General features: G+C 32.6%; 25 protein-coding genes, 3 non-coding genes and 3 pseudogenes across 29 annotated transcripts in view; 12 read left to right on the top strand and 19 right to left on the bottom strand.

Annotated features, from left to right (window-relative positions):
* The window catches only part of LOC125817462 (protein ETHYLENE INSENSITIVE 3-like), a 124,142-nt gene extending 110,589 nt beyond the window's left edge, over positions 1-13,553 (bottom strand). The window contains exon 1 of the mRNA XM_049497000.1: positions 13,543-13,553. The gene's annotated coding sequence lies outside the window, so the exon portion shown is untranslated. The remainder of the gene's footprint in view (positions 1-13,542) is intronic.
* On the top strand, positions 2,289-6,688 carry LOC125817860 (uncharacterized; annotated as a pseudogene).
* TRNAK-UUU (transfer RNA lysine (anticodon UUU)) lies at positions 9,351-9,424 on the top strand. Its single transcript has one exon. It is a non-coding gene; the product is annotated as a tRNA-Lys (tRNA).
* LOC125817667 (protein CHLORORESPIRATORY REDUCTION 42, chloroplastic) lies at positions 9,932-11,003 on the bottom strand. The gene is made up of 2 exons (XM_049497227.1): positions 10,734-11,003; positions 9,932-10,132 (listed from the first exon to the last, which is right to left on the bottom strand). Exons 1-2 carry the CDS (start codon positions 10,976-10,978, stop codon positions 10,030-10,032), a joined length of 348 nt encoding a protein of 115 aa, XP_049353184.1. The 5' UTR covers positions 10,979-11,003; the 3' UTR covers positions 9,932-10,029.
* LOC125817849 (uncharacterized) lies at positions 13,244-13,726 on the bottom strand. Its single transcript, XM_049497361.1, has one exon. It carries the CDS (start codon positions 13,724-13,726, stop codon positions 13,244-13,246), a length of 483 nt encoding a protein of 160 aa, XP_049353318.1.
* Positions 13,727-23,333: 9,607 nt separating this feature from the next.
* On the bottom strand, positions 23,334-23,413 carry TRNAL-UAG (transfer RNA leucine (anticodon UAG)). The gene has a single exon. It is a non-coding gene; the product is annotated as a tRNA-Leu (tRNA).
* A 13,140-nt stretch (positions 23,414-36,553) lies between these two features.
* Positions 36,554-38,052, top strand: LOC125817499 (protein FAF-like, chloroplastic). Its single transcript, XM_049497046.1, has one exon. The coding sequence runs from the start codon at positions 36,554-36,556 to the stop codon at positions 38,015-38,017; it is 1,464 nt and encodes a 487-aa protein (XP_049353003.1). The 3' UTR covers positions 38,018-38,052.
* A 1,601-nt stretch (positions 38,053-39,653) lies between these two features.
* Positions 39,654-41,139, bottom strand: LOC125817510 (protein FAF-like, chloroplastic). The gene has a single exon (XM_049497056.1). The coding sequence runs from the start codon at positions 41,097-41,099 to the stop codon at positions 39,654-39,656; it is 1,446 nt and encodes a 481-aa protein (XP_049353013.1). The 5' UTR covers positions 41,100-41,139.
* An 8,981-nt stretch (positions 41,140-50,120) lies between these two features.
* On the bottom strand, positions 50,121-73,074 carry LOC125817676 (serine/threonine-protein phosphatase BSL3-like). The gene is made up of 21 exons (XM_049497235.1): positions 72,563-73,074; positions 71,413-71,473; positions 71,234-71,312; positions 71,066-71,148; positions 70,853-70,947; positions 70,677-70,776; positions 64,619-64,688; positions 63,503-63,604; positions 63,348-63,429; positions 63,008-63,187; positions 59,738-60,011; positions 59,410-59,641; positions 59,155-59,325; positions 58,445-58,677; positions 52,424-52,514; positions 52,240-52,338; positions 51,971-52,170; positions 51,817-51,892; positions 51,158-51,293; positions 50,906-51,042; positions 50,121-50,819 (listed from the first exon to the last, which is right to left on the bottom strand). Exons 1-21 carry the CDS (start codon positions 72,927-72,929, stop codon positions 50,736-50,738), a joined length of 2,952 nt encoding a protein of 983 aa, XP_049353192.1. The 5' UTR covers positions 72,930-73,074; the 3' UTR covers positions 50,121-50,735.
* An 8,798-nt stretch (positions 73,075-81,872) lies between these two features.
* LOC125817519 (protein CLP1 homolog) lies at positions 81,873-94,773 on the bottom strand. Its single transcript, XM_049497066.1, has 11 exons — positions 94,649-94,773; positions 91,717-91,984; positions 87,913-87,981; positions 87,692-87,784; positions 84,702-84,943; positions 84,419-84,557; positions 84,269-84,325; positions 83,359-83,493; positions 82,962-83,197; positions 82,284-82,328; positions 81,873-82,192 (listed from the first exon to the last, which is right to left on the bottom strand). Exons 2-11 carry the CDS (start codon positions 91,930-91,932, stop codon positions 82,105-82,107), a joined length of 1,320 nt encoding a protein of 439 aa, XP_049353023.1. The 5' UTR covers positions 91,933-91,984; positions 94,649-94,773; the 3' UTR covers positions 81,873-82,104.
* A 3,705-nt stretch (positions 94,774-98,478) lies between these two features.
* On the bottom strand, positions 98,479-299,346 carry LOC125817435 (serine/threonine-protein kinase Nek5-like). Of its 2 annotated transcripts, none has more exons than XM_049496979.1 (15): positions 299,341-299,346; positions 105,490-105,523; positions 105,331-105,397; positions 104,394-104,459; positions 104,259-104,305; positions 104,055-104,100; positions 103,790-103,870; positions 103,663-103,705; positions 103,538-103,587; positions 102,909-102,990; positions 102,678-102,727; positions 102,157-102,230; positions 101,129-101,180; positions 100,426-101,052; positions 98,479-100,340 (listed from the first exon to the last, which is right to left on the bottom strand). In XM_049496979.1, exons 4-15 carry the CDS (start codon positions 104,457-104,459, stop codon positions 98,745-98,747), a joined length of 2,814 nt encoding a protein of 937 aa, XP_049352936.1. In that variant the 5' UTR covers positions 105,331-105,397; positions 105,490-105,523; positions 299,341-299,346; the 3' UTR covers positions 98,479-98,744. The 2 variants fall into 2 exon arrangements, with proteins under 2 accessions (XP_049352936.1, XP_049352930.1); XM_049496973.1 differs by lacking the exon at positions 299,341-299,346 and adding an exon at positions 106,113-106,199 and having other exon boundaries at positions 105,490-105,590.
* On the top strand, positions 150,512-150,585 carry TRNAN-GUU (transfer RNA asparagine (anticodon GUU)). The gene has a single exon. It is a non-coding gene; the product is annotated as a tRNA-Asn (tRNA).
* Positions 152,385-161,674, top strand: LOC125817530 (7-dehydrocholesterol reductase-like). Its single transcript, XM_049497077.1, has 13 exons — positions 152,385-152,704; positions 153,722-153,944; positions 154,130-154,185; positions 155,006-155,108; positions 155,209-155,274; positions 155,455-155,568; positions 156,247-156,373; positions 156,515-156,615; positions 159,157-159,282; positions 159,370-159,434; positions 160,541-160,622; positions 160,782-160,864; positions 161,467-161,674. The coding sequence occupies exons 1-13, from the start codon at positions 152,613-152,615 to the stop codon at positions 161,531-161,533; spliced, it is 1,305 nt and encodes a 434-aa protein (XP_049353034.1). The 5' UTR covers positions 152,385-152,612; the 3' UTR covers positions 161,534-161,674.
* Positions 179,121-180,693, bottom strand: LOC125817549 (E3 ubiquitin-protein ligase PUB23-like). The gene is made up of 2 exons (XM_049497099.1): positions 180,362-180,693; positions 179,121-180,050 (listed from the first exon to the last, which is right to left on the bottom strand). The coding sequence occupies exons 1-2, from the start codon at positions 180,686-180,688 to the stop codon at positions 179,121-179,123; spliced, it is 1,257 nt and encodes a 418-aa protein (XP_049353056.1). The 5' UTR covers positions 180,689-180,693.
* On the bottom strand, positions 190,442-191,869 carry LOC125817697 (E3 ubiquitin-protein ligase PUB23-like). Its single transcript, XM_049497250.1, has 2 exons — positions 191,347-191,869; positions 190,442-191,289 (listed from the first exon to the last, which is right to left on the bottom strand). The coding sequence occupies exons 1-2, from the start codon at positions 191,825-191,827 to the stop codon at positions 190,463-190,465; spliced, it is 1,308 nt and encodes a 435-aa protein (XP_049353207.1). The 5' UTR covers positions 191,828-191,869; the 3' UTR covers positions 190,442-190,462.
* On the top strand, positions 232,478-236,507 carry LOC125817687 (protein IQ-DOMAIN 18-like). The gene is made up of 7 exons (XM_049497242.1): positions 232,478-232,749; positions 233,156-233,354; positions 234,352-234,446; positions 235,113-235,241; positions 235,362-235,469; positions 235,567-235,707; positions 235,847-236,507. The coding sequence occupies exons 1-7, from the start codon at positions 232,492-232,494 to the stop codon at positions 236,417-236,419; spliced, it is 1,503 nt and encodes a 500-aa protein (XP_049353199.1). The 5' UTR covers positions 232,478-232,491; the 3' UTR covers positions 236,420-236,507.
* On the bottom strand, positions 236,627-237,448 carry LOC125817583 (probable CCR4-associated factor 1 homolog 11). The gene has a single exon (XM_049497130.1). It carries the CDS (start codon positions 237,446-237,448, stop codon positions 236,627-236,629), a length of 822 nt encoding a protein of 273 aa, XP_049353087.1.
* On the bottom strand, positions 238,965-239,319 carry LOC125817828 (probable CCR4-associated factor 1 homolog 11). Its single transcript, XM_049497343.1, has 2 exons — positions 239,203-239,319; positions 238,965-239,147 (listed from the first exon to the last, which is right to left on the bottom strand). The coding sequence occupies exons 1-2, from the start codon at positions 239,317-239,319 to the stop codon at positions 238,965-238,967; spliced, it is 300 nt and encodes a 99-aa protein (XP_049353300.1).
* Positions 242,035-242,813, bottom strand: LOC125817819 (probable CCR4-associated factor 1 homolog 9; annotated as a pseudogene).
* Positions 243,837-244,453, bottom strand: LOC125817808 (probable CCR4-associated factor 1 homolog 11; annotated as a pseudogene).
* On the bottom strand, positions 246,941-247,765 carry LOC125817572 (probable CCR4-associated factor 1 homolog 9). The gene has a single exon (XM_049497120.1). The coding sequence runs from the start codon at positions 247,763-247,765 to the stop codon at positions 246,941-246,943; it is 825 nt and encodes a 274-aa protein (XP_049353077.1).
* On the bottom strand, positions 299,114-305,283 carry LOC125817483 (cytochrome P450 98A2-like). The gene is made up of 3 exons (XM_049497023.1): positions 304,794-305,283; positions 300,517-300,905; positions 299,114-299,758 (listed from the first exon to the last, which is right to left on the bottom strand). Exons 1-3 carry the CDS (start codon positions 305,281-305,283, stop codon positions 299,114-299,116), a joined length of 1,524 nt encoding a protein of 507 aa, XP_049352980.1.
* A 17,472-nt stretch (positions 305,284-322,755) lies between these two features.
* On the top strand, positions 322,756-354,797 carry LOC125817474 (uncharacterized). Its single transcript, XM_049497010.1, has 14 exons — positions 322,756-323,056; positions 326,107-326,270; positions 327,177-327,280; positions 328,767-328,833; positions 330,243-330,335; positions 330,425-330,589; positions 330,678-330,818; positions 330,919-330,996; positions 350,058-350,170; positions 350,293-350,353; positions 352,948-353,115; positions 353,528-353,629; positions 354,212-354,301; positions 354,419-354,797. The coding sequence occupies exons 1-14, from the start codon at positions 322,771-322,773 to the stop codon at positions 354,479-354,481; spliced, it is 1,695 nt and encodes a 564-aa protein (XP_049352967.1). The 5' UTR covers positions 322,756-322,770; the 3' UTR covers positions 354,482-354,797.
* A 2,942-nt stretch (positions 354,798-357,739) lies between these two features.
* On the bottom strand, positions 357,740-364,199 carry LOC125817560 (mRNA-decapping enzyme-like protein). The gene is made up of 8 exons (XM_049497110.1): positions 363,906-364,199; positions 363,643-363,683; positions 362,909-362,958; positions 362,189-362,333; positions 361,211-361,267; positions 360,289-360,412; positions 359,353-359,823; positions 357,740-357,970 (listed from the first exon to the last, which is right to left on the bottom strand). Exons 1-8 carry the CDS (start codon positions 364,062-364,064, stop codon positions 357,914-357,916), a joined length of 1,104 nt encoding a protein of 367 aa, XP_049353067.1. The 5' UTR covers positions 364,065-364,199; the 3' UTR covers positions 357,740-357,913.
* A 3,797-nt stretch (positions 364,200-367,996) lies between these two features.
* LOC125817794 (peroxidase 60-like) lies at positions 367,997-371,089 on the top strand. The gene is made up of 4 exons (XM_049497316.1): positions 367,997-368,215; positions 369,160-369,339; positions 369,786-369,945; positions 370,641-371,089. Exons 1-4 carry the CDS (start codon positions 367,997-367,999, stop codon positions 371,087-371,089), a joined length of 1,008 nt encoding a protein of 335 aa, XP_049353273.1.
* A 5,934-nt stretch (positions 371,090-377,023) lies between these two features.
* On the top strand, positions 377,024-385,779 carry LOC125817778 (peroxidase 60-like). Its single transcript, XM_049497315.1, has 4 exons — positions 377,024-377,242; positions 378,483-378,662; positions 384,212-384,371; positions 385,343-385,779. Exons 1-4 carry the CDS (start codon positions 377,024-377,026, stop codon positions 385,777-385,779), a joined length of 996 nt encoding a protein of 331 aa, XP_049353272.1.
* A 1,872-nt stretch (positions 385,780-387,651) lies between these two features.
* Positions 387,652-389,418, bottom strand: LOC125817764 (receptor-like protein EIX2). The gene has a single exon (XM_049497314.1). The coding sequence runs from the start codon at positions 389,416-389,418 to the stop codon at positions 387,652-387,654; it is 1,767 nt and encodes a 588-aa protein (XP_049353271.1).
* Positions 389,419-446,135: 56,717 nt separating this feature from the next.
* On the top strand, positions 446,136-451,906 carry LOC125817753 (peroxidase 60-like). The gene is made up of 2 exons (XM_049497303.1): positions 446,136-446,205; positions 451,572-451,906. The coding sequence occupies exons 1-2, from the start codon at positions 446,136-446,138 to the stop codon at positions 451,904-451,906; spliced, it is 405 nt and encodes a 134-aa protein (XP_049353260.1).
* Positions 451,907-457,132: 5,226 nt separating this feature from the next.
* LOC125817743 (receptor-like protein EIX1) lies at positions 457,133-458,735 on the bottom strand. The gene is made up of 2 exons (XM_049497294.1): positions 457,757-458,735; positions 457,133-457,644 (listed from the first exon to the last, which is right to left on the bottom strand). The coding sequence occupies exons 1-2, from the start codon at positions 458,733-458,735 to the stop codon at positions 457,133-457,135; spliced, it is 1,491 nt and encodes a 496-aa protein (XP_049353251.1).
* Positions 458,736-462,841: 4,106 nt separating this feature from the next.
* LOC125817733 (uncharacterized) lies at positions 462,842-463,900 on the top strand. Its single transcript, XM_049497282.1, has one exon. It carries the CDS (start codon positions 462,842-462,844, stop codon positions 463,898-463,900), a length of 1,059 nt encoding a protein of 352 aa, XP_049353239.1.
* A 17,487-nt stretch (positions 463,901-481,387) lies between these two features.
* On the top strand, positions 481,388-482,313 carry LOC125817708 (uncharacterized). The gene is made up of 3 exons (XM_049497260.1): positions 481,388-481,528; positions 481,948-482,029; positions 482,120-482,313. Exons 1-3 carry the CDS (start codon positions 481,388-481,390, stop codon positions 482,311-482,313), a joined length of 417 nt encoding a protein of 138 aa, XP_049353217.1.
* The last annotated feature ends 28,126 nt before the right edge of the window (positions 482,314-510,439 follow it).

Genomic DNA, 510,439 nt, shown 5'->3' with positions numbered 1-510,439 from the left:
ATTTGAATCTGGACAGACCCTTGCTTGGGTAAAAGGATTGGATCCTTCCATATAGTCATTTAATTATCTAAGAATTTGTATGTATTTCGATTCGAAATTATTCGGTTTCGGATGTTAACAAGCTAGATTGAAGATGACCGCGCGAACCCATTTAAAGATTGCCTAATAATAATTAATATAAAATAATAAATATAATATAATATAATATAATATATATAATAATAATTAATAATAATAATAATAATATATAATAATAATATATAATAATATAATAATAATAATAATAATGAATAATAATAATAATAATAATAATAATATATATAAGTAATAATCAATATAATAAATAATAATAATAATTAATAATAATAATAATAAATAATAATAATAATAATATAAAATAATAATAATAATATAATAATAATCTAATAATAATAATAATAATAATAATAATAATAATAATAATAATAATAATATAATAATATAATAATAATAATAATAATAATAAAATAATATAATAAAATAATAATAATAATAATAATAATTAATAATATAATAATAATAATAATAATAATATAAATAATAATAAATAATAATAATAAATAATAAGATAATAATAATAATATATAATAATAAATAATAATAATAATAATAATAATAATATATAATAATAATAATAATAATAAATAATAATAATAATAATAATAATAATAATAATAATAATAATAATATATAATATAATAATAATAATTAATAATAATAATATAATAATAATTAATAATATATAATAATAATATAATAATAATAATAATAATATAATAATAATATAATAATAATAATAAATAATAATAATAATATAATAATAATAATTAATTAATAATAATATAATATAATATATAATAATATAATATAATAATAATAATAATAAGAATAATAATAATAGAATAATAATAATAATAATAAGAATAATAAATAATAATAATAATAATAATAAGAATAATAATAATAATAATAAGAATAATATAATAATGAATATGAATAATAATAATAATAATAATAATAATTAATAATAATATGAATAATAAATAATAATAATATGAATAATAATAATAATAATAATAATAATAATAATAATAATGAATAATAATATGAATAATAATAATAATAATAATAATAATATGAATATGAATAATAATAATAATAATAGAATAATAATATGAATAATATAATAATATGAATAATAATAATATAAATAATAATAATAATAATAACTAATATGAATAATATAATAATAATAATAATATAATAATAATAATTATAATAATAAAATAATAATAATATGAGACAGAGAAAGTATCTTTATTAACATCATTAACATTTATTTTTATATTTCAAAAAAGATGCTAAAATATGTCACTAAATTACTTATTTGTTTAGCATGTGGGATAAAAGTTAATGACATATGAAATTACTCCAAGTCCTTATAAACACTTATTTCAAATATGCTTAGATTTATGTAATTAATCTGAATATTTATTTTCAAAAATAACATCTTTATAACTATAAATAATAATAAAAAAATAACTTACAAACTAATTAGAGTTAAATGTTTTGTCTGTTTGGTTTGGTTCTATTTGATTTTTTTTCTTTTAATACCAAATCAAATAAAAAATGATAGTTTTTATTTTCAATGCCAACCAACCAAATCAAACCACAAATCATTTTTTTTTTCGGTTTCGGTTTGACTTTAATTTCTCCCACAATTTGTTTACCCTTTTGGCATTTGGCAACTTTATTGTATCGTATTTTTTTTAAAAAATAAAAATTAAAGTGGACGAATTAGAATTACTAATTTACCCCCAAGTAATATCCATAACACAATTTATCTTTTATAGTTTCAATTTTATTAAAAAGTTAACTAACACAAACTTTTTTTTTTTTTTGAATATTTCCAATTTTATAGGAAAATATTAACTAACACATAAAAATGTGTCACACATTCATGATCCAAAACAAAGTTTGTTACAAATTATTCATACATAATCACTCCCTAGCAAAAATCCTCTTAACCATACCTTAAAATTCTCTTTTGTGTGTATATATAATGTATAAGTAATATAACTCATACCATATATATGAACCATCACCAAGAGCTCTATATATATATTTTTTAATTTTTTCCCCTATCAAATTTATAAATTAAAAATTAATAAAATTTAAAAAGGAAAAAATCATCTGTTTTATGTTTTCTTTCCTACTTGTTAATCTAACTTTTGTTATTTGTTTGTTCATAACATATTGTCCTAGAAGATTATTATTGAGGTTGTAACAAAATGGGGAAATTGGCAAAAATACCAATTATGGGATTTATGTTATTTTGTGTCTTGGCTATGGTTATAGAGGCAGAAAATATGAAATATAAAGATCCAAAACAAAAATTGGGTGTTAGAATTAAAGATTTGTTGAAAAGAATGACACTTGAAGAGAAAATTGGTCAAATGACTCAAATTGAGAGGAAAGTTGCTTCTGCTGAGGTTATGAGTAAAATATTTTATTGGTATGTTTTTGAATTTGTAATTTTATTTTATTTTTACTTTTTTGAGTTATGAATTGGTTATTATTGAAATTTTTGTCTATTTTGGTGTTTGAATATTTATGTTGGCTGCACTCTTCGAAAATGTTGACAGGTACAGTGGGTTTTTAGTGGATTGATGAATTGGTCATTCTTGAAATTTTTGTCTATTTTTGTGTTTGAAAATCTAAAAATCTATGCTGGTCGGACTCTTCAAAAAATGTCGATAGGTGTATAGTGGATTTGATGAATTGGCCATTCTTGAAATTTTTGTCTATTTTTGTGTTTGAAAATCTAAAAATCTATGCTGGTCCGACTCTTCAAAAATGTCGATAGGTGTATAGTGGATTGATGAATTGGCCATTCTTGACATTTTTGTGTTTGAAAATCTAAAAATCTATGCTGGTTCGACTCTTCAAAAATGTATGTCGATAGGTGTATAGTGGATTGATGAATTTGCCATTCTTGAAATTTTTGTACATTTGGTGTTTGAAAATCTGTATTGGTCGGACTCTTCAAAAATATGGATTTGGATCCTTTAAAATAATGCATTTTTAGAGGATTGATGAATTGGCTATTCTTGAAAAAAATATCCATTTGGTGTTTGAAAACTATGTTGTTCAGACTCTTCAAAAATGTGGATTCGGATCCTCTAAAATAGTGTATTTTTAGAGGATTAATGAATTGGTCATTCTTGAAATTTTTCTTCATTTGGTGTTTAAAACTATCTCGTTCAGTTCAGACTCTTCAAAAATGTGGACGGATGCATATTGGATCCCCTAAAATAGTGCATTTCTAAAGGATTGATTAATTGACCATTCCTGAAATTTTTTGCTCATTTGTGTTTGAAAACTACGTCGCTCGGATCGCTCTTTAAAAATGTTGACGGGTGTATGTTACGATCCTTCAAAAATAGTGCATTTTTGGAGGATCTAATACGGAATTGCGACAACATCTTTGGAGAGTGCATGGTTTGAAAAAGGCACATTTGTTATATAAAAGGCTTCAATTTTCAGCATTTTCTTGTATTTGGAAGTTCATATTTGACAACATTGTATAGTTATGTATATTCAGCTCGAACAAGTAAACAGTGAATCCGATCCACTACTTGTGTAGTAAAAACCCCTTTTATCTTCAAACTGTATTGATTTTTTCCTGCAGGGAGTCTGTTGAGTGGTGGAGGGAGTGTACCAAACCTAATGCCACAGCTGAGGATTGGGTGAATATGGTAAATGATTTTCAAAAGGGGTCTCTCTCGACTCGACTCGGTATTCCCATGATTTATGGCATTGATGCAGTTCATGGCCATAACAATGTCTACAAAGCTACAATCTTTCCTCACAATGTTGGACTTTGGTGTCACCAGGCAAGTTTCGATAAATCGCTCTTTGAAATGCAGAACGTCTTCCTTTGATGCATAGTATTAATGTGTGTTCCCGAGATACCTTTGTTCGAATTAGACTATATATAATGAAGTACATGCCATACTGTTTTTCTCGTAGTCTATGCTATCGATGCCTGAATGCTCTGGTGTATCTCTTGTAATCGCGAAGAGGGATTACATTTGATTGTTTCTTTATGATAATTGGCTTCTAAGAACTATGATGTTTTGGTTCAATCCTGAAATCCTCGCGTTTTCGTTGATAGGGGATCCTGAACTTATGAAGCGAATCGGGGCTGCAACAGCACTTGAAGTCAGAGCTACTGGAATACCATATGCTTTCTCACCATGCATTGCAGTAAGTTGATATGATTGACATTTCTAGCATATAAAGATGTTTGATATACTAATAATTTGTCTTATGGTAGGTATGTAGAAACCCGAGGTGGGGTCGTTGTTATGAAAGTTTCAGCGAAGATATTAACATTGTACGAAGCATGACAGAGATCATTCCTGGTTTACAAGGCGATTTGCCAGCTAACATGAGCAAGGGAACACCTAATGTAAACGGAAAGTATGTATCGTTGTTCTTTCATTTTCATCGAATGATCTATTATATGTCCTGTTCTTTCGATATATCTGTATTATTACTAAGAAATTCTGTCAAAGCAACCAACGCTGACAACGTTTGTATTCTGAACTATTCTATTTGTAAAGGACAAAGGTAGCAGGCTGTGCTAAGCACTTTGTGGCAGATGGTGGTACTGTGAATGGACTCGATGAAAACAACACAATAGTCGATTCAAAAGGATTATTTAGCATCCACATGCCTGCATATTACGATTCAGTCATAAAGGGTGTTGCAACAGTTATGGCATCTTACTCGAGCTTGAACGGTGAAAGGATGCATGCTAACACACATCTACTCACTGGTTTCCTAAAGAAGAGGTTGAACTTCAGGGTAAGAACGATTAGCTAAAGTTATATGCACGGACAGTCTAAAGTTATCTTTTGGTTAACGTCCATGATGGATGTATCGAAGCACATAACCACGTCTTTTGGCATGTACATTTCAGGGCTTTGTCATTTCAGATTGGGAAGGTATTAACCGGATTACTAACCCAGCCAACGCAAATTACACGTATTCAGTTGAAGCAAGTATTAATGCAGGAATTGACATGGTTAGTATATGTTGAATTTCTCAGTAGTGAATATATGAAAATGAGTTTTCGTCGTTCATGTATGTCTGTTTTGTCTACACACAGGTTATGGTACCGAATAACTACACAGATTTTATTGGCAATCTAACAATGCTAGTGAATAAAAACGTCGTTCCCATGAGCAGAATCGATGATGCTGTGAAGCGTATACTAAGGGTTAAGTTTGTCATGGGACTCTTTGAGGATCCATTGGGTGATCTTAGCTTAGCAAAACATTTGGGCAGCCCGGTACAATATATGCTTATGTTTCGATTCGTTAGGATATTTCTGTTTTCGTGTTAGAATTATTATGATTGAACATATTTGTACAGGAACATAGAGAAATTGCAAGGGAAGCAGTAAGGAAATCACTTGTGCTTTTGAAGAATGGCAAGACAGCTGAGCAACCATTAGTTCCCCTTCCGAAAAAGGCGGCAAAGATACTTGTAGCTGGAACTCATGCAGACAATTTGGGTTACCAGTGTGGAGGCTGGACAATAACATGGCAGGGTGTTCCTCACAGTAACCTTACAGTCGGTATGTTCTGTTCTTATTCTGTCGTTTCCACTAGAGTACTACCGAATCCTTCATTTTTCTTGACGTGCTAGCGTCAATCCCTTATGATACACTAGATTCTGCTCGGTTATTGATTGAACGAGTATAACGTGTCTCATACTAGATTTCTTGAAAATTCTCTTCTGATTCAAAATCGTTGTATAACGTGTCTCATACTAGATACATAAGCCTATCTATTTTACATTGGATAAGATGCACCATATCTACTGTCTGCTCTCCGCTCCTATTAGTCCATAAGTAAGTACTGTGATGAAGCTGTTGTTGCTCACCTGACACGATCATACGAGGTCTTGGGTGAACAAGAATTGGGGATATGAAACGGGGAATGGCTGAGATGTTCAGTCGACTCCCTCTTCCTTTGTGAGGGTCCCGACCCCTACGAGTGAGACCAGTTTTAGCAATACATCTGCATCAATAGTGAACTCAAACTGATGCATCTCGAAATCTTACAGGAACAACTGTCTTAGATGCTATCAAGAAAACAGTTGATCCTGCAACACAAGTAGTATTCAACGAGGAGCCAGACACTAACTTTGTGCAATCGAGCAAATTCGACTATGCTGTCGTAGTTGTTGGTGAAAATACATATGCTGAAGTGTATGGCGATAGCTCAAACCTCACAATACCTGATCCAGGTCTAGCATTATACAAAACGTTTGCGGGGCAGTGAAATGTGTTGTAGTCATCATCTCTGGACGTCCTGTTGTGATCGAGCCATACGTTGAGAAAATGGATGCAATTGTGGCTGCTTGGCTTCCAGGAACTGAAGGACAAGGTGTTGCTGATGTTCTGTTTGGTGACTATGGGTTCACTGGTAAACTCGCGCGTACTTGGTTCAAGAGAGTCGATCAACTCCCAATGAACGTTGGCGATCCACACTATGATCCTTTGTTCCCCTTCGGATTCGGAATCACAACTCAAGCAGTGAAAGGAAACTAGAAAAACATGATTCAAGTGAAGTAATTTTTGTGTAAGAAAAGCTTCATAATATATAGTTTTGATTGCTCCTGGTAGACTATCAAGCAAAAGATGAAAAAATAAAGTAAATTTATCTTGTTATTTTCTTATCCATTTTGTTGTAAATATATTGCTTGAGGTTCATATATAAATAATATGGCTACCCAATATGTTTGTTTTTGTATACATGTTGATCCAATTTGTATGCTTTTGGTAATCTTGTTGTTAAAGTAATGTATATGTCAACTTTGCGAGTTAGAGTCTATATACACACTTTCCATCTAATCAATCTCGAGCACGTATGCCCTTTATATGACATTCTTATTTTGGAGTGTTTCAAAATGTTTGATACGAATACATTTCTATCAACATACAACTTTTATAGTAATTGCATTAGACAAAGCTTCATTCCAATTTGTTTGACATTCTTATTTCGGGGTGTTTCAAAATGTTTGATACGAATAAAATTATGTCTATATATACCTTTTATATAACATTCGAGATTTTTGAAATCATCAAACTAGTAATGGATAATTTCAAATATATCTCTTAGGTTTCACTTCTTAACACTAACCTGCCTTGACTCGGCCTCTCCTGGCTCTTCCACTATATGTATGCTCCCCGGGGCAGGCTTACCATGCTTCGCACCAAAGTCATAATTGGCCGAAAATATCATTGTTTATATTTCACTCTATATTTTAACCTTAGTTAGTTTTCTTTAATCATATAACTACAGACTCAATTAAAAGAGAACCAATTCGACTCGACTCAATTTTTAAAATATGTATTATTTGTTACAATGCATTATCTAATTTGTACCAATCCCTCGAATTACCCCTGCAAAGACAAAGAGTTTAGTCAAACTTTTATCAACCAAAACCAATTTTAAGTACTATTAACTTTTGGGGTCGTCTGATACGCGAGATAGGATAAGTAAGGATATTTCATGAGATTATTTTATCACACCTTCTATATTATACTAGACATCGGAGCCCGTGCTAGCACGGCCCAATATGTATCATTTTTTGTTTCAATTTATGTGACAAAGACAAAATTAAAGAGTTAATCAAACTTTAATAAATAGTTTAAATTTTTAATTATTGTTAACTATGGTAAAAAAAAAATTATTTCTTTTAATATTTTAAATTGCTAATTATTGTTGTATGATTTGTAATATCTTTTACGCAATTTTGAAATAATAAACGTTATTTCTTCTTTCTCAATTTATGTGGTACTAAAAAAATTTCAAGATTCAATCAATTTTTTTTGTCTTTAACATATTCTACTGTTAATTACTGTAAATTTTGTACTTTCTAAGTAATTTTCAAATAATATATATTATTTCATTTGTCCAATATGTGTCACCGATAAAATTTGAAGAGTTAATCAAATCTTTTACATATTTTTATATCTTTTGAATATTTAAGTAAATAATTATTGTGATTTATAATATTTTATACAATTATTTTTAAAAAAATGAAACAACAAACAAAACGAATTCATCATAGGAAAATTACCAAAGCATCCTTGAATACATCAATAATGGGTCCCACTTTTTGTTTAAAAAAATATGCATATTGGGAGGATATTTTTGTCCAAAGTGGAAATAGAATAAGTATAAAGGATTAAAGTCTTTTAAAATTTTAAATTGTTAATTCTTATTGTATGATTTATAATACTTTTACGCTATTTTCAAATAATAGAGGTCATTTCTTCTTTCTCAATGTATGTAGTACTAAAAAAAATTTGAGATTCAATCAATTTTTTTTTCTTTGAAATATTTATAGCTGTTAATTACTGTAATTTATAGTACTTTCTAAGAAATTTTCAAATAATATATATTATTTCATTTGTCCCAATTTATGTATCACCAGTAAAATTTGAAGAGTCAATCAGATCTTTTATATATTTTTATATCTTTTAAATATTTAAGTAATTAATTATCGTGATTCATAATATTTTATACAATTATTTAGTATAGTAAAATAAATTTAAAAGAAACAAACGAAACAAACAAAACAAATTCATCATAGGAAATTACCAAAGCATCCTTCAATACATCAATAATGGGTCCGACTTTTTGTTTTTAAGAAATTGCACATTCGAAGGATATTTTTGTCCAAAGTGAAAATATTGTGTAAAAAATGTGTATTTATTGTGATTTTGAATGTTTTGTGGGGTAATAGAACGCACGCAAAGTTAAGGTGTCTTTTTGAAAATCTGGGACAACTTCAATTATCACTTAATGTTTTTTCTCAAAACCTAATTTACTTTCGTAAACTATGTGTCAGATCAAAATAAGATTAACAAATTCAAAAGGAATGAGTAATAAATAGCTCATACAATGACATATTTATTATTTAAAAGAAGTACTCCTTTTGATTGAAAGCTAACAAGATAGTTACAATGTAACTAAATACTATAAAAATCTTTGCATTGTGGCTTATTATATATAGATAGATATAGTAATCTCATCATTTTAATACAAATGAAAGGATAAAACAATCTCGGAATTAGTTAAATATGAAATAAAGTAATCTCAACTTTATCTCGAAATTATTTTCTTTATCCCACGTACTAAACAAACCCTCAGAGTTCTAATTTACCAGTGTTGTTCTTCAAATTTTTGATTGCTTATATTACATTACAGCAAACAATTGTCACAATTGCCGTCTTAGCTCAGTGGTAGAGCGCGTGGCTTTTAACCACGTGGTCGTGGGTTCTCGATCCCCACAGACAGCGATTTAATTAATTTTTTATTTTTTTTGTAAGTAATTTTTTATTTTTTGCAAAACCAACTCAACATTTTACACAAAAACAAAACAAAGTGAGGTCAACATATAGTATTTATTTATAAAATTAAAATATTAACTTAAGCAAACATTGTTATTTTCGATGAATTAATCCCCTTTAGCATTAAGTATTGAATTTACATATAAGTCGTTATGAATTTGAGGTACCATTTCAAGAATAATGTTTTTAGCTAACTATGCACTTATGCTAATGTCAAATTATACAACTTTCAATATATCACTCAAATAGTATAAGACAAATCTAGGATTTAAATATTATAAGTTTTAAGTTTCGAAATTATATCACAATTTATTCGATTTAATTTAATTGAAATCTATTTATTTCATAAAATTTTAACACATATAGCTAGTGTACTAAATAAGGGTTCAGATGAATATCGTAACTTTTGCTAGACTTTGTATTTATATCAAAAAATTCATTAAACGTATAAGAACATTTAATTATGAACCGAGTAACTAAGATGAATTATGAGTTAAATAACAAATTCCAAATCCACAAATTATTTTAAATTCTGACTCAGTCTCTCGACTCGATCACTCCTCTAGCTCTAAGGGCTTAAAGTATTTTCTGTCAATAAGATAAGTGCCAATGCTGAGACGAACTGCCCACACGTCCATAGGCTTCCTTGACACTATCCTGCATTACATTAATTCAATTTTATTTAGTATAAACTTACATGTATAAAGTTTAGTTTTTTTTTTTTTTCACTCATATAATTTGAGCTAAATACCATAGCTTATATCGAACATAATGTGTTTAGTCTAAACGAAAAAATAATTTTCAATTAGCATCAAGAGTAAGTTTTTGGGTTGAGTTAGTCAGCCTCTAGGTTCATTTCTTTATCATGGTATCAGAGTCAGGTTCACCTAATTCAATATTTTCGATGGTTGATCTACTGTATAATATTATTCATGCTTCAAATGTCCAATCTTAGACGTGCAAAGAACCAAGGAGTGTTGTTGTCCCATGTCAATGGGTCCAAAGGTCCTTAATTTCCTTTTATGATATTGAACAAGGTTCATTACTTTATCATAGTATATAATATGAAACGACTTTTTAATTCACCAAAAACTTAACATATTTCGCACAATCATCGTGGCAATTAAAGATGATCTAATAGTATAACACACAAAGCAGGATAATAATATTTTATACACATTGTAAAAACTCGTATATTATCAATGTATATAAGAAAAATCCGCAAAAAAATAGAAAGAGAATAAAATTGAGCGCACACCTGCCAACATCACCAGGTTTGACCAAGCCGACATTGGGTCTAAGACAAGGCACAGAGGCTGCAGTTTTGAGCAACTTAGGAGACTCAATTACTATAATTGGTGACCCAATTTCAAGTTTTTGTGAGCCTCCATTTGTGTTTAACTCACATTTGGTGATTAAATTGAGGGGTAATTGTGTTGAACCATAGCTAAATCTTGATGAACTTTGGCATTTGGGAATGGAGGTGAAAGAAACTAGTGCCATTGTGGAAGTAAAATGAAAAAAAAAAGGTGTATGGTTCTAAGTTCTAAACTTCAAGATTATGTTTTTGTGGTTCTAGGTAGAGTACAAGTGTTTTATGCATGGGGTACTACTTAGAGTACGTGGGGCCCGTGCGTGTGAAAAGAAAAAATGGTTAGAAAAAAGACCTAGGAAAATTTGGGAGATTTGATTTTGTAATCCTTTACAAATTTGATTTTTAATTTTATGTTCTTTTTACAAGAGATTTTCATTTTTACACAAGTGATCTGAAAATGTTGATTTCTTGTGTTTGATTAGCAAGTGATTATAAGAGATTATTTCCACCGAAAATTTCCATGATTGGATAAAAGTGACCTTTGAATTCACTAGTTCGAATAATTGAAATTCGTGTCATATAAAATTTTACTTTAAGAAAAAAACGTTCCTACTAAAATTTTGTGTATCAATTTTTATGTTCAACAAGTGTTTACTAACTAAAAACTTCCATGTGTTAATACGTTGCTTTTTTTTTCAGCCTTTGTCATCTGTTGCGTTACGCTTCAATTTTAAGTAGGTTGAGATGAAATACATAATTTTACATTGTTCATAAATAAGATTACTAAAAAATTTCTATATTTTCTAAAGATATATAAATGTTTGACAAGAATAAAGAATGTCATAACGAGGGTTATAACTGAAGCAGGTGATCTCCCACATAAGAATTTCAAATTCGAAACTTGCTGCATTCATTCTAGTTGGCCTTAATCGATTAGCAATTGTTAATGATTCAATTATCAATTTAACCAATAAAACTTGAAAGCTGATACTCTCTCTGTCCACAATTGTTTGTCAGGGTAAGGTCATGCACATCCCTCAAGGAAAATTTAATACAATGTGTAATTTGACTAATATAACCCTACTATATCAAGAATATCAAAAGTCCACATAACTTTTCAATTGAACTACACAATCATTAAGGGCAGAATTGGAAAACAGTGACTAATTATTTCTTGATTGTTTAAATTGACAATTAATCTTGGACATCTATTTATTAGTATACCTGCCAAACAATTGTGGACGGAGGGAGTAAAAAAGATTGAAAAAAATCATTAACCAAACTAATAAGACAAAACAACATAAACACAAAACAGATTTCCAAATTCCAACCAATTGATTGATAACTCAATCTCGATAAATTAATAATACTTTTTCGATTCAAGTTAATAAGTTAAGTCGAAAAAATCCTAACAACATTATTATTCAAAGAACTATTCTAGGGGTTTCACGGGTTGGTTATTGGTCAAAACCAAAACTAAACAAACTTAATCGGTTTTAAAATTATTAAAACCAAACCAAACCAAATATAATATACATTTATTGGTTTGGTTGTTTTCGGTTTTGGTTTGGTTTGGTTCGGTTATTAACCATACATAAAAATTAAAAAAACAATTCATTCAAAACGTGAAAAAAGTGACAACAATCCATTCAAACGAAAAAATAGTTAAAATGACTGGCATTACAGAACTTTGGATCATTGAATTTACTGAATAAAACTTCAAAATTCACTATTTTGGCATAGAAGGAAGAGACTATGACATTTTCAGTCCCACAATGAATTTCTATAGACACTCATATACATGAAACTAATAAGAAAAATGTTCTCACCTTGGACATATTTTCTTTCACAAATAAATTATAAATAAATTTTGATGAAACATATATAAAATCTTTAAAATTGTTTATGAATATAATATATTATGTATGTATAATAATAAAATTTATGTATATAACTTGTTGGTTCGGTTCGGTTATTTTTTCGATTTTTTTTTAACAAAATCATAACCAAACCAATGACTATCGATTCTTAACAATCTAAAACCAAACCAAACCAAAACCCAAATTAAATCGGTTTATTTAATCGGTTTGATTTGATTTTTCGGTTTGGATCGATTTTTATCCAAACCATGAACACCCCTAAACTACTCCATTAAAAATTTCCAATCCACATTTTTGCATTTATCATTTTCACAAAGATATTACAACAATATATAGCAAAAAATAGAAAAATAAAACTTTTTGCTACTTCTTTTTGCAATTATATTTACAAATCATATCATTGAAATACCCCTTTCTCTAACCCAAAAAGGGCAAAAAAATGATTTCAAAAAAATAATCAATGCCCTCTTTCTTTTTCATTTATTTAGTCCAAAAAATTCATATAATTAATTTGTAAATTCCATTAAAAAAAAATTATCTTTTTTGAAAAATAATATTTTTTTCTTACCCCTTTTATTCTTCTTTTATCTGTGATGAGTTTCTCCAAAATCCACCTTCATAAAACCGACCCCACATCTCCGTTTCCGATTCCGCCGACGCTGGCTTTCCGCCGCCGTTGCCGCCGACGGCATTGACATTTTCCGACTCTTTCCCGTCGCCGGCAGCGGTAACTTGGCAGCATTTGGATTCATTCTTCTTATTATTGCTATTATTCAAAAGCCTTTTCTGTTTATTTTTCCTCAACATTTTCCGGCACAATCCCGTCGGAACTTTATACACCGCCAGTATGAGAAAATGCATCATCGCACACGGAAGACAACAGCACACCGTCGCGCATTCCGCCGCCGTTCTTCCGGCGACTTCGCCTTTCCGTTTACGAAAAGTTTCGCAGTGATTCATCGTCGTCGTCGGCGTCGTAGTTTTTGTTCGTAACAACGGTTGTCGACGGTGCACCGTCGATGACCCTGTTGGCCCTGTCATCGCCGGCGATTTCATTTTGACCGGAAAAAAACAGGGTCAAAATTAATTTGTACAGGCTAATTCATTTTTGAAAAAGAACAAGAAATTGTGAAAAGGGGGAATTTAAAGAAGAAGAATTCAAGAAAGGAACAAATAAATTAAGAAAAAAAGGGATTATGAATTATGAATTTCTAGAGAAATAAACAAAATTAAAGAGGAAACATGAAAATCTCTCTAAGAGAGAGAGAGGTGGTAGTTGAAGAGGAAATTGGAAAAATGGAGTAAAAAATTTTTGAAAAAAAAAAGAAATTAAAGTTTGTTTGGCCTTGAAAATTGTGAATTTGAAAAATATATTTTTTATTTTTAAAGTGAAAAAAATATTTAAAAATTAGAGTTATATTTGATAATGAATTTAAATTTGAGTTGTTTTGAATTTTTGTAAGTGATTTTAGATGTCTATTTGTTATATATTTATTTGTGGGGGGCAATTTTTGTAAAATTAGATAAGAAATTTATTATATACTTTTTTTTTCATTATTATTATACTACATGAATTATATGTTTTATACTACATACTGGTATTATTTAGAAAGTCAAAAAAGTTCCAAAATAATTTTTATAAATATATTCTTAACTTATAGAAAGTTTTAATTTTGAGTATATGTAATCCTTAATGTTTAAATATATAAAAAGTCTTTCCAAGAAGTTGTCTTGCCTCAATGTTTATTTAAAGGAAAAATTGTGTATAGCAAACTATTAATTCAAAATATATGTTATAGCTATAGTTCCATTTAAATCTAATTCGTAGCAAACACATTGTCATTCGCCTTTCTCCCCTGAATCTCGCTCGCCACTCTCTGAAATCTCGCTCACCTCTCTCACTTTATACAAACACGATGTATAAATTGTGCTTGTGTTTGTGTTTGTATAAAGTGAGAAAGAATTGTATATACAAATACATATGTTTTCGTTCTATACACTTATAATTATACAAATATAAATCTTCCCCAGCCCAATTCTATTTTGCCTTTCTCTCTTTCTCGCTTTATACAAACACATATTATAAAAATTACAATGAATAATCTGTGTTTGTATAAAGCGCCCGCGCGAGAGAGAGAGATTTGATATAGCAATGTTTTAATTCGATTCAATTGTATACAATTCAAATATTATGCAGCTATACAAACACAATCATTGATGCATAGACATAGTATACAATTATCTAACCATATACATATACAATCGCTGCGATTTTATACATACGAGATGCCTGCGAATAAGATACATCTGATTTATACAAATCAGATAAGCGCAAACAGCAAAACTGTAGCTATAGAACACTAATATGATTTTTATGTTTGTTATTTCTAAAATTTGCTCTTATTTAAATAAGGGAAAAGATCTGTTATATCCCTCAACTTTGTTATTTAGAGATGATATAACTATCGGTACAAAAATGGCTCATATATACCCATATTGTTACACAAATGACTCATATATACCATTTTCCTCTGACGGAAGTGAAAAAAAAGTAGTTTTAAAATTAATTTTTAACATTTTTTTAAAAAAAAGGACAAATATACCTCCAAACTATCATATTTTACCGTTATACTTTAAGGTTATATATACCTTACCGTCAATATTTTGGATTGTGTATATCCTTGAAGCTAACAGATGGACACGTGGCTTCATCTAAATGATTTACCCGATTTTATTTATTTTTTTACCCAAAAATTAAAAATTCACCCAACCCACAACCAAAATGGGTGGTGCCAAAATCCACTCTTCATTGTCATAAAAAACCATCCCTCTATTCTTCTTAACTCACCATGACCAAGGAATCAAGAACTCATCTTTCAAGAAAGAAGTTGACATGTTCGCTAAAACTACTCTCTTGTTCACTTTCACTTCAAACTTTGTATCTTCGTCATTTCATCCAACTTCAACATGTAACATCCCTGCAAGTTGTGTCAATCTCGTGTCTTTCGAATTCTTTAAATTTGTAGACTTCATGCTTGCTGACAAAAAAAAAACTTCAACTTCATTTAGCAAGTAGGAATTGATAACGTTCAAATATACTTCTTGAAAAGAAATATAAACGATCGTATGCAATATATTTACCCAACTATGAGTCGGGGTCGATCCCACAGAGAATATGAAAGAATATTGTCAATAGAAAATATTTAACTCGATAGTCGTTATATAAAAATGGGGGGATTTAAATTGAAATAAAATAAAAACAATAAAAAGATAACTTTGAACTAAGTATTTATTTATATTCAGATTATTAAAAGTAACTAGGAATGTATTCCCCATAAGCTCATAACGCAGTAATCCTAATAATAGTAATCATTTTCTAGTGTATTACATGCAAAGTGATAAGTTAGGTATCTCTAAATCCTTGGTCCGGCATCTAGAGAATTTCACCCCGCACCTTGGTCTGGCTACGTGTGTATAATTTACTAACCCTTACCTTTACCTCATATTAGACATCATAATCGATGTTTGGCTTAGTTATTACTTCGCACCAATCGACACTAGCCTATTAGATAGTATCACACTAAATCTATGTTGATAATTCTTTTCTTATTGATTACCTCCTTGGTCCGGCAAGTAGCAACAAGGCGAGTTCTAACGTTGGCTAGCGTTAAAAAGACTTCTAGACGAAAGAATTATCAATGCATGCTTCAACACTATTCAAGAATTACTTAGTTATTATTCATACTTTGTTAATCGCTTATGGTTCCCACAACCCTAGTTATGAAAGTTAGCTACTCATTATCTCAAGAATACAATCAAAATTTATTAAAATAAATATGCTTGTGTTAATCATAAAAAGTTAAGAATAATAGCTAAACTATCTTTTATTAATCACGAATATAAATAAATAAAAAAAGAGAAGAAAGAATAAACCACAATTATCTGGCCTTCACGGCGGCTTTTCCAAAGTTTCTAAGCTAGAAGAAAATTTATATGGTGTTTTGTATCTTGGTTCTTGGCCTCCTCCCCAAATAATTATTTATGTGCACTATTTATAGATGTAGGAAACCCTAAATAAAGTAATTGAGTCCAAATTAAATTGGGAATCCAAAACCAAAAGGAATTGGATTCCTTTTATTTTTCCGCCGTGTGAATCATGGTGCTGCCGCCTCAACATATTTCTTCACTATTCACTTGCTGCCACGTGGCAGCAGCAAACATCAAAATTGAAATTCCTTAATTGCAGCCGTCATTCTCATGTATATATAAATATATTATTTTATTCAATTTAATTCATTAAGTTGTTTGCTTAATTTCCTTCTTCAACCTTTCATCTTTAATTTGTTTTAGCTCCAAACTTCTTCATTTTTCCACCAATTTAATCCTACAAATAAAATGCGCAATTTAGCACAATTTATAAAATTCATGCTCAAAAAGGACAAATATAAATAATAAATGTGAGAAAATAATGATTAAAAATATGTATTTTTAGCCTCACATCAGGAATCTAGATTATTGAGTGTTTTGTACATCATTTATTTCAAGAATATTTTCAACCCCTTTCAATAATAACAAATTGATTTGAACTTGAAATTTTCTATTTGATTGTAGACCCACTTTAAAGCTTGAAGCTTTGTCCATCAATGGTGGTAGTATTTTATCAACCCCTTTCAATAACAATAAATCAATTTGAGTTTGAAATTTTGATTCGATTGTAGACTCATTTTTAAGCTTGAAGCTTTGTCCATCAATGGTGATATTGTTTCCAACCCCTTTCAACATAATAAATTAATTTGAACAAAAAAAATGAAATTGATTTCTTGATTTTCATTGAAATAATGTGCTTCTGGGTTTTTGTTTGTGAGATTTGGAGAATGGTGCCAATGAAAATGAATTGAACATTTTTCATTTTGTGTGATTTTTTTTTTGGTAACTGTAATTGTATTACCAGATTTTCAAATATGTACAAATTTGAAGTTTAGGACATGGACATAATCCCAAGTCTCAAAGTCCATCACATTTGCCTTGCCCATGCTCTATGCTAGAATTTCTACTAAGGATAAAAAATTAGTTTATGTATAGCACTAGCCAGTCTAGGATTCATGCTACTTCTACAATGAATTTCCTGAATGATTTGTTTTATAATTTCCTCTATGCTCCTCTCCTTTTGCTGAAAAATTTTGTGATTCCTCTCTTGCCATATGTAATAAAGAGCTGAAGCTAATGTCATTCTATACATTTCATCTTGTATTGATTTCCTATTAGCATGCAATGTTGCCCATTCTATCTCTTCAGTCCACCCTGCACTACTTCTGGTGATGGACAACCATTGAAGTAGTATTTGCCATATCACATTTGCCACACTGCATGCAAAAAATAGGTATTGGAGTGTTTCAGGTTCTGCTTTGCACATTGCGCAAATTGAATCAGTGTTTATCCTCCATTTGTCTAGCCTGTCTTTTGTGTACAATCTCCTTTGTATAGCCAAGTATAGGATGAATGTCCATTTGGGACTGCCTTGATTGTTGCATATCATTTTTCTCCATGGCACATTGCTCACCTCACCTCTAAGTGTTTTATACATGTCCTTAATTGTGAATGTTTCAGCCTCCATAACCTCTGTCACTTGTAATCCTGCTTCTGATATCCAATGCCCTGCTTGTAGGATTTCTCTCACAACCCAAGAAGCTTGTTTAGCTTGCACTTCTCATGGTCTCTTATCTTTGACGTAGTAAGTATGGACCCATACTATCCATAACTTATCCTTTTTCTTAGACAGGTCCCATAAATATTTGAGTATTACTGCTTTATTCCACCCATACACATCTGTAATATTCAGTCCACCAGCAACCTTTTGCCAACATAATTTATCCCATGTTACAAGAGCTTTCCCTTTAGTTTGTGCATCATCATTCCATAAGAATCTCTAACATTTAGTTTATATCTGCTGCAACACTTTCTTTGGAAGGAGAAATATTTGTGTCCAGAATGCTTGAATGGATGTTAACACACTTTGTACCAACTGGAGCCTCCCTGCGTACGATTAAAATTTCACTGTCCATGTGTTTATTTCCCAGCATCCTGTCTAGTAATGGTTGACATTGGCTTATTGACAGTTTTTTGGAACTTAAAGGGACTCCAAGATACCTAAAAGGTAACTTGCCTTTTGTGAAACCTATATGTTGTAGTACCAGTTGTTGATCTTGCTCTGACACTCCACCAAAATACACACAACTTTTGGCCTGATTTGCTATTAAACCTGATACTTGTGAAAACTGTTGAAAGCATTCATAGATTAGGACAGTTGATTGTAATCTCCTCTGCTGAACAAAAGGAGATCATCAGCAAAACTCAGTTGTATAATCTATTGCTTATGACATCTCAGATGAAACTTGAATTTGTTGTTAGCCCTTAGTGACTTCAATAATGTAGTGAGATACTCCATGGCTAGAACAAACAGATATGGGTATAAAGGATCCCCTTGTCTCACCCCTCTTTTTGCTTGGAATGGTCTGTTGGGACATCCATTTATCACTATAGAATAAGAGACTATCTTAACACATCTCATAATCCATGTTATAAACTGTGTAGATATCTGCACACCAATTAGGACCTCTTCAAGGAAATGCCATTCCAAAGAGTTATAAGCCTTCTGCATATCAATTTTAAACATGCATCTAGGTGAAATCCCTTTCCTTCCATACTTTTTAACTAGTTCATGATTTAGTATCACATTATCATTCAGCATTTTTCCAGGTACAAAAGCAGCCTGACTAGGATCCACAAGATAATTCATCACTCTTTGTAATCTATATGTAAGCATCTTAGATATTATCTTGTATATTGTGGTGCAACATGAAATAGGCATATATTCTTTGATGGAACTAGGATGTTGTACTTTTGGAATCAGTGTTACAGAAGCTCTATTAACAAGACCAAACATCTCATTAGTTTCAAAAAATTACAGTACTCTCTCTGTTACCTCATCTCCTATAGTTGACCATGTTTGTTTGAAAAAGTGTGCATTGAAACCATCTCCTCATGGTGCTTTATTATCATCAATTCCTCTAAGTGTTGTTAGAACATCCTCAGCAGTAAAAAGATGTATAAGTGAGAGTTGTTGTGTTCTGGTGAGCATAGGGCCATCTCTCATTACTGCTGGTTTAATGGCTGGCATAGGTGAAGTTAATTGTCCTAATAATCCTTTGTAATATCCCATAGCTTCTTTTGTGATGTCATCTAGATCCCTGATTATTGTACCATCTTATTTGGTAAGCATTGTAATTTGATTATGAGCTTTTCTTCCCTTCATACTAGCAAAAACAAAAAAACAGTATTTGAGTTACCCAGTTTGAGCCATTATATTCGAGACTTCTGCTTATAAATTGATTCTTCAATCAAGCTCTATTTGATCAATTGTGCCCTCATCTCTTTTTCTTCTTCCACCATATATTGAGAGATAAGAGTACTTCTCATTTGATTCTGTTTAGACAAAAGCTCTCTTCTAAACTACTGAACTTTTTCTGTGACCTCTATATATTCCTTCTTGTTTAAATATTGCATTTCTCTTCTTACAGCCTTCAAGCTTTGCCACACCCCTTGCATTCCTCCAGTTTGTCTTTTCCAGCTTGCCTGTATTATGGTTTTAAAATCAAGATGTTTGGTTAGACAATTGTAAAATCTGAATGGCTTCTTCCTTATGTCCTTTTGTGATTCCAATTCTATACTCAGGGGTGAATGATCTGAGAATAGAGGCTCCATCACCATCACTTGTACTGGAGGCATTCTAAGTACCCATTCATCATTAACCAATGCTCTATCTATCTTGCTGAACACATGCCCGTTAGTCCATGTATATTACCTCCCTACTATATAAAGCTCTGAAAGGTTACTGTTAATCATATAATCTTTGAAGTCTTTGATTTCTGCCAATTGTACTTGAATCCCAATGGGTCTATCCTCTGGTGCCAATATTGAGTTAAAATCACTCATTATCAGCCATGGTTCCCTGATGTGTGTACTCAGCTGTTATCCTTTTTCCCATAGTAAACTCCTGGTAGCTATAGTGTGCAAGCCATACAGTGCTGTGAATTGAAACTTAACACCACTTTGTTGTATACCAACCATGCCATGTATACATTGAACTGATATTTCCATCCTTGTAAACTTTACTATACTAGGATTCCATACAACCCAAATTTTGCCTCTAAATTCAGTTGTAGCATTAGTGCACCACTCCCATCCTGGCATTATTTTATTGATAATACTTCCAGTTTTCTCTTCTCTAACTCTATGCTCAAAAATTGCTATAATATTTACTTTATTCCTCCTAAAAAAACAACCTCAGCTCCTTGTGTTTCACTTCTTGGTTGAATCCTCTAACATTCCAAGTAACTAGCATAATATATTAGGGGGTTCAGGTGGTACCTCATGCCTTGCATCCTCTATGTTTCCACTATGTTGCCCACTATGTTGCCCTGCTTCATATGTATTGTCTTCATTGTGTGTGTTGTCCTCATGTCTAGTGTGCTCAAGCTGCATTATCCTTTTCTTTGTTGCTTTACGCATCACAATTTGCCATTCTTCCTGATCGTGTGATTCAGTGATTCATTTGTAGTGGTAATCTGTTGATCATTTCCCTTATCCAGTTTTTTTCCCTCATTTGTTGTTGGCTTCCATTCATTTTTTTGTCCTTGACCCTGCCCTTTCTTTGGTGGTGGTGCTCCTGTTTTAGCTACACAAGAATGTCCCACCTGTAAACATTTTTGGGAGAAGACTAATTTCCACTCATACCTTATTTGTTGTTCGAGAATTCTTCCCTTTGGATCCTGAATCTTGATCACAGTTTGGAGTATCCTTGTTATATTTATTTCAACAAGTATTCTAGCAAATGAGATTCTACTTGTTTGCGTAGTACACTCATCTGCATATAAAGGTTTACCCAAGCTACTTCCTATTTTGTTGAGCACAACAGAATTCCAACAGTTAAGAGGCAAGTTCGGAAGTTTTACCCACAAAGGAATTGTAGTGAGTATTTCCTCTTAAAAGTTGAAATCCGAATCCCATGGCTTCATAATGACTGGTCTTCTCAGCAAGTAATGTGGTCCTGAACATAGCACTCTATCCCTTTCTTCCTCATTTGCAAACCTTACTACAAAATACCCATCAGCATGATACAATACCACTGGTTTACTAGAAAAATCCCCCCGACTCAGGATGAATCTCTCCATAGCTCCAATTGATGGTGTTGTACCCACCACATACACGACCACTGAAGGTTTCCATTTCACATCATCCTCAGCTAAGTCCTCAGCCTGTATCTCCACTACCTTCTCACCATCTACGATTATTGGAGCTATGTAAGTTAGATTCATACCTCTAGCAGCCATACGATTCGTAGCAAATAGGTTAGCCCATGGTTTCTCTGGTGTTTTTTCAGGCATACTCAACTTTATTGTAGATCTGTCCACCGCTACTGTTCCATTCATTTCATGCAATTGGTTGTTGCTGCCTCCAGTTCCTTTGTGTTGCGGTAGTTCCGACTAGTGTTCCCCTTTGTTCTTTCCTGATTTCTCCTCTGATATAGTGGTTACTCCTTCTGGTGTGGATGGAGCTGGTTCATACATCTGTTGTGTTGTCTGCGCTGATTTACTAGTGTTGCTAGTGTTAATACAATTTGTATTTTGGTATCTAATATCATTTGTGCTTTACTATGTTTAGGTGATCACACCTTCTTTTGTTGTTGTTACAGTCCTTGCATATATGTTTTGCACTGCTTTGCTAGTAGCTCTTATGTTTTCTTTTAATTATTACTTTGATTTACTTGAGCCGAAAATCTTCCAGAATCAACCTCTCTACTTCAAAAAGGTAGTAATAAGGCTTACGTACACTCTATCATCCCCACACCCTACTTTGTGAAATTTCACTGAATTTATTGTTGTTGTAAATGCCAATAGGTCGATATACATGATGGTCATCAGTACATTACATCCTCGTATTTTAATTTATTTGTCTAATTTTTATTTTTAATCTGTATAAAAGTGAATATTTTTTTTCCTAATTTCATATGATATGTTTAAAATTACAAGATTTTAAAGGTGCTTTATTACATTACACACACTTTTAGTTTAACAACATAAAATTCAAAAATCTTCTTTATTTTCTCAAATTTTGGGCCAAGACAATCTAAGACAAAAAAACATAAAATAGATGAAGGATTTTGCTTACATGACAAAATTAAGAAAGAAGATGTAGGGTAAGGTTGAAGTAGCCTCCATAGTGGATAAAAATGAAAAAGAAAATGAGATTGAAATAATTAGAACATGTGAAAAGAAATGAAAAAGGAAGGAGTATTTCAAAATATAAACTTTTTTGCAAGTACTCTCAAATATCTGTTATATAGAAAAGTTAATCACATATAAATATGACACCTTCTTCAATCATATATATCAGTCTTAATTGAAACATGTTTGGAGCTTTATGGCTTGTTAAGACTAATGTGTATATAAGAATCGATATATTTTAAATGATTAACTTATCTATCTAATGTAACCTTAAAGTAAGCGAAATATATTAAAATTTTAATGTGTATAGTATAAATAGTTGATCATATGTTTAGGTACTTAATTGGACCAAAAATGTCCAAAAAAAACAAAATAAAATATGACAGCTGTGGGATTTGAACCCACGCCCTTTCGGACCAGAGCCTAAATCTGGCGCCTTAGACCACTCGGCCAAACTGTCAAGTGGTTAGATTTTAACGTATTTCATTATATCTTTAAAAATATAGTTGACTTTCCTTATGTTATAATTGATATAGTAATCCTACCATTTTTGTTGATTGGATAAAATAATTCAAGAAATAGATAATACCTCAAATTATTCTGAAATTTTATCTCAAAATTACTATCTTTATTTCACATTCTAAAAAACCCTTTTAAAAATTTCAATTATAATTTAATATGATATTTTTCTCTAAGAATTGTAGCATGCAAGAAGAAAGAAATAGAAAATTGTTTTTGGGCACTGTCACACATTTGTGACGAGATAAGACTTGAGAGGGAGTTCTTCAAGATGGCTTAGTTAGTTTTGAGGGTGGACATCCACACATATTACTTGTGATCGATCCCCTCTCAATATCTTCTGAGTCGAGCCTGTCACATATAGTTTGTCTAGTGTAGTTTATATCTCATGTGTGATTTATAGGTTATTACACAATGGGGAGTTTACTCAGTGCACATAGAGTGTTCACCCGAAGGTTAAAGGTGTATGTAGGAGTGTACAAAATCGAACCAAAAATCGAACCAAACCGCAAACTGAGTCAAACCGGAAAAAAACTCGATTAGTGGTTTGGTTTGACTTGGTTTGGTATTGGAAAAAAAAACCCGACTATATTTGGGTTGGTTTTGTTTTAACTAAAAAAAAACTACCCGAGACCAAACCAACCCGACATGATATATGTAATTTTAAAATTTTATTTTATACATAAAAATATTTATTTTGATATAATTTTAAAATATTTCTTATACTATTTCATAGTTTTTATCTTTTACTATATTATTTCAAGTTTAAAACATAGAATTCAAAATGGTTCAATAAAGATTATAGTTCATAGATGTTGATAATTATAATAAAACTTAAATCAAAATCAAATTAATACTAATGCAAAAAGAAAATCAATTCAACACTAAGAATGACAATAATATTGAATATTTGTTCTTTAGTTTTACATTGGTTTAGACAATTAAAATACATAATCTAATTTTAATTTTCCTTAAATATTTAGTAATGTAACTAATACTTATTAAATTTATTTTAGCATGATTTAGTACTTTTAAATTATGATCATTTTCATTATGACTTTGCAATATTTATTTTATACGATGATTTCATTATTATTTTTTATTGAATATTTTAGTGTCATTAGTACTCATCTCATATTTTGCGACATTTTCTTAAGAAACACCTTAGATAATTGTATTTGGTTGGACTAAAGAAATATTTGGAGCACAAGTTAATTATATGTTTGTATGCAAACTTTACCGAAAAAATCTAAAAATTTGAAAAAATTCGAGGTTTATTAGTTTGGTTTGATTTAAAAATTTGACACAATGGTTCGGTTTGGTATTTGAAAAACCCGAACCAACCCGAGGTTGAAAAACCCAAAAAAATCCGAATTTTATTAGTTTGGTTTGGTTTATAAATTTAAAAATTTTACACAAATGGTTTGGTTTGATATTTGAAAAACCGGAACCAACCCGGTCATGTACACCCCTAGATGTATGTATAAATATGAAAAATACAATCATCTGACATCTCAAAAAAATCATTTTCTCTAACCTCTCAAATTATTGCTTGAATGATAAATACTCAAACTATATCTATAGATTTTTAATAAGATCTAAATTACAGTAATTTCAAAAAATTTATCTATATTAAATGATGATATAAAATCAGACCACCCGATAAAATTCTAACGATATGTCTTATTAGACCACAATAAACAAATTAAAAGACAAAGGCCCTATAAATATTTTAAGCTAAGGTTGCCCATATTTTTCATAAATAACGTGTCCTATTAGAAGTTTGCAACGTAGCCTTAGAACCTAATTCGTTATAAACTATTTGTAGTCACAAAACGCATGAAAGAGGAATATATTGTATATTTCTTACAAATATATTCTCCCATTTTCTCTTCACTTTCTTTGTAATATAATTGCCTAAAAGAAGTTGTTCTCCTTATCTATGCATAAAGGGATAATAAAGGTGGATATTTTGATAAATACAAAGTGAATTCCAAATAATTACTCCTTCCGACTGTCGTGTTTCGTTTCTTGAGAGTTAAACTATATTTCAATTCATAAATTTTGATATATGTATTTTTTTCACTTAACAGATATCAATGAATTATAATTATAGTACTTTTTTTTTATAGTTTCCAAATATTTAAATATAAATTTGAAAATGTTTAATTAATTAATTTAATCTAATTTAATTACGTATAAAAATAAAATAAAATGTGACAAGTATTACAAAGGAAGTGTAGATTCGTTGGTTCATTGTGTTTTATATATTGTACAAATTATTTCACATGTGTAAAATGATAATGGTAATGATAATAATCCGTACCAATTTGAAAACTTTACGGAATTATATGGTAGGATGTATTAAAAAAATAATACATGTATATATTAGTGATTATGATATTAGTCTGATATATGTCATTTATAAAATTTTCACTTTTTTTAATCCTTTAATTTGTTTGATAAAACTTTCAGCTTATATACAATTTATCAGATATGTATTAGTTATACTATACACTTTTAAGTAGTGAAAATTTTATAAATGACATATATCAGACTAATATTTTCAAGTGATGACAGTATAATAAAACTTTCAAGTTGTAACAATAAAAAATTTCAGGTTATAACATTTTACTAAAAAAAAAAAGATTTTTAAAATAATAGTAAAAAATGTTTTTTTGAAAACCATAAAAAGAAAAAAACGGATGTCATTAATTTGAATACATTAAGGATAATTAATAATGCCATAAATTTAGGGGATTCAAAACAAAATAGGAATATTTTTTTTCCTTTTTTTTACTCAATCAGTTAAAATTAATTCAAAAAAAAAAGAATATTTGTTTTCCTTGTTTAGCTGAAAGCAGTTAAAATTCGTTCAAACATATTTCTTTTCTTTTGTTGGAAGGTTTCTCTCTCTTCTCAATATTTTCTCTGTAAATTGTCTCTCTCAACTAATTCATATTCGTTTTTATTCAATAATCTTTGTTTTCTTGTAATGGACGGCTTCTTATTAGTATTAATAAAGCATGGTGGTAGATGAGATCCTTCAGGTTAGTGTTCTTTGCGATTTTTTATTTGTATTGTAATACAAATCAAACGTTAAAAAAATTATGAACAGTAATTCTGGAAAAAAATATATTCAGATTTTGTTTGTGTATAATAGTTTTAATTATGGCGTTTTTTATATGAATATTCACTTTTGAAATTACATAAAATTTGTTTGAAATTGGTAAAGATTTTGGTTTGAACATTCATTTTTTTTGTATGTTTCTGGTTAAAAAATTATATAAAATTTATTTGAATTTGGTATATTGGTTATACCATGATGGTACGATTTTAGAATTATATTTGAATGAATTTCGTATACTATTTGGCTAATAAATGACAATTAATAGTTAGAAGTGGTATTATTTTGGTTTTACAGTGGTATGACTCTGCTGTGAAAAAGTGACGACTTATGGCATGAAATATGTATAGTTTTGGCATGAAATAGGTATGAAAAGTGTGAATAATAATTGTATGAAATTTGAATAGTGATTTCAGTTTTTTTGTTGTGTATACTAATTTGAATTATGGCAATTTTTTTAAATGTATAATGTTATATTTTGGTATGATCATTGAATTTGTTCATTATTTGATCCATTTTTTATTTTTTGATATATTTCTGGTTAAAAAATAGATAATTTTTTATTTGGAATTTGTATACTAATTAATACTACCAGACATGTATGACAATCGATAATGTTTTTTGGTACGATTTCTGATTTGATTTGATTATTTTTTTTTGGCATTATATTGTAATGAATTTTGAGAATAATAATGTAATGAATTTGGTATAATGTTTGTCAAATAAATGACAATGAATATTTCTAAGTTGGAATTATTTTGGTATTCTAGTGGCATGATCCTGGTATGAATAATTGATAACTTTTGGCATGAAATAGGTAAGAAATGTAAATAAGAATTGTATGAAATTTGTATATTGATATAACATATGTGTTTTTACTTTTTGTATTCTGTAATTACATATGAATTGTTTAAAAATAACATATGTATTTTTACTTTTGTATGAGTTTTGTATGCATAAAAATGGTATGAAATTTGTGTACTGATATAACATATGTATACAAGTTATTTGTACTTTTGTATGATGTAATACTGACACAATAATCTATGATGAAACATGAAAATATGCAATTCGAAAAGTGTCGGAGCATAAATTATTGTCGCCTGGTTCAAAAAGAACTGTAGGGAGACCACAACTTGAACGTTGTAAATGGTTTGCTGATGTGAAATTCAAGAGGTCTAAGATTATGTGCAATACATGTCGTCGGAAGGAACACAACAGGAAGACATGTTCAAATTACCTTTCCGAAAAAATACATAATTTATTTTTATTTTGATTTGGTTGTTTTATTGTGGTAAACTCATGTTTTGATTTCTTTTGTCTTTTAAGTTAATGAATTATAATTTCAGAATGCTTATTATGTGTGCTAGTTAATCATTTGTGTAGTCAGTGTTTTTCAAAATGTATACTAAAAAAATAGGTAATGTTGGTATGCGATTGATATCGACTGGAAATATTAAGTCAAATCGTAGTATGAAATTGGTATACATTTGGTATCCAACTGACGTCCCAATGGTAGAATTGAAAAAAACAACATATAATTGAGATTTATCTGAAATAGCCAACGTAAAATTGGTTAATATTGTATTCAATTTGTATAAATTTAGTGTCGAATTGATATCCCATTGGAAAATTGAAAATCAACATGTAGTTGAGATTTCAACCAAATTAGACAACCTAAACAAGTTAATGTTGTATTCAATTGGTATCCAACATATATCTCACTTGAAAATGAAAAAAAAAACAAAATGTAACTGATATTTCAACGAAATTAGACAATCTAAAACAAGTTAATGCATATTATATATTGTTGTCAGAAATTGTAGCAAAAGAAATATACATCGCCTAAAAATCAAAGCATGTAATTAAAAGTCTAAACTGCAATAATTAATACAAGTTCTATATTTTCCTCTCTCTTCAATTTATAATCCGTATTTAAGTGTGATTTTTTTTTATCATATTTAGGCAAAAACTTAGGAACTCCTTATTAAAGATTTTATGATCTCATATTATCTATATATATCAACAAATTTCAGAATTAAATATACTTATTTCACCCACAAAATAGTATTTTAGATATAGAAAAACACACCAAAAACGAGTTCAAAATTTCAGTAACATGATTTTTTTTTCTCAAAAAATCAAGTTTCAGCTTAATTAAAATAAAAACCGAAATCAAATTTTCAAAATATAGAATTCTTAATTCTAAAAAAATCAGATTAAAAAAAAATAAAAAACAATATTCAAAATTTAAAATAAAAAAAAATTAAGAAAAGCAAAAAAGATAGATTAAAGAGAGAGAAAATTACATGTTACAATATTCGGTGATAAATTTATTTTTTTAAAAAAATTAAAGTCCCCAATATTTATCTTGGGAATAATAAAATAATCAAAATAAGAATCAACTAATTAGGAGAATATCAAGGGACATATTTATCTTGTCAATTATAAATTACTATATTTGTGGAAAAGATATTTTGAAAGTAATGTGAGGGTGGGATGTGGGTTAACATGTGATAAATTTAAAAATCTATTAAAAGGTGTAATAGATAATTACAAATTGATTCTCTCTCATTAATATTATTTCTCTCACCTATTAATTATATAATATATATTAGTTAATAATTAATTAATTTATAAATTAAAACTAATATGTTAATAATTGTAATTAAAATGTTATAAGTAGTAATATAAAAAAAGTAGATCTAAAAGTTGTAATATTAACCCTTAAATAGTTGTGTGGTGTGATTTTTCCTTTTAAGTATTATCAGGTGTATAAATAATACATAATAAATCATGATTTTTGCAATACCGCGATTAAGTAAGCATGGTTAAAAATAATATTGTCCTTAATTAACAAATCAAATTCAATAGATAAGAAATAATTCCAATATAATTAATTTCAAACATGAATACATCATTTATCTTGTTTGTAGTTAATTATATATAAGATCCATCCATCAAGCTCTTTTTAAAAGCTTATAAAAGCAAGTATTGTTGGAGAGGAATATCTTCACTTTTATACATCATTTGATTCAACAACTCACCATATATATACATTCATGAAAATCAATGAATATGACTTTTTCATCCAAATAACAAAAAGATACTTAATTAAAAATCAATATACATTATTTAAAGGGACACTTGTAACATGCATGGCCTCAAAACTAAGGACATGAACACTCAAAAAAGGTATTTCACCATTTGTAGATAGTTGGACTATTCTAAAAGGGGATTGAATTGCAATTTACATATTCATTTATTCTTTTTATATTAATTTAAATTTAATCCATTAAGCTTTCTTTCATTCACTTTACAAAAACCGCACAATATATAGCTGGAAGTCAAAAAGTGTAGATTAAAAAGCGCCTTCTAAACCACCTCATTCATTTAATAAAGAGAGGGGAAGGAGCTAATTTATTTGCATGATAAATTTATTAAGAAAAATAATAATTTAATTAGAATTAAATCGCGATGTTTATTTCAATTCATTTTTTTCCCGAATCTTATTCCATTTATGATCAAATTGCATTAAATACAAATTCTTTGCCCTTAAAGTTTAAATCATAAGCTTCTAATTACGAACAAAAGATTCTGATCATCCCACCACACCCTCGTTCGCGATGGATTGAATTAAAAGATGCATTATTAGATGTGTTGAGATATTTTGGGAGCCAAGGACAGGTGGTTTTTATTATTGGATACATGAATTCCAACTAGAAACCATGTAAGTAGTGTACTGTCTACATGTTTCATTTTTAATACAATGTAGAGTCATATATGTTACATTATTTCATTTATTTGTATTAGCTTATCTACTATATTTTGAATTGATTCAATTTGTTTGGAAGTACAATACAAATGAGTGCTAACTTATAATATTTCTCATATAATTTTTTAATATATCTAAATTTAAAATTTAAAATATTAAACTAATCTATTTAAATTTAACTTTAAATACTAATTAAATTAACTCTCATAAAAATAAACATGAGTAATTTTCACGCAACAAACGATATATATCTATAAGTTCAAAGGGTAAAATGATAAGAAGAAAAATTCTCAAAAAAAAAAAAGGAGATGGTTCCCTATGGATGACAAGCGAGCACTATGAATAATTTAGTTCCAGGAACTTGAAAACATCAGATATTTTCTTGAAATGACCAATTAAATTATAGATAAACTTAAAAAAAATAAATGGAAGAACCTTGTTCTAAATACCAAGAATATTATTACCTAAAAATCCAAAGCATATGACCAATTCACTTAGGCCAATTACCTCCCTTTTTATCCATAAATTTAGTTATCCTAGCTAGCTACAATTAGTTGAATAACAATAACCATATACTATTATGATTTATTTAGCTTATTATGGGTATATAATTGTTCCTTTTGATGAATGAATTATTCCATATATATTGGTAAATCAATTAAAGTTTGGGTTCTTATTAATTCTTTTATTTTTATGTTTTTATCGATACCTAAGTGATACCGAATTTGGATAGCTTTTTTATGGTCGATTTCATCAATTTTAGTTGAAGCAATTTTTACGTGTTTATTACCAACTAATCTAACTTCTAAAACATATAATATTCTTGATCCTTCCTTCTACTAGGTCTGGACATTCTACCTTCTTTGAGCTAGTTTTTAGGTGTGAATTAGGCTTTATGTTTATCAGGATAATAATTGTTTCTTGGAAAAGAGCCGATATATCCCTTGTTTTAAAAGTGACTCATATATTTATTGCACAAATGACTCACATGTATCCCTACTCTTAAGCAACTGACTCACTTATACCCCTACTCTTACACAAATGACTCACATATACGACTACTCTTACAAAAATGGCTCACAATACCTTTTTCCTATAATAAGAAATTCAAATAATGATACAAAGAAGTCAAATAATAATTTAGACAAGTGAGAGTTACTCGGATTGTAAACACTCCTCACTTCCAACCTTAAGGATGTGAATTCTAGTCACCAAGGGAGCCAAAGCTGGGAGCTCTTGAGGGGAGGAATAAATAATAATAATAATAATAATAATAATAATAATAATAATAATAATAATAATAATAATAATAATTCATGTGTGAAAACGACCAAATATATCCCTATATGATTTTTTTAAAAGCAAGAAAATAATTTACAATTAATTTTTTCACTTCCATCAGATGAAAAGGGTATATGTGAGTCACTTTTGTAATGGTGAACCACTTTTATAATGGTAAGGATATATATGTGAGCCATATTTTTAACGAGAGGTATATCAGCTCTAAATGACAAACTTGAGGGGTTTATCATACCCTTTTCACATGTTTGTTTTGATAATAAAATTGTCCCACATTGATGAACGGATAGAATTTTGGACTTTTTATAAGGTTTGAACAATCCTCTTTCATTTAAGTTAATTTTTGAAGTGTAGGGTGGAAATATCTCAATCCATGAATATGCAAGCATCATATTCGACTTGGTCAATTCTTTTCCATTATTAGAACTAGATTTTGGGGTGTCAATTAGACCTTCACAATTAGAGAGGGGATTAATCAAATTTCAAAGATAATTAAAAATGAAAAAAGAAATAATTTGAGTTTAACCTAACTAGGTTCTCTATATATATATATATCAAACCAAAGTAGTGCTTCTTAATTATTCCAACTAAAAGAATAAGTCGGTACATTAAAGCTTTAGTTATGTGTAAGGTTCGAAGAAGGCCGAATCACAAGGACTTATATGCAACTTTATCTTATGTTTTATAAAAAGATATTTTCACAACTTGAACTTCGTGACTTTAAAAAAAAAAACTGAACAAAGAAAGAGTGAGACCAAAGATTAGATTCTATAAAATGCATGGAAGATATTTAATATATCACAGTACCAAAACACTAGTCCACTTGAACATGTAAAGGGCATATATATCATTGGTGAACTTTGTGGCTGCAGTTGCTTTATAAAGTAAAAATCTGAAAGAAATGGCCATTTAGGTGTGTTTAATTAATAGGAAGGAAAATATTTTTCACCAAAAAAATGACTTTTTTTGAATATTAATTTTTTAAGCAAGAAAATAGAAGATATTATCTCTAAAATATTTTATATAATCCTGATAAACACATATAACGGGGGTGGGGTGGAGGGTAAGAGCTAGTGTGGGGTATATCATACTAAAATCAGGAATTTACGACGAATAAATTTTGTAGATGATAAATTGCAAAATTAAAATTCGCCATTAATTTTATTTAGCGACGAATTATTTTAAAGTTTTATTAGCTATGAGCATTTATCGATAAAGTTTGCTGTTAATTTTTATTTTTTTATTTTTGTTGTGGGTAGAGTGGATGGGGGCTATGAGGGTGAGGGAAGAAACAATAAATTTTGAATGTCACTTATGAAATTTGTTTTTTCTACTTTCATTAAGAAAGTCATTTTTCTCCGTTTTCCTCTGTACCAAACACACCCTTATCAATAGAATATATATATATATATATATATATATATATATATATATTTTTGCAATTAATCTTGTTAAGTATATCAAATTGTTCTTTCTTTAATAACTTAAGTTTATATAGACCAGACAATCACATATTTACATATAATATTATTTAGATCAGAGAGAAGTCTTGCATTTAAATTTCAATACTATCCATTATTAGTAAAAAGATATATGTGCTTGATCCATTAAAAAAAATTAGACATGCACACAAAGAGCATAATGAATATATAATTAAGTATATAAAAATATATTCTTTTTGACACTTACTCAATGTTCAATATCCATGTTAGAATTTTAATTAATTTAGATTTACGCTGCATAAAGACCTATTTAAAGAAAAGCATTATCTAATATGATTATTTTTTACATTCACCACTCAAACACGAAATATTTATTTAAGGGCGAAAAAATTATATCTATCTTACCACAACCTTAGTTAGCGTTGGAGTCGATACAAATGACACTTGACAGAATCTTATGCTCACTTTCCATAACCTCTGGTCTCTTTTTTCCACTACATTTTTAATAATACGAGTAACAGGTATCAAATGGACAGGTTGAGATGATTTTGAGCAGATCAAAATCGATTAATTTAATCAATAAAAAGATATTGACCCACTCAAATATTTCTTGATGAATTGAAATGGTTGCGCTAAAATGGGTCGAAATGTAGATCATAAACTAAAATTTCGCTCAATTTTTACTAAATTTTAATTATTTTATTTGAATTTTTTTGTATCTTGTAAAAAAAAATTCATTATGACTATATATTAGTTAAGAATATAACAAGGGGTTTGTCAAGGCACTAAAAAGATACTTTGATCTAAACGAATACTTTTAAGGAACATAAAGAGACATGGTGGTGTCACTAATAGTATTACTATAATTAAGAAGAAGAATATTGATTAATTAAACAATTCTGGACTCTTCTTACTTTTATTATTTTATATATTTAATTGAGTCAACTTAGAATCAATTCATCCTAGATCAGAGAAATTGCTCGAATGATAAGCATTTGTCACTTTCAAATCTAAGATTATAAATTCGAGTCACCAAGAAAATAAAAGGATGAAAATTCCTAAAGAATGATTGTAAAAAAAAAACAGTTTGCCATCCTATTATTTATATACCAATCTTTTTTTTTGGTTTATTAAATACCAAACAAATGCTTTGTGACCTAAAATATTCTAAATATTAATCCAATTATACATTGAATATGAAATTAAGTAGTATTTATAACAAATTTTAAATTGCATTCGTGAGCCAAAATAAAGCATGAGTTGACTTAAGTAGACAATTAGTACAATCTTTTTAATAGAGGAAACTTTAGACATAATATTTACTAAACTTTTGATTTGTGTGTGGAAATAATTTTTTTTAAAAGTCCACCGTCCATAACTTTAGTTCAATATACTAATTAATGCATGATTATACGAGGTATATATATAATATTACCAAAAGATTCTATTCTTTTCTTCATAGTAAGAAAATATTATTAAGATAAGTTGATCACCAGAGCATCACTAACAAAAGTTGATATTAAGTCCCCTACATTTTTAAAATGTATAAAATTGGAAGTAATCGTAAGCGAGGAAGGAAAAGAAAAAGCAAAAAGTTTTATGTGTCTATGTTTTACATTCGTGAAGCACTTTACTCGCTAAAGAAGACATTCAATTACTAACTTTTCGATGTTGAATGAAAGAGGCTTTAAACGTTTATCAACGTCAATACACTGATAGTGGGAACATAATGGAAAGCGAGGCTCCAAACCCTTCTTCGTGGACTTTAGAAATCGAAACCGGACCAAACTCGCACACAAGCATGCTACCAAGCAGGAGCAAAAAAAGGAATATGTTGAATTGGGACATAAAACCATCATAAGTCAGTCAACAAACAAATGAGCTTGATCGAAATATTTTTAATATAATTTTATAAATTTGTAACTTATTTATAAAGAGTGAAGCACTTCACTCGCTTAAGAAGACATACACATTTAATTACTAGCTTTTTGATGTTGAAGGAAAGAGTTTTTAACCTTCATCAACGCCAACACAATGACATGGGGAGCAACATGGAAAACGAGACTCCATACCCTTCTCCATGGACCTTAGATATTGAAACTGCACCAAACTCACACACAAGCTTGCTATCAAGTAGGAGCAAAAAAAGAATATATTGAATTGGGACAGGAAATCATCATAAGCCAGTCAACAAGCAAAAAAAGTTTAACCCGAATACTTTAATATAATTTTATAAATTTGTAACTTATCCATAAAGACTCATGAGGGAGCAAATTTCTCATGATTTAGAATATGCTCCATTCCACCTTTAGATAAAGTTATTGTTTTGCTTGATCCTTAAGCCATTTTCATCGTCTAGCCATCACTTCCTTCTCACTTTACCTAATTTGTACTAATGTTTTATTTACTTATATAGTTTGCATTCCTTTAAATGTTCTTTTGGGTGGAAAAATTAAAGAATATTCAAAAATGGGGAAAATAATAAGTAAATAGTTATATAATATCTCACACTTATTTTTTTGAAATCGAATTTATATCGAGTGGTGCGTAAGTTCTTCAAGGGTGTTTGACATAATTTATTGGGCGTTGGTGCTATCCAATTTTTTTCTGACATAATCGGTTAATATGATTATTGTTAACAAAATTGATTGATCACTCTGTTGAGTTTATGGAAATTTCGAGAGGATAAAAATTATGAATAGTTTATAAGTATTTTTACTTTGAATCTTGATCTTCCGATAGATCAATCTAATTTCATTGACTGCTAGGCGACATTCTTGATATGCAATTACAAGTATTCATAACATGGTTGGTAAATTGAAGAAAAGATGGTAAGTAATTAACCTATTGGGACAATCAAATTTAATTTATAAAATAAATTTACACATTCTATATATAAAACTTGAATATATAATTATCAAGGAAAAAAACACTAGAGAGTAAACGATAAATAACATAGTTGAACTATCACTATTTCGTGAGTTTCACAACCTAACTAATAGATGTTTCCTTTTCTATTTGAATTATCATCACCTATGTATTAAAACACACTTTAAAACTGATTAGATCAATTGTCAGTTGTTCCATTTTCCTACCTACATAAATAATGACAATTCAGGTAAAAAAAAAAAAAGGAACATCTAATAGTTAAAATCTGAAGCTTGCATAAATAATAATTCAGATGAATTTTCGATTAATATCAAAAACTAAATAAAAGGGGTTTATTTTTTTTCATGAGGGTCCCTTGCACAAGATTCCATTAGGCATTTTGGAGTCCTATAAATACCCTGACAATCCCCTGCCATTTTTATTCGCATTCACAACATCAACCAAAAACATCCCACACTCCAATATTCCAATAATTCTATCCTCAACACATCTATATTCTTCTCATATCGCTTAATTACTAGACTGTGTAATCATTAGACTACAACGAAGATGTCAATAGTTAGAATGAAAGAAATGGCAACACCACAATTGAGTAAATCACCAACACCACCATTGCCTAAGACAAAGGGCATAGTGTCAATTCTTGGATCAGATACTCAAAGATGCAAATCAAATGCAACCTCTATTAGAAGAACATTTTCAGCTGATATGTCATCCAAACAATGGCTTACACAAAATGGTTTCTTCTCTCCAATCAAAAAGATTGCTTCATCTAAAGATCTTGCTCTTTCAACCTCCTATGAGGAGGAAGAAGAAGAAGAGGAGCTCGAAAGGCGAAAAATATCGTTTAATGTTTGGAGTTCAATTTTGTCACAAAAGAAAAATGATGATCTTCAAATTCCATATATTCACCCTCTTGTTAAAAGATCAACAAGTTCTTTGAGTGAAAAAAGTCTTGAAATTTGTACTGAAAATATTGGATCAGAGAATGGTTCTGATGGTTTTTCCTCCTACACTCCTTCTGAGAATGGAGATGTAGACGAGGAAAAACACGATCATCACCACTATCACCATCACCACCAATATTGCTCGCGATTCATTGAGGAATTGCGAGTAGTAAAGTATAATAATAGCAAGAGATCATCATCATATTTTCCTCCTCCAATTACTTCCTTGGCTAGAGGTGACAACAAGCCTTCTATTCAAATGCAATCTCGACGCCAAGATGGTAGATTGATTCTTGAAGCTGTTTTTATTCCTCCTCGAAATCATTTCCATGCCCATCGCCTTGATGGTCGTCTTCTTCTAACCTTAGTTGATAATAGTATTTCCACTTCATCATTAGAACAAGAGATGGAGGATTATGGTGAAGAATTTGATGAATTTTTCGAAGATACTGATGATCATACACCTCAAAACGATTATATAAGTGATGATTGTCTTGAAGAAGAAGAAGAAAATGAGATCATTGTGATGGAACAGAATCCAAGATTGTCAAGTGGGGTAATAAATATGATGAGGTTGTTAGATTCTCCTATCGAAATAAGGGAAAAGTCAATTCAATTCCCCATGGAAACAAAATTTCCCAAATTCTCCCTCGAACTGAAAGATCATTTGGGGCTAGGAAACAAGACTTGTGTAACATGGTCTAACAAGTTCAATAAAATTGTCAACTTGACAGGTTCTGTGGATTCAACTGAACTAACTGATCAGGAGGTAAGTCAGATAATCTCAGTTCCTCAGTCGACCACGGCCTCTTTCAATGCCTATGAGTACTTTTGGAGGAAGAAGCCTACAATAGCAAGCATTGTCAACACTCCCACAATTGCACAAGAATGCAACAACTATACCACTAAGCAAGTTGTTGTTGCATCAAATAGTACTACTCCCAATGCCAAGGGTACAACAAAATTAGCAGCATATATAAATTATTTGGTACCTTTGCAAAGTGGATGCAAAGAGCCAAAAAGGTCTTTACTAATTTGGGAGCCTTACTGTATTGCTACCTCTTGATGATCACCAAATTTTTTATCAAGTCCTAATTCAACTAATTAACAATAAAATAATAAATATATAAAACTATATAATATGTATTATTATTAAGATTTTTATTTTCCTTTCTGAGTCATGACTAGTTTTTTACTCTTTTGTCAAAAAAGAGTTTTGTGTAGCCACATAACAAAGAGAGAGATCCTTGTTTTATATACAATCATCCAATTTTGTATACACTCTTACTTCCTTTATTTAAAATATAGCTATCTGCTATTTAAAATCAACTGACTTGACTAATCGTGTTGCATAAGACTCAGTAAAGGAATAACGCTACCTAGTTAACCTATCTTTGTGAGATAATGATGATGTTAGTACTTAGTTATTAGACAAAAGATATGGTGACCTATCAATTTGGTGGTGGATCTAGCCTATAATGTACGGGTTCACGAGAATTTAGTAGTTTTTGTCTAGCCTAAACCGTTTATGGACCAATAATTTTTAAGTAGGTTATTAATTTGTGTATTTATTAACAAGTTTTTACACGGATCGTCTCTACTTCAAATGGTTTTAATTTTTGTCCCTTAATACTCACCTTTTTTTTTTGGATCAAATTATCCATATCTATGACCTAATTCACTTGATATAAGTTTAGAGAGCTTTTGTCTTGTCCTATATAAGTTTGGATAGAATTAAGTTGTGGCATAAGTTGTGTAGTATTTCTATATATGACTAATTTTCTCAATATAAATTTAGAAAACTTTTGCCTCACTCGACATAAGTTATATAGCAATATGATATAACTTGTGAAATATTATGCCGTGAAAGTATAAATTTATGCTCCAGGAAAAATAATATATGGAATTGGATATTGAGTAGGCACAATTTGATAGTAGAGAATCAATCCTATCATGCTATTGTAGAATATGGCAGAAATGGACATCGTACGGAAGGGGTGACGTGTTAGCGGCGGAACTAGCAACGATCGAGGAGTTTATTCGAATATCTTCGATAAAAAATTATATTTTACATATAATAGATGTTGAGCTCTGATCACTTCTTATATTTATTTTTTTATATTTCAAACTCCTTTAATAAAATTCTTGACTTAGTACCGCCAGATGTCGAATTAAAGTTTCAATATCATGATTTCGATATTATTATATTTCTTTTAAAATAAAGTCTAGAAAAGTAGTATATAATTTAAGGAGCCCACAAAATGGTTAAATAAATGATATTTACTAGTTTTGATTTTCAAAGAACATATTTTTTTTCTTCCTATACTTGCCAAAAAGAAGAAGAAGAAAATATTCCCTATATTTCAATTTATGTGGCACTTTTTATTTTTTGAGAGTCAAACAACATAAGTTTGACCAGAAATTTGAGCATGGAATTTTCAATTTTCTTAAAAAGAAATTTATATATTTATAAACTACGTAAAAAGTACTATAAATCATAATATTTGACAATTCAAATTATTAAAAAGATATATGAAAAATTTACGATAAAAAATAGACTTGTTTGAATCTCGAAATCCGAAAAATGTCATATAAATTGAGAACAACCCTTTTTCTTTCTTTTTTTTTGGTATTACAGAGTTTAGTATGTTTAGCCACTTCAAGAAAAATGTCAATTTGATCTTTTTGATCATGATGAATCATCATGAGGTGACAGTGCAATAAGGCTCCCAAATTAGTAAAGACATCTTTGGCTCTTTGCATCCTCTTTGCAAAGGTACCAAATAATTCATATATGCTGCTACTTTTGTTGTACTCTTGGCATTGGGAGTAATACTATTGGATGTAACAACAACTTGCATAGTGGTATAGTTGTTGCATTCTTTTGCAATTGTAGGATTCTTCCTCCAAAAATACTCATAGGCATTGAAAGAGGCCGCGGTCGCCAGTGTTAGTTGAGTTGGGAGTGATTGAGGTGCTGAGGTTATTTGACTTAGTTCCTTAGTCAGGTCAGTTGAATCAACAGTATCGGTCAAGTTGACAACTTTATTGAACTTGTGAGACCATGTTACAAGATTCTTGTTTCCTAGCCCCAAATGATTTTTCAGTTCAGAGGAGAATTTGGTTAATTTTGTGTCCATTGGAAATTGAATTGACTTTTCCCTTATTTCGACCTGAGAATCTAACAAATTCATCATCAGGGTTGATGTCTTCATATTTATCACCCCACTTGACAATTTTGGCTTTTGCTCCATAATCAATTGAGGTGTATGATCATCAATATCGTCGAAAATATGATCAAATTCTTCACCATAATCCTCCATCTCTTGTTCTAATGATGAAGTGGAAGTTCTATTATCAACTAAGGTGAGAAGAAGACGACCATCAAGGCGATGGGCATGGAAATGATTTCGAGGAGGAATAGAAACAGCTTCAAGAATCAATCTACCATCTTGACGTCGAGATTGCATTTGAATAGAAGGCTTGTTGTCACCTCTAGCCAAGGAAGTAATTGGTGGAGGATAAGATGATGATGATCTCTTGCTATTATTATACTTTACCACTCGCAATTCCTCAATGAATTGCGAGCAGTATTGGTGGTGGTGGTGGTGGTGGTGATGGTGGTAATGATAGTGTTTTTCCTCATCTACATCTCCATTCTCAGAAGGAGTGTAGGAGGAAAAACCATCAGAACCATTCTCTGATCCAAGATTTTCAGTACAAATTTCAAGACTTTTTTCACTCAAAGAACTCGTTGATCTTTTAACATGAGGGTGAATATATGGAGTTTGAAGATCATCATTTTTCTTTTGTGACAAAATTGAACTCCAAACATCAAATGATGTTTTTCGTCTTTTGAACTCCTCCTCCTCCTCTTCTTCTTCTTCTTCTTCCTCAGAGGAGGTTGAAAGAGCAAGATCTTTAGATGAAGCAATCTTTTTGATTGAAGAGAAGAAACCATTTTGTGTAAGCCATTGTTTGGATGACATATCAGCTGAAAATGTTCTTCTAATAGAGGTTGCATTTGATTTGCCTCTTTGAGTATCTGACCCAAGAATTGACACTATGCCCTTTGTCTTAGGCATTAGTGGTGTTGGTGATTTACTCAATTGTGGTGTTGCCATTTCTTCCATTCTAGCTATTGACATCTTCGTCGTAGTCTGGTAATTACACAATCTAGTAATTACGCGATATGAGAAGAATATAGATTTGTTTGAGGATAGAATTATTGGTATATTGGAGTATGGGATGTTTTTGGTTGATGTTGTGAATGCAAATAAAGAAGGCAGGGGATTGACAGTGTATTTGTAGGACTCCAAAATGCCTAATAGAATCTTATGCAAGGGCCCACCATGAAAAAAAATAACTTTTATTTAGTTTTGTGATAATGGTCAAAAATTTATATGAAGTTTCATTTGTTCGTGAGTTTCATATTTTAACGATTAGTTATTCCTTTTTCTAACGTGAACTATCATTATATTTGTATTAAAAACAACTAGCTGAGTAAATGATAATAATTTAGGTAGAACAAAGAAATAACTAATAGTTGATCTAATCAATTTCGTGGTGTATTTTAATATATTCATCTTCCTACCAACAAAATAATGAAATTACCAAACAAAATTGTAATATAAGGATTATTAATATTCTAGTTTGAGATATTCTAAAGTCTTTACCCTTAATTACTATTTCCATCCATGAATATTTGATTCTTAATTCCACCCAAAAAAAACATTTCATCGAATGCAAAATATATATTCCTTATGTTTTAATTTATTCGTCATACTTTATCTTTTAGTCATTTTTAGAAGTAATATTCTTAAGCAACTTTTTTAATTCCAACTTTTCATCTATAGCATGTTTAAGATCACAACATTAATAGACATTTTGGTATATTTCACACATCTTTAGTTTAAGACTATAGATTTGAAAGTCCCCTTTATTTTTCTAAACTTCACACCAAATCAAAAACCAGACATATAAATTAAAACGAAACAAGATATTAGTATAAATTTGGAAAAATGATCTGAAAAATACTTCAACTATGACCGAAATTGTTGTTACGATACCAAACTTTATGGAGAACCTTTTACCCCTGCAATATTTAATAATGTATTTTAAAGGTATATATGTGCCCATGTGGGACATTACTCCCTCCATTCCATATTAATTTAATTTTTGAGGCATTTTTCATTTTTCAAATTAACTTAATTGTTCAGTTTTCAAGACTACATTTAGAGTGTTCTTCCAATTTTACCCTTCATTAGTTAGTATTGGAATTAGTGATTAATTAATATTTAGTTATTTTAATCATAAATTTGACAATAATTAATAAGGATAAAAATGGAAAACTATGTTCAATTTATGTCTTAATCTACTTTTCTTAAAGGGTGTGAAACACCTCAAAAATTAAATTAATATGGAATGGAGGGAGTACTATTTATAATGATGCAATATTTATGATGTCCACGTGGGCATATATATATACCTTTAAAATACACTATTAAATAATGCAGAGGGGTAAAAGGTTATTTTTTCAAAGTTTGATATTGTTATAGCAATTTCAATCAAAGTTCGAATTTCAGACTTTTTTCCTTATAAATTTAGGTAATGTGAGAAGGAAGTGATGTGTGGACGACCAAGATGGCTTAAGGAACAAGCAAAGCTTACCTTCAAAAGAATCATCACTATTTATTTATACTATCCATCAGTGTTTTAAAAGGTGTAGTGCGAAAAAAATAATACTTTATCCAACATGGAATGAAGCATATTCCAAATAATGAGAAATTGGTTCCCTCATGAGTCTTTATTAATAAGTTACAATTACAAATTTATAAAATAGTATTAAATACATCAAAAACATGTATAAAAACTTGGGAAAAGGGTCAAAAATGCCCTTTAACTATGTGAAAGGAACAAAAATGCCCCCTGTTTATAGTTTGGCTCAAAAATGCCCTTACCGTCAATACTTTGGTCCAGAAATGCCCATATAGTTACAAAATGGGTCAAAAATGCCCTTTTCCGAATAAATATTATTTTTTTCTTTTTAAACACACCTTCTTCCTAATTAAAATATTATTAAAGAACACTATTCTTGTTTTCTTTTTTGTAAAATCACTTTAACAAATAAAAATGTAGGAAATATTTTTTTTCTTCTTAATCTCATTATATCAATTAAAATAGATTAACTTCATGTACCATTTGGACATATAAGTTAGCTGTTTGTTGTGATTATCTTTTTTATTTTTTGATAGGACATAGTTAGCCTAAGCAGAGATGACTATACTCGCAAACCAGAGGATTTACTAAGTAAGGGTATGTATGGACCACCTTCAAGATAATAGGTCAAACAAAAAAATGGCAAGACAAAAATAGCATGCACTACCAGATGAGCATCCACGGGTGGTGGGTAATTTCCATCAATTGTGTCTATCCAGCTAAATATTAGGTTGTGGTAACCATAAGATTTTCCTGCCATGCTTCGTGCATATTCCCAAGCAGCAGTCTCGTTAAACTTGGCTCGGAGATCAGGGTGCAAAGGCAGCACTGCAATATGTGGATTGGTGTCAGCACTGCACCATTCTTTTGACCCTTTTCCCTATATTATATGTCCAAATGGTACATGAAGTTATTCTATTTTAATTGATATAATGAGATTAAGAAGAAAAAAAATATTTCCTACATTTTTATTTGTTAAAGTGATTTTACAAAAAAGCAAACAAGAATAGTGTTCTTTAATAATATTTTAATTAGGAAGAAGGTGTGTTTAAAAAGAAAAAAAAATATTTATTCGGAAAAGGGCATTTTTGACCCATTTTGTAACTATACGGGCATTTCTTGACCAAAGTATTGACGGTAAGGGCATTTTTGAGCCAAACTATAAACGGGGGGCATTTTTGTTCCTTTCACATAGTTAAAGGGCATTTTTGACCCTTTTCCCTAAAAACTTTAAAGACTTTTAAGAAGTTGTTTAGAAAATACACCTAAAATAAGTTATAATTTTAAAAAAAAAAGTTATTTCAAGACTTTTAAGAAGTTGTTTGCAAGTTGTCTACTTAAATTACTTGCAAATAATTGCTTAATTTGCAAGCCTCTTTTGGAAACGTTATGCAAGCTGGTATTAAATAGATATCCATAATTTTATGTGTACGTAACAATATTTTTTATGATGAAGAAAAGAATAGAATTTTTTTAGTATTATATATATACCTAGTATAATCATGTATTAATTAATATATTTGAACTAAAGTTATGGACGGTGGACTTTTAAAAAAAAAACAATTATTTCCATAAGCAAATCAAAAGTTTAATTAGCAAATATTATATGTCTAAAGTTTCCTATGTTAACTTAGGTCAACTCATGCTTTAATTTGGCTCACGAATGCAATTTAAATATTGTTATAAATACTACTTAATTGCATAATCCAATGTATATAAATATTTAGAATATTTTAGGTCACAAAGCATATGTTTATATTTAATTAACCAAAATTAAAAGGATTGGTGGTATCCATGACAGAAGGATGAATTGATTCTGAGTTGACTCAATTAAATATATAAAAGTTCAGAATTGTTTAATTAATCAATATTATAATTCTTTTTATAAGACCATTAGTGACACCATCATGTCTCTTTAATTATCATTATTCATTAAAGTATTTGTTTGTTTGGATTAAAGTATCTTTTTAGTGCCTTGACAATCCTATTGTCCTAATTTTATTCTTAACTAATATACATAAATTAAAGGTATCACCAAAGTCAATAAATTGTTGACCGTCCAGTGTAAAGAATGCAACCTAAAATGATATTCCCTTTGTCCCAATTTACGTGTCACTTTTCAAATTTCGAGATTACAACAACTCTATCTTTGACCTTAAATTTTTCATACATCTTTTAAGTATTTTGAATTGTCAATTATTGTGACTTATAGTACTTTTTACGTAGTTTATAAATATATAAATTTAATTTTTTGAATATTTTGTGCGTAAATTGTTGATTATACTTAAACTATTTGACTCTCGAAAAATAAAAAAGTGTCACATAAATGGAACAGAGAGAGTAATAATTATGTCTTAATTTTGAATAATCTGATATCGATTATAAAAATTCTTAGTAATAATTATTCTTGAAAAGTACAAACATTTATATAGAGTAAATATTATTTAATAAAAAGAAACTATATCTTAGAATACAAGTAAATAAAATTTTAAAAAATAATATTTTTTTAATAGAGATATAAAAAAGAAACCTAACAAAATAATTTAAGACGAAAAGAATATTTAAATAAAAAAAAATGTACTGAAAAATCGAGACCATAGGCTATGGAAAAGGAGCATAAGGTTCTGTGAATATCTTGGACTGTGATTCCCCACAGGCACTCAACACTAGAAAATGGATAAATAGTTCTGTTTATGTATTCGATAAAATTCAGTAATTTTAATGTATATTTTATATTTATGATAAAAAATATATATATTTATATATATAGTTTAATAAAAAATTACATATTTTTAAATTTAAAAAATCTTATAAACTCAATATTTCCATTTCGTTTTGCTAGTTTATATATATATATATATATATATATATATATCATCAATATTTTTATAAATTACCAATTCAATTTAATCGATTGTAACAAGTTATATTACAACATTTATATATTACAACATTTTTTTTTAAAAAAAAAAAAATATATATATATATATATATATATATATTACTAAAAGAACTTTATATTAGTGGTGCATAAAATGAAACCCTCCCTTTTTATTTTTTTTTATCAAACTCTTTATAAATTTATGTTATTTGAATTTCATTGAGTGGCAGATTAATTTAGAATACCTAAATCAGAATTGAAGTATACGATTTTTTTTCATCTATAAATTTATGTACTTAATTATGTATTCATGATCATGTACGTAGGTTCGATTATGTGTTCTATGTAATTCTTTTTTCATGGATCAAACACTTGTATTTTTATTTTTATAATGGATAATAGGAAGATATAAACGCAAGAGGTTTATCTGTTCCAAAACAATATTAAAGTGTAATATCCTCTCATTTAACAATATTTAATTTAAAAATTCCATTATTAATGTGTTTAAATTTGTATGTGATATTATAAAAACAAAATATATATTCTATGAAAAAAGAATGTTCCCTTTCATCATTATTTATAAAGCAATTACACCCACAAATTAAAGTTCACCAATGATTTGCCCTTTACATGTTTAAATGGACTAGTCTTTTGGTACTATTGACATATTTGGACTATCCTAGGCTTGTAATCGTCTCAAATTATCAATCAAATGACAGTCTAATATACGAAATTTTGTTATCATTACGTTCAAGATCGTTCAAGTCTTTAGCTATATTTATATAAAGTTTTGATTATTAATACTCATATTAATTAATATCGTTATATATATATATATATATATATATATATATATATATATATATATCGACTATTATATTATTGCCGCTAAATATTATCACAAAATTCATTATTTATATTAGTGTTATGTAGTTGTTGTTCAAATTAAATGTTGCTAAGACAGCTAAATTATGGATAAAAGGGAATATTGGCCCAAGTGAGTTGGTCATATGCTTTGGATTTTTTTTGGTGATATTCTTGGTATTTGGAACAAGGTTCTTCCATTTTCTGTCTGTTTTTATTTTTTTTAATTAAGTTTCTCTATAATTTGATTTGTCATTCCAAAAAGAAAAATGTCTGTTGTTTTCAAGTTTCTAGAACTGAATTTATCATAATGCTAGCTTGTCAATTCCAAAGAGAATCCATAATTGGTTTGTTTATTGCAAAAGAAAATTAATTGTTTTTAATTGGTGTCTGGTACTCGTATTGAAGTCCGACTAATTTGGATTTGTATCAAATAGGGCATTATTCAGGATGAAGATCTCCTTAGCAGGAATTTTTTACATACTCAAGACTCGAATCTGAGACATCTGATTAAAAGAGGAATAGTCTTATCCATTGTACCACATGCTTTGGTGGTAGTTATTGCAATATGACAACAAATGAAATCAAATATTCTTTCCATCTCATTTTAACGATCGTTTTTTTTTTATTATTTTCACATTTTTAAAAATAACATATAAGGTATAATTTATTATATTATTTTTATTTTAATAGAAGTAGATTAGTTTTTTATTTTTTAAATACTCCTTCATTTCATTTTTACTTGTTTATTATATTAAAAATAGTGTGCTCAAAATTTGTTACATTACCACTTGACCATGCTTCATTTAAATTTATATTAAATACTAATATACAAATAAAATATATTGTTTAGTAAATTCTGTTCTTTTTTTACGTTTGGAACATTACATGTTTGTTTTGAAAATATTGTTATGTTTATTTTTCCAAAATAATTTTTTAAAATGTCAGATATGTATTTAATGTTCTCTTCTTATAACTTGAAGCACACATGAGCTTTCTCTATTATTAATTATTAACAAATAAAAGTCTACAAGTACATCACTTTGTCAAAGAAGGTGAACTATTGATGTTTCACGAGTTCATCTAATTAGATAGTTCAAATTCTAAGTTTTAATTATAAAAAAAAAAGTCTATATTTTCCTCTTAAACAAATCTTACACGGTGTAAATCTAAATTAATTGAGATTTCAATACGAATATCGAATACTAATTAAAAAAAAACACCATATTCCTTGTGCTAAAGTAAAAGAGAAAATGATCTTCCACATAAATTGAATCAATTCAATGCATATAATTAATGTAATATAGATGGCATGTATATAGTATATATACTACTACATATGGTTGCCAGTTGGAATAGTATCCAATCATAACATGACTTGTCTTTGACAACCAAAACATCTCAAAGATCTAGTGTATCTTTTAATTCAATTCACCAAGAATCAACGTGTACGTGTGGTGGGATGATCGAGATTTTTTCATCTTTGACCGTAAAAAATTTTGGATTTGAACTTTGAAAATAATGAACTTTTTCAATCAAGAGTAAATCAGAAAAAAAAAATGATTGGAATAAAAGAAATCAGTAAAAAAAGTAGTACTCCTTTTAATTATAAATTTATTTAGGATGAATCTAAATTAGTCAGTTAATTTGAAATATCATATAGTTAAAATGAAATAAAATTATATCTATCTAATAAACCCCTAGCTAGGAAAGGTCTTACAAAAGGGGGGAAAACACAGAATGAATAAATATATAAATTGTAATTCAATCCCCTTTAAGAATAGTCCACTAATCAGAGATTTTGAGTTAGAGTTTTGAATACAGAAAAATCTTTAGTAAAGGATATTTTCTCCGAATAAGTCCTACGTTATGAGAATTTGAATTAATTAGACTTTAATGCAGAGTTATTGAATTTTAAATACTTTAATTTTAAGTACTTAATTATCATTTTTTATTTACATGAAATAATCTTCATGAATGTATGGTGAATTGTTGAATCATAGGTACGTCACCAAAGGAACATTTTTCTTCTTTTGGATATGTGTAATGTAAAATCAAAATTTGTATTTTAAATTTTGTGAATCATAGAAAAAGTGAATTGAAAATATTCCTCTCCAACTATACTTGCTTTTATTAAGCTTTTAAAAGAGCTTGATTGATACATCTTATAACTACAAACAAAATAAATAACGTATACATTGCTTGCTATTTTTTATTTCATTTATAAGATTACACTGAATATATTATTATTATACGTTATATTTTTTGATAAAAAAATTAAAAATAATAATGTGTACATGTTCTGAGTTAATATCATTATGATATTATATATGAGTAGTTTGATACTTGAAAATTATATGGAAAGTTTTATATATTATTGTAATTCGTTTTATATCAATATGGTGAAAACTTACATGTCAAAATTAATATAATTTAACTCTCGAAAAGTAAAACATAGATATTTTGAATATTTCTGAATTCACTTAACTTCTTTAGGCAACTATTGCAATGATGGGATGATTAATTTGGTGGCATAGAAAAAAAGGAAAGTGGAGTAAAATGAAAGAATATTTGAAGAAATATTCCTCCTTTGTTAGAGCCATGCAGATAGGGAATTAGGTTCTAAGGCTACGCGGCAAACTGATAATAGGACACATCTACATTTAATCGTCAAGCAGTAGCGGAAGCAGAATTTTTTAGAATAAGGAATAACGAATACCGCCATACCGGTTCAGTCTACTCCTACTATTAAAAAATTAATGAGAATTTGGATTCTATACATATGTATTTTAATTAAAAAAAGATTTTTTTGGACCAAAATGGTTTTCTCAATGGAAAAGAAGAGAAAAGGTTTAGACTTCTATAAATTGAGAATCAGTCTATCTTACAAAAAACATATTAACATTCACAATGTAGTCATTAGATTTACAATTATTAATTTCCACATGACAATCTGATTATTTCGATTCCAACACAATGTGGCTAAATAGTATGGATTCTCTCAACAAGAGGAAGAAAAGGAATAAGAATTTTAAAAAGAATGTTTTTGAGTGTAATAGCATCAATCACAACACCTAGGATTATATGAGACAAAATAGAAGCCAAGAGAATACCAACCATATCAAATTGATAAGTGGTATTAATTGAAGGTGTATTACATGCACGGACCCATCCCACAAAGTCCTACAAATGAAAATTAAGGCCTGTCAGGCACAAACCCATCACACAAATTCCTACAAATGAAGATTTGGACCTGTCATGCACGAGCTCATCGCACAAAGTCACAAGTGAAGATTTGAGCATGTCAAGCCTACTTTCCACAACAACTATATCAAATTGATAAGTGGCACTAATTGAAGGTGTACTACATGCACGGACCCATCCCACAAAGTCCTACAAATGAAGATACATGCCTGTCATGCACGAACCCATCACACAAATTCCTACAAATGAAGATTCCCACAAAGTCCTACAAATGAAGATTCAGGACTATCATGCACAAACCCATCACACAAAGTCCTTAAATGAAGATTCAGGCATGTCATGCATGAGCCCATCGCACAAAGTCCTACAAATAAAGATTCGGACATGTCAAACCTGATTTCCACAATCCAAGCCTGTTGGAGAAAAAAAAAAACTTAAAAGAAGAGACCGATATGGCCGGTCTAAGTTTCTTTATCAAGGTAAATATGCAACATGGAAAAATAAAGGAAATAATCAGCCTTTGCTCATTTTCTTGTCAGAGAAAGCTTCTTTTCTTCTTCAAATTGTTACATTGTACAAGGTATCATCACAAATTACACACACAAATTAGCACCCTCTATCTATGATACAAGAACTCCCAACAGAGATTTCAGGACTATATATATTTCATCAATAATATATATATATATATGGGACCTCAAGTCCTCTTTTACCATAGACAAAAATAATACACCTAAAACGAAGAAAAATATATATATCAACAACGATGAAAAAGTACAATAAACAAAACAAAATCCAGCACTACAAGCCCTTGATAACGAAGAAGACTCTAATTCCTTCTACCTGCCTGTGGCTTAATTTACAAAGGCCAACTCGAAACCCCCAACTGCTTCAATCAAGTTGAACAGGTGCACCTGCAACCTGGGAAAGTTTCAATCTTGCTCTGTCTGAAGCCTGTCCATTCTGTCGAAGATCCCTAGGGCCTCAAAGCCTCATATCTCTACAAGATATATCTATAACTCCGCCATTTTTCCAAATGGCATCATGCTGTACATACAACTGGAATTCCTCGATGTTAGCAGGAGCCTGAAGTGCAGGAAACAATCTTCACTATTATCTAAATCCAAGCAAGAGAACCTCGATCATTGGCAGTTTGAGGACGACCTCTAGTTGGCGTAGGTGGTCTGTTAGCATTTAGCTCCTACTCAAACAAAGCAATGTAAGCAAGATTAATATATATCAAAGTAAAAGTAAATAGTCGAAGCAAAAGATCTGGAAATATTGAACCTGCATCCAAGTGTCTTCCATACGCTCAGGTGAATTTTCTGGTGATGAAAGTGCTGGTGGCAATGGGTGAATAAGTTTTGGAACAACTACAAGATCTCTACCCAATACCAAGATTGCGCCAGCATTATTAGCAGTACCTGCAGCCAAGAAAATTATATAAGAAAAATCCAGAGAAATATTTGAATAGAAGATAAAATCACTATCTTGAGTAGAACTCTTCCCAATTTTCAAACATCTAAAATTAGAACATACCACAATAATTGGTGGCTGAAAATAATGTAATTAAATGTCCCTGAGCAAATCGTTCAAAGCCATCCATCACGCATTCGTGCGCTCGCACTATCAGTTGAAGATCATTGTTGTTGCAAAATTCCATCACACGATCAGGCTGCACATTGGCAAAGGCTTACATGAGGACATAGGAAATGCTAGAGAAACTGCACTCAACCAAAAACCTATAGAAACAAGATTAGAAGAATAACCTACGGTTTCCACAGACCAAAACCAGAATTGAGCCAACAGCAAAATGATGTCCCTGATACTTTAAGAAACCTTCAAGGACACCCAGCTGACTGAACCAAATTACCAATTAAAGGACTCTTGAATGCAATTATCTTGAAAGAGAGTAATTGCACAAAAAAAAAAGAATTTGCTCAGACCCTTGTAGTTAAAACGTAGAATTATTGCAAATGACAGGACTGCAGTTGATCCCAAGAAAGTTGTACAGAAGATTTTGGAAAAAACACAGCCTGAGTAATAGAGGGCATGTGGAGGCTGACTTTTTTGGTTCAAATGCCAGTTGATACAACTGAAAAAGAATGTGGCAGCTCCCAAAAAGTTGGTCTAAAACCGGTCAAATGAAAATCAATTTCATTACTACCCTGAAAGAAGAGACTGAAAGAACTACTCACCCCAAAAGTAACCAACCCTGGACCTCTTGCATTTGGTCTTAACCCTTCAACGCTATCATTTTCCGTTGGATCAGACCTAGATGCACACAAGTAAAGTAAGGAAGTGGGAGATAATTAAAAGTAATGACAAAAGAAAAAGAAAAGACAGACTAACCACAACAAATCCATCAGAATAATCGACCCTGCTTCCATGGTGATAGGACGCTGGATATTCTCTATCTGTTCTACATGATTAATCGACCTTCCAATGCCACCGTGCATACAGATTATTTTTTTCTCAATTAGTGCTGCGAGAGGAAGCCAATTGAACAACCTATTAATCCGATGCCAAGCCCAGATTCCATCTCTCTCACCCTGTTCCAGATACGAACATCAGTAGCTAACTCAGAAACTGGAGTTCTTTTCCAGTAAGTGATACCATACCATGCGTTCAATGCACTCAATTCGAAAGCCGAAAAGTGCATTAATATCTGCCGCTTCATGATTCCCTCGAATTAAATGAACGTTGTGGGGATGCTCAACCTAAATCAACCATTTTATCAGCGTAAAAAATAACTGATTAATTCAAAAAGCAAAAGCAGAGCTAACATCCAGAGAAATCAGGTACCTTTAAAGCAAGGAGAAGAGTCATGGTCTCCAAGCTGTGCTGGCCCCTATCAACATAATCTCCTAAGAAGAGATAATCGATATACCTGATGGTAATTCACAAAGAAAATTTCTTGTAAGAATCATTGAGACAATCTCTGATTGGCAGTTAAGGGATCACCTAAAGCAGGCTTAAGCCCTATAGCGTAGGGAAGCCTGAGTTGTGCGCTTTGTCTAGCTTAATTGGGGCTCTAGTGAGGCATCAATGAGCAAAGGCAAGCACAATTTCATTAATTGGTTCTGTCTATAAGAGCATCACACTTGACAACACATATAGTTGGCGACTACGAATAAGAAATTACAAGTTTAGTATAAGAAAATTGGCCACTTAAAAACATAAAACTACATTATCTCATCTAATTCAGGAATTCAATGATTTTTAACTTGATGACATGATTTTAACTACATACATATATATAGAAAGAAAGAGCTTAACTAATTTTTTTCCATTCTTCTGTCCGAATAATTTTATTTTTTTAATGATGGAAAAATTCCAAGGGCTGGTGCACGGTTCAAAACTCGATGGACAATGGACTGCCCCCCTACTTTTCTCCTCTTAAATACCAAGTTTTTGTTTAAGGCAGGCTTCAAACCAATGATGAGCGTGTAACACACATATCACGCGCTACACTCTTACCACAAGACAAAAGACCCTGGGAGGGCGTCCAAATAATTATTTTTAGCTTTTATAGTTACATTTTCTAGCATTACATTTCTATTTTTCTATTTTTCTTTATTGGTTCTTTTCTTGCTAAAACCCATGCTTTAATTGCACTTTGCGCTTAAAGCCTCAGCAAACTTGGGCACTTCTCGCCTTTTGACTACTTGGTTGGGCAGGAGTACCTGAGACCTAATACTTGTGGGATGTAAGTGTAACAGCTTTCAAGGCTAGTTAGTAAAGAAGCGCGCAGATTGGTCTAAACACCATCATCATTTTTAAAAAATTAAGTTGTAATTGATCTTTGTCCAAATCTAGTTTTTGTTCCGACTTTTTGTTTGCAATTTGTGCATATCTCACTCGTTTCATTCTTTTGTTCCTATTTTTTCCAATTACTTGTAATTTTGGCTCTACTTGATCAATGAAATTCTCAATTAGTTAGCTTCCATATTGTTGATTATTTGAAGAATAACCACAGTACTCCCTCCTATTTCCTCGATTTTCTTCAACTTCATTGAATATATTCCATACCAATAATGCCTTTCATAAGCTCAACTTTGTATGGATGTACCTTTCTCATATGAAGACTTTGGCTCTGCTTTTATCCTAAAATGTTGTTCAGTAAATCACATCAAATAGCAGGCTCTGCTCATCCGAAGATTCTTTCTACTATGTTAATCTCATCTACGAATGCCACAGCTTCTCATAGTAGATACTTAGTTCGAGGACTATTTTGTAATCTATTTCTGACATACAGAATACACCATCTTAGTGCTAATCATTAACAAAATATACTTAACTTATGTACCCAAACAGCCAAAAAAACACTTCCCTAACTTAAATAGGTGCCACCATAAATAGTTATAGCTTGTTCATAGCTCATTCTTTTCGAACTATTATTCCTATTTCACCCAATTATAGTATTTTAGGCTACCACTCTTAACAAGATGTTCGATTATTCCCATCTATGTTGTTGATTATTTGCATAACATGGTACTCCTATTTCCTCAACTTTCTTCAATATTTATGTATTTCCGCATTAATCATGCCTTTTGACAGGCCTATATTCATATGGCTGTACATTTCTCTTCCAAAGGCATTAGCTCTGCCTTGTACCCAAAGATATTGTGCTCATCAAATAACAGCACATAGTAGGCTCTTTTCATCTACCAATGATCATCTAGAAGCTCTTGCTCATAAATTCACTCTTCTTTATGCCATTTCATAATTCATACCAATTCACTGCTGATCCTCCATTTGAATCAGCTTAAGAGTCTTCCTCTCTTACTCATAAACTTCACTCTTCTTTATGCCATTTCATAATTCATACCAATTCACTGCTGATCCTCCATTTGAATCAGCTCAAGAGTCTTCCTTTTCACCCAAAGAAGACATCCTCATTTCTGCTCTGACCAAATTCGTTTCAGCTGTATCATTTTGATAACACATCACGTCATTGTACTCGTATCCAAGGCTTAGGTTACTATATGATTGAAAAATCAATAAATTTGATACCTCCAAAAGATCAGGATAAAGCAAATTTCAACACCACACCCAGCATGGCATATGTAAGGTACCTTCCCCAGTGAAAGCAAGAATTTGAAACTGTAATTAAGGTGGAATATAATAAGGGATAAGTTCACAAACCTCTCCTAACATACTTCCCCCTGTGGTTTCTAATATTACACATACCTCCCTTCTCTCATGTTTAGTGTAAAAAACTATTTTCTAACTTGAAAAGGACAAGTTTGCCCCTTATTTCGCAATTTTATGTTCTTTTCTATTCTATGAAAGAAATTTTAAACTTTTAACCTTTTTTTGGGACTGGTCCATTATAGTATCCGAAATTTAACTTATGTTATTTGAAATTTTATAGTCGGATGCATACATTGATGGCAATGTAATTTTCATCTGTTTTGAGTCGAAGGTCTATCAGAAACAACATCTCTTCCATTATAAAGTAGGGGTATGGTTTGCATGTTGAAGTGTATGACCATCCCATCTAAAAGCTTAGTTGTATTCTCAACACGCCCCCTCGCGTGTAGACCTGATTCTTTGCCATGGACCAAGCACGTGAATTATTTTTTTTGATATTGGTGGCAGTGAAATTCTATGTCAGGACATCTGGCTTCTCTGATACCTTGTTGAAGTGTGTAACCATCTCATCTAAAAGCTTAAGCTATTAGATGAGATGGTCACACACTACAACATTGCATAACCCTACCTTATACTTCAAGTGGGATTATACTGGATATTATGTTGTTGTTGCATATATTAATGGCACACAAGTATAAACATATCAATATACGAACCTCATTTCAATTTTTGGGTAAATAATTTAATCATTTAATTTTCAAACGGGAAACACATTACTTATACTTCAATTTTCTTCCTCTTATATAACAAAACTATATTCTTATATTTCATTGGATATGTTAACATAAAAGAGAGACTAGCTTAAAAGTGAGTAGAAATTTGTTATTATTTTTATTTCTTAAACAAAACCACCTAACCAAGTTTTGGAGAGAGGTAAAGTTTTTAAAAATTATTGAAACATTACAAATTAAAGGGTCTAAGTCTCATATCCATACATATTGACACTCATTTGTGCTACTACATAAGAAAAAAGTTACTAAGTCCAATCATCCTTAATAATCAACATGAGGAATTCTCACCAAACCATTTCAGCAAACATACATCATATGATAATTGCTACTTCCTCTGTCCCTAATTACTTGTCCAATTTTCCTTTTTTACTTGTCCATTTTGACAAATCAAGAAAGGACAAAAAAAAATTACTTATGATACCCTCAATTAATTAATTTTGAAAAAGGTAGATCTTGAAAATCTTAAATGTTTAATTCATCCACTTCATAATTAATAGGAGTAAAATTGTAAACTCACTATGTCAATCATTGTTTACTTAGTAGGTGTGTCAATTCAAAAGTGAACAAGTAATTAGGGACATAAGGAGTAATAGTTTGGGGTTAGAAACTTTTGTATCATTATATGAAGCTTTTTGTTCAACATTAGCCATTTTCATCAAAACTTACGACAAATATGTTTGCTTTCTGGTAGTAATGGAAGAAATCCAAATATATTTGCGACCTATGTCCAATTAATTATTTCATCATTCTTTACGCACGGATATAAATTAAGTGTCATGAATGTATTATATCATGCATCAAAACTTAGAAAATTAAGTGTCGTGAATGTATTATACCATTGCATCAAGTGATAAGAAAAAATGGTTAGTTTTGTCACACAAAATCAAAAAAAAGTAAACTTACCACCTTAGGGGAAAACTTGTCATGTTTTAGGTCACAAATAGTTTTGATACAATTAAGTAAGAAGCGGGGGGTGTGTTAACAGTCAAAACCACAGGGAAGGTTTGTGAACTTATCCCGAAAGACAAATATTAGTTTTAAGATCTCCAAAGATTTGGGCGGGACAAGCTTCACTTAAAGCTAGTTTCCCTGACCTATTCAGCTTGAGTCTACAGAAAGTGGCCACTGTCAAAGAAATGAGAATGCTCAAGGTTGGAATTTAAAGTTCAGAAGACCTTTAAATGATTGGGAGGTGAATAGAATGTTTGAATTTCTAAATTTCCTGGAACGATACAAGGAACTCAGTAACAGAAAAGATAAACTATTACGGGCTCCAGATACACAGGGGAGATTCTCAGTTGGAACAGCTTACAGAAACTCACAGAGGACACACACTCAATCAAGCTACTGGCCATGGAAAATGATCTGGAAAGTTAAGGTGCCCTTCAAGGTGGCATGTTTTACTTGGCTCTTAGCAAAACAGGTTGTTCTCACGCAGGATAACCGTATGAAGAAGGGCCTCGATTTGTGCTCCGGATGTTTTTTTTGTGAATGTGAGACAGACAATAAATCATCTCTTTTTACACTGTAAGGAGACAGTGAAACTTCGGCAAATTTTCATCAATAAAAAGGGCATCAGTTGGTCTATGCCAATGCCAGGAAACATAAAGGAAGCTTTGGCATGTTGGAATCGGGATGGAAATCAGTCGGGGCACAGGGAGAGATGGAAGATTGTCCCGGCCTGCATTTGGTGGACTATTTGGCTGGAAAGGAATCAAAGATGTTTTGAGAACAAGAGCTGCTCTATGGAGAAGATGAAGCTGAAATGTTTAGCTCTTTTCTATTTTTGGTGTAAACATGAATATCCTCATGAAGATGAGGATATCACTAGTATGTTAGAGTCCTTAAGGAGTTCATAGGAAAACTGCAACACTTTTGTATTTCTGATTGTAAGTATTACTGGAATACGTCCTGAGTATTCCTGTGTTTATAATACAAGTTACCTTTTAAAAAAAAAAAGATCTCCAAAGAAATAACCCAAGTTGAAGGAGGACAATATAACTACAAGAATTAGCACCTCCGCTAGTTTCTTTTTTTTTAAAAAAATAGCAATACCAAATTATGGCACATGGAAAGCTAGAGAACGTGCAAAAAGTGGTAAGCACGTTTGCTGACCATATCCTTTTAGCTGTTTCTTTGACGTTGAAATGTTTTTGTTTGATCTAGTGCATTTTTGTCCAGAATTCTTTGCAAGATTGGCATCCTTATTTTAGACTAATTTAAAAAGGACTTCAAATTTCCTTACTTCAAAAAAAGCACTCACGGGTGTGGCCTAATGGGCATTAAAGTGAGTTCAAAATCATGAGGTCTTAGGTTCAAATCTTAGCGGAGGCAAAAACACTAGGTGATTTCTTCCCATTTGTCCAGGTCTTAGTGAACAAAGTTAACCAGTATATGTGTTGATGGGAGCTAGCAAGTGCACCATGGAATTAGTCGAGGTGTGCACAACGCACACGCTGGCCCGGACACCACAATTATGAAAAAAACATACATCATTGGGTTTCTCCCTCGTTACACTGTTCCCCTTCTATTTGTATGCTCGGGGGAAGTTTCTATTAATCTTTGGGTAGCTACTAACAGACTTTCTTTAATAAGGTATACAATTTATTAATGTACAAAAAAAATCCCACATAGAGATGTATACAAAGTAGAGGATCTCAGATTCTCATACAAAAACATGACTCTCTACAAAGAGCAACAAATGTATGTGTTCCCTAATTACTAGCAAGAGCTAATTTTACATGACGGAAAAAAAGGTTATTATCATCATTATAAATATTGACAAGGTATGATGAGACTTTTTCGCCAACTTTATGAATATAAAATGCACAAAAAATTCACAGATACAGAACACAGGCAACCTAAGCTGCTTAAATGGCGGCACTGTTGGTTAGAACAAGAAACATGAAGCAAGATTGAGTCAAGACACTCACGCTATGTCCCAGCAGTTGATGGGGAACCATACTCATCAAAAAGACGCATCAAATCCCCAAATTGCCCATGCAAGTCACCAAATATCTTAATAGGAGCCCTTAGCTGTAAAACACTAGGTTCACTGGAAAATATTCTCTCTGCACTATCACAAAGATCAGCTATTTCATTGCAATCCAAGAAAAATTGTCGTCTGACAGGCGGCTTCCAACCTCGAGGTTTCAGAAGATGGGCAATCACCTGAAATGGTAAAGGGAAAAAAAGATATAAAACCAAAAGCATGTGGTTTATGATACAACATATATCAGCCAAAGCTAACAACAGATATTCATTCTAACAAGTGGAGTGTTTTCTTTTCTTAGGAAGGTGTATAAGAAAGTGGAATATTTTCTTCTTCAATGTGTATTGAGAATATTGAACTCCGCATGTGCGAGCTTGTTCACATTGCCGTTCCAAAGCCCAGATAAATAAGGCCGCACAAAACCAGTGTTGTAAAAGACGAAAAACTTTAAAAAGCACTCCACAATTATTGGGGCTTTAAGCACCACACGCAGTTAAAGCGTGAGTTTTAGGTGCAAAACTAGCCAAATCACATTGGGGCAATCGGAACTGGAGAGTACAAATTTGTCGGTCCGGCCCAGTAGACGTGTCAAGCTAAAGCCATAATTCTCATTGCTAATCAATATTAGTTGAACCTCATAACCGAAGTCATCATACCTTTTTGGGAACACTGTTAACGGACATTTGTCTATCCAAAAGTTTTCTTGCTGCTGTCACGTTTTCTGGGGTTCCATAACTTACTCGCCTGCCTTCATTTTCAAATTGATCAATTGAAAGTTGTCGCACCATACCACCTAGGGCACCCCCAGTCTCTGCAGCTACAACCACCTACAGGTGCATTAAATACATTAAATCAGTTAACATACAAATTTAATCGGATACGAAACATATTATTTTAGGCATAGGACTAACAGCACGGTGATGCAGCCTAACTCCAGTTGGGGTAGAATTATTTGAATCAGGTTTGATCAAGGTAGGTTCCTCTTCACCACTAGGTGTTGCCTCAGCTCCCCGATCCCTATCCGGAAGTTCAACTTCACCATTACCTTGTTGTCGAGCTTTGGCAGCTGCTAGTGCAGCAGTAATGGCCTCTGCTTCTGCTGCAGAGGCCTCCACTAGGTATTCAACACCTTTGCCAAGTTTCCTACAAATGAAGCCATGGGAGATGAAATTCAAAAAACAAAATTGCAATATACGAATAACAGCAGATATTGTCATTCTTATGCAACTGCAAACTCACCGACATCCTTGAAGCACGGCATTTTCAGTGCTTATATCAGTAAACATATCACCATTTACAGGGGGGGCAACAGGACTTCCCAATATAACAGAACCATCATTAACTTCCTCTGGAACGGTTTGCCTTGTTCTTTCATCACCAAATCCATACCTTCCGGTAATCCTTCCATCTTGAACATTAGATGCTGCAGCTGCAGCGGCTGCATGTGAAGCTGCACTAGTTGTTTCAGCAGCAGCCAAGTCTTCCGCGACAAGCAAGTCATCTAGCAGTACCCCTGCGGCAAAAACACCAACTCAGATACTGTCTTGGTATTACAAAAATATCACCTACACATAGAGATTCCAAAAAATCAGCCATTTCTCAACACCAGAAGCAAGATTGCAGTATAAACCAGGAAACTACCTGAATACCTGCTCCTGGGGGCATAATTAACTAGAGAACTTTGTTAAGCAAGTATATTTCATAACAATAGTTTTATATAAGTAGGATCAATCCTATTTGCAAAATTAAGTTGCTCGAACTTTTCAAAATCCTTGCCACACCCATGTCGACACAACATGGGGGTGGGATGGAATCCACGCTGAAATCCGGTCAACTTACCTTGGGTGTTTTGCCTTCATCTACGAATGGAAAGTATAGATTGATTGGGTTTTTGGTTTTTTAATCAATCGAGATATACCCTTTTTTTTAAAAAAAAAAAAGGAAATTGAGATATATACTTCAACTGTCATAATATATATTTATTGGTTGTTTCCCAGTACCCATATCCACACTCGGATCCATACCCCCTGTAAAGATATGGTACTGGGCCTAACTCAATCTCAAAAGCTAGCTTATGAGGGGAGGTTTGTCCATGTCCATATAAGGAGACCAATTTCTCATCCCTCTACCGATGTGGGACTTCTTAACACTCCCCAGCACACCCAAAACTGGAGCGTGAACACTTATAAATGGGGCCCAACATCGGTGAACAACAAATTGGGATGGGTTTGGCACTGATACCATGTAAAGATATGGTACCTGGGTCTAACTCAATCTCAAAAGCTAGCTTATAAGTGGAGGTTTGTCCAAGTCCATATAAGGAGACCAGTTTCCCATCCCTCTACCGATGTGGGACTTCTTACCACCCCCGAATCCTAAAATATTTAATGAAGAGTTCGGCCTTTAGATCCGCATCGTATTGGATACCCGCACCCAGTCCGAGCAACTTAGTCGAAAATTATAAGTAGATGCCATTATGGTACTCAGAAAGATGTAACAGCTAGGAGATTTGCTAAGATTCACGCATCTAGCAGTATTTTGGTATCTATAGTTTGGAAAGTCAATAATTACATAATTTGGACTGAGAAAACTAATGATCCCAATCTGAGATCATCTAATTTATTGCTTCAGCTTCAACAGTTACATATCCAAGATTCCAACACTTCATTTGGAATAAGTTCAATGAATGTTTTGAAGGCATGAGTCCATAATAACCTCTCCTAGGCACATATTTAATTACAGTAATTTAAGCAAGTATACTCCATAATAATACTTTCACATAAGTAGATGGCATTACAGTACTTGGAATGAGGTAAGAGCTAGGAAATTAACTAAGATTTAGGAATCTGCCAATATTTTGGTGCCTATAGTTTGGAAAGTAAACAGTCTCATGAGTTGGAGAATTGCAACAACTCAACAAACGACTTTCATCTGAGATCAGCTAGTTATTGTTCTAATAATTAATCACAGCTTCTAGTTTACATCTCCAACACCTTTATTTGGAGTAAGTTCAATCAACTATTCAAAGGCACATGTTCCACTGAAGAATAAGAGAAGAGTTTGATCTCATTCTCATCATTCAAGTGCGCATTATTGGTAAGAGTTTTGGTTTTTTTTATGACGGGAGTGTCCAGGCAAGCTTGCGCACACCTCGACTATTCCACCAGGCACCTCCTACCTCCTACTAGCATAACTACCGGTTAACTCTACGTCTCTACCAAGGCAGATAGGGTGGTGGATAGGGAATAGATTTTGCTATTTTGAACCAGGGAAGCCTTCAATAACTTACATATCGAGCAATCAGTTATCAATGCAACCTGATTCTGATTAGATGGTGTTATGATGTGAACAAAAGGAGGTGCTCTTAATTGCAGTTCAATCTACTGCACAGGCCCGCTTTTTAAACCTTTTCCAGCAGCATAGCTATGAACATACCTTTGGTGTCATTTTATTCACATGGAAAAGATATTCAGCAAAGCAGAAAACAAAGAAAGTGATCTCAGCATTTTAGAGGTATGTCTTTCACTAGAACAGATAAGGAGTCCATCCCATTTCTCTTAAGCAACAAGAGACTCTTTTTGGCCTACAGCACCAATTTAAAATCCCTCAATGGGGAGAGCTAACTACTAGGTGCAACACAAAGAGCATCCGTTCTAGTTGCAACTTCACCAGGCAAAAGTTGGCCAACCAAGACCAGACCTTTTACATTGAAAAGAGGCATTCCTTCTTAATAGTTAGAACTTAAAAGACAGGCAAGTTAAAACATTAGTTTCTGTTGCAGATAAATATATGAGATGGTCACACCATTCTATAAGGTATGAGGTTCTGAGTTTAAACGTCATTGCTACCCGTAATCAAAGAGAATTTCAGAGTGCTTTGCCGAAGAAAAAGACTCAAGCTACAGCCCGTACATAAGGGGAGTATTGCAAGCCAATGTAAAAGTACATACAAAGTGCTCCTCTTAACAGTTCAATATTTAGACACGGCGGCACACGTTTCATCAGTTTCAGTTTTCAACAGCAGCATTTAGTTTTAGTTTTAGTTTTATCAGCATGGCTTGGCTTGCAGTCTAGGCACAGCAACAAATTACACAATTTACCTACGAAAGACAAAGAACCCACCTATTAGAAAGTGAAACATAAGAAAAGGACGCAGTTACCTTACCAATGGTATCCATAATCAGTGGAAATAGGGATAAAAAAATTTTAAAAAAAATCTATGAGAAGTACACAATAGATGTTGCTCATGCATTCCAAGAACTTCCATTTTTCTATCTATATTTTACTTTACAAGTAGCTAAGATCGGGATTTAGCTGGGCTACTTATAAACACATACACCAAACAGCACATCCTCAGCAGGAACGAAGTAAGAATATAGAATTAAATGTCTTCAGTTATCTTTTTTTTAAACTAAGCAATGACTTCAGATCATACTCAAAAAAGTGAAAATAGTTGTCATCTGAATATATCAAATTAGAAGTGATTAAGATGTCCATATTCTAGCATTACCTCCACGCAAACCACCATACATAAATACCAAGTCACCAACAGCGGCAGCAGCATGCCTACAACGCCTGGTCAATTCAACTGCAGCATCTCCCCCAGCTGCATCTGCACTGTATCTACCTGTCCTAGGACTGGTGACAACAGATTTTATGTCACACCACACTCCTGCAGCAGTATCAAGAACTGCCACCAGACAAAAGTTAAAGGAAAGAAAGAAAGAAATATGCAGGGTTTTCAGGGATTAACATTTAAATAATAATAATAATAATAATAATAATAATAATAACAATAATTAAAAATTCAAGAAAAATCAGTTGTCCGTAAGAAAATCATCAAAAAGTACCGGCTATACTGGAAGAGTCTTCTACCATGCGTCCACCACCAAGAGCCCCTCCAGAAACATGGAGCCGAGCATTAACAAAAACCTAAATAACCAGAATACAACTGATAAACACCTTACAATTTGTGAGGATTAATTGAGTCATTAAAACCACTTACTGCGGCATGCTGATATCTAGGAGATGGTGACACACCAGGAGCAATGGCCCATTCCCACCGCCCATCTCTATGTTTGGCCAGTCCATATGCACTTGCTAGTGGCTGTGAATCACCGAGGCAAAAGAATATGGTAAAGTACAACAATCACACAAGCCCATATACTTAAATCCAAGTCGCAACATTCACGGTACAAATTAACTGCAAATCAGATCCAAACCCCTCAAAGAAGCTTCGTAACGTTTACATTCGTTTAGAAAAACTCAAAGTTAGACATCAAATCATCTATGACCTCGTGCTGCAAATTCGTAAGCCAGACTTGGTGGTTATCAGGAGAGGGACACTGAGGAGAACGAGATGGCAAGACAACGGAACACAGGGGATCAACGGAGATCAGACAGGAAACTAAAACATGAGGAAGTGCGACCATTCATAATTGTTGCTAACATACAACAAATAAATAAAATGCCCCGCCTCCCTCTAACAGCTTAAACTTTGGAGATCAGACAGGAAACTAAAACATGAGGAACTGCGGCCATTCATAATTGTTGCTAACATACAACAAATAAATAAAATGTCCCCCTTCTAACAGCTTAAACTTTGATCTATTTACACAATTGAACATGTTATTAGAGCATGCAAGAGGTACTGGTTTCAGGTCTAACTTCCAACCATTAACAGAAATATTGTTCACGTGCTTGACCCAAGAAAAAAAATCAGACCTGCAAGTGAATGGAAAACCTAACATATGCAATATATTGTCCATATATATGAAAAGGGAGAATAATTGAAAACTGGGGAGTGTGAACAACTATATTTCACCACTATTTATCCATGAAGGTGACTGGCAACAGCTTACGAACTTAGTAACATAGCTGGGAATCATGTATCATCAAGGATATGGGCTTCATGTGTGCGTGAAGGTAAAAAGAAAAATTCTGTGAGAAATCACGGATATAGAAGAGGTAGCGGAGGTGGTGGAATTGAAGCAAAGAGGAATAAAAAAAGGTAAACTTCATGGTAACATAGCCTTCCAAAGTGAATGGTATTTATAAGACAAGAACAATTATCAGCATAAGAAACATTTTTTTTGTTTGCAAGAGAACATGATTCACTCACCACACTATTGGCATCCCGCCCTCCACAAAGCAGAAGAAGACCATCAGAGCGTGCACTTGCAGTTGCGTACCTAGCCAAGTAACACAAACTGATAAGCATTTCCATTGGTTGGTGCAGATCAGGATTGCAATAATTCATTTCAGCATTGATCTTATGGAAGGAAACTCATGATAATCCACAAAGAAAATTCAAATGGAAATGCCAAACTTTTTCAACCAAACACATAAAGGGATTTTTTCACTGAATGGCCAACATATCTGGTAGTATGTCACTAGACCCTACTTGTTAAGCCCATCTTCAAAACAAGGAAAGAATGCATTTCCTATTTCTTTTGCAAACATTCTGTTGGCACGTAGGCAAGCATAATACAAAAAAGCAGAAGCAACTCTAATGTATTATTGTTATCTCTGTCTGCAATATACTATAAAAAAGTCAGTTTGAAATGTATCCCTAATGTTTTTTCATATCCACAGTACATGTATTTGTAGCTGATTTAGGTTTTCCTACTTATGTTTAATCTATACTGCAAGCTTCACACCCAGCCAAATCCCCACACACCCAGCCAAATCCCCACACACCCCTCCTGAAGTAAGGGGAAGAATAAAGAAGCTCTACACATCAGGTTTGGAGATACCACACAAATAACACATCAGTTTCATTTGTTGTTAACAAAGATTTGTCATCTCTCTAGTATGGGTGTTTTTTTAACAAAGAGGTACTTAACAGGTAAGGGAAGGGAGTATAGGACAGCATCAATCAATCAAGTACTGATAGGAAATGATTGTCAGAGTTCAAATGAACCTTGTGGAATGCGAAGTTTTAGTTTCCCAAATCATTGCACTGTTCTATAGCTAAATCTAGGGGTGTCAAACATGGCCCAAAAATTGATGGTCTACCCAGACACCCAACATCCTATGGGTTGGACACAAGATAATTTTGTATTGGGCGGATTTTTAGCCTGCCCAACATAACCTATTTTTAAATTGATTCCATTGTGGCCCAATTCTAACCCATTTGTAAGATTTACTTTAATTTGGTTTAACTGTTTTAGTTTTACTTTAATTTTTTTCTATGTATTCACTTTTTTTGTACCATGTATCTTCTAAGTTTGATGTTGTGCAGTTTTCACAGCATTAGACTACCACATTTGTCAAATAGTGCAAACAATAACCATAATTAATTACATAATAAGTTTTCAATACTTCCAAAAGCTTTAAAATAAAATTGAATGAAATATAACGGAGGCTAATTTTAGAACAAAAATAGAAGTACATGGATACATCTAGATCTCACTCTGAAATATATTGATTTGTGAAATTTATTATTTTAACATTTTGACCCAATTGACAGCTCCATATATTTCTTTTTTTTTTTTAAAACTGGTAATGTTGTATTCCTCAGCATTAAGATATGCTAGAGACCTCCAAAAAGGTAGTAACAAGCTAGAACAAAAGACTAATTACAGTAATCCTAAAAGATCTACTAATTGTTCAGCATTTTCTATACAATGTTCTTTACACCAAAAGTAGAAAGTTGTTATGCGGCTCTCTTTGATTTTCTGAATGTTGTTGAATCTATCGTCAAAGTTTCTTCCATTCCTCTCCCTCCAGATAGTCCACCAGATACAGTGTGGGATTATTCTCCACCACTTCTTCTGTGTCTTGCTTCCCCCTCTCCTAATCCAGCAACTTAACAAGTCTATTGTGTGCTCTGGCATTGACCATTTTGTCTCTGTTAAACTAAGGAACATAGTCCAAAGCTGAGATGTGACTTTACAATGGAGGTACAGATGGTTATTTGTCTCTCTAGCGTCACTACATAACATGCTTCTGGACACAATTGGCAATCCTTTTTCCGCAGGATCTCATGAGTGAGGCAAGCTTTCCTGATTACTAACCAAGCAAAGCACTTGACGTTAGTAGGAGTCATACTTTTCCATACATGCTTCCAAGGACCTATTTTGTTCTCAGGCATCCAGGATACCTCTTTCCTATAAATTCTACCTACAGAGAATTTGCCATCCTTATCATGTTTCCATCTAAAAGTGTCATCCTCTACAGTAGTGCCTTTGAAACCATCAATCATCTGCAATAGCTCCACAAACCTTCCTACTTCCCGGTCATTAAGATGCCTCCTGAAGAAGAAGTTCCATCCCTGTGGGGACCAGCTATCAGCCACTGTAACCTCAAGGTTAGCGCATATATTGGCCAGATCAGGGAAAGCTTGCATTAAAACTTCTTGTCCAATCCATAGGTCCTTCCAAAATAGTATTTTGTTCCCAGCACCCACCTCATAACATGAATTCTTTACTAGTCTAGGCCAAAGATTCCTTATAGATCTCCATACCGATGTTTCATAGGTGGTTGATACAACATTGGTACACCATTGCCCTGTCTGGCCATACTAATTCAGGATTACCTCCTTCCATAGAGCATGTTCATTTCCATTTAATCTCCATAACCATTTCATGAGCAAGCAATCATTCTGCAGTTTCAGATTCCTGACTGCTAAACCACCAACCTCCTTGTGTAATTGTGCAGTCTTCCATTCTACCAAATGATACCCCTTTCCCTCCTTGTTCCCAAACCAAAGCAAATTTCTTCTTAATCGGTCCAACTTCTTGACCACACTTATTGGAATAGGGAATAGGGGCATCACATATGTGGGAAGCAAGTCCAGAACTGCATTTATCAAAGTGAGTCTGCCTCCAAGAGACAAGTATTGTGTCTTCCAATTTGCCAACTTCTTTTCCGTCTTTTCCAAAATCCTATCCCAGATAATCAACTCTTTGTGTTTGTTGCCTAATGGCATGCCTAGATAGACTGTTGGTAATTTGTCTACCTTACACCCCAAGATACCAGCTAGTTCCTCCATCTGCACCACTTCTTTAATAGGAAAGAGGTTACTTTTCCTCCAGTTAACGCTTAAACCAGAAATGGCTTCAAAAACAATTAGTATCATCCTGATATAGCAAATTTGTTCAGCTATAGCTTCACAAAATATCACAGTATCATCTGCATACAACAGATAACATACTTCCATATCTACTCGTGTTCTGCTGCTAACCTTGAATCCTTGATCCACCTGTTGCTATTTGCAATCCTCATCATACTGTTGAAACCCTCCATGGCAATGATGAATAGGAAAGGGGAGAGAGGGTCACTTGTCTAAGACCCCTCTCTGACGGAAAAAAACCCATAGGTTCTCCATTTACAAGTATGGAGAACCTAACAGTTTTAATACAAAAGCCAATCCATTTCAACCACCTTTCACCGAATCCCATCTGTCTGAGAATGTTTAGCAAAAAATCCCAGTTCACATGATCATAAGCCTTCTCTATATCTAGCTTGCACATAATGCCTGGCACCTCCCCTCTCAATCTAGTATCCACACATTCATTGGCTATAAGAGCAGCATCCATAATCTGTCTTCCTTTACTAAAGTCCATCTGATGAGTGTTCACCAATTTATTTACTACCCTTTTCAACCTTTCTGTCAGCACTTTGGCAATGATTTTATAGACCCCACTGATGAGACTGATAGGTCTATAATCCCTTTATGCAGCAGCTCCAATTTCTTGGGAATGAGAGCCGCGTAAGTCACATTGGAACTTCTTTCAAAGACCTGGTGAGAATGAAAATGTTGCAAAGTGTTCATGATATCTTCCTTCAGGACCTCCCAGAAACACTGGTAGAAACACATAGGGTATCCATCCGGGCCAGGTGCCTTGTCACTGGCACAGAGCTTGATAATGTTAAGAACTTCCTCCTCTTCAAATTGCCTTTGCAACCATTCTTGTTCCTCATTGGTAATTCCTGGAGCCTCATGGAGGTTAAAGTCAGGTCTCCAATTTTCCGATGCCTTGTATAGGTTTTGATAGAAGTTCTGAATGTTCTCTTTTATCACTGCAGGATCAGTAATTGTTTCACCCTCCACTTCTAGAGAGTCAATAGCATTGAACCTCTGGTGTGATGTGGCAATCCTGTGGAAATATTTAGTGTTCCACTTTTTAACCATTGAACTCAGGACCTTTGCCTCCAAGCTATCTCCTCATTTCTAGCCACTTTCTCAAAGTCCAAAAATAATTGGACTTTTTGGACCAGTTCGTCCTCAGTGAGCATCCTCTGATCTTGAGTGTTCTCTAGCATTGAGATTTCATTCAAGATTTCCTATTTCTTTTTCCTCCAACTGACATTATTTTCCCTGTTCCACTCCTTCAGTTTGTCTTTTAAAAGCTTCAGTTTAGTGGCTAAAATGAAAGCAGGGGTGCCACTGACCTGAAAAGAAGCCCACCAAACTCGCACCTTATCTTTAAAACCCTCCACACCTAACCACCACTGCTCAAATTTGAAATAGGACTTCTTAATTTTCCAATCCCCACAAACAAGCATGATAGGTCTATGATCAGATCCAACATTGGGAAGAAGATTTTGTTTGATCTGAAGGAATAGCTCCTCCCATTGGGAACTAAACAGAAATCTATCAATTCTAGAAGCACTCATATGATTTTCTCCCCTCCTCCAGGTGTAAGATCCTCCAAATAAAAGAGGGTCAAACAATTCCATCTCATTAATCCATTTCGAAAATTGCACCTGTGATTCTATTTCCATTTGTCCTCTCAGTTGGGTATCTAGTAACATTAAAATCCTCACATACGACCCAAGGCCCATCACACTGACTTCTAATAGCAGATAATTCCAGCCAAAGATTCTCCTTTCGGTTCTTCCACACTCAGCGTAAACCGCACTCAGATACCAAGTGAGGTCTTGGTTAATGCCGACAAATTTACATGTAATCATTTGGTCACCACTGTCAACCAATTCCTTTTATCCCATAACACTACTATCCCCCCACAACTTCCTATAGCCTCCATATGTATCTCCCTAGCTCCATATATTTCATGTCACTTTGCATGAATTAAGGACTAATACGAAACGATATGGTAATAACAATAATAATGGTGACCCGAAAATAGAAATGGGTGTAATTATAAATTATTTCCAATAGAAGAGGGTAAATTTGGACATTTCTCGTGTGTAATAGTACTCATATTTTCCATAATGATTCAAAAGATATCGAACAAAATTAAGTAAGATGATAACTTAAAAGCCATCTACTAGAAGCAGAAAAACATTGTTTTTAATTAGAGCATTCTTTTTAATTAGCATTCAAAAAGCCTTAAAAATTGGGTCAAGTTGGGCTGGTCATGACCCAACCCATTTTTCGCTCATTTCATCCCAAGTAACTTCTGGGCCAATTTCAGCCCAACCATTTATTGACTCAACCCATTTTGACCCACCCAAATCCATTCCAACCTGCATATTTGATACCCCTAGCTAAAACAAGAAAATATATCATGTTTGCACATCTGCTCATTGTAACTGGAACTACATAATACCACATTAAATTTCTCTTGCAATTTTTGGAAGCCCAGCCTTCAGACTTGAAACTTCATTCTAGCATGATGCAACATGATTCTCCACACAATAGACGAAAAACAAAACAAAAAAAGGAGAAAGCTGGAAACAACCAGATCATTGAGAAAATAATTGGCCCATTGCAGGTGCTGTAGTTAAACTACATAACACCACACTAAATAATCCTGCAAATTTGGAAGACCAGCCTTCCGACTTGGACTCCTTATTGTTCTAACGCTATGCAACAATATTGACCAGAATGAGAAGTGCATTCAGTTCATTTAAGGTACACTAACTACCAATGGCACTGCACTCAAGTGTAGATAATTCATAAACTAAAAAAGTGGATACCCACAAAGGAAATAGAGTAATACATTCTTAAAATCAACAACCATATAGATAGACTTCGTAAGTTAATCAACCCATTAATGACGTTTGCCACCATTTGGTGCATATACTGTATTTTCATATCACTTTATTATTTGTAGGGATAAGTTACAGTTTCAAATAGACATAATATTGAGATTTTCCACCATCTAAAGCACAAAACAATAGAAATCATGAAATGCTTGCAATGAAGCAACAAGTGAAATAAAGTGAATCCTGAAAAGAAAGAGAGAGAGGGATCTCATGAAATTTACATGCAAGGAGGAGGGCCTTCACCCTCTGGTTCCAATTTTCGCCATTCATATGGTTTTGCAGCAGTGTCCAAAGCCCAAACATCTGCTAGAGGTCGTTTTCCTGAAAACAATGGACCATGTTATGATTTTCTGACTGATATCATTGCTTACAATGGTGAAGCCTCTTTATTACTAACCATCATTTCCACCAATTGCCATGAGATATCTTTGCCCTACCAAAGCCATGACATGTCCATAACGAGGCCCTGGACCAGGTCCTTGGACCACAACCCTAAAATGACAAAAATTATTTCAGTAGTTGTAATACAAGTATGTCAGTATTTAAATACATTTTCACTAGTCAACAGCATACAAGTTCAATGACAACTACAGTTATTTCAAGTCATAACCTGTGCCATCTTGGTCGATGTTGTTGTGTAAGGTCCAGAACGTGAAGATCCTCAGCTGACAAACCAGCTGGACCAATTCCACCCTGGGATGGATCAAAATAGGCATCTTAAACTTGATGAGGTAGATGATCAAGCACAAGGAAAACAACATGATGTCAGTATACAAACCTGAATGACAACCATAGTTCCAACAGCTGTAGCAACATGAGCAGCCCTCGGCGTCGGTGGCTCTCCAATTGGTGTGATCCTATGATTTCATCAAGAAACAGAACCACATTTCAACCTTTCTGTGAAAAGCACAAAACTGAATTTAGCAGATCACGGACGGACTCACAATAAAGACTTACCTAGACCATTTATTTGTCAGAACATCATAAGAGTGCACATCAGCAGTAGCCCCTGCTAAGCCTGAAATCAGATGGATAGCTAAATTGTTAGTTTAACTTAAAAATGTCCCTATTTCAGTTTTACTATCAATCAAGGCATGCTTCTCTACTTAAGAGGAATGACAAACCCCCTCTAGCAACTGATTATTCTAGATTAACCAGATTTCACTCTTTATATGGTAAACAGAACTAGTTCCAGAGAAGCCTCCTCTTCTTGTGTTCCATGAAGGTTCTTCGAGATAACAACCAATAAGGGTGCATGTGTTTGGTATGGCCGAAATTCTCTTCTAGAAATGCAGGGAAAATGTTCTTTGATTAAATCATTTTCAATTCTTAGGTTACTTTGAATCGTAAAAATTGATTTCTCCAATAAACTGTTGTTTATGAACAGAAGTCACTTCTTCTACAAATATCCCAACTCTTACCCATATGAAATGTTTCAGTCAACAACAAGACACCGTCATCAACCTTTAATAATCAAAGATATTATTAAAACACTATAGTTGCATTCTATCAACCTTTGTTGATAAGATAACGCCAAAACACTATCCTTAAACCTTGTATTGTTTCATGCACAATTATTTCGATCCAAAAACTGAAAAAACGATCCAAAAAGGATTTCCATTTCATATTTCCTAAACGTTGTCCGTGGAAAACTCACTTATGTATACTATATATATGTAAGAAACGTGCACATAATGCATCTACAGCCTCAAATGGGAAACACAGTAAGTTGTGACAACAGACTTAAATGAGCTTGCGCAAATTCTGAAACTTGACTCTCAAAGCAACAACACACATTAATATTTAACTTTTTAATAGAATACCATAAAACATCTATAATTTTGTGTAGGGATTCTCTGGTCAAGCTGAATATGCAAGGTCAATACAAAACAAAAGCATTAGTAAGCAATTCAATCAAAGAGAAAGAGTAGAGGTTCACTAAGCAAATGGAGACAATCTATGTTTACTTCCTACTTAACCTACTAAGATAAAGAGAATGTTAAATGGTGTGAGCATCTCATCTAAAAGTCTCAATCAACTCAAAAACACCAGCATCTCAAATTCAATAAGGAAACAAGAAAATCCAGTATTCAATGAGGGAACTTACGAATTCCAGCACCTCCAGGAGAAGAAGGAGCTGCTGCAGCAGCAGAATTCCCCTCAAGCGCAGTAGCACCACCAAAGAGAATCAACCTAGGACCAATATAGTTCGGACTTCCCTCCTCTCCAACAGCTGGAACCGCTGTTAATGTATGTCCACACCTCGGCCCGGGACCATCTTCCTTCTTCTCTATAACAGACTGCACCGCCGTATAAGTCGGAGCACACCTCGGCCCAGCCACCGGAGTAGCAGTAGGAGTCTCAACCGGAGCCGATTCTCCGGCGGTTGATGACTTGTTCACCAATGTTGGGCCGTTATTCTGAACCGTCGGATCCTGATCGGCTTCAGGCGCCATTGAAGAATCTAAGTCCATAACTGAAAATTCAATTCGATACGATTGCAATTAGAAACCCTAATTTCAGATCCTCCGATTCAAATGCAGGAATTTTCCGATAAATTCTCTCTCTCTACCAATACATACACTTTCTCTCTCTGTCAAAACTCTATATCTTTCTCTCTCTGCCAATACATATACTTTCTCTCTCTACAGCTCTCTCTCTCTCTCTCTCTCTCTCTCTATACCAATACATACACTTTCTCTCTCTAAAATACTCTCTCTCTACTGAGAATCCGATGATTATTTGATGAAATAACGGCGCTGTCTATTTAAGGGGTTGTTTGGTTTACAAACAAGTTACATAATTCAAATTTGGTTCATTGCATTGAATTAAATGCCATAATATAGTAGAAATAAATATTTACACAATCTTATTGGTTCTTATATTAAAAAATAAATAAAATATATTCTTTATAAAATAAAAATTAAGGAATATGTAACATGGAACAAGGGAGTATAAAATATGTTTATTTAAATTTATATATATATATATATATATATATATTAATTTTGGCTTTTAAAAAATTGAGGAAAAAACCTTTTAAAATAGGGTAAAAGTGTAATTTACTTATTTTATTTGTAAATTCTAATTCTACATAAATGTGATAAAAATAATACATGATTGTTAATCTTAGGGAAAAGGGACTGAAAAATACTTCAACTTTGGCCGAAATTGTTGTTACGATACCAAACTTTATGAAGGACCTTTTACCCCTTGCACTATTTAATAGTGTATTTTAAAGATATATATGTGATCACATGGACACATACTATTTAAAATGATGCAATATTTATGATGTCAACGTAGGCACATATATACCTTTAAAATACACTATTAAATAGTACATGGGTAAAAGGTCTTTTCCAAAATTTGGTATCGTAACAACAATTTCAACCAAAGTTGAAGTATTTTTCAGACCCTTTTCCCTTAATCTTATAATTAGAAATTTTAGCGAATGTAAATAAAATAATTGTATATCTTATTTCAGAATTATAATCTTTGATCGTAGTATCAAATGGTTTTTATGCATTATGTTGGTGTCCTTTTAGTAGTTTTTTTTAATTCTATTTTAATAAATTAGTGTTCAGGCATATTAAATTCGTTTTACCTTATTTATTAATTATTATCTTTCATCAATAGTCATTGTGTAACTCTACTAACTACAATAGTCAATAACTATTAAAGCATGTAATTGTACATTGGTGATTTTTTTCCTTCAAAATTTAATGCATAATTGACCACTTAATTTTAGGCAAATTTCTTTTACATATCATAATTTCACAAGAAACACTTTACACATCGGTCATTATAGTTCAACTATGTTTTAATATAATTTACTTTAGTTACGTAATACTGAAGTGTTTTACATACAAGAATTTTAAAAAATAAAAAATTACGTAAATAATAAAGTACTTTTTTTTTTGAAAAACTTCTCTTAATTAATGTTCTCTCTTATCTCCTCTATTTTTAAAATATTATTTAATAAAATTTGTCCCTTATAAAATAAAAATTAAAGAATGTGTCAAGTAAACATGAAACAAGGTATATATATATGTATATAGGTGTAATTTACTTATTTTATTATTTTAGAATTCTAATTCTATAGAAATGTGATAAAAATAATACATGATTGATAATCTTATAATTAGAAATTCTACAAAATATGAATAAAATAATTTCCTACCAAAAAAAATGAATAAAATAATTGCATATCTTATTTCAGAATTACAATCTTTTATTCTCGTAAATCAAATGACTTTTATGCATTATATTGGTGGTTTTTTTGTTTGTTTTTTTCTCTTTTTTATTTTATAATAGTGCTCAAGATTATTGAACTTGGTCTTACTTTATTTATTGCGTAATTATTATCTTTCATCGATAGTATTGTGCAACTCTACTTATTCAACTAACTATTAAAGCATGTAATTGTACAATGGTATTTTTTTTTCCTTCAAGATTTAATGCATAATTGACCACTTATTTTTTAGGCAATTTTTTTTTACATATCATAATTTCATAAGAAATCTTTTATACATTGATCATAATTGATCAAGTATGTTTAATGCTATAATTTACTTTAGTTACGTGATATTGACGTATTAAACGTAAATAGTAAGGAAAAAAGTCTGAAATATATCCGAACTTTGACCAAAATTATTGTTACAATACCGAACTTTGGAAAGGACCTTTTACCCCTTTGCACTATTTAATAGTGTATTTTAAAGATATATATGTGCCCACGTGGATATCATTATAAATAGTAATGTGTCCACGTGGGCACATATATACCTTTAAAGTACACTATTAAATAGAGCAGGGGGTAAAAGGTCCTCCATAAAGTTTGGTATCGTAACAGCAATTTCGGTCAAAGTTGAAGTATTTTTCAGACCTTTTTCCTTACTATTTACGTTAAATACGACTAGACTCTTCTAATTGATCATAGAAGCATCTTGCTTCTTCATTAGGAGCTTCATCAAAATATTGTTCTGGTTCCATCCCACCTTGAACCCCGAAAGCATCATTGATCATTTCATGAACCCTATCATGTTCAACCCTAATTTGGCCATGTGGTGCAATCATATTATATACATCCACAGGCATCGAATTATAAAACATACCATCCAATCCATCACTTTCTCCATGATCAATTCATACAAAATATCTAGGCTTAAATCCATTACGGTACAAATGAACCATAACTCTATCTGGTTTAAAAAATATTAAGCACTTACATGCACTACAAGGACACCTAACCAATCCATTATTCTTGAAAATGTCAAGTGTCATTGTATGTTCAGTAAAAATTCTAACACCATCAATAAACTCAAGTTTCAAACCAGCACCAGTTTCATAATGTATATTATGCATCCACAAACGATGATCCATCTACAAAAATATAGCTATTCAATTATATTATAAATAAAATTTAATAATAATTTTACTACATACTAATTCATAGTTAATATAATTTATAATAATTACTTAAAATCACAAATTCAAACTAGTAGTAGTCCTAAAACTAGTTTAGTATTGACTTAATTCCAACAACTAAATCCACCTACTAAATCACATTATTTATTTTAATTTATTTAAACAACTTTAACTAGTTTAGTTTTGACTTAATACAACAACTAAATCCACCAACTAAACCACATTATTTATTTTAACTTATTTAAACAACTTTTTAACTTTAACTAGTTTAGTTTTGACTTAATTCCAAGAACTAAATCCATTAGCAAAATCACATTATTTAATTTAACTTATTTAAACAACTTAACAACTTTATAACTTTAACTAGTTTAGTATTGACTTAATTCCAACAACTAAATCCACCTACTAAATCACATTATTTATTTTAACTTATTTAAACAATTTTAACTAGTTTAGTTTTGACTTAATACAACAACTAAATCCACCAACTAAACCACATTATTTATTTTAACTTATTTAAACAACTTAACAACTTAACAACTTTTTAAAGCTAAGTGTCAACACTAGATAGACACAAATCGATCTTGCAAGAAAATCAATTTTGTCATCAATAGGATCAACTAGTGTTGGTACTTACGCTTAACAAATATATTATTTCTAAATTTAAAGTTAAGTATCAACACTAGATGGACATAAATAGATCTTGCAAGAAAATCAATTTTGTCATCAATAGGATCAACTAGTGTTGGTACTTATGCTAAACAAACACATTATTCCTAAATTAAGCTTAATATCAACACTAGATGAACACAAATCGATCTTGCAAGAAAATCAATTTTGTCATCAATAGGATCAACTAGTGTTGGTACTTATGCTTAACAAACACTCGATGGACACAAAAAAATTATCACAAAATTAAAGCTAAGTATCAATACTAGATCATCGATGGACACAAACACATTATTGAAAACAATTGTACTTGAACTTTAGAAATTTAGAAGCACCAACCTTATCTCCTACTTTGATGAAAGAAGCAATATAGTCTTGTATCAATTTTTTTAGATGTTGAGCTTCCTCAGTTGCATAGCATAAAAAGTTCTAAAATTAGTTAAATATAAACTTCAAATTCAAGAATATTAGTTATATATATATTCAAGTTTTAATAACTTCAAGTTTTCAATTCAAGTTCATATATATCTAATTTCTAAACTTAATTAGTTATATATTCAAGCTAATTAGTTCCAAGTTCAAGTTCCAATTTCAAGTTCAAGTCTAAGTTCAATTTCAAATTCTAAGTTCAAGTTCAAGTTCTAATTTCAAGTTCAAATTCAAATTCAAATTTCAAGTTCAAGTTCAAATTCTAAGTTCAAGTTCTAATATCAAGTTCAAGTCTAAGTTCAACTTCAAAATATGCTTTGTTTGGTCTAATTAAGTTCAATTAGTTCAAGATCTACAAAGTTAAAGCTTAATTAATTAATTAATCAATACTAATTAATTAAGTTCAAGTTCTAGTTAATTAGTTGATCAAAATTAAGTTTATATTAATTCCTAATTAAGTCTTCAAGTTATTATAAATTAATTAAGTTTAATAAAGTTGGAATTAATTTATATTAAGTTCAAATTAATTAAGGTCAATAAGATTTTCAAGTACTACAAAATTCTAATTAAGTTCAAATAAAATCCAAGTTCTAATAAGAATAAAATTAAGTTCTAATAAATTAAAGTCAACAACATTTTAATTAAGTTCAATTTATAGTAAATTCAAGTTATAATTTTAAATTCAAACTAGTCTTAAAATCACAAATTCAATTAGTTATATATAACCTTCAAGTTCTAAGTTCAATCAGTTCAAGTTCTAAATTCAAGTTACAATATAGTCTTGTATCAACTTTTTTAGATGTTGAGCTTCCTCAGTTGCCTAACACGAAAAGTTCTAAAATTAGTTTAATATAAAATTCAAATCCAAGAATATTAGTTTTATATATATATATATATATATATATATATATATATATATATATATATATATATATATATTCAAGTTTTAAGAAGTTCAAGTTTTCAATATAAGTTCATATCTAATTTCTAAACTTAATTAGTTATATATTCAAGCTAATTAATTAGTTCCAAGTTCAAGTTCTAATTTCAAGTTCAAGTCTAAGTTCAACTTCAAATTCTAAGTTCAAGTTCAAGTTCTAATTTCAAGTTCAAGTTCAAATTCTAATATCAAGTTCAAATTCTAAGTTCAAGTTCAAATTCTAAGTTCAAGTTCAAGTTCAAGTTCAAGTTCAAATTCTAATTTCAAGTTCAAGTTCAAATTCTAATTTCAAGTTCTAATAAAAATAAAAATTAAGTGCTAGAATCCCAAATTCAAACTATTAGTAGTCCTAAAATCTCAATAATAATTCAAACTAGTCCTAAATTCAAAAATCAAACTACTCTTAAAATCACAAATTCAAACTAGTCCTAAAATCCCAAAATCTAACTAGTGCTAAAATCCTAAATTCAAACTAGCTACCTATTCCTAATCCCAAATTCAAACTATTAGTCCTAAAATCTCAATAATAATTCAAACTAATCTTACAATTTCAAAATCAAACTAATTAACTCAAGAAATACCGAAATTCAAACAAATCCTAAGATACCCTAATTCAAACTAACCCTAACATTAAAATTTTCAATTCACAATCAAGAAACACAAACTAACAATCAAATAATCCCTAATTCAAACTAACAATCAATTAAACTTAAAACAATATTCAATAAAAAACAAATTCAATACTAATTAACAAAATCAAAAACCCTAAATCATTCACTTACTAATTAACTAACAATGAATTAAACTAACAATCAATAAAAAACAAATTCAATGAACTAATTAACAAATTCAATACTCAAATTGAAAGAAATTAAAAATGGAACTATAAACCCCAACCTTTAATTAAAGGAGAAGGGTAGTGGGTCGGGGTGGGGATCGGTGGTGGGCACCGGCGACGTGGGCAGGGGCGACGGGCGGCGTGGGTAGGGGCGCCAGCGTCACTTCGTCGAAAGAGAGGAAGAGGGACGGAGAGAAGAGAGATAGAAGAGAGATGGAGAAATGGGAAAAATCTCGTCTGCACTAGCAGATATTTTAAAGAAAGTGACGGACAACGTCTTTATGTCCATCGCTTTTTAAAAAAATGTTTGACCAACATTTTGACAAAAAAGCAGCGAACTAAGAGACACCGTCCGTCGCTTTCTTAAAATATTTGACCAAAAAGCGACGGACATAAAGGTGCATTCCATCGCTTATTTAAAAAAATAATTATAGAATTTAATATAATAAAAAGCGACGGATGGTATGGCTTTTTAAAATTAATAAATAATTATTTTTAATAGAAAGCGACGGACTGCGTCGCTATCTATATAAAATAATTAATTATTCATTATATATATATTTGGCGCAAAAAACCGCGAAAATAAGTGACGGACTAAGCGATGTCGTCCATCGATTTTTTTAAAAAAAATAAAAAATATATATTTTTATTAAAAAGTTACGGACAGTGTGGCTAATGGCGTCGTTTTTTGGAGCGACGCCGTCCGTTGCTTTTACTTCCGTCGATTTTTAGCTGTTTTTTAGTAGTGTAAAATCTTACCGAGAATTTGACCCAGACTTCCTACCCTGAAATATTTTTCAAAAATAATTTTTTTGTAAAACAAATTGATTTGGGGGGACGGGGGAGGGTAAGGGTGGCGTAAAAAATGAAATTTTAAAATATTTTTTTAAAAAAATGGGGGTGGCTGGGGTCGGGATGGCGTGAACAATGAAATTTAAAAAATTGAAATATTTTAATAAATTAGGTTAAAATTTTTATATTTTTGTTTGGAGGGGGTGGGGCTGATTTGGGGGTAGGGGGCCTGGAGCTGGTTTTGGAATAGGGCTAAAAAAATATTTGGAGGGTCGGGTACGGGTGTAGAGTAAGAAAAAAATATTGTAATTTACGGATGAAGTAAAGTTTTAAAAAATGTTTTCTTTAATTTTTGAAGGGAGATCATTTTCCTTAAATTTGAGGAAAATAAGTTGATTTGGAAAATATTTTTCAAAACAATTAAGCCAACAAAACATGAGTCGTGGTGGGATAGTTAAAGTTCTTTTTTCCTTAACGAGGAATTTTGGGTTCAAGCTCTGGGTTTGAAAACAAAATTGTTGGGAGTCAGCCCTCAGAATGGGCCCTACAACGCGTGATTCAAATATGGTTGAGCTCCAATGTGAATACTAAACATTGGAAAAAATAAGTCTTTTTTTTCAGTGTTTTAACTTTAAAGCATGGAATGGTTTGGGATTTACCCACCCTTAATCAAAAGTTTCGAATTTAAGCTCTTAAATATGTAACTTACATTTTACTTCTTATGCCTTATTTCTAGGTTTTTACATATATATTTATACCCTATATAGAAAATTATCATTTCAGATGAACCCGTAGTCGAGAGGCTACGTACATCTCCGTTTAGTGAGGAAGTTTTGGCTAGGGTAGGGGTATTATTTTTTTTATCATAAGACGTTAAATACTTCAGTATTTCAATTAATAAATTTAAGTATTTACAAAACGGAAAAAGGTAATTCATAAATAGCATAAAGGTGCATAAACAAGTTTTTAAATCAATAAACAAGAATTTTGCAACTAAAATTCGATCTTAAAATACAAATAATGAAAAGCATAACTAAAATACGATACTAAGGGTGTGTTTGGTATGAAGGAAAACATTTTCCGAAAAATATTTTCCAATTTTCTCATGTTTGGTTGGGTAAAATGTTTGGGAAAATGCTTTCCAAATCAACTCATTTTCCTCAAATTTAAGGAAAATGACTTCCCTTCAAAAATTAAGGAAAACATTTTCCAAAACTTTCCTTCACTTCAAATTACAATTTTTTTGTTGAAAAAATAAATTTAAAGCTTTTTTTAAAAAAAAAAAATCAACTTTAATTTTTTTATTATTTTACCCCACCCTCACCCGACCCCCAAAAAAATTTAAAGTTTGTTGTCTAAAAATACTTTCAATTTCAAAATTTTATTTTTCACCTCCCCCCCACTCCCCAAAACAAAAAAAAAATTATTTTATTTTTTAAAAAATATTTCCAATTACAAATTTTTATTTTTCCACCCTACCCGCGACCGCCCCCCACCCTTCCCCATCATCCCCCCATCCCCTCCAAAAAGAATTTAAGTTTGTTTCAAGTTTATTTTTAAAAATATATTTTCAATTTCAATTCAAAAATTATTTTCTATTAAAATTAAAAGTTCATAAATCAAACACTAAAAAATCTTTTCCGAAAAATATTTCTACACACTAACCAAACATGAGAAAATAAGTAAAAAATCTACTTGTTTTCCAAGAAAACATTTTCCTTCATACCAAACACGCCCTAAAAATACAAACTAAAGTCTCACTTATCTCTTTGAACAAACTTAACATAAAGTTGTTTCCTCAAACTAAACACTTAATAAGAATTAAGCTGGTTGAATTATGACTCATTTCTTAGCCCATTTCAGAACCCCCAAATTCAACATAACCCGCTCATTGGACACCTCTAGCTATTGATATATCTTGTCATGTTTTCATGTACTGTTTGCTTTGTCATTTCATCTATCAAACAAAATAGAAGAATAATTTCAAAGAACCAACAAGAGTTATGATGGAGTTGGTAAGCACGAGTTCGAGTCCCGGGGGTATGAAGTCGCCTTTGTTATGCAACACTTTACCCCCTAATGTAGGACTTTCTAGCGCGAATCCGAATTCAGTCAAGCTCCAATGTGGGTACCAGACACCGGATGGAGACGGAAAAAAATAATAATACTAACTTCAAAGAAAGTCTCACAATGTTATCTGCTAAGTTTAAACTCAGGGATGTCAAAATGAGAATAACATTAATGCTTTTCCAGAAACTCAGGGATGTCAAAATGTCTAACTGCTAAGTTTTGAACTCCAATAATGCCAAAAGACAATTGAACTATCATTTGGCAGTATAAAAGATGAGGAGCTATTGCTATTTGTACAATCGATTTTTCTCCATAAAGCTTAACACCTATGGTACAGTAGTATAATACGGTCATCACAGAAAAGCCTACTAATTTCTACGACACCATAAGCTTAGCGGGCGTTTCCATGCTGTCCCACTCTCTCTATGGGAAGCACAAAGCTCAAAGACTGAAAAACCACCGGCTACTGCAGTTATACATTTCAGTTTTCGATCCATGTTAAGGTTCCCACAATTAGGTTTTTGCTCGGAAGTTCTCCAGCACATGGTGCAAGGTATGTTATCTTTTTCCTGAAAATAGAGATAATCAGAGATAAAGATCATACTAGCATTCAGAATCGTAAACTTGATTGTCTAATAAGAAGACATTTTGAGTACAAACCTGTGTAAGTCTATGTCGGTTACATAGATGAATCCAGCAACATTACTGACATGGGAATAAAAGAAGTAAATGATAAGATAACTTGAACAAAAAGAATAAAGAGAGAAAACATCAAATTTCTACACTACATCACTAAGGGATGAAACTGAGGCTCCTTTTTTTTTTTTTTTTTTGATGACAAGGGAAACCCACAGACTTTACCATTTGGGTGCGCACAGGGTAAAACCCCTGCTCCTATGCAATAGCTCGCAAACCACATAGGAGAGGTAACCCGCACTAGGCAAGCTCGACCCAGAAGGCAAACCCCTTGCTTTCGGAAAAAAGGGGTTTCGAACTTGAGACCTCCAACATGGAAGTCCCAAGCCCAAGCCCAAGCAAGGGATGAAACTGAGGCTCCTAATACAACTACACAAGCCTCCTCGCATTTTAATGGAAGTACTCTTGATTTTCATAACAATTTCACTCTGACATTGAAGTTCTATGAGATTTGTGTAATACAAGATATTTAAGATTTATGCAGGGAGTGGAGTGAATGGTATCATGAAGGATTTAACCCTCAGTTGTTGTGCTGTAAATAAAATAGTTACCTTTCAGAATAGCCTAACGAGTATATTATTTAGTTGTAAATTTTAATATTAGTCATGTATTATACAATTATGACAGTATGATCAGCCTCACCTGGAAATTATTTGATCTTGTTCTTTGGCATATGAGACAGCAAGAACCAAATGGAGCAAGTCTCGGCTGATACTAACAGGAACCAATCTTGTAGGATCTGCAGCAGGCTCTGCACCAATAGGTAAAGCTGAGCGTGGAGCTTGTGGTCCACCCCCTATTCGGTAGATGAACAAGTCACTGAAGTTCACCACATTAGAATGTGGTGAGAGATCATTCGAAGGGCCATAAAAATATTCCTGGGGAAGAAGCAAAGACAGAAAAAATGTTGGTTTTGCATTACAAGGATAAGCTGAAAAGTAAGAGTACCATACTCCCTAAGAGCAAGCATTGTCCCAGTGCATGAACTGGGACCAACTCCCAACTCTCTTTATTACTAAGCTATAAAGGAAATCTGTACCCGTATTCTGTAGCCCCTTGCTTTCTGCCGTACTTTTGCATTCCTTGATACAACACCACCAGATTTTTGAAGTTTCACCACATCCACATTAGGCCGATTCTTCAATACATCTTTTAGCATGCTGCAAAGTTTTTCCTACCCAGAGTACCAACCACATAATAGAAATAAGATCCAACTCTTGCTGTGTATAAAATAGCTCTACGAAAAAGCAATTTATGGATACTAATTCTTGAGGTCAATTATTTTTTCGTTTCTATTTTCCTTTTTTTTTTGTTTTGGAGGGGGGTTGCCATTACAATCTGAATATAGTGATGACCAGGGAGAAAACTGTACTGATAGCTAGAACAATCAAAAGCCAAACAACATAAATAGAAGTGTGAAATTATCAAAATAGAATGCTTTATTTACTGCAAAGCTTCTTCTTCAAGTTTAATACCCCTTATTTCAGATATAGTTTCTATATTAATTTTTTTTGGGAGAAAAAGGTACATCACTTACTCCTAGTAACAACATTGATGCATGGCTGACAATCAGAAGATAAAAGAAGTTCCAACTTCCAAGTATGTGTATCATTCTTCATTAAAAAAACAACACAATCACAACTTCCATATCCAGTTTCTTGGAAGTTGTAAGCAATATACATCATTATCTGCTAACCTTCTAAACCACTAAGAGATTCATTCTAGGAGAATGGAGATTAACTGAAGTAACAAGACTCCAAGGTGAAGTACTTCACAGACAACTGCCTACTGGGAGAGTATTCCAACCAATAAAGTGTCCGAGAGAATTTTAATACCCTGGTTCACAGGACTTGGGTTTCCCTTTAGATTAATTACATCATAATATCAAATGCCTTCACGCGCAAAATTTCTCATATAAAATGGACTTCACTGTCAGTAGTGGAACATACCTGACCCAAGACAAGAATAACTGTGGCATTGAACGTATCAATCGCATGGAGTAGCAACTGCAAAATAAGACTGAACAGTGACCACAAAACTCTAAATGCTACCAACACTGTCTTTTACACTTAAAAACACACAGAATTGAGCTTAAATACCTCATAACCAACTCCCTCTATCCATCCCATTGTATTTATTACCATGCCTGAAGCTCGAGATTCAGCATTGCCAGAAAATTGCGTCTCCAGAGTCTGAGCAAGCTCCTTGACGAGTACCTTGTAGTGATCTATGTTGGCACTGTTAAATAGGAAAGTGGTATCTGCTAGTTAGTAAATATGCCAAACGCAAACTGCAAGTGCTAAAGCAAGTTTTCTTCATACAAACTTTATCATGTATAAGAGGCACGATGTGAAGATAAATGTTAAGGTACAAAGTTTCTACCTAGGAGTCACATGGCCAAAGAAGTAGACCATAGGCATCTCAAGTGGAATTCCTTCAACTGGATCAATAGGCAACTCGATTGGTGTAGCAGCAACACATCCTGGAATAGTTATCGATCCTTGACCTATGTCCAAATCAACAAAAGTAGGTTTCCATCCCTGTTTCGCAGCCCAACTAAGAAGCATCCTTGACAGAGTACTCTTGCCGGAATCTGTAGGTCCCACAACAATAACCCTTGGGCCCTGAACAAATCAAGTATGTTAAAACTTGTCAATGAAACACATGCAGTTCTGACTGTTCTGTTATCTGTATGGTTAATAAACAGAAAGAAGGTAAGAATAAGATTAGAATAGAAAACCTTAACATATATCAAAACTTGGATAATTTAAAGTCTGCCAGAGCACCCTAAGAGAAGCCATTTCCGCTTCCAATCATCTGAAGTGAAGTATCATCTTCCGTTTACCAAAAAGGATGAAGTATCATTGTACACAAAAGCAGGCTTCTATCCTTCACATATTACCTCTTAGTCTTGTAGTCTCCTATAGTTAGATTATAGGATTATTGTTGTAGTATTGTTCTGCTACTATCAATTGTTTTGTTATTATCTATCGTCTCTTACCCTTCCATTACATCTTTCTCTAAACTGTTTTTGTCTTGAGTCGAGGGTGTATTGGATATAACCTCTCTACCTCACCTCTGAGGTAGAGGATCGTACACTCTACCCTCCCCAAACGCCACTCTGGGACTACATTGGGTATGTTGTTGTTGCTTTTTTAAAAAGTACTTCTGGTGAGAAACAACTTTTGTTCGGCCATAAAATTTTAAAAGCACATTTGGCCAACCTTTTTAAAAGTGCTTCTAAGTTTATTTTCTCAAAAGTGCTTTTCATAAAAGTGTTTTGGGGAAAAGCTACTTTTTTAGCTTCTGAAAAGCAAATTCTGCTCCACCCTAGAAGTACTTATTTTCTTCCAACAACCTGGTCTAACACCTTACTTTTCTAAAATAAGCATTTTTGATCTCCCAAAGCTTGGCCAAAAAGGCTATTAGTCCTGATCAACCTGAACCCTTTAGACTCCAGAGCATGTCTCCAAACCTCTACCATCATTAGTTGTGCCGCGTGTCCCGTCAATCAATACTATGCCATCTACAAATGACATATATCATGGCACCTCCTCTTAGATATGTTGCGTCAATTCACCCGTCACCAAGGCAAATAAAAACAAGTTAAGAGGTGACCCCTGGTGCAACCCCATCTTAACTGGGAAGTGCTCTGAGTCTCCTCTCATTGTCCTTGCCCGAATCTTGGTTCCACTATATATGTCCTTAATCGCCTTAATGTCCTTGTCGTATGCTTTTTCTAGGTCAATGAACACCATATTTAAGTCTCTTCCTCTACCTATATTGCTCCACCAATCTCCTTACGAGATGAATGGCTCCATTACCTTTTTTAACACCTTTAGACCAAGGACATGGTTGATTGGGGTACTTCTTAGGTATTAAGATTGCTCAATCCAAATTAGGAATTATCACTTCGCAAAGGAAATGCTACTTATATTCTCAATGAGTCTGGAATAAAAAACTATAGACCTATTAATACAATGATGGACCCAACTGTTAAACTTTAACTTCTAGAAGGTTAGGGGAGTTTGGCAGGCAAGTTAAGGTATCTCACTGTGACTCTACATGAAACTGCCTCCCTAGTAAGTGTAGTAGGTCATTTCTTGAATTCTATTTGTGATAGTCACTCAAAAACAGTTATTCTTAATACATAAAAATATGCTCTAGCGAGAGGACTACTTTACAAAAGATCAAGGACATGAGCAAACTGTTGGATATACTAATGCAGATTAGCAGGGTCACTCTGATAGACAAATTCTTGCCCCCAAGGCCTAGCTCGAGTGGCAAAAGGTGGAGGATTTGTGGCTTAGGTCGCAGGTTCAAGCCTCACGCCACACAAAGCGAAGCCCGATATTTAAGTGGAGAAGGGTAGAGGGGCAGACCCATTATCCACCGAATTTAGAAGGCTGTGATTGGTCCAAAGGGCGGGTCACAGACGAATTTCTCAGTTATCAAAAAAAAAAAAAATAATAAATAAATAAATAAATAATAAAATAAAATAAAATAATAAAATAAAATTAAAAAATATATATATATATATTATTTTATTTTTATGACAAGGGAATATCGCAGCCGCTATCCTTTGGGTGCGCAAGGGGTAAAACCCCCGCTCCTATGTCATAGCTCGCAAACCACACAAGAGAGGTAACCCACACTAAGAAAACCCCTTGTTTATGCTGGCAAGAGGTTTCGAACTTGAGACCTCAAACATGGAAGTCCCAAGCCCAAACCACTGGGCCACCCCGAAGGATGTTATATATATATATATATATATATATATATATATATATATATATATATTATCTTTCCTTTCAATTGTATTATTTTTCATTAAGCTAGTTCTTTAGCTATGGTTTGCACCTAAATCCCAATTGAATTCAACGCCTTTATGCCTTTGATAAAACTAGCCAGGTGAACCTAGCTTAGCTTGCAATTTTGGCTTTTATATAGCTTCCACATTCATTAACCGTATAATACCATCATTGAGGCATGTTAATTATTAGTGCCAAGCATTTCTAGTATGTCTTCCTCTCTCACACACACATTCCCTTACAATTGTAAACAGCTTCCATGATACAAAGAGTTTGTCAGTGATTTTGTAAGGAAGAAGTTGGTTTCTTAATACCCTATAAACAGAAGACTAGAAGAGCAAATAGTTATATATCTCTCTCTCAAACACATACACGCACATCCCTACAATTGTAAACATCCTCCATGGTACAAAGTTTGTCAGTGATTTTGTAAATCAGAGAAAGCAGATGGTTTTTGGATACCCCAAAACAGAAGACTAGAAGAATAAATGATAAAGTAAGGCAAAAAAAACCTTTTGAGTTTTGACTTTTACTCTGCGCTGAACAATAACCAAATAATACCTGAGAAGTGTCAGAATCACTAGGAGAAGCTTTGGCACGATTTCTTCGTCCATCAAGTACAGCATGGACATTTATATAGCTTATCATCGGCGTCTAGAATCAAAAAATATAAATGCCTTTAGTCATTCGGTTTAGTGTAGCTCAATTCAATCAAAGTTCACCATTTGATATAAAAAATGCAGAAACTTAGAAAAAAATACAGATAGGTAGAGAGGCCACACCTCATCTGCTGTATAATCAGTTTCAGTGGAACCGTCCATCTCGATTGTGGCTCCATACCAAGTAAAAACCTAGATTGAAAAACTTGAACATATCAAAATAAAGGAATACATATTCTCACAAGATGCAAAATCTTGAGCAAGACATCTATAAGGCCATTCTTATTCTTATTTTCCACTAGAAAAGAGTTTGATTCACTTTTAACAGACGTTGAAGTAAAGAACCACTCCATACGTAAATGCATTTTTGCATTTTCCAAGGTAAAATAAAATATTTGGCACATAATAATTACTGCAACACAAAGGTGATGTATAAAGATTACATCTCAAAAGCTCTCAAAACCCAAAAACTGTCTAAACATATACACCAAAAGAACAAAGACGCTTAACTAGCTATTATCTAAAATTTATGCACACCAACAACTTGACATTCAAAGCACTCTCCGTCTCTCTTTACAAAGAGATCATTTTATACAAAGGGTAGTAGTGTCCCAAATATTGCTGAGACATTGGAACCCTACTTCTCTTCCACTTCACAAATCCCTTCTTTTTCTTGTATTACCTAGTCCATGCCAAAGCTAGGAAAATATGCTACGACTCAGCTACTCCACAGTGAAGAAGTAAATGATTGGCTGGTTGCTCCTATCTGTCACATGTCACTAATCTGTTGCAACAGTCTCCCTCTTCTGTGAAGGTTATCTACTTTCAAGATTGCTCTAAGATGTTCTCTAACCCAAAAAGGATACTGTTAGGGTTCGTTTGGTGTGTGGGATAAGGATAATAATCTCGAGATAAATTTTGGAATTAACTTTATAACATGTTTGCTTTGAGGTGTTGGCTAATCCCAGGATTATTTTATCCCACCATTTGTACTAAAATGGTGAGATTACTATCCCATATAGAAGGTAGGGCAAAATAATCCCATGGGATATCCTTGCTTATCCCATCCCACATACCAAATGACCCCTTAGAAGTGCTTTTCCTTCCATATTTCTCATCACGAAACAGTGCAGCTCAACCATTCCTTGAGACAATCTGGAATAGAAAGTTTTCATTGAAGAACCTACCCTTCTAGTCTACCTCATAACGAATTGTATCAGCACCCCCCATTCAACTTCACCTACTCATATAACCTACTTAGTCGCTAATGTATCATCTGTAATTCTCAATCATCTTACTCCTCTTAGACTTCAAATTACAGATCTATCCATCACTTGAAAGAACATAGTCTTTTGCTACCATAATATTCTCATCAAAAATAATTCTCAAGAGTTTTGGGTAGTCATCTCTAGAGGTGTCTTTTTTTAGACAGTCATCTCTAGAGGTGTCTCCAGGCCATAAATTCGTCTGGAACTTATTTTCTCACCATTTCCACCTTGCATCTAATATGTACTTGGAGAAGGCTCCTCAATTCATCCTTGCGCTTTTCCAGGAGGTAATACCAGAGGAGCATGAATTGTCTTTGCACATCATTGGTCTATCTCAATTCATATCATAGCAATTCAAAACCTCCACAATCTATACCTTTCGTAGGAGTTACGAAATCTTCATAACCACCTGCTCAAGGACTCAATACTGCTCCAACAATGCCATATAACCAAAACAATGTTAGAAAATAATCAGAATGCTATTCAAAGAACTGTGTGTCAATTTAGCTAACCCCCAGTTGATAAGTATTCTTTCTATGAAGCAAGCTATATCTACTATTAATAAAAGGACCTTGGGTCTAGCTCAAACCCAAAATCTAACTCATAAAGTTATAAGGTGAGAATTGTTCAAAACCATATAAGAAGACAAATTGCCCATCCCACACCCGATGTGGGAGGGGGGGAGGGACATCGGGTAAACCAAGAATTCAGATGGATTCATCTAGCTCTAATAACATGCTAAAAATTGAAATTTGACCTAACTCAACCCAAACGTCATTATGAGGATTATTTTATTTTTTTTATAAAAGTAACAGTTAGTCTATATTTATCCACATGTATACTACCTCAAAAGTGTAGTTCCCCTCCAAAAGTGTTGTAGTTACATAGGCTCCTATACCTACCAAGTTACAGCCAATCTATAGTTGTGTTGATTACTTCTGAGCTATCTAAGACTACTTGTTTACACCAAAAATAATACAGAGCTAAACAGTTAAGCTTAAATCTTTGTATGTTGCTCTGCTTTCCTTCATGACATCTCTGGTTCTACAACCATATAAGGAGATCAATTACCCATCCACAACTAATACAGGACTTCTAACATCCACCAAACACAAGATATTGCATCAAACTAGCTTATAAAGATGGTCAAAATAAGTAGCAAAAAATGAGTCAATTGTACAACAAAGTATCCCAAACCAACTACTAGTATTTGTAACATCGCCTACCACAAACAAGCAAACCTTCAACTAAATTTACATGTCTGCCAAAGACCACCTCGAAAGTAATAAAACCTCCCACAAATATATCCAAATTATTCTTCTTTAGATTAATAACAAACTAAAATACTGTATCCACAAATACCATGTATCGGACTACACAGAGAGTTCCCCTACCACAGGCCAAGTGTTGAAGCATCTAGCTTCTTTTAAGGTTGCACTTAGCAGCAGATTTTAACATCAATCATAAACTGCTAACACTGTCTCTTAGCATCTCAGTTGTGGTACCAACCTATTGTTTGAGCATCCTACGTACCATTCTGGAGCTGATTCTTTGTTGGAACAGAAAAGTCTAAGAAGGGACTCAAAAATATTTGGTATACCATTCCTGCCGGTATTTGCTGAACCTTATGGAGAGAAAGAAACAAAAAGTGTGTGAAGGCAAGGCAAGGCAAACCCTATACAGAAGACATAAGCTAATTTGTTTACTGCAGCACTTTTTTTGGCATTTAAATTAGATCTTGTAAAGAATGCTTCTTCGATTGACTTTGTTAGTTCCTTAAGTAATTTTTTGCTAGTTTTCGAGTAACAGTTTCAGCACCAACTTAGTGCAGCCTAACATTAATACAACTTGCCTTACTCAATAGAAGAAGAAATTTCTTTGAAGGTTGCAGAAAACTCGGGAGTTCAACCCAAATGTGATTGCAGAATGATTCTCATGACAAGTTAAAATTTCCAGACGACAACAATAACTAGCAATAGAATGTTTCCTTATGCAAAACCCTTCTTCAGTTCTAAACATCAAAAGAAACTCCTCCACAAGCCCACTGCTTCTTCTAATCCAGCATCTCTATTTCAATCAACTGACTTGTATAGCAGAACATGTCCAATATTCTTAGTAAGGACGCCTTCGGTACCTTCTCCTGTCCTTTTATAGCAGTTTTCTTTATACCCAAGAAATCTCCAAGGAGCCAATGGTGCACAGTTTGAAACTCGGTGGAAATGGGCCCACCTCTCTACCTTTGGTACTCAGTTAGTAAACCTTTACCTTATCCAATAAAATATATACCATGCTCTTGTGTTAGGCAGGTTTGAACCTGTGACATACACGATGGTTGCGATCTTACCTAGACCAAAGCATTTGGGGAGGGGGGGTTATCCCTGCAATTATGAATAGCTCCCCCTAGTGGAAACTGGAAACTACTCCATCTAGCTAGGCTCTTTCTAATCCATGTAAATCTAGAAAGAATTTTTCATATCCTTGTATGTCAGTAAGCAGTTCTGTTTATCAAATATAACCTAAATTGATACTCATGTGCAAAAGATATATTAATGAACTTGAGGCATCTACTAGATGCATCCAGCAAAGATTTTCACAGTTAAGCAACCATTCCAGGGCACACATTCATTTCATTGCATAGATGATGGATATAGAATCATACTGCAAATTTAAGTCTTGGAGGGAAGTTGAGCCAGATTCCAGGTGGGATTTCAGTCCCAAAAATCTCAGCCGTGCCAGTTAGGAGCCGAAGACGGAGGGGAGAGTCAGCGCTGGCTTCAACTCGGAGCTCACATTCTTTTTCCAGCTTCACCTGCCTCACTGTTGTTGAACCACCTGTTGCTGCCAATGGATTGACATTTGTGCCTCCATAAGCCATATCAGAGATGCTTCTCTTGTTGGCTCCAATTGTCTGGAAATTTTCACCAAGCCTATGGGTACACTTCAGTTAAAACAGAAGAGTTAAAGAAAGATCATGCTTTCTACTAATAATGAGAATGGAAAACAATTTCACGCCTTTCTTTTCCTTCTGTATGGTTCTCCTTTACTAGTGTCCATGGACAATGTTGTGGTTAAACTAAGTGACCTCATTTCAGTACCCATGAAGAACAGACAGCAGCATGCTCAAATGAACTCTTATATACATATTTTTATCAGTTATTTTAAAATGGCGTATCAATTCTTGATTTTCAAATCAATTGGGCATGCATTGCTTAACCATTGAAATTATTGTTTTGGTCGCTCCAAATGAAAGATATGCAAATTTGGAACTATTGCTTCAAGTTGAAGGAAACTTTTTCTTTTCCTCATAATCACAGTTAGACGAACACAGATAACCTATTTTCTCAATCACATCTTTCTACCTGTTATTGTCACTAACCTATATATCAAAGCCCAAGTTTAGCTATAGAAACAAGCACATCTCTTCCTTCATAAGCATTAAATGCTGATCAGAGGCGTATCAATGGCATGAATACATCTTGTTTTGTAATTTTTAAGCATTATAACTTCTTTTGAGAAGGAGTATTATAACTTCTTATCACCAGCTTCTAATAAGCATGAAGAGCATGAAAGCATAACTTTTGCAAGACTGTTACATAAATTAAGAACAAGAGAAAAGCATACCATGCAAAAAAGGTTCGAGAAAGAAAAGAAATAAAACTAGTGATATAAGCTGAAGTGAGGATTACTAAATGTTCATGCATCATAAATTTTCACTTGGGAAACAGAGCACACGTGATGAATCCTAGGGAGATGAAACAATAGCACCATTATGTGTGCTAGGCTGTAACTATATTCCCATGCAGTACAAGTAAGGTTGCTCCAAAGGCAAGAGCCCTCCACTTCCAACCAAGAGGTTGGGTGGTTCAGTCAACGGGAAGCGAGGGTGGGAGGATATGTCCTGTATGTATACACATACATATTTATATGTTTTATGCATTACACATTGTGACCTAGCTAAGGGAGTGAAGGAAAAATCCACAAAATCAGTCAAAATAAACCTGCAGCAGTTGCAAAACATTAATAGATAAAAGGATGAGGATCAGATTGTAATATCTATACAGAAGATAATAAGAAAGGAAAAAAGAAGGATATACTCTTTTCATTTTTATATGTATCCTGCTATCCACATAGGTGAGATTAACTAGTTGGGATCAAGACTTAACATCAAGTCGAATGTTTGACTGTGGTCTTTATTGGTTAGACTTTATAAAGTTGTATATCAATGTAGGAACAAATGTGGTGGTTAATGTTTGATACTTCTTGGGGCTGTATTGGTGACTGTAAAGTCATTGGATAAATTTTTGAGTAAATAGATCAAATCTGAATGTGGTAGGTGCTCACTGGGGTTACCAACTAGACTCCCTCCTATCTACTTTGAGCTATACGACAATCTAAACCTTTTAAAGCTTAGGTAGTTGTAGCAGAGACTTGTTCTTTCATTGGGTGAGCCCCAACAAAAACTCATTTTTTTGGAAGTGTGTATTCTATTTATTCACATTACCAGGAAAAAAAATACTAGATTAACAAAAAAACACTTTTCAATCAAAATCTTTATTCTTGGCAAGAGGAAGAAGCAAATAGGGCTATTGCCTCTTTCCATCCGCCCTTGATATGCCTTGAGAGACAAATTTTCCAATAATGCATAGGAATGGGTCTGAATAGAGTGGAAAAACTACAGAGAATTAAAATAGACGACCCCAACTAAATTGGATTAGAGGGAATAAAAGTGCATAAAGGATAACTATAAGTAACTTTTCAAAATAACCACAAACAAAACAATGAAATTTGAAACACTTGTGCAAGAACTTGCTTATAAAAATATTGAAACAACTTACTGCATTATCAGTCTAATGACCAATTGAACACCAAGTTACACACTTCCCATTTATTTTTTTACAACCATAGTGTCCGCAGTCCGCACCGCCAGGGTACCCACTAGGTCCCACCAGCACATGTAAGTGTCCACCAAATTTTGAACATATAGAAAGAAATAATTCTTGTCTGTACAGGGACTTAAACCTAACACCTTATGATTTTCAACCTACTTCATTAACATTGTCCACAACCTTAGGTGCCCAAGTTACACACTTTATACACCACCAGCACATGTAAACGATAACTTTGTCCACCAAAATTTGAACAAATAGAAAGAAATAATTCCTGTCTATACAGGGATTTGAAATTCAACTTGGCAACTCATGATTTTCAACCTACTTCGTTAACACTGGCCACAACCTTGGGAGCCCAAGTTACACACTTTATACACTAGCAGCACTTTATCCACTAAAACTCGAACAAGATAGCAAGAAATAAACTACAATTTCTCGTCTCTACAAAGATTTGAACCTGAAACCTCACAATTCTCAACCTACCTTCAATTGACACTAGACCACACCCTTGGGTACCCAAGGTACAAACTTTATACACATTCAAACACAATCAAATAAAAAAATTACAAAAAAAAACATTGCAATACAATCCAAATATGCAATTTTTTAAAACCCAAAATCATCATTAGGGCAAGGAATAACAAAAAAAAATTAGGGTTTTTCGTTTAGAAGAGAAATTGGAGTGTAAGGATAGGGATATACCTACGAGGAGACTTCGCCGGAGAAAAGCAAGTTCGCCGGAGAAGACAAGAATGCTGTGTCGTTTCAGTTCCAGTTGAGTTGAGTTCAGTGGGTTGTTTGAAATTGGCGGGCCGAAATCCAAAAGGTCTCTTTTGTTGCGCTTAGGTATTCGCACTCAGCTTCTTCGGTTTAGCGCCTTCCGAGAATCGAACCGACCAATAAATCAAATCGAAAAATTATTGGAATGGTTTGGTGAGTTTATACGAGCTTGTAGTTATGTCTAGCTAAACATAAATTCTTTTATAAAGTTGAAATTTGTGAAATATTATGATATGAAAATTTAAATTTATATGGAAAAAAGAAAATGACTCCTATGGTGGTCTTTAGGCTTGTTCGTGGTTCGATTTTGATCGATTATTGATTAAAATCAAAATTAAATCAATCTAGTCGTTTTTTTAAATTTCTAGAACCAAACCAAACTAAAAAAATGACCGTCGGTTTGGTTCGATTTTTCTGATTTTTTCGGTTTGAAAAATAATATTTTTTTAGAGGACATATGTATCTCGATAGACACAAACACCTAATACATGAACAATCCACACGAAAAATACTATCGATTCAATTAAGCAATACTAGAATTATTATTACACGAACAAAGTGATTCAATTAAAAGAATGTGTGATTATCTTATGTGAGATATGATAGGTAAAAACTAAAGTAAAGAATTTTGATGGACCGGACCTAGGATTGTAATAGTTGAGCTAAAATTTAAGTGTTGGCTTGAGAAAATGATAAAGTTAAAGGCTTAAGTTAATTAAAATTTAACAAAATATTTATATTTTATTTATGAATAATATATAAATAATTATAAAATTTATATATCTAATTTATCGGTTCGATTTGGTTATTTTTGCAGTTGTTTTTTTAGTAAAACCAAAATCAAACTAAATAGTATCGGTTTTCAAAATTTAAAACCAAACCAAACCAAATATCAATTTTGTTAGGATTGCGATTCAGTTTGATTTTTTAACCATAACCATGAACAACCCTAGTAATCTTTTAGGAAGGGGTTATTTATGTATCAAAATTATCATAGTTTATTTATATTAAATTTTTTAGAAAAAATCATATATAGCGAGATTAATGTAAATTTTGTTAAGGAAAAAACAACAGTCACATTGTATTTCTTCAAAATATTGCTATATTTTTTAAATCAAAAATATAGTATACATATTGTGCAATATATAAATTGACTAGATACGGAACTTGTGCCAGCACAGAGCCCAATATATGTTACTCTTTTTGTTTCAGTTTATATGATATATATGAAATTTGAAGTCCATCAATGTTTTTATATATTTTAAGTTGTTAATTATTTTTATTTATAGTATGTTTTACGTAATTTTCATATGATATATATTTTACGTAAATATACTGTAAATTACAATAATTAACAAGTTAAATATCAAACATAACTTATAAAAAAATTGGTTGACTTTTGAAATTTTATTTGTATCACATAAATCAGGACGAGTTAATATCTCAAAAGGTCACTCAACTTTCAGAATTTATCTGGTAAAGTCATTGAATTTAATTTTGTATCAATAAAATCACTTATCTTAGGTTTTTGTATCACTAAAATCACTTAACTAAATTTATTGTTTTTATGCCATGTAATATGAACTCCACAAATAAATAAAATTAAAGAAAACTCGTAAAAAAAAAATTAAGAACAAACTTAATTAGTGAAAAATATATTATGATATTACAATATATTTAAATTAAAATTTAAAATGTATTATAATGGATGTTTTTCTAAAAAAAATAAAAAAGAACCGTAAAAAATTGTTGTTAATAAAAATTGTAGGATATATCATTATCATATAAAAAATGATATAAACAGTGGCATAATAACCGTAACATTAAATTGTTGCCGTCACTGGGTTATTAAAAAATTGATGTCTTACCAAAAAAAAACTGAAGCAGTCATTAAGCCAATGATAATATCATACTTAATATTTATTGTTAGAATAATGCTCATCGTCATACATTTTAACTCTTAAATACATAATAATACTATAGTATTTATTTCACTAATTAAGTTTATTCATAAGTTATTTTTAATGATTTTTCTTTAATTTTATTCATTGTGGAGTTCATATTTCTATGACATAAAAATAATTTATTTTGCTATGTCAATTTTTTTAATCATAAATTTAGTTGAATGATTTTATTGAAACAAAGGTTTAAGTTGAATGATTTTATTGAAACAAAGGTTTAAGTTGAATGATTTTATTAATAGAAAATAAAGTTTAGTGACTTTGTTACATGAAATCTCAAAGTTGAGTGATCTTTTGAGATATTAACTCAAATCAAGACAAAACAAGTAATATATATTAGGGAAAATTGTATACAATAACAAACTATTAATTCAAATTAAATGTTATAACCATAGTTTGATTTAATTGTACCCCATAGCAAACTGCTGCTATTTCATCTCTGTGAATCTCGCTCGCCACTCTCGTTCTCATTGGCAGTCTCCCTCGCCTCTCTCACTTTATACAAACACAAATGTATAAAATGTGTTTGTGTTTGTATAAAGCGGGAGAAAATTGTATATATACATATATTTTCGTTCACCTCTCCTAGATCTCGCTCGCCACTCTCACTTTATACAAAACACAAATGTATACATTGTGTTTGTGTTTGTATAAAGCGAGAGAAAATTGTATATACAAATGCATATATTTTCGTCCAATACACTTATGATTATACAAATACAATCTTCCCCTGCCAGTTTTCTTTTGTCTTTCTCTCTTTCTCGCTTTATACAAACACAAATTATACAATTGATCTTTTGTATATGTATACCGAAACAAAAACAGATTATACAACTGATTTCTTTTGTATATGTATAGCGAAATATACATATTTATGTTTGCTATGGAACGCAATTATGCAAACTATAGCAATAACATACAAATATGATTTTTATGTTTGCTATATGTGAAAGTTGCTCTATATATTATATGAAAATTACATAAAAAGTACTATAAATCACAATAATTAGCAACTTAAAATATCTATCTATATTTCTCCCAATTTATGTGGTATAGATGAAATTTTGAAAGTTAACAAAAACTTTTTATATGTTTTCGAATATTTTAAGTTATTAATTATTATGATTTATAACAATTTTTACATAAAAAATTTATTTATATAAAGTAATAAAACAAAAAAATTAAAAAATGAAAACATAAAATTACTAAATTATCCCTGACATACAAGTAGGCATGTTGATAGCATTAATACAGTATTCATGCACATATAAGGATACGTGTATCAACTATAAAATGTAAAATATAGCTATATTTTGTAATTATCTGAAAGCGTAATTATGGGGCATAATCAGTTACATTATGTAATTTTTTTCATAGCTTTTAATCGGTTAATTGGTTCGGTAGCCTTTTATAAGTTTGTTTTTAATTTAATATTCGTATCATCAAATGTTTTTATTTCTATATATAGTAGATCTAAAAACAATACAAGAGATTTTTGGAAAAAAAGTTATTTTCTTCTATTCAATACTACTTAAAAATTTGACACTTTTTAATGCAAAAATAAAATCTAGACAAGATAGTTCTAGCTAAACTACAAAATAAAATTTCACTAAAAATAATTTCACAAAATCAAGATTCCAAAGTTGTTCACGTTTTTTATCCTTTGGTGACTCGAAACTCAAAACCTTATGATTGAAAATGAGGAATGGTTACCATCCGAACAACTCCCTCTCGTCGTACCTAATAATTCATTATAGATAATGGAAGGAAGGAGTTATGACATGATGATCATAAATGTAATAGTGCACACCATCAAATATCAAAACATCCTTACATTTTGCACATCAAAGATTTATTCAAAGTTTCTATCTATCTATTTACAATTACAAAAGTGAATGAATTACATAAATACTAATGGTGAAAAAGGAAGTTAAAGCACCTCTTTAACTGCTTCTCTTCGCGAATTCAATAGGAAGTTGAATGACAAAAAGAAAAAATAATAGCAAGTGAGCAACACTGTAAAACAAGTACCTGCAAATACAAATCTGCATAATGGATCATGAATTTCGCGCAGAATCTTCAAGCATCATCCCTTTCATACTCTTGGCCAACCAGATAGCTGTCTCCCTCGGTGAGACCTTGTTCTTGCCGAATGGTTTTAGAACAACAGCAAGCTCTTCTAATCTGTCTTGTTCCAGCAAGTCAGCAGATAGTTCAAGTAGACCTTCAAGTGCATCTGCTCTCTGTCTAAAAGACTTGACATCTAACATTTCCTTTACTGGCCTTTCCTCCTCTGCTGCTGGTTCTGGAGAATCTAATCGTTGTGCTGAAGAAGTAGGACTGCTGTGGTTTCTTACATCAATCTCCTTATTATGGACACCATCAGGGATATTGGAGTTAAGAATCGCTGATCCAGCAGAAGTAGAAGCATTTGGAGCCCCAACAGCATCTCGAAAGTTATTATCAACTTCATCTCTAACCACATTTATCGGTTGCCCAACATCAACATTTCTCTCCACGGTGTCCATCACTGAATGCTCACTACCCACTCGGAAACTACTGTGCCGTATGACATGTATGACATCATCAGAAGCTGGTGTAAGCTGAGAAGCAGCTGTTTTTTCAAGAACCATAGTTTTCGGAGCAATTCCCTTCTCTGACAACAAATTATTTAGAGCAGGTGAAAAAGGAGGGAGTGAAGGAGTAGTACTTTCAGTGGGAGTGCACAAGAGTTCCATTGTAATAAACTTGTCATCATCATCGGATTTTGAAGTGACATCTGAGTGTGGTAGACTAGTTTGGCTGAATGAAACGGGGGGAGCAGTGGGAGAGGCAATTTCTGTTGTTGAGGATGACACCTTCACCATAAACTTATCGTCCCCAGAGGATGTTGAAGTGGGGTCCGATAGAGGCAAAAGATCAGTCATACCATCAAGTCTGCGAGCTGTAGAATGATCTTCAAAGACGGGCATTTCTTTGGAGCAAGGGAAGGCACTGTCAGTGGCCACAGTTGAATTTGATTTCTGATTGCAAGCACCAACATCCACAATGTGATGCTCGTCATACTTCTCGATGGAGCATGGTTCAGAATTCTTATTATCATGGGTTTCCCCTAAACTAAAAGCAACCTCCGAGTGAGATGAGTTAGTGGTAGACCAGGAGGGCCTTGATCTCGTGGTTTCAGTTTCAGTAGCTCTTTCATGACCTTGGAGCATCTGCTCCGTCAAATTCATAAAAGGAGTTGTTGCATCATCACAAAGTTCAAATCCTTGAATTGATACAGAAGAACAAGCAGAAACACTACTTTCTGCTTGTGTTTCTTTTGAAGCTCCAAATGAAACTCTTCGAGAATGTTGCACACAATTCTTTGTAGCATGTGTATGGAAGCCATCAGGCGTAGAATCAGGAGTCCTTTCAAGACATGGAGAATTGTCATTGGAACCAGACTTAACATTATTGTTAGGAGTATTCGAGACATCATGCCCCACTTGCTTCATCCTTCTGGGGAATGATGGTCGTCTAGTAAAGTTTGGAGGTGTTCGCAATCTTTGCTTTGCAGGAAATACATCTTCAGCAACATGCTTTGAAGGAGCAGGCGAGGAGATACCCTCATGTCTAGGTTTAGTCCTGGGACTGGAATCGATGACAGGCAACTGCAAGGAAAGGGACACTAAAAATTTCACATACAAACCAATATGCAAATACTAATGAAGATAAGAAGATTAGAAAACTAATTACCTGATGCTTGAAAGCAGGCAGTCCATGATTCCTTTTGGTGGAATCAGATCCAGCCTTTGTTGATCCGGGAGATGGCGTCCCTGCATTGGGTTTAGAAGGAGCAACTGAACTTGGTTTTGGGACCTTTGGTGGTGCTTCAGCGTTAACTTTCTGTGCACCAACCTTTGGTCGGTTGCCCCTCATTGGGGAACTATGCTCTCTCATTTTTCCTTCTTTCACAGCCACCATAATATTTTTTATTGCTCTAGGTTGCTTAGCTTCTGCATCACATCTCCTCTCATCATCAATAATGTTCTTAGATTCAAAGTCATCTGTATCTTCAAGAAAAGTATCATCTCCAGGATCTTCGTCAAAGGAATGAAGTTGCCTAAAGTCAATATCATCATCAACATCAGTGCCCCTATAATCATAATTGGAAGCCCTGCTTTGGATGTTTTTCTCCTTTGACTTCAAACTATCTTTATCACTACAGGAACTTGTACTACTTTGGCTTTCTGCCATATTCTTTCTTGAGTCACGGCAAGTAGTGAGAGGTTTTTCAGGATAGTTTCCTACATGAGTAATAAAGGATGGTCGGTATTGCTCAAGATACGGCCGCAAATACGGGTGCTTCAGGAGCTCGGAAGCCTGGAAAGGTTGATGTCAAATGATTGAATTATTAATCTGACACAAGTAAAGTAGGAGCAAGACATGGTAAGCTTACACTGGGACGATGCTCAGGATTCTTTCTTAGCATGCCCTTAATAAGTGTTTTCCTGTGTAAAACAATATATAACAGAAGAAAAGTGTATCAGTATCAAGATTGGAACTGAGATACATTGATAATTCAAAGAACTACTTAAGCAGAGCATCTGTGGATTGCCGTAGTGTCGCACATACTAAATCAATGAATTCCATTCAAGTTAAGCTTTTTATACTATAATTTACTTGTGTATGGGTTATTCTATGTTATTAAATTTGCTACAGAAATCCAATAATAAAAAAGAAGGAATAGGCGAATAGCACAATTAAACTCAAAAATCTGAAAAAGAGTTTTGACTTGACTTTCAACTGGAACATGATAACAGAGGCTGGCTCTCCACAATTTACCCTGTCATCCAAACTGGAAGGGGACAACAACAAAATATGCTTCAGCCTCTCCAAATTAAGAGACAAAAATCCAGGAAGTTATGGAATTTCACTGCCATGATAATTGATGTAGACACTACAACAACATACCAAGTGTAATCCCACAAGTGGGGTCTCCGGAGGCTAGCATGTACGCAGACCTTTCCCCTACCTTTGTGGGGGAGAGAGGCTGTACTAATTGGAAAAATACCTTTAGATTGAATACATTCACTACAGACACTTGAACTCATTACCCTACAGAATATACTTAAACTTACATTCTGTCCTAAGTGTAATAGGAGAAAGTCAAATCAAGAACACTCTGTGAAAAAATGAATTGCAGGTTGTAAAAAGACAATATACCAAAGCTTGAAGACGTAACATCCGCCGTAAGGATCGGAAAGTATACACGATCTGATATTCCTCTGTTTCATATTTATTTATTTATTGTAACAACTTTTTTCTTTATAATAGGACTATACAGATCATAGTGATTAACTTTTTTGTAGCACTTTTTTTCTTTAAATGATTCTCTTGACTTACAATAATAAGGATCAAGAATAACAAAAGCTTAGCAAAAATGTAAATTATGCTTGCAGAGACACGAACAAATGTCAGACTTACAAGGATGGAGAATAACATGATGGCAGAGGCCCAATGGATGATCTGTTAATCTTGCTTATCAATCCTGCCATGTCCTGAATCGTGATAAAAAAAACACTTTCAGTCCAATCTTAACTTCAAGGAAGACAGATACAAGGAAAAGTTCATGGATGTGGTTATTCACTTATTTGCTTCAATAAGAAAAATGCACCACATTGCGAGTGTGTTGCAGATTATGTGAAACCAAAATGTCTTTCAGACCTAAAACAGGTTACATCCAGAACTTTTCACAATACAGAAGTACCGAAATGCATTTATATAATGAACATAAATCCGGCATGTGAGTAGACCTTCAAGCAACAATGACAGCTGGATAACTTGGACTATTAAGGTCTCTAAAATATGCAGTTTCACTAGTATTTGTGGTCCGCGTATGAAATTAGCCAAATAACAAATCGGGTAACTCAATTTCTTTCTCATTAAAGACCCCAGGAGTTGCCATGAAAATAGAAGAAATAGAGAAGAGGAGAAAAAAATCTTACAAATGCTTTAAATGCAGGTCGATAAGCAGCCATTTCATACATACAGCAGCCTGGTGAAGAAATCATTTCTCATAAAGTCAGATGACATGTAGATGTTGGTATCTTCCCACAAAATCACAAATAAATGTGCATGTGGTACTTCATACAATGTGACACCATTGTCAAATAGCATTGCTTGATATAAATGCACTACTTAGATGGAGAGAGCATAAGATAAAGAAAGCTCCATACCTAGGGACCAAATATCTGATTTAAAACCATAAGGAATGTCAGCAAGAAGTTCAGGGCACATGTAATTGGGCGTTCCAACTACCTGGAATATTTAACAAAAACATCATCAGCATCCAAAAGAGTCTCTTTCATCCTAAGCTATTGCATAACTACTTGTAAATGACATCTCTTTCATTTTTCTTTTCATATTTTATCCTTTATTTGAACTTGAGGTGGGGGTCAACCACTCTGCATCCTTGGTTTGCTTTCTCTGTTAGTATCGTGTCTGTAGGTTAGCAGCAACATATATAAAATTATAGTAATTATTATATATAATATGTCAATGCTTGAGTTTGTGCCAGTTTTTTTTCCTTAGATCACTAACTAATTAATATTTATGTCAAAAATAGTTAACTAAAAGTAGCATATCACCTAAATATCGTTCAAACTTCAATGCCATATTCTAAACAATTGAGAATGTCAGCCAATTTGGTCTGTACTTTTCTACAGGTGCAAACTAAAGTTAGTGGCCCTATCAGAAGTTTCGATAAAGTCCATACCAAACAATACTAATTATGGGACCTATAGTGCAAATTTTTGCACTTCATTGGGCAGTAATTTAAAAGGCAATATATGTATCCGACACATACTGAAGAAGCCAAGTCATCTGCCTTCAATGTTTTTGCAAGCCCAAAATCCCCTGCAACAAAAAGTATTGTCAATTTTAGACTTGCATTCATCTCAACCTCAGTGAAAAACACCTGCATGAACTTACCAAGGCGAACATCTTGTTCCTTGGTGAGAAAGATGTTTGAGCACTGCCAGAACAGACGTAAAATTATCTTAGGAAATTGGGAGAGAACAGTAAACACCAACATATTAACAAATATCAAATTGCATACTTTAAGGTCACGGTGCAGCACATAATTTGAATGCAGATATTCTACCGCCAGTAGTAGTTGAGTGAACCACTTCAGAAGTTTCTGCAAACATAAACTTCAACGGTCAACAAACAAAAATATTGATTAATTGAAGTTTATTTTAGATAAATCATACAGCACCTATGAAGTGAACAATTCACCTTGTAAGTTCTAATTGCTATAAACACTTTTGGCCTATAAAAAATATTGTATAACAAATAATAAGCTTAATAATCTATCAACATACCTCTTCCGGAAAATATTGTCCATTTGCTTTCTTCATCAGTTCAGCCCTATAAAAAATGTTTCTTATTATTATTAAAGCAATAAATAATAGAAAACTATGTCAACATAACTTCAGTTGTTTAAGAAACTTACTTTCTTATTATTATTAAAGCAATAAATAATAGAAAACTATGTCAACATAACTTCAGTTGTTTAAGAAACTTACATGTCGCCACCTTCGCAGTAGCCAGTAACAATGCAAACATAGCAACCCTGCATTACGATTAACACAAAGAGTAAAATAGTTACAATCTGCACAGAGAAGGTAAGTCCACAGTGGCCAAAACTTCATGTCTTTCACCTTCTCTACCCATGCTTCCTTGAATTCAACAATAAATGGGTGCTGAATCCGTGCAATTAACGCCATCTGCACATCAAAATTTGGATTACGCCTATGTTAAAAATCTTAAAGTATAGATTCGTTTGCGCAACTAGCATCATGCTCAGAGAAAAGCCACACGTCCCCAAACACTGTGATGTGAATGATGCCACTATCAGATCAGAAAAATATACATATAATGTATCTTGAAAAGCTTAAGAAGCGGATTAGAGCAATGTATTCTTCATGAAGCTCCCCTTATATTTAAAAGAACAGGATGAATTTCAAATCTGGAATCTCTATAAAACTGATATCCAATACAATCAACAAGCTTTCATAGCAAGAGAAGATTAGAAAAAATCAAAAGCTGGGATATCTAGAGATTCTACGGTTTTCAAATAACCCCAGGTTGATCTCCGAGATGAGATAGTTATTATCTCAAAAAGTCACCTTTCTTCTCGATTCCAATTTTTTTTTAACAAAGAATGTGACTTTATACTAACTATTGACCATGTGACTACCCTGGTTGATTTCTCAAATGGTCACTCATCTAATATTTATTATCTAAGAGAGTCGCCCTATCTTATTGATTCCAAATTTCTTCAACATAGAAACCACAAAGAAAAAAACAGAAGTGGAAGTCAAAGTCTAACAATAGCTAATCATATGCAATTTAAGAATTTGGAAGGTAAGGACATTATACTCTATAGATATAGCTAAAGAATCTTTTCTTCTTTGAGTAAGTAATCCCTCTGACTCCTTATATAGTAAATTCAAATATAAACAAAAGGACAAAAGGTAAAATCCTTACAACAACAACAATATGCACACCTTACTCCTAGCTCGTAGAGATAGAGAGATGATTTCCTATAGACAAAAGGTAAAACCCTTAACCAATTAAAAGGAACAAAAAATGTACCTCTTGATGAGCAGATCTCCTGCATCTCTCTGTTTGTCTAGCCAAACGAATCTTCTTTAGCACATACCTATCAATTCCATAAACCCCAGAAATCAAATTTTACAAATTTTACAAAACCAAAAGACAAATTCAAAGCTCAAAAAAAACTATGCTCCTTACTTCTTTCTCTCCTGCTTGTGATGCACCAGAATTGCTGCACCAAATGCTCCACGACCAATCTGTTCCATAATCTCATACTGATCCATTCTTGACTCCATTTTCTAAAAAATCTCCAATTTGTTAAAAAAAGAAGATAAAACAGGTATTCAATCAATCTCTATACATTTTCTTCATCATCAGCCAAACCCCACTTCAATTTTCTCCTACCCATTTGGAAATAAATTACCATACCGACAAAAATTTACACACAGATACTATTTCTTTATCAAAAATAGGTAAGATTGGCTATTTGGGTACTCAAGAATTGACATTTAAACAGCAAAAAATTGATTCTTTATCCAATAATGATAAGAATGAAACTCAAATAGCCATTTGGGTATTCAAGAAAAGACATTTAAACCACAAAAAATTGCTTCATTTGAATCAAAATAGCCATTTGGGTATTCAAGAAATGACATTTAAACAACAAAAAATTGTTTCTTTATTCCAATAATGGTAAGATTTGAATCAAAATGAGACTTTTGGGTACTTGGAAAAGGGAATGTTGAAGGACCCTTTTAGGTGCTAAGTCAAAAAAAATGGAAGAAGAAAGAAGAAAGTGGGAAGCTTTGATTTCCTTTTACTGCTATAAATTAGGAGTAGAATTGCTTTGATTTCTGGTTTCGTCTTGAAAGAGGCTGATCTGAAAAAAAAACAGTTGTCACATTTTTCTAAAAACTCTTCAACCATGTGTGGGAGTCTGGGAGAACATCCATTAATTATAATATTATAATACTCTCTCCGTTTCAAAATAAATGTCATTTACCAATATTAGATTGGGACGTAGTGGTGGAATTGTTATATCTTTAACCAGAGTCTCGAATTTGAGATTTGGATATGGAGAAAATGTCTCATCTCTAAATGGGCTCTGCAATGAGCGATTAAAATTTAATCGAATTTCAATATAGAGTTAAAAAAATGTTATTTTAGCTCATTTTACGTTTATATATATATAAAAAAAAGTTAAAGATAAAAACACATCCAAAATATTCGGTCTATGGGTCGAACGTTTGAACATGCTTCAATTATCAGATGTTCAATTTTCCTATGTGAAATAGTGATGATCGTTAAGCTGTATTGTGATAAATATTTAATAATAGTTCAAGTAGAAAACTCCTACGTAAGATAGTTTATGAAACTTGAAAAATTATGATATTTTAAATGTGTTTTTGATCTTTTATTCTAAGAAAAATAAGAAATACAAGGTATGATTAGTTTAATTATTTTTATTTATTAGATATTTTTTTTAAATTAAACATTATCAAGAAAATTTGATTTTTTAATATAAGAATATAATTAAAATTAAAAAGCTTTTTTTTTTAATCTTTTAAAGTGAAAATTATCTTAGAATAATTTATTTTTTTATTAAATTGATTTTTTAATATAAGAATATAATTAAAATTAAAAAGCTTCTTTTTCTTTATCTTTTTAAGTGAAAATTATCTTAGAATAATTTATTTTTTATTAAATTGATTTTTTAATATAAGAATATAATTAAAATTAAAAAACTTCTTTTTCTTTATCTTTTTAAGTGAAAATTATCTTAGAATAATTTATTTTTTTATTAAAGTGATATTTATTTTGAAACGAAAAGAGTAATGATACAAGGTCCTTATTATTAATGTTGAAATATGTGTTTTTATTACTCTAATAATGGATATGGGGTAGTAGTCTAGTTTCTCAGTCAGTACAATTCTGGTTTTCTCTCACATGGACACATTAATTTATAGTAGATGTTTAGTTACACTCTGTTTAAATAGTTGTCACACATTATTTCTTAAAATATTTATTGTATTATAGTACTGCCTTTAATTTAATTTTGTTGAATTTTGTTATTTGAATGGTTGTTACATGTTATATTGTATCGTATTGTTAGTTTAAATATAATATTTATTTTGATTGTTATTTAAATTTTATTGTATTGCATCGTTTAAATTTGTTGTTAGGTAGCGATGAAAAGATCCATTCTATGTAACGACCGATTTGGTATGATTACATCGTTACTTTAATATTTTCTTCTCATTTTATCTTTATTTATTATTTAATAATCATATTTCATTTTTTCACAATACGTCTACCCTTTAAGCTACTTGTCTCGTAAGTTGATCACTCAATTATAGATGTGTGACCAGAGGCATATTCAGGATTTCGAGATGATGGGTGCATCATTACAAAAATATTGATTATATAAATTTGATCGGTTCGACATTTAGGTTCTTATTACTGAAATCCATTAAAATTTTAATATTATAGGTCCAAAATTAATTAAAATGCAAAAGTGTTACCGATAACCATTTAGAGAGGTGTTATCTAATTTTAGAAAGAAAAATGAAACAAGATAAATATAAAATTCAAATTTATAACCTCACGTAGAGAGGTGCACCCAGTCATCATCGCATTATATGATACTCCAAGTGTGGGTTAACACATCTATATTTTAATATTTTTTAAAAATATAAAACTACTATATATGATCTCGGGAGGGAAGCATGGGTTCACGTGAACCCGATGACCCCTCCTTGGATACGCCTCTGTGTGTGACAGTATGCAACGATGGAGAAAGATACAATTTATTCAAACATTATACTCATTGAAAAAATACAGTACGATAAATTATGAAACAATACGTAACAACTAGAGTTGCGTATCGGTCGGTTCGGTTTGGTTTTGAAGTTTATCGGTTTGGCTTATTGGTTATCGATTTGTATAGATGTTAAACTGTTATAGAAGCATTAAGATATTGACTTATCGGTTATTGATCGTTATCGGTTTAATCATTAAGATTTGACACAAAAAAAAAACATTGAAAATCACTTAAAAACAAGGTGACAAACAAAATGAACTATGCACATGAGTTCACAAATTACATCTTGTTCAAAAGCAAACACTTTTACATTGTAGAATAACCAAGAGTTTGAGACAACCAAAAATAAAAGTAGGAAACCAAACTTTAAGTCATGGACTTTATATACAAAATGGTATAAATATAATTATTTAATTTGCTATCGAGTTATCAGTTAACCCGTTAAAAAAAACCTCAAATCGTTAAGAATCGATAATCTGATAACAAAAAAAATCAAAACTGTTATCAAACTCGCTAAACCAATAACTCATTATTAATAAATTAATAACTTTTTTTCTGTTCGAATTATCGGTTTCAATTCGATTTTGAACCGTCCTAGTAACAACCATCCAAACAGTGTGTAAACGATAGGGATTATGAATTCCCTGTAAATATGTCAGTCTTAGTTTTTTGTTTTTTTTTTGTAAGTGGATCACAAATCAATTTATTAGTTTAATGAAATACACACTCTCTTGAAAATATAAACAATTCTCATTTTGTTTTTAAAAAAAACAATCCAAATGTTGACTCATTTGAAGAATGAAACAAGTATAATCTTTGTATATAATTTCAAATTACTTTTATAAGTTTGATTTTCGTTATAAAATCATGCATAATTTAATATAATCCTTGTGTAATTAATCGAAAATTATATTTGTGTGTATTGAGATTTTGATATAATATATGAAAGTTTTATACAAAATAAAAAATTTTAAAAAATATTTATATTAATAATGCACGAAAATAAGACTATCTAAAAAAAGTCTCAATATTAAGCAATTCTTATATAGTAATCCATATATTATTATTTACAGTATAATAATCTTCCTATTATGATTCACCGCTTAAATAATTACAATATTACATGAATTTGAACCTTAGAATTTTGATAATTCCTCTGATGTATTTTCGGCTAGAAAGAAATGTAATGAAAGTAAATGTGTTATGTATTTTTTAATCACCTTCTCAAGTTCTTCTTTTCTATACTGAATTACTGATGCATTTTTGCATCTCCTCTTCATATATACAAACCATCTTAGTATCGTTTCTCTCCTCTTCTGAGGTAATTTTGTGTACTATTTTAATATAAATTGGCTAATTTAAAAAATAGAAAAAATAAGGATGGTGCTTGAAAAAAATAATGAGAAGAATATCCTGATATTTCTTGGTAAGGTGTTGTCTAATAAAATATTACTGAAAAAAATACTATGGGACAAATTAGAGGAATATGCTTCAAATAGACGAGAGGCAAACACAAAAACAAAAAAGTTAGTTGTGTTGTCAATTGCTATAAAAAAATTCCTGATATAAATAACACTTTATTTATTATGATAAAATTTATCTTTGTTGGTTAATTTAATATTGTGCCTTTAAACCCTGGGTGTGTTTGGTGGAGAAGAACTTTTTGATTTGTTATTTTTAATTGATCAACAATTTTGAATAATATCTTTTTCTTGAAAATTAAACTTCTTAAAAAATGAGAAAAATAGTTTTATCATGGAAGGAAAATAAATTTCAAGACTGACATTCCGTTTTTCTCTTTTCTTTATGGTAAAGGTGATCCACACGAAATGTTTACACTTTACACCAGACAAATATAGATGTCTGATATATATTTGTACATAAACGTAGACAAGTTAATCAGTACTAATTCATGCATATATATATTTACTAAGTATATTAAACCACTTAATCATAGTAAAGTCAGTTAATTTGACGTAAACATCCGATCAGATAAATATTTATCATACATCCAATATACCCCATCCCACCCACTTCCACCAGTTTGGTGGAGCTAGTATTTATAGTGTATTTTTTCGAAGACGAGAATTTGGATGAGTCTTCTTTTAGTATTCAAGCTCCACTAATGCTGGCTAGTTAGTCCACCTCATCTTTTTCATTATATTTTCTAGATTATATACAAAAAAATTAAAATAAAATTGTTTTTGTTTACTTATCAAAATACATTAATAAGCATATCACTTTTTTTCGTTAAAAACATTTTATTTTGTACCAAACACACCTCTAATTTTTACATTTAATCAGTTACCGAGTTTTTCGAACACGATAGCTAAATATGTATATAAATTTCTATTTACTCCATTATTTAATTATAGTTAATTAAAATATTCACACTTTAATATTTAATTTATGATTAAATTATATGACTTAATAGGTAAATATTGAATACACATAAATTTTTATTTATGAATAATTGTGGTAAAAATTATTTGCTTCAACTAAGTATGGCATACCTCTTAGATATGTAGAAGGGGAGAATTAAAATCACTCATTTAATTGAACATAAAAACCCCCACCTCAATTTAAAAGCACTAGAAAATAATTAGGTGAAATAAAACAATTATTGGGATCATTAGTTTAATGATTACAAATTTTATCCTCTAAAATGTCTTCCTCTTTTCTCTTTTTCCTTTTTGATTTATTTATAAACTAACCCCACCTCAATTTAAATGCATTCAAAAAAGAATTAGGTGAAATAAAACAAATATTAGAACCATTAGTTTAATGACTTAAACATTTTTCATTTAGGGGAGTAGAGTACAAACCAATTTCATTCTTTTTAATAGGTCGAGTCAAATATTTTTCTATTTTCACTTTACTCATTTTTGATCAATTCATATTCGATTTGACTCAAGCACCCTTATCTATAAATCGTTAACATTATCATATTTTAAAAATTAAAATCAATCAAAAAAATTGATTCTTTTATAATTTGTTTATGAACAATAACAAGCATTTTTAGCTCAGCTCGATATCTGAATTTAATTTTTATAACGACAAAAGATTAGTTATCATCAATTAGGGATATATCTATCATATTTAAAGATAAGTAACAAAGACAAGTTTTTAAAACTCATGATAATCAAATAAAGCTTATGCCACAATATTAGAAAACCCCACATTTCATTATTAAAGGTCCAACTATGTCTAGCTTTCCAAAATAATTCACATTTAAGAGTGATTAGATGATAGATAAGTTCAAAAGGTTCATTGAATCTGAAATTTAATTAACACTGAGAAAAATATCACACCACCAACTAGCAAAATAATTAACTCTAACAGTACTGCAAAAAAAACTATTACCTACACATGATTTTTATATCACATAAATAAAGACTAGATATGTATTTTTCATATTATTATTTTTTTACTACTTAATGATACTTAAATGATATGTATTTTCCGCTTTAATTTTTTATTGTTATAATCGTTTTATCTCAATTTACATGAAGGTGTTTGTTTCGTACAAATTTAAGAGGAGAAAAAAAAAAGAAGAATAAGAAGAATTTGAAACTTGTGGTCTAGAATAGTCACATAAATTTATGTGGCTATAAATCATTTCATTAAAGATAAATGAAAAGTTTGAATTTTAATTGTTAGCAAACATAGAAAAATGTATCTGCTTATAATGACTAAAAAAGAATGTGTGTCACATAAATTAGGATCATAGAGGAAATAATTAATTAGCAAAATGATTACGAATGCAGCGTATACAAGAGGGGTACTAATTGTTTATTTAAAACACAGAACTCTGCTAAGTGGTAACACGATTTATAGAATCAGACACCTATCCGGTGTTGGAAGGTCAAAGGAGAAGTATTATAAGTTTTGCATGAAAATCATGAAAAACAACGACAATAACTCTAATTGTCCTAAGGTAAGTGAAATTTCTTATCATATAAGTAATGACTTGCACAAATGATGTAACGACTGTCCTAATATGATATTCGACATGGATCCGATGAAATTGAATCATGAAGATGCACATAGAATACCAACGACTGGACTGTACTACCTTTCAACTCGCGATAAATATTGAATATAGATAAATATCTTTTTAATGAATAATTATGGTAAAAAAAATCTTTGCTTCAACTAGAAATAACATATGATTTAACACAAAAGCCACACATCAATTTAAATGTACTTCAAAAGAATTAGGTGGACTAATAAACCAAATATTGGGACCATTATTTTAATTAATGATTACAAATTTTATCCTCTAAAATCTTTTCCTCTTTTATTTTATTTTTTTGATTTAGTTATAAACTGACCCCTCATAAAAATACTTTTTTTTAAAGCACGATCGATGAATTGCTTTAACATTTTTTATTTTTAGAGGAGAAAAGTACAAATTAATTAATATAATAAGACTAATGGTACACCACTAAACTAATAGTTAATTAGCTACTTAAAATAAAGTAATCAAAAGTTGATTTTCCACTTTATTCGTTTCAAAAAACAATTTTAATATACTTTATAGATCGGTGGTGTTGGCTTTGTACTTTTTTCTAAAAATTAATTTGAAATTAACTATGAATGTTATTGCTAACTCATTACTAAATTGCTAGTAAGTCATAACAAATAATAGGATTTTATAATAATTTATCATTAAATAAAATTAGCGATAAATTTTATACATTATTTAAAACATTGAACTATAATTAGATAATATATTTTCATATCACACGGAATTTGGTGACATAATATATTGTTTGTACATATGAAAAAACGTATTCTATTTTACAACGTTTTATGAGCTTCTTCATTAACTTTCACAAGTCTCAATCAGGAACAGACAAATTTTATAACTAAATAATAAAATTTCATTGCATAAAAAAATGAATATACAATGTATAATTTAAAATATGTGTCTGGTTTTAAATGGTACTATATAATAATATTTTGTTTACCATTATACCCTTGATATTCTTATAATAACATTTCTTTGGATCAAAACAGTGCCTAATTAATTTCCCGTGTAAAGCATTATATTGAAGTTATCTCATTTTCTTATTTTTTCACACCTATTAAGAAAATAAGAAATACTCTTTTCGTCCATTTTAGTTGTCATATTACGCTTTTTAAAAATCACTCATTTCAATATGATAATATATTTTCAGAAGACCCCTATATAAATGCATGGTCTCATTAATATTATAAATTAATAATTCTTTAAAAGTATAAATATATCTAAGAAAATTTAGTGAAATATGATTCTATTATGTTCTGTTTTTTGTTAAAATTTAAATCTAGTTGAAGCTCATCTCTAACTTTTCTTATTGCATCCAAAAGTTTCGGCGTTGTCTTTTCTAACTGCACCACAAAATTATGAAGAGTTCTAGATGCAAGTGTTTCCTTACGCGTAACCAGTTCCAAAGGTATTGTATCATCTTCAACTTTATCATAAACATTGTTTTTCCAATGATATCCACAATTTGTTCTAAGCTCTGAACCTCTGAACATGTATCATTTTCACTCATTTAATAGGTTATTAACGTCCATTTTACTGCGGTAATCGAGATAATTAATCATGACCTCAAGTTCATGAATGACGTTTCACAAGTGGGTTCTTTCAAATTCTTTGAGATTTCATCCCTGAACAATTTTTTGGTATAAACACTCTGTAAATTAATAAATATTAAGTTATCGATTAAATAATACATTTATAAAATAATAATATTTCATGGCTCCGCCTATATTAAGTTAAAAGAGGTTTTACTGTGTTAAAAGCTTTAGTACTTCAACCCTCTATTATTATTGAGATGACTTTACACCAACAATAATTATGACGCAAAAAATTGTAATATCCTTTGGTCCCTTGAAGGGTTACTAATTACATGATTATTTAAGCTTAATACATTTTCTCTAAGGGTTAAGTGAAAAGGTGTTCATGGAAAATCGAAAAAATCGAACCAAAAAATTGAATCAAATCAAACAAATTTTTGATGTTAACAATGTATAAATTTTGGTTTGGGTTTGAATTTATTACTTGAGAAGATTAAACCAAATTGATTATATAAATATATTTAAAAATTATAATTGCACATATATTCATTGTTACATATGTTTTAAAAAATATATATTGAAAACAGAAAAAACGTTGGAATATATAAGTTTCGAGGTTAACATAAAATTGCCCCTTATAATTGCTTATTATGGTTTGGATTACTTTCTCTTAGGATAGAGTAGGGGTGTACAAAATCGAACCGAAAACCAAATCAAATCGTAAATCGAGTCAACCCGAAAAAAAAACCCAACTATATTTGGGTTGGTTTGGTTTTAACTAAAAAAACCAACCCGAGACCAAACCAACCCGACATTATATATGTAATATTAAAATTTATTTTATACATAAAAATATTTACTTTGATATAATTTTAAAATATTTCTTATACTATTTCATAGTTTTTATCTTTTAATATATTATTTCAAGTTTAAAACTTAGAATTCGGAATGGTCCAATAAAGATTATAGTTCATAGATGTTGATAATTATAATAAAACTTAAATCAAAATCAAATTAATACTAATCCAAAAAGAAAATCAATTCAACACTAAGAATGACAATAATATTGAATATTTGTTCTTTAGTTTTACATTGGTTTAGACAATTAAAATAAATAATCTAATTTTAATTTTCCTTAAATATTTAGTAATGTAACTAATACTTATTAAACTTATTTTAGCATGATTTAGTACTTTTAAATTATGATCATTTTCATTATGACTTTGCAATATTTATTTTATATGATGATTTCATTATTAATTTTTATTGAATATTTTTGTGTCATCAGTACGAATCTCATATTTTGTGTTATTTTTTTAAGAAACACCATAGATAATTGTATTTTGGTTGGACTAAAGAAATATTTGGAGCACAAGTTAATTATATGTTTGTATGCAAACTTTACCAAAAAAATCCAAAAATCTGAAAAAATCCGAGGCTTATTAGTTTGGTTTGATTTATAAATTTAAAAATTCGACACAATGGTTTGGTTTGGTATTTGAAAAACCCGAACCAACCCAAGGTTGAAAAACCCGAAAAAATCCAAATTTTATTAGTTTGGTTTGGTTTATAAATTTAAAAATTTTACACAAATGATTTGGTTTGATATTTGAAAAACCCGAACCAACCTGATCATGTACACCCCTAGAATAGAGCATAAATATTATCGGAACACCATTCTACAATATTGATAATCGAAATTACAGAATTTCAACAAAGTTTGTGAATCACACAAACACTTACTTTTATGTTTAAATTGATGCAGAAAAGAATGGAAGAAGAAGGTAATTTTTCGTTGTTTCAAATAATGGAAAAAGAAAGTTAATTTGGTTCAAAGAATATATCAATCAATCATATCTTTCAATGGAATCTAAATTCAAATCCAAATCTAAAGCCGAACAACGAGGATAATGCTAGAACTAGACTCTCTTCTCAATTCTTTAAAAATTAAAAGGAATGTCCAAATTATGATTTTTTCTAATGTTTATGAGAAGACATACGGTATAAAAAGTTCAAATTGCATATTCAAACAAAACTTCAACTTTATCTCGTAATTTCATATTATAATTTCATATCATGATTTCAAATTGTAATTTCGTATCGCATGGCTATGGACCAATGAGAACATGCCAACTGTTTTGTTGTTAAGCAGCCGAACTGCCACTCTGCCACCTCTTGCCAATCATTCATATATCATACTTGGATTGTGGTGAAGTTGGTTGTAATATGTGCACATGTCAATTTAACTATATTTAAATTTTATCTGTTTCAAAATAAGTATTATTTTAGTAAAAAATATATTCATTAAAATAAGTAAATTCATACATGAATTCTAAAGCAGTCCTTTGAGATGACTCAATTAGTTTGGAGGATGGTTATTTATCCGAGATCGATCCCCCCTCAGTGCCTTTTGATTCGAACATGTTTGTCAGTGCGCACAAAGTGCACACTCGAAGGATAGAGATTGTGACAAAGATTGGTTATCTTGGAATTGCAAAAAAAGTAAAATGTAATTTTTATAATTGAATTCTCTCTTAATTTTATAAATTGACAATTATTTTTTATAATATGAACAGAATTGTGTTTATTTTCTAATATTAGGTCATTGACCAAATCATGTTGACTTAATAATGTGAAGTTGTCTGTAATTTGTGCACATGGTGATTTCACTAAATGACACACATTATCTATCTGTGTTTTTGAGTTGGCTACTTAATTGTTACTACTATTTGGACCCATTTTTCCAATTGTGCTAAAACATGGTATGTTAATTTTTGAAAATATTGTAAACTTGACTAATTTGCTTTTTCAAAGATACAAAAGTACTAGTATAGTAGGAGTACTATTTGCTATCTTTTCATTGTGGACAAAAATGATCCAATAAGTTTGGAAAAAGTTTATAATAGTTTTTAAATATATATTTTATAACAATTTTAATTTTATAAGTTTGTTATAAGTAGGAATTTTCGATCTTCGTTAAACATTTTACTTGAACTTTATCAATTTAATGAGAACTGCGAAAATATATTTACTCAGAATATTAGGTAAGTTTATCAAATTTAAAAAATCGAATTAGTCATAACTTATTTTTTTTCTTTTGTTTGCTCATCTTACGAAATTTCAACTCATTATTCCATTATTTTTTAATTGATTGAAGTTGTACCCAAAAAAAATTGCACCAAACTCTAGAAAATAGATACTCCATATATATTGTTATAATCGTCAATTTCTATTAAATCTAAGAGGTAGAAATTGTAAGATATTTGATAGAACGAAATTTTCACGATAAAATTAAAGGACCAACTTATCTAGGATTATATTTACGAAAATACTTTGATCGTTGTGATTTTTATTTTCAATGTATCATACATGATTATCAATTTTAAATTGATTTATTTGAAAATCTATGTGATTTTTTAGATCTTTGGATACCCTCATAGAAAATTGCAATATTTTTGAAGTTGCATATTATGTCAATAGCTATATTGATTTCAACATCTCGGATTAGGTATAACTTGGTTTACAAAATAACCCAAATATAGGTAACCACCTAGTTCGCTTAAAATTTTATGGGTTGAGCTCAATATAATTTGAATTGAGTTTAATCTCTACTTACAAACACAAAAATCATATTTGTATGTTGTATCTATAGTTTGCATAATTGTGCTCCATAGCAAACTATGTTTTCTATGACTATTAATATGTATATTTCGCTATACATATATACAAAAGAAGCAATTGTATAATATTTTTCGGTATACATATACAAAAGAATCAATTGTATAATCTGTGTTTGTATAAAGTGAGGAAAGAGAGAAAGACAAAAGAAAACTGGGCGGGGGAAGATCTCTATTTGTATAATCAAAAGTGTATACGACGAAAATATATGTATTTGTATATACAATTTTCTCTCGCTTTATACAAACACAAACACAATGTATACATTTGTGTTTGTATAAAGTGAGAGAGGCGAGTGAGAGTGGCGAGCGAGATCTGGGAGAGTGGCGAGCAAGATTCACCAGGGAGAGAGGCGAAATAGCAACAGTTTGCTACGGGGTACAATTAAATCAAATTGTGGTTATGACATTTAATTTGAATAAATAGTTTGCTATTGTATACAATTTTTCCTATTTTTTTTCTTCAGTTGAGCCCAATTTGATCTCCAATTTCAACCCGTTATAAGACTCCGTATTTGCATTAGTGTAATGTATGTTCTCTAAATTACTATCTATTTTATATTTCCTAAAATTTATCTATCTATTTGTTACTTATTTTTGTTATTTTCTTCAGTTGAAATTCAAATTGTAGTTATAAAGTTAACTAACAATCCAACCTAATTTCTATTTCAATTCATTCTAATATTTTTAATTTCAACTCAACCCACCATTTGACTCTCCTAGTCCTAGGTATAACTATTGAATCATTGTTTTTGCATAAGTTTTTCATATATTTTTTTTATTCTTCAATTGTTTTCAAAAAATGTAATTGTAGGCAAATTTCAAGTGGTGCATATTCAATTTTTTAATGTTATTTTAAGTAAATAGAAACTTATTGTAGATACACCTTTTGGGTCGAAAGTATTGAAAATTATTCAAATTCATAACATGCATTTTGTCCTACACAAAAATTGGTTGATTATTTTTTGTTAAAAATAATAATTATATCTTCTTTTGGAAAAAGTTAAAATAAAATAAAATCTCCAACTAAAGTCATTTATATGGACCTGAAATTGTGATGAATAAAGTTGCTTCGACGAATAGATATAAAATAACGAAATGAGGTATTTCTCATCTTAGTTAGACTAATATGAAGCTTACCTGAGAAATTAGATAAAGAAAAGAAAGAAAAGCGAAAAAGGGATACCCCATATTCCAAAAAGGCATAGATCGAGAAGAGTCAAGAAAAAAAAATACTCAGAATAGAATCAAAAGACCTTTAGTAGACTAGTTTTAAGTCGTTCAAGCGGTGAATTTAAAATCTTTCTCACGTCTAGAGTTTCTTGAATTTCTCGAGATAGACAACTTAAAATATATTTGTGGCAAAGAATAGGAAGATGCCTTTAGCAAGGCACGGCATTAGTAAATTTTAGTTTTCAATTTTTGTATCCAGATTCATGAACAAAATAGTATTCAGATTGTTTCATGAGAGAATAGCAAAGTGGCTCCCAATGATTATCTCCAAGAACCACCAGGATTTGTTAAAGGGAGAAGCATCACATCGAATGTCTTACTGACCCAAGAAATTATCTGAGATATCTAGAAAAGGAACAAGTATCATAATATTGTGGTAAAACTGGACATGACAAAGACATATGATAGAGTGTCTTGGATTTTTCTAACAAATGTGCTACGAAAGTTTGGTTTCTCAGAGTTTATTATTGACATGGTTTGGAGGCTTATTTCCAACAATTGGTACTCTATTCTAGTAAATGAAATATCACAAGGCTTTTTCATTTCAAGGAGGGGACTGAAACAAGGTGATCCTGTATCACCCACTTTGTTTATCATTGCAGCTGAAGTGCTTGCAAGAGAGCTAAACAGACTAAATGAAGAGAGAGTTATAGAGGATATGGAATGCCACTTGATGATACAATCTTGTTAAGTCCGGAGCTAAAAGGGCAAAAAAATTGAGGATAAATTCAAAAGGGCAACAAAAATAAAGTTGAAATAAAAAGGGCAACATTTAGATAGAAGGATGACTCTGAAATTTTATGGAGTAAGACACAGCCCGACATGCGCCTTACAAGGCGCAAGCCGACATGATATATATACTTGTAAGTCGTAGGCTGGCTTGCGCCTTTTAGGGCACATGTGAGTCTGCGCCTTACTCCTTACCAATTCCTGAGAGTCATACAAAGGGTTACCACAATTCCAAATCTTTATTTTTTCTTCTTCACCTAATTCTTCTATTTCTTTTGTTTTTTTCTTCATGGAAACACTTGGTTTTTGTTTGAGAGAGTTTTTTCGTTATCACCTGTCATGTTCACTAATAATTTATTAGATTGTGTGACAAAAAAATGAACTTTTGTCATATATTTATATAGGCAGTCCATTGTTTGGATTTGAATTAAGAGTTACTATTTGTCTTAACTTGGAGATTACATACTTAAATTGGTCAAACACAATGCTTCATATTGTGCTTATAAAGTAGGATATTAATCTCTTAATATTAAGTTATATTAGTGAAATATCTGCTAATTTTTACTCCCTTCCAAAATAGTTGTCTTGTTCTGTTTTAAGAGTCAATTTGACTAATTTTATTTCAAAGTTAAACTAGATTATATTAATTCAATAATTTGAAATAAAGTTAGTCAAATTGACTCTTAAAAACGGAACAAGACAACTATTTTGAAAGGAAGTAAAAGTTAGCAAATATTTCATTAATATAACTTAATATTAAGAGATTAATATCCTACTTTATATGCACAATATGAAGCATTGTAGTTTGACCAATCTAAGTATGTAATCTCCTAGTTAAGACAAATAATAACTCTTAATATCAAATACAAATAATGGACTACCTATATAAATATATGACAAAATTCATTTTTTTTATCACACAATCTAATAAATTATTAGTGAACATGGCAGGTGATAATGAAAAAAATCTCTCAAACAAAAAATCAAGTGTTTCCATGAAGAAGAAAGGAAAAGAAATAAAAGTATAAGGTGAAGAAGAAGAAGAAAAAAAAATGAAGATTTGAGATTGTGGTAGCCCTTTGTATGACTCTCATGAATTGGTAAGGAGTAAGGAGTAGACTCCCATGCACCTTACAAGGCGCAAGCCGACCTGCGACTTACAAGTATCATGTCACCTTGTGCCTTGTAAGGTGCATGTCAGGCTGCGTCTTACTCCATAAAATTTCACAGAGTCACCTTTTCATTTAAATGTTTTCCTTTTGGTTTCAACCTTTTTTTTGTTGCCCTTTTGACATTTATCCTCAATTTTTTCCCTTTTAGCTCTGGACTCCAATTTTGTTTGCATCTGGAGATAAATATTCAGTTATAAAAAGGATGTGGGTACTTAGGAGGTATGCAGAGGTGTCTGGACAAATGATAAACATGGAAAAAATTTATTTTATCTGCAAGAAGAAACACCTCTAGCAGTGGGAACCAGATTGAGAAAATTCACGGGTATAAAAATGGGAACTTTCCCTTTTACATACCTAGGATGTCCTGTTTATTATTGAAAGAAGAACAAGGTACATTATGAAGATATACTGAGGAAGATGGCAAAAATATCATGGGCTGGAAGAATAAGTTCTTATCCTATAGAGGAAGATATGTGTTGATCGCACACGTTCTACAATATATGCAAGTGTATCTCTTATGAGCCATGAACCCTAATAGAGGAATCATAAAACAAATGCACCAAGTTTTTGCTAAGTTTTTTTGGTGCAGAACATGGGAAGAAAGGGGAAAACATTGGGTTACGTGGGAGGATATGTCTTTTCCTAAGATAGAAGGGGGAGTGGGTTTCAGAGCACTCCATGAAGTAACTAAAGCCCTATTTAGCAGGCTATGGGGGAGATCTAGGGTCTCGATAAGACCGTTATGGAGTACATTTATAAGGAATAAATACTGTAAAAATCAACACCCAGTTATTGCGAGAGCCAGAGGGGCTTCACATGCATGGATAAATAATGAAGGTAAGGGATGAGACGGAACACGAGATAAAATTGAAAGTCAAACCAGGAAACTCCAAGTTTTGATTTGATAACTGGACCAAGTAAGGAGCATTATACGTCATTGAGAATGTCAGGGGGATGAAATATGTTGAAGTGAAAAGCTACATCAGAAATGGAGAATGGAATAAAGAAAAATGGTTGGACATGATATCAGGAAAAATGACAGATTTCATAGTATATAAGATCAAGATTAACATTAGCGTGGAACCTGGACAAAGTGATACACCATGTTGGATGCCTAATACCAGTGATAATTTCTCAGTAAAATCTGCATATGAACTAGTGAAAAAAAGAAGACTACAATAGGAATGGTTAGACAACATTTGGTTGAAAGATATACCTTTTAAAATAAGTTGTTTTCACTGGAGGGTATGGCAAGAGAGGATTGTCATTGAAGACAACCTTAGGGAGATGAGGATTTCATTGGCCTCAAGATGCTAGTGAAAGTTATGTACTAGAGACTATGTTCCACTTATTTCTAACAACTTCATTAGCTCAAAAGCTATGGAGATTTTTTTCTTCTTGTGCAGGAATCAACAAGGAAGAAGATCAATTGCTAAACTTGATAAAGAGCTGGTGGAAAGAACTAACCTGACAAAATTAAGGTATATATACTAAGCCATCATTTCTCTGTTGATGTGGGAGTTGTGACAAAAAAAATAGAAGACATGGTAAAGAAGTGGGATACAAATATCTACTCCAACAGACCATGATATACATACATTGCTTGGTCAAATTAAAATATCCATGAATTGGAGTACCAAAAGAGTGGGAGGGAATAATAGTCAAGCTAAAGAAATACAAACCAGAGATCCATTCGTTGGCAGTAAGAGGGGAATTACTAGAACAATGATGGATGAAGTGCAATACTGATGAAGCTGGTAGAGGGAATCTGAGGGAGAGTTCATATGCCTTCTGCATCAGAGATAAATATGGAGATCTTATTAGTGTAGAGGCTCGATGAGGGGGATTACTACAACATGGAGACAGAGGCTACTACAATCCTAATGGCATTAAGGAGATGCCAAGATCTTAAGTTACATGATATAATTCCTAAAATTGACTCACTCAGTTTAAGGAAGATTAGTATGGACAAATGGAAGATACCATGACAATTAGCAGTTTAGATTGAAGAAATAAGGTAGCTCATAAGACAATCACAAGTTACAATTAAGCATGCATTTAGAGAAATAAATCAACTTGCAGACAAACTAGCAAATGTGATGTTGGATCAATAGATTACCCTAGATGCTAACAATATTTTTTACAGCTTCCAATAGAATGTAGAAAGTTACTAATTATTGACACTGCACAAATCTCAAATCTAAGAATTAGAGCCAGGAGAATAAATAACAACATGCAATGATGTATAGAGATTACCATAGCCAGTTCATGTCTCACGTTTATGATATTTTCATCAACAATTTTATCCATTGGCAAGGCTTCATAAATCTGAGAAATTTAAGCTACCTACCATATGTTATGTCAGCTTACAAAAAGGAGTCACCATCAAAATTCGAGGGCCAGAGGGACAAATATGGACTGGGAGAACTGATCTTAATGAGGTGTTGTAAAGGAGGAAGCGTCTGAGCATCGTGAATATCTCCATCACTACCTCAGTAACAAAAGAACGATTTGGAGGATGAAGGACCAAGATGAGCAACACAATAGAAAGAAAAGGCGAAGATTAAGGCTTACAAACAGCTCACTCAACTAAGGGGAATTGGTGATCCACAAAAAAAGAAGACGGAATGCTGAATTGAAAAACTCTACCAGAGGAGACAGGGGGGTGGAAAATGAGGGGAGTGTCCAATTAGGAAACCCTACCTGAAGGGTCTTTTAATAGAGGTTTCTAGAATTGGGCCGGGCTGATTTTTACTTTTACGTGGATTTTTGTTGGACTCACTTGTGCCCATTTTTGTAGAGATTTATTCATGAATAAAACGTCCATGGCCGAAAATTGACCCAAAAAAGATGGAGCAATAGGAATTTGAGGTAGAACTTAAATGGGAATTAAACATATCTATAATGAATTTTTAAAACATAATTAAAATAGAAATAAATAGATACAATAATACTTTCAATATATGTATTACTCGAAACATGTTATCCATTATAAGATTATGAGTTACATATTCAATATATGTATTATTCAAAACATGTTCTCTACTATAAGTTGAATAAATTACAAATCTATGATGAACAACTTAAAAATTATTTTAGATAGAGATAAATAGATACACATGATACATGTCATATATGTACCGTTCGAAACTCATTTTTTTACCAGACACATGCGATAATAATTGTCACGCCCCGAAATATGGGCACTCGATAGCTTAATACATCGAGTTACTCACTTAAACATACTAGCTAAACCAAACTTGTGAGGCAAAAAGATTGGGTAGCACAACTTCTAAAAAGTGAAGCTTGGACCCAGAGGTCATGACCTGAAAGAGAATAATCATACAAACAATGGTAGACAAACTAGAAAAAAATAAAGATGTACTATCTATCTGACGAGGCCACAACCGAAAACATTCCTACTTACACACACACCTATATATACATGCCAAGACTATTGGCTGGAGGTTGAAACACACAAAAAGAAAACCCAGAATATTGTGTCCATAATAGCCTCTATGAGTGACATAAGCACTGTCGGGACAAGGCACCCAACTATACCCAAACTATACAACAAAAGTAAACATCCTCTGATAGCCCCAGGATAAGATGAAGCTTACCAACTCACAGCTGAACCTGAATCCTAGCGGGTGGGTCGATTACAGTCCTTGCATGTACCTGCTCGCACAAAACAAAAAACAACGTCCCCAAGCAAAGGGACATCAATACGAATAAAAATGTACTTGTATGTAAAGCGAAAAGTAAAATCGTAAACATTTACTGTAAAAGGGTAATAGAGATACCATCTGAAACTGAAACCTAAATAATCTCCATGGCTGACCTTTAGCCCCCTACTACTTAAATATGCATAGTATGCTCGTACAATCGTATGTCATGAATATATATATATATATATATATAGATGGAAATTCATGACATACCCAACCAAATGCTAGCAATGGTGGTGCTTTTCGGTAGCGAACCGGCATCATATTCGCCAATTTGTGGCCATCTGTGTCTCATACGTATAAATATAGGCAATAGGCCCCATACCTCCCGATTATAGCTCAGGAGTAGAATGCATAGCATGTCATGTCATGTCATGGATTTATAACACCTATGAGTTAATGTTGTCATGTTGCCAATCTTGGTCCGTTTGTAGTCTTGTTCTCATAACCCCATAATAACTTTCGTATAACATATAACAATCTCATGGAACTTGATATGTTCTTCAAAATAAGCTTGAAAAGTTAACTCGAATTTTAGAAGGATAACCTAACCTTGTTGATATTCATAACACGTTTAAGATGACTTACTTAGTTCCTAGATAATTTATAAAAGAAATATTTCAAAAACCAAGTGTTCTAATAGTTTACATTTAAATTACATTTGAGAGTTTTGAAGGTCGTGAGCTACTGTAAAGTTTTTCTTTAATAATAACCTTAGTGGAGAAAGAGGGCTGGTCACAAGTAGTAAGGGTCTCGTGTGACATTTTAATTCACATCACCCAATGAAGAATACGAATTCATACGTGCGGACATATAATCAAGGAAACTGATAAAATGACGTGTAGATGTCGAACACTCTATTTATCGAACGAGTGAAATATCAAAATAACAGAATCATGAAAATAATTCAGTTGAGATCCTAATGCCTTTCGCTGAAGGTCTTTCTAGCAAGAGAATATCAAAATACCACATTCGGCGTTTTAGGAATTTCCCAAGAGTGGTGCTAAAATGAGGGACGTAGCTTCGCCTTAACATACCTTTTCAATGAACACTCGAATGGTCGTAGCTTCTTCATGAAAGTTGTTCCTTACGTCCTAAACTTCGCAAACACTATATATACACAGCTAGTACATGATGCTTATCGTGACCAATGACATTATTCTACGGTATGAGTGTCTACGATCGTCGATAATATAGTAACCCAACCAAGGGTTGGGGTCGTGTCCCAAGGGAGCGGTTTTGAGAATTGATAGAAAAATAGAATTTACATTCTAACTAGTCGTAGCTAAAAATATTAAAGAACAAAAACATAGTAAATAAAAACGGGTGACACGAAAGTGTCAAATATCAAATGGGGGTTTTGTAACAAGTGATAAAACAACAAAATAAACACGAAAATCAAGTATGGGGAAAGGTTCTTGGGATGTGACCGCATTACAAGTTGAGATAAATTGTTGGGTACATGCTTTCAATAGGAAATTTGCAAGATAATAGTGACTAGGCTAAGCTTTAAATGGAAATAAGTTCTCTCTCGAGCAACTTACCCCATTTCAAATGCGTTCCTCTCGGACACCCATTTGCCGCATAAAGACCATCATACGCCTTACCCCACTCACTCTCTCTTGCTAAGTGCTAGGATATGGAACTAGGGCTCACCCTCTCCGGCTGAATCTCATGTCGACCCACTCCTTAGGCCATCAATTTAGTTGTTTTGGTTTTGCTACCTCCCTCTCGGGCAAGCCGAAAACACATGGGTGACTTTCTATTTGCAACTACAAACTCTTTAGATTAAACCACAACCACTAGGTGAAATCACCATTAAAATACATCTAACCTATCATCAAGCAAGACCCAACAAGAATATCAACCTATATTTGCTAAATCACACCCTAAGAATGGGGTTTTTTAGCCACCATCAAGAAATAAGAAATTATACCTAACATGATAATGAAATCAACTGGGTATAAGAAATTAAACCTTAAATTAAGCAAAGGAAAATGAATAGAGAAGACCACTTCCAACTTGGGGAAGAAGAACTTATTTCTTCAAGTCTCCACAAAACCTTCTCCAACTTGATAGAAAAATACAGAAAAATACTATAGACTAATAATAATTTTTACTCTAAAATGTTCCTCCCCAAATGTTCCTTCTAACTAGTATTTATAGTTTTCACAGATTGTGCTGCGGAGGATTGTTCGGCGACATTAGTCGAGATCGCAGATGAACTCGGCGATCCGCCTTTTGGTCAGCTCATCGCCTTCAGTGTCTTGCCTTTAGCATCTTCGCATTCTGGATCATTGGGCGGTACAGTACTGCTTTGCAGAACTGATCGGCGACTCGCCAACTGCTCCTTTCCTCGCCGACTGCTCATTTCCTCGCCTTTTGATCCACTTCCTTCAAGGCTTCGCATACTGGAACGAAGGGCGGTTCATGTTGTTTCGGTGATTCGCCAAGTTGAACTCGGCGATTCACAAGATTCTATTTCTTGTTCTTTTCAGCCCTATTTGTTCCGTTTTGCGCTTAAGTATCCATGTTTCCACTAAAACTTCAAATACCTGAAACTTCATCATTTTAATAAAGTAATGAGATAAAACAAGCATTCAAGTACACTATTTCCATTAAAATAAAGCCCTAAATGAGTCCAATTTGTGAACTCATCAACACCTCCAACTTAAACTTTTGTTTGTTCTCAAGCAAACTCAAGTTCAGTCGTTCAAAAAGGGTGCCTCAAACCGTGTTACACAAGACTAAATCATGAATTCACACAACAAGACTCAATTTACTTATGCAAGGATTAATTGTGTACTCAAAGATTCAAATTGTGACACACCTTCGCCAAAGATTCTTATGCTCGCAATATTTGCTACTTGTGTAAGTTCAAGCTCAATAAAAATATCTAAATGCCCTCGCACAAAGAATGATTCCATATTCACACACATATATGAGTCAATTTAAGATCAGGAATCAGATACAACGCTCACACTCAAAAAGAGGAACACAATGCGTGTTTTCACCCATAGGTTTATCCTTATTTTCCAATTGACTTTCGATCCAGCTCACTCAAGATAAAAAAGGTCTTTCTAAGGCTTGTAACGAGGCTGAGTGCAAATGTATGGTCATTTAGGCTTAGTGACTTTTTCTTCGTGAGATGCGGTATTCTCAAAGCATTCCATTCTTTTCCTTTATCACTCTTTTTTCTAGTGCTTTTAAGTCATCCATTTATTCACTCCCCATAAGTTGCTTGGAACCCGATTCCCTTCGTACTTATTCCACATTTCATATATATATATATTATTTTTGAATTGAATTGAAGGGGTTTCATTTTTATGCAATACCATGGGTTAAGGGGGACTTTTCTTGCCCTTCTTGACATTTCATTTTCTCTTTCACCACACCCCCAACTTAGGCTTTTGGCCTAAGTTAGCTATTCGCTAAACCACAACTCAAGAAGATTTGTGGGTAGTGGTTCAAGTAAAGTCTAGGGTTCATCAAGGTTCTTCCAAGAAAAAGGTAAGGCTCAAAGGGTGTTCAAAAGAGTTTCACACTCTCACAGGTAGGCCACAAAAAGAGGTATATGTCAAATTGGCTCACACTCTTTAAAATTGCCTAAGATCATCTCAAGAGTACACGTTTCTAAATCAATCAGACTAACAGGGAAAATTCTAGGTTTATTCATGCATGGTTCAAAGTAAGCTAATCACACAAGGCGTCGATACTTTAATCAAACAAGACTTGACACATTCGCTAGTGTGCAACGGTCCTCACAAGAAAATCAATTTGATAAACGGCTAGTCACAATGAGATGCAAAGATTGCACATATTGTCTATGTAACTTCATTTTGCCTCGTCGTAGTCGTGCATCTATGTTTGTTCAATTGGGAGCACTATTCAAGTCATCGGTATTGATCGAAACCGAGACTCAAATTTATTTGAAAAAAATAGCCACTTTCAACACAAGAGGTGGCAAAAAAATTTCGGAAGGATTAACATTTTTTTCAATTAGAACAACAAGAGCCATGAGCTTAAACATCCACAGAAAAGCAGTAGTTAAAACACAAATTAAAGCAAACAACTCAAATATATACAAAACAAAACATGAATGTCAAACAAAAGGTGTGGGCCTCACCCCACCACAAATAAAAAGTGTTTGTCCTCAAATGCTAGTAATAAGTATCCAAAAGGTCAGATAAAGAAGAATAGAGAGAGAGGTAAAGAGGGGATCCTGTTTAAGCAATCGCTTCATCTGTCTGGGCATCAGTGCCCAGTGTATCTTTCTAAAGTAAAACAATGGTCTCTGGAGCATTGTCATTTTGGTCTCCACTGTTTGCCATTGCCTTAGCCTCTACATCAAGATTTGGTGCAATCATCTGATCTATCTCCTAAAGCTGCTCTGAAGGCATGTATTGCATTAACTAAGCTCCGATCACATGGGCGGACATTAAGACCGAAAGGAATTTGTCTCTTTTCACTAGCTTCCTTGGTGTGCTTTCTTTGCTTGGCCATTTCAGCTCTCTTTTCGTCTTTTCTAAATTCTCGTGCTCTTACATGCCTGGGTGGGTCATCTCTCCCTGCAACTTTTGGTCTAGCCATTTCTGCAACCATTTCGAGGATAAGTTAAATAGTAATTCAAATAAGAGCAAAATTGGTGTTTCTATGTGCGTAAATTGATGTACCCATAAGACAAAAGGGGTGGGAGAAAGGCGACATGGGCTATTTCGGCGAGCCGCCGGGTGTGTTAGTCGAACCAAATTGACCGCTGAGAGCTATAGTTCAATCAATACATAAAAATAAAGAAAAAAACGAGATGGAACTATTAGGCGAACTGCTGAACAATTCGGCGACGTTTGCTCATTTCACCGATCTACTCATTTTGTCTGTTATCAACCCCGCTTCAATTTTCACCCAACAACCCTAATTAATGAAACTATGCATATATAACTCAATTTTAGCAAAAACATATAGAAACTTTTATTCCCACCATACAACAATTTAACTCAAAGCATAGCTAAGTGGAAATTCCTTGAATCATACAACATATACCACTTCATAATCGAAAATATATGTAACTTCAGTGACTCAGAGACTCAGCAGAGGTTTAACATTTTAGTCATTACGCAAATGAGTGCAATTTAAATATTTTTACACGCGATGTTAAGACTGCTAACCGTTGATGTTGAATAGTTGCTAATGAAATGCTAGGGAGCAATGTAATCCAAATTCGTGCACAAATCAATAAGACACAATATTCCAGTAATGCAATAAATATAAAAATCTAGTGCAGGTGTGAATTTGGTAGGTCGAAGAATTGAGAAAAAATGAGTGACATGAGACTTTTAAACCCGTGGCTTGCAAAAACATTCTAGTTCTTGCCTGTTCAGCGATATAAATCGAGTTCACCTAATTATTCGGTGACACGCCAAATGTCACAGGATCTGTAGCTCTTGTGAAGATTCCAACGACGATCTACAACGCAATCGCTGACATGGTCGGCAATGCGCCACAACTCTTTTCGAGATCGCCGAGTTGCACAGGGTTTTGGCTAACAATGTTTTGTGTTAGCCAACGGATAGAACCGTGTTTGCAAATTTTTTCAGTGATCCGCCAACTGGACTTGTTGCTTGCCTCCATATCATTTTTCAATCATCTCCCTCGTTTCAACCTATACAAACAACACACCATTATTTTCTTAAGGTAAAACAAAGCAAGAAAGGATTTTGGGTTGCCTCTCAAACAACGCCTTAGTTAACGTCGTGGCACGATGCAAGTCAACAATTATTTTTCATCCTCGGATTCACCCATGTTGTAATTAGGCGAATCCTTGGCGAATGGTGGGTAGTGTCCTGATATCAAATGGCCGATTTGAGTATCCTGCTGCTAGATGGTCGTGGAGTGAGAGGCTGATGATTCATTTAGCATTGCGATATTTTTCTTCATCTCATTCAACATCTCCTCTTGTGCCTTCGTTTTCTTTTGAATGAGTGAAAGAGCTTCATCTCGTTGCACACCTCTCTGCTTCTTCCCATGACTACACTCACAGTGGGAGTGGTACTTTTCTTTAGCCATGGTTTGTACTTTCAATTTTGTGACTCAGTTGGACAGATCATCCAACTGTGTAATTAGTGCCTCCCACTCCTGCTTCTTTTTGGCTTTTTTGCTGGTTTCTACCATCCTATTAAAGAGTTTTTTGACGACTTCATAGTGCTGGTATAGCATGCCCGCCTCGCAAATCTGATGGCTATGCTTCTATTCTCGGGTCCAAGACCCCTATAGAAGCACTCCAGTAGAGCCTTATCTGTCATCCCATGAGATGGGCATGGTTGTAGCACTGTTTGAAACTTCAACCACATGTCCTGAATTGTTTCATCCCTTACCTGTTTAAATGTTAAGAGGTTGTCCCTGAGGTTCAGTAGTTTCAACAGGGGATGATTCATGTGGTATCCATAATGATCATTCATCATTTGCTCCCTGATGTGATATTCAAACAAGCAAAGCAAAAGTACAACTAAGATTAATAAAGCTAAAACTACGAAAAATAGATATTCTTGCCAATAATCAGTGAGATTACATACAATAAAAAACTCAAACAAAAAAAAACTAAGAGTAAAGTTAATAATCTACGATTAATAAGACGGAAATTCTAGTGAACTAAAAATTCTCAAATAACACCACTCCCCAGCAGCGGCGCCATTTTGATGCTTATCGTGACCAACGACACTATCCTACGGTATGAGTGTCTACGATCATCGATAATATAGTAACCCAATCAAGGGTTGGGGTCGTGTCCCAAGGGAGCGGTTTTAAGAAGTGATAGAAAAATAGAATTTACATTCTAACTAGTCGTAGCTAAATATATTAACGAACAAAAACATAGTAAATAAAAGGGGGTGACATGAAAGTGTCAAATATTAAATGGGGTTTTTGTAACAAGTGATAAAACAACAAAATAAACACGAAAATCAAGTATGGGGAAAGGTTGTTGGGATGTGACCGCAATACAAGTTGAGATAAATTGTTGGGTACATGCTTTCAATAGTTAATTTGCAAGACAATAGTGACTAGGCTAAGCTTTAAATGTAAATAAGTTTCCTCTCGGGCAACTTACCCCGTTTCAAATGCATTCCTCTCAGACACCCATATGCCGCATGAAGACTAGCCTACGCCTTACCCCACTCACTCTCTCTCGCTGAGTGTTAGGATATGGGACTAGGGCTCACCCTCTCCGGCTGAACCTTATGTTGACCCACTCCTTAGGCCATCAGTCTAGTGGTTTTGGTTTTGCTACTTCCCTCTCGGGCAAGCCGAAAACACATGGGTGACTTTGTATTTGCAACTACAAACTCTTTATATTAAACCACAACCACTAGGTGAAATCACCATTAAAATACATCTAACCTATCAGCAAGCAAGACCGAACAAGAATATCAACCAATATTTGCTAAATCACACCTCAAGAATAAGGGTTTTTTGCCACACATCAAGAAATAAGAAATTATACCTAACATGATAATGAAATCAACTGGGTATGAGAAATTAAACCTTAAATTAAGCATAAGAAAATGAATAGAGAAGACCCACTTCCAACTTGAAGAAGCAGAACTCTTTTCTTCAAGTCTCCACAAATCCTCTCCAACTTGAGAGAAAAATACTATAGACTAATAATAATTTTTACTCTAAAATGTTCCTTCCCAAATGTTCCTTCTAACTAGTATTTATGGCTTTCACAGATTGTGTTGCGTAGGATTGTTCGGCGACATTAGTCGAGATCGTCGATGAACTCGGCGATCCGCCTTTTGGTCAGCTCATCGCCTTCAGTGTCTTTCCTTTAGCATCTTCGCATTCTGGATCATTGGGCGGTACAATACTGCTTCGCGAAACTGATCGGTGACTCGCCGACTGCTCATTTCCTCGCATTTTGATCCACTTCCTTCAAGGCTTCGCGTACTGGAACGAAGGGCGATTCATGTCATTTCAACGACTCGCCAAGTTGAACTCGACGATCCGCAAAATTCCACTTCTTGTTCTTTACAGCCCTATTTGCTCTATTTTGCGCCTAAGTGTCCATGTTTCCACCAAAACTTTAAATATCTGAAATTTTTGCATTTTAATCAGGTATTGAGATAAAACAAGCATTCAAGGACACTATTTCCATTAAAATAAAGCCCTAAATGAGTCAAATTTGTGGACTCATCAGTACACACCTATAAACAGTTCATAATTGTTCTTAAATCGGCAGATTTGCCTCAACTTGATGAAATGTCCGTAGAACTTCATAAAAACAAACATAAAAGGGTCCTGAGATGATTACCTTAGTTAACCAAGTGTAAACCTTGAAGAAACACCAATAACTACAAATTTATATCTTCAAAAAATTGCTCCAAACGCAGCTAATAAAAAGGGAAAATGATTACCACGTGTAAAGATCACGTTTCTAGGCACAGGGGCAATCTTTAATGGTAGAAATCGTCGAAAACTAGCCTTCATCATGCAAGTACTCCATAGGAACCTTCTCTTAAGCTTTCTTTCTGGTTTGGAAGTAAAATGAAATGTTTTCATGGCTTAAAACGTTGAGTAAGCCGACATATCACATTTTTTACCCGACCCGGGTTCTGCCCCAACAGTCCGTAGTAAAACCCTCATAACTTTTTACTATAATGTTGGTTGGATACGGGATTTTGTGTGTTGCAAACTAGACTCGTAGGCCTTCGATTTAATGGGTGATAGGCCTTCTAACTCTTTCTATGTTGGGAGAAAACATCCAAGATATTTGACCCAAAGTTAAGAAAATATTATTAGAGAAACTTCGATTACTTTTGCCGACTGTAGTTTCACTAATTTTCTTGACTTCCAAACTTAACATACGACCCTTGTGCTATTATAATACCTCATAACACACTATTCTTAGCATGTTTTACACTCATAGGCTTATCCACAAGGTATGGGACAAGTTAAACCTTTCAAACGGGCGAAGTTCTACCCGAGCCATTTCTTTTATCATGAACTTTGTTTGAGGGGTCCCTTTGACCTAAAACTTTAGTTTAGTTCTTTGATATTTCCACCTACTTGCAATCTTAATCTCTAATGTACGATACAAAGTCATATACACCTCATATAACCATGTCATACTACGACACATATATTATGCACGATTAGAGAAAAAGTACGGGATCTTACAATAATACTTTCTTAAAATACAATAGATAAATACATCATGTAATACATAGTTATATAGAAACAAGCGATTAAATATGATGCAACCTATGAAGTGCTCATAAACATGTATTTCAATAAAACGTGCAATTCACGTGTTTCAAGAGCATAATTTTTAATGAAAATATTTTTTCATAAAAAAATATTATTTAATTGAAACTAATATAATAAGTATTGTATTAGTAAAAAGGGGAAGAAAAAAGTAAAATAGTGTTATAAATAGATGGAATGATGGATACAAATTTATGTGTGATATATCATGTATAACGTGTAAAATACGTGCTTCAAAAATATTAATTTAAGTGAAAGATAAGCTTTTATTAAAGATTTTTATAAAAGACAATTTAGAATGTAATTTTACAATGTTCAATAAAAAAACTTTGATACTCATTGACACACACAACATGCATACTCATAACTAGTGAGTTTGGGTAAAATAACTATTCCATAGAATAAAAGGGGAAGAATGACTATTATTCATAATTCAGGAGGGAGTTTGATTTTTAAAACAAAGTTGAGAGTTATAAATGATTTTCACCCTTTTATATTTTACAGCTAATAATGTCACGACTTAGACCGTCGTGATTGAAACCCACACTAACCCTTCGGTGGGAGAACCACTACTACAACTCAAACCAAGCAACTAAACCAAAACTAAAGCATTTAAGTTACGGAAACAAGTTAAATACTAAGGAAATAAACAGGGAGTTCCCATAAACTCCAACAACAGTCTAACAAAACTAAACAATGTGGAAGTAATAACCTAGAACCTGAAGGTCAATGTACCAAAACATCTAATAATGAACCAAGTCTAAACAAAAAGGGATGCAACCTCCAACTAATGTACTATATAATAACTAATAGAACATAGTCTAAGTCCGAAAATGGTGGGCATAGACGAAAGAGAACCCATGACAGCCTGGAAGAATTGGCTCAGCCTTGAATTCGAACGATCACTGATCTCCTAAGCGAGGTTTGTCAGTAGACACTTGAAGATGCCCTGTACTCAACAAAAATAAGAGCAAATGCAGTATCAGTACATAACCACAGTGTACTGGTAGGATCACGCGGCTATCCCACTCAGTGCAACATAAGCATGTCAAGACAACATTATAATCACATGCATATATATCAACATATACAATATTATCAACATTTACGAACAACGAACAACTTCACATTTTATATCAAATTATTGGTCATCTCATGGAACACAAACCCAAATAGTTAGCATACCGAAACGTGGTATCCGATCTTATAATTATGCCGGAATGTGGCAATTGATCCCATAGTTATGCCGAAACATGGCAACCGATCCAAGTTAGTTATACCGGAACGTGGCAACCGATCCATTCAACACACCACAATCACAATCACAAGTATATCATCAAAATCATACATTTAAGTCATGATTTCATGGCAATCATCATTCATCTATCTCATTTACAACAAATATGATCAACATTGCAACATTCATACATATACAAGTATCATAATGAAGCAAAAACAAACTTACATCACACAGTCATAGAATCACAACCATCACCTACCTCGAAACAAGCTTGAAACCCTAATAAACTTGATCCTTCCCTTTCCAGATTCGTTCCGCTTGTTCTTGGTCTACAAACAATTAATATAATACGAGAATCAATAAACAATCACTAATTACCCGAATTACTAACAATTCTATGAACCCTAGATCAAACCCATGATCCAAATTAGGGTTGTTTCCACCATAGAATCTATAACAAAACCCTCCCTCATCAATATTCACCCATTCTATTACGTTCTACGAATCGAAAAATGAATTCAGGGAGTGAAAAGCTTACATTTAGCCTCAAGAATGGTGAAAAATGAGTAGGAGTCGCCTGAGGTTCGTTCCTTAGCTCTAAAAGTAAAAAAATGCATAATAAAGTCGTTTAGGGGTTTATTAACGACCTTAAGTTGCGTCGAGCCCGTCACAGCGGTCCTCATCCCGCTGTAGCGGTCCCGCAGAGCGGTAAAATCCAGCGCCAAAGCGGCTGGAACGAAACAAAGAGCTATTTTGAGAATTTCAAAATCCTCATTTCACAACACACCTCTAACCAACGACGCTAAGAAAATATCCTTTATGCTAAGATGGATTTCGAGAGTTCTACTCGCCCGAATTCAATTTCGTAAAGTCATATGGATTCCTTAACTAGTTATCTAACCACTCATGTAATCAAAACCATAAATAATTTCCCCAATTTCCCTATAGCTCGATGACTCCGATTTCGTCCAAATCTGGACAAGGTTGGGAAAAGCTAAATACTACGAAAAAGTTTTTCGACCCCAAATTTTCTCCTGTTGACCTTTCTATAATGACGGAAATAGGTCATTACAAAGAATGCTATGATAAATCAGAATAATAAGTTTGCAATCTTGAAGCTACCAATAAAGTTTTAAATTTCATCTTTTTGCATGATGCTATGTTTTCTATCCATTTTTTTTGTTTCTCGTATTTTAAAGTCTAATTTCAAAAGTAGACCCTTACATATTGTCGTTTGATATTGTGTGATTTTCACTTTATGAGTTAGGTTTTTGAAGTTGAATAACTTTATCAAATGTTCATTTTCTTCACATAATATAGACCCTAGATATGGATAAGTCTTTTAATTAGTTCTATCACTATCTATCTCAATTTTTTCATTTCCCTACAAATATAAAGGGAAAAGAACCTGTTTTGGAATTGGAGATTCTTTATAGTAGTGGCATAATCATACGTTTCACTAAAGAAATTTAATTTAAAAAAACACATATAAAAAAGCCAAAAGGTAGACACATATACATAATGTAATTTTGTAATGAAGGTGGTTCATATGCCCTAAATCCGTCTTTACTTTATAATAATCAATATTTGCCTAATTCTCTATTCCGTTACGATATCCTAGCTCCGTCCCTGCTTTATAACGGACAATATTTTCCTAATCCTCTATATAAAAGACATGTTCTATCATATGATATACCTTGATAAGGTCTCATGATGTGAGAAAACGTGATGGTCGTAATTTATGTTTCAAACTATTGAGAGCTTTTGAAAAACCACATGTATTTATAACTAATCACAAGTATACCAAGTGACAATCATTAATTTTAATTAGATTAATTAATTAGCTTCATTCTTGTTTCTTCTTCCCAATTTTTTTATATCAAGAATATGTATCTCAACTTAATTAAGCTTGTTTCTTAATTTATTTCATCTTAATTGAGGTGTATATATATATAGAGAGAGAGAGAGGATCTCAAATTAGATAGAGCGATATTGATAAAATTTGTGATTGTCCAAAATAGAAATAGACACAAACTTAACACTTATCAGATTATACTAGACCTCTTCAATTGAGCTGTGTGTCGGGATCTTAGATCGATGCATTGAAAATTGACATATTGGAAAATGTGTTTTTTTTTTTAATTTTCAACCTTGATTTCACTTAGTTACAAATCATAAATATTAATAAAGAAATGAGAATTAGCTTAGCTTAATTCATTCATGTTTCACTTAGTTACAAATCAGAAATAATAACAAAGAAATTATTTTGAAGTTGCATATTATGTCAATAGTTATATTGATTTCAACATTTCGGATAAGGTATAACTAGGTTTTCAAAATGAACCCAAATATGGTAACCACCTAATTCGCCTAAAATTTTATGGGTTGAGCTCAAAATAATTTGAATTGAGTTCAATCTCAACTTATTCAAGCCTAAATCCGTTTTTTTTTTTTTTTGCAGTTGAGCCCAATTTAATCTCCAATTTCAATCCGTTATAAGGCTCCTTATTTGCATTAGTGTAATATATTGTTCTCTAAATTACTATCTATTGTATATTTTCTAAGATTTATCTATCCATTTATAACTTATTTTTGTAATTTTCTTCGGTTGAAATTCAAATTGTGATTATAAAAGTTAAATAACAATATGTTAAAATTAGTGAGATTAAGTTTTTTTTTATTCTTCAATTGTTTTTTAAAAAAAAAAAGTAACTGTAGGAAAATTTCAAGAGGCGCATATTCAATTTTTCAATGTTATTTTTAAGTTAATAGAAACTTATTGTAGATACACCTTTTGGGTCGAAAGTATTGGAAATATTCAAATTCATAACATGCATTTTGTCCTACACAAAAATTGATTGATCAATTTTTGTCATTTATTTAAAAAATAAGTAATTTTTTTTATATTTTCTTTTGAAAAAAAGTAAAAATAAAATAAAATCTCCAACTAAAATCTCATTTATATGGACCTGAAATTGTGATGAATAAACTTGCTTCGGCGAATAGATATAAAATAACAAAATGAGGTATTCCCCTCATAATATGAAGCTTACTTGAGAAATTTGAAAAATAAAAGAAACAAAAGTGAAAAAGGGGTACCCCAGATTCCAAAAAGGCATAGATCTATAAGAGTCAAGAAAAAAAATACTCGAAATAGAATCAAAAGACCTTTAGTAGACTAGTTTTAGGTCATTCATTAGGTGAATTTAAAATCTTTCTCACGTTCAGAGTTTCCTGAATTTCTCAAGAGAAAGATAAACAACTTGAAATATATTTGTGGCAAAGAATAGGAAGATGCCTTAAGCAAGGCACGACATTAGTAAATTTCAGTTTTCAATTTTTGTATCCTGATTCATGAACAAAATAGTAATCAGATTGTTTCATGAGAGAATAGCAAGTGGCTTCCAATGATTATCTCCAACAATCAATCAGGATTTGTTAAAGGGAGAATCATCACAATGAATATCTTATTGACCCAAGAAATTATCTGAGATATTCAGAAAAGGAACAAGTATCATAATGTTGTGGTAAAACTGGACATGGCAGACATATGATAGAGTGTCTTGGATTTTTCTAACAAAGGTGCTATGAAAGCTTGGTTTCTCAGAGTTTATTATTGACATGGTTTGGAGGCTTATTTCAAACAACTGGTACTCGATTCTAGTAAATGAAATATCACAAGGTTTTTTCACTTCAATGAGGAGACTGAAACAAGGTGATCCTGTATCACCCACTTTGTTTATCATTGCAGCTGAAGTGCTTGCAAGAGGGCTAAACAGACTACATGAAGATTAGAGTTTTAAAGGATATGGAATGCCAATGTGGAATTTGAAGATTGTTGATGATACAATCTTGTTAAGTCTAGAGTGAAAAGGGCAAAAAAATAAGGTTGAAACCAAAAGGGCAACATTTAGACGGAAGGGTGACTCCGTGAAATTTCATGGAGTAAGGCGCAGCCTGACATGCGCCTTACAAGGGTCAAAGCAACATGATACTTGTAAGTCGCAGGTCGGCTTGCTCCTGGTAAGACGCATGAAAGTCCGCGCCTTACTCCTTACCAATTCAGGAGAGTCATACAAAAGGCTACCACAATCTCAAATCTTCATTTTTTCTTCTTCTTAACCGAATTCTTCTATTTCTTTTGTTTTCTTCTTCATGGCAACACTTGATTTTTTGTTTGAGAGAGTTTTTTCGTTATCACCTGCTATGTTTACTAATAATTTATTAGATTGTGTGACAAAAAAAATGAACTTTTGTCATATATTTATATAGGTAGCCCATTGTTTGGATTTGAATTAAAAGTTATTTTTTATCTTAACTTGGAGATTACATACTTAAATTGGTCAAACTACAATGCTTCATACTGTGTTTATAAAATAAGATATTAATCTCTTAATATTAAGTTATATTAATGAAATATCTGCTAATGTTTACTCTCTTCCAAAATAGTTGTCTTGTTCCGTTTTTAAGAGTCAATTTGACTAACTTTATTTCAAAGTTAAATTAGATTACATTAATTCAATATTTTAAAAATAAAAATTTTAATATAAAAAACTATATGAGAATACTATAATTGCATTTTTTTTCTTATCAATATTTCAATATGAGGAATTGAAATATTTGTTAATATGTTATTGCTATTGGTCATACTCCGATGTAATTAAAAAAAATGTGACAACAATAGTAAAAAGATAATCTTCTCACTTTAATCATACACGTGTATCTTATTATCGTAATTTAGTACTCATTTAGAGTCAAGCAATATGAACTTTGACTAACATTTTAAGATGTGTTTTTTTATCATATTGATAAGAAAAAAAATGCAATTTATAGTACTCTCATATAGTTTTTTTATATTAAAATTTTTATTTTTAAAATATTGAATCAATATAATCTAGTTTAACTTTGAAATTAAGTTAGTCAAATTGACTCTTAAAAACGGTACAAGACAACTATTTTCGAAGGTAGTAAAAATTAGCAGATATTTCATTAATATAACTTTATATTAAGATATTAATATATCCTACTTTATAAGCACAATATGAAGCATTGTAGTATGACCAATTTAAGTATGTAATCTCCAAGTTAAGACAAATAATAACTTAATTTAAATTCAAACAGTGGACTGCCTATATAAATATATGACAAAAGTTTATTTTTTTGTCACACAAATCTAACAAATTATTAGTGAACATGGCAGGTGATAATGAAAAAAATCTCTCAACAAAAGTTTTGCCATGAAGAAGAAAGCAAAAGAAATAGAAGTATTAGGTGAAGAAGAAGAAGAAAAATAAAGATTTGAGATTGTGGTGGCCCTTTGTATGACTCTCACGAATTGGTAAGGTGTAAGGCTCAACTCCCATGCGCCTTACAAGGCGCAAGCCGACCTGCAACTTATAAGTATCATGTCACCTTGCTCCTTGTAAGGCGCATGTCAAGTTGTACCTTACTCCATAACATTTCACAGAGTCACCCTTCCATCTAAATGTTTCCCTTTTGGTTTCAACCTTTTTTTGTTGCCCTTTTGGCTCTGGACTCCAATTTTGTTTGTGTCTGGAGATAAATATTCAGTTATAAAAATGATGTGGGTACTTAGGAGGTATGAAGAGGTGTCTGGCCAAATTATAAATAGGGAAAAAAATTTCTTTTATCTGAAGAAACACCTCTAGCAGTGAGAATCAGATTGAGAAAACTCAAAGGTATAAAAATGGGAACTTCCCTTTTACATACCTATGATGTTCTGTTTATCATGGAAAGAAGAACAAGGTACACTATAAAGATATACTGAGGAAGATGGCAAAAAGGATTATGGGCTGGCAGAATAAGTTCTTATCCTATGGAAGACGATATGTGGTGATCGCACACGTTCTACAATATATGTCAGTGTATCTCCTATCAGCCATGAACCCTACTAGAGGAATCATAAAACAATTGCACCAAGTTTTTGCTAAGTTTTTTTTGGTGCAGAACAAGGAGAGAAAGAGGAAAACATTGGGTTGCGTGGGAGGATATGTGTCTTTCTAAGATAGAAGGGGGAGTGGGCTTCAGATCACTCCATGAAGTAACTAAAGCCCTATTTAGCAGGCTATGGTGGAGATTTAGGGTCTCAATAATACCGTTATGGAGTACATTTATGTGGAACAAATACTATAAAAAGCAACACCCAGTTATTGCGAGAGCTTTAGGGGATTCACGTGCATGGAAAAAAATAATGAAGATAAGGGATGAGACGAAATACGAAATAAGATGGAAAATCAAATCAGAAAACTCCAAGTTTTGATTTGATAACTGGACCAAGTTAGGAGTATTATATTTCATTGAGAATGTCAGGGGATGAAAGATATTGAAGTGAAAAGCTACATTAGAAATGGAGAATGGAATAAAGAAAAACGGTTGGGCATGATATCAGAAAAAATGACAGATTTCATAGTACATAAGATCAAGATTAACATTAGCGTGGAACCTGGAGAAAGTGATACACCATGTTGGATGCCTAATACCAGTGATAATTTCTCAGTAAAATCTACATATGAACTAGTGAAAAAAAAGAAGACTACAACAGAAATGATTGGATAACATTTGGTTGAAAGACATACATTTTAAAATAAGTTGTTTTCAATGGAGGGTATGGCAAGGGAGGATTGCCACTGAAGACAACCTTAGGAAGATGAGGATTTCATTGGCCTCAAGATGCTACTGTTGTGAAAGCTATGTACAAGAGACTATGTTCTACCTATTTTTAACAACTCTATTAGCTCAAAAGCTATGGAGATTTTTTTCTTCTTGCGTAGGAATCAACATGGAAGGAGATCAAATTTGCCTAAGTTTATAAAGAGGTGGTGGAATGAACCATCCCCAACAAAATTAAGGTACATATATTAAGCCATCCTTTTTCTATTAATGTGGGAGTTGTGAAAAAAAAAATAGAAGATATGACAAAGAAGTGGGATACAAATATCTACTCCAGCAAACCATGATATACATACATTGCTTGGTCAAATAAAAATATCCATGGATTGCAGTACCAAAAGAGTGGGAGGGAATAATAGTCAAGCTAAAGAAATACAAACCAGAGATCCTTTGGTTGACAGTAAGAGGGGAATTACCAGAGCAATGATGGATGAAGTGCAATACTGATGAAGCTGGTAGAGGGAATTCGAGGGAGAGTTCATATGCCTTCTGCATCAGAAATAAATATGGAGATCTTATTAGTGTAGAGGCTCGATGCATTGGGATTACTACAAACATGGAGACAAAGGCTACTACAATCCTAATGGCATTAAAGAGATGCCAAGATCTTAATTTACATGATATAATTCCTAAAATTGACTCACTCAATTTAAGGAAGATTAGTATGGATGAATGAAAGATACCATGACAATTAGCAATTCAGATTGAAGAAATAAGGCAACTCATAAGACAATCACAAGTTACAATTAAGCATGCATTTAGAGAAGCAAATCAACTTGCAGACAAGTTAGCAAATGTGATGTTGGTTCAACAGATTACCCTAGATGCTAACAATTTTTTCTACAACTTCCAATAGAATGTAGAAAGTTACTAATTATTGACACTGCACAAATCTCCAATCTAAGAATTAGAGCCAGTAGAATAAACAACAACATGCAATGATGTAGAGAGATTACTATAGCCAGTTCATGCCTCACATTTATGATATTTACATCAACAATTTTATCCATCTACAAGGCTTCATAAATCTGAGAAATTTAAGCTACCTACCATATGTTATGCCAACTTACAAAAAGGAGTCACGAGCAAAAGTCGAGAGCCAGAGGGACGGATATGGACTGGGAGAACTGATCTTAAGGAGGTATTGTAAATGAGGAAGTGTCTGAGCATAGCGAATATCTCCATCACTACTAAAGCAGCAAAAGAACGATTTGGTGGATGAAGGACTAAGAGGAGCAACACAATAGAAAGAAAAGGCGAAGATGAAGGCTTACAAAGAGCTCACTCAACTAAGAGTCATGACTAGACACCTCTGTCGAACCCAAAAAAATCCCACGATATCCACCAGACAACAACACCACTATTGAAGAGAGAAAGAACTAAAAATAAGGGAGGAGGGGAAAGGCACATACGTTTGTGATATGATTCCCCGCTCATTAATTGAACCATTGCCCAAAGGGGAATTGATGATCCACAAAAGAAGAAGACGGACGACTGAGTTGACAAACTCTCTTAGAGGAGACATGGAGGCGGAAAATGAGGGGAGTGTCCAATTAGGAAACCCTACCTGAAGGGTCTTTTAATAGAGGTTTCTAGAATCGGGCTGGGCTGATTTTTACTTTTACGTGGATTTTTGTTGGGTCACTTGAGTTCATTTTTGTAGAGATTTATTCATGAATAAAATGTCCATGGCCGAAAATTGACCCAAAAAAAAAGGAGCAATAGGAATTTGAGGTCGAACTTAAATGGGAATTAAACATATCTATAATGAATTTTTAAAACACAATTAAAATAGAAATAAATAGATACAATAATACATTCAATATATGTATTACTCGAAACATGTTATCCATCATAAGATTATGAGTTACATATTCAATATATGTATTATTCAAAACATGTTCTCTACTATAAGTTGAATAAGTTACATATCTATGATAAACAACTTAAAAATTATTTTAGATAGAGATAAGTAGATACAAATGATACATCTCATATATGTACTGTTCGAAACATATTTTTTTTACCAGACTACATGAGATAATAATATTTACTACTTTAAATACGATAAAATAAATACGTCATGTAATACATAGTTATATAAAAACAATCGATTAAATATGATGCCTATGAAGTGCTCATAAACATGTATTCCAATAAAACGTGCAATTCACGTGTTTCAAGAGCATAATTTTTAATGAAAAATACTTTTTCATAAAAAAATATTATTTAATTGAAATTAATATAATAAGCAGTGTATTAGTAAAAAGGGGAAGAAAAAAATAAAATAGTGTTATATATAAATAGATGGAATGATGGATACAAATTTATGTGTGATATATCATGTATAACGTGTAAAATACGTGCTTCAAATATATTAATTTAAGTGAAAGACAAGCTTTTATTAAAGATTTTTATAAAAGACAATTTAGAATATAATTTTAAAACTCAATAAAAGAACTTTTATACTCATTGACACACACAACATGCATACTCATAACTAGTGAGTTTGGGTAAAATAACTATTGCATAGAAACTTCCATGAAGAATGACTATTATTCATAAATCATGAGGGAGTTTGATTTTTAAAGCAAAGTTGAGAGCTGTAAATGATTTTCACCCTTTTATATTTTAAAGCCAAGAATGCTATGATAAATCAGAATAATAAGTTTGCAATCTTGAAGCTTCCAATGAAGTTTTAAATTTCATCTTTTCGCTTGATGCTAGTTTTCTGATCTATTTTTTTTGTTTCTCGTATTTTAAATTCTAATTTCAAAAGTAGACCCTTACAAATTGTCGTTTGATATTGTGTGATTTTCACTTTATGAGTTAGGTTTTTAAGGTTGAATAACTTTATCAAATGTTCATTTTCTTCACACAATATAGACCTTACGTGGATAAATCTTTTAATTAGTTCTATCACTATCTTAATTTTTCATTTCCCTAGAAATATAAATGTAAACGAATCTATTTTAGAATTGGAGATTCTTTATAGCAACTGAATCATACTTTTCACTAAAGAAATTTAATAAATAAAAAAGATAAAATATAAAAAAAAGTCAAAAGGTAGACATATATACATAATGTAATTTTTTTAATAAAGGTGATTCATATGAACTCCTTTACGATATCCTAAATCCGTCTCTACTTTATAATGATCAATATTTGCCTAAACCTCAATCCCTTTACGATACCCTAGCTCCGCCTCGGCTTTATAATGATCAATATTTGCCTAATCCTCTATATAAACGACATGTTCTATCATATGAGACACCTTGATAAGGTCTTATGATGTGAGGAAACGTGGTGGTCCTAATTTATATTTCAAACTATTGAGATCTTTTGAAAAACCACATGCATTTATAACTAATCACAAGTATACCACGTGACAATCATTAATTTTAATTAGATTAATCAATTAGCTTCATTCTTGTTTCTTCTTCCCATTTTTTTTTATCAAGAATATGTACCTCAACTTAACTAAGCTTGTTACTTAATTTATTTCATCTTGATTGAAGTATAAGTAAATATATATAAATAGAGGGAAAAAAAATTGACGCGGAGTGAAATTAAAAACAAAGTATTATTCAAACAATCTCAAATTAGATAGAGCGATATTAATAAAATTTGTGATTGTCTCAAAATAGAAATAGGCACAAACTTAACACTTATCAAATTAGACTTGAGTCTAGACCTCTTCAATTGAGTTGAGTGTCGGGACCTTAGATCGATGCATTGGAAATTGACATATTGAATTTTTTTTTTTGAATTTTCAACCTTGATTTCACTTAGTAACAAATCCGAAATAATAATGAAGAAATGAAATTAGCTTAGTTTAATTCAATCATGTTTCTTCTTACAAGTTATTTATCAAGAATTTGCAATTGAAGTTAATTTATCTTTTTTCTTAAGTTATTTCATCTTAATTGAAGCATAAGCAATTATTTTTATTTTATATATAGAAAGAGAAAAAAAAAATGCTTATGCATGTTAATGTTGGTCCACTAAACTAATGGCACAATTATTGCTCTGATCATCCAAACAAAATTATTTAATTCTAGTCCCCACATGAGTTAGATCTTTAGCAAGCTGGATAGGAACAAACCAAACATATAAATTAAATGAAGCTATGATAGTGATATTAACTTTATGTGTTTTAATTTATTTTGTAAAAAGATTTTGATTAGATATGTAATTGAAAAGGAAATCGAGCCAAATTTTCTAGTGGAAATGTTACAATTTATTAGTACATTCATATATTTTTCTTAATTACTAGTTCTATATATTTATTTGCAGGTTCATTTTCTTGAATTGATATTTTGGATGGTCACTCAGTTGCTATGATATGTTGTTAAAGCATAATAGAGTAATTCAATTTTTGGGAATATTTTATCAAGTCTTTTTTTTTTTAATAATAAAATATCTCAATTATTGTCTTTTTGACACAGAAAATATAAGGCGCATCTTTAATATATCATATTCTATTTTAAATTTTTATTTTTAATAAACTTATTCAACTTATGATAATTATATTTTACTACCTCGTAAGACGCATGAACCTTGAAATCTTTTTTGTAGCATTCATTTACTCTTGATTGTAAAATGGTTTGAGTTTAATAGCATGCAATTTAATTTTAAAATAGGGATTGGATCATAGTTACAATTGTTTTCCATAAATAACCATTGTTGCTCATAATTGTGAATAATAACTATAATTTGTTTAATTATAAATCATAGCTATAGTTTTAGAGAGAAGAAATACGAGAATGTTATATCTCATAGCTCAATTAAAATTGAGATGCATATATCAGAAATACACATATACATAGTCCTCTCTCTCTTCCACACACACATTAACTTTGAAACTAAAACATATATACACATAGTATCACCCATATTATAAATACATAGATAGATTCAGTCTGTGTCAAATTTTTGTGATACACAGTTGAAAAAAATATTGATAAAATATTTGAATATTTTATCAAATACGCAGGTGTAATATTTTCTGATAATAGTTGTATCATTTTTTCCTTATACACAAATACACTCTGATACAGTGGCGAATCTAGAGCCAAAAAAAAGGGCATCCGCACCCGTGGTCTTTTCGTAAAACTAGATATTTTATATGTATATTTTTTAAGATTTTGTATAATATTATATTCTTGCACCCGTACTACAAGAAGTCTAAATGGTCCATATGGTTAAATGTTGAGCTTTTGACCTTGAGGATGAAGGATCAATTGTCACTTCAATACATTCTACTTGGTGCACCCATGTTCGAAAAATCCTAGATTCGCCTCTGCTCTGATAATAGATATATCAATTTTTCTAATACGTAACTACAACTACTAATTGTATCAATCTAAGAAAATTAGAAAATTCAAATATTAAACAATAGATCAAGAATTCATAATCAAAATTTTTGTATACGACATTACTCCAATATAAATTGAATCAACAATCAGCAAGCACCCAAAAAATATAAGAGGCCGAAATTCAAATATGTAGATTCAAACAAGGGAAAATTAGCAATTAAGTCATAATACCTAATATAATTAGTCAAAATAACAACATTTTAAAATATTTATTTAAAATGGCAGAATGACAATATTTTTATAAAATAATATGTATTCAGATTTTAATATTTAAAATTGATTTTATTTATGGCAAGAGTCCTATATTAGACCAAATTATATATCAATAACCGTTTAAAGAAAAAAAAATTAAACCAATACACATTAACCTTTTTTCAACTCCATTCACGTTTCTTCCCCACTTTTCACATTTCTTCCTAACCTTTCACGCAAATTTATCTTTCTTCAAGGTGCTAAATTGTTGTTCATCAAGAAATCTTCTTTATTGTTAAATGAAATATATTTATTAATTCAAGCAGATTTCTCGATTGGTAAGATAATTTCCATTATCCATTTTGATTTATTTCGATTTGATGTTTAAATCACTGATTCTATACATTACGAATTTTCAGTCGAATTTTTCAATTTTTATGTGATTTTGTTTAGTTATTCATCAAATAGTTATGATTTTCAATTTTTTTTGTGATTTTCTTTTAATTTTTCAGATTTTGGAGAATCTAGAAATTCATATGTATGTTTATTTTGTTTGATATATAATACATTCTAATTTTTGATAATTTCGAAATTCAAATTATCAAAAATTTTGTTTTCATATTTGAGATTTAGTAGATTGTAGTAACTACATTAGCACACATACATCATATATTGTTTGATTTTTTTATACATTCATATTTAATAATTTCAAATTTTGCTTATAGGGTTACTACTGCACAAGTGAATACGGATTCAGATTCGATTTTGATGAAAAAAAATCGGAAAAAAGAACATAGTAGATGAAGAAGAAGAAGAAGAAAGACAGTCAAATAAGAAGGTTACAAAATTGTATTCATACCACAATTGTATTCATATTAATTTTTGTTTGTCAATTGTTTTTCTTTTACTCATCATTTGTATTTTTATTTTAAAATATTTTATTTCTTTTTTAGTTTGTAGTGATTTAAATAGGTATATAATGTATTCGTCACAATTCTATAAATTATGATTCAATCATAATTTATAGAATTGTGACGAATACATTATAAGAAGGGAAATGGAAACTTATTGGTATTCATTTTTTCGTTTGAAATGCAAAATCATACTGAAATACAACATGATATTTGAAATACAAACTTATTAAGACATATTTTGTATTTTATTTGGCTAAAGCAATATAATTTTATGAATACATAATATATAAAATTGTGCGACGAATACATCACAAGAAGGGGAATACAAAATTATTGGTATTCATTCTGTGGTTGATATACAAAATGATATTGAAATACAACCTAATATTTGAAATAAAAACTAAGCTAGAAAATACTTTCTGCAAATTTAAAGTGAAATAATAATATAACAAAATTGGATATTGAAATCTAAATACAATTTATTTTGAATAAACTTATTCTATGTATTATATATGTATTCATCGCAACTGTATTTTTCAATATCATTTCGATCTACAACTAATTTGTATTTATATTTTGGTATATACTACACAACTGTCTTTATTTTTGTACTTGAACTAGAATGCCAAAGAGTTGTATTCATCATAAATCAATTCCAACATTTTTTGTATTTTAAATTAGTTATACATATCATTAGGTATTCGAATACATTTCGAATGGACACATAATCAAATAAGTTCAAACATTTAAATATCCAAAACAGAGGACATTAGAAATTTTCCAACACTTCCACTCATATAAGATATAAAAAACAAACTACTGTTTTCAAAAAAAAAAATTGAAATTCTTAAGAACAAAGAAAAAACGCTAGAAAGAAAAATGGCAACATATGTTTTTTCAAAAACGTGACTGATGTTAAATTTTTTTAAAAAAATTACCTTTTTTGAAATTTTTTGTTCCATGATTTTCTCTATTCAATTATTAATTATTTGTATTCTTTCAAACTAATCAAAATAAATAAATACATAACTCAATCCTTAACAAATTAAAATATTGACATTATAAATAAATAGTGAAACTATTGCTAAGGAATCTCATTAAAAGCTAAAATATTGTTGTTTTGGAAATTTTCCCTTACTTAAAACAATTCAAGTAAATATGAGAAATTGAAGCCCACTACCCTTGAGCTATCTGATTTATATAAAATTTAGCCCAACTCTTTTATCATTACTTGAACTAGCCCAAGTTATATATAAAAGAAAAAATTCTTTAGGGCAAATTATAAGAAATGACCATTCGGTTATTTTAATTACCAAAATTTTAGCCAAGTCTTTAAAATTACTAAAATTAGCCAAATTTTCTTCTTCTTCCTTCCCATTTCGCCATTAATAGCTTCTCCTCCTCCTTCTTCGTTATTTTTTCTTTTACTTTAAAATTTGTGTACTGCAAACGTGAATCATTTTGAGCGAATTATATATCAAAAGACTTGAAGTAGCCCAAGTTATATATAAAAGAAAAAAAAAATTCTTTAGGGCAAATTATAAGAAATGACCATTCAGTTATTTTAATTACCAATTTTTTTTGCCAAGTCTTTAAAATTACTAAAATTAGCCAAATTTTCTTCTTCTTCCTTCCCACTTCGCCATTAATAGCTTCTCCTCCTCTTCGTTATTTTTTCTTCTTCTTTAAAATTTGTGTACCACAAACGTGAATTGTTTTGAGCGAATTATATATCAAAAGATTTGAAACATTGAGAGGATTTTATATCTGAAATTTGGGACTATTTAGAGGTGATTTCGACTGATCGAGATTGAATAGTCAATGTATAATCATGTATAGTCAATATATACTTCATGTATAGTTAAATAATATTTAGTTTTTTGAGTGTATCATAAGGTATAATCAATGTATAGCTCATATATATGTACACTGTATTGTATAGTGAATGTATACTTTTGATAACTTTTGACGAGCCATAGTGTATTGCCAGTATATACTTCCAATGTCACTCCCATTTAGCTTATATTTATTTATTTTTTAAATATTTAATTGGTATTTAGTACACTAGATAACTTTAGATGAAAGAATATTTTCTTTTCTTATTTAAGATTACAACATATTTTCTATCCATTGATTCCCAAATTTCAATTTGTTTTGTTTCGCTTTACATGAAATAATAAGTTAATTATTGGTTATCAATACAGATTGTGGTGCAGTGGTGAGACTGCTCTATCCTTCATTAGATGTTTCGGATTTGAGCCCAGCAATGGAGAAAAAATTGTTGAGCCCATTCCCGAATGATTCTTTGCAGTGTGCGATTTTAATTTAATCGGGACTTTAATATGGAACTTGGACACCGAATTGAAAATAAAATAAAATAGTTACAAAATATGTTTATAAGATTTATTATTATTTTAAAAAATTGATGATTGAGATTTATTTAGCCGCCAAGGTCACAACTCACAACTTCATACATTTTTATCTGAAATTGGCATTAGCAACTCCTCCATAATTAAAAGAGAGGCACAACTTATACAAGTGAGGCAGAAATATATAAATATACATATATAAAAGCTTGTCTTGTTGTATTTAAATAACCAAACGCAAAATAGGAACATGTGCTGGAATAGCTCAGTTGGTTAGAGCGTGTGGCTGTTAACCACAAGGTCGGAGGTTCAAGCCCTCCTTCTAGCGTTAGTTTTTTATTTTTTATTTTTAAAAAAATATTTAGTCATCGAGTATCTATCGAGAACAACCCCTTCATGGAACGGGATCACATTAGGCAAGTTGTTGTTAGTTTTCTTATCGAGTGACTATCGAAAATAATCTGGATATGTTGTTACCTTGTTGGTTAGTATTTATAGTCAATCAGTCATAATGGATGAGATACCAAGTATTGTCATTCTTAAGGTTGTTGCATGTGTATAGTCCATTAAAACCAAACTCAGTGAGCTGATGAAAATCTAAAAACAGTATATCATAATTTTTTTTCCCTCTACCTTCACGAGGTAAAGGGTAAGATCTGCTTACACACAATCTTGATTTTATTTATGAAAATACATTGAGTATATTATTATATCGTAGAATAATATTATTTTACGAGAACCAAGTGATTAACTCATTAAAATTTTGGATCTTATATGCTTCAAAACTTTACCAATTAAATAGACAAACTGTACACACACCTCATGGAAGTTCTTCCACCTCCATCTGCAAGATCAAAGCGTCCCATGCATTAAAACATTAAGGTTTTTCATTTCTAGCATATAAGATAGATTCCTTAAAAAAAAAAAATTATCGACTTCACTTGCAATACATAATAAGGTGTATATTCGGTATGAAAAAAATATATTTTTTTAAAAATAAGTGATTTTTTACTTTTTTTTTTTTTTTTTTTGGTGTTCAGTAGGTAAGTAAAAGATATTATTCTAAGAATATTTGTATATAATTTAGACAAATACTATAGAAAGCGGAGATGCGAGGTAGGGGTGTTAATCAATGAAGCATAGATGTTATAATACTGTCTTATTTTGATGATTTGACAAACTTGTTAAGAGACCGGACATGCTACATAAAGAACTTGATTCATTTCTCAGAGTCAGTATGATAATCTGGTTCTCAAGAGGAACTTGTTTTATGTGTTTGTCATCATAAAAAAAGGGAAAATTGATGTTGCATAGTTATCTCAGAGTTTTGCCTATAATAGAGTTTTGGAGAATAGAAAAACATAGTTGAAGTATAGAGTTCCCAAATTCCTTTCCTTTCATTTTATCGTTGTAATTTTATGCTTTTAACTACACCTACAATATCCCGTCCCACCATGGTTATCTCAGACTCAACTCTTATTTATAAGTTTATGGATAGTAAATGAGCGTTGATCATTGAATCTATTTATTTTATATTGTATTGTTATTTACTTTACATCATATCTAATTATTTATCGTGTAATTAATCGTAAAAAAATTATTTACACATATATAACTGAGGTTCACTATAAATATTGTAGATTGAGTATAGATACAAGTTAATTGAGTTCTTAACTCAATCAAGAGAGGGGTATTATTTAATTAAGGGAAAAAAGACAAATATACTCTATAACTATCGTAAATGGTATGCAGATACCATTCGTCATATTTTTGGGATATTGGTGTCCCTATCGTTCAAAAACTAAAATATATGTACCCTTAATACTAACAGGCATACACAAGTCATAATCTTATCAACCGACACAACATTTATTAAATATTTGATCAACGATTAAGATTGCACCACGTGTTCCTATTTAATCTTCTATTAGAGGGAAAAACATATATGCTCTAGTTTTTGGATGGAAGGGGTACCAATATCCCAAAAATATGACGAAAGGTATCTACATACCATTTATGATAGTTTGAAAATATATTTGTCCTTTTTCTCTTTAATTTATCTAATAATTTTAATTTGAACCGATTTTTATCCAAACATAAATGATCTTAAAGATACTAACATTTTAGTCAGTACAACAGATCTTAATAATTGAGAGAATCTGAGAACAGGTCCCACACCACTGCAGTAGGGAGAGTAGAGTAGAGTAGACACAAAGCACTAAAAACCAGTCAATTAAAGTCTACAAAGTCAAGATTCAAGATTAGGCGGAGACTTCTGTAATTGCAATTTTTTTCAAAACCCCAAAATCACCAAAAGCTCAATTGATTGAGGAAGAAGAAGAAGAAGAAGAAACAATGGTGGAGAACAAGTTGGTACACTCCCCATTAATCACTTATGGATCAATGCTCAGTCTTCTATCTTTCACACCCCCTTTTGTAATCCTCATGTAAGTCCAACACCCACTTTTCCTATTGATCTTTTTTTTTTTGGTTCATTTTCTGTCTTTTCTTGTTTTGGGGTTTTTGTTTTCTTGTTTAAAAGATCTTTGAATGGTTTGTTGTACCATGAGTTAAAGATTGGATCTTTTTTGTTTTTTTGTTTAGTTTTGGTTTGATTTGCTTGCTATAGTTTAACTGACTTCTAGTTATTAAAATGTGTTATTGGTGTAATTGATATTCATTTGTTAAAGGCCCTAAAGAAGCAGGTGTTTGGTTAGAGATATGCTGGTATTAGTTTGCTAACCAAGCATGGTATTACTTATGCACGATGTAATACCTGTATAACTCAACTTTAAACTAACTACCTAACGACCCCTTTTGGATTTGGGAGGTCTAAAAAGAGAGACACCAGAGAGGATGAAATTTTCTTTTGAAGGGGATGAAAAGTAGAAATAGGAATAACAAGTTACTCCAATAAGTATATATTCTACTTGTAGTTAATATGACTTGGATTTGGTTAAATAAAGCATGTGCATCTGTTATGCTCCACCTTTCAGTTTTCAGAGGATTCACAATCAATAGACTACTTTTTGCTAGTAGTCTACCTACTGCAGCCCCATCTTTTATGGGGTTATGGGACCGGTTGTGGTACACATTTGCTGAGTCATAATTATAGTTAGTATGATCTTAAAATATGGTTCAGTGGTTTCTTTCCGGAGACATTCGTTAATTGGCCCATAGTGAGAGATCATAATGTAGCAAGAAAGTGGTTGAGTATTAAATAGGATATGTAGAACATGATTTGCATTTAGTCATGTGAAAGGTGTAAAAATGCTATGTAAATAAAAATTTACAAATTGATCCTGCTGTGAAGTGTTTGAATGTTTCACCAGTAATATATGATCTGTGCCGCCTTAGCTACAGATCTTTCCACTGTGTTATCTACAGTAGCTCAAAAGTCTCTTGACGAGGAGTTGAAATTATATAACTGCACTAATTTTTGGACCTTAATGGGTTACGTGCAGGTGGTATACAAATGTACACGCTGATGGGTCTATCTTGAAAACGTTCAATCATCTAAGGGAAAATGGCTTGCAAGGATTAATCGATATTTGGCCAAAACCTACTGCAATTGCGGGGAAGCTAATCATTTGTTATGCTCTATTTGAGGCGGCACTACAGCTTCTATTGCCTGGTAAAACAGTTGAAGGCCCAATATCTCCAACTGGACATAGGCCTGTCTATAAGGTATTTAACAGTTGTGCTATACACTTGTACATTGTGCATCACTGCATCTTGCATTTATAGTTTGTGTAGCTTGTCTTAGTTGAGTTTATTTCAAGTGATGCAATGATTGATGTGCTATGATCTGTCTTTGCTCTGTTCATTGTTCAACTGTATAACTTGCCTCTTACATCCTCTACTGCTCGCAGGCTAATGGCATGGCAGCATATGCAGTGACACTGATCACATATATCAGTCTCTGGTGGTAGGGATTTCATCAATTTTTCCTTTTTGACTTGCTTTCTGAATCTTGAGACCTCGATTCTTTATAGTATTGGTTCGTAATCCTCACTTGCGAGCTTCAGCTTGAGATTGCTTGGGAAGGATCAGTGTTGGGGACATGAATTTCATCAAGGGAATCCAAAAATAAAAAGAAGCTCTTTTGTGTTTAGGGCGTCAACAATTTGTATTAAACAGATAAAAAGTTTTTTCATATAAACAAACACAAATCAATTCTTCCAAATATTAATACAGACACTAACAAACACAACAAAAATAACGAACTTTGGTGCACTTTAAAGGTTTGCGTACGCTCTATCCTCTCCAGACCCCTATGTTGTTGTTGTTTTGTATTGTGTATTTGTTGATATTGTGTGACTGCCTCTTTTAAAAGTTCAAGTTTGTAGAGATGGCATACTTGTATTTACTTAATATGTCTTCAACTCGCTCCCTAGTAGGTCTAGTTTTTTCCACGGGCCAAACACATGAATATGTTTTATGATGGGTGGTTGTAAGACTTGAATCCAAAACCTTTGCTTGCTCTAATACCATATCAAAAGAAATTAAACCTTAGGCTAAACCGAAAGTTAGCATATTTAAGGAATATCCAAGATAATATAAGGAGATAAAATCACATTGTCTCAACATATATGAGACACTCTAACAACTGCTGACGTCCAGAACCTTTGCTTGTTTGATTGTTCTTTATCTATTAGCTATTGTTTGTGAGAATGGTGCTTATTATGGTCCATTAACCTCATCAGTTCATGCTCTCTAGCTATGCTTTTTTTTCCTGTGTCTTTCAGGTTTGGAATATTTAATCCTGCAATTGTTTATGACCATCTGGGCGAGATTTTGTCTACACTTATTTTTGGGAGTTTAGTCTTCTGTGTTTTATTGTACATTAAAGTAAGTATTTTAAGTACCCTCAGTATACCTCTTTATCTCTTATTCTTTATTTTGTATAATACCTGTCTGACACCTTGTGCTGACATTTATAATTTATAAGGGTCATATTGCACCATCTTCCACTGATTCCGGTTCATCAGGGAACATAATAGTTGACTTCTATTGGGTAAGCATCTTTTTAACATTTAACTGTGAACTTCAGTACTTCATTTTGTGTCTTTATAGGAAAAATAAGCATGATGATGTTATACCACAAATTTAGTCAAGAAAGTCAAATATCTAGTACTTGCATCAACTCTGAAGTTGAAAGTGATGTCATAATTTATAACCTTCTGAACTCTTTCAGGGTATGGAGCTTTATCCTCGTATCGGCAAACACTTCGATATTAAAGTCTTCACAAACTGCAGATTTGGTATGATGTCTTGGGCAGTTCTTGCTGTCACTTATTGCATAAAGCAGGTAAATGATGTAACGAAGTCCTTGATAGTGAGAATTAAAACTATCCCAATATTTCTCGGTTCTATTGTTTCCAGAGTTGGTGAATTTTACAATCCATTTATTGGTGATCCTTTGCCGGTTGTTTAGTTTTTAGGTCATGCAAGTAAGAAAATAATGTAATATTCGTTTGCTTCCGTCAATAAATGTTTAACAGGATTAGCAAGAAACACTTTTTCTTATACCATTTAATGGAAAAAACAGTGGAGCATTATTTGAAGTACTCTGACTATTTCAATTTATTTGACCAATTTTGACTTGGCATGGAGTTTAAGAAAGTAAACAAGTCTTGAATCTTCTGGTCTTAAATTAAAGATATGTCAAAATTTTGGGGTTTTAGACATGCCACATGGAAAGATGAAATTAAAGAGTTGCTAAAAGAGGAAAGAGTCGTTCTTTTTGAAATGGACTAAAAAGGAAAGCATGCCAAACAAATCGAAAAGGAGGGAGTAATAATGTTTACTTGAATGACCCTATCACAGCTTAGGTCTCTTTACTTTGTACTCATTCTTTCACCTTGAACCCTAATATTCTTTACCTGGATTTCAGTTGATTGTCAATAGAAAGACGTAGTCAATTTATATGAACTTCATTTTGATGTTTGATAGTTGATAGTTTGTATGACATATTCTTACTTTTCAGCATGAAGAATATGGGCGTGTATCTGATTCCATGCTTGTAAATACGATATTGATGTTGGTGTATGTCACAAAATTCTTTTGGTGGGAAGCTGGGTACTGGAACACAATGGATATTGCACACGACAGAGGTTTGTGCGCACTGTGTTTTCTTTATTGATATAGCCAGTACCTTTCCAGTGCTCTGATTGCAAATGCTGACATTTCTAGTTTCTCTATTTCCATGGATACCTAAATATAATCTTCTCTGGATCTCAAATTTGTTTTGGCAGCTGGCTTTTATATATGTTGGGGATGCTTGGTGTGGGTTCCAAGCATATATACGTCTCCTGGAATGTACCTTGTTAAACAGCCTGTGAATCTTGGGCTTCAGGTATTTTTGCATCCAAGAAGAATTTGCTATATGTATATTAGATATAAAGTTATTTCCAATAAGCATTACTTACTGTTTATTTATACTCAACTACTATTTTGGGATTTGTACTAAGTTTTTACTTAGTCTTCATCTTCTATTTTGAATTTTTGATAACCAAGAAACCCCCGGGGGCTGGTGGAGTACAGTTCGAAACTCAATGGATAATAAGTTCGTCCCTCTTCCCTTCTCCACTTAATTACCAGGCTATTGTCTGTGGCAGGCTTCGAATCCATGACAAACACATATCCTGCACATCATGTGCTTAGTTTTCATCTTTATCAACTTATTTTAAGAATGTTCTTAGTGAACCATATTCACATCTAGTTCATGCACTGAAATACTCAATCACGATTCACGGCCCACAATGTGGTTAAAAGTACTGCTAATCATCTAGCGTGTGAGATCAGATCGACTACTCTACTACCATCATTCCATTGCCTAGCACAAAAGGTTGCTTAAGACAAATGATGGGAAATGTTCTTTGCAGTAATACTAAGAAAGTAGTAGCTTGCTGTCAAAATTTCACTCAAATAATGTTGCTGAAGGTGGAAGGTTCAAGAAAGGCATCATATTTCTGCTGAACTGAAATATCTCTTCACAGTTTGGCTTTCTAACTTTTGTAGACAGATAAGTGTAGTTCAAAAACACTTTTAAATCGAATGAACTTTAGGAAATAATGAAGAGTGAAAATGAGGGTGATTGTTGAGCATATGGTATAGAGTACCAACCATGATAGACCATATAAGATAGATACTCTTCCAAACTCTCTGATAGAGTCAGAAGTTGTGGCGTATTAGTTTCAAGCTTGAGAAAATCCCTGGAGATGCGAAATAATGTACTTAGAATATCTTCTGATCGACATTCGTCTCTTTAAAGTATGACGGAAGTCCCATTGCTGGCACAACCATTTGTAGCACAACAGATAATATGAACAAATGAGACCATTCGGCCATTCATCAAAGGCTAACATGTTCATTTCTTGCCAAGCTAGCATTTCTTTTGTTGCATGGATGTGTAATTTTTCTCCTTTGTTTCATTTTCTTTGACATCAGTTTTCAGGGTGTCCACTACTCTCTTCAACATTAGCTTTATTGCTTCCTCTGTTCTAGTTGATACGACTCTCTTTTCATTTTGAAGTTGTTAGATAATTGCCACCAGTCTAACAGTATTTTTCAATGACTTTCACATTTTCAAGATCACATTTGCTTAACTTCTTAAAAATAACTTTGATGTGGTTTTTCTCGACCATACTATTTTTTTGATTGGTTCGACAATACTACTTACTCTTTTGATCATTCCTTTGATATTTTATTCGATCACCACTATAGATATGGAAAAATTAGAATACTACATTCAAATGCGTCATATAAAATTAGAGGAAAGGAGTATAAGTTTTTAGTCAAAGAGTTGGTAATTTGCATAGTTTAATTTTAAATGATAATGTTTGATTGTAGACATTGAGTCAACCTTCTTAAGAGAAACTAGAACACGCAATCTGGGTTCGTGAGAGTACTTCAGATGAGTTCTATCTTATATTTCCAATGATATGTTCCATTTCTGGTATTTTAAATGTTCGTGTGAAGAAAAAACAGAACACATTCTAGAATTGTTAAATGACAAAGAAAGGTTTCTGTATTGAGTGTTCACTTTTACCAATAGGGTCTACCCTTGGGATGATGATGTTTCACTTGACTCCCCGAGAATTGCAACCTTTTACCCCACCCAACACACCTTAGAACATTTTTAGATTAGAGTATGTCGAATTTACCTGTCCCTATTGGTAGCAACATACTTTTTACGGTTAGAAGTTTGACTATCCAATGTTATAGTTTCTTATTCGCCTCTCAGCATGTGATAATTTGAAACTTCCGTTACTTCAATCCACTACAAAAAACTACATGTATTAACATGGCTTGTAGAGCACACACATTCATTTGCTTATAGTGACATAAGTATCTGAAAAGGAGAGAATTATGAGTACAATTATTTTCCTAATGTTCATCAAACTTATTTGACCCGCTCTAGATTTTACAACTTGGGATGGTGGATGTACTTCGTAGTTCATATGGATTGTTTCATTAGTTTTCACATGTTTCATTTGATGTAGTATAAATGTTCTGCATAACAGAAAAACAAAACCCATTCTAGAACTGTCCAATGAAGCAGAGAAAGGTTGCGTATTTTCTTTTGTCAATTAGGGGTCTTCCCTTGGGGACAATGGTCTTTCACGTGATCTTTCTGTAAATTGCTATGATTTGCCCCGACGCACCAGTTTGATAGTTTCTTCTTCTTTGCCATTTTGTCATGAAAATATCCAATACATGGCAAGGCAAATTTTTGGCTACAAAACATTGAGTGAGAATGTGTTATCTGAAATTGATCATTGGTGCATTGCATCAACCTGCTTATGGAAACCACATGTAGTAAAATGACTTGGAGAACATATGCAATTTTATTGCTTTCGGTTTCTAACGAGGAAAGTTCTTTCTGTTATTTCAGCTTGCCCTTTATATACTAGTGGCTGGTCTTCTCTGCATATATATCAACTATGATTGTGACAGGCAGAGGCAAGAGTTTCGGAGAACAAATGGAAAATGCACTGTCTGGGGAAAGACTCCATCTAAGGTCAAATGATACCATTTGTGAATTTATTTTTCGAACTCTTTTACCCTTATTTGATGATTTTTGACTTGGTTCTTTCACTCAATGCAGATAGTCGCCGCATACACTACTACCTCTGGTGAGAAAAAGACCAGCCTTCTGCTGACATCAGGATGGTCAGTTCCTTTCTTTGTTCTCCTGCTGACGTTTTACTTCTGCAATTTAGACACTACAAGATTTTTTGGGGGGGAGGTAATAATTGTATCAAATTCAGCACTAAGAAAGTGCTGCAAAAGTATATACATCAGTAGTCAAATCCAGCAGTTAAGAATGTATTCTAATCCTATTCTTGTAGGGCTTCTATAAGATCTAAAATTGATTCATCATCATTCACTTATTCTTTGCACCAAAAGCAAAATAACAAACTACAGGTCATTTTGATCTTTTTGGATGGAGCTTGGTTTGCCTTCAAAACATCGTGAGTTCCTTCCTCTCCCAATTGTCCACCAAACGCAAGCAAGGATGGTTGTTTGGCTTTTAGTCATGCCTGATTTATTCCAGCTACTTAGTAGATCATTGTGATTGCTAGGCATCATCCATTGAAGTCCCACTTATGTTTAGGAATAAATGCCATAGCTGATTAGTCATTTGACAATGCAAAAATAGATGGTAATAGTTTCCGACCTTTCTCCACACAAAAAGCATCTTGTACATAGTACAATGCCCCTCTTCTGTTAAGTTCTCTTGAGCTTGACTTGCCTCCTTAGTCCTTAGTCACTAACCATGTGAAACATGCAACTTTGTGTGGAGCTTTTGTTCTCCATATCTTCTTCCAAGGCACAGCACCTGTTTCATTGAGCATTAATCATCAGTCTTGTAGCATGACTAGACAGTAAAGGAAGCAATGCTTATGGCATCCATATTACTCTCTCTTCATTACTGGACAGTTACGGAGCATGTTCTAATGCAGCAATCAATCAACTATTCTAGTTAGTTCTCAGTCAATTAGCTTACTCCTAAGTTGTGTACTGGATTGTAAAACTACGAAATTGTTTTGTTATTCTCCTATATTACCAGTTATTTAACAAGGAATTCTGAATAAATACCTTGTATATTTCTAAGAAAAGCATTTAGTATTTGTTCTACTTTTCATACGTCCTCTTTTCCAACGTCAAACAAATTCATATATTGATGTATAATACATGTCAAATATTTTGCTTATAGAGGATTAGCGGCTTGAGACATCATACATTTTATATAATATGTTTAAACCATTTTGCAGGTGGGGCTTAGCTCGCCATTTCCACTATGTTCCAGAAATATTAGCGGCATTTTTCTGGAGTGTACCAGCTCTTTTCAACCACGTAAGCGTTCATTTACATCATTACTCTGTATTTTTCTTCTGTCCTTAATAGAGAGAATTACATAATCAATTCTGTCTTTCTTGCATTTTGCATTTTGTTCTTGACATTGCTGAAATCTAACATCCTGTCCCCCTTCTTTACTTTTTCTTGTACTTGCAGTTCATTCCCTACTTCTACGTCATCTTTCTAATAATCCTCCTTCTCGATCGAGCTAAAAGGGACGACGACCGATGCAAGGCAAAGTAAGAAAGCACACACCCTCATTTTTACCTGGATTCTTCAAATGGTTCTCCACTCTTCTCACTAACAAACTCGATCAAATTGATTAGTAATGGTCATATGTCTTGCTGGTTGTGTTTTTAACAAGACTTGAGAACTTATCGATTCCTTTGCTCGTGGACAAAATCAACTTATTATATTCTCAAAATAATTATCCTGGCATCCCGCCACCCCCCTGGCATAATAGATCCCTGGAGGTAGCACCTGAGGGCGTGACCTAGACGTCAATAAAATGATTGACAATCATGAGACTAGGGGTTCAAATCCCAATAGAAGACAAAAACTTTGGTGATTTTACCCCATTTGTCTAGACCTTAACGGGCAGAGTAGTCGGTATATGTGTTGGTGGGAGTTAACACGTAGCAGGTAGAGTAGCTGAGATGGACAAAAGCTGGCCTAGACACCACTGTTTGAGAAAAAAAAAGTTAGTAGAGTAGCCGGAAGGTCGTCTTGATCTGTCCCTAAAGATCGTTACGAAACTATTATATATTCATGTTATCAGTTATTTGTGGTACATTGTACTCTTCCAAGGGTGAAAATTCAACCAAATTTTGTTGCTTTGCAGGTATGGCAAGTACTGGAAATTGTATTGCGAAAAGGTTCCTTACAGAGTTATCCCAGGAATTTACTAGTGATTTTTGGACTTCTAAGAATGCTTCACAATAAAGTTTGATGTGTTTTTGTAGGCTCTTCATGTTGGTGTTTGTATGTATACTTATTAGTTCTAACAGTTTTGGGAAACTTGTTTTTATATAAAAATATTTAAGACGTGAGTTGAGCACCATGAGTTCTCAGGTTCAATTCCAGCACAAAAGAACACTCGGCGACTTCTCTTTGTCCCATCTGCTTTTACCTTGGTGGATGGAGTTACCTGATACTTGTTGCTGGTGGGAGGTGACATGTATTCGTGGAATTAGTTGAGGTGTGTCAAAGTTGGCTCGGACACCATGGTTATAAATAAATAAATAAATTAAGAGTTTATACAATTCCCTTTTATATTGTTTTGAGGCTTTGGTTTAGTGGTAAGAGCATGACACATGATATGTTACTTAGGTGCTTGTCACGAGTTTGATTGTTGTTGTGGAGCGATAAAGTGTATTATTCACTTAGTTTCAAATCGTATATCAGTTAAAAGATTTTTCGATTATAAAAAAAAAGGGAGGTTGTACAAAATTAAAATGTGCCTCTTCATTCATTAAAACAAACAAATTTTCTAAATATTTTATAGTAATACTGAACTATTCATACATTTTCTAATTAACATAAAAAATGTTTTACTCTTGAAGCTCATGGTACCAGCACGGTATTATCTTTTTATTGCACAAATATAACATAACTTTAAGTTTCAAAACTTATTTTTCCATACAACTTTGGAAACCCTTTTCGAAGTTTTATAAAATGTATGACTAAACGCAAGCTTATGTACCTTCTCCGTTGATGGCAAGTGAAAATTAGCCATAATTAAATAAAAATATGATAAAGCTAATTTCTATAGTAAGTAATTTTCAAATTTAATTAAAAGTAAGTATTTTTTAGGACGGAAATTCAGTAGCAAATGTTCTAACCAATATTTTTTTTAAAAAAAAAAATTAAACTCCCACCACTTCAAGGCTTTAATAGTAATTAATAAAAGTAAATAATTTTAAAAAACCCAAAAAGGAATCAACTTAATTTTGTTTTCAAATATACTTTTGTCTAATAAATGATCTGAACAATTTTTTAATTTTTCGTTGAATATTTCTTTGAATTTTCCTATGAGTAAATTAGGTAATTTAGTTAAATAACCCTCTTAATTAATATACGATATTAAATGGTTTTCTTAATTCAAAATCTAAAATATCACATTATGTAGGGGAGGGCGTAGTGATAAATTAAGTAGATCTCAAGCTTTCTTCAAAACTAGACTTTTTGTTAATCTAAGGGAAATTTTTTAATGTAAGTGGAAGGAAAATGTTTTATTTTCGTAAAATTATTTTCCTGAAAAATAAGTGTGTTTCATACTTATGTTCTAGTGTTTGGTAAGTAAGTTAAAAAAATATTAACTTAAGAGTATTTATAAGTATGTTATCTATCTACCAATAGTAGACGCGGACTGAGATAGGAAGTGGAGGTTCAGGGTGGGTGGGATGGTCAAGAGATGGGGGTTGAGAGATTGGATGGGTGGAAAGAAGACGATAAACTTATAATAGCGCTTAATACATTTTGTTTTTCTTTGGCTACTTCTATTAGGGGAGTCAATTTTCCTCATTTTTTTAGAAACTTGTTTTCCCCATAGAAAAAATATTTCCCAAACATATTGACTAGTCAAACATAGGAAATTTCAATTTTTTCCATGTTTGTTGGTCAAAATATTTTGAAAAATATTCTTTCTAGGAAAATAAGCTCCTTAAATATGAGGAAAATAACGTCTCTAACGAAAGTAGGGAAAACAAGATTCATAAGCGATATTGTAAGATTATTATCTCCTCCTAACCTACCCAATATTCTCAATCCCCACCCGTTAACCATCCCACCCACTCCTTATCCCAGTTTGCCCACATAATGTGTTGCTAGATTATATATAAATACTCTTAAGATAATTTTTTTTTTTAACTTACTTAACAAACACTGAAAAATAAGTAAGAAACATATTTATTTTTCAATTCAACACTATATCTTCATCCAACTGACAATCCAACACATTCACTTGATTATATTATTATATTCTTCAATATCAACTTCTAGCAGTAAACTATATAAATAGGCATAATAAATAAAGAAATAAATAAAATTAAGAGAGACAAAAACAAATTAACCCACCATTTTTTATATATTAATATTCTTCTTAAATTATATATATATATGATCTTCTCTAATGTTTCTTTTCTTGAAAAATAAAGGGAGAAAAATGTTTCTTTTCTTGAAAAATGAAGGGGGATACGATGCTGGTATATTACTTATACATATTGTATCATTAAAAGAAGAAAAGAATAAAACATTATTATTAAAGCATTTAGGACTTTACTGATCCGAAGATCTATCAAAAACAATCTTTTATGAAGATAGGAATAAGGTCTTTAGACGTCTTACCTTCTCCAATCCTTATTTTGGGATTATATTGATATGTTGTTGGATATCTAGTCAAGAGATAAACTTATATACATGGAGAATTACTCCAAACATAAGAATTGGGGAAATTTTTTGGAGGACATTGTCACGCCCAGAGCCTACACCCTGGACGTGACTGACACTTGAGAACCATTACTGGCCCCAAGCGAACCCTTGGCTTGGCTTACCTACTTAGCGGAAGACTCTATGCATATTTATAATGGTAAATAGCATTGTACTCACTTGAATAATAAAATACTGAGAATGCTTAAAAAGTCAAACATTCAACTTGGCCAAAATGGCAACTCAAGTCTTAACATATGAAATGATAATGTTAAGACAACTAAACTACTAACTGTCTATGAAGCCTCTAGAACAAAGAGGGATGTTGGGACATGACCCCCGATCATCCTAACAACTGAAAACTAGAAAGCAAATGATAAAAAGGAGCCCTCCAGAAAGCAAGGAGGCTCACCAACTGACTCTGAATGCTGAACCTGATCAACGAGGCGCTGGATACTGCTCCTGGTTACCTGTGTCTGCATCATTAAACGATGCAGGCCAACTGACATCAGTACATTAAATGTACGAGTATGCGAGTTGGAATGCTAAACATAACATAGGCTTGAAAAGATTCTGAAAGAAACACTTACCTTGGCTGTTCTCAACTGATGAATAACTTAACTCATAACAAAGCAATGAAACACATGCAATATATGAAAAGCTTTATAAAACAATAAAAGCAACGTAGTTCGTTAAAGAAAATGCAATAACAACTCAACTTTACTCATAAAATAAAGTAAGATAGCTTCTGTGGGAGTTTCTCAAACCGACAACCACCACTATGAGCCTAAGTGGTGATACATCGTCTTGTCCACGCTGCCAGAACTGTCCTATACTTTGTCGTCATATAGGACGCCTAACTAAGTGGATCCACTAGTCTATGCTAAAAGCATCTTAATGAGTCATCTAAAAAGTATGATCCCTTACTATCCATGATGATTACATAGTTTATGGAGGCTTGAGTTAATATGAACTCGCATCCCTATATCGGTGCTCAATACTACTCCCAAAATATACTTAGCTCATATGTTTTAAATCAAAACTCCTTTCTTTTGTTTGAGATAATTACTCAAAGCTTTAGCTTAAAAGCTCTCTTGGAAATCGATGTTTCCCTTTCTTGTTCAAATGTGAAAACATTTTAAACTCTTGGGAATACTTAGTTCCCTTATAGCTTTTGGAGAAATGAACTTAAATCTTTACTCTTTACTACTCTTTACTTAACTTGAAACTCAAGTCTTAAAACAAAGTTAAAACGTTTGCGAAAGACTTTAGAAAAAATTATAAACTTCTCTTGACTTGCTTCTTAACTTCTAGACTTGACTCTTAACTTCTCTTGAATTGAATTATGGATTCAAGGTTCATGATCTCATGTTTATGGATGATTTCATGATGTTTAGATGTACCTAAGAGTGTTGGAATCAACTGGAAAACATCGGTACATTGCTAAGGAACTAGTACGAAAAGTTGGGAAGGAAATGGGAAGAACTGACATCCCTGACGCTCTGAGAGGCGCGGGGCGCCAACCCTTGAAGTTCTGAAACTGAATTGGGGCGCTCTGGCTGGAGCGGTGCCCCAGAGGTCAAAGTTCAGAGATCCCTATTGGGGCTCTGAGAGGCGCGACTCCCCAAGACCCTCCCTAGGTGTTCCCCAACTTTTCTTCTCCATTTTTCATCTTTAAACCCTCTAATTTCACTTGGTTCTTTCCCCAAACACTTAGAATCATTCATACCCTCAATATATATTAGATTCAACTCGAATTACACCCGAAAACATGAATCAAATCTCTAGAAAACTCCAACAACACAACCCACAAGAATTCAAATGAATTTCATCAAGAACTCAAAGGATTTACTTTCAAATCTAACATACTTCACTGAATTGAATCATGATTAGCGAGTGGGTGAACTAACCCAACGCTATGTGATCTCACATACCTCGTAGGGATCACCCCTTGGCGAAATCCACAAGCAAAAACCTTACGAACGATGATCTTTGGCTTTTTTCTCCTCTTCTCTCCTCTTGCGTTCTTTCTCCAAAAACACCCTAACTCTAATTTCAAAATCGTAAACTGAACAATTTCAGTTTAGACCCTTAGATAATTACCAAAAACGAAATTAAAATAATAGGGTAAGGAAAAGACCAAATACCCTTCCAAAATCCTGATTGGACTTTCCTTAACCAAACAGCCCAACTTCCAAAGGGCATATCTCACTCATACGAACTCAGAATCGAGCTAACTCGGTGGCGTTGGAAAGATTATTCCAAGATCTTTCCTACGATACCTGGAAAAACACCTAACACATCTTGAGCTAGAAGTTATGGTCATTTGAAGTTGACCAAAAACTCAACTTAACATACTTCACAATTTTCCAGATTTTATATACTTTCCAAAAACTATTATTTCCAATTTCTTAACTTTTTCCTAGTTATTTCAATTTACGAGATGTTACAGGAAACTTGTTTTTTATAAAAATATTTAAGACTTGAGTTGAGCACCACAAGGTCTCAGGTTCAATTTCCAGCATAGAAAAACTCGGTGACTTCTTCTCATTTGCTTTAGCCTTGGTGGACAAAGTTACCTTATACTTGTTGCTGGTGGGAGGTGACATGTATCTCGTGAAACTAGTCGAGGTGTGCCCAAGTTGGCTCGGCCACCACAATTATCAAAACATAAATAAATTTGAGAGTTTATACAATTTTCTTTTGTATCCTCTTCATTCATTCAAACAAACAAGTCTAAAAAAAACAAGTCTTCTAAATATTTTATAGTAATACTGAACTGTCACGACCCAGACCGTCGTGATTGGCACCCACACTAACCCTTCTATGGGAGAACCATTTATACTAATTAGCTAACCAACTTAATCAAAATACTAAGACATTTAAGGTTACAGAAGCAAGTTAATTGCTAAGGAAAGAAATAAGGAGATCCCATAAACTCCAACAAAAATTTAACAACTAAACAAATGCGGAAAGAACATCTAAAACCTGAAAGTCAATATACCAAAAATCTAACAAGTCTATAAGTCTAAACAAGAAGGGTACAACCCCAAACTATACATAAGACTAACTAAAGAACTAGTCTAAGTCCGGAATGTGGACATAAACAGAAAGAGAACTCAAGGCACCCCGGAAGAACTGACTCACCCTTGAATTCGAACAATCACTGATCTTCTAAGCGAGGTCTGTCAATAGCCTCCTGAAGATACCCTGTACTCAACAAAGAAAGAGTAAGTGCAGTATCAGTACACAACCATGGTGTACTGGTAGGATCACACGGCTATCCCAATAAGTGCAACATACATAAGCCATTACAACATAATAATAACATGCATACACCAAACATATACAATATCAATAACATTTACGAACAACGTATGATTTCACAATTCTTAAGATATACAGTTATGTCAAGTCAATGATCCTCTCATGGAACTCAAACCCAAACTGTTAACATACCGATACATGGTATCCGATCCAATGTTTATGCTGGAACGTGGCAACCAATCCAATATTTATGCCGAAACATGACAACCGATCCAAGTTAGTGTGTCAGAACGCAACACCCGATCCATTCAACAAGCCACAATCACAATCACAAAGTACATTATCAAAATCATACAATCAAGTCACGATTCATGGCATTCATCATTTATCTATCCTCATTTACAATTAGTATGATCAATTGTGCAACATTCACATACATATACGTATTATAATGAAGCAAGAACAAACATATCTCACATAATCATGAAATCACAACCGTCACCTACCTCAAACAAAGCTTGAATCCCCTAAAAAACTTGATTCTTCCCTTTCTGTATTCGTTTCGCTTGTTCTTGGTCTACAAATGATCAATGTAACACAAGAATCAAGACACAATAACTAATAACTCGAATTACTAACAATTTTGTCAACCCTAGATCATATCCATGATCCTCATACCCAGATTAAGGTTTTTTCCACCATAATTTCTAGATCAAAACCCTTCCCCATCAATAATTACCCATTAGATTACGTTCTACGGATCGAAAATCGGATTCGAAGAGTGAAAATCTTACCTTTAGCCTCAAGAATGGTGGAAAACTGTCAAGAAAAGCCCTGGGTTCGTTCCTTAGCTCTCAAGCTTGAAAATTGTAGAATAAAATGTTTTTGGGGTTTGTTTCCGACTTTAAGTCGAGACTGTCCTGCCACAACGGTACTCACCCCGCTACAGCGGCCCCGCCCTGGCGGCAGAAATCCCTCCTCAGCGGCTTGCATGGAAACAGTGAGAAAAATAATAATTCCGAGACCCCATTTCACAATACACCTTCAACTAACGACACTCAGAAACTACCTGTTCACGCTAAGATCAATTTCGGGAGTTCTACTCGCCCGAATTCAATTCCGTAAAGTCGTACGGATTTCTTAACGTCTTAGCTATTCATTCATGTAATCAAAATTATAATTAGATCACCCAATTACAACCAAATTTCCCTAGACTTTAATGACTCCAATTTTGTCCAAATCTGGATTAGGTTGGGAAATCTCAAGATACTACGAAAAAAAGGAATTAACTTAATTTTTGTTTACAAATATACTTTTGTTTAATAAATGATCTGAACAAATTTTTAATTTTTGTTGAATACTTCTTGGAATTTTCCTATGAGTAAATTAGGTAATTTAGTTAAATAACCCTCTTAATTAATGTACGTTATTAAATTGTTTTCTTAATTCAAAATCTAAAATATCACATTATGTATGGGAGGGCGTAGTGATAAATTAAGTAGATCTCAAACTCTCTTCTAAAATAGATTTTTTTTAATCGAAGGGAAATTTTTTTTAGTGTTTAGAGGAACCGTAGAAGGAGAATGTTTACCATGGAAAATGATTTCTTAGAAAATATTTTTTTGGAAAGTAAGTGTGTTTCATACTTGTGTTCTAGTGTCTGATAAGTAAGTAGAAACTTTTCTGGAAAATACTGTGACACGGGCTGTAATAGAAAGTGGAGGTTCATGGGTGGGCGTTGGAGATATTGGGTGGATGGAGAGGAGACAATAAACTTGGAATGCCATTTATCAAACCTGCTTTCCCTTAGCTACTTCCATTATGAAGTCATTTTTCTCATTTTAAGGAACTTGCTTTCCTAGAGAAAAAATGTTTCCCAAACATATTAATCAGCCAAACATAGGAATATTGAAAAACATTTTTTGAAAAATGTTTTTCAATCTTCTCATGCTTGATCGGCTAAATATTTTGAAAAATATTTATTCTAGGAAAACAAACTCCTTAAATATGAGGAAAATAAGTTCTCTAACGAAAGAAGGAAAAACAAGTTTTATAAACGGCATTTCAAGATCATTCTCCTCCCAACCCACCCTATATTCTCAGTCCCCACCCTTTACCATCCACCCAACCCCACCCCTAAAGCCCAACTCCCTATCCCATTTCGCCCACATAATGTATTGCTAGATTACGTATAAGTACTCTTAGGATAAAATAAGTACTCTATGAGCTCAAATATGGCTCCTGATTCGATGATCTTATGCTTGTTTCTTCCCCATGGACAAGCATCTATTAGCACTTGTAACGCGCCTTTTGTTGCGTGTTGAGAGATGTGAAGTTCACTTTCTTTTCATAAAATATTCACTATATCTTGAAAGAATTCGAAACTTCTGTCACATTTTTCAAGAAACCCATGACTTAATTATTTTTCAATCCAACACTTTATCTCATCCAACTGCTAATCCAACAAATTCACTTGATTATACTATTATATTCTTCAATATCAACTTCTAGCAGTAAACTATATAAATAGACATAATAAATAAATAAAATGAAGAGAGACAAATACAAATTAACCCACCATTTTATGTATTAATATTCTTCTTAAATACACACACACACATATAAATATATATATATAAAATCTTTTCTAATGTTTCTTTTCTTGAAAAATAAAGGGGATACAATGTTGGTATATTATTTATACATATTGTATCATTAAAAGAAGAAAAGAATAAAATATTATTATTAAAGCATTTAGGACATGGAGAATTACTCCAAACATAAGAATTGGGGAATTTTTTTTGGAGGACATAGAAAAACGTGAAATAGGATCTCCAAAAGGGGATGACATGTATAGAGAGAAAAAGAAAATAGAGATGCAATTGAGAGGTGAAAAATAAGGAACAAAAGAAGAATTTTTATAGTTGGTATGAGGTGTTTTTATAGGATAATATTGGGAATTTTTTTAAATAACATTCCATATATACAGATTTATATTAGATTTGATAAAGTCAAAATTAATCTGAACCTACCAATTTTCTTAGAACCTACCAAAACATAATCTTAGTAAGAAAATCTTTATCATAAATAGGTAAGTAGATTATTAATAATAATTTAAAAAAATCCAGTCAATGTTTAAATACCTTAAAATAGTGTTCTCATCTCCATATACATTAATATGTTAACGACTCAATTTCATACCTTGTGGTCTATAATATTAATTTTGATAGTTTAAATTATTTCGATTCAGATTTTAATTATGACCTGATCATTTTATTGATTTCTCTCGATTGAATTATACAATATCTTATGTTTTACAAAAAATATTGTATGAGATTGTGCCAATAGAAATGTAATATATATATATATATATATATATATATATATATAGTTATGATAGAGAGTTTAAATGTAATGATAGTACGATAAATTAAAATTACTCCAAATTTATTGTTACGATCCGGGACTACACCCTGGACGTGGCCGGTACTTGAGAACCATTTCTGGTCTCCAAGCGAACCCTCATCCTGGCTGACTACAAGCGGAAGACTAACTCAAGCATACAAAGCTTAAAACTGAATAAAATTCATTGGACTCAATTACAAAATCTTTAACTCAAAAGATTAACTCCGAATAAAATAATATATTCAACTCGCTAGAAATATGCAACTCTTGTCTTTAAAACAGTTAACAAAATAAATGAAACAGACTTCTCAAACTCTACTATCTATCTATGAAGCCTCTAAATGACAAAGATGGAAGTCGGGACATGACCCACGACATCCTAACTAAACTGAAAAGTAAATGAAACCCTCCGAAAGCAAGGAGACTCACCATAGCTAACTCGAACTGCAAGTGGTATCAACGAAGCGCCTGTTGATGATCCTGAATACTTGTATCTGCATCATGAAACGATGCAGGCCAAATGACTCAGTACATGGAGTGTACGAGCATGTAAGAGGAATTTTAAAGCACAAACATAAGCTTGAACTTGATAAAAAGGAAACATACTTACCTCTTCTCAACTCACTCGACTCAACTCAACTCAAGAACAAGATACTCAACTCATGATACTCAGGGATAAAGCAAAAATAAAAGATGCAATATATATGGAAAGCTGTAAAATTGTAGATAGAAACTCAATGTGTATTGAAAAAATACAATAATATTCAGTTTGTGTATAAAAATACAATATAAATCTGTGGGAGATTCTCTAACCGACAACCATCATTATGAGCTATGTGATAATACATCGTCTCGTTCACGCTGCCAGAACTGTCCTATACCTTGCCGGGGTATAGAACTTCTCAACTAAGTGGATCCACTAAGCTATACTTAAAAAGCATTTAGTATTCATTTGAATAGTATGACCCTTTCTACCCACGTTGGCTACATGGTTTATGGAGACTTAAGTTATCTGAACTCGTCCCCATATCGGTGCTCAATGCTACTCCCAAAATATACTAGCTCATATGTTTTTAAAAACATAACTCTTTCTGTAATTTGAGATTATTACTGAAAATCTTTCTCTTAAAAGAGATGGTACTCAAACTGCTCAAAACTCTTTTGGAAATCTCAGTTTCCTCATTTTTTAAATGTGAAAACATTTACTCTTGAGAATACTTAGTTCCCATATATCATTTTAGAGAAAATAAACTCAGCTCTAGTCTTCCTCAAACTCATATGCTCAAGTCTTTAAAACAAGTTTTAAAATAATTTGTAAAAAAACTTCTTAAAATAGGGTTCATGCCGAATTATGGACGTGAACGACTCAATTCAAGGTTTTCAATAACCATACATAGAACTCGATACTTGGAACTCAACAACTCTAAAACTCAAGGAGTCAATGATACTACTCATCTCAAGAATGCTCGACTAGGAGGGTTCATGTGGGATTATGGACATGAACTACTAAACTCAGGGACTCATTGATACTTTTCATCTCAAAACTGCTCGACTCATAGAGTTCATGCGATATTATGAGCATGAACTACTCAACTCAAGGACATCCTTCTCAAAATAGGGTTCATGCAGAATTATGGGTATGAACTACTCAACTCGAGGACTCAATGATAATTCTCATCTCAAGACTGCTTGACTCATAGGGTTCATGCGGAATTATGGGCATGAACAACTCAACTCAAGGACTTCATGATACAACTCATTTCAAGAATGCTCAACTCATAGGGTTCATAAGGAATTATGGGAATAAACAACTCAACTCAAGGACTTCATGAGTAATATGTAATAGTGCCATGATTAGGAATATAATCTCAAAAGGGTTAGGAACTCAATACTCAAGACTTAGAACTTGAAGATACTACTCCTCTCAAAGATGCTCAGTTTACGAAGTTCATGCAGAATTTATGGGCATGAGCGACTCGACTCGAGGACTACATAACAATATGAGACTCATGTATACGACTCTTCTCGTTCTCATACTTACTTCCTCAAAACTTAGCTCAAATCGATAGTTGATCTCAAAGGATTCACAATTGAATTCAAAGATTTTCTTGGACTCTACTCTTAACTCTCTCTCGAATTTGAATTGTGACTTCAAGAGTTATGGTTCATGATATGAAGGATCTCGTGATGATAACGTAGGCTCATGACTACATTCTCCTCATTCTCATACTCACTTGCTCGAGTCTTGAAACAAGTTGTTAGAAATTGTAGAAAACTCCTCAAAAAGACTCAAAGGAACCTTCTCAAAATGTTCGAAAGAACTCTCAAGAATTAACTCTTAGCTCTACCTTAAATTTGAATTATGAATTCAAGGTTATGATTCGTGTTATGAATGATTTCTAGGTGTTTAGAAGTACTATAGAGTCTTTATAATCAAAAGAGAGTAAATGTACCCTTCGAAAGAACTCAGACGGACGAAACGACGGAGAACGGGTGGGGGCAGGTGACCCTGGCGCACTGAGTGGCACGAGGTGCCAGCCCCTAAACTACAAAGCATTATTCTTGGCGTACTGGCTGGCTTAGCGCGCCAGCCACCCCTGGCGTATTGGTGGCGCGTCGGCCCAGGCACCGCCCAAAAAACCCGACGACTTTTCTTTCTCGTTTTCTGACCCTAACACGCCTATAATTGAATGATTTCTTCCTCAATCACTTAGATTCGAATACCCAACCAAAGTATACAAGAATCTACTAAAAAAAACTCTTAAAATCCATACGATTATCTCAAGAACTCATCAAAATCCCAACAAAGCAAGATTGAGAATGAAACTTCAAGAACACTTATCAAGAACTCATCAAGAACATAAATCCTTAAATTTCAAGAATGAAATTATGTTGAATAAATCATGATTGACGCGTGGGTGAACGAACCCAACACTATGGAAGCTTACATACCTCTTAGGGATCAAACCCTTGGCGAAATCCGCAATGAAACCTCAAGAACTTGACGAAACCTTGACTTTTCTCCCCTTTTCTCCTCTTTCCTCCTCTTTTCTCTTCTTGAACTCTTTTCTAAAAACCTAGCGTGAATTATGCTTGTGTAAACTAAACCAAATCAGTTTAGACTCCTATTTAATTACTAAAAATAAATTAAATCTTATAGGGTAAGGAAAAGACCAAAATACCCCTATTAAATTCGGATAACTTTCCTTAAATAGACAGCCTGATTTCAAACGGGCATATTTCCCTTATATGAGCTCAAAAATTAGCAAACTCGGTGGCGTTGGAAAGAGGACTCAGAGATATTTCATTTGATATCTTATGGGTCTTCTAACTCATTATGTATTGAAAGTTATAGTCATTTGAAGTTGACCCAAAACTTAAAAGAATTAAGGATCTTTTTGGAACTCAAGGTGTTATATCTAGTAACCTGAACTTATTACTTAAGAAATTTTAAATTCCTTGGTAAACACTTACTCACTACGAAGGATGATTCAAGTCTTGGCTCAAAAAATTTCCGGGGGGTTACATTAATCAATAATAATTTTTTTTTGAAACCAAAGAAATTGCTAGTAAGCAATAGATAAACTTATACAATTAAGAGGTTGTATATAATAAGATATGTAGAAATCAAAAATATGTCGGTCATACATAAATATTTCATTCTAAAATTTCTAGACATAATCTTTTATTACCCTTAACTTAAAAGTGTTTGCTTTCCGAATAGAAGCAGAGTAAACACAAAGTATTCCTTATCATATTGCAGAAACGTCAAACTTATTATACATTGATGAAACTAGTGCAAGTAAGCGTTTAATGAATCATACAAGCAAATCATTTATCATCAAGAGATTGGACTAGTGAACAACTCGAAAGAAGCGTAATACAACATAATATAGTATTAGTGTCAATTACACTAGGTTACTTAATTATTTTCAAATCGCTTATAACCAAGAATTATAAAAAGTTATATTAAATTTTCTTTTAAATGTTTGTTTGTAGTCCACGATTCATTTATAGAAAGACTATTCTATACAAAGATATGAAAAAAAAAATTAAATAAAAAATCATGTAGTAGTTCAATAATGAAACAATCACATTTATAAGCACTGGAAGAAGTGCTCGATAGATTGTATTATATTATGAAAAGCAACAAAATGAATTGTAGTCCACGACTCATATAGAGAAGGACTATTCTATACAAAGACTTACACAATTTCTGATGTATTTCTTTTGTTTGGTCTATCTTGCTAGAAACTCTTTTAATAATAGCAATAATAATAACATTTCTTATAGTTTCGCGTGAAAAATAATTGATGAATGTCATGTTGATTTTATTTTAAAGTCCATCGATTTTTTTAATTTTTTTTTTTATCAAAAGATCTACTTAGACCATCCCGGTGTTTTTACACTTTTTTTAATAGTGGATGTATTTAGAAAAAGAAAACTTATTTAATTTTCATTTAATTATAGATTTTGATTTTTATAAAAAAAATTTTAAAAATGAAATGTAATTTTGTACATGAAATTTGATTACTTTTTGAAAAATAATAATTCGAGTTTCAATAGTGGTTTGAATAACTTTTGGGGTGAAAATTTCTTCTACTCATAAAACATCAATTTTTTTCAAAATAAAATATATGTTTAAACATAATTTCAGTTTTCAAAAGCTATTTTGAACTTTAAAATACTCCTTTTTTTTTCAAGTACTTATAAAATTTATAGTCAAAATTAGCTTAATTACCATTTCATTCTTGTCTTTTAGGAGACTAAAATATGATGACAAAGCATTTCATGCTTATCTAATGGAATATTTTAGATAAATACCTCACACTAGCTATAAAATTTCATTTTTATGTCGCAGCAAAAAAGTTGTTTATTCCATTAACTAATCATTTATCAACATGCAAAATTTGAGCTTGTAGCATCAGATTGTTTTTTTTAACTTCAATTACACATGTCAATTTTTTTATTCGATATTTTTTGGCATAATACATAAATGTGCCTTTTAACTTAACCTTATTTCACATTTATGCTTTCCAACTTTGGGTCTGCACAAGTAGACACTTGAACTTGTATAAAGGTAAAGAAGTAAATACACGAATCCTACTGTAATGTCCCATTTCTAGTGAATTTGCTTTTAATTGTGAATTGACCATTTTGCCCTTCCCCTTAGAGTTTCTATGCTTAGTTTAATTTGTGTTTTGGAAATGGTTGGTGTGGTCCCCGATGCGATTGAGTGTATTTTTGGTGATTTGATCCCTCTTGAGTTGAGAATTCATGATAGTGTTGACTTTGGTCAACATTTTGTCCGAGCGTCGAATGGGGATTCTGTCAGTTCCATCACGTTCGGAACGTCGAGTTTGCACTAGTAAGGTGGTTGGTAAGGTTTCCGAGGCCTTAGGTTAATATTTGGATGTTTGGGGTAAGAAGTTGAGTTTTTAGCCTTAAGAGTGGTCCGGGATGGTAATTCCGCTAGTTGATTTTTTTTGGAAATCCAACGATTCCATTGAGTCCGGATTGTCAAACTTAGTGGGGCAGCATGTCCAGTTTATTCTTATCAAAATTTTCGAACGAAGCCCGAGGGTCCATTTGATGATTTGAAAGTTGGCTGTTTTTCTAGTATTTGTTGACCTCGCGATCGCGAAGGCTGGTTCACTTTCACGAGGGTTGCGTTTGCGAAGGCTGGTTCACTTTCGCGAAAGGTCAAGTGGGCAAACCTTCGCGAAAGTGAAGGCCTGTTGGCGTTCGGGAAACGTGATTTTTATAAAAATATTTAAGAGTTGAGTTGAGTCTCAGGTTCAATTTCCAGCACAGAGAAAAACTTGGTGACTTCTTCTCATCTACTTTAACCTTGGTGGACAAAGTTACCTTATACTTATTGCTGGTGGGAGGTGACATGTATCTCGTGAAACTAGTTGAGGTGTGCCCAAGTTGGCTCGACCACTACAATTATCAAAACATAAATAAATTTAAAAGTTTATACAATTTTCTTTATATTGTATTTTCGAGGCAAGAAAAATTCATCTTTTTTAACCAAGAAAAGTTAAACTAAATTGCTCTTGAGGCTTTGGTTTAGTGGTAAAAGCATAACACATGATATGTCACTTAATTAGGTGCTTGTCACGAGTTTAATTGTAGTTGTGGAGCGATTAAATGTAGACAAGTAAATGTATTATTCACCAAGTTTCAAACTGTATATCAGCTAAAAAAGATTTCTCAATTATAAAAAAAAAAAGGTCGTTCAAAATTAAAATATGCCTCTTCATTCATTCAAACAAACAAGTTTTCTAAATATTTTATAGTAATACTGAACTGACTCATACATCTTCTAATTAAAATAAAAATGTTTTACTCTTGAAGCTCATGGTACCACCTTTCATAGCACGGTATTATCTTTTTGTTACGTAGGTACACTTTTTTTTTCAAATAAACTTTTAGTTGAGAGCACAATTTCTCTTTTAATAATAACAACAATAATAACCTTTCTTATAGTTTTGCGCAAAAAATAATCGATGGATATTAAGTTGATTTTATTTAAAGTCCATTGTTTTTTTATTAGAATTTTTTTTATCAAAAGATCTACACAGTTCATCCCTGTGTTTTTACACATTTTTTAGTAGTGTATGTATTTAGAAAAATAAAACTTATTTAACTTCCGTTTAATTATAGATTTTGATTTCTTTTTAATTTAAAAAAGAATGAAAATGTCATTTGTACATGAAATTTGATAAGTTTTTGAAAAATAATAATTCAAGTTTCAAAATATGTTTGAATAACTTTTGGGGTGAGAATTTTCTTCTACTAATGAAACATCAATTTTTTTCAAAATAAAATACATGTTCCAACATATTTCAATTTCCAAAAACTATTTTCAATACAACTTTAAATACACTTTTTTTTCTAAATTCTTATAAATTTATAGTCAAACGTTAGCTTAGTTACCTTTTCATTCTTGTCTTTTTGGAGACTAAAATATGATGACAAAGCATTGCATGCTTATCTAAGGGAATATTTTAGATAAATAAAATCAGAAGTCAATTTTATATACTTCAATTGAATGGGATTCATATGTATATGATTCAACATAAAATAAATTGTTTGAATAAATAAATAAAGTATTATATAAACAAGTCATTCCTCTCAAATTTTGGTACATGAAATTTGTTAAATAATACTAGCTCACTTGCTTATAGTATTTTTAGTAGTGCACTTATATATGAATTAACTTAATTTTGTTTTCAAATATACTTTTGTCTAATAAATGATCTGAACAAATTATTAATTTTTTGTTGAATACTTTTTGAATTTTTCCTATGAGTAAATTAGGTAATTTAGTTAAATAACCCTCTTAATTTAATGTATGTTATTAAAAGATTTTCTTAATTCAAGATCTAAAATATCACATTATGTATGGGAGGGCGTAGTGATAAATTAAGTAGATCTCAATCTGTCTTCTAAAATTAGATTATTTTTTTTTAATCGAAGGGAATATTTTTAGTGTTTGGTGGAAGGAGAATGTTTTCCACGAAAAATGATTTCGTAGAAAATATTTTTCTGGAAAGTAAGTGTATTTCATACTTATTTTCTAGCTATTGTCTGGTAAGTAAGTTAGAAAATATTGTCCTAAGAGCATTCATATATGTTATCTATTGAAATACTATGGAGGCGGACTGGGATAGAAAGTAGAGGTTCAGGGGTGGTCAGTTATCGAACTCGTTTTCCCTTAGCTACTTCCATTAGGAAGTCATTTTCCTCATCTTAAGGAACTTGTTTTCCTAGAGAAAAAATGTTTCCCAAACATATCAACCAGCCAAATATAGGAAAATTGGAAAACATTTTTTTGGTAAATGTTTTTCAATTTTCTCAAGTTTGATTGGTTAAATATTTTGAAAAATATATTTTCTAGGAAAACAAACTCCTTAAATATGAGGAAAATAAGTTCTCTAACGAAAGAAGGAAAAACAAGTTTTATAAGTGATATTTCAAGATCATTGTCTCCTCCCAACCACCCAATATTCTCAATCCCTACCCTTTACCATCCACCCCATCCCACCCCCGAAGCCCAACTCCCTACCCCATTTCCCTCACATAATGTATTGCTAGATTACATACAAGTACTTTTAGGATAATATTTTTTTACTTGCTTAACAAACCCTAAAAAAAAGATTAAGATCTATTTTGGAAAACTAAAGGGGATACAATGTTGGTATATCATTTATACATACTGTATCATTAAAAGAAGAAAAGAATAAAACATTATCATTAAAGCATTTAGGCCACTATTGACCCGAAGATCTATCAGAAACAACCTCCTATAAAGGTAGGAAAAAAATTTGTATACATTTTATCTTCTCCAATCCCCCCATTTGTAGAATTATACTGATATGTTGTTGGACCCTATTGTCCGGGATATCTAGTCAAGAGATAAACTTGTATACATGGAGAATTACTCCAAACATTTGAATGTGTCTTCAAGATCTCCATAGCTTTTTTCTTCAAATACTCACCACAACTAGCTTGAATCACCATACAAAGTTTTGACACAACTCCAACTCTCAACATTTCCATCAACACTTCTTTTGTGGCTGAACACCTTGAAATTGATCCAAAAATTTGAATTGCACAATCATCTGTGGATGAAGAAACCCTAAGTGTCCTTTTAGCAACAACACTAAGTCCACCAGCATGTTTCAAAAATTCAGCCCTACCATCAGCCAAAGTACACAAATGCGCTAGAACACAAAGTACCAACTCTGAAACCCTCTTTTCAGTGTTGCCTAATTCGAGCTCTATGAGCTCGAATATAGCTCCTGATTCGATGATCTTATGCTTGTTTCTTCCCCATGGACAAGCATTTATTAGAACTTGTAACGCGCCTTTTGTTGCTTGTTGAGAGATGTGATGTTCACTTTCTTTTCGTAAAGTATTCACCAATTCTTGAAAGAACTCAGGGTTTAGCCCTGATAGAAGATTTGAACTCGAGACTTCTGTTACATTTTTCAAGACCATCATTGCTTGAGTCTTGATAACAACTTGATTTTTGGTCATGTCACTCCTCAAGATCCATGAAATAGCTTCAATTAGATCGCGATTTTCCTTGACAAGTTGAATATTTTGAATTGTTGAGCTCCAAACAAGGTGGAAAATTCTTAAAGCCTCTTCAAGACCATTGATTAGTTTTCTTTCTTTAAAACTTTTTACTATAAAAGTAACCATAGCCTTAATTGCACCAACTTCCTCCAAACACTTCTTGTTCTTCTCATTATTCTCAATCACCAAAACATCAATTTTCCTCAATGCTTCAACACAAAGCTTATCATTATTCACCTGCAGTATAAGTTATATACATTGTCAGTATAAAGAATGTCTACACAACCATTTTAATTATATTTCACATGTTATACTAGATTGTTTAATCTATATTTAGGCTATCACATCATATATACTTGTTATATATACATACAATGAATTTAACTTTATATACATCGATAAATGTAAAGAATTTAACCCATTATAGCATGTTACATGAACCGTTATTACTTACCTAGCTATAACTATCTTTTAGATGACTTGATTGGAAAAAAATCTTGTAATGATAAATAAACACATATCAGTGCATAAAATTTAAACTCATTTACCTGACGAACAAGTCGAAGAATGTGAGATTTGTTCAAAGGATATTTAGGGGTTGGTATTCTATCAATCCCCTTACTTGCATTAGCAATACACCAAGCTTGAATAATTCGTCTTAGCATATGATTTGGTGTCAACAACTCTATGTCTCTAGGCAAAATTTGCTTTGTCACCGGACATGTGGTTGTCATGGCCTCTTCCTCAGCCGTTAACAACCACATCTCGATGCTTTCTCGATCATATGTTATTCCGGTCACCGTTGTCACCGGATCTTTCATGATCATAAGTGATATAGGACATAAAAAATATTGAGGTATCTCTACTTCATCCATACTTTTTTTTTTTGCAGACCAAAAACAAGAACCTAAGTAAATATGAAGAAGAATATGAGTATTTATATTAATGAAAGTGGTAAAAAATAGCGGCTAATAAATGTGTGAAGTTTGAATGGAGAATACAAAAGAGGAAGAATAATAAAGACTCATTATAAAGTCAAAGCAAATCATATTATTATTTTATTATGATTAGAAATATTCCTTATTTGGTTGGATAATTGGTCAAAGTTTGAATGAGGTGGGTCCACTTATGAGTAAGCAAATGAGAAATATAAAATCTTTTTTTTTTTGGTATGTTGACTTTTTAATATTTGCCTTATGGAAGGTAGATCATATATATAATGATATGAAAGGTTAAATAATTATTATATTGATTTAGATTCTATGTATTATGTGTTTATACTGTCAATAAATAATGAATATTTTTGGTAAAATAATGATGATGAATTAAATGAATTAGTAAAATATTTGGTCAAATCAAAAGCGTTTATAAATGGAAAAATTATAATCTTAATCAAACACTCTGTATTTGTTGTAACTTTTTTTATTTTTTATTTTATTAATTCTAATATTTATTATAAACATTACTTATAATTGATTAACTTTTAAATATGATATATTATATTAACATGTTCTTTAATTTTGCTTCAATTGACGTTTATATCCTTTAAATTTTATTTTAGTTTCTTAAAGTCACATTCAAGATGGAGGTTAAACATGACCCCTACATCGTATATATATTAATAAACCAATAATAAAACACATGTACACGAGATATTAAATGCTTCCCTTTTCGAAAGTTTCAAGATTATACATGCCCAATATTTTATAAAAATACAATTAACTTCTAATTAAGTCATAATTTTCTCAAAATGTAAATGCATAAAGTATACTTAAGGATTATAAATGAAGTTGTCCCTCCTTTCAATTCCAGAAAGTAAAAACAGAGGAATAAATAATAACCAAATCACATTTATATTAGTAGACACTTAAATTTGTATAGATTTTTTTTTTTTAAAAAAAAACTAAAGATAGTCAATGAATAATCCATTAATTAATAGAAGGATAATTTTGGAGAAAAACTAATTAATACATCTTTGAATTTTGAAAAATTCATTCATTTTAAACAATAGAAAAGATTCAGAAATTCATTTATATTAAAATTGAGAGAGTACATAACATAGACGTTATAAAATTTGAAAAGTTCAAACAAGTGAGTTTTGGTTGATGTTAATGTTATGATTGTTCAAATATAAATAAGATTAACTTATATTTGTTCTTAAATATATTGCATATTTATTGATTAAAAAATAAGGAAGTGTATTTCTTTTCTATTACAATTAATTGTCTAATATATATACTTCTATCTTCTTACTATCTTATTATTCGTTATGTTATCATAAATAGCATTTTTACTTTCTTTGAATCGATGGTCTATTGACCGAAACAATCTCTTTTTCTGACAAGATAGAAATAAGGTTTATGTACATTCTATTCTATACTATCCTGTTTAAATTTCACTTATAAAATTATACTTGATATATTATTATTGTGACAAAAAAAGAAGAAGCATGATAATCAATAGGAACCTACAATAAATTTGTGTTTTTTTCTTCTCCCTTCTGGATGTTTGAAGTGTTTTATTCAAATGGTTAATTATAACTTGTGATACACGAAAAGATACCCACTGTGTTTATGTATGCAATGGGCCTTTTTTCCATTAAAACATAAAAGTTTTTGTCAAAATGGGAAAAAGAAAAAAGAGAGGTTTTACTTTATGATTTTAATTCATTTTGGCCACATTATATTAATTACTTTCTTTGTAAGTCTAGTTTGATGAATTATGAAACATTGGCTGGCTGTTCAATTACACACTTTATCGTGATAAACATTAAACCAAAAAAAGAGGGGTACCTCATTTTCATATGTATGATCAATTGATAATGTATTCGGTAAGAAAGAAAAATATTTTTAAGCCTTTTTTTTCCTTTTAAAAAGGATTGTAAGATAACTAATTTAGAATCGAAGAAATATTACTTTTTGTGTAGCTTTTAAATATGCACTATATGTTATTTATAGATATTTAAAGAATCTATACTTGAAATTTATAATAAAATAATTTTAGTTCTTGTACTCCGAATTTCTTCATATAAATTAAAATAGAGGGAGTAGTTTTTATACACAAACAAGATTTTCTAGTGGATGTTTTCTTGATTTGCCATCTTTTCATGATTCTCTTAAAATCCTCTATAAATCTATTTCCAATAAACAATATCCAACACAATTTTGTAAGTGGAGTTTGGTGAGAGTAGTGTGTATACAAATTTTACTCTTATATTTATGAGTTATAGAGATGGTTTTTAATAGATCCTCGACTCAAAAGACATATTTCATAAATAGATTTGCAAGAATAATATGATAATAAAATAAAAAGATAAAACACAAATGAGATAACAAGTAATAATGCACACCAAAGAATAAGATACTACACACACCTGCTAAGTATCACATACCTCTCGCACATAAAATGTAATAATACTCGACTAATTACTAGTCTTATATCCTAATTTTTTATCTTTTCAATTTTTCTATTTAGAGTCGTGTCTTCGATAAGACATGGATAAAATAGAAAATAAACTAATGGTGTGAGTAAAGTAAATTTTCTCATATTGGTATATATATATATCCTATAGAAAAAAAACTACATAAAAGACTAGCTAGATTAGCATTTTATCAAAATTCAATCCTAAAAAATTACACTATTGAAAAGTCTAGCATGTGTTTACACAATAGATTAATTTTTTATCAAAAAAAATTCTATCCTGAAAAACTTACACTATTGATAAGTCTTGACACGTTTTTGCACAAAACTTCAGTAAATTAAGTTAGACTTTAATTTTGAATATATACATTTGAAAATTATGACGTCAATAATTATAGTCTTTAAGTCAAGCAATAAATGTATAGCAACTATGTTTTTTTTTTGACTTAGACACATTCTAGATCATTTGAACGTCATGAGAGAGGCACATCCATAGACTAAGGACTAATTGATATTCCTTCCGTTCACTTTTACCTGTCATTATTTGACTAGATATATTCATTAAGAAAATAGTTATTAATATAAATATTTTATTAAACTATCCTTACTAAATAATGTTTAGTATTAGATCTTGAGAAATAATTTGAAAAATAAGTATTTAATGCTGAGGGTAAAACAAGGAAATAATAATTGTCTTTTTTTGATATATCAAAGGTGACAAATAAAAATAAAAACTATTTAAAGAAAAAGTGATAAATAAAAGTGAATAGTAAGAGTACTTTATAATAAAATTATTTTAAGTTACTGTCACTTTACCCAAAAGAAGTAGATCTAAAATCTTAGTTTGAATAATCTGGAAGGGATTTTTTCCACAGCTAACAAACATAGCTATGGCTCTATAAGTAGGATATGAGGATCATAAAATGTATGCAAATTTTATCTCATATATCTATTAATTTAAAATAATTTCAATCAAGAAGAGTTTTGAAAAAAAAAATACGAGTAAAATGAAAAAAACTACGATGAAAATTATATCAAGACAGAAAGATATTAACATAAAAATAATATCTACTAGAAAGTGAGAAATTACTCAACTATCTACTACGTGTCTATGATACTAATTCGATCTCCATGTTCGCATATTTAAATAGAGTAATGTCCTTGGTAAGCTAAAGATGTAACATATCTTGTCTAATCACCTTTTCCAAATTTTTCCTTGATCTATCTCTACTTTTCCTTATGCCTATCACTGTCAATCTCTCGTACGTCCTAGCTCACTAGAGAATCTATGCTCCTCCTTTTTTCATATCCGAATTATTTCAATCTCACTTTTTGCATCTTGTCCACCAAGGAAAAGACTAATCCCATCTTGTCCCATATATCTCTGTTCCTTATAATGTTATCTCTCCTAGTCTACCCACACATACATCAATCTAAGCATTCTCATTTTCACTACCTTCATTTTCTGAATATGTGAGAGTTCTTAATTAACCAACACTTAATTCCATATGTGGCATCCTCGGTCCAATAATCACCTTGTAGAACTTACTTTTAAGTCTTGGTGACATGTTCTTATCACATATCCAAGACACATGTTGAGAGCCTCTATTTCATTCACCTAATTTCAATACGATGTGTGCCATTCACGCCGATTTCCCCATATAATAAAAAATACTTGAAGTTTCTGTCTTGAGGATTACTTGTATATAAATCTTTACCTCCCGATTTACTTCTTATGACACCACTAAACTTGTACTCTATGTACTTTGTTTTGATGCTGCCCAACCTGAAAGCGTTTAGACTTTAAGGTCCTTCTCCGAACCTTCAGTTTATCCTTAACTCTGTCACATGTGTCTTGTCGATCAATATTATGGCACTCGTGAATAGCATACACCATGCTAGTTTTGAATATATCACATCAACTCATCCATCATTAGGGAAAATAGAAACTAGATAAGAATTGATTCAACTAGATGCTATCCCCATTACAATTAGAAAGAATTTTGAGTCTCCTTCCATTGTATTTACTATATGGTGTCTTGGAAACATATCCTTTATCGTTTTAATGTATGCCACAAGTACACCCCTAAACTCAATCGACCTCCATTGAACTTCTTTTGGGACCTTGTTGTACGTGTGTTTTTCTAGTTTAATGAAACATATGTAAGATTTCTTTTTCTATCTCTGTATTGCTCCAAGAATCTCCTTGTGAGATGATTGGCTTCTTTATTTAGTTAACCGCCCAATAGGGGTGTACATGATCGGGTTGGTTCGGGTTTTTTCAAATATCAAACCAAATTATTTGTGTCTGATTTTTAAATTTATAAACCAAACCAAACCAATAAAACTCAGGTTTTTCAACCTTGGGTTTTTTCGGGTTTTTTGGTTTTTTGGTTTTTTGGGTTGTTTCGGGTTTTTCCGGTAAAGTATTCATACAAACATATAATTTACTAGTACTTCAAATATTTCTTTAGTCCTACCAAAATATAACTATCTAAGATGTTTTTTAAAAATATATAACACAATATGATATGATTAATGACACTAAAATATCCAACAAAAACAATAATAATGAAATCGCGTAAAACAAATATTGCAAATTAACAAGTCATAATGAAAATGATCATAATTTAAAAGTACTAAATCATGCTAAAATTAAGTTTAATTAGTATTAGTTACATGACTAAATATTAAAGGAAATTAAAATTAGATTATGTATTTTAATTGTCTAACCAATGTAAAACTAAAGAACAAATATTCAATATTATTGTCATTCTTAATGTTGAATTGATTTTCTTTTTGCATTAGTATTAATTTGATTTTGATTTAAGCTTTATTATAATTACCAACATCTGTGGACTATAATCTTTATTGGCCCATTCATAATTCTAAGTTTCAAACTTGAAATAATATATTTAAAGATAAAAACTATGAAAAAGTATAAGAAATATTTAAAAATTATATCAAAGTAAAATTTTTATGTATAAAATAAAATTTTATATATATAATGTCGGGTTGATTTGGTCTCGGGTTGGTTTTTTTAGTTAAAACCAAACCAACCCAAATATAGTTGGGTTTTTTTTTTTTCAAAACCAAACCAAGTCAATCCAAACCACTAGTCGGGTTTTTTTTCCGGGTTGACTCAATTTGCGATTTGATTCGATTTTCGGTTCGATTTTATACACCCCTACCGCCCAACATGAATTTGAATTGATTCGCACGTGGAACTAGATACACTCCTCCTAATTATCCTCATTTTTACCCTCTTTTATCAAATTCTTATGATGGGCCTTAATAAATCGATGTCCCTATAGTTATTTTAATTTAAAATATCACCCAATTTATTTTTCTACAACGAAATCATAGTACTTCATCTTTGTTTTTTTGACATTTAAAAGAAATGAGCTAAATATTTGGATTTTTCTTATATTATTATTATTTAAACTTCATATTTATAATCTCTTTTTTATAATTTCAATATAAATTATTCACAAACTAAACCAACTTATATATATATATATATTTGCACATGCCAAAAAAATTAAACTATTTTTTAAATAACTATACGAGTTCCACGATCAAGAAATGTCTTAGTAGACCACATAGAACGGCATTGTGTTGTCATCTATTAAGAATTATTACAATTAATAGATAGGCTCCACCTTTTTTTGACATATTAGAAAGGAAGAATTAATGGTTGGCATGAGAAAGTTTTATTTATTTATTTATTTGGCGTTTGTATTTGTATTAGAGTTCGACTAAATTTGAATTTTCATCAAAAAATTCACTATTAGAGGTAAAACACTTCCTAACAAAAAGAAAATATTTATTCAAATACATTTAATTGGTTTTTTTTCTTCTTTTTTTACTCCATTCCTTTTCATTTTTTCCTTCTCTTTTTTATTTTGATCGAGACAAATGAGAAAGTGTCAACTTTGTGAAACATATGTGCAAACAACTAACATTTTAAGAAATAAAATATTATGAAAAAGGACTTAGACAAAGAAAAGAAAGCAGGCAATATCTTAGACTTACATTTCTTAGATCTTTACCAGAAGTTTTTACGTAATTGTACTATGTGATAATATTTTTTCAACAAAATAAGTATATGTATATGTAATATATATATCGATATTGTATAAACATATATGATGTATAATTATGTATCAAATATGTATATACATTTATATACATTGTTTATACAATATTTACATATACATTAATTTTTAAACGTTAGATATTTATAAAATTAACAAAAATTAAAATGTATGTAGTAAATTACAATTAGATTATATGCATCTTTTGTATAAACGGAAAAGCTATGATATGTAGTTCATTATGGAGTAGTTCAAAGCACATAGCATCCCATGTTAATATAATTCAAGGAAGAGCTACATTTCAACGGTTGTGATGTAGATAATTTATTTTAATATAAGTATTAGCGATTGCATCTACGATTCAAGTTTGTGAGCTATAGATCACACAAAAACATTTTTACCATATTCCAATGTCCCGTTTAAATTTAGAAATATATATGCAAACGGAATTGCAGGGTTTCATAGTTTGGGTTTTCCTCTTTTATTTTGTATTGGGCCAAGCCCACTTATATTTATGAAAAAATTATCCAATTACACAAATACGCTTTACAGTTTGAAATGATTACATTTTATCTCACTAATTAATAATTTCATACCAGATTTCAAGTCAAATATACGTATATAGATGTTTTTTTGCTACCAGATACACTGAAATAGGGAGAGAGTTGAGCGAGAAAAAAGGAGGGAGACGAGATTTGTCTATGTATTCCAGATATATACAAATCATACTATATATATATATATATGTATATATATACTAGATACACGAGCGAGATAGGAGAGTGGCGAACGAAGTTTGTCTATGTATCCAAGATACATGCGGATCCACTTGCAATCCAGTGTATCTAGAACAAATTGCATCTAATTTTGATCCCATGTATCTCGAGATACATGTATTTGGACCGCCAAAATCTAGTAAGATTCGTAATGTTGAAAACGAGTGTGTATCTAAGTAATTAACTCCTGAACTATTAAAATTTCTGTAAATTACTCATTATTTATTACTAGCTTGGTTTGTAGGTTGGGCTAATTTTAGTTTTGGATCCGGATTCGTATATATAAAAGGGTCCAGATATTTAATACAGAAAATGGTCATATTTATTTAAAAAATTATTATATTATTCCTATGTTATAATTTTGGGTCATATATACCCTCACTGTTATATGTTTGTCATATTCCATTTTAATTATAGTTTGTTCAAATATACCTTTTACCCTTACAGAGATTCAAATATACCTTTTACCCTTACAGAGATAAGAGTACAAAGTAATTTGATGTGTTTGGTATTTGGGGGGTGGGGGGTTAATTTTCTCTTGTTTGTCAAAATATTTTGGAAATTTTTTTTCTGAGAAAATAAGGCCCTTAAAAATGAAAAGAAAACTTCTAATGAAAATTGAAATAAACAAATTTCGTAACTTTCAAATTAATTATCTCCTTCCAGCCACCCAACATCTCCAACCCCCGTCTCTTGACCATTCACCCTATCATAATGCTTTACTAATTACGTATAAAAGCTTATCGAATATATATATTTATTTTTTTCCTTAAACTAAACACAAATAAATAAATTTATTTATTTTATAAAAATATTTTTCGTCATACCAAACAAACCTAATACTAACTTTCATGCATCCCAACAGCTGGAGAGAGGAACATGGCTTTAGTCTAATTATGATATAGGAAGGTGCATGGCAAGATCTATAATTAATTATCACTAATAATATCTTGTGGTTATTTATAAATTGAATAATTTTTTAAAATTTATTAGGTGTAAAATGAAGATCTTTTATAAAAAAGATTTAAAAAAAACTAAAAAATCAAATTTCTCATAATTATGTGAGAAAATTGTTATTTTAAACAAACAAATAATTTATAAAAAAATCTATTTTCGTGTTCTAGATACGTGTGTTTGCTTTCCTAATCATTTTATTATTACTATTATTTCTCAATTATTTTAAGTTTGTGTTTTTTATTCATTGGACAGATCAAACCGCCACTTCATGTCTAGACAAATAATTTTGAAAAAAATAAGAAGATGAATAAACAATAAACTAAAAAACAAGGATGGGACACTATCTAAATCGCAATTGTACGACTTTGACCTTTCGAACTTTGGACTAAACTCAAATCCATGTTACACCAATTATAGTGACTTCACATCGTATGGGGACGGTTCTCGTGATATGATTGAGATTTCTTTATTTTGAAATAAATTTTTTTGATTCGAGCTTTTGAAATAAAAATAATTCGAAGGAGAGTGTCGTTCTTGGAAATGAGTCATGTAATATGCGATTTAATTTTAATCAACAAACTTCAATATGAGTACCAGACATCGAATGAGAAACCAATTAATAAAAAAATGAAAAAAACTATATATAGTTGCCCTAGGAAAAAATTGAACTTTTAGAATCTCTAGGTGGATGGCTTTGTTAAAAGAGCTCAACTATATATAATGCATATATGTCCACTAAAAGTTATTTGAAAAACAGTAAATAGAATCCAAATTAGATCATATCTCAATAGTCATGGATTAATTATTTTTTTAATATAAATGTTTGTTGTTTTGATAATTAACCCTAAACCCCAATGCTCAAACTTCAAACACTACACTTTGGAGTAATATTTCTCAATTATCTACATAAAAAAGGAAGAGTTTAATTTATTTAAACCGAAAACATATACTAATTCTGTTTTCAACTTAATTAACAACTTAAATATTTAAGTGAAATACTCACATACTTTGATATTGTAACAAAACAAATAAAAGATTCTAGATTCAAATCTCACCGTCACCCACAAAACACACACATCTTCTTTTACGCCTTAATTAATTAAAAATAAATTAGGTCCACATGTAAGTATGCATATAGTAATTAACTAATTACAAGTGTTTTTTCATAACTTTAACTTTCAGATTAGATAGTCATACACTTCAACAATTATCATTATCTAATGTATTTCGGGCCATAATAAGTAAATTTAGTAACCTAAAAAAAACATAAATGAGACATGTAATGAATTATAACAAGTCAAACTACATTGAAAGGGCAAAACTTTCTTATACTGATCAGTATATATAAGTTAAATCCAAAAGTTGGAAAAGGACAAAAACAACAACATTATAATTTTCTTTATGAAGGATAAGAAGAGAGTAAATGAGGAGGAAGACAAGAAGAATCTCTCCAAACCCTAGAATGTAACCTTAGAATTTCTTTTGCTTTTTCCTTGGTCTTTGAACAACTATCCACTTGAATCACCAAACACAACTTTGACACCACTCCCACTTGCAACATCTCTTGAAGAACCTTACAAGTTGCTGAAAATTTTGAAATGGAACAAAGTATCCTCACTCCTCTATCACTTGCTACTTGTGAAACCCTAAGTATTTTCTTGGAAACAATGGCTATTCCTGCCCCATGGTTCAATAACTCAGCCCGGCCCTCAGCGCAACTACAAAGTTGGTGTAAAATTGTAAGGATTAATTCACAAGATCTTCTTTCTATTGTATCAAGAAGAAGCTCAATTAGGGTTGATATAGCTCCAACTTCAATTGCTTTGATTCTATTTCTACCCCATGGACAAAGTTCCACTAGTAATTTAAGTGAAGCCTTTGTAGCTTGTTGTGAGATTAGTTTGTTATTCAAAAATAACAATATTTCTTTAAAATATTCTTGTTTTGCACCAATTAATTGGCATGGATCAGCCACATTGAATGCTGATTTTAATAGCATTATTGCATAGTCTCGAGATTGGTAATTCTCACATTTCAAGAAATACAATAAAGAATCTAAGAAAAGTTCGTCTCCATTGTCTTTGGAGACGAACTTTTTTAGGGTTTCATCGGAGGGATTAAGATGGAAAAGAATATCCAATGCTTCATCACTTGCCTTAGTAGTGAAGTACTCGAGTACAAGTGGTGTCTGACTATTATCACAACTCAACTTGTATGATTCGGAATCTTTTGGTGAAACAATGTCAGATGGCACGACTTTTTGTAAAAGGGTATCTCTGCCACTGATCCTGAACTCTGAATCTTGAATAAAAGCCACTTCTTGCTTCATTATAATTGAAGCTAAGAAATCTACAACCTCACATGATTGTAAACATTTCTTGTTGCTCTCACTTGCATGAACAATAGATTTAAGTTTCCTCAAGCAAGAAAGTTGCATTTCTTGGGATTGCATGGCTTCTTTAAGGAGTTTTAGAACATATGATTTTGTTACTTGAGACTTTGGAGTAGGAATCCTTTCAACACCATGGGAAGAATTCATGATGCACCAAGATTGGATCACACGACGAAGAGTGTGATTTGGGGTAAGATCCATGGTCAACAACTCTTGTTTGGTTATGGGACAAGTTGTGTTCTTGCACTTGAATAGCCATTTCTCTATGTTCTCCCTATCATAGGTTATTCCGGTTGATGTTGTAACCGGATCCCTCATTAGTTGCATTGATATTGGACAAAGGAAATAATCCGGAACTTCAACATCTTCCATATTAGTTGGTCGTGATCCCTCCACCCCTGATCAAATATTTTAGATTCGAGCTTGAGAATAAAGAATTTTTTTGCTCCTTGGTGGATTTATTCAAGATGAATATGAATTGATCGGATGGTTAAACAAAAAAGTTCATATTTGAAGAAGCAAAGAGATATATAGATCTCTTGAAGGAGGAATGGACCAAGTTTGTGAAGGGAAGGGGAAAAGGATACTAGTGTTTTGTGATGGGAATTAGTGATGATTTGTGTGGAGAAAAGAGGAAAATAGATACTTTGAACAAACCACAACTTTTTGGGAATCTATCTTACACGAATCTTATTAGTGAGGTCAACAAACTTTTGATATCGAAATGTTTAACCTAAAGAATGATATACCCTAAGGGAAAGGGAAAATAAAGTAATGTTTTGATGAATATAAAGAGAAACTTTTCAAGAGATTGAAGATATTGAAATGTTGGAAATGGATTTGTATGGAAAAAAGAGGAAAATTAGTTCATATATATACTATTTGTGAAGAGAAGTAATTAATGCGTGCAAATTGATAAAAGGAAAGAAAGTCAACACATGAAAATTCAGAAGAGAGAGAAAGTGAATCATGACAAGAAGTAAGGGGCTCTTAATGTACTTTTTCCAAGATTTTGGAAAAATTAAATAAATATAATAATTTGTAGTATTATTTTAAAGAAAATTACGAATTACTAAAAGGGAACAAAAAAGTGTTCATATTCTAATGGACGTACATATAGACTTATATACAAATAATTAAATAAATAAACACCTTTGCGTACTTAATTTTAACCTACTAGATTTAAGTGATTCATAAGATAGATCAGGGGGGGAGAGAGAGTATTAGCTACCATTTCGGATTATCTAATTACTATAATATTTATTAAATACATAAAATTACATTTTGTTTAGAAAAAAACTATTTTTTTTTCAAAATTATTTTTAAATTCACAATATATTGACTCTAAATAACGAAACTCAAGTAAAACTTGCATTATAATTGCATGAAAATTCATCATCCCTAAAACTAGGAATGACAAACGGGTCGGTTGTGGAACAAATTCACATAAACCTATAAAGCTTTCAACCCGCCTTCCTTCGCCCACCTCTGATTTAAAAAAAAGTATTATTTGAATCCACTCCGTTCTGCCACATTGGACAATTGTGGAGCAAATCCACATAAATCTACAAAATTTTGAACCCGCCTTCCTCCACCTCGCATCCCGGAGCAGAGCCACCTTGTGGTCAGGGGGTTCATTTGAACCTCATTCGACGTTGGAAAAGTATATTATTTATACATGATTAAATTTTTTTTTATGTATATATAATAGTTGTCGAATCTCTTTTCTCTTATTTATGTGTTTACTTCTCTAGATTTTGAACACCCTTAATGAAAATTCTGATTCCATCATTGCCTGCATCAAATTTTGAAAAAAATATTATTATTTGAACTCGCCTCGTTCTTCCCCATTGCCAAATCTACCGCAAATTTCATTAAAATCCTCAAACAATAATATTCAAAATCTTGTTTCCTATTTTGTAATTTCTCTTGGATAAGATAGGATAGAAAAGAAAATTGTAGAAAAATACAAAGAGACGACTTATTGGATGGGATGAATTAAATGTGTATGTGTGAGACACATTGAGGAAAGACTTTGGTGTCGGTTTGTGTGTTCATGGTTGAAGTGTTTCCTTATTGACCTTCTGAATTGATCTATTGCTTCGGAAAAAAGGGGGGGGGGGGGGAGGTAGCATTTTTTATTTTTTAATAAATGTGAAGATATTTAATTGGTTATAAAAGCAAGCTCAGAATAATATAATTATAATGAGAAGAAGGCAAGAAATGTAGATAAAAGAAAACTTTTCTTCTTATTCAAGTATATCTTACATGGAGAATGATAACTCTATTTATAAGTAGAGAAATCACTTCAAAGGCCACTTTGATGAATGCCAAGTTAATAGATATATCATTATCTCAAAATGGTTCATATCACCTTGGGAATACACATTCATGATAAGGATAAGTTCATGAATAAACTTAATGGACAATCCACTTAATTCAATGAATTTATAACATTCCCCCTTGAATGTCCATAGATAATGTGCCTCGTTAAAACCTTACTAGGAAAAAAATCCTGTGGGAAAAAATTCTAGCGAAGGAAAAAGAGTACACATATCTTTTGATACACATTATTTAATTTGTTGCCTCATTAAAAACCTTGCCAGGAAAACCCAGTGGGATAAAACCTCAGTCAAGAAAAAAAGAGTGCAACGCTTATAATACTCACCCTAATTAAAACATCACTTAATTTCTTGTGATGATGTCATTCAATCTTATATACCAACTTCTCAAATATTGCCAGTGTCTTTGTGATCAAATCACATTCACGAAGATGTTGCGTGATTAAACTCATCTAGATATATCATTTTCTGGTTTCATGGATATGATGAGGCTTTGAGCTTAGCCGAATACATTCTTGAAAATCACTCTATTCGTGACCTCGTTATTGCAAGTAATTAAATTGCTCATTCAACTTGTTTATAACAATAATCATCTTGTGGACACTTTCATTTGCAATTGATTATCTTGTAGAATAACTTCAAATAAATGTCTTTGATGTCATTTAAACGTCTTCTCGTTGGGGAGGAGTAGAATCTTGCCAGTAAATTTACTACAAAACAGATATCTGATAGAGTATTGTTAGCAAGATGCATTAGTGTCCTGATTGCACTAAGATATGGAGTTTCATCTCCAAGAAGCTCTTCATCATTCTTTTGAGATCAAAGTGAATATTTATGTCAAGCGATCTCATAGTCATTGTGGTACTCAATGAATGTGATTTATTCATATAAAATCGCATCAAAACTTTTTTGTGTATGTTGATTGATGGACAAATATTTCATTCGTCAAATCCTCAATCTGTAGGTCAAGACAAAATTGTCTTACCAGGATCTTTTCATTTTAAATTCCCTTCTCAAACACTCAATAGCTTTTGAAAGTTCTTTAAGAGTGTTAATAATATTCAAGTCATCAACATACACAACTATTACAACAAATTCAGATCCTGACCTTTCCATAAAAATGCAAGGACAATTAGGGTCAATCTTTTTGTACCATTTTCTTCCTTGATTATTTCAATCCATATAAGAATTCTTGAAGCTTTTTTGAAAAAGTTTCTTTCAAACTTTTATATGTTTCAGACACCTTGATTGCTTCAAGAATTTTCATATAACCTTCAGTATTGTCTAGCTAGACATGATAATAATCATTATATGCATTCAAGTTTTCACATATTTTCAGATCAAAACAAATCTCATTGCATCCACCATAGGAAAAAACATCTCCAATAATGTCAGGATTTTTGCGATAAACCTTTATTGCCCAAGGCACAAGCCGTACTTGATATCTTACGGTTATACCATCGCATAATAATTTATTTGTATCCCACTGACATTATACCTTGATTTATGGACTATCAATCTAAAACATCACTTTTCTAAGTGAAACAAAATATACTTGAATTATGCATTATACTTGATCAATCATTTATCTGTCCACACCATATGACATATTTGAATTCAAAATCCTCGTCACAATTTATATCATTGAGCGCTACTTCATATCAAATATACCGTCGACAGTTATTTTATATCGATTCCAATATGACATAACTTATCGAGATCTCTTCATTTTTTAGGTACCTAACCCTTTTCCAAGATTTTATGAAGTGTTATGTCGTGGTGCTCTTTTATAGCACTTGTCTCATTATCATGACCATATTGATCATTTGCTCCTCTCCTTCTTCAAAGAATTTTATATTTGGAACCGGTTGATCTATTACGCTTCAGGGGTATCATAGACTCTGTCCTTCAAGGACTTCTCATTGGAGCATTTGCAGCTGAATTTAACATAGGGTCAGTAAATTCATCTTGCATTAGATTTGCAATACTACGCAAATGAATTATCACTTGAACTTCAAGTTCACATTTTCTTTTAACGAGGATCTAGATAATTCATAATTAATCTCACACATATTTTTCAGCTTTCAGTCATCTCTCCCCCTAATGTTAGAAAATCTAATATTCGTCCCAATCTTATTTGAGATTTCATCTTTGTGCGTGGTGGAGCAATTAAATCATAACCACACATTCAACGTTTAGATGAAATTATTTGGTTCCTGACCCTGAACCAATTTCGATAGGGGACTTTTGTTGGCTTGATGCATACAAGTGTTGCTACATGTTAAATAAATTCATCTCATACCGATTTTTTTTGGGAGATTTGTTTTTATAATTAATGGTTTAGCTATAATTGGAGGCATACAATTTCTTCTAAACCAACGAGCATTATCTATAATTTCATAATTTGGAACTATGCTCTTAATTTAACAATTCGAGCAAACAACCTTACAAACACCAGTTTGTAAGTTGACAACAAAGCACATGTGTGACCATCGCATAGATCCATCTATCATATAATTATAAATGGTCCACATGGTAGGTGAATGAACCCATATTCACCTTTTTATGTGTTCCAAAAATCTCAGGGAGTACAATCTCAACCTTAGCTGGTACAATGATACAATGATCAAATTATCAGAGAACAAACAACACAAGAGAATTCTTGAAGAATATTTGATTTCTTCAGTATATAACTATGTGAATTCTCAATTATTTTTGCATCATATTTTAATCGGAATGGCCAACTGATCTTTATTTTAGTACACTTACAACTTACTTTTGCATGTGATTTCATCAGCATGTCCATGTTTGTGTGCAACAAACAAGAGGAAAAATGGGTAATCTTTTACATAAATATTTATAACCCGCTTCGGTTGGTAGTAATCTGAAGATATTAAGTCTTTTCATGAGTTATAGTCCTAATATTTCTTTTCAATTTATCTGAAACTTAAAAAGTTTCTTTTGAGACTTACTAAAGCCCCAATATTATTCCTCTGGCAATAACACATCGTTAGAGCTTGTAATTAATTTTTGTGTACTATCACATATTTCATGACACCATCCATATGGTGAGCATCTCCTTCAAGGAGAAAATTATATTATTATTGTCATGGTCAAAATTATTACGAGCAAGACATGTTTCTTGCTTTACTTTTGTTGTACCATAGGTACACAACCAATGACAAATTAAATTTGTATTGCCACACAATAATATTATTTTGATCATGGCCACAACCTTTATAGGCAAGGATTATTTCTTTCTTTTACCCTTTCGGTAGTTCACAATAAACATACCATAATATTTATAACGTATAAACGTACACGATCATTGACTATTCCTGCCAAATAAAATTTATTTATTTCTCTCAATCCTCCCGTAGAGGTGGGTTGTGACATATTTTCAACCATACATGAATATGTTCTTATTCATATTTTTTCTTCATATCTTGCCACATTCACTTTTAAGAATATGGCCAAACATTCACATGCTTATTACAAGTCACAATCTCTTCATGAGTTGACCATAACCATTTATATATACATGTCATACCTTTATATTTGACATATTTACATGACTCACCTCAACATCACTTTGAAAGATAAAGTGCACCATCACTTTATATTTTTTCTTTTGATGGAGGATTTACGAACTTGAACTTATCAAATTAGGTCGCACGATAACCGTGTGTCCAATCACCTTTCATGCCATTTTGATGATAAAATTATTTTCACAGTTTGAAGGACTATTTGAAGAACTCATATTATTCTTCCTTTTATAATTACCACAATGATGACTATTATAATTATGTTCCTCCACACTCTTATTCATACATTCAATCCTTTGTAGTCTTTCAGACTTATTATTCACTGCTACCATATTCATACGATAGAATGGAGCAAATCAAGTGGTGCGTTTCAAAGTTATCATACATTGCTACCACATTGTTTTCAAGGAATGGAGCAAATTCAATAGGATGAATTTCATGGCCTTTCATCAAAGCCTTAGTCATCATTATATAATCACTATGTTGCATTGACTCAAACTCAATGTCTTACCCATATAAGGCGTGTTAGGCCATAATTCTATGGGACTTAAACCCAATCCTTATCATCATGGTGCATCAAAACTCAAATTGATGTCTTACCCTCTTGGTGCGATAGAATATGAATCTACCGTCTTATCCTCAAACAATTTTCATTATGGTGCATCTGACTTTAACCTGATGGCTTACCCTTTTGGTGCGATGAAACTTGAATCCACCGTCTTATCCTTAACCAACGATATAATAGACCGAAGTACAATTGACTCACCCTCTAAGTCTTTCAAAATAATCAAAATAATATTCAAACTCAAGCTACTAAAACTTTATACCTTCTTCTTGAGTGCCAACTGTACCCAAGTGGATTTGTTTTTTATCAACTTTTACTGCAGCTTGCCATGCCATATTTTTAAAGTAGACTTAGTTTTCAAAGTGCTTTCTCCTGTGTCACTTTCTGCTTTTAACTACTGGAAATTGTTGAGTGGTCTGCTCCATCAATTAGGAGCCAGAGGCATGACTACTCGATGATCCAGGAACCACCTTTCTAGCAATTTTCTCTTTTGACTCATCGATGTCAGTTAATGGCATTGGATGTACACTATAACTCAAACTCTCAATGGCTAGAGTCTCGTACTGATAACGTGTTATAAAAGCAAACTCAGAATAATATAATTATAAAGAGAAGAAGGCAAGAAATGTAGATAGAAGAGAACTTTTCTTCTTATTCAAGTGTATCTAATTACATGGAGAATGATATCTCTATTTATAAGTAGAGAAGTCACTTCAAAGGCCACTTTGATGAATGCCAAATTAATAGATATATCATTATCTTATCCCAAAAGGGTTCATATCACCTTGGGAATAGGCATTCATGATAAGGATATATAAGTTCATGAATAAACTTAATGGACAATCCACGTAGTTTAATGGATTTATAACAAATATAAAATTTAGGAAAAATAAAGAGAAGATTTTAAAAATTTATGATATAAAATATAATATTTATCCTTCTTTCTATTTTGGCATTTTTATTTTTATTTTTTTACTATTAACCCTAAAAGAATGGACAATTTTTTTTTGCTTATAGGTAGATATAGAATCAACGGACAATGCTTGATCATATTTTCGAATCCTATCAATTTTTATTGTAATTATAAATCACTTATTAAGGTAAAATGAAAAGTTAGAAGTTAAATTATTATTGAATATAAATAAACACTTTATTCATCTATGTTTGGCCTGATATATCCCTTAAGAAACAAAAGATGTATAAAACAATAATTTTCTTATATTACTTTTGATTATTATAAGTCATCTTGTTACTCATTAGGAAATGAATTGGAATCAATCAATACTTAATAATAAGAATAAAACATATATAAAATGATAAATTATTTCTTGATTTCTCAAAGTGATCAAGTAAATTAAATTATATTTGTTTTTAATATTGTGAATAAGTAAAAATATGAACGGATAAAATGTTATCTTTTTGTGATGGATTAAAAATGTATCAAATAAACTGAAACGAGAAGAAGAGAGTATTATTTTTTATTAGTTGTACGTACTTTCCAATACATTTATATATCAAGTTATCTACTAATTTCACAGGTCAATCCTCAATAAACCAACGTGAAACAACACAAGCTGCCATGCTGGGTGTGGTCCCTCGCATTTCATGGTATAGTATTCAAGATTTCGGGATGATGGTGTACTATTATAAAAATGTGAATTTAATCGGTTAGATATATTTTAAGTTTGTATCATTGAAAATAGTTAAAATTTTAAAATTATAGGTTCAAAATTGAATTGCTTAATTAATTAAAATGCTAAAAGTGCTACCAATAACCACTTAGAGAAGTGTTACCCAATTTTAGAAAGAAAAATAATACATGATAGATATAAAATTCAAAATTTTAATCTCACTGAGAGATGCACCCAATCATCATCGCATTATATGATACTTCGATTGCGGGTTCACATATCTATATTTAACAAAAATTAAAAAATATAACACTTTTATATATGATTTCAGGAGGGGAGCATTGGTTCACGTGAACCGATGACCCTCTCCTGCATACGCCTCTGAATTGGTAGCTGCCTTAATTTTTTAATGACATAATATATTATACATACATAAATTTAATTCTGTTTTAATCGATAATGTTACATTCTGAAATTTTGATGATTTAATAAATTATGGGATCTAATTCCATAAAAGATTGAGAGTGTCACAACTGCATTGGTTGGTGTGCGACTACAGAGGAACGTACCTCAATCAATGGCGTTACATTAGGTTGTTTGTCCATCTTATATTAGTCATGTTGACGAGAGATAAGAACCTAGTTTTTGCATGGAAGAAATTACACACAGTAAAAATCATTCTCTCTAAGTAAATATTCTAAGTAGAGTGATCAATTGGTAAGTAATTATTTCAATTTTGAATATGCATATATTTAGATATTTCAATTCGTTTCCATTGTGTCATCCAAACACTTCAGCTTATAAAATTATCATCTAAACATTTCAAAAATTATATGCAACATCAACGTCAAGTATTCATAAGACAGTGAAAACGAATTAGAGTGTTTAATTGTCAGTTAAGATCAAGTTAACTTGTCAAGATATATACTTTCAAAATTAAAATATTTATTTGTTAGTCAAACATAAATTTAAATGTTTAGATGAATTATGCCTTTTTAATTATTTTTTCTACTTCTTTTTTTGAGCATTTAAGTGATCCATTATAAAAACATATTTTAAAGATATAATTTGATCGAATTCAACTGATTGCTTGCCTGTTTTTTCTGACTTGCAATTGTCAAAAAAAGAAATCATAATACAGAACTTATACATGTGGTGGTTTATATATATATATTAATGACCTAATTATGTACTACATATATTTTTTTAACACCGTGAAGAAATTTCGTAGAAGGTATGCTATATTATAAAAAGGAAAAGACTTAAATATGTTATTTTATTTATGACATTCGTTAAAAGTTTGATTTGTCTAGCTATATCATTTTTGTTCGAGAAAAAAAGGCTCGTTCATGCCATTATTTGTTGACTGAAGTGAGATAGATGAATTTTCACTGAACAAAAATGAGTTTTCACTAAACAAGAACAACAACAACAATAATACAATAACACATCACATATCCCCAATCATGTTCCGCACAACACACACGTTCATCATCATCTATTTCTATCCCTACATAAATTTAAAAAAAAATTGCCCTGAGGAAGACAACTAATGAAATGAAATGATGCTAGGAAACACTGAATGGCCTGGAAACATACATCTAGAAGAGATGCATGAATATTCACAATAGCAACAAATTTAAGGAGTAAAGATGAACTTTTGATTTGTAGATAGGCGTTTCAATTTATCACCCAAACCTATCTCTGCTCACATGCATACGTAAATATACTCTTCTTTTTTATTAGACTAAGTGAAAAGATCATTATACATCTCCACGTGCTTTCTAGCCATGTCTAAATATAGAAAATAATGAATTAACACAGAGAAAATCGATAAGATCTTAAATAAGGACAAATCTAATTGCAAAAGAAAAATGCATAATATGTAGCATCAATCCACCACTGCCATCCATCTGTTGCCCCCGAGATGCATGAAGTTTTGAGGTGCGTGGGAAATGTTTGAATGACACGTAAGCCAAAAAGAATAGGTCCTTAGTTTAGTTAAAGTGTGTCTCTGGATTTCGATCATAGTCTAAGAGGTACTTATGCCTTATCCCAACTTTAAATCCTTCAAATGTAAAATGCCTTTTCAAAATTCCCTTTTTTCATGATAAATCTAGATCTAGTTAAGTTGATTGCAGTAACATCTCGCAATTTGAAATAAATAGGAAGAAGCCAATAATTGGAAATAATCAATTTTGGAAAGAATGAAAATCTGGAAATTTTGTTAAGTTAGGAAAAAGTGAGTTTTTGGTCAACTTCAAACAATCATAACTTCTAGTCCGGGATGAGTTAGGAGCACTTCCAGATATGGTAGGAAATATCTTGAAATGATATTTCCAACGCTGTCAAGTTTGTGTGATTCCGAGTTTATATGAGTGAGATACGCCCATCGAAAGTTGGGTTGTTCAACAAGGAAATGTCCAATCCGGATTTTTTGAAGGGTATTTCAGTCTTTTCCTTATCCAATTAATTAAATTTGTTCCTGTAAATTAAGGGTCTAAACTGAAATTGGTCAGTTTTACGCTTTTGGAAAAGAGTTAGGGTTTTAGAGAAGAGGAAAGAAGAGGAGAAAAGAGAAGGAGAAGCAAGGAAATCATCAAGTTCGTCGAGTTTAGCTAGTGGATTTCGTCGGGGGTGATCCCTACAAGGTATGTGAGATCACATAGCATTGGGTTAGTTCACCCACATGCCAAGCATGTTTAATTCAACGTATTTTTGTCCTAAAAAGATTGAGAATTTGATGTTCTTGATAATTGTTCTTAAATTGATTTCGTTCTTGAATATGAGTTGAGATTAAGGAGTTTCTTGATATTAAAGTGTTGATTCCTTGAGTTGTATGAGTTACATTTTATGTATATACCTTGGGTATCTAATTCTAAAGTGAATTTGAGAAAAAGAATCGATTAAAATCGATTTAAGCTCAGAAAACGAGACCAAAAGTTTGTCAGATTTTTTACTAAGGAACAGGTGGCGCGACACACCCACATAGCGCCAGGAAGGCTGGGGCGGCATGCCAACAGTGCGCCAGATTTGAGCCCCAGTGAGTTGGGGTTGGCGCGGCGCACCCGGGATGTGCCCAAATCATTGTTTTTCACTAGTTTTTGTCGTTTAGCCTATTTAAGTCTTTCTAAAGTGTACTAACACTTTCCATTGATTCTGACTACTCTAAATGACTTCTAAACATCTAGAAATCATCCAGAAACATGAATCATAACCTTGAATCCATAAATTCAAATTCAAGGAAAGTCAAGAGCCAAGTCTAGGAAGTTCTTAGAGTCTTTTCAAGAAGTCTTTTGCAAATGCTTTTAACTTTATTTTAAGACTTAAAGTTCAAGTTGAGTAAAGAGTAAAGATTGAAGTTCATTTCTTATAAAGTATATGGGGACTATGTATTCTCAAAGAGTTTAAAATGTTTTCACATTTAAATAAGAACGGAAACTGAGATTTCCAAAGAGCCTTTGAGCTAGTTTTCAGAAAAAGAGTAATCGCTTTCTAAATGAAGCAAGAGAGGAAACTTTGATTTCCAAGATAGTCTTTGAGCTAAGTTTTTGAGCAATTATCTCAAATTACAGAAATAGTATGTTTTTTAAACATAAGAGCTAGTATCATATTTTGGGAGTAGTATTGAGCACCGATATGGGGGAGAGTTCAGACAACTCACAGCCCCCATAAACCATGTAGCCATCATGGTTAGAAAAGGGTCATATTTTTTAGATGATTCCTTCAGTGCTTTTTAGCATAGACTAGTAGATCCACGTAGTAGTTCAGGTTCTATACCCCCGGCAAGGTATAGGACGGCCCTGACAGTGTGAGACAAAACACTATATCATCACGATAGCTCTTAAGTGATGGTTGTTGGTTAGAGAAACTCCCACAACAGTACTTTGTATTTTCATGTATGTACATCAGAAATATTTGTATTTTTATATACAAACATAATTCATATTGTATCTTTGCATACATACAGAGTTATTATTGTATTTCTAAATGCATAGAGTTGAAAACCATGTTTTAAAGCTTTTCTTTATACTGCATTTATATACACTGCTTTTTATTGAAATCAGTTGAGTTGAGTTGAGCCAGGTAAGTTCTTTAGTTCCTTTCAAACTTATGTTGGCACCCAATTTTGACCCTCCCTGATAATAATTAATTTCCGAGTTTCTTAATGTTCAAATGATTTAAAATAATTGACTTTATAAAATTCAAAATATTTTTCAAGTTAGTTTTAAATGGTTTGTCACTTTTTATAATTTTTAAATAATATGTGTATACTTTTGAACTTTATAAATATTCAAAAATCGTCTCAAAAATATTTTGTTTAAATAAATCTTTGGTTAGTTTGTGTAGTTATTTAATAGTTTACAATTTTGAGTTAATTATTTAGTTTGTAATTAAATTAATTATTATATAATTATGTGTCTAATTAGTATATTTTATGAATGTTCGAAAATTGTTTCAAAAGGATTTTAGCTTTATTTAAACATTTGGTTATTTAGTCGTTTACATTGTTAAATTAATTAGTTTATAATTAAGTTAATTATTTTATTTCGTTAAGATTAAAAAGCTCATAAATTATTTATATTAATACATGTTATTTTGTTGTTAGCCGAATTCGCCAATTTAATTCAATTCGGCTAAATTTTCAACTTGAATTTGGTTACAATTGTAATTCAATAGTATTAGATAATTGAAAATATAACCAATACCCATCTTAGCCTCCAATTCTTTTAAGACCCAAATTTGGGCCATTTTGTCAATCCAAATTTGTACCCAGTAGCCCACAATCCCATGTTCTTTTCCAATTTTCTAGCAACACAACATACATACAATACATACGCCTAACCAATTCTCTCAAACCTCAATTCGGCCGATCCATTTTCCATTCCCAGCCCACTCCCTCAGTCCCCTTTAATTTTTTCGGCCCAAACCCACTTCTAAACGACCCGATCCAATCCCCTTTTCCCTTCTAATCCTAGCGAAAGCAACAACTGTACGGGAGAAACCCAGAAACGTTTCTAGTCTTCCAACGTTAAACAACGACACCAACATCAGCGATTCCAAAAAGGAGAACCAGCGAGCAGTGACAAAATTCCAGCAGTCCAAGGCGTATAGCAGGACAGAGCACGCGCTTTTCCCCCTTTCCGCTTTCGGAATGGGGCGAAAACCTCTCGGTGAAAGAGTTTGAGTTTTTGAATTTTGAATTGGGCCTTTGTTTGCCTGATTTTAGGTCCGTTTCTCCCTATTTCTGAATCCCATTTCTCCCTTCTATATATTTCGTTTTGTTGTTCACTGGGAAGGGGGGATTTTTTTTGGTGAAAATTTTTGGAGTAAAAAATACGAAGACAACTTGAGAAGAAATATTTCAAAGACATACTAAGAACATATTTTGAAAGAGACGAGATAATAGTTTTGGCGTTTTGGGTTCAAGTTTCTCCCCAGATTTTCGTTTGGTTGTTTGTATTCGAGTTTTTGTGGTAGGAATAGCGGCTCCTTGCTCGGTTTTGTCTCAAATCGCTGCCCTCAAAAAGGTAAAAATCCCAATGAATCTTAGCGTACCGGAGATAATATTCTTTCCAGTGATGTCTTTAAGTTATCCTCTGCTCTTTTTGTTTACTGCTTGGGTCTTTTTTTTTTTGAGAATTTCAGTGTGTATTTTAGGCAAGCATGTCTCCAAAGTGTGTTGACAATATGAGTTTTTTATATATATATTAAGGGCCTTAGGGTTCACTGTTCAGTGTGTTTGATTAGGCTTATTCTACTCTTGGTCTAGTGGTGTTTGTTTTTCAATGATAATTTATGCATATCCCCTACCTCTATTGATTCGAATAAATGTTGAGATGTGTTCCAGGTCGATCTTGTGATTTTAGTATAACCCAAACTCATTTTAGAGAGCATACTTTAATTTCTGCTTGTGAGCCATACCTTTATTGAGGTTACTTCGAGTTTGAATGTTGTTGTTTGCTTATTCGGTTTGGTTTCATAGTTATATGACTTGAATATGGTTGGGTGAATCTTAAAGTATATTTTTGAGACGATTTTCATATTTATAACTCGATATCCTACTTGTTTCTTTAAATAGTTTATCTCATTTAGTCTCAAATTTCTCTGCCCGTATTGGTTTTTATCCTTATTTGTTGACATTTTGTGATAGCGCTTCATGTCAGACGTCACGTTCTCCATTCGTGTACCTCGAGTTGGGTGAATGGATCAAGACGTCAAGGTTTTAGATCTCATCTTATGTCTGTAGTGCTTTCATTTTAAACCTTTTACCTATGAGGATCGATTCTGTGTAGTTTTTCTTTCTGTCCGTTTCCTCTTTTAGGTTTACTGTGTCTTTTAAGCTCTCTGTAACAATTGGTTTTCATAGGTTTGTTATTTTTTTTTAAAAATAAATGCAGAATGATGTAGTGAGTCCTTTCCTTGTTGAGGTTGCTCATTAACGTGGTTTTCAAGTCCCCTATACTATGTGTGTGTCGGCTTACATTTTCCAAATTGAAAGTGAGTTGGGAAGGCACGTGAGAGGTGAAGTGTTGCAGCATATGATAGTTTAATTTTTTTTGAAGTAGCCGGTCTTTTCCTTTTCTTTTTTTTTGTGAAAATGGGTTTGTTTATTTTATGAAGAAGTGAATCAATAATGTTATTCTTATTTGAGGGTCGTTATCTTCATCGTCTTAGCCCGTTTTATTGATCATGTTTGTGAACAAATGACTAGTTATTCTCTTTGTTAGCACTGGTAGTGTAAATAGAATATGAATCATGGCCAAAAACAAAAATAATAATAAATATGTTCATCATGCTTAAACTAATCTTGTAGTATTGATCTTCATTAGCATACATGACATACTTGCCTGCTATCCAAGTATCTTATTCCCAATATATTATGACAATGCTTTCTTCGTTTATATTTTATATATATATTTGATGCCCATTAAATCATCATTTCCTCATTATTAATTGTATAAAATGTGGCACCCCCCCCCCCCCCTTCTTTCCCTTTTCTCTTTAATATACTAACCTATATTCTTTTTGTCGTTGCATGTGAAACTTGTCCGGGTCCTTATGGACCCTATCCTTGCATTTTTCTTTGGGCCATGGAGGCCCAATTCTATTTTATCCGAGTCAGCCTGCCATAAAAATCGACGAACAGGCTCCGAAGTTGAAAATATGCGGTAGATCGGAAGATTGAAAAGATTGGGTCAAAGGCCTAATCTTTATAAAAGATTGTATTTTGTTATTTTGGGCCTAAGCCCTTGTCCTTTTAATTGCTATTATTGTGTTAGTTTAAGACAGGTGGAAGAATTGGGTCTAGGTCCAAAAGATAGAAAATACTTCTATTATGCTAGAATAGGACAGGTACAAATGACTTAAATGTGCCAAAGGCCCAAAACGAAAATGGGCCCAAATACTGGCCCAGGCGGACAGGAAAACAAGATTTGGGCCCAAACCTCTTTCCCTCTTAATTTTTATCATGTTTATTTACTCGTTAATATTTGTCATTAATCTTAGGATCAACAATTCAAATCCCCGAAAGATGTCCATTTCGCTTAAAATTTTTTAACTAAACCAGTCATCTCTTAACAAGACTTAAACAAATAATTTTGTAAGATAACTCACTTAGATAATATTTAAATATTTCCCTTTTTCCCCTTTAAAATAGTTCTAATTATAAAATAGTTCAATTTTGCAAATTAAGCTAAGTCAAAATTATTTTAGCTAAATAATTAATTGCCGGATAACCGCGTATTAGCGGGCATTTCGGGTGCATTTAAACCCTTCCCGAAATGCTAATAAGAACCCCCGAACCCCTTTAAGATTTTCACTATATTCCTGTTTTAATCTGTTGAAAATAAATAGTTTTCTTAATTTTCCTTTAAAAATTAAGTAGCGACTCTTAAACCAGTCCAAAATCTATTTTTAAATAAAATAGCTTATGTCTTATTTTAGAATTTCCCTCGCATACTCGTATATTCAATGTACTGATTCCATTTAGCCTGCATCTTATTATGATGCAGACACATGTAACCAGGATCAACATCCAGTGTATCGTTGATCCAGTTGAGCACTCAAAGTCAGTTAGTGAGCCTCTTTGCTTTATGGAGGCTCCCTTGGTTATGTTTTGATTTATTGCTTGTTTATTTCAGTTGTTAGGATGATCGGGGGTCTTGTCCCGACATCCCTCAGAGTTTAAAGGCTTCATAGACAGAGTTAGTTGATGTTAGTTCATGAGTCTTTACTTTTCCTTTTCAGTAAGTTAAGACTTGAGTTGCCACTTTGGCAGTGAATGTTGTTATAATAGATACTAAGTTATTTATTGAGCAGTTCAGTTTATTAATTTAAAGTATATTTATCTTGTGTAACGTCTTCTGCTGAGTAAGAAAGCCAGGCCAACGGTTCGCTTGGGGACATCAATGGTTCTCGAGTGTCGGCCACGTCCAGGGTGTAGGCTCGGGGCGTGACAAACTTGGTATCAGAGCACAGAGTTCAAGAGTCCTAGGGAGTCTATGAAATCGTGTCTATAGAGTCCTAGTTATCAGTGTGAAGCGTGCCACATCTATAATTAAGAGGATGCAATATTTAGGAAATATCTCACTTCTTTCATACTCACTTTGTGCGATATAGTGTATCTCTATAAAGGTCTCTTTCTAACTCGTGCTTACGCGTAATCGATTGTGAGTTGGACTATTTTTAGAGTGCTTTCATGAGGTGTTTCTTTCCTCGTGAGCTAAGAGAAGCAAATAGATGGTTGTCGACATGAGGAGCAGGAGAAGTTTATTTGTTGTTGGGTTGACTCATCAGTCAAGTAAGGAAAGTAAGGCGGTCATGCTAATAGGTGACATGGGCATAGCAAGGCTGATGATCCGTGTGCAACAAGTTGAGGAGGACAAACAGAGGGATATATGAGTTTAAGAATAAGAGAGTAAAGACATTAGGAAATGAATCCGGGCAGCAAAAGAGTAATGCTAACTGGTCTTCTTTCCAACATAAGCAGAAAGGACCTGCTCTATCATCTGCTAGTGCACCTGCACCAAGGAACAAATGTTAGTACAATAGTCAGAATTTCAAAACTTCATAGCTAGACCTGCGCATTCGCAAGGTAGTAACGCACAAGGGGGTACTAAGAGTCCTACATGTGCTAAGTGTGGCATGAGTCACTCAAGGGTGTGTCGTGATGGCTCCACTAGTTGCTTCAAGTGTGGCCAGAACGGTCATTTTATGAGAGAGTGTCCTAGGAGCAGACAGAGTAATGGTAGTGGGGAAATAGAGCCGAGTCTTCTTCAGTTGCTCCACCAGGTAGAGTTGCATCGAGATGAGCTACTTCAAGGACGGGCAGAGAAGGAAATCATCTTATGCTATCGCTAGTCGCCGAGAGCAAGAGGATTCGCCAAATGTTGTCACTGGTGTTGACACCCAATTTTGATCCTCCCCGATAATAATTGATTTCTGAACTTCTTAATATTCAAGCGATTTAAAATAATTAGCTATGTCAAATTCAAATAGTTTCAAGGTTAGTGTAAATAATTTCAATAAATTTCTATAGTATTTAAATAATAAATATATTTCATATAATTATATAAGTAATTAGTATATTTTATAAATATTTGAAAATCATATCAAAAGATTTTTGCTTCGTTAAAATAAATATTTTATTAATTTAGTTTTAGTTTGAATTATAGCTTTAATTTTGAATTAATTAGTTTATTGAAAATCGATTAGTTTATAATTAAGTTAATTATTTTATCTCGTTAAGATTTAAAAGCTCATAAATTAATTATGTCAATTTGTCCTATTTGAATTCTAGCCGAATCTTCTAAAATTAATTCATTTGGCCACCTTTTTTAATCCGCTTGCTAAATTGTTAATTAGTTCCTATTATTATTTTAGCCAAAATCTAACCTTTTATTCAAACCCGTTTTAAGACCAAAATTTGGGCCACTTTGTAGCAGCCCAATACAATTTTATAGCAAACACAACCCAATTCTATACCAACAACCCATACCCACCAATACATACACAATATGTACAACAGTACATACGCTACCCCCTATAAGTTTTCCTTTTCTTCTTCTAGCGAAGAACTAATACGCAAACCCAAAAATTCAGTGAAAAATCCCAGCAAATTCGGAAATCTCATCACCCATCTGCAAACCCATACTCTAGCAAGCACCAACGTCAACCTTCACGTCCCCTCTTTCCTCCCTTTTCGCGGAATTCAACTTTTTCCCCATCCATTTACTGTTGCTTTGAAAATGGCGGAAGAAATTAAAATTTTTGTTTGAATTTTCCAACGGATTTCCCCCCTTCTAAATCGCTCAATATTTCCCTATAAATATTTTTCGATGTTCAAGAGCAAGGAAAAAAGAATAGAGGGTTTTTTTTTGGGAGTTCGAATTCTTGAGAGCAATAGTAACTTGTACACTTTGAAAAAATTTCAAACTTAGTTTGCTGATTCTAAGTTCCGAAAGATCGCCGCTCAGACTTTCTTGATTTGCTAGTCGTAGATGGATTTTGTGGTGAAAGTCGCTATTCTCCAACTCGTTTGCTCCCAGTCGCTGCTCCAAGAAAGGTAATTTCGCCCCCCTCTTACTTTTCCGCCTCAATAGGATGTATTATGTACTCAATGTTTGCTAAATGCTCTGCTATGAATAACAGTTGGTTTCTTCTCTTCGGTCCCCTGCATCTGCTTCATTTCTTCTGTGAAATTTTGAACCATAAGCATAGGGTAGCATAATGATAAAATTCCTTTGGGATTATGAGTTAGTAGTGAGGTTCATTGGTTGGATGGTATATTTAAAGCTAGCTGAATCTTCTTTTAATTTTTGCTCGAAATAATATACTATACATTTGGTTTCAACTTCGAGCATGTCGGATATCATTCTGTTTCCTCACTACTTGTTGGTATATTTTGGTTATCTTCTCTGCTGTTTTGATATGTTGCAGTAGCTTCTCGCCATGGCTAACTTCGTCCCGTAGGAATTATTTATGTTCTTAGGCAATTTGAATGTTGGTCGTGTTTCTCTTGTATCCCAGCTACTGATGTTATGCTTGTAGTTCACCATAATCGTGTTCTAACTTAGCTCATATTCCTATTATTCACTTACTTCCAAATAAACATCGAGCCCTATGTGCTAAGGCTGTTTGAATTAATAATGCGACCGGTTTTGAAATACTACTTTTATGAACATGCTATGGATTCTAATAAATTGTTGGCTATCACTAATTTGCATCGTAAATCACTGTAATAGAAAGGATTCAATCCGATTTTGTTACTCATCTTGCAAATTATTGACCCTTCATGTTAAAGTGCTCAACTTTTGGGACACCTTATTGTAATAATGTTTGTTTAAGTTCAGTTATGACATTAATTTCAATGTGTCTGTTTAGAGTAAAAAAAGGTTGTTTAAGTTCAAATTTTTAGGTTGTTCGAAGTTTGTTCATGCCTTTGGGTTTTCAATTCCATATTCATAGAACTCGTCGTTTGCTACTTTCCTTATTAGAATCCCATCTTCTCCCTTAGTATTTATGTGACTTATTAGTTAGCTAAAAGTCTAGTTGTCATTTTAGAATTGTTAGGAATATTGTAGTTGGGTTTTATGGTCTCAAGACACTTTCTTTTTCTTTCTTTAAAGAAATTAAATGTGTTTTGATGCCTAATTAATGTAGGTAAGTGATACAATAATATTGTTTGCCATTTTGCTTTGTTTTTATTTGTCCATTTTTTTGCTTATGTGAAGGGAATTTCAGTCATGCCATCTGTTTGTTTATTATCAGGACTAATTTAAATGTATTCATAAGTTATTCTCTTAATTGAATCTAGTAAGTCCTTGTTATTCTCCATGCTAGTTCATCATAATCCCATTATGTTTATTAAAGAACATCGCAATAATTTATTTTACCATAAGTTGTGTAGTTTCATTTAAATGCACTATTATTATTTTAAATATTAATCTACATTTCCTTGCTTTTTTTTTCATGTGAAAATTTACTCGGAGTTCAACATGAACTCCTATCTCCTACCCTCGTACCTCCTCGTTGGGCCAAGGGCCCAATTTTATTCCTTATCAAGTCAGCCAAGGCAGTAGAACGAAAACACAGGGGCTGGAAACGGTGAACAGGGGTTAAGGATCGATTTTAGGCTCCGAAAAGCCCCAAAATGGGTTGTATATTTACTGTATACAATATTTATACATTGATATACCGGTTCAGGGCAGCAAATATAGGTCAAAAACGCAAAAATACAGGGCTAAAGTGAAATATAGGTGTTCGGAAGCAAGAGATACATGAAAAGAGCCTATGCACACGCTGATATACACCGATATACAGCTGATGTATACCAAAAAGGGAATTAAGTAAAATCCCCAGAATTTGCAGCAAAATTTGGCCCAAAAGGGGCCCAATTTCCTAATATCTTTTACTCTTTTAATTGATTTGCTTATGCTTGACTAATTTTATTTAATTCTAACTATAATTTATTTTAATTAACTTAATTAGATCCCCCAAAAGATGAGTTATTTCTTAGTGTTGGTTTGTTTTAAATATTCTTTTTGTGTTGTGGTCATTTATTTTACTAATCAAATACCAATCAATTTTTATATCGTTAATTAAGTCATTGTTCTTAAAAAGATTTGTTATTTAACACTTTTCACTCAAATCACGTTCTAACTCATTTTAAAATGTTTTATGTTTAAGTGTTTTTATTTCTCAAATAAACTCGGAAAATGTAAGTCATTTTTTTCAATTTAAAAAATAAAATAAAATAATAATAATAATAATACTTACTTAGTCATTTTCTCAAAAGGTTTAGTCATTTAATAAGAAATGATTTTCATGCTTTAATGTATTAAATAGGTTTAAGTTATTTTAAAATGAATTAAATAAATTCTAATTAACCTAGTTTTATTAATATTCTAATCACTTATATTTCAAGTCAAATATTTCATTTTGGATCCCTTTTCTCTAAAAATAAAATAAAATGAATGTGTCACTTATTTAACTTTTTTTTAAGTTAACCAAATGTTGTAAGTTATTCTTCTTATGTTAAATCACCTTTTCTAAAAATTAGTCAAAAAAAAATATATTTAAGTCAAGTCGCAGGTCAACCGCATGTTAGTGGGCACTTCGAATGCTTAAACCCTTCTCGAAGTGTAAATTGAACCCCGAACCCTCTTTGGTATTTTCAAATGATTTTTTTCTGTTTAAATCTTTTAAAATTATAAGTTTTCTTAATTTCTTTAAAAAAATTAAGTAGCGACTCTTTTCTAAGTATTTTTCTTAAAATATTTTATACTTAGAACATTTCAAAAATGTGATTTTTCTATAGATAGGAAAATTACGGCACAACAACTGGTATGATCCAAGTCTTCAATTTTGATGTTCTTTCTGAGTAACTTCTTGAGACTTCAATGTTTCTACACATGATGGTGAGTCTATTCTAGCAGAAAAACTCTATCGTGATTGTTTCGTTTCCGTCAATCACAAGAGTACCATGGTTGATTTAGTTGAGTTAGACATGGTAGAGTTTGATGTCATTCTAGGTATCGATTGGCTTCATGCCTATTATGCATCAATAGATTGTAGAACTCGAGTAGTCAAGTTCCAGTTTCCAGTGAACCAATTATAGAGTTGAAGAGCAGTTCAATAGTGCCTAAGAGTTATTTTATTTCGTACCTTAAGGCGAGAAAGTTAGTTTCCAAGGGGTGTGTCTATCACTTAGTCTGAGTTATGACTCTAGTGTTGAGATACCTCATATTCAGTCAGTTTCAGTAGCAAAAGAGTTTCCAGAAGCCTTTCCAGATGATCTTCCCGGAGTCCCTCCTAAGAGAGAAATAGACTTTTGTATAGATACTATTCCTGATACTCGTCCTATCTCTATTCCTCCATATAGTATGGCACCAGCAGAATTGAAAGAACTTAAAGAGCAATTGAAAAATCTCCTAGATAAGGGCTTTATTCGACAAAGTATCTCACCTAGGGCACTCCGGTCCCATTTGTGAGAAAGAAAGATTGTTCCCTTAGGATGTGTATAGATTACTGTCAGTTGAACAAGGTTACCATCAAGAATAAATATCCTCTTCCGAGAATTGATGATCTTTTCGATCAACTTCAAAGTGTCATTTGTTTCTCTAAGATAGATCTGGCTACCATTAGTTAAGAGTAAGGGAATGTGACCTTCCAAAGACAGCTTTCAGAACCCGTTATGGTCATTATGAGTTTTTGGTCATGTCATTTGGTTTGACCAATGCGCCTGCGGCATTTATGGACCTTACGAATAGAGTTTTCAAACCTTATATAGATATCGTTGTTATCGTTTTCATTGATGACATACTAATCTATTCAAGGAATGAAACAGATCATGCTATATCTCAGAATAGTTCTCCAAACTTTAAAAGATAGGGAATTATATGTCAAGTTCTCTAAGTGTGAATTTTGGCTTGAGTCTGTGGCATTCTTAGGCCACATCGTGTCTAGAGAGGAAATTAAAGTTAATACCCAGAAGATAGAGGCAGTGCATAATGGCCTAGACCCACATCTCCAACTGATATTAGGAGTTTCTTGAGTTTGGCTGGCTATTATAGAAGGTTTGTAGAGGAGTTCTCATCCATTTCGTCTCCTTTAACCAAGTTGACTCAAAAAACAGTTAAGTTTCAATGGTCTGAAGCTTGTGAGAAAAGCTTTCAGGAATTGAAAATGAGGTTGACTACTGCCCTAATTTTGACCTTACCAGAAGGTACGCAAGGATTTGTGGTCTATTGTGATGCGTCTAGAGTTGGTTTGGGTTGCGTGTTAATGTAGAATGGCAAAGTCATAGTTTATGCCTCCAGACAGTTGAAAGTTCATGAGAAGAATTACCCAACCCATGACTTAGAGTTGGCTGCCGTAGTATTTTCTTTCCAAATATGTGGCGCCATTATCTTTATGGTGTTCATGTGGATGTGTTCACTGATCACAAGAGTCTTCAGTATGTGTTTAGTCAGAAATAGTTTAATCTCACACAGAGAAAGTGGTTAGAGTTACTCAAAGAATATGACATGAGTATTCTTTATCAGCCAGATAAGGCTAATGTTATCCTTGATGCCTTGAGTAGATTGTCTATAGGTAGTACCGCCCATATTGAGAAAGATAAGAAAGAGTTCGAATAATGGATTCCACAAAAAGAGGAATAGTTATGATGAATATGTTTGAATCATCATTAGTGTCAAAAGTAAGAGAGAAGAAAGACCAAGATCCTTTATTGCTTGAATTAAAGGTGAGTGTTCATAAGCAAAAAATGATGGCTTTTAAACAAGGGGGAGATAGTGTTTTGAGGTATCAAGGTGGATTGTGTGATTGGGTATACTTGAAGGTTTCACCATGAAGGGTGTTATGAGGTTTGGTAAGAAGGGGAAGCTTAGTCCCCGATATGTTGGTCCTAACAGAATTTCCAAGAGAATTGACAAAGTAGTTTATGAATCGGAGTTACCACAAGAGTTAGTAGCGGTTCATCCAGTATTCCATGTCTCCATGTTGGAGGAGTGAATGAGAGATACTTCACTTATCATACCAACCGAAGATATTGGTATCAAAGATAGCTTGTCTTATGAGGATTTTCATGTTCAGATTCTAGATTGCCAAGTTCGCAAGTTGAGAACAAAAGAGGTAGCATCAGTCAAAGTCCTTTGGAGGAACCAATTTGTTGAAGGAGTTACTTGGGAAGCTGGGGAGGATATGAAGAAGAGATATCCACATCTCTTCAAATCCGGAGAAGTTACAATCAAGGTACTAATCCTTTCTTAGTGGTTATTTATAAATTGGCATGTTGTTTTGCATTTGCTTGTGGGTGCTTGAGTTGAATGTTACATGTTACACCCTTAGCTTAGTAAGAGTAATCTCATTCGAGGAGGAATGTTCCCAAGGGGGAGATATTGTAACATCTCACAATTTGAAATAAATAGGAAGAAGCCAATAATTGAAAATAATCATTTTTGGAAAGAATGAAAATCTAGAAATTTTGTTAAGTTAGGAAAAAGTGAGTTTTTGGTAAACTTCAAATGGCCATAACTTCTAGCTCAAGATGAGTTAGGAGCACTTCCAGATATGGTAGGAAAGCTCTTGGATTGATCTTTCCACCGCCGCCAAGTTTATGCGATTTCGAGTTTGTATGAGTGATATACATCCATTGGAAGTTGGGCTATTCAAATAAGGAAATGACTAATCCGGATTTTTTGAAGGGTATTTCAGTCATTTCCTTATCCAATTAATTAAATTCATTTAAGTGAATTAATTAAGCGTCTAAACTTAACTTGGTCGGTTTTACGCTTTTGGAAAAGAGTTAGGGTTTTAGAGAAGAGGAAAGAAGAGGAGAAAAAAGAAGGAGAAACAAGGAAATCATCAAGTTCGTCGAGTTTAGCTAGTGGATTTCGTCGGAGGTGATCCCTACAAGGTATGTGAGATCACATAGCATTGGGTTAGTTCACCCACACACCAAGCATGTTTAATTCAGCGTATTTCCGTCCTAAAAAGATTGAGAATTTAATGTTCTTGATAGTTGTTCTTGAATTAATTTCGTTCTTGAATATGAGTTGAGATTAAGGAGTTTCTTGATATTAAAGTGTTGATTCCTTGAGTTGTATGAGTTAGATTTTGTGTATATACCTTAGGTATCTGATTCTAAAGTGAATTTGAGAAAAAGAATCGATTAAAATCGATTTAAGATCAGAAAACGAGACCAAAGGTTCGTCAGATTTTTGCCTAAGGAATAGGTGGCGCGACGCGCCCCCATAATGCCAGGAAGGCTTGGGCGGTGCGCTAGATTTGAGCCCTAGTAAGTTGGGGCTGGCTTGGCGCTCCCGGGATGCGCCCAAAACATCGTTTTTCACCAGTTTTTGTCATTTTACCTATTTAAGTCCTTCTAAAGTGTACTAACACTTTCTATTGATTCTAACTACTCTAAATGACTTCTAAACATCTATAAATCATCCATAAACATGAATCATAGCCTTGAATCCATAAATTCAAATTCAAGGAAAGTCAAGAGCCAAGTCTAGGAAGTTCTTAGAGTCTTTTCAAGAAGTCTTTTGCAAAATGCTTTTAACTTTATTTTAAGACTTAAAAGTTCAAGTTGAGTAAAGAGTAAAGAGTAAAAATTAAAAGTTCATTTATTCAAAAGTATATGGGGACTATGTATTCTCAAAGAGTTTAAAATGTTTTCACATTTAAATAAGAACGGAAACTGAGATTTCCAAAGAGCCTTTGAGCTAGTTTTCAGAAAAGAGTAATCGCTTTCTAAATGAAGCAAGAGAGGAAACTTTGATTTCTAAGATAGCCTTTGAGCTAAGTTTTTGAGCAATTATCTCAAATTACAGAAATAGTATGTTTTTTAAACATAAGAGCTAGTATCATATTTTGGGAGTAGTATTGAGCACCAATATGGTGGAGAGTTCAGACAACTCACAACCCTCATAAACCATGTAGCCATCATGGGTAGAAAATAGTCATACTTTTTAGATGATTCCTTTAGTGCTTTTTAGCATAGACTAGTGGATCTACTTAGTAGTTCAGGTTCTATACCCCCGGCAAGGTATAGGACAGCCCTGACAGCGTGAGGCAAAATGCTGTATCATCACGATAGCTCTTAAGTGATGGTTGTTGGTTAGAGAAACTCCCACAACATTACTTTGTATTTTTATATACATCAGAAATATTTGTATTTTTATATGCAAACAGAGTTCATATTGTATCTTTGCATACATATAGAGTTATTATTGTATTTCTAAATGCATAGAGTTGAAAACCATGTTTTAAAGCTTTTCTTTATACTGCATTTATATACACTACTTTTTATTGAAATCAGTTGAGTTATGCCAGGTAAGTTCTTTAGTTCCTTTCAAGGTTATGTCTTGTTTTAGAATTCCCTTCGCATACTCGTACATTCAATGTACTGATGCTATTTGGCCTGCCTTTTATTATGATGCAGACACAGGTAATCAGGATTAGCATCCAGCGAATCGTTGATCCAATTGAGCACTCAGAGTCAGTTGGTGTGCCTTATTGCTTTCCGGAGGATCCCTTGGTTATGTTTTGTTATATTGCTTGCTTATTTCAGTTGTTAGGATCGGGGGTCTTGTCCCGACATCCCTCAGAGTTTAAAGGCTTCATAGACAGAGTTAGTTGATGTTAGTTCATGAGTCTTTACTTTCCCTTTTCAGTAATTTGAGACTTGAGTTGCCACTTTGACAGTGAATGTTATTATAATACATTCTAAGTTATTTATTGAGAAGTTCAGTTTATTATTTTAAAGTATATTTATCTTGAGTAAAGTCTTCCGCTAAGTAAGAAACTCAAGCCAAGGGTTCGCTTGGGGCTAGCAATGGTTCTCGAGTGCCGGCCACGTCCAAGGTGTAGGCTCGGGGAGTGACAATTGCATTTGGAAAACGATTTAACACTTTATTATCATTAAATTTGAAATGATAAATGACCCAAAATTTCCTTGTGCAAAAGTAGACCATCAAGAAAGTAAACAAATCTTGAAAACTCAGTAGTTATTGCTTATGGCAAAATTCTGGTAAGGAAGTTTTTTTATTCACAACAAAACTTCTAAGCTTCTCATTGTCCATAACAAAAGCTTTATGGAGGTGAATTTTTAGGATTTGAATATTATGGATTTAATTTTTAATATTTTAGCGTTAACTTATAAATGCGAAATGGTTTGATGGACCCTTATACTTGTATGAGTTTGTATTCTGGTCCCTTTTACTTAACTATTTGTCAACTGAACCCCTAAACCCATTGAAACTTGGTATTTTGAACCCATTTTTTGACCTGTCATCCTATGTGGCATTTTTATCCAAAGTGCGTGTGATACACATATTTTACGTGCGTGAGGCCTTCGAAAAAGACAAGAAATGACAATATTTGGCCTAATCAAGAGTCATGTTCTTCTCCATTTATGCATTCACCATTGTTGAACAAAAAAAAGCCTTTTTTTTTTTGCTTTTCTACTCTTCAAATCTTTCTATCAATTTTTCCCCCCATTTCGTTTTGGTTGTTGCGTGCTGTCTTCCATCTTCTTCAAAGAGCTCATCATTTCTTATGCAAATTTATTCTTTATCACTTTACGAAAGGGTCTTCACAAATACAAATTCCTCCTATTGTTCCAAAAAAAAAGGAATGAACTTATCGATTTTACTCTTCAACAAGTAACAACGTATCCTCCAACCTACTCAACATCGCCAGAGCTGAACAATGTCAATCATTCCAATTTCTGTAAATCTTCACATGACAAGAACATATCCCTCATCTCAACCTAACAGTATGTACTTGTATTATCGTTAATATTTTGGAAGGGGTGCAGTGGGTGTTTTAGGGTTTTGGAGTAAGTGTCCTAGTGATTTTGGGCTGGCAAGAATAAGATGTGGTTATATACTGGTTTTTCCAAATCGAATGTGGCGTAGTCTTCATCTTTGAGTGGTAGCTCCACCACCACACTGCGGTGGCGACAAATGTCTTACATGTGCTGTATTTTACTGGTGAGAGCGTTGGAATGAGGGAAGAGAAAGGAGAGAAATTGGGGAAAAAAATGGAAGAAAGAGAAAATGATTTCTCAAATAAAATTTAAGGAGTTTAATTTAATTTTACCATTTTATTTCCTATGTGGAAATTAAAAATGACGTGGAATTTGAGGTGTAGTGATTGTATTACACACACCATTGACCTTATGAAAGAGGGGTTCAAAATACCAAGTTTCAATGGATTTAAGGGTTCAGTTGACAAAGAATTAAGTAAAAGGACCCAAAATACAAACTCATACAAGTATAAGGGTCTATTAGACCATTTCACCACTTATAAAGTAATAAGTTCATATCTACTATTTATCATAATTTGTCCATAACTTTTGCTAAGGAGAAACATGTAAATCTCCTACCTAGCTAGTATTTCATTTGAATACTACCATTATAAATTAATATAGTTTGGTGTAAATAATTTTTCTTCAAAAACAATCCTTAAAATCCTTTTCTTCCACCAAATTCCCATATATTTTTCCTCCCACCACCTACCCCTATTTTCCTCATTTCAAAAAATATATAAACCCCACACTAGTAAGAAATAGACAAGAAAAAAAAAAACTAAACTCCAATTGTACTCATTCTTCCTATCTACTTCTATAATGTCTTCAAAAATAAAAAAAAATGGAATTTTAGGAAATTATTCATATCCAATGGAGTAGGCTGTAGGGGTTGTAGCAAACCAAATTTAGTAGATATTATAGAACCAAAGCCCAAAATCCCTATTAACACAAATCCATCACCTAACATTTGTCACACTTCTTCAAGTTCGTACCAAAATGGTGACACCAATTTGTCACATGAGTCAGAGACGAATTTAGAATCTAAAATCATGAGTACATGCCCAAAAATATTGGTGACAACTTTGTTGTCGCCAAGAATTTGGATGATCCATGTCAAGATAACCACACTTCCATTCCCTTCTCCATTATTAACATAGATTCATTATCTCCACCTAGTATTGACAAAAATTATGTCACCAATTCGTCACAGTCAGAGACAAATTCAAGATCTCAAGTCAATACATGTGTCAAGAATTTAAATGATTAATTTCAAGATAATTACCACACTTCCACCACCTTTTCCATTAAGAAAAAAATGTTACCTCCGTGTAGTTTGGATCAAAATGAATGTACTACTTCAAAAGTGAATTCAGAATCGAGTCGATTCATGTCCAAAAATTAGTAGTTTTCTTGTGGCCTTCATTAATTCGGATGATCCATTTTATGATTTCAAGAAAAATCAATGCTCCATAATTTAGGGATGTACATGATCGGGTTGATTCGGGTTTTACAAATATCAAATCAAACAATTTGTGTAAAAAATTTAAATTTATAAACCAAGCCAAACTAATAAAATTTGGATTTTTTCGGGTTTTTCAACCTGGTTCGGATTTTTCAAATACCAAACAAAACCATTGTGTCATTTAAATTTATAAATCAAACCAAACTAATAAACCTCGGATTTTTTCGGTAAAGTTTGCATACAAACATATAATTAACTTGTGCTCTAAATATTTTTTAGTCCAACCAAAATACAATTATCTAAGGTGTTTCTTAAAAAAATAACACAAAATATAAGATTAGTACTGATGACACAAAAATATTCAATAAAAAATAATAATAAAATCATCTTATAAAATAAATATTGCAAAGTCATAATGAAAATGACCATAATTTAAAAGTACTAAATCATGCAAAAACAAGTATAATAAGTATTAGTTACATTACTAAATATTTAAGAAAAATTAAAATTAGATTATGTATTTTATAATTATCTAAACCAATGTAAAACTAAAGAACAAATATTCAATATTATTGTCATTCTTAGTGTTGAATTGATTTTCTTTTTGCATTAGTATTAATTTGATTTTGATCTAAGTTTTATTATAATTATCAACATCTATGAACTATAATCTTTATTGGACCATTCCGAATTCTGAGTTTTAAACTTGAAATAATATATTAAAAGATAAAAAACTATGAAATAGTATAAGAAATATTTTAAAATTATATCAAAGTAAATATTTTTATGTATAAAATAAAATTTTAAAATTACATATATAATGTCGGGTTGGTTTGGTCTCGGGTTGGTTTTTTTTAATTAAAACCAAACCAACCCAAATATAGTCGTGTTTTTTTTCCAATACCAAACCACTAGTCAGGTTTTTTTTCCGGGTTGACTCAATTTGCGGTTTGATTCGATTTTCGATTCAATTTTATACACCCCTACTCCATATGATCATTGAGAAAGAAATCTACTCATTTGAAGATTTAGAGGAGCTCTTGAATTGTTTTCTAAAGTTGAATTCTCCTTCTCACCATAATACTATCATTCAAGCCTTCATGGAGATCTTCAATAATAATAGAATGGTTGTCTCCGAGGGACCTAGAAAAAAGTAGTAGTCATTGAAGTTCAACTGAATTTTCTTCGTAAAAAATTATACTTGCAAATTTGATAAAATAATATATTAGTATATATATAAATTATTGAATTTCCTTATATATTCATTCATAAATGTAAGTGGAGCTTCTTGTATAGTGAGAAAGTTGACAAACAAATTTTAAGTCACATGTTTGATTCTCAAATGTGGCATTTATCTTCTTCTTCTTTTTTTCAAATTTTTTATTTATATATATATATATATATATATATATATATATATATATATATGTTTTGAGTCCGAAAAGGAGCAATTGTCTGACAAATAAGTTCTAGGGTTTTTTTAGCTCGAGAGGGTTAGTGTCCTCTTAAGAAGGAATACCCTGTTATGACCGAAATAAGCAGGTGTAAAGCGGAAGATAGCAAAGCAAACCTCGAAAGACCATGAGTAAGAAGACAAACGAGAAATATACAAAGACAGATTTAACGTGGTTCGGTCAATCGACCTACGTCCACAAAGGAGATGAGCAATCCACTATATAAACATGAGAGTACAAAATATAGAGAGAAATAACCTCAACCAATTCACTCGGAATACATGGGAGGTTCACACAAGTGATAACGTATCAAGCTTGTGACCCACAAATTCTCCCCCTAACCAAAACTCTCAAAGCCCTTAAGACTACATTGTGAATGCTGATTAAGTTAGAAGGAACAAGCCTATATTTATAGAGTCCTAAACCTTTCCTACAAGAAAAGGACTAGCAAAATATTAAAACCTTTTCCTAAAAGGAAAACCTATTTATGGTAAGAAATTCAGGGCAAATAAAACCCAACAAATCTCCCCCTTGGCTTGAATTTCTGACAAAATAAATTTGTCCACCTTCTTCACATAATCTTCAACAGCTTGTTTCTCCTCTCCATAATCTCCTCTATCAAATCTATGTATCAACACAGAGAACTTCTCTGAAAAAATCTTCATTACTGTCAAAAAGGTTGCGGCTAGAACTACGCCTGCCAAGATGAACACCCATCTTTCTAACCTGGTTCAATCATCGTTTATCGAACCACTGAACCTGACTCCATCATTGAATCTGGCTCTGATACCACTTGTTGTGACGAAAAGATGAAAAATGAAAATCTAAAATAAAGAACACCAAGTTTAACGTGGAAAAATCCTTCAAAACGAAGGTAACCACCACGGGATCGACAAGATCCGAATTGCTTCACTATAACAATAAGAGATTTACAATTATTCTTCTAATGGCTACACAACAAGTGCCAAAAGAGAACAAACAATAGCTACACCAACAAAAGATAAATAGAAAGAAACACCACCCAAACCCAGCTGCTGTTCGGGACTTAAAACAGGATCTTTCTGACTTCCGAATCCGATCTCCACCGTTCAAATCAACCACCAAGATGTCAGGAACACTCAGTACAAATTTCAGCCCGATCCAACGGTTAGTTAATCGGAAAACACGATCTGAAGGTTGCTGGTCGGAATATAGGACTGCAGCAAAAGAACCCTTTTTCTTCTCTCTTATCTCTTGTTGAAAGCTCTCTCAAAAACCTCTCTTATGTCCTAATGTCTTTCAAAGACAATATTAATGAGCAATCTTAATTATTCTCTCAAGACCATCCTCTATTTATAGAGTTGTGCTTTTCCTTACAAAGCCAAAACCAACTCCAAATAGGATTACTATTCCAATCATTTTCCTAATAGAATTGGAAACCAAATAAAGAGAATAATTCCAATTCTTTTTCAAGTAGGATTAGGCCATGGGCCTTTGGCTGGAACACGGGCAATAGCCCAACAAACTCCCCCTCCAGCCAAGGGGCCAAATGGACTTCAAGTGGAGGAACTCTTGACAGGCTTCATGCCTGCCGCACTTCTACAAAACGCATGCTTGTCTACGATCACCACTTTTGTAAGCATATCTGAAGGATTGTCATCAGTGTATATCTTCTCAACCTCAAATAATTTTTCCTCCAGGGCCATTCTAATCCAATGATATTTTCTGCTAATATGCTTGGACTTAGAATGAAAGGTAGAGTGCTTGGTGAGATAAATAGCACTTTGATTATCACAAAATAAGACAAACCTTGATTGTTCAAAATCAAGATCTTTGATAAACTCCTTCATCCAAAGAAATTCTTTGGCACCTTCAGTGATAGCAATATTTTTAGCTTATGTGGTAGATAGAGCTATGCACTTCTGAAGTCTTGATTGCCAAGAAATAGCTCCCCCTCCAAAAGTGATCAAATAACCAGAAGTGGATTTTGAATTATCAAGATTTCCTCCCAAATCAGAGTCTGTGTAGCATACAAGTTCAGACTTGCCACTACCAAAGCACAACTCCATATCTGAAGTACCCTTCAAATATCTTAGTATCCATTTCACTGCAGCCCAATGTTCTTTTCCAGGATTGGAAAGAAATCTGCTAACGGTACCAACAGCATGTGCAATATCTGGTCTAGTGCAAATCATAACATACATCAAACTACCAACCGCGAAAGAGTATGGAATACTTGACATCTCATTCTTCTCTTCATTAGTAGATGGACTTTGGGTCGTACTCAACTTAAAGTGTTTAGCAAGAGGTGTACTAACCACTTTTGTCTCTGTCATGTTGAACCTCTTGAGTACTTTCTCAATATACTCCTTTTGGGATAGTGATAACTCCTTCTTGTGTTTATCTCGATGAATTTGTATGCCTAAGATCTTCTTTGCTGGCCCCAAGTCCTTCATCGCAAACGATTTGCTTAACTCTTTCTTAAGGACTACAATTCTAGATTTATTTTTGCCAACAATCAACATATCATCCACATAAAGTAGTAAGATAATAAAATCATCATCAGAGAACTTCTGAAAGAATACACAATGATCTGAAGAAGTTTTCTTGTATCCCTGATTTTCAATGACAGATTCAAACTTCAAGTACCACTGCCTTGGAGCTTGTTTCAAGCCATACAAGCTCTTTCTCAATTTGCAAACATGGTTTTCTTTTCCTTTAACGATGAAGCCTTCAGGTTGCTCCATGTAGATCTCCTCTTCTAAATTACCATGAAGAAAGGCAGTCTTGACATCCATCTGCTCAACCTCTAAATCTAGACTTGCGGCTAAGGCTAGAACCATACGAATAGAGGACATTTTCACAACAGGAGAGAAAATTTCATCAAAGTCAATTCCCTTTCTTTGACCAAAACCTTTGACAACTAACCTAACCTTGTATCTAGGTGTAGATGTATGTTGCTCTTGCTTTAATCTGAAGATCCATTTATTTGTTAAAGCTTTCTTACCTTTCGGTAACTCTACTAGCTCATATGTGCCATTCTCGTGAAGTGACTTCATCTCGTCTTCCATGGCTTCTACCCACCTATCTCTATGAGTATCTAGCATGACGTCATCATCACCTTCAGGTTCTCCCATGTCAGTCAAAAGGATATACTCATTAGGAGAATAACGTGTTGAGCTTCGCTTCTCTCTAGTGGATCTTCTACAAGAGGTTTCTAGAGCATCCAAATTTGTCATCTCAGCATTAGTTGGTTGATGATCAACCACAACATCACCAATAGGAACATCTATAGGTTCTACACCCTGATCATTATCTAGATCATTATCTTGGGTTTCTTCATGTGCAAAAGATGTATCAATATAAGGAACTGGATCAACATCAACTAAGCTCTCATCAATCTGAGAATCTGATTTCTCAACCTTGTCAATATCTTCAATAGTTTGATCTTCAAAGAACACAGCATCACGACTTCTAATGAGCTTCTTATCAATTGGATAATAAAAGCGATATCCAAACTCATCTTGACCATAACCAATGAAGATGCACTGCTTAGTTTTAACATCCAATTTCGACCTCTCATCTTTTGGAACATGCACACAAGCTTTACAACCAAACACTTTCAAGTGATCATAAGAAACATCTTTATCAAACCAAACTCTATTTGGAACATCACCATCCAAAGCAACAGCGGGAGACAAATTGATAACATAAGCAACAGTGTTAAGTGCTTCAGCCCAAAATGAATTTGGAAGTTTAGCCTCTGAAAGTACACATCTAACTCTCTCAACTAAAGTTCTGTTCATCCTTTCTGCCAGGCCATTTAATTGAAGAGTCTTTGGAGGAGTCTTCTGATGACGAATTCCTTGCGATTTGCAGTAGTTATCAAAGGGACCAATATACTCACCACCATTATCAGTGCGAATACATTTTAATTTCTTTCCCGTTTGTCTCTCAGATAAGGCTTGAACCTCCTTAAACACATTAAGTACTTGATCTTTGGATTGTAAAGGATATACTCAAATCTTGCGAGAATGATCATCAATGAAAGTTGCAAAGTAAAGCGCACCACTTTTTGACTTCACTTTAAAAGGACCACACAAATCAGAGTGTACTAGCTCCAGTAGCTCAGACTTTCTTGAAGGAGGATGACTGTGAAAAGAAACTCTTTTTTGTTTCCCAGCTAAGCAATGAACACATCTTTTTACCTTTGCTTGTTTCACACCAGCAAGCAAATTCTTCTTAGCCAAACAGGTAATCCCCCTTTCGCTCATATGACTAAGCCTCTTGTGCCACAATTCTGATAAAGTCTCACTTTCCACCAAATTTATAGAGTCTCCAAGGATCGATCCTTGTGTCACGTATAAATTTGAATGCTTTCTTCCTCGAGCTACAATCAATGAGCCTTTGGTGAGCTTCCATTGGCCATTGAACAATTCATTATGATAGCCATCATCATCTAGTTGTCCTACAGAGATCAAATTCAGGGGAATGTCTGGAGCATGCTTGACATTCTGAAGGACTAACGTTGAACCAGTATTGGTTTTCAAACAAATAGTGCCAACTCCAAACACCTTAACCTCACCAGCATTACCCATCTTTAACACCTCAGAGTTAACAGAAGTATAAGATGAAAAGAAGTCTTTTCTCGGTGTGACATGTGATGTAGCTCCAGAATCTACTATCCAACTTGCATCTTGAGATACAAAATTGATGACGTCTTTATCACAAGCAAAAAGAAGGTCATCTCGAACAACAGCAACAACATTGTTTCCATTATTTTCTTCTTTCTTCCCTTCTTTAAGATCTTGCTTCAATTGTTTGCAAAATCTTCTAATATGTCCTTTCTTTCCACAATGATGGCATATAATATTTGGATTCCTGAATCTTGACTTGCTTCTACTTTTACCTCTACTCTTTGAATCTCTTGTCTTATCTCTCCCTCGATCTTCTGTGTACAACACATCTGAATGTGAGGATGTGCCTTGAGATTTTCTTCTAACTTCTTCATTCAACACACCACTTTTTGCATATTCCATAGTCACCTTACCACCAGGAGCAGAATTTGTTAAAGAGACACAAAGAGTTTCCCAAGAATCCGGTAGAGTATTAAGAAGCCAAAGTCATTGTATTTCATCATCAAAATTAACACCCATTCCTGATAGCTGATCAAGAACACCTTGAAAATCATTTATGTGATCAAGAATAGGACTGCCCTCCTTGTATTTAAAGGTCATCAATTGCTTTAGCAAGAACAACTTGTTATTGCCAGTTTTTGAAGCGTAAAGCGTCTCCAACTTTTCCCACAATGTTCTAGCATGTGTCTCATTCACAATATGGTTGCGAACATTATCTTCAACCCATTGTCTTATATATCCACATACCTGTTGGTGCTCGAAATCCCAATTTTCATCGGTCACAGTCTTAGGTTTATGAGCAGCAAAAACGGGAAGATACATCTTCTTCACGAACAGTAGATCTTTCATCTTGCTTTTCCATATGTTGTAGTTTCTTCCGTTTAGACAAACCATCTTGCTCATATTCCCCTCCATATGGAAAACCTCGCTCTGATACCACTTGTTATGACTGAAATAAGCAGGTGTAAAGCGGAAGATAGCAAAGCAAACCTCGAAAGACCATGAGTAAGAAGACAAACGAGAAATATACAAAGACAAATTTAACGTGGTTCGGTCAATCGACCTACGTCCACAAAGGAGATGAGCAATCCACTATATAAACATGAGAGTACAAAATATAGAGAGAAATAACCTCAACCAATTCACTCGGAATACATGGGAGGTTCACACAAGTGATAACGTATCAAGCTTGTGACCCACAAATTCTCCCCCTAACCAAAACTCTCAAAGCCCTTAAGACTACATTGTGAATGCTGATTAAGTTAGAAGGAACAAGCCTATATTTATAGAGTCCTAAACCTTTCCTACAAGAAAAGGACTAGTAAAATATTAAAACCTTTTTCTAAAAGGAAAACTTATTTATGGTAAGAAATTTAGGGCAAATAAAACCCAACATACCCAACTTCTGGGGTCAGCTTCGATCACGAGGAGAGAAGAGCGGACCATTGAAAGTCTCAATTCATATCCGCCCAAGGTAGAGAGTTCGATTTCAAATCCAACGATTTATTGACCTACGAATCTGCTATTACGCAACTCAACCCTTCTCCGCAAGCTCTTTCAGTTGTTGGATGCGCAACATTTGATGGCCAGTTCTATGAATCAAAATCTCGAGTTGGAGGCATCGCTGGGAAAAAAGTCAATTGATTCGGTTTTCTCGAAATCAACGAGTGGACTTGAAATCATAGATCCATCCTAAAATGCTCGGTACTTTAAGGTGGGGAAACCAATCCTCCCTGCTCGTTCCTAGGTCTTTTTTTTTTCCGCCTTATTTCATTCACTGATTTCTGTAATTCATTTCTCTTTTATGAATAGTTGGTTGTGTTGGATGATTGGTGGGTAGTTTGAAGGACGAATGTCGGAGGGCAGCTTTTTAGAGCGGGCGCTCTGTGCAGTATTTTTTATCTTTATGTCTGTATTTGTTCTGTAGTTGGATCAGCCCTTTTGCTTAGTATGTCGAGGGTGGATTAATGAATGACTGCTTTAGCTCTATCGACAGAGGCCCCGCCTAAAGTTCTGACCCTTGCTTCAAGCTCTGCTCTGGGAGAATGGCCCCACCCGATGTGATCGACGTCGCATCTCGACCTGTTCGTGCTGCGGAGCGAACACCTACTTTGATGAGAAAGAAATCCGCTCCAATGTCAATATCGAACACTATCCGATATAGTACTTGATATTTCATTTACAACAAAAATTATCCCTTCCTTGTCTACTTGTAGAGTCTTCAAATTGGGGGAGTTATCTATTCCAAATATAGTACTTTGTTTGTGATTAAGTGCTAGGTAATCGCCAATATTTTCGCAACATAAACACAACCAACATGCTATAGTAGTGTATATGTATTTCTTGTTTAAAATTGTATTTTTGATAAGAAAATCGACAACCACTGGGTATCCTTTGGGTGCACACTGAATACATCTCGCTCTGTCCAATAGCTTGCAAATCTTTCCAGAGAGCTAAATCATACTAATAATAACTTCCACAGTGTATAATTACTCCCTCCCATCCCAAGTATAAGTGTTACCTTGACAAAAAATACATCAATTCACTACAACAAAAATAACTTTTAGAGGTAATAAATAGACACATTAATAAAGAGTGTTAAAGTTTTTACTGGCATTAGTTAAGTGTCATTAGATCCAGTGTCACTAAAGGTTTTAGGGACATATACAAAGAGTGCTAATTGCCGCTAAAAATACATTTTTAACGGCAATTAAGCTATTGCCGTTAATAAATTGCCGCTAAAGATCATTTTTAATGCAGTGATTAAGAAATTAATAAATATAATATATATTTTTCTTTAATTAAAATGACACTTATTCTAAGATTTAGGAAATATTATGGACCATAATAGTCATTAACATGAAAGATGATGAAATACTTTATAATATTTTAATTAATAAGCTCAAATAACTCCAACAATTTTCAAAAGCTATCTTCTTCTTCTTCTTTATCTTTTCCTTTTTGGCCACTAATTAAAGAGTATATAACCTTTATATATCTTTCTTCTGCTTCCACGACTTTTCATGCATTTGAACTCTGTGGCTTTGCATGCTTTTTCTTTTATGAATATAATTGTAGGGGGCACTTTGCTTTCTGGCTTATCTATAGTTTATTATAATTAAAAAATAATAATAATAAGGATAGATTTTATAATTAAATATATTGCAATTTTTGGTTAATTCTAATTAGTGATGAATTATCAAATAGTTAATGTTAATTGAAAATAATTTAATAATGAATTAACTATTAAGTTTGTAACTAATTTCAATTTATTTTGTAGCGACTGACATCCTCCATGTGTAAGAATGGACATTTAAAGGAAAAAGAAAAAGAGAAAACAACTACATACATTTTTCACTTTGGCACTGTATAATTATTGTTTTCTTCGTTTTAATTTGTTATCTGATTTAAGTTTTTTTTTTTAAAATATGGTCTTAAATTAAATTAAATATATGTGAAAAGTATCAAGATATTTTTTTAATAATGTGGTTTTAAACATATCACGTGAAAATTGATATTAAAGAGTTGTCGGATCAATTTAAGTGTGTCTCATGCGAATTTTCTGTAAGATACGTGTAGCTCTTGCTCAACTTTATAAAAAATTAAATATCTATTTATGCACGTTCAAAATTGAGACACGTAGAAATGAGATTAAGCTAAGTTAAAAGGTTATGCCTGAAAAGAACTAACAATATTGACCATTAAGAAAAGATAAAAAAGTACTTAATTAGGATACTTTTCTTCATCAGATTGTTGTACATAATAATTAAAGGCATAATACATCTATGCCTTTTAACTTTGCCTCATTTTATAGTTATGCCTTTTAATTTTGAAAATGCACAAGTAGACACTCAAACTTGTGTAATAATGAATAAATAGACACACGTGTCTTACATGACATCCTACATGGCAATTTGCATCCTACGTGTTGTTCTGTGTGTATTATGCCACATAGGACTTATGTGTTTACTTGTTCATTTTATAAAAGTTTAAGTGTCTACTTGTGCACACTCAATGTTGAAGAGTATATATGTGAAATAAGGTCAAATTAAAGGACATATTTATGTATTATGTCATAATTAAAGTAGTATCATTACTATCATGTTTGGTATTAATTTAATTATTATGTATCACAAGTATATAGTCAATTGTAAATAGTATGGATAAAATTTATTTTTTCATTGAAATTTATCACTAAAAAAATTGAGTGTTTGTTCTCATAAATGTTTTGATTAAATAAATTAATAAGAAAAAACAAAATATTTAATGGCTATTTCAGCATTTTTATAAGAATCTATTTTTTATCATGTGTTGTATAACATAATTTTTTTATTAATTTGCAGTGAAAAAAATCTTATATTTCTAATACTGATATGTCATTTCATTATGTAAAAAAATAAAATTATCAAACATAATATTGATTATTCGTACATCTAGCGCCATTTTTAATGAAAAGTACATAGCTCTCCTATATAAAATACTTGGTTCACTACAACAAAACAAACATTTAATTAGTGTCAATAGATTTTCTTTTAGCGACAATATTTATTGCCACAAAAATATTTAGTGACATTGAGTTTATAATGTTGTTGTATTCAAATTCTTTAAAGCCTTTAGCGATAGTTATATAGAATGTTGATTTAAATATTAATATTTATTTATTTATTGTTATTAGATATAAAATAAGTAACAATTATATTATTGTCACTAAATAATTACCACACAATTACATTTTTGGTGATTCGGGATTTCGGCTTATTTTTTGTCGAAATTTTTCACGGACGTTTGTTAAGACCTTATTAATGGCGTGAGTTGGTCCCGAGAAAAAAGCGGTCGCATTTCAAGTTCAAACGAGCCCCAAAGCAAAAAAATCCAGATTTACTGATTTTTGTGTGTTATAGTCCATGAATTTTTGATAATTGGGAATTCCGGCTTATTTTTGACCGAAATTTTTCATGAACATCTGTTAAAACCTTATTAATGGCATGAGTTGATCCCGAAGGACAAACATATGCATTTTTAAGTTCAAACGAGCTCCTATAATGACATGCTAAGCCAAAGAGAATCTAGTCAGTTGTCTTTTCCAGAAGAATGCAAAAAAGGAAAATGAAAGTAGTAAAAGGCCAACACTAGCTAACAATTCCATATAATATATGCTTTTTGCAGCTTTTAATTATCTCGATAAATCATAACTCGTGACGTAGCTGTATCCAACTATCTGACATGTTCAACATTATGTCTTTGGCATGTCCACAATGCATGATTTCACCTTTCTTTTTCTTTGTAAGCAATCGTTGTTTTGTGTCAAATTAAAATTAGATAAATAAATTAAAATAAAAATAAATAACATAAATCTCATTAATTTAGGACGTACTCAAGTGTTTTCATTTTAGAATTACTATTAGTTAGATTTTGGTCATGTCCAGATATATATATCTCGGATGCATGAGGTTGAAATTATGTGTATTCTAGATACGTTATATTCAAGTGGATTCACATGTATCTGAGATACAATGACTCTCTCCAAAGGCGGATCCACCACTCTAGGTGGGGGTGCACATGCGCCCGTTAACATTGGAAAAAATCATGTATATCTATGTATATTTTTCGTGAGAAACTAATAGAAATTAAGATATAATTAACAATGCACCCATGAAAAACATAAGAGTGTCATTGTGTTGTTGGTACAAGCTAGAGGATCCACCTGCGAGACTTGGGTTCGAATTCAGCATCTTCAAATTCTGGGTTCGCCTCTGACTAACTCGCTCGTCTCTCTCCATATATATCTGTAGTTCAGAATGTATATATCTAGTATTCCATATACATGTATCTAGAGTGATTCACATGTGTCTGAGATACACTTATAACTCTCTTGCTCGTTTCCTCCTATCTCGCTCGCCTCTTTCCCCACTCTCTCTCTCCCTCTGTCGCTCGCTTCTCTCCCGTGTATATGTATTTAAGAGTGTATCTGGCCGTCTACATGTTATCCTCAGAACGAAGCAATCAATCTTTTGAGAAAGTTTTTTAACCTTTACTTATATATATATACATCAAAGTATTTTATGTTTTTAATAAGCTTTCATTTTGTAACAAAATTATGAAGAAGAAACATATCCCCTCATATAGCAAGCAAACACAAGGCCAAGGGACAACAACAACAACAAATGATCATCAACTAAGTTTAGTAACACAAGATGAAAGTTTGCTAACAAAATGTTTCATAGGGAAGAGTATAATTGGAGGGCCTTCTTGGTTAGGGTTAATGAAGAAGGCTTTTAGATCACCTATCAAAGAGAATGATATCAAAAGTATTAGAAGAAGAGAAGAAGCTCATGACCAAGAAGAAGAAGAAAAGGTAAACTACTTAATTATAAACATGTTAATTAATTTACACTAGCAATGATCGTTTTTGCAACTAATTCATCGCTAAATAGAATTAGCAGACAAGAGGGGTTGTTCAGATGTAAAGTATTATGTATATCCTCACCTCCAACTCTAAAATTCTAGGTTCAAGTCATCAGGAGAGCAAAAAATTAAATGTGATCACAATATTATTTTTCGTTTAGCTACAAAAGTTGTCCATTGCTAATTCTTGATAGTAACATTATGAGACATAGAGGGAAGATCTAGAGTTATTTTGTTGATTAGTTCACTACTAGAAATATAGAAATTAACGACGGATAAATTCTATCCTTGAATAACAATCTAGCCATAGACTAGTAACGAAGTTCATAGCTAATTTCAATTTTTTTTATTTGTAGAAGAGGGGGAAACGACGATGGATCTTCCGAAAACCTACTGTTCACGAAACAACATTAATTCATCACAATCACGATCAAGAAAATGCAGCTACAACAAGCAAAGGAAATTTGGCTACAAATTTTTTGCCAAAAAATGCTGATTTGAAGCAAAAAGGAGCAATTGGAGTAGCTATGACTAGGGGCGGATCTAGCTTATCAGGTTGTTCATATTCTGTATTTGTATTTTATTTGTCTCAATTTACGTGATTCTTTTCATTTTTCGAGATCCAAATTATTTATAAACTTTTACTAACACAATTTTTTATTCTATTGATATGAGAAAACAATGTACTTTCTTCGTACCATATTGACTAATTAGAGATGTATTTTACTAAACTAACTTCATTAATGATTTTCTTGAACTCTAAATTTAACTAGTATACTATTTTACGTAGTTATTTAATACTAAGGATAGTATGAGAAAAAAAAACTCTCTTGATTTGATAAAATGGACAAGTGAATTAAAATGAAATATTTATTTTTGATATAGGCCAAGTAAAATGAAACAAATCAGGAGTAACTAATAGTACTTTCATATTTATAGCTTTTGAATATATAAATTTTGATTTTGAAATATTGATTTAATCTAATTCAACTTAGCTTTCATGACTAGTCATACTAAGCTAACTTTTGACCATAGAGTTTTGGGAGTAAATTCTGAAAATTTATCTTCAACTATAAAATTTGATCAGATTCTGAAAATCTAGTTTTAAAATATTATCAAGTTCTCAAAAATCGGCTCAGACTAGTGAGTCAGTTTTGAGTCTTTTGAGACTTACAATCACAAAACTTCTAAATTTTTTTCTAAGTAAAATGCATGTCCAAACACAAAATCAACTTCCAAAAATCACAAATTCAAAAACTCTAATTTTCAATTTTCAACTTCAAAATCTATGACCAAACGAGAGCTAAATCTCTTGAAACAAAAGCGCCATATAAATTAAAAAAGAAGGAAAATTAAAAGATTTACAAAAAACTTATAAATATTTCAATCTAAACAATCGTAGATCTTATAAAATAATCACATTCTTTAATTCAATTATTATTTTTCTTTCTATATTTTTTCTATTTATCTACTCATAAATTTCATAATCTAAATTTCTCAGCCGCTACAACTTCTACAATAGCCACTGATGTAGCAATTGCTAAAACACAAGCAACTATAGACATCACTCAGCTCACACAACCTCCTATTTTAGTTAAACAACAATGTGCCATCCTTGTCATTCAGACAACATTCAGAGGGTACTTGGTATGTATAAATATACCTTTATAATTGTCTGTATATTTTTTATCGATGGTGAAAAAAAAATTATTTTTCGCAATATAATGATGTCGATTATAATATTTTGTTTTGATCGCATGTTAAATTATGTTAATAATGTAACATATATAATCGGTATACTACTTAATTCATGTATGATTTTTAATAAGTAAGTTATATTCCATGATTGTTAGTGTATAGTTTTAATATTATTGATGCATTTTAATCTATAGTAATAGATTAATTACTATTTTTAGATTACTAATTAATTAATCCGTGCTTCGATCAAATTCTTTATTTGTGTATCTAACTTACATTCAATAATAATAGGTGACATAACTAGAAAGAGAGTATATCATATTGGAAAAAGATTTACTCATTTCTTTTCTAGATAAAGATATCGTGAATTCGTGATAGTCGCTTATTAGAGATGTCATATCACCTCTTTTATTATATGAATCATATAGGTATAGATTACATAAATACTTTTAAGGCGTCATTTCATGATTTAAGAACAGTCGATTAAAAAAGAAAAGAAGAGGAAACACAATTTATTTATTTTTTCATTTCTTCTTTTTTTCCCTACATATATGTTGATACTTTTGTTTAATCCTACACTCATTTTCAATGATTTTTTGTGTGTGTATATTTTAGGCAAGAAAAGCACTTGGAGCGCTCAAGGGTGTCGTAAAGTTGCAAGCTCTAATAAGAGGCCATAATGTTCGAAAACGAGCGCAAATTACCCTCCAATGCATGCAATCTCTTGTTCGCGTGCAAACTCAGGTAATTTTGACTCAAATCTTATATTTGTATTTAAATTTTTTTTATATGTACAAATAGTTTATTTAGAACTCAATAAACGATAAAACTCTAGTTCAGAACTGTTAAACTAAAAATGTTCAGGTGTGTGATCAACGTAGAAGGTTATCTTGTGAAGGAATTAATTGTGGTTCAATGTTCAAAGAGCCAAAAAGCATTTTAGAGCTTCATATCAATGATAAGGAGTCCAATGTGAGTGTCTAATTTATATTAAAGCCTTTGGGAACATCCGATAAGATTGGAACGACACAGAAAATATACTTATATGTTATTTTTCATGTTTATGTAGTCTATAAATCAAGCTAGTATTCCGGATAACGATGGTTATGATCATTTACATGCCCTAGAAAAAATTGAAGCTTTGTTACACAAAGCAAAGGCAGCTGCTAAAAAGCGCGAAAATACTCTTGCTCATGCATTCTCTCGAAAGGTATATATATTCGACTCTTTTCTCTACTTAGTCAACTTCTCATATTTCCTCGAATACTTTTTTTAGAAGTCATTCACCTCTTTAGTTAGTAGAGAACCTCAAGTACGTCGTCTAATAGCTTCAAATTTTTGTATTACAGATGTGGACCTCGAATAAGGATGAAGATTCAAGTAGCAATACAGAACTTGACGAGGGTTTGAGAGTTTTTGACCTAATAGATGAAAAGAATCGCAAAAGTACTAGTAGAGCTTCATGCGATCAACCAAGAGATCGCATAAAGAACATTGAAATTGACACGGCTTGTTCTTACTCTGACTCGGACACTGAGTTTCGGAGATTACACCATCAATACTATCACGACCATCAACAAAAGCTCTATTCATCGTATGTAGTCCCTTCTCCTCTCTCCCATAGAGCGAATATCAACGCCTTGCCCATGACACCACCGTTAAAGATGAAAAATATCCAAGTTCACTCTGCTAGTCCTCGCTACAGAAGGGAAGAGAACAACCATCACCGAATGGCTCTTCTCTCCCATAGAGTGAATGTTAACTCTTCACCTACAGCAGTTGATCAGCCAAGTTACATGGCTGCTACGGCATCAGCTAGGGCTCGAGAACGGTCACAAAGCACTCCAAGACAGATACCGATGACTCCAGAAAGAGAAAGAACAAGTGCAACAAAGAAACGTCTATCTTTCCCTATTCAATGAGAGACATTGTTAACTTATTATATCGGTTAGCACTAGATAGAAAACGCGTACAACTGTACATGGATCATTAATCCGATAGACATTATTATTACTATGTAAAATGTATTTTCAATCTCGTGATCTTACACATATCAGATCACAAGATTAAAAACAGAGATACTTTACCAAATCAATACACTTTTAATCAAATTGATATTTAATTACACTTCAAGTTAATCCATGCAAAACTCCGGCGTATGGCACACCATCTACAAAACCATCTCTCATACTATAAAAGACGTGACACGTCAACAAACTATCTGAACCAGCCTGATGTTGCCTCCCAGCCACCCGGACCAAGCCAAATTGTTCCGCCACCACGTCTAAACCACCGTGAACATTAGGAAAATGCCACGTCAAATGCTTCACATCATATAATTTATCTCCGAAAAACATCTTCACAAATTTGAAAAACTCATCTAACCCAACTGGAAGATTACGCCCCCTGAGAATCTTCAATAAGAATGCAATATCAAACTCGCCTTGAAACGTTACCCAACTCACTGAATCACTGCATACAAGCCCCGACGACATCAACAACTCACCGAAATCAATTGATCTAATCCCAAAATCTAGATTCCTTTGTAAGTCAATCCCACTGTCTACAAGGAGCTGGATTGAGGCCTCTACGTAGGGATCATACATCCGATTGAAATCGGAAAAGTTGAACTGCCATACAACACGAAACCGTTCCCCTTTAATTACCAATTCCGGCAAGTTCCCATTAGCATCAGAAAGGGTAATCCCAACTTGAATAAGTTTCAATTCATCAACATTCAATTTCAACACATTATACTTCTCTGCCGGAGACTGCTGCGAAAAGGGTACCGGGGAATTGTAGATTCTGCCGGGATACTCTGTATCCATCGAAATACAGGGGAATTTATCAATTGAATCAGAAATTTCTTTGAATGCTATTTTGAGATTACCAGCCCATACTTCTCGAATCAGAATCGGGTATCGATTCGGATCTACACCATTAACATCCATGATTGAAAATTCACCAAGATTCAGAGATGGGTATACAGAAAAACGAAAAGTAATTCTGGGTTTCGAAGGAATAATCAAGATTTGAAATGGGTATAACGCAAAATCGAAAATGAATTCTGGATTTCGAAGGAAGAATGAAGATTTGTGGATTTGATGGGAGTGTAGAGAGAGCTGATTTTATTGGAAGAGAAGAGAAGTTAAAAGGGAAATGAATTGATGATATTTCCAAATGGAGGGAATAATTTGAACTATTTTTTAAAATTTTACTACTTATATAGTATTCCTTATTAATCCTATATATGGTTTTTAAAATACCTCCAAATATAGAAACGGTGTGTTTGTATGTAGTTTTGATAAACAACTATATAATCAGTGTAATTTCATGAGTAGAGTCGTAGAATAGTAAAATGAATGTAGACTTTATCTTTGTTTTATAGGGTAATGATATTTCTAGGGAATAATTTGAACTATTATTAAAATTTTACTAGTTATATAGTTTTCGTTATTAAATTTTCATTGATCCTTGAATGTATCGTTAGGGAACCTCTCAACTCGATTTTGTGCTAAAAGTTAATTATGACCTTAACTCACATCGAAAGCATTTTTTAGACTTAAGAATAGACCTTAACATATATGAACAAGTAGTATCCCACCGGACCCAAGTTGATACACTTTTGACAACCGATTTACATTCTAAGAATAGAGTTGCGAGGTGTTACATCAACTCGGTGAAATCAACTGAGTTAATCTCTGAGATAATCAAAACATTATCAAGTATTGAAAGAGTTTTGTATTTACTTGGGAGTGCTATGAGGTTGTGAGAGTTGTTTGATATTGCAATTAATTGGTTTAATTACAATCGAGTTTTGAGTGTAGGAATAGTCTAACAAGTTAGTGCAACTTGGAGAGTTTAGAAGACTTAAATGTGGAGTTTTTGTCTTTGGAGTAAGGGATAAGAGTTTATAATTCCTTAGATTACATCTTGGTGTAATCATTGTGTTGTTTGAAGTTGTGTTCAATATATAAAAGTGAAGTTCTGAATTGCTTGTTATTAAATTGGATAATTACTCACTTGAAACTATCTAAGGTTAAGGAACATATATTGCTATTACGTGTTCCTCAGCAGAATTAAGGAGGTCATAAGTCTAACACTAGTTCTTTTCGAAGTTAATCACATGGTTGATAAAAAAGCTAGATTGAGTCTCGCACGTGTTGATCACACTTCTAATTGTAATTTTTCTTTCCCCTTTTTTCTTCTTTAGTCTCCTATATATGTTGATATTTTTTTTGTTTAAACCTACACTCATTTTCAATTGCTTTTGTGTGTACATGTTGGGCAAGCAAATCACTTGGAGCTCTCAAGGTTCAAGCAAAAGTTGCAAGCTTTAATAAGAGGGCAAAATGTTTGAAAACGAGCAAATATTACCCTCCAATGCATGCAATTTCTTGTTTGCATGGTGGCTACCGATTTGACAGAATTTAGTAACTTTAATTCAAATTTTAGTACTGAGAATCTTCAACAAGTACCCGACATCAACAACTCATCAAAATCAATTGATCTAATCCCCAATTCCAGATTCCTTTCGAAGTCAATCCCACTGTTAACAAAGAGTTGGAATATTGAAGCCTCTGCGTATTGATCACGATTCCGATCGAAATCAAGAAAGGTTGAACTGCCATAGAACCCGAAACCATTCACCTTCAATTACCAATTCCGGCAAGTTCCCATTAGCATCAGAAAGGGTAATCCCAACCTGAATAAGCTTTAATTCATCGACATTCGATTTCAACAGATTATACTTCTCCACCGGAGACAACTGTGAAAAGGGTACGACGGGATTGTAGATGTTGTCGGGATACTCTGTATCCATGGATATAAAATTGACGGTGCCAGTCCTGATCTAACGGGTGACCCTTAAAACCTACGTTGGGATGCAGTTCTGAGACTTAAGGATTGATACTTATAAAGGTCTCAGTCCTAGCTAATGGGTGAGCCTTCATTCCTATGTCTACTCGGTGCTAAGTAAAAATCTCAACTGAATTATACTGGTAAATTGTGCAATACTGATAATACTGGATAGCTCAAAAATAGTGAAATAATAAATGTTTTATGTGGAAGCATCATATACACGTGGAATTGAAATATTGAAGGTACAATTGATCATAACAAATTCTATCATCTTGAATAATACTTGTAATTTAAGCAACACAATTTCAAAGACATGAATATTTCCTATTCCGAGGGCTTACGAAAATAACCGTATAAAACTATTAAATTTTAGGTAAAACATGTATTCATGGATTGTTTATGAAAAAAAATTGAAATAAGATTTAATTCATGCTTTTCATATGAATCCTAAGTTCTATAAAATTTGATTAACTGAAGAATAAGGTTTTCTTGGAGATTTAATGGAAGAAAATATATCCATCAATGAAATCCCATATACCTGAAATGGAAAGCCTTGCTAAATTTTAGGGATTTTTGGAGAAAAAGCTCTAGACTTGGATCTTTTATAGCTTGACCTTGAGAAACCCTTCTATGGAGTTCTTGGAGATGAAGTTTTTCATAACTTATAAATCTGAACGAATAGGGCTTGTGGGAGAGGTTAATAGACGTGGATTAAGGTTATGGGATTAGGAAAGGACAAAAACACCCCTCTTAGAACGTGAAAAGAAGAGAAAACTTAGGAATTTCGAAGAAACTTGCGTGGTGCGCAACTTAAAACTACTTCACACGGCACTTCGCGCAACCTTAATTAACAGTAGCACTAACCTTGCCGCGCGGCAGGCATATACTTCGTGTGGCGAATCACATAGAATATGTAGTGCCTAGTAAAATGGGCATTACTTTTAGCAGAAAGTTTGGATTGACAAACGGTCGAAGGTGCTGGAAAGAAGGTTTCACGACCTTCCATTTTCTTGGTATTAGGCCACAAAACTCTTCATATATTAGGTGGTAGGATTGATTGAAGTTGATCCTTGAATGAACTTACGAGAAAAACTTAATCGTTAGGGAACCTCTCAACTCGACTTTGTGCTAAAGGTTCATTATGACCTTAACTCACATCCAAAACACTTCTTATACTTAGGAATTGACCTTAACATATATGAACAAGTTGTATACCACCGGACCCAAATACACTTATGACATTCTAAGAATAGGATTGCGAGGTGTTACATCAACTCGGTGAAATCAACTGAGTTAATCTCTAAAACCTAATTCTCTCATAAGTTAATCCCATGGTTGATAAGGAGCTATATTGAGTCTCGCGCGTGTTGAACATACTTCAAATTGTGGTTTTTCTTTTCCCTTTTTTTCTTCTTTAGTATCCTATATGTGTTGATTTTTTGTTTAAACCTACACTCAATTTCAACGGCTTTTGTGTGTACATGTTGGGCAAGAAAATCACTTGGAGCTCTCAAGGTTCTAGCAAAAGTTGCAAGCTTTAATAAGAGGGCAAAATGTTTGAAAGTGAACAAAAATTACCCTCTAATGCATGCAATTTCTTGTTTGCATGGTGGCTACCGATTTGGCAGAATTTAGTAACTTTAACTCAAATTTCAGTACATATATAGATAGATGGAATAATTTGAACTATTTTTTATAATTTTACTACTTATATTTTCTATATTAGTCCTATGATTTTTTAAAAATATTTAAAATACTTCTAAATATGTAAACAATGGTACTTCTGGGCAAGTTTTCTTTCTATTTTTTCATACAGTAGGCTTGGTAAACAAACGATATCAATATAACTTCATTAGTCGAGTCTTAGAATAGTAAAATGAATGTAGATCTTAAAAAGAAGAAGAATGTAGACCTTATTTTTATTTTTATATGGTATTGGTATTTCCAAATGAAGGGAATAATTTTAAATATTTTTAAAATTTTACAACTACCTTCGTCCACTTTTAATTGCATGATTTCCTTTTTAAGAGCAAACAATAAGAACATTGACTAACATTTTACGATGTATTTTTCATCATATTAATATGCAAAAAAATGACAATTTATAGTACTTTCTAAATATTTTTAAAAAAAATTAACATATGGAATTAATGCAATCTAGTTTAACTTTGAAAATTAGTCAAATTAACTTTCGAAAAGCGCAACATGACAATTAAAAATGGACGGAGGAAATAGTGATAGAGTTTTCCTTATAAGTCCTATGACTTTGATTTTTTTTAATATTTAAAATACTTCAAAATATAGAAGCAACTTTTCTTTGCATGATTGCATGTAATTTTGACAAACAACAAATAACAATATCAAAATTTCGAACAACATGAAGTCGTAGGTTGAAATAATAGTAATAATGATAATGATAAATAATTCCATATAATTCATTCCACAAAGGATTAAGTTGTAATTAAATTAATCATTCTACATCGAATGTATCAAAATGTATTTCAATCTTGTGATCTTACAATTATCAGATCACACAAACTGAAACGAGAAAGTTTATCGGCTTAGTACTAGATTGTGTCATATAACTTGTATCTTACCATATCAATACAGCTTTAATTAATTTAACTATAGATAATCAATTGGTTCCACAAATAATTACTACTAATCAAACTGATCTTTAATTACGCTTCGAAGTTAATCCATGCAAAACACCGCCGTTTGGCACACCATTTACAAAATAATCATTTCTCATCTTATAAAAGAGGTGACATGTCAACAAACTATCTGAACCGGCCTGATGTTGCCACCCGGACCAAACCGAGTTGTCCCGCCACCCGGTCTAAACCACCATGAAGATTATGAAAATGCCTCATCAAACACTTCACATCATATAATTTACCTCCGAAAAACGTCTTAACAAAGTCGTAAAACACATCTAAACTATCTGGAAGATTTCGACCCCTGAGAATCTTCAACAAGTACCCGATATCATTCGTGCCTTGAAACGTTACCCAACTTCACTGAATCATTACATACAAGCCCCGACGACATCAACAACTCACCAAAATCAATTGATCTAATCCCAAATTCCAGATTCCTTTCGAAGTCAATCCCACTGTTAACAAGGAGCAGGATTTAAGCGTCTGCGTATCGATCACGATTCCGATCGAAATCAGAAATGTTGAACTGCCATAGAACCCGAAACCATTCACCTTCAATTACCAATTCCAGCAAGTTCCCATTAGCATCAGAAAGGGTAATCCCAACCTGAATAAGCTTCAATTCATCGACATTCGATTTCAACAGAAGTATCACCGGAGACAGATGTGAAAAGGGTACGACGGGATTGTAGATGTTGTCGGGATACTCTGTATCCATGGATATAAAACTAACGGTGCAAGTCCTGATCTAATGGGTGACCCTTAAAACCTACGTTGGGATGCAGTTTTGAGACATATGGATTGCTACTCGGTGCAAAGTAATACTCTCAACTGAATTATAATGGTAAATTGTGCAATAATGATAATACTGGAGAGCTCAAAAATAGTGAAATAATAAATGTTTTATCTAGAAGCATCATATACACGTGGAATTGAAATATTGAAGGTACAATTGATCATAACAAATTTTATCATCCCGAATAATACTTGTAATTTAAGAAACACAATTTCAAAGACATGAATATTTCCTATTCCGGGGGCTTACGAAAATAACCTTATAAAACTATTAAATTTTAGGTAAAACATGTATTCATGGACTGTTTATGAAAAAAAATTGAAATAAGATTTAATTCATGCTTTTCATATGAATCCTAAGTTCTATAAAATTTGATCAACTGAAGAATAAGATTTAATTCATGCTTTTCATATGGAATTAATGTAATCTAATTTAATTTTGAAAATTAGTCAAATTGACTTTCGAAAAACGCAACATGACAATTAAAAATGGACGGAGGAAATAGTTATATAGTTTTCCTTATAAGTCCATTGATTTTGATTTATTTTAATATTTAAAATACTTCGAAATATAGAAGCAACTTTTATTTGTATGATTGCATGTAATTTTGACAAATAACAAATAACAATATCAAAATTTCGAACAACATGAAGTCGTAGGTTGAAATAATAGTAAAAATAATAATGATAAATAATTCCATATAATTCATTCCACAAAGGATTAAGTTGTAATTAAATTGATCATTCTACATTGAATGTATCTAAATGCATTACAATCTTGTGATCTTACAAATATCAAATCACACAAATTGAAACGAGAAAGTTTATCGGCTTAGTACTATATTGTGTCATATAACTTGTATCTTATCATATCAATCACACAAATTGAAACGAGAAAGTTTATCGGCTTAGTACTATATTGTGTCATATAACTTGTATCTTATCATATCAATACACCTTTAATTAATTTAACTATAGATAATCAATTGGATCCACAAACAATTACTACTAATCAAATTGATCTTTAATTACGCTTCAAAGTTAATCCATGCAAAACACCGACGTTTGGCACACCATTTACAAAATAATCATTTCTCATCTTATAAAAGAGGTGACATGTCAACAAACTATCTGAACCGGCCTGATATTGCCACCCGGACCAAACTGAGTTGTCCTGCCACCCGGTCTAAACCACCATGAAGATTATGAAAATGCCTCATCAAACACTTCACATCATATAATTTACCTCCGAAAAACATCTTAACAAAGTCGTAAAACACATCTAAACTATCTGGAAGATTCCAACCCCTGAGAATCTTCAACAAGTACCCGATATCATTCGCACCTTGAAACGGTACCCAACTTCACTGAATCATTACATACAAGCCCCGACGACATCAACAACTCACCAAAATCAATTGATCTAATCCCAAATTCCAGATTCCTTTCAAAGTCAATCCCACTGTTAACAAGGAGCTTGATTGAAGCCTCTGCGTATTGATCATGGTTCCGATCAAAATCGGAAAAGTTGAACTGCCATAGAACCCGAAACCGTTCACCTTCAATTACCAATTCCGGGAAGTTCCCATTAGCATCAGAAAGGGTAATCCCAACCTGAATAAGCTTCAAATCATCGACATTATAAAATTGACGGTGTCAGTCTTAATTAGTCTAATGGGTGACCCTTAAAACCTACGTTGGCATGTAGTTCTGAGACTTAAGGATTGCTACTGAAGGTCTCAGTCCTAGCTAACGGGTCAGCCTTCATCCCTATGTCTACTTGCTGCTAGGTAATACTCTCAATTGAATTATACTGGTAAACTGTATAATACTGAGAGTACTAGATAGCTCAAAAATAGTGAAATAATAAATGTTTTATCTGGAAGCATCATATACATGTGGAATGGAAAACCTTGCCAAATTTTAGGAATCTTAGAGAAAAAGTTTTGGACTTGGATCTTTTATAGGTTGACCTTGAGAAACCCTTTTATGGAGTTCTTGGAGATGAAGTTTGTCGTAACTTATGAAATCTGAACGAATAAGGCTTTTGGGAGAGGTTAATAGACATGGATTAGGGTTATGGGATGAGAAAAGGACAAAAACCCCTCTTAGAATGTTAAAAGAAGAGAAAACTAAAGAATTTCAAAGAAACGTGCGTGATGCGCAACTGACAACTACTTCACGCAACCTCAACAGTAGCACTGACCTTGTCGTGCAGTGGGCATGTACTTCGCGTGGCGAATCGCATAGAATACACAGTACCCAGTAAAATGGGCATAACTTTTAGCACAAAGCTTGGATTAATGAACGGTCGAAGGCGCTGGAAAAAAGGCCTCACGACCTTCCATTTTCTTAGTATTAGGCCAAAAAACTCTTCATATGTTAGGTGATAGGATTGATTGAAGTTGATCATTGAATGAACTTACGAGAATAAATTAATCGTTAGGTAAACTCTCAACTCGACTTTGTGTTAAAGGTTCATTATGACCTTAACTCACATCCAAAGCACTTCTTATACTTAGGGATTGACCTTAACATATATATATATGAATAAGTAGTATACCAACGAACCTAAGTTGATACACTTATGACGACCGCTTCACATCCTAAAAAAAGGTTGCGAGGTGTTACATCAACTCGGTTAAATCAATCTGAGTTAATCTCCGAAACATAGTTCTCTTCGAAGTTAATCCCATGGTTGATAAGGAGCTAGATTGAGTCTCGCACGTGTTGATTACACTTCAAATTGTGATTTTTCTTTTCCCTTTTTTTCTTCTTTAGTCTCCTATATATGTTGATATCCTTTGTTTAAACCTACACTCAATTTCAACGGCTTTTGTGTGTACATGTTGGGTAAGTTTTAATAAGAGGGCACAATGTTCGAAAGCAAGCAAAAATTACCCTCCAATGCATGTAATTTCTTGCTTGCATGGTAGCTATTGTTTTGACAGAATTTAGTAACTTTAACTCAGATTTTAGCACATATATAAATTATTGTATAGTCTCTTTTGAAAACATCAGATAAAAGCAAAACCACACAAATAATTATACATAAATTTCAACAGTTTATACTTATCCGGCGGAGACCACAACATATAATTCCAAATGGAGGGAATAATTTGAACTATTTTTATAATTTTACTACTTATATAGTTTTCTATATTAGTCCTATGATTTTTAAAAAATATTTAAAATACTTCCAAATATGTAAGCAATTATACTTCAGTGTAAGTTTTCTTTCTATTTTTTCATTTAGTAGTCTTGATAAACAACGATAGCAATATAATTTCATTAGTCGAGTCTTAGAATTGTAAAATGCACGTAGATCTTAAGAAAAAAAAAAGAATGTAGACCTTATTTTTATTTTTATAGGGTAATGATATTTCCAAATTAAGGGAATAATTTTAACTATTTTGAAAATTTTACTACTACCTCCGTCCATTTTTAATTGCATGATTTCCCTTTTTAGAGTCAAACAATAAGAACTTTGACTAACATTTTATGATGTATTTTTTCATCATATTAATATGCAAAAAAATGACAATTTATAGTACTTTTTGAATATTAAAATTTTTGTTTAACATATCGAAATTAATGTAATCTAATTTAACTTTGAAAATTAGTCAAATTGACTTTCAAAAAGCACAATATGACAATTAAAAATGGATGGAGGGAATAGTTATATATTTTTCCTTGTTAGTCCTGTGATTTTTTTTTTAATATTTAAAATACTTCGAAATGTAGAAGAAACTTTTCTTTGTATGATTGCATGTAATTTTGATAAACAACAAATAACAATATCAAAATTTCGAACAACATGAAGTCGTAGGTTGAAATAATAGTAATAATAATAATGAAGAATATTTCCATATAATTCATTCCACAAAGTATTAAGTTGTAATTAAATTGATCATTGTACATCGAATGTATCAAAATGTATTTCAATCTTGTTATCTTAGAAATATCATATCACAAGATTGAAAACGAGAAAGTTTACCGGCTTAGTACTAGATTTTGTCACATAACTTGTATCTTACCAAATCAATACACCTTTAATTAATTTAACTATAGATAATCAATTGGATCCACAAACAATTACTACTAATCAAATTGATCTTTAATTACGCTTCAAGTTAATCCATGCAAAACGCTAGCGTCCGGCACGCCTTTTACAAAATAACCATTTCTCATCTTATAAAAGACGTGACATGTCAACAAACTATCTGAACCAGCCTGATGTTGCCTCCCAGCCACCCGGACCAAACCGAGTTGTCCCGCCACCCGGTCTAAACCACCATGAAGATTATGAAAAGGCATCATCAAACACTTCACATCATATAATTTACCTCCAAAAAATACCTTAACAAAGTCGTAAAACACATCTAAACTATCTGGAAGATTCCGACCCCTGAGAATCTTCAACAAGTACCCGATATCATTCGCGCCTTGAAACGTTACCCAACTCACTGAATCATTACATACAAGCCCCGACGACATCAACAACTCACCAAAATCAATTGATCTAATCCCAAATTTTAGATTCCTTTCGAAGTCAATCCCACTGTTAACAAGGAGCTGGATTGAAGCCTCTGCGTATCGATCACGATTCCGATCGAAATCAGAAAAGTTGAACTGCCATAGAACCCGAAACCGTTTCCCTTGAATCACCAATTCCGGCAAGTTCCCATTAGCATCAGAAAGGGTAATCCCAACCTGAATAAGCTTCAATTCATCGACATTCGATTTCAACAAATTATACTTCTCCGCCGGAGACTGCTTCGAAAAGGGTACCGGAGAATGGTAGATGATGCCGGGATACTCTGTATCCATGGATATACAGGGGAATTCATCAATGAAATCAGAAATATCATCGAATGCTTCATTGAGATTATCAGCCCATACTTCTCGAATCATAATCGGGTATCGATTCGGATCTACTCCATTAACAGCCATGATTGAAAATTCACCAAGATTTTGAGATGGGTATACAGAAAAACGAAAATAAATTCTGGGTTTCGAAGGAATAGTCGAGATATGAAATGGGTATAACGCAAAAACGAAAATGAATTCTGGGTTTTGATGGAAGTGTAGAAAGAGCTGATTTTATTGGAAGAGAAGAGAACCTAAAAGGGAAATAAATTGATGATGTTACCAAATGGAGGGAATAATTTGAAATATTTTTTAAAATTTTACTAGTTATATAGTTTTCTATATTAGTCCTATTTTATTTTAAAAAAATATTTAAAATACTTCTAAATATAGTTATGGTATGTTAGTGTTAATTTTCTTTCTATATTTGCATGTATTTTTCATAAACTCGGTATGATTTCATTAATAGAATCCTAGAAATGTAAAATATACGTTGAATTTATCTTTATTTTTTTATGGGGTAGATATATTTTTAATAGATCATTAGTTTTTTAATAAAGCAAAATGAAGTCACGGGTCGGATCGTAAACACTAAACTATGCAGGGTCACGTACTCTGCTCAGTAATCTGAAGTTGTACCATGTTTTGTCTAATTATCTTGATTTGATCAATTTTGTGTATTACTAGTTTTATATTTTCGATTTGTAAATTTGATAAACCAATAACAAAACTAATACGATGTTCATTATCGTTTACATTTAATTAGTTTGTGATACTTAATGATTCGGTTTTCTATTTATCCAAAAAGAAAATGTTCCTCTAAATTTATTTTATTTCGATTGTTTTCATACGTGCATGTATGAACTATCTTCCTACAAATATAGTTATCTTTACAAGTCCTATGATTTTCTAAAAATATTTAAAATGTATACGTCCACATAAAAGATACAAGGTTTCACTCTACTTCAATTCAAGCTTTCTTTGTTGGTTGCATGTAGTTTCGATAAAAAAAATAACAATAACATACTTCATATAATTTCATTAATAAAGTATCTGAAGGATATAATATATGTAGAAGTGCTCACTAGACAGCTATCGATGACTTCAAAAAGAAAGAGAAAAAAACAAGTGCAACAAAGAAACATGTATCTTTCTTGTTCAATGAAACATTGATAACTTATAGATTGGTGAGTTCTACTAGTAACTAAATTGATCTTTACTTGAAAACAACTAATTATATCCTTAATTACATTTTAAATCCATGCAAAACTGTATATCTCTCTGGGATGTCATTTACAAAATAAATATCTCTAATCATGTAACAAACGTGTCAATAAACTATCTGAATAATTTTAACTATTTTTTAAAATTTTATTAGTTATATAGTTTTTCTTATTAGAGCTGTTTTGATTGACTTAAAAAAAATTGTTTTAAATCAAAAATAAAAAGTCAAACTAAAATGATTGTTTAGTCAACTTTTGGTTTTTGACTTATTTTAAGTCATTTTTGACTTTCTCAAATTCTTCCCAACTTATTTTAAGTAATTTTTGACTTATTTAAAATTATTTTTTATATTTGTCAAAAAATTTCAGAAGTCAAAAATTGACTTAAAAGTATATTTGACCAACTTTTAAGCCCATTCAAACACCCTCTAATCCTATTTGATTTTTAAAATACTTCCAAATATATAAAGAACGTGTCTTTACCAGTGCCAGTTTTCTTTCTATATTTGCATGTAGTCTTGATAAACAACAATACCAAAATAATTAGTATAATTTCATTGTTGAGTCGCAGAATAATAAAATGAATGTAGATCTTACCTTTATTTTTATAGGATAATGATATTTCCAAATGAAGGTAATAATTTGAACTATTTTTAAAATATTTCTGGTTATATAGTTTTCCTTATTAGTTCTATGATATTTTTAAATATTTAAAATACTTCTAGATATTTTTTCACCTCCACCCTACCCTACCCTGCACCTCCACCCCCTCCCTCTAATGTTCTTTCTTTAAAATAAATAAATAATTGTTTTAGTGCAACCAAGGATTTTATATTAGTACTGATCTATGGGTCCAAGTGAATAATGACTGCTCTCCCAATTCGTACAGGTATAAGGGTCCCAACTACAGAAGGAGGGAAGAGAATTGAGTCATCGCTCATCACCAGATGACTCTTCTCTCCATAGAGTTAGCAGAAACTCTGTCAACTTTTTCCCTGCATCTGTGATGCTTATCACGCTTTCAATCGGTTAAACACATTCTCTTATCCATTGAACTTATTACTTTCCGCTTTTCAGTTTGAAATTCAGATTGTGACCTACCGCTCGGAGTAATCAAGCTCAGAGAGCACTACTGGGCAGTGGCTTATCGTCGTCCATTATCTAACCGAAAAGACGTGAAGTAAAGACGTGTTCTTATTATATGTAATTTAGAGTCGCTTCTAACAGTATAAGATATGGAACCCCATGCCGATTTTCTTGAAAAAAAAGTCCTTCCTCAGATTCGAATCGATGACTTTCTTAGCCTATTTCTAAAGGGCAAACTGATCAACTTGCATGTGTTAAGCATATGGGTCTATCACCCCAATTGATTTTGTTAGGAAATTTTCTATATGAGTATGCCCCTATTCCGTAAGCCTTCCATCGTTGCAAGCCCCTTCCATCCGACCCGTTCCGCTTGTCTAGCCTATGATTTGCAAGCCTACATAGGGTACAAGATCGAAAAGAATGCATTGGATGGATGCCCGCGTCGGGTCTGCTACTCAATTGAAAACTATGAAACAAGCGGCTTTTTGCAAAAAGATAAGGGGGAAACTCAGTAAGATGTCGGAGAAGCGAAATATATGAGATTACAAAAGCTAATGGAGATATTAACTCTTCCGGGAACCAGTAACGCTTAAACCATGTCAAACCGGGAATTCTCAAAATAGATGTTTCAAAATAGACTTCTATGAGTGAAAGGCAGGTTTAAACTAAAAAGATAGTCCCATTAGACTTTGACTTTCTCTTGTATAACCACTTGCGAGCCGATACACAAATTTCAAAATCAAAATTTCGCTTTTTGGCTATTTGGGTCCATTTCATAAAATACAAACTCTATTTCATATATATTTTGACAAATACTTCAGATGCCAAGAAGAACAAAAGTCCTTGGACATGTAATGAATCTTCGATGAGAAATGCGAGTCTGTTTTGTCCACTTTCTTCATCCTCTTCCATCAAAATGATCAAAAAGGAAGATCATCAGCCAAATTATTACATGGCAAAAACAATATCATCCAGAGCCCGGGAACGATTTAAAAAAGTAGATATCGAATGATTCTAAAAAAAGAAAAATCAAAGCATAATAAAAAAACGTCTATCTTTTAATGAAACATCAAAATAAGATTTTTAACTTTAGATGCACAACTATACATGAATTTAAAGTAATCAACACATGTTGATTTGACAGTATTCCCCACCTCTTATATCTTATGCTTTAATTAATTCAACTATATATAGATATTCAATTGGATTTAAAGAATTTTTTTTTGAATAGTATATATCTGAACCGGTTTGATGTTGCTTCCCAGCGGTCCAATTCACACCCAGTTCTCTCGCCACCTCGTTTAGACCACCGTAAATATTACAAAATGATGAAAAAATACATTATAAAATGTTATTCAAAGTATTATCGTTTGATTTAAGAAGAAAAAATATGAAAATTAAAAATGGACGGAGAGAGCATATAGTTTTCTCTTGAATAATCCATATTACTTCGTCCCTCACAAAGGCAAATAAAAATAGGTTAAGGGTTGACCCCTGATATTGTAGCCCCTTGAAAAGTGTTTCAAGTCACTTCACATTGTTTCAATCGAGATCTTGATCACTTTCTCGTACATATGTTTAATCTTTCTAATGTAAACCACTGTTATATCCTTAGAGGACCTCCTGAAGACTTTATCGTGTGTCTTTTTTAGGTCAATAACCACCCTATGTAAGACCTAATTATTGTTAGTGTAGTTTTGACCTAATGTGAACTATCTATATTTATTTTTATAATTATAATGAAAGCACAAAATTCAATAAAAATTTTCTTTATTCAAACTATGTAGAAAGTCAGAATATTTAGGCAAACAAAATCAATGAAGATTTAACTATATACAAAAAAAATTCTTTATTTGAATTATGTGACATAATTAATTTCCATATTAACTTTTCTAAGATTTTAAAAATTGAAATCAATTAAAATTTGGTTTAATAAATCATTTCCCATTTAAACTATGTAGAACGCTTGATATTTAGAATTTCAAAATAAATTAAAATTTAATAACCTCAAATAATAAACTCTTAATTCTTGAGATTTCAAAATAAATCAGTTTCCTTATGTGCTTGTGAGTTGTGAGTTGTGATATCTTAATATTGAGAATAAATAATTAAATATTTGAATTAAAATTTTAAAACAATCCAATCCACTTCAATTTGTTTCCATAAGAACATTAACAAGGAGAAAAATCGATAATAATAGTATAATATTAAGAGTCAAAATTGTTAAAATGTAAACTTAAAATCAGTAAGGATGAAATAATAGAATATAAATATATTATAATTGAGTTGTCATTAATTATTTTTCTTTCATTTTAATTCATTCCAACACTACTAAAAATATAAGTAAAAATTAGCGACAGATAATATTTTTTAGCTTTTAGTGATGAATTTTCAAAAAAATTGTTGACTATAAATGACTATTAACTAACTTTTGTTCGTGAACTTAATTGATATGATTAAATATTATCTTTATTTTACCTAATTTTTTTCTATGATTACGAGTTACAATGGTGTTTCTGTAACGACATATTCCCGTTGTTATAGAAAAGCCAATGGGGAAAGAATTGGGGTCAGAAAATTTTTTGGTAGTAACTTGAGATTTCCTAGCCTAGTCTAGATTTGGACGAAATCAGAGTCATGTGAGTCTAGGGAAATTTGGTAACAACTGGGTTATTTAATTATGATTTTGATTACATGAATATATAGCTAAGACGTTAAGGAACCCGTACGACTTTACGGAATTGAATTTGGGCGAGTAAAACTCCCGAAAATGATCTTAGCGTGAACGGGTAGTTTCTGAGTGTCGTTGGTTGAATGTGTGTTGTGAAATGGGTCTTGAAATTATTAAAATAGATCATTGGTTCCGTGCAAGCCTCTGGGGCGAGATTTCTGCCGCCAGGGTGGGGCCGCTGTAGCGAAATGGGTCCCGTCGTAGCGGGACAGCCGCAATTTAAGTCGGGAATAAAATCCCAAAAATATTTTATTCTGCACTTTTCGACTTTGTGAGCTAAGGAACTACCCCAGGTGCTTTCTTGACAGTTTTCCACCATTCTTGAGGCTAAAGGTAAGGTTTTAACTCCCCGAATCCATTTTTCGATCTGTAGAACTTAATCTAATGGGTAATTATCGATGGGAGAGGGTTTCGATCTGAAACTAATAGTGGAAAAAGCCCTAAATTGGGTATTAGGATCTTGGGTTTGATCTAGAGTTATTGGATATTGTATAATTCGGATAATTAGACCTTTGATTGTTAATCCTTGCATTAATTGTATATTTTTAGACCACGAACAAGTGAGAAGAATCCAGAATGGGAAGATTCAAGGGCCTTAGGGGATTCAAGCTTGGATTCGAAGTAGGTGATGGTTGTGATTTCATGTTGGTGTGATATATGTTTGTAATTGCTCATTATAATGCATGTATGTATGCGAATGTTGCATTATTGATCACCCTAATCGTAAATGAGGATAATTGAATAATTGTATGTCATGAATCATCTCTTGTTGTATGATTGTGAGAATATACATTGTGATTGTGATTGTGGCTTGTTGAATGGATTGGGTGTTGCGTTCCGACACACTAACTTGGATCGGTTGCCACGTTTCGACATAAACATGGGATCGGATGCAACGTTCTGGCATAAACATGGGATCAATTGCCACGTTTCGGCATAAACATTGGATTGGGTACCACATTCTGGTATGCTAACAGTTTGGGTGTGGGTTCCATGAGAAGACCATTGAATTGGGTTTTGTGAGAGGACCATTGAATTGTGTTGTGTACCTACTTGTGATGATTACGTTCATATCTAATGATGATTGATATTGGAAGACTGTATGTTGCTCTAAATTGATAAGCAATGTGTATTATTGAGAACGTGAGATGCTACATTGATCCTGAAAAGATGACTAATATTGTATATGTTTGGTATATGCCTGTTTTATACTGTTGTGGTTACTTGCATGTGTTTCACTTATTGGGATAGTTGTGTGATCCTACCAGTACATTGTGGTTGTGTACTGATACTGCACTTGCTTGTTCTTTGTTGAGTACAGGGCATCTTCAGGCGGCTATTGATAGACCTCAGCTAAGTGACTATTGATCGTGACCGAATTCAAGGGTGTGCTAGTTCTTTCAGGCTGTCATGGATCTCTCTTGTTTAAGTCCATTCTTTTCAGACTCAGACTATTTGTTTAAGGTGTTTTTTAGTTTCGGGGTTGTACCCCTTTTTCATAGACTTGTCGTTAGTAAAGTACAATGACTTTTAGGTTCTAGGGGTTGTTTTTCTGCATTAGTTTGGTTAGTTGTTTGTTATAACATGCATCTATATCTTTAAATGCCTTAATTTTCATAAAATTTATTTGTTTGGGTTGTAGTAATGGTTCTCCTACCGGAGGATTTGTGTGGGTGCCAATTACGACGGTCTGGGTCGTGACAGTTTCATATGAACATCATAGGGAAGGGATTAGGTGTTAGAATTGAATTATTTTTAGATGTTTTTAGCATTTACGCACTTTTTTTTTAATCTTTAGAGATGTTTGGCAAACACAAAGTGTTTTACTTTAGGTTTAAAAAGTACAATCTTCGTCTACCTTTAATTGTCATAGTTATTTTTTTAGAGTCAAACGATAATAACTTTGACTAACATTTTACGATGTACTTTTTCATCATATTGCTATACAAAAAATTAGAATTTATAGTACTTTTCGTATAGTTTTTTAATATCTAATTTTTTTTGTTTAAAATATCAAATTAATGTAATCTAATTTAACTTTGAAAATCAATCAAATTGACTTTCGAAAAGCGTAACATGACAATTAAAAATAAAAAGAAAAAGTATTTAAAAAGTTAAAAATCAAAAGTGAGCTTTTTGGCTTTAATCTTTTAAGTCAGTTAAAAAAAGTTTATCCAAACATGACCGTAAGTCCTTGACTTTGTATATTATTTTTGTAATAATAAAGTAACAAGAGCCTATTTTGCATAACTTAAACATGGGACAAAAGTTAAATAGAGTACACCCAATGTAAGTTTATTTTTCTTTTTGCAGACAAATTTAGCCTTTTGGACTGAGCTAGATATCATTTTAATAGTAGCCTAAAAAAAGGCCATATGTGCAAATATTCCCAACTTCAGATATTGAACTTCATTTTTTTTTAATATATGGATGTTTATTGGGTTGGGTTGGGTTTTGACTCGATTGTTATCTTAATTTATTATGATCCGTTTAAATTTAACTTAATCCACCCAATTGTCATCTCTAATAATACCATTGCGTAATAACTTATCGCTTAAATATATGGGGAAACTAAGCAAGTACCCCCATTAAAGCAAAATAATTACAAAAATATACCCCTTTGCATTTGTATCCCACTAAATAATTACACTATATACACAACTAATTTCGCTTAACTGACACTAAATCAGTACCATATATTGTATTGGTATCATTAAGGCTGATAATTTCAATTAATTGATACTAAATCAATATTTATATGTATGTATGTGTGTATATATAGTATTATTGACTAATGAATAATTTATGAACAAAAAAACCTTAATGATACCATAAATATATACACACACACTCTTATAGTATCATTGACTAATAAGTAAAATCTGAACAAAAACCTTATTAATACCACAACAATATACATATACTATCATGGTATCATTGACTAATGAGTCATTTCTTAACAAGAAACCTTAATGATACCAATACAATACATACATATATATATATATACATACACACACACCGATTTAGTATCAGTTAAGCAAAATTATCAGCCTTAAGGATACCAATACAACAATGATATTGATTTAGTATCAGTTAAGCGAAAATTGTTAGCCTTAATAAATGTGAGTATGGGCTGTAATTTATTTTTTGAGAGAATGAATATTTCTTGAATTACTTTGGATTGGAATATAAACATGTAATTAGTTTGAGTTTTATGATCTATTTATGTAGTTTTTTCTCAATATATTAAGACCCTTAATATTTTTTATGAGCTAACATCCTGATCAATTGTTTCATCTGGTCAGAAAATGTATTCACAAAGCACATTAATATACTAGAATATCCAATCTTATGTGCTAAATATTACTTTGTTAAAATCATAATATATGTGTATAAGATCCATCAAAGCAGAGGAGGACCTACTCTCAAGAATAAGGAGTCATGGGCATTTGGTAACCTAAAAAAATGTATGTATATGAGTGTATATATTTTTCAAATATTATATATATTTATGTATTGATATCCCAAGCAAGAAAGGTAAAAATGGTCCCACATAAAAACCACAGGACCCTGTGGATATTAAGTGGATTTACCTGAATTTGATTTTTAACATTTTCTCAAATTTTAATTGTTTTGACATATTAGTAGATATAGCCCAGTTTATTTTTTGGCTGTTTTTCTCCATAGTTTTCATAGAATTCCATCTCAAACTTTGTAGTTATTAATTGACATGTTTATGTTATTTGAAGAATTATTTGGGTTGTTTATGTTTAGTTTTCAACTCCCCCCCCCCCCTATATTAATGAGTAATGGACCTGTTGATATATAGACTTAATTAAAAATATAATTTGATATTCAAAAAATATCAAATATCGAATGGTACTAATATCTCATACTAAATTCAAATTCGGATACCATAATTCTAAAATTTTACTCCCTAATATCATAGTGAATACAAAATTACCAAAAAAATTTGATTTGTTTCGATAATTTGATTTTCGATATTTCATACTAAACTTATAAAGTACATTAATTAACCAAAATCTTCAATCTTATGTGCTAATTATTACTTGCTAAAATCACAAGATATATGTGTGTAAGATCCATCCAAGCAGAGGACCTACTCTCAAGGATAAGGGTAAAATCGTCTCATTGATTGATTTGAGATGTCTCCCCGTATTTCTTCAATAGTTTCAACACCATTCTAATCAATGATGGAGTTAGGATTTTTTTTAAATATATAAAGATGATTTCAACACGTTTTTAGTGGTTGCCTGAAACTTTGATGGCAGAATCGGGAGGGTAATGAAGAAAATTCAAAATTTAAAAATAATATGGGTGAAAGTAAACTAATATGGGTGAGAGATTTTAGGAGAAAATGGAGTAAATGGGGAGAGAAAAGAATTGCTTTGATTTGTATTATTTAAGTTAAATACAAAACCACGAGTCCGCTGAATGACAAATTATGTGAACTAGTAGTTGTGAATCGAAAATAAAGTAAACTAAAGAGTTTTTTGGCTAAAATCATCGCTGCAGTGTGACTTAAACCTAAAGTACATCCTTGTGTTATATAAGTGAACAAAAATCATCCTTACACTATTCAAAAAGTTGCAAGATTGTTTATTTTTTTAAGAAACTCACGCCACCAACACAAAAAATGTGTCAAGTCGAATGAATATATGTACACATGGTTAAGCTAGTCAGGTTGGGCGATTTTTCTAATTTTTAGAAATTGAGGGTTTAAATCATATTCAGACAAAATATATTCAAATTCTAAATATTCTTCGTAAAAAAGTATGGCCAAACACAACTCCAACTTCAAAAATTTCAAATAAAGTAATTATTTTTTTATTTTTATAACTAAACGCCTACGTAATTTCACTAAATTTCCAGTACTTCTGTATATTGTATAAAATGTGAATTGTGTTGTATATAACATACATACATACTAAATATTTTATTAGAGAAAATCTCTAAATAGTTGGGCGTAATAGTTTTAAAATGATTTTCTTAACATAATTTTTCTAAACTCGGAACCTACTGTATAAATAATGCAAGACTTATGTATTGTTGCAAGTTAATTTACTTGATGATGCAAAAAACATATAAGCTAACAACATACAAAATTTAAATTCTGAGAATGAAAGATTCATTTCCTATCCATATCCTAATTCTTTTTAGGTAACTTTGATCTTCTTGTCGTGGTAAGACATGACCAAATTAAAATATATATTATTTATTGGTTCAATCAGTTTCTTAATTAAAATAGACTGAAGGACATATGATTCTTGCTATTTTTTGGATAGTATAAGAATGTTTTTTACTCACTTAGATAATATATTATATTTGAATTATAGTTAAAGAATGATTTTAGCTAAAAACTCGTAAACTATAGCTATGACATTTAATATGAATTAAATGTTTGTTATTTCATACGGAAAAACGCGGTGACATTGAAACCACAGACCCCACGTGGATATTTAATGGACTTACCTTTGTTTGATTTTTAGCATTTTCTCCAATTTTAAACTTCTGACATATTAGTAGTTATATCCCAATGGGTAATGCTAAATGGTCAGAAAATTTGGCCAGAAATTTAAGTAGGCGTTTGGTCATGTGATACCATATCACGATATGGTATCGTGAGATGGAATCAGCGTTTGGACATGTGATTTTACGCTGATTCCATCTCATGATTTCATATCATGAGAGGTGATACCATATTCTCCAAAAACCATGATATGGAATTATATGGTGATTTCATATCATGATTTGAGATATTTTAATACAATAATTGATCCATGAGTTTATATTTTGTTAAAACAACCCGACATTTATATCTATTAACCATTTGTTTCATATGTAAATAAAATTTATAATCACATCATTACTTTTTAAAATTTATTATTCTCACCGACATAAAATTTCTTATTCTCACCAACATATAGTCACTTTAACTCACACCTCATGATTGTGAAACTTTTCAACATTCACTTGAAACAATTAACCGGAATAGTTGCCGAGGCAATTAGCAAGATGGTACCGACATTTATACAATAAAAAAATATCGACATAATACTCGATTTTGGCATTGGTTTAAGGTAAAATTTCAATCACATTAATAAATTTATTTTATGGCCTTAATTAATAAGTGAACATTTATATTTTATGTGTAAGTTATTAGTTTTTAGTTACATATTTCCTATCAACTTTGTTTAAAGAGATAATATTTATTTTATGACTTTGCATTGTCTTGGAAGCACTATTTTTATTACTCTTACAAACATTATTTTTATGAAGTGCATTCTATAATGCTTCCAATTTATTTTATGTTCACTAAACTAATATTGATGTATGCAAGTTCAACGTGAGGAAATTGTCCATACTATGTAGGAGGATTATATTAAAGACTAACACTATAATTTATGTTCAATTTTTTTTATTAAATTATAGTTAGATGAAACAATTACTTAAGTGGAGAACAAATAACTTTGTAATAATTTATTATGCGATTTTATAATTTTTTGTTTATTTGATAAGATTGAATAAATAATGGGGCTATTTTAATAGCTTTACAACTTATGAAATTTTTATGTTTATGAGAAAATACACAACACAAAAATTCCATATCGCATGTCCAAACAAACCTTCAATTTCATCTCATGGCTCCATATCATGATTCCATATCATGATTCATGGCCAAACGGGTCCTAAAAAAATTATAATATCTTTTTAATTTTAAAATAAACTATATTTTTTTCATTTTTTAATTAAAAAGTATTAAAGTTAAAAGGATAAAAATGTTCAAATAGATAAAATAACATAGGTAAAATACCATTCTGGTCAAAAGGATTTTGGCTAGAAATTTAAAAAATTTATAATATCTTTTTTATTTAATAATAAATTGATCTTTTTTTCCATTTTTTAATTAAAAAGTATTAAAGTTAAAATGATAAAATTGTTCAAAAAGATAAAATAACCTATGTAAATACCATTCTGGCCAAATTTTCTAGACAAAAGGATTTTTTCACGTGTAATGCTAAATGACTAGAAAATTTGGCCAGAAATTTAAAAAACTATTATATCTTTTTTATTTTAAAATAAACTGATATTTTTTTGGTTGTTTTCTCTCCATAGTTTTCATAGTCCATAGATTTTTATTTTTTTTATAGAGTTTAATTTTTTGGTTGTTTTTTCTCTATAGTTTTCATAGCCAATAGAATTCTATCCCAAACTTCATAGTTATTTATTGACATGTCTATGTTAATTGAAGAAAAAAAGTTATACTCCAAAAACAGTTAAACTTTAGTAGCCAATATGCAATCTTCTAATTATAAGCTTACCTTATTTGTATATATGTCATGTCAGTTTTCAACATAGTGATCTTTCATTTTCTTGCTATTTTGTATACCTTTATCCTAGAAAGTATTCTTTCCTTTTATTGAGGTAATAAAAAAGATTTATTGGGAAAATGCATAAGTATCCCCCCCCGCCTATGCCCGAAATCCCAGAGACACATCTAACATTTACTAAGGTCCTATTACCCTCCCCCCGAACTTAATTTATCTATAATATTCTACCCCTTTTCGGCCTACGTGGCACTATCCTTGAAAAAAATGTCAACATGCGCTGGGCCCACAAGATTATGCCACGTAGGCAAAAAAGGGGTAGAATATTACATATAAAATAAGTTCGAGGGGGTAATAGGACCTTAGTAAAGGTTAGATGTGTCTCTGGGATGTCGGGTATAGGCTGTGGGGTACTTATGCATTTTCCCAAGATTTATTGGGTATTCTACTTTTAGTATTTTTTTTATAGGTTCATGACTTAGCTTAGTGGATTAACTTACATATTTCAGTTCCAATTTTCATAGAATTATTTTTTCCGTTCAAAATAATTATTACAATTTTTATTTTTTAAAAAAAAGATGATGATGATGATACTTTCAAATAAGGAAAAAATGTTTATTATAACAAATTATTAATTCAAAATAAATGTTATAGCTACAATTTCATTTAATTCTAATTTGCAGCAAACATTTCACTTTTCTTGCCATTCGGCTGAGAGTTATATATTTTTATACATATACAATTGACATGTCTAACACAAAGAACATATACTCTTCTATTCACACACGCACGCACACATAGACACACGAGCGCGAACATACAACACGATTTTCATAGACACAGACGAATTAGCACTCGATTTATATAAATTGCCGTGATTTATAAAAACCAGATGCTCCATAGCAAACATAATTTGGATATGAAGCGCAAATAATAAAATTATAGTTATAGAGCGCCAATATGATTTGCTATTCCTAGAATTTACTCTTCAAATAATAACTATCATTTTAGTGACTATCTAAACAATCAACCCAAAAATTAAATATTACAAATTATGTTGGCCTCTATATTGATGATATTACCTATCATCAGGTGGCTATAGCTATAGTCATTCACTCTTCATCGAAAAATTACATTATATGTATATGTCAAATTCTACATTTAAAGTATGGGTAATAAATTTTAATGAAAGAGTTCTGAATTCGAAGCCAAAATAGTAGAATATTTTTTTATTTATTTTGACAGTCAAAAATATGAACATTATTATAGCCACTTTTAATGATAGTAACCAACATATATAGGAGTATCATATATATATTTATTGCCCTTCCTTGGGATCTGTGCCTTAAAGTATAGTCACTTCCTGCATTACTCCTAGGTACTTTCTTAGGTCAAGGGTTCATGTAGCTAGTTGTGCATGAATAATACTGCTAGCTTGTGATGATCAGTCTCACCTTGGGACATATTCCCGCAATTCAATAATAGTTGTCAAATATTAACTTGACACATTTTTTAAAAAATTATAAATAAAAAAGTAATTTTATTATATCACTCTTTAAATATAATAAATATTCATGGCATTACTCCTAGGTACTTCATTATGTTAAGGGTTCATGTAGCTAGTTGTGCATGAATACTACTACTAGCTTGTGATGATCAGTCTCACTCTTGGGACATACTCCCTCTGTCCAACAATAGTTGACATAACACCCTTTTTAAGAATCTATAAATAAAATGATAATTTTATTATACCACCATTTGAAAATAATAAATATAATGTCTTGAAAAATGTAATAAGGAAATAACTATAATTAATAATAAGGGTAAATTAGGAACTAAGTCTAAAATTATACATAAATTTCATAAAAGTAGACAAGTATTGTTGGAAATCTATTTTTAGTATAGTGGACAAGTATTATTGGACGGAGAGTAAGACCTAATTAATGTGTAGAGGGTAGATGACAAGTTATAAAATCACTATTTTTTCTGTGTTAATTTATATAATATATCTTTTTTAATCAACTCCAAAAAAAAATTGAAACATTCATGCAAAAATTTTTCATATTGGTTAAGTTATTCCATGTACATGGTGGGATAACTTATTCAAAGATAATTAATCCTACGATAATTTGTTCCAAACCCCTGCCTTTTGGCATGGCCTAAAAAACTAAATTCTTATTAGGCAATGAAAAACACACACTACATATAATTTCGTAACTTTTTAAAAAATAATTATTCCATTTTCTTCCTATTTTTTTTAATTTTAAAATATAATATATTCAACCTAATTTAAATACTAAGATGAGAACGAGGTTTAGAAAATGTAAACTAATAATTTATAGATTCTTATTTTTTTTTAAACCCCTAATTTAATGTAGAAAACAATTGAATAATCGGCAAAAACACATTTGACATTTTGTGAAAAGAGTCGAAATTTTTTATACAATTACAATACCAAAGAATACTATTAAGATGGAAATATCATTTTATATTTAGAAAAATGAAAAGGATAATTGTTATTGTTATTGTTATTATATTAACTTGAAAAAGAATTAAAGGTATTAAATAAATTTGAAGTTTGTTGATGTTTTAAAGTTGAGATTCAAGTTGCTGCTAAAATTTGAAAATGGAGAAACAAAAATCTAAATCTATCATTATTAAATCTTGAATTTTTTTTAAAGAACAAACCAAATGGATTTGTTGACATTCGTGATGGTTAAACAAATTGATTTTTGGAATTTGATGACAATGTTATTATGAAACGTCTATGAGAGGACGATGGATATATCACTATCTTTAAGATAAATATTTAATTTGATTATATAATTTTTTTATAGTGATAAAAAATTGACAAACAGATTATAATTAGTACTATTATCATTAAAAAAATCATCATTCATTTTACCATTTTCTTCAATGAATGTTCAAACTTTGGAAATTATCAATCATAGTATTATTATTTACAATTCTAAATATTTTCTGGAGGGCTTCACATTTACTTCTTATTTTGTTGAGTTGTTGGGGTTTTTGTCCTAACACACACATCTTAATATTTAGAGGCTTCATAGATAGTTTAAAGGTCAAGGAGTCTCTCGTTATTTCTTTTGTTGTTGAGATGTTCTGAGGTCATGAGACAATTAACTATAACTTGTTTATTATTTTCAGACAATTATTGGAGTAGAGTTCAAATTGAGTTTTTAAATTTTATTTATGCATTTGGAGTTCCCATTTTGCTTGAGTAAGTAATCCGCTTGTAGTCATCCAGGATGAGGATTCGCTTGGGGACCAACAATGGTTCCCGAGTGTCGGCCATGTCCAGGGTATAGACTCAGATCAGGATAGTAATGATGGTTGACAATAATAATTATCAGTGGTTGTTGATCGTGATAATTAATGATGACAATCAATACGGTAGATGATATGAATACTAATGTTGAAGGTGTTATAGTGATTACAGATGGTGATTGTAGGTAATGATTTGTGAGTGTAATGCTGTTGGTGGTAGTAATTATAAATGGTGAAAACAACTAGCTATATATGGAGATTGGTGATTATAGTGATTGCGGATAGTGGTGGTGGTGACAGTATAAACACACTTTCAGTGATTAAGATTTAGATTCTCTTTTAAAAAATGAATGATAAAAACAAAGAATTAATTACAGACAAATAAGGCCTAAATTTATTTCATCTAAAAGCCCTAGTATTTATATATAGAGAAATCAATTTTTTTTATATCAATCCTTCTAAGACAACGACTAGGTTATGTCGTTATAGAAAAGTCAACAGGAAAAATTTTTGGGCCAGAAATTTTTTTCGTAGTAACTTGAAATTTCCTGAACTAGTCCAGATTTGGACGAATCAGAGTCATTAAAGTCTAATAAATCTGGTAGCAATTGGGTGATCTATTTATGATTTTGATTACATGAGTAGTTAGATAAGTCGTTAAGGAATCCGTACGACTTTATGGAACTGAATTCGGGTGAGTAGAACTCCCGGAATCGATCTTAGCGTGCACGGTATTTTCTAAGCGTCACTGGTTAAAGGTGTGTTGTGAAATGAGGGTCTTGGAATTATTACAATAGCTCATTGTTTCGTGCAAGCTGCTTTGGCGGTGGTTTTGGTCGCTCTGGCGGGGACGCTGTAGCGGGGTGGGTGCCACTGTGGCGGGCCAGACGCGACTTAAAGTCGTAAATAAATCCCAAAACGTCTTTATTCTGCACTTTTCAGTTTTTAGAGCTAAGGAACGAACCCCAGGCGATTCTTGACAGTTTTCCACCATTCTTAAGGCGAAAGGTAAGGTTTTAACTCCCCAAATCCGTTTTTCGATCCGTAGAATGTAATCTAATGGGTAAATATCGATGGGGGAGGGTTTTGATCTAGAAACTATGGTGCAAAAAGCCCTAATTTGGATACTTGGGATCATGGGTATAATCTAGGGTTGTTAGAATTATTAGTAATCCTGGTAATTAGCGATTGTTTATTGATTCCCATATTATATTGATTGTTTGTAGACCAAGAACAAGTGGAACGAATTCGGAAAGGGAAAGATCAAGTTTCTTAGGGTTTCAAGCTAGTTCGAGGTAGGTGATGATTGTGATTCTATGATTGTGTGATGTACGTTCATTTTTGCTTCATTATGATACATGTATGTATGTGAATGTTGTATTATTGACCACACTAATTGTAAATGATGATAGATGAATGATGAATGTCATGACTCATGACTTGATTGTATGATTATAAGAATGTACTTTGTGATTGTGATTGTGGCTTGTTGAATGGATCGGGTGTTGCGTTCTGACACACTAACTTGGATCGGTTACCACGTTTCGGCATAATTATGGGATCGATTGCCACGTTCCGACATAAAACATTGGATCGGGTATCACGTTCCGGTATGCTAACAGTTTGGGTTTGGGTTCCATTAGAGGACCGATGATTTTATATAATTATGTCTCTTGAGAAATGTGAAATTGTTCGTTGTTCGTAAATGTTAATGATATTGTATATGTTTGATATATGCATGTGATTATATTGTTGTATTGTCTTATGTATGTTACACTAAGTGGGATAGCCGTGTGATCTTACCAGTACACTGTGGTTATGTACTCATACTGCACTTGTTATTTATTTGTTGAGTACATGACATCTTCAAGCGGCTATTGACAGACCTCGTTTAGAAGATCAGCGATCGTTGATCGAATTCAAGGGTTAGCCAGTTCTTTTGGGCTGCCATAAGTTCTCTTTCGTCTACGGCCACCATTTCAGATTTAGACTATTTCATTAGGATTTCTTATGTTTAGTATGGTGTTGTACCCCTTCTTGTTTAGACTTATGGTTGAACTTTAGATGTTTTGGTGCATTGACTTTCACGTTCTAGGTGTATTTTTCCGCATTGCTTAGTTGTTAGATCAATTGGAAGTTTATGGAAACTTCAGTTTTTAGCTATTTAACTTGCTTCCGTAACTTAAATGTCTTATTATTTTGGTTGAGTTGTTAGTTTGGGTTGTAGTAATGGTTCTCCCACCGGAGGGTTAGTGTGGGTGCCAATCAAGATGGTATGGGTCGTTGTCATGACCCAGACAGTCGTGATTGGCACCCACACTAACCCTCCAGTAGGAGAACCATTTCTACAACCCAAACTAACAAATTTTATGAAAATTAAGACATTTTAAGATACAGAAGCAGGTTTAAATGCAGAAATTATATAGAGTTCCCATAAACTCCAAGGTTTAAATAAACTAGTCAAACTAATGCGGAAGAACAACCCCTAGAACCTGAAAGTCAATGTACCAAAACTCTACTAACGACAAGTCTAAGAACAAGGGGTACAACCTCAAAACTAAACAAACACCTTAAACAAATAGTCTGAGTCCGGAAAGAATGGACTTAAATAAGAGAGATTCATGGCAACATGAAATAACTAGCACACCCTTGAATCCGATCACAATCAATAGTCACTTAGCTGAGGTCTATCAATAGCCACCTGAAGATGCCCTGTACTTAACAAATAACAAGCAAATGCAATATCAGTACACAACCACAGTGTACTGATAGGATCACGCGGCTATCCCAATTAGTGAAACACATGCAAGTAACCACAACATTATAAAATAAGCATATACCGAACATATACAATATTAGTCATCTTTTCAGGATCAATGTAACATCCCACATTCTCAATAATAAACATTGGTTATCAATTTAATGCAAGATACAGTCTTCCAATATCAATCATCATTAGATATGAATGTAATCATCACAAGTATATACACAACACAATTCAATGGTCCTCTCACGAAACCCAATTCAATGGTTCTCTCATGGAACCCACACCCAAACTGTTAGTATATTGGAACGTGGTACCTAATCCAATGTTTATGCCAGAACGTGGCAATCGATCCCATATTTATGCCAGAACGTGGCAATCGATCCCATATTTATGTCGAAACGTCCGATCCAGTTAATGTGTCAGATCGTGACACCCGCCCATTCAACAAACCACAATCACAATCACAATATATATTCTCACAATCATAAAACAAGAGGTGATTCATGACATATAATTATTCAATTATCCTCATTTACGATTAGGGTGATCAATAATGCAATATCCGCATACATACATGCATTTATAATAAAGTAATTACAAACATATACCACACCAACATGAAATCACAACCATCACTTATCTCGAATCCAAGCTTGAATCCCCTTAGGCACTTGAATCTTCCCTTTGCGGATTCTTTCCGCTTGTTCTAAGTCTACAAACAACAATTTATACGCAATGATCAACAAACAAAGGTCTAATTATTCGGAATATAACAAACTCAATAACCCTAGACCAAACCCTTGATCCCCATACCCAGATTAGGGCTTTTTCCACCATAAATTTCAGATCAAAACCCTCGCCCATCGATAATTACTCATGAATTTACATTCTACGGATCGAAATATGGATTTGGGGAGTAAAATCCTTACCTTTAGCCTCAAGAATGGTGAAAAACGTTCAAGAACTCTCCTGGTGTCGTCTCCTAGCTCTCAAAATTGAAAAGTGCAGAATAAAACATTTTTGGGGTTTTATTTCCGACTTAAGTCGCGTTTGTCCCGCCACAACGGGACCCAACCGCTACAGAGGCCCCGCCCCAGTGGCTTACACGAAACTAGTAAGCTATTTTAATAATTTCAAGACCCCCATTTCATAACATACCTTTGACCAACGACGCTAAAAGAATACCGTTCATGCTAAGATCGATTTCGGGAGTTCTACTCACTCGAATTCAGTTCCGAAAAGTCGTACGGGTTCCTTAACGTCTTAGTTATCCACTCATGTAATCAAATTCATTAATAGATCTCTCATTTGTTACCAGATTTCCCTAGACCCCAATGACTCCGATTTCGTCCAAATCTGGGCTAGGCTAGGAAATCTCAAGTTACTACGAAAAAGCTTTATGGCCCCAATTCTTTCCCCATTGGCTTTTCCATAACGACGGAGAGCAGGTCGTTACAGTCGTGACAGACAAGGGGAAGCTTCTGGCAAAGATTATTTAAAAAAAATACTCCTTCTGTCTCTAACTTGTCTTATTTTCCTTTTTGTTTGTCCTTTTTGACAAATCAAGAAAGAACATTTTTTTTTATCTATTATGCCTTCAATTAATTAATTTGAAAAAGGTAGAACTTCTTAAAAATTTTAATTTTTTCACTTTATAATTAATATGGCTAAAATGGTAAACTCCTTATATTAATTACTCCATCTATTTAAAAAAGAATGACCTCATTTCCTCTTTATTTTGTTTCAAAAAGAATGACTACTTTCTTTTTTGGTAACATTTTAATTTCAACTTTCTACGTGACATGTTTAAGGCCACAAGATTAAAGGGCAATTTTGTACATTTGACATAACTTTAATTTAGGACTACAAGATTTAAAAATTTTCTTTATTTTCTTAAACTATGTGTCAAGTCAAACTAGGTCACTATTTTTGAAATAGAGAGAGTATTATTTTCTTAGCAAGTGTGTCAATATAAAAGTGTACAAGTAATCAAGGATAGAGAAAATACTATAGATAGATACTCCACAAGAAAAACTAACAATAAATATTGTAGTCAAGTCGAATACTAATTTAATGTAGTTTGCCAGCAACTACTGCAATAATATAATTAACTAACTTTGCCACCTTGAAATTTCATAACATTAATGCAATTCAGAACTCTTAAAGGCTCTTGTACCGCAGTACTATCCTTATTTAATTGATGTTTAATATAAGGTATTGAAAAATGATTCGAAGAATAAATAATCAGTGCTAAGGATAAAACATGGAAAAAAATAATTATTTTTCTGATATGTTAAAAGTGAAAAGTAAAATGAACATTTATTTTTAAAATAGTGCACAAGTAAAATTGAACAGAGGGAGTGGAAGATTACAATAATTTTTGAACTAATATTATACTCCCTTTTGTCCCCGTTTATATTACTTACTTTTTTTTTTATCAGTCCAAAAAAGAATGACACATTTTTATATTAAGTAATCATTTAACTTTATAATGCATATGTGTGAGCAATCAATCATTGATAATTCGATAGTTCCAAAACTATGCTTATTCTCAACTCCTTCAAACATTTCGTCAATAACTATGTTCTTTTGAAGCAATAATCTTTAAAGTATAAAAGATTTAAAAGCTAAATCTATCAACTTTAAATTTTAAATTCTATTAAATTTAAATTTTAAATTCGTCCACTGAAAAATATGTCCTCTATCAGTGTAATGGTTTAACAAGATTAGGTTATAATGCAAAATTATATTCTAAAATATCAATGTGCAAAAAGGGTTAGTGTACATCTTGAACTAGAGACACATTTTAGATCAGAGAAATTTTTCTTTTAAAATAATATATTTAGTGTATTTCATAAGTGGATTTAGAGAGGATGAAATATGCGATAACCTTATTTTACTTTTTTTTTATTTTACTTTCACTTGTATAAAGTGAAGTGGATAGGGGTATCAATATATATCTTTAAAAATCAATCAAATTGGTATTGTATCGATTATTAGAACATTAAAATAAAATTATAGAATTTTATATAAATTCATAATCATACCATATGATTAGACAAATTTTTATCTTAGAAAGTAAACCAAATTATCGAATCATACTGAATAAATTTATATATAAAATATATTTTATATATTAAACTTAAAAGATCACAAAGCATTCTTCTTTTTCGATTGGTCTTTCAAATCTTTAGGTGAAAATCATATATAATTTTGCTTTAAAAATCAATTTCTTCTTTTAATTATAAAAATCGACATTTTCTTTTTTATTCTACGCAATGTGTATTTAATTTTTTGATATTTTCAATCTTTCATATAAATAGTACATATATGTAACATTTATATTTCATGCCTAAATCTTAAATTTTAAATTTTCTAATCCTAAGCTCTAATTTTCTACTACATCAAAGAAAAAAATTTCATGTGTGAATTGAAATCATGTGATAAAAAAATCTAGAAAGATGACTGAGACTTCCTCCTAGATGTCACCAGAATATAATGATGAATTTTTAAGGGTGTGTTTTGGTACGAAGGAAAATATTTTTCGGAAAATGTTTTTCAATTTTCTCATGTTTGATTGGATTAAATGTTTTCCAAATTAACTCATTTTCCTCAAATTTAAGGAAAATGACTTCCCTTAAACATAAGGAAAACATTTTCCAAAACTCTCTTCCAACTTCAAATTACAATTATTTTTTATTGAAAAAATCAATTTATTTTGTCTCTACCCTCAAACCAGCCCCCCAATCACCCCCCAAAAAAATAATAATTTTAAAGCTTGTTTTTAATATTTTTTAAAAATATTATCAACTTCAAATTTTTATTTTTTCATCCCAATCCTCGATAGCCCACCCCCCTCCCCAGCCATCCCCCCCCCCCCCACAAAAAAAAAGTAATATTGAGTTTATTTTTAAAAAATATTTTCAACTTCAAAATTTTATTTTTTTACCCCTACACTCAACCTCCCCCCACCCACCCCCTACTCGCCACCCCTACCCCAAAAAAAATAATTTAAGTTTGTTTCTAAAAAATATTTTCAACTTCAAAATTTCATTTTTTTTCACCCTACCCTCAACCCTCCCCACCCACCCCACCCCCTACCACCCCCCCCCCCCAAAAAAATTTAAGTTTGTTTTTAAAATATATTTTCAACTTCAAAATTTCATTTTTTCACCCTACGCTTGACCCCCCCACCCATCTCCTACCCAACCCCTCCACCCACCCACCCCCTTACCAGCCCACCACCCACAAAAAATAATTTCAAGTTTGTTTTTCAAAAATATTTTCAATTTCAAAATTTCATTTTTTTCATCCCTATCCAGCCCCCCCACCCCACCCACCCTACCAGCACCCCCCCACCCCCAAAAAAAATTTTAAGTTTGTTTTTAAAAAATATTTTCAACTTCAAAATTTTATTTTTTCTACCCCAACCCTCGGCCCCACCCCACCCATCCGCACCCCCTACCAAACCCCTACCCTCGACCCCCACCCCCTACCACCCCCACCCCACAAAAAAAATTTAAGTTTGTTTTTAAAAAATATTTTCAATTTCAAAAATTATTTTCTACTCTAGTAAAAATAAAAGATATTTCTCAAAAATATTTTTCATTCATAAATCAAACACTAAAAATCTTTTTTCTACTCACCAACCAAATATGAGAAAATAAGTCAAAAATCAACTTGTTTTCCAGGAAAACATTTTCCATGAAAAACATTTTCCTTCATACCAAACACACCCTAAGTGAACAATAATTAATTTTTCACCAACTTTTTATAGATGAAAAAATATTAATTAACTAATAAATATTTCAGGTTTCTTTGCTATGATTTCATAGAAATAGTTTGGTATGCTGTCAAAGAATGTGGCGTAGTGAATAAAGTTGTTCATTTTTTAATTAGAAGTCTCGAATTCAAATTTTAGTTATAAGAAATTCTTAATAGAAATTAATCAAATTTCAATGTGAATATCAAACACAACATGACTCTTCCAAAAAAAATAAAATAAAAAGATAATGTGATCAATGTTTGGCCCGTGCTTGCGCGGGCTAATTCTAATATTTTGATATTTTTATAAATAGGTGATATTTTTTTCTCATACACAACTCAATAATATCATAGAAAGAAATATCCTTATCGTATGAGAAAAATATATCACCTATTCAATATAACTAATATTTTGATATAAAAATATCAGATTCGTTAATACTATGATCCAAAAATATTCTTATTATTAATTTTGGATCAACATGTTGTTTCTTCTTTTTTAAATTTAAACACATTATTTTTCTAATAAAATATTATTTTTTTATGATTTTGTTTAAATAAAAATTCCCTTAATAAATAAAAAATTTTATTCTATTACCCCTCCCCTAGGCTGTCAAAATAAAATAAAATAAAATTATATTGTGCTATTTGGGGTTCAAACTCAAAACTCATTCACTCAAATGGACACTTATTACCACTATTTCAAAGGCATAACTTTTGTCAAGGGTGTCCAACTTTAAATATATATCCTTTAAATATAGAATTTAATATATATATCATTTAAATGTAGAAGGGTGTCCAGTTGGACACCTTGGGGATAGCTCTACTATGCCCCTGCCCCTAGGAGCTTCTTTGGTGACTCAAATTCACAACCTTAAGATTGGAAGTGAAGGATATTCACCATTCGAGCAACTCCATTTTACCATTTAACTAATAATATAAAAGTAGAAAGTAATTGTTTTTATCACGAATACATCTACTTAATTTAAAATTACAAAATTCAAGAAAATCTCTCACATTAAATAAAAATCAAATAAATATATAAATAAATTTAAAGGAGTAAATTATAATAATGTCACGCATGGTAAAAACATGAGGGATTTTACTTGAAATGACATACTACGTTGTCATAAACCATATCAAATTAACACTTTGGATGTAATTGAAGTGACACATCAATCAGTAGAATTTAATGCAATAATATACAATGAATGAATCGACCCCTTGAGAACGTTATTTTGGTATGTAATTATAATAATGACTTAATGAGCTTTTATGACTAAACATGAACTAGGGTCATTTGTTGCCTCTAAAGAGACAAGTTATATGATATTTGATTGCAAATTAATAATTGGTATGATATATAAATATATTTTTAAATTTTGTTTAAGTTAACGTTGATGTCTTTCAATTTTTAAGGTATGCAAATAGATATTTAAATTTTTATAAAATTAAATAAGTAGATATGGTGACAATGGAACGGGGCGAACATAAGGCAATGCAAGGCAGAGCGGTTTGAAGGTTGTTCCGGACGGGATGGATTGAAGTATTTTTTTAAAATTAACGTTGGGTTATGGATCTATTCGATTTTATACGAGTTCAAATTTTGTTTTGATTTTTTACATGTGTCACGACCTAACCCGCCGGGCCGTGCTAAGTAGGAGAACCCTCATATCTCAATAGTCAAACATGCGGAAAATTTAAAGAAAACATATATACTTACAATAATTAAGATTTTATAAATAATATCTTTAGACACACTTTTAGTTAAAACTAGTAAAGTAATATAACAACTCTCCTGGATTTAGTCTAAACAGGTACAAGAACTACTAAGAGTATAACTGGATAAGATAATTAAAAGACACAGCTCCCACCACGCGGAAAGAAGGATAGAAGCTGTTGGAGAATCCCTTTGTCTTCACGTAAGGAGAAATCACCAACCCGTATCCAGACTATGTCAAAGAAAGACATAGCAAGAGCAGTATCAGTACAAACATGCGTATTGGTAGGCATCATCGGTCAACCCGACGCCCACCACATAACATAAGAAACCAACTAGTAAGAACACGAATTAAACCACTCGCTTCTTCACCTTTACCCTCTCTTAAAATACCTCCAAATTACAGTAGCACTCTAACTATTAACCACCTTCTAGTCAACCTACTTACTAGGTACTTTATCATAGCCTAATCATTCTAACACGTAGAAACATTCCCAATTACGACTACAAACATTCCAACTAACAGCTCACGTCATACCCTTACTTCCTCGTCACACTAACCAACCACGATCACATAGCACCTTAAACCCAACTTTCTTCCCACTAAACTCAAACTCTTTCCCCAAGGTGAAATCCACCTAAGCATATTCATCACACACGTTGCCTCTACTTCCCGCCCTTACAACACACGAACCATCAAATATGAACCGTCACAACATATACCCATTAAGTGCAACATATATAAATCAATACAACCATATACTCACAAGCGCATATCGAGCATAAACAACATCAACAACAGTTACAAACAACCTCACGTTTCTCAAGTCACACAACTATACCACATCATTGGTCCTCTCATGGAACCTAAGCCCAAACAGTTAGCATGCCGGAACGTGGCAACCGATCCCAGTTAGTATGCCGGAACGTGGCAACCGATCTCATAGTTATGCCAGAACGTGGCAACCGATCGAAGTTAGTTATGTCGGGACGTGACAACTGATCCAAGTTAGTTATGCCGAAACGCGGCAACCGATCCATTCAACACACCATAATCACAACTACAAGTGTATCCTCAAGATCATACAATTAATTCATGAATTCATGGAAATCATAATTCGTTCATCTCATTTACAACAAGTGTGATCAACAATACATCATCCATATACATACATGTATCATAATGAAGCAGGAATAAAGATATATCACACAATCATAGAATCACAACCATCACCTAAGAATTACTCATCAATCCCAATTACTTTGCTTTCTAGAAATTACCCATAGAATTCACTCGGTGCACGAATGTCTACGCATACACCTTACCATTGATTTACATACATTACGTAGTAAGCACAGATTTATCACTACTTAATTCATAAAACCTAGCCTACCTGGGGGCCAAGCAGTTACACGGAGTTTTTGACCTTGATTCCGATTTTTCAGGATTTGTGACGGTGAATTTGGCCAAGAATCTGCAAGATATCACCATCCTACGCTAGAATTCTCCTTCTTCTTCCTTCCCAAGCTTAGAGCAGCTTTTCTAAGGTTTCTAGGGTGCTTTATGAGTTATTTAGGTATTTTAGAAAGATGGACAAAATAGGATTTCTCGTAATTTATGTTCTGCCTCGCATATTCCGACCTGGCGCCGCCACTCGAGAGGCATCTGGCCTGCTATGGCGGGACAATGGCCCAAATTTTCCTAGATTTTGCTTCTCCTAAATAACGACGGTTTCAAATCGTTACAATAGATACCAATTTACCTCTCGTTCGTCCCCGAACGACTAGTGCACGGACATTATGCGCCTTATTTCAATTTGCCTTTACATTAAAGAATTGGTCTACTACGGAACCACGACGAGTGGTATCTTTTCACTAGTTGATACAAGTAAAGTACTATTCTCAAATAGCAGAATTTGTTTTTTGAGGCAACACATAAAGGAAACGAACACGCTTAATATGACACAACCTGGCCCGCCAGGACGACAACCCTCCCGCAGAGGCGGGGCCGCTGTGGCGAGGATCTCCCACTGAGGCGAGAGATCGGGGACTAGAAAAGGGGGAAAAAGGGAAATGTTTTTCCCATTTCTCCCTTAAACTCCCAAATTCTCCAAAAATCCTCTTGATCACTCTCATCCGAACGTCAAAACTCAAGTAATATTCTTGTTCCTTACGCACTTTACTTCCATACTTTATTAACAATGACTGCATGCCGATTAACTGATCGAAAATAGCCGAGTTTCGGGTAGTTATTCAAAAGTAAAAGTGGTTGTTTGTTTTGATAGATAAACGTAGCATGTACACTTCCTTTACATCCCCAACGTCTCCACGACATTCTAGGCATAAGGATTTTGTAGAAATTCGATCGAATCGATATCGAAAAAGTTGGAAGAAGTTGCAAAGTATCTTTGCTTAAAACTTAAATTTGAGGGGTATATAGGAGTTATTTTGCCTAAATAATTGCATATCTAGGTTCTAAGGTAGTTTATATACTCTGATCTGCTGGAAATCTATCGAAAATAGGGGTTTTTGGGACGAATAGACGCCATAACCGCGTTTGTTATTCGTCCCAGATGAAGGTCGCCCTGGTGGGATTTTGGCCGATGTGGCAGGATATGCCAGACCAATGGCCTGCACCCCTTAACCCAAAATTTCCTTTCTTTTCATTCAACCCTTGCATTGTCTATTTCCATCGTGTACTAACTTAATATTTTCCATCACTCTTGCAAGCTTTCTAATGGAAGGTCCAAATGAAGAAAACTTACATTTCATCCGGTTCTCCGATGTCGCAAGTCAGGAAAGGCATTATGACTACCGCAACACGGATTTCTGCTGCGAGAAGGGTTTTGTGCTACTTAAGTTAGAGGAGAAGGCGCCTACTTTTTTGCTCGCCTGATGGAATTCGTATGGGCTACGCTGACTGAGGCTCCCCAGATGCATGCTCTACTTGGGTGAGGGAGTTCTACGTCATCCTGCCTACTGTACGATAGGACAACTCTCACCCCGTCATCCGTATCAGGGGAGTTGACATTTCTCTGAACGCCAATGTCATCAATGAGCCTCTAGAGATATCGGAGGTATCGAACGCTGGGTATGAGGCCAAGCTGAGAGAGATAGATCTGGAGTGGTTGAGAGACACTCTAGTTGAGCCTCAGCGCCGGGATCAGGTTTACTGGGCTACTGATGAGGGCATCACTAGCACAGACTGGTCACTTGATGCTAAGAAGTGGCTACACTTGGTGACTAGAAGGATCCTACCATCGGGCAACCATACACACGTGACTTTTCCCCGTGCCTTAGTAGTGGCGTGCGCCATACAAGGTATAAAGCTGAATGTGAGGGCACAAATTATCTCCGAGTGGAATATGTTCTACTGGGGTAACGAGAAGGCGTTCTTTCTCCCTGATCCTATTACTGCTCTATGCAAACGGACATGAGTACCACTTATAGATGCCGACGAGGTACTTCCTATGGATCACTCATTTACCCTCTTTTGGTTAGGACAGGTTCTACTTTTAGGAGAAAGAAGAGGAGGACTGGTAGAGCTAGCAGCAGTCAGGCGGCCACAGGGTCGGATGAGGAGGGAGGTGACGACACTCGTCCCCCACTTTCCGTCTCACAGGTAGAGGAGGACTTGGCAGCGGTGTGAAGGAAAATGGGGTGTCGTATTACTCCCACCGTTCTGGTTCCCTCCAGCACTACCTTACAGCTTGAGATGTTCCGAAGAGAGCTGCGAGGAGAGGATGAAGAACCTAGCGAGGGACCGTCTGATGATTCAACTCTCGAAGGCAGTAAAAATCATGTTTACTTGCATCACTCCTTAGCAAGAGATTCCCGTAGCGTAAAAAGAGGATTACTTTCAGTTTTTGGTTCTGGAGGAGGCCGTGACTGGCCTGGTGCCCCGGAGGAGTTAGATTCCGACACCAACTCCACTCGATCGCAGGGTTCTTGAGTTGCTTTCTTCGCCCCTCTTTGGAGTTGTAAATTTTTAAGACACTCTGTTTTATCTTATGATTTTCTAAGTTTTTGTAAGCATGTGGATGCTAGTTTTTGTTGTCTGATGCAACCTTATATTAACCTTAAGGTGTTATGATCTATTAACTCTGCTGCTAAACATTGATAGACTGGTAGGGTGAATTCGGATGCCAATCGGTGTCTGAAATTATGGTTTGGAAAAACAGAGGAGACAAGGTTGAGGTTCTACCTCGCCCTGTCCCGCCCTGACGAGAATAATCCCGCATCAGTAGTCAAAACGTAAACAGTACCTCGCCAAAAATTTTCTGGGGTTTCTTTTTTTGTCTAAAAATTCCCAAAGGTTCCCAACTTTACCCTAAACTTTTAGGATACTCCTCCTACTAGGAAAATCATTGTCTACTCCCGATCAGTCTCATGATATACGAACGAAAATTAATCCATATTATTATAGCGCCACAACCCACACATTCCCAGGATACACCCAGACATTCGCGCAGTCAATTCACAAGCACAAGACGCGTCCAGCTTTTTCACGCAATTGTTTCGATCAATATGTCTAACACATAGCACATCTCAACTTTCAGGCACACATTTATAGTACACATAATCATGTTACAGTCGAAAAAGTTTGACTTCACATTCACAGTAAATTCAGAAAACAAGAAGTACACACTCACACATTCAAGTAGCAACTCAAGACAAGTCCAAATTTGTAATTAGTTACTTCGCTCCATAGATGACTATTACTGATCATCCACACATTTTACATCGCCCCTACGTCAGATACCAATTGGAACCTTCCCAGTTCCAATTTACCTTGCTTGTGTTCCTTCAGTCATGATCACGACTTTCGGTTCACTTTGTTGAGATATCAATTAGAATCGGGAGATACCTATACCACAGCGACACTTCGCATGAAAGGAGAGAATGAGTGGAACACTTTCCTAGAATGCTAACTAGCTTCCTGAAGATTAGATGTGGACGTCAACACACCCATTCGCAGGAGTCTAGTCCATTGCTCTTGTACTGGGAGACCGGTAACCTTTTCTCTGATATCAATTTGTCACAACCCAACCCACTGGGTCGTGCGGGCACTCACTCTAACACCAAAGTAGGAGAACCCTCATATTCCAATAGTCAAACATACGAAAAATTTAAAGAAGACAGATATACTTACAATAATTAAGATTTTATAAATAATATCTTTAGACACACTTTTAGTTAAAACTTGTAATGTAATTTAATAACTCACATGGATCTAGTCTAAACAGGTACAAGAGCACTAAGAGTACAACTGGATAAGATAATTAAAAGACACAACTCCCACCACGCGGAAAGAAGGTTAGAAGTTGCTGGAGAATCTCTTCGTCTTCATCTAAGGAGACATCACCAACCTGCATCCAGACTATGTCAAAAAAAGACATAGCAAGAGTAGTATCAGTACAAACACGCGTACTGGTAGGCATCATTGATCAATCCGACACCCACCACATAACATAAGAAACCAACTAGTAAGATCATGAATTAAACCACTCACTTCTTCACATTTACCCTCTCTTAAAATACCTCCAAATTACAGTAGCACTCTAACTATTAACCACCTTCCAGTCAACCTACTTACTAGGTACTTGATCATAGCCTAATCATTCTAACACGTAGAAATATTCCCAATTACGACTACAAACATTACAACTAACAACTCACGTCAAACCCTTACTTTCTCATCACACTAACCAACCACGGTCACATAGCACCTTAAACCCAACATTCTTCCCACTAAACTCAAACTTTTTGCCCAAGGTGAAATCCACCTAAGCATATTCATCACACACGTTGCCTCTACTTCCCGCCCTTACAACACACGAACCATCAAATATGAACCGTCATAACATATACCCATTAAGTTTAACATATATAAGTCAGTACAACCACATACTCACAAGCGCATATAGAGCATATACAACATCAACAACAGTTACAAACAACTTCATGTTTCTCAGGTCACACAACTATACCACATCATTGGTCCTCTCATGGAACCCAAGCCCAAACAGTTAGCATGCCGGAACGTGACAATCGATTCCAGTTAGTATGCGGAACGTGGCAATCGATCTCATAGTTATGTCGGAACGTGGCAACCGATCCAAGTTAGTTATGTCGGGACTTGGTAACCGATCCAAGTTAGTTATGCCAGAACGCGGCAACCGATCCATTCAACACACCACAATCACAACCACAAGTGTATCCTCAAGATCATACATTTAATTCATGAATTCATGGAAATCATAATTCGTTCATCTCATTTACAACAAGTGTGATCAACAATGCATCATTCATATCCATACATGTATCATAATGAAGCAGGAACAAACATACATCATACAATCATAGAATCACAACCATCACCTAAGAATTACTCCTCAATCCCTATCATACATTCACAATTCTAGCTCCATTTATGATTTCATATCCTTATTCTTGAAACAATTCTATCCGATATAGCAATTCTAGAAGCCCTAACAAGTCATCAATTTATCTTCTCAAGACATAAACCCAATTACTTGTGCTTTCCAGAAATTGCTCATGAAATTCACTCGGTGCACGAAGGTCTACACATACATCCTACCATTGATTGACATATATTACGTAGTAAACACATATTTATCACTACTCAATTCATAAAACCTAGCCTACCTGGGCACCTAGCAGTTGCACGGAATTTTTGACCTCGATTCCGATTTTCCGAGCTTTGTGACGGTGAATTTGGCCACGAATTCGCAAGATATCACTATCCCCACGCTATAAATCTCATTCTCCTTCCTTCCCAAGCTTAGAGGAACTTTTCTAAGGTTTCTAGGGTGTTTTACAACTTATTTAGGTATTTTAGAAAGATGGAGAAAATAGGATTTCTCGTAATTCATGTTCTGCCTCGCCTATCCCGCCCAAGCAGCATCTGGCCCGGTATGGCGGGACAAGGCCCAGATTTTTCCCGGATTTTGCTTCTCCTAAATAATAACGATTTCGGGTCGTTACAACATGTTATAAGAGTGATAGAACACTTTTTACGGATAAGAATACATGATATCATGATGAATTTGCTACTTTTTTTTCAAATTAATATCAATTAGAAATTTGTTTGAAAATATATTTATCTGGTAACATATTTTGGCTATCATGTAATATATTATATAAATTTAAGTGTCTACTTGTATATACCCAAAGTTGAATGGCATGAATATCAGTTGAAGTCAAGATAAAAGACATATTTATGTATTACTCTCTCTCTCTCTTACATATTAATTGAATTTGGGAGGCAAACACTTATTAAGGAAAACACTCAAGGACATAATTTTCACTATTTCCCTTTCTGAAATCATAAATATAACTTTGTAACTAGTGTTATTTATCGCCTAGAAAATATAAACTTCATTAAAGGAAAGGACAATCTGAAAAAAAAATTCAAACATTCATCAAACTTTGAAAAAATCAATTATTTTGAACAATAAAAACAGCCCCAAAATAGAGGAAGTATGTCTTAAAAATAAGTTATTCATATATGGTATTAATGTGATGGTTAGTTTGTAATTTAGAAATCTACATAACTAATACATGTATAAGTTGTGAGGAAATCGGTATATTATTTTACGCATAATAGATGATGAATAACTAATACCTGCATAATACTAATACCTATCATAATTAATACATGCATTACTAATATGTGTATAACCAACTGCTAAACGATCCCTAAAGAAGTTAATCTTTGGAAAAATGCATTAATATATTTTATTAAAATAAAATAAAATTTGGAGGTAGGAAAAGGGGGAAATGAGGGAGGAAATTGCAGAAAATGGCTGAATATCTCTTACTACAATAACTGATATTTTATCTATAAGCACTTGGGATCATTTTGTAAGTGATTAGAGTTATGCAAGTATTAATAGTAGATAAATTAGTTGTGCTGAAATTTATGTATATTGTATGTAAGTATTAGTTCTGCATAGTTTAGTTATTTATGTATTAGTTAATTTATTTTGAGAAAATACATCAAATTACTTTTGAACTTGACAACAAAACTTACTTTTGCACTTTAACTACACAGATATTCAAAATACTCATGTAACAACTTTTAAGTGAATTTATTTTTCTTCTAAAAATATAATAATAAAATACGCCCCTTTGATTATTTTTTTGTCACGTTAATTTTTTGGGTGAGATTAAATTCACTTGAAAGTTGTTAAAAGAGGTATAAAAATTTATATGTATTTAAAATTCTAAAGTAAATTTTGTTGTCATATTTAAGAGTGATTTGATGTATTTCTATCTTACATAAAATAATACATATATTGTACATCATAACAAGTATATATAAATTGCAAATCAAACTCTATACTGATTTTATACATAGTAAAAAATACATACTATTAAATATATGTAATATTAGTTATGTAGAATTTATTTTTATTTTTTATTGATTTAGAATTTAATATATATATATATATATAAACTTATTTTCTAATATAGGTACTGAAACCCCAATTTTGGGTGTGCACGATTAGACACTTAAACTTGTTTGAAATTGAACAAGTAGACACGTGATTCCTACATAATATAATACACGTAGGACATCATGTAGGATGTAAATTGCCTTATAAGATATATGTATGTACTTATTCAACTTTATACAAGTTTAAATGTTTAATTGTGCACACTCAAAATTAAAGAATATAAATATAAATTAAAATCAAATTAAAAGACATATTTATATATCATGTCAAAATAAATAATATCAAATATATATATATATATATTAGATTCTCTGCCACACACTACCAAAAGATACATTTTTCTATCAATGTCAATTTTCGGCCTATTAAACCGCCCCTCTTTTACATATTACTAACATAGGACAAGCCTTGACATTACATTAATTTCATGACCAACAGGTGGCCTACTAATGGGCAGGGGGTAGGTGCACCTTGTTGTTAATTGGATTCATATTCTGACGTGTAACATATAAAATATATATAAAGGCATAATATATAAATATATTTTTTAATTTGGTCATATTTTATATTTATATCTTTCAATTTTGAGTGGGTAAAAGTAAAGACTTAAACTTGTATAAAATTGAATAAATAGGAACACACGTCCTACATGACATCCTACATGACAATTTGCATCCTACATGGTATCCTATATGTATTATGTCACATAGGACTCATGTATCTACTTGTTCAATTTTATACAAGTTTAAGTCTACTTGTGCACACTGAAAGTTGGAGGACATAAATGTAAAATGAGTTCAAGTTAAAGGACATAGTTAATTTTAGGCGTGTTACAAGTAGGCATTTAAATGTATAGTACATAAATATGTCATTTAACTTGACCTCATTTTACATTTGTGTCCTTCAACTTAGGGTGTGCACAAGTAGACACTTAAACTTGTATAAAGTTGAAAAAATAAACACACATGTCCTACATGACATCTTATATGACAATTTGCATCCTACATGGCGTCCTATGTATACTATCCTATAAGAGATCACATGTTTTCATTGAGTTCGGAACGTCGAGTATCATTGATTTATATATATTATTTTTTGTGCGGGGTTCCGAACGAATTCTAAGGGTCTTTTCAATGTTTTGAGAGTTGACTGATTTTTCTGATGTTTGTTGACCTCGCTTTTGCGAATGTCAGTCCGCTTCAGGAACCTTCGCGAAAGCGAAAAGAGTTTCGCTTTAGCGAAAGGGTCTACTTAAGCGGAGTTTCCTTAAGCGAACCGGAGGTCGCTTTTGCGAAGTCTGCTTAAGCGGACCTGAGTCAGCTTTTGCAACATCTGAGAGGGTGTAGACCCATTTTCCATTTTTGAGCTTAGGAAACTCTTGGAGGCGATTTTCAAAAAGGTTTCTTGTGCTAAATTGTTTAGGTAAGATTTTATGATCCTAAAGCTTCATTTCCTTTGACTATTTATGGATTGTAACATCAAAATTTGAGGTTTTGATTAGTAATTGCCAAGGTTTTTCAGAACTCAAGTTCTAAACTTAAATAAAGATTGTGAACTGATTTTAAGTCCTTTTTCGAAATGATTTTCACCAATGAGTTCCTAAGGCCTTGAGTAATATTTTCAAGTATTGAATTTTGAGTTGATTGATCCTTTTTTCAAAGTAATTGACGTGGGTATTGTTGTTCTCAAAAATCTATTGTGAATACTTGATTGTTTTAGATTGTGTGGCTTTGAACATTGGTCGAAAGGGGAAGACTCAACTCGTGGAGTGATTAATTGATTGATTGTAGACAAGTGATCTTTTAAACCTTCTAATTTAGTAGAATTTATGTATTCCCTTCTTTGTGTGTGTTGGGAGTAATGAGAATGAGGTGAAGGATTAATTGACCACTTGATAAATTTTAATGAATAAAAAGGGGTTGAAATGAAAATGTTATGTGCTAATCATAATACTTGTGAATTGCCTTGTGATGGCCCCAATTTGATTGATTGATGAAATGTTTGATAGCATTTGAATTGCGTGAATCGTTGTATCTTTCATCTGGTGTGATATTACTTGTTCGCATTGATTTTTGAGCACCATGATAAGACATGTGAGGGTTATGATTCCAAGGTCATTTTTGGCTAATGAATTGATATAATGTCGATGTGAAATGATGTCGGCTAGTGAATTGATATAAAGCCGATGTGAAATTATTTTTGCTAGTGAATGATATAAAGCAGATGAAAAGTGGTTTCTACTAGTGATTTCATATAAATACGCTGGAAAATGGTTTCGGCTAGTGATATTCTACCGATGAGAAATGGTTTGTTTATGCGTGATTTACTTGTTAATTGTGATTGATGCACTTGTTACGTGTGATTGATCTATTTGACATTGAGATTGACTTACTCGATATGTATTGAATTGTGACTATTGCACTGTGACTATGAGCCTTGTGAGCTATTTATTGTAGAAATGTTAGCTTGGGCTGATTTTTGTGCAGGTTGTAGTTTGAGGAGGTTTGGTTGAAATGAAATGAGTATTCTTTTTCTAGCTAGGTTGCTTCGTTTACACTACAACTGAAACAACATTTAGTGGCAATAAATATACACATTAACAAGGAGTGATAAAACCTTTACCGGCATTAGTTAATTATCATTGGATCCATTCTCGCTATTGGCTTTAGAGACATTTACAAAGAGCGCTAAATGACGCTAAAATACATTTTTCGATACCTCATATTCAATTAGTTCCAGCAGTAAAAGAGTTTCTAGAATTCTTTCCAGATGATCTTCCCGGAGTCCCTCCTGAGAGAGAAATAGACTTCGGTATGGATATTTTTTTCGATACTCATCTTATATCTATTCTGCCATATAGGATGGCACCAACAAAGTTTAAAAAGCTAAAAGAGCAGTTGAAAGATCTCCTAGAGAAAGGTTTTATTCGACCAAGTGTCTCACCTTGGGGCACTCCGGTCTTACTTGTGAGGAAGAAGGATGGTTCTCTTAGAATGTGTATAGATTATCGTTAGTTGAACAAAGTTACTATCAAGAATAAGTATCCTCTTTCGATAATTCATGATCTCTTCAATCAACTTCAGGGTGCCACTTGTTTTTCTAAGATAAAGATCAGGCTACTACTAGTTGAGAGTTAGGAAATGTGATATTACAAAAATAGCTTTCAGGACCCGTTATGGTCATTATGAGTTCCTAGTTATGTCCTTTGGTTTGACCAATGCCCTTGCAGCATTCATGGACCTTATGAATAGAGTATTTAAGCCTTATTTAGATATGTTTGTTATCATATTCATTGATGACATACTAATATATTTGAGGAATGAGGAAGATCATGCTAGCCCTCTTAGAATAGTTCTCCAAACTTTAAAGGATAGAGAGTTGTATGCTAAGTTCTCTAAGTGTGAGTTCTGGCTTGAGTCTTTGGCATTCCTAGGCCACATTGTTTTCGGTGATGGAATTAAAGTTGATACTCAGAAAATAGAGGCAGTACAAAATTGGCCTACACCCACATCTCCAACTGATATTAGGAGCTTTTTGGGGTTGGCTGGATATTATAGAAGGTTTGTCGAAAGGTTCTCATCCATTTCATACCCTTTGACCAAGTTGACTTAAAAAACAGTGAAGTTTCAATGATCTGAAGCTTGTGAGAAAAGCTTCCAAGAATTGAAAACTAGGTTGACTACTGCCCAGTATTGACCTTACCAGAAGGTACACAAGGTTTTGTGGTATATTGTGATATGTCCAAAGTTGGACTAGGTTGTGTGTTAATGCAGAATGGAAAAGTTATAACTTATGCCTCCAGAAAACTGAAAGTTCACGAGAAGAATTATCCAACCCATAATCTAGAGTTAGATGTCGTAGTTTTTTCTTTGAAAATATGGCGTCATTATTTGTATGGTGTTCATGTATATGTGTTCACCAATCATAAGAGTCTTCAATACATGTTTAGTTAGAAAGAGCTTAATCTCATACAGAGAAGGTGGTTAGAGTTACTCAAGGATTATGACATGAGTATCCTCTATCACCCAGGTAAGGCTAATGTTTCTGTTGATGCCTTGAGCAGATTGTCTATGGGTAGTACCGTCATTTTGAGGAAGACAAGAAAGAGTTAGTTAAAGTTGTGCATAGGCTTGCATGATTGGGAGTTCGATTAATGGATTCCACTGAAGGAGGAGTAGTGGTGATGAATAAAGCTGAATTATCATTAGTGTCAGAAGTGAAAGAGAAACAAGACCAAGATCTTATTTTGCTTGAATTGAAGGCAATTGTTCATAAGCAAAAGGTAATGGCTTTTGAACAAGGGGTAGATGTTGTGTTGAGGTATCAAAGTAGGTTGTATGTACCAAGGGTAGATGAACTCCAAGAGAGGATCATGGATGAAGCTCATAGCTCTAGATATTCTTTCTATCCGGGTTCCACAAAGATGTATCATGACTTGAGAGAGGTTTATTGGTGGAATAGTATGAAGAAAGGTATTGCTGAGTTCGTTACTAAATGCCTAAATTGTCAACAAGTTAAAGTAGAGCACCAAAGGCCTGGTGGTATGGCTCAGAATATAGAACTTCTGAAATGGAAGTGGGAGATGATCAATATGGATTTCATTACTGGCTTGCCACGATCTCGCAGGCAACATGATTCCATTTGGGTGATTGTGGATCGAATGACAAAATCAGCCCACTTTTTGCCGGTAAAGACTACCCATTCAGCAGAAGATTATGCCAAGTTATACATTCAAGAGGTAGAAAGACTTCATGGAGTTCTAGTTTCCATTATTTCAGATAGATGTGCATAATTTACTGCACAATTTTGAAAGTCATTCCAGAAAGATTTGTGTTCAAAGGTGAACTTGAGTACTGTTTTTCATCCTCAGACTAATGGCCAATCAGAGCGCACTATTCAGACTTTAAAAGATATGTTGAGGGCTTGTGTGATTGATTTCAAAGGTAATTGGGATGATCACTTACCTCTTATTGAGTTTGCCTACAACAATAGTTACCACTCTAGCATCCAAATGGCTCCATATGAGTCTCTTTATAGGAGAAGATGTAGATATCCTATTGGATGGTTTAAGGTTGGTGAAGCTGGGTTGATAGGACCAGACTTAGTTCATCAAGCTATGGATAAAGTGAAGTTATTCAAGAGAGGTTGAAAACAGCGTAGAGTCGTCAAAAATCCTACACTGAAGTTAGGATAAGAGACTTAGAGTTTAAAGTAGATGATTGGGCATATTTAAAGGTTTCACCCATAAAGGGTGTTATGAGATTTGGTAAGAAAGGGAAGCTCAGTCCCCGATATATTGGTCCTTACAGAATATCCAAAAGGATTGGTAATGCAGCTTATGAGTTGAAACTACCGCAAGAGTTAGCAGTAGTTCATCCAGTCTTTCACATTTCTATGTTGAAAAAGTGTATGAGTGATACTTCACTGATTATCCCAACTGAAGATATTGGTATTAAGGATAGCTTGTCTTATGAAGAGATTCCTGTTCAGATTTTAGACCAACAAGTTCGCAAATTGAGAACCAAAGAGGTAGCATCAGTCAAGGTCTTATGGAGAAATCAGTTTGTTAAGGAAGCTACATGGGAGGCTGAAGAGGACATGAAGAAGAGATATCCACATATCTTTGAGTCCGGAGACATTCCAGATCAAGGTACTAATTCTCTTCTTTGTACTTTTTAATTGATATAGTGAATGTGTTAGATTTGATTGTTGGGTGTTTGAGTTAAATGTTAGATGTTACACTCTTAGCCTACTAAGAGTAATATCATTCGAGGGCGAATGTTCCTAAGGGGGAGATATTGTAACACTCCACGATTTGAAAGAGCTAGAATTAGAAAGAACATTTTTTTTGGAAAGAATAAAATTCTGAAATTTGGCAAGTATATTAAGTATGAGTTTTGGTTCGACTTCAAACGACCATATCTCCTAGTACAAGATGAGTTAGGTGGGCTACAAGATATCAAATGAAATGTCTTTGAATTATTTTTCCAACACCACTAAGTTTGCTAATTTTTGAGTTTGTATAGGAAGATATGCCTATTTGAAGTTGGGTTGTCTGGATAAGGAAAGTCAATCGAATTTTAGAGGGGTAATTTGGTCATTTCATTACCCAATTAATTTATTTCATTTTTAGGAATTTATTTGGGTTCTAAACTGAGTTAGTACAGTTTATGCAATTAAGAATCACGCTAGGGCTTTGAGAGAAGAGAAAAAAGGAAAAAGAAGGAGAAAAGTCAAGGCGCTCTTGGAGATTTCTTGCCGAATCGAAGTCGTTTCGCCAAGAGTTGATACCTAAAGAGGTATGTGAGACTTTTGTAGCGTTGGGTTCGTTCACCCATGCGCCAATCATGTTTAGTTCAGCGAAATTTGTTCTAGAAAGTTGAAAGTTTGATGATCTTGAATTGTGTTCTTGAAATTGGATTTCGTTCTTGAGATTTGATGGGATTGTTGAGTTCTTGATGGAATCGTGTCGATTTTACAGTCGTTTAGGAATATATTCTTATGTACATGTACTGGGTACCTGAATCTAAAGTGAAATTGAGAAAAAGAATCGAATTTAGGCGAATTGGAGTTAGAAAACGAAGAAGAAAAAAGTCTGGAAGAAACTAGGTACTCTCGGACTTGTTCCTCAAAAATAAATCTCTTCTCTCCGCGTCGCAGAGAGGTTGCGGACCCCTCTGCCTCAAAAATTATTTCACAACCTAATATTAAAATACATCTCTGCATCGCGGACTTGCTTCCAGACAGTGATTTCTTGATCGTTTATCATTTTTAACTATCTAAAAACACTCCTAAACATCACGAGATCTTTCCTATCACAAATCACAACCTTGAATTCATAAATCAAATTCAAGGTAGAGTTGAGAGTTAAGTCTAGAGAGTTCTTAGAGTCTTTTACAAATGCTTTAAACTTACTTTAAGACTTAAGCTTTGAGTTGAGTAAGAGTAACAAATGAAGTTCATTTTCTTCAAAAGAGTATATGGGAACTAAGTATTCCCAAAGAGTAAATGTTTTCATATTTAAACAAGAAAGGAAACATTGATTTCCAAAAGAGTCTTTGAGCTAGTTTTTGAGTAAATAATAAATGTTTTCACATTTAAGCAAGTGAGGAAACACTGATTTTCAAGAGAGCCCTTGGGCTAGTTTTTGAGCAATTATCTCAAACCACAGAAAGAGTTATGTTTTTAAACATATGAGCAAGTACATTTTGGGAATAGTATTGAGCACCAATTTGGAGACAAGTTGAGTTCAGATAATTCATGGTCTCCATAAATCGTATAGCCAACATGAATAGAAAAGGGTCATACTTTTTAGATGTTTCTTTAGTGCTTTTTAGCATAGACTAGTGGATCCACTTAGTAGTTATGTTCTATATCTCCGGCAAGGTATAAGACGGCCCTGGCAGCGTGAGGCAAAACGATGTATCATCACATAACTCATAGTGATGGTTGTCAGTTAGAGAAACTCCACAGAGATATTTTGTATTCTTATAAACACAAAGTTATTTTGTATTTTCATATACACACAGAATTTATATTGTATCCTTGCATACAAACTGAGTTACTATTGTATTCTTCAATACACAAAGTTGTTATACACATGTTTTAAAGCTTTTCTTTATACTGCATTTATATTGAAATGAGTTGAGTTGAGTTGAGACCAGGTATGTTCCTTCAGTTCTTTTCAAGCTTATGTCTTGTTTTAGAATTCCCTCGCATGCTCGTACATTCAATGTACTGATGTCATTTGGCCTGCATCTTTTATGATGCAAATACAGGTAACCAGGATCAGCATCCAACGCATCGTTGATCCAATTGAGCTTCAGAGTTGTTGGTGAGCCTCATTGCTTCCGGAGGATCCCCTTTTTGTTGCTTTCATTATTCAAGTTCTTTAGGATGTCGTGGGTCTTGTCCCGACGTCCATCTCAGTTGTTAGAGACTTCATAGATAGTTATTGTTAGCTCATGAGTCTTTTCCATTTTTAGTAGTGATGTTGAGACTTGAGTTGCCACTTTGGCTAGTTGAGAGTTTATTTATAAAACATTTTATGTTATCTTTGAGTTACAGTTTACTTTTAAAGTCTTTTATTATGAGTAAGTCTTCCGCTAAGATTTAAGACAGGTCAAGGATTCGCTTGGGGCCAGCAATGGTTCTCGAGTGCCAGTCCCGCCCAGGATGTAGGCTCAGGGCGTGACAACCATGATATCATATTCTTGTCCAAGTTCCCCAAGAATATATACGACAAGATCGTCATCAGTGACTGGGTGTGCCGTAACTGTGAGATTATTGGTACAAGTCTTCATCTTTTGAAGGTATTCTACCATAGATGAGTTGCCTTTCTTTGTGATTTGTAATTGCAGCCATAAACTGTATGCTGGAGTGATAACCACGCCAATTGAGGTTGATTCAGAAAAGCTAGCTATTTGGAATTACCTTTGGAGGGCACTTGTTCATACCATCCACATATCTTTCGAGTTTGTGACCCTTTAGAACTAGAGAAAAATGTGATTTTCATACAATATAATTATTACGATCCAATTTAAGAAGATGTGATTGATTGACATTGGTTGTGTATGTTGAAAATTTTTAAGAAGGGGTTTGCGGGGTAATACTGGTAATTGAGGGAAGTACCATTGTGAGACGTGAGTCTTCGCAAGACTTTGAACCATGTAAGATTTTATGAATACGATAAAACTCGATTGTATTTCACAAAAAAATTATTCCTTAATATATATATATATAGATTCTACACACAGGTGTAGTTTATATAAGCATGAATTCTAATAGAATACAACAACTACAGCTACTGTTATGTTGTCCTAATAACCCTTAGTGTCGTCTATGTATTTTATTAATTTAGCATAATACATATATATAACTTGATTGGATCTTACATTTATGTCATTTAACTTTGGATATACACAAGTAGATACTTATATTTGTATAAAGTTGAGCAAGTAGACACACGTATCATACGTTGTGACATCTCACACAAATTGTTACGTAAGATGTGTGTGTATGAACATCAGTTGAGATCAAATTAAAACACACATTAATAACATTCCCATGATCATGTCAAAAATCTCAACTTTTTCAATTCTTTATCACATTACCTTCTCCCTTTTTTTTCTTTTTCTTTTTATTTAATACATCATGTTGTGAGATGATTTATAATATTTTAAATTTTTTACATGTAGTAAATTCAATAAGTCACCTTACACTAAATTCATCATGTCATTTTCTTCCGATAGAAACGTTCCAGGAGGGACAAAACAATTTAATTGTTAGTACTATTTTTTAATTCAAATTCTGGATTCATATTTTTTTTACTAGAAAGTGATTTCTTCAGAGAATTAATGAAATGGTCCTAGGTTCTATTAAAGTGCATTCATATGAAGCACTGTTTGTTACACATGCTGCCCCTAAAATATATATATGCGTCAGACTATATAGAATTTTAAACTTTTTAAAAATAAAATTTATGTATTCAGAAACGGTATAAAAATTACACATATAAGCTATAATAGTTAAAATTCAAACATTTAGAAAGTAGCGTAGGAGTTAGGGAAGGTCAAAAGTAAACAAAGAATAGTAGCAGCAAATGGAAGGAGATGCCGTACAAGCCGAAGACTTTAACATGTATCGATGGACACGCCTCTGATAAAGGTTCGATATTTGAAAATTTATGATAACAAATAAACTCTTTGAGTGTTCAAATGATAACTAAGATAAACAAATTGAAATGGTGGAAATATTAGAATATAAAAGCTACCCTTGAAATCTTAAAGGCATTTATGATAGGTATTATTTATCTTTCATTTCCTTACTTCTTATTTCTCAACTTCACGTGCTTTCATGTAATTTCTCATATATATATATATATGCATTTTAACTTAGTTATATTATCCACTAAACACTAAAATTATCGATGAAGTTTATTGCTAATTCATTGTTAAATTGTTCGTAGCTAATAAATTTTATTAATAATTTGTTATTAAATAAAATTAGCGATGAATTTTACCGTTTTGCCACATAATTATCCGTGACTAATTTTTATATTTCTAGTGATTATTCTAAATTTTTGAATCTATAGAATCTTAAATATAAAATAATGAATCATCTACAAACTTGTTGATAACAAGTGATGTCATTATAGTTTACTTTCGTTATCGAATATAGAAAAATTTTAAATCACTCTAAACTTGGCGCAAATTATTAGTTTCATCCCCGAAATATTGACAATCTTAAAAACACTTCTTTACTTGACTAATTGAAGCTAAATACACCATCGATTTAGCAACATTAGTGAAATAAACCCCTAAATGCTTGTCAAGTTTAGAGATGTTTTCAACACTTCTCTTGATTTTTATTAAGAACTCCATGATCCTACAAGAGTTTGAGACCACTTGATGTTATGTCATGTGGCATATCGAAAGTGTATCGGGGGTGTTATGTGTTTAGTTAGTCAAGTAGAGGGGTGTTTTTAAGGTTGTCAATAGTTCAGAAATAAAACTAATAATTTGTGCCAAATTTAATTAGGGGTGTTTTCGATACTTCTCTCAACATATAATAAGTGATGTTAAAATTAATATATTACATTTTATTGAATATTTTAACAATGTTATGAAATTATGGTTATAAACATTTTTTTTTGTTCTCATAAAATGTGCGCTTAGTTAAAAAAAATTAATTAATTAATTAAATTTAATATTATTTGTAATTAATTAATAAAAACTGTAATTGTGCGGGGGGAAATCATTACCCTCAAATTTATGTTTTAACTTTGGTATATTACCTATAGATTTAGTAATTTTATATCGTATTATAGACTTTTATTTAAGTTTTTTTTTTTATATTTTTTTTAAAGTTCATTAAGTTATAAGAGAATTAATTTTTTTTATGAATTTGTTAAAAATCTGATATTTTCTTAGGATTGTATTTGATACTGCATGCGGTAAATATTTATGTATATATGTGTGATGTCTCTATATTTTAGTTTTACGCCTCTCTCTTAATTACTACAGGCGGATGATGCGGGTTAATCGAAGCAACGACACTTCATCGGAAAGTATTGTTAAACAAGTATAAAATTGAAGATCGATATCAAAATAAATATAAATTAAATAAAAATATAACATAGTTCATTGTGTGGTTTAATGGTTGTGATCTTTTGTTTTTATATGCCTTTCTGGGGAAATGAAAACAGGAAAACGTAACAATCAAGAATTGAACTCAGAAGACTTTGCTTGTGAAGAAGCATAGTGATCAATTCAGTGTTAGATCAATGCACCAATTCATATTACATGTTTTAGGGTGCACAATTATTTATATGATTCTAATTATTTAGGTATATAAATGTATATACCGTGCACCTCTTCCCTCAAACGTGGATCCTCCTCTGAATATGTTTATAAGATTATCACTCTGTGTTTTTTTCCACTAGATATAAGAGAATAGATTATTATCAAACATATAAATACACATATTTATCGAACAAAACATTTAATTTTTATTCTTAAAATTTAGCTATTTAATTATATTTATCCAATCAAATATTACACTTATAATTTCACCATTTTGACAAATAAACATATATTTATAATTACTATGCATTATGTAATTTGTAATTACACTAAATTCAATATGACAAGTAACTTTCCAAACAATATATATGTACTATTATGTATTATTCCAAAAAAAAAATCCACCCCATTCTCCTCTTCTAGTTGTATCACAATTAATTATGACTCGTACATTATCTCTCACACACACAACTTACAATATAAGTATAGACCAGTTTGGCTATTTCTTCTCACTTTTTTAGTTTCCTTTCTCATATATATATACATAAATATTCTCTCTTTAGAAACATTTTGTTTTCAATAAGTTATCACTTCTATCAATCAAGGTAATTTTATCATTCTTTCTTTAGATAGTTTTATGTGTTACTATTTATATCTTTGGAGGAGATAGATAGGGATCAGAGGCGGATTCAAAAATTAAGATATAGTTGTGTTATAGATTTTGAAACATTAAATAATATCTGTTTAGCCATGATATTGGACTATATTTTGAAATTATGATATTTAAATATTTTCAAGTTCTGATCAGTTTCTTTTGAATTTTTCGCTCACTAAACTTCAAAAAAAATTCAAGTAAAGTGTTTGTCCAAATACTGCTTCAAATACTAAAAAACACATTTCAAAAACTCAAATTTTCAAAGTTTTAAATTTCAATTTTAAAATCTATGATCAAAGTTTAATCTGTTCACGATAATTTTTAGAAATTATGAGTTCGGAATTTAATAATTGCTGAAATGTGAGCTACTCCTTCTAGCTCATGCTGGATTCTCTCGGTCATGGCACGAAGTCCTTAAATTTCGGACATAGACTATCCTACTTATTTATTTTGGTGTCTTTGATACTCTTAGACTTGGTATTTTGAGAATAGATGTCCTTATGTGATGACTTTCAGGTTTTGGGGATAATATGTAATAGACTCTGGAGGTTCTCTTATTGGAACTTTAATAAGTTTTGAGCTTTCGCATAATGGTTGTTTTCCGTAAGTTGAACAATTGATATAAGTTGGGGTTGAATTCATTGGTTCGCCCACCTAGGAGGTTAAGTGTGGGTGTCACTCATTACTCGTTTTGGGTCATGACATTTATTTATGATATCAAAAAAGAAAAGTATTGAATTCAGATGTGCCTAGTAAATTGTGATTGGCATCCGCCCCTAGTAGGTTTGTGTATGTATATATCTTTGTTTAAATGTTTTATTGATACTCCCTTCGCTACTTTTACTTGTTATATTTTGCTTCTTAAGAGTTAAACTATATGAACTTTGACCAAGATTTTCAGATATATTTTTTCATCGTATTCATATGAGAAGGAGTGTAATTCAGTTTAGCTTCGAAAATTAGTCAACTTGATTCTTGTATATTATGAGTAATTGTGTTTGTGTTTACTAATAAATGTAGGGAGATGTATTCAAATTGTTGAAACACAAGGAGATCAAGCATCTAAATCTTGACTTGAAACTAAGCATATCATCATCACCTAGGGTTACATCTCACAGAGCACAACCTTTAATGGAAAGAATATCATCACCTACAAGCTCCTGTGTGTCTCGAGAACCGAGCCCCGACGACAAAGAGTTCTCAGAGAAGACTATGATGCTTCTGGGTTGTCCTGCATGCTTAATGTATGTCATCATACCAGAAGAGAATCCAAAATGTCCCAAATGCAAGAGCACTGTCTTGCTTGACTTTTTCAAGGAGGAAAGGATGAAGAATTCAAAGACTTGATGTGTGGTGATCTATATGTTGTTCGAATTCTTTAAAAATTATGTTTTGTGTGTGTTGGATCTTTCATAAATAATGCATTTAGAGAATTCAATACGAATGTTGTGACAACAGTTTTTGGAGAGTCCGACAAGTGAGTAATGGGAATGAGGTGTATGGGATGCTATTTTTTGCTAATGTAGGGTTTTTTTATGTTTGGGACAGTTGTTGAGGTACTAATGGTCATGTTTTCCTTTATAATGGTTTGGTCCTAATAATTTATAAGTTGCTCTCTTTACTAAATGCATTCATATTTAGTTGTCAACTTACAATTTTCTATATATATAGTATAAATTATATAGTATAATTTTCTGTATACAAAGTATAGAATCTTTCAATGAACGATGTTCAAGAGATCACTCTTCAGTCTATATAGCTTCACCACTGCTTTAGGGTGTGGTTGGGTATAAAGATTAACCGTGGCACCCAAAGTAACAATAAGTTCAAAGTGTCCGCGGTTAAAACTCAGGTTTTACTCCCTTGCATCGCAAGTTTGAATCTGTGAATATTGACACCAATTCCCAAAAAAATGACCTGCTAAAGTTATAATGTGATAGTCAGAACTTTCAAATCTTAAATACGTTTTTATATGTAATGTTTATCTATATCCCATTATATTATTATATAGTTTACTTATTAAATATCACGTATTTTTTCGAGAGAAATATTTTATTCATATCAAACACACCAATGCTTATGATTATTTTTTGGAAGAAGCTTCACATGTAGCAATTGGCAGGACTCACTTCGTTCATACTCTTCAAACAATAAATTAGCTAAACAACACATCATTTGTTCAGATATTTTTTATTATTCATTATGAAATGTTATTTTAAAGAGCATATAATATAACATAACATACAAAATTTATTTAAAAAAAAACACTTAATCATTATAGTAAAATATTGTTATGGAGTTTAATTATTATAGAAACTATACAGAACACCTCTACGGGATAGTTAGAAAGTTCTTGTGCAATTTTTCGTGTCTCGATTTTCTATAGCGAGTATATAAGATTTTACTATACAGAATACCTCTCGATTATTGATAAATGAGACTTCTAGTTAACAATAGAGGAATTTGAATCAAATGATGACCGATCGATCACCATCTATCATATAATTAAACTGTATTTATAAGAAAATAATATCACCGATACGTTTTCATTTATTCATAGTCAAATTCAAAATTTGAAAGTTTTGGGAATTTTAAGAAGTTCAACTTAACCTACAAGTTGTCAAAAGGCTGGCAAATGAATAATAAGTTATAATATGCTCACGTCTTTATCAATATGTAGATAATTAATAACAACAGTGGTTGGTGAGCTAACTATATATTTACCACACCTTTTGTAGTCACTATTTGATAAATTTGAGGACTTATCATTCAATGATATGTACTATTATCGTTACTGTTTACATTGAAGACCAAAAAAAATCAACATTCATCTAATCTTCAATAGGGCATATATGTAGGGATGACAATGGGACAGTGTAGGTGCAAATAGTGGTAGAGTCAAGAATTCGGTGTAGGTTTGCAAAAAAAAATTCTCAGTTATGTTGAGGGAGTGCAAAATTAGATATATAACTCATAATAACTAATCATTTTAATCTCTATATACATATCACATAATTTTTTGGTGTACGATATGCATCTGACCATCCTTCGCCTGAGGTGACTCAACCTAAAACAACGATATTATTTTGATTTTGACTAATGAAGCTTAGTTGCGATAGTACAAATGATTGAAAGGATAACTTGGATAAGTTTGTATTAATAGTGTCATTATATGTCTAATAAAAAAAAGTTTCTGCTTTATTTGTCACTAATTTATCCGAGTTAAACTAAGGTGGAACTTCCCACCTAGCTCATAAACATGAATTACTTGACTTATTAAATATAAAAGTTGACAGATCGTTAAAATGTGGCTACAATAATATGTCAAATTCAGTCAGGAAAAGGCATAATATGTAATGACAACAAGGTCAGTGCAATGATGATAATGTCCAGTGTGTCCATGGCTCAGAATATTAATCATGCTGTCTCATTTTATACGAGTAAATTTAACTTGACAACAGGATGTAAGAAAGAAATAAAAACTTTTGAAATTTGTGATTTAAAATAAGTGATAGATATTTGTGTGACGATAAATCATTTCATTAACCTCTGAAAATAAATGTAGATTGTAAGGAAATCTTAAACTTTATTGCTAACAATCATCCTAAATATTCGAATATAATATTTGATTGCAGAACTTTACTTCACCAGCTGGGGAAGTTCTACTCCTGTTTGTTCTGAAGAAATTCGAAGCAAATAAGGCAGAAATTTATTTTGTCAGGCTAAAACAGTCAGTATCTACGTTGTATAATTGTAATAATACTAGTAACGCTCATCCCCTGAACTGTAACAACATGCAAGCAGATCTGCCTCTATCTTGTAATGATGCATATTAGCTATTAATATATTATCTTATTTATAAAATTAAAAAAAAAATCATTTCATTAAGGATAACATGAGTATTTTGAAGTTAAACTGTTACTTAATATAAAAATATGTTATTCTTTTTTAGACGGATTAAAAAGGAAAGTAAAACATACAAATTGAGATAGAAAGAATAATAGAAAATCCAGTGCTTACTCTAGCATAAGAAGTGGGGAGCTTTAGGAAAATATATTATTGGTCTGATTTTCCTTTTTTGACCATTAATACCTTCAAATAATACTAGATATATGTTATATCGAATTTAGTTAGATGACTGTGGTCTATGAGTTCACATGACCTTTTTTTTTATACAATTATAAGTGGAACCTAATAAGGGATCATCTAGTCATACAATCCATAACACACAAACTAGTGTACCATTGCAATGGATACAAATTAAAATTAGAACTAGCACAATTTAAAGAATTAAAAATATTTGTATAATTTGTTTCTGATCTCGATAAAACTACTCATCCATGTTATTCCAACAAAAAGATCTCCAGTTTAATTTGGTTACGTTGGCAACCTCCACCACAAAACACCTTCAAACTTAATTACTACTTATATGATAAAGTTGTTGATACTTCGCTTCTAAACCAAAAATAAATGTTTCATTTTATTTGTTCATTTTAGTCAATCAAGAGAGTTTTTTTTTTCTATACTATTCTTAGTATTAATTAATGACTATATAGAGTAGAATTTGTCAAATTTTAAAATATCATTAATAAAGTCAGTGTGATAAGATACATCTCTAATTAAATTTCTTTTAAGAGTTATGTCAGATCAACTTTGATAGAACATCATTCAATTAAATTTACATATAAACTAGTAGATCTTTGTAAAAATGCTAGACAGTCATGTTGACCTAGTGCCTACTTACTCCACTTTATTTGATGTAGTGGTTATTCAATTTTTGAACTAAAGGGCACATTGCAATAGATGTTTCCATAAGAAAATGTCCTTAAAACAAAAATTAAAAGACAATAACACCTTTATAAATGCTAGACAGACATGCTAATTAACCTAGTGTATATATGTTTACTCCTCTTTATTAGATAGTTATTAGTCCTGTACATCCATTAATTGAACTTCGTGAAAAATCTTTTTGCTCGGTCCATCTCTAGGATTTCTCTCAATAAAATATTTAACTATATTTAAAAGATCTCTTAGCATTGCATATATGAGAAACATAGAAAGAAAATATTATTCCATCTGTCCCAATTTATATTGACTCACTTTCATTTTTTGTAAGTTTAAAAAAGAATGACATGTTTTTATATTTAGTAACAATTTAACTGCTTTAAAATGTCAATTTTATCCTTAGTGAAATAATTTAAAGTCATACAAATTTCAATTACTTATTTTAGATCATAAGTTTCAAATGTTTTTCTTTCTTTCTTAATTGGTGTCAAGTTAAACTACATCACATAAATTGGAACAAATGTAGTATCTCCTAAACCTAAAAAATAAAGGAAGTAGAAAGTATGTTGCACATTTTTCATTTTTAAAAAAAAAAAATTGTTTTCCACCTGGTGTCTGGTGCTTGGCTACCTGCATTGGAACCCCAACTAAAAAGTTGGATCAGCATTGCAGGGACCATTTTGGAGATAATGCAACCAACAAGATTTTCTCCATAGCCATAGATCGAACTCGAAACTTCTAGTAGGAAATTCCACCATTACATCACAACCTAGGTTGGTCTCTTTACATAAATCTAACATCAATTATGACTCTACTTTCTTTCTTACCAACTTGGACTCATCAGTAACAACAAGGGTCTATAATATTATTTAGGCTGCTGCTAGGTCAATCTTTATGAAACTACAAAATATTTTATGTGAAAATTAATGCTACACTCCTGGAATAATTAACTATTAGACACTATATAAGAACTAATTACTAGAAGGACCAGGTCCTTTTAGCTTGTAGTTAACCAACCGAACTATCATATTTGTTAATCATCAAAATCACTATTCAACTTTATTAGTAAAAGAAAACGTTTCAGAATACAACAACATTGAAATTATATTTCATATTTGTACTTTTGGAACGACGATTACATTTTTCCCCATAAATGTATAGATTACAATACCATCATATTTCAAATAACAATAAATTAGTTAAGTCCAAGAGTATGCCAAACAACATTAAAACAAAAGAGTAAAAGAAAAAAAAAGAGTGTAACATCATGAGAAGATGTTATATAACGATAGGACCGCGTTCATATAAGTGTAGAGGCAATCTAGGAGTAGGAACAACTTGTAGAGGTGTTTGCATATAAGTAACAGTTCCAGGACTCTCCAACATGTCAATGTCATCGCGCTTAATTCCAATAGGTGGAGACCATTTAAAATGGTGTAACAAGTGAGCTAACATAGAAGTAACCATATTGATAGCTAGATTTGTACCAGGACAAATACGTCTACCAGCACCAAATGGTAAAAGTCGAAAATCATGTCCCTTCATGTCAATATCCTCTTCAATGAATCTTTCAGGTCTAAATTGTAAAGGATCCTTCCATACTTTAGGATCTCGTCCAAGTGCCCATACATTAACATGTACAATTGTACCCTTAGGAATGTTGTAACCACCAATTTTGACATTAGCACTAGCCAAGTGAGGGAGCATTAGTGGAGTTGGAGGGTGTAACCTTAATGATTCTTTAACTACACTTTGTAGATAGGAGAGTTTGGACATATCGGATTCGGTTATGACCCGGTCCGACCCAATAACCCGGTCCAATTCTTCTTGGGCTTTTTGTTGAACCCTTGTGTTTTTGACTAATTCTGCCATAGCCCATTCAACAGTTATAGCCACTGTATCCATTCCTGCTGTCACCATATCCTGTAATAATTTATTAAAATAATTTAAACTTAAAAAAATCAAAATTATTAAAGATTTAATATTTGTTTTGTTTATTTAATTTATGTTTAAATAGGATTTGTAGTTAAATTCATACAAGAATAGATTTTAAATCTTTTTATTTTTTTTGTAACATAGGAACACATTCAAAAGTATTGTAGTGGAGAATTATTGAGTTTATAATTATTATTTTTTTATTCAATAATTGATTCATTATTAAATAATAATTTAGTTAATACTTTTTCTTCTGGTGGAAGACATGTTAGTTAATGATCACGAATACTGAAAAAAGATTGGTGTTTTCCACTTGTAACACCTAACTCGTCTAATTCTTCAATTACTTTCATTAATTTACTATATATATTCTTCTTTAATTTCTTCTTTACTTTATTTGGTCCTCTTAACCTAAAATTGAAGAAAAATAATTGAGTTGGAAATTTGGAATTGTCCTTGTAGGGAAATTTAACTAACTAAATCGAAAAAGAATATTTTCTACGTTACAATTTATATGACACCATCTAGATTTCAAGAATTAAATGATTTTTTCTTTAATCATGATTCTTCATATGTAATATGTAAATTTGATGTCAAAAAACTACATTTCATGTCCGATCAAAGTTAAAAAAATATTATCTTTACTACGTAATGTGTCGTATATAAATTGTAATAGATAGTTGTACACAAATAGTAGTTGTATTGGGATGGAGGATAGTAATATAAGGGTTTCGTAATATACTTACCCAAAGGAGGCCGATAACAGTGTCATCACTTAGCTCATATTCCTTTTGTAGAGTGAGCAAAGCATCAACAAAGTGTTGTTTTGTTTCACCAGTTTTTTTCCTTGCAAGAGTGTGTTCTTCCATAATAACCCTAGTAAACCTATCCACATGACTATCTTGAGCCTTAAGAGCTTCATTATCATCCTTGAAAAAACAACTTAGCCATGGAACAAAGTCACCTAGGTTAAGTTTTCCTCCAATTTTCATCCCATTGGAGACTATCTCTTTGAGTTCTTTACCTTGTTCATCAACTTTACCTTGTGAGTCCATAAACCTTTTACCAAATGTTACTCTTGTTATGTTGTTGAATGCTACTAATCCCAAGTAGCTCCTCATTATCAAGCTTTTACCTACACATTTGCATATATCAATAATCAATTAGTCATAGTTTGTGGAGTATCAAATTAACAAGAGCCGATTAAAAGTGGAAACAGACTGTCTACTTGTAGTTAAGGTTATCAAAGAATAGGATATACAGTGTCACCCTCTTATGGACATAAAAATAAATAAAAGACATACATTATCACCCTCTAATGGGCTATTATTGAACATTGTAAATATTTGATGAAGGCCAATTATTTTGAGGAAGGAAAATCAATATAATATATAGATTTTCTAGCAAATGAAGACACTAACGAATAAAAAGATATGGTAGTCTAGAAAATGTGCTCAAGGAAATGTATCTCGACTTGAGCAATGTAGCTTAGGAAAGATTTTTAAAAAAATTATTTAATCTTTTCCAACATACCAAAAAATATGAAAACTAAGCTAAAAAAAATTGTAGTGTCAATTAATGTAGATTTATAATTGGAAAACAAGGTACATAAGTAAAATATTGTTAGTAGTGTATTTAATTGATTTGTGATGCAAGTAAAAACTAAGGCAATAATCGAGTATATGAAACTCTTTTCTTTTCAGAAAAAGAAGAAGAAAAAAAGCCAAATAAATCTCCACCCTTCCTTTGGGTTTTGGATTTTTTTTGTTCCATAAATTAATTATTAATTAGGATTATGTGTTCCATTATATATAATTTTTTTAGTTCCAATGTGATAGTGTCTATGTACTTTGAATGTTCTATATACATTTGTAAAGTTAAAGGTAACTCATTAGGGGTATGTTTGGTGGGGGTGGGGGATATTTTTTTAATTTTCTCTTATTTGACTAATTAAAATATATAGTTATTTAAAATCTCTAAAAAAATAAGTTCCTTAAAACGAGAAAAATGTTTCTCTAATGAAAGTAGAAAAAATAAGTTCTACAAAGGACACAATATTCTACATCGATTGTCTTCTCCCTACCCTTCAACGCACACCACCCCACATCCTTACACCCTACCCCAATTCTCATAAGAATTTGAATTATGTGAGTTCAATCTTTAAGCTCTTAGCATTGAACTCATTATATTTTTAAAGATATGAATTTTACTATTAATTGTGACAATTTTATCGAATTTTTTCACATAAATTATGCTACGTATTGAAAATGTTAGGTTCATATGAACTCAATATTGTAACATAGGATCTACCCCTATCAATCCTCATAATATTTATCTAAATTAAATTACAAATATTTTTACGATTATAATTTATACTTACACACCAAACGCAAAAATAAATAAAAAAAATACCTTTTATTTTTCGTTAAAGATCTTCCTTTCTACCAAACACACCCCTAGGTGTCACTTTATTTTACCAAACCTCCGTATAAAGATGAATTACAAACAAAAATAAAATATTTGTCACTAAAAAAGTATCTTTTCTTGCACTTTTTCATCGGTTTTGTTGATATTAGGTGCGGCCCAATATCCATATTAAATTTTATTATTTAAAAACACACATTAAATGTTGAGATTAATTACGTATTGAATTTCTGATAGTAGATTCATAATTTTAAAAATGTTTGTATTGTTTAAGAAGAAATGAATGAAACAAAAAATATAGTAGAGTTAGGATAGATATGGTATGAGTTCTACTCAATGCATGTTAGATATAGAGACGCATACTAAATCGATATAAACATCATGAGTTATTTTGTAATAAAATCAGTTATTGCTGATATATTCTTCTTCTCGGTTCCTTCTTCCATAACCAAAAATCATAAATATATTAGAATATGAAAATTTTAATATTTTTACCCTTCTTCTACTCCAATATAATATATAATAAGTAGTAATTATTTTTACCCTTCTTCTACTCCAACTTATAATTTTTTAATTAGAGTGGGGTAAGTCAACACTGACTCCTAACAAGTTACTGTTTTTTTCTTCTTTCTCTAACAGTTAGATATTTGATGGCTTCACTTAAATAATACAAAGTTTTTGTTTTTATCTACAATAAGATTCAAATTTATTATATGCATGTACTTGACCAAAACATCACACATTGTGTTGTCACTACTAGACTAAGGTCCTAGGGGTTTTCCTAACTTTATTTTGTTCTCATATGTGTGTAGATTGTGGGTTGGTTTACTTGTCATTTTCTTTTCTTTTTCTAACAAGTCTAGAACTTTTATGACTTTGTTTATTAAATGTAAAAATTTGCATGTCATTGTATACTTTTTTTGAAATTTGAATAACTCAATTATGTAGTCAATGTAAATTTGTACTTTTATGTGGAAGAGAGAGGGAGTTGGTCTTCTCTTTTTCTTCTATAGTAGTATTAGTTAGTATTGTTATTTTGTTATATTCTCCTTTTAATTTTGTCTTGATTATACTTCATTTGAGTTAAGATTCTATTAAAAATATTTTTTTTATTTTCTACAAAAATAGGAATAAGATTTGTTTACATCCTCACGTCTGACTTGTAGAACATAATTTGAATAACTCAATTATGTAGTCAATGTAAATTTGTACTTTTATGTGGAAGAGAGAGGGAGTTGGTCTTCTCTTTTTCTTCTATAGTAGAATTAGTTAGTATTGTTATTTTGTTATATTCTCCTTTTAATTTTGTCTTGATTATACTTCATTTGAGTTAAGATTCTATTAAAAATATTTTTTTTATTTTCTACAAAAATAGGAATAAGATTTGTTTACATCCTCACGTCTGACTTGTAGAACTAAATTGGATATGTTGTCATTGAAAAACTTAAATCTGTAGATATAAAAGGTGAATATTTGTTTCGAAATGTGATGATTCTAGACGAAGAATCTAATGAATTGAAGTAGTTGTCTCCTAAGAAAATTATGCACAAGTAAGGACAAAAAATGGAAAAATAAAAAGGAAGAATAAATATAGTCCAATAATTTTATAATAATGTAAGTTGTCTGAATATTTTTTAATTGTTATTAAGGGTGTGCAAAGATTAGTTTAATCGATAAATCAAATAAAAAAATACAATTGGTCTATCAAAATGGTTTAACACTTTTTAAACGATTTTGTAAAAAAATAAAATTTGGTGTTTGATTTTATGATTTTAGTTAATGATTAAACCGATAATTCAATAGGATAATATTAAAATTACTATTTTATTCATAATTATAAAACAGTGGTTTCAACATTTTACCAACTCTATTTCTTTAAAAATTTCAGTATTACTTTCGGTTGTAGGCAACACTAACTAGGTTCTTTGCCTCTCTATTGCGACTACCTAATTCTCACTACACCAAAAATGATTTTTAGCGACAATTAATTAACAATAATAGTTTAATTGCTGTTAAATATGTTCTTTTAGAAGCAATTAGCATTCTTTGTAAATGTTGTTAAAATCTGTAGTGACATTGGATCAAATGTCAATTAACTAATGTTGGTAAAGACTTTAGCACTCTTTGTTAATGTGCATATATTTATGGCCACTAAAAGTTGTTTTTGTTATAGTGTCTTTCTTATAGTCACAAAATAGTATTACTTTCTCTCTTCTTAACTTTAGATTTAATTGTGACAAAGCTAAATAGTTAATATTGTTTTCACAATTTATTATAAGAGTCTTTAGAAGGAATTCGAACAATTCTACTTCAATAAAAGTGATCAATGTTAAAATTTATAATGCACTTCTATTCTTGTTATTTATTCTATTTTTATGAACATCGTGTATATGATTTATATGAGCATTATCCAAAACTGAACCATTAAGAACGAAAACTCGAGTAACTGACAAATGATTAAAAAAATATCTCATATAATGAAGTATTGTTTTTGAAGATGACTATATTAAAAGTTTATTATATCAAGTTACTGAATTCCCATAAAACCGTCTATTTTTTTAATAGGAGTGATATAAAGGGGAAAGGTGAAAAGGCATACCTTGCTTTGTAGAATCTCTAAAGATGTCATGGATCATGGAAGTGACTTCATCTTCTCTAATTGGTCTAAGAGCTTCAATTCTCTTTGAAGTAAAAAGTTCAAGATTACATAATTTTCTCACTTTCACATAATGATGTCCATAATCAGCCCAAATCAAATCACTCCCATTTCTACTCACATTTGCCAATGGTTTAGTCCTAAACCTATCAGCCAAATTTTGGTCATTATCTTTCAATACTTCCTTAGCAAGTGTTGCATTATTTATCACAACATTTAGTTGTGAACCTAGATAGAATGAGAAAATAGGGCCATATATTTCCGACCACGCAGCGAAGCATCGGAACCTTATCGGCTCTATGTCGTAGAGGTTTCCGATGATAGGCCACGGCCGTGGACCGGGCGGTAGCTTGGCTTTCAACCGGCGGTAGAAATTGTAAGCAATATATATAAGAAATAGTGTTAAGGCTGGAAGTGCTAAAGAAAAAGCCATTTTGGAAATGTGTAGTGTGTAATGTGTTTGTGGAAGATAAGGAAACCAATGGTCCCTTTTAATAGGGAAATTTTTAGATCCGTATAAAAGTTATTATCTCAGCAATAATGTCTAGACATTAATTTTCTTATACCTATTAAGGTATGAAATCAAACTCTTACGATCTTACCAATAAGATGAAAGAAAATTTAGATAGTTAATTAATTGGACTACTAAGATTCCTTTGCTATACGATAGTCTAATACTGTGTAAATGTTTTTAAAAATAAATGGGAGTAGGTAATTTTTTTTATCCATATTAGCATTTTGTATAGAAGTTATTTATCTCAACAATAGTGTACTGACATTAATCCTCCAATACCAAATCATGTACGGTGTACCTAACAAGTGAAAGGTTAGGTAGTCAATCAACTGAGCTATTAAGATTTCTTCGATATACTTTATTTTTTAAAGAAAAAATGGGATTAAGAAAAGGGGAAATAAAAAGGGAGATTACAATATGGAGAATCGAACCGTCTCACCAAAGTAAAAGTTTAGATAATTAATCAACTAGACTACTAACTAGAGTAGCTAATAATTTTCCTTCAAGACTTTTACAAATAAATCATTATTATCTAAATAATAGCTTAAAAGGGAACATGTGTGTAAATCATCCATTTTAATACCATTGGTTTATGTTCTAGAAATGAAAAAATGATAATTATATTCATGTTTTGATATATATATTTTTTTAATAAATTACAACTTGGTGGTATATTTTATTACTGACCATATTTATTCATTTTTCAACTTTGATGCGTGTTAGGTGGATCAATTTGTTGGATGATTTGTTAGATCACTAATGATGATGATCCCACTTTCCTATGGCGGTATAATTGAATTATTGCTTCCTAGTAATTAAATATTTTAATATTGAATGGAATCATTTTTTTCTTCTCATTCCTTTCAAAGAAGTTTTTGTTGTTGCACTAAATTACTTACGTGTGTAAATTTACGATTCAAAAACATTTTTTTAGCTTATAACACTTAGTAATCGGATAACATTTAATCTAACAAGTGTTTTTCCACCTAAATTTGATAGACTTCTATAAATAAATTATTGTGGGTGAATATATACAATATGTGCAAGTAAAAAATACTTTGAAGTGAATATTTATCCGAACAAATAAGAAGTCTATTTTCTTTGGCATTTAGGTTGTAACATTTATCAGTCAGATAATATTTCATCCAACAAATGCTTTTCCACCCAAATCAGATAGAATTCTATAACTAAATTACTTACGGATGTATGCATGCGAGAGTCAAGAACATTTTGAAGTGTATATTCAACCAAACAAATAAAAAATTGAATATTCTTTAGCATTTAGATTATAACACTTAGCAAAGTAATCAAATAATATTTATTTCAACAAGTGCTCTTCCATCCAAATTAGATAGACTCCTATCACTAAATTTACCAACCAAACCTAAATTTTTTTCTTTATTATGCTTATCCAATATCAAAACAAATAACTCATTTATTAAATTTGAAATGTTTGAGTCCAATTAAAAAAAGAGTAAAATATGCACTAACTATTTATAACTTGCGAGAAATTTTATTAACTCAATGGATTCTATCTTTTTAATAAGAGTTGAATTTCCCATCTTATGAAAAAATAAACTAAAAAAAGAGAGATTATTTATAGGCTGTCACAAACTAAGTTGCACCCATTTCTAAGTTGACATTTGACAATTAAATTCTATGCCAAATGATTGAGTATCCAATTAATTAATGATCTTAGGTTTGGTGGATGAAATCTTCTTTTTATTTTTTTTATATGTTTTATAAATAAAATCATGGTATGTCAAGATTCTGTGCCTTTAATTTCTTTCTGATCGTGCGAGGCAGCAGGGATGGAGACTTATATGAGGGGTTCATCCGAATCCCTCGGCGAAAAAATAGGTTAAAATTATTTTTTAAGTACGTATAATAGATGTCGAACCCCCTTTCACTAGTTCGTGTGTTTACTTCTCAGATTTTGAACACCCTTATTAAAATTTCTGACTCCACCATTGCGAGGCAGTTGTCTGCATAAATCTTTCGTAGTGGAATATATGGTTTGATAATTGCTATTTCACATTGTTTCGAGAGTCGTGATGATATTATTGAGAAATGTTTTTTGTCGAAATATTTTTTTACCTTTCACTCTTGTTAATTAGCAATAATATTTATGTGGACTTTCAAAATTTTGTTTCATGTAACTTGACAAGAAAATTTTGAGTCGTAGGTACAAAATCATTTACATAAAAGACTTATTGCTTCTGCAATTTGAAATCTTTTTGGTGTTTACTAGTGATGATATATGTTGCTTCTAATTGCACACAAGTGTATGCGGTCGCACAAATAATATAGTGGCTCTTAAAAGAATCGGATTATCGAACCCAAATGATTTGTTAATTAATTATTCTTACTAAATTATATTAATTCTAATTATTTATTTAAGGGGAGGATTTCAAAAGATTAATATATGAACTAAACTAAAAATAAAGATAAAATAACTAAAAAGCAATTAACTAAGAAAAGATAGATGTTTACACAATTAATGAATGAATCAATCTAGGATTATAATTTAACTAACAATCATGTTTAGCATCAATTTCATCAACTTATTTGATTATCTAGTTATTGATTCACAGGGTTAAATGTATGATCATGGTCTCCCGACCTCTAATTGCCTACGATAAATAATATCCTAACTACATCGTTGAGCGGGGATAGGATGGATTAAGTACCGAGCATTAAGATTTCTTCCTGTATAGTGACCAAGCATGGTCTCTAGGTATATCCCTATCCTAAATACAAACTAACCCTAGTTATTAAGAGAAAATCATGCTCCTTATATTCCACGTTCTATCCTCTTATTTCTCTTCTGAGTTCAATTCGGACAATATGTTTACTTCAATGGTGGTCATTCAAGCATCAAAATAGTAATCACAAGAATATAAGAACAACTAATATGATAAACAAATCATGCCGAATCAAAATCACTAAACAATCATATTGTAAGTAAATATAATCCAAGAACGAGAAGTTTAACTTCACATAGACATAGAGCAATTATAACAAATCATTCAAATAAAAGATGTAAAATAAATAAAAGAGAAGAAAAAAAGAAATTCTAAATCAAAAGTTATTTTCACATTGTATCCTCATCCCCTAATAGTTATTCTTATGAATTATTTATAGATGTAAGAAACCCTGAATAAAATAATTGAGTCCAAAGCCAATTAGAAATCCAAAACCAAACGGAATTGAATTCCCAGTTGTACGCTTGAAACTGTCCAACCGCCTCAACTTTGCGCCTTTAATCAATTGGCTACTGCCTTCACACATTTCCACGTGGAATTTTCCAATTCCAATTCTACTTCAACCAACATATATATATATATATATATTATTTTATAAAGTTTAATTCGATGTTTGTTTGATTTCCTTCTTCAACCTTTCACCTTTAATTCGTTTTAACTCCAAGCTTTTTCATCTTTCCACCAATTTAATCCTACAAATAAAATATACTATTTAATACAATTCATAAAATTCAGGCTCAAAAAGGACAAATATAAATAATAAATAATAAAGCAAATAATGATTAAAAATATATATTTTGGCCTCACATCAATAGACAATCAAATTACACACTCTAAAATGAGGATTTTTATGCGTGTGCTAGCAATTATGCGAGAAGACAGGATCGGATGTATATGAATTCGACAAAACTCGATAGTCTTTGTCTAGATCTTATATTTGTCACTTTGTATTAGTAAAATATAAAAAATCTATATAGAAATTAAATTTAGAATATAATTAATTACTAACATTTAAGGTCATTGACTTATAATTCAGAAAATCCTAGATTCGCTTTTATGTAAAAGAGATCGGTATAACGCTCCAAACCTGAGTGAGGTGGAGCATGCTCCATATGAACTTTATATATATATATATATATATATATATATATATATATATATATATATATATATATAAGATAATTAATTACATTATCACAAAAAATATAATTATTTTACATGTTTTGGTTTCTGTTCTACTTTTTAAAAAATAAGGGAGAATTATAATATGGGGAATCTAACCCTTAATTAAAAAAACAAATGGCAAGAAGTGGGATTCAATATGATGTTTGCCAATAATGCTAAGAACCATTTCACATTGTTGTTGGGAAGCCGAAACACTTATTTTGAGAAAAAAAATATTTTTATTGAAAAATTAAGTGTTTGGCAATCAGTAAAAGTGTTTTTAAATGGAAGCAAAAACATCTTTTTTTTTGGGAAGAAATAAAAATTTCTGCTTTTTAAATAAAAGCAAAGCAAAAATAAAAAATTATTTTTTTCAAGACTAATATATCATTTTCATATTTACATATGTACCAATATATTTCTTATTAATCAATCAGCATATTTCATAAGTTTGATTAAATTTTTATTTAAGAATTTTATTTTAATAAGTTTTATAATTTATTTTTTGTTTATATATTATTATTTTATATATTATTTTACGTATTATTCTATCAACTGTTTTTGATAGATATATTTCAAATTGTAATATTAATGTGCTGGGCACATCAAAAAAACAAATCATAAATCTGTAATTTTTATTGAAAAATTGGTGTTTACTAGTGATGATATATGTTGCTTCCAATTGCACACACAAGTGTACTCGGTCGCACAAATAATATAGTGGCTCTTAAAAGAATCGGATTATCGAACCCAAAAGGACTTGTCAATTAATTATTCTTACTAAATTATTTTAATTCTAATTATTTAGTTAAGGGGAGGATTTCAAAAAGATTAATATATGAACTAAACTAAAAATAAAGATAAAATAACTAAAAAGCAAATTAACTAAGAAAAGATAGATGTTTACACAATCAATGAATGAATCGATCTAGGATTATAATTTAACTAACAATCATGTTTAGCATCAATTTCATCAACATATTTGATTATCTAGTTATTGATTCACAGGGTTAAATGTATGATCATGGTCTCCTGACCTCTAATCGCCTACGATAAATAATACCCTAACCACATCATTGAGCTGGGATAGGATGGATTAAGTACCGAGCATTAAGATTTCTTCCTGTATAGTCGTATATCCCTATCCTAAATACAAATTAACCCTAGTTATTAAGAGAAATTCATGCTCCTTATATTCCACGTTCTATCCTCTTATTTCTCTCCTGAGTTCAATTCGGACACTATGTTTATTTCAATGGTGATCAAGCATCAAAATAGTAATCACAAGAATATAAGAACAACTAATATGATAAACAAATCATGCCGAATCAAAATCACTAAACAATCATATTGTAAGTAAATATAATCCAAGAACGAGAAGTTTAACTTCACATAGACATAGAGCAATTATAACGAATCATTCAAATAAAAGATGTAAAATAAATAAAAGAGAAGAAAAGAAGAAACCCTAAATCAAAAGTTATTTTCACATTGTATCCTCCTCCCATAATAATTATTCTTATGGACTATTTATAGATGTAAGAAATCCTGAATAAAATAATTGAGTCCAAAATCAATTAGGAATCCAAAACCAAACGGAATTGGATTCCCAGTTGTACGCGTGAAACTGTCCAACCGCCTCAACTTTGCGCCTTTAATCAACTAGTATACGTGCCCGCGCATTGCGCGGAGATTATTAAAATTTATTTAGTTGTTCAAATATATTACATCATTTTGATTTTATTAAAATATAATTATCATCCTATTTTTCATGCAATGTATTTAATATCATAAAATTTTATATAACTAAAGGAACAAATCATATAAATGCATGCGCACGATCATCAAATAACATTTTTGATAAAACTAAATATGATAATTATATATTTCTTATACAAAACGTTTCAAAAATATATTATGATTAAAAATAAATAAGAATGAAAGAATTAAGAGATTATGTTGGTACACTCTCTCAAATTAATATATGAAAAAAAATTATTTATTATTTTCTTTCAATAGAGAGATTTTGCGTAAATTAAATAATTTAGTCATTTTCAAATTTTTTTCATAATGATTTTAAAATATTTATCTGAATAATAAATTCCTCATGTTAATGATCAATTTAAAAGTTGTGTACAAAAATACATGACATCTCTTTATTCATTTCATATTGATCAAGTTTCTACGCTTCTACTCCTCTAAGTGTTATCTAAGTAAGCTAAACATTTTTTTTATATATAAAAAAGGAAGACTGACTCTTCAATTATAAAAAAAATTATTTTTGAGTTGAAAAATTGTATATCCACTATAAAAGTTAAATATGTGATAGTTATAACTAATAAGCATTACATTAAGTTATGGAATAGTTTAAAAATTAAGTACCTTAAAAACATGATTTATATTTTAGATTATATAGCCATATATTATGGGAATGTAGTTAATCATTTCCATAAAAATAGGCTCATTAAGAGTTGAGAGATGATATATTTGAAAAACAGTTATAAATCGTTAAAGAAAATATTTCTCAAAAGGCTGAAAAAAATTTAACAACAGTTAAAATTATTTTTAATGTTAATTATAAATACGGTTATTTTAACATATTCATTGTTGCCTATATTTTTGTGGAAACAACTGAATGTATTTCAAATTCATTGTTGTCCATATAAGTAATTATTAGATTTAAAATTTTTATTTTATAAAACTTAAATTGTTAAAATTTTTAAATTAATTTTGTGAATTCAATATAAGTTTTGTTTTTAAAAGACTCCATTATGCATGGAACAATTATTTCAGCCACGTATTCATAATTAGTTAATACTTATTTGTAATTAGTTAATACGTATTTTATTAATGATACAATGCAATCTAAAAATACGAATGTGTCTTAATATTTTGGAAATCAATTATTTTTCTTAATTGTTTTCTCCAGAAGCTTTTGCCCTTTTTGAATGTGTCTGAGATTACGCATGTATATGTATATTATGTTGGGGGCAGAGCTTGACCTTTTTCTTTTTCTTTTTTTTTAATTTTTTTTTATTTGAGTTTGCAGTTTTTATTGAAAAAAAATTAATTTTTGTGGTGGTTACTGAGTAAGTTTACACATATTTTTAAATTTTAATTAAATTATTTCTTTTTTTTTATTTTTTTATTTTATAATCTTAAATTACAATTTCAAACTATTTAATTTTTAGTTATTTATAAACTAATTTTAAAAAGGATAATGAAATTTTTGGAAAACAGTTACGTTGATTGGTGAAGAATTATCCGTTTGTTTGAATATTTTATCTCTAACCACTCCTTTTATTTAGGATAGAAGTGGGAAGTTAATGTGCAGTTAAAATATTTTTTTATTTCTTTTTTTTCATTATTATTAAATAAAAATGTGCACTTAGATGGTTCAAATTTTAAAAATACCTTTCCAAAAAAAAGGACCACAACGTTGAGCTTTTTTAGAAAATATTTTTTTTATTTTTAATTTTTAATTTTCTTTTTAGTGTTTGAAATTTCTATTTTTATTTTTAGAATTCCAATTAATTTTAATAATTTACAAATTTTGTTTTTTTTTGGTAGTGGCGTAGTGCTGACAATAAACATTATAAATTTTTTAAGAGTCCAAAACGTGTTAAAAAATATATAACAATTATCTTTTTATTTATTAGTTTTATTTTCAATATTTGATAATTTATGTTTTTACTGGTTTATTTTTAAAAAAAATTATTTTTACATTTTTAGATTTTAATTTAATTCTTCTTTGTGGTAAGTTTCTTTCTGATTTTTATAATATACAGATAAATAATATATCTATATATAGATTATTATTATTATAATAATTATTATTCTATTATTATTATTATTATTATTATTATTATTATCTATATTTGTTTTTCTTTATATGAGGAGATTGTGGAAAGATGGTTAAAATTAAAAATATACCTTTCCACAAATAAAGGACCACAACTTTAGAGTGTTTTTTTTTAATAAATACATACACATAATTAATTTTAATTTTTTTAAAATCTGATTTAGTGTGGTGCTGACATGAGGCACTTTTTCTTCTCTTTTTATATGTGCATTAGATGGTTCAAATTTAAAATTTTAATTAAATTATTTCTTTTTTTATTTATATTTTATAATCTTAAATTGCAATTTCAAACTATTTAATTTTTAGTTATTTATAAACTAATTTTAATAAACTTTATTATAACATCTTTTAAAACAATTTTAGAAGTAGAGAGTTAACGTTTGCGGTTAGAATTTTTTTAGTTTTTTCTTTTTAATATTTTTTACGTGTAATTTAGTAGAAGTAGATAATGTTAATAAACTTCATTATAACACCTTTTATATATTCTTTCACTTTTTTTTTGTATAATTTTTTTTTAAATAGCATTCTTTTTCCATCTATTTTTTAAATACAGATTAAAACAAATTGATTAAAATTTGTAAATTGTATTTTAATTTTAATTAATAGATTATATAAAATTAATTTTACGTAATTATTAAATTAGTGATCATAATCTGAAGTTGCATAAATATATGAATAAGTATAAAAAAAGTATTAAAAATTAAAAAATAAAACAAAAAGTAATGGACTTATAAAACATATAATTAACTTTCAGATTATTTAAAATATAATATATTTAATTTCTAATATGTACATACTTATATGTATAGATTTTCCTGGAAAAAAAATGCTCAATTTTAAATTTTTTTGACTAATTCTCTACTCGTTGAAAGAGTGAAAAATTAACATTGAAATATGGATATGACCTTCATGTAATTTTTCAATGTTACTGAGAGATTCATCATCACTATCTAGGCCACTAATGTTATTTCATGAAACTATCTTCATTGATGTCTTTTGATTTTATACTTTGATCAATAAACTTACTTTGTTGGTTGCTTCCATTTTAAAAAAAAATAAAGATAAAACTTACGTGAATTCATGATTGCTTTAAAAAACTTTCAAGCATATATGCAAAATCTTGTAAATATTCAACCTAAAGATAAATTATTTCGCATCTAAATATTATCATACTCAATATTAAAAATAAAAAAATAATCCATAGTCACAACATAATTAAAAAAATAAAAATACATTCATTCATTTTTGAGAGTTCTCAATTTCTTTCATAATTTATTTATCATTTTTTAATCCTCTATATAGTACATAAAAAACAACATATTTCCTAACAACATAGGAAGAAAAAACACATAGGCCTAAAAAAAGTGAGATTTTCCCATAATTATCACAAAGTCTATTCAGTACCATAGTTTCCAACGAACTCCTCTTTCTTGAGATATGAATTGCTCACTTAATTATTCAACTTCTCTTGATTTTTCTCGATCATTTTTTCTTGACTCGATTATGATCATAAATTTGTGCCTTCTTTTAAGAAGGATAAAGAATTTTTTGGAAAACAGTTACGTTGATTGGGGAAGAACTATCCGTTTGTTTGAATATTTTATCACTAACCACTCCTTTTATTTTAGGATAGAAATGGGAAGTTAATGTGCAGTTAAAATATTTTTTTATTTCTTATTTTTTTCACTATTATTAAATAAAAAATGTGCAGTTAGATGGTTCAAATTTAAAAAATACCTTTCCAAAAAAAAGCACCACAACGTTGAGCTTTTTTTTAAAAAAAAAAATTAATATTAATTTTTAATTTTCTTTTTAGTGTTTGAAATTTCTATTTTTATTTTTAGAATTCCAATTAATTTTAATAATTTACAAATTTTGTTTTTTTTGGTAGTGCTGACAATAAACATTTATAAATTTTTTAAGAGTCCAAAACGTGTTAAAAATATATAACAATTATTTTTATTTATAAGTTTTTATTTTCAATATTTGATGACTTATGTTTTTTACGGGTTTATTTAAAAAAATATTTTTATTTTTACATTTTTAGATTTTAATTTAATTCTTTTTTGTGGTAAGTTTTTTTCTGATTTTTATAATGTACAGATAAATTATGGAGTATATCTATATATAGATTATTATTATTATTATTATTATTATTATTATTATTATTATTATCTACATTTTTGTTTTTCTTTAAATGAGGAGATTGTGGAAAGATGGTTAAAATTTAAAATATACATTTCCACAAAAAAAGGACCACAACGTTAGAGTTTTTTTAAAATAAATATATACACATAATTAATTTTAATTTTTAAAAAATCTGATTTAGTGTGGTGTTGACATGTGGCACTTTTTCTTCTCCTTTTATATATAGATAGATTATTATTATTATTATCTACATTTTTGTTTTTCTTTAAATGAGGAGATTGTGGAAAGATGGTTAAAATTTAAAATATACATTTCCACAAAAAAAGGACCACAACGTTAGAGTTTTTTTTAAAATAAATACATACACATAATTAATTTTAATTTTTAAAAAATCTGATTTAGTGTGGTGTTGACATGTGGCACTTTTTCTTCTCCTTTTATATATAGATAGATTATTATTATTACTATCTACATTTTTGTTTTTCTTTAAATGAGGAGATTGTGGAAAGATGGTTAAAATTTAAAATATACATTTCCACAACAAAAGGACCACAACGTTAGAGTTTTTTTTAAAATAAATACATACACATAATTAATTTTAATTTTTAAAAAATCTGATTTAATGTGGTGCTGACATGTGACACTTTTTCTTCTCCTTTTATATATAGATAGATTGGCTACTGCCTTCACACATTTCATCGTGGAATTTTCCAATTCCAATTCTACTTCAACCAACATATATATTATTTTATAAAGTTTAATTCGATGTCTGCTTGATTTCCTTCTTCAACCTTTCATCTTTAATTCGTTTTAACTCCAAGCTTCTTCATCTTTCCACCAATTCAATCCTACAAATAAAATATACTATTTAATACAATTCATAAAATTCAGGCTCAGAAAAGACAAATATAAATAATAAAGCAAATAATGATTAAAAATATATATTTTGGCCTCACATCAATAGACAATCAAATTACACATTCTAAAATGAGGATTTTATGCGTGTGCTAGCAATTATACGTGAAGACAGGATCGGATGTATATGAATTCAACAAAACTCGATAGTCTTTGTCTAGATCTTATATTTGTCACTTTGTATTAGTAAAATATAAAAAATCTATATAGAAATTAAATTTAGAACATAATTAATTACTAACATTTGAGGTCATTGTCTTATAATTCAGAAAATCCTAGATTCGCTTTTATGTAAAAGAGATCGGTATAACGCTCCAAACCTGAGTGAGGTGGAGCATGCTCCATATGAACTTTATATATATATATATATGATAATTAATTACATTATCACAAAAAATATAATTATTTTACATGTTTTGGTTTCTGTTCTACTTTTTAAAAAATGAGGGAGAATTATAATATGGGGAATCGAACCCTCAATTAAAAAAACAAATGGCAAGAAGTGGGATTCAATATGATGTTTGCCAATAATGCTAAGAACCATTCCACATTGTTGTTGGGAAGCCGAAACACTTATTTTGAGAAAAAAAAAACATTTTTATTGAAAAATTAAGTGTTTGGCAATCAGTAAAAGTGTTTTTAAATGGAAGCAAAAGCAATTTATTTTTTTTGGGAAGAAATAAAAATTTCTGCTTTTTAAATAAAAGCAAAGCAAAAACAAAAAATTATTTTTCTCAAGACTAATATATCATTTTCATATTTACATATGTACCAATATATTTCTTATTAATCAATCAGCATATTTCATAAGTTTGATTAAATTTTTATTTAAGAATTTTATTTTAATAAGTTTTATAATTTATTTTTTGTTTATATATTATTATTTTATATACTATTTTACGTATTATTCTATCAACTGTTTTTGATAGATATATTTCAAATTGTAATATTAATGTGCTGGGCACATCAAAAAAACAAACCATAAATCTGTAGTTTTGCATAGCAATTTAGAGATAAAATTTCCAATTTACCCAATTGATTTTTTTAATCTTTATTTGGTAATTTACCGGTGATTTTAAGAGGCCTGTCAAGAGAAACGGTACGTGATGGAAAAGAGCAAATAACATTTATTTTTTAAAATAAATCACATGAATAAAAAATAGTACTTCTAGGATAAATAGTCAACCAGAAATTTTCCTTTATATTAAAAAAAAAAGTTTAAAAGTAACATTAATATATAATTTAGATCTGTAATTATGCTTATCCAATATCAAAACAAATAACTCATTTATTAAATTTGAAATGTTTGAGTCCAATTAAAAAAAAGAGTAAAATATGAACTAACTATTTATAACTTTCGAGAAATTTTATTAACTCAGTTGATTCAATCTTTTTAATAAGAGTTGAATTTCCCATCTTATGAAAAAATTAAACTAAAAAAAGAGAGATTATTTATAGGCTGTCACAAATTAAGTTGCACCAATTTCTAAGTTGACATTTGACAATTAAATTCTATGCCAAATGATTGAGTATCCAATTAATTAATGATCTTAGGTTTGGTGGATGACATTTTCTTTTTATTTTTTTTATATGTTTTATAAATAAAATCATGGTATGTCAAGATCTGTGCCTTTAATTTCTTTCTGATCGTGCGAGGCAGCTGGGATGGAGACAGCATATCGGCGACAAATAGGTTAAAATTATTTTTTAAATATGTATAATAGATATCGAACCCTTTTCACTAGTTCGTGTGTTTATTTCTCAGATTTTGAACACCCTTATTAAAATTTCTGGCTCCGCCATTGCAAGGCAGTTGTCTGCATAAATCTTTCGTAGTGAAATATATGGTTTGATAATTGCTATTTCACATTATTTCGAGAATCGTGATGATATTATTGAGGAATGTTTTTTGTCGAAATATTTTTTTACCTTTCACTCTTGTTAATTAGCAATAATATTTATGTGGACTTTCAAAATTTTGTTTCATGTAACTTGACAAGAAAATTTTGAGTCGTAGGTACAAAATCATTTACATATAAGACTTATTGCTTCTGCAATTTGAAATCTTTTTGGTGTTTACTAGTGATGATATATGTTGCTTCCAATTGCACACAAGTGTATGCGGTCGCACAAATAATATAGTGGCTCTTAAAAGAATTGGATTATCGAACCCAAAAGGACTTGTCAATTAATTATTCTTACTAAATTATATTAATTCTAATTATTTATTTAAGGGGAGGATTTCAAAAGATTAATATATGAACTAAACTAAAAATAAAGATAAAATAACTAAAAAGCAATTAACTAAGAAAAGATAGATGTTTACACAATCAATGATTGAATCGATCTAGGATTATAATTTAACTAACAATCATGTTTAGCATCAATTTCATCAACTTATTTGATTATCTAGTTATTGATTCACAGGGTTAAATGTATGATCATGGTCTCCCGACCTCTAATCGCCTACGATAAATAATATCCTAACCACATCGTTGAGCTGGGATAGGATGGATTAAGTACCGAGCATTAAGATTTCTTCCTGTATAGTGACCAAACATGGTTTCTAGGTATATCCCTATCCTAAATACAAATTAACCCTAGTTATTAAGAGAAAATCATGCTCCTTATATTCCACGTTCTATCCTCTTATTTCTCTCCTGAGTTCAATTCGATAATATGTTTATTTCAATGGTGATCAAGCATCAAAATAGTAATCACAAGAATATAAGAACACCTAATATTGATAAACAAATTATGTCGAATCAAAATCACTAAACAATCATATTGTAAGTAAATATAATCCAAGAACGAGAAGTTTAACTTCACATAGACATAGAACAATTATAACGAATCATTCAAATAAAAGATGTAAAATAAATAAAAGAGAAGTAAAGAAGAAACCCTAAATCAAAAGTTATTTTCACATTGTATCCTCCTCCCATAATAATTATTCTTATGGACTATTTATAGATGTAAGAAATCCTGAATAAAATAATTGAGTCCAAAATCAATTAGGAATCCAAAACCAAACGGAATTGAATTCCCAGTTGTACGCGTGAAACTGTCCAACCGCCTCAACTTTGCGCCTTTAATCAATTGGCTACTGCCTTCACACATTTCCACGTGGAATTTTCCAATTCCAATTCTACTTCAACCAACATATATATTATTTTATAAAGTTTAATTCGATGTTTGTTTGATTTCCTTCTTCAACCTTTTATTTTTAATTTGTTTTAACTCCAAGCTTCTTCATCTTTCCACCAATTCAATCCTACAAATAAAATATACTATTTAATATAATTCATAAAATTCAGGCTCAAAAAAGACAAATATAAATAATAAAGCAAATAATGATTAAAAATATATATTTTGGCCTCACATCAATATACAATCAAATTACACATTCTATAATGAGGATTTTTATGCGTGTGCTAGCAATTATACGTGAAGATAGGATCGGATGTATATGAGTTCGACAAAACTCGATAGTCTTTGTCTAGATCTTATATTTGTTACTTTGTATTAATAAAATATAAAAAATATATATAGAAATTAAATTTAGAACATAATTAATTACTAACATTTGAGGTCATTGTCTTATAATTCAGAAAATTCTAGATTCGCTTTTATGTAAAAGAGATCGGTATCACGCTCCAAACCTAAGTGAGGTGGAGCATGCTCCATATGAACTTGATATATATATATAAAGATAATTAATTACATTATCACAAAAAATATAATTAGTTTACATGTTTTGGTTTCTGTTCTACTTTTTAAAAAATAAGGGAGAATTATAATATGGGGAATCGGACCCTCACTTAAAAAAACAAATGGCAAGAAGTGGAATTCAATATGATGTGTGCCAATAATGCTAAGAATCATTTGACATTGTTGTTGGGAGGTCGAAACACTTATTTTGAGAAAAAAAAAACATTTTTATTGACAAATTAAGTGTTTGGCAAATCAGTAAAAGTGTTTTTAAATGGAAGCAAAAACAACTTTTTTTTTTTGGGAAGAAATAAAAATTTCTTCTTTTTAAATAAAAGCAAAGCAAAAACAAAAAATTATTTTTCTCAAGACTAATATATCATTTTCATATTTACATATGTACCAATATATTTCTTATTAATCAATCAGCATATTTCATAAGTGTGATAAAATTTTTATTTAAGAATTTTATTTTAATAAGTTTTATAATTTATTTTTGTTTATATATTATTATTTTATATATTATTTTACGTATTATTCTATCAACTGTTTTTGATAGATATATTTCGAATTGTAATATTAATGTGCTGGGCACATCTAAAAAAACAAATCATAAATCTGTAATTTTGCATAGCAATTTAGAGATAAAATTTCCAATTTACCCAGTTGATTTTTTTAATCTTTATTTGGTAATTTACCGGTGATTTTAAGAAGCCAGTCAAAAGAAACGGTACATGATAGAAAAGAGCAAATAACATTTATTTTTTAAAAATAAATCACATGAATAAAAAATAGTACTTCTAGGATAAATAGTCAACCAGAAATTTTCCTTTATATTAAAAAAAAAAGTTTAAAAGTAACATTAATATATAATTTAGATCTGTAATTATTGTGACAAAGGACTAGTGGTTTATTAAACTTTATATTAAGCACCACTAACATAAAATCTGAATATGTACATGAATTAGCTAAATGGAATTACTCATAAAGTACACTTTTAGTAGGTCGCATTAAAAGAAATAGTCTACGTATTATGTTCGTTATAATTTAGCACTATGTTTGGTAGAAATTTGAGTTTGTATATAACTAAACATGAATTTATAGGATGTATTACTAATATCTTCCATTTGGAGGTATTAGTAATACGTAGGATATAATACCATGAGATAAGTCTATGTAGATCATTGTAATTTTAGTTTTTTTATTCTATGTTTTATATTTGTACTAGTAAATTTATTTAAAATAAATTAGCTTACAAATTATTTAGAGAGAGTTGTTTGTTACTAAATAAATCCAATACAAATTTAAAATGAGAGTTATTTATGTATAAATGTAGATGGTTTGTTCAATTTTACCACTGTTGACCGTCTTTTCGATTTTAAAAGTAAATAGTTTTATCCTTTTTAAAATTGAAAATTGACATTTTGTGAGTGATCAATTTATTAAGATAACAATTATTTATCCTCAAATAATTCAAGTGAAAAAATATCAAACATGACAACAAAATTGTTCTTCTCATAGCTAGTTAGAACGCCATAAAATAATAATATTGTCCGTCAATTATCTACCTTGACTCAGTTACATAATAATTCAAGGGTACAATTGGAAAGAACGTTTTATAGAGTTTTAATCCAAACAAAAGATGAGGTGGGAAACAATGAACCGAACACTTGATAAAAATAAACCCCGCATTACTAATTTCTGTACTACTAATCCTTGCATTACTAATCTCTGCGTTACTAATCCATAATAGTGAATTATTTTGTTTCTCTTGCAGGGGCACCTCCTCTAAAATAGACTGAGCTTTTGCTCAAATTTGTCAAAAGACCAGTGGCATATGAGAACTTGAGGAAGCAATTGTACAAGGCAGTAACAAATGAATTAAGGCTCTTTAGGGCCAATTAGGCACAAAGCAAAATAATCAAGGAAAAAATTATAAATAGCTATTTTTGGGACTGTTTATAAATTGAAAATAAGTAACAAAGTCATTAAGTAAGGCCTTTTAGAGTTGTCATTTGAATGCATCAAATTAGGAATGACCAATCTCTGCATATAGAAATTTGTTCTTGCTTTGTTTTGACTTCTTTTTCCCTTTTTTTTTGTTATATAGTTTTGTTGTCGAAGAATTTAATTAGATAAGATAAAAATATTATTTATTCTTGCATTTGAATTTGTAAAGAGAAATCTATAGTACATACGAATAGGAGCAAGTATTGTTTTCAAAATTAGATATTTTTTGAAAGTACAGTGATAGTGCCTATTAAAATAAAAGTACTTAAAAAAACGTAATTCAATGATCCTCTCGATCAAATATTTCTATGTAATAAACCAAAATGATATTAATCTCTTACACTCATCTCATTTAATTTAAATTTAATATAACTAATAAAATATGAATTATTGGCTTATTGAACTATAAATTGCTCATATCCATATCATTGCCATCATTATATTATAAGATCATTTGAAATATTAGGCTTCAATAAATCAAACTTTAATTAATGCAAAAACATAAATACATGAATGCAAATTTTTTAGTTCAAAGTATATTTAATAATTTTATTTATACCTCACCCAATATTTAATACTCCACATTAATTTCTTTTTTTTTTTATAAAAAAAAACACTTAAAATCTTCATCATTTTCACCTTCAAACTAACACTACTTTAAATTGTATATATACAAATTGTCAAAACATTATTTTAACATATATTTTCTGAATCAATTTATGAATCAAATTGGTGAAAAATAAATAAATAAAAAATTCATCAATTTATTTTCCAGATTCATATCCAACATTTATATTTCTGCAAAACCCTAACAACACTATCAATTCATCAATGGCGAATTCTTTCAGAAAACCGGCGATATTAGACCCGATGTACTACCCTATCATCGCTTTACTCATCGCACTTATCGCCTGCGTTGAACTTTCCGACGCCGTTACCGCCGTTGATGTCTACAGGCTTGTTCAATATGATATCTCCGGCGTACCTTTCGGTTCTCGGCTCGCTACTCTTAATCATCACGCCGGCTCATCGCTTTTTGGTTCTGGCTCTAGTTCTGATCTTTCCCGTACGGTTCTCATTCTTCCAGTTCGTGAATTGAACCTCACTCTCATTACAGGTTCGGCTCCGATTACTGCTCAATAACTTCATTTCATGATATGTAAACTAGCTCGAATTAAAGCTTAGTTGTTGCTATGATTATGTTTGGTTCAGGTGAAGATATGTGTTAGATTTTAGAGAATGATGTGGTTATCATTTACTGATTCTGAATTTCATTTTCATCAAAAGATTTGTTTTTTTAGATTTGGTGCCAAAAATAAGTTGGGGCTAGTGGAGGTTCGCACAAGTTGATCCAAACACCATAGTTATAAGGATTAAAGTTTAGTTGTTGTGCTTCTATGTTAAGTCTAGTAGGACTTCATTTACTGCTTCGAAGTGTTAAATATTTTTTCAACTAGGAAATACTGAGTCATTGGATTAAACGTTAGTTTATTACTTACACTAAGAGAGTTTCGATTTGCCTTAAAAGGAAGAGGAAAGGCATTTCATACCTCATGTACATGTGTTTTGTTATTGGCTATTAATATACGAGGTAGGGGTCATGCGTAACCCCAGACTCTGAAGGTGACTTTTAAGGGGGAAAAAACATAACTTACAAGAGTGTTATTAGAAGTCATTGCTTTGTCGCTTAAAGCGCTTAAGCAATCCAAGCAAGGGGTTATCATTGATAAAGCCATGCGCTTTCAAATAATATATCACAAAGTTATTGAACAGAAAAAACAGTGGTTCTTTGAATATCAACTTTGACGAGTTGGAATATTGACATTATTATATATTGAATGCTGAAATTAGTTTATCTAATTGCAATTTGATTATTATTATACTAAATTCATGTATGATTGACATTTGTTTATTTTAGTGCTTGATCTCTAATGTTTTGCTTCAAATTCCATTTCCCTTATTCCTTTTAAAAACATTGTTCTTATGATCAGTGTTATCAAAGGAGAAAAGCGCAAAAAATCCCTGAGGTCTGTTGGGGCTTTAAGGGCAAAGTGCAAATAAATTGTGGGTTTTAATGAAAAAAGGTTCAAAGGGAGAAAAAAATAAAATAAATATATATGTTTTGTAATTTGGCAAGGAAAAGTATGCCTTAGAACCTTGACGACGACACTAAAGTGCACATAAAGAGAGGCGAAGCGCTCAACACGTTTTGAGCCTTGCTTCAGGACTTAAGCACACCTTTGACAACAACGCTTACAATGACATACTGTTTTGGAATTTCATTATCGTTAGGGATATTTATTTTTTCAACTAGGGAAACTAAATAATTGGGGTTAAAGCTAGGTTTGTTATTCTACTTGCATTAGGTGCGAATAGGGATAATTTTGAGTTAGAAACTGACTCTTGTTGAAAATGCGGTTTAGTTTACTTCTTCTGAATTTCATTTTTATCTTGAACTTCTTGCTTTCTTTTTTAACTAGGTGACCCAGACTCACTTGATAAAAAATAATTAGGTGATACAAAATATTAGGTGATACAGACTTGTTGGGTATAAAGATTAGTTTGTTGTTACACTTATGGGCGATGAAGTTGGTGTAGCAACCAACAATTGAAGTTGTTACACTTATTGGCGATGAAAGTTGGAGTATCAACCAGGGTTATCAAAAGCAAAAAAAACAAAAAAAGCTCTTAGGTCTTTTGGGACTTTAAGCGCAAAAATGTGTGGACTTTAATGAGAAAAGGTGTAAAGGGAGAAAAAACATACAAATATATGAGTTTAGTCCAAGACTAATAATATATAGGCATGAATGACAAATATATGAACAAAGAAATTTAAAAGTAATTACGATAAAGTGAAATATCACTTGTTTAGTGTCGTCTCTTCCGTAGAGGTTCATTGGCAAAGGAAAAGTATGTCTTAGAATCTTGATGACGACACTGAAGTGCACATTAAGCGAGGCAAAGCGCTCAACACGTTTTGAGCCTTGCTTCATGGCTTAAGCGCGCCTTTGATTATGCTGGTATCAACCAGCAAGTGAAGTCCTAAGAAATGGATTCTTTGACTTAAAAATCTGATGTTAGTGTTGTCAAAGGCGCGCTTAAAGCACATTTATGCCCTAAAGCGAGGCTCAAAATGTGTTAAGCGCTTCGCCTCGCTTAATCGCATCAGTATCAGCATTAAGGTTCAGACATACTTTTCTTTGCCAATTAGCTTCTTCTAAACAAGAGATACTAAACAATTGATATTTCAGTTTTCACTATATCCTTTTTTTTTTTTGAAATTTCTTTGTCATATATTTGTCATTCGTGCTTATAATTATTAGTCTTGGACTAACCATATAAATTTATACTTTTTATCCCCTTTGAGCCTTTTTTCATTGAAGCCCACACTTTATTTGCGCTTGAAGCCCCACCGGATCATAGAGCTTTTTTGCTTTTGATAGCACTGGATGTTGTTGTTTGTCTTTATCTATTATGATTTGCGTTATACTTGATAAAAAAATTATGATTTTTCTAATTGTTAACTATGCATATGCACATGACACAGCACACCTATAGGAGAACATTTGAATAAATTCCCTTGGAATTATAACTGAAAGGCTAAATGCTCAACTCAATTTATCGAGTGAGCTTCTATGCAATGGAATGTAGCAGCCTACGGAATAATCCCTAGGGAATCTTGTGAAGTTTCAAATGTTAGTCAAGAAATTTGTTTCTCTTTGAATTTTGTAGTCTATGCTCATGCAGATTCTGTAATCAATTCTGTGATGTGCCAAATATAGGACTCTATTACTGATTATGTTTTTCGGGAAGGTAATGGAACTATCCACTCGTAGGTAAGAAATATGGTCAGACTATAGATTATGTCACTATTGACAACAGAGGGATAGCATAGTGATAAGGATACCCTCCACTTCAAACAATTTGGTTGGTGGTTTGTGTCACCAAAGGGAGCATAAGTGGAAAGTCCACGTCTTGGTTAGGAAGGTGTGGAAGGTGGTGTTTCCATATTTACGATTTTATTACTTTTCTAGTTTGCTCCTTGCTTGAGACATCACTAACCTTGCTTGTGATGATCATGTTAAAGGCCGACTCTCTGTTCCTCATGCAATATGCAGTTAGATTGTCTTCTGATGGGCTTGCCCTCCCTGTTGACTCTTATTGCAGAATATATTGAACAGAAAAAGCTATTAGGGGGTTTGCTGCTTTTACTCCCCCCAAAATTTAGACCAGAAAACACAGACAGCACATTTGGTGCTGATGAGGATATTGACAGCTTGAGGAACAAATTGGTCGAGTTGGAATGGCTGCTTACACATTCCAATATCCCTGTGAGTGAAGTTAATCCTCCATGCTGTTTTGTTCTTTTGGAATATCTTTCTGTACAATGCATATTATGCACGAGCACATCATTCATCATGTTACATGAGTTTCATTGGTCTAGTGCTTGTTCGGTTGGATGATCTTACCTGAATTAATTATAGTTTTTTTATTAATAATTTGTTTAGTCGTACTTGATGTTTGGTTACTGCATGCAAAACTCGATCTCATGAACTTGTAATCAACTATTAGTGCCATAAAGGTCATTATTCTTAAATGACAATTTGTTCCCTACAATCACTTTTGTCGAATAATATGACAATATATATAATCTAAACTAAATGAGTCATTACTGTGATTCCTTAATTGGTAGAAGAAAATGCTGAAAGATTGATTATGTTAGCTTCTAAAGAAGGAAAAAGAGTTCAATCAAGGAAGAGCATGGATATCTGCAGACTGTTTCAGAGCTGAATGGAGGGAAATGTTTTTTTCTGTTTATCTTTTGGAAATTGCTTTTGAAGTTCCCTTTGCTGGCTAATGATGAGATTAAACAATAAACATTTTTGTAAAGTGGCAGCCCTTGAGTCCAACCTTTTGATTATTTGCAAATTGGTTCGTCCTTCCCCACAGTGATGAAGAGCAACTTGAGCTATTTTAGTTACTATTTGACATTGTGAGCTATGAGTGTGTTTAAATTCAGTGGTGATACCTCTCCAAGGAAAGACAAAAATTAGTACTAGTCACTTTTTCCCTTGAGATAGTTTTATCTTTGCTCAATGAGGGTACTGAAATTGCCTTACTTCTGTTGTTTGAATGAGAGTTCTAGTTTATGTGCATATCCTTCATCTTGAATTGTTTCATTTTTTATCGTCTATGACAAAATAGTAAATTTTCAATCTTTTGAAATTATGCTCCAGTATCCTGTATATTTTGCTTTCGAGGATGATAATATCAATGCTGTATTTGCTGAAATTAAGAGAAATGATGCTAGTGGTCAACCTGCAACAGCTACTACAGGCGGGTAAGTTGAAATGCCATTTTTGTTTTTAAGAGAAGAGTTGCCTCTTCTATTTGGCGTATGTATGCCTTAACATTAAAAGATTATAATGTAATCTAGAGATCTCTTAACATAGTCTGGACAAAATTCATCTAGGATAGAAATCCTTGTGCATTTCTTAAGTCATCTTTAATCATTATCATACAGTTAAAAGATTCCATTCAATTTTGTTCTTGAACTAGATAAATTGCCCGCGCTTCGCTCGGTAGTGATTAACCTTATTAAACTTAAGAATAATCCATTTTAATATTCTGATATCAAAAATAATGAAAAGCTAAATTCTTGTGAAATTTTTTTCGTCCCTAAATTCAAAGGCAATAGGTTTTATGTTTTAATTTATGATGGATCTTTATTTTGTATTCACTTATTTTGTCGTGTGGAGATAAACCATTTTGTATTGCAACATGTACCAGTGAAACTATACTTCCTCTTTCTCTTTCTCTTTAAAATGTTTTATTTCTTACTTCCTTCTCTCTGTTCAAGTAATACAAGTTAGTAACTAATTAAAGACATTTAAGCACTAATAAAGATAGGAGAGCAAAGAAATTCAAAGCGTATGGTGCCAATATAGTTCGGCATTAGAGATTGGTTGGTTTTATATTCTTTCTTAGTAAAATATAATGATGAGCAACATTTATAGACATTGAGTCCAAAGTATTCAGAAACAGTGAATCAAGTGTTGAGAGATGAGAGTATATGATCTAATGTGTTTTACTGCATCAAAAGTACTATTTTTATAGGTATTTAAACTTAATAAAATAAATGTGCTCATTTTTCTGTTCAAAATATTACCTGCTTCCAACACTTGATCATTGTGTTAGTCATATAGTATCATCTTTCAAGACTTGATTCACTGTTTCTTCACGGATTGTCACAGACACTCAAGAGGATTATCTGTCTTCACGCTTCAACATCTATAGTGAGATCCAAATACACTTCATCAATTCAAGCACATTCACATTGGCCTCTTCCAGAAAGTACGACAACCTGCAATTACATTATATGTATAATCAGGAGTACACATTATTCATTCATAGAGACCAGTAATAGCTTTCAGAACTTATATTCCTTAGTCCATTGTAGTGCCAATTCCTAATAAAATCTTCCAACTTGTCTCTAATTTTATTTGTCCAGATATTCTGTATTTGCAAAGCACATGATATGAATGTGAGAATCAGAAGAACCTGACATTGCATAGGACTTGTGACAGTTAAAGTCTTAATTACCTTTCATGTTTTTAGAACTGCAAGATGAACAAAGAGATCCGTAAGAAATAACCAATCTTTAAAAGGTTTGCACTTTTTTTTTTCTTTTTTTCTTTATTGGGACTTGAGGTATCCTTTCTGAGATTGGATGTCAATATGAATTTGAAAATCTGCTCGTTTTTTTCTTTTTTTTCTCTATTGGGGTAAATGTCCTGCCAATGATTCAGTTACTCACATGTCTACAGCTACAAGCTTGTTGTTGCTGCCTCAGATCCCAAGAGAATTGCGCCCCCAAACATTGCAAATATTCAGGTTCTAGTTCACCTTTTTTCTTAAAATTAGGAGCAGGTGGATTTACTAGAATTCTTGAATTGAATTGATGTTTGTCTAGGAATGTTGATGTAATTTAATTGCCTAAAGTTTTAGTTCTAAATTGCTTCCTTCATCCATCTCAAAAAACGCTTTATCTGTTTTGTATAAATAACAAGTTTATCTCGCTCCAACAATGCATATACCTTTATTAAAACAAATTAATTATATAAACTAATGCTACATTTGGATCATTTAAAATTTGATTTGACATATTTCAACCAACTACTGCTTTAATTGATGCACATGGTAGACCATCTGTTATGAGACAGAGGTAATAATATCTTAGATAGCTAAGCTTGTAACTTTGTTGGTACTCTTTGAATTGTTTTCTCCATCAATCCCTTAAGCTATAGATTGTTGTCACTTCTTATAAGATGTTATGGGACTTAGAATAATTTGAAGTGACAGCTTTCATGGTTGTCAAACTATAGATAGTAACTTTTTATGTACAACTGTCACTTGCATTATTACAATTAGCATTTGATGGAACTAAAGGTTTAAAAGTGAGTTTTCCTTGGGGGTTACATATGGTCTTGCCTTTAATTTCTTCATCATAATTGTTATGTTCTTTATTTTGAGCGCTCAGAATTTCTTTTTAAATATTTATGTGTACTGAAGTTTTTTCTATTTCTATACTTCGATTTTGAAATAATAGTTAAAAGCAAATCAATTCAATACTTGCAACTGTTTTTGTTTCCTTCGAATTGCTGTTCAGACCAGCTTAGTATATTGAATTATTTGGTTTTCTTATTTTAGTAGTAAAATCATTTTAGGTGCAAGGAATTTTATCATTTTCTTTTTTTTTTTCTTTAGTTTTTCACTTATAGTCTTATACTTCTATTTGGTATGATTATGGCATGACACACCACATTGGGTATGTTGTTGTTGTTGTATGGCATGACACGAGTTTAAAAGGAGAAACATGATCAATGAAGATTCATATAGCCGACCCAACTTATTTGGGACTGAGGCGTGGTAGCAATAGATTTTATGAATCTGTATGCACTTAACTTTACTTGTTTCTATACATAGTTTTCCTTATAATGTAGTCAGGCGAATCAATTCAGTACTTGGAACTCTTCTTTTACTTATAATAGTTATTGGAATCAAGCTTAACACATTTAATTACTTTATTCTTATTTTAGTGATGAAATCAATTTAAGTATATATGGATGTATTTCCCTATTGTACTGAGTCAAAAAATTTTCTGTTTCGTGTTTCCACAATCCTAATGTTTATGCAGATTAATTTCTAAAAATAATGGGCAGGGGTTATTAGATAGTTTAAATAATCAATATGGTAGACTGTTATCTGAAAGTTCATTTATTAGTACTTTTATTAAATATCAGGGATGGTTACCAGGGCTTAAAGTTGATGGTGACTCGAATCAGCTACCAACTATTGCCATAGTGGCTTCATATGACACGTTTGGGGCTGCTCCGGTAAATAATAACTTACTCTATTAAGTTTTGAGCCGTCATTTTAATAATAAATGATTTTAAATTACTTTTTTCTTTTGTTGAATTTACAGGCATTGTCAGTGGGAAGTGACAGCAATGGAAGTGGTGTAGTGGCACTTCTTGAAATAGCTAGATTGTTTTCTGCTCTGTATTCAAATCCTAAAACTAGAGGTAGATATAACTTACTCTTTGGATTGACATCTGGTGGCCCGTATAACTACAATGGAACTCAAAAGGTGCACCAGTCCTTCCCAATTTTTTTGTCCTTTTCTTTTAAGTCATAGCTATCTCGTTCTGTCCTTTGATTGTTTAAGCTTTCTTCAGTGGCTTCGGAGTTTTGACCAACGTCTACGTGAGAGTATAGACTATGCCATCTGCTTGAATAGTGTTGGGTCCCTAGGAAATCAGTTACATCTTCATGTTTCTAAACCTCCAGAAAATGTCTACATACAGCAGATATTTCAGGTATGCAACAAATGCCATCAATGAGAGAAACCTAGGAGAATTTCATATTTTGTTACTTCTACTTTTTCCTTTTCTAGTCTATAAAGGTTGATTTATGCAGGGTTTCTCTACTGTAGCAGAAGAATTGGGGCTTCAAGTTGGTCTTAAGCACAAGAAAATAAATATCTCGAATCCTCGAGTAAGTATATATACCTCTTAAATGAAAGTGCACATCCCTGCTTATCTGTTTGTCAAACGTAGTGCATGGTTTTCTTGCTATGCTCTCAGAATGTCACAACCCAAAAAGGGACTTGATGACACTTGTCTTAACCTACCAAGATAAGTCAGCCTAAAACCTAACATAAAGGATAAATGCGGAAGTAAAGCAGAACAAAATACTATCATAATAATCTCAAATATACAGAAACATAACATAACTCAATTATAACCCCCCAAAGATCTTGGTTGTCACGACTCACGTGTACAAGCCTCTAATGTAATACAATAGATTAGAAAGAAATACAAGTCTTAATGTCATTGTTTTTAGAATAGAACAAGAACATAATAATGGAGTAAGAGGTGTTTGCCGAGATGACAAACAACTATCTCAGAACTCTCCACAATAAGCCTCATACATTGAAGGGAGGAGACAGTAATCAACATGATCCAAACTCATAACCTACACAAGTGTAGAAGCAAGGGAGTGAGTACCAACAACACGGTACTCAACAAGTAAACGTCTAACTCAAGGTAAAGCAACACATAATATATGTATTCCCAACACTCCAACCAAACCTCCACAACTACAACCTGTACAAAATCAACCCAACCTAACAATTCACAATTATAAAGCACATAACACGTATAACAACACTTCAACGTGAATAAACACAAGGTAAGAGAAGTTTGTTAATGCTCCCAGGCACTTCTCCTGAGGTCCACCTCTAAGGTCCCTTCTGGATCTTTAGAGTCCTTTTCCGGTGGTATTCGATCACCGGAATCAACCTACTGACCCCCCCCCCCCCCCCCCCCCCTTTTTTTTTTCTCCTTTCCCAGCAACCTCTTTCTTTCTTTTCAAATAAGGATGAAGATGTCATATTTCGTGATGGGCTTTAAATCATACGATATCAAGAGCTGAGACGTGGTACGAATGGGTGGAAAGAGGACGTAAGATGATGACAAGAGCGAGTTTCAGCCAAAAGACGATGGAGTGGGTAGGTTTTGTCCTCAGAGAAGCATCAAAAACCAAAGGAAATTCAGTCAAAAGATGGAAAATTCATGATCATGCCTCAGAATTCTTTTGCTCTAGAAATTTCAACAAATCCGGCCGTTACATTAGCATTATCAATATGCAAGGGAAAAGGAAAGCAGTAATCATCATTCCTGAATGGTCATTCAACTCAGGGTGGCTAGACATTGCTTTCAAAATAACAAATTTCATTAATGCTAAGAGGAAAAGGACAAAGACATCAATACATCGAAATACAGAAAAGGGGTTACTATATGCCGATGCAGTCAGAAACAACAAATGGACCACAAGAGAAATGAATGCGGCTAAAACCCACAGACAAGGAAATTCTTTGGTAATCTCTGACGAGGCAAGCAGAACCCAGAATGAGTTACTGGCTAGGTGTGTGGTTGGCAGTCTACCAGAGGAAATCCCAAATGTCATCTTGTCGGAGATTCGCCAATGGTCAACGAGTACTTGGAAGCATCTTCATGGTGTCAACATCTATGAGATGGGTCAGAATCAGTTTCTCTTTGAACTACCCACAAAGAAGGATGCCGACCATGTCGTGAAAGGAACCTGGTTTTGGAAGAATCACAAATTCCTACTCAACTGGTGGTCGTCGACGTCAAATGCGATAACAGAGAATTTGAAGCAAGTTGTGGATCAGGTTGGTAGGATTACCATTACAGTTCTGGTCCCAAAAGATTCTCCAAGAAATAGGCGATCTTTTCGGTGAATGGATTCAGACAGAGGAGGAAACTGAGCTTCGGAATCATATTAAATGGGCAAGACTGAAGGTAAAAGGAGATGAGATATCAGTACCGAAGGTGGTGGAGCTGAAACATGACGGAAAGATTTTCAGGATCCAAGTTTGGATCGAAGCTCTGGCGAGAGTTTTAACTGAAGGTCCAAGAGAAAACCTAATGTTTGTACAACGGTTTATAGAGAAACCCTACAACAAAAGAGGAGGGGGAGGTTTGGTCTGCACATATGTGACAGGGCACGTGGGAACCTCTGAGTCCCAAGGAAATTTGAATTACACAGCTGTCCAAACTTGTGAATCCACACGTGAAGAAGTAGTTGGACAGAAGCACATGGGGCTTCACATGATCTCAACTTAAATGAAGGCAAGGTCAAAAGAAAGGGTTTGAAAATTTTGGGCCAGGACCCGATGGCCCAATGGGCAAATAGGTTTGAAAAGGCTTTTGTAATTAAAAGCCTAGGAGACCGATTAAATGATGAAACTGAAGCAAATTAGATTATCATCGATACTTTTCCTCAACAAAATAGTGGAGAAAAGCAGATCCTTCCCTCAATCAACCTCGACACAAGCGAAGAAGGTGGTGAGGAGGAATTTCAATTTGAGGGCCAAATTGACGAAGATGCCATGTCAATAATACATATTGACGACAGAGGAGATTTAATCAAACTGGTAGATAGAGGAAGAAAAGAAATTGGGGCACTAAATATAGAAGAAGCTATCCCACTGAATTCAACAGATTTAACTGACAGCATGGATCCAGATAATCACGCAGCTGTCTCCTTTTGGGTTAGACAGAATGTTCTCAAATTGGCTGAAGAATTTGGGGTACATTTTAACGGCTCCGAGGAGTTAGTTGAGGAATTGTTCATGAAGATAGATGGGAAGAGGCAAAACCCCATTGAAGTAGTGAAGGCTCTGATTCCGTTGACTCCCAAAAGTAATGGATCAAAGGAACTGAAGAGGTTGGAATCTGGAAACAATTTTTTCAGCTACGGCACGAGAAGCAGGGGGGGACATACCATTGTCCAATTTAATGAAGGTTAACATCATATCTTGGAACGTGAGGGGTCTCAATGATGCCAGGAAGAAACTCCTGATTAAAAGTTTGTTACACAATTGGAAAGCTGATGTTTTCTGCTTTCAGGAGACGAAATTACAAGGGGATATAAGGGAGATCATTAAAGATTTATGGTCGAACAGATGGGTGAAGTACGTGCAACTAGAAGCTAGTGGCACAAGAGGGGGCATAATTCTAATGTGGGATAGCAGACTGTGGGATGGGGAAATATGCGAGACAGGTACATACTGTATAACTTGTAAATTTGTGGGCAAAACTCAGGACCTCAGTTGGCATATGACAGGAGTTTACGCTCCAAATAGTACATTAGAAAGAGAGGAGGTCTGGTGGGAACTAGGGGCTGTAAGAGGACTTTTCACAGGTCCTTGGGTGGTGGTGGGAGATTTTAACACCGTTAGATTTCCTTCAGAAAAGAAGAACTGTTCAAGATATAATAAAGCCATGATGGATTTTTCCAAGTTCATCGAGGATATGGAGCTAGTGGACTTACAATTAGCAGGGAACAAGTATACTTGGAAGAAAGGGGAAGGTCATGATGTTGCAGCCAGACTAGACAGATTTTTGATTTCTGAAGCATGGGAAAACTCTTTTAGGAACATCAAGCAATCAGTCCTACATAGAGTAACATCGGATCACTGTCCCTTAATTCTTGAATGTGGAAATTGGGGGAGATCAAATTCTTTCTTCAAATTCGAGAACTGGTGGCTGCAGATAGAAAATTTCAAGGAGAAAGTAAAGTTATGGTGGGAATCTCACCATTGCAGAGGCATACCAGATTATATTTTAGCTGACAAACTAAAATATTTGAAAGGCAAGCTAAAAGAGTGGAGTAGGACTAGCCAAGGCAACCTGGGACTACAAAAACAGAGTATCCTAAGTCAGTTGACAGAGCTTGAGGTAATACAAGACCAGAGACAGTTATCTGATGATGAGATCTATCTAAGAACAACTCTCACTGTGGAGTTTGAGGAAAATGCAAAAAAGGAGGAGGTCGCATGGAGACAAAGGTCCAGAGCTATATGGTTGAAAGAAGGTGACAAAAACACAAAGTTTTTTCACAGAACTGCAAACTGTCACAAAAGATATAATAATATAGACAAACTTCTGGTGGATGGTGAGTGTACATGGGACTCATTAGTGATCAGGGAGGAGATTGTCAAATTTTATCAGAAGTTGTATACATAATCAGAGATATGGAGATCTCAATTCAATCATAGATCAGGTGTTGTTATCAGCGAAGAAGATAACTTAATGCTAGAAAGTCAATTTAGTGAGGCTGAGATCAAAGAATGTGTGATGGCATGTGCGAGGGACAAGGCACCTGGGCCGGATGGATTCACCATGACATTCTTCACCAATTGCTGGGAAATAGTAAGCAAAGAAGTAGTGGCAGCAGTTCAGAACTTTCATAAGCAGAACATTTTTGAAAGAAGCTTCAATGCCACCTTCATAGCCTTGATCCCAAAAAAATTGGGGGCCAAAGAATTAAAAGACTTTAGACCTATGAGCTTAATAGGTAGCATATATAAGATCATCTCAAAAGTGTTGACTGAGAGGCTGAAAAAAATTGTTTCAAAACTGGTAGATACACATCAGATGGCATTTATTAAGGGCAGGAAGATCATGGATGCTATTGTGATTGCCAACGAATGTGTAGATGTGAGGCAAATTAGCAAGGTCCCAGGCATTCTTTGTAAGCTGGATATAGAGAAAGCCTATGACCACTTAAATTGGGGTTTCCTATGGAAGACTTTGGAAAACATGGGTTTTGGGGAAAGATGGATAAACTGGATCAAATTTTGCACCACTACAGTGAAATTTTCAATTTTGATTAATGGCTCTCCCACAGGTTTCTTCTCATCTGAGAGAGGCCTGAGACAAGGGGATCCATTATCTCCTTTTCTCTTTATCTTGGCAATGGAGGGTCTCAATGATATGCTAAGAACAACCCAGACAAACAGCTGGATAAGGGGTTTCAATGCAAACATGGAGGATAGACAGAGTCTTGCCATCTCACATCTCCATTATGCAGATGACACGCTAATATTTTGTGATGCAGACATCAGTCAACTGAAGTTTTTAAGAATAATATTGATATTGTTTAAAGCAACTTCAGGTCTACACATTAATTGGGGCAAAAGTTACATCTATCCAGTCAATGAGGTACCTAGAATTGACAGTCTGGCAAATATTCTGGGAGGAAAGATAGGGGAGCTGCCCACAATATATTTGGGAATGCCTCTAGGAGATAAGAGCAAATCAAAAGGCATATGGAACAATGTACTGGAGAAAAACGAGAAGAAGCTTGCCAATTGGAAAAGTCAGTATTTATCCCTGGGTGGCAGAGATACTCTCATCAACAGTGTTCTTGATGCTTTCCCTACCTACATGATGTCGGTGTACCCTATGCCAGCAAGTGTAAGAGACAGATTAGATGCCATTAGAAGAAATTTTCTTTGGCAAGGAAACTGCGATCCAAATAAGCACAAGTTTCACTTGGTCAAGTGGAATGAAGTTTTAGTCAGCAAGAAAGAAGGGGGACTAGGAACAAGGAATCTGAAAATACAAAACCACAGCCTGCTAATGAAATGGCTGTGGAGATTTGCATCACAAGAACAGTCGCTGTGGAAAGATACCATTAAGGCTAGATATGGAATGGAGACAAGGTGGATCAGCAACATAGCAACACAACCATATGGCACCGGAGTGTGGAGGACAATCAGGAATCTATGGCCAAAACTTATAAACAAGTGCACAATTAAGATAGGAGATGGTTGAAAAACTCTATTTTGGGAGGAAGTTTGGGCAGGACAAGCTTCACTTAAAGCTAGTTTCCCTGACCTATTCAGCTTGAGTCTACAGAAAGTGGCCACTGGTCAAAGAAATGAGAGATGCTCAAGGTTGGAATTTAAAGTTCAGAAGACCTTTAAATGATTGGGAGGTGAATAGAATGGTTGAATTTCTAAATATCCTGGAACGATACAAGGAACTCAGTAACAGAGAAGACAAACTGTTATGGGCTCCAGATACACAGGGGAGATTCTCAGTTGGAACAGCTTACAGAAACTCACAGAGGACACACACTCAATCAAGCTACTGGCCATGGAAAATGATCTGGAAAGTTAAGGTGCCCTTCAAGGTGGCCTGTTTTACTTGGCTCTTAGCAAAACAGGTTGTTCTCACACAGGATAACCGTATGAAGAAGGGCCTCGATTTGTGCTCCAGATGTTTTTTTTTGTGAATGTGATACAGAGACAATAAATCATCTCTTTTTACACTGTAAGGAGACGGTGAAACTTTGGCAAATTTTCATCAATAAAAGGGGCATCAGTTGGTCTATGCCAGGAAACATAAAGGAAGCTTTGGCATGCTAGAATCAGGATGGAAATCAGTCGAGGCACAGGGAGAGATGGAAGATAGTCCCAGCCTGCATTTGGTGGACTATTTGGCTGGAAAGGAATCAAAGATGTTTTGAGAACAAGAGCTGCTCTATGGAGAAGATGAAGTTGAAATGTTCAGCTCTTTTCTATTTTTGGTGTAAACATGAATATCCTCATTATCCTTATGAAGATGAGGATATCACTAGTATGTTAGAGTCCTTAAGATATGAATATCCGAATCTCCATGCTTTGATGTGCCTGATGAGTCCCATGTGATTTCACTTGATTATGTGGTTTTGGGTTAAGACTCGTCATTCGAGGAGGGAACCTATAGCTATTTTGGATAGGCAGGTTCAAAAGTTAAGGTCAAAGGAAATTGCTTCGATGAAGGTGTAGTGAAAGCACCATTCAATTGGAGAGGCGACTTGGGAGACGGAGTCTGACATGCGCGCCAAATATCCCTAACTTTTTGAGGCTTCAAATACTTTCTTTTATTGTATGTTCGAGGACGAACATGATTTTTAGTGGTGGATAATGTAATGAATCGGAAGGTCATTTTTGGAAATTTTCAGAAAATTATCATTTTACCCCTTTTGATAGTTGCCCCGAGTCATGTTTGATTAGTTTATGAAGTTGATTTTGAAATTTGATTGAAAAGTTGTAGTTTTGAAAGGTTTAAAGTTGTTAAAAGTGGTTTTTGGTTAACAACGAGTGTTTTGGACGGCAAAAGGTGACAAGGGCCTGCCTCGCCTCGCGGCGAGGCGCTCACCTTTCTGAATTGAGGCACCAATTAATACAAAAATTTTAAAATATTTAATTACATATATAAATATCCAAAATCTCAATAACAATAACATTCATTAGCAAATATTTCAATTCAAAAATTAATAGTAGATATTGAAAGTCTAGAACTTGACTCAATAATTCATAAGATAATTGACAAACAATACTAGAACTCTAAAAGCAATACTCCAATGTCCTTTTTGTTACCATCATACGCCATTGAATCCACTATTTATGGACAATCAAATATTATATTAAGTAGTATAAAACAAAATTGAGTTGGGAAGAAATAAATATAGAAGGATCGATTTTTTTTTATAAAAAATATAGGCAGAAACAGAATGGTAGTCAGTTCAATAGCTACAAATTGAAAAAGAAAAACAGAACCCTGCACCACTGCTTGAAAAACAGAGTAGAGAAGAAGAAGAGAACAGAAGAAGTGAAGAAGAAGAGAACAACTGAAGGAGGAGAAAAACGAAGAAGAATGTACTTGAGAAAATCCCAACTCGTGACGCAAAGGTTTGAGTAGCAGCGAAGGTCTCGTCCTCTCGAAGGCCAGAGAATCGCAATGGAAGAGGAGAAGAGATCGTGCAGGTCGCAATAGAGAGAAAAGGAGCCCAGGTTCGCAAAAACACAAAAAAAAACCCTAATTTTTGCTTTTAATTATTAATTCAGACCTTTTATTATAAAAAACAAAAAAGCAACGCATGTCACCTCGCCTTGCCATGTCGACTCTTGCCTTTCGGTCGCCATTGCTCGCCTTTATGAAATCGCATCGCCATGCCTATAATAGGCGACGAGGCCTCGCCTCACCTCGCCTCGCCTCGCCTCACCTCGCCTCGCCTCGCCTCTCGCCTTTGGCGACATGGCGAGCGCCTTTCATAACACTGGTTATATAAATCTTTGTATCCATTGCACTCCATACAGTACGTTCCACTCAAATTTGACTGCATTCACAGGGTTTATCTTATTTAGACAATTTTTACACTAACCATCAACCTACCACAATTCTCATCTTTTATCCAAGAATCAGGACACGCTGCGAAGCTCATAGATGGAGTTCTAAGAACTTGTGTAATGATTCGAAAAGTCATTTTTGGAAAATTACCGTTTTACCCCTCCCAATAGTTGCCCGGACTCATGTTTGATCAGTTTATGAAGTTGATTTTGAAATTTGATTGAAAAGTTATAGTTTTTTGGAAGGTTTAAAGTTGTCAAAAGAGGTTTTTGATGACAACCGGAGTTTTGAAATGGAATTCCGTTAGTCCTGGAATGTGGTCTCGGTGTGTAGTCGTTTTAGAGTGGTTTTGAATTGGAAGTTTAAGTGAATATAGACCTTGAGTTGACTTTGGTCAACATATGGAGTTTGGATAAAAATTCTGACAATTCCATTAGATTCGCGAGATAATTTTTGATTGAATTTTCAGAGGTTCCAAGGGCATTTTGATATGTTTGAGCGTTAAGTTAAGCTATTGTGACTTTCACGGGTTTAGGATCAAGGATACCTCAAATTTGATGTTCCATTGAGTTCGGGACATTGAGTTTAGTTGGGGAGCATTCTGGTTTGTATACTTAGGGTTCTGAACGAATCTCGGAGGTCCATTCAGTGATTTTGTGCCTTGTGTGATATTGTTGATTTCTGGTGCAGGTCATTTCATTGTTTGCGACTGCATGGAGTTATTTTGTGGTCGTTGTGATCGTGTGAGTTTTGTTGCGATTGTGTAGGTCTATTTTTCCTAGTCATCGTGATTGTGTAGGCTTCACGTGATCATGATGACCAAGAAAAGTAGACCTACGCGATCATGATAAAATTCACGCGATCGCGGCGACCACAAAAATAACTCCATGCGATCGCGAAGAACAAAATGACCTACACTACAAAATCATCACATAGACCCTAGAGATTCGTTAGAAACCCTGAGTATACAAACCGGATATGCTCCCCAACTAAACTTGACGCCCCGGACTCAATAGAACCATCAAAACACGAATTTAAGGTCTCCTTGATACTAAACCCGTGAAAGTCGCAATAAACTAGCTTTACACTCAAAATACCAAACTATCCCCAAAACCTCTGAAAATTCAGCCAAAATCTCACCTAGGACTAAAATCATCCCCAAATCCAATGGAATTTGTCGAAATATGATCCGAGCATCTGAACTCCAAACGTTGACCAAAGTCAACTTAAGGTCTAAATTCATCTAAACTACTAACTCAAGGCATCAAATCCACAAAACCACTCCAAAACAGAAAACAACACTCCGAGATCAAATTCCACATTTCGGGACGAATGAAATTGATGGAATTTCATTCCAAGACTTGAAACTCCAGTTGTTACTAGTATTATGAAAGGCACTCGCCATGTCACCAAAGGTGAGAGGCGAGGCCTCGTCGCCTATTATACGCGTGGCGATGCGATTTCAGAAAGGCGAGCAATGGCGACCGAAAGGCGAGAGCCGACATGGCAAGGCGAGGCGACATGCGTTGCCTTTTTGTTTTTTTAATAATAAAAGGTTTGATTTAATAATTTAAAGCAAAAAAATAGGGTTTTTTTTTTGGTGTTTTTGCAAACCTAGGCTCCTCTTCTCTCTATTGCGACTTGCGCGATCTCTTCTCCTCTTCTATCGCGACTCTTTAGCCTTCGAGAGGATCAGACCTTCACTGCTACTCAGACCTTTGCGCCACGAGGTGGGATTCTCTCAAGTACATTTTTTTTTCCTTCTTCAGTTGTTCTCTTCTTCTTCTTTTGTTCTTCTTCACTTCTTCTGTTCTCTACTCTGTTTTTCAAGCAGCGGTGCAGGACTCTATTTTTCTTTTTCAATTTGTAGCTACTAAACTGACTACCATTCTAAAAATAAAAAATTCAATCCTTCTATATTTATTTCTTCCCTACTCAATTTAGTTTTATACTAATTTATATAATATTTGTTTGTCCATAAATAGTGGATTCAATGGCGTATGATGGTAACAAAAAGGACATTGGAGTATTGCTTTTAGAGTTTTAGTATTGCTTGTCAATTGTCTTATGAATTATTGAGTCAAGTTCTAGACTTTTAATATCTACTATTAGTTTTTGAATTGAAACATTTGCTAATGAATGTTATTGTTATTGATATTTTGGATATTTATATATGCAACTAGTTTTCTAACGCACGTGATTACCAATTCCAAAAATATATGTTATAGTAAATATAGTATTGCTTATTTAAGCGAAGATTTGAATAATAAGCTTAACAAAAAATAATATTGCAGATTTTTTTGTGAATGTTCAATGTGGATTGTCATATATATGTCTTTTTCACGCAAACCTATGAAGATGGTCACTGAAATTTTTTATTAGTTAAATGCAATAATGTATATATTTATTTCAATTTGATGAGGTTCAATCATGTAATTAGTTTTATCTCACTAATATTATCCTATAGACATTATTTGTTTTGTATTTTTCTTGTCATCTAACAGATGTGCTATGCATGTGTATTCTAAGTTAAATTGTTTAGATGTCAAATGAATATATGAAGAAAACAACTATATTTTATATATTTACATATTTTCACATTTGTTGTGAATTTTTTTTTGGAAAAAAAAGAACTCGGAACATTTTAAAATAATATATTTTGACGTTTGAAGATCTTGTTAACTTGATAATACATTTGTGACGTATATAATACTTTAATTTAAATACAAATACCTACCCAAATATAAATATATATTTGCATTAATTAAAATATTTATCTCATAAAATTAGCTATTAAATAAATAATAAAAATTAAACTAATACAAACTTCAACTGGCGTTTTTTTTAAAACTGGTAAATGTGTATTCCTCAGCATTAAGGACATGCTGGACACCATCAAAAAGTGTTAGATAAAAAAAAAACTAGAAAAGAAGATACTTACAGAGGTCTTAATAAATCTACAAACTGACTATAAACCTACTTCTTTACACCAAAAGTAGAAAGATATTATACAACTCCATTTAACTTTCTGGATGGAATTGGATCTATCTTCATAACACCTCCCATTTCTCTCTCTCCAAACTGTCCACCAGATGCATTTTGGGATGATCCTCCTCCACTTCTTTTGACTTTTGCTGCCTCCTCTTTTCATCCAGCGACTAAGCAAATCTGCAGTATGCTCCGGCATAGTCCAACCTGTCTTTGTTATGTTGAAAAATAGAGACCAAAGTTGTGTTGTAAAAGTGCAGTGCATAAATAGATGACTGTTTGTTTCATTTGTCTCATTGCATAAGAAGCACCTGAAAACTATGATGGCCCCTTTTTTCTTCAAAACTTCTTGTGTCAGGCATGCTCTTTTAACCACCAACCAAGTAAAGCATTTTACCTTGGTTGGGGATGGACTATTCCATAAGTTTCTCCATAATTTTGGTTGCCCCTACACTGTACCCTTTCTTCCCTCTTATAAACCCTTTTAACAGAGAATTGCCCATCAATATTGTGTTTCCATCTTAATGTATCTGGTTCAGCAGTAGTGCCATTGAAATCATCAATCCTATTTAGCAAATCGGCTACTCTATCAATCTCCCAGTCATTTAGCAATCTCCTGAAGATAAGTTCCATCCTTGTGCACTCCACTTATCATAAATGGTGCCATCTGGGTTGTTGCTTAGAATAAACAGGCGTGGAAAAATCTCCATTAATGGACTTTGCTCCTTCCAAGCATCCTTCCAGAATTTTATTCTTTTCCCATCTCCAACTCTCTTCTGCAAGTTCCTTTCCAATTTGGGCCATAGAGCTCTAATGGTCTTCCAGGCTCCAACTCCATCAGTATCAGTGCTCACATTGGTACACCATGGGTTGAGTTCACCAAACTTGTGTCTAATTACCTCCCTCCATAATGCATGATCCTTCCTATTGTATCTCCAGAGCCATTTCATCAATAAACTATTGTTCTGTGCTCTCGGATTTCTGATGCCCAAACCACCTTGTTCTCTACTGTGCATTGTTGTCTGCCAATTGACCAGTTTATATCCTTTGCCCTCTTTACAACCACGCCACAAAAAATCCCTCCTAAGTCTGTCCATCTTTTTCATAACTTTGGGAGGTATGGGAAATAGAGACATTACATACGTAGGAAGTGCATCAAGTACAAAGTTGATAAGGATGAGCCTCCCTCCTAGTGATATGTACATCCCAAATTTCCTCTGCCTTGTGTTCACTGCCCAGAGGCATACCAAGGTATGTAGTTGGCATATTTTCAACTTTACACCCTAAAATGATTGCAAGATTTTGGATATTTGGCACCTCCTTTATTGGAACAAACTGGTTTTTCCCCAGTTAACTTTCAAGCCAGAAGAAGCTTCAAAAATAGTCAAAATCATTCTGATGTAACCTATTTGTTCCACCTTTGGCTCACAAAATACCACTGCATCATCTGCATACTCTAGGTGACATACCTCCATTATTTCCCCTCTGCTATCTCCTATCTCAAACCCTTTAATCCATCTAATCTGTAATGCTATCCTCATCATGCTATCAAATCCCTCCATTTGCCCCTTTCAGAACCAAAAAAACCTACAGGTTAGAGAACTTGACACTTTTAATGCAAAAGTCAATCCATTTCAATCATTTCTCACCAAAGCCCATTTGTCTCTGAGTATTCAACAAGAATCTCTAGTTGACATGATCATAGGCTTTTTCTATGTCTAGCTTACACATGACACCTGCTTTTGCCCCTTTAAGTCTTGAGTCCACACACTCACTAGCAATTAGGGCTGCATCCATGCTTTGTCTTCCTTTTATAAATGCCATCTGATGCTTGTTAGCTAAATTGTTAACCACCTTCTTGAGTCTTTCAGCCAGTATCTTTGCCACAATTTTATATATTCCACCTATGAGGCTTATAGGTTTGAAATCTTTCAACTATGAAGCTCCAACCTTCTTTGGGATCAAGGCTATGAATGTTGCATTGAGGCTTTTCTCGAACTTCTGATATTCATAAAAATATTGGAGAGTCTGTAGGATGTCCTCCTTCATATGTTCCCAAAAAGCCAGATAAAAGGACATAGGGAATCCATCTGGCCTGGTGCCTTCTCCATAGCACACAATTTAATGCCTTCTAAGATTTCATCCTCTTCAAATTGTCTTTGTACCTCCTCCTGTTCTTCTGCAGATATCCTTGTTGCTTCATGTAACACTAATTCTGGCCTCCACTCTTCTACCTCCTTATACATGTTCTTGTAGTAATTTTGAATAGCTTCTTTGATCTCCTCTGCATCTGTCACCTCCATACCATCCACCTTCAAGGTATCTATGGAGTTTACCCTTTTGTGAGCTGTAGCTATCCTATGGAAGTATTTTGTATTTTTGTCTCCCTGTTTCAACCATTGAATTCTTGATCTTTGTCTCCAAGCTATCTCCTCATTTCTTGCAACTTCTTCAAACGCTATAGCCAAGTTTGATTTTTGCATTGCCTCATCATCTGTGAGAGCTCTTTGTTCCTGGATTGCTTCCAAGGCTGCAAGCTGGTTTAAAATGTCATCCTTTCTTTGTTTCCAATTGCCCCTGTTATTTCTACTCCCCTCTTTTGACTTTTCTTTTAGCAACTTCAGTTTCTCAGCTAAAATATAGTCAGGCCTCCTCTTAACAACAAAAGCTTCCCACCACTGTTGTACCTTTCCTTTGAACCCTTCTACCCTCAGCCACCAACTTTCAAATTTGAAGTATTTTTTCTTGAAGTTCAACTCTCCACAAGATAGCATGTTTGGGTTGTGGTCAGATCCTATCTCTGGTAATACTGCCTGTTTGATGAGAGTAAACTGCTCTTCCCATGACGAAGAGTATAAGAATCTATCAATTCTTGAGGCACTTCTATGATTCTCCCCCCTTCTCCAAGTATAAGATCCTCCAAATAAAGGAGGATCCACAAGCTCCATCTCTTCAATGCATTTAGAGAATTCAGACATTGCTCCATATATTCTGAAACAGTTTGTTCTTTCATTGGGATATCTGATTACATTAAAATCACCTCCCACCACCCAAGGTCTTGCACACCTTCCCCCCGCTGAATATAGCTCCCCCCATAACTCTCTTCTTTCCACTCTTTTACAATCAGCATACACTGCTGTTACAAACCAAAAGAAATCAGAAATTTCCCCAGACATTTTACATGTTATGTTTTGGTTGCCATGTTCTACCATTTCCCCTTTCCAAACTCTCCTGTCCCAAAAATAATTATTCCCCCCCTGCTACCATCTGCCTCCAAATGTATCTCTCCCACCCATCTATTGTCCCAGATACTATGTATGAGTCTATCTATATTTCCCCCCAACTTTGTTTCTACCAAAATATACACATCTGCACTCCATTGATTAATCAGATTTCTTACCACCTCCCTCTTTCTTTCGTCATTAAGTCCCCTCACATTCCAAGACACGATCTTTATCCTCATCTATGCATAATGGTTAGTCTCCTCCCACTGATTCTAGGTTCGCCATCCTTGAATTTCATATCGAACATTAAATTCCTGAGCTCTTTTGGAATTGTGTTAATGTTGTTATTTGAGGATTTACCCTTTCCTGCGTGTCTCTCCAAATATCTCTTTTGATCCAGCTTCATGCACAAAGCATAAGCCTCTTTTTCACATCCCTTTATAGCTGCTCCAAAGGCTTGCCCTAATTTGATCACATTAAGGTGTACCCAGATTGTAGCCCTTGTCTCTATCATCTCTTCCGTAAGATTTTCTTCGATGCTCAATGGTTCTGGTTCATTGTAAGTGACCAGCTGATTCTCAAAACTTTCTAGAAAGGAAGAATCCCCCCTGCCCCCCGCTCATACAGTAACTATTTGTCTCCCCTTTAGAAGCTATGATATCTTCTTCTTGAGTCATGTCCTCTGCCTGAGCCTCCTCGATTCTCTGGTTTTTGGTTCTTCTTCTTCCATTTCCATGTGTTTTCCCAGTTCCCAATCCATTATAGAGTGGTTAAAAGGATGTTTTGCTTCTCCTCAATCTGAGTTGATGAAATCAGAAAAAGGCTCAGTGAACATAGCAGTTTTGGGCTTGCTAGAAAGGCCCAATTGTTGTGTGAGATGGGCTTGTGTTTTATTCAATATTTAAAGTGTGCTCAGGGGGCCCACTTCCACTAGCCATGTGACTGTTGTCCTTTTCTTGTACCCCTTCCTTGTAAAGCTCGATATCTGTTGTTTTCTTTGCTGCCGGACCTTTTCCTCTTTCTAAGACTCTATCTCTGTATTCTAGCAGCATAGGTCTGTCTTTTCTACCATCCAGGAGTATGTCACTATCACCCCAATCTGCTCTCTTCTCCACCTCCATCAATCTATATGTCGCCGGCGACTCCACCCATACATGCAGTGAGTATATCAAACCATTATCGATGATCTCAATCTTCATGGGGGATCTTCTCCCTTGGTCCTCTAACTCTGATTCTTGCCCATCTCATATGATTTTTGATTTCTGTCTCCTTTTCAGTTTCTAGCCATCCCCCACATTCATCACCAATCTTTTCCATCACCTTGTTGTTCCAGAGCTGCAATGGTAGCCCTAAAACCCTAATCCAAAACCAATCAAACCTTTTTTCATCTGGGAAGGCTCCTACCGTTGGAGACCGCCATTCAAGCTTCAAAGTCACACCTTGTCTCTTCCATTCACCTATGATAACATGTTCAGCCATCCTTCTGGTCTGAAATTCGAAGAGGAAGAGGAAGAGGAAGCCACTCATGTCGTACACCTGAACATTATGAGCTCTTTTCCACGTTTGTTGGGCCCATCTGCGCACTTCATTTCAAATTGGCACATCTCCTTCTCCACAAAACCTGCCAACAAGACATCTTCGTAACAGGTTGCTGTCATCTACATCCAAAGACACCGTCAGCATTGAATTCTCACTGGCTACATTCGTTTCTCTCTTGCTCCATTTACCATTGTGCAGAGCTCCCTTGTAATCCCCCTTCCCAACAATTGTATTGAGATTTAATTCCCTTTTTGTAATAAATTCCCCTTTCTTCTCTACTTTTCTCTCAATGAAGTTTTCCACTCTTGTTACCAGACTCCCCCATCCCTCATTAAATGTATTTTCTGGAATAATAATTACTGATCTACTCTACCCATTAATAACAGAAATAAATCGCTCATACTTGTTGAACTTCAGGGAGCAATAAATATATGTTGAAATGTCTCTGCATCTCCATGTTTTGAAGTTTTCCTCCCTGCTTTCAGAAGCTTCCCTTAATCTTTTGCATAACCAAAGTAAAGCTCCCCTACTCAATATCATACGCCTGATAGACATCCTGGTACTCTCCACCAACTCAAACCATCTCTCTGAAGCAGATATTGACTCGGTAAGATCATAAGATTTCCCCCCGTTTGAAGTACAACCTGTTCTCCATGTTCTAAATGCTACCTGAAAAAAAAGGCAAGAGAGGGAAGAGATTCCGATGGCAGAGAACCACTGGAAAAGGGATCTCTAGACACCCAGAAGGGATCTCTAGAATCCACCTAGGGAAAAGTGCCTGGGAGCATTTAGTATTTAAATCAGGGATGGTTTTTTTGTAATCATCCATTTATTTAAATTTTTGGTATTAATTGGCGCCTCAATTCAAAAAGGCGAGCGCCTCGCCGCGAGGCGAGGCAGGCCCTTGTCGCCTTTCGCCGTCCAAAACACTGTATATAGCCAACTCAACTGGTTTGTGGTTGATTGGTTATTCTCAAACCTTGGACCAATTCTAGAGCTTCAGACCTTACATTAGAAAATGATGCTTAATTTATTTTTTGGGTTCTGTCTGCAATTTGAAGTTTGTAGACTGCTTTCCGTTGTGGTGGTACAATTTTCGTTTTGTTGTGTGAAGTTGCACAAATTTTCACTAAAAGCTACATAGCATACCTTTTGGACCATACAAGCTTACTGCTTTCCTCTCCAATGAAATCAACAATTGTTTCACTCGAATGAATCCATTGTCATTGTTTTTGATAATGTAAAAGTTGGTTATTTTGGTTTGAAGCTGCCCTTGGGTGTGATAGAAGTAGTTATTGTGGCAACAATGATGATAACAGAATGAGATTTGTATTTAATGTACAGTTTGGTCACAATCTCCAATCTCATTGACAATTCATGGCTTTGTGCATATGCAGTGGTTGCTTGAACAATTTGTGCAATTTTAGTCACTTAGTGATCAATACTGATAGTTGCCTCACCCTCCTTTTTTGTCCTTGAGACATCTTTGTCTTTGAGACTGAGGGTGTTTAGATTGGCTTAAAAGTTGGTCTAACCTACTTTTAAGTCAGTTTTTGACTTCTGAAAGTGTTTGACAAATATAAAAATAACTTAAAAGAAGTCAAAAATGACTTAAAATAAGTTAGGAAGTGTTTGGCAAGGTTAAAATAAGTTAAAAACCAAAAGTCATTTAAGTTTGACTTTTTATTTTCGACTTAGAAGCTACTTTTTTTAAGCCAATCCAAACGGGCTCTAATTATTTGTTTGAACTTTATGAAATGCGTAGTTTACCATATTGAAATAAAACTTCAAGGCAAAACAAAATAACCATAGCAAAAGGCTTTCTATGCAGCGTGTTTTCCTGAGTAGCCTTCACATCTGATCTTACGCGGATAGTATCATCTCCATACTTCTTTTTAACCAGCTTCCATATTACCATGTACATGAATAGACTGACACTGACCTTGATGGAAGAATCTGAGAAGATGTTATTAATCGCATTTCTTGCCCCGAAATGACCACCCCCAGTCAACCTGCTCATCACTGACATCCTCAAGTAACACTCTCCTTTAACCTACTCTCCCATGCTGGCTTATAATTCCAAATGTGTTCACCTAATCCCCATTGCAGAGCGGAGTGTCACCTCAACAAACTAGATGCACACGTCAAGACATTCTGCCAACGAGTAAAGGTGATCGCTCAAGAAAGGAGACTCAGCCCTCACGAATGTGATGCAATGGAAGATGTTGCAGACTATGTGGCCTGTGACGTAAAAGATACTCATAACTAGACAACTCCACTTTCTAATGAAGTTAAGGGCTTAAGACGTGAAGTAGAAACTTCCACTATGACAAAAGCTCCCAATAGGCCACGTAGCAGCTTAAGGAGTAAAAAGCTACTTGACTAGATGGGAGAGGCGACCAAAGGAAGCTGGTTCACCTTCTCTCCACTATTACAACATAGGTCATTCCAATTCATAAACGAGAATTTTGATAAATTGGATCCTCCGGCCCAGGCGATTGAAGTGCAACGAAATGCCTTAAAGTTGAATATGGTTCACAATCTTCTAACTTGTCGTGCCTTCTCTGATTCAATAAAAGGGCTAAATCTGTTCAGTCAAGTGACCTTTCCGTTCTCTAATTTTGGCCAATTCAAATTGATCCAAGGCTCTTTCGATCTCAGACCTTTCCCCTGGATCTTCTTCAGCCTCAGGAAAACTTATCAATATAGGAACTTCAACTGAAAAAGAATATGAATAACAAGAATTGCTTAAGGTAGTCTACTCAATTGCTCTTTTTACTTTCAAAGGACAAGGAAAAAAGTAGACTTAATAGTGAATACCATTATTTTTTCAGACTTCCTATCCAAATTTAGTCTGCTAAGTAGCCTTCTTTCGATTTGGATGAGGAATGAGCATGAAGTTGAGGAAATGGAAGATTTTTTTTCCCGTTTCCTTGTTGCGAAGTTCTAGAAATGCTTTTATGATTTCTTATGCATCATAACCGTAATTTTGTCATAGATAGAAGTTAAGCCCTTATCGATGGTTACAGATGGTAATTTGCATTGAAGTTTTTGACAGTTTCAGTTTTTGTTGTGTAACGTAAACTAGCTAGAGACCTTGTTCTAAGCTATTTTATTGACTACTACGTGAAGTCACATTCAGTAGACTAGAGATTACGCATCGCACTTAACCTGAATAGTCTCTATAGTCTCCCTGTTAAAGCTGCTTGTTCTTACTGGTTTCTAAAATAGTCAGATATACCTTCTTTACTTGTTTAATTGTTTTTGTGTGAAATGTCTAGTCTCTTTACTTTGCTAAAGCTACTAAGTGGTGTAGGTAGCCTGGGAGCATGAACACTTTTCAAGGTTGAGAATCACTGCAGCAACACTTTCTGAACTTTCTACTGCACCTGAATTACTGGAAAGCACGGGAGGTCTGACTGATAACAGGTAGTGGTTAGTTCTTTCTTTTTTTGAGAAAGAAAGGTCGTAGCCTAGCTTTTAATACCTCTTTGTACTATTTACGGAACTTCTCTGATGGCCATTTGTTGAACTCCTGGTTTCCTGTGCAGGCATTTTACCAGTGAAGCCTCAATCATTCGAAGTATCAAGCTTGTTGCTGAAAGTCTAGCAGTAAGGACTTAGCCTTCCTCTTTTCCCTTGGAGTACAAAATTTTGTTTCATCCATTGCACTGCCGATTGCATAAATTGATAAAACCTTCAATTTCCAATAATGCCATTGTCTTCTACATGAGAAATAAACAATGGCAGCCGAACAGTAAACTTGAGAAAGGAAAACATGAGTTTGGCCTCTTTATCGTCTTGTCATGAATGCTTCTTTTGAGTCCTAGTTGATTCTTATCTGAGTAGTTTTTCAATGAAGCTACATATTCTGTTCAACATTAAAAGCGTAACTTTTTAATTTGAAGTATGATCATAGTGCTGAGACTATTGGGCAGATGGTGTTTGCAATCCCAATTTTCCTTGTGGTTTTGAGAATCTCTTGATGGTAGGGGTGACAATGGGGTGGGGCTGTTGTGGGGAAAACCCGCAAAGACTTCTACCCGCCCCACCCCACCCCACATAACATAATTTTCTCTTTTCAACCCGCACCGCCCTGCTTAAACCCGCCTCACCCTGCCCCACAAACTTTGTTATTGTTTTCTTTAATAGAACTTTTTTGAATGACTTTGATAGCGTATTCTATCATAAAAACGTCACTGATGCAATAGCTATGAAACATTACATCAAAAGACAAGTGTTTGACAGTTTAGAAAAACTATTTGAATATATAGAAAAAGTGACGAACAACAGAAGAATTAGAAGAGAACTGATTACTATAACACAATGTCAAAAGAAAGTGATTCCAAGAATAGTTGAAAAATGGATTCTCAATTAACATAGCACAATTACAAAAGAAAAATAAATTATTGATTCTTTAAAAATTAAAAATAATTAAATAAGTCAAGGGATTAAGCTAATAAAAGCAAATAAAAATGTTAATCCAACAAGTATTTGATAGTTGATTTTCTTGCCTAAAGCCTATCGGAAGAAATTGTTTTAGCGATTTAACATTGGGTTTATCTCAAACCTGCAACCCGCCCGTACCACATTATTTTTATTAAAAAGAAATTAAACCTGCCCCGCCCACAAAGGTTGTAACCCGCTCCACCCCTCCCTATTGCCATCCCTAATTTGATGATATGGTAGGGATGGCAATGAGGCGGAGCGGAGCGTGTTACAACCTTTGTGGGGCGGGGCAGGTTATAGCTTTTGCGGGGAAGGGCGGGTCGGGGTGCGGGTTTGAGATAAGCCCAATGCGAACGCTAAACAATTTCTTCCGTTAGGCTTTAGGCAAGAAAACCAGCAATCAAATACTTGCCAGATTAACACTTTTAGTTGCTTTTATTAACTTATTCCCTTGACTTATTTAGTTATTTTTAAATTTTGAAGAATCAATAATTTATTTTTCTTTTATAACTGTGTTTTGTTAATTGAGAATCCATTTTTCAGCTATTCTTGGAATCACTTTCTTCTGACATTGTTTTATAGTAATCAGTTCTCTTCTGTTGTTCGTCACTTTTTCTATATATTTAAATAGTTTTTCTAAACTGTCAAACACTTGTCTTTTGATGTAATGTTTCATAGCTATTGCATCAGTGATGTTTTTATGATAGAATAAGCTATAAAAGTCATTCAAGAAAGCTTTATTTTATAAAGAAAACAATAACAAAGTTTGTGAGGCAGGGTGAGGCGGGTTTAAGCGGGGCGGGTTGAAAAGAGAAAAGTTATGTTATGTGGGGCGGGGAGGTGAAAGTTTTTGCGGGTTTTCCCCGCAACCGCCCCACCCCATTGCCATCCCTAGTGATATGCTAACAGTAAGAGCGAGTCTATAGCTAATAAAATCATAATTCAATAGCTACCCTTTATCTAGAATAACCCCAATGTTGCTCTTCTTTGACATTCTTTTCAGGTTTTCCAAGTCTACAATTAATCTTAGGCCTAATACTCTGGAAATTCTCAATGACCTTTCCTAGAAAAAAAGAACTTTTGAAACTCCAGCTGTTCATGAGTATTATTTCAGCTAGTTTCTGTGCATCCTTTCCTTTAATTAATTAAATGAGCAACATGATTGAATTTTGAGTAGCGGCTTGTAAACGAGGGTACCCCCATTCATTAATGATATTATTTACCTTAAACAAATGGATTGAAATTTGAGTAGTTCTGTGAGTATACTATTTGAGATTTTCTGGATAATGATTTTATGAAAGATGTCCTTATTCTCTTCATTACATTTGCTTAGTCCTAAGTGTCAATGACAAATTATGAATCATGATTCGGGAAACATGTATCCTTCTGTAGCATTTTTTTTCTTTTGGGTTGGGGGGACTGTATGTCTAAACCATTTGCATTTCTATATATAGGATTTTGTTATAGATGATTTTCACGTCCGTAATTACTACTGAAGAATCGTATGATCTATCAATTGGTTCAGTTCGGGAAAAAAATCAATTGGTTCAGATTTTAGATAATCAGAACTTTTCTTGTATATGCTTTCTTTCTCCTTTATTCTGCAGCTTTGTATGACTTAAATTTCGGTCTTTATTTAATCGGAAGGATGTTCTACTATTTTTCTTGTTTCAAGCATTTTTCATGTATAAAGTGAGCTATCTCATGCAGCCAACAGTAGTTTTGCAAGTGTGTTTAACAAAATTCTTTATACACAGAGACACATTTACAGCCAGGAGAACAAAAGCATAAGCATATTTGCAGATGATAGTAGCTTAGCCGTCAATCCTTCCTACATAAGGTCTTGGCTAGATCTCTTATCCACAACACCTCGAGTGGCACCTTTTCTTTCAAAAAATGACCCGCTTATTAAGGCACTGGAGAAGGTATTTTGTTATGCTTGACTATACTGATTAGTTAATTGATTCTCTTTTTTCCTTTTAAATATCCTCATAATGTCTTGGTGTGTATAATGTAAAGGACATCTTTGTATATATTCACTATCCCTCATCATGATGGCTTGCCTTTGTCATTTTTCTTTGGCAATTAATGTTGTAAAAGTGAGTAGAATGGCAAATAATTTACCTATTACTTAGTCACACACTAGCTGGTCTATCAGTTTTAGGCACATCTTTAACCTGTAATGGTGTCCCATGCCACTGGTGAACATGGAGATGTTTGGTTGGACCTCTTCAGGCTTTCTTTTGAGCACTGACATACTTCAATTTGAGCTCCTTAATGTAACTGTGCCTTTTTGTTTCGACTTTTGACCTACACATGCTTTCGATGTCTCTGCAGGAATTAGCTGATCATACTGCAGAGGTGAATGTACAGCATGAGACTCTAGATGGAACGTTCACTTTTTACGATTCAACTAGTGGGAAGTTGCATATATATCAGGTGCGTAAATAACTCCACCCCCCTTGGTTGTGGTTCCTAACATTATGCAAATAATACTGTAATTTTGTAGAAGTTTGAAATATAAGTATCTGCTTAAATGTATTGAATGAAGACCCTTTTGTATAGTCTAACTCGATCAATGCTTCCACAAGCTGCGTGTATGAAAATATTCATTACAGCTTTCATAAATGAAGATGTTCAAAATAACCAACTACACAAAGACGAGCCTGTAAAATATAACAAGATACTAAACCTGGCCTTACAATTAGAAGCAAATAAGATCTCTTCAGCTGGCATGCAGAACGACAAGGGAATGCAGGAGTAGTAGTTGTTAAGTTTGGTTTTGTAGGTCCAGTTGTTACAGTAGTACACATGTTTGCATAGTTCACTTTATATTTTTAGACTTGAAAAGAGTTATTATATGGACAGAAGGGATCGTAGCCATGCAACCCTCTTCTTGTCACTAGTGTTCCATGTCTCATGTATGAGCATATCCGACCACTTATTTCGTCAGGAAAAAGAAAAGAAAAGAGCATCTCGAACCACTCGTATAATTAACTGCTTAAATTGTTCCCGTTACAGGTTGCCAGCGTGACATTTGACTTGCTTTTGCTGTTGGTTCTAGGATCATACTTGATTACACTTTTCAGTTTTCTTTTTATCACCACGAGGGTACGTATTCTGGTTTCAGTTACTCTTGATTCCCTTATTTTGGTGTACCAATCAAAATATAAAGACAGAAAAGAAAATGCGAACTCATCCCACTAATCTGATGGTATTGTTCAACAGGGTCTTGACGATCTTATTAGTCTATTCCGTCGTCCCTCATCACGGAAAGTAAAAAGCACTTGATTCCTGAAGTCGGAGGACATTTCTGCATCAGGCGCTTGTAAGCATTACTTTTTGTAACCTTAAGGAAGCTCATCTTTAGCCAAGTTGTTATCATTGGTTCAATGTGTGTTAGTGTAAACGTTTAAGTTTCACATATGTTGCCTCCATAGCTATCCCATAATCATTTTCTCTACTGAGATACAAAAATTCATTCTTGTTGCCGGCTTTTTTTCTCATAAAATTATGAGTTCTAAACATGTAAACCAGCTGACGTAGAGCGTCAATTTTGGTCGATTTGAATGTATTTATGTTCTGAAAAGATGCAGGGGTTCTGTTTTGTTGGGGAATCCATTCAAAATCAGTAAGTTCATCATATGCATGATAAAAACAAAAGATAAGATAAGATCACATGCATTGCAGCATTGGTTAAAAAATAAAAATAGTTATTTCGACGTTATTTACATAAATAATGTGCTTAGTCAAATGTATCTATATCCTCGTGTTATTTTGATCCGTTCGTAATGATTTTCGTCAAAGCGAGTGTATGGTCCAGAAATATGTTGAAAATAACCAAACTATCGATCAATCATGTGCCACTAACGATAAATTCCACAAATAAAAAGTACATGTGTTATCCAGACATATCGTCCTAATCGACACCACTCAAGTAATTCATTTATAGCTTCTTCTGAATGAGACTGCCAAATAAACTATACAAAAAGCAAGTAAAATAATATAAAATATTTTGACAAAAAATAAAAATAGCTATATATGTTAGTTAAAACTAACAAAATGTTTAGTGATAGCTAACATTTATACTAAAAGGACCAAATAATACTCATAGCTATTTACCTAAATATTTTATAGTCAAAAAAATATCACGTGCATGTACAAAAGAATCTTACAACATAAATGAATCTCACACTTATGTCATATGATTTGATAAAACACAACAAAATAATTTACTTTTGGACCCTGTCAAAACCATGCATTTGTCACTATATTTATATGTTGATTTTCATCTTAGGTAGTGGAACACAAATATAAATAATTAAAAATTTAAACAAAACAATATCAGTTTAGAATAATTTTTTTATAAAAATTAATTTTTTACAATAAAAATAATAATATTTAAATACCTGATCATCAGTTAAGTTATCTAGTACATCCCTAATCACGTCATTTTAATGAATTCTATATCGAATCTATTTTCATGCAGTTGGGGCCTCAAGTTGTTGATCCTTAGAGAGAACTGTGACAGTTACAGTGGAATAATACGCTCCCATGTCCAAGATTACAATAAAATTTAACAATTTTTAGAATAATAATAAAAATTTAAAATGCAGATTACTAAAGCAAAAAAATAATAATTTAAAAAGTAAATTACATACATGCACTAAAGAGACAAATCCACAAACATGTTTCATGTTTGCAATGATGCACAACCTAAGTAATTATATAACTATGATAATGCGGTCATTTTTCATGTAGACATTGCGTTTGAATTTCTCATGTCAATCAAGAAAATGTAAATTAATTATATTATTAGATTCATCTGAAATTATTATTTCATCGCATTATTATAGTAGATATAATCTTAATCTCTGTTGCACCTCATTCTCAGTTAAATCATTGATAATATCATTTAAATCGTTAATATACTCGATTAATTTGGATATAGACATTCTACTAACACCATAAAGATAATCCCTAGCAGACAACCATCCCATCAATTATTGTCTACCGAAAATTCTTAAATTATTAGTGCCATTTAAAATTATAGGACATCATCTATAATTGTTCAGGACAAAATTTCTACATTCTGCGATGTAATGATAGCTTCCCAGCTCGAATGTGAGAGATATGCGTTTTTGGATGCCATTAAAGTAGAAATTAGTCCAAAATCATAAGACACAATTTCTACATCAATAATTCCTTTAAACCCACAAATTCCAAAATACAGATGAATGCAGAGATGTAATGGACAACGCTTTATGTTTCCAAAATTCAACATCTCTGCGATGTGCATATAAATAACTTTTCTCTCCTCTTAAGCTATCATTCGAAATTCCTTCTGAAGAGTGTTAAGCGTAAATTTTTAATACATCATACTCTGCTAAATTAAGATGTAGGTACATATTTGAAGGATGTATATCTATAAAAAAAAATCAAAAAATTATTGATATTAATACAACTATTTAAAGAAGAATATTTTCACAGTACTATAATAATTTATAACTACCAACAAGAGTTGTGGTGGAGTGGTAAGTATTCCTTCATCCTTAACCAAGATGTCTCGGGTTCGAGTCCCCTTGGATACGGAGTCGCATTTGTTAGAGAGCACTTTAACCCCCAATGTGGGACTTCTCAGCGCGAATCCGTATTTAGTCTGGCTCCAATATGAGTACCGGACACCGGATGGAAAATCAAAAAAATAAAAATAATTAATACCAAATTCTTAAACTTAAATAAGATGAATTAAAATTTACCTCAAATTAAAGATTTTACTAGAAAAAATAAAATATGATGATAGAAAGAGTTGATATTGAAAAAGTTTGAAGTAACTTAAAAGAACAAATGTTGAATATAAATAAGAAAATTGTGGCTGGACAACGATAATTAAAAGAAAAAAGTGAGCAATTGCTGATATGTCAGCAAGAAGAAAGAAAAATCGTAAACATATCTCGCTGATTGTGCATCGGAATCATAATTTTTTTTAATGTCGTTAGCAACAATTAAATCACAAACAGCAAAGTCTCTTTTGGTTGAACTAAAGATTGAGTGGCCCTTAATGTATTTTGAAAGAAAAAGGTAACCCTTTAAATCAGACTCATGAAAGAATATAGGATGGTGTCTCTAAATACTTGTCGTGTTTTCATTTACACATCACTTAAAAAAATAATAATTAGGAAGAATGTTTGACTATTTTTTTAAAAATCTCTAATAGGGAGATATCGCCTTCTGTGCGATATTGATCTCCTGTTTACGGTAAGCGATCTGCCTTTTCCCTTACTAGATCAAATAGGGAAATTAGAAAAAGTGCAGGAAAGGAAACCTTATTCGATGACCACTCCTTTTGCATAGAGATAGGGTCGCCTATCAATCGACAACTACTACACAGCTGGTGGAATAGATCTACGCGGAGCTTCCGCTGGTTTTCAGATAGGAACTCCAATTTCATGATTGTTTATTGTTAATGAACCAAAAACACAGAGATGGAACTTTGGCTAAATGAAGCATTGAAGTTCCAGACTAGTAAAACCCACAAACATTGTATGTAAGGTAAAACATCAAATCTAAACTAGTAAAAACTAAGACCATAATACTATATACAAGTTGGGTCTCTAAGACGCTATAAACAGCAGGAACCCAATAGAGATAAACTAGAAGCCATATTTCTGCCAGTAACACTGTTTTATGTCATCAAGTGAAGCGCGGTGGTTCCTCTAGTTATCATGTATGATGAGAGTTCACAAGAGCGCGGTATACCATGTCAATGAATTGGTCATCCTGTTACGGAAATAGAGACGAAAATCAGATGCGTAACTTAATAAAGAAAAATAGGCATTTAATAAGATGTAAGCGAAAAATCTCAAGACAGGAGTATTCAAAATAGCCTAGCTAATTAATTAGCTACACCAACAAAACTAGAAACCAACGAATTGTGAGCTAGGTTGGATATACGCGGTTTTGAACTTTTGATCCCCACTTGCCCCATGGGCAAATCATTCAAGATCAAAAGTCATTCTTGTAAATCAGCCCCTCAATGTGAACTTGGTCAATAAAGGCACGTCCAGAATTTAAAGTTTATGAGTTTCATCAATAACCTCAAGCTAATACAATAATAGCTCAGTTCATAGTCAAGGAAGAGAATTTCGAGTGGCGAAGTTTCTTAAGGTCTGGGAAGGTCAAGATGGAAAAGAGGACAGACTGGAAACAATTAAGAGGGAGCTGAAGGGAGTTGGAAATGGGCAGATATTGACGGGTGCCAAAATGGATGGGGAAAGAGATTTAGGGGTTCAGGAACTTTTGGATATCTCATCCAAGGATTTGTGGGAAGAACACTTCAATTTATTTTGGAGTTTGAGAGATGTCCTTCAAATAAAACACTCGGTCCTTGAGAAAGTAAGGTGCTTGATTTCAAAACTATAAACGTCCTTACGTTTCCCGATGGGAAGGCAACCAAACTATGTAACAGATAAAAAATTAGATCCCAAAGGAATGAGAGAAGCAACCAAAAACCAGTTCCAACAGTAAGTCTCAACGCAATTGTTTGCTGACTCCTCTCTTTCTTTTTTCATTTTTCTTCTTACTTGAGGACTCTTAGTAACGTTCATAATGTGGATTTGCTCCTGCTAATAAATGGATCTTAGGCCTAACTCAACTCCAAAAGCTAGCTCAAGAGACGAGGAGGCCAAGCCATATGAAGAGACCATTCATCCCATAATAGACCAATGTGGGGCTTATTCAACACCCCCCTCATGCCTAGGGTTGGACATCTGGAGTGTGAACAATTTTAATCTTGGGGCCTAACATCGTGAGCGTGAATTGGGATGGATCCTACTTTGATACCATGTTAAGAAATGGATCTTCGCCTTAGCTCAACCCCAAAAGCTAGTTCAAGAGGTGAGGATTGCCCAATCTATATGAAGAGACCATCCATCCCATAATTGACCGATGTGGGACTTCTTCAGCAGCTCCAGCGTAGTGTCAGAAGCTGATGGAAGTATTTTTTTTTTCTAAATACACACCCCCTCACTTCAGCAGACCCCTTCGCTTTGAATATATATATTCATTATTAGAGCAAATGTAGTCAATTGCAAATTTCTAAAACTTTAGAACCATAAAAAAGTTCACTTTGCAAAGTAACTACTGAATTCAGGAACACTTACCTGAACAAGCATCAAAAATGCCTCCCGCACTTTGTCTCTGTTAATAACATGTCCATTGTTTGGGCTAGGAGCAGAAGTAGGAGTGAGAGATGGAGGCGGATTCGGAGGAGGAAATGGCTGAAGCAAAGGAGCTCCGTAACGGCGTTGAAGATTCCCAGGGGAATGAAGTGGAGGAGCAGTAGGCACAGATGAAGAAACAGGAGGTATCAGCGGAGAAGAGGAATGAGGAGGACCAAAGAATGATGATGGCTTCACAAGATTTGAAGACCTTCTGGCACTGGTATCAGGTTCAGGAGCATCAACGGTAGGCATCAAAGTTGAAGATGTAGAAAGAGGAGATTGAGACAGTGCAGGTGCTGAAGAGGGAGGTACAGCAGGAGGAGGAAGAGGAGAAGGTAGGACTACTGCAGTTGAGTCATACGACTGTCCCTGAACTGTAGCATTTGGACCACTACCAATTCTCATAGCATTCTGCAAAATGAAATGCTAAAAATTCAGTCAAGTTAACAATGTATGAAACAAAACATAGTATCTCCACTTAAATTACCAAGTACATGATCCCAATATAGAAGAGTGGAATAATGCATCAAATGAGTCAGTATTACTTCTTTAGGAGAAATAACAGGGAATCTCAGTTGGTCTCCCTTGATAGATGGATTTCTTAATGTTTGGAATGTCACATGAGAATTCTTAAAAATAACCATATGTTAATTAACATCTTGTATACATCTCATACAAAGGTGTCGCTAATAATTTTACAGGACTGCCTATTATAAGAACTAATGATCCCAAAGCAAAGGTTAGTGATAAAAAGTATTCAGATCTTCCAAGAGAACTGACACATGGAAAAGACATTATTTTCTGCAAGATAAACGCTGGATAACAGCCACATTACGTGGAGAAAAAAAGAGCAAGTAGAAGGGAGAAAGGGCATACACTGAAGAAATTCACAAAGGAACGATCATCTGGGACATCTGCAGTATTTGATGTAGTAGATGATGGCTCCAGGGGACCATCCATTACCGACATGCTTGGAACTGCTTCCAGCTCTTCAAATTCACTGTATCAAAATTACATAAAACCAAAGTTCCTCTCAGAATCCAACTGAGTGCAATTTGCCTTCAGTCACAGACTATTTTGACCAAATGGTTAAAATCCTAAACAAACCCACCAAACTATTCACCTCTCCAAAGATCTTGTAGCTTGCTTGAAACTAAAAACTCACTTCTCACAAAGTATTGTCTCATTAGCTTTTCGTAGTCACTTTCACCATGCATATAGCTAGTTTTTATGAGCAAGTTGGCTATAGTAAGCATCCATGGTAGGACAAGGGCCAATCTATTCAAACAGTATACAAGACCCAACAATTCAAAGGCCCATTCAACAATACTCACGTTTCACTAAAAGCATACTTCCACCGCAGATACAAACATTATCCTGCTCATCTCAGTGACACTCTGATAACTTTCTTATTTCACAGTTCTGCTGTCAAAATCATTCTGCGGACGTAGATTTTAACCATATCTATGACCATCTACAATTGTTTTTAACAGTATTTGTAACTCAACTGTTCGACCCTTGCAAAAATCAAACAGTATCTCATTGACCAGGTTCTTTAGGATGGCATCGATTTGAATTTATTATGCTTCTGTCGGTCATATTGCAGTTCAAGATTCTAGCAAACAGAGGGAAGACCAAAAACTTTTTAAGTGCCAAGTTAAACTACTATATCTGAGACATAAATCAAGGAATAGATCAACGTCAAACTGTTTAGAAATAAAATGCTTTTACATCGAAGAGAATCTAACATTTTGATCAAGAAATACATTCCGATCTTTACAAATATGTACTAAAATACCTCTGGTTGGATGGTAATTTGAACTTGGTAGGCACCTTGGAATAAGCACTCAGTATCCTGATCACAAGTCAAATATCAAAACAGATTATCAGGCATAGTAAGACAATGCTAACAAGAAAAGGCAAGAGAAGATTGACATGGTAATCAGTGCACAGAACAACCAAAAAAGGGTACTCATCCGATCCAGTCCCTCCTCATTACGGTGATAAATAGATAAGAGTGAAGCAGTGAAGAAGTTGTTTTGCATAGATGCAAGCTTGAATCTCTAACCCTTTCCCCCCCTTTCTGATAGATGCCTTTGCCTTAAAGTTTCAAGTCATACAAACATATACTCAACTTCTCAATAGCTCTATGAGAAACTTCATCGAAAAGATGAGATGAAGATCTGGCAAACCATTTCAGCTTGTATAGTGGGTAATATGGAAAGAGAGGAGTCGGAGGTGTTCTGGAAGGTAAAAGAAGAATACCCCTGAACCAGAGTAAAACAGTTCAGCTGTTTTGGAAATTAAACGGATAACAACCCCAAGCCAAAGTAAAACAGCTTATCTCTTTACTGATCAGGAAAATGCAATGAAACAAAACTGCAACTTTAAGTTTGAACGTCATCTAACCATTCACCTAATTAAAACAATGACGAAGCCAAACATACCATTCAGCTAATCGTTGAGCTATTCATTACAACAAATTTAGATGTTATAGACTGAGGTTCTAGAGAAGTCCAACCTTATAGGCAGCAGAACTAGCAAATTTTACTTCCATAATCATGGAATAATTAGATTACAAGCACATACTCCAAAAGAATGACTGCGTAGGCAATTGAGTCCTCAAAGTTCCACAATACAAATCTAATTAATATTTTCTCATAGAATTAACACAGTGAATTGTGGGTAGAACTAAACACACACACACACAGAAAAGGGGATGTGGGAGATGGGAAAAGAATGAGTTATGGAGGGAAAAAGAGATTCAAAAGGTCACCTGTTAAAGAGGTTTGCAACTTCTTCACATTCACGTGAATTGTAGAACCATATCCCATTTACTTCTTGTGACGAATTTCGATATAATAAATATGGGAGCTGGAGCTCAAACTCAAAATCTCCCAAAAGATCCTCCACCAAATTATCTGCTTGTACGAATAAAGTCATATCTTTAACATGAAAGAACTAAAAAGACATGCTCGTAGAAAGCAAAATTTCAACATTTTGTACCAACTTATGAGCAACATGGAATTCATGTCAATATGGCCTTATTTCATTCCACTATTAGGAGCTTCCTAAAACTAGAAAATTTTCCATCTTACACTTGTACTGGCATGAATATACAAGCTCCTAACCATAAAAAAAGACTCCTAGCAAACACCATTCCTAAAGTTAAGTGTAGCAACATCAATTAAGTCTTAATCCTAACTAATTGCTATCACCAATGCAGATTCTCTGCTTCCATTGTGATCTGTTCTTAACTAAGTCCCATTGACTCTAAAAGATATAATGTCATCAATTGTCATTCCAGTGATTTCCTGCAAATGTGACCACTTCATTACTATCTCTTGACACGAATTGGATGTCAGGTTTACTACTTCGGGATTCTCCAAGGTAACTTACACCCCCTTGAGATTCATCAACATTAAAGAACCTTGCAAAAGTTCTGGAAAGATACAGTCCAAGCAGAAACATTTTGAACAGAAAACAAATGACTAACCTGTATTTCTGCGGTTCATAACAATGAACTGAAACCGAGGTTGAGCACTCCTGCAACACCACCAAAGAAATAATAAGTATCTCATATTGCTATACCATTCAAATCAACTCAGGATGAAGAACAATGCATTAAATCTAGAAACTTCCAATCAATCAATCAATTTATTCCGTATCTATAAGCTAGATGGGTCGTCTATAGAAATACTGTATAATAATTTTTCTCTACTGTGCTCAGCTTAATTCCATTACTAGTAAATAATTTGACTATCAAGGCAAATTACATCTCTATAATGCAGATTCTTCAAAATTCACACTTAACACTGTGACATACAAATTCTGACCATATTATATCTAAAACCTTTCCACAAAAAAAAAAGGTAAAAAACAGAAATACACCTCAAACATCACCAATTTAATCAAGTCCTGAAATAGGTCAGAGAAAGAAAAGCCTAAGAGAAAAGAGAAAAGCAAGTTCATAAACCCCCAAATGCATACACACCTAAGGTTGTGGCCTAGTGGTCAATAAGGTGAGTTGAAATCCATGAGGTATCACGTTGGAATTAATTCCAACATAGACAAAAAAACACAAAGTAATTTCTACCCATCCTATCTATCCTAGCCTTAACAGTCAGAGTTACCTAGTACCTATTGCAAGGGAGGTGCCATAGAATTAGTCAAGGCGTACAAAAGCTAACCCGAACACCATGATCACCAAAAAAAATAAAAATTGCTTACCTCTTGACAACAAACAAGGATCCTTCCACATCCTTTCGACTCTACAGTTTGAAACGAAAACAACATCAGTACACAAATACAAGTCAATCAATAAACTCCACTAAATCCCAAACTAGTCATCATCTACCATTCCAACTCATTCAATTCAAATACAACAATCTTCTTCAAAAACTAAAAGATTTTGCTAAAATCTCTCACATACCCCCCACAAAAAGAAATCATAACAAATAAAGATTCAATTTTTATTAAAAGAAACTGAATACCCATTGACTATTATCGATATTGAATTCATATAAAGTAACATGAGCAGCAGTAATCAAGATTTCTTCAACAAATGGATCGATTCTCTGAAGAACCGTTAAGTTAAGGAGCTTTGTACTGTTTTGGTCCAAATTGGGCATTAATTTCCCGTTCTGAGACATTATTTTGTACTGAATCTACAGCTGCTTTGTACGATGATTGTTGAACTTGTGGAAAAAAAAACCCTAGAAATCCTTCGAATTGGGGTTTTTCTGTATGTATAGTCTTTTACTTGGGAGATTGCCTAGGGAAGAAGACACTTGTATTTTATAATTTTTTTAATAATTTTTTTTATGGAAATATTGAATATAAAATTTAAATATATTACTATATATATAAATTATAATATTTCAGTATTAGTAAAAACTAATTGTTTAGGGTTGAAACTTTGAAGATTTTATCTTGACGATTAATTTTTTTTTTTTTTGTGTAATTGATTAACAAGGAAAATTACGGAATTACTAAGAATATTTGAGTACTAATCTCAAATATTCTAAGAATATCAGTACTCAAATATTCTTATTGTAGAAAACACGAATTTGACTAATCTCATAACATATCTAAAATATTCTTATTCAAGATAATATCTTATTAAATTCGATTAAAGAAGAATAACAAAAAAAGATAATAAAAAAATTAAAGAACAAGAAAATATAATAAAAAATTCATTGAAAAACCAATAATTAAATATTGATTTTTTTAAAAAAATAAAATCTATGATTTTACCTATTTTAATAAATAGGTATCAAAAATTATATTTTGGAGGATAATGATCATAGAAGTTTAACTTGGGAAAGTTGGGTGACTTTTAAAAGATAGAAAACAACAACCAAATATTATATAGTTGTTTCAGGTTTCAACAACAAACACTTGGTGTGCATCAAGTCATCAACTAACTCAAAACAATATGATTTAAAAAGAGTGTAGTTCATACCATTCTAGTTAAGTGATTTGTAATCGAATCATTAGATGCAGGCAAGTCATTTATCTTTCTTTCAACACATACATATATTACTTTCTTTCCCCATATGGCCATATTAGGGGTTCAAAACTGAATCGAAATTGATAACCTGAATTGAAATTTTTTTATTGATTTAGCGATTTTGATTTTTTTTCTTATCGAATTATCGGTTCTTAACGGTTTGAGATTTTTTCTTAACGGGTTAACCGATAACCTGATAGTAAATTAAATAATTATATTTATACCATTTTGTATATAAAGTCCTTGACTTAGAGTTTGATTTCTACTTTTATTTCTGGTTGTCTCAAACACTTGGTTATTCTACAAGGTAAAAATGTTTGTTTTTGAGCAAGATGTAACTTGTGAACTCATGTGCATCATTCATTTGGTTTGTCACCTTGTTTCTAAGTGATTTTTTTTTTTGTTGTGTCAAATCTTAACGCTTAAATCGATAATCGAACCGATAACAATCAAAAACCGATAAACCAATATCTTAATGGTTCGATATCGGTTTAGCATCTCTACAAATCGATAACCAATAAGTCAAATCGATAAACTTCAAAACTGAACCGAACCGAATTGACCGATACACAACCCTAGCCATACCTACAATCTTAATCTTAGTGCTTCAATGTCCAAAATTGGACATTGGACAACTACAATTAAAAACTTAAATTGAAGAAGAAAGGAATATTTTTATACTCTACTTAAAATATTATGTGTTAACATTTTTATTTTAAGTTGTGTGAAGAATAGAATAGTACACAAATAGTTTGTAGCAATATAATGTTCCAATTAAGGGGAAATGAAAATAGAGAGTATAAATTCTAAACATGCATCCACAAATCAAACAGAGCAATTAACTCAGTGAACATAGAAAAACTATCAGAGACCCAGCATAGTTAATGTTAATAGAAAAAAAAAGAAGTAGAAAACTCATGTTTGAGAACAAAGAAGGCCGTTGAGGAAAAATAAGCTAAAAGTGCCTTATAGGTTTCCAATTAAAAAAAAGGTAAGTGGGCCTCCTTTATTTTTTTTTTTACTTTTTTATTTTTAATATTAATAAAAGGACCATCTTTTGTAGTTGTCTGGACAACTACTAAAGTTGTTTGGAAATTACTGAAGTTGTCTCTACAACTACGACAGTTATTGGACTAAAATGTAAAAGTTAAAAGTTTGGGACTATTGAAAAAACATCTTTTAATCTAATTAATATTATTTGTCACTTCTATCCAATTTTTAAGACTTAAAGGACTCCTCCTAATTGACGTACTAGTTTGTCTCTTTTAATAGACCATCCAGGCAGTAAGCATAGGAGTTGTAGGCGAATAAAATTAAGGTGAAGTGAATTCTGAGGAATTGTATGAGTAATGAAAGGAAGGACACATATTATAGTTGGTACATGTGTCTTGAATAGAGTCTTGTTTGTTCCAAATTCGAAGTATAATTTTCTTTGCACGTTATATAGTTAGTTTGATGCAGTGTTTGTCCTTTAACTGTCATATATAAATAAGGGTTATAATAGAAAAATATATAGTTAATTAATTAATTAATTAATGACAAATCAATATTTTTGTCATGAATTTGTGACGAAATTGTAATGGACCCTTAATTTCATTATAATTTTTGATAGAGTTTTGACAAATTATAATTATCGTCACAAATTTATAACTGAATTGTCCGTTCGTTTAATATGATAAAAATAGTTTTATAACGTGATAATATATGGTCATTTTAATGTGAAAGAAAATATAATTTTACGATTTTATTATTACAATAAACATAATATCAATGACTATTTTGAATTAACCCCCAATATTTTTATGACTTCTTTACAGGCCATTCTCAAAAGATTTGATTTCTTTTGTCACAGAACTTAGAACAAATGGAAATATCACAATCATAATCAAAGAAAAATTATTAGGAAACAAATCAAATCAAAGATTTGAAAAACAAATGATAGGAATCTTAATTAAAATAGTATAGAATTACATTTTTTTTCCCTAGTAGTTGACATGGGAAGTGCATCTTTATATGTATCTTCCTTGTGATCTCTTTTTTTCAATGATAATATTTTCTATAATATATATTCCTGTTTCAATTTTATATGTGAACATTTTGATTTTTGAATTCAAATTATGTAAGTTTTAATCAATATTTTAAGATGTTATTTTTTTTCTTCATATTGACAAGAGAATGGGGTGGATCATATATGTATACCAAGTTCACCTAAATCCAATATATACTTTCAACGTGAATCATAATTAATTAAAATTGCAACAAATACAATATATAAATTCATAGTTTTAAAAATAAAATTAGTTCGTTACTAAAAACCTTAAATATTGAACCGTATCATACAATCTAAATTCTGAATCCGCCTCTGACATGATAAGAATTGCAACTTATAATACATTGGGAAAAGGGTCTGAAAAATATTCCAACGTTGGCCGAAATTGTTGTTACGATACCAAACTTTGGAAATGACCTTTTACCCTCCTATACTATTTAATAGTGTATTTTAAAGGTATATATGTGCCTACGTGGACATCATAAATATTGCATCATTTGAAATAGTAATGTGTCCACGTGGGCACATATATACCTTTAAAATACACTATTAAATAGTGCAGGGGGTAAAAGGTCCTCCATAAAGTTTGGTATCGTAGCAGCAATTTCGGCCAAAGTTGAAGTATTTTTCAAACCCTTTGCCCTAATACTTTTCATATAACATTTGAATATCTAAATTTTTTACTTTAAAATATTGAGTCAATCTAATCTAATCCAGCTTCAAAGATTAGTCAACTTTAACTCCCAAAAAGCAAAATATATCACATAAATTGAGACGGAGAGTATTATTTAAGACTATGTTAAGCCAAACTTCAACTATATAATCTGAATACACCTATTCATTTTTACTTACTTCCAAGAACTTGAAGGCACGTTATAACAATAGCTTTAAAATAGTCGTGCAAAGCATAAACTATTTAACTTAATAAACTTAGCAAAATACTATAAAGAGGATCATAAAATGTGTTTATTTCATCCACATTAATTTAAGTAAAAGCAAAAAAAAAATAAAAATTGGCAAAAATGTCTAAAGCATTGGCACTTGTGGTTGCATTATTTTTTGTGGCATTTTGTGGTGAATGTCATGGGGAACTTAGATTTGGATTTTACAAAGGAAAATGTGGTAGAACAGATGTTGAAGTACTTGTTAAAAATGTTGTTCAAACATGGCATAATACAAAGAGGGAAACTGCTATTGCAGCTGCTCTTCTACGTATGCAATTTCATGATTGCTTTGTTAATGTAAGAAACTTAAATTAACTCTTGCTTTTTCTACTTCTTTAATATCTTTTGTTTATAAGTCCTCCTTTATGGTATCAGAGTCGGATACAAGATTTTAAGTCATGATGATAAAAGTAGTTTACCACTTATATTTGTTACTTTTCCCGTCTCACTTATGTGGAAGTTGTTTATATTGATCCATGTACAAAGCTTGACAAAAGAAAAAGATTTTTCAAACATAGTGAAAATTCTGGCTTCATATTACTGTGTGAAGTTGATTGATTTAACACATGAAGCTTGATAAAAGAAGGAAAGATTTTTTTCAAACTTGGTGAAAATTATGGATCCATCACTAAGTGAAGTTGCTTGATTTGACACACGAAACTTAATAAAAGAAGGATTGAAAGAAAAGTTTTATTTCTAAATCATGGTTTTAAATATGAAACGACATTTTCAAGGCCATAAAATTATATCATTACGATATTAAACTAGAAGTTTAAGGTTTAATCATTTTATAGAATATGTATAGGGGTGGAGCTAGCTAGCTGTATCAACTATGAATTCTGCTGAATGCAATAGTTTTTGTTCAAGTTTTGTATTTGTCGTAAAAAACATTAGTTTATCCTCACTCTGCATATAACAAAATAATTCTATTATTATTTTTGAAATAGACTAAAAAGGAAGGAACGTCTAATGAAATATATATAACAACAAATATTTCCTTGTGGCAATGTGTTTTGACATACAATACAAATCTTTTTAACATGCTCAATCAAACATGCTTGCCCTATGTAAGAAACTAAAAAGAGAATGCTCACCTTGTTGCTTTGTTTGATTTGATACCTGAATTTTTACCTTATTAGTAATGATTCGATTCTTCACTTTATAATCTCTTCCTCATTTTTTTTTTCAATTTTCTATTGAATCATGTACTAATAATTTTATTATGTACATGATATGAATAGGGTTGTGATGCATCAATTCTATTGGATGGAAACAATAGTGAGAAAAAAGCACTCCCAAATTCAAGTGTTAGGGGATACCCACTCATTGATGCAATTAAAGAAGCTTTAGAGGAAAGATGCAAAGGCCTAGTCTCTTGTGCTGACATTATTTCTATGGCAGCTAGAGATGCTGTTGTCTTGGTAAATTACATTTTTATTCTTTTCATGTTCATTAAAAATAAAATAAAGATATAAGGTATACATAAATTTACTAATTATAAGTCACCCCTATTTAATAATGGTAGATTTTTTTTTCCCTCAAATTTCTTTAATATTAAGGGTATAGTTGAAAATAATTATTAACGTAACTTTAATCCTAAAATTCTTAAGTGACGATTACTTCGGATTTTTATAAGCTCAAGTGACTATTAATTTGGGACAGAGTGAGTGTAACGTAATATTTATGTGAATATAATGCTTTTGAAACTTATGTTAAACATGTCATAATATTTTTATAGTTGTATAAACTTGTTAGTAAGGGTAAAAAGAGAAGTTTAAATTATATTATTATCAAATAAATTAGAGATTTTATCTTTTGTGATATGCACTCTAATTTTGTATTATTTTTTTATTATAAAATGTGACAGAGTGGAGGAAAATGGTACAATGTAGAAACAGGACGAAAGGATGGGAAAGTTTCCTTAGCATCAAATGTGAATCTTCCTTCTCCATCAATTTCAGTCTCTGATTCCATCAAAGTCTTTGGCAATAAAAATCTTTCTCCAACAGACATGGTTTATCTTCTAGGTAATTTCCTATTTTGTATATTCGAGTTTAAATTAAGGATAAGTCGCTCAAAGTCAAGTAACTTGTCCGTTTTGATTAAATGAAAAAAAAAAGTGATCCTTTGAAAATCACCTAACATGTTTTTTTTTTAAACTTTAACTAAGATTTCAATACAACAGTCTCTATGATTTACACTTCATTTTATTGTCAATTAGGGTACACCTTTGGATGCTTTTTTGTAAAAGCCTTTTTTATTTATTAACCTTCATCTTCTCTTTTATGATGGTAGAATTTAAACTAACTTGCAAGCGACTCGATTATTTTATCGATAATTCAAAGGTGGAGATATGATTTTAAATTATTCAAGGGTTTTAAACCACAATTCTTTTTTACGTTTTGAATAGATTACTTATATATATTAAATTATTTTTAAACACAAATACAAGGCTCAAGCCAAAAATAATAATAATTGGTTCTACCGAAATCATAACTCTAAAATCGGTGACTCTACCTCGCTACTACCTGCTACCTCATAACCAACATGGTCGCTTTATAACTTTGACTATCAAGACTTAGGCATAAAAAGAAATCACCTAGTTATTCATTTTTGTTCTAGTGAAATTTGAACTCTGATATCTGATGATTTTCAATTCATTTTATTGATAGTTACTTCTTTATTTTCATTGAATTAATGTGTGGATTTTCAATATTTCTAGGTGGCCACACTGTTGGAAATACTCATTGCTCACTCATCCAAGATAGGATATACAACTTCAATAATACAGGTGTTCATGATCCAACCATGAGCCAATGGCTATTTTCCGAGTTAAAGAATAAGTGTCCTAGAGTTCCATCCAATACTGTTGACAACCCTATTCCTCTTGATATGAAGAGTCCATCATTTGTAGATAACTCATTTTTTCAAGAAATTCAAAAGGGAAATGGGGTTCTTAAAATTGATCAACAACTAGCATTGGATGGCTTGACAAAGAAAATTGTGGGTGATATTGTCAAAGACCCTAATTTTTACACTAAGTTTGGAGAAGCCATGGTGAAATTGGGTAGAGTTGAAGTACTAACTGATGGACAAGGAGAAGTGAGGACATCATGTAGGGTTGTGAATAAGAAGTCATTCTTTTTTGGGTTGTTCAATTGGAACAAGTAATTTTTGTTAATGTATTCTCTATGTTGTTCGGACCCTTCAGAAGTGTTGTCGCATGCAAAGTCATTGGAGGATGCGATATGACCCTAGCAATATTTTTGAAAAGTCTGGACAACATAGATTATTGAGTTGGTGTGGGAGGGGGTGAGTCAAGGAGACTCTTCCTTTCTTGATTCTCTGGCATTTGAAATTTGAGTATTGTTTTTCTTGTATGAATTCTTTTTTTTTTCATTTCATGTATTATGTTGTAATTTGATTGATTCTTAAAACTATTTTTCAGATCAATGAAACAAAAGGGGAATGCCATGCTTTTATACTTTTTATACTTTTCTATTATCAAGCCATTTTTCTTCTCTCTCAATTTCTTTTTGGTAGGACTAAAAGACAAATAAAAGGTAAAAATAACTATCAAGAATAAGATAATTAATAGTATCTATCAAATTCATAAATGTAGAAAAGAAGCCAGTATTGAGAAGCATTTTAAAGAACATACATTTAAAAATATGTAATTAAATTTACACAACACATCTTAATACGATAAATTACTTTGTGCATAGTATTTCTTTAAATTACTTAGTATTTCTTTAAATCGAATTCTCAACTATAACCGAATTCTATAACCGAATAGTTACCCCTCAACTTATAACCAAATTCTCAACTACATACTTATATTTCATGGGAGTTCTATTACCCCTTGGACTATACCACTTTAAAACTAAATAACCACATTCTTCACATGTAGTATACACGCGCTATCAACTGTCAAATATCAGATATATCAAGGTAATTGTTGTTGTTCTTCTTCATCGCCAACATTATAATTACTCTTCATGTCTCCATAGTGTTGAGACATGTTTTAATTTATTTCACTATAAACTCCCCTAAACCTTTATCTCTCTCCACCCCCATTTCTCCCTAGCCATCCCACCCCCAACCTCACCCTCACCTTCCATAACTCACAAATCATATCTCAATCCAAGACTCATATCCACTTATCATCCCTCTTTTAGGTAAACGAAATCAATACTATTTATCAACAGTACCACCATCACCACAAAAATTTTATCAACCATTTGGACCACCCCTGTAACATCCGACAATTTAAAATGAATATGAAGAAGCTTGAAATTGGAAGTAGTCATTTTTGGAAAAATTCAGAATTTGGAAATTTGGCTAAGTTCAGAATTTGGAAATTTGGCAAGTGTGGGAAAAAGTGAGTTTTTGGCCAACTTTGAGCAGTCATAACTCCTAGCTCAGAATGATTTAGGAGTAGTTCTAGTTATGTTTACGAAGCTTGTGGAATGATATTTCCAACACCACCGAGTTTGCTCGATTTCGAGTTCGTATGAGGGAGTTATGCCCTTTGGAAGTTGGGCAGTTGGCAGAGAAATCCGCCCAAAAATTTTAAGGGTATTTTGGTCTTTTTCCTAACCAATTCTTTTGGTTATATTATTGTGTTAGACTGATTTTTAGATCAGTTTGTCCCATTTTAAAAGAGTGAGAGTTAGGGCTTGGGAGATAAGAGAGAAAGAAGAGAAGAAGAAGAGGAGAAAGGGAAGATCAAACAAGAAGATCATTGTGGATATCGTCGGGGGTGATCCCTACTAGGTATGTGAGTTCTTAGAGTTGGGGTTGATCCTTTCCCCCACACTCCAAACTCGTTTTTAATTTCGAAAAAGATTGGTTGTGTTGTTGAAGTTGTTGGTTGTGTTGTTGATTGTGGTGTTGAAGTTCCTTGTTGATTTGGGACATGATTTGGTTGTGTTTTTGAGTTGAATCTCTTGTACGTTGAGGGATTTTATGATCCTTATTGTTGGGGTTGGTCCTTTCCCCCACACTCCAAATTCGTTTTATTTTCAAGAAAAGATTGGTTGTGTTGTTGAAGTTGTTGGTTGTGTTGTTGATTGTGGTGTTGAAGTTCCTTGTTGATTTGGGACATAATTTGGTTGTGATTTTGCTGCTGGAACCTTTGAGGTTGAGAGGGTTTAGAGTTGAAAGAAACAAGGGGAAAAAGTAGGATTTTTAGGGGAAAAGGACTTGGCTATCGCGCCAGCCAGCGCACCCTAAAAAGGGACGCTGAACTTTCCCCTTGGGGCAGAGCGCCTGGCACAACGCCCAGCAGGCCCCTCTGAAGTTTGAGGGCTGGCGCCCTGCACCTCTTAGAGCGCCAAGGACGCCAATCCTTCCCTTTACCTTTCATTCCCCACTTTTTCATACATGTTCCTTGGTAAAGTACCTATGTTTTATAGTTGTTTCCAATACTTTAAGGTGCATCTTAACATCCCAAACTCATCCATAACATGTGATCAAACACCTTGAATTCATAATCAGATTCAAGGAGTGTTAGTTTCCAAGTTAAGTGAAGTTAGAAGTCAAGTGAAGTTAGAGCCAAGCTTAGAAGTTAAGTAAGTCAAAGCAAGTTTTTTTTAAAGTTGTTCAAGAGTCTTTAGTGAATGTTTTAACTTCATTTCAAGACTCAAGTTTCAAGTCAAGTAAAAGGGTATAGAGTTTCAAGTCAAGTATAAGAGTATAGGTTTTCAAGCTAAGTAAGAGTCTCAAGTTTCAAGTTAAGTCAAGAGTTTAAAGTTGAGTTCATTTCTCAAAAGGCTATTAGGGAACTAAGTATTTCCAAAGGAGTTTATAAATGTTTTTACATTTGAGTAAGAGGGGAACCATGTTTTCCAAAAGAGGCCTTGGGCTAAGTTTTGAGTAATTACCTCAACTAAAGCAAGATGTGTTTAAAGACACTTATGAGCCAAAGTATTTTTGGGAGTAGTATTGAGCACCGAATTGGGGACACGAGTTAATATTAACTCAACTCTCCATAAGAACCATGCGCCAACATGGGATTTCTTGGGTCATACTTTTTAGATGATCACGAAAGTTAAGCTAGTGGATCCACTTAGTAAAGTTAGCTTCCTATATCACGACAAGATATAGGATGGTCCTTGGGCAACGTGAGGTAAAACATTGTATCATCACTAGGGCTCATAGTGGTGGTTGTCGGTTAAAGAACCTCCCATATAAGTTATATTACTTTTATATAAGTAAAGTTGAGTTGTTATTGTTTTATCATTAACAAGCTAAGTTGTTTATACTGTTTTACAAGCCGTATATATTGCATGTGTCTTATTGCTTTATATATTAAGTTCAGTTATTCATGAGTCGAACAGAGCCAAGGTAAGAGTTCCCTTCTACTCTTTTCAAGCTTAAGTTGTGGTTTAGCTTTTCAACTCGCATACTCGTACATTCCATGTACTGATGCCAGTTGCCCTGCATCTTATTATTATGCAGACGCAGGTACCCAGGATCAACATCCAGTACGCCGTTGATCCAGCTGAGCACTCCAGAGTCAGTGGTGAGCCTCCTTGCATTCCGAAGGACTCAATTATTTTGTGTTATTAGTTTTGTTTTATTAGGGTGTTGCGGGGTCTGTCCCAACATCCATCTCAGTATTTTAGATGCTTCATAGACAGTTAGTCAGTTAGTTTTGAGTCTCTCATCTATGTATATATGTAAATATTCTATTTTGAGATTTGAGTTGTCTTTGTGGCCAGATTTTATAAGTTAAGTTGTTTTGTAACCTTGCATTTGTGTTGAGTTATTCTATTGGGTTAGGTTTCCGCTGAGTTAAGAAAGCCAGGCCAAGGGTTCGCTTGGGGCCAGAAATGGTCTCCGGGTGCCGGTCCCGCCAGGGTGTAGACTTGGGGCGTGACAACCCCCTTCACCTCTCACACCCAAATTACGCAATCTTGGCACCAATTTCAAGTTTGAAGTTCTCGTTAATCGTCTTGGACTTGGGTATGAATACACCCTTTTGATTTCTTCTTTTAATAGTGAAGGATTTACGCCTTCTACACTTGAGGAAATCACTAGATTATCGGGGTTGAGCATAATCGACAGGTGGTTGCTGCTCAAGTTTGTAAAATTCTTATTGAGTATAGATTAAATTCTTCATCGAACAATAATAGAGACTATAGATAAGATTTGAAGGTTGATGAATTTTATTAGAGTAAGGAAATTAATGACGATTTTTTTTTCACTACATGAATAATAGTTTGGGAAAAGGCTCAAATATGCCATCGAACTTTTAGAAAAGACTCATTTATGCCATCCGTTAAAAGTTTGGCTCATTTATGCCATTACCGTTTAAGAAAAGACTCATTCATTCCATTATTTTTTAACAGTGATTTTGCAAAACCATTTTTTACACGTGGCCAATTATAATTCAGCCACATCATTATTATTTTTTAATAAAAAAAATCAAAATTCTAAACAAAAATTGAATTAAAATAACCCACCAAGTAAAGACCCACCCAAATTTTAAAAAATCCTTATAACCCATCTGTAACCCAATTCTTTAATTCAATTTTTCAATCTAAAAAGCACCCAAGGAAATGGTATGAAGTAAACATAAATTCTTTTCACTTTATGCCTTGATTTATATATATTCTTTTTACAGGGTAGCACCAAATATCTAATTTTATTACAAAAAATGATTGCACGGCTTTTATTCTCTTTCTCATTGGACTTCAAACCTAGTAAAGCAATCACTATTTTCTGATTTTGAGTATTAGCATGAATTTATTTTTGGAAAAAGTATTACAAAGAGTGCTTTAGAATAGCAGGACCTTAATAAAACGAACTGAAATGCCTGATCACATTTAAGAGTGCAAAATTAGTCGGAGAAGGCGAAGAGTTCGCCGTCCTTAGAGAAGTGAAGAAACTTCTTTTCTTAGTTAGGGTTTTTAGATTAAAAGTGAATGAAAGGATTGGGTTACTGATGGGTTATAGGGACTTTTTAAAATTTGGGTGGGTTGAGTGGGTTATTTTAGTTCAATTTTTGTTTAGAATTTTGATAATATTGACGTGGCCGAATTATAATTGGCCATGTGTAAAAAATGATTTTGCAAAATCACTGTTAAAAAATAATGGCATGAATGAGCCTTTTCTCAAACGGTAATGGCATAGATGAATCAAACTTTTAACAGATGACATAAATGAGCCTTTTGTGAAAGTTCGATGGCATATTTAAACTTTTTCCCTAATAGTTTTAATGCTTATTTGGTGATTTGTAGTGTTAATAATTGTGAATAATAGTGAGACAAATTATGAGAAAGTATTAGAAGATGGGTGACGAGAGAAGGAAAAAAGAAAACGAAAAAGTAGAGAAAATTAAATAAAAGACAAAATTTACTAAAAAAGTACATAACAATTATGACTTCAATTATAATTTTATCTACCGAACCCCACATAATAACAATGTTGTTTCATCTTTTTATCATCTAATATGAAAATGAATGCTAGTTTAAAGTGAAGAGATTGTTCGTAAATGTGGGAAAATGTTATTAAAGAATAACTACTTATTACCTTTGTTATTATTTATTTATGATGCAATATTAGTATTGGATCTTCATAACTAATTGTAATTGAATAAAATAAAATAAAAAGACAAAAAATTGGAGTGTAAAATTACATATATTTTTTCTAAGTAATTGACATGGGAGTATATATATCTACAAGAGCGGAGCTAAGTATAGCTGAGGAGGTTCATCCAAATACCCTTAGATATAAAATTATCTTGCTTCTATATGATTGAAATTATTTTTTATGTAATATAATAGCTATTGAATCTCTTCAACATCGTGTATTTTTTCATATTTTGTACCGTCTTGGCCCCTTATGAATCTTCTTGTGATCTTTGATACTATTAATTGACACTATTTTTAAGCCACATGCTTTGACTATAATATAATATAAATATTCTATTCAAGAACTTGAAGGCACGTTATTGTCACAATCCCTAAGAAATGGTCGTGCAAAGCATACACATTTTACATGTCATACTTCATTATTATCTTAATAACCTTAGCAAAATACTATAAACTGGATAGAAAAATATGTCTCTTTCAACCACATTATATTTGTCAAATTAAAATGTCTAAAACATTGGCACTTGTGGTGGTGTTATTTTTTGTGTTATTTTGTGGAAAATGCTATGGAGAACTTAGAGTTGGATTTTACAAAGGAAAATGTGGGGTGACAAATGTTGAAGGTGTTGTCCAAAATGTTGTAGAAACATGGCATTTTGAAGAGAAGGAAAAGGATATTGCAGCTGCTCTTCTACGTATGCAATTCCATGATTGCTTTGTTAATGTAAGAAACTTACATATATAACTCTTGCATTTTCTACTTCTTTCATCTTTTAGTGTCAAATTCGATAGCAGTAGCGGATACAGAGGTTTTATCATTAATATAGAGAACCGTTATATTCACTACTCTTTCCAATTTATTTTATGTGAAACTATTTAAATCTTTAGTGTCAAATTCTGTAGCAGAGACGGATACATAATTTTTGATCATGAATATGCAGGCGAACCACTATATTCACTACTCTTTTCATCTCATTTTATGTGATGAAGCTATTTGATTTGACACAGAAGTTTTAATAAAGGAGAGAATATTGGAATGTGTGGTTTTAAGCATAAAATGATATTTTATGTGAAACTATTTAATTTGACATAGAAATTTAATAAAGGAGAGGATATCTATTGAAAATGCATATTATTGTGGAGAAAAGGCCCAAAATAGACCCTTATCTCTGGGTTAAGACTTAAAGTCATTCTTATTTTTTTACATGGAACACTAATATTCCCTCATGTTTATAACATTGGTCCACTTTTGGTCCTCCAAAACTTTCGTCTATTTTTAATATTAGTTTTGTCCACAATTTAGAGTATGGAATGTTCAATGTTCTTCCTCTATATTTAGTAGAAACAAGAACTCTATGAGGGAAGATGAGAAGAAGAGTGTTCCATTAAGAAAACTGAATTTAGTTGTACGTGAACTTCGTCACTAATTCACTTGTAGCTAACATAAATTGATCGTTGAGTAAGAGTAACGATACATTTTGTTGTTTAGCTATAAAACTTGTCCGTGGCTAAATCCTATTTTTTTTTAGTCCAAACATCATTGTAGCTAATTAAATCAAGAATCAACCTTTATTTGTATTGTTGCACATGAAATCTTACATAATGAGCCTTTAGATCTCAAAAAGTAAAGACAAGTTTGAGGGCGGATCAAAACTACACCAATACTATAAACATGAGTATTATTAGTGTTTCACGTGAAAAAAATAAGGATAACATTGAGTCTAAACTTAAAGATGAGGAACTATTTTAATCCTTTTCTCTATTTTTGTGCCAATAAATTATGTCATAAAGGGTAAAATAATTTTTTTAATGATAATTTCCTTTTGACTTTTCTTATTTTTCTCATGAACCAATTACATAAAATTTTAGTATTATGAAAAAAAGAATGTTCTTTTTGAAATAATTGTGGTACAAATTTCTATTATCATTGAATAATATTTTTGCTATATGTACATGATGAATAGGGTTGTGATGCATCAATTCTATTGGATGGACTCACCAGTGAGAGAAAAGCAGTCCCAAATTCAAGTGTTAGGGGATTTGGACTCATTGATGCTATTAAAGAAGCTTTAGAAGCAGAATGTCAAGGCCTAGTTTCTTGTGCTGACATTATTTCTATGGCAACTAGAGATGCTGTTGTCTTGGTAAATTTTACATTTTATTTCATCATTATTACTTCCATCTATCATTTGAGATTTTCTATGTTATACTATAAGTAAGTCCTCTAATCGCTATCGATATGATGTGAGGCTGATTTACTAATCATAACGAACTTAATTTTATTTCAAAAAAAAGTGAGAATACCTTTGACCTAGGTTGAGAAGAGATTGGGGTCACTTTTTTTTTAAACTATAGTTCTCAACAAGGCTCGAAGACCTTTGACTAGATTTGAAATGGATTAGGTAAAACATCCATTTAAAACATGGGCGGGATTAGTTAGTAATTTTCTCTATTTCTTCAATGCTAGGCATTGATAGTATATATTTCTTTTTTAATCTGTCTCAAAAAGAGAGGTAAAACTTATCCGCACCGGGTGTTTACACCAAGCCAATATATGCATGCCATGTGTTTAAATTTATAGTTCATTTTACTTAACCATAATTAATTAACATGTGTTTTACTTCATTAAATCACGTAATAATGGAAATTGCATTGGCTTGGTGTATACACCTGGTGCGGGTAAGTTTTTTCCCACAAAAAGAGTGTTGTTTTCTATATTTAGTAAGTTTTTCAGTTTCAATATTCTATATGACAAGTTTAAGATCACAAGATTTAAATGGACTAGACACATCTTTAATCTAAGATGACAAGATTCAAACGTCTCATTTAGTTTCTTAAACTCCATGCCCAATCAAACTAAAGACTAACGTTTTTTTTTCATGACTTATTTGATTGGCCTTGGAGTTAAGAAAAAACAAAAGATTCCTGAAACTCGTGATCTTAGAAATATGCTATAATATTTGTGTGACTATAATACGATGAGACGTTTAAATTATATTATTTGTGACATATACATGCATCCTAATTTGTGTTGGTTTTGATTATAAAATGTAATAGGCTGGAGGAAAATGGTATGATGTAGAAACAGGACGAAGGGATGGAGATGTTTCCTTAGCTTCAAATGTGAAACTTCCTGCTGCTACAATTTCAGTTTCTGATTCCATCAAACTCTTTGCAAACAAAAATCTTACTCAATATGACATGGTTTATCTTCTAGGTAATTTCATATTTTTACAATCCTTCATTTTATTGGGATGATGTCCAGTAGCATGTGTGCACCTCGACTATTTTATCATGTACATACTATCTCCCACCACGGTGAATATATGATCAAATTAAAGAAACTACCTAACACATTTTTTTTTAACTTTTAGTAAGATTTGAACAACGGTCGATCTATGGTTCACATCTCATTATATTGCCCATTAGGACATACCTTTGGATGCACTATCCATTTTAATGTTTTTATTTTACAACCTTTATCTTATTCTAGATTTTCTTTTTATGACAATGGTACTCAAACTTGCTTGCGACCTCGAGTTTTAAGCCATAATCTTCTTTGCTTAGTGCATTTTAAATAAATTAATTATACATATTAAATAAACTTTTAAATACAAATACAAAGTTCGAGCCAGAATTATATATTGAGTTTTGTTGAATCCATAACTCTGTTAGGTGAATCTACCCTATGATGAGTACATGCTACCTCGTAACCCTTAACAAACATGGTCGCTGAATAACTTTGACCATCAAAACTTAGCCAGTTTGAAAGAAATCACGTACTAAAATTTGAACTCTGACGATTTGCATCTCATTTCATTGACCGTTAACTACTTGTTTATTTTCGATTCTAGGTGGCCACACTGTTGGAATTGCTCGGTGCTCACTCTTCAAAGATAGAATATACAACTTCAATAAAACTGGTGGTCCTGATCCAACCATGAGCCCATGGCTATTGGCTGAATTAAAGGAAAAATGTCCAAGAATTTCATTAATATTTGACAACACTTATCCTCTTGATGTGAAGACTCCATCTTTGGTAGATAATTCATATTTTCAAGAAATTAAAAAGGGAAATGGGGTTCTTCAAATTGATCAACAAATAGCATTGGATGAATTGACAAAGAATATTGTGGATGATATTGTTAATGATCCTGATATTTACACTAAGTTTGGTGAGGCCATGGTGAAATTGGGTAGAGTTGAAGTATTAATTGATGGACAAGGAGAAGTGAGGAAATCATGTAGGGTTGTTAATTAGAAGCCATTTATTTTTGGAGGGCTCAATTAGAAAAAAGTCTATTTTTTTTTTTGTTAATTTATTTGCTTATTGTATAAGTTTTCTTTTGTTTCATTTTTTGTATTGGGGTGGGGGGGGGGGTGGGGGGTGTAGAGGACCTTTCCTTAATTGATTCTTTAGCATTTGAAATTTTCCACGTGGTATGTTTAAGGCCACAAGATTAAAGGGCATTTTGATACATTTGACATAACTTTAATTTAGAACCACAAGATTAAAAATTCTTCTTTTATTTCTTAAACTTCGTTCCAAGTTAAACTAGATCATTCCTTTTTAAACAGAGAGTAATTAAATAACAAGTCTTCTCTACAACTTTATCATGTCCACCGTGCCCATAATGATGAGGTTCTCTTGTTGATAAGAGAGGACTTTTCTTAACGTTTTCTGAAGTTAGATTTAAAATGTGTGTAATTCTTTAAATATGTGGTTGAAATTTGTCATGTAAAATATTGAGATAAAAAAACTTACTAAATATAAAGAAAAACACTCTTTTAAAAACAAATCAAAAAGGAAATTAAAACATTTAAACTAAAACGAAGAAAATATAATAATTAAATTTAAAATCAAATATCTAATAATTTTTTTATAATAAATATAGACTGTCTGAAGTGAACCAGTAAATATTAAGCTAGCTCCACCACTTTGTTAGAGTAGAAAATTTTAAAGAGTTCTCTTTTTTTCTTTAGTTAAGGGCCCGTTTGGCCATGCAATATGAAAACATGATTTGAAATCATGACACGAAATCATGAGATTTAAGTTGAAGTTTTGTTTGGACATGCAATTGGAACTTTTTATAGTGTATGTTTTCTCATAAACATAAAAAACTTATAAGTTGTAAAATTATTAAAATTGTCCCAATTCTTTATACAATTTTACCAAATAAACAAAGTTTATAAAATCGCATAATACATTATCACAAAACTATTATAAAAAAAATAACATTTATTGGTTAAACTTTAAAAAAAATTAAACATAAGTTGTAGAGTACTCTTTAAATAAATTTGATAAAAAATAATGAATTTGGTGAATATAAATGGTAAAGTAAGAATTGATTTGAAGTAATAATAAATTTTATGTTGGTGAAAATAATCATTAAATGAGATATAAATGGTTTAAAAAGTAATTATAAGAATTATAAATTTTATTACATTTACATATAATATAAATGGTTAGTAGATATAAATGTGAGGTTTTTTTACAAATACTTGAGGGTCAATTTTTGTATTTGAAAAATCTCAAATCATGATTTTTGGAGAATTTGAGATCTCATCTCATAATATAAAATCATGAGATGAAATCAACGTCAAATCGCATATCTAAACATTAACTAATATTCATGTATTTGAACTCAAGATAATCAATAATAGTATTTATTTTCAAGAACAATTAAATAAGGCGAAATAATTACCTTATAAAATGACAAAATGTTTTGAAATAAATTAAATAAGTATTTTAAATAATATTGACAACTAATATAAGACTGAGAGAGTTGCTTCCAAAAAATCAGAGGTTCAATACAGGTAGCAATGTGGAAAATCACATATCGCAAGAGAGCTTCAATGGGGTGTAGTCAACTTTCAAATAAGAAACAGATTCGAAGTCTGATGGTAGAGATTTTCTTGATCTTCCTCTTGGTGGTATGACTCAAATGACTATCCATCTCTTGTCTGCTATTCATTGGGCAGAATAGATTTATGAATGCTTTCGTAAATAATTTTAGTTTTAGAAATTCAAATTTTCAAATGGAGCTTAAGTGAGCTTTGGCTTTCGATAAGGAAATTTAATTTGATACGGAAATTTAATAAAGAAGGAAAGGATATTGGAATGCATGGTTTTAAACCTATAACGATATTTTTATGGAGAAAAGGCCCAAAATAGATCATTCTTATTCCCTTTTCACGTGGAACACTAATATAATTGTCACTCTTGTTTGTAATATTGATGCACTTTTGGTCCTCTTAAACTTTCGTCTATTTTTAACATTAGTTTTGTCCACAATTTAGAGTATGGAATGTTCATTCCTCCTCTATATTTGGTAGAAACAAGAACTCTATGAGGGAAGATGAGAAGAAGAGTGTTCTATTAAGAAAACTGAATTTAGCTGCGAACTTCGTCACTAATTCACTTGTAGCTAACATAAATTGATCGTTGAGTAAGAGTAATGATAAATTTTGTTGTTTTGCTATAAAACATGTCCGTGGCTAAATCCTATCTTTTTTAGCCCAAACATCATTGTAGCTAATTAAATCAAGAATTTACCTTTATTTGTATTGTTGCACATGAAATCTTACTTAATGGGCCTTTCGATCTCAAAAAGTAAAGACAAGTTTGAGGGCGGACTAGAACTGCACCAATACTATAAACATGAAGTATTATTAGTGTTTCATGTGATAAAATTAAGGATAACATTCATATAAATTATGTCATAAAGGGTAACATAAAAAAAATTTATGATAATTTCCTTTTGACTTTTCTTATTTTGCTCATGAACCAAACCCATAAAATTTTGGTATTGTGAAAAAAGAATGCTCTTTATGAAATATTTGTGGTACAATTTTTTATTATCATTGAATAATATTATTGCTATATGTACATGATGAATAGGGTTGTGATGCATCAATTCTATTGGATGGACTCATTGATGCTATTAAAGAAGCTTTAGAAGCAGAATGTCAAGGCCTAATTTCTTGTGCTGACATTATTTCTATGGCAACTAGAGATGCTATTGTCTTGGTAAATTTTACATTTTATTTCATCATTATTACTTCCATATATCATTTGAGATTTTCTATTTTACTACTATAATTAAGTTCTTTAATCGTTATCGATATGATGTGAGGCTGATTTGTTAACTGTAACGAACTTAATTCTATTAAAAAAACTGAGAAGACCTTTGACCTAGGTTGAGAAGGGATTGGGTCACTTTATTTTTTTTAAAAAAAACTATAATTCTCAACAAGGATAGAAGACCTTTGACTAGATTGGATCAGGTAAAACATGGGTGGGATTAATTAGTAATTTTCTCTATTTCTTCAATGGTAGCATTTTTAATCTGTCTCAAAAAGAGTGTTTCTTTCTATATTTAGTAAGTTTTTCAGTTTCAATATTTTATATGACAAGTTTGAGATCACAAGATGTAAATGGACTACACACATCATTAATCTAAGATGACAAGATTCAAACGGATCATTTAGTTTCTTAAACTCCATGCCCAGTCAAACTAAAGAGTAACATTTTTTTTTTCATGACTTATTTGATTGGCTTTGGAGTTAAGAAAAAACTAAAGATTCCTGAAACTCGTGATCTTAATACAATAAGACATTTAAATTATATTATTTGTGACATATATATACATGCATCCTAATTTGTGTTAGTTTTGATTATAAATTGTCATAGGCTGGAGGAAAATGGTATGATGTAGAAACAGGACGAAGGGATGGAGATGTTTCCTTAGCTTCAAATGTTAATCTTCCTGCTGCTACAATTTCAGTTTCTGATTCCATCAAACTCTTTGCAAGCAAAAATCTTACTCAATATGACATGGTTTATCTTCTAGGTAATTTCACATTTTTTACGATCCTTCATTTTATTGGGATGATGTCCAGTAGCATGTGTGCAACTCGACTATTTTATCACGTACATACTATCTCCCACCAGGGTGAATATACCAAGTAACTCTATTCAGTGAATTTGAGACGGATCAAATTAGAAAATACCTAACACTTTTTTACTTTTACTAAGATTTGAAAAGTGGTGGATTTATGGTTCACATTTCATTATGTTGCCCATATTAGGGCACACCTTTGGATGCTTTCCTTTTTAACGTAACGTTTTTATTTGTCAACCTTTATCTTATCCTACATATTCTTTTTATGACAATGGTACTCAAACTAGCTTGCGAGTTGCATCCACCTAGAGTATATACTGTACTATTTTACTAAAAATCCAAAGGTAGAGCCATGTGATTTTAAATTTAAGGGTTTTAAGCCATAATCTTCTTTGGTTACCACGTTTTTAGATAGATAATTAATTACTCCCTCCGTCCCAATTTATGTGGCACTTTTCGTTTTTCGAGAATTTGCGCATGAAATCTTCAATTTTTTTGAAATAAAATTTATATATTTGTAAACTACGTAAAAAGTACTATAAGTCACAATAATTGATAATTCAAAATGTTTAAAAAATTTATGAAAAACTTACGGTCAAAGTTAGATTTGTTTGAATCTCGAAATCCGAAAAGTGCCACATAAAATGGGATGGAGGGAGTATAATATTAAATAAAATTTTAAACATAAATACAACATGTACGCCAAAATTATATGGAGTTATGTTGAATCCATAACTCTGTTTGGTGAATCTACCCTATGATGAGTACATGCTACCTCGTAACCATTAACCAACATGGTCACTGAATAACTTTGACCATCAAAACCTAGACAGATTGACAGAAATCACCTATTGAAATTTGAACTTTCGAGATTTTCATCTCATTTCATTGACCGTTTACTTGTTTATTTTCAATTCTAGGTGGCCACACTGTTGGAATTGCTCGTTGCTCACTCTTCAAAGATAGAATATACAACTTCAATAAAACTGGTGGTCCTGATCCAACCATGAGCCCATGGCTATTGGCTGAATTAAAGGATAAATGTCCTAGAATTTCATTAATATTTGATAACACTTATCCTCTTGATGTGAAGACTCCATCTTTGGTAGATAACTCATATTTTCAAGAAATTAAAAAGGGAAATGGGGTTCTTCAAATTGATCAACAAATAGCATTGGATGAATTGACAAAGAATATTGTGGATGATATTGTTAATGATCCTGATTTTTACACTAAGTTTGGTGAGGCCATGGTGAAATTGGGTAGAGTTGAAGGATTAATTGATGGACAAGGAGAAGTGAGGAAATCATGTAGGGTTGTTAATAAGAAGCCATTCATTTTTGGGGGGTTCAATTAGAAAAATTCTATCTTTCTTTTGTTAATTTATTTGCTTATTGTATAAAGTTTACTTTTGTTACATTTTTTTTGTATTGGATTGGGGGGGGGGGGGGGGGGGCTAGAGACCCCTTCTTCATTGATTCTTTGGCATTTGAAATTTGAGTATTGGTGTACTCTTTTTCTTTTGTTTATTTTTAATTCTTCTTTGTAATTTCATTTATTCTTATTAAAACAATTTTTTTTGGAGTTTTTAAAGTGTGAACGAGAAATGTTTTGAAGTATATCAGTTTGACTTATTGGTTATCGGTTTGTAGAGATGCTAAACCGTTATAGAACCATTAAGATATTGGCTTATCAGTTATTGGTTTGTCAGTTATTGATCGTTATCGTTTTAACCGTTAAGATTTGACACAAAAATAAATTAATGAAAATCACTTAGAAACAAGGTGACAAATCAAATGAATCACATACATGAGTTCACAAGTTGCATCTTGCACAAGAGCAAACACTTTTACATTGTAGAATAACCAAGATTTTGGCAAATCAAATGAATCAAAACTTAGCCACAATCCGATCATCCATTGTACCGATAATTCACTAGTCCTTTTTGAAACACAAACATGTCACCAATTTGTAGAGTTTGAGTATATATATAGAGATTCTTAGTAGTGTCCACTAAGTCAACCTTGAGGCTTCCTTCGATCATGAATAATAGCTCGGTTGCACGAGGGTGAGTGTGGGGCGGGTTGATGCCCCCACCACAGATTCTAAGGACAGCAAGTGAAGTACTCTGTCCAGCCAAAGCAGAGAACTTGGCCTTGCTAGCTTTTGTTACTTTGAAGTTTGCATATAAAGATATGATCGGCCCAACTCGCTTAAGTTTATTAGGTGGCTCAATAAGTTGATTTGGACCATTTTGGCATTCTCAATTAAACTTTGACCGATATGATGTCATGTCAAAAAATTTCAAAATGATATTTTTTTGTTTGATGTATTATTTATATAGTTATAGTACAAAACTTTTTTTATGAAGTACTTAAAAAATTATAAATAAAGAAATTAACATATGTCTCACAACTCTGATTGAAAAAAGAAAATTGGAACTATGAAAGAAACAACATTGTTTGAACATCTTAAGAAACATTCATTTGAATACAAAATGAAACAACATGATTGCCAACATGAGAAATGTAAGCATACAAACTAACTTTTGATGATAGCAATATCCTTAACCATATCCCTCAACATATTGGTAACTTTGCAAGCAACATTTCCCAACTACGGTCTAGAAAACGAAAATAAGTATGTCTCCATGACCTCTTAAAAAACAATGAACCACAAACACCCCAAAAGCTTAGTGCAAATCCTATAGCCATTGAAATGTAAAACCAATCTACTTCATCTTTGTCACTCTCATCATCTTCATGCTTGTGATTTGGAATATTACCATCCGAACTGCAGTTCACCAAGAGTGGAAGTCCGCAGAGTTTGTTTCCTTGAAAACTCGTGGAATTAAAGCTTTGAAGTTGAGTGCTCAATGGTATCATACCTGACAAATTGTTATCTGATAGATTCAAGTAGCCCAAAGTGGTCAAACTCGAAAAGCTTTGTGGGATTTGACCATAAAGTTGATTTTCTGAAAGATCAACAGATTCCAAGACTTTCATGTCACCAATGTCATTTGGAATCTTACCAGTTAGGTTATTTTTGGAAAGATTAAATGATCTTAATCCTGCAAGACGTGTTACACTTATAGGAATATCTCCAGAAAGATTATTGCTAGACATATCCATACTTGTAAACAACGCCAAAATTGTGTCATACTGGTACATGTTTCCTTTAGTCATCACTATTGCACTCTCTATCAAAGTTCCAAAATAAAAGGAATAATTTAAATCAACATCCACTTCCGTTTTTCCTTTGACCATTGCACTGAAATTTCCAATACACCTTGGTATGATTCCAACAAATGTATTGTTGCAAGGTCTAAAATCTGAAGATCTTTGAGGTGACAAAGTTCTTGAGGCAATTCACCATCGAATTTATTGGACCGAAGGATAAGGACTATTAAGGTTGGAAACCTCATTCCCAACCAAGATGGTAATTTTCCAATAAACTCATTCTCAGCTAAATCTATTTTATGCAGTTTTGTGCAGTTTTCCAAGGATGAAGGAAACGGACCGTTAAGTCTATTTCTTCGCAAGTCTAATGATAACAAATTACTCAAAACCTCCATAGATCTTGGTAAGCTTCCAATCAAATTATTGTCCCTCAAGATTAAAACTTTCAACTCTGGCCAATTCATCCAACAATCAGGAATTTCTTCTGATAAATCATTTCCCTCGAGATTTAAGATCTCCAATTTGTAAGATCCATTCTTTGCTTCACACAAAAAATTCGATAAACCTTTGGAAAAAGAATTGTTTGAGAGATCTAGCTCAGTTACAATGGTTGAAATCAAGGGCAATGGTCCACTAAAATTGTTGGAACCAAAGCACATTGTCCAAGGACCTCCATGTCCATCTGTCCACGAAGGTGTCGAGATGATTGGAACCTCACCAACAAATTGGTTGTGAGAAAGATTGAGAAATTGAATTTGAGAAGACAATTTCCAAAACCAAGTTGGAACCTCACCTTGTATTCCACCATCTGATATGTCAACATGTGCTATCTGCTTTTGAGTTCGGAGCCACATTGGAAACAACGGGCCTATATTCCAGCCGCCTATTTTAATATCTGTGACTTGAAAAGGTGGAGTCCAATTTCGACTCACTTTTAAAGTCAGATTATTTCTAGATGCATAGAAGGATTGTAAATGTGTTAATTTAGAGAAATGACTTTCTGTTACAACACCTTCCAACCTATTGTTAAAGATGGAAAAATGTTCTAGCATTGAAAGTTGGCCAACACTTTCCGGAAGAGCTCCTGTGAGTTTATTATCATCTAGTCTCAAAGAAGTTAAAGAAGTATTTCTCAATCCCACCGAAAGGAAATTACTCCTAACATTGATTAATTCGGATATATCTCCCTCAAATTGATTTCCTGAGAGATCAAGTTGTTCTAATTTCCCTAACTTTCCAATTACATTCGGTAACTTTCCAGAAAGCATATTACCAGAAAGGTCAATAATAGTTATTGAACTCAAATTTGAAATCAGACTTGAAACTGTTCCCTCAAGACGGTTTGATCGAAGGAAAAGTGATTCTAGATCTTTGCATCCATAGAGCCAATTTGGTATAGTGGAGTTGAGGTTATTGAAAGAAAGATCGAGATGCTTAAGTTTTGTTATGTTTCCGCTCTGACTCTGTATCGCACCTTCAATGCCACTACGATAAAGCACAAGATGTTCAAGATTATTCAAATCAAACAACCATTTTGGTAGACGACAGTTGAAAGAGTTTCTAGAAGCCTTGAAGGTTGTGAGAGAAGTCAAATTAACTGGACCGTCAGGAAAAGGGCCAGTAAAATTACAGCCACTTAGGTCAAGAGAAACAAGATTGGGGAGGTTGAAAACCCATTTAGGAACAGATGAATTAAAGTTGTAATTCCCAGAAAGATTGAGAGATTTGAGTGAAGAAATTTTTTTATGATCAAGTAGAGGTGTTATATGATGAAGACTACAATTGTATAAACGAAGATCAACAAGAGAAGGAAGCATGTTAATAACCTGTAGCCATTCATTAGCTTTGCTAAGATCAACGCTTTCTATCTCCAAGTTCTCAAGACTCGAAAGACTTGTCAACCACTCTAGGTTATTGATCCTTAGATATCTCCAATCAAACCTATCAATAGAAATGCTTAGATCAATCACATGACGAGTGAGATTGTTGCACACGACCCCTTCCCATTCACAACAATCTTTTCCGACAACCCAAGAAGAGAGAATATTTGAGGGATCATCTACTTCTTTCTTCAAGGTCTCCAACGCTAGTTGCTCATTTTCTCTGCAAATCCCTACACAAACAACAAACTTGGTATTTGTCAAAATAAAAAACAAGAGAACCCATACTGTTATTATTGCTAACACTTTCATGGTGTGCAATGTTTTAGACTAGCAAGTGAAAAGTATATATTTGCTTATATTTTTCACTAGGCTAAGCAATATATATTTATAGCTATCAAGAAGATGCATGTAGATATTTTTTTTTTCTGTGAAACTGTATATATTAATTAAGTCAACAAGTCTTCTCTACAACTTTATCAATTGTCCCTGTTTGGGCCATGCATGCTCACGTTGATGAAGTTGTCTTGCTGATAAAAGAGGACTTTTCTTTAAAAGTTAGAAACAAAAAATGCAGTGTTTTAAAAGGCGGAGGCATGAGGCAAAGCTTTTTATATAGTACGGGGTGAGGCATAAGTCTCATGGATCTACATGTTTTACAATTTTATCATAATCTCTTTCATAAACAAAGTTAATTAGATAATTTTATTGATTTTTAAATAATTATAATATCAACTAATTAATAATCACTTGTTTGAATGCTTCATTATTGGTTGTTTGACTCGAAGACTTGTTGATTTTAAAGAGTTTTTTCCTTCTTCCTCTTAAATTGTATGTATTAATTAAGTGAAGAAGACTCCAACAACTCTTCTCCACATTCCACAACACTATTAAGGTCTCATTTGAATTTGATTTAAAATCAGATTGATTTAAAGTTAAAGTTAAAATTTGGATATGTAACTCAAATTTCTTAAGTTTTATTTTTAGTCAAAAACATAAAAATTCTACAAGTTGTGAAAACTATAAAAAAAATAAAAAATCCAATTCTTATATTATTTTACCAAATGAGCAAATCATAGTTCAAAAATAAGATATAGAATATTCTAAGGCACCCTTGATACATATCTTCATGTTCCTTTTGTAAGTAAATATTTGTGATTAAAAACTTTCAAATACACTTAATTTTATAAAGAATTATCAAACAACAAAAAAAAAAAAATAACTTTTCTTTAATATAATCTTTTCACATGATATAATCAATCTATTCATGTCGACCATAAATTTTTTTCAAACTTGATTTTTGTCAAAATAGTAAACAAGAGAAGAACCCATAGTGTCATTGCTGACACTACTTTCGTAGTGTGCAATTTTTCAGACTAGGAAAGAAAAGGATGTGTGTCAAATAGCTAGCTAGCTAGTTGCGTATATTTTTCGCTAGGTCAGGCAACATGTATATATAGTGCTCCCTCCATCCCAATTTTCATAGATTTTAAGTCTTTATAAAAATAAAATTGAATTGTTATAAAATATAGGTAAAATGGTCTGATGGACTCTTATAGTTGTACGAGTTTATATTATGAACCCTTCTACTTGACTTTTTGTCAACTGAACCCTTAAACTCAATATTTTAAGTCATTCTGACCATTGACCAAGCTTATGTGGCAACTTAAATATTGAGTTGGCACAAATACGTGATATCACGCGTTGAAGGAGCGTGAACATCAAAATTTAGACTAAAAATATTTTTTTTTTTAAAAAAACAAAAATAAGAAAATTAAAAATAGTTTTTTTACTTCTTTCTTTTTTTCCTTCCTCACCAACCCTTATTTTTCTCTTTTTCCCATTCCCAGCCCTCTCCAACTTATCTGTTTGTTTTTTTTTTTCTTCATATTTTCTCTTTCTGAGAAACGATAATGTATTGGTGATGTAGATCTATATAATCATTTCATTTTTTTGATAATTTACAACCCATGAGGTGACAAAGATTCAATAGTTTTGAAGGATGAAAAGTGATTGTTGGATATCTTTGTGAAATTAGGTGAAATGTGTTATGTAAAATTGTGTACAAATATTATGATATATTGAAGTATTTTAATGGTGATTTATTGGCATCAATGGTGAAAAAGGATTTATGGTGGTTCAAATGATGGTAGATGGTTACGATTAAGATTTGCAATTATAAATATTTTGAGTAAAATTGAACTATGATTTCTAAGAACTTGAAGGGCCTTGTCACAGCAATAGACAATGACGGCCTAAAGGAGAATTTTTTTTTAAGGAGAATAGAGATGGTGTTAATGGTGGTTGTGGGTTGAGGAAGGAGAAGGAAAGGTGAGAGAAATAACTATTTTATTTTATTTTTTAAAATAGAAAACTTATTATTTTTGTCTTTTGTGGAGTAGCATTTTTGGTTAATAATTTTAAAATAGTTATGACATGGCATTAATATATGTGACGTGGATATGACATGTCATTTATCTAAGAGAGGGTGAGCTACACACATGGTTGAATGGATTTAAAAGTCTCATTTTAATTAAGTTTAAGGGTTCAGTTGACAAAGGGTCAAGTAGAAGAGTTCAGAATACAAACTCATACAACTATAAGGGTCCATAATATCATTTTGCCTAATATATATTTATTTATTTACACCCTCCCTAGGAGCTCCCACCACTTTTTGCTCCCTTGGTGACTCGAACTCGCAACATTCGGGTTGGAAGTGAGGGGTGCTTACCATCCGAGCAACCCCCTCTAGTCATTTCGCCTAAAATATATTTCTTTTATTTTAATTTATTTGTCTGATTTATTGATTTGACATGAAGTTTAAGAAAATAAAGATTTTTTTTGAATTTTGTCATCTTAAACTAAAGATATGTAAGTGATTTAAAGACAAGAGTGTCACATAAATTGAAAAAAGAAGAAGAAGAAGAAAATAACTATAAAAAACTGTATGCGACAATCTTATAATCTTAAATATGTCATGTGAAAATGAAATATAGAAGTTGCCGTAAGGGAAAAAAATATAATAGTATTATTTTTTTAAAAATGAAAATTGAAGTTGTATTTGGAGATGAACAGAAATTGGAGTTGTTTTGAATTTTTGTGAATGATTTGGAGTGAAATTTTGAAAAAACAACTTATTGAAGATAGGCTTTTCAAATCTCAAAAATACTTCAGAATTCAACTTCAAGTTACCTTTTATATGGCACCAACGTAATTTCGAGAGTCACCTGAATTTTTATCTATCTTTTTAAATATTTTAAGTTGTTAATTATTGTAATTTATAATATATTTAGGTAATTTTCAAATATACAACTGACTAAAAAAAAGTAAGACAAATAAATTAAAACGAAAAAAGCACAGAAACTCCATAAATACCCTCAGCTTGAAGTAAACACGTCGACGAAGAGATGCCTACTTCTAACTGCTTCATTAAATAACCAAATTATCCTTATCAAAGGACCAGACATATTGACGAAGACCTGCTTCCTAAACTCTTCTATATAAATTGTATATATTAATTAAGTCAACAAATCTTCTCTACTACTTTATCAATTGTCCCTATTTATATATTAATTATTGTCAAGTGTCCCTGTTTAGTGTTTATCTATTAATTAAGTAAAAAAGTCTCTCTACAACTTTATCATTGATGAATTTGTCTTACTGATTAAAGAGGATTTTTCTTAACATTTTCACATTAGAAGAGAAAAAGGGATGTAATAAATAATCCCTTCGTGTGTGGCAGGTTTTTTTTTTGTTTTTAGATAACCATGGTTTGTTCTCATCAGCTTGCGTGTATTTCAACTTATAACAACTTTTAATACTATAGGGTATTGTTGTTTATAAGCATATCATATGTTACAAGTCTGGAAAAAGAATTACTGAAACTCTTCTGATTGAAAGACAAGACTGTAAATTTAGTTGTCTTTTAACTACTTTCTATCTAGGTAGATGTGTAATGATACTTTTAAACTTTGTGCATCTATCTTTATTTTTTTATATATATGCTTTCGCATCTTAAATTTCATTAAGGGTATGTTATTGTTTGGTATGAAGGAATGTTTTCCATTTTTTTTTATATATTTTGTTGGTTTAAATGTTATGAAAAATGTTTTTCAAATCAATTTAGTTTCTTCAAATTTAAGGAAAATAATTCCCTTTAAAAATGAAGGAAAACATTTTCCAAAACTCTCCTCCAACCTCAAATTACAAATTTTTATCTTACCACACCTCGTCGACCCTCCCATTCAAAAAAAAAAAAATTAATTAAAATTTTAAAAAGTTCTTTTTAAAAAAAACAAAACAATTTATTTTGCTCTTATGTAACATCTCGCAAATTGAAAGAAATAGAAAGAGCTAGAATTAGAAAGCGTGATTTTTGGAAATAATAAAAAAATCTGGAAAATTGGTTAAGTTAAGTTTGTGTTTTTTAAGTCAACTTCAAACGACCATAACTCCTAGCTCAAGATGAGTTAGGTGTGTTTCCAGATATGGTAGGAAATATCTTTCCAACGCCGCCAAGTTTGTGTGATTCCAAGTTCGTATGAGTGAGTTATGCCCATTGGAAGATGGGTTGTTCAAATAAGGAAAGTCCAATCCGGATTTTAGAAGGACATTATGGTCTTTTCACCACCCAATCAATTAAATTCGTTTTTAGCAATTAAATTGGGGTCTAAACTGAATTGGTTCAGTTAAGACAATTCGAAATTTACGCTAGGGTTGTTGGAGAAAGAACGCAAGAGGAGAAAAGAGGAGAAAGAGCAAAGTTCGTCGTTCTTGAAGGTTTAGCTTGTGGATTTCGACAAGGGTTGATCCCTAAATAGGAATGTGAGGCTTTCATAACGTTGGGTTCGTTCACCCACGTGCCAAACATGTTTATTTCAGCGTGAATTCATCTTAAAAGAGTTTTAAAGTTGATGTTCTTGATATCTATTCATGAATTTGATATTGTTCTTGAGTTGGGCTGAAATTAAGAAGTTTCTGAGATCATTACGTTGAGTTTTAGAGTTGTTTTGAGTTAGGTTCATGGGTACATATGTTGGGTATCTGAATCTAAAAAGAATTTGGGAAAAAGAACCGAGTTTAGGTGAATTGGGGTTGGAAAACAAAGAAGAAAATTTGTCGGGAAAATCTGGGCACTGGCTCCGTGTCGCGGACGTGCTCCCCAGATTTGGGAAAATTTCCTTCTCATCGCGGAGCAGTCAAGGACCGTTCTGCCTCAAAAAGTATTTTCGTGATTAAAATTTAAATACATCTCCACATCACGAACAAGTTTCCAGGCAGTGATTTCTTGATCATTTCTTATGTTTAGCAATCTAAAATCATTCCTAAACATCATGAGATCTTTCCTATCACAAATCACAATCCTTGAATCCATAATTCAATTCAAGAGAAGTTAAGAGTTAAGTCAAGAGAAGTCAATAGTCAAGTCAAGAGAAGTTAAGAGTCAAGTTAAGAAAAGTTCATAAAGTTTTCCAAAAGTCTTTTACAAATGTTTTAACTTTGTTTTATGACTTGAGTTTTGAGTTGAGTAAAGAGTAAAGTTTGAAGTGCATTTCTTCAAAAGAGTATATCAAGACTATGTATTCTCAAAGAGTAAATGTTTTCACATTTAAACAAGAAAGGAAACTCAGATTTTCAAAAGAGCCTTTGAGCTAGTTTTCAGTAAAGAGTAAAAGTAAAGTTCATTCTTCAAAGATTATACGGAAACTAAGTATTCCCAAGAGTTAAAATGTTTTCACATTTGAGCAAGAAAGGAAACTAAGATTTCCAAGAGAGCTTTTAAGCTAAGTTTTTGAGTAATTATCTCAAACCAAAGAAAGAGTTTTGTTTTTACAAACATATGAGCTAAAGTATATTTTTGGTGTAGTATTGAGCACCGATATGGGGATGAGCTTCAGTTTAGATAACTCACGTCTCCATAAACCATGCAATCATCATGGGTAGTAAAGGATCATACTTTTTAGATGACTCCTTAAGATGCTTTTAGCATAGACTAGTGGATCTACTTAGTTAAGGGGTTCTATATGATGACAAAGTATAGGCCAGTTCTGGTAGTGTGGGCAAGACGTTGTATCACCACTTAGGCTCATAGTGGTGGTTGTCGATTAGAGAAACTTCCATATAAACTATATTACGTTATTATATGAGTAAAGTTGAGTTTGTTATTGCATTTTCTTTAACGAACTAAGTTGTTTTCTACTATTTTAAAGGCTTTCTATATATTGCATGTATTTTATTGCTTTATATTGAGTTAAGTTATTCAGGAGTTGAGTAAAGCCAAGGTAAGTATTTCTTTCAGATTCTTTTCAAGCTTAAGTTATGTTTAACATTCCAACTCGCATACTCGTACATTCAATGTACTGATGCTAGTTGACCTGCATCTTATTATGATGCAGATGTGCTAGTTGGCCTGCATCTTATTATGATGCAGACGCAGGTAACTAGGATCAACATCCAGTGCCTCGTTGATCCAGTTGAGCACTCACAGTCATTTGGTGAGCCTCCTAGCTTTCTGGAGGATCCTTTTTATTGCTTTCAGTATTTTAGTTTATTAGGATATCGTGGGTCTTCTCCCGACGTCCAATTTAGGTGTTTATAGGCTTCATAGACATAGTGAGTGCTGTTAGTTCATGGGTCCTTCCTTTTTCTTTTCAATTAAGTTGATACTTGAGTTGCCTCTTTGGTAGTGAATGTTATTATAATACATTCTAAGTTATATTTTGAGTAGTTCAGTTTACTTGTTTTAAAAAGTATTTATCTTGAGTAAAGTCTTCCGCTGAGTAAGTAAGCCAGGTCAAGGGTTCTCTTGGGCCAGCAATGGTTCTCGAGTGTCGGCCACGTCCAGGGTGTTGGCTCAGGGCGTGACAAACTTGGTATCAGAGCACGAAGTTCAAGAGTCCTAGGGAGTCTATGAAGTCATGTCTGTAGAGTCATAGTTATTGGTGTGAAGCTCGCCACCTCTATAATTAGGAGGCTGCAATATTTGGGAAATCCTTCACTTCTTTCATTCTCACTTCGTGCAATAGAGTGTATCTCTATAAAAGTCTCTTTCTAACTCGTGCTTACGTGTAACCGATTGTGAGCTAGCCTATGGTCGAGAGTGCCTTTGTGAGGCATTTCTTTCCCCGTGAGCTAAGAAAAGAAAATAGATGGTTGCTGACATGATGAGCAAGATGAATTTATTTGTTGTTGGGTTGACTCGTGTGTCAAGTACAAAAAGTAAGGCAGTCATGCTAATTGGTTACATGGGCATAGCAAAGCTAATGATCCATGTGCAACAAGTTGAGAAGGACCAACTGAAGGATAAATGAGAGTTTGAGAATATGAGGGCTAAGACATCAGGGAATGAATCCGGGCAGCAAAAGAGTAATGCGAACCGGTCTTCTTTCCAACATAAGCAGAAAGGACATGCTCCATCATCTGCTAGTGCACCTGCACCAAGGAACAAATGTGAGTACAATAGTCAGAATTTCAGAACTTCAGAGCTAGACATGCGCATTCGCAAGGTAGTAAGGCACAAAGGGGTACTAAGACTCCTGCATGTGCTAAGTGTGGTAGGAGCCACTCAGGGGTCTGTCGTGATGACTCCACTAATTACTTCATGTGTGGCCAGAATGGTCATTTTATGAGAGTGTTCTAAGAGCAGACATAGTAATGGTAATGAGGGCAATAGGGTCCAGTCTTCTTCAGTTGCTCCACCAGATAGAGCTGCATCCAGATGAGCTACTTCAAGGGCATGCGGAGAAAGAAACAGTCTTTATGCTATTGCTAGTCGCTGAGAGCAAGAGGATTCGCCAGATGTTCTCACTGGTATGATCCAAGTCTTCAATTATGATGTTCTTCCTAAGCAATTTCTTGATCCCTTTAGTGTTTCTACACCTGATGGTGAGTCTATTCTAGCAGAAATAGTCTATCATGATTGTTCCATTTCTGTCAATCACAAGAGTACCATGGCTGATTTAGTTGAGTTAGACATGATAGTTTTTGATGTCATTCTAGGTATGGACTGGCTTTATGCCTGTTATGCATCATAGATTGTAGAACTCGAGCAGTCAAGTTCCAGTAAACCAGTTATAGAGTTGAAGAGCAGTTCATCAGTGCCTAAGGGTCGTTTTATTTCGTACCTTAAGGCGAGAAAGTTAGTTTCCAAGGGGCGTGTCTATCACTTAGTCTGAGTTAATGACTCTAGTGTTGAGATACCTCATATTCAGTCAGTTTCAGTAGTAAAAAAGTTTCCAAAAGTCTTTTCAGATGATCTAATCGGAGTCCTTCCTGAGAGAGAAATAAACTTCGATATAGATATTCTTCTAGATACTCGTCCTATCTCTATTTCGCCATATAGAATGGCACCAACAGAGTTGAAAGAGTTAAAAGAGCAGTTGAAATATCTCTTTGATAAGGGCTTTATTTGACTAGATATCTCACCTTGAGGATGTCCGGTCCTATTTGTGAGAAAGAAAGATGGTTCCCTTAGGATGTGTATAGATTACCATCAGTTGAACAAGGTTACTATCAAGAATAAGTACCCTTTTTCGAGTATTTATGTTCTTTTCGATCAAGCTTCAGGTTGCTTCGTGTTTCTCAAAGATAGACCTCATATCAGGTTACCATCAGCTGAAATTAAGGGAATGTGATATTCCAAAGAATAACATTCAGGACCCGTTATGATCATTATGAGTTCTTAGTTATGTCCTTTGGTTTGACCAATGCGCTGCAACATTCATGGACCTTATGAATAGATTATTCAAACCTTATTTAGATATGTTTGTTATCCTATTCATTGATGACATACTAATCTATTCGAGGAATGAAGAAGATCATGCTAGTCATCTCAGAATAGTTTTCCAGACTCTAAAAGATAGAGAGTTGTATGCCAAGTTCTTTAAGTGTGAGTTTTGGCTTGAGTCTTTGGCATTCTGAGGCCACATTGTGTCTAGAGAGGGAATTAAAATTGATACTCAGAAGATAGGGGCAGTGCAGAATTGGCCTAGACCCATATCTCCAATTGATATTAGGAGTTTCTTGGGGTTGGCTGGATATTATAGAAGGTTTGTCGAGGGATTTTTATCTATTTCATCTCCTTTGACCAAGTTGACTCAGAAAACAGTGGAGTTTCAATGGTCTGAAGCTTGTGAGAAAATGTTTCAAGAATTGAAAAAGAGGTTGACTACTGCCCCAGTGTTAACTTTACCAGAGGGTACTCAAGGTTTTGTGGTGTATTATGATGAATCTAGAGTTGGTTTGGGTTGTGTGTTAATGTAGAATGGCAAAGTTATAGCTTATGCCTACATACAGTTGAAAGTTCATGAGAAGAATTACCCAACCCATGATCTAGAGTTGGCTGTCACAGTATTTGCTTTGAAAATACGGCATCATTATCTTTATGGTGTTCATGTGGATGTATTCACCGATCACAAGAGTCTTCAGTATGTGTTTAGTCAAAAGAGCTTAATCTCAAACAGAGAAGGTGGTTAAAGTTACTCAAAGATTATGACATGAGTATTATCTATCACCTAGGTAAGGCTAATGTTGTTGCTGATGCCTTGAGTAGATTATCTATGGGTAGTACCGCCCATTTTGAGGAAGGTAAGAAATAGTTAGCAAAAGAGGTGCATAGACTTTCAAGGCTAGGAGTTCTACTAATGGATTCCATAGAAGGAGGAGTAGTGGTGATGAATGAGGATGAATCATCATTAGTGTCAGAAGTAAAAGATAAGCAACACCAAGATCCTCTATTGCTTGAATTAAAGGCAAATGTTCATAAGCAAAAAGTGGTAGCTATTGAACAAGGGGGAGATAGTGTTTTGAGGTATCAAGGTAGATTGTGTGATTGATTTCAAGGGTAATTGGGATGATCACCTATCTCTCATTGAGTTTGCTTATAACAATAGTTACCATGCTAGCATCCAAATAGCTCCATATAAGGCTCTTTACGGGAGAAGATGCAGATCTCTTATTGGATGGTTTGAAGTTGGTGAAGCAGGGTTGATAGGACCACACCTAGTTCATCAAGCTATGGAGAAAGTGAAAGTGATTCAAGATAGGTTGAAAACAGCGCAGAGACGTTATAAATCATACACTGATGTTAGGAGAAAGGAGTTAGAGTTTGAAGTAGATGATTGGGTATACTTGAAAGTGTCACCCATGAAGGGTGTTATGAAATTTAGTAAGAAAGGGAAGCTTAATCCCCGGTGTATTGACCTTTACAGAATATCGAAGAGGATTGGCAATGTAGTTTATGAGTTAGAGCTACCGCAAGAATTAGCAGCAGTCCATCCGGTGTTCCACATTTCCATGTTGAGGAAGTGCATGGGATATCCTTCACTTATCATACCGACTGAAGATATTGGGATCAAGGATAGCTTATCTTATGAAGATATTCCTGTTCGGATTCTAGATCGTCAAGTTCGCAAGTTAAGGCCTAAGGAAGTAGCATCAGTTAAAGTTCTTTGAAGGAATCAGTTTGTTGAGGAAGCTAATTGGGATGTTGATAAGGATATGAAGAAGAAATATCCACATCTATTTGAAACCAGAGAGATTCCAGATCAAGGTACTAATCATTTTCTTGGTATTTATTTGTAAGTGGCATGTTGTATTTGCATTGCTTGTAGTTAAATGTTAAATGTTACACCCTTAGCCTAGTAAAAGTAATCTCATTCGAGGATGAATGTTCCCAAAGGGGAGATATTGTAACATCTCGCAATTGAAAGAAATAGAAAGAGTGATTTTTGGAAATAATAAAAAAATCTGGAAAATTGGTTAAGTTTGAGTTTTTTTGTTCAACTTCAAACGACCATAACTCCTAGCTCAAAATGAGTTAGGTGTATTTCCAGATGTCGCGGGAAATATATTGGAATAAATCTTTCCAACACCGCCGAGTTTGCGTGATTTCGAGTTCGTATGAGTGAGTTATGGCCATTGGAAGTTGGGTTGTTCAAACAGAAAAGTCCAATCCGGATTTTAGAAGGACAGTATGGTCTTATCACCACCCAATTAATTAAATTCGTTTTTAGCAATTAAATTGGGGTCTAAACTGAATTGGTTCAGTTAAGACAATTCGAAATTTACGCTAGGGTTGTTGGAGAAAGAACGCAAGAGGAGAAAAGAGGAGAAAGAGCAAAGTTCGTCGTTCTTGGATGTTTAGCTTGTGGATTTTGACAAGGGTTGATCCCTAAAGAGGAATGTGAGGCTTTCATAACACTGGGTTCATTCACCCACCTGCCAAACATGTTTATTTCAGTGTGAATTCTTCCTAAAAGAGTTTGAAAGTTGATGTTCTTGATATCTATTCTTGAACTTGATATTGTTCTTGAGTTGGGCTGAAATGGAGAAGTTTATGAGATTATTACATCGAGTTTTAGAGTTGTTTTGAGTTAGGTTCATGGGTACATATGCTAGGTATCTGAATCTAAAAAGACTTTGGGAAAAAGAACCGAGTTTGGGCGAATTGGGGCTGGAAAACGAAGAAGAAAATTTGTGGGGTAAATCTGGGCACTGGCTCTGCGTCGCGGACCTGCTCCCCAGATTTGGGAAAAATTCCTTCACGTCACTGAGCGGTCACGGACCGTTCTGCCTCAAAAAGTATTTTTGCAACAAAAATTTAAATACACCTCAGCGTTGCGGACTAGTTTCCAGGCAGTGATTTCTTAATCATTTCTCATGTTTAGCTATCTAAAATCATTCCTAAACATCATGAGATCTTTTCTATCACAAATCACAATCCTTGAATCCATAATTCAATTCAAGGAAAGTTAAGAGTCAAGTCAAGAGAAGTCAAGAGAAGTCAAGAGAAGTTAATAGTCAAGTCAAAAGAAGTCAAGAGTCAAGTTAAAAAAAGTTCATAAAGTTTTCCAAAAGTCTTTTACAAATGTTTTAAGTTTGTTTTAAGACTTGAGTTTGAGTTGAGTAAAGAGTAAAGTTTGAAGTGTATTTCTTCAATAGAGTTTATCAGGACTATGTACTCCCAAAGAGTAAATGTTTGTACATTTAAACAAGAAAGGAAACTGAGATTTCCAAAAAAGCCTTTGAGCTAGTTTTCAGTAAAGAGTAAAAGTAAAGTTCATTTCTCAAAGATTATTCTGGAACTAAGTATTCCCAAGAGTTAAAATGTTTTCACATTTAAGCAAGAAAGGAAACTGAGATTTCCTAAAGAGCTTTTAAGCTAAGTTTTTGAGTACTTATCTCAAACCAAAGAAAGAGTTTTATATTTACAAACATATGAGCTAAAGTATATTTTGGGAGTTGGTCAGATAACTCACGTCTCCATAAACCATGTAGCCATCATGGGTAGTAAAGGATCTAGATGACTCCTTAAGATACTTTTAGCATAGACTAGTGGAGCCACTTAGCTAAGGCATTCTATATGATGGCAAAGTATAGGACAGTTCTGGTAGTGTGGGCAACATAATGTATCACCACTTAGGCTCATAGTGGTGGTTGTCGGTTAGAGAAACTCCCACAGAAACTATATTACTTTATTATATGAATAAAGTTGAGTTTGTTATTGCATTTTCTTTAACGAACTAAGTTGTTTTCTACTATTTTAAAGGCTTTTTATATATTGCATGTGTTTTATTGCTTTATATTGAGTTAAGTTATTCAGGAATTGAGTAAAGCCAAGGTAAGTGTTTCTTTCAGATTCTTTTCAAGCTTAAGTTATGTTTAGCATTCCAACTTGTATACTCGTACATTCAATTTACTGATGTCAGTTGGCCTGCATTTTATTATGATGCCGACGCAGGTAACCAGGATCAACATCCAGTACCTCGTTGATCCAGTTGAGCACTCAAAGTCAGTTGGTGAGCTTCTTAGCTTTCCAGAGGATCCTTTTTATTGTTTTCAGTATTTTAGTTCATTAGGATGTCGTGAGTCTTGTCCCGACTTCCATCTCAGTTTCTTAGAGGCTTCATATACAGAGTTAGTGATGTTAGTTCATGAGTCCTTACTTTTCCTTTTCAATTAAGTTGATACTTGAGTTGTCACTTTGGTAGTGAATGTTATTATAATACATTATAATTTATATTTTGAGCAGTTCAGTTTACTTGTTTTAAAAAATATTTATCTTGAATAGAGTGCTGAGTAAGTAAGCCATGCCAACTGTTCGCTTGGGGCCAGCAATGGTTCTCGAGTGTCGGCCACATCCAGAGTGTAGGTTCGGGTGTCGGGGTCAAGTCCTTGGTCGGATCTCCGGTCCTAATTCTAATGTCGGGTCTCGGGTCGAAAGTCCGGGACATGTCTTGGGTTGGATGTCAGATCTGTCGTTAGGGTTGTGTCTTAGTTCGTGTGTCGAGGTCATGTCCTAGAACGATTATCGAGTTGGTTTCTGAGTCAAAAATTATTTTCTATTCTCTAGTAAAACATAAAAGATATTTTCTTTAAAATGTTTTTCATTTCCAAACCAAACACAAAAATATTTTTCGAAAAATATTTTCTATTCAACAACCAAATATGAGAAAATAAGTCAGAAATTCACATATTTTCCAAAAAAACATTTTCCTTCCTACCAATCACACCCTAAGTTTTAGACTAGCAAATGAAATGTATTTGTGTCAAGTAGTTGTTTGCTTATATTTTTAGCTAGGCCAAGCAATATGTATTTATAAATAAAAAATATTGTTTTACAATTTATCTTTCATAAACAAGGTTAATTAGATAATTTTATTGATTTTTAAATAATTATACTATCAACTAATTAATAATCTCTTGTTTGAATGCTTCATTATTGATTGTTTGACTCGAATTTAGCAAATAATTTGATGGATAATATTTTTGGACAAAGTCGTCGCTCGCTCGCTCGACTTCAACTTTAGATTCATATTTGGATTTGGATTTGGCAAATGATGTCATTGATTCAGCTTCGGCTTCGGATTAGGATTTGGCAAATGATGTGATTGATAATATTCTTGGACAAAGTCGTCGTTGCTCGCTCGGCCTCAACTTCGATTTCAGATTCAGATTCGGCTTCAGCTTCAAATTTGGATTCGGATTTGGATTCAGGTTTAAATTCGGATTCGGACTCGGCTTCGGCTTCGGCTTTGGATTCGGATTTCGATTTGGCAAATGATGTGATTGATTGATAATATTTTTGGAAAAAAATTATTTTATCAATCTCATTAAGTAATTTCCTTTCTCTTGAAAATTAATTCAGAATGTTAATTAGTTAACCGAATTAATTTTGCGTTCCCAAAAGACACAACGTTCTGGAAAGACATGTCTGAATAGAAGTGTTCAAACCATTGTCTGAATAGACGCGTTCCTTGCTACAAGTGACTATAAATAGAGGGTCCTTTCTCATTTTTCAAACACTGAATTTTTTTTCCTCTCTGCATACATTTTCTTACAAAAATAAAATTGTCGATCGACTGAGTATGTGTGTGCTCTCGATGTTGTTCTTGCGTTTTAGTGAAGTTTGAGGTACTGCTACTTCTCTAATAGTTAATCTATTTTATCTTGGGAGGAATTAATTTGTAACCTCGGGTACTTGAGGGGATTAAATTTCTTAAGGAAACATAGTGGGTTCTGTGGACTCGAATTATTATTTTTGTTTGTTTCATCTATTTTCTGTTTCTATTTTTCTTAACATGAATAGATGAGATAACAAACTTAAGAAATTTAATTTGGTTTCTATATTTGAAGTTTCTGGAGATTAAAACCTTTATGGTTTTCTACTCTGTTGGAATTTTAAAATTCATTCGATTAACGATTAAAAGAATATAAAAAATTTATCGTTAAATCAGAAACATGCTATGTAAGGATTTACTCTTTAATGTTAGTATTTCACATACTAAATTGTCTGCCATTGTTGACAAAAAGATGACAAATTCAAGTTAACAGTGACTGTTGTAACAACATCGGTTGCACATAATCATTCAACTGTTGTCCTTGCACCGACCGAGAAACCTGCAAAGTTTTCTGGAGTCGACTTCAAGAGATAGCAGCAGAAGATGTTCTTTTATCTGACTACGTTGAGTCTGCAGAGGCTCATTAGTGAGAACGTCTCTGTTCTGTCGGATGAAACTCCTGCCGAAGAACAATTCTTAGTGACAAAAGTATGGACACATTCAAATTTTTTGTGTAAAAACTATATTATAAGTGGCCTGCAAGATGATCTGTACAATGTATACAACAGTGTCAAGACCTCAAAAGAACTCTGGGATGCTTTAGAAAAGAAGTACAAAACAGAGGATGCGGAATAAAGAAGTTCATTGTGGCAAAGTTTTTGGACTATAAGATGATAGACAGTAAGACCGTCGTCACTTAAATTCAAGAATTGCAGGTCATAATCCATGATCTCCTTGCTGAAGGTATAAATTTATTTAATGCCTATGTTGAACATAGTAAGTCTATTCTTAATACTCACATAATCTTTAATGTAGGATTGATTGTGAATGATGTTTTTTAAGTGGCGGCCATTATTGAGAAGTTACCTCTGTTGTGGAAGGACTTCAAAAACTACTTGACACATAAACGCAAGGAGATGACTATTGAAGATCCCATGGTAAGACTGAGAATCGAAGAAAAGAAAGAAAGCATCTGGTCCAAAGAGAAATCCTCCGAAGAAGAAATTCAATGGAAACTTCTTCAATAGTGGCAAACATGATTATAGGGCTACTGAATGTTGGGGTCCCAAGAAGGAAAAAAAGAAGGATCAAGCAAATTTGGCTGAATCCAAAGAAGGGATGGATGATCTCTGTGCAATGCTTTCGGAATGCAACTTGGTTGGAAATCCAAGAGAATGGTGGATAGATTCTGGTGCCTCATGTCATGTTTGTGCCAACAAAGAATTATTTGCATCATATACTCCAGCACCAGTAGATGAGAAGTTGTTTATGACGAACTCCACTGCTACAAAGGTTGAAGGAACTTGCAAGGTCCACTTAAAGATGACTTCGGGCAAGGTGGTGACTTTGAACAGGATCTTGTATGTTCTGGAATTGCGAAAGAACTTAGTTTCTATACCAGTTCTTACCAAGAATGAATTCAAATGTGTATTTGTTTCTGATAAAGTTGTAGTAAGTAAGAATGAGATGTATGGAGGAAAAGGTTACCTCACTGAGGGCCTCTTCAAACTCAATATAATTGCAGTTGATATGAATAAAGATTTTGCTTCTTCTTACTTGCTTGAGTCTAAATGTTAATGGCATGAACTTTTGGGACACATCAATAACAAAACCTTGCGAAAACAGATTAACTTAAATGTTTTGCTTAAATTTGAGCGCAATAAATCAAAATGTCAAGTTTGTGTTGAATCTAAGTATGCTAAGCATCCTTATATCTGTTAAAAGGAATTCATACCCCTTAGAACTGATTCACACTAACATTTGTGACATAAAGTCAACACCATCACGTGGTGGGAAAAAGTATTTCATAACTTTTATTGACGATTGCACCAGATACGGTTATGTCTACTTGATAAATTGTAAGGATGAAACAATAGATACGTTTAGGCAATATAAAACTGAAGTTGAAAATCAGTTGGATAAAAATATCAAAATGATCAGAAGTCATAGAGGTGGAGATTATGAATCTCTAGTTGCAAAAATATGTTTGGAAAATAAAATCATCCATCAAACTACTTCTCATTACTCTCCTCAATCTAATGGAATTGCAGAAAGGAAAGACCGAACTTTAAAGGAATTGACGAATGTCTTACTTATAAGTTCAGGTTAACCACAAAACTTATCGGGGAAGCTATCCTTACAGCAAATCGAATACTCAATAAAGTGCCTCGATCACACCAAGACACATGTTATTTCATACGAGAAATGGAAAGGTAGAAAACCCAACTTGAAATATTTCAAAGTGTGGGGGTGTCTAGCCAAAGTCCAAGTTCCTATACCTAAAAGGGTGAAAATAGGACCTAAGACTGTGGATTGTGTGTTCATTGGATATGCCACAAATAGTAAGGCATGTCGATTTTTGGTTCATAAGTCTGAACATCTGGATGTCATGACAATACGTTAATGGATTCAGATAATGTTGAATTCTTTGAACATATCTATTCGTATAAAACTAGACTTGAGTCATCTAGTGGGGGGTCTAAACGACCTCAAGAAGAACCAAAAGAGAATGTACCTAATTAAGAGAGTCCAAGGCGCAGTAAACGTCAACGGACATCTACTTCATTTGGATATGACTTTGTAAAATTCCTTCTTGAAAGTGAGCCTTAAACTTTCAAGGAAGATATGTTGTCTAGCAACTCAACCTCTTGGAAGGAGGCTGTCAATAGTGAGATTGAATCAATCTTAAGTAACCATACTTAGGAGTTGGTTGATTTTCCTCCAGGAAACAAACCCTTGGTTTGGATATGGATTTTCAAAAGGAAGATGAAAGATGATGGAACTATTGACAAATATAAAGCAAGACTTGTTGTCAAAGGCTTTAGACAGAAAGAAGGTCTTGATTATTTTGACACATACTCACCATTAACTAGGATTACATCAATTCGAATGTTAATTGCCCTAGTTGCAGTATACGGTCTTGAAATCCATCAAATAGATGTGAAAACCGCCTTCTTAAATGGAGAGCTGGAAGAAGAGATTTACATGGAACAACCTGAGGGTTTCATAATTCCCGGTAAAGAAAAGAAAGTATGCAAACTTGTTAAGTCACTTTATGAACTAAAACAAGCACCAAAACAATGGTATGCAAAGTTTGATCAAACCATGTTGGCAAATGGATTTAAGATCAATAAATGTGATAAATATGTCTATATTAAAGATGTTCCAAATCAGGAAGTCATTGTATGTCTATATGTGGATGACATGTTGATAATGAGCAAGGACATTGCTAATTTAAAAACTACTAAGCGTATGCTCGCTAGTAAGTTTGATATGAAAGATCTAGGAGTTGCCGATTTGATATTGGGAATTAAGATTCATAAAACTCCTAACGATCTAGCATTGTCTCAGTCTCATTACATTCGAAAGATACTTGAAAAGTTCAAGTACTTGAATTTCAAAAGGGCAAAGACCCCAATTGATGTGAACCTTAATCTTGCTAAGAATAAAGGTGAAAGTCGGTCTCAACTGGACTATGCTAGAGTATTGAGAAGTTTGATGTATGTCATGAACTGTACACGACCGGACAAAGCCTGCGCTATAAGTAAACTAAGTCGATACACAACTAATCCCAATCAAAATCATTGGATGTCAATGAAGAGAGTTTTGAGGTACTTAGATGACACTCAAAACTATGCTTTGCATTACAACAAATATCAAGCAGTTGTTGAAGGATATAGTGATGCAAAATGGATTACTGGGTCAACTGAAACAAAATCCACAAGTGGATATGTTTTCATTATTGGTGGAGGAGCAATATCTTGGAAATCATCCAAACAAACATGTATAGCTCGCTCTACAATGGAGTCTGAATTCATCGCCTTAGAGAAGACAGGCGAAGAAGCTGAATGGCTCCAGAAAATCTTAGAAGATATTCCGTTTTGGCCTAAACCAATGGCCCCTATATGCATACATTGCGATAGTCAAGCTGCAATAGGAAGGGCTGGAATCGTTATGTATAACGGGAAGTCTCGTCACATACGACGAAGACATAACTTTGTTAGACAACTACTCTCTAGTGGAATTATCACAATTGACTATGTAAAGTCAAAGGATAATGTGTCGACTCCACTTACAAAAGGCCTAACTAGAGATGGAGTTGAGAGATCATCGACGGGAATGGGACTATGGCCGACAACAAGTCATCGTGGTGGTAACTTTACCTAGAAGACTGGAGATCTCAAGATCTAGGTTCAAGAAGATCAAACAAAGTCATAGATGACGGTTCAACATTGTCAAAATTTATTTTATGGTCCATTCTCATGATGAGACAATGTTCAGTAACCAGGATAAAGGCATAAGGACTTTTTAATGGTGTCTAAGTTTGATACAGGGTATATCAAATAGTGTATCTACGGGGTAACACAGTTATAAACCACCTATGTAAGTGTGAAGTGTAAGCTGCTTCAAAGAGAATCCGGTAAGGCCAGTTCTCTAAGCACTTATTAACCAAGACGTGTTCATGACTGAAACGAACAAAACAATGAGAACCAAAAATAGTTCAAGGGTTGATTGTGTAACTTATGTTGTCTAGGTATAGACCAAAGCTCGACGGTTCAAAGATATCAAATCAACCGATTGACCGAGTATATCTGATATATGTTCACTACAAAAAGTTTAAAGGGACACCTACTTATCCAAATGCGATTAACCCTTACTTATGAGACACACAAGTTTTTCATGCATATGTTTTAACAATAGTCATTCCCCATTCATGTGGGGGATTGTTGGGTTTTAGCAAGGTGTGAATGGGAAATAAGAGAAGAGAAAATGGAAAAAGTGGGGGAACCAATTTGGAGGGAAAATGAAAAGTCATTTCAAATGATAAGTCTTTGAGGATGAAAAGTCATTTCTCCCATATTGGTAGAAGAAAGGAAAATTGTTGTCCTTATATTAGGAAACACTTCATTTAGTTCTTAAAGGGCTAAGAAGAAGGTGCCCCTTCGCGCCATCGTCGTCGCTCGCTCGGCCTCGACTTCGTATTTGGATTTGGCAAATAATGTGATTGATTGATGATATTTTTGGACTAAATTTATTTTATCAATCTCATTAAGTAATTTCCTTTCTCTTGAAAATTAATTTAGAATGTTAATTAGTTAACCGAATTAATTTCGTGTAACAGAATTATTTGAAATTTGCGCATAACGGTAACGTCATCTGATGAGACTTGTTCCTTTCGAAAAGACGTTATTTTTCCCAAAAGACACAACATTCTGGAAAGACATGTCTGAACAGAAGCGTTCAAACCATTGTCTGAATAGACGCGTTCCTTGCTGCAAGTGGCTATAAATAGAGGGTCCTTTTTCATTTTTCAAACACTGAAAATTTTTTCCTCTCTCTACATACATTTTCTTACAAAAATGAAATTGTCGATCGACTGAGTCAGTGTGTGCTCTCGTTGTTGTTCTTGCATTCGCTGAAATTAGTGAAGTTTGAGGTACAGCTACTTCTCTAATAGTTACTCCGTTTTATCTTGGGTGGAATTAATCTATAACCTCGGGTACTTGAGGGGATTAAATTTCTTAAGGAAACATAGTGGGTTCTGTCGACTCGGATTATTATTTCTGTATGTCATCTATTTTTATTTTTTGTTTTTCCTAACCTGAAAACAGGAGATAACAAACACTACTTTCATAGTATGCAATATTTCAGACTAGGAAAGAGAAGTATGTGTGTGAAATAGCTCCCTCCGTCCCAATATTCACGAATTTTAAGTCTTTATAAAAAAAAATGAATTTTTAAAAATTAGATTTCTTTTATTTTAATTTATTTGTTTGATTTATTGATTTGACATGAATTTTAAGAAAATAAAGAAGATTTTTTAATTTTGTCATCTTAAACTAAAGATATGTAGGTGATTTAAAGACAAGAGTGTCACATAAATTGAAAAAAAGAGAGAGAAGAAAATAGCTATAAAAAACTGTAGTCGACAATCTTATAATCTTAAACATGTCATGTGAAAAATAAAATTTAGAAGTTACCGAAAAGGAAAAAAATATTATTATTTTTTAAAATGAAAATTGAAGTTATATTTGGAGATGAACAGAAATTGGATTTATTTTTATAATTCTTTTTGTGAGTGATTTGGAGTGAGAATTTGGGAAACCAGCTTATTGAAGATAGGCTTTTCAAATCTTAAAAATATTCAGAATTCAACTTCAAGTTACTTTTTATGTGGCACCGACGTAATTTCGAGAGTCACCTGAATTTGTATCTGTCTTTTTAATATTTTAAGTTATTAATTATTGTAATTTATAATATATTTAGGTAATTTTCTAATATATAACTGACTAAAAAAGAAAAGTAAGACAAATAAATTAAAATGAAAAAAGCATAGAAACTCCATAAATACCCCCAGCTTGAAGCAAACACGTCGACGAAGAGATGCCTACTTCTAATTGCTTCTTTAAATAACCAAATTATCCTTATCGAAGAAGCAGACATATTAACGAAGACCTGCTTCCTAAACTCTTCTATATAAATTGTATATATTAATTAAGTCAACAAGTCTTCTCTACAACTTTATCCACATAAATGATACTAATAAAATGAATGAATACAATGCATATTCTATATCTACACCCACTTTTTTAGTGTAGTTAATTTGGACCCATGAAAAACTGTGTCACGATTCAAATTAAGAAAGTGATGGAACCCATCTCAACCCCATTGATAGGTACAAATACAAACATAACATGAAATATTAAAAAGAACAAATATTTAATATTTAAAATAAAATAAGTCATAATCAAACTTTTTTATAAATGCCCAAATGATAATGCAAAAATTTCCATTTGAAACGAGTAAAAATGACATAAATGAGAAGATAGAGGAGATCCATGAAGATTGTGGATGAGCCAAGCAACTATTTAATTCATATATGTGGATCGTCAGTCTCCCTTATATTTTTTTATTGATAAGTGCGTTCAATACTCGTGTTCGCTTTATTTAATCCATAATTTTTGTTTTTGTTTAAAATTGTGTTTTTAACCATCCCAACAATTGAAATTTGATTTTCTGGATAATACCGGGCAAAATATGTTAATATATTACTAAACCAATCATTGTGGAGTAGATTTTAAATTATATTATTTTTACTAGCAAAGCGCATACTTTATAGTACGTTTTGAGCTCATCAAGAGTGCTGACGGTAGAAAAGAAACAATAAGTTTAAAATACTACTTATGGAACTTGTTTTCTCTACTCCTCTAAGAAAGATTATTGTTTCAATTTACAGAAACAACTTATTTTCAGAAAAAATATTTTTCAAAACATGAAAAAACGAATACATACGTACCAAACACACCTTGAGATATGTTATGAGAAGTTGTCTCTTTCCGTTATAAGCCAATTCCTAGAATGACTCGCCTTTTTTGTTTAGATTTCGAGAGTTAATTTTTTTAATCTTAATAGTGAATTTGGATATGAAAATTTCAATTTCTTAAAAGTAAAATTTACGTATATGAAAACTACATAAAAAGTACTATAAGTCACAATATTTAATAATTCATAAAATAAATATATGCAAAATTTATGGTTAAAGAAAACATTTAGAATCGCAAAATTCACATTTGTCCCGTAAATTGAGACAAAGAGAATAATTTAATACCACTAGCTAGGATAATTTAAGGACAAAGAAGAGAATTAGGTATGCCATTTTATTGCAAATGTATCGCTAAATCGCATCTAGCTAATAATATTTGTTGATAATTCGTTGTTAATCCATCGTTAAACTGGTTTACGATCAAAAGGATGAGAGATCGGCCTTGATCTTCTGAATGGTTGCAACATCAGTCTTGAATGACTTGGCCCGAATCTGATCATCCATTGTACTGATAATGCACTAGTCCTTTTTGAAACACAAACATGTCACCAATTTGTAGAGTTTGAGTATATATATAGTGCTTCTTAATAGTGTCCACTAAGTCAACCTCGAGGCTTCCTTCGATCATGAATAATAGCTTGGTTGCACAAGGGTGAGTGTCCCCGCCACGGAATTTAAGGACAGCAAGTGAAGTACTCAGTCCAGACAAAGCAGAGAAATTTGCCTTGCTAGCTTTTGTTACTTTGAAGTTTGCATATAAAGACATGATCGGCCCAACTCGCTTAAACTTTATTAGGTGGATCACTAAGTTGATTTGGACCATTTTGGCATTCTCAATTATGTTAGGGTATATACTATTAACCATGCATTTAGATATAGTACATTATAACAATCGTGATAGTTAAAAGTCTAAGTGGGAGATTGCTGGGATATATACTATTAACCATGTATTTAGATATAGTATTTATTATAGAATAATTATTTATTTATTTTTATAGATCATATATTCGTTTATGGTACTTGTTTACTTATATAGTAGATGATTTAGTGTATAGAGTTTAAGCTTATACACAGAGGATTAAATCATCGGTTCATATAAGTATAAAGTTTTTTTTTCACAATCTAAGATGGAAATTGGACATGCCATCGGGACGATTGTAGCACAAGATTATATGTAGTTTATCTTGATTATGGGAATGGTATAGTTCCAACTTCTAGTGCTAGTGCATTTTGTATGTATTGAACGGGACCGAGTAGAGATAGTTGTTTTAGACTGACAGACAAAAGCATATTCTCTAAACTATTAAATGTACTTATATTCGTAATCCTGATATAACTTTTATGATCTGTATATGTTAATCATCGTTTTGATTTATTAAACTGTCACGCCCCGAGCTTACACCCTGGGCGGGACCGGCACCCGGAGACCATTTTTGGCCCCAAGCGAACCCTTGGCCTGGCTTTCTTAACTCAGCAGAAACCTAACCCAACAGAATAACTCAATGCAATGCAATATTACAAAACAACTTAACTTATAAAATATGGCCATAAAGGCAACTCGAATCTCAAAATAGAATATTTACATATATATATAGATGAGAGACAAAACTAACTGACTGACTGTCTGTCTATGAAGCCTCTAAAATACTGAGATGGATGTTAGGACAGACCCCGCAACATCCTAATAAAACAAAAACTAAGAACACAAAATAATTGAGTCCTCCGGAATGCAAGGAGGCTCACCACTGACTCTGGAGTACTCAGCTGGATCAACGACGTGCAGGATGCTGATCCGGGGAACCTGTATCTGCATCATAAGACGATGCAGGCCAACTGGCATCAGTACATGGAATGTACGAGTATGCGAGCTGAAAAACTAAGCAACATAGGCTAGAAGGAAATTTGGAAGAAACTGAAAAGTTTACCTTGCTCAACTCAACTCAACCTGACTGACTTCTTTCAATATAAGGCAATTTAAAACAAGTGTGATATAAAGAAAGACTGTTTAAAACATGCTATAAACTCTGTGTGTATACAAAGATACAATAAGCTTGAAATGTATATAGAAATAAATGAACTGATGTATATAAAAATACAATAATCTCTGTGTATGAAAATATAATAACTGTTGTGGGAGTTTCTCTAACCGACAACCATCACATAAGAGCTGTAGTGATGATACAGCGATCGACCTCACGCTGCCAGAGCATCTTATACCCGGCCAAAGGTATAAGACCTGAACTGCCTAATGGATCCACTAGTCTAATCTGAAAAGGATTCATCTAAAAAGTATGATCCTTTTCTACCCATGGTGGCTAACATGGTTCTATGGGGGTTGTGGGTTCTTTGAACGCTCCCCCAATTCGGTGCTCGATACTACTCCCAAAAATGTACTGGCTCTTATGTTTTTAAAACATATTTATTCCTGCTGATATGAGATAATTACTCAAAAACTAGCCCGAAGGCTCTTTTGGAAATCTCAGTTTCCAACCTTGTTTAAATGTAAAAACATTTCTTTAAAACTTCTTTGGGAATACATAGTTCCCTAATAACTTTGAGAAATGAACCCAACTTTAAACTCTTTACTTTACTTGAACTCTTGACTTGTTGTGAAACTCTTAACTTAACATGAAACTCTTAACTTTTGACTTGACTTGAAACTCAATACTTTTGACTTGACTTGAAACTCGAGTCTTAAAAATGAAGCTAAAACATTCACTAAAGACTCTTGAACAACTTTAAAAACTTGCTTTGACTTACTTCACTTCTAAGCTTAACTCTTAACATCACTTGATTTCTAACTTTACTTGACTTCTAACTAACTCTCCTTGAATTGGAATTTTGGATTCAAGGTGTTTGATCACATGTTACGGATGAGTTCTTGACTTTTAGAAGTACCTTGGAGTGTTGAAAACAACTAGGAAACATAGGTATAATACCTAGGAACATGTATGAAAAAGTGGGGAATGAAGGTAACGGGAAGAATTGGCGTCCTTGGCGCTCTAAAAGGCGCGGGGCGCCAGCCCTCAAACTTCAGATGGACTGCTGGGCGTTCTGCCCCAAGGGGAAAGTTCAGCATCCCTTTTTTGGGTGCGCTGGCTGGCGCAACAGCCCAGCCCTTTTCCCCCAAAAATCCGACTTTTTCCCCTTGTTTCTATCCAACTCTAAACCCTCTCAACCTGAAAGGTTCCAGTAGCAAAATCACAACCAAATCCTGTCCCAAATCAGCAAGAACTTCAACAACACAACCAACAACTTCAGCAACCAAAATAAATCTTTTCTTGGAATTAAAAACGAGTTGGTGTGTGGGGGTATGAACCAACCAACACTAAGGATCATAAAATCCCTCAACATACAAGAGATTCAACACAAGAACACAACCAAATCATGTCCCACAACCAACAATAACTTCCACAACACAATTAACAACATCAACAACAACTAACAACTTCAACAATAAATCCAATATTTTCTCAAATCATAAAATGAGCTTGGTGTGTGGGGGAAAGGATCAACCCACACTAAAGAACTCACATACCTTGATAGGGATCACCCCCGACGAAATTCCACGACGGAAACTTGTTGATCTCCTCTTTCTTCTCTTCTTCTCCTCTTCTTCTCTTCTTCTTCTCTTCTTCACTCTCAAGAACCCTAACTTTCTCTCTTTTAAAATGGAACAAAAATGATCCACAAACAGCCTAACACAACAATATAACCTCAAAAGAAATGATTTGTGAAAAGACCAAAATGCCCTTAAATTTCTGGACGGACTCCCTGCCAACTGCCCAACTTTCAAAGGGCATAACTCACTCATACGAACTCGAAATCGAGCAAACTCGGTGGCGTTGGAAAGATCGTTCCACAAGATTCACAACCATAACTGGAACTACTCCTGAGTTAGGATTTATGACTGCTCAAAGTTGGCCAAAAACTCACTGATTTCCACACTTAGCCAAATTTCTAGATTTTGAATTTAGCCAAATTTCCAGATTCTGAATTTTTCCAAAAAAATGACTACTTCCAATTTCAAGCTTCTTCATATTCATTTTAAATTGTCGGATGTTACATAAACGGTGAGATTCTAAGATGGGTCAATATTCCTGGTAGATTGGATAATGATAATATATATTGGTGAAATAATAAGTTAGTTGATGGAATCCATGTCTCGGTATAGAGATTGATGATATGCCTTTTTGAGAAGCTTAAAAGTTTTCATCGTGTCAAATCTTGTAAGTGGATTTAAGAATCCGACACATGAAATAAGTTAAGCAATGCTCTAAAGGAAATTGATCATTGAATTAAGCTCGTCAGTAATTTAATTTATTGATTAGTATCTGTAATCTTAACATGGGGAATTTCGAAATATAAATAGAGGAGTGCAATTACGAATTTCTAGTGGAATGATTTGTAATTTATTATGGTAAGAATAATTCAAATTAATTATTTGGAATTATTTTCATAATAGGAAGCCTCGGTAATTAATTTTGTGGTCCCTACCGTGCCCATATTTATCTAGAACTCAAAATTTATTGTAAAGGGAAAAAGGAGAAGTATGTGTCTTTCTCTATTCTAAGGAAAGGGAGAAGTATGCATCTTTCTATGTTCTAAGGCAAGGAAGAAGTATATCACTTTTTCTATTCTAAGGAAAGGAAGAAGGACATGACTTTTTTTTTTCTAAGGAAAGGGAGATGTACATGTCTTTCTATTCTAAGGAAAGACATGGTATTCCTTTTACTTGGACTAAGAAGAAATCTCTATAAATAGGGATTCTTCTAACCCTTGAAAAATAATTTTTTTTTTCCATAAAATACTTGTCCACCCAAGTATTGAGAGGGTTCGGAAGTGAACTTGGGATCACTGTAGAAGACCGTAGAACTGTGGTCTAGTTAGTGGACTAGCTTATGAATTTGCTTGAAGTTTCTAGCTTGTCGACTAGCTTGTGGATTCACTTGAAGGTATCGGCTCACGCTTCAAGAGGTAATTCTGAAATTAAATTCAGAAAGTTTATATGCCCTAACATGATTATACTTGTTCTAGTATAAACAATGTGTTGTCTATTATTCATGTAAGTTGTATGATTTTGATATGCTTCTGTTGTGCATATAGTTTTCCAACAAATTAAACTTTGACCGATATGATGTCATGTCAAAAAATTTCAAAATAATATTTTTTTGTTTGATGTACTATTTATATAGTTATAGTACTCAACTTTTTGTATGAAGTACTTAAAAAATTATAAATAAAGAAATTAACATACGTCTCATAATTCTGTGATTGAAAAAAGAAAATTGGAAATATCAAAGAAACAACATTGTTCGAACATCTTAATAAACATTCATTTGAATACAAAATGAAACAACATGATTTCTCACATGAGAAATGTAAGCACACACACTAACTTTTGATGATAGACATTTCCTAAACCATATCTATCAACATATTGCTAACTTTGCGAGTAACATTTCCCACGGTCTAGAAAATGAAAATAAGCATGTCTCCGTGATCTCTAGAAAAGCAATGAACCCCAAAAGCTTAGTGTGAATCCAATAGCCATTGAAATGTAAAACCAATCCACTTCATCTTTGTCACTCTCATCATCTTCATACTTGTGATTTGGAATATTACCATCAGAACTGCAGTTCACCAAGAGTGGAAGTCCGCAGAGCTTGTTTCCTTGAAAACTACTGGGATCAAAGCTTTGAAGTTGAGTGCTCAATGGTATCATACCCGAAAAATTGTTATCAGATAGATTCAAGTAGCTCAATGTAGACAAACTCGAAAAACTTTGTGGGATTTGACCGTAAAGTTGATTTTCTGAAAGATCAACAGGTTCCAAGACTTTCATGTCACCAATGTCATTTGGAATCTTACCAGTTAGGTTATTTTTGGAAAGATTAAATGATCTTAATCCTGCAAGACGTGTTACACTTATAGGAATATCTCCAGAAAGATTATTGCTAGACATATCCATACTTGTAATTTGACTAGTTATTACTTCCTATATCTTCATTTTATATGTATTAAATTTTTAAAAAACTTGCATAAATTTCACTAATTTAGGAATTAATTATTCAGATGCTTTCTAATATATAATATTGAGAATCCTTTCAGATTTTAGTGCGTCCAGATACATTTAGATATGTTCAATACATGTTTTTCGAGATACATGCGGTCAAAATTAAGCGTAATTTATTCTGGATACATCTATCCAAGTGAATTTGCATTTATTGATCTAGGATACATAGACAAATCTCTCCCGCCTCCCTTCCATCTCGCTCGTCACTCTCCTATGTATCGGATACCCCATATTCATGTGAATCACACCCAGAGGCGAATCTAAAATTTTTCGAACATGGGTGCAACAAGTAAAATGTATTGAAGTGGAAATTGATCCTTAATCCTCAAGGTCAAAAGCTTAACTTTTAACCATGTGGACTATTTAGACTTTTTGTAGTACGGGTGTTAGAATATAATATTATACAAATTTTAGAAAATATATATATAAAATATCTAATTTTACGAAGAGACCACGGGTGCCGGTGCCCTACTTTTTGGCTCTAAATTCGCCACTGATCACACCAATTACATACATATGCATGTATCTAGTGTGTACCAGAATCCTGTCTAGTCTCATCGATATTCTCTTGTTGGGCCTCCAGTTGTTGCACCAAGTGAATTTGGGAACAATAAGACCAATGTTGCTGAGTCCACAGGAGTCCATACAACTAATAAACTCTAAAGTTTTACTAGCTCTATCAGTACTGCCTCCAAGTTTCTCAACAAAATCCATGATGATATTAAAATCACCTCCCATACACCAAGCACCAGTAATATTATTGTTCATATCAGAAATACTTTCCCAAAGATCCTTCCTTTCTATATCTGAGCATTTGGCATAGACTGCTGTTACGAAAATGCCTCTATCACTGGGAGAATCTTTAAGATGAAGAGTTAACTGTTGATCAGTGTTGGCAATGACCCCCATTGTTCCAAAAGCACCATATCTGTCCATTGTTGTTAGCCATACAATGTTGAAAACCAAAATACCTTTTGTAACCATTTATCTTGGTCATATCAATAAAAGGTTCATTGAACAAGTTTTTTGAGTCTAAGATTTGATTTTTTTTTTTCTTGATTTTCATCAGTATCCTTCTTGTCATGTTGTTCGTCAGCTTCATGATCAAGTATCCAATTCCTTTAAATTTGGTTGTTTCTCTTCTGCCGTATTACTAGGATTGTTCTTAATTACTCCAGTACATGCTACCTCGTAACCATTAACCAACATGGTCACTAAATGACTTTGATCACCAAAACTTAGACTGATTGAAAGAAATCACCTACTGAAATTTGAACTCTGACGATTTTCATCTCATTTCATTGACTGTTAATTACTTGTTTATTTTCGATTCTAGGTGGTCACACTGTTGGAATTGCTCGTTGCTCACTCTTCAAAGATAGAATATACAACTTCAATAATACTGGTGGTCCTGATCCAACCATGAGCCAATGGCTATTGGCTGAATTAAAGGAAAAATGTCATAGAATTTCATTATTTTTTTACAACACTTATCCTCCTGAGTTGAAGACTCCATCTTTGGTAGATAACTCATATTTTCAAGAAATTAAAAAGGGAAATGGGGTTCTTCAAATTGATCAACAAATAGCATTGGATGAATTGACAAAGAATATTGTGGATGATATTGTCATTGATCCTGATTTTTATACTAAGTTTGGTGAGGCCATGGTGAAATTGGGTAGAGTTGAAGTATTAATTGATGGTCAAGGAGAAGTGAGGAAATCATGTAAGGTTGTTAATAAGAAGCCATTTATTTTTGGGGGGTTCATTTAGAAAAAGTCTAATTTTTTAGTTAAATTATTTGCTTGTTGTATAAGTTTTCTTTTGTTTCATTTTTTGTATTGGATCATTAATTCTTTGGCATTTGAAATTTGAGTATTGTTGTACCCTTTTTCTTGTGTGTATTTTTTATTCTTCTTTACATATACTCCCTTTGTATCAATTTATGTAACACATTTCAGATTTTGAAATTCAAACAAGTTTATCTTTGACTCTAAATTTTTCATATATCTTTTAAAAATATTTTGAATTATCAATTATTGTGGCATATAGTACTTTTTACGTAGTTTATAAATATATAAATTTCATTTTAAAAGAATTGAAGATTCCATGAGCAAATTCTCGATCAAACTTAAATTGATTGACTCTCAAAAAACGAAACGTGTCACATAAATTGGGACAAAGGAAGCATTATGTTGCAATTTGATTTATTCTTATTGAAACTATTTTGGATTGTACATTTCCTTAGATTTAATTACATTGATAATATCGAAATCGGAAAACTTTGTCCCATTAGTTTTTGCATTGTTTTTAAAATAAAGTAAGAGTCGTGATTTACTCAGTTGTTGAGTTCACTAATGTTTTAATTTCCAATTAAGATTGCTAGTGTTGCTGATTTATGTAAGTGATGACACCTATCTAACCCTCCGATGGAACTAACATTTAAGAATCAATATAAGTCATAAAATAATATTTTTCATAAAACTCATAAAATATGCGGAAAATGGATATAACTCTTCACAAAATCTGGTATCACTAGTACAAGTCTCTAAAAGTATCAAAGTACAATAATAACTATTACACTATCTGGAAATGCAAAAGACACGAACAAAATAAAAGGATATTAAAGATCCGAAAACTGTGGATCAACTAAGCAACTACCTCTGAATCTTAGATAATCAACTATCGACGAGGATCATCTACCACTCGTGCTCAGCTCAGAACCTACACAAGAAAGGTGATGAAAAAGGCAAAGGGGTGAGTACGAAATCCACATTTACGCAACAATATCATCGGTTGGTCCTAACATGAGGCGATGACAAAGATTGACCCTACACTACTCTAACTTGTGCTCAATCAAATATCAAAATAGCTCGATAAGACTCGAACTAGCAACTAAATCCAACAACAATATAGTTAACAAAATAATCTACTCTAGGCTAAGAAATTCGATGACTCATCCTAGGGCTTTTCTTTTTGTTCCCCTTTGTAAAGCAATTGAAAAGAGACCAGAACCACGTGAAAAAAGGTTTCATAAGCAAACATTATTGTGGAAATCAAGGGAGAGTGTCGTTTTAGAAAAGATACAATAGTTTTCGATTCCCCCGAGCTTAGGGGTCAATTACGAGAGGTAACTGGTCGATCAACTCATTTTGGGGATAACCTGTCGATCAACTCATTTCGGGGTTAACCTGTCGATCAACTCTAGGCTAAGTTTCTAGTGAAAAACTAAAGCCCTACCTTATAGAATGAAATTCCGCAGTTTTGCAATAACTTGGCCTTTTTCTTCACTTCAGCTTTGAGATGATTTTAGCCGCCGAGGTACCTATTGGAGAATCCTTACTAGTCTCATCGATTACTCAAAATTCCACTCATACACAGGAAAGGAAAGAGATTGATACTTATATTGATAACCACCAACATTAAAGCACCTATTAATCACAAAAACATCACAACAACCACATAAATGATACTCCCTCTTTCCCAATTACTTGTCCACTTTTGAATTGACCTATTAAGAAAACAATTATTGACATAGTGAATTTATCATTTTACCTCTATTAATTATGAAGTGGATGAAATAAAAATTAAGATTTTCAACAAGTTCTACCTTCAAAGTATTTAATTGAAGGTATAATAGGTAAAAAAAAATTGTCCTTTCTTGATATGTCAAAATGGACAAGTAATTATGGACAACTATAAAAGGAAAAATGGACAAGTAATTAGGGACAAAGGGAGTACTTATAAAATGAAAGAATACAATGCATATGCTATATATACACCCACTTTGATAGGTATGCTAATACAATCATAACATGAAATATTAACGAGAACAAATATTTAAAATTTAAAATAATATAAGTCATAATCAAACTTTTTTTTATAAATTCCCAAAGGATAATGCGAAAATATCCATACAACACATCCCAAAATCTGAAGTCTCTAAAATTCAACATTTGAAAGGGTTAAATATGACATAAATGAAAAGATAGAGGAGATCCATGAAGATTGTGGATGGGCCAAGCAGCTTTTTAAATTATATACGTGGATCGCGAGTCTCCCTTATATTTTTTTTATTGATAAGTGCGTTTAGGGGTGTACAAAATCAAACCGCAAACCGAAAAAAAAACCGACTAGTGGTTTGGTTTGACTTGATTTGGTATTGGAAAAAAAAACCTGACTATATTTGGGTTGGTTTGGTTTTAACTAAAAAAACCCAACCCGAGACCAAACCAACTCGACATTATATATGTAATTTTAAAATTTTATTTTATACATAAAAATATTTACTTTGATATAATTTTAAAATATTTCTTATACTATTTCATAGTTTTTATCTTTTAATATATTATTTCAAGTTTAAAACTTAGAATTCGAAATGGTCCAATAAAGATTATAGTTCATAGATGTTGATAATTATAATAAAACTTAAATCAAAATCAAATTAATACTAATGCAAAAAGAAAATCAATTCAACACTAGGAATGATAATAATATTGAATATTTGTTCTTTAGTTTTACATTGGTTTAGACAATTAAAATACATAATCTAATTTTAATTTTCCTTAAATATTTAGTAATGTAACTAATACTTATTAAACTTATTTTAGAATGATTTAGTACTTTTAAATTATGATCATTTTCATTATGACTTTGAAATATTTATTTTATATGATGATTTCATTATTATTTTTTATTGAATATTTTAGTGTCATCAGTACTCATCTCATATTTTGTGTTATTTTTTAAGAAACATCTTAGATAATTGTATTTTGGTTGGACTAAAGAAATATTTGGAGCACAAGTTAATTATATGTTTGTATGCAAACTTTACCGAAAAAATCCAAAAATCTGAGAAAATCCGAGGTTTATTAGTTTGGTTTGATTATAAATTTAAAAATTCGACACAATGGTTTGGTTTGGTATTTGAAAAACCTGAACCAACCCGAGGTTGAAAAACCTGAAAAAATCCGAATTTTATTAGTTTGGTTTGGTTTATAAATTTAAAATTTTATACAAATGGTTTGGTTTGATATTTGAAAAACCCGAACCAACCCGATCATGTACACCCTAAGTGCGTTCAACACTTGTGTTCACTTTATTTAATTCATAATTGTGTTTTTAACCATACAAACAATTGAAGTTTGATTTTTTGGATAATACGAGAAAAATATATTACTAAAACCAATCATTGTGGAGTAGATTTTTAAATTATATTATTTTTGACTAGCAAAGCATATACTTTATAGTATGTTTTGAGCTCATCAAGAGTGCAACGGTGGAAAAGAGATTTGAAATGTCACTTATGAAACTTGTTTTTTTACTCCTTTAAAAAAGTTATTTTTTCAATTTACAAAACAAACTTATTTTCAGAATTTTTTTTTTTCAAAAGATGAAAAATGAATACATACCAAACACACCTTGAGATATGTTATGAGAAGTTGTTGTCTCTTTCCAAGATAAGAGATTTTGAGTATATATATAGAGCTTGTTAGTAGTGTCCACCAAGCCAACCTCGAGGCTTCCTTCGATCATGAATAATAGCTCGGCTACACGAGGGTGGGTGTGGTGTGGTGTGGGGCGAGATGGCATCCCCGCCACAGAATTGAAGTACAACAAGTGAAATACTCTGTGCATCCAAAGCAGAGAACTCTGCCTTGCTAGCTTTTGTTACTTTAAAGTTTGCATATAAAGACATGATCGGCCCAATCCGTTTAAGTAATTTGGATCGGTCAATAAGTTGATTTGATCCATTTTGACATTCTCAATTCAGCCCCTCTTAAACTTTGACCGATAAGATGTCTTGTCAAAAAAATTCAAGGTGATATTTTTTTGTTTGATGTATTAAAAAAAGTAAATTTTAGATTTAACAAACATAAAAATCATATTTGTATGTTATAGCTATAGTTTGTATAATTGCGCTCTATAACAAACTTTATGTTTGCTATGGAGTGTAACATCCGACAATTTAAAAATGAATATGAAGAAGCTTGAAATTTGGAAATAGTCATTTTTGGAAAAATTTAAAATCTGGAAAATTTGGCTAAGTGTGGAAATCAGTGAGTTTTTGGCCAACTTTGAGCAGTCATAACTCCTAGCTCAGGATGATTTAGGAGTAGTTCCAGTTATGGTTTCGAATCTTGTGGAACGATCTTTCCAACGCCACTGAGTTTGCTCGATTCCGAGTTCGTATGAGCGAGTTATAATCTTTGAAAGTTGGGCAGTTGGCAGGGATTCCGTTCCGGAAATTTAAGGGCATTTTGGTCTTTTCACAAATAATTTCTTTTGAGCTTATATTGTTGTATTAGGCTGATATTTGGATCATTTTTGTCCCATTTTGAAAGAGAAAGAGTTAGGGTTCAAGAGAAGAAGAAGAGAAGAAGGAGAAGAAGAAGAGAAGAAAGAGGAGATCAACAAGATTTGTCAAGATCATTGTGGATTTTCGTCGGGGGTGATCCCTATCAAGGTATGTGAGTCTTTAGTGTGGGTTTATCCTTTCCCCCCACATACCAAGCTCGTTTTTATGATTTGAGAAGAGATTGGATTTGTTGTTGAAGTTGTTGAAGTTGTTAGTTGTTGTTGATGTTGTTAGTTGTGTTGTTGAAGTTATTGTTGGTTGTGGGACAGGATTGGGCTGTGTATTTGAGTTGTGACCTATTGTATATTGAGGGATTTTATGATCCTTAGTGTTGGTTGGTTCATACCCCCACACACCAACTCGTTTTTAATTCCAAGAGAAGATTTATTGGTTGTTGAAGTTGTAGTGGTGTTGTGTTGAAGTTCTTGCTGATTTAGTACAGATTTCTGGCTGTGATTTTTGAGTTGAATCTATTGTATAATAAGGGTCTTTATGATTCTAAGTGTTGCTGCTGAAACCTTGAGGTTGAGAGGGTTTAGAATTGGAAAGAAACAAGGGGAAAAAGTCGGATTTTTGGGGAAAAAGGGGCTGGGCTGTTGCACCTCTCCTAGTGCCAAGGACACCAATCCTTCCCTTTCATTCACCATTTCTTTTTTTATACATGTTCCTAGGTATTATACCTATGTTTCCTAGTTGTTTCCAACACTCCAAGGTACTTCCAAAAGTCAAGTAAAACTACAAGTCAAGTGAAGTTAGTTTCCAAGTCAAGTGAAGTTAGTTTCCAATTCAAGTGAAGTTAGTTTCCAAGTCAAGTGAAGTCAAGCTTAGAAGTAAGTAAGTCAAAGCAAGTCTTTAAGGTTTTCCAAGAGTCTTCATTGAGCGTTTTAACTTCATTCTAAGGCTCAAGTTCCAAGTTAAGTATTGAGTTTCAAGTCAAGTCAAAAGTTAAGAGTTTCATGTTAAGTTAAGAGTTTCACATCAAGCCAAGAGTTCAAGTAAAGTAAAGAGTTTAAAGTTGAGTTCTTTTCTCAAAGTTATTAGGGAACTATGTATTCCCAAAGAAGTTTTAAAGAAATGTTTTTACATTTAAACAAGGTTGGAAACTGAGATTTCCAAAAAGCCTTCGGGCTAGTTTTTGAGTAATTATCTCATATCAGCAGGAAGAAATATGTTTTAAAAACATAAGAGCCAGTACATTTTTGGGAGTAGTATCGAGCACCGAATTGGGGGAGCGTTCAAAGAACCCACAGCCCCCATAGAACCATGTTAGCCACCATGGGTAGAAAAGGATCATACTTTTTAGATGAATCCTTTTCAGATTAGACTAGTGGATCCATTAGGCAGTTCAGGTCTTATACCTTTGGCCGGGTATAAGATGCTCTGGCAGCGTGAGGTCGATCGCTGTATCATCACTATAGCTCTTATGTGATGGTTGTCGGTTAGAGAAACTCCCACAGCAGTTATTGTATTTTTCATACACAGAGATTATTGTATTTTTTATATACATCAGTTCATTGTATTTTTATACACATTTCAGGCTTATTGTATCCTTGTATACACACAAAGTTCATAGCATGTTTTAAGCAATCTTTCTTTATATCGCACTTGTTTTAAATTGCCTTATATTGAAAGAAGTCAGTCAGGTTGAGTTAAGTTGAGCCAGGTAAGCTATTCAGTTTCTTCCAGTTTTCCTTCTAGCCTTTGTTGCTTAGTTTTCCAGCTTGCATACTCGTACATTCCATGTAATGATGCCAGTTGGCCTGCATCGTTTGATGATGCAGATTCAGGTACCCCGGATCAGCATCCTGCACGTCGTTGATCCAGCTGAGCACTCCAGAGTCAGTGGTGAGCCTCCTTGCATTCCGGAGGACTCAATTATTTTATGTTCTTAGTTTTTGTTTTATTAGGATGTTGCGGGGTCTGTCCCAACATCCATCTCAGTATTTTAGAGGCTTCATAGACAGACAGTCAGTCAGTTAGTTTTGAGTCTCTCATCTATATATATATGTAAATATTCTATTTTGAGATTCGAGTTGCCTTTATGGCCATATTTTATAAGTTAAGTTGTTTTGTAATATTGCATTGCATTGAGTTATTCTGTTGAGGTTTCCGCTGAGTTAAGAAAGCCAGGCCAAGGGTTCGCTTGGGGCTAGAAATGGTCTCCGGGTGCCGGTCCCGCCCAGGGTGTAGGCTCGGGGCGTGACATGGAGCATCAAATTTGTATAAATCGTTGACAGCCTCTCATTTGTATAAATCGTTGGTAGCCTCTCGTTTGTATAAATCGCTGGCAGCCTCCCATTTGTATAAATTGCTGGCAGTCTCTCGTTTGTATAAATCGCTGACAGCCTATCAATTCAATTTTATGTGTTTGTATATCTGCATAAAATTTGAATTTGTATACAATTGAATCGAAATAAAACATTTGTATATCAAAACATCTCTCTCTCTCGCTCGCGCGCTTGCTTTATACAACACAAATTATACATTGTAATTTGTATAATTTGTGTTTGTATAAAGCGAGAAAGAGAGAAAGGAAAGAGAGAACTGTGCAGGGAAACATCTGTATTTGTATAATTATAAGTGCATAGGACGAAAATATATGTATTTGTATTTGTTTATACAGTTTTCTCTCGCTTTATACAAACACAAACGCATTTTATACATCTGTGTTTATATAAAGTGAGAGAGGCGAAATGGAGAGTGGCGAGCGAGAAATCTGGGGAGAGAGGCGAATGACAATTGTTTGCTACGGATTACAATTAAATCAAACTGTGGTTATAACATTTAATTTGAATTAATAGTTTGTTATTTATACAATTTTTCCTTATTTATATAATTTAGTAAATAACTTTTTTTATTAGTACTAAAAAAAATTATAAATAAAGAAATTAACATATGTCTCACGACTCTGATTGAAATAAGAAAATTGGAACTAGGAAAGAAACAACATTGTTTGAAAATCTTAAGAAACATTCATTTGAGGAAGTTATTAAGACATAGAAGTCTACATATTTGAATACAAAATGAAAACAACATGATTTCTAACATGAGAAATGTAAGCACACAAACTAACTTTTGATGATAGCAATATCCTTAATCATATCTCTCAACATACTGGTAACTTTGCAAGCAACATTTCCCAGCCATGGTCTAGAAAACGAAAATAAGCATATCTCCATGATCTCTTGAAAAGCAATGAACCACAAACACCCCAAAAGCTTAGTGCAAATCCTATAGCCATTGAAATGTAAAACCAATCCACTTCATCTTTGTCACTCTCCTCATCTTCATATTCGTGATTTGGAACATTACCATTCGAACTGCAGTTCACCAAGAGTGGGAGCCCGCAAAGTTTATTTCCTTGAAAACTCGTGGGATCAAAGCTTTGAAGTTGAGTGCTCAATGGTATCATACCTGACAAATTGTTATCAGATAGATTCAAGCAGTCCAAAGTGGTCAAACTCGAAAAGCTTTGTGGGATTTGACCATAAAGTTGATTTTCTGAAAGATCAACAGATTCCAAGACTTTCATATCACCAATGTCATTTGGAATCCTACCAATCAGATTATTTTTTGAAAGATTAAATGATCTTAATCCTGCAAGACGTGTTAAACTTATAGGAATATCTCCAGAAAGATTATTGCTAGACATATCCATACTTGTAAACAACGTCAAAATTGTGTCATACTGGTACATGTTGCCTTTAGTCATCACCATTGCACTCTCTATCAGAACTCCCCCATATGAAGAATATTGTAAGATGAAATCTTCTTCTTGTACTTTGACCATCGCACTCAAATTGCCAATACACCTTGGTATGATTCCAACAAATGTATTGTTTGCAAGGTCTAAAATCTGAAGATCTTTGAGGTGACATAATTCTTGAGGTAATTCACCATCGAATTTATTGGACCGAAGGATAAGGACCATCAAGGTTGAAAACCTCATTCCCAACCAAGGTGGTAATTTTCCAATAAACACATTCTCAGCTAAATCTATTTTAAGCAGTGTTGAGCAGTTTTCCAATGATGAAGGAAACGGACCGTTAAGTCTATTTCTTCGCAAGTCTAATGATAGCAAATTACTCAAAACCTCCATAGATCTTGGTAAGCTTCCAATCAAATTATTGTCCCTCAAGATTAAAACTGTCAACTCTGGCCAATTCATCCAACAATCAGGAATCTCTTCTGATAAATCATTTCCCCCGAGGTTTAAGATTCTCAATTGGTAAGATCCATTCTTTGCTTCACACAAAAAGTTAGATAAACCTTTGGAAAAAGAATTGTTTGAGAGATCTAGCTCTATTACATTGGTTGAAATCAATGGTATTGGTCCACTAAAATTGTTGGAAGCCAAGTACATTAATAGCGGAAAACCACTCTGCTCATGATCTGTCGAGATGATTGGAACCTCACCAACAAATTGGTTGTGAGAAAGATTGAGTAATCGAATTTGAGAAGACAATTTCCAAAACCAAGTTGGAACCTCACCTTGTATTCCACAATCTGATATGTCGACATCCATTATCTGGTTCTGAGTTCGGAGCCACATGGGAAACGAAGGGCCTATATTCCAGCCGCGTATTTGAATTGTTGTGACTTGAAAAGACGGAATCCAATTTCGACTCACTTTTAAAGTCAGATTATTTCTAGATGCATAAAAGTATTGTAATTGTGTTAATTTAGAGAAATGACTTTCTGTTACAACACCTTCCAACCTATTGTTAGAGATGGAAAAGCCTTCTAGCATTGAAAGATGGCCAACACTTTCCGGAAGAGCTCCTGTGAGTTTATTATTGTCTAGATTCAAAGAAGTTAAAGAAGTATTTCTCAGTCCCACCGAAAGGAAATTACTCCTAACATTGAATAATTCAGATATATCTCCCTCAAATTGATTACGTGAGAGAGCAAGGTGTTCTAATTTCCCTAACTTTCCAATTACATTTGGTAACTTTCCAGAAAGCATATTATCAAAAAGGTTAATATAAATTATTGAGCTCAAATTTGAAATCAGACTTGAAACTGTTCCTTCAAGACGATTTTCATCAAGGAGAAGTGATTCTAGATCTTTGCATCCATAGAGCCAATTTGGTATAGTGGAGTTGAGGTTATTGAAAGAAAGATCAAGATATTTAAGTTTTGTTATGTTTCCGCTCTTACTCTGTATCGCACCTTCAATGCCACTCCCATAGAGGTCAATATGTTCAAGATTATTCAAATCAAACAACCACTTAGGTAAACGACAGTTGAAAGAGTTTCTACAAGCTTTGAAAGTTGTGAGAGAAGTCACGTTAACTGGACCATCAGGAAACGGACCAGTAAAATTACAGAAACTCAGGTCAAGAGAAACGAGATTTGGGAGGTTGAAAACCCATTTCGGAACAGAAGAATTTAAGTTGCTATTCTCAGAAAGATCGAGAGACTTGAGTGAAGAAAAATTGTGATAATCAAGTAGAGGTGTTATATGACGAAGACTACAGTTGTATAAACGAAGATCAACAAGAGAAGGAAGCATGTTAATAACCTGTAGCCAGTCATTAGCTTTGCTAAGATCAACACTTTCCATCTCCAAGTTCTCAAGACTCAAAAGACTTGTCACCCACTCTAGGTTATTGATCCTTAGACATCTCGAATCAATAGATTGTTGCTCAAACACATAACGAGTTACATAACCTATATGTAGTTCAATCACATGACGAGTTAGATTGTTGCACACGACCCCTTCCCATTCGCAACAATCTTTTCCGACAACCCAAGAGGAGGGAATATTCGAGGGATCATCTACTTCTTTCTTCAAGACCTCCAACGCTCGTTGCTCATTTTCTCTGCAAATCCCTACACAAACAACAAACTTGGTATTTGTCAAAATAAAAAAACAAGAGAACCCATAGTGTTATTATTGCTAACACTTTCATGGTGTGCAATGTTTTAGACTAGCAAGTGAAAAGTATTTTTTGTGTGTGGTAGTTGTTTGCTTATATTTTTCACTAGGCCAAGCAATATGTATATATAGCTATCAAGAAGATGCATGTAGATTTTTTTTCCCCCTTTTTAAATGGTACTATATGTTAATTAAGTCAAGTTTTCTCTACAACTTTATCAATTGTCCCTGTTTGGGCCATGCATGTACACCATTCCCACGTTGATGTAGTTGTCTTAACTTTTTCACATTGATAATAAATAATCCTTCGTCTCATATAGTAAAACATTACTAAATTAATATTTGATTAATTAATAATTTCTTTAAAATAATATTTTTCTTTGATCCCGATTTGAGCTAGTGGAAAAAATCACACATTTCGATAAGATAATAAGATAATATATTTTCAGAAAATCCTTATATAAATATATGGTCTCATTAATATTATAAATTAATAATTCTTTAAAAGTACAAACATATCTAAAGACAATTTGGTGAAATATGATTCAATTGTGTATTGTTTTTTGGTAAAATTTAAATCTAGTCGAAGCTATCTCTATAAAAAACTGTATGCAACAATCTTATAATCTTAAATATGTCATGTGAAAAATAAAATTTAGAAGTTGCTGAAAAGGAAAAAAAATATTACAGTATTATTTTTTTAAATGAAAATTGAAGTTGTATTTGGAAATGAACAAATATTGGAGTTGTTTTTGAATTTTTGCGAGTGATTTGGAGTGAAATTTTGGGAAAACAACTTATTGAAGATAGGCTTTACAAATCTCAAAAATATTCAGAATTCAACTTCAAGTTACCTTTTATGTGGCACCAACGTAATTTCGAGAGACACCTGAATTTTTATCTGTCTTATTAATATTTTAAGTTGTTAAATATTGTAATTTATAATATATTTAGGTAATTTTCAAATATATAACTAACTAAGAAAGAAAAGAAAGACAAATAAATTAAAACGAAAAAAGCACAAAAACTCCATAAATACCCTCAGTTTAAAGTAAACACGTCGACGAAGAGATGCCTACTTCTAATTGCTTCCTTAAATAACCAAATTATCCTTATCAAAGAACCAGACATATTGACGAAGACCTGCTTCCTAAACTCTTCTATATAACAGTTAAATAATTCAATTTTTGCATCTATATAAAAATTTTCCATTAACAATCCAAAATACAGTCACGTAGTTTCTAAGCACATTGATCCCTCTCATAAGTTTTTAAGTTGCCAATTGACTTGTTAGAATGGAAACTTTGTTCGTTATTTGATTAGTTACTACTTCCTTTATATTTATTTTTGAAAATTTACGTAAATTCTCCTAATTTAGGAACTAATTACTTAAATAGACTCTAACTTGTAATATTACGAATTTTATTAGATTTTGGTGCATCCAGATATGTTCAAATATATGTGGTTAAAACTAGGTGTAATTTGTTCTAGATACATTGTATCCAAGTAGATTTGCATGTTTTTCCTTGTCTTCATTTGGTCAGTTGTTGATCCATCCAAAATTCCAAACAAGTTTTTCCCTTGAAAAAAAATCCGTGAAATTCTCACATCGGATAATTTTTCCATCAAATTTGGTGGACAAAATGTCGTGAGAATGTGACTCTATTAGAAAGACAAGAGATAACCGATGATAAAAGTCAAACTACAATACAAAGCAAAAAGTAAAGCAGTTTCTGGAAAAAAATTAGGCTCTTGATACCATGATAACAATTGATAAATCAGGAACCAAAAAGAGATGAAAAATATTTTGTATTTCTATGCTTTACAATTGATAAACTATCTATTATTTATATACAAAGATCCAATATCAGATCATATCTTGCACAATATTGATGGTGTGATCAATTCTACATAGTTAAACTTAAAGTAGAATATTGTCTAGGATCTTTTAGAATCATATCAGATATTTGAAATCATATATGGTATGGTCAACAATTCATGCCATTATTTGTGAGCTAAAAATATTTCCAGGCAAAATATTTTTTACACGTGGTCAATTATAATTTGGCCATGTCATTAATTAAATTATTTTTAAAAGGGAAAATGGTCAAATATGCCTTCGAACTTTGAGAAAAAGCTCATCTATGTCATCCGTTAAAAGTTTGGCTCATCTATGCCATTTCAGTTAACAAATTTTGGCATGGATGAGCCTTTTCTAAAAAAAAAAATGACATAAATGAGCCAAACGTTTAAAGAATAGAATAAAGGGAATATTGTATGAAATAGCAAACTATTAATTCAAATTAAATGTTATACCCATAGTTTATTTTAATTGTAATTCACAACAAACATCCTTTTTTTTTGCCATCTGATTCGGTATACAATTAGCCATTTTATACATTTTGGTATAAAATGTATAAAATGTTTTTGTGTTTGTATAAAGCGAGATAAAAGTGTATATACAAATACAAATATATATATATATTTTCGTCCTATACACTTATAATTATACAAATACAGATCTTATTATACAAATTACAATGTATAAATGAATTTATACAAAACTAAACAATTTGTATAAAATTGAATGTTTGTAGCGAATTATACAAATCAAAAGTTCTATAGCAAGCATAAAATTTGATATGAAGCGCAATTATGCAAACTATAGTTATAACATACAAATATGATTTTAAAGTTTGTTATATGTGAAAGTTGCTCTAGGATAAAAAAAACAAACAGTTTCTCAAAGTTGATGGTATATTTGAACATTTTCCCATTGCATATCTATATGTATAAGTAAATGTTAGTTATTACAACTTTCAAATACATTTAATTTATAAAAATTCATTAATCAACAAAAATAGTGAATAGCTTTTCTTTAATGTAATCTTTTCACATATTGCATGATATAGACAATTTCTTCATAGACCATAATTTTTTTTTTTCCAAACCTGATGTTTTTTCAAAATAATAAACAATAGAAGAATCTATAGTGTCATTGCTAACACTACTTTCATAGTATGCAATTTTTCAGACTAGGAAAGAAAAGTATGTTTGTCAGAATTATTAAAAGAAAAAACTCTCACATAAATTGAAATAAAAGAAATTATGAAGTATCTATCAAAAAAGTATGCTTGACTTGAAGGCTTGTTGATTTTGATGTTTTTTCTTTTCTTTTAAATTAAATATATTAAATATAAAAGGTATCCTATCAGTTATTCCCCAAAAAATTGTCTTTATTCTCAGTAAATGGGCAAAGAAATGTTGATTTTAAAAAATGAAATGGAAAAATTAAGAATTACAAAATAAGGGTTTAAAAGAGTTAAAAAGAAAAATATATAATTATATATAATATAATAATATCTTCTTTCACGAAAAGATTATGAAAATTGAAGTTATGTTTGAATATGAACAAAAAATGTGACTGATTTGGAGTGAAAATTTGTGCAAACAATTTATTGAAGATGGGCTTTTTGAATCTCGAAAATATTCGGAATTCAACTTCAAGTTACCTTTTATGTGGCACCGACAGAACTTCAAGAGTCACGTGAATTTTTATCTACCTTTTAATATTTTAAATTGTTAATTGTTGTGATTTATACAAATATTTTTAGGTAATTTTCAAATATATAACTAACTAAAAAAGAAAAGTAAGGCAAACAGATTAAAACGAAAATAGCACAAAAACTCCACAAATACCCTTAGCTAGAAGCAAATACGTCGACAAAGGAATGCCTACTTCTAGCCGCTTCTTTAAATGACCAACTTATCCTTATCGAAGAAGCAAACATAGTGACGAAGACCTGCTTCCCAGACTCTTCTATATAATAGTAAAATAATTCAAATTTTGTATCTATATGAAAATATTCCATTAGTAATCCAAGGTTCAATCTTCCTACAAAGTTTCTAGGCACATCAATCCCTTTCATAAGTTTTCCAAATTGTCCTTCTTACACGCACAATAAGAATGGAAATTATGTTCATTATTTGACTAGTTATTACTTCCTATCTTTATTTTATATGTATTAATTTTTGAAAAAAAACTTACGTAAATTTCACTAATTTAGGAACTAATTACTTAAATACACTCTAGTTTGTAATACTACAAATCCTATCAAATTCGGGTACATCCAGATACGTTTAGATACATGTGGTCAAAATTAGGTGTATTTTGTTCTAATACACTATATCCAAATGGATTTGCATGTATCGATATGAGATACATAGACAAATCTCACTTGCCTCTCTTCCATCTCTCTCGTCACTCTACTATATATCCCAGATTCATGTGAATCACAAAAGTTACATACATAAGCATGTATAGATCTAGTGTGATTCGCATGTATCTAGGATATTTGACTATCTCACTCGCCTCTCTCTATTTTAGTGTATCTAGTAGCAAAAATACATGTATCTAGTTGTATCTTCCTCAATGTATAGTAGCAAACTATTAATTGATGGTAAGATACATAATTATTTAAAAGAATAGATAGAATTAGTACATATTATAACTGGATGTGTATCTAGTAGGGTAATTTTTTCATTAAACATAAATTTAAGGCAGAAAGAAAGTTGACTCGCATCCACAAAAAAATCTTATTAAAAAAGAAAGCAACTCGTCCCGCCTTGCATAGTTTAAATATCGCCCCACACAGTTCCAAAATCGCTCCGCCCCCATAAACATTTAGACTCAGTTGTCTCATTGTTATCCCTATTTAGGAGGGCATTGTTTTGTGGCCCTAGCCCTATCTTTAAATATTGGTATTTGAAATTTATCTAATTACATCCTAGTAAAGAACGATTCTCTAAAAAGATAAAGATTAACTTTAACTCAATATTTTTTGTTTCTTATTTATTTAATTAAATAATATAATTAATTTTATACTAATTATTATCTCTAATTATTCAATTATATCAATCTATTGATTAGTTTTAATCTAAGTTTTAATCTACGGTAGTTAACGAAGGTTGTAGCAATATCTCCAAAGTTCTTGAATTTGCTTCTTAAAATTGTTCGTCTATCTTTATTTTTTGTACATACGTTTTTACATCTTAAATTTCATGAAACTAACTCAATTCTTATCAAGTGATATCACTAAACTAACCTATGTGTTATCCTGATTATGAAACTAACTCAATTCTTATCAAGGTAAGTCTTGACGAAGACCTGCTTCCTAAACTCTTCTATATAATAGTAAGATAATTCAATTTTTGTATCTATATGAAAATTATTCCATTAATAATCCAAGGTACAGTAGTTTCTAGGCACATCGATCCCTTTCATAAGTTTTCAAGTTGCCCTTCTTTCACGCACAATTGACTTGTTAGAATGGAAATTTTGTTCGTAATTTGACTAGTTATAATTACTTCCTATATCTTTATTTTATATGTATTAATTTTTGAAAAACTTACATAAATTTTACTAATTTAGAAATTAATTACTTAGATACATTATAATTTATAATACACGAATACTATCAGATTTTAGTGCATCCAAATACATTTAGATATGTTCAAATACATGTTTTTCGAGATACATGCCGTCAAAATTAAGCGTAATTTATTCTAGATACATCGTATCCAAGTGAATTTGCATGTATCGATCTAGGATACATAGACAAATCTCCCCCGCCTCCCTTCCATCTCGCTCGCCACTCTTCTATGTATCGGGTACCCCAAATTCAGGTGGATCACACCAGTTACATACAGATGCATGTATCTAGTGTGTACCTAGTGTGGTTCGCATGTATCTGGGATACATGATTATCTCGCTCACCTCCCTCCCATTTCGCTCGCCTCTCTCCCTATTTTAATGTATTTGGTAGCAAAAATACATGTAGCTAGATTCTAGGTATATCCTCCTCAATATATGGTAGGAAATTCTTAATTGATGGTAAGATACGTAATTATTTGAAAGAACAAATAAAATTAGTATATATGTGTAACACCCCAATAAAATTTGAACTAAGATCGAACCCTTCTTCGTTGTGAGCAGGATTTTACCAAGGAATTTAAAATTTCTTAAGTATTAAGGTCAGGTCACTAGATATAGCACCTAAGTTCAAAAAAGAATTAAAGAGAATGCATTCAAGTCATTCCTTAGTTCTTTTAAGTTTTGGGTCAATTTCAAACGACCATAACTTTCATTGCAAGATGAGTTAGGAGACCCACAAGATATCAAATGAAAGATCTCTGATTCCTCTTTCCAACGCCACCAAGTTTGCTAATTTTTGAGCTCGTATGAGGGATATATGTGCTTTTAAAGTCAAGTTGTCCATTTAAGGAACGTTACCCAAAAATAGGAGGGGTACTTTAGTCTTTTACTTACTCCCACTTATTCTAAACGAGAATTTCACCCAATTAAGGGTCTAAACTAATTAGAATCAGTTTCATTCATCCCCAAAAGCGTTTAGGGTTTTAGAGAGAAGATTCAAGAGGAGAAAAAGTTCAAAGTTTCAAGCGTTCATTCAAGAAATTCAAGATTTCGCCAAGAACCTAGATCTTTGAAGTATGTAAGCTTCCAATATATTGGGTTTGTTCACCCACACGCCAATTATGAGTTTCGTTTGCAAATCTATCCATAAATATTGAGCAATTTAATTTACTGATGAGTTCTTGATAAGTGTTCTTGAAGTTTCCTTATCGATTAAATTTTGATGTAAGATTCTACTTGGGTCAACTTCAAACGATCATATCTCTTAGAATCTAAAGAGTTACGTGGCCCACAACCTATCAAACTAAATGCATTCAAATCTACTTTCCAACGCCACCAATTTCGCTTCAATCCAATTTATGAGTAAAAATTTATGATCATTTTAGTAACCTGATACAGCTGTTACGAATTAGCCAACGGGAAAACATTAAAAGGGGTCATTTTTGTCTTTTTACCTCCAAGAAAATCCTAAACGAATTGTTTGACTAATAAAAGGCTCAAAACAATCAGAGTTTCATCTTTTAATCCATCATTTTCTTCTCTCTCAAACCCTAGGGGAAAACCCTAAGGAAAAATCAAAGTAAAAGACTTCATTCAAGATTCTTTCAATCCTTTTCAAGATTCTTCTTCAAGGTAAGTCTTTCTCCATGAATTTCATTAATATCAACTCAAATTCCTCAATACAATTATGAATCACTAATGAAAATCATAATTCTTGGCCATAGAGATTTCAAGAAACTAATTCAAGAATCTCAAGAAAGGTTTTCTTGATCGTTTACCTTCAAGCTAGGGTTTCAAGACTTATAATCAAGTTCTTCTTCAAGATTCTTCAAGATTCTTCAAGAAACTTGTTCTTCCAGGTATGTAAGGCAATCATAGTATTGGACTAGTTCGTCATCACGCCCTACATCTTCTTTCAAATCAGTAAAAGAGAAATCTAGGATTCTACCCCTAGATTTGAGTATTCTTGAGATAAGTTGATTTGAGTTCTTGAGTTCATGGTTCTTTTAAAAATTCTATTCCTAATTATTAAGTTTCTATATTTTTATTGAGATCCTTGAGTTGATTTGTTCATGTCTATAATTCAGCATGAGCCCTATTTTGAGTTATAAATCTTGAGAAGTTTTTCAAACCCAACACTTGAGTTGTAAACTGAGTTTTGAGGAAGTAAGTATGAGAATGAGAAGAGTCGTGTACATGAGTTCCATATTTTTATTTAGACCCTTGAGTCGAGTCATTCATGCCCATACATTCTGCATGAACTCCATCAGTTAAGTATCTTTGAGAGGAGTAGTATCTTCAAGTTCTAAGTCATGAGTATTGAATTCCTAATCATTTTGGGATTATATTCCTAATCATGGGGCTACTACATGTTACCCATGAAGGTCCTTGAGTTGAGTAGTTCATGCTCATAATTTCGCATAAACCCTATGAGTCTAGCTGTCTTGAGATGAGAGGTATCATTCAGTCCTTGAGTTAAGTAGTTCATGCCCATAATTTCGCATGAACCCTCCGAGTTGAACATTCTTGAGATGAGTAGTATCATTCACTCCTTGAGTTCTGGAGTTGTTACGTTCTAAGTATTGAGTTTTATGCATGGTTATTGAAAACCTATAATTGAGTCGTTCACGTTCATAATTCGGCATGAACCCTATTTTAAGAAGTCTTTTTACAAATTGTTTTTGTAACTTGTTTTAAAGACTTGAGCACTGAGCTGAGGAAGAGTAGACCTGAGTTCATTTTTCTTTAAAATAATATATGGGAACTAAGTATTCCCAAGAGTAAATGTTTTCACATTTAAAAGAGGAGAAAACTGAGATTTCCGAAAGAGTTTTGAGCAGTCAAGTACCATCTCTTTTTAGAGAAATATTTTGAGTATTAATCTCAAACCACATAAAGAGTTATGTTTTTAAATATATGATCTAGTTATATTTTGGGAGTAGTATTGAGCATCGATATGGGGGAGAGTTCAAATAACTCACAACCCCCATAAACCATGTAGTCAACGTGGGTAGAAAGGGTCATACTTTTAGATGATTTCTTAGTGCTTTTTGGCATAAACTAGTGGATCCACTTAGTTGAGAGGTTCTATTCCCCAACAAGTTATAGGACAGTTCTAGCAGCGTGGGCGAGACACTTTATCATCACATAGCGCATAGTGATAGTTGTCAGTTAGAGAAACTCCCACAGAGATATTTTGTATTCTTATATACACATAGTTATATTGTATTTTTATATACAAATTGAGTTATTATTGTATTCTTCAATACAATTGAGCTATTATCTATTGTTTTAAAAGTTTTTCATATATTGCATCTTTTATTATTGCTTTATCCTTGAGTATCTTGAGTTGAGTATCTTGTGTTGGGTATCTTGAGTTGAGTACCTTTGAGTTGGGTATCATATCTAATCTTTGAGTTGAATATCTTATTTTTGAGTTGAGTGAGTTGGGAAGAGGTAAGTATGTTTCCTTTTTATCAAGTTCTAGCTTATGTTTATACTTTAGAATTCCCTTACATGCTCGTACATTCCATGTACTAAGCCATTTGGCCTGCATCGTTTCATGATGCAGATACATGTATTCAGGATCATCAACAGGCGATTCGTTCAGGTCATGGGATATTCCAGGATTACCTTTGGTGAGCCTTCTTACATTCCGGAGGACTTCACCTTTACCTTACAGCTAGTAGTTTTGAAATGTCGTGGGTCTTGTCCCGATATCTTTCTGTAATAGTAGAGGCTTCATTGATAGACAGAGTTGAGGAGAACGTTTATGTATTTACTTTTATTTGAGTATTGTACAGACTTTTAAAAAGGTTGAGTATTCCAGTTTATTGAATTTATTTCAGTTTTAAACTTTTGTATGTTTGAGTTAGTCATCTGCTTGTAGACAACCAAGATGAGGGTTCGCTTGGGGACAAACAATGGTTCTTGAGTGTCGGTCACGTCCATGGTGTAGGCTCGGGTCGTGACAATATGGTCTGAATGTGTGTCTAATAAGACAATTTTTTCATTAAACATAAACTTAAGACAAAAAGAAAATTGACCCGCATCTAGAAAAACAATCTTATTAAAAAAAGCTACACATCCCGTCATGCCTCACACTTGCATAGTTCCAAAATCGCTCCGCCCCGTGAAGATTTAGACTCACCCAAACCATTGTTGTAACACCCCAGAGAATTTTTCGAACTAAGACTCGAGTCATCCTTCATGTGGAGTGAGATTTTACCGAGGAATAAAAAATTTCTTGAGTGTTAAGTTAAGGTCCCTAGATGTAGCACATTGAGTTCCAAGAAGATTTGAATTGGAAATAGTCATTTTGGAAAGAATCTGGAAATTTGGCTAAGTATGGAAAAAAAATGAGTTTTTGGTCAACTTTGAGCAGTCATAACTCCTAGCTCAAAATGATTTAGGCGAATTTCCAGTTATTTCTGGAAAGCCCTTGGAATGATCTTTCCAACGCCGCCGAGTTTGCTTGATTCCGAGTTCGTATGAGTGAGTTATGCCCTTTGGAAGTTGGGCTGTTGGCACAGTCGCACAGGGCAGTTTGTTTAGTCCGAAAATTTTAAGGGTATTTTGGTCTTTTCCCTAAACTTTTCTTTGGGTTATATTGAGGTGTTAGACTGATGTTTGGATCACTTTTGTCCCATTTTAAAGAGTGAGAATAAGAGTGAGAGTTAGGGCTTGGAAGATAAGAGAGAAAGAAGAGGAAAAGAAGAGGAGAAAGAGAAGAAGAAGCTAAGGATCGTCGTGGATTTTCGTCGGGGGTGATCCCTCATAAGGTATGTAGTTCTTTGGTGTGGGTTGATCCTTTTCCCCACACACCAAGCTCATTTTATGATTTGAGAAAAGATTGGATTTGTTGTTGAAGTTGTTGAAGTTGTTAGTTGTTGTTGATGTTGTTAGTTGTGTTGTGGAAGTTATTGTTGGTTGTGGGACATGATTTGGTTGTGTTCTTGAGCTGAAATCTATTGTATATTGAGGGATTTTATGATCCTTAGTGTTGATTGGTTTATACCCCCACACACCAACTCGTTTTTAATTCCAAGAAAAGATCTATTTTGGTTGTTGAAGTTGTTGGTTGTGTTGTTGAAGTTCTTGCTGATTTGGGACAGATTTGGTTGTGTTTTGAGTGGAATCCACTGTAGGTTGAGGGGTTTATGACCCCAAGTGTTTGGGAAATGAACCTTTGAAGTTAAGAGGGTTAGAGTCGGCAACATGAAGGAGAAAATGCAGGCTGCTTTCAGGGAAACAAGTCTGCGTTGCGGCTGTGTTCCCTCTGCGAACAAAATCTGCCCTGTTTTCAGAATTTAAATTCGTAATTCCTCTTAAGTTTAGCTGTCCAAAAATGTTCCTAAACATCATGGGGTCCTTCCAAACACAAATCATTACCCTTGAATTCATAATCCAATTCAAGGAGAGTTAGTTTCCAATTCAAGTGAAGTTAGTTTCCAATTCAAGTGAACTTAGTTTCCAAGTCAAGTAAAGTTAGTTTCCAAGTCACGTCGAGTTAGAAGTCAAGTGAAATTAGAAGTTAAGAAGTTAGTTCAAGCAAGTCCTCCAAGCTTTTCAAGAGTTTTTATTGAACGTTTTAACTTCATTCTAAGGCTCAAGTTGCAAGTCAAGTAAAGAGTAAAGAGTCAAGAGTTTAAAGTTGAGTTCATTTCTCAAAGTTATTAGGGAACTATGTATTCCCAAAGAAGTTTTAAAGAAATGTCTTTACATTTAAACAAGGTTGGAAACTGAGATTTCCAAAGGGCCTTCGGGCTAGTTTTTGAGTAATTATCTCATATCAGCAGGAAGAAATATGTTTTAAAAACATAAGAGCCAGTACATTTTTGGGAGTAGTATCGAGCACCGAATTGGGGGAGCGTTCAAAGAACCCACAGCCCCCATAGAACCATGTTAGCCACCATGGGTAGAAAAGAATCATACTTTTTAGATGAATCCTTTTTAGATTAGACTAGTGGATCCATTAGGCAGTTCAGGTCTTATACCTTTGGCCGGGTATAAGATGCTCTGGCAGCGTGAGGTCGATCGCTGTATCATCACTATAGCTCTTATGTGATGGTTGTCGGTTAGAGAAACTCCCACAGCAGTTATTGTATTTTTATACACAGAAATTATTGTATTTTATATACATCAGTTCAATTGTATTTCTATATACATCTCAGGCTTATTGTATCCTTGTATACACACAGAGTTTACAACATGTTTTAAACGGTCTTTCTTTATATCGCACTTGTTTTAAATTGCCTTATATTGAGAAAAGTCAGTCAGGTTGAGTTGAGTTGAGCTCAGTTATTCAAGAGTCGAGTATCCTTGAGTTAAGCATCTTTGAGTTGAGGATATATCTTTGAGTTGAGTATCTATCTTTGAGTTGAGTATATATCTTTGAGTTGAGTATCTGTCTCTGAGTACAGTATCTATCTTCTGAGTTGAGTAAGTTTGAGTAGTTTTGAGTATTCCTTGAGTTGAGAAAGTTTGAACAGAGGTAAGTTATTCAGTTTATTCCAGTTTTTCTTCTAGCCTATGTTGTTTAGCTTTCCAGCTTACATACTCGTACATTCCACGTACTGAGCCATTTGGCCTGCATCTTCTTATGATGCAGACACAGGTATTCAGGATCATCAACAGGAGATTCGTTGATACATCCGAGAGTTCCAGTTAGCTATGACAAGCCTCCTTGCTTCCGGAGGATTTCATTTACCTTTCAGTTGTATCAGTTGTTAGGAGGTCGTGGGTCTTGTCCCGGCTTCCATCTTTATCAGTTAGAGGCTTCATAGATAGACAGTAGAGTTTCAGAAGTCTTTTCATTTATTTTGTTAAATGTTTTGAAGACTAAAGTTGCCTTTTATGGCGAGTTGTATATATATTCTATTATACAGAGTTTTCTTTTGAGTTATAGATTTGTAAAGTTGAGTTTATAAACTCTTATTCAGTTTTAAGCTCTTGTATGCTTAAGTTAGTCTTCCGCTTGGAGTCAGCCAGGATGAGGGTTCGCTTGGGGACCAGCAATGGTCTTCGAGTGCCGGCCACGTCCAGGGTGTAGGCTCGGAGCGTGACAATTGTCATCCCTAACTAGGAGGGCATTGTTTTGTGGCCCTATATATAGAGGTTCCGTTTTATTATTTTGAGGGCATTATTATTAGAATATAATTTGACGTTTTTTTTCTTTGATATTTATCTTACGTCCTTGTAAAGACATTCTTCAAAAATAAGATTAATTTTTAACTCAATATTTTTCATTTCTTATTTATTTAATTGAAGAATATAATTAATTTTATAGTAATTATTATCTCTAATTATACAATTACCAATCGACTGATTATTTTTAATCTACTAATTTTATCTACTGTAGTCAATGAAGGTTTTAGCAATATCTCCATAGTTCTTGAATTTGCTTCTTAAAATTGTACGTCTATTTATCTTCTCTTTTTTTTTGTACATTTTTGCATCTTAAATTTTATGAAACTAACTCGATTCTTATTGTTATGTCATAATTTTACTATCTTTAAAAAATCACTTTTTGAAATGTTCTAAGTTGTTCGTTCGACCAAAAAAAAAAGAAATGTTCTAAGTATAAAACAATTTGAGAAAAATACTTAGAAAAGAGTCGCCACTTAATTTTTTAAAGAAATTAAGAAAACTTAATTTAAAAGGACTCTAACAGATTAAGTCTTTATAAATTAAGAGAAAATGGGTAAGAGGCTCTCATTTACACTTCAGAAAGGTTTTTAAAGCATTTGAAGTGTCCGCTAACATGCATTTGAAGTTATCCAACGACAAATAATTGACTATTTTTTTGAGAAAAAATAATTAACTGCACAAAAGGACATTTTTTAGGTTTTTCTTAAGGAAAATGAAACTAGTTTAATCCTTTGAAATGAATTGAAAGTGATCAAAACTTCGAAAAAAAATAATTAAGATTAGCACTTCAATAACAAGAAAAAAAATCCTTAAGATTAACACTTTAAAGACAAGATAAAAAGTCAAACTATAAAAATAGATCATGTAAGAATTTGTTTGAATCACTTAAAGGATTATAACTTAAACGAATTTGGTTGATTAAAGTAAGAAATTATCTTAATTATTTGAAGGGAAGTGAAAGTTTCGACTAAAAATATTTGATTAATCTTGGCATCATCTTTCACTTCCTTTTTTTCTTTGACCAAGAATGTGGCCAATTAGATAGTATGTATATATATACATAGTTACATACTATCTACAATTATAAAAATGACATAATTAATTAAAAGTAATTTAATTAATTACATTTGGTAACTTTCCAGTAAGCATATTACCAGAAAGGTCAATATTAGTTATTGAGCTCAAATTTGAAATAAGACTTGAGACTGATCCCTCAAAATGGTTTTCAGTAAGGTAAAGTGATTCTAGATCTTTGCATCGATAGAGCCAATTTGGTAATGGCGGAGTTAAGGTTATTATCAGAAAGATCGAGATATTTAAGTGTTGTTATGTTTCCACTCTTATTTGGTATTGCATCTTTAATACCACTAGAACGGAGGTTAAGATGTTCTAGATTACTTAAATCAAACAACCACTCCAACGCTCGTTGCTCATTTTCTCTACAAATCCCTACACAAATGACAAACTTGGTATTTTTCAAAATAAAAAACAAGAGAACCCATAGTGTTATTGCTAACACTTTCATGGTGTGTAATATTTTGGACTGAATAGTATGTGTGGCAAGTATAGTTTCTTGCTATATGTATATATAGCTATTAATAACTGTATAATATAATTGAAAATAAATGTGGACTGCTTGACTTTAAAGTGTTTTTTTTTATGTATACATTAATTAAGTCAACTTTATCGTGTCCGCCATGTCCATAATGATGAAGTTGTCTTGTTGATAAAAGATGACTTTTCTTAACGTTTTCATATTAGAAGAAAAAAGGACTTTTCTTAACGTTTTGTGAACTTAGGTTAAAAATGGGTATAATTATTTAAATATGTCGTAGTAAATTTATCGTGTAAAATATTGATATAGAAAAACTTACTAAATATAAAGAAAGACACTCTTTTTTAAAATAAATTAAAAAGTAAAATAAAACATTTAAACTAAAACGAAGAAAATGTAATCATTAAGTTTAAAATCAAATATTTAATAAATTTCTTATAATAAATATAGACGATCTGAAGTGATCCTGTAAATCTTAAGCTAGCTCCACCACTTTGTTAGAGTTGAAGATTTTAAAGAATTCTCTTTTTTCTCCAATTAAGGGGACATTTGACCATGCGATATAAAAACATGATTTGAAATCATGAGATTAAGTAGAAGTTTTGTTTGAACATGTAATTTGAACTTTTTATAGTGTATGTTTTCTCATAAACATAAAAAACTCATAAGTTGTAAAATTATTAAAATTGTCCCAATTCTTTATACAATTTTACCAAAAGTTTATAAAATTGCATAATATATTATCACAAAACTATTCTAAAAAAACAACATTTATTGATCAAACTTTAATCAATAAAAAAAATTAAACATAAGTTGTAGTGTACTAGTCTTTAAATAATTTGATAAAAAAACAATGAATTTGGTGAATATAAATGGTAAAGTAGGAATTGATGTGAAGTTATAATAAATTTTATATTGGTGAGAGCAATCATTAAATGAGATATAAATGGTTTAAAAGGTAACTATAAAAATTATAAATTTTATTTACGTATAATATAAATGGTTAGTAGATATAAATGTGAGGTTTTTTTACAAATACTTGAGGATCAATTTTATATTTAAAAAATCTCAAATCATGATTTTTGGAGAATTTAAGATTTTATCTCATAATATAAAATAATGAGATGAAATCAACGTAAAATCGCATATCTAAACATTAATTTCTTCTCATAATTTCATATCATGAGATGAAATTAAATTATGAGAAGAAATTAATGCATGGTCAAACGCCTACCAATTAAACAAGTCTTCTCTACAACTTTATCAAGTGTCCCTGTTTGGGCCATGCATGTCCACCATGCCCACATTGATGAAATCGTCTAGTTGATAAAAGAGGACTTTTCTTAACGTTTTCACATTAGAAGGAAAAGAAAAAAAGAAGGGTTAATAATAGTTATTATAGTTATTTATTTTAAATCTTATTCTCATCTCTCAACAAAGCTAGCTACGTACTCTTATTGGTATCTGAATAATCATAACATCATCAACTAATAATCATGTATTTGAACTCAGGATATAATCAATAATATTATTTATTTTCAAGAACAATTAAATAAGGGGAAATAATTACCTTATAAAATGACAAATGTTTTGAAATAAATTAAATAAGTATTTTAAATAATATTGAAAACTAATATGTGACTGAGAGAGTTGCTTCCAAAAAATCAGAGATTCAATACAGGTGGCAATGTGAAAAATCACATATCACAAGAGAGCTTCAATGAGGTGTAATCAAAAGACTATCCATCTCTTGTCTGCTATTCATAATAGATTTATGATTGCTTTCATAAATAATTTTAGTTTTAGAAATTCAAATTTTCAAATGGAGCTTAAGTGAGCTTTGGCTTTCGATAAGGAAATTTAATTTGATACGGAAATTTAATAAAGAAGGAAAGGATGTTGGAATGAATGGTTTTAAATCTATAATGATATTTTTGTGGAGAAAATGTCACGCCCCGAGCCTACACCCTGAACGTGGCCGGCACTCAGAGACCATCGTTGGCCCCAAGCGGACCCTTGGCCTGGCTTACTTAACTCAGCGGAAGACTTAACTCAACAGAATAAACTCAATGCAATAGTTTAAATGATAATATCTTAGCCAAAATGACAACTTATGTCTCAAAACAATGTATCTGCAAATACATAGATGAGAGACTCAAAACAAACTGTCTGACTGTCTATGAAGCTTCTATAATACTGAGATGGATGTTGGGACAGACCTCACAACATCCTAATAAAGAAAAACTAGGAAAGCGAATAAAAGAGTCCTTCGGAATGCAAGGAGGCTCACCATTGACTCTGGAGTGTTCAACTGGATCAATGGCGCGCTGGATGCTGATACTGGTTACTTGCGTCTGCATCGTAATAAGATGCAAGCCAACTGGCATCAGTACATTGAATGTACGAGTATGCGAGTTGGAATGTTAAACAACAACTTAAGCTTGAAAGGAATACAAGGGAACACTTACCTTGGCTCTGTTTAACTCATGAATAACTGAACTCAATATAAAGTAATAAGACACGTGCAATATATATATATATATATATATATATATATATATATATAAGCTTGTAAAACAGTGTAACCAACTTAGTTCGTTAAAGATAAAGCGATAACGAACTCAACTTTACTTAAATATAAAAGTAATATAACTTTTGTGGAAGATTCTCTAACCGACAACCACCACTATGAGCCTAAGTGTTGATACAACATCTTGCCCATGCTGCCAGAATTGCCCTATACTTTGTTGTCATATAGAATGGTTAACTTACTGGATCCACTAGTCTATGCTAAAAGCATCTTGAGGAGTCATCTAAAAAGTGTGATCCTTTACTACCCATGGTGGTTACATGGTTTATGGAGACTTGAGTTATCTAAACTCGCATCTCCATATCTGTGCTTAATACTACTCCCAAAAATATACTTAGCTCATATGTTTGTAAAAACAAAACTTCATTCTTTGGTTTGAGATAATTACTCAAAAACTTAGCTTAAAAGCTCTCTTGGAATCGATGTTCCCTTTTCTTGTTCAAATGAGAAAACATTTATAACTCTTTGGGAATACTTAGTTCCCTAATAGCTTTTTATGAGAAATGAACTCAACTCTTACTCTTTGCTTTACTTGAAACTTGAGCCTTAAAACGAAGTTTGAACGTTTAATAAAGACTCTTGAAAACTTTGAGAAACTTTACTTTGACTTGCTTCTTAACTTCTAGACTTGACTCTTAACTTCTTTGACTTTGATCTTAACATTCCTTGAATTGGATTATGGATTCAAGGTTCATGATCTCATGTTTATAGATGATTTCATGATGGTTAGATGTACCTTAGAGTGTTAGAATCACTAGGAAACATAGGTACATCACTTAGAAACTAGTACGAAAAGATGGCAGAAGAGTGGGGTGAACTAGCGTCCTTGGCGCTCTGAGAGGCATGGGCGCCAGGACCCAAACCTCAGAGAACATGCTGGGGCGCGCTGGCTGGTGCGGCACCCCAAGGCCAAAACGTCAGACACTACTTTGGGGCACACTGGCTGGCGCAACGCCCCATCCCTTTACCCAGAAAATTCCGACTTTTCTCCTTCGTTTTTCATCTCTAAATCCTCCAATCTTCCCTAGTTCCTTTCCCAAACACTTAGGGTCATTAGTACTCTCCACTTACAACAGATCTAACTCGAAAATCCACCCGAAAACACGAATCAAATCAACAAGAAACTTCAACAACACAACCAATCAAGAACTTAACGATATCCTTCAAGAACTTCACTTTTAACATGTAACAACTCAAAATCGTTGAATTGAAACAAGTTGGTGTGTGGGTAAACTAACCCACCACTAAAAGATCTCATATACCTTAATAGGGATCACCCCCGACGAATTCCACTCCAAACGCTTGACGTTCTTGGCGAAATCTTGGTTTTTCTCCGTTTCTTTCTTTTCTCTTTTCTCCCAGCCCTAAGCGTATTCTAATTTCCCAAAACTGAATTAAGTTCTGTTTTTACCCCCAATAAATCCCTAAAAACGAATTAGGAATTTAATTAGAGAAAAGACTACTCTGCCCTTCCCTAAATCCGGATTGAGACTTTCCTCAATCCAACAGCCCAACTTCCGAAAGGCATATCTCACTCATATGATGTCGAAATTTCGTAAACTTGGCGGCGTTGGAAAGATCTCTCCAAGGTATTTCCAACCATATCAATAAATGCTCCTAAATCATCCTGAGATAGGAGTTATGGACGTTTGAAAATTGCCAAAACTCACTTTCTTAACTTAGACAAAAAATTTCCAGATTTCCTTATTTTTTTCAAAAATCATTATTTTCAGATTTTAAACTCTTTCTAGTCGTTTCTAGGTGCGAGATGTTACAGAAAAGGCCCAAAATAGATCATTCTTATTCCTTTTTCACGTGGAACACTAATATATTTGTCCCTCTTGTTTGTAATATTGATGCACTTTTGGTCCTCTTAAACTTTCGTCTATTTTTAACATTAGTTTTGTCCACAATTTAGAGTATGGAATGTTCAGTACTGTTCTTCCTCTAAATTTGGTAGAAACAAGAACTCTATGAGGGAAGATAGGAAGAAGAGTGTTCTATTACGAAAACTGAATTTAGCTGCGAACTTCGTCACTAATTCACTTGTAGCTAACATAAATTGATCGTTGAGTAAGAGTAACGATAAATTTTGTTGTTTAGCTATAAAACTTGTCAGTGGCTAAATCCTATCTTTTTTAGTCCAAACATCATTGTAGCTAATTAAATCAAGAATTTACCTTTATTTGTATTGTTGCACATGAAATCTTACATAATGAGCCTTCCGATCTCAAAAAGTAAAGACAAGTTTGAGGGCAGACTACAACTGCACCAATACTATAAACATGAAGTATTATTAGTGTTTTATGTGAAAAAAAATAAGGATAACATTCATATAAATTATGTCATAAAGGGTAAAATAAAAAATTTATGATAATTTCCTTTTGACTTTTCTTATTTTGCTCATGAACCAATTCCATAAAATTTTGGTATTATGAAAAAAGAATGATCTTTATGAAATATTTGTGGTACAATTTTCTATTACCATTGAATATTGGACTAATATTTTTTTTTTATGTACATGATGAATAGGGTTGTGATGCATCAATTCTATTGGATGGAAACAATAGTGAGAAAAAAGCAGTCCCAAACTCAAGTGTTAGGGGATATCCACTCATTGATGCTATTAAAGAAGCTTTAGAGGCAGAATGTCAAGGCCTAGTTTCTTGTGCTGACATTATTTCTATGGCAACTAGAGATGCTGTTGTCTTGGTAAATTTTACATTTTATTTCATCATTATCACTTCCATATATCATTTGAGATTTTCTATGTTATAATTAAGTCCTCTGATCGCTACCGGTATAATGTGAGGCTGATTTGCTAATCGTAACGAACTTAATTCTATTTCTAAAAATAAGTTAGAAGACCTTTGACTAGGTAGAGAAGGGATTTGAAATGGACATCCGTTTAAAACATGGGTGGGATTAATTAGTAATTTTCTCTATTTCTTCAATGGTAGCATTGATAGTAAATATTTCTTTTTTAATCTGTCTCAAAAAAATAATTGTTTTCTATATTTAGTAAGTTTTTCAATTTTAATATTCTATATGACAAGTAGGGGTGTACATGACCGTGTTGGTTCGGATTTTTCAAATATCAAACCAAATCATTTGTGTAACATTTTTTAATTTGTATACCAAACCAAACTAATAAAATTTGGATTTTTTTGGGTTTTTCAACCTCGGGTTGGTTCGGGTTTTTCAAATACCAAACCAAATCATTGTGTCGAATTTTTAAATTTATAAATCAAACCAAACTAATAAACCTCGGATTTTTTCAGATTTTTGGATTTTTCGGTAAAATTTGCATACAAACATATAATTAACTTGTGCTCCAAATATTTCTTTAGTCCAACCAAAATACAATTATCTAAGGTGTTTCTTAAGAAAATAATATAAAATATGAGATGAGTACTGATGACACTAAAATATTCAATAAAAAATAATAATGAATCATCATATAAAATAAATATTGCAAAGTCATAATGAAAATGATCATAATTTAAAAGTACTAACTCATGCTAAAATAAGTTTAATAAGTATAAGTTACATTACTAAATATTTAAGGAAAATTAAAATTAGATTATATATTTTAATTGTCTAAACCAATGTAAAACTAAAGAACAAATATTCAATATTATTGTCATTCTTAGTGTTGAATTGATTTTCGTTTTGCATTAGTATTAATTTGATTTTGATTTAAGTTTTATTATAATTATCAACATCTATGAACTATAATGTATATTGGACCATTCCGAATTCTAAGTTTTAAACTTGAAATAATATATTAAAAGATAAAAACTATGAAATAGTATAAGAAATATTTTAAAATTATATCAAAGTAAATATTTTTATGTATAAAATAAAATTTTAAAATTACATATATAATATCGGGTTGGCTTTTTTTAGTTAAAACCAAACCAACCCAAATATAGTCGGGTTTTTTTTTCAATACCAAACCAAGTCAAACCAAACCACTAGTCGGGTTTTTCTTTCTGTTTGACTCGGTTTGCGGTTTGCGGTTTGGTTCGGTTTTCGGTTCGATTTTGTACACCCCTAATTACAAGTTTCAGATTACAAGATTTAACTGTGGACGACACACATCTTTAATCTAAAATCCACAAAGTTCAAAAGTCTAATTTTGTTTCTTAAGCTGCGTGCATAGTCAACTAAGGTAACTTATTTGATTGACTATGGAGTTAAGGAAAAACTGAAGATTCTTATAACTTGTGGTCTTAAATAAGCTATAATATTTGTACGACTGTAATACAATTAGAAGTTCTAAATTATATTATTTAGTTTTGATTATAGAATGTCACAGGCTGGAGGAAAATGGTATGATGTAGAAACATGAAGAAGGGATGGAGATGTTTCCTTAGCTTCAAATGTGAATCTGCCTGGTGCTACAATTTCAGTTTCTGATTCCATCAAACTCTTTGCAAGCAAAAGTCTTACTCAAACAGACACGGTTAATCTTCTAGGCAATTTTCCATTTTACGGCATGTGTGCACCTCAATTATTTTATCACGTACATAATATCTCCCACTAGGGTGAATATACCAAGTAACTCTGAATCTGAGACGGATCAAATTAGAAATTACCTATTTACTTTTACTAAGATTTGAAAAGCAGTGGATTTATGGTTTACATTTCATTATGTTGCCCATATTAGGGCACACCTTTGGATGCTTTCCTTTTGAACGTAACGTTTTTATTTTTTAACCTTTATCTTATCCTACATTTTCTTTTTTATGACAATGGTACTCAAACTAGCTTGCGAGTTGCATGCACCTAGAGTATATACTATTTTACTAAAAATCCAAAAGGTAGAGCCATGATTTTAAATTTAAGAGTTTTAAGCCATAATCTTCTTTGGTTACTGCACTTTTAGATAGATTAATTATAATATTAAATATATTTTTAAACATAAATACAACATTCAAGACAAAATTATATATTGAGTTTGTTGAATCCATAACTTTGTTCAGTGAATCTACCCTATGATGAGTACATGCTACCTCGTAACCGTTAACCAACATGGTCACTGAATAACTTTGACCAACAAAACTTAGACAGATTGAAAGAAATCACCTACTAAAATTTGAACTCTGACAATTTTCATCTCATTTCATTAACCATTAACTACTTGTTTATTTTCAATTTAGGTGGTCACACTGTTGGAATTGCTTGTTTCTCACTCTTCAAAGATAGAATATACAACTTCTATAATACTGGTGGTCCTGATCCAAGCATGAGCCCATGGCTATTGGCTGAATTAAAGGATAAATATCCTAGAATTTCATTAATATTTGATAACACTTATCCTCTTGATGTAAAGATTCCATCTTTGGTAGATAATTCATATTTTCAAGAAATTAAAAAGGGAAACGGGGTTCTTCAAATTGATCAACAAATAGCATTGGATGAATTGACAAAGAATATTGTGGATGATATTGTTAATGATCCTGATTTTAACACTAAGTTTGGTGAGGCCATGTAGGGTTGTTAATAAGAAGCCATTTATTTTTGGAGGGCTCAATTAGAAAAAGTCTATATTTTTTGTTAATTTATTTGCTTATTGTATAAGTTGGATTGGTTTGGGGGGAGGGGGCAGGGGCGAATTTATGTGTTAAAATTGGGTCATCAGAACCCGTGGTCATTCGACTAAACTCGATATATTACTTGTATAATTATTAAAGAACATATTAAATTAAAACTTGTGGAACCAATACTCAAGATGGCTGATTGGTTCACTGGTTTGACAGCCAGATTTCAGCACCAAGGTCCTAGGTTTGATCCCTGCTAGCCCCAATTCGCTTCAAATTATTTTTATTAACTTAAAACACGTTTTTTACTTTTAAAAAAAAAAAACTAAATTCTGAAAGTTTTAAAGTCAGACTTCAAAAGTTTCCTTGCCACCCACTTTTCAAGTTCCAACAATATTTTTCTTCTCTATTCAAATTTACCTTTTATTTTCCACACAAATAAGAAGCTTTAAGTCTCCAACTTCAAGTCAAGAATCTAGAAAAATTATCATTATCAAAGTTTAAGGTAAATTTCTTTTTAGTTTATGATTTCTTTTTTTAATAAACAAACTAACAAAATAAAAAAATAAAAATAAATATATCACTTTAATTTTAGGGTTTCCATATAAAAAAAATATTGGCATTACTTATAATAGGAAATCATCAAGAGCTAAAGAATTGATTATCTCAAACTTACATATTTTGCGGATGTAACTTGTAAGGAATACGTTTAATAGTATATTATCAATTTTGAAGGAAGTGATTTCTTTCTTTTTTTTTTTTTTAATGTGAAAGGGGTGTGATTCCCTTGTTTTTAATGTGAAAGGGGTGTGATTCCCTTATTTTTTGAATGGTTGTTTAGTTTGCAAGATAGAGCGAAAGATATTTGAAAATGTAAGTAATGATGCTATTATAGATCGTTTTCAAAATATGAAGTCTCGTAGAGTACAATTGTAAACTGATGATATTTTTTGTGGTAATGTAATTTTTATGTATTGCTCGCTTAGTTATTCTTATTATAATTTTTTGGGAAAAGGGTCAATATGCCCTTAAACTATGCGAAAAGGAACAAAAATGCCCCCCGTTTGTAGTTTGGTCCAAAAATGCCCCTGCCGTCAATACTTTGGTCCAAAAATGCCCTTATGGTTATTTGTGGGTCAAAAATACTTATTTTTCAAATAATTATATTGTTGATTTTATTTTTAACACATTTTTTTATTATAATATTTTTTAAAATTAGCAAATGTTTATCTTACTTCAATTCAAAAAATAAAATAAAAAATGAAAACATTTCTTATTTTATTATAATTATTTTTTATTGTTATTTAAATATAATTAAGGATGGATATACTATGATCTTATATATATGACATATATTATCTGTCGAAAGGGTACATGAAGTTATTCTATTTTAATTGATAAAATGAGATTAAGAAAAAAAAAATTTCTTACATTTTTATTTGTTAAAGTGATTTTAAAAGAAAGAAAACAAGAACGTGGTTTTTTAATAATATTTTTTTTAATTAGGAAGAAGATGTGTTGAAATTTGAAAAAGAAAAAAATACATGTATTCGGAAAATGACATTTTTGACCCATTTTAGTAACTATAAGGGCATTTCTGGACCAAAGTATTGACTGCAAGGGAATTTTTTAACCAAAATATTGACAGCAAGGACATTTTTTAGCCTAACTATAAACGGAGGGCATTTTTGTTATTTTCACGTAATTTAAGGGCATTTTTGACCCTTTTCCCTAAATTTTTTGATCTTATCTTTAAAGCAATGGTGCACCCGTTTTCTTGAAATACTGGATTCGCCTCTGGGAGGGGGCTAGAGACCCTACCTTCAAATTATAAGATTTTTTTACCTCACCTGACACCTACCACCCCTACTCCCTACCCCACCCTCGTCAAATAATTATTTTTAAAAAAAAATAGATTTTGAAAATATTTCAAATTTTAAAAATTTTCATTTTTATGCCACCCCTACCCCCTCCCCCCTCCCCCCTCACCCAGGCTATCCCCATTAATTTTTATTTTTAAAAAAATATTATTTTTGGAAAATATTTCAAATTTAAAAAAATTCATTTTCACCACACCCCCTACCCCTACCCCCCCTCCACCCCGTGACCCCGTCAATTTTTTTTTTCAAAAAAAAATTATTTTTGAAATTATTTTTCCTGGGTCAATCTCAGGGTCGGATTTTGAAACAGTCATCGGGGACTTGTCCTAGTTTGGTGTCAGGGTCGGGTCCTAAATCAATTATCGGGGTTGATTTTCAGATCAGAAATTGTTTTCATAAAAAGTATTTTTTTAGTCTCAAGCCCAAAATAAAAGATATTTTCTAAAAAATATTTTTCATTCACCAACAAATCATTAAAAAATATTTTCCAGAAACATTTTCTACTCACCAACCAAACATGAGAAAATAAGTTAAAAATTCACTTATTTTCCAAGAAAACATTTTCCTTCGTACCAAACACACCGTGGAAGATAAAAGGATGATAGCAAAGATCCATTTTCATCTCATATAGTTTGTATTCCTAACATGAAAAGTGTAGGTATACAAACTAACTTTTGAAGATAGCAATACCTTAATCACATCTCTCAACATATTGGTACCTTTGCAAGAAATACTTTTCACAGCTACGATCTAGAAAACAAAAATAAGCATGTCTTCGTGATCTCTTAAAAAAGAATGAACCACAAACACACCAAAAGTTAGTACAAATCCTATAGCCATTGAAATGTAAAACCAATTCACTTCATCTTTTTCACCCTCAATATCTTCATAGTCGTGATTTGGAATATTATCATCTGAAATGCAATACACCAAGAGTGGTCCTGATTCAACCATTAAAGATAGGATATACAACTTCAATAATACTGGTGGTCCTGATCCAACCATGAGCCAATGGCTATTGTCTAAGTTAAAGGATAAATGTCATATAATTTCATTAATATTTGACAACACTCATTAAAGATAGGATATACAACTTCAATAATACGGTCGATCTATGGTTCAACTCTCATTATATTGCCCATTAGGACATACCTTTGGATGCTTTCCTTTTTAACGTTTTTATTTTACAACCTTTATCTTATTCTAGATTTTATTTTTATGACAATGGTACTTAAACTAGCTTTTGAAATTTGAGTATGTTGTACTCTTTTTTTCTTTTGTTTATTTTTTATTCTTCTTTGTAATTTGATTTATTCTTATTGAAACGAGTTTTTATTTTTTTGGAGTTTTTAAAGTGTGAACGAGAAATGTTTTTCAAAACAAAAGAAACTTATTTTAAGAAAAATATTTTTCAAAACATAAAAAAACGAACACATACCAAACACACCTTGAGACATGTTATGCAAAGTTGTTGTCTCTTTCCAAGATAAGCCAATTCCTAGAATGACTCACCTCTTTTGTTTGGATTTCGAGAGTTAATTTTTTTTAATTTTAACAGTGAATTTGGATATGAAAATTTCAATTCTTAAAAGTAAAATGTACGTATATGAAAACTACATAAAAAGTACTATAAGTCACAATATTTAATAATTCAAAAAAGATATATGCAAAAGTTATGGTTAAAGAAAACATTTAGAATCGCAAAATTCAGATTTGTCACATAAATTGAGACAAAGAGAGTAATTTAATACCACTAGCTAGAATAATTTAAGGACAAGCACTACACACACAAAAAAGAAGAGAATTAGCTATGCCATTTTATTGCAAATCTATCGCTAAATCGCATCTAGCTAATAATATTTGTTGATAATTCGTTGTCAATCCATCGTTTACAATCAAAAGGATGAGAGATCAGCCTTGATCTTCTGAATGGTTGCAACATCAGTCTTGAATGACTTAGCCCGATCGAATCTGATCATCCATTGTACCGATAATGCTCTAGTCCTTTTTGAAACACAAACATGTCACCAATTTGTACTTGAAAAATTATAAATAAAGAATTTAACATATGTCTCACAACTCTGTGATTGAAAAATGAAAATTGGAACTATGAAAGAAACAACAATGTTTGAACATCTTCAGAAACATTCATTTGAATACAAAATGAAACAACATGATTGCTAATGAGAAATGTAAGCACACAAACTAACTTATGATGATAGTAATATCCTTAATCATATCTCTCAACATACTGGTAACTTTGCAAGCAACATTTCCCAGCTACGGTCTAGAAAACGAAAATAAGCATGTCTCCATGATCTCTTGAAAAGCAATGAACCACAAACACCCCAAAAGCTCACTGCAAATCCTATAGCCATTGAAATGTAAAACCAATCCACTTCATCTTTGTCACTCTCATCATGTTCATGCTTGTGATTTGGAATATTACCATCCGAACTGCAGTTCACCAAGAGTGGAAGTCCGCAGAGTTTGTTTCCTTGAAAACTCGTGGGATCAAAGCTTTGAAGTTGAGTGCTCAATGGTATCATACCTGACAAATTGTTATCAGATAGATTCAAGTAGCTCAATGTAGACAAACTCGAAAAACTTTGTGGGATTTGACCATAAAGTTGATTTTCTGAAAGATCAACAGATTCCAAGACTTTCATGTCACCAATGTCATTTGGAATCCTACCAGTTAGGTTATTTTTGGAAAGATTAAATGATCTTAATCCTGCAAGACGTGTTACACTTACAGGAATATCTCCAGAAAGATTATTGCTAGACATGTCCATACTTGTAAACAACGCCAAAATTGTGTCATACTGGTACATGTTGCCTTTAGTCGTCACCATTGCACTCTCTATCAGACCTCCCCCATAAAAAGAATATTGTAACTCGTGATCATCTCCCACTTCCTTTTTTTCTTTGACCATCGCACTCAAATTGCCAATACACCTTGGTATGATTCCAACAAATGTATTGTTTGCAAGGTCTAAAATCTGAAGATCTTTGAGGTGACATAATTCTTGAGGTAATTCACCACCGAATTTATTGGACCGAAGGATAAGGACTATCAAGGTTGAAAACCTCATTCCCAACCAAGATGGTAATTTTCCAATAAACACATTCTCAGCTAAATCTATTTTATGCAGTTTTCCAAGGATGGAGGAAACGGACCGTTGAGTCTATTTCTTCGTAAGTCTAATGATAGCAAATTACTCAAAACCTCCATAGATCTTGGTAAGCTTCCAATCAAATTATTATCCCTCAAGATTAAAACTATCAACTCCGGCCAATTCATCCAACAATCAGGAATTTCTTCTGATAAATCAATGGTATTGGTCCACTAAAATTGTTGGAAGACAAGTATATTAATGACGGAAAACCACTCTGCTCATGATCTGTCGAGATGAATGGAACCTCACCAACAAAGTGGTTATGAGAAAGATTGAGTAATCGAATTTGAGAAAACAAGTTCCAGAACCAAGTTGGAACCTCACCTTGTATTCCACAATCTGATATGTCAACATTCATTATCCGCTTTTGAGTTCGGAGCCACATGGGAAACGAAGGGCCTATATTCCAGCCGCCTATTTGAATTTCTGTGGCTTGAAAAGGTGGAATCCAATTCCGACTCACTTTTAAAGTCAGATTATTTATAGATGCATAAAAGTACCGTAAATGTGTTAATTTAGAGAAATGACTTTCCGTTACAATGCCTTCCAACCTATTGTTAGAGATGGAAAAGACTTCTAGCATTGAAAGTTGGCCAACACTTTCCGGAACAGCTCCTGTGAGTTTATTATTGTCTAGACTCAAATAAGTTAAAGAACTATTTCCAAATTCTATGGAAAGGAAATTACTCCTAAAATTGAATAATTCAGATATATCTCCCTCAAATTGATTATTTGAGAGTCTAACCGATCCTAATTTCCCTAACTTTCCCAATTACATTTGGTAACTTTCCGGAAAGCATATTACTAGAAAGGTCAATATTAATTATTGAGCTCAAATTTGAAATCAGACTTGAAACTGTTCCCTCAAGACGATTTTCTCCAAGGAAAAGTGATTCTAGATCTTTGCATCCATAGAGCCAATTTGGTATAGTGGAGTTGAGGTTATTGTAAGAAAGATAGAGATATTTAAGATTTGTTATGTTTCCGCTCTTACTCTGTATCGCACCTTCAATGCCACTAGCAGAGAGCTCAAGAAGTTCAAGATTATTCAAATCACACAACCATTTAGGTAAACGACAGTTGAAAGAGTTTCTAGAAGCCTTGAAGGTTGTGAGAGGAGTCAAGTTAACTGGACCGTCAGGTAACGGGCCAGTAAAAGAACAATAACTCAGGTCAAAAGAAACGAGATTTGGGAGGTTGAAAACCCATTTCGGAATAGAAGAACGACTAAAGTTTCCATTCCAAGAAAGATCGAGAGATTTGAGTGAAGAAAAATTGTGATGATCAAGTAGAGGTGTTATATGATGAAGACTACAGTTGTATAAACGAAGATCAACAAGAGAAGGAAGCATGTTAATAACCTGTAGCCATTCATTAGCTTTGCTAAGATCAACACTTTCCATTTCTAGGTTCTCAAGACTCGAAAGACTTGTCAACCACTCTAGGTTATTGATCCTTAGATATCTCGACTCAAACCAAACACCAGGAATGCTTAGTTCAATCACATGATGAGTGAGATTGCTGCACACGATCCCTTCCCATTGACAACAATCAATTCCGACTACCCAAGAAGATAGACGATTCAAGGGATCATATACTTCTTTCTTCAAGATCTCCAACACTCGTTGCTCATTGTCTCTGCAAATCCCTACACAAACAACAAACTTGGTATTTGTCAAAATAAAAAACAAGAGAACCCATAGTGTTATTGCTAACACTTTCATGGTGTGCAATATTTTAGACTAGCAAGTGAAAAGTATTTTTTGTGTGTGGTAGTTGTTTGCTTATATTTTTCACTAGGCCAATCAATATGTATTTATAGCTATCAAGAAGATGCATGTAGATTTTCCCCCCCTTTTTAAATGGTACTATATGTTAATTAAGTCAAGTCTTCTCTACAACTTTATCAATTGTCCCTGTTTGGGCCATGCATGTACACCATTCCCACGTTGATGTAGTTGTCTCAACTTTTTCACATTGATAATAAATAATCCTTCGTCTCATATAGTAAAACATTACTAAATTAATATTTGATTAATTAATAATCTCTTTAAAATAATATTTTTCTTTGATCCCGACTTGAGTTAGTAGAAAAAATCACACATTTCGATAAGATAATAAGATAATATATTTTCAGAAAATCCTTATATAAATATATGGTCTCATTAATATTATAAATTAATAATTCTTTAAAAGTACAAACATATCTAAGACAATTTGGTGAATTATGATTCTATTGTGTATTGTTTTTTGGTAAAATTTAAATCTAGTCGAAGCTATCTCTATAAAAAACTGTATGCGACAATCTTATAATCTTAAATATGTCATGTGAAAAATAAAATTTAGAAATTGCCGAAAAGGAACAAAAATATTACAGTATTATTTTTTTAAATGAAAATGGAAGTTGTATTTGGAGATGAACAAATATTGGAGTTGTTTTTGAATTTTTGTGAGTGATTTGGAGTGAAATTTTGTGAGAACAACTTATTGAAGATAGGCTTTTCAAATCTCAAAAATATTCAGAATTCAACTTCAAGTTACCTTTTATGTGGCACCAACGTAATTTCGAGAGCCACTTGAATTTTTATTTTTCTTTTTAATAGTTTAAGTTGTTAAGTATTGTAATTTATAATATATTTAGGTAATTTTTAAATATATAACTAACTAAGAAAGAAAAGTAAGACAAATAAATTAAAACGAAAAAAGCACAGAAACTCCATAAATACCCTCAGCTTAAAGTAAACACGTCGACGAAGAGATGCCTACTTCTAATTGCTTCCTTAAATAACCAAATTATCCTTATCAAAGAACCAGACATATTGACGAAGACCTGCTTCCCAAACTTTTCTATATAATAGTAAAATAATTCAATTTTTGCATCTATATAAAAAAATTCCATTAACAATCCAAAATATAGTCACGTAGTTTCTAAGCACATTGATCCCTCTCATAAGTTTCCAAGTTGCCCTTCTTTAACGCACAATTGACTTGTTAGAATGGAAACTTTGTTCGTTATTTGAATAGTTACTACTTCCTTTATAATTATTTTATATGTATTAATTTTTGAAAATTTACGTAAATTCTCCTAATTTAGGAACTAATTACTTAAATAGACTCTAACTTGTAATATTATCAATTTTATTAGATTTTGGTGCATCCAGATATGTTCAAATACATGTGGTTAAAACTAGGTGTAATTTGTTCTAGATACATTGTATCCAAGTAGATTTGCATGTTTTTCCTTGTCTTTATTTGGTCAGTTGTTGATCCATCCAAAATTCCAAACAAGTTTTTCCCTTGAAAAAAAATTCGTGAAATTCTCACATCGGATAATTTTTCCATCAAATTTGGTAGACAAAATGTCGTGAGAATGTGACTCTATTAGAAAGACAAGAGATAACCGATGATAGAAATCAAACAACAATACAGAGCAAAAAGTAAAGCAGTTTCTGGAAAGAAAAATTAGGCTCTTGATACCATGATAACAATTGATAAATCAGGAACCAAAAAGAGATGAAAAATATTTTGTATTTCTATGCTTTACAATTGATAAACTATCTATTATTTATATACAAAGATCCAATATCAGATCATAACTTGCACAATATCGATGGCGTGATCAATTCTACATAGTTAAACTTAAAGTAGAATATTGTCTAGGATCTTTTAGAATCATATCAGATTTTTGAAATCATATATGATATGGTCAACAATCCATGCCATTATTTGTGAACTAAAAATATTTCCGGGTTTGCAAAATAGTTTTTACACGTGGTCAATTATAATTCGGCCATGTCATTAATTAAATTATTTTTAAAAGGGAAAATGGTCAAATATGCCTTCGAACTTTGAGAAAAGACTCATCTATGTCATCTGTTAAAAGTTTGGCCCATCTATGCCATTTAAGTTAACAAATATTGGCATGAAAACAAATATTGGCATGAATGAGCCTTTTCTAAAAAAAATGACATAAATGAGCCAAACGTTTAAAGAATAGAATAAAGGGAATATTGTATGAAATAGCAAACTATTAATTCAAATTAAATGCTATATCCATAGTTTATTTTAATTGTAATTCGCAACAAATATCTTTTTTTTTGTCATCTGATTCGGTATACAATTAGTCATTTTCGGAATACAATTAGCCATTTTATACACTTCGGTATAAAATGTATTTGTGTTTGTATAAAGCGAGATAAAAGTGTCTATACAAATACAAATATATTTATTTTCGTCCTATACACTTATAATTATACAAATACAAATCTTATTATACAAATTATAATGTACAAATGAATTTATACATAACTGAACAATTTGTATAAAATTGGATGTTTGTAGCGAATTATACAAATCAAAAGCTCCATAGCAAACATAAAATTTGCTATGGAGCGCAATTATGCAAACTATAGTTATAACATACAAATATGATTTTAAAGTTTGCTATATGTGAAAGTTGCTCTAGAATAAATAAACAAACATTTTCTCAAAGTTGATGGTATATTTGAACATTTTCCCATTGCATATCTATATGTATAAGTAAATGTTAGTTATTACAACTTTCAAATACATTTAATTTATAAAAATTCATTAATCAACAAAAATAGTGAATAACTTTTCTTTAATGTAATCTTTTCACATATCGCGCGCATGATATAGACAATTTCTTTATAGACCATAATATTTTTTTTCCAAACCTGATGTTTTTCAAAATAATAACAATAGGAGAATCTATAGTGTCATTGCTAACACTACTTTCATAGTATGCAATTTTTCAGACTAGGAAAGAAAAGTTGGTTTGTCAGAATGATTAAAAAGAAAAAACTCTCACATAAATTGAAATAAAATAAATTATGAAGTATCTATCAAAAAAGTATGCTTGACTTGAAGACTTGTTGATTTTGATGTTTTTTCTTTTCTTTTAAACTAAATATATTAAATATAAAAGGTATCCTATCAGTTATTCCCAAAAAAATTGCCTTTATTCGCTGTAAAAGGGCAAAGAAATGTTGATTTTAAAAAATGAAATGGAAAAATTAAGAATTACAAAATAAGATGTTGTTGATAATGTGGTCAAATGGATGACCATAACTCCTAGGTTAATTTCATCCTTTATTGGTAGTAATGTTGTTGATAATATGGTTAATTGGATGACCATAACTCCTAGGTTTATTTCCTCCTTAATGGGTAGTAATTCTCAAGGTTTAATGTAATGTTTATGACACCTTTTGGTATTCCTCAATGTAATCCTATAAATAGTGGTGTTGAGAATAATGTTGAATACACTTGAAAGAAAGAATGTTAGTTTATATTGTTCCTCTTGTCTTATAGTCTTCTTCTCTTCCTCTTTATATTGTTCTTTTGTCCTTAAGTTTTACAACACGTTATCAGCACGAAACTCTAATATCATTTCGATTTTTCCAAGTTAAGCTTCTGGTATGTATTCATATACTTAATTCTCATTATTAATCACTCTAATATAATATACTACATATTATGAAATGATTAGGTGTTAAACAATGTGTGTATATTTTTGGTAGTTAAACAATGGAAATATATAATTCCAAAAAGTTTATGTTATTTTAAATTAGTTAAATTTTAATTTTGTCTAGAAATTTTTCTAGAAATTATTTAAGTTATATGTTAGGCAGAATGTTCATTTAAATTGCTCGGAAGTTTGATACTAACACATTAAGTTACTAATTGATGTTACTTTATACAATAACATGTGTCATGTTATTATCATTGAAAAAAAAATAATTTTGTTAATTACTTGTGTACTCACTATTTATTTTAGTCTAATTTAATTATTTTCTATGATAGTTTTATCATGTCGAACTTATCAAAGCTTGAGTTCGTGGCACTTGACATTTTTGGAAATAATTACTTGTCATGGGTACTCGACGCTGAAATTCACCTTGACGCTAAAGGTCTTGGTGCCACTATTACCAATGGAAATACAACGTCGAGTCAGGACAAAGCAAAGGCAATGATTTTCCTTCGTCATCATCTGGATGAAGGATTGAAGGTTGAATACCTTACGGTGAAAGATCCACTTGAATTGTGGACTGGTTTGAAGGAAAGGTATGACCACCTTAAGGCAACGGTATTGCCAAGGGCTCGTTATGAATGGATTCACTTGTGGTTACAAGATTTTAAAACTATATGTGAATATAATTCTGCTGTATACAAAATTACTTCCCAATTAAAATTATGTGGGGAAGATATAAAAGATGAGGACATGTTGGAAAAGACTCTCACAACTTTTCATGCCTCAAATTTGGTATTACAACAGCAATACCGTGAAAGGGAATTCAAAAAGTATTCTGAGTTGATCTCATGCCTTCTTGTGGCTGAGCAACATAATACTCTTTTATTGAAAAATCATGAGGCCCGTCCCACGGGAACTGCTCCGTTACCGGAAGCAAATGAGGTTGAAGCACATGGCCAGTCTGAAAGAAGACAAAATAAAAATCAAGGCCAAAATAATGTGCGTGGACGTGGCAATGGCAGAGGACGATATAATAATCGTCGTGGTGGTGGTCGCCACAAAAGGGAGAACAATATGGGTTCTCAAAGCAATCCTTCAAGAGGCAATTGTCATCGTTGTGGCTTGAAAGGGCATTGGAAGAATGAATGCCGAGCAGCTGAGCATTTTGTTAGGCTTTATCAAGATTCCTTGAAAAGAAAAGGAAATAAAAATGGTGCATCTTCTTCTAATGCTAGGGTGGAGTCACACTTGACTTATAAAAATGATGCCGAGGCAGGGCCTTCACAAAAATATGATGACAATATTGAAGCAAATTTGGCTTTAAAAGATGATGATTTTGGTGACCTTGATGATATTACTCATTTGGAAGTTGAAGACTTCTTTGGAGATCAAAATTAATGTTTGATCATTTGATTGGGGAAAATAATTATGTTGTTTTATTTGTGTTTTTTATTGTTATGTTTTTCCTTATGTTGTTTTTATATTCAGAAAAAAAAGTACTTTTATTTTCTTGCAAAGTTGTTGATTTTTCAGATTTCTTATGATGTACTTTTATTTTATGAAGATAAATAAAATTCCCCAATCTTCAATTGGTTCAAGATGAGTAATGGAGATATGTGTCTTCTTGATAGTGCTACAACTCACACTATTTTAAGAGAAAAGAAATATTTCTCTACTTTGATTGTGAAAAAGGCTTATGTTAATACAATATCTGGTAGTGCAAAATTAATTGAGGGCTCTGGAAGAGCGGCCTTACTACTACCTGGGGGAACGATATTAACTATTGAAAATGCATTGTACTGTAGTAAGTCTCAAAGAAACTTATTAAGTTTCAAGGTTATTCGCCAAAATGGCTATCATGTTGAGACTGCCAATGAAGGAAAGGTTGAATACCTTTATATTACTACAATAAAATTGGGGCAAAAATATGTGCATGAAAAATTACCCGCATTTTCTTCTGGATTGTACCATACAAGTATTAGTATGGTTGAATCACATGCCATAGTAAACAAAGGGCTTTCTAATTCTAATGATTTTATCATTTGGCATGACCGGTTGGGCCATCCCGGTTATAATATGATGCGCAAAATTATTGAGAATTCACATGGGCATACTTTGAAGAATCAGAAAATTCTTCATTCAAAGAAATTCTCTTGTGCTGCTTGTTCTCAAGGAAAATTGGTTATTAAACCATCAGCAGCTAAGGTTGGGATTGAAACCCCTGCATTTTTGGAACTTATACATGGTGATATATGTGGGCCAATTCACCCTCCATGTGGGCCATTTAAATATTATATGGTCTTGATAGATGCATCTACAAGATGGTCACATGTGTGCTTATTATCAACTCGCAATATGGCTTTTGCGAGGTTGTTGGCTCAAATAATAAGATTAAGAGCACAATTTCCAGATTATGCAATAAAGACAATTCGTCTTGATAATGCTGGTGAGTTTACATCGCAGGCCTTTAATGATTATTGTTTGTCCACTGGAATAACAATTGAACATCCAGTTGCTCATGTTCACACTCAAAATGGTCTAGCGGAATCTTTGATTAAGTGTCTCCAATTGATAGCTAGACCATTGTTAATGAGGACAAAGTTGCTTGTTTCAATATGGGGACATGCTATTTTGCATGCAGCAACATTGGTGCGTATAAGACCAACTAGTTATCATGAATTCTCTCAATTACAGTTGGTTTTTGGTCATGAGCCAAATATTTCCCATCTTAGAATTTTTTGGTGCGCGGTATACGTTCCAATTGCCCCACCGCTACGCACAAAGATGGGTCCCCAAAGAAGGTTGGGAGTGTATGTTGGGTATGAATCTCCTTCTATTATCAAATATTTGGAACCTATGTGTCACGACCCAAGCCTAGGGCCTAGACGTGATCGGCGAATGGGGAACCCGAAGGAACCCCAAACAAGCCTCATAGCGTATCATTACACATCCTTGGTCGCGGAAGCAATTAAAATGACCATAAGCAATAAGCATAATCAAAGGGGGAAATCGGGACTAAGGGAGCAAGAGAAAAAAAGAAGAAATGGTACATAAATACCATAGATGAGTCAAGCTCAAGCATAATACACAACTTGTCCAACACCACCTCTAAACATGAGTACTTAGCGGGGGCCAAGACAAACTACCGGGCTCACCCTCATAGTCAAAACATAACTAAAAAGAAAAGTCTTATACATAGCAAAAGATCATGAGCAACGTCCCCGGAATGGAGGACTCACCAATAACCTTGATAGGAAATCGTATTAGCCACGCGGAGGAGGATGGTCAAGCGGTGCTCCGGTCCCTACATGGTGACATCATGTAGGCATAGAGTATGCGTTAGTACGTTTGAATGTACTAAGTATGTGGGATGCAATGCAATGCTACAATAGATGGACATCATAGGAAAAATGCATAATCATACCCGATAGATAGCACATAAATGAAATGATGTATATAATGACGCTTACATAAAAATCATATTTAGTGGGACATAGTATATGTGTAGTGAGTGACCATCAATATAGTATTTCCAAGGCCTACCACCCCCTTGGAGAGGCGAAAGAGGTACAAACCCCTCAATATGGTTATACGGGCCTACTACCCCCCGTACTAGGCAACCAAGGTACAAACCCCTCGATACGGTTATACGGGCCTACTACCCCCCGTACTAGGCAACCAAGGTACAAACCCCTCGATACGGTTATACGGGCCTACTACCCCCCGTACTAGGCAACCAAGGTACAAACCCCTCGATACGATTATACGGGCCTACTACCCCCCGTACTAGGCAACCAAGGTACAAACCCCTCGATACGGTTATACGGGCCTACTACCCCCCGTACTAGGCAATCAAGGTACCAATCCCTTGATACGGTTACCCGGGCCTACAACCCCCCGAGCTAGGCTTGATCGACTCACACACTATATAGAGAAAATCATATACATGTATCCATTTCATCATCATTTCAATACTTATATAATCATCCGACTCATAGGACGTACATTGGACCTTCCATTTCATAAGAATTCTATAAATGGCATTTTATCAAACATATGGTGGGCTACTTGTTCATGTAAATAAAATCATGTGTTTCAAGAGTACTAAGTCCAACCAATTTCAAAATCCATATAAAACAGCCCACCAACAACATACATATATATATACATATATAACAACCTTCATAATTTGATCATTGAGGCATGAAAACCATAAACATCATATAATCATTCCATTTCATGATAATATACAAAAATAGACCATAATAGGATGTGTAGTAATAATTCCATAATTCAAGAGTTCATAAATGATCATAAGGACCCATAAACTTGAAGTAAAATAGAGGATAAATGGTTGGACTTGTGGAAAGGAAGGTTTCCACAATCAACCCACATACCTCAACTTTGGAGAATTCTTGATGAAGATTGGAATGGAGAATTGCTTGAGATTGAATCTTGAATCCGGAATTAAAGCTTGGGATCCTTGAATTTGGTTGATGATCTTGGTGGAATTTTTGGAGAGGGTTTAGAGAGAGTTTTTGGATGTTTTGAAGTTAAATGACTAAGTATGGATATGTCCCCTTTTTATAAAAACGTCCCAACACTTAGAAAAAAAAATTGAGGCGGGTGAACAGTGTTTTCGGCTACTGGAATTTGCATTTTCTGCCGGACAGGTTTTTACGAAAATGGTCATAACTCCTTCATCCTAACTCGGAATGAGGTGAAACAAATTGCGTTGGAAAGCTAACTCACAGAGCTTTAATTTTGATAGTTTGAGCTCCTTCCAGTTCCTTGTGTGCTGAGAGATATGCCCCTTTAAAGTTGACCCTCAAAATCGCATTTTTTGCGATTTTCGAATTTTGATACGGTTGTTCTAAAATTCGGGTTAGACTCATTTCCCACTCAATTTGACCCCCTGAATAAGAATATGAAGTCGAATTTCCGAAATGATGCACGGATTTTGAGATATATGGAAATTACAATTTTAGGTGTTTTCGAAGCACATTTTCGGGCATTTTTGGGGTCGTTTCACTATGACAGGAGATATATTTACGACAAGGTTTGCTGATTGTCATTTTGATGAATCAGTATACCCAACATTAGGGGGAGAACATAAACAGTTGGAAAAAGAGATAGATTGGAATTCATTATTTCTATCTCATTTGGATCCTCGAACAAATCAATGTGAGCAAGAGGTTAAAAAGATGATTTATTTGCAAAATGTTGCAAATCAATTGCCAGATGCATTTACTAACCTTCCAAGGGTTACTAAATCTTATATTCCAGCTGCAAATGCTCCAGTTCGAGTTGATGTCCCGATAGGACAAATTGTTAAAGCAAATGAGTCTAAATCACGTTTAAAACGTGGTAGGCCAATTGGTTCAAAAGATAAAAATCCTCGAAAAAGAAAAGGAACAAATGATCATGAAGATCATACCATAGAGGAAATTGCTCAAGAAGAGCCCCGAGACATAACAAATGATAAGACCACAAAGAAGGTTCAAATAACTGAAAGTAATGAGAATGAAGAGATCTCAATAAGTTATGTCTCGACGAGAAAAATGTGGAATCGAAATAGTATTGTGGTGGACAATATTTTTGCTTATAATGTTGCTGTTGAAATAATGCAACATGGTGAGGATTTTGAACCAAAATCTGTCAATGAATGTAAACAGAGAAATGATTGGCCAAAATGGAAGGAAGCAATTCGAGCGGAATTGACTTCACTTGAAAAACGTGAAGTTTTTGGACCAATAGTCCAAACACCTGAAGGTGTCAAGCCAGTGGGTTACAAATGGGTTTTTGTGCGAAAACGAAATGAAAAAGGTGAAGTCATCAGATATAAAGCACGACTTGTGGCACAAGGTTTTTCGCAAAGGCCTGACATTGATTATGTGGAGACATATTCTCCAGTGGTTGATGCAATTACCTTCAGGTATCTAATAAATCTGGCAGTTCATGAAAAGCTTGAAATGCGTCTAATGGATGTTGTCACAGCCTATTTATATGGCTCATTGGACCACGATATTTTCATGAAAGTTCCTGAAGCATACAATGTGCCTGACGCATATAAAAATTCACAAGAAAATTGTTCGATAAGGCTTCAAAAATCCTTATATGGATTGAAACAATCAGGGCGAATGTGGTACAATTGTCTTAGCCAATATTTGCTAAAGGAAGGGTATAGAAATGACCCTATTTGTCCTTGTGTTTTTATAAAAAGGTCTGGATCTGATTTTGTTATAATAGCTGTATATGTTGATGATTTAAATATCATTGGCACTCCTAAAGAGCTTTCAAAAGCCGTTGAGTGTTTAACAAAAGAATTTGAAATGAAAGATCTTGGTAAGACAAAATTTTGTCTTGGCCTACAGATTGAGCATTTGAAAAATGGAATATTTGTTCATCAATCAGCATACACAGAAAAGGTTTTAAAGCGATTTTACATGGATAAATCACATCCATTGAGTACCCCGATGTTTGTGAGATCGCTTGACATACATAAAGATCCATTTCGACCTCAAGAAAATGATGAAGAGCTTCTTGGCAATGAAACTCCATATCTTAGTGCCATTGGGGCGCTTATGTATCTTGCTAATAATACTCGACCAGATATCTGTTTTGCAGTAAGTTTATTGGCAAGATTCAGCTCGTCTCCAACAAAGAGACATTGGAATGGAGTCAAACATATATTAAGATATCTTCAGGGAACCATTGATATGGGATTATTTTATTCTAATAAATCCAAGTCAGAAATGATTGGTTATGCAGAAGCTGGATATTTGTCTGATCCACATAAAGCTCGATCTCAGACAGGCTATTTATTTACATATGGAGGCACAGCTATATCTTGGCGTTCAATGAAGCAAACATTAGTTGCTACTTCTTCAAATCATGCCGAAATAATAGCCATCCATGAAGCGAGTCGGGAATGTGTTTGGTTGAGATCAATGACTCAACATATTCAAGAAATGTGTGGTTTTTCTATGGAAAAAGATATTCCAACTACATTATACGAAGACAATGCTGCATGTATAGCTCAACTGAAGGGAGGATATATTAAAGGAGATAGAACAAAACACATTTCACCAAAATTCTTTTTCACTCATGATCTTGAGAAAAAAGGTGAAATAAATGTTCAACAAATTCGCTCAGTTGATAATTTAGCGGATCTTTTCACTAAAGCATTACCAACCTCAACATTTGAAAAGTTGGTATTCAAGATTGGAATGCGTCGTCTCCAAGAAGTTAAATGATGTTCGCAACAGGGGGAGTAAACTACGCGCTGCACTCTTTTTCCCTTGACCTAGGTTTTATCCCAATGGGTTTTCCTGGCAAGGTTTTTAACGAGGCAGCAAACAAAGCGTATTACAAGATATGTGTACTCTTTTGTCCTTCACTAAGATTTTTATTTCCACATGATTTTTTTTTCTTAGTAAGGTTTTAACGAGGCATATTATCTATCAATGGTCATCCAAGGGGGAGTGTTGTAAATCATTTTGGTGGTTAAATGGATGACCATAACTCCTTGGTTAATTTCCCTCCTTTATGAGTAGTAATGTTGTTGATAATGTGGTCAAATGGATGACCATAACTCCTAGGTTAATTTCATCCTTTATTGGTAGTAATGTTGTTGATAATATGGTTAATTGGATGACCATAACTCCTAGGTTTATTTCCTCCTTAATGGGTAGTAATTCTCAAGGTTTAATGTAATGTTTATGACACCTTTTGGTATTCCTCAATGTAATCCTATAAATAGTGGTGTTGAGAATAATGTTGAATACACTTGAAAGAAAGAATGTTAGTTTATATTGTTCCTCTTGTCTTATAGTCTTCTTCTCTTCCTCTTTATATTGTTCTTTTGTCCTTAAGTTTTACAATAGGTTTAAAAGAGTTAAAAAGAAAAATATATAATTATATATAATAGAATAATATCTTCTTTCACGAAAAGATTATGAAAATTGAAGTTATGTTTGAATATGAACAAAAAATTTGACTGATTTGGAGTGAAAATTTGTGAAAACAATTTATTGAAGATGGGCTTTTTGAATCTCGAAAATATTCGGAATTCAACTTCAAGTTACCTTTTATGTGGCACCGACAGAACTTCAAGAGTCACGTGAATTTTTATCTACCTTTTAATATTTTAAATTGTTAATTGTTGTGGTTTATACAAATATTTTTAGGTAGTTTTCAAATATATAACTAACTAAAAAAGAAAAGTAAGACAAACAGATTAAAACGAAAATAGCACAAAAACTCCACAAATACCCTTAGCTAGAAGCAAATACGTCGACAAAGGAATGCCTACTTCTAGCCGCTTCTTTAAATGACAAAATTATCCTTATCGAAGAAGCAAACATAGTGACGAAGACCTGCTTCCCAGACTCTTCTATATAATAGTAAAATAATTCAAATTTTGTATCTATATGAAAATATTCCATTAGTAATCCAAGGTTCAATCTTCCTACAAAGTTTCTAGGCACATCGATCCCTTTCATAAGATTTCCAAATTGTCCTTCTTACACGCACAATAAGAATGGAAATTATGTTCATTATTTGACTAGTTATTACTTCCTATCTTTATTTTATATGTATTAATTTTTGAAAAAAAACTTACGTAAATTTCACTAATTTAGGAACTAATTACTTAAATACACTCTAGTTTGTAATACTACAAATCCTATCAAATTCGGGTACATCCAGATACGTTTAGATACATGTGGTCAAAATTAGGTGTATTTTGTTCTAATACACTATATCCAAATGGATTTGCATATATCGATATGAGATACATAGACAAATCTCACTTGCCTCTCTTCCATCTCTCTTGTCACTCTACTATATATCTGGTGTCCCAGATTCATGTGAATCACAAAAGTTACATACATATGCATGTATAGATCTAGTGTGATTCGCATGTATCTAGGATATTTGACTATCTCACTCGTCTTTCTCTATTTTAGTGTATCTAGTAGCAAAATACATGTATCTAGTTGTATCTTCCTCAATGTATAGTAGGAAACTATTAATTGATGGTAAGATACATAGTTATTTGAAAGAATAGATAGAATTAGTACATATTATATCTGGATGTGTATCTAGTAGGGTAATTTTTTCATTAAACATAAATTTAAGGAAGAAAGAAAGTTGACCCGCATCCAAAAAAAAAAAATCTTATTAAAAAAGAAAGCAACTCGTCCCGCCTTGCACTTGCATAGTTCAAATATCGCCCCGCACAGTTCCAAAATCGATCCGCCCCCGTAAAGATTTAGGCTCAGTTGTCTCATTGTTATCCCTATCTAGGAGGGCATTATTTTGTGGCTCTAGCCCTATCTTTAAATATTGGTATTTGAAATTTATCTTATTACATTCTTGTAAAGAACGATTCTCTAAAGAGATAAAGATTAACTTTAACTCAATATTTTTTGTTTCTTATTTATTTAATTAAACAATATAATTAATTTTATACTGATTATTATCTCTAATTATTCAATTATATCAATCTATTGATTAGTTTTAATCTACTTAGTTTTATCTACTGTAGTTAACGAAGGTTTTAGCAATATCTCCAAAGTTCCTGAATTTGCTTCTTAAAATTGTTCATCTATCTTTATTTGTACATACATTTTTACATCTTAAATTTCATGAAACTAACTCTATTCTTATCAAGTGATATCACTAAACTAACCTATGTGTTATCACTGATCATGAAACTAACTCAATTCTTATCAAGGTACAGTCTTGACGAAGACCTGCTTCCTAAACTCTTCTATATATAATAATAAGATAATTCAATTTTTGTATCTATATGAAAATATTCCATTAATAATCCAAGGTACTGTAGTTTCTAGGCACATCGATCCCTCTCATAGGTTTCCAAGTTGCCCTTCATTCACGCACTATTGACTTGTTAGAATGGAAATTTTGTTCGTAATTTGACTAGTTATTATTACTTCCTATATCTTTATTTTATATGTATTAATTTTTGAAAAACTTATACAAATTTCACTAATTTAGGAATTAATTACTTAGATACATTCTAATTTGTAATAGTACGAATTCAATAAGATTTTGGTGCATCCAGATACGTTTAGATATGTTCAAATACATGTTTTTCGAGATACATGCGGTCAAAATTAAGCGTAATTTATTCTAGATACATCATATCCAAGTGAATTTGCATGTATTGATCTAGGATACATAAACAAATCTCCCCAACTCCCGTCCATCTCGCTCGCCACTCTCCTATGTATCGGGTATCCCAGATTCATGTGAATCACACCAATTACATACATGTGTATGTATCTAGTGTGTACCTAGGTGGTTCGCTTGTATCTGAAATACATGATTATCTCGCTCGCCCCCATCTCCATTTCGCTCGCCTCTCTCCCTATTTTAATGTCTTTGGTAGCAAAAATACATGTATCTAGATTCTAGGTATATCTCCTCAATGAATGGTAGGAAATTCTTAATTGATGGTAAGATACGTAATTATTTGAAAGAACAGATAAAATCAATATAAATGATATGAATGTGTGTCTAATAAGGCAATTTTTTTCATTAAACATAAACTTAAGACAAAAAGAAAATTGACCCGCATCTAGGGAAAAAAAAATCTTATTAAAAAAATGCTACACATCTCGTCATTCCTCACACTTGCATAGTTCCAAAATCGCCCCACCTTGCGAAGATTTAGCTAGCGTTTGGACATAGATCTCTAGATATTTTTGGCAAATATTATTTGTGTTAAAATTTGGGTGAAATTTCACCATGTGTTTGGTCATAGTATTTGGGAAACATATTTTACTTTTTTAGGAAATACGATTTATACCCCTAAGCTTTAAAAGCTATCAAAACTAACCATATGTTTGTATTACAAGTCAATTGGATCTTCGTTGCTACAAATAACAAGTAGTTTCCATGACACGGAAGCAATATGGTTGTTCGGAGTGAGTGCAACAAACATCATTCCATACATCGTGAAGTAGACAAAGCACGTGACTTTGTTATCCTGAGCTGACTGTTCATCATTTTCATCAATAATCATATCATCACTTTTATATTTACTGAACATTCCATCGCTACCACTACACCAAAAGAGACCTTTAGCGGCAATTGATTTTTCTTTTAGCGGCAATAGTTATTGCCACATATACATTTACCGGCATTTGATTAAATGTCATTGGATCCAATGTCGCTAAAGTCTTTAGTGGCATTTATGTCGGGTGCCGGTAAAGACCCTTATTATTGCCGTTAAAAGTAATTACTTTTAGCGGCATTTACTATTGCCATTAAAGCTACTTTAGAAACAAGCATTTTTGTGGCATTTAAATTCACCTTAATTCACATATTTAACCCTCTTTTATAACATCAAAAACAAAATTGACAAGAGAAATAAGTTCGAAGGTAGTAAAGAAGAATTACCAAACACAAAACAATGTCATTAACTTAAAATAAGAACAAACAATCTTAATACATTCAATTTCTTATCTTGTAGCGGTAAAAGAAACTATGAATTATCAAAATAGAAAAAATGTGTTCAACAATGGAAAAAATAAGGCAATTAAGCCAGTGTTTGTTCCCTATTGAAAAATGTGACAGCTTTCCGGATCAGTGTGTCATTTCTTGAACAAACTCACCATTTGAATGAGTATGCCACTGTACACATATAGCGGTAGATGGTTAGACGACAAAAAATTGACATGCCAATTACATATCTTACTCACTAAGATCTAGGTGACTAAAATTCGAAATAGGGACAGAATATAAAAGCACCACCCATGGTCCCGTCATGTACCTAGTTCAGATATAATATTTCATATCACAACTAAGGAATCAATTGATATGCAACAACCTCGTTAGCAAGAGGAATAAACTAAAGTAATGCCTTTTCAAATCCACCAAGCAGTTCATATATATGACGTCCTGGCAAGTCTAAAGTAGTGTGTTACTACACATCAACTCAAACACTAAGGTTCAGTAACATTTACCGTCAAGCAAAATCTCAGAAAATATTAATAATCTCATAGTAACTTTTAACCAGTTGATTATACTCCAATGCTTGACATATGACTTATCAAGAAATTAAAATCAAACTAAGCAGCAAATAGAGAATGGTAGTACCCGAGCTCAAGCATGTAAAACTTAATGTATAAGCAGAATATCAACATTTTGTATAAGCAGAATATCAACATGAGTACCAACCCTAAAAGCAGAATATCAACATGAATATCAACATGATCAAAATAGTCTGTCTTATTATGACTGGAGCTACCATCAAACTCCAGACAATGTTACGGGTTTCTGGAATTAGAAGATAATCTGGCTTATAAAGGCCACTACTATGGAGGTCTTGGTGGAAAGAAATTCCTGGTGTATTTATTCGTAAGAAGTTACTGATTATTACATGCCATGACATTGTAAATTTAGTTATTTAATTAACATCGAGTTAGCCACTACTATCCTTCATCTGTATGGTAGATAACTTACCTATCCTATAAGTAGAAAAATGCTTATGCTTTATAACATAGCTAAAAATGTTTCCATCTATTGATCAGTAAATAGACTTCAGTTTATTGATGTAACTAAGAAAATAAGAAGAGTTGATTGCAAATTCAGAATAATCACTTTGGTAAGTGATCCCTTTCGTATCACATATCTGAATGACAAGTAAAAAGTTCGAGTTGTGTGATCCCAATAAAATAAATAACAAAGCACAACCAGTTCTATCAGTAAAGTCTCAAGTAAGAGTAATCTTCTCTTCAAAATGGCCTAGTGGTTTGGGCTTGAGACTTCCATGGAGGTCTCAAGTTCGAAACCCCTTGCCAGCGAAAGCAAGGGGTTTGCCTTCTGGGTCTAGCTCGTCGCACTTGGCTTGCCTAGTGCGGGTTACCTCTCCTATGTGGTTTGCGTGCTATTGCATAGGAGTGGAGGTTTAACCTTTGTGCGCGCGCACCCAAAGGGTAGCAGCTGCGGGTTTCCCTTGTCATAAAAAAAGAAGAAATAAGATAGATCCAACGAGCCTTCCCCCATCACAGAACTATCGAAATGTAAACTTTCAACATATATTCAACAAAAATTAGTAAATCAAATGAAATCCAGAATGTAAAAAGTCCAATAAAACCACAAACTTCAGAATTGAGAAGCATAAAACAAGAATCAATAGCTTGACATTACACATATAACCAAGTAATAGTAGTATCTTTTGGACAGCCAGAGCTAGGTGTTTACTGTTAAGTTTCCCACAAGCCATAGCATCAAGATTATCTCAAGCATGATATGCAGAGAAAGACAAGCCATACAACAACTTGAACGAGCCATCTCCCCCCCCCCTCCCCCCAACACACACATGACTATCAAAATCCAAACTTTCAACATACATTCAATAGAACTTACAAAATCAAACAAATCTTGCAAACTTAAAGACATGATTTTGCAGAGATAATTACCACAGGCCTAGTGTTACCTAGAAGGACTACGATGTGACATACCAAAGGCAATAGCGTCAAAATTCAGTATAACAAGGAAATAGATTTGGAGAAAGACATACTTGACATAATCCCAATGTTCTTCCTCTCAGAAACATGGCCTATAATAGATGCAAAAAGAAGGGAGATTCCAATTGATTGGTTGAGGTAATGCCTTTTTAAAAAAATTAATACACATTACCTGTACTTGACAAGTTGAACGCACATAATATTAATGGTACAGGACAAGCATCACTAGACATTTAAAGAAGCAGCAAACGAAAAGATTGCAGAGCAGAAACCAATTTTTTGCACTTAATAATTCTGTAGTCAATGCCCACAGAAAGTTATTGTTAAATAATGTATGGTTAAAGCAACAGGGGAGGGGGAATATTGCTTACAAATAAGTCATTTAGCTTAGAGCAGGCAAAAAGCAAGACATAGTCTTTGCATCATGCACTTGACTACCTAGTCTTAATATATTTCCCTTCAATTAACAGGTTTTAACACCAAAACATTTGTAAGCTACTTGACTGATACAATTCTCCAATGCAGTAATTTTCCAGCTTTCATTTCCATGTCATTGTCAGTTAACAAAAAGTGAATTTGGTATTGTCCAAGTTCAAGCAACAGAACTAGAGGTTATCTGGTGCAAAATAAAATTTCTTGAAAATACTCAGGGATTTATTGCAACCCAACCATTTCAAGCTTTAACATGAGAAAATTGACTAGCGTGACATCTGAAATCATGAGCTGATTGATCTTCAACATATCTCATGCGTTTTAAGAATTAAGCGGCAACAACAGCAAAAGTAATGGCTGTTTACAGTTGGTCGTGAGGCTTGAAACTAAGGAACTACCAAACTAAAATAGGAAAAGTAGCAGTAGTTTACAGTTGGTTTTGATACTTGAAACTACCAACCACCATCAATTCAACTGAGTCATTAGCATGGGAAAATTGAAACTATATAAAATCGTCTATAACATGCACACAAAGATGATTACTAATCAAACAAATTCTCATTTTTCTCTGCCTCATCAGCTTGTTAATTGTCAACAATCAGTTTGAAAGAAACAAATCTGGAAAATAAACAACTTCCCAACACAAATGACATTCTGTTTAGGCCTTCAAGTTCCTTATTCAGTTATCAGCCTCCATCGAAGCTATGTTTAAAAGGAGTCGAAGTCGAAGTCATACTCTGTTGCTTGCAGCAGTTATAACCATGAAAAAAAGAGGAGGAAAAATGCCATCCAACAAACAATGATGATATTGTCTTTTGGTAACCTTAGTTTAGTTAAGGTGTGTTTCTCGGATTTTGGTCATAGTCTAAGGGGCTACTTGTGTCTTATCCCGCAAACAAAATATTGATCAACAAATAAAACATTTTAGTGGCTATTACATTTCTGGATATCCACTATGTTCATTACTCATGAGTTACTGATAGCAATTTTCATTTTACTTGAAAGCAATTTAAAGTGCACCCAAATTGCAAATAAATCATAGATATGAGATCACTTTATTCGAAATCATATGAGAATAAGAATGTTTAAGAAGAACGTTTTAGTTTGCTGTCAGTGTGGCAAACATGAGTAATTCGTTCCTGCAAATCAAATTAAATGAAGGATAGAATAAATCAATTCATCTCGAGCCATTACTTCAGCTTCCATGCTGGACATGGAAAATTTGTGCTCTATGATTCAGATCGCAATGTCATTTAGTGAAGTTTTGACAATCCAACAAACACAATTTTACCTGATCAGCATATATCAGCTGGACAAGAGTTGTTCTCGAGTGCCCCAGAAGCAGATGATTTATTTGGGATTTTCTGCCTCAAAATGCAAAATGATGTGAACCTTGTTCAGTACCCTGTCGATACAGCAAATAGTGCCCCATATGCTTACTACGCAACATACTTGCACAATTCCAGTAATAGGCTAAGGAATCTAACCAGAGGAGGCTACGTAGAGAAAGGACCACCATCTATATGCTGAAAATCTAATACAAGTAGAGCTTAGCACAACACACAATGCACAAAATACAACTTTCTCAGCAAACTACAATCCTCATATATCACAATTTAATTACTCATACACAAAACAGTCATTATCATCCAATCACATTCAATGGGAAAGGAGAAAGAGAGATCGAAATTTTTTATTAGATATTTCAAGTAAGTGTCCTAAAAAGTTTACTTTTACCGGCTAATGGTTAATTGCCCCTAAATAATTAGGTTTAAAACATATTTTGCGGCACTTATATTATTGTTATTAAATAATTGCTGCTAAAAGAGAATTTTGTAGTAGTGTACTTTGGTGTTTACGTAAAAAATTATGTAATACAACGCAAACAACTACTATAGAGGGTGTTTTTGTAAAAGATAAAAGTTTGGTATAGAATTTAAATTTTTAAAAGATCCCAAATAATAAGATTTGACCCAAATACTACTTTTTTCTAATATTTGAAAATTTGGGTTATTTGCCAAAAAAAATTGCTAAATAATGACAAATACTATTTGACAAATTTTACTTAGGTAATCTATGGCCAAACAGGTCACCCAAACCATTGCCATCCCTATCTAGGAGGGCATTGTTTTGTGGCCCAATATATAGGGGTTCCTTTTATTATTTTGAGGGCATTATATTAAATTTTTTTTAAAAATAAATAAATAACTAAAAAACTAAATAAAATTAACCTAGAAACAAACATGCACAATATAAATAAAATTTGAATTGAAATCAGTTATTTTATTGCCAGACTGATCCTAAATATTTGCTCCATTTGGCTCCCCTTTATAGCAAACACGTTCATGCCTCCCTTTTTATAGCGTATATTATATTAAGAGGAAATAATTATAGGCAACTAAATCGATAGACTACTTGTAAAATCTCGCTAATTGAAAGAACTAGAAAGAGTTAGAATTGGAAATAGTCATTTTAGGAAAGAATGAAAAATCTAGAAAAAAATTGGTATGTTAAGTTTGAGTTTTTGTCAACTTCAAATGACCATAACTCCTAGATCAGGATGAGTTAGGTGTTCTTCTAGATACCGTAGGAAAGATCTTGGAATTTCCTTTCCAACACCGCCGAGTTTGCGCGATTCCGAGTTTGTATGAGTGAGATATGCTCATTTGAAGTTGGGCAGTTCAAATAAGGAAAGTCTAAACCGGATTTTGGAAGGGTATTTTGGTCTTTACCATACCCAATTTAATTAATTCGTTTTTGGTAGTTACTTTGGAGTTTAAACTGAACTTGGTCAGTTTACTCTTTTGAACATTAAGTTAGGGTTTTGAGAGAAGAGAAAAGAAGAGGAGAAGGAGCAAGAATCGTCAAGTTCTTCAAGAACCGTTTGTGGATTTCATAAAGGGGTGATCCCTACGAGGTATGTGAGGATTTCATAACGTTGGGTTCGTTCACCCACGTTCCAAACATGTTTATTTCAGCGTGAATTCGTCCTAAAAGGGTTGAAAGTTAGATGTTCTTGTTATGTATTCTTGAATTTGATGCTGTTCTTGAATTGGGCTGAGATTGAGAAGTTTCTGATATCATTACATCGAACTATAGAGTTGTTTTGAGTTATGTTCTTAGATACATTTGTTGGGTATCTGAATCTAAAGAGAATTTGAGGAAAATAACAGAGTTTTGGTGAATTGGGGCTGGAAAACGAAGAAGAAACAAGTCAGGCAAATCTGGGTACCAGGTTCGCGCCGTGAACCTGTTCCTCAGATTGTGAAAATCCTCCCTCGCATCGCAGAGCGGTCACGGACCGTTCTGCCTCAAAAATTATTTTTGCAACCAAAAATTTAAATACATCTCTGCGTCGCGGACTAGTTTCCAGACAGTGATTTCTTAATCTTTTCTCATGTTTAACTATCTAAAAACACTCCTAAACATCATGAGATCTTTCCTATCACAAATCACAATCCTTGAATCCATAATTCAATTCAAGGAAAGTTAAGAGTCAAGTCTAGAAGTTAAGAATCAAGTCAAGAGAAGTTCATAAAGTATTTCAAAAGTCTTTCACAAACATTTTAACTTTGTTTTAGGACTTAAGCTCTGAGTTGAGTAAAGAGTAAGAGTAAAAGTTCATTTCTTCAAAGATTATACGGGAACTAAGTATTCCCAAGAGTTAAAAATATTTTCACATTTGAGCAAAGATAGGGAACATCGATTCCAAGAGAGCTTTTAAGCTAAGTTTTGAGTAATTATCTCAAACCAAATAAAGAAGTTTTGTTTTAAAACATATGAGCTAAGTATATTTTGGGAGTAGTATTGAGCACCGATATGGGGATGCGATTCATAATAACTCAAGTCTCCATAAACCATGTAGCCATCATGGGTAGAAAAGGATCATACTTTTTAGATCATTCCTTAAGTGCTTTTTAGCAGAGACTAGTGGATCCACTTAGTTAATGCGTTCTATATGAAAGCAAAGTATAGGACAATTCTGGTAGCATGGGCAAGACGTTGTATCACCACTTAGGCTCATAGTGGTAGTTGTCGGTTAGAGAAATTCCCACAGAAACTATATTACTTTATTATATGAGTAAAGTTGAGTTTGTTATTGTATTTTCTTAAATGAACTAAGTTGTTTTCTACTGTTTTAAAAGCTTTCTATATATTGCATGTGTATTCTTCCTTTATATTGAGTTAAGTTATTCATGAGTTGAGAAAGTCAATGTAAGTGTTTCTTTCAGATTCCTTTCAAGCTTATGTTATGTTTAGTGTTTCCCCTCGCATACTCGTACATTCAATATATTGATGTCATTTGGTCTGCATAGTTTTATTATGTAGACACAGGTAATCGGGATCAGCATCTAGGGCGCCGTTGAGAGTCAGTTGGTAAGCCTCCTTGCTATTCGGAGGACTCTTCTTTATCATTTGTTTTAGTATTTAATTCATAAAGATGTCGTGGGTCTTGTCTCGACATCTCTTTTTATTTTAGAGGCTTCATAGACAGTCAGACAATTAGTAGTTTAGTTGTCGTTACATTATTATTTCATATGTTAAGACTTGAGTTGTCATTTTGGCCAAGTTGAATGTTTGACCTTTAAAAAGTTGAGTAGAAGTGCATTTGATCATTGTAATAATGCTTAGAGTCTTCCACTTAAGTCAGCCAGGCCAATGATTCGCTTGGGGCCAGCAATGGTTCTCGAGTGTCAATCCCACCTAGGGTGTAGGCTAGCTCAGGGCGTGACAAACTTGGTATCAGAGCACCGAGTTCAAGAGTCCTAGAAAGTCTATGAAGTCGTGTCTGTAGAGTCTTAGTTATCGGTGTAAAGTGCGTCACATCTATAATTAGGAGGCTGCAACACTTAAGAAATTTTCTCACTTCTTTCATATTCATTTCGTGCAATTGAGTTCATCTCTTTAAAATATCTTTCTAATTCATTCTTGCTCATGTTTTTAGTTAATCATGCCTCCACGAAGAGCTGTCAAAGGTCGTCCTGCTAGGCGGAATGCTGAAGAGCAAGGGGTACCCAATGCACCTGAAGTGCAACCCCAAGGAGAAGTCACCAATGCTGAGTTCAGGGAAGCGATAAGAATGTTGAGTCAAGTTGTGACCAACCAAGCTAGACAGAGAGAGAACCGATAGGAAGGGAATGATACTTCGAGGATTCGTGAGTTCTTGAAGATGAATCCTCCAAGTTTCACTGGTTCAAGCACTACTGAGGATCCAAAGAACTTTATTGAGGAGCTGAAAAAAGAATTTGAGGTTATGCACATTGCTGATGATGAGTGAGTGGAACTAGCTACATATCAACTGAAGGATGTTGCTAGGACTTGGTTTGACCAGTGGAAGAGGGTAGAGCTGAGGGTGCACCACTTGCGAGTTGAGCATGTTTTGAGGAGGCCTTCTTGGGGCATTTCTTTCCCCGAGAACTGAAAGAGGCTAAGGTACGAGAGTTCCTCAAACTTAAGCAGGATTCTTTGAGCATTCATGAGTATAGTCTGAGGTTCATACAACTTTCCCAGTATGCTCCAAAAATTGTTGCTGACATGAGGAGCAGAATGAGTTTGTTTGTTACTGGGCTGTCTCGTCTGTCGAGTAAGGAAGGTAAGACTGCAATGCTAATAGGTGACATAAATATATCAAGGTTGATGGTCTATGTGCAACAGGTTTAGGAAGAGAAACTGATGGATATAGAGAAGTTTAGAAACAAGAAAGCGAAGACAGGAAATGAGTCCGGGCAGCAAAGAGATAATGTGAACTGTTCGTCCTTTCGACAAAAGCAAAAGGGACCTGCTCCATCATCTACTAGTGCACCGGCACCTAGAAATAAAAGTGAGTACAATAGTCAGAATTCACAGCATTTCAGAGCTAGACCTACCCAATCTTAGGGTAGTGTGGCACAAGGAGGTAACTAGGCTCCTGGATGTTCTAAGTGTGGTAGAACTCACCCAGGTAAGTGTCGCGATGACTCCATAGGTTGTTTCAAGTGTGGACAATAGGGTCACTTCATGAAATAGTGCCCTAAGAACTGCCATGGTAATGGGAATCAGGGTAATAGAGCCCACTCTTCATCAATTGCTCCACTAGACAGAGCTGCATTTAGAAGAGCTACTTCAGGGGCAGGAGGAAGAGGAAACCGTCTTTATGCGATCACTAGTCGCCAAGAGCAAAAGAACTCTCCAGATGTTTTCACTGGTATGATCAAAGTCTTTACTCTTGATGTTTATGCTTTGCTAGACCAAGAGCAAGTTTATCTTTTGTAACCCCTTATGTTGCAAATAATTTTGATGTACTTCCTACGAAACTCTGTGAACCTTTTTTTGTTTCTACACCTGTTAGGGAGTCTATTCTAGCTGAGCGAGTATATCGTGATTGTGTCATTTCCATCAATCACAAGAACTCCATGGCTGATTTAATTGAGTTAGACATGGTAGATTTTGATGTCATTCTAGGTATGGACTGGCTTCATGCCTGTTATGCCTCCATTGATTGTAGAACTCGAGTTGTTAGGTTCCAAATTCCTAATGAGCCAGTTATAGAGTGGAGTAGCAATTCAGCAATGCTTAAGGTTCGTTTCATTTTGTACCTAAAGGCACGGAAGTTATTTTCCAAAGGTTGTGTCTATCACTTGGTCTGAGTTAATGACTCTAGTGTTGAGATACCTCATATTCAGTCAGTTTCAGTAGTAAAAGAGTTTCCAGAAGTCTTTCCTGATGATCTTCCTGGAGTCCGTCCTGAGAGAGAAATAGCTTCAGCATAGACATTCTTCCAGATACTCTATAGAATGGCACCAGCAGAGTTGAAAGAGCTTAAAAAAAAGTTGAAATATCTCATTGATAATGGCTTTAATCGACCAAGTGTCTCACCTTGGGGCGCTCTGGTCTTATTTATGAGAAAAAAATATGGTTCCCTTAGGATGTGTATAGATTACCACCAATTGAACAAGGTTACCACCATCAAGAATACTTATCATCTTCCGAGAATTGATGATCTTTTCGATCAGCTTCAGGGTGCTACTTATTTCTCTATGATAGACCTCAGATCAGGCTACCATCAGTTGAGGGTAAGGGAATGTGATATTCCAAAAATAACATTCAGGACCCGTTATGGTCATTATGAGTTCTTAGTTATGTCATTTGGTTTGACCAATGCGCCTGCAACATTCATAGACCTTATGAATAGAGTATACAAACCTTATTTAGATATGTTTGTTATCGTGTTCATTGATGACATACTAATCTATTCAAGGAATGAAGAAGATCATGCTAGTCATCTCAGAATAGTTCTCCAAACTTTAAAGAATAGAGAGTTATATGCCAAGTTCTCTAAGTGAGAGTTTTGGCTTGAGTCTGTGGCATTCTTAGGCCACATTGTGTCTGGAGAGGGAATTAAAGTTGATACTCAGAAAATAGAGGCAGTGCAGAATTGGCCTAGTCCCACATCTCCAACTGATATTGGGAGTTTCTTGGGTTTGGCTGGCTATTATAGAAGGTTCGTAGAGGGGTTCTCGTCTATTTCGTCCCCTTCGGCCAAGTTAACTCAGAAGACAGTGAAATTTCAATGGTCTGAAGCTTATGAGAAAAGCTTTCAGGAATTGAAAAGGAGGTTGACTATTTCCCCAATATTGACCTTACCAGAAGGTACTCAAGGTTTTGTTGTATATTGTGATGTGTCTAGAGTTGGTTTGGGTTGTGTGTTGATCCAGAATGGCAAAGTTATAGCTTATGCCTCCAGACAGTTGAAAGTTCATGAGAAGAATTACCCAACCCATGACTTAGAGATGCTTGCTGTAGTATTTGCTTTGAAGATATGGCATCATTATTTGTATGGTGTTCATGTAGATGTATTCACTGATTACAAGAGCCTTCAGTATGTGTTTACTCAGAAAGATCTTAATCTAAGACAAAAGAGGTGGTTAGAATTACTCAAGGATTATGACAAGAGTATTCTTTATCACCTAGGTAAGGCTAATGCTGTTGTTGATGCCTTGAGTAGGTTGTCTATGGGTAGTACCGCCCATTTTGAGGAAGATAAGAAAGAGTTAGCAAAAGAGGTGCATAGACTTGCACAACTAGGAGTTCGATTAATGGATTGCTCAGAAGGAAGAGGAGTAGTGATGAATGACACTGAATCATCCTTAGTGTCAGAAGTGAAAAAAAAGCAAGACCAAGATGCTATTTTTCTTGACTTGAAGGCAAATGTTCATAAGCAAAAAGTATTAGTTTTTGAACAAGGGGGAAATGGCGTATTGAGGTATCAAGGTAGATTGTGTGTACCAATGGTGGATGAACTCCAAGAGAGGATAATGAAGGAAGCTCATAGCTCCAGATATTCCATTCATCTGGGTTCCACAAAGATGCATCACAATTTGAGAGAGGTTTATTGGTGGAGTAGTATGAAAAAGGGCATTGCAGAGTTTGTTGCTAAGTGTCCGAATTGCCAACAATTTAAAGTAGAGCATCAAAGGCCCAGTGGTATGGCTCATAATATAGAACTTCCGAAATGAAAGTGGGAGATGATCAATATGGACTACATAATAGGATTACCATGGTCTCGCAGACAACATGATTCTATTTGGGTGATTGTTGATAGGATGACAAAATCAGCCCACTTTTTGCCGGTAAAGACTACCCATTCAGCAGAAGGTTATGCTAAGTTGTATATTCAAGAGGTGGTTAGACTTCATGGGGCGCCAATTTCAATTATTTTAGATAGAAGTGCCCAATTTACTGCACAGTTCTGGAAATCTTTTCAGAAAGGCTTGGGTTCAAAGGTGAACTTAAGTACTGCCTTTCATCTTCAGACAGGCAAGCAGAGCGCACTATTCAGACCTTAGATGCTATGTTGAGGGCTTGTGTGATTGATTTCAAGGGTAATTGAGATGATCACCTACCTCTTATTGAATTTTCTTACAATAATAGCTACAACTCTAGCATCCAAATGGCTCCTTATGAAGCTCTTTATGGGAGAAGGTGCAGATCTCCTATTGGATGGTTTAAAGTTAGTGAAGCAGGGTTGATAGGACCAGATTTAGTCCATCAAGCTATGGAAAAACTGAAAGTGATTCAAGAGAGGTTGAAAACGTCGCAGAGTCGTCATAAATCCTACACTAATGTTAGGAGAAAGGAGTTAGAGTTTGAAGTAGATGATTGGGTATACTTGAAAGTTTCACCCATGAAGGGTGTTATGAGATTTGGTAAGAAGGGGAAGCTTAGTCCCCGGTATATTGGTCCTTACAGAATATCCAAGAGGATTGACAATGTAGCTTATGAGTTAGAGTTACCACAAGAGTTAGCAACGGTTCATCCGGTATCTCACATCTCCATGTTGAAGAAGTGCATGGGCGATCCGTCATTGATCATACCAACTGAAGATATTGGTATCAAGGATAGCTTGTCTTATGAGGAGATTCCTATTCAGATTCTAGATTGCCAAGTTCTCAAGTTGAGAACAAAGGAAGTAGCATCAGTCAAAGTTATTTGGAGGAACCAATTTGTTGGGGAAGATACTTGGGAAGCTGAGGATGCTCCCAATCGATCCCAAATAACTTGTCAATTAACTATTTTTACTAAATTATACTGATTTAATTATTTATTTAAGAGTGCCAAAAGAAAAGAATGCAAGAACAAAATAAGAAAATTACTTACAATAGTTGGAAAATCCCAGGGCTGCAGCATGTATTGAATCTCATGTATCATATTATAGGCTTAGAACTAATTTTAGTTGTCAAGTTACTGGTTTATAGGGTTAATTGTATGAGTCGGGCTACACACCTCTAGTCGCCTACTCCAGTTAGCTATCTAACTACATCGTTGAACGGGGTAAATAGACTAACTGGCGAGCATTTATATTTCATCCTATTTCATAACCAAGCAAGTTGTTCATTCGGGCGTCACTCCTAAACACAAATCACCTCAATCTAATGGGTCGATCGAGCTCTCTATAGTCTCTGGTCTATCTAATCCCTCCTCTCTCGATTTTAAGATTAGACAATATATTTATCTCTAAATGGCCAGTCAAGAAATACTAAAACAAGAATATAAAAATAACTTATAATGACAACCAATAATTAATTCATAAACCTTAAATATTCAACATTCTATTCGTAGCTACAGCCCCAGAACAAGGGCATTTAGCCACTAATCTCTAAGAAAAGAAAGAAGAAGAAAATAACCTAAAAAAGTATTGACAACTTTTTACTTGGTGCCCTCTGATTGATCTCCTATAATTCCCCTCTCATAATTATTTCTATGAACTATTTATAGATATAGCAAACCCTAAGTAAAATAATTGAGTACAAAACCAACTGTGATTCCAAAACCAAACGGAATTCAACTTCCTTGTGAAAGAGTACCGCCATCTCAAGCTTTAGAGTTGTTTCGCCTCAGGTGAATGACACGTGGCAGCAGCAGCCATTCAATTTAAATTCTGCCGATATTTTCAATATCTATAAATATTAATATAATATTCAATTTAATCTATTAAGTTGTCCGCTTGATTTCCTTCTTCAACCTTTCATTTTTAATTCGTTTTAACTTCAAACTTCTTCAACTTTCCATCAATTTACTCCTACAAATAAAATACACTATTTAGCACAATCAATAAAATCCATGCTCAAAAAAGACAGATATAAATAATAAAGGCAAATAATGATTAAAAATATGTATTTTTATCCTTACATCAAAACCCCACACTTAAATTTTTGCTCGTCCTCGAGCAAGCATTAAAGCTCATCTCAAATAAATCATACTAGGAATGTCATCACTTTGATTAATACAAACAATTAGGTCATATACCAATTTTAAAACATCAAGTAGATTTCTCAATCATTATGTAAGACAACCAAATAAACAACAAACCTCTAACTTCCTACCTCAAGGAAAGACTTTGAACTCATCAAATTTAAGCTTGATCCCCTACTCTCATCAAAGAAAGTTAATAAAATCACTTATCCATCATGAAACAAGTGCCCTCACAAAAAGAAATAGTCCACACACTCAATTCAAAAGATTGAATCTAAATTAAGGACTTAGCATCAAAGAACAACTCACACTCGCAAATAAAATTCACATGGATACACAAAGAACCATAGGCTTGCCATTATGTACATCTCCACTAATTAAGCATGCTTGAATAGAATCAAATAGGACTTTAACAGGTTGTAATGTAGGCTAGGGGACGGGTAGGAAACTATATAATAGTGACTTACACTTCCTTAAACACTTTGCAATTTTAGACCTCATCACCATTATTTTCTTCTCTTTATTTTCAGCCTTCTCTTCAACAATTATTTCACAAGTAATTCCCATCATCTCAAGAATGTTTCAATCTTTTTAAAAAAAAAAAAAGTTTTCCTTCATAATAGCCACCCTCAACTTACATATACATGCGTTAAGGTGCATGATGTCCTTGGAAGGACTAGGGCCATCAATTCATCTCTTTTTTCATGGCACATTCTTTCAAAGAGGGCTTTTAAGCACTTTGTAGTTATCATTGATTACCATTTTCACTCAACCATCCCTTTTTTTCAGAATTGATAATTAGAATAAGTCTATGCTATAATGCTCAAGGAAGCAAGGTGCAAAAACTAGGGATTCAACAAAATAGTCAAGGGAAAATATGGCTACCAACAAAAGGCTACAGGCTCAAAAAGGCTAACTAGTGATATAATATCTGAAAAGGCTAAAATTTACCAGACATATCAAAGAAAGCCTATTATCATCTCCTAAACAAAGGAACACTTTTTATTTCGCTTCAATAACATGCAGGGCAAGTTCTAGACTAAGATGCAAAACATGGAATTAACAAATTCTCACCACACATGGCACAAGTATCAATCAAGATGGATCAATTTCACTTCTAAGAGAAACAGGATCATAACAAACTACAAAATAAAATAAATTATATACAAAGTCACAGCCATGAACTTAGGTGTCAAAGAGTCTGCAAATTTTTTTATCAAGCATTCACAAGAAAGTACTACTAAAAAATTTGACCTAAATAGCAAGTATCACACCACTCAAAAGGGTCTTTTCTTTTCTCTCAAAAAATAAAAAATAAAAAATTATTCCTAAAAGAAATAAAAGACACTCAGTTCAAAGGGACTATCCTTAGGAAAAGAACCGAAAACAAAAGCCAAGGAACCCATCCTAAAAAAAGAAAAGATTCAATAAAACAATAAAAACTAGGAATTTATTCCTTCACCCCACACTTAAAAAGATGTTATGTCCCCAAAGCATCAAATAAAATTTAAAAACAAGGGTTAGAAAAACTTCCCGAGGCCTTTAAGCCTAGCTAGTAGAATGTTCTCTTAATTTTCATCAAGGGTCATCACCCCACACTTAAGATCAAACGTGGTTCTTAGCTCTGAATTTCAGATACTCAGACTTCTCCAAAACCTGTAAAAAAACAAAAAAAGAAGAAGTTACACTATAAGTTGGGTTGCCTCCTAATAAGCGCCTAATTTAATGTCGCGGCACGACACAAATAAATTCACCACTTTTCTTTCCACTTTGAACTTATGAATTTTACCCCTAACTTTGTATCAATTTTTCTGCTCCTCTCAAGGGGTGGTGGTATAAAGATAAATGAACCAAGTAATATATGTCGCATCTTGCACTTCTTGGCCCTTAAGTGAGGAATGTCGTTTTGTCTATGTGGACTAAAAAACTTTAGAATGTAGGGGCCTTGTTCGTCATCAATACACTCACCCATTAGTTCAAATTTTATAGAAAAGTGTTTTGAATGAGATTCAAGTTGCCTCAACTCCAAAGCAACATTATTTACAACATTCTCACTTTTGTACTCTTTCTCAACATCGATATTAAGGAATAAGGTATAGTTGAATGGTTGGAATTCCTCTTTTTGCCCCACTAATTGGTCATCATCCACGATAATTGGAAATTGGGCTTTAGACGCCTCAATCTTTTTGTTCAAGTGAGCCTCTAAGTCATGAATATCTGAACCAAATTGATCTATTTCTTGTGTGAGCTCAACTCTTCCTTCAATTAGTTGGGTTGTCATGTATGTCAGAACATCACAGATAGACTCATGAAACTTTAGAAATTGGGTTTGCTCTTATAGCCAAGATTGGCTCACTATCTCCGCTTCTTCATAGCTTTCTCTTTGTTGGGGTGCAATCTCTAGGACAGTAATTTCTAATTGACTAGCGTCAAGCAAATCCAGCAGTTTTATGATTATTTTTTGCCCTTCCACACATTCAAACATTTGTTCAGCGATTTTTGAATTAACTTGTCAAGTTACTGGCTTATAGGGTTAATTGTATGAGTCGGGCTACACACCTCTAGTCGCCTACTCCAGTTAGCTATCTAAATACATCATTGAGCGGGGATAAATAGACTAACTGGTGAGCATTTATATTTTATTCTATTTCATAACCAAGCAAGTTGTTCGTCCGGGCGTCACTCCTAAACACAAATCACCTCAATCTAATGGGTCGATTGAGCTCTCTATATTCTCTGGTCTATCTAATCCCTCCTCTCTCGATTTTAAGATTAGACAATATATTTATCTCTAGATGACCAGTCAAGAAATACTAAAACAAGAATATAAAAGTAACTTATAATGACAACCAATATTTAATTCATAAACTTTAAATATTCAACATTCGATTCGTAGCTACAGCCCCAGAACAAGGGCATTTAGCCACTAATCTCTAAGAAAAGAAAGAAGAAGAAAATAACCTAAAAAAGTATTAACAACTTTTTACTTGATGCCCTCTAATTGATCTCCTATAATTCCCCTCTCATAATTATTTCTATAAACTATTTATAGATATAGCAAACCTTAAATAAAATAATTGAGTCCAAAACTAACTATGATTCCAAAACCAAAAGGAATTCAACTTCCCCGTGAAAGAGTATCGCCGCCTCAAGCTTTGGAGTTATTTCACCTCAGGTGAATAACACGTGGCAGCATCAGCCATTTAATTTAAATTCTGCCGATATTTTTAATATATATGAATATTAATACAATATTCAATTTAATCTATTAAGCTGCCTGCTTGATTTCCTTCTTCAACCTTCCATTTTTAATTCGTTTTAACTTCAAACTTCTTCAACTTTCCATCAATTTACTCCTACAAATAAAATACACTATTTAGCACAATCAATAAAATTCATGCTAAAAAAGGATAGATATAAATAATAAATGTGAGGCAAATAATGAATAAAGATATGTATTTTTGGCCTCACATCAAAGGTTATGCTAAGTTGTATATTCAAGAGGTGGTTAGACTTCATGGGGTGCCAATTTTGATTATTTTAGATAGAAGTGCCCAATTTACTGCACAGTTCTGGAAATCTTTTCAGAAAGGCTTAGGTTCAAAGGTGAATTTAAGTACTGCCTATCATCCTCAGATAGATAGGCAAGCAGAGCGCACTATTCAGACCTTAGATGATATGTTGAAGGCTTGTGTGATTGATTTCAAGGGTAATTGAGATGATCACCTACCTCTTATTGAATTTGCTTACAACAATAGCTACCACTCTAGCATCCAAATGGCTCATTATAAAGCTCTTTATGGGAGAAGGCGTAGATCTCCTATTGAATAGTTTGAAGTTGGTGAAATAGGGTTGATAGGACCAGATTTAGTCCATCAAGCTATGGAAAAAGTGAAAGTGATTCAAAAGAGGTTGAAAATGGCGCAGAGTCGTTAGAAATCCTACACTGATGTTAGGAGAAAGGAGTTAGAGTTTGAAGTAGATGATTGGGTATACTTGAAAGTTTCACCCATAAGGGTTGTTATGAGATTTGGTAAGAAAGGGAAGCTTAGTCCCCGGTATATTGGTCCTTACAGAATATCCAAAAGGATTGGCAATGTAGATTATGAGTTAGAGCTACCATAAGAGTTAGCAACAGTTCATCCGGTATCTCACATCTCCTTGTTGAAGAAGTGCATGGGCGATCCGTCATTGATCATACCAACTGAAGATGGTGGTATCAAGGATAGCTTATCTTATAAGGAGATTCCTATTCAGATTCTAGATCGTCAAGTTCGCTAGTTGAGAACAAAAGAAGTGGCATCAGTCAAAGTCATTTAGAGGAACCAATATGTTGAGGAAGCTACTTGGGAAACTGAGGAAGATATGAAGAAAAGATATCCACATCTCTTCGAAACCGGAAAAATTCCAAATCAAGGTACTAATTCTCTTCTTAGTACTCTTTAATTTATAAGTTGGCTTGTTGTAATTGCATTGCTTATTAGGTGTTTGAGCTGAATGTTAGATGTTACACCCTTAGTCTAGTAAGAGTAATCTCATTTGAGGACGAATGTTCCCAAGGGGGAGATATTTTAACATCTCGTTAATTGAAAGAACTAGAAAAAGTTAGAATTGGAAATAGTCATTTTTAGGAAAGAACGAAAAATCTCGAAAATTTGTTAAGATATGTTAAGTTTGGGTTTTTGGTCAACTTCAAACGACCATAACTCCTAGCTCAGGATGAGTTAGGTGTTCTTCCAGATACCGTAGGAAAGATCTTGGAATTTTCTTTCCAACGCCGCCAAGTTTGCATGATTCTGAGTTTGTATGAGTGAGATATACCCATTTGAAGTTGGGCTATTCAAATAAGGAAAGTCTAAACCGGATTTTGGAAGGGTATTTTGGTCTTTACCATACCCAATTAAATTAATTCATTTTTGGTAATTACTTAGGGGTCTAAACTGAACCTAGTCAGTTTACGCTTTTGAAAATTAAGTTAGGGTTTTGAGAGAAGAGAAAAGAAGAGGATAAAAGAGGAGAGAGAGCAAGAATCGTCAAGTTCTTCAAGAATCGCTTGTGGATTTTGTCAAGCGGTGATCCCTATGAGGTATGTGAGGCTTTCATAACGTTGGGTTCGCTCACCCTCGTGCCAAACATGTTTATTTCAGCGTGAATTCATCCTAAAAAGGTTGAAAATTTGATGGTCTTGATATGTATTCTTGAATTTGATGCCGTTCTTGAATTGGGCTGAGATTGAGAAGCTTCTGAGATCATTACGTCGAACTATAGAGTCGTTTTAAGTTAGGTTCTTAGATACATTTGTTGGGTATCTGAATCTACAGAGAATTTGAGGAAAATAATTGAGTTTAGGCGAATTAGGGCTTGAAAACGAAGAAGGAACAAGTCGGGCAAATTTGGGTACCAGATTGTGAAAATCCTCACTCGCGTCGCGGAGCGGTCACAACCGTTCTGCCTAAAAAATTATTATCGTGACCAAAAATTTAAATACATCTCTGTGTCGTGGACTAGTTTCCAGACAGCGATTTCTTGATCTTTTCTCATATTTAACTATTTAAAAACACTCTTAAACATCATGAGATCATTCCTATCACAAATCACAATCCTTGAATCCATAATTGAATTCAAGGAAAGTTAAGAGTCAGGTCTAGAAGTTAAGAATCAAGTCAAGAGAAGTTCATAAAGTATTTCAAAAGTCTTTCACAAACGTTTTAACTTTGTTTTAAGAATTAAGCTCTGAGTTGAGTAAAGAGTAAGAGTAAAAGTTCATTTCTTCAAAGATTATACGGGAACTAATTATTTCCAAGAGTTAAAAATGCTTTCACATTTGAGCAAGAAAGGGAACATCGATTCCAAGAGAGCTTTTAAGCTAAGTTTTGAGTAATTAGCTGTAACACCCCCAGAAAAATTTTCGAACTAAGACTCGAACCATTCTTCGTAGCGAGTGAGATTTTACCAAGGAATTAAAAATTTCTTAAGTTTTAAGGTCACTAGATGTAGCACGTTGAGTTCTAAAAAGAATTAAATTGGAAATAGCAAAATCTGAAATTTTGCAAGTTATGCTTAAGTATGAGTTTTGGGTCGACTTCGAACGATTATAACTCCTAGCTCAGGATGAGTTAGGTGTGCTACTAGATACCGTAGGAAAGACCTTTGAATTATATTTCCAACGCCACTGAGTTTTCTCAGTTTCGAGTTCATATGAGTGAGATGTGGCATTTTGAAGTTAGGCTGTCCAGTTAAGGAAAGTCAAAACCGGGTTTTAGAGGGGCATTTTGGTCTTTTCCTTACCCAATAAGATTTAATTCATTTTTAGTAATATTTTAAGGTTATAATCCTATTAGGTTCATTTTTATAATCCTAATTTTAGCCTAGGGTTTTAGTTGAGAGAAAAGAAGAAGAGAAAAGAGGAGAAGAGAGGAGAGGATCAAGCGTTCGTCGAGATTCTTGCGTCTTATTGCGGATTTTCGCCATGGGTTTGATCCCAAAGAGGTATGTAAGCTTCCATAGTGTTGGGTTTGTTCACCCACACGCCAAACATATTATTTTCAATGAAGTTTCATTCTCAAAAAGTTGAAGGATTTAAGTTCTTGATAGGTGTTCTTGAAGTTCATTCTAAATCTTGTTTTGTTGGGGGTTTTGATGATTTCTTGAGATGAAAGGGATTGTTTTGAGTGGATTAGTGTGTACTTAGGTTGGATAATTGAATCTAAGGAAAACTTGAGAAAATAAATCGATTAAAAGCGATTTAGAATCAGAAAACGAGAGGCGAAGTTCGTCGAACTTGACCTGGGGAAAGGCTGGGGCAGCGCGCCCCAGATGCACCCAAGGGGCTGGGGCAGCGCCCCTGCAGTGCGCCCATATGCATCCTATGAAGTTAGGGGCTGGCGCCCCGCGCCCGGAACGCGCCAGGGTCGCCTACCCTCACTCATTTTCCATCGGTTGTCCCGTTTGAGCTCCTATGAAGTGTATCTTCACCCCTTTTGATTCTAAACACTTCAAACTACTTCAAAACACTTAGAAATCATTCATAACATGACTCCTAACCTTGAATTAATAATTCAAATTCAAGGAAAAGTTAAGAGTTAAGTCTTGAGAGTTTTTCCGAACATTTTGAGAAAGTCCCTGTGAGTCTTTTTGAGGAGTCTTTTACAACTTCTAGTAACTTGTTTCAAGACTCGATTAAGTGAGCATGAGAGTGAGGAGAATGTATCCATGAGTCTACACTATCATCTATATCTTTCATATCATGAACCAAAACTCTTGAATTCATAATTCACATTCAAGAGAGAGTTAAGAGTAGAGTTCAAGTAAGCCTTTGAGTTCAATTATGAATCCTTTGAGATTAACTATCGATTTGAACTAAGTTTTGAGAAAGTAAGTATGAGAATGAGAAGAGTTGTATACATGAGTTCCATAAAGTTATGTAGACCTACGAGTCAAGTCGTTCATGCCCATAAATTTCGCATGAATTCCAGATGTTGAGTATCTATGAGAGGAGTAATATCTCCATGTCCTAAGTCTTAAGTACTGAGTTTCTAACCCCTTTGAGCTTATATTTCTAATCATGGGACTATTGCATGTTACCCATGAAGTTTTTGAGTTGATTGTTCATGCCCATAATTCCACATAAACCTTATGAGTCGAGTAGTCATGAGATGAGAAGTATCCTTGAGTTGAGTAGTTCATGCTCATAATTTCTGCATGAACCCTCTGAGTTGAGCATTCTTGAAATGAGTAGTATCATTGAAGTTGTTGAGTTCCAAGTATTGAGTTCTATCTATGGTTATTGAAAACCTTGCATTGAGTCGTTCATGTTCATAATTTTACATGAACCATATCTTAAGAAGTCTTTTACAAATGTTTAAACTTTGTTTTAAGACTTAAAGCTTTGAGTTCAGTAAAGAGTAAAGAGTAAAGTTTGAAGTCATTTTCTTTAAAAGTATATGGGGACTAAGTATTCCCAAAGAGTTTTTAAATGTTTTCACATTTAAATAATAACGGAAACTGAGATTTCCAAAGAGCTTTCGGGCTAGTTTTCAGAAAAGAATAATCGCTTTCTAAATGAAGCAAGAGAGGAAATTGAGATTTCCAAGATAGCCTTTGAGCTAAGTTTTTGAGCAATTATCTCAAATCAGCAGAAAGAAGTATGTTTTTTTAAAACATAAGAGCTAGTATATTTTTGGGAGTAGTATTGAGCATCGATATGGGGGAGAGTTCAGATAACTCACAGCCCCCATAAACCATATAGCAATCATGGGTAGAAAATGGTCATACTTTTTAGATGAACCCTTTTTACATAGACTAGTGGTTCCATTAGTAGTTCAGGTCCTATACCTTTGGCCGGGTATAGGATGCGCTGGCAGCGTGAGGTAGATCCACTACTAAAAAACTGCTAAAAAACGACGGAAGAAAAAGCGACGGACGGCGTTGCTCCAAAAAAGCGACGGACTAAGAGATGCCGTCCGTCGCTTTTTAATTAAAATAATTACTTCTAAAATTATTTTACAAAAAGCGATGGACTGCATCTCTTAGTCCGTCGCTTTTTATTAAAAATAATTATTTATAAATTAAACAATAACCACACTGTCCGTCGTTTTAATTTATTTTATTTTATTAATTAGTTTTTTAAAAAAGTGACGGACAGCATCTCTTAGTCCGTCGCTTTTTGGTCAAAATATCAAGTCAAACATTTTTAAAAAGCGATGGACAGCGTCTCTTAGTTCGTCGCTTTTTAATTAAAAAAATTTTTAAATTTTTTTTAAAAAGCAACGGACAACGTCTCTTAGTCCGTCGCTTTTTTTCGCGTATTTTTGCTAATTAATTATTTTATATAGATAGTGACGCAGTCCGTCGCTTTTTATTAAAAATAATTATTTATTAATTTAAAAAAAGTCACGCCGTCCGTCACTTTTTATTAATTTATATTGTTTAATTATTTTTTAAATTAACGACGGACAACATCTTTATGTTTGTCGCTTCTTGGTCAAAATATCTGGTCAAATATTTTAAGAAAGTGACAGACAATGTCTCTTAGTCTCTCGCTTTTTGGTCAAAATGTTGGTCAAACATTTTTTTTAAAAAGCGACGGACATAGGGACGTTGTCCGTCGCTTTTTTAAAAATATATGCACTAGCAGACGCAATTTTCCCCATTTCTCCATATAAAAAACAAAATTGAGAAATATTTTGATTTAATTTTATTTAAATCGTCTTCCGGAAAATGGTTTTGTGTAAATTAAAAACAAAAAAAATTATAATACCGACTTTCAGATGTCGGTAAAATTAAATAGTATGTAATAAATTAATATTTTCAATTAACTTTAAATAAATCGTCCTCCGAATGACGGTTTTATATAAGTTAAAAAATAATTTAATATAAAGTACCGACCTCCCGATGTCAATATTATTTAATTAACATGATTACTTTTTTTTTATCTTAAAATTTAATGTGATACCGACCTCATGAGGTCGGTATTTTTTATTATATCTAATTACTTTTAATAAAAGCGACATCCGGAGGTCTTAATTGTTCAAAAAGTGTAACAATTTTGTATACTTTTACAAATAAAATGTTAGAATTCGTGAAATAAATAAAAAAATATCTATAATCCATATTTAGAGTATGAAACTATGTTTGATATGAATTAGGAGATAATTATACTTATAGTTACAAAGCAATGTACAAATCCTATCAGTCCGTCGTCTAATCATAAACTTAATATCTCATGTCATGATGTAGTAGAGGTGAAGAGCTAACATATAATCCATTCCAGTATGAAATGCGAGATAGTATTATTATATACGTTCGATCTTGAATGGATGTCAAGTATAGTGATCACCTCCTAATTATGATGACATGTAAAGGATACTTCATCGGAGTATGAAATACGTTGATTAATTATATATATATTCCTCGAGTAGTTTAACAAATCAAGTCTTATATACTAGTGGTTCAGATATGAAATACATTATCAATTAAAGAAATACCGATGATCAATTCAAGGGGATTTATATATTAAATTTGATATTGATAAACTTTTGTTGATCAATAAAATTAAATTTATATAATTAGAAGGTATATAATTTAAATTTATAAAATTAACTTGATCGATAAATTAAATTTATTAAATTAAACTTTTGTTGATGTGTAGTTAAATTATATATATATATATATATATATATGGCCAAACACATATACAACCCCTCTAACTTGTCCACATTTTTCATTTTGGCACTTTATCTTAGTCTTGTTCCATTTTAACCCTTGAACTCCATTTTTTATGTTCCATTTTAACACGAAATACTATTTTTATGATTTATTTATTTTTATATATATTCTTCAATTGCAATTTCTTATTTTAAATCGACATGTGTCATTTAATTTTAGTTAAAAAATTAAAAATTAACAAAAAATAATTCTTTTTAAAAAATAATAATTTCTTTTTAAGATTGTTATGTATTTTTGTGTGAAAAATAACCGACGAAATTGTGTTGGTTTTCTTTCTTTAAAATCATTGACAACCTAACAAAGTCAATCGAGTTTTAACATTGTTTTGTAGTGTTATTAGCAATGAACAAGAGTCTTTTTTTAGTAGTGTTATTAACTAAGTCAGTCGAGTCGTTTTGAAGAAGGATTTTTTTATTCGTATTGATTTATATTAAAAATTAAAAGTGAGTATTTGCGTTAAATTTAGATAGCCTAGATGATAAGAAAAAATAAATAAGTAGTGTTATTTAATTTGATTGAATGTTTAAGAAAGAAAATCAAAGAACTTTCGTCAATTTATATTCATGCAAAAATACAGAGAAATATCAAAAAATAATATTATTGTTTGAAAATTTTTATGTTCGTTCGCGAATGTTTAATTTTTTTAATTAACAGGCACACGTCTATTTTTTTAAAATAAGAAATTGCAATTGAAGAACATAAATAAAAACAAATCATAAAAATTAAGGTTGTCTAAAAAATTATATATTTTAGTATGCATGATTTATAAAAATATTATTATTTTTAAATTATTATATTTATCGATAGTTAAACTCAAAATAATTACTTTACTTATATTTTAAAATATTAGATGTTTTTAATAATGTGTGAAAATATTTTAATATGTAGTATTTATTAATCGGATAGCATTTCCTTATTCTTCCTCTAAATTATTTAAATTATAGTCCATTCTATTCCAATTTATTTCAATTCTAGCCCTCTTTCTATGCAATTCTCTTTCGATTTTAGCCTCTAATTTCAATTTAGTCGCAATTGATTATTTCAATTTAGGCCCATTCTTATTTCAATTTCAGATTCCAAGTGATTTAATCTCGTCTGTCCATCTCTAAATTAAATCCTAGATCAAATCTCACCCCTACATCTTATATTATTCAAGGGTCCAGATTAAATTACATCTCCTTCCTTCTAATATATCAAAACTAATACCCTAAATTAATCATCTCCTCTCTCCCTCTCCAGCCGCCGCCGCTCTCTCTCTCTCCTCTCTTTCTCGCTCCGGCGACTAGCAGCAGCAGCAACCCCGACGCCCTCTCTTTCTCTCCTCTCCCAAAATCAGCCGCCTCCTCCATCTCTCTTCTCCATCGACGCCGGCGAGACAGAGAGACACCATCGCCCTCTCCGGCGAAACCTCCGTTCCCCCTCTCCTCTCCTCGCTGCCTTCTCTTCCCTTTCCTCTCCTCTTCTCGGCGAGAACAACTCCTCCAGCGAGCTCCGTCACAGCAACAGCAGCAGCCGACAGCAAACAAGCAGTGACCAAGCCACCCCCAATCAGCAAACTCCAGCAAACAAGCAATGTTGTGACAACGAAAATGAAACATTTTGATAGGGATGGATCTTTACAGATCTGCCCCAGGTATGAATATTTATTTTAAGCCTTAAATCTTTATACAGGTGGGTTGTTTTGTTCATTGGTGTTCTTTCTTACCTAGAATTCTTGTATAAATAAGGTATTGCAATTCTTTAGAATGCTTTAGTGTCATTCCGATTTCATTCATTTTTGTGTTGGAACTAATGTGTTAACTTTGTGGTAGAACTAGTGCGTGAATTTCTGTGTTGAAATCAACTTGTTTAAGTCTTGATTGACCATAAGTTAATGTGGCATGTGTATATTAACAATTGATTTAGCCCTCTCCTTAATTGACAATTGCCCTTAATTAGTAGTATTTGTTGATTTGATAGCAATTTCGTAGGTAAATTGGTAAATCGGATTGATGTTCGTTTCTTCCAATTCTCAATAATCTCTAAATCAATTTGCTGAATTTAGTCAACATTCTCTCTTATTAGTAAACCTTGATTTCATCCTGTCACTAAATTTTATATATTGAACTTGAACTTGAAATTAAAATTTGAACTTGAACTTAGATTTTGACTTGAACTTGAAATTAGAACTTGAACTTGAAATTAGAAGTTGAACTTGAACTTAGAATTTGAAGTTAAACTTAGAACTTGATGTTGAAATTGGAACTTGAACTTGATGTTGAAATTACAACTTGAACTTGAACTTAGAATTTGAAGTTAAACTTAGAACTTGAACTTGAACTAGAATTTGAACTTAGAACTTGAACTTAAACTTAGTTATTGAAGTTGAACTTAGAATTTGAACATGAACTTGAAATTAGAATTAGAACTTGAACTTGAAATTATAAATTGAACTTCAACTTAGAACTTGAAATTAGAACTTGAACTTAGAACTTGAACTTGAAATTAGAATTTGAACTTGAACTTAGAACTTGAACTTGAAATTAGAACTTGAACTTAGAACTTGAACTTGAACTTAGAATTTGAACTTGAAATTAGAACTTGATCTTGAACTAGAACTTGAACTTAGAACTTAAACTTAAACTTAGAACTTGAACTTAGAATTTGAAGTTGAACTTGAAATTAGAACTTAAACTTAGTCATTGAAGTTGAACTTAGAATTTGAACTTGAACTTAGAACTTGAAATTTGAGTTTTGAATTTGTTAATTAGTGTATTGAATTAGAACTTGAACTTGAACATGAACTAGAACTTGAACTTAAACTTAGTTATTGAAGTTGAACTTAGAATTTGAACATGAACTTGAAATTAGAACTTGAACTTAGAATTAAAACTTGAACTTGAAATTATAAATTGAACTTGAACTTAGAACTTGAAATTAGAACTTGAACTTAGAACTTGAACTTGAAATTAGAATTTGAACTTGAACTTAGAACTTGAACTTGAAATTAGAACTTGAACTTAGAACTTGAACTTGAACTTAGAATTTGAACTTGAAATTAGAACTTGATCTTGAACTAGAACTTGAACTTAGAACTTAAACTTAAACTTAGAACTTGAACTTAGAATTTGAAGTTGAACTTGAAATTAGAACTTAAACTTAGTCATTGAAGTTGAACTTAGAATTTGAACTTGAACTTAGAACTTGAAATTTGAGTTTTGAATTTGTTAATTAGTGTATTGAATTAGAACTTGAACTTGAACATGAACTAGAACTTGAACTTAAACTTAGTTATTGAAGTTGAACTTAGAATTTGAACATGAACTTGAAATTAGAACTTGAACTTAGAATTAAAACTTGAACTTGAAATTATAAATTGAACTTGAACTTAGAACTTGAAATTAGAACTTGAACTTAGAACTTGAACTTGAAATTAGAATTTGAACTTGAACTTAGAATTTGACTTGAACTTAGAACTTGAACTTGAAATTAGAACTTGAACTTAGAATTAGAACTTGAACTTGAAATTTAACTAATTTTAGAACTTTTCGTGCTAGGCAACTGAGGAAGCTCATGTCACGACCCGATTTCTCAAGTCATGATGGCACCTACTATAACCCACCAGTAGGTAAGCCAACCTGTAACCTGAAAGACCAAGTAATGGGTCTGAGGGTAGAAACTAAACAAGAGTAGACAAATAACAATATACACAGGCGGAAGCAAACCAAAACATAAATACAAATAAAGATCCCTCCCAGAACCTGGAAGTCACTAGTACAGAGCTACTAACAAAATGAGTACAAGTCCCAAAAGTGGACAACAGAGACTGGACTGTCAGAATTGGATTCCGATGTCATCTTCTTGAACTTTTGATCGAAAATGATCGTTCAAGGTTCATAAGCTCCAAAACACAAAAACTCGCACCAAGACCAAACGAACGACCAGGTGACCGAACTGTCAGTCCCAGCAAGTCATAAATGACTTGGGGTCGCTATAGGAACGCTCTAAACGACACACAGAAGGCAAGACACAGAAATGACCAAGAGGGTCATTACAGCTCAACATCTAAAAAAGTTGATACAAGACTATATTGCTTCTTTCATCAAAGTAGGAGATAAGGTTGGTGCTTCTAAATTTCTAAAGTTCAAGTACAATTGTTTTCAATAATGTGTTTGTGTCCATCTAGTATTGATATTTAGCTTTAATTTTATGATAATATTTTTGTGTCCATCGATTGTTTGTTAAGCATAAGTACCAACACTAGTTGATCCTATTGATGACAAAATTGATTTTCTTGCAAGATCGATTTGTGTCCATCTAGTGTTGACACTTAGCTTTAAATTTAAAAATAATATATTTGTTAAGCATGAGTACCAACACTAGTTGATCCTATTGATGACAAAATTGATTTTCTTGCAAGATCGATTTGTGTCCATCTAGTGTTGACACTTAGCTTTAAATTTAGAAATAAGTTAAATTAAAAAACGTGGTTTTGTTGATGGATTTAGTTGTTGGAATTAAGTCAAAACTAAACTAGTTAAAGTTGTTAAGTTGTTTAAATAAGTTAAATTAAATAATGTGGTTTTGTTGATGGATTTAGTTGTTGGAATTAAGTCAAAAGTAAACTAGTTCAAGTTATAAAGTTGTTAAGTTGTTTAAATAAGTTAAATTAATTAATGTGGTTTAGTTGGTGGATTTAGTGTTGTATTAAGTCAAAACTAAACTAGTTAAAGTTGTTAAGTTGTTTAAATATGTAAAATTAATTAATGTGGTTTAGTTGGTGGATTTAGTGTTGTATTAAGTCAAAACTAAACTAGTTAAAGTTGTTAAGTTGTTTAAATAAGTTAAATTAATTAATGTGGTTTAGTTGGTGGATTTAGTGTTGTATTAAGTCAAAACTAAACTAGTTAAAGTTGTTAAGTTGTTTAAATAAGTTAAATTAATTAATGTGGTTTAGTTGGTGGATTTAGTGTTGTATTAAGTCAAAACTAAACTAGTTAAAGTTGTTTAAATAAGTTAAATTAAATAATGTGGTTTTGTTGATGGATTTAGTTGTTGGAATTAAGTCAAAAGTAAACTAGTTCAAGTTATAAAGTTGTTAAGTTGTTTAAATAAGTTAAATTAATTATTGTGGTTTAGTTGGTGGGTTTAGTGTTGTATTAAGTCAAAACTAAACTAATTAAAGTTGTTAAGTTGTTTAAATAAGTTAGATTAAAAAATGTGGTTTCGTTGATGGATTTAGTTGTTGGAATTAAGTCAAAACTAAACTAGTTAAAGTTATTAAGTTGTTTTAATAAGTTAAATTAAATAATGTGGTTTTGTCAATACTAAACTAGTTTTAGGACTACTACTAGTAAAATTATTATTAAATTTTATTTATTATATAATTGAATATCTATATTTTTGTAGACGGATCATCATTTGTGGATGTATAATATGCATTATGAAACTGGTGCTGGTTTGAAACCTGAGTTTATTGACGGTGTTAGAAAATTTATTGAACATACAATGACACTTGACATTTTCAAGATTAATGGATTGGTTAGGTGTCCTTGTAGTGTATGTAAGTGCTTAAAATTTTTCAAACCAGATAGAGTTATGGTTCGTTTGTATCGTAATGGATTTAAGCCTAGATATTTTGTATGGATTGATCATGGAGAAAGTGATGGACTGGATGGTATCTTTTATAATTCAATGCCTGTTGATGTATATAATATGGTTGCACCACATGACCAAATTAGGGTTGAACAAGTTAGAGTTGAACATGATAGGGTTGAACATGATAGGGTTCATGAAACGATCAATGATGCTTCCGGGGTTCAAGGTGGGATGGAACCGGAACAATATTTTGATGAAGCTCCTAATGAAGAAGCAAGACACTTTTATGATCAATTAGAAGAGTCTAGTCGTCCACTATGTGAAGGGAGTCCACATTCTGCCTTGTCAGTTGCGGTTAGATTAATGAATATTAAATCAGATTGGAATGTTCCTAATGCTGCTATGGACTCAATGGTTGATCTTTTGGGTAAACTAGTTAATCCGGAGTTTAACATACCAAAGACTTCTATCAGGCAAAGCATTTGGTGTCCAAGTTAGGATTGACGTATGATAGAATTCATTGTTGTGTTAATGGATGCATGTTGTTTTACAAGACTGATAGTGAATTAGAAAATTGTAAGTTTTGTGGACATACTCGTTATAAGAGGACTCCGGCTGGAAAGATGGTCCCAGTTCACGCGATGCATTATCTACCTCTCATTCCTAGATTAAAGAGGTTGTATGCATCGATGAGGTCTGCCCCACATATGAGATGGCATCGTGAATATAGAAGGCCGCCGGGTGTCTTGTCTCATCCATCTGATGGTGAAGCATGGAAGCATTTTGATAATGTATATCCTGATTTTGCTAGTGAACCAAGAAATGTTAGATTGGGGTTGTGTTCAGATGGCTTCACACCATTCTTTAATAATGCTTCGCCTTATTCATGTTGGCCGGTATTTCTTACTCCGTATAATCTTCCTCCTGAAATGTGCATGACCAGTCCCTACATCTTTCTAAGTTGTGTTATTCCAGGTCCCCAGAATCCAAAAAGTTTGATTGATGTCTATCTACAACCATTGATAGATGAGCTCAAACAATTGTGGTTTGAAGGCGTTTTGACTTATGATATATCAACTAAGCAGAATTTTATCATGCGTGCTTCTTTAATGTGGACTATTAATGATTTTTCTGCATACGGGATGTTGTCTGGTTGGATGACAGCTGGAAAGCTAGCATGTCCGTATTGCATGGAAAATAGTAAGGCATTCACTTTAAAGCATGTCAGAAAAAATACATGGTTTGATTGTCATCGCCAGTTCTTGCCAACGGACCATGAGTTTAGAAAGATGAAAAATGCATTTAGGAAAAATAAGGTTGAAAGTGACCCCCCACCTCCATTACTCACAGGGCATCAAATTTGGGAGAGAATTTCTCAATTACCTAAAGTTACAGAAGCTTCACCTTCTAGACTTCCTGGATATGGTGTTGAACATAATTGGACCAAACAAAGCATATTTTGGGAGTTGTCGTATTGGAAGGACAATCTGCTACGACATAATCTAGATGTGATGCACATTGAAAAAAATTACTTTGACAATTTGTTTAACACAGTGATGGATGTTAAGGGTAAGACAAAAGACAATCCAAAAGCTAGAATAGACATAAAGGAATATTGTAGGAGAAAAGAGTTATGGCTGCAGAAATTACAGAATGGTAAAATAGTTAAGCCCAAAACCAGCTTTTCATTCACATTGGATGAGAAACGTGAAATTATTGAGTGGGTTAAAAATTTGAGGATGCCACAGGGCTATGCTTCGAATTTAGGAAAGCGGGCAGATATGAATGAAGGAAAATTGATAGGTATGAAAAGTCATGATTGTCATGTGTTCATGGAAACTTTAATTCCTATCGCTTTTAGCCATCTACCCGAAAGAAAATGGAAACCAATCACAGAGATAAGTCTTTTTTTTAAAGATTTGTGTTCTGGAAAGTTGTTGGAGAGTAGTTTAGATAGGATGGAGGAAAATATTCTTGTCACTACTACTAAGTTGGAGAAGATATTTCCATGTGGTTTTTTTGATGTGATGGAGCATCTTCCAATTCACCTTGTACAAGAGGCCCGCCTCGGAGGTCCGGTTCAAACAAGATGGATGTATCCATTTGAAATATTCACTAAGTTATATATATTCGCCAAGTCTTTTATATATTAACATATATATACATATATGCATGCAGTAAAATTGGTAGTTCGAAGCAAACGATTAAGCAAAGGGGAAGGATCGAAGGATCATTTGTTCAAGGTCATATTGGGAGAGAAACATGTGATTTTTATTCTTATTACTTTGGTCATGATGTGTCATGTAGGAGAAACAGGCCCAATCGCAATTATGAAGGCGATATTGATCCTTTATTTTCACCAATATTAATTTTTAATCAAAGTGGTTGAGGATCTAAAAAGCGTAGAAAGCGAGGCTTCATTGATATGGAAATGCAATCAGCTGTGACACATATTTTGCTTAATTGTCCAGAGATTCTATCATATGTCAAGTAAGTGTTAAAAATATGTTATTAAATTACATACTAATAAGTGATCATTAACTAACGAAATACTTGAATGTAAAATGATCAGCTTGTTCGTAAACACATGGGGTAATGAAGCCATCTATACAGAATTTTCCAAATGGCTGAGGAACTATGTAAGTGTGCAATCACTAAGTATTTAATAATATATTCATGTTATACTAAATTATATTACTTGAAATAACAATCGCGTAGGTTTACGATGAATACTCAAGTATCCAACATTTGCAATTAGTGAAAGAAGTAGCCCTTGGACCTCAATCTGAAGTACTAGCAATGAATAAGTATTGTGTCAATGGTTTTAAGTTTCAAACTGAAGAAGTATCTAGGAACAAGAAAACAAATAATAGCGGTGTCTATATACACGGTGATATTGACAGTACTGGTCAAACTATTGAATATTATGGTGTCATTCAAGAGATTATTGAAGTGAGGTATTCAGGTTGGCCTAATAAGAAGATTGTTTTGTTTCAGTGTGAGTGGTTTGACCCATCACATAGAGGCACAAAGGTAGACCATCAACATAATATAATTGAAGTTAAGCACACCAGGAAATACAGAAGTTATGATCCTTTTATTATTGCACAACATGCTAAACAAGTGTATTACGCTTCATATCCATTGCGTAGAGACAAAGCTGATTGGTGGGTTGTTATAAAAAGTAAGACTGTGGGAAGAATTGAAATTGACAATGTCTTAGATGTGGCATACCAAAATGATGTTGCAATTGTTCAACAACAAGTTGATGTTGAATTGGAAACCACACTACAACATCCTCAACACATATTAGAAGAAGTATCTGATGATGAGATATTGAATGTTGAGGAAGAAATATCCGAGAATGAGGAAAATGAATCATTTGATGACGAAGAATAGGACGATAATGAAAATGAAACAACTGAGGAGGAAGAATGGGAGAATGATGGAATTGAAACAAGCGAGGAGGAATAGTGTAGAATGAAAGCTAGCTAGTACATATGTAAGTGTATTTTACTAATTTTATTTAATTTATGATTTTTATATATATTATACATGTAAATTTGCATACAGATGTCATCAGGCGGTGACGGTGATAGACATCGCGAGCATCTTAGAGTTGGCCAGACTAAACAGACTAAAAAGAAGAAGTCTAGGAGACCGATAGAACCTGAGGATATTACAGGATCTATTTCTTCTGCGCTAGAGCGCATCAGCCATAATACTCATTTATTTGCTGTTTCGTTTGGTACGGCGGATCCTCGGCAATATTATCCTAATTATCGTCGACCAGTCGGTGCTTCACTACTTCACAGGCATTGCCTTCACGACGCTACGAGGACCTACCTTTACAGGCTATTCGTCGAGCATGACCCTTATCGGCAGGTACTCCATCTCCCACAGGTACATCTCCTCAGTTATCTGCCATGAGGCTTGGAGATTCTAGTAGCAAGCAGTCAGATGCTATGGCCGGTACGCCTTCATTGACTCAGCGTTTTGTGCATCCTGATGTATCACCCTCGTCTACAGCTGCACCTAGTGCTACATCACATGATACGATGTCTGCTCTAGCTCCTGGCCAGAAGGATAGACTTGGTAGAGTCATGATTGAGCCGGATGGATCATCGTAAGTTTGTTTTGTTATCTATTTGTTACTTTATTTTATTTATTTCTTATACTTTAATATATTATTCATGAACTAACATATTTATTATGTGTTTTGCAGGTGGCATCCTGCAAAGGATGCTGCCTGGGCTTTAAAAGAGTGTGTTAGAAAACTCTATGCACAAGCTTATCACTCTTGGAGCGAGATTCCAAACAGTATACGCCAGGCGATGTTTAATAACTTTAAGGTATATATTTTTTAGTTAAGTTTAGTATACTTTACTTTTTTTTACTATCGATTTAATTAACGTTATTCAATTTTTTTCAGACTATTTGGTCATTGGGACCACATTTGAGAGGAAGGCATCCACCAGACTGTCTAGCTGGCTAAAGAGTGTTCGGGATAGTGGTGAACGTCCCGGTTGGATGTTGCCTCATGTTTTTGCTGAATTGGGTCAGTATTGGAACACAGACAAGTTTAAGGCAATATCAGATCAAGCCAAAATGGCTAGAGGCAGTCTTAAAGGTGGCTCGTTGCACACCGAAGGTGCAAAGATGGTTGGAACAATTGCACGAGAGATGGTAAGTTCTAATTCAAACTTTTAAATAAATAATTAGTTGATACATATATATATTGTTATAAATTTCAGTTTTTATTTATAGGAAAAAGAATTGGGATGCACTCCCATTGAACCAAAGGTTTTCAAAAAGACTCATGTCAGGAAGAAAGAAAATGAGTCAGATCCGGATGTGTGGGTGGAGGAAAGGGCCGAACGAACTTTTGTAAGTTATTTAATATGAATAATATATATCAATAGTGAATATATTTATGATATGTCTATATATTGATGTCAATATTTATATTTAATATGCAAAATGACTTTCATAAGTACGTCGCTGAGAATCTAGATAGTTCGGTTCAATTGACACCTGAACTGTCCACTCAGATTTGGAAAGAAAAAGTGGTAGAGGGGACACACAAGGGTAGATGTTGTGGTCTAGGCTCTCGCAACGATGTTAGATGCCTTCAGTCAGGCTTAGAAGATATTGGATCGTCACGTCAAGCTGAGGCACTTGACGGTGTTTAGATTGCTGCTATGTCGGATCAAATAACTAAACTTACAGCGGCACTGGCAGAGTCGAAGCGGAAAAGAGTAGCTGAACAACAAAGCATGAGTGAGACCGTTCAGCAAATCAAAGAACAAGTGATGAACCTCGCTTGTCGACCTACTACTTCGGCTCCCGATGACACCGATGACACCGACGACGAGAGTGATGAGGATGATTATGTAGATCTCACTCCCTAGTTTAGATCTCTGCACATTTATGAACATTTTGAAATTTTAAAACGAATTTTAAAAGACTTTATACGTCTTTAATTTATGATTTAGATACTTTTGAATGTTATTTTAAGTTTGTTATTTTATGTTTTGTTTAGACTGTTGATAATTGTGTGTGTTTGATTGGGCTAAATAGTGTAGAATTGAATTGAATTGAATTTGCAGGTGGGCAGCAGAAGCTGAGATCTGCTACTGTCAAAAATATTGCAGAAAAAGCGATGGACAACGTGGTTTTTTCCGTCGCTTTTTTAGGTTTTTTAAAAAAAAATTCCATAAAAGCGACGGACAACGTGGATTTTTCCGTCGCTTTTTTGGATTTTTAAAAATAAAATTTCCAGAAAAGCGACAGACAGTATCCTTTTATCCATCGCTTTTTTGGGATTTTCAAAAAATAAATTTCCAGAAAAGCGACGGACTGCGTTGCCCTTTAGAAATTTAAAAAAAATGAAAATTAAAATAAAGCAACGGACTCCGTCGCTTTTTTAAAAAAATTCAAAAAAAAAATAGTCAAAAAGCGACTCAGCCCGTCGCTAAAAGAGACGCAGTCTGTCTCTAAAAGTGACACAGTCTGTCGCTTTCTTAGCGACGCAGTCCGTCGCTTTTTTAGTGACGCAGTCCGTCGCTTTTTGAAAAGCGACGAAAGTGACTGTGTCGCTTTTCCGTCGATTTTGACCAAAAAAGCGACGCAGTCCGTCGCTTTTGACCGTCGTTTTTTGACAATTGTTTAGTAGTGATCACTGTATCATCACTATATCTCTTATGTGATGGTTGTCGGTTAGAGAAACTCCCACAGAAGTTATTGTATTTTATATACATCAGTTTATTGTATTTTTACATACATTTCAGAGTTATGTTGTATCCTTGCATACATATAGTGTTGACATCATGTTTTTAAACAGCTTTTCCTTATATTGCATTTGCTTTAAAAATTGCTTTATATTGAAATGAGTCCAGTTATGTTGAGTATTTCAAGTTGAGTACCTTAAGTTAAGTATCTTGAGTTGATTTGTGCTTCATTGAGTCGAGTATCATATCCTTGAGTTAAGTATCTTATTCTTAAGTTGAGTTGAGTTTAGTGAGTTTGAAAAGAGGTAAGTATGTTTCCTTTTTATAAAGTTCAAGCTTATGTTATGTTTTAGAATTCCCCTTACATGCTAGTACATTCCACGTACTGAGCCATTTGGCCTGCATCTTCTCATGATGCAGACACATGTATTCAAGATCATCAACAGGAGCTTCGTTGATAAATCTGAGAGTTCGAGTTAGCTATGGTGAGCCTCCTTACTTTCGGAGGATTTCATTTACCTTTCAGTTATATCAATTGTTAGGATGTCGTGGGTCTTGTCCTAACTTCCATCTTTAACAGTTAGAGGCTTCATAGATAGTCAGTATAGTGGAGAAGTCTGTATCATTTATTTTATTAAATGTTTTAAAGACTCAAGTTGCCTATTTTATGGCAAGTTGAATATATTATTTTTATATTCTAAGTTTTCATTTGAGTTAAAGTTTTGTATTTCAGTTTCATGAATTTTTATTTTAGTTTTAAGCTTTTGCTTGCTTAAGTTAGTCTTCCGCTTGTAGTTAGCCAGGATGAGGGTTCACTTAGGGACCAGCAATGGTCTTCGAGTGTCAGCCACGTCCAGGGTGTAGACTCGGGTCGTGGCATTATCTCAAACCAAATAAAGAAGTTTTGTTTTAAAAACATATGAGCTAAGCATATTTTGGGAGTAGTATTGAGCACCGATATGGGGATGCGAGTTCATAATAACTCATGTCTCCATAAATCATGTAGCCATCATGGGTAGTAAAGGATCATACTTTTTAGATTATTCTTTAAGTTCCTTTTAGCAGATACTAGTGGATCCACTTAGTTAAGGCGTTCTATATGATGGCAAAGTATAGGACAGTTCTGGCAGCGTGGGCAAGATAATGTATCACCACTTAGTCTTATAGTGGTGGTTGTCGGTTAGAGAAACTCCCACATAAACTATATTACTTTATTATATGAGTAAAGTTGAGTTTGT

The sequence above is a fragment of the Solanum verrucosum genome, unplaced genomic scaffold (genome assembly GCF_900185275.1).
Source record: "Solanum verrucosum unplaced genomic scaffold, falcon-dt-bn FXZP01000434.1, whole genome shotgun sequence".
In the NCBI taxonomy this organism is placed as follows: Eukaryota; Viridiplantae; Streptophyta; class Magnoliopsida; order Solanales; family Solanaceae; genus Solanum; species Solanum verrucosum.
This window is presented reverse-complemented; position numbering and strand designations above follow the sequence as displayed.

Coding starts and splice junctions, on each gene's coding strand:
- LOC125817667 (XM_049497227.1), bottom strand. CDS start 10,978: ATGGCACTAGTTTCTTTCACCTCCATTCCCAAATGCCAAAGTTCATCA. Junction 10,133..10,733: donor AAACCTGGTGATGTTGGCAG/GTGTGCGCTCAA, acceptor AATGTAATGCAG/GATAGTGTCAAGGAAGCCTA.
- LOC125817849 (XM_049497361.1), bottom strand. CDS start 13,726: ATGAAATCGCCGGCGATGACAGGGCCAACAGGGTCATCGACGGTGCAC.
- LOC125817499 (XM_049497046.1), top strand. CDS start 36,554: ATGTCAATAGTTAGAATGAAAGAAATGGCAACACCACAATTGAGTAAA.
- LOC125817510 (XM_049497056.1), bottom strand. CDS start 41,099: ATGTCAATAGCTAGAATGGAAGAAATGGCAACACCACAATTGAGTAAA.
- LOC125817676 (XM_049497235.1), bottom strand. CDS start 72,929: ATGGACTTAGATTCTTCAATGGCGCCTGAAGCCGATCAGGATCCGACG. Junction 63,430..63,502: donor CTAGATATCAGCATGCCGCA/GTAAGTGGTTTT, acceptor CTGGTTATTTAG/GTTTTTGTTAATGCTCGGCT. Junction 50,820..50,905: donor TGGAAGACACTTGGATGCAG/GTTCAATATTTC, acceptor TTGTTTGAGTAG/GAGCTAAATGCTAACAGACC.
- LOC125817519 (XM_049497066.1), bottom strand. CDS start 91,932: ATGGCTTATGGAGGCACAAATGTCAATCCATTGGCAGCAACAGGTGGT. Junction 87,785..87,912: donor CTGATTATACAGCAGATGAG/GTGTGGCCTCTC, acceptor TTTTGATTCTAG/ACGCCGATGATAAGCTATAT. Junction 84,558..84,701: donor TTTGGCCATGTGACTCCTAG/GTAGAAACTTTG, acceptor CCTATTTAACAG/TGCCAACATAGATCACTACA.
- LOC125817435 (XM_049496973.1), bottom strand. CDS start 105,587: ATGGAGTCAAGAATGGATCAGTATGAGATTATGGAACAGATTGGTCGT. Junction 104,460..105,330: donor GGAGATCTGCTCATCAAGAG/GTACATTTTTTG, acceptor TTTGATGTGCAG/ATGGCGTTAATTGCACGGAT. Junction 102,728..102,908: donor ATCAGATATTTGGTCCCTAG/GTATGGAGCTTT, acceptor TTTCTTCACCAG/GCTGCTGTATGTATGAAATG.
- LOC125817530 (XM_049497077.1), top strand. CDS start 152,613: ATGGTGGAGAACAAGTTGGTACACTCCCCATTAATCACTTATGGATCA. Junction 155,109..155,208: donor GTGTTTTATTGTACATTAAA/GTAAGTATTTTA, acceptor ATAATTTATAAG/GGTCATATTGCACCATCTTC. Junction 155,275..155,454: donor TAATAGTTGACTTCTATTGG/GTAAGCATCTTT, acceptor GAACTCTTTCAG/GGTATGGAGCTTTATCCTCG.
- LOC125817549 (XM_049497099.1), bottom strand. CDS start 180,688: ATGGATGAAGTAGAGATACCTCAATATTTTTTATGTCCTATATCACTT. Junction 180,051..180,361: donor TTCTTCGACTTGTTCGTCAG/GTAAATGAGTTT, acceptor CTTATACTGCAG/GTGAATAATGATAAGCTTTG.
- LOC125817697 (XM_049497250.1), bottom strand. CDS start 191,827: ATGGAAGATGTTGAAGTTCCGGATTATTTCCTTTGTCCAATATCAATG. Junction 191,290..191,346: donor AGATTCAGAGTTCAGGATCA/GTGGCAGAGATA, acceptor TTTCACCAAAAG/ATTCCGAATCATACAAGTTG.
- LOC125817687 (XM_049497242.1), top strand. CDS start 232,492: ATGAAGAAGAAACATATCCCCTCATATAGCAAGCAAACACAAGGCCAA. Junction 233,355..234,351: donor GGGCGGATCTAGCTTATCAG/GTTGTTCATATT, acceptor CTAAAACACAAG/CAACTATAGACATCACTCAG. Junction 235,242..235,361: donor TTGTTCGCGTGCAAACTCAG/GTAATTTTGACT, acceptor AAAAATGTTCAG/GTGTGTGATCAACGTAGAAG.
- LOC125817583 (XM_049497130.1), bottom strand. CDS start 237,448: ATGGATGTTAATGGTGTAGATCCGAATCGATACCCGATTCTGATTCGA.
- LOC125817828 (XM_049497343.1), bottom strand. CDS start 239,319: ATGGATACAGAGTATCCCGACAACATCTACAATCCCGTCGTACCCTTT. Junction 239,148..239,202: donor ATGAATTAAAGCTTATTCAG/GTTGGGATTACC, acceptor TGGTAATTGAAG/GTGAATGGTTTCGGGTTCTA.
- LOC125817572 (XM_049497120.1), bottom strand. CDS start 247,765: ATGGCTGTTAATGGAGTAGATCCGAATCGATACCCGATTATGATTCGA.
- LOC125817483 (XM_049497023.1), bottom strand. CDS start 305,283: ATGGCTTTTTCTTTAGCACTTCCAGCCTTAACACTATTTCTTATATAT. Junction 300,906..304,793: donor TAGAGATTCTACAAAGCAAG/GTATGCCTTTTC, acceptor GCAAATGTGTAG/GTAAAAGCTTGATAATGAGG. Junction 299,759..300,516: donor CTGTTATCGGCCTCCTTTGG/GTAAGTATATTA, acceptor AAATTATTACAG/GATATGGTGACAGCAGGAAT.
- LOC125817474 (XM_049497010.1), top strand. CDS start 322,771: ATGGCGAATTCTTTCAGAAAACCGGCGATATTAGACCCGATGTACTAC. Junction 327,281..328,766: donor GCAACAGCTACTACAGGCGG/GTAAGTTGAAAT, acceptor ACATGTCTACAG/CTACAAGCTTGTTGTTGCTG. Junction 330,336..330,424: donor ACACGTTTGGGGCTGCTCCG/GTAAATAATAAC, acceptor TTGAATTTACAG/GCATTGTCAGTGGGAAGTGA.
- LOC125817560 (XM_049497110.1), bottom strand. CDS start 364,064: ATGTCTCAGAACGGGAAATTAATGCCCAATTTGGACCAAAACAGTACA. Junction 362,334..362,908: donor TATGAACCGCAGAAATACAG/GTTAGTCATTTG, acceptor TCGTACAAGCAG/ATAATTTGGTGGAGGATCTT. Junction 360,413..361,210: donor AAATTACCATCCAACCAGAG/GTATTTTAGTAC, acceptor ATTTTGATACAG/TGAATTTGAAGAGCTGGAAG.
- LOC125817794 (XM_049497316.1), top strand. CDS start 367,997: ATGTCTAAAGCATTGGCACTTGTGGTTGCATTATTTTTTGTGGCATTT. Junction 368,216..369,159: donor TTCATGATTGCTTTGTTAAT/GTAAGAAACTTA, acceptor TGATATGAATAG/GGTTGTGATGCATCAATTCT. Junction 369,340..369,785: donor CTAGAGATGCTGTTGTCTTG/GTAAATTACATT, acceptor AAAATGTGACAG/AGTGGAGGAAAATGGTACAA.
- LOC125817778 (XM_049497315.1), top strand. CDS start 377,024: ATGTCTAAAACATTGGCACTTGTGGTGGTGTTATTTTTTGTGTTATTT. Junction 377,243..378,482: donor TCCATGATTGCTTTGTTAAT/GTAAGAAACTTA, acceptor CATGATGAATAG/GGTTGTGATGCATCAATTCT. Junction 384,372..385,342: donor TGACATGGTTTATCTTCTAG/GTAATTTCACAT, acceptor TTTCAATTCTAG/GTGGCCACACTGTTGGAATT.
- LOC125817764 (XM_049497314.1), bottom strand. CDS start 389,418: ATGCTTCCTTCTCTTGTTGATCTTCGTTTATACAATTGTAGTCTTCAT.
- LOC125817753 (XM_049497303.1), top strand. CDS start 446,136: ATGGCGCGCTGGATGCTGATACTGGTTACTTGCGTCTGCATCGTAATA. Junction 446,206..451,571: donor ATGCAAGCCAACTGGCATCA/GTACATTGAATG, acceptor TTTTCAATTTAG/GTGGTCACACTGTTGGAATT.
- LOC125817743 (XM_049497294.1), bottom strand. CDS start 458,735: ATGAAAGTGTTAGCAATAACACTATGGGTTCTCTTGTTTTTTATTTTG. Junction 457,645..457,756: donor AGTTAGGGAAATTAGGATCG/GTTAGACTCTCA, acceptor ATTTGAGTCTAG/ACAATAATAAACTCACAGGA.
- LOC125817733 (XM_049497282.1), top strand. CDS start 462,842: ATGTCGAACTTATCAAAGCTTGAGTTCGTGGCACTTGACATTTTTGGA.
- LOC125817708 (XM_049497260.1), top strand. CDS start 481,388: ATGCCTCCACGAAGAGCTGTCAAAGGTCGTCCTGCTAGGCGGAATGCT. Junction 481,529..481,947: donor CGATAAGAATGTTGAGTCAA/GTTGTGACCAAC, acceptor CAACTTTCCCAG/TATGCTCCAAAAATTGTTGC. Junction 482,030..482,119: donor TCGTCTGTCGAGTAAGGAAG/GTAAGACTGCAA, acceptor TGATGGATATAG/AGAAGTTTAGAAACAAGAAA.